Source organism: Vulpes vulpes, chromosome 14 (genome assembly GCF_048418805.1).
Source record: "Vulpes vulpes isolate BD-2025 chromosome 14, VulVul3, whole genome shotgun sequence".
Taxonomy (NCBI): Eukaryota; Metazoa; Chordata; class Mammalia; order Carnivora; family Canidae; genus Vulpes; species Vulpes vulpes.
The window spans coordinates 13242630-13819345 of record NC_132793.1 but is presented as its reverse complement, the minus strand read 5'-3'; the positions used below and the strand labels follow the sequence as shown (position 1 = coordinate 13819345).

General features: G+C 46.9%; 4 protein-coding genes, 2 long non-coding RNA genes and 1 pseudogene across 61 annotated transcripts; 3 read left to right on the top strand and 4 right to left on the bottom strand.

The window, feature by feature from the left end:
• Positions 1–609: 609 nt before the first annotated feature.
• Positions 610–3428, bottom strand: TP53RK (TP53 regulating kinase). Its single transcript, XM_026014743.2, has 2 exons — positions 3134–3428; positions 610–1198 (listed from the first exon to the last, which is right to left on the bottom strand). Exons 1-2 carry the CDS (start codon positions 3414–3416, stop codon positions 720–722), a joined length of 762 nt encoding a protein of 253 aa, XP_025870528.2. The 5' UTR covers positions 3417–3428; the 3' UTR covers positions 610–719.
• A 6507-nt stretch (positions 3429–9935) lies between these two features.
• On the top strand, positions 9936–25095 carry SLC2A10 (solute carrier family 2 member 10). Of its 6 annotated transcripts, XR_011996878.1 has the most exons (6): positions 9936–10047; positions 17739–19022; positions 19522–19644; positions 21194–21329; positions 21485–21593; positions 23572–25095. XR_011996878.1 is itself a non-coding variant. In XM_026014702.2 (5 exons), exons 1-5 carry the CDS (start codon positions 10044–10046, stop codon positions 23648–23650), a joined length of 1626 nt encoding a protein of 541 aa, XP_025870487.1. In that variant the 5' UTR covers positions 9974–10043; the 3' UTR covers positions 23651–25095. The 6 variants fall into 6 exon arrangements, 4 of the variants coding, with proteins under 4 accessions (XP_025870487.1, XP_025870486.1, XP_025870485.1 ...); XM_026014702.2 differs by lacking the exon at positions 21485–21593 and having other exon boundaries at positions 9974–10047; XM_026014701.2 differs by lacking the exons at positions 9936–10047; positions 21485–21593 and adding an exon at positions 10661–10766.
• A 72365-nt stretch (positions 25096–97460) lies between these two features.
• LOC140595286 (uncharacterized) lies at positions 97461–117041 on the bottom strand. The gene is made up of 3 exons (XR_011996785.1): positions 116950–117041; positions 101520–101660; positions 97461–97603 (listed from the first exon to the last, which is right to left on the bottom strand). It is a non-coding gene; the product is annotated as an uncharacterized lncRNA (long non-coding RNA).
• Positions 117042–149998: 32957 nt separating this feature from the next.
• EYA2 (EYA transcriptional coactivator and phosphatase 2) lies at positions 149999–414884 on the top strand. Of its 2 annotated transcripts, XM_072735719.1 has the most exons (16): positions 149999–150123; positions 232492–232610; positions 246319–246364; positions 249932–250074; positions 256909–257025; positions 312073–312140; positions 314141–314318; positions 325637–325779; positions 332187–332270; positions 366798–366887; positions 391871–391929; positions 396838–396998; positions 400598–400712; positions 401705–401826; positions 407146–407246; positions 414089–414884. In XM_072735719.1, the coding sequence occupies exons 2-16, from the start codon at positions 232502–232504 to the stop codon at positions 414167–414169; spliced, it is 1617 nt and encodes a 538-aa protein (XP_072591820.1). In that variant the 5' UTR covers positions 149999–150123; positions 232492–232501; the 3' UTR covers positions 414170–414884. The 2 variants fall into 2 exon arrangements, with proteins under 2 accessions (XP_072591820.1, XP_072591821.1); XM_072735720.1 differs by lacking the exon at positions 246319–246364 and having other exon boundaries at positions 150008–150123.
• LOC112931873 (large ribosomal subunit protein eL13-like) lies at positions 380049–382626 on the top strand (annotated as a pseudogene).
• On the bottom strand, positions 411377–415801 carry LOC140595343 (uncharacterized). The gene is made up of 2 exons (XR_011996877.1): positions 411961–415801; positions 411377–411760 (listed from the first exon to the last, which is right to left on the bottom strand). It is a non-coding gene; the product is annotated as an uncharacterized lncRNA (long non-coding RNA).
• Positions 415802–428891: 13090 nt separating this feature from the next.
• Positions 428892–554554, bottom strand: ZMYND8 (zinc finger MYND-type containing 8). Of its 50 annotated transcripts, none has more exons than XM_072735671.1 (24): positions 554318–554554; positions 553371–553604; positions 544228–544298; positions 520261–520329; positions 516322–516470; positions 507804–508022; positions 504582–504695; positions 502236–502328; positions 501018–501105; positions 498075–498130; positions 495932–496009; positions 494143–494258; positions 488315–488796; positions 474319–474459; positions 463429–463581; positions 460212–460721; positions 454916–455308; positions 452750–452940; positions 447755–447835; positions 444867–444945; positions 442055–442294; positions 438735–438895; positions 437604–437670; positions 428892–430480 (listed from the first exon to the last, which is right to left on the bottom strand). In XM_072735671.1, the coding sequence occupies exons 2-24, from the start codon at positions 553382–553384 to the stop codon at positions 430341–430343; spliced, it is 3705 nt and encodes a 1234-aa protein (XP_072591772.1). In that variant the 5' UTR covers positions 553385–553604; positions 554318–554554; the 3' UTR covers positions 428892–430340. The 50 variants fall into 50 exon arrangements, with proteins under 50 accessions (XP_072591772.1, XP_072591787.1, XP_072591778.1 ...); XM_072735686.1 differs by having other exon boundaries at positions 455045–455308; XM_072735677.1 differs by having other exon boundaries at positions 507804–507947.
• Positions 554555–576716: the final 22162 nt, after the last annotated feature.

Sequence of the window (576716 nt, the reverse complement as noted above, 5' to 3'; positions counted from 1 at the left end):
AGTCAACTTTTTGACAGAGCAACAAAAATAAAAACAATTCTCTATAAAATTATGTACATTTCAGCTGCCTGGCTGCTATGAGCCTGCCTTTTTTTTTTTTTTTTTTTAACAAGACTAATTGGAGTAAAGCAGTATTTTTCCTTTCTTGACTATGACCCTCAAAAAGCATACTTTATATCAAAACCCGGTATATACCCTTGTCTACATGCACCTTTGAAACAAGTTTTCTAAAACAGTACTTACACGTCATGCACTCTGATTTCCTAGTCTATGATACTACTTCAGTTTTAATATGCTGGTGATATCCCATATATTGGTTTCCAAAGGACTAGGCCATGTACACAACAAAAAAATGCTGGATTAGCAGGCTGATAGAGACATCCGTCACCAACTGAGACTGTCTTTGTCTCACCCAAAGGACTGAAAGGCAAATAACATCCTCATTATGTGGTTCAATGTTCTGCAATGCCATGTCCACGTACCCAACGTATATATGGCACAGCGGGAGAAAGCCTGTCCTAGATTTCTTTTAGATACACAATTCTGCTTAGAATGTGTTGAGAACTGTGGACAATAATGATACTTAACAAGCATGATCACAGACAGCACTTAAAATGTCTCAACACCTTTATTTAGGTCTAATCTCGTATTTGGAGCACTCCTTCACGTTCCTTTTGACATAAATGGCCTAAATGCCTGTAGGCATCAAACAGACTCTTCTACCCAACCATGGACCTCTTTCTTCCTCTTAGGCGCACTTCATCTAATTTTTTTAACACTGGCCTGGACTTTTTGGAGAAGGTGGAGTAGCTTTTCAGGAAGGCTTCAAACACAGTCTCAGTTTTGGGGTGGGTACTGAGGAAGGCTTTCTCTAGCACGTAGAGGTCAACTCCCTTATCTTCTGGAAGTGCTGAAATGAAACTCAGCCCAAAGTCTATGAGCACAATGTTCAGCTGTTCCACTGGGGGTTTCAGGAGCATGTTCGAGGTGGTGAGATCACCATGAATGAGGTCTTCATCGTGCATTCGAGCCAAAACCTGCCCAACTGTCTTGGCTAGGCTGAGGAGACTTTGAGGAGTTTTTTCAGTCTCCATGGTAGACTGAATATAATCTCGAACAGTCACTGAGCCTTCGATTTCTTCCATGTATAAGCAGTTGGATGCATAGTCTACAAAAAAGACAACTGGAGCAGATATCCCTGCAATCAAGATATAAATGGTTATTGGATTCAATTCTTTCCTAATGTTAAGTTTGATTTTCAAAGACTGAGCCAGACTTTTACAGTGCACATCTGCTTCTTCTAGGAAAAGAGATTTAGGAATGCTGCAGAATAGTACAACTTAACTCATCTGGAAGTTTCTTTCCCCTGTTCATGCCCTGCAGGACTGTGCCTTAAGCCACCCCACAGCTAGGTTTAGGAGTGCCAAAGCGCCCTCCTCCTTTCCACTCTTTATGAATGGATTTCATGTGTCATACTTCTTCCCTAAACAACAACAACAAAGAGCCAGAAGGGTAAGCATAGTCAGAGTAGGTTCTTGTATCCTCACAAGGATACAGATGGGCCAAACAATGTGTTGCCTGAAATAATCACCTTTAGTCAGAAATGGTGGATTCAAATTCTGGCTCCCTTCCTTATTAGTTGTTTGACCTAAAAGTCAAATCAATTCTCCAAGCCTCCAAGCTTCTGTTTCTAGAATATGAATCATTCAAGAATTCATTGCATTCAAAGACTGAATGACAATCAGGCCCAGCACGCTTTTCTACATACCGGAACCATCTCAGTTGAGGATACAGCAGGAAACAAAGCAGCTATGATCCCTACTTAATGGAAATTACATCCTAGAGAGAGTGAAAATAGAGAACAGGAGCACACAAATAACCCCATTAAATCCATGCAAGGGCAGATATATATATATATATATATCTGCTTGCTGGCTACAAAATTTCCTCCAGCTCTCCCATCACCTAACAATGTCCTGGTGTAAAGCAAGTGCCTAAAGAATATTAATAGGGCAGCCAGGGTGGCTCAGCGGTTTAGTGCCTGCCTTCAGCCCAGGGTGTGATCCTGGAGTTCCGGGATCCAGTCCCACATTGGGCTTCCTGCATGGAGCCTGCTTCTCCCTCTGCCTGTGTCTCAGCCTCTCTCTCTGTGTGTCTCTCATGAATAAATAAATAAAATCTTTTAAAATATTATTTTTAAAAAAGAATATCAATAAAAGAAAGAAAGAACATGTAAAAGTCAAAGGCCAGTGTTTGAATCAGAGTAATGGGCTGAGAGCCTGGCTGGGTCACTAACTGTGCAACCTTGAACAAGTTACCTGAGCCTCAGTTTCTCATCTGAGGACAAGACATACCCTGGTGGTGTACAACGGTGTTTTATTGATTTATTTTAAAAGATTTTATTTACTTATTCGTGAGAGACACAGAGACAGGCGGAGGGAGAAGCACCTTGGCTCAGTTTACCCGGGATCCCGATGCCAGAACTCGATCCCAGGACCCTGGGATCGTGACCTGAGCCAAAGGTAAATAAATGCTCAACCACTGAGCCACCCGGGCGTCCCTTAACGAAAAAGCAAGAAAGGATTCAATGAAATCTAAAACGGACTGAGTGCTGTGGACCAGCCATACATTCCAACGTACTGTGAATTCCCTTCACAGGAGAGGACGCCTAAGCCGTTTGTTGCAAGCTTTGCAATATGAAGCGGTGGTGGTGGTGGGGGGGGGGGGGGTCGGTATTTGAACCCAGAGAGCCTGGCTCCGCGGCAAGCATTTGTAATTCCACCTGCTCCTTAATTAAAAGGAAGGAAATGAAGAGAGAATGCACGGGCACGGAGACGGTAGAAATGGGGAAACTGAGGCTCGGGGCGCTCGGCGTCGCGTGGAGTACCAGCGGTAGAGCAACGGCTCCAGGACACATGCTCGCGGCTGCTAGAACCAGCTGCTAAGAAACGCGGCTCCTGGAGAATGGATGAAACGGAGAGCGAGAGGGGAGGGCCACTGCTCAGCAGAAGTTCAGGCAGCAGGTGCACAGGGAGCGGGGGGAGCAGGCAGCGCGCGGCGCGGCGCGGCGCTCACGGAGACCCCCGCCCCGCCCCGCCCCCGGCCGCCCCGCGCCCCGGCCCGCCCGCCTCACCTGCGCGGCGGCAGCGGAGCAGCGCCCGGGCCTCCTGCACCGTCCGCCGCCGGCCGAGCCGCGCCTCCAGCGCCGGGTGCCGGTAGCCCTTGGGGAAGCGGTGCTTCACCACCGCCGCGCGGCCCTGGAAGCGGCCGCGGAACACGCGCGCCTCGGCGCCCTGCTTCACCAGTTCCAGGCCGCTCAAGAAGCGGCTGTTCCGCTCCCGGGCCGCGGCCAGCGCCTCGGCCTCCCGCGGCGGCTCCTCGTTCTCCGCGCCGGCAGCGGCGTCGGGGGCCGCCATGACTGCGCCTCGGCGCCGCCTCTCGGAGCCCGTCGGCTCTCTCCGGAAACTGCCGGCGATGTTCGGCTCGCCCCGTGAGTCTTCGGGCCTCTTCGGCCACTCCGAGGCCGACGCTTCCGCCTGTGGCAGTAGCCCCGCCTCCCACATCTTCGGCTATCTCCGTGCGTCCTCGGCAACCCTCGGCAACCCTCGGCGACTCTCGGCCGTCCTGGGCTCTCTCCTGAAGTGCCGGGTCTCTTGGTCGGCCTTGGTGCCCTTTGCGGAAATCGTTTATTAATGGTATCCCCTCTTTACTCTTTTTTTTTTTTTAAAGATTTTATTTATTTATTCATAGAGACAGAGAGAGAGGCAGAGACATAGGCAGAAGGAGAAGCAGGCTCCATGCAGGGAGCCCGACGTGGGACTCGATCCTGGGTCTCCAGGGTCACCCCCCCCCCCCCCCCCCCCCCCGAGCTGCAGGCGGCGCGAAACCAGTGTGCCACCGGGGCTGCCCTCCTTTTTTTTTTTTTTTTTTTTTAAGAATTTATTTATTTATTCATGAGAGACACAGAGAGAGGGAGAAGCAGGCTCCACGCAGGGAGCCCAACGGGACTCGATTCCGGATCCCCAGGACCACGCCCCGGGCCCAAGGCGGTGCTAAACAGCTGCCCGTCCCCTCTTTACTCTTAAAAGCGTGCTAGTTTGGATGATATGGTATCATATCATGACCAAAGTATATGGTCACCCTATGGGTCGTAGAGTGGTGGCAGTGGATGGGTAGTGGTACAATTTCAAATAAGGTAATTAAGAAGGCTTCTTTGAACACGTAATGTTTGACCCCTGTGAATGGATGCCTGCGAGATGAGCACTCTGGGCATAGGGAATGGCAAGTGCAAAGGCCCTGGGGGAGAAGTATGCTTTGCATGTTTGGGGAAGAGCAAGTTTTTTAACCTCTCTGTGCTTTAGTTTCTCATCTATGTATAAGATTATAAATAATATCCATCACGGAGGCTTTGTGAGGATTAAATGAGTAACTAGAAATAAAACCCATAGTACCATGCCAGGCACATGATAAGCATATCATCTATGGAGGTGAAAGCTAATATTATTTATGGAGGGCTTAATACAATAGCTGTTATAAAAAGACTCCCAGCATCCAACCACTATTCAGGGGGATGGGCCTCCCCATAGTGTGATATCAAAGCCACACTGCATTGTAGATGACCCCCGTTACCCCATGTCTTGGCTGCCAGTGCTCAGACACAGGAGCAAAGGGTTAGTGTGGCTTCCTGCAAGAGCCCTGACTTGTACCACCTGGGGATGGCTGTGTGTTTTAGTGATTGTATTAGTTAGGGTACAGGATAAGCTGCTATAACAAAGTGACCCAAAAATAGTGGCTTATTATGAGAGATCTTTCTTTCTTATGTAGGAGCATAGCTCTGGCATCCTCAACTGGTTGCTACCTTCTCTGAGTCTATTCCAGTTGTACCCCTACTCCAGTTGGCAAGAAGAGGAATTAGAGTGAGGATAGGCAGCTAAGAATTTGATCCAAAGTTCCACACATCGCTTCCACTCACATTCTCTTGGCCAGAACTGAGTCACATGGCCCCTGAAGCTAAAAAGGAAGCTGGAAAAACCTATTCTCTAGGCAGGGCAGCCATGAACTCAGCTAAAACTTTGGGAGAGTATTACTGAAAGGAAGTAGGGGAGGAATTATAACAGGAGAAAATCAGTAGGCTGCCACAGTTTTGGTATTTTAAGCTGCAAGGAGCAGATTTGTCAACTAAATAGCTTACTTAGGATAAACAATACGTTCATGTATTATCCAACAGAATAAAATTTTAAGAAGTCATGGGTCCCAGGTATCCTTCAGTTACTTCATGATTTTAAGAACCCATGGTATTCCCATTTTTCTACCTTCATGTCTGAATTTATACCCTTTACCAGCCTTAGCTTTGGTCCTTACACTTGTCATCTTATGGTCACAAGACGGCCATCAAAATTCCACACATGATATGAAGTTACAAAAACATCTGGCTAAAGAAGAGAGGTGCTACATCCTATGCACCACTCTTTGGGAGAAAACCCTTTGCTAGAAGTCCCTCCTCTCCCACCAGCCTTCCTCCATGGGACATTGGCCACAATAGGGCCATGCATCTTTGCTTTAGCTCCTCAGGAAGATGGAAAAGTGAGAATCTGGCATTTTTGGCCTGTGCAGATGGAGACCTGCTCTAGAAGCAAGGAGGAAGGGAACTAGGCATAGCCACTGGGGAGGCAGCCACAAATGCCTGGTGCACTGTGTGATGCAGCCACAAGCACCATTTCTTTTGAGGTTCAGATTCATCATCCTCAGAATGAGGATCATTAGTTTGACTGTGACAATTGCCTATTAAGATTAAATAAGATGTTGCTCGTGAGGGTTGCCTGGGGGATGGCAGACACTGTTTGCTCATTTTCCTTCCCCCATCATTGGGACCCTGTTTGAAATACCAAAGAAAGACCCTTTCGTCCAAGGGTTGCTATGACACCAAGCCTCAGCTCTGCAGTCCCTGCATTCCATTCATACACAGGGCAAGCCACCTTTTCAGGCATCAGACCCTTTGTGTTGGCACAATGTGGTTTCCAGCACCTTTCATCAGCCCAGACTACTCAAAGCTCACCCAGAACCAATTCTATTTATGAAGCCCAGTTTCCCAAGTTTGTGGCTTCATTATCATCATTGTTAGTGGCCACATAGCCATCTCCATGGTAACCAAATCTGTCTGAACCCCTCCTTTGGAAAATCCACTGTGCAAACATACTTACAAGTCCCAGTTGCTATGGTCAGACTGGTTCTGGCTTCTACGGTAGGAAAACCTAGTTTAAAACCTTTCAATGCCTCTGCATTATACTTAAGATTAAAGACCCACGAGGTCCTGCGTGGGACCCTTCTGTCCCTCTTCAAATCTCGTCTCTGCCAAGCTCCGATTTGCTGTCTGATACCCAAACACATTTGCCTTCTATCAGTCTCTCAATTCTTGCAGCCTCTCTCTTGTGAGAGGGCCTTTGCACCTGCTGTTTCCCATGCCAGAAGTGCTCTTCCCTCCCTTTGTTGCCTAGACCCATCCAGATACTTTTCCATGCTCAGCTCAAATGTCACTTCCTCAAATGTCCTTCCTGACTTCTCAGAGGAGAGAAAACCCAACTTTGATCAGTTCTGACATCCCTTTTTGGCATCGTCACAGACTTTCCTTTTTTGTTTGTTTTTTGTGGCGATTTAAGTCATGGCAGGATTTAATTTCTCACTGGTTGTTGCTTGGAGGCCACCCTCAGCTCTTGCCACTTGGGCCTCTCCATCACGCAGCTGACAAGCTGGCAGGTGACTCCATCAGAGAGGGTGAGTGAGAGATCTGGAGAGGATGAGCAAGGTGGAAACCACCATCTTTTATAATCTAATCTCTGAGATGACATCTATCACTTTTGCTGTGTTAGAAATGAGTTAGTTGGTCCTGCCCACCTTCAAGGGATACCATTTTTGAAGATGCTTACCAAAAGGACCAATTAAATCATTTCCTTTCTCTTTTGGGGCCAACAAATGAAGAAGGATTCCATATTATCTAGGAGAGACAGCAAGCCTACACACATCGTCATGACTTTAATATGAGCCACAGAGATCTAGGGACTTCATGCTCTTTCTATCATACAACTTCTATAGGTGATCACATAGGAACGGAGTGGCCCAGACCTTGCTTTATGAGGCCCTCATGTCATCAATCTATCATAACCACTAACTCAGGAGACTGAGGAGTGAGCACTGCCACAGCCAACCATTACATCCCTGTGGGACCTGGACAGATCAGAAGCATAGCTCTTGGATGGGTCTGCCAACACGGCTGCGGAACAGACAGGTTAACTCACTGCAAGAGAAGCCAATAAGTCAAGAGACAAGGGATTGGAAAAGAGAAAGGAAGAAATTTGTTTGGGGTGTGGGCAGCCGAGGGAGGTGGTAGGCTCAAACGTTAACAACTACCCTCTCCCTCCCCAAGATAAACACCTAGGGTAAGACCTAGGCAAGGAGAGGTTCAAGGGGGTACCACAAGAGACCTAGCAGAGAGCGTGTGATCATGAGTGGGGGTTGGTATGTGCTCAGCACGTGATCACGGGCAGAGAAGGGGATGTGGTCTTTTAGGCATTCCTTTGCTCTCAGAGCTTTTCTGGCCTGTTCCAATCATTGCAAAACATCTTCGTCAGTGCAGAAAGGGCAATAGAAAATAAGAACAATGGGTTTCAGAGCATGAGTTAAGGGGTCTTGTCTATGTCTGGCTTTAACCTTTGGGGTCTGTAGTAGAGCAAGAGGACTTGCTGACATCCAAGTGACAATTCTAGAGGAGGAATTGTCATTGTCATGTGACAACAGTCATGAGGCCATTCTTGGGCTCTTCTCTATCCCAGAAAGGCAGTAGAGTGTGATGGCCAAGAGCCTGATTTCCCCAGTAGTGGGCTTGACTTCCTGCTCAGCTCTATACTATTGTGTGTCTTTGAGCACTACCTGTCTTACTTATTTATTATGCAAGCCACTTATTTTATCTCCCTTTGTCTCAGTTTCCTCATTTATAAAACGGGAGTAAATTGTCATAAAGTTACTATCTCATTGAACAGTTGTGAGGGTCAGTAGTGAGCTAATGCACCCAAAGTACTTAAAGTGTATAATTATCATTCAGTAGTTTATTGTTCCTATTATTATTGCTGCATTAACAGTGTGCTTTGGAACTTTTTACCTTAAAACATCCATTTATTACCCTTGTGGAATTTGTGGGTCAAGAATCCAGACTGGAAACAGAAGGGATGGCTTGTCTCTGCTCCACTGTGTCGGGAGTCTCAGCTGGAAAAATGTAACAGCTAGGAGTTGGAATCATTTGAAGGAGTGTTCTGGAAACAATGCTGGCCGACGTGTCCACACGTGGCCTGTGTGCCTTGGGCTTCTCCACAGCATGGCAGCATTGGGGTAGTTGGACTCTTTAGGGCTTGAGATGCCAGTGTCTCAGTGACCCAGCCTCAGGAGTCTGCAGGGCCACTCTGTGCCACCTACTGGTTGAAGCAGTCACAAGCCCATTTAGATTTCAGGGGAGGGAACAAATAATTTTGGAGCTGTTTTCAGGCTGCCCTAGTTATTGTTGCTGTCAGAACTGGACAAGGGTCCCCTGGCTCAGAAGGTCCTTCTTCTTTGCCCAGAGGGCCGTGTGTGTCTGTGACACATGATCCCCGCGGGGTGAGAGCGTGGTGGCCAATGCTGCTGAATGAGTGCGTCTGTGTGAACACTCCATGAGAGACTGGACAAGCCTGTGGCCATGCACTGACCTCATACGTGCATTTTTGCCTGAGAGGGAGATTTGTGGGGGTGTCCGCAGCCCGGTTCCTTTCTAGAGCTCACATATGGAATGGCCCCCCTATATCCACATGGCTGCCTAATGAGACCCTAGCCATCACACAGCCAGAACAGAGCTCTGCCCCAAGCCACTCCCATCCCAGTGGGCAAGTCCTTTCTGAGTTTATGTGCCATCAGCCTACTTTCCTGTGTCCCAACTGCTATCCCTTGAGTCCAGATCAACCTCCCTCTCACCTCCTGACAGCCTCCTCCACTTGGGTCACCCTGTTTCTGCCCATGTTCCCTATAACCTACTAAAACTCTCTGATTATTTCTTGTGTCCTTGGGAATAAGATCCACATTCCCTAGGCTTGCCTCCCAAGGTCTTAAATGATCTGGCCCTTGCTGACCCCTCCCTCGGACTCCATCTCCCTCCACTGTCCCCACCAAGCCCTGGGCTCCAGACACCACAACTTCACTTCGGCTCTTCTTTATATTCCACGACCTCCTTCCACCACTTCCCGGCCTTGCCTCTGCTTTCTTTCCCCTGGAACCTCAGGTCTCAGCTCAGATATCCCTCTAGAGAGCAGCCTTCCCTGCTGCTTCCCTGCGGCCACCTGCACCTGTATGCCTCAGTGTCCTGGTTTACTTCTCCCCTTGGCCTTTACCACTGCGGGGGGGGGGGGGGGGGGGGGGCGGAGGGGGCGGCTCCTGCAGGCACGTATTTCTCCTCTTCCCCCACTGGAAAGCAAGCCCCACATTCTTTGCTGTTAGCAAAGAATCTGTCCTGTTCTTCCAGCCCATCGCTAAGGCCTAGCCCTGTGCCTGTGGTGGGTACTTGGGAGCTGCCCCAACCCAATCGTCCACCAAATGGACAATAATCCAGGGGAGAGTGAGTGGCTGAGTCGGGTATGTGAGTGTCCCGGTTGGTCAGTGTAGACGCATGAGAGAGGCCAGACTAGGAGTGTGGACTGCAGTGATTGAGGATGCTCCTTCCTGCGGGGCGCACAGGAGAGGGAAGCGCGCGGGGTCCCCCCCCCCCCAGCGGGGATGACAGGGGCGAGGGGCCCAGAGCAGGATAGTTGGGGGGGCCCCCAGCCAGGCCCGGGGCGGTCCCTGCGCCCCTCGGTCCCGCCTCCAGGCGCGGGGGCGCAGGCTGGCGGACGTGGCGGGCGGGGAGGAGGGACGCAGGCGGGAGGCGGGCCCGAAAGTTTGTCGCGCGGCGGAGGCGGCGAGGCGGGGACTCGGGGCGGGGGTGCGGGCCGGTCCCGGTGCCCCCAGCTCGCAGGGGAGTCGTGCTCGCCATGGGTAAGTCGTGAGCGGGCGCTGCGCCGGGAGCCCCCGCGGCCTCTCCGCGGGCCCCATCCCGCCCCCGTGGCACCCAGTCGGGTGGGGGCAGCAGGCCCGGCTGCGCGCTGGGAGGGGACGCGGGCACACTTCCTTCCCTGCTCCTTTCTGCCTCCCCAAAAGTGCTCTTTACTTGATACCAAGTGCGCACTCGGGGCAGGCCCCGTCCTGACCGCCTCAAGCCTTACAACCACCCCGGGCAAGGGAAACTGCTCCTATTCGGCAAAGACAGAGGCTCCGAAAGGAGCAACTGCAGGACTGTTTGCTGACCACTTCTAAGTGTGGCCAGGCCTCAGGATGCTGCCAGGAGCAACACAGACAAAACCTCCGCTTTGGAGGTATTCGATGAGGGGAGATGGATTAGAATCCGGAACTGGGAGGGGTGGGTTTGGGGGGGGGGGAGAATAGGGAATTGCTTTGTTGCTGCAGGGAACTAGGATTTCCATTTCTCTCTGTGGATCCAGAGCCTCACCCTGTCTTTCAGGCATTCATCCCTCTACTATGCGGCAGGGGCTGGGGACTCAGTGGTGAGCAAAGCAGACAGCAGCCCTCTCTTCCATGGAGCTGACATTCCAGTCGAGAAGCTGGAAGGGAGTAAATGAATAAAATGATTTCCAAGAGCGATAAGATGCTGTGGAACACATAAAACGGGAAAATGTTGAGGGAAGCAGCTTTGTTAGGTAGGTAGGTAGCCAAGGGCTCCCAGGGTAGGAGGCGCTGGTGCAGAGACATTGCTCAGATGAAGTATGTGTACTAAGATCTGGAAAAAACTACAAGAGGGCAAGGATAGCATGTGCAAAGGCCCTGAGGCATGAGTGGGCTGGTGTGGTCAGACCAGTGTGGCTGAAGCACAGTGGGAAAGGGGAAAAGGGTGAGAGGGAGATCAGAGAGTTAGACAGGGGCTAGACTGTGTAGAACTTTGTAGGCCGTGGTGAGAAGTTTGGGTTTTATTCCAAATGGCATGGGAAACTGGAGAAGCAGTTTAAGCTGGAGTGGGACATGACCTGAATTGTGTTTTAAAAACTGACTCTGGATTATTCTATGGAGCAACATAATAGCCAACAGTGGCTATAAGGTAGCCACGCTACAAGGTGGATACTGCTATTATCCACACTGGTAGATGGGGAAGCTCAGAGAGGTTAAGCGAGCTGCCTGAGGCCACACAGCTATGGAGTAGAAGAGCTGGGATAGAACCCCAGCATTCTGGCTTCAGTCTGCATTCCAACCACTGTACCATCCAGCCTCTCATGCACAGAGTCATGGCAGGAATGGTCACCAACTCCAGCTCTGACTCCAGAATCCATGCTCTTAACCCTCAAGGCACCCTGCCCCAGAACCTGAGGGAAAACAGAGACCCAGAGAGGTTCTCCCAACAACACTCAGCTTGACCCTGGTCCCTTGCACCTGCCCCTCCTAGCCCTTTGCTGCCTCCTACATTAATTCACAGCTATTGACTGAGCGTCTCCCAAGGGCAGAGCTGGGCCTGGGTGGAAGTAGGGAAGGGGGGGGAAGTGCAAGCTACCTGGGCTAGCTCTGTCCTCCACAGAGATCCCAGGCTGCTTTCCTGGGCTCCCTGTCTCAGGGATTGGGCCCCCAGGTGTAGACCTGGATTCCAGCCCCCGTTCTCCTGCTTCTGGGGTGCATCACCTGGTCTACCTTTCTGACGCTCAGCATTCTCACCTATGAAATGACCCCCATACGATGCTTCTCACAAGGTGGCCTTGAGAACAACATGAGCAAATGAATGAAAGGGGCTCGGCTCACCACCTACACCACCTACACGTGGTAAATGATCTGTCAATGTGAGCTTTGCTTTTTTTTACCCCACCCAGTGCTGGGACTCTGCTCTTGTCACTTACACACTGTCACTTCGGGCAATGTCTTCACCTCTCTGTGCCTCAGTCATTTCATCTGTAAAATGGGAATGACAGCTGAGCCTGTGGCATAGGTTTGCTGTAAGGGTTAAGTCAGCTGATGCAGATACGGCTTCCAGAAGGGGAGGCGTGGCTGGCTGTGGGGAGTGCTCTGTACATATTAGGTGTGTTAGGATGTTTGGAAGTCAGCCCTCTGGGTGAGGATATTTGCATAGTTCAGCTTAGCTCTGGTTTCTCCCTGGAATTTCAGGGAAAGCCATGGCAGATCTCTGGCGGGGGAGGGACCCAGTGTGTTGTGACTTCTGGTTGAAATGCTATTCTGGTGTCACCAACAGGAGGCTCCCTGGGACTTGCAACTAGCTGGTGATCCATGCACCTGAAACCTGACTTCTTTCCCCTTCCCGTGATCCTTGATTCTCTCCCTGGGAAGCTCTGACCTCCACAGTAAGGGGTTTAGGGGATTAAGGGCATTTCCTCCAGTGTGAGACAGCTTCACATACAACTTTTTTGTTGTTTTTAGAGAGAGGGAAGGAAAGAGAGAGTATGTGTGTATACAGGTAAAGGGAGGGACAGAGAGAGGGAGAGAGAGAATCTTAAGCAGGCTCCACACTCAGCAGAGAGCCTGTTATGGGGCTCAATCTCACGACCTTGAGATCATGACCTGAGCTGAAATCAAGAGAGGGACGTTTAGCTGACTGAGGCCCCCCCCCCCCCCCCCCCCCAGGTGCACTTACAGATAATTCATAGAAAGGGAGACCAGTTCCCAAACCCAGGCTGGGCCCTCCTTTGGGGGCCAGAATTTACTCTTACTTCCTGTGGAGTGTGGTCCCTTTCAGACCTTAGACCTCTCCAAAGAAACGTCTCCCTCAAGAGCCAAGACCCTTCCTCTCTGGATTCCCTAAGCCCCCAGAGTCCCTTCATTCAATCATCTGTTTATTCAACAATTATTCCTGAGCTCCAGGAACTGTCATCAGCGTCAGGGAGCGGCTAAGGACAAACGATTCCTGTTCCTTTTGGGACTGGCACTCTGGTTGGAGAGAAGGATAAATATGTCAAATACATAGCTCTTTCAGATGGTGAGAAGGACTATGGAGAGCAAGCAGGGAAGGGCATGGGAAGTGATGTGATGGGGAGTTGGGTGGAGAAGGCCTCAGGAGAAGGCCGTGTTTGAGTACAGGCCATTGGGCGAGAGGGGAGGGATGGAGGGAGAGGGCTCTCCTAGCAGAGGGGACAGGTGGTAAAAAGTCTTGGGTTGAGTCACACAGGAATGAGGAGGAACAGCAAGGAAGCTGGCATGGCCGAGCTGAGAGAGAGAGAGAGAGAGAGCGAGCGAGCACAGGCAGATCCAGCAGAGCATTGAAGGACACTGTAAGGACTTCAGCTCTTGAGGGCTCTGAGCAGAATGACTTAGGCTGTCCCAGCACCCCCCCCCGCCCCCCCCCGCCCCCCGGCTGTCATGTAGCATCCTTTGACGTTCACATGTGCCTGAGGCAGTCCTTGCAATGCCATGTGGTGACGCCTCCCTAGTCTCCAACTCAGTCATTGGCTTATTTGGCAGAAGGAGCCCCTCTGGGGTGTCAGGTCGGGGGCTGGGGCTCAGGAGGCACAGACGGTAAGTCTCCATTGCCGCCCTGCCCTTTTTAACAAGGAAGCCGCACCCACAAACCTGAGACGGTGTCAGCAAGGGACAGGGCAATGCAGAGGTGGTGGGAAGTGAAAAATGTGGCTTGGAAAGTGGAGGAAGACGTACAGGAATTAGCCAGGGCCTCCCCTGAATTACCTTAAGAAGAAAGGAAAGGAAAGGAAAGGAAAGGAAAGGAAAGGAAAGGGAAGGAAAAAGGAAAGGGAAGGAGAAAGGAAAGGAAAGGAAAGGAAAGGAGAAAGGAAAGGAAAAGGGAAAGGGGAAAGGGAAAGAAGAGAAGAAGAGAAAAGAAAAGGAAAAAAGTAGGAAGAAGAGAAAAAGAAAAAAGCTATTTCTTAGTCACTAAGACATTCATGGCTTCAGGAGCTGGGGCTCAGGCAGTGTTGTCGGGGACACCCCTCCAAAGGGGAAGATGGCCCCCAGCTGCTCCAGACATGTAGACTACCAGCTTTGCATTTTTAGTGAGTAAACACAGTGGCCCAGCCCAGGGTCAGCACTTGTTCATCGCTGCCCAGGGCCTGGGAACCTGCTGGTTGTTCAGATCTGGGTCATGGATGCCCTGGAGCCAGGCCGGGGAGGGGGGGTGAGGGGGGGGGGAGTCATTTCTACCCAAACCAGGAGACTGAGAGACAAAGCACAGGGAAGGGCAGCACCCCAACAGAGAGGGGCGATGCCAAACAGCAGACACATACAACTCAAAGCCCTTTGGAGAGGTGACCGCGAGCGGGCCTGACGAGGATGAGTGGGGACCCAGGCGATGCAGGGAGAGCAGAGGGGCGTGAAAGTGGATGGTTGTGCTGGGAACAAGTGTGCACTGGGCTTGTGGGAGGCAGGAGGGGAAGTGGGGACAGAGCTGGGGAAGGGTATGACTGAGGAGTTTGGCTGGGGGCCACCAGCTAAGGAGTTAGGACTTACTAGAGCAGAGGACGGGAGCCATGGCTTAAGGAAGGGGATGTGCTTCCCTAGTCTTTCCAATGGCCCTGACTCCCTGGGGGCTGTCCTTCGTAGTTCCTTGGGGCACTGTTGGTTTGCAGTGCTCTGTGACTGGGTTTTCCTGAGAGCTAACACATCTGTCTCCCCCCACCACCCCTGACGCTGCACTGCTGCTCTCTCTCACACCCCACCTACCTTTGATTGTCCTTACTTGAAGTCCATTCGGCAAAGCTCTTAAGTATATGGGTTTGGGAGTCAGATGGATCAACGTTGGAGTCCTGATCCTGTTGCCTCCCAGCTGTGGGAACACTCTGAGCCTTACTTTCCCCATCTCTAAAATGGGGATAACTGTAGCTATACCATCTAGGGGTTGTTACAAAGATGGGTTGAGAGAAGGCACTGAAGTCTTTACATAGGGGAGCTACTCAATAAATGACACCTGTTATCAGTACTATATTATTTCACTATTATTTTTGCTGTTCTGCTCTTAAACCACTGTGACCCAAAGCTGCCCCGATGCATTTTCCTTTTTTTTGTTGTTGTTTAATATTTTATTTTATTTATTCATGAGAGACACAGAGAGGCAGAGACACAGGCAGAGGGAGAAACAGGCTCCATGCAAGGAGCCCGATGTGGGACTCGATCCCAGGAATCCAGGATCATGCCCTGAGCCAAAGGCAGATGCTCAACCGCTGAGCCACCCAGGCATCCCCCCGATGCATTTTCCAACGCGACCTGTGGACAGTCAGCTTGGCCTCTGAGCTCCTTGGCTGGGTTCCCTTTCAGCTCCAGAGAACTGAGGAAATGGCAAACAAATTCTGTTTTCACTTGATTGCCTCACATGGCCTGGAAGTACCTTCCCTTCTGGAAGTAGGCTCCAGGAACCGAGGGAGATGGGGCAAAGGGAGGTGAAGACAGGGCAGGACCTTGGTACTGTCATCTTCCTAGGGTGCTCGTTGATGGTCATGAACAGGAGGTGCAGGACCAGCCAGGGAAAGGGAGGCGGTGATTTCCCAGAGGCAGGGTGGGAGGGAGAAGGGTGAGCAGAATTGGGAGCTGAGCCTTCCACCCGTGAAACTCCACCCCACCCCCTACCCCCCACACCTCCCACACAAGAATTGCCTAACAGAGATGCGGAAAGGTAGAGGTAGGAGAGAACAGCGCAAAAGCATAACATGCCAAGGGTTTGTAATGGAGTGGTTAAGGGTGTGGATTGTGGAGTCAGACCGCCCGGCTCTGAGTCTGGGCTTAGCTACTGACTACTTTTGACCTTAGACAAGTCACTTCCCCTCTGATGGTCAGTTTGTTCATTCATAAATAATTCAAAAGCCCACCACATGAAGTTATATTAAGTCAAATGTGTTACTGCATTTAAGTGCCCAAAGCAATGCCTACTTCAGAGAAAACACTCAGTGAATCTGACTGTAGTATTATGAATATTCTTGTCAGGTCCAGGGTGGGTGTGGGTGTGATACTGCTAGGTTACTCCAGATGCCTCTAGAAATATCTAAGTGTAAGTATGTGAATTAAGAGTAACCTGTAAGTGTACTGCCAGTATGGTGGCTGGCTGCTAGCCACATGTGGCTATTTTTACATTTAAATTAGTGAAAATTAAATAAAATTGAAAAATTCAGTTCATTAGTCACTTTAGCCATATTTTAAGTGCTCAGGAACCACATGTGCTGGTAACTGCTCTCTCTTCCCAGCTCAAGCCTTCAAAGACTGCCTCCATCCACTGAGGATTCATTACTATCTTCATGACCTAAAAAGTTCCATGTGATCTGGCCCCTGCCTGCTTCTCCTTCCTCATTATCTCCTATGGCTCCAGCCACCTTGGCCTCCTTACTGAAAGCACTGTGATTAAAAGCTTGCACTCTCTAGCTGCATCCGTCACTCACTTGCTCTGTGACCATGAGAAAGTTTCTTAACTTCTCTGAGCTTGGAGGATGGTACTAATACTAATATGTTATAGGGTTGTTTTAAGAATTAAATAAGTAAATGCATATGAAGTTTTTAAAACAGGGTCTAGCACTTAGTGTCATATAAGCACTAGCTATTAATTCTCAAAACTATCTTGCTTCAGGGCTTTTATTTTGCTATTCCCTCTGTTTAGAATATTCTTCTCCCAGATTTTATATGGCTTTCACCCTCACTTAATTCAGATCTCTGTTCAAATCTTCTTTGAGAGGCCTTAACTGACTACCCTATTTAAAATAGAACTCCTCCATCATTTTCAATCCACTTGCTTTTTTTAATGACACCTATCACCTGAAGTTATATATATATTTATTTATCGTCTGCCTTTTGCTACTAGAATATCAGGTGCTTGAGCACACTACTGTATTGAAAGCCCCACGAACAGTCTGGCATGTTGTAGATGCCAGATAAATAAGTTTTTGAATGATTGGATGAATGGATGCATAGACGGATGGGTAAGTGTGTGAATGGGTACATAAGGGATGGAATACAAAGATTGGTGGATGAATGGATGTATGTGTGGATAGATGTGTCAATAGATGGATGGTGAATTAAGAAGTATATGAATGACCAAATGGATGGATGAATATGTGGTAGACGGAGCAAATGGATGGATAGAGGAGGAGATGATGAAGGGATGGATGGATAGATTGATTAATAAATAGCTGAATAGATGAATAGATGTAGTAGATGGATGGATGGATGGATGATGAATGATGAATGCATGCATTCATGCATGTGTAATTGGATGGCTGGATAAATGGATGGAATGGATGGATGGATGGGGATGAAGGAGAGATGGATGAAGATTGAAGTGGATTGATGAATGGATGGATAGATGCATGAAAGCCTGCATGAGTAGATGGATGAGTGAATAAATGGATGGAGTGGGTGGGTAAATGGATGAACTGGATGCATGTAGGGAGGGATGAGGGAAGAAGTGGATGGATAGATGAATGTATTGATGAATGGATGAATGGATTGATGGATGGATGAATGGATCAGTAGATGGATAGATAGGTGAATGACAGTAGATGGATGGAGGGGTGGGTAGGTGAAGGAAGGAGTGGATGGATGAAAGATGGATGGATCAATGAATGGATGGGTAGATGGACGGACAGGTGAATAGATGGAATAGCTGGGTGGATAGATGAGGGGTTGACAGATGGATGATGCTCTGGTAAGGAACCATCCTGAACTCTGCTCCTGTCACTTTTGTTTTCCAGGCCATCCCCAACTGCTCCTGCCCCTGTGTGCCTCTGTGTCTTTGCTGGGTGGCCTGACCTTTGGTTATGAACTGGCAGTTGTATCAGGTGCCCTGCTGCCCCTGCAGCTTGACTTTGGGCTATCCTGCTTGGAGCAGGAGCTCCTGGTGGGCAGCCTGCTCCTGGGGGCTCTCCTCGCCTCCCTGGTGGGGGGCATCTTCATCGACCAGTATGGCAGGAAACAAGCCATCCTCGGCAGCAACTTGGTGCTTTTGGCAGGCAGCCTGAGCCTAGGCCTGGCTGGCTCCCTGGCCTGGCTGGTCCTGGGCCGCTTGGTGGCTGGCTTTGCCATCTCCCTCTCCTCCATGGCCTGCTGTATTTATGTGTCAGAGCTGGTGGGGCCACGGCAGCGGGGAGTGCTGGTGTCCCTCTATGAGGCCGGCATCACCCTGGGCATCCTGCTGTCCTATGCACTCAACTATGCACTGGCTGGTGCCCCCGGGGGATGGAGGCATATGTTTGGCTGGGCCGCTGCACCTGCTCTTCTGCAGTCCCTCAGCCTCTTCTGTCTCCCTGCTGGTACCACCAAAGCTGCAGCCAACAAGGACCTCATTCCTCTCCAGGGAGGAGAGGCCACCAAGCTGGGCCTGGGGAGGCCGAGATACTCCCTTCTGGACCTCTTCAGGGCACGGGATAACATGCGAGGCCGGACTGTGGTGGGGCTGGGGCTAGTGATTTTCCAGCAGCTAACAGGGCAGCCCAATGTGCTTTGCTATGCCTCTACCATCTTCCACTCGGTTGGCTTCCGTGGGGGCTCCTCAGCTGTGCTGGCCTCTGTGGGACTTGGTGCGGTGAAGGTGGTGGCTACCCTGGCTGCCATGGGACTGGTGGACCGAGCGGGCCGCAGAGCCCTATTACTGGCTGGCTGTGCCCTTATGGCCTTGTCGGTCAGTGGCATAGGCCTTGTCAGCTTTGCCGCACCCATGGACTCTGGTCCGAGTTGCCTGGCCATGCCCAACGCCACTAGGCTGTCAGGCCTCCCTGGAGACCCTAGCCTGCCGAGGGGCATCACTCCACTTCCATTGCCAACAACCAGTGAGAACCAAGGGAAGCCAGTCTTGTCAACCTCTAAGAAAATCAAGCTTCATCCCAGAGCTGGGAACCCCACAGCCCCTCCCCTGCGAATGGCCTTAAGCACTGCCTCCCCTGCACCCCATCCTGCCCCAGAGCGTGCCTTGCTGCACTGGACTGCACTGGTCTGCATGATGGTCTTTGTGAGTGCCTTCTCCTTTGGATTTGGACCAGGTAGGTGGGAGTTCTCTTGCAGGTAACTCTGCAGCCTTTTACCCCACCCAGCAGAAAGGTTGGGGACGTGTCAGTCAGGGTCTCAGAGGTGACCTCAGGGTCTCAGGGTCTCAGAGGTGACCTCAGGTCTCAGGGTCTAGAGATGGCTTGACCATGAAGCCAATGAAGCTTACGCTTTAAGGACTCCTTGCTTACTTGCACGCTCTCCTTCCAAGGGCTTAATTTTCTGTTCCTAGTGTGGGGGCCTTTCTTATAAAGGTCCCCAAATTATTTAAGCTTTGGGCCTCATGAAACCTGAATTTGCCCCTGGATCGATCTTTCAAAAGGTTTACTAGAAAGGGGTTCTTGCAGGGATATCGGGGAGGCAGTGGGAGGACTGGGTGTCAGGGGCCTGACATTCTGCTTGAGTCACATTGTCATGGGGCTGTCCGCTGAGCCATGGGGGCCAGGCCCCAGTTCCCACCACAGCCCACAAGTCCTCCCTGCTTTCCTGTCCTAGTGACCTGGCTTGTCCTTAGCGAGATCTATCCCATGGAGATCCGGGGCCGAGCCTTCGCCTTCTGTAACAGCTTCAACTGGGCCTGCAACCTCCTTGTCAGCCTCTCCTTCCTCGACCTCATTGGTGAGTCCTCTGGCCTAATTCCATGGTCTGATCCCTTCTAGATCCAAGAACACTTGTCTCCAGACAGCCAGGACTTCCATATCTGACTGGGTCTAAGTGACAGAAAAGCCAGGGCAAACTAGCTGATGAACAAAAGGGAGGATTTTTGTCATAAATCACAGAAAGGTGGACAGTGGACAGCTTTAAGCACTGCTGATCCCTGGGCTGCCATAAAGCTGTCGCCCGGCCCTGCTCTCTTTCTGCTCTGCCTCCCATGCTGTCAGCTTCTGTCTCAGCCAGACCCACCTCATGGTGGCAGGGGTGGCACCTGCAGATCTTGAAGTATGGCATTCAAGAAAGAGTATTTCTTTCCCCGTGCTCTTGCCCATGTCCTGGGATGGGCTCCTGTTGGTTCAGCAAGACTGCATGCCCATCTACGGCTAGAAGGCTGCAAGACTCTGATGCCCGGGCCTGGGGCATTTAGCACCCCCTGGAGTCAGGGCCGGTGGGGAATGGCTTCACCCAACCACACAGACAGAGGTAGAAGGGGTTGTCTCCTCAAAATAGAATCAGAGACTAGTATCTTCAAAGGGGGGAGGAGAGGCTGACAGACAAAGAGAAGACATGACCTTAGATGTCTACCTTCTACCTTAGATGGTTCCAGGCCCCATCAAGTAGTGGGCCAGCTTGATTGACAGCCTGGAAATTGAGGCTGAAGAAGGGGAAAATCCTCCATCTGGAAGCCATCTGTGATTGCTGTGGTAGGGGAGAGAACAACTCCCCGGGGTGATGGGGTGGGGGGAGTCTGGAGGCCTGAGTGTGGTGCTCTGGTACTCACCCACCCCGCATCTTCTTCACTGTAGCTGTGAGGATTAAGTGGAGGCCCAGCTGGTCAGGGAAGGTTACTCAGAGGTCCTGGCCTCTAAAGGGGAGAATGGCCATGGCTCTGGAAGGTCATCGATGCTTCTGCCTCAACAAAGCCCTCCCCTCACTGTCTCCTTTCTCTGATCTGGACTGATGGCCTCCTAAGGAGCCAGAGTCACCCCGGTGGTCCAGGTTGCTGGCCCTGAAACCCTGGCCCTCCCCAGAGGCTCCAGGAAGAGACAGGGGCTGGGGTACGATCTGGGAGTCAGACACAGGCCAAATGGGCTGAAACCTTATTCCCTGGATACTCAATTCATTCACCCAATAACCAGTTTATGAAATTTCTGAGGATCTTTTTTCCTTAGGGGCTGGGCTGGGCCAAGCCTGAAACTATTTTGCTGCTAAAGTAAAGGCCATTCCTGTTTTCAGATTATGAACTCAGTCCTCTGGGTAGTGTTTTAGGTGTGGGTGAGTGGGTTTCCCATGCAGACCAGATGTCCTCATCTGTGTTTGCACATCTGGGCCCTGGTCCTTTGCCTGCCTCTGGGATAACCAGTCCTACTTACCTGACAGCTTGTTCTCTTCATTCTGCAAATCAGACATCTGGAGAATTTGCTTTGGGGGAACTGACTCGCAGTGCCCTCTCTGGAACCAGCCGGCTAGCCAGGCTGCACCTCTGCTCACGCTCCTGCCCTCCTGTTCCCAGGTACCATTGGCTTGTCCTGGACCTTCCTGCTCTACGGGCTGACCGCTGTCCTCAGCCTGGGCTTCATCTACTCATTTGTTCCTGAAACGAAAGGTCTGTCATTGGCAGAGATAGACCAGCAGTTCCAGAGGAGACGGTAAGAGGAGACAGGGCGAAAGACTCACATCACACCCTGAGCAGATCAGTTCAGGATTTACTTCTCGTACTTTCTCTTTGCAAGAGACTGATTTTCTCCTCCTCCTGACTGTCTTAGTGCCCGGACGCTGTCAGTTTTGTCTTGTCTTCGTGCAGGAGCTGTTTTCCTGGAGTTGTTTGTGTCCTCCTCCAGCAGAGTTTCATTTGACTGTGAGGCCCCAGCTCATGAGAATTTTAAGACCATGCGGTTATGGAATCACATAAGGTCAGAGTAGTAGAATCTTAAGAGTCATAGAAGCTTAGAGAAAATAGTCTAATTGTGGCCTTTTAAAGTCACACACAAAGACCTGTGGGCTTAATCTACTGATTCTTTAGGAGTTTATTAAATCCCTATTATGTTCCAGGCCATGTCTGGGCCTTAGGAGACATGGCCAAGAGTATGATGGGCAAGGTCCTTGTCCTCCTGGAGCTTCCATTCTATTGGAGAAGTGGGAACAGAAAATAAATAAGCCAATAAATGCAGCAACAAGAGCATTTTGGTTAGTGATATGTATCTGGGAGAAAATGAAACAGAGTGAAGTACGTTGAGAAGGCCTGATTGGCAGAGCAGGGTTGTGGCTAAATTAGAGTGGGTAGTCAGAGAGGGGGGACCTCGGAGGAGGTGCAATTTAAATGCCTGAGAAGGAGGGACACCTGGGTGACTCAGCAGTTGGGCATCTGCCTTTGGCTTAGGTCATGATTCTGGGGTCCCAGATTGAGTCCTGCATTGGGCTCCCCTTGAGGAGCCTGCTTCTCCCTCTTGCCTGTGTCTCTGCCTCTATGTGCCTCTCGTGAATAAATAAAATCTTTAAAAATAAATAAGTAAATAAGTAAATAAATAAATAAATAAATGTGTGAGAAGGAGACAGCTGCGTAGAGATGAGGGGGAGGAGCTTTCCAGGTAGAGGGAACAGTATGTGCAAAGGTCCTGTGGTTGGGAGTGTATCTGGCATGTGCAAGGAACCACAAGGAAGCCAGTGCGGCTGGAACAGAGGGAAGCATGGCAGGAGGGGTAGAAGATCAGCTCAGCCAAGCTGGTAGGAGCTTGATCATGTAAGGTCTTTAGGTCATAGAGAGAAGTTCAGAATCTTAGCATCATGGAGCCTTGGGGGCCATTCAAATAAGAAATGAGAGGAATAGGAGCATCAGAAGGGACCTAAAAACTCTACAATCCTAAATATCCTTGGCAAATGCCCCTGGTTACTTCTTGTAGTAAAGGGAGTCACCAGCACCTGACTGCCCTTTCTACTCCTGGGAGGCCCTAAATGACTAAAAAGATCAGCTTCTAATATGGAGTTGGAACTTGCCTCCTGCATCTCCTGCCAAGTGCCACCCCATCCTGGCCCCTGAAGGGATGCAGCACTAGTCTAGTGCAAAAGCCTCTAACCTGCTCCACCCCAACCCTGAGGGTTCTCTGCTGGTGGAACACCCCCAATTTGTCGGATGGCCCCCCTGCAGGTCACTCAGCAGCCCAACCCTATTGGTTAGGAAATAGATCTGGCTGCTCAGAATGGTCTGGATGTAGGGGTCCAGGGCTGGGGTGGCGGCTGTGCTCTGAGAGGTCATCCAGGGTTGCAAGTTCCTTCTCTGGTGGCTCCACCCTCCCTTTGATAATTACCTTTCCCACATGGCCTGTGACAGTGAGCCACCACGGTCCTGCAAGAGGGAAGGTGGGAGGGGACACACAACCTGAAAGATGCTCACGTCACTTCCACCTGCATCCTTTGGACAGAATCTGGCTACACCTACATGTGGGGGAGGCTGAGAAACAGAGGCTATAATCTGGGGAGCTGTGTGCCCAGCTAAAAATCAAGGTACTGTTACTAGGCTTAAAAGGGGGGAGTCCAGGTACTAGGAGCCACCTGGAATCTCTGCCATACTGGCTTTCTTGGGAGAAGATTCCAGAACCCCTCCTCTGGGATGAGGAGCTAAGGAGGCCGAAAGGCAGGTAGAAGCCAGCTTTGGGGTAAAGCAGGTTGTGATCGCAGCCGAGGGGAGTGGCAGGCTGGACCTGGGGACTCGGGTCACGTGGCGGAGCCTGGGCCAGCCTGTGGGGCAAGGAAGCTGAGTCTGCTGTGACCTGAGGAGGAGACTGAAAGTTAGGGGCTCTGACAGGGCCTGGCAGTCACCACTTCAGTCCCTGACATCAGAGGCCACAGAGACAGAGACAGAGACCCCCCCCCCCCCCACTCTCTGCTTGACAGGTTTGCTCTGAGCTTTGGCCACAGGCAGAGCTCCGCCGGCATCCCGTACACCCGCATCGAGGTCTCTGCAGCCTCCTGAGGAGTCCATCTGCCTGGAACATGCTGGAACCATGGCTGTAGCAGACTCCTCAGCTCCCCGCTTGTCTGGCCCCTGGAGCACTGTTTTAGGTGGCTCCGTAAGAGTCATCTCTGCTCCAGAAGAGGTCTTTGGGGCCCAGGTGAAAGAGGAGAAAGTTTGAGAACCCAAAAGTCTTCATTTTGAACCTCAGGCTCTGAGAGGCCCTGAGGATCCGCCTTCTTGCCTGAGTTTCCCCACTGTCCCCGCACATCCCCGCAGTATGTATAATGAAAACATCTCATGGAGTCTGTTGCTCCATGGGCTTCCTCAAAGAACCTCTAGGGTACCAGCGCCTGGAAGGAAGTCTCCTCTGGTGTCACCCCCAAATCCAGACAAAGATACTTCAGTCTCTGCTCTCTTTTCCCATCTGGCTGGGACTTTCTGGTGAGGCGGAAGCCTGCTTCTATCATTCACCAACTCAGATTGGTGGATAAGATGTTGAGTTCCAGTCCTGCTTTTCTGGGGTCCTTGCCGTAGGACCATAGGCCTCGGTTTCCCCATATGTACAATGGGGGACCCTGACCAAGGAGTTCTTAAGATTGCTTCTGATGCCAATGAACTGGAATTCTAAATGCTGCTCATAGAACGTGTATTCAGCATGGGCCCTGCCCTCAAGTGACTGGCCATCTCTTTAGGGGATGTGAGTTTTAATTAGGGGAGCAATAAATAGAATTCCAGAATGGTGTGCACTAAAACCCAAGGTGCAGGAAGCAAGCTCCAGGAGCTGTTTCTAGGATGCTGCAGGAGAGCTATGCAGAAAGGAGGTGGGTTTGGGGGGCTGCCAAGCTGGGCTTGTTGGCATTGCCTCGGTCCCCTGGCAGCTGTTGACCTTGGGTGACTAACGGCTCTCACTATCCTCAGTTCCCACATCTGCAGAATGGGGATGATTAGGCCCCTGGGCGTGTCCTTAACCCCTGCCTTCCTGCAGGAGGGTCTTCAGTTGGTCCCATTCAGCTAGTCAGGGCCACAGGGTCAGGGAGGTTTCTGCTCACCCTCAGTTACCCAGGTCCCCACCTTTGGGACATTGTTAAGGGTCAGCCCCTGAGGGGTGAGTCAGATGGAGACTGAGCAAGAATCTCAGATCTGAGGTCAGCAGAGGAAGAGACGGGCAAGAGTGAGTTCCCGGATGCCGAGGAACATGAAGAGCTGGTGTGGGACGACGCTTCATTATCTGTGCCTGCTTCACGCCCAGTGGACTCTGGCCCCTCGACCTCTCTCCTCTTGTTCTAGATGCTTCCCTTGTACCCCGTGGTGTGCTGGAGGCCCCTCGTACTCACTTGTGAGAGCCCGTTGTTAAGTTTTCGAGACTTTTGCCAGCTGGTTGTTAAACATAGCTGTTTATAGATATTAAATTATTGAATATTTCAATAAATTATATTAAAAATAAAAGTAATAAATACTAAAAACTCATCGCTTCCTTATTTTGCTACATTTCACCATCATCTGTGCTCTTGAGACTACTTGGCGTCTAGGGTGTCTAATGAGAGACACGGGGGAGATCCTGCACATCTCCCGATTCTGTGTACAAGACGTCATGCTGGTCACTCAGAACTGCCCACGGGGAGTGAACTGGGACCACAGGGATGGGGGGCACTACAAGACAGGGCTTGACTTATTGTTTCCTTGATGTTCCCACTTTAAGAATGCGATGGATAAAATGTGAATAATGCAAATTAACCTGGTGAGTGTGACTGTCGCATCCGTAGCTGAGACATTGAGGCCCTAAACATTGAGGGAATATTTTTCCACTCCCAAACACTATTACCCAATGCAACAGACAGGTTGCCCACATCACTGGTGAAGGCGTCCTGAGCAACATCATTGTTTTACTTTCGTCTTACTCATTAACCTAAACAAAAATTGCAACCAGAGTTCATGTCGAAACGGCACTCGTTCTACAGAGATGCGAGAGGCCCCTTTGCTGAGTCAGATTGTGGTCTGGCGTTTATTCCTAGTCTGATTTTGTCAAGTCATGGCTAAACTGCAGTGATAGTTGGTTTTGGATACAAGAATTTGGCAAAAAAAAAAAAAAAAAAAATCAAATCAAGTCAAATCAAAATCCTTCTATGACAATTCGCTTTATGGAATTTATAAAGAATACTTACAACAAAAATATGTATCACTTGTAAATTTGTAAATTTTGTTCAACAAACACATCCTTTAGCCCCGTAAAATCTATACACACACACACACACACACACACACACACACACACACACGTATTTTCCTGGAGAGCAATTATTGAACATTTACGAGCGCACCACTTCTTTTATCTGTCCCTATGGCATCTTCAGATCCCACTCTCTCTGAAAAATCCCAAGCCTCTCTCAAGTCCCCTTTCCTGTCAGCCTAGGGAATGCTTTTCTAGTCTTAGACTGGGCTCCTTTTCTGGTCACTGTCATAAACTCAGTGGTCAGAAAGGGAATGTAAATCTAAAAATGTGCGGTACCTACTAGGTGCTCAGGGGTCTTTAGCACCAACCAGAAAAGACATGTGGTCTATTCAGTGATCTGCAGGGTGGGGGGTGGGAAGTTCTCTTTCTCCCAGATAATCTCAGAATCACTTCAGGAAAGCATTTCCCGGGATCCCTGGGTGGCGCAGCGGTTTAGCGCCTGCCTTTGGCCCAGGGCGCGATCCTGGAGACCCAGGATCAAATCCCACGTCGGGCTCCCGGTGCATGGAGCCTGCTTCTCCCTCTGCCTCTCTCTCTCTCTCTCTCTCTCTCTCTCTGTGAATATCATAAATAAATTAAAATAAAATAAAGTTTAAAAAAAAAAAAAGGAAAGCATTTCCCAAACCCCAGTATGATATGTAGCCTTTTCATATGTGTGCCCATCACATAGTGCCTTCCCGCTGTTTGCCAAATGGTGCTACACGGACTACTTACTGAACACTTTTCTTTAAAGTGATTTGCTTTTCAACTTAAATATCTTTTAAGAGGAAACGATATTAATTTATTTTTTCAATCAAATGCAAACTTACTGAACTGTACTCTGTGCCAGGCACCGTTCCAGAACCTGGGGACACGGCAGTGAACAAGACAAGGCGAGTTAAATTAGAAATAAGAAATGATAGAGAGAAGGAAGGATGGAGGGAAGCGAGGAAGGGAGGAGGGAGGAAGGAAAAGTAGATGGATGGATGAATCGATAGGTCCATGTCAGGAAGTGAAGAGTGCTAAGAAGAGATAAAGGCTAGATGGGGATGCTTGCATACTGTTTTACCTAGAAGAATCAGAGACAGCCCCTGAAGTGGTGGCGTCTGAGCAGCGACCTGCTTGAAGGACTAGAGTGAGCCATGAAAAGATCTGGGCAGGAGGTGTTGGGTGGCACAGTCAGTCAAAGAACTGACTCTTGGTTTCAGCTCAGGTCATGTTCTCATGGATCAATGAGATGGAGCCCAGGGCCAGGGTCTGTGCTCAGCATGGAGTCTGCTTGAAAATTCTCTCCCTCTGCCCTTCCCCACACTCAGCACTCTCTCGCTCACTCTCTGAAATAAATAAATACATTTATTAAAAAAAAGAAAGAAAGAAAGAACTGGGGGAAGAGCATCCCCGGCAGATGGCCCAGCATGTGCAAAGGCCCAGAGGTAAGACTGAGTTTTCCGTATTAGAGGGACCTCAAGGAGGGAGCCGAGGGTAGAGCGATGGTGGAGGAAGAGGAAGAGGTCAACAGGAGTTGGATCATGGAGACCTTCCTGACCACAGAAAGCATTTCAGAACTTCCTTCCTTCCTTCCTCCCTTCTTTCTTTCCTTCTTCCTTTTGATTTTATTTTTAAGTAATCTCTCCCTCTAATGTGGGCTCAGACTCACAACCCCAAGATCAAGAGTTGCAGCTCTACCGACTGAGCCAGCCAGGCGCCCCCACTTTTTCTAAATGCACTGGGAAGATCCTGGAAGATTTTGAACAGTGGGTGAACATGATCTGACGATGCTATCAAATACTTATTGTTGGTGAAGTTGGTGACTACAGAAAATGAGTATCCATTACCGAAATAAGAAGAAATCATAAAAATACTATGAAAGTGACATGGTTTCACTAAACTCTCACTAGATACTTTAATCTACTGTGGGCACTAACTTTAAGGCCTCCTCTATGATGAAAAATGGAGCTTGCAAGTGTGACGGAGGCATTTTAAGACACAATAGCACCAACCTAAGATTTTGTCTTTGTTTGGCTTGAAACAACAATGATGTGATGCAGCATATTTGATGTGGGAAACAAAGGCAGAAGAGAAATTATTAAATTTCCTTACTACCTAACAGCCCTTTGACACGTCCTTGAAACAGGCAGAGTGATCCTCCTCTAGGGACTCAGTTGCCTTGATGTTTTTTTTTTTTTTATTTTTTTTTTATTTTATTTTTTTTTAAAGATTTTTATTTATTTATTCATACACCACACACACACACACACACACAGAGGCAGAGGGTGAAGCAGGCTCCATGCAGGGAGCCTGACGTGGGACTCGATCCCGGGCCGCCAGGATCACACCCCAGACTGCAGGCGGCGCTAAACCGCTGCGCCACAGGGGCTGCCCGGTTGCCTTGATGTTAATACTTGGCTAAGGGCAACAGGCAATCTTAGCCTGACCCCCTGGGATCCTGTAAGTCTACTTTAACAAATAAGAATTCCTTCAGAAATTTCCTTTATCTCTAAACTCCCCAAGATACATGGCAGCAATCATCCCCCAAGCATATGGCCCACTGATATGCATCTGAAGGGTCTCAGGACTCAGGTTTTATTAGACAGTAATAAATGACATTTTCCTAATGATAGCTAGCCCCCTCAAGGTCCTGGAAACCTGGCTTCCAAAATTCCTTAGGGGGCACCTGGGTGGTTCAGGGGTTGAGCATCTGCCTTTGGCTCAGGTTGTGATCCTGGGGTCCTGGGATCGAGCCCCACATCTGGCTCCCTGTGGGGACCCTGCTTCTCCCTCTGCCGATGTCTCTGCCTCTCTCTCTGTGTCTCTCATGAATAAATAAATAAAATCTTTAAAAAAAAATCCTTAGAGACTTACACTCTCCCTAACCCCCTCCCAACTTGAGAGTATATATATATATAATGGGCCACTCCTCATGACCCTGGTGCAGCTCTCTGCTGTCCCCATGTCTTAAGAATTCTTTCTTGGCCATAGGCTTCAAACTCTAATAACTTTTCCTACATCATATTTATATGATGTTTGTGAACCTAAAATCATTACAAATGCCATGGGTCACATACTTCCCACACCAAAGGTTAGGAAGCCCTAAGTATTAAGAAAGAGACAGGTGGCCTTTGCTGCTCCCACATCAGAGCCTCTTGGGGAGCAGCGTTCAGTGTCACTGTGGACACCATTTGGAGCGAGGTCCCTGCTACAGGTGCCCTCTGAGGAAGGAGCACCTCAGATTCCTCCGAGGGGAAGGGGAAGGGGAAGGCTGTGTAGATGTCATTATCTTCCTGCTTCTTCTGAAGGGCTGGCGATCCAGAGGGAGAGGCGAAGGAGGAAGAGAAGAAACAAGACGTGAAACCAAACCTTTCCCCCACCTGAGATCATCACATCGGGGAGGGGACATTCCATGCCTGTCTGTAAATCAGGGAACCGAGGCTTATGAGTATGCCTCTCCTCTCCGGGCTCCTGCCAGCCTCCCCAGTGACTCAACATCCGCTTGGATGACCTCTCACCAGTTTGGCCTCTCCTGGTAAGTAATCTCTGTGGTCCCATGTTGCACTTGACCTCTTCTACCTTAAACGCATTCAACAGCAAACATACTTTAAATGTTTTATTTCAAACATCCCACTTCCTGATCACCATATCCTAACATTTCTGCTAATATCTGAATGCCCCTCAAGGTAACAGTTCTCTGACCTCATTGAGACCTTTGCCCTCTACATGCCAGTGCCTGACTCTACTGCTTTTCCAGCATCCATGGAGAGGTACATGGGCTTCACACTCCATCTTGTCCAACCTAGATCCCAAATCCCAACCTTATAATCACCCCGCACACACGCCCTTCTGCAGACTTAAGTCATGCTAATCCTATATTCCCTCTGTAGGCAGAGAATGCTGTAGGAGAAAAGTCATAAAACCTGACAAACAAGTTTCACGTGAAATCCATGAGCTCAAACAGACTCACCCTACAAATGCTCCCTCTGCACAGCAAAGGAAACAATACATTTAAAAGGCCATTTGTAGGGATGGCTGGGTGGCTCAGACGTTGAGCATCTGCCTTCGGCTCAGGGCATGATCCCAGGGTCTCGGGATCGAGTCCCACATTGGGCTCTCCGCATGGAGTCTGCTTCTCCCTCTGCCTATGTCTCTGCCTCTCTCTCTGTGTCTCTCATGAATAAATAAATAAAATCTTTAAAAAAATAAAAGGCCATTTGTAGAATGGGAGGAATATTTGCAAACCATAAATCTGAAAAAGGGTTAATCTCCAACATACATAAAGAACTCATAGAAATCAATAAACAAATAATCCAATGTAAAAATAGGCAAAGGACCTGAACACACTTTTTTCCAAAGACATGAATGGCCAATAGGTATATGAAAAGGTGCACAAGGGCAGCCCGGGTGGCTCAGGGGTTTAGTGCTGCCTTTGGCCCAGGGTATGATCCTGGAGACCCAGGATTGAGTCCCACGTCGGGCTCCCTGCGTGGAGCCTGCTTCTCCCTCTGCCTGTGTCTCTGCCTCTCTCTCTCTCTGTCTCTTGTGAATGAATAAATAAAATCTTAAAAAAAAAAAAAGGTGCACAACATCCTCATGGAAATACTAATCAAAACTACAATGAGATAATACCTCACACCTGTTAGGATGACTATGGCCATCCTAAAACAATATGGTGGTTCCTTAAGATATTAAAAATAGGACTACCATGGGATCCCACAATCCTACTGCTGGGTATATATACAAAGGAAATGGAAGCACTATCCTAAGGGGACAATGTAGCATTATTCACAACAGCTGAGATATGGAAACAGCTTAAGCATCCGTTCAGTGGATGAGTGAATAAAGGAAATGCAGCATATGTATATATATACACAATGGAGTAGCACTCAGCCATGAAAAAGAAGGGAGTTCTGGTATTTGCAACAACGTGGATGAAGCTGGAGTGCGTTATACTAAGTAAAATAAACCAGACAGAGAATGACGAGTATTGTGTGGCATCACTTATACGTGGAATCTTAAAAAAATTTTTTTTAAAGGCCTATTTCATGAAAACAGAAAGCAGAATAGTGGTTGCCAGTGGCTGGAGGTCAAAGGGTACAAACTTTCAGGTATAAAAAGAGTAAGTAAGAGCAAGAGGCTTTATTTACAGCCTGGTGACTAGAGCTAATGATGTGGCATTGTGCACTTGAAAGTTGCTGAGTATAATAGACTGTAAGTATTCTCGCCACACACACAAAAGAATTAACTCTGAGCGATGGGTGTGTAACCATCTTGATCCTGGCGATCATTCCACAATGTGTATGTCTATCAAGCTATCATGCTGTACACTTGAAATATATACGATTTGTCAAGTTTTCCTCAACAAAGTAAATGTAAAAAAAGGACCCCTCAAAACCAAAAACACAACACAAAAAACCCATATGCTCTCAGACACATTTCCCCACTCCCTGACTCAGTGGCTTCCCTCCATCCCCCTGGTTGAAACCTCTCCCATCCCTTCTGTCTCCTCCACTGTCAGCTGCTAACCTGGCCTCGTACTTCACTGCATGAGCAGAAGCTCTCGGAAGTGGGACAGACCCCCTTGTCCCCAATATCTGTTATCTCTTTCATGCATTGCGCTAGAGCCTCAACACATAGCTGGAAATGCGGCTGCCCAGACCCAACTCTGCAGCCCTCAGACACCTGGCAGCCAGAGGTGGCCAAGGGACCGACTGTGGGTCAAGGGACCAAGTGAGCAGAAGGGGTGAGTACAATATCCAGGTAAGCCGCGTGGCAGAGAAGACTCATTGTCCCCTCAAATCCACCCTCTCCTTTTTCCTTTTAGCACAGAAATCCCTTTGTTTTAACTAGATGCGTGACCATTTAGCTAACGATGACATTTCCTAGCTTCCCTTGCAAGAGAAGGGGTCATATGACTAAGTTCTGGCCAACGGGCCCCTCTGTCAAGGTCTTCATGGCCACTCCACCCATGCCCTATTCCCCAGACCAGGCCCAGGCAGATGGAACCAGGGCTGGAGGGAACCCGGTGGCATGGGAGGGCAGAGGAACAGCATCACCCACGGAGGTCAAGGAGCCGCGGCTCCCCTGCGCTCACCCCAGGCAGGGAGCATCCCGAGCCCAGGGGAGGAAGCCACGGACGTCTGTTGTGAATCTGAAAGAAATTTTTCTATCACATAGAAAATAAAAAACAGGTTTCAAGCCACCATGTTAAGGATTTTGTTATCTTTTAATTATCTCTAGAGAAAAGGATCTTGTGAAATTGTTGTCCTAAGAAAAGAGTATGTTACCAAAAATGTAGTAAAACAAGAAGAATAGAGAAGAACTGGGCAGATCATAGCAACAATATTGATTACTCGTTGTTTTTCTTGATTTGGGGGTGTTTGTGGTATTTGCCAGCTTTTTGAACATGCCAGATTTATGGTGATTTCTTTTCTTTAAATAAATATTCATTTCCAAGTTTAATTTTGTAACCATAATTTACAAAACTACTATATATTTGTTTGTTTGTTTAAGTGAGAGGCCTTGAAATTGGGTCAGCCTGGGTCCAGAGAGGAGCTGTGAGCTCAGTGTCCTCGAGTCCCTGAAGCCACACCTTGAGAGTGCCCCTCATCCTTCCTCCCTCCCCTGGCTGCCCCTAGGATCCCCCCAAATGGCCAAACTCTCAAGCTCAGAAGCAGCAGTCACAGGTGGCTCTGCTGGTAGTCTTTTTGGCTTACAAGGCTGGGTGGGAGATTTCCTCCCAAATACCATCACACGGATATATCAGGGTCCCTGAATCTTCCTTTCTCTGCATAGGAGAGCCCCTCACATTCCCTCCAGGACATCAGTCCTCCACTTCCTTCCCCCAGCCCTTGCTCCTGGGGCCGGGATGAGCTAGGATGAGTTGGTAAGTCTTGGATACATGTTTGTGACATGGCCTTCTCAGTTATTTGCCCTCTTTAGGAGTAGGGTTGGGGAATGGCCAGAACAATCCAGAATTTGTTTATTTCTAGGCTCATTAAAAGAGATAGTCAAGGGATCCCTGGGTGGCGCAGTGGTTTGGCGCCTGCCTTTGGCCCAGGGCACGATCCTGGAGACCCGGGATTGAGTCCCACGTCGGGCTCCCGGTGCATGGAGCCTGCTTCTCCCTCTGCCTGTGACTCTGCCTCTCTCTCTCTCTCTGTGACTATCATAAATAAATAAAGAAAATTTAAAAAAATATTAAAAAAAAAAGAGATAGTCAAAAAAAAAAAAAAAAAAAAAAAAGGGAAAAAAGAAGCAGCCCAGATCCTTGGGGCTGTTTGGACCACATCCCTGTAGTAGTTGGGAAGCTCTTACACAGAAATTGAAATCGAGGGGCACCTGGGTGGCTCAGTCAGTGAAGCATCTGCCTTTGGCGCAGGTTATGATCTCAGGGTCCTGGGATCGAGCCCTGTGTGGGGCTCCCTGCTCATGGGGAGCCTGCTTCTCTTCCGCTTGTGCTCTCTCATTCTCGAATGAATGAATGAAAAAAACAAACTGAACAGGCTTAAGTTACAAGGGAATTTGTGCTCAGAAATTCACAGGTAAGTCTAGCGTCAGGCTCTTCTTCCAGCAGAGCTTCTGGCTGCGTCCTTCCTGGGTCACACGGGGTGGGGACCTTAGCAAATACCTCCCAGCATTTTATTAGATCTGATTGGGTTAAACGTCCACGTCTGAGCCAGTCCTGATGGGCAGGGAGATGGGGACACAAGTTAGCTGAAATCAAGCAGCAGCTGGCGATGGGGTCTTACTAGGGCTGCCCTAGGACAAAGTACCACGAACCAGGTGGCTTAGAACAACAGACATCTCTGGAGGCTGGAAGTCTGAAATCAAGGGTTAGCAGGGCCACATTCTTCTCTGAAGCCTTTCAGGAAAAATCCTTCCTTGCCTCTTCCAGCTTCTGGCGGTCGCCCACAGTCCTCGGCGTTCCCGGGCTTGTAGCTGCTTCCCTCCAAACTCTGCCCCCATCTTCACGTGGCCTCCTTTCTGTGTCTTTGTTAAATTTCCCTCTTCTTAGTAGGACACGGTCACTGGATTGAGAGCCCACGCCCACGTCACGCAATATGACCTCCTCTTGACTTGATTACATCGGCGAAGACCTTATTTCCAAATATAGTGACATTCACAGGTTCTGGGTGGATGCGAATTTTGAGAGGACCCTATTCAACCAAGTTGAGGAGCTAGTCACCCCAAACCCTGTGGCTGAGAGGGGGGAGGACTTGAACATCTCAGAAGAAAATCGGGGTACCCCTGGCCTGGGAAGAGGGTTAGATGTTGGTTATCACTCAGCACACTTCTCCCTATAACGTGCTAGCCATGTGTGTGTCCAGCTCTGCTTGCATACCTCCACAGATGGGGGGATCACTACTGAATCATCAGTTTGTTGCACAGGTGGGTGATCTTCAGGGGGTGACCCTACCCTGATGTCCACCACAGGATTTATTTACTGCCTTGGTTATTATCTGACCGAGAATCATGGGCTTCCCTCGCACAAAGCTGATCTGAGAGGAGTTGCAAAAGGGAGGAATGGAGGTACAATGGAGTACAGAAAGAGGAGGTGACCTGGTCAAGAGGGAAGGCCCAGAAAGTGCACAACATCTGAGGCAGGTCTGCCTCAGCTACTTGCTAGTTCTGGGACCTTGGGCAAGTGATTTTTTGCCTCTGTGAGCCTCAGCTTCCCCATCCGTAAAATGGAGGTCGCAGAAGGCCCTACCTCAAAGATTTGCTGGGCTGGTATTTCTAAATAGAAAATTACTTTCCAAGTAAAGTGGGGATCCTCCAAAACTTTCCCCTCAGAAGTGGGCAGGGCTTCCTGCCTCACAGCCAGACTCAGTTTCCATATTTGCTCATTTTGCTCTCCAGCACAACTACTCTCCCATCAGTGGCACAGGAGGAGGATGGAATTTCGACACGAGACATACAATCTTCACAGAGCCATGCTTTGAAAGTGTTTCCAGACCCTCACATGCTGGGTCATGTCCAGGATACAAATGAATTATCAGGGATGGTTTGGTACTTGGTTTAGGAGATTTTCCACCTCGCGAAATTTTGAAGTGGAAAAGCTGACATTTTGCTTTTAATTGATCTTCACAAGATGTGAAAAGTTCCCAAGTAGGTTATTATGTTGAAGCTTCATATTCTAAATAAAATTAAATAACTTTAATCAAATTTAGTTCTTAAGAATTATTTTATTTAACGTTATAAAGGGTGGCATACCAAATATTACACAAAAAGCCATATTCATATGAGTCTTTTTTATGATATTGGAGAGTCTTTAACAGTTTTGCACATAAGAATATAGCATATAAAATCAATACCTTCCATAATCTGTGTGTGTGTTCCCCACTGGATTTGGCACTACAAAGTGGCTAAGTTCTTCCAGATTTGGGGTGTGATGCTGGCCCAATTCTTTTGATTTGACAGACTGGATTGGTGGTTACTGAGATATGATCCCCAAAGCTCTCTCTGCCACATTGCTATTCTTGCAATAATAAATATTACATTTATTTTTAAGTTTATCAATACAATTTCAATATATCAAGCAATAAAGAGATTTTCTAAGTCACCAATTTACATGTAGAAAGTAAATAACATGCACTGTGTGCTTCCTTGATTAGATGGATAGATATCTACCCAATTACAGAACCACCAGTGGTGCATAGTTTTAGGGACGCCAGAAATAACTCTAAAGTGGGTATTTGTCTCTTCAACTTTCCAAAAGCCAAGGCTAAACCTAATGCCAAATGCCCGTTATTGTCTGAATGCCAGTCACTGCTGTGTGCACAAATTTTCTACTCTGCATGGATATTCATCACAATATGAATACTGTTTATCTTTCTTGGTAACGAAATAAGAGGGAATTTTAATTTGGCTAATTATGCTTTTCTGTATCATCAAAAATTTCAGAAATAACCATATAAAAATTTATAATAAAAATTTAAAAGAAACTCAATAAAATGTACTACAAACAATAAGGTCAGAGTGAGGGGGACCTGGGTGACTCAGTGGTTGAGCGTCTGCCTTTGGCTCAGGTAGTAATACTAGGGTCCTGGGATCAAGTCCTGTATCAGGCTCCCTGCAGGGAGCCTGCTTCTCCCTCTGCCTATGTCTCTGCCTCTCTCTGTGTGTCTCTCATGAATATATAGATAAAATCTTAAAAAAAAAAAAAAAGATCAAAGTGAAGTTGTGGTAAATTCCATTATATTTCAGCAAATATTCACTTCCTGTCCACTCTGGCTGTTAGATGCATTTCAGCTTCACTGAGGGTGAGGTTGGTTATGTGGCTTGCTCTGGCCAATAGGATATGGGCTGAAGCCACAGGTGCCAATTCCCAGCCTATAGGCATTAGATGTTTCCTCTCTCTCCTCTGGGAACTCCCACAGTGGCCTTGCTCCAACCCATCTAGCCTGGATTGCAGAATGAGAAGCCTGTTACAGACCTGAACCTGACCTGCAGTCTGAAGCAAGGCTGTATCAGCCAACTCAAGCATCCAAAAGCAAAAAAAAAGAAATGTTAATTTAAGATTCTGGGATTGTTTGTTATGCAGCAAGTGTTGGCTAAGACAGAGTCCAATCAGGTAGGAAGTGTTTTTACCTCACTTCCTGAGTTTGCCCTTGTCATGCCCAAAAGCCTTAAAATAAAAGAATACAGTTGTGTCTTTCAAAAATTGAGAATCCTGGAAAAGATAGAGAAAAATACAAACTACCCATACACGACCACTCAAGTGTAGCTACTTAATAACAATTTGATGTACATCCATCTAGCCTCCTGTCTGTGATGACAGATGAAGCCTGTTAGATTAGGAAAATAGATAAAAGGCAACTCTGTCCTTCAAATTGTTCAGGTCGAAACCTTGGAGTCATCCCTGAGTGCTCTTTCTCCTGCTTCCCGTCTGTCAGCAAATCCTGCAGGCTCTGCAAACTTGGCCTTTCTCATTATCCCTCCATCACCATTACTGCCACCACCACCATCTCTCACCTACAGGATTGTAGTAGCCTTATAACTGTCTCCCTCCTTCCATCCTTGACCTCTCTAGCTTCCCTGGAGCAGCCAGAAGGATCCTTCCAAAACCTAAAATTCGGTTCATGTCATTCTTCTGATCTGAGGCCCCATGGCTCTCCCTCTTACTCAAAGGACCATGATCTCATGGGCCCTGCATAGATGCCCCACCTCTTCCTCTCGGGCCTCAGTTTCTCTCAGTCTCCTCCTTGCTCAGTCAGTTCCAGCTTCCACTGTGCCTCCAACAGATCTGACACACTCGGCCTCCCGTCCTTGGCTCCTTGGCCCTGTCTGTACCTTTTGGTGGGCATGTACACAGAGCAGGTACTTGAATGGCCCACCCCCTTGCTTCCTTGTCTGTGAGTCAAAAGTCATCTTCTCAGGAATGTCTTCCCTGGCTTTGTTAGCTAACATGTCACACTCTCATGCACACATACACTCACATATGCACGTGCACATGTGCACACACACTGATATTTCACTTTCCCGTGTCCCTACTTTGTGTCTCACCTTGGACTTTGCCTCTTTCTGAGATACTGTATATCTGAATTGTCACTTACTTGCTAATTTATTAACTGTATCCCTTGCTAGAACATAAGTTCCATGAGGGCACACCACTTTATCTGTTGACTGCTATATATTCTGTGTCTAGAACAGTGCCTGGCACATGAGTAGACACTCAATGAATATTTTTGCTGAATAAATGAATAGATGAGTGAATGTAAAGTGTGTAGAATGTTTCAGATACATCATAAAGGGGAACAGCACCACAGAGGTTAAAGATGTTTTCTTTCTCTTAGATTGTAGATGCTGTAAGAAGTTGATAAGACTTTTAAAATGGAATACTAATGTATAAAGTCATAAAGGCCACTGGTAGGATAAGCAATAATAGGACGAATAAAAACAGGGAGGTTAAAGGAAGAAGGAGCAGTGGAGGGAATGTATGTGAACAAAATTCCTCAACTCTTATCACTGAGCATTGTTTAGGGTGGATAATTCAAGAAACAGTACTTTACATTTATTTCTTTTTTTTTTTAAAAAAAGATTTTATTTATTTATTCATGAGACATACAGAGAAAAGCAGAGACATAGGCAGAGGGAGAAGCAGGCCTGCTCTCGGGGAGCTGGATTCAGGACTCAATTCCAGGACTGGGGATCATGTCCTGAGCCAAAGGCAGTTGCTCAACCGCTGAGCCACCCAGGTGCCCCCATTTATTTCTTAAGGCAGAGGCCTCAGTGCTGTAAAAACTGACCTTCAATTCTGTATTCTGTATGGCCCAGACAGTACTTTTAAAATTTTCTAGTTAGTTGCCAAGTTTTGAAATTTGGAATATTTTATGTATAACTCTCTTTCTCTAGAAAAAGATCCGGCCACACTGGGCCTGCATTCTGAAATCCAGCCACCAGGTGACGCAGGACAGCAGCCACTCCCTTTAGATGTGGCCTGAATCTTTGCTATGGACTGTCCTAGCTTTTCATTCCTCATATAAATATTTAATGGTCAAGAATCTTACAAAAAAAAAAAAAAAAAAAAAAGACAGAGAGAAACAAAAAATTCCAACAGTAGTTATCTCAAATAAGCGAAGCCTAAGAGTGTTGGAAAGATGGGGAAAAAGTAGCTCATTCAGAACCTTCATTTATAAGCATTTATAAGGGTTCAGGTACATGTGCCTTGTTTATATAACGAAGGCACCAATTCGGTTAAAAAAATTCCCTTAAAATACCTTTTTCACTTTAGAAAACTCGCAAAACACTGAAAAATACACAGATCAAGAATACAAACTGCCCGTGCCCTACCAGTTACTAACAACATTTTCATGTATATTCATCTAATCTTTTGTCTATTATGAATCAAGCTGGTTAGAAATGAAGACAGACATCTGGAGAGGTGGATATTGTCACCGCCTTGAGATCACACTGTACGTGAAGTGGGGCGCTGCTTACCATTCTAGATTGCTGAGTATTTCACATGAGGCCGAATTCATGTGCATATTGCATTGCCTTTGCCAAAGTCAAAGACTGTATCAGCGATTTCTCCCCGCATCTGGCTTTTTCTTTACTTCTGAGTGTGTAGAAAATTGAATTATGTGCGCACCAAGTCAACATTCCAGTTTTCCTGGCAAAGACTGATTCTGCCAATGGAAACAGAGTGTTTTCATTTTCCTTCTCTCTCCCCGTCGTCCCAGGCTTTTCTGGTTTCTCTGTGTGCATATTTTCCCTCCGGATTTGGCACAGTGGGGCTGCTAAGTTCTTCCAGATTTGGGGTCCAATGCCATCCTAAATCTCTGGGTTTGACAGGCCGAGTCGGTGGTTTCTGAGATACGAAGCAAAAAGCTGTCTCTCAGGCCGTCTCCCAATCCGATGACATCTCAGGAGGTGAGAGAATTTGGTGGCCACGCTGCACGTGGCCGCCCGAGTCACCCAGGAGTGTGCACAGTGCCGGGCACAAAATAAGCCCCCGCTGGACTCTTGACGGTTGAAACCAGATTAGGTAGTTTCTGGCAGGAGATAGAACAGTTTTGCTCCAAATACAGGGCCCTCCTCACCAACATCTTCCCATCCGCACAGCATTTAAGGCTTTTTTCTGACATCCCAGCACTAAAGGCCATACCAACTCCTCTGACTTCATTGTGGGTTAATTTTTGAAGACGATAGTAATGTACCCTCCCCCCCCAAGTCAGCCCCCGAGATTTCCAGCCTTCGGGGCCTGATCTAAAGCCTCATTGCAGACAATGTGGGCAGGGCCCACCGTCACTGCATCTTTGAGCTTGCTAGCCCGGCTGTTGTGTCCTGGGGGCACTGTCCCTCCTCCTCCCCACCTACCCACACACATTCCTGGTCCTGCTCCCTACAATCCGGATCCCCTGCTTACTTCTAGATAATGATAGATAACAATATGATGGGGACGCCTGGGAGGCTCAGCGGTTGAGCGTCTGCCTTTGGCTCAGGGTGTGATCCTGGAGTCCCGGGATCAAGTCCCATGGGCTCCCCGAGGGAGCCTGCTTCTCCTCCCTCTTCCTATGTCTCTGCCTCTCTCTCTGTGTCTCTCATGAATAAATAAATAAAATCTTAAAAAAAAAAGCCAATGTGATGACTAGTCACATGCCTTCCAGTCACTTCCAAGTGTAACAAGGATCTAAACTCAGCATTTAACACCTCACATCAAAGTCCTGAATTTCACTCGTTTTACACCTCTTCCTTACCCCCCTCTTCCTTCTTATCCTCCCCATCCCCCATCAGACTCTGAGGAGGTGAGAGGGGCCTGAAGGCTTCACTTGGCTGGCGCTGTTAGTGGCATCGCGCTCGGTGGGTGTTTATAGCTGATTCCTTCTGGGGTGTGTGTGTGTGTGTGTGTGTGTGTGTGTGTGATTCTTGGCAACTCCACCCACTGGGAACCTCAATGAGCTTCCTCAGGTGCAAGGGATGTGTCTCCTCTGGGTGGCCTTTTTCCATCTGGCCCATAGACTGACCTTTGGCCTCCTGGGGTCCAACACTTTCACTTGGATCCTTCCCATTTCCAGGTAGGCCTCTCACTGGGAATCCCAAGTGACCCCAGCCCAGCTGTTTCTGAGGGATTCAGAACCAGTTCCTTCGACCCTTCTAGAGCTACTTCCTACTGCAGCTGGGAGTAATCCACCAATCTGCAGAGGCTGAGGAGCCACAGCCACAGTCTCGGACTCCTAGACTTTTCTAGGCCTGGACTGTTCAGGAGACTGAGGGTGCACAGCCTGGTCCAAAGCAGTGTCTCCCCAAATCAGCCCTCTCTTCAGCTTCTCTAGCCTCCTCAAGGTAGGCACTGAGCTAGGGGTCCCAACGCCAATTCTGACCATCCCCTTTGCAATTCCTGCACAGGTGGTGGGATGGACACGTTGTTACCCATCCTTCACCCTTCTCTTTTCCTTAGGGGCCCACCCTGTCTCCTGCCTGGCCAATGAGGGCACTTAACCTGTACTTTCCTGGTAGGTGATCAGCTCAAGCCTGGGGCGTGGCCAAAGCCAAGCCAACCAGAGGCAGCCATCCTGCATCCTAGGAATGATTGTTGAGTCTGCAGAGACTCTCTGTTTTACTGGATTGCTGAGGGCATAGGTGGTAGCCTGGAGAGGTGCCTGCCTTTGTGCTACCAGCAAGGAGAAGCCTGGTCGAGCATGAGGCCAAGGCCTTGGGCAGAGTGGGGATAAGGAGCATGTTAGGTATGAGTCAATAAATTTCTTTTTGTTCATGTAGGTCAGTTCACATTATTTTTTTCTTTCACTTGCAATCAGGAGACATGGTTGATACAGAAAGGAAAAAAATCACATCCCAGGAGGAAAAATGATGAAGCATTTCATCTGAAACATACCTACTCTTTTTTTTTTTTTTTTTTTTAAGATTTTTACTTATTTGAGAGAGGGAGAGGGAGGGAGAGGGAGAAGTATCTTCATCCTGAGCATGTAGTCCCACACAGGGCTTGATTCCCATGACCCTGAGATCATGACCCTGAGATCATGACCCCAGTGGAAATCCAGAGTCCCCCACTTAACCCACTGAGCCGGGATCCCTGGGTGGCGCAGCAGTTTGGCGCCTGCCTTTGGCCTAGAGCTCGATCCTGGAGACCCGGGATCGAATCCCATGTCGGGCTCCCGGTGCTTGGAGCCTGCTTCTCCCTCTGCCTATGTCTCTGCCTCTCTCTCTCTCTCTCTCTGACTATCATAAATAAATTAAAAAAAATTTTTTTAAATAAAAAAATAAAAAAAACCCCACTGAGCCACCCAGGCACCCCTGAAACATGCCTCCTCTTGAATATCTCCTTTGCTTAACTTCCATAAAGAATTTCATGAATTTGAGATGCCTGGGTGGCTCAGCAGTTGGATCTGCCTTTGGCCCAGGCTGTGATCCTGGAGTCCTGGGATCGAGTCCCGCATTGGGCTCCCTGAAGGGAGCCTGCTTCTCTTCTCCCTCTGCCTATGCCTCTGCCTCTCTCTCTGTGTGTCTCTCATGAATAAATAAATAAAATCTTTAAAAAAAAAAAAGAATTTCATGAATTCATCCAGTCAGCAAATATTTTTGAAGCACTTCACGTTCCCTGACACCCCACAAGCAACTGCTATTACTCAGATTCTATAGGTAAGGAAATTCAGGTTTCTGCAAGGACACGATACCCATCCAATGTCATCCGTGGAGTGTCAGAGCTGGGGCTTGCCACCAGCTGCGTCTCACTCCAAAGTCCTCGTTTTCCCATCAGGCAGCACCAACTGCTCGGAGAGATGCTGCCATTAGCAGCCCATGTCTGGTTGGTTGTTGGATCACATCCCAGGAACGAGCTCCTGGATCAACAGGGCACAGACTGCACCACCCCCAGGGGGTTGGCAAGGCCCTTCAAGGCAGGGGTGGGCAGCAGCTTCTCTTCCTCCTAGAGAGCCTTGAAATCGTGTCTTTGTGTACCGGTGAGTCTGATTTATCCTGAGTCTCTCGCACAACTTAACACAATGCCTCACATCCAGGAGGTGCGCAGTCATAGTTTATCGAGTGAAGGAAATAATGGGGGAAATATCTGCCCTGCAATGAGCGCCAGTGCTATGACTCACGCAGTGCAGATTGTCCCCCCAGAAAGACTGCAGACACATGCCATTCCCATTCTGTGTCGACACATTTATCCTGCAGCTACATTTGCACGTAGACCCCTATCAGGGCAGCATCACAAGGTTGGGCAGGTTATGCACTGCCTAACACTGAGAGGTTGAAAAGCAGGACGCCTGGGTGGCTCAGCGGTTGAGTGCCTGCCTTCGGCCCAGGGCATGATTTCTGGATTCCGGGGTTCGAGTCCCACATTGGGCTCCTTGCATGGAGCCTACTTCTCCCTCTGCCTCTCTCTGCGTGTGACTCTCATGAATAAATAAGTAAAATCTTAAAAAAAAAAAAAAAAAAAGAGAGAGAGAGAGATTGAAAAGCACTTTACCCATCATGGGAGACAGAGTAAGAGGGAGCTAGCTTTTCACTGTCTACTTTTGTGTGCTGTGTGAATTTTACAAGAAAAACTTGTATCAAAACTGAGATGGTGTTTACATTTCCTTTTTTTTTTTTTTAAGATTGTATTAATTTATTTGAGAGAGAGAGAGAGAAAGCACGAGTAGGGCAGGGGGAGAGGGAGAAGCCGACTCCCCGCTGAGCCCATGCGGGGCTCAATCCCAGGACTCTGAGATTATGACCCGAGCTAAAATCAAGAGTCAGAGGTTTAGCCACCTGAGCCACTCAGGTGCTGGGAATTATTCTAGCTAAAGAAAACCCCAGATGTTATTACACCACAGGGACACATGAGGGCGCGCCAGGCACCTTTTAGGGTTTCACAGCCCAGGTCCTTGGAGGGTGGAATTCTCAGAGTGCGGGTGTGGGGGAGAAAATCCTGGGGGGTCCCCTAAGACTAGGGCATCCTTGGCTCCATCTTGGTCCACTGGGCCAGCCTGGTCAATGAAAGGCCAGGCCTCGTTTCCTGAGTGCCTCCCTGATGGGAATCACGGGGAGATCCCGTTGTCCACAGGTGGTGAGGAGAGCTGGGGTAGCTGGAGCAGCCCCCAGATGCTCCCCTAACACCCCCCCTCCGTGTTCTCATCTATGCCACAGGGCTCATGGAAGGAACCCACCTTGCTGGGCTGCTGTGAGGATGGAGCAGGGACTCAGAGGCGAAGAGAAGCCTGAACCAGTACTCTCCGTAGTGAAAAACTGGAAGGAAAAAAGAGAGAATTACAGAAGGAAAGGGAAAAAGAGCCCCAAACAGAGTTACCAAAAGTGAAGTCACTTTTCCAAGGTCAGATTTTAAGACTCATGCCTCTGTCTCTCTCTCTCACACACACCCCATAACCTCATAGTATTGGGTAGAGACAGAGATGCTGGGATTCACTTAAAAGTAGCAATTGACGTGGTCTGACAGTGGGCTCAAGTTTAATGATTATCTACAAACTCTTCTATCAGTTCTGGTGGCACTTCTCTGTGACTCGGGTATAACCTTATTGAAAGGCGACACACGAAATCCTTCTCCGGGGCCTGCGGCAGACAGATTGCTTCTCTGCCCGATAGCTGTCCCCCCTTTCTTCCTGGCTAAGAGAACTCCCACTTTGTTCCAGCATAGAGCAGATGGCGACGTGCTTGATGGAGAGATGATTTACCCCCAGTCCCAGGAGGTGAGCTGAAATTGGTCTGAATCATTCCCTTTTGCCTGCGGTTGGTTTACTATTGAGCATATGCCCTGGTTAAGGCCAATGGGAGGTAAGAGGATAGCCCCTGGAGGCTTCCAGGAGAGATTTTCCTACGTGATAAGATGGAGACACTTGAGAAAATTCTCTTTTACCTCTCCTATCTTTGGACGTTGTCAGAATATCTGGAGCTACAGCAGCCATCGTGTGACCATGAGGAAAAGACCAAGAGAATTGCCGAGGCTGTATCCTCATCTCAGGTCTAACGTAATGGAGATGCTGAATTCACCAACCCTGGGACCATCTCATTTAGGACTTCTTGTTATATCTATGCTTTCTGGAAAACTTCACAGTTTACACTTCTGGTGGACGATGTTACTGGCAGCCAGAAGCACATTTGAGGATATAAAGCTCATCATGAACAGAATGAGGCAATGCAAATGCCTTTTTTGGGCAGAACACAAGCATTTGCATTTCTAACAAGCTTGGAGAACCCCATTTTACGCAACATTTGTCTCAGCTGTTTCTTAGTCTGGAACAGGAGCCTGCAGGTTGAGTAAAACCCAGGAGTCATGCAGATGTCTTTCAAATCTCATCCCAAACCCCTGCTGGATGTGTGACCCCAGGCTAGTGAATCCACCTCTCTGGACTCAAGCTTCCTCATCTGTAAATTAGGGATGATGAAGGAACCCCTATCCGCCCCCCCCCCACTGCCCCGTTTCTCCACCAGACCTCCCCATCTCTGTATGTGACAGATCCATTCTTCCAGAAGTTCAGCCCCGATTACTTGAATCATCATCATTGTGGGCTTTTGTTCACTCACACCTCACACTCGAGGTGTGAAAACCTGTTGGGTTTTCTGTTGGGAAAACCTGTTGGTTGTACTTTCAAGGGGCGCCCAGAATCAGACCACTTCTCATCACCTCCGTTGCTATCACCCTGGTCCGAGCTAGCATCACTTCCCTCCTGGACCATGGTGGTCACCTCCTCACTGGTCCCTGCCTCCACGCTTACCCCTGACATTCTATGCTTCACACATGGCCACAGGGATCTTGGGAAAACAGAGAAGCGTCCTGTCCCTGATCTGCTCAGGAGCCCCCATGGCTCCTACCTCACCCAGATTAAGAGCTGAAATCCTACAGTGGCCTTCAAGGCTCCTGGAGATCTGGTTCCTCAGCTCACTCTGCACTATACATACTCTGTTCCAGCCACACTGGCTCCCACCTTCTACCTGGAACAGTCTTCTCCAGATAGTCACCTCACTCCCTCCCTCACCTCCCTCTGACTTTTGCTCAAATGTCACCTCCTCAGTGAGGCCCACCTTGATTGTTCACCTAATAACCCACCCCCCCCAACTTCTGTCCCCTTGACATTGCCTCATGCTGCTCCATACCCTGCCCACTGAACATATATTTGTTGCCTAGCTGTTTATTTTCTCTCTCACTATTAAAATGTGATCTCTATGACAGCAAGGTCCATACCTGAGCGGTTTTTTTTTTTTTATTTTTACATATGGTAAAATTTGCTTTTTGTCGTATGGTTCTACAAGTTTTGATAACACACGTAGTCGTGTAACCACCACTACAGTCAAGACACGGGGCAGTTCCACCACCTCCCAAGATATCTGCCCTTTTGCCAACTCCTCCTTCCACCCCATCTATTGATGATAATCACTGATCTGTTCTCTGCCCCTGAAGCTTTGCCTTTTCTAGAATGTCATAGAAATGAATTGTGCAGCAGATAGCCTCATGAGACTGGCTGTCTTCACTCAACGCAATGCTTCTGAGATTCATCCGTGCTGTTGCTTCCATCAGTGGTTTATTCCATTTGTATTGTTGAATTTTGGTCTCCGGTGCTGTTTGTCTGTCCCTTCTCCAGGTGAGGGCATCTGGGCTGTTTCCCAATTGCGGTGATTATGAATAAGCTGCTCTGAAAGTTCATGTACAGTCTTTGCATGAACAGAGGCTTTCATTTCTCTGGGTTCAACATGCAGGAGTGGGATCGCCGGGTCATGTGGTAAGTGCGCCGGACGGTCTCCCAGCTTGGCTGTCCCACTCTCCAGCCCCACCCACGTCACAGGAGACCAGCAGCTGCTCTGCAGCCCCACACCTGGTATCTTCTCACCCTCATATCTCTCCTGCGGAGCATGGGCCTGGCACACAGTAGGTGCTCAAAAAAGCACGCACACAGTAGGTGCTCAGCGAGTTGTCTGCTGAATGAATAAATGGATGACCCGAAGCTATCGCACTGGATGGTTACAAGGGTTTAGTGCAATAATGCTTGTAAAGCGCTTGGCACAGTGCCTGGTCCTTAAAGGCACGCAGGACCTGAAGGTCACTGTGAACACCAGAGGCCACCTCCCCAGGGGCAGAGTCCCCAGCACCAGAGGACAAGGTGCCCCCCCCAGCTCAGCCACCTCCTCTGTTTTGGTCTCTGGCTCCCTGAGCTCCAGGCTTTGGCGACAGAAAGATCTCCTCTCCCCAGGAACTGAGGAGGTCAGAGCCTCCCCTGCCCCTAGCAGAACCCCCATATCCGCAAGTGCTTCCTGAGCCAATGTTGTGGCTCTCTCTGCTCCAGCCAAGGAAGAACCCGGGGAGACTTGGATCCCACTGTATTTTCCTTGCCTCCGCACCGGAGGATGGAAGGTCCCCGGGCCCAGGAGTGGAAGGAGGGGAGCATGTCTGTTTTCCTAGCTGGCTCCGTCCCCTGGAGGAGCAACCCGTGCCCCCACTCTGCAGAGGTTCTTCCCAGGTTGGCCCAGCCACTCGGGGGCCCCCCTCCTCCATCCCCATGGGGACCCGTTTGCAGAATCTTTTCATCACCTTTGCTTTTTCACGATGACCCTGACCCTTTCTGCTATTGTTTTTTTAGGTTAATTGAATACGTTCTCCTCTCCTAGCGGTGGAGGCCTGCAGACAGTGCCAAGCACAATAGGCCCAGCATGAAGGGGGCCTGGGAGGCCCATCCCACCTCTGCAGCCCCGGGCCTGTTCAGGCAGGGCCAGGGGGACACGTGTGGGGGACCAGGAATGTGAGCTAACCTTGCAGGTGGGGCCGCAGCCAGCTGGGGTGGGGACGCAGCAGGGAGGAGGGATCCAGCTCCCTTTCCATCTCTCTCTGCTCTTCTCCCCCTTCCCCGCCCCATTTTCTTATCAGAGCAAATAACCCCTAGATGATTCTTCAATAATTCACGTTGGTATTTTCTGAGCACCTAACAGAAAACTGAAGGGAGGTATGGGACGTATGATAATAGAAACCAGGAGTGCATGGTTCTCAACCAGGGGTGGTGATTATGCCCAGGGGGGTGGGTACATCTGGCAATATCTGGAGACCCTTTGTTGTCATGGGCTGTCATGACTAGGGGGCAGGGGGCTGCTGGCATCTAGGGTCAGAGGCCAGGGATGCTGCTAAGCTTCCTATAGTGTGCAGGGCCCAGATGGCAGGAGAGCTGAGGCTGATGGACCCTGATTTATCACCATCCCATTGCGTGGATGAGGATGCTGAGGGCCAGAACAGTTAAGTAATATGTCTAGGGACACACAGGCATGAAGGGTCTGGGCTACTGCAACCCAAAAGCCGGACCCTGCTGTCCTTCTGTGGGTGGGGGAGCTGGGAGGGAGGGGCTCATTCAGAGCAGAGGAGGAGGGGGGGGGCATTCCAGAGACATCGAGGACAAAGGAATTTGGAAAGATTCCCAGGGGACCGGGAGTCTGTGGCGATCCTCCTCCTCCACTAAAGATTTTATTTACTTATTCGTGAAAACAGAAGTGGAGACACAGGCCAAGGGAGAAGCAGGCTCCTCCCAAGGAGCATGATGCAGGACTCGATCTCAGGACCCCAGGATCACGCCTTGAGCCAAAAGCAGACGCTCAACCGCTGAGCCACCCAGGGGTCCCTGCTATCCCTCTTCTCATTCACTTGAGTGCTGGGAAAACTGGCTTCCACACTTGGTTGGGACACCTTCCCCTGCCACCGCACCCCCACCCCCACCCCGCCCCCTGCGCCCCCACTGCGCCTCTCGGGGCCTGCAGTACCAGACACCGAGCAGCAGAGGGCGCGAGCGTTCCTTCGCAGCCTTGCCATTGCTCTCCTTTTCGTTGTAAATAGGTGTGCCCCCAAGAAAATGCGGAAAATACAAAAAAGCAGAACAAAGAAATCGACATTGTCCGTGTTCCCACCTCCAGGGACAGCTAAAAATGTCAGTAGCGAGCGTTTTCTTCCTGGCTTTTTTCCAGGCCAAGCTGTTGACGCTTCCTGTTTCGTTTTGTTAGTTTTCCAACACAGGTGTACTCATCCCAGACACATGATTTTGTAGCCTGGATTTGCACAGGATGTCGTATCAGAAGACTTTTGCGTTGTCTGGCAAGCTCTTCAGATCCTCTGCAGTCGCTGAGTGATGGCTGTGGAGCGGGTGTGTTTCAGCGGCAGCAACCAGGGCAACTCAGGGGGAAGCGGGTGTAAGATCTGGGGAGACAGACAATACCCAGGGCCACCTCAGATCTGGAGCTTGCCACGGTGGGAAACACCAGGGTGACGTGTTGGGGAGCTCCTGGGAGGTGACCTGGGAGACTGTCTTTCAGAGGAGGGGACATCCAACCTGAGACCTGGATGATGAGGAGTTGGCTGGAGGCCCCGTCAAGGGGGGAGAGTGAGCAGCAAGCCAGACCAGGCCAGCCTTGTGGCCAGGACTTCGGTCTTCATTTGCAAGAGCAGTGGGGGCCGCTCTGGGGGTTTTAAAGATAGCAGTAATGTGCTTTACATTTTCTCTTAGGGCAAAGGAGCTGCGGAAGGAGAAAGCCAGGTAGATTATAACAGGTGACCTTTGCTTGGGCAGGTCAGGGCAGTGGCCAGAGACATGATCAGATTTAGGATGTGTTTTGGAGAAAGATTCCCTGGGGCTTGGTGAGGGATGGGAAGGGGTGCCTCCGGGTTTCTTCTCTGTACCTGTGGAGAAGGAAGATGCCCCTGCTCACCGCTCACCTCCCTGCAGGCCCGAGCTCAGCAGCCCAAGGAGGGCATTCTGTTTTTCTGCTTGCATAGTGAGAATAAAGAGCAAAGTGCTGAAGGAGGAAGATAAAGACTCAGTGCAAGGAATCCCTTGCATTTCACTTCTAAAAATTATGATGTTTGCTCTTTTAGATCGCAAAAATAATGACTAGTCATTGCAGCAACATTTGTAAAATACAGATGTGCACAAAGCCGGGAATGTGAGGTCTCTGTGATCCCACCGTACAGAGACCCTCAGTAAGCATTCTGAAGTATTTCTTTTTTTTTTTTTAAGATTTTATTTATTTATTCATGAGAGGCAGAGAGAGAGACAGAGAGAGAGAGAGAGAAAGAGAGAGAGAGAGGCAGAGACACAGGCAGAGGGAGAAGCAGGCTCCATGCAGGAAGCCTGATGTGGGACTCGATCCCAGGTCTCTTAAGATCACGCCCTGGGCTGAAGGCAGACGCTCAGCTACTGAGCCACCCAGGGATGAAATAGTTCTTGATGCTGGTATCAGAATCTGTCTGTACCCATGCCTGTGTTTGTTCATTCAACAGATTTTTTTGAGCACCTACTGTGTGCAAGCCACTTTTCCTGCTGAAGATGTAGCAAGAAATACAAAGGCAGAAATGCTTGCCCTCATAAAGCCGGTGTTCTAGTGGAGCAATAAGCAAAGCAACCAGTGAATTATAGAGTATTATAAGGTGGCAGGTGCCGGGGAAAAGCCATTATCATGACTTTGAAAGTTACCCATGAGTCCAAAGTGTCACCAAAAATCAAGTGTTTAAATATTCCTGATAGTCTAAGTTAGTTTTACAGTTCATTTGTTCAAACTCATATCCCCCCAAAAGTCTAGATTCTGCAAATGGTTGATCTGGCCCCTTAAACCTTCGTTAATCTATGGGTTCCCCTCCTTCCGTTTTTGGCTTTTGATTTCTTCCTTGTGTTGCTTTCTTGTTTGGTTTTGTTTCGTTTCAGTTGTTTGTTTTTTCCTGCCATTTATCTGTTAAGGAAACTGAGCTCTTTGTCTCCCAGTGTTTCCCCCATTCACAGCACTGGCCTCTTCCTAACATCCTAATCTATTTTACTTTTATTGTTTTTTAAAATTTGCCATCTCCCATTAGAAGGTCGTCCCCAGAGGGCAGCAACTTTGGTCTGTCTTGTTCAGTGCTCAGCACCATGCCTGCCATGGAGGTGACGCTCAAGAAAAGGATGATGAACACATGACTAGCTATCGCTATCCTTACAACCAGGAAGAGAGGGATCTGGGGTTCTTTGAACTCAATTCTTTGAACTCAAATGTCAGGTTTAATGATCCCTTTAACCAGCATACTCCATTCTGTCTCCAGTGACTGGCCTCCCTTCTTCCCCCAAAGGTGGTGGCCATCTGTGCAAGGACCCAGGCCCCAAGACAATTCCCCAGCGCCTCCAGCCTCCTACCTCCGGGAGGTTGGAGGCCTGCTGGTGAACCAGGCTGTGCTGAGCCACCAAGGATGCTTGTCCTCCACGAGATGGTCTCAGTAGCCTCATGTGTCTCAATTTCCCCTGAATTGGCACAGAGCCCAGTGGCCTCAGGGGAAGTGGTTCCCAGGCCTGGTGGGGCATTTGGTGCTGTTCATGGTCAAGAAACAAGAGAAGGCCCAGGAAAACTGGCAGAAGCATGCGGCCCAGACTCTATCCCCTGCCCTCCATTCATTCATCTTTCAGCCCAGTGTGGCTCACGGGAAGATCCTGACGCAGCAGCTCCAGCATCAGCCGGGCCCTCGTTGGAAAGGCCAGTTCTCGGACAGTGAATGCTAAGCTCTGGATGGACCCCAGCGACCGGGCCTGTACTGCCCTCCAGCAAATCTGTCTGCAGGGAAGTCCTAGGACGTCCTGTGAGTGTAGGGGCCAAAAGGATGGACTTGTTGGTTTGCTCATTAGCGGGGACCACTGTGCTCCTTCTAAAGGCGCTTAGCCACTTCTCTAGGTACAAGGAAGTAGAATTGCAGGGAGCCGAGATGCAGGGTTTATCTGGGCTCTGAGTCATCAGCATGAGCCTCATGCTGGTGTCTGCTGAGTTCCCTGCGTGTGGACTCAGTCCAGCATGCACCTAGGCAGAGCCTGTGTGTGCCAGACCTGGGGGCGCAGCTTAGAACATCTGTCTCCAGGTCACTCTGAGAAAGAGCTGGGTTCACAGCTAGGTTGGCTCCTCTGCCTAGTGGCTGTGTGACTGAGGCAATCAAGACATCCCTCTGAGCCTCAGTTTCCTTATCCTCTGAGAGCTCTTTGATTCCTTCAAAACATTTTTATTGAGCATACACTACATGCCAGGCACATCCCTATTCTAGCATGGGGGGAGCACACATGATAAACAAATACATAGATTATGTCAGATAAGAGCAAGAAAATAAAACCAGGTAAAGGCAGACAGTGTGAGGAGGGGGCAAGCAATGTTCAGCAGTCAGGGAAGGCTTCCTGAAGGAGGTGACATTTAAGTGGGGATTTAATGGCTGAGGAGGAGCTGGCCATGGGAAGAAGTGGGTTTAACCATTTTATTTAAACCACAGTCATCCCCCTTCCCATGCTTACTGCACTTCTCACCTTCTAACATAGTATATGATTTCTGTATTTGTTTTACTTATGTCTCTTTTCCTTGGAATGTCAGCTCCCCGAGGGCTGTTTTGTTTGCCAGGGAACGCTAAGTGCTAAAACAGGGTCTGGACACAGTAGGGGCTTAACGCTGGATGGAGGAATGCTGCACTTGGGTGCGGCCTGAGGCTTCTTGTGGGCTGTGAGTTCCCAGCCGCCCTGAGGGATCATTCAGAAGAGGCCAAGGAGATCAACCCAACTGCCACCAGGATTCGACAAGAGGGGTCTGAGGAGTTGTCGTTCAGCAGTGAGGTTCCAGCTGAAACCCAATCCACTGGCTTCTCCATCAGATGGAGTTTGCCTTAAACTCAAGTTAAACCCAATACATAAGCTGGATGCCCTTGGGCAAGTCAACGAGTCTCTCTGAGCTCATTTCTACATCTGGAAAATGGGGATGGGTAACAGGTGCCTCCCAGGGTTGTTGAGAGGGTTGACAAGATAACGTAGCCAAGAGTTCCAAAGATCACAGGTTAAATAGGGAGCAGGGGTGTTGAGTTCCATCCTTAGAAGTACTCACCTTGGGTCCAGTGTAGGCAGGATGGCAGCCTCCAGGAAACCAGGGAGCTGAGGAGGAGGAGCAGGGTCACTCCTGTCGCCTTCCCTGTCCCACTGATCCCTTCCCCTGAATCCTTCTAGTGATTCAGGTCTCACGTCGATCATCAGCTCCTGGAAGAGGTCCTCCCTGGCCAGCCGGTCCCCTCCTGCCATCCTCGCTTCCACCATCTTCTTGATCATCTTCTTGATCAGTTCCATGGCTCCCGTCACACCCGAGAGCTCTCCTTGATCTGTGTCCTGTTGAATGTTTGTCTCACCCTCACTGGCCACACCAGTGAGGCCAACCCCCCAACCAACTGTAACTCCGTGAGGATGGGATCCCCAGTTGGCCCATGGTAGGCCCTCGGTGATAGAATGAATGAGTGTTGGAACAGGGGAGTGAATGAATGAATTAGAGTGATGAGGAGAAGCCATGGAGCAAGAGATCGGGAGTGGAGGGTGATGGAGAGGTTGCATGCACCACCCCCCACCAGCTGGATTTCAGAGTTGCACATCTCGGAGGATGGAAGTGTAGGAACAGATCCCCAGGAAATACCACGCATCCATGCAATATTACAGGTTTCTAAACGTAGCCTTAATGTGATTTTTGCATATTGGGAGTAATAAAACGTAAGCGATGTCTGCTCAGAACACACTCCCCGATTCAATTTCCACTCTGCTCCTGAGCATGTTGTTAAATTGTCTGGTCCCCACGGCTGAGAATGCGAGCTTCACAGTGTGCTGGCGTGGGGATGCCCAGAGAGGTGATCCACTGCAGAGCTTCCCAGTCTTGACAGCAGTCCACGACAAGAATTACAATTTACATGGTGACCCGATACAGGCGTGAGCACACACACACACACACACACACACACACACATAAACACACACCACACATATACACGCACATGTTACAGGAAACTTACAGTTATCCTTCATGCAACGCACTCTATTTTCTTCTATTTCACTTTTTTAAATGCGGGCAAAACCCACCAGCTTGATTGCATGATCCATTTAATGGGTCACAGCTTGAAAATCAGCAGGGCTAGTGCCCTCAATTTGCAGATGCAGAAACTGAGGAAGACCCAAGGTAGGCCAACGATCTTGCTAAGCTTGCGTAGCAAGTTCATGGCAAAGCCAGGGTGAAGGAACTCCCACTTCCCTTCCAGTGTAGACTTCTGGGAGCCTGGGAGTCCGGGGACAGTACAATGGAGGAGTTCCAGCATCAAGGATAGTGATTTGCTTCAGTGTCCTCTCTGCTCCATTCAACCTTCCCCTGACCCCTGCCCTATAAAGCCCCCCTCTACCACCTGATTGTCTTCACAATGCTCATCTGCCCTATAAAGCCCCCCTCTACCACCTGATTGTCTTCACAATGCTCATCTCTCACTGACAAGACCATATTTATTTCCCTGGGTTTTTTTTTTTTTTTTGTCTGCCCCACCCCCACTATGCCAAAAATATAATCTGCATGAACACAAGGACTTACTTGTATTGTGCTCTGCTGTGTTCCCAACACCTGGAAAGGTATCTAGCACACAGTAGGTGCTCAATAAATCTTTACTGAATGACTATAAGATTATATGGAGCAGCTGGCATCCAGGTTTTGATGAAAGCAAGTCTCAGACCACATCCAGCTTGTACAAATAGACATTTATTAACAGGCAGCAGAAAACAGCCAGAAGAGCCTGCCTGGAAGCTGAGCAGATTTCCACATCCCTGTGCTTTTTTTTTTTTTTTAAAGATTTTATTTATTCATGAGAGACACACACAGAGAGACAGAGACATAGGCAGAGGGAGAGGCAGGCTCACTGCGGGGAGTCAGACGTGGGACTCAATCCCAGGACCCTGGGATCATGACCTGATCCAAAGGCAGACGCTCAACCGCTGAGCCACCCAGGTGGCCCCTGGCCTTTTTGAGGCTCAGAAAATGCTTTTGCGGAAAAGGCTCACTGGGGTAAAGGCCACAGTATTCCAGAAGCAGGATTTGTTCAGCATCCATGGGGGTCAGGACAAAGGCCATTTAGAGATCAAAGCTAGAGCGAGACTCTTCAGAGTAGAACGTGCCATTCCCCAGATCAGCTCCATCCAACAGAATTATGTCTCTGCAAGGATGGAAGGTTCTATTCTGCGTTGTCCAATACACTAGCCTCTAGCCGCATGTGGCTTTGGAGCCATTGAAATGTAGCGAGTGTGACTGAGGAACGAATTATCAATTTTATTGAATTTTGGTTAATTTACATTGAAATTGAAATAGCCGCCTTGTGACTTGTGGCCGCTCTATCAGACAGCTAACCCTAGGGAGCTGCTCTAAGATATTTTCTCCCATCCCCTTATCTCCAATAGCACTGAAGTCACAGAGGAGAGCACATTTCTAACATCCTCTGCTCATCACCAGCCATGACTTTCACCAATGACCACTTTAGGTCTCACGTTCATCATGCCAGTTAGCAAAGCCTCTGGCGTTGACCAAACAGAAAGCTAGGGGAGACATTGAAGTCACTGCCTGTGGGGTGCGGTCTCCCTGACTCCTTGATGGGGGATCATCCCAGGAGAAAAAGTTCCTGATGAACCACCGGCCACCGAGAAAGTAGAGATCGAAAATAACTGATACATTCTTGTCCTTCTGTCTCTGCGGAAGCAGCGGAAACATGAAATACATTTCCATGTAATTCCGGTTGTGAGGGGTCTGAGAGTGATAGCGGGGGAGGGTTGTGGCTAAGCCCCTGCTTCCCTAAACAACTGATTTTTGAAGCTGAAGGCCAGGGGAGAGCCATACGAGAAAACATCACAGGCAGAGGTAGTCGCAAGTGCAAAGGTCCAGGGGTGCACCTCGTCCATAAGGAGCAAATCCAAGACTAATGCAGAAAAGCAGCGAGGGCCTCCAACTTTCTGTCTGTGCCGTCACAGCTAAGGCTTTTGGATTTTATTCTCACACCACATTTTCCCACCCTTTGCCTGAGATGCTGGCAGGTACTGGGTTAAGCAAAGCTCTGAAGGAGCCAGAGATTTCCATTTGAAACAAAACCCTTTGTATATGCTTTCTGCTAGAAGATCCAATTTACTATTGATATTCTTTTTTTTTTTAAAAAAATAATAATTTCCATTAGACTGAGGCCAGAATGCCCCACGAAGCCTAGTGTGGTTTGCCAATTGATTCACAGAATGAAATCTTATCTAAAATCTTTTTATTTTATGCTATTAAGGACACAGGAGAGAGCAGCTGAGTAAAATTTCTCCCTGCCCGGTTAATGCACAGGGTCAGCTGGAAGTGGCCCCAGGGCTGTCTTAAAAAGATTGTCATTTGTGATTTCCCACTATTTTGTTTCCCGTTACCAGTAATTGAAAAATTTCTTTTCTTCCCTTCGGGTGAAGTTAATGGATTGATACCTCCTTATGAGCCCCTCGGATCTTTAGTAGTGACTCCTTCCCACAGCTGGCATCACCCCCCTTGGGAGGCGTGGGGTGGGCAGTGAGGCTGTTCAGGCTTCTTTGCGCTCCTCCAGCTGGCAGGTGGGGGGTGGGAAAGGGGGTGCCCACTGTCCCCAGACCACAGGCCACGCTGCACAGAGCCCTTGGAGGGTGGCATCTCTCAGCGGACCCTGTGAGAAGCCAGGGAGAGCAGACGTGAAGGGGTCTCGTTCTTGCAGGAAGCCAGCTACTGTGCGGCTGTGGACCTGAGCAAGAATACACCTGACCAGAAAAGAGGAGACATCTTCCCTCCCTCTCTCCTTTTCTCTTCCTCTGAAGATAATAAAGAGCTTTTATTTCCATTATTCAAGGCATGTGCTCTCTCTGGAGAACACCCAGAAGGTGCAGCGAGCCTCTGCACCCTTGCTCTGTTTCAGCCTCAACGGCCTCCTTGCCGGTCACACATTTCTGGACTGCTGTCCCCCCACCCCGCCACATCCTGAAACTCCTTCCCTCAGACATGCTCACCGCCTCCTCTCTTTCCAAACTTTGCTCAGCTGTCACCTTCTCAATGAGGCCTTTGAGGTGTCACCCCACTTGAACTTGCAACCCCGCTCCCAAACCTGGCACTCCCTGTCCACCCCCCGCCGCACCCCCGCCCCCGGCTTTATCTGGTTCTCAAAAGCATACGTCAATCCCCAATCTTACTTATTTGGGTGCTTATTGTCTGTCTCCACCCACAGGGGAGTTTTGCAATTTTTTATTTACTGCTTTTTCTTTAACGCATAGAATAGCGCCTGGCACACAATAGATGCTCAATAAATATTTATCAGTGAATGAAAGAAGGGGGCAGAAAAAGTCACCCACACTTCTCCCTCATGTTCAACCACTGGTAGTATTTTGGTGCATTTGCTTCTTTTTTTTTTCACGTTCGTAGGCTTTTGTTTTCACATGTATAGCTGAGTCACCCCATACACAGGGGTTAGATTATAAAGATACATGTCTCGAGAGAGAGAAACTGCAAAAATGCCCACAAAGCCTGCTCAATTGCTGTCAGACGGTTTTGTCTACACCCAGGGTAGCAAGCTTGCGTTTAGGAGGCATGTTGCATGGAAATTCTGTATCTTGGGGAGGCACAGTGTGATGCTAATTCAGGAAGGTGACACCCGAAGACATTCCCCCAGACTCTCACCCCACTCCACACTCAATTAGTGGCAAGTCATCATAAATTAGAGGAACTGCCTGCATGATTTAGATAATTTATTTCTCTTTTTCCTTTTTCAATGTTTTTGATCAAGAGAATACAGGTGAATTTACATGCTTGCGATGGGCACGCATACAACCCCCTTCATACAGCTCCAACTAGATAAGATTATTTTGAATGCTGCGGGTTTTTTTCTTTTTGAAGATTGTCTTTATTTATTTGGCAGAGAAAGAGAGCACAAGCAGGGGGAGCAGCAGGCAGAGGGAGAAGGAGAAGCCCAATGCAGGGCTCGATCTCGGGACTCTGGGATCATGATCTGAGCCAAAGGCAGATGCTCAACCAGCTGAGCCACCCAGGTGCCCCCTGAATGCTGCTTTCTGCCTTAGTGATATTGTGTTCATTTCCTAAATTGTTACAAACTCTCCACAAATATCATCTCTAAAAACAACACACTCTGCCACCAGGATATGTCCTCCCCCTGTGCCCTACTCAGCCCATCCTGTATTCTTGTGTGTGGAGATTGCTCCTGGTTTTCCACAATGATAAATAGCACAGAAATACACAGCTTTGTGTACAATACTTTTCCTGAATTTCGTATTCTTTTCTTGGGTCAAAATCAGGGAGATTTCTGCAACTGGGAGCCCAGGAAATTGATGTCAGTAATCTGACTCAGTGAGCCACTGCAAGGAAGATGATTTTGTCCTAGAAGTGGGGTTTGGGGTTACAGCTGGGCAGAGTCCTCTAGTTAAGAGGACATTCCAAGGAGAAAGGATGGCTGGATAAATTGGAAGGCAACCTGACCACTAAGGGGAACTGGGCAGGACTATGGGCTAAAGAGAGTTGGTATTATGCAAGATACATATTGGAGCAGAGAAGGAGGAGAATCAGTAATAATAACTATTTAAAATAATAGCATCTAAATTTGCTGAATACCTGTGACATTCCAGGCCCTACTAAAACCATATGACCATCATCTCTAAGCCTTCAACTACCCCGTGAGGGAGGGATCAAGATCCCCCCTTATTATTGTTAAAGAAGTGAGAATTAAAGCTCAGCGAGGCTGACTGAGTCCCCTAGCATCACACAGCTGGTGAGCAGCAGAGCCAGCATTCAAACTCAGGCTGTCAGACACCAAGGCTCACTTCACTCGTATACTGAAAAAAACACCACGATACAGGTCAAAAGAATTTAAAGTTGCAGCCATGATGACGCACAACGCAGGTTGTGTCATATCTGAAGGATGAGAATAGGCTGGCAACACAGGAGTACACAATATGGAAGCACAGAGAGGTGACGTTGACACAGGCTGCTATCCACATGGACAAAGGTGGACACCTGGGGGGCTATTTCATCCTGTCCTGTCCTTGGATTCTAACGGATACAGACACCCCTCCTACCCCCCAGTTATTCACATTTACTCAATTTACTCTTTGCTCAGCTTCCTAAGCCAAGATTGCCAACTGGTGGCCCCTGTGGGTGGAATTTGGCTGCCACATATACTGGGTTAATTGATCTGCGCAGGGCTTGAACGTTCTTTCAAATTAGTTTGCAACCTTTACCCAGTGGGAGAGGTCACGTAAATAGGTGCTCACGTTGGGAGTTTAGATCTGGCCGTGTGGGGTCTTCCCACTGTCAGCCAGCATCGAGGGCTGCCTCTTCCACTGCCTTATAGAAAGTGCACTCAGCCACCCAACCCTCCTTTCTGACTTACATTTCCTGCCTGGCTCCTTTAGGTGATGAGTTTATGACCCGGACCTGTGGAGCCTTTCAGACTTTCCCTGAAAGGCTGCTTGGGGAAGAATCCAGAACCCAGGCTCTGGGGAATAGCTCAGATGGCAGTCAGCATATTGCAGAAAAGGAAAGGCACTGATGGCTCATGAGCTGGGCGGCTGTGGTGGGCGCGTGGGGAAGCAGGCAGGCCTGCTATAGATCTGCCCGAGTGGGAGACACTGGGCTTTGATGGTGGGTAGAGCTAGTTAGATTTGGGAATAGCGGCCTCGGTAATTAGCGGGCGGTAAGAGCTAAGAGGGAATGTGAGAGCCTCTCATTGAAAAGTGTCTCTCTGTGATATTGAGTTCAGACAGAACCTACGAATCAGAAGGCTCTGGATAAAACAGCCACCTCTGCCTTCCTCTCTGGAGTCTCCAGTGGAGCTCTGGGAGCCGATAATATGGGGGAGATCAAGTCCCTTGACCTTCTAATGAGATGATGCCGGATGCTTTCCTCCCGATTTGCTTATCAAGTTTACCAGCTCATATTCACCAAGTGCAAGGTTTGGCCTGGAAAGCTCCCTTCTCTGTCAATAAGCCAAGAAGGCTATTTGGAAGGTTCTCAACATCGTCTCCCCAAATCTCAGCACAAGACAGAGGTGAGAGAGAGCACGTAAAGCGTTAGGGCAAAGGATCTCAGTTTGGCCTGGGAATCGCACTGGGTGCTGGGCCCCCCAATGCTGGGACCAGTTGTGCCCCACTATATTCTCATGTGGAGAGTTCAGGGAAAGCTTGATTTTGCAAGCCACCTGGGGGACACTGTTCAGCCTTGGGGTCTGCAGTGAGGTAGAGTGATCATTAACATCGACATTGGTTCTGGGGGCATGACCGACATCAAACCTGGCCCATCCCTTAGAGCCAGGGGCTTTTGCAATTTCATGAACCTTTCTGAGCTGGTTTTACTCATCTATAAAGGGGATACTGGTCATCGTAGCCCAGTCCTGGCTGCTCAGAGTGTGGCTGAGATCAGCACATCAACCTCCTATGGGGAACTTAGAGAAATACAGGCTTTCAGACCTCACTCTAGACCCAGTGACCCCAAATACGTGTTTTCACCAGATATTCAAGTGATTCGTGTCTGTGTTACAGTTTGAGTAACTGTGTTACAGTTACTGATCAGACTCCTAGGGCTTCAGGAGTCCATGCAAATCATTGATTCGATACCCATTTATTGAGCACTTACTATGTGCCAGGCGCTGTGGCAAATGCTAGGAGTATAGCAGCAAACATGATAGATAAATCCTGGCCGTGGTGGAACCTACCTTCTAATGGGGAAAGACAGGTGAATAAGCAAGACGATTATGTGAAATGTGGGATCTGCTGGTAATAGGCACAGAGAAGAGAAAGAAAGTGATGCTCTCGGGTGGGAATTGGCAGGGACAATTATGGAGTCAGATGAATGGCAACTTGGTGACATTTGAGCATCAGCCTGAAGGAGATGAAGAAAGGCTTGTTCCAGGTGATCTAGAAAGCACATATAGGGATGCCTGGGTGGTTGAGTCTGCCTTTGGCTCAGGGCGTGATCCTGGAGCCCAGGGATTGAGTCCCACATTGGGGTCTCCGCAGGGAGCCTGCTTCTCCCTCTGCCTATGTCTCTACCTCTCTCTGTGTCTTTCATGAATAAATAAATAAAATCTTAAAAAAAAAAAGGCAAATGCAGAAACCTAGCAGCAGAAGCAGGACTGACGTGCTTGCAGTCTGGGCAAGGAGGCTGCTGTGGCTGGGATGGACAGAGCAAAGGGAGAGTGAGGATGAGCTAGAACAAGAGTTTAGGTCACAGGCAGATGACAGACAACTGTATAAGTCACCAAGGACCCTGGCTTCTCCTTGGGTGAGCAGGGATCCCTGGAACAGGTGGCATAGGAGGTGGCCACATATGGTAAATATTCGACTAGGGTTGATGACCGTTGTGGTTGTAACTGTTGCTATTATTCAGCTGTTGTGCAAATAGGTTGGACTCACCCTTGAGGTTTCAAGCTTTGATGTTCCTTGTCCAGAATTCCTTTCTTGGCTGCCCAAGCTGGAGGGGGGACAGCCTCCTGAGGGCCCACAGCCTTCTGAAAGCTCTTGGGTTGGGCTGAGTGTGGAGAGCTGGTGGGTCCTGTTCACGGTCATATCTCGGAGCCCAGCACTGTACTTGGTACCTAATAGGTGCTCAATAAATACTTAGCAGTTGAAGGAATGAATATACACAAGGACTCAGTCTGTGAACGGGCGGGTGTGCTCAGCGACGGTGAGAATGTAGCTGGGGAGGAGTGGCAGGTATTGTTAGAAGCAAACACTTGAGCTTTGCCCATTCAAGGCACCCTCTGGAGCCTGACACCCAGGAGCAGAATGGGACCACAGCCCTGACCGTCTCTAGTCACACACAGCTGGGTGAGGTGACCCAGAGGTCACAGGAACTCTGCGTCACTAGATCCTAGTATTTTGTGCCAAATCTGGCAAGGCTCCTGCCCTCCAGACTTGCAGTCACCATATGTACCATAGACTCAGCATCCCCACAAAGCTTTCTCCAAAACAGTGACACTTGGACACTAATGGCTGGGGGGTGGCCACAGGGAGAGCCCCCAGGCAGCACAAGGACAAAGTAACTGTGTACACACTCTGACAGGGCGATCCACTCCCTGGGCCAGAGCCCAGAGCAGCAGTTCTCAACCAGGACAATCTTGCCCCACCAGGGTACACTCGGAAACGTCTGGAGACGTTTTTGAGATTGTCACAACTGGGGATGTGCTACTGGCATCTTGTGGCTGGAGGCCAGGAAAGCTGCTAAACATCCTACAACGTGTGGTGTGGCCCTCACAATAAATAATTATCTGGTCCAAATATCAATAGTCATTGTCCCCTAAGGAGCCCTTCTGGACAGTTTTTCACATCCTTCCCAAGTGAAATTTTAATGCTACCACAACAGTGCATATACTGCATATCTGTTCCCATGCTGTGAGTGGAGCTGTGCTTTCCACGTAAAAAAAGCCAGATTTTTAAGTGTCCATCACAGATGAGCAGATACACAAAATGTGGTTTATCCATACAAGGGGCTGCTGCTCAGTCTTAAAAAGGAAGGGGTTCCCGACCCAGGCTCCGACAGGCAGGAGCACTGAGGCCATTACGCTGAGTGAAATAAGCCAGGCACAAAGGGACCGATACTGTGTGAATCCACTGCTGTAAGGACCCGGAGTAATCAAATCCATAGAGGCAGAAAGCAGAAGGGCAGATGCCAGGGGCTGAGGGAGGGAAAAACAGGGAGTTGCTGTTCAATGGGTACAGGGTTTCAGTTCTGCAAGATGAAAAGAGCCCTGGGCATGGATGGTGGTGATGGTTGTACAACAATGTGAACGTGCTTAATGTCACTGGACTGTACACTTAAAAATGGCTGTGATGGTAAGTTTTAGGCTATGTGTATTTTATCACAATTTTTTAAAAAGTAATATTTTTCAGCTACTCCCATGAGCCAATCCTCACCCACCTAGAGAATGCACGGTAAAGGGGCCCCAGCGCAGTCATGCACATTTGGATGTTCCCAGCAGCATGGCTGGAGGTGACGGGAAGTGGGTGCTCCTCCCAGGAGACCCCCGGGGGCAGATGTCAGGAGAATGGTGCCCATCTGGCCATGTGGGGCAGAGATGCTGATGGAAGGATGTCCACAGTCATCACTCAGAGACAACCTGCCACCGATGCTCCACAGCCACACTCTCCAAGATTTCAGGAAATCCATAAGCAGCCAGATCGGCTCTTTGCTTCCTTGAGTCAACAACTCAAAGCCAGTTTCAAACTGACCCGTTTGCTAGATGCCAGATAATCCATTTATCCTGCCCACCCTCCATCCACCTCCCCCAAAACCTGCCTGCAGTTTATTTTCTTTCCCCTCACTTACAAATTCTGGGTTTGCCTTTGTTCCTTGAAACAGTCTAGGAACGTGCATCTTTCTCATGTGAGAACTAGATGGCATGCAAATAACTAAATGTCTCCGAGTTCCTCTTTGATAGTTAGTAAAATGTGCAGACGCACACCACGCAGGATTTTGAGAAAGCTACAGACAATGCCCTGGTGTGCACAGGGCAATGTGGAAAGTAGAAAACGCAGTGCGATGTCCTTTTATAGGAGATAAAAATGAATGCACACGAAGTAATTATACATGTTTTGCAAAACACGCCCTCACACAGACAGATACACTCAAACCTGCCGGGCGGGGGCGGGTGGTGGGAGTGAGGAGTGGGCATCAAGGGAACTGCAGAGATTTGTAAAACAAGATGTGGACCTTGCAAAGCCAAGGATGAGCAGGTGGTCAGCTCAGCGCTCTGCACCTGGGGTGAAAACCAAAACAAACAAACCAAAAAAAAAGAAAAAAAAAGAGGGGAAAGTAGTCCATCCCCTCGTGCCACATATGTAATTTTAGAAGTCTTACGTGCATGGCCACACTTGAATATTTAAGACAATCCTGCACAATAGAAGACATACGGAAAGCACCTCTGAGCAGCTGGCAGTGATGGGAGGTGGAAGTGGAGAAGGGAACAAAGGAGACACACACGTGAACAAATCAGTCAAGGGCTGGGGCTTGTCTGGAGCAATCGTGATAACGTGTCGTTGACCGAGGAGTTTGGCTAACCCTACTCTTAGTGCCCAAGGTCCAGAAAAGCCCCAAATAGCCATACAGCACCATGACTGATTTCCCCCGTATTAGTTAAGACTCTGTTCGCTCCAACCAACTGGTACCCACTGAGCTGGCTGAAGCCCACGCAGGGCTGCTTCCTTATAAGGAAGCCACGGGGTCGCCCAGACCCAAAGCCTGAGAGGCAGGTGGGCCTCATGCCAGCCCAGACACAGCACCTACCGCTGTGGCTTACCTGTTTCTCTCTGAGTTCCCTCTTCTTTCTCCTCCCTCTTCAGACCCACTTTCTTCCTGGTGTAGACTCAACCCAGACCATCAAGTCGCTGTTTCCAAGAATGGATTCAAGCTTTTATTGCTTGACCTGGGGAGATTCCTATGAGATATTTTTGAAAAAGAAAAGAACAAGAAGCAGAAAAGAGTATAAAATAGAACTCCATTTTTGTAAAAATATTTTGTAAAATAATCAAAAAAATATCCCTTGGCATGTATTTGTATGGATCTCATAAATGCAAACATGGATATGAATATAAGCACAAATAAAAATATGTTGGAAAGCGGCTGTGCTCACCACTATACCAATGCATAGAAAAAGATTTTGAGGGGCGCCTGGGTGGTTCAGTGGTTGAGCATCTGCCTTTGGCTCAGGTCGTGATCCTGGGGTCCTGGGATCGAGTCCCACATCGGGCTCCCTATGGGGAGCCTGCTTTTCCCTCTGCCTGTGTTTCTGCCTCTCTCTCTGTGTCTCTCATGAGTACATAAGTAAAATCTTAAGAAAAAAAGAAAAATATTTTGAAAGGATACATTCTCGGTTATTAACATGGGCACCCTGGTGCTAGGTTATGGGATGATGTAGTTGAAAGTAGGAATAATGGAATCAATACTGCACTAAAGAAATGCATCTCATGTATTCATTTATGTAAAATTATATCTGAGAAGGAAAACCAGCAAAAGGATTGAGAAAGAAAAAGAGCAAAAGAGAAAGACATAAAAGTATAGCCAGACTGATACTCAAATCCTTACATCACATTCCAAATTCCTAGGGACGGACTCTGATTGGCCACTTTTGGCCCAATCAACTGTGGTCAGGAAGCAGAGTCATTGGATATAAATATATCTGATCCCAGCATTTTATCTTGGTAGTTGCAGGGATGGGAGAAGAGGTCCAGAAACCCGGAGGCTGGGATAGCTAGTCACATGAGGCAAATTTTCCACTATTTTTTTTTCTTTCTTAATTCCTAGAAACTTCAAGAGGAAAGGTTAAGGGCCAGGGGTGGAATAATCCAAGTAAGACCTGGCGGCAGCTTAGGAATTAACCAGGTGAAGGAGATGGGGAAGAGAGATGCAAAGGTTCTGTGGTAGGGAAAGCATAGCAAGGAAGCATTGGGGATCTTTGGATAATTCTAGAGATTGTAGGTGGCTGCCCTGGGAGGAAAATGATGAGACAACAGAGTAGAGGCGTGAGCCGGGGCCAGAGCGTGAAGCACACTGGTGAGGGAGGAGGTCAGCAGGTTTGTGGGCTGATCCCAGAGGGCCTTGGGTGCTATTGTAAGGACTTGGCTTTTTCTGGAAGGATGAGATGTAAGGATGAGATGGAAGGATGAGATGGAAGGATGAGATGGAAGGATGAGATGGAAGCGACGAGTGGGTTTTGAGCAGTGGTGGGACAGAGTCTGGTTTAAGTTCTTTTTTTTTTTTTTTTTGGTTTAAGTTCTAACAGGAAGGAGGTGTCATTAATATCTGCGCCCCAATCCCATCTCCCCACCGCCTGCCCCAAACTCAGCCAGGCCATGAAGCAAACAGGTTTATTGCTCTCTTATCCTGAGGGGTTTCCAAGATGAGGATTTCAGCCCCTTGCCCCAAATTACAGCGAGACCATTAGTCCTCCGTCTTAATCAAATCTCTCCCACCCTATTAAGCAATTTGGGGCTGTTTCTAGAGAAGATTTTGTTATTCCCCTAAATCTCTGGCTGCCTCGTTTAGACCCGGTGTTTAGGCGGAATGCAATTAACACATTTCAAACCTGGTTTCGTCTGAAATCCAATCAATTGTAACTCGTTTTCAAATCACGCCGCGTTCTCTAATTGTGAGCTTCGGCCTCCACAGAATAGCCACTTAAGTCAATTATTGCATCGCCTGGATGAAAATTGCACTATTTGTGTCGGCAGCGCCCCACATTACTGATGAGCTTCCTCGAGCTAATGGAATAATGAAAACACAAAACAGATTTACGGTGCTTAATAAGGGAAAGAGATAATGAAGGCAAATTAAAATGGAAGCTCAGATCTGCATGGAGAACAGGTAATGCAGTTTCTCCTTTTAAATTAACGCTGGAATTCTCAAATGCGGATGGCAGGCAGGAGGAGAAGAAGGGAAATTAAAATTCTTTTAGACACGAGCCTGCTTTGGGAACTTGGTTTCGGAATTGTGGTCCTCGGTCGCGCTTCCTAGACTTGAGTCATGGGCACTGTCAGGGGCCAACCCCACAGGTGTGACACGCCCCATCCTCACCTCCTGCCACCCCAGCCTCATTCATTGGAGTAGACTTACTTCCCACATTGAATGAGACACTTAACCCCCACCCCCCCACCCCCCAAATTCTGTAAGCTTGGCCGTGTCATTATCATCATTTTATAGAAGAGGAAATTAGAGCTAATAACCTGTCCAAGGTTCAAAGCTGCATGTGGATCTAGACCAGGGTTGCTCAATTTCTGCACTACTGTCTTTGGGGCCGGGATACTCCTTGCGGTGCGGGGCTGTCCTGAGCACTATAGGACGTCCGGTAACGTTCCTGGGCTACACCTGCTAGATGCTGGTAGGGCCCCTGCCCCACAGTCATGGCAACCAGACAGCATATCTGTCTCCAGATATTGTCAAACGTTCTTTCAGGGACAGAATCACCCTGGTAGAGAGCCCCACTGGTCTAGACTCTGGGTGCTCACCTGTCACCCAGACGGCCCCTCTTGCCAGACGGGACAAGCAGCACAGGGCTTGGGAGTCAGGAGATCTGGGGCTGCATCCTGTCCCTGCCCCCTTGTGGCACCCAGGACAAATCATGGCCCCTCGCTGGGCCTGGGTTTTCTGACGGGTCAAATGGGGGTAACAACACCAGGAGCTAGAATCTGGCTTGGCTAAAGAAGTTTGGCCAAGGCCATAGAAGGTTTGGCTGAACGAGAAGCAGCAGTCAGGGGATATCAGAGAGGAGGGCATTAGAGAGTCCCCAGGAGCTGGGCAAGCCAGCCGGAGGGGCCAGACTGGCAAGAGATGAGGCCAGGTGAGGCCAGCGAAGGCAGAGCCAGACTCGGGGAGGCCAGGAGAGTTGGACCTGTACTCCCCTCCTTGTTCCCTCTTTCTTCCCTCCCTCCCACCTACCCCCCTCACCCCCCTCTGTAGCAGGCACTCAGTGTCTTATTCTCAGTTACCCCTGAATGTTTGCTGGGCACTTTCTCATCTACTGGGGCAGGTGCTTCTGAGCACCATCCCAGGGCTAATCAGAATCATTACAGCGACCATAATAAATATCAAGATGAAAGCAACATAGATGAGGCGCGTGCCAACCCCCTCACATGCATCACATCATGAGGCTCTCCCAATGCTCCATGTTGGTGTCTTTATTAGCCCTGTGGGACAATTGGCGAGGTGTCCAAGAGGACAAGGAGAGAGAAGAGAGAGACTTTGAAGCCCAGAAGAAAGACAGAAGGGAAATTTGCCAGCAACAGCTGCCATTCAGTGAACACACACTCCGTGCCAGGCCCCATCCCAAGTATCTTAAATGATTTCACTCATTCGCTATTCCTCATCATACTTTTTATCTTAATTTCATGGATGGAGAGGCACTGAGAGGTTAAGCAGGTTGTCATATTTGTAGAGCTAAGTGCTGACCTCTGGTTTGAGCCCAAGTAGTCTGGCCTCAGTCTGTGTCCTTGACGCCTGCCTCTCAGAGCTGATGGCTGCACGGCACCCCTGGGGAATTTAGGCCCTGGGTAGGGAGATCTGATCTCACCAAAGGCGTTGTGCCCTAAACATGGCATCAGTGATCAGGGCTTCCTGTCCTGAAGGGACACTGGACATCTCATTAAGTGAGGATGGCAAGGATGGCCTCCTGTGACTGGGGCTACCCCCAGACCACAGGATATTCGCACAGGACTTGGAGGGGAACACCCAGAACTGAGTTTGGCTTTCCTTCTATGGCGTATGGCTTGGGGACCAAAGGAAACTGCTTACTAAAACAAAACAGAATAAAAAATTACCTGCGTCTGTGGACTATTAATAATCCAAGGACAATACTCAGTAAGAAGAGTGCCTAGCACAGAGGTTGGCACAGAGTCGGTGCTTAGTACGTGTTCAGTCCTTTCCTTGTTCCTTGCCACCCCCCAGCTTAGCACTGACCGTTCGGGCTGAGGGTCTGTTTGAAGTAGCTCCCACCCCACAATTGCCACAGACCACTGTGCCTTAGTGGCTGATCTTTCTTTTCTGAGCCCAGTGCTTAGCTGTGTGACCCTCAGCAGGTTGTTTGACATCTCTGAGCCTCCACTTCCCGGGGTTTGGGGCAGGATCTGTGGATACCCTTCCAGCTCCAAAACGCGAGGCATTTCCACTCCACTCCCGCTTGCAACTCCTTCCTCTCCTCATTTCCTCCCCCCGCCCCCCGCCTCTGTCCTCATTCCTTCTGTCTACACTCTTCTCTACCCACTTTTTGCACCCAGCTGCAAACTTCAGACTAGATGATGATTTCCCGGGGCTGGGGACCAGGACAGAATACAGAAGATCCCTTCCTTTTCTGAGGGCTTAACATACCAGGGCTCTCAGCTGGCCTGTTCAGGAACCTTCCAGCACAGGTAGATCTCAGCTGACGTCTGGTCGACAAGCCAAATATTTATGGAGCTCCTAGGATTTCCCGCCACATTAAGCCCGCTGCTTATCTCTCGTCTGCACACAGCCCTTGTCTGTTCACCTTCAGTCAGACGTGTCCCAGAATCCTCTGGGCTTCAGGCACCGTCTCTCAGGAGGGTGATGAAACCGTGTCCGCCTCTAATCACTTCCAGGAATAATAATAGTTCCTTACATTGTATAGGGTTTCTCAAAGCACTTTTGCACACATCATCTGACTAGCTTCTCACCATAAGGCTGTGACTTAGACTTTATTTTGAGTCCCGTCATAGGGAGCGCTAAGCCACCTGCTCCAGGCTTCAGGGTCCATGTGGGGCAGAGCCTCGGCGTCCCCCGTGGCCTCCCCGGAGGCCCACTCCCCCGGGGCCAGCCCATGCGTGGGTCGCAGGACACGAGCATCTGTGGAGGCCCACGTACCTCATGTCCCATACACAGAAGTCATGAACAAAGCTAAACATGGTTTTTCTCCTACCTGGGCAAATAGATCTGGAAGGCTGGCTTTGAATTTAAAGATCTCGGACTCCTCAGAGTTTTGCATTGGAATGTGCTAGAAGCCATATCGTGCATGGCCTTTTTAGTTTCATGGAGCCAATAAATCTTCTTTATGCTTACGCCGGCTCAAGTTTCTGTCACTTGTGATTGCAAGTCCTGATAATACATTGCTGTGGAAGACAGACCAGGGGACAAGAAGGTGGCTCAGCAGTCTCCCTGTGAACTGTGGAGGTCAGAGACCTGCAGTAATTTATGACCTTTTAGGGGCACCTGGCTGGCTCAGCGGTTGAGCGTCTGCCTTCAGCTCAGGGCGTGACCCCGGGGTCCCGGGATCGAGTCCCACATCGGGCTCCCCGCAGGGAGCCTGCTTCTCCCTCTGCCTGTGTCTCTGCCTCTCTCTCTGTGTCTCATGAATAAATAAATAAAATCTTTAAAAAAATGTATGACCTTTTAGATAAAGGAATAGTAATATAAAGTTGAATCAAAAAAGGGAATCTGGAAAATGTATAAGTGCTTGGACAACATGCAAAATGCGTCACACACAGGATCCCTGGGTGGCTCAGTGGTTTGGCGCCTGCCTTCGGCCCAGGACATGATCCTGTGCACCTGGGATCAAGTCCCGCATCGGGCTCCCTGCATGGAACCTGCTTCTTTCTCTGTCTCTCTGTCTCTGTCTCTGTCTCCCTCTCTCTCTGTGTCTCTCATGAATAAATAAATAAAATCTTAAAAAAAAAAAAAGATGCACCACACCCTTTTAAGGTAAGAAAGTAATACAGAAATACCTTGAAATTCTCAGCCATAACCTACCCTCATACAGTGTCACAGCTCCTCAGGTCCAATCTCTTAACTTTGCAAATAAAGATGTGGAGGCTCAGGGAGGGAAAGCTACCTGCTCAAGGTCTCACAGCTAGTGAGAAGGAAAAATCAATCATTCATCAAACTACCAAATATTTATTGATTGCGTATCAGGTCCAACCTCTTGTGGTTAGTATTGGGGTGCAGTAGGGCAAGGTTAGGCAAACCATGGCCCACCACCTGTTTTTGTAAATAAAGTTTTATTGAAATGGAGCCTTGTCCATTTGTTTATGTATTGTCTGTGGCTGCTTTCGTGCTGGGTGGCAGTGTTGAACGGTAGCAATAGAGACCACGCATCATGAGAGGAGTGGGCTCAGCCTTGGGTTCTGACCATCTACAAGGCAATAGACCAAGTCCCAAAGTTTCTACCACCCTCACTGGAAGGCCCAAGGACCCCTGGGTCAGAAGGGCAGGCTGCCTGGCTCATCTCTCCCCTTGGAAGGGGTCAGGGCAGCAATCTTGACTTCAGAATCTTTATTGGAAAATAAACACCATTAATGTACAAGAAATCTCATCAAGGGTCCAGTCAAAACATCCCCGTGTAGGATTGATGCCATCCTAATGGGCTCCAGATGTCCCTGGGTCTCGGTGTCCCGGTGACCTGAAGGAGGGAAGCAGGCCCTGGGGGGAGACACGTGGTGGGTTTGAAACTCAAAGAGCCATCCTCACCACCCCAATTTCTCTGTGTGGGCAAGTGTGGGGGACCCCTTCAACTGTCCCGGCTCAGCTTCACCAGACCCTGTCCATCTCTACCCTCAGTGGTCTCTTGAATTATGGAGTCGACCCCAGGAAATGCTCAGTCTGGGGTGTCATGATTCCACCAGGGATTGAAGCTGAGGGTGAGTTTCTGCTAGTCAGCTGGAAGGGGGCGGGGGCGCAGAGGAGCGGGAGGCCAGGTCTAGGCCAAAGGCAGGCGGCCTGTGGAGATCACAGGACAGACTAGGGGAAGGAGGTGGGTGGAGAGGACGGGCAAAGACTGGAGATTGGAAAGGCAGCCCCAGAAGTTGCTCTACAGATACTGTTTTTTATGACGAAGACAATTCAAAAACCCGCCTTTACATTTAAAGATGTTTATTTCTTTATTTGAGAGAGAGAGCGAGCACGCACAGGGATGCGAGCACACAAGCAGGTGGGGGTGGGCAAAGGGCACAAGCTGGGGGGGTGCAGAAGGAGGGGGAGAAGCAGACTCCCCGCCAAGCAGGGAGCCCAGGACCCCGGGATCATGACCTGAGCTGAAGGCAGACGCTTAACCGACTGAGCCACCCAGGTGCTCCCCAAAACACTCCTGAGTTGGCTCCTGGCCATCTGGCTGTCTGGGCCCCTCCCTTCCTGCCACACCTCTCTCACTGCTGGGCTCCGGCTCCCCCCTGGCCTGCCTGCTGGTCCTGCCTCCTGGCCTCTGCCCTGGGGGTTCCAGCCTCTGGAGCGCCCTTGGGTGCAACATCTGCACTGCCCACCTGCTCGCTTGATCCAGGTGTCATTCCCCAGAGCTGCGTCCCCTGCCCTCCCATCCCTACCATTCTCCCTCTTTCTTCGTTTCATTGTTCTTCCCAGCACCTGTCACTACACGCCTGGTAGGCTGTGCATTTCGGTTTATTCATTACGATTCTGTGTCTCTCTCCCTAGACCGTATGTGCCACACGGGGGGATTCGGGCTTAGTGGGTACTGTGTCTCCAGCGCTTGGAACAGGGCCCCACTCTCACTAGGTGCTCGGTCAATGCTTACTGAATGCCTGCTGTGCTAGTAACATTCTCCGTGTAAAAATATCTAAACGATCCAGGTGGATCATTTCAATAATCGGTCAGATCAGACTTGTGCCCCTGGGAGGGTTGGGGCTCCCTCTCCTCCGGCTCCCCCACTCCCTGCCCTCCCTCACCCTACGCCCCCAGAGTCAGGAGCAGGCGGCTGGGCCCCTCCACCATACAGCTGTTCTGACGTGCCCCCCGAAGCTGCAAAGGGCCTGAGAGCTGGAAGCATGTTTCACACTCTCAGGCCTTCCTTCCTCACACCCACAGGGCTGCCAGTATGTGTATGTGTGTGTGTGGGGGGCTATTGGAGGGAGCCCAATAATAATAAAAGCAGTCATACTGGCTGATAGACGTGGAGACCTGAGCCTCACAGCAACCCCAGTCAGAAGGCTACATATATCATCAGCCCGTTAGCAGAATAGGAAACTGAGGCACAGTGAGGTTAGATACTTGCCCAGGGTCACAAAGCTGGCAAGTCAGGGAGCTGAGTCTGAAGCCCAGTGGGACCAGCTGTCTTACCTACTCCCATGTTACTATCTTCCTTCAGCCTCTGGGATGCCAACTTTACTGGGGCAGGCGATGCCGTCTCTCTGTGGCTTCCTGCAGGATAGCCGTTGCTGCCCAACAGGCACTCGTTGAATAAATCAATGTTTAGGAGCATCCCATTTTTTAAAAAAGATTTTATTTATTTATTCATGAGAGGCAGAGAGAGAGAGAGAGAGAGAGAGAGAGAGAGGCAGAGATACAGGCAGAGGGAGAAGCAGGCTCCATGCAGGGAGCCCAAAGTGGGACTCGATCCTGGGTCTCCAGGATCAGGCCCTGGGCCGAAGGTGGCACTAAACCACTAGGCCACTGGATTGCATCCCATTTTACAGGTGAGCACATCGAGGACCAGCAGAGCAAGGGACTTGCTCAGGCCCATGCAGTCAGCTGACGTCTGCCCTGGGCTGGGGCTGCAGTAACAAAGTGCCACAAGTCTGAGGACATCAAGCAGCAGAAATGTATCCTCTCACAGTTCTGGAGGCCAGAGATAAGAAATCAAGGTTTTGGCAGGGCTGTGCTCCCCCCGGAGGCTCTAGGGGAAGATGTTTCTCCCCTCCGCTAGGGGCTGTGCTCCCAGCATTCCTGGGCTTGAAACATCCCTCCGTGTCCATAAGCCTTTTCCCCATGTCCGTGTGTCCCTCTCCTTCTTGTAAGGACACCAGTCACAGGATTTAGGACCCACCCCAGCTCCAGGATGACCTCATCTTGAGATCCTTAAATAACAACATCTGCAAAGACCCTGTTTCCAAATACAGTCACATTCTGCAGGTGGATATGAACTTGAGGGATGTGATTCAACTGCTACACTGGTAGAGCTGGCGAGAACCCGGGTCTCCCCCAAGCCCGGACCCTCGAGGCTCCCCCAGGAGCTCTGCGCTGGGCAGTGGGGTGGGCAGCTGTGGCTGTCAGTCTCCTGTGGCCTTGTCAGGAGGGAGAGGGAGAAAATAAACTCTAGGGTTAATGAAAGCAGCGAGATGATCCCGGCTGACCTCTGTAATCCCCCGCTCTGAGCTCGGCTTTCCATCATCACTAGAAGGTTCTTTTTATCCCTTCTTCTACAGAGTATCCCCAGAGAAGCAACCCTTCCAAATTTAATAAACTCCCCCCACCCCACCCCCAGCTTTCCCTGAAATAATGGAATCGCAGGATGATTTTCAAATGTCTTTCCCGACCCCATGATTAATAAATCCCAATGAGAACGAAGTTGGGGGGGGGAGATGGTGAGTGGATGAGGATGTGGCTGTTTGTGTGTTAGAGTCTATGCACAGACACCTTTAAGTGGAAGTGTGAGCAGCTAGCGTGTGCGTGTGTATGGGCGTGCCAGGCCGGGGATTGGGGACCAAGTGGGAGTGTTGGGGCACCTGGGTGGCTCAGTGGTTGAGCTTCTGCCTTTGGCTCAGGTCATGATCCCAGGATCCTGGGATAAAGTCCTGCATCAGGCTCCCCACAGGGAGCCTGCCTCTCCCTCTGCCTTGCCTGTCTCTGCTTCTCAATCTCTCTCTCTCATGAATAAATAAATAAAATCTTTAAAAAAACCTCAATGAATGTTGACGATACTCATCAATACGAATTGTATGCTTAGGAGTTGCTAAGAGAATAGAGCTTTAATGTTCTCACCGTAACAACAAGGAAGGAGTAATTATGTAGGGTGAAAAATGTAGCTAACCTTATCGTGGTGAGCACTTCACAATAGATACGTGATCAAGTTATCACATCATACACCTTAAACACACACAATATTATATGTAAATCATAACAAAACTGGAAAAAATTCACGGGACCAAAAAGAATGTATGCAACTGTGAACGTCATGCTGATATTCATAGTAATACCCAGTTCCCTACACAGTCTCCCCATTTCCTCTCAGACCTCATCTTGTACCACTGTACCCCCTCCTTCTCTCTCCTCCAGCCACACCAGGCTCCTTGAACACAGCAGGATTGTGCCTGCCGCAGGACCTTTGCACTTGCTGTTCTCAATGCTTGAACGTTCTTCCTCCAGAAACCCACATGGCTCCCCCTTCCTCTTTCCCTGTCTGTGCTCAACTGTCACCTTATCCGAATCTCCTGCTGTGATTACCATGGTCATGCTCCAGCACTTCCAATCCATCGGCCTTGGGGTGGGACAGGGGTGGTGGCGGGAATTGGGGGATAACAGAAGAACACACCAGAGAAAGGGAGTGGAGGGGTGGCCAAAGGTGGACAGCGAGTCGATAACTGTAGAAAAATTTCACTGGCTTGACAAGACATCCCAGATCACGTAAAATTCTTTGTTGTCAATTTTTGGAAGGGAAATCTTTTAGAATGTTTGGCTGGAGGGGAGTTTAGAAATCATCCAGCTTCATGCTCCTTAAGTGATTTGTGGTCATGAACTAGCATTAATCCTCTTTGGATAACAAGTGACAAAAATATAAAACCTCAAACTGGCTTATGCCAGAAAGCAAATGTGTTGGCTTATGTAACTGTAGTATCCAGCAGTAGAACGGCTTTGAGCTTGGCTGGACCCAGGGGCTTCCCCGTGTTATCGGGACCCGTCCCTCTCCGTCCCTCAGGGCTGTTCTCTTTTGTGTTGGCTTCAGACCCAGGAGGCCCTCTCTGCATGGTGGCCCCGACTGGCTTGGGCTTTCAATCAGTTAGCTTAGCAACCCGAGTCATATCACTGCAGCACGAATTCTGGGCTGGCTTGACTCAGCTGCTCCCGCCAGAAGGACAGCTCAAGGCATAGGCTGCAGCCAGCGTGTTATTTTTGCCTTTCACCGAGTAACACCAAATGCTTTCTCCAAATCACGTAACCCTGACTTTCCTCTGGGAAGCCACCTTCTCCCCGACTCACAGTCCACAAGCCAACGGGGCAATCAGCGCTCCCAGCCACCATGATGGGTTCGGGGAATCACGCATGTCTTGGTTTTCTTGGGCTACGATAACCATTGACTGAGTGACTTAAAGAATGCACGTTTATCTCTCACGGTTCTGGAAGTTGGGAAGACCAAGATCAAAGTGCAGGCAGGTCCAGCATCTGGGGAAAGCCTGCTTCCTGGCCACAGGCAGGGCAGGGGAAGCAAGCTCCCTCCTGTCTCTTCCTAGAAGGACACTGATCCCATTCATGAGAGCACCACCGTCATGACCTAACCACCTCCCAAAGGCTCCACCTCCTAACAGCGTCACATAGGGGACTGGGGCTTTCACATCTGAATCAGGGTGGACACAAATATTTAGTCCACAAAAACATGGCTTCGGCCAAGCCAGGTAGGCCAGGTCAAGTGAATCCCATGGCTTTTGCTTGAACAGCTGCCAAGTAAGTTGGTTGCTCTCTCCCTCCAGATATGGCATCAAGGGGGTGTCAGGCTGGAGCTCCACCAGCCACCTTGACATCCCAGTGGGAAATCCCATCCCAGAATCAACCCAGGGGAGACAGCATCCAGAGGTGAAATCGTCTGAGCACTTGCAGCAAGCTGTGGCTGAAGCCAGCTCACCCTCCTGGACTTTTTAGCTACAAAACCCAACAGATTTGGGGGGGGGATGGGAAGTTGAATGGGTACAGAGTCTCCGTTTGGGGTGATGACAATGTTCTGGAAATTGGTGGTGGTGATGGTTGCTCAATACTGTGACAGGAACTCAATGCCACTAAATTGTACACTTAGACATAGTTATATGGTGAATTTTATGTGATCTGCATTTTACTGCAATAAACATACCAATAAATTCCCATTTTGTTTAAATCCATTTGAATCACATTTTTACCTCTGGCAACCACGAGGCCACGGTGGCACTAGTTACGTGCCTTCGGCATGGGAATGTATCTGTCCAGTGTCCCATCCCCTCATGGGTCCCACTGACGCAGCACTTGGATGAAGGTTTTGGCAGGTGCCATGTGCTTGTCTCTCCTGGTGTCACAGGTGTGTATTTACAGGGACTCTGGCAGGAGAGCTCAAGTCTGAAGGCGTGACTCAGTGGTCGATGGCGTTAGGGCAAGCAACATGAGAGGGAGGCTGCTTCCTCACAAATCCCAATAGGGTCGTTCCACAAACAGCATGTCCTGAGACCCACACCCCTTTCCACTCACTGGCCTGGGAGCGGTGAGGCCCTCAGCATGCTGGGCTGGAGGGACCCCTAAGGATTTCCCATCCCAAGGTAGCCGTCTCCCCTCTCCTATGAGAAAGCGGACCAAGAAGGCCAGACGGTGCTTGGCCCTAAGAGCCTTCCCAGCCAGACTATGACCCCCTGGGGCAATTACATACCATCTCCTGATGACAGAACTGTCAGATTTCTGGGTGCTGGTGGGGCGGGCAGTTGGGGGCTTCCCTCCCTCCCTCCTTACCTTGTCTGGCTCCCCTCCTCAGCCTCCCGACCTCTGAATCCTTATTAAAAAAGCAGCATTTCTGGTCCAGCTGCCACATTTCCGATGGATTACTGCTGCCATTCTAGACAGAGGACTCGCTCTCTCGGTTCAGTGGCTAGGAAGGATCTGCCCCAGATGGCCTCCTCTCCAATCTCTATAGCTCCAGGTCACCTGCTCATTCATTCATTCATTCATTCATTCACTCAGGACACTGCAGCCTATCTGCCCTCATATCCTCCCTTTTTTGTTTTGATCTCGGGGGTCCCATCACGTTCACCCCCTTCTGCTTCTCTAATATGCTCACCCCTTCCCAGGCCGACCCCCGGCCTTTGCACCGGCTGTGCTCTCTGCCTGGCATGCCCTTCCTTCTGAGCCTCCCATGGCTGACTTCTCTTTGGCCTCCGAGTCCACATCAGATACCACCTTGGAGGAACCTTGGGTGACCCCCTGGCTAAGGTAGCCTGCAGCCCACTCCCATTTTCTGTCTATTCCATTGTGGCAGCAGCATTATCAGATGACTTCCTTATTGATTAACTGGAGTCCTTGCTTATGATTTGTCCATCCCAACCAGAGGAAATGGGTTCATGGAGGACATGGTCACTTGGTTTCTGGAGACCAGAGCCAGCTCTGGCCCCTAGTTGGTGTTTTGCACCTTTGAGTGGCTTCCACAAGGTCTCCCCAGAAGCAGAGATAAAGATTTAAGCACAAAGAGTGTATTTGGGGAGTAAGGGCAACAGCACCCGGGCCAGGGGGAGGTCACACGAGAAGGAAGGCAGCCCTCCCCACCCCGATGGTGTGGCATCGAACGAGTTTCCATGCTGGGCAAGGGGAGCTAAATCCCTGTAGAACACGCTCCTCAGAGTTACCCTACCCCGGGGAGTGGGCAAGGGGAGTACCTTTTCCCAAAGTCCAATCAGTCATTAGTTGAGGGTTGCTCCCAGGAGGGGAGAGGGCTTGGTACCTCCTACCTGCTGTGTTCAAGGCAGAACTGGGTGCCTGAGAAAGCCCTCAGGCAAAGAAACACAGGTGTGCGGGTGCTTGGGTGGCTCAGTTGGCGAAGTGTCTGCCTTCGGCTCAGGTCATGATCCTGGGGTCCTGGGAACAAGCTCAGCAGGGAGCCTTGCTTCTCCCTCTCCCTCTGCCTCTGCCCCTGCTTGGGCTCTCTCTCTAGCTCTAGCTCTCTCTCTCAAAAACAAAACAAAACAAAACAAACAAACAAAAAACATAATATCTTAAAAAAAAAAGTGTGGGTAGCTGGCAGTCAGGTAAAGACCAAGTGTACGCAATGGGGTGGTGGGAAAGCAGTGTCTACTAGGTGAATAAATGGACAACCAGACAAATGCAGTCATTCCTCAGTTCCATAAGCCTGAATGCCTACAGTACGTACAGCGTTGGTGATGGAGTGACAATTCAAACAGACAGAGTTCTTGGCCTTATGGAAAAGGACAAGCAAGGGAACGGATCATATCAAACTCCATTACTTAATTTCAATTGTGCACAACCTCCAAGGAGGTCAGGGGCTCTCAGGGTTTGTAAAGTGAAGACCTGAGGCTGGGGTTGGGGCAGGATGGAGGGATCTCCCCGAGAAAGCCGTGTTGAACTCGAGCCCTGTTTAGTGACTTGGAGGAACAGCATTCCAGACAGAGGGAACAGCATTCCGAAGGCTCAGAGAGAAGAGAGTGGTTTATTAGAGAATCACTTCAGTAGAGTGCGTGTTCCCGTCTTCATCTCTAGCCACCTACCCCACGTCTCCTCGGAGTATCTAATAAACTGCTCAGATTAACATTGTCCGAAAAAACTTCTTGGGTTTCTACTCCCAACTCGCTCCTCTATCTCGGTCAATGGTACTGCTTTCCCCAATTATTGAAATGTCACCTTATCGGAGAAGGTCCCTCTGACCACCAACGGGAACGTGAAGCACCAACCCCTCCATGGCCACCTTCTACCTCTCGACCCTACTTTGTTTCTCCCTCACTGGTATCACCAGCTGACCAACCGTGCGTGCTTAGTTTACCATCTGCCTCACCAAAGGGCCGGACCCTTGAGGGGACAAGCATTGCTATGTTCTCCATGATACCCCCAGCCCCGGAGTAGAGTGCGGGGCATAGTGAGTGCTCAGTGGATATCCATTTGAATAATGAACACATGAACACAAACATGATTTCTAGAGCAGTCATTCTCAACCAGGGGTGATTTTGCCCACCGGGAGACATTTGACAATGTCTGTGGAGATATATGCATATACTTTTTATTATTTTTGTCATGACTGGGATGTGGGTAATACTAGCATCTATTAGGTGGAGACCAGGGATGCTGCTACACGTTCTACAGTGCACAGGACAGCTCCCCACAGCAAAGGATTGCCTGATCCAAAATGCCAATAATGCTGAGGTTGAGAAATCCTGGTTCCACCATTCTGCAATGTCAGGACTCTGAGTCTGTCTGTCTGGACTCTGAGTCTGTCTGTCTGTCTGTCTCTATCTCTCAGAGGAAAATTTTTCCTTATATGGCCAGTGACACGCACTGGGTCACATGTTTACCCCTAGTCTAATCACTGCCTAAGGAAGCCTGAGTTGCCATGATTGGCTTGGACCAACTGACTCACCTCACGGGACTGGACTCAGGACCTTGGAACAAAATCAGGGTTTCAAGAGTGACAAAGTAGGGGGAATAGCTGTTGGGTGTCAACTCAACCAATAGTATCTGTTATTGAAAATTATTTCATTTTTCACTTCTTATTGCTCCTATCACCAAAACCAAAACCAGTCAAGCAAGTAAAAAAGGCTTTGCTCTTTCTCCCAGTTACTTCTCACCCAGAGCTCCTCCTTTACTGACCCAGCCCTATTTCCTTAGCTTGCTGGAGAGAGGAAGGCAACTCTTTCCACCATCAGTCCACGTTGTATATGAGTTTGCCTTTGAAGGCTGCTCAACCAGGCACCCCTTCCAGGGTCTGTCCGACAAAGCCAGGCCCCCATTTCCCACCAGAAGACCCTTGCTGGCTAGGCAGATTGATGCTGCTGGTAGCATCAGCTCAAACATCCAAGTTCACCAAAGAGGCCTCGGACCCCAGAAAGGCAGGTGGGGGTTAAGCAGCCTGAGCCCGTCTGCAAATGCCAGACAGCTGTGCACATCTTTGGAGCAGAGATGAAAAACAGATACTTAATGTATCTGGTTAGAAATGAGGATTTTCTGGTTTGGTTATGCCTGTCATTTTGAATGTGTCTCTTCTATTATTTACAGCATTTGTGCACCTGACCTTGTCAGTTTTGCCCCAAGAAGCGACTCGGTGAGCCACCCTCCAAGGCTGGCCCAGAGGCTCAGGGGAACTCCCTGCCCAGCCTCCCCTTGCGAAGGCCAAGTCTGCGTGAGGACGCTCAGGCAGGAAAAGGTCCAGGAGGCTGCAGATAACACTTCTCAACTCAGGGCAGAGCCGAGCAAACTGATTCCATTCTCCTCTGCCTGCACCGCCAAACCTGCTGATGGCCCGGCATCCAACCAATACCCAGTCCCACCATCTCAAGGTTATCCTTGGTTCCTTTCCTTCTCTCAGACGGCACATCCTTTCCATCAGGAAGTCCTGTCGGCTCTTAATAAAACGTATCCCCCAAGCCTGGCCCCTTCTCAGCGCCTCCACAGCCATCAGCCTGGTCGGAGCCACGGACATCTCTAGTGTTCCACACAGGTGGGTCTCCTGGTTCGATTCTTGCCCACTTCGCAAGCCTGTCTCCACCTGGCAGCCAGAGGGATCTTTTAAAAAAGAATCCAGAGCAGGTCCCTCCCCTGCTTAAAATCCGCTGATGACCAAGTCCTTGATTTAGAATAAAATCTGAATTCCTCAGAGCCCTCCAGGGTTGGTCCCCCGGGAGCCTCCACTCCAGCCACAGCTCCTGTCTGCTCCCTAATTGCTGCAGACTTTGTCGCACCTCACAGCACAGAGCCTGCTGCTCCCCCTGCCCAGCAACTCTCTGCCCTCGGACTTGCCCTGCTTTTTCCTTCATGCAGCTTACTCTTTATCCTTCACAGCTTTGCTCAAATAAATTGAGTATTGCCTTTTCTTTAGATAGATAGGTGATGAATGAATGGATGGATGGATGGATGGATGGATGGGTAGATAGACATGATGGAGGGATGGAGATACAGATATAGGTATACATACACAATTGACAACCTCGAATATATATAGATTTATATAAATTTATTTTTATATTTATAAAATATATTTATATATTTATATATAAAACCACATATATAAAAATATATACATATTTTTATAAATATTTATAAAATTTTTATATATTTATATTTATATATATAAAACCATAAGGTGTTAATTGTGGTACTCAACACCACCCTCCCCACATCCTTAATTACATCTGGAACTTTTGAGCTTCGTCCTGGGGAGGTCTGGAGGGCAGAGCTCGAAGCTCACCTGCAACACAGGAACTCAGGAACTCTGATGCCATGCCGCCTAGGTTCAGGTCCTGGCTTCCCATTTTCTGGCCGTGTGCCCTTATGGAAGATATTTCATTACCTCTTTGCCTCAATCCCCTCATCTTTCAGAATGGGGGACAACCATGAGGCTCACCCTAAAAGCTGTTGTGAGACGTAAACAGGCTAATACGGGTAAAACACAAAGAGCAGTGTCTGGTCTGTGGCATATGCTATACGTCCCCTGTTTCTTCCTTCCTGGTGGCCGTTGTTAGGGTAGAAATGTTCCCAGAGCCAACTGATAGCTCACCACTGTTTCCTAATGGGAAACATCCACCCACCCTGACCCACCCACCCCTACGGGTCACAAGGTGAGGTGTTAGCCTATGGGTCCTTAAATAAGAAAGTCAGCCAGGAGAGAGCTGGAAAAACGTTTGCTTTTCTTACAAAAGCACCATTTGCAACTGCCATTACCCTTCATTCTCTCCTGCCTTTTTTTTTTTTTTTTTAATTTTTTTTTTTTAAATTTTTATTTATTTATGATAGGCACACAGTGAGAGAGAGAGAGAGAGGCAGAGACACAGGCAGAGGGAGAAGCAGGCTCCATGCACCGGGAGCCTGATGTGGGATTCGATCCCGGGTCTCCAGGATCGCGCCCTGGGCCAAAGGCAGGCGCTAAACCGCTGCGCCACCCAGGGATCCCTCTCCTGCCTTTTCTCTGCCTTAAAGTCAAGTGTGATGTCCAGAGTTGCAGTAGTTACCTTGCAACCATGAGGCTAGAAGTTTAAGGACATTGCAGAAGATCACAAAAATGTGACACCAGGTCTGACATGAGTGAGTTAGTGATCAACACCAGCAGCTGCTTGCTTCAGATTTCTCATTGTGTGGGACACAGCCTTCCTTCCTTAAGCCACCAGCAGTCAAACATTGTTACCTAAAGCCAAGCACTCTCATAACTGATACAGGGTATTTGTTGGCCACTTCCGACTAAGGGTTTGTCAGTCTCCTTTCCATCCTTCCTTCCTTCCTTCCTTCCTTCCTTCCTTCCTTCCTTCCTTCTCTTTCTTTCTTCTTTCTTTCTTTCTTTCTTTCTTTCTTTCTTTCTTTCTTTCTTTCTTTCTTTCTTTCTTTCTTTCTTTCTTTCCTTTCTTTCTTTCCACCTCAAGTGCAGAAGGCTGAGTTACTCCTATTTCTCAGTTCCTGGACTCATCACCATTGGTCCAGGAAAGACCCTTCTTCATAGATTAGTAATTGGTTCCCTTTAATCCTCTTTTCCCATTTGTTTTCCTCTCCTCTTTACAGGCTGCCATCTAGTGTGTTTAAGATGTGTTTTTTTTTTTGACATGTGTGTATTACTATATGATTTGTATTATTTTGTGTACATATCTATTTTTATCCTGCAAATGGCATTTTGTTATATCTCTTGCTTCTTACACTGCACACAAGGACTGGGTTCTTAGAATCTGTGCATGTTCTGGGTGGGTCTGGCTTATCCATTGTTCTAACTGCTGCTCAGAGTTCCCAGGGTGCATTCACTTTTTATCCATCTGCTTCTCCATAACAGACACACTGGTAAGCCCCATCTCCTCATCACACCTCCAGTGTTGGCACAATAGCCTCCTATGAGGTCTTCATGTGGATGCTTGTGATAATTTGTCCAGCAGTGAGAGCTGGGGGAGGGTTGTTGGGTCCCCTACAATTGCATATGGTTAAATGGACTCTGCAGCACCCATTTGCTCTTCAGAATGGCTGCATAAGATCACCACCCTATCAGAATATTTTGCTTTACGCATTTTTGATTACTTTTTCCACTGTGAGTTTCCATTGATAGATTTACCAAAATTAAAGGCTCTTTTTGGTAGGAGTTTCCTTTTGCTCATGCAATGGCCCTCTTTGTCCCTTTCAAAGCACTTCACCCTGAATTTTAATTTGTTGGGCCCCAGAGCCCAAGCACTTGCCAATTTTCCTCACTGCCTGTCAGACTCAAAACTTGTGCCTGTAAATCCTGTGTGATCAGGATTTATGTTGATGCCCAAAGCTCCCATGTGCCCATTGTCAAGATGGGATTGATCACTCCTTTTGACGAATTTCTTTAAAAGAATAGCCTTTTGAAGGCAAAGAAAAAGAGACTGTCTGAGAGGTATAGTGGACATCTGTTGTTTATGTCTGCGCAGAATCCATTCCTTCTTCTTCTGGCCACAGACCCCCAGTTTTCACCTGAGCACCTTGAGTTCCTCGGTCCTAGTCTATGAGGACCCATCTCCCCCAGTGCACATTCTGGTCAGTCGAAGTTCACAGTGATTGGTTCAGGGACTGAGGCCATCTGATAAATTTCTAAACCAGGATATTAGCTGGGATGTTTTGGGAAGAGGTACGGTCTTTCTTGAAGTTTCTGTGCTTGGAGGATAAATCATGATGTGGCTGGAGGCCACCTTTGCCATGAGATGGGAAAAGCCTGCCTGAAAGAGAGAGAGTCGAAAATTCATCATGACATCATCTTTTGAGCTACTGGATTCAGCTCTGCCTAAACCCTGCTACCTCTGTGTTTTTTTTTTTTTTTCAGACACATGACCCAATTCAGTCCTATTTCGAATAAGATAGCTTGAGTTTGATTTCCATCACATCCAGCTGAAAAGCATACTGAGTAATACAGTGAGTGGTAGGCAGTTTACCCCAGTGCCTACTGAGAAAAAAAATCCCTGTCCCTCCATCATCTGTTGGCCCTTGGCCACTTCTTCTTCTGTTTTTTTTTTAAGATTATTTATTTATTCATTCATTCATTCATTCATTCATTCATTCATTCATTCATTCATGAGAGACACAGGCAGAGGGAGAAGCAGGCTCCCTGTGGGGAGCCCGATGTGGTACTTGATCCTAGGATCCCGGCCGGGATCACAGCCTAGGTTAAAGGCAGGCACTAAACTGCTGAGCCACCCAGGCATCCCCCTTGGCCTTCTTGAACCTCATATCCTACCATGCTTTCCTTCACCCACTCTCTTCCAATTACCTCAGCCTCCTGGCTCTTCCTGGAACACACCAGCTTCTCTCACCTCAGGGCCTTTACACTTGCTGTTCCCTCTGCCTGGAGTGCTCTTCTGCCTGACTTTCACACAACTGTTTCCTTTTCATGCCTCAGGACTCTGCTCGAACATTGCCACCTCAGAGGGACCACCTTGGCAAACCTATCCAGATGGTCTCCCCATCATTCCATTTTTCAGATTGGCACGGCACACCTATGTGATGCTGTCCTGTTTATTCAATAATTTACCTGGTTACTACTTGTCTCCCCCTGGATCTAAGCTGTTTTCACCACCATAGCACTGATGTTTAGAACAATGCCTGGTGTGTGGATGACGTTCAATAGATATATTTGAAATAATGAAGGAAGAACAGTTGAGAAGGAGAATGGAGGTAGGAAAGCAAGGAAGGAAGGAGGGCAGAGGGAGGAACTGCGAGAGGGTTGGGAGGTTAGATTCACATGAATGTCCCAGGTTTAAGAGCCTCTCTCTTTTCCCCACACATTCAGACCTGGTCCAGAACCAAACTCAGAAACAAGAGCCTTTGAAATCCCATCTTGGGATATCCCTCTGGCCTGCCACTTAATTAAGTGACCCCATAATGAAATTTCTCCCCATTGGGTCCATATTTAATAATTAATTGACCTCTTCAGCCCAGCCACATTCAGAGCCTTATCAATTATGCATCTTTCCCTTCTGCACTCAACACTCACCCCCCCCCCCCCCGAAAATAGGACCCAAACAGGAGAGGCTCCAAGTGGTTGGAAGTAGAGGGGGGTTTCCCTGAGGGGTAAAGGTCCCCTGCAGTGTTGACCTGCTGAGGACAGATAGAGAGGGATGGGAGAGGGGCAGATCCAGTCTTGGGCCTGAAGCTTATACCATCTGTGAGGCCCTCTTAAAGAAGAAGACAAAATTATTCATACAAAATCAGGCACAAAAGTAAATATTTACCTAGGAAAAAGAAGCCAATTACTTTCTTAGAAGCTGACAAAAACCACAAAATCCAGCAAAAAAAATATTTTTATTAATTGCCTGGCACACTTTGAGAGTCATTAATTCAGCAAATATTTAAGATTAGTCACTTCACAAGAAAATTTGAAATACCCTGAAATGTCGTAGTTCATGGAGGAAAGACACTTGGGGGCCATTTCCCCCTTGACCACAGACATCTTGATTATGTCTTCTTATAAATATCATTTCCCACAGGGAGAAAAGAAAATGCAATTCATTCTTTCCTCTAAAAAGGTTGACCAGGGGAAAAAAAAACAATCAACAGTATACAAAAGTTTCCTTTGGCTTTGTAACCCATTTTAGGTCACGTCACATAGTGTCTTAGTTTGCTAAGGCTGTCATAACAAAGCACCACAGAGGGGCTCAAACAACAGACATTTATTTTCTCCCCTACCTGCAGGTGGAAGTCCAAGATCAAGGTGTCAGCAGGGCTGGTTTCTCCTGAGGCCTCTCTCCCTGGTACGGAGATGGCTGTCTTCCCCCTGTGTCCTCACATGGTCTTCCCTTAGTGTGTGTCTGTGCCCTAATCTTCTCTTCTTATAAGGACACCATCATGTTAGATCAGATCCCACACTAATGACCTCATTCGAACTTAGTCACCTCTTTAAAGACCCTTTCTCCAAATAGAGTCACATTCTGAGGTCTTAGGCTCTAAGACTTCAACATATGACTCTGGAGAAAGACACAATTCAGCCCACAACATAAACATCTGCAGAAGGGCTATTGAATTTGGGGAAAGTGTTACCAAGGGTCTTTCCTACATGAGCTAAAATATTTCAAGGCCTTTCAAGTTTTCTAGGTGCAGTGACTAACCTCAAATTCTCACTAATTGATGACTCTCATCAGCCAGTTTGTTGATGATGTCCATCCTTGCACTATGATGATGACTCTGGGGCTACCATGGGTAGAAGGAGCTTTCTGGGAAGCCATTCTCACCCTGGAGAACAAGCGGTGACTTAACCATGCCCAGAGATGGGCCTTGAGCCACTTGACATGTCTCATATGGCCAACTGAATGCAATCCCAACCAAACTTCCCTTCACCCAGATCCCTAACACACTCCAGCCACCCCAATATCATGCAGTACAAGGGGAAGTATGCCAGAAAAGTCAAAGCAAAGAGAGACAATGGTCTTAAGGAATAGTAGCCAAAATCTTTTGCAGGTTTTACAAACATGTGGCCCTGTGACTGCGGTGTTAGGGCTCCACACAGGGTTTTGGAGGGTGCCTGAGCAAGCATTGGGCAAATTTGAGCTTCATTAACTTCACAGGAAATCTACCTCCAGGTGGGTCCAGGTTATGAGCTTCCCTTCCTCAAATCCCATAGGATTCTGGTCCTGTAGGACAAGTCCAGAGTTGCAAAGTGAGAGAGAAAACAAATGGGCCTTTGTTTTTATAAGGGGAGGGTGTATTCATTTCCTAGAGTCACTGCAACAAATTACCACAAACTTGGTGGCTTCAAACAATGGGAATGTACTGTCACAGTTCTGGAGGCTAGAAGTTCAAACTCAAGGTGTTGGCACGTCCACATTTGTTCCAAAAGGGGAGAATCCTTCCTTCCTTGCCTCTTCCCCAGCTTGTTGCAGCATCCTCCAATCTCTGCCTCTGTCTTCCCCATCCTTCTCTCTGTGTCTCCATGTGTCTTCTCTTCTCTCTCTTACAAGGACACTGGTCACAGATTCAGAACCCACTCTAATCCAGGATGATGTCATCTTGAGATCCTTACCTGCAAAAACCCTCATATCAGTACTGGGGTTAGGACTGGGACAGATCTTTGGGGGAGGTGACACTAGTCAACTCCCTATAAGGGCATCAACAATATCCCCACCAGTCTTGGCCTCAGGAGAGCAAGCCTAAGCCTCAGTGGTTTAATTGAAAAGGAAAGACCACCGACTCCCAATTGAAGTCCCTAAAACATAGATAGCTTTGCTTTAGGGTTGGCCTGATTTCCAGCACTTCCATCCAGCACCTGAAGGGGAAGGTTCTGGAAGCAAATGGTCCAGAAACAGGTTTTTCTCCAACACAGCAAAGCAGCCCAAACCTTAATCATCCTCTCAATTTTTGCAATGATGTCCATGTCCACAAGTCATTTAATTAATGTTTTACCACTCATCTAGTGCTACTACTTTCACTTGGATTTATTTTTTTTAATTCAGCCTCATCCAAAGCAATAATATCTGTGAAAGAATACCCGTAAAGGGTATTTAAATATACACAAAAAATTGACAGAAATGAAAATGCCTCTTCTGTCTTCTTTTTTCCCTATACCCACTCAAATGATTAGAGGGCCTTGATCTCTCTGGAGGTGTCTCAGAGCCCTGGTCCGTTCATCCTCACAGCAACCCCGAAAAGAACAAACTTTTCTTATCGTCCCATTTTACAGTTGAAAAAACCGAGGTACAGAAAGGGTGCATAATGTGTGGCAGCTAATACAGGAAAAAGATGGGGAGCCAGGAGAGAAAGGGACAGAGAGGATGGCCTGGTGCTTGGTGTCTAAGGGGTAAGGTGGAGAGGTAGGGAGGGGGAGAAGAGGGGGTAAGTCCAGTCTCTAAGCCCCAACACGGAGAAGAAAGGGGCCTCCGGTAGGCCCACTGCTGAAGTCTCAACCCTGTCAGACACTGCTTCCCTCTCAGCCTCGTGATGTATCCGAGGTCTGTCCTATTGGTCAGGGCTGCACTCAGTCACTCAACCTGAGACTCAAAGAAATAGAGAATCAGTAGGAGATGCTGGGAATTATAAGGCAGAGGGGGGTCAGAGCTGCCCCCCACACTGCCCAGGAGAATGAGTCTTTGGAGGCTGGTCTCCTAGTCCCCTCGCCCCAACCCCGCTTGAGCAGCCTAGGCTGCCTCTGCCTCATGCGTCTTGATACCAGCTCAGGTTCTCCCACCTCCCTCCAAGTCCACCCTGCAGGCCCCACAAGCCCATGGAACTCGGGTGTTCCTCACTCATGTCTCATAGTCACTGCTGCGGACTGTGGCCCAGGCTCTTCTAGGTGCTGCGGAGACCACCGCCCCCAAACCCAATCCCATTCTCATGGAGTCGACATTCCCCGAGGAGTGTATTTAGGCAAGCCAGCTGCTGGAAAAACAACCCTCCAGCCTCAGTTTCTTTCTTATTCAGGCTCATGACCTTGAGATGGAGACCTGAGATGAGATCAAGATCAGAGGGGAGGAGGCTTAGCCAACCCAGGCACCCCATGTGGGATAATGTTTTTCAATGTAAAAAATAAAATATAGGAACGCATGCGTGGCTCAGTGATTGAACGTCTGCCTTTGGCTCAGGGTGTGATTCTGGGGTCCTGGGATCCCTGGGATCCCCTCAGGGAGCCTGCTTCTCCCTCTGCCTGTGTCTCTACCTCTCTCTCTCTTAAAAATAAATAATTTAAAAAATCCTTTAAAAAATAAAAATAAATAAATTAAAAATAAAAAACAAAAATCCTTTAAAAATAAAGTATATAGGATTATAAAGGACACCAATTATATTGAAACATAGTTATTAAACCATATTTTTCAATTTGTCACATAGCACTATGTATGCTTTATCAACACATTAAATAACAAGACAAAGTGGTGGCAGGTCTAATAACGACCCTAATTTCAAGTAGGGATGAGTATAAACCCAGGATCAGTAAAACTACTGACCACAGGCCACATTGGGCAGGCCTGCCACCTCTTTGTGTAAATAAAGTTTTATTGGCACACAGCCACACTCATTAGGTTCCACAGTGTCTGTGGCTGCTTTTGTGCTCCAATGGCAGAGGCGAGTAGCTGTGACAGAGACCATATGGCCTACGTTATTTGCTATCTGCAGATTCACAAAAAATGTTTGCTATATATTTGCAAATATTTCTGATATATCTGCAACTACTATCATACAATATGAAAACAGTTGTCATTTCTCCTGGAAAAACAAGTGATAGACTTTGCTACTACTCTTATGACTCGTTGACTACATTCGTAATTGAAGGAAATGATAGTTTCCAATCCGAAGTGCGTGAAAATAGAGATACAATTATTTAAATGTCCAAATTCAGGGCCCCTCCTCTGCCTTCTATCTGTAGATGACTTGAGGGTCATTGGACTGATCCCAAATTAGAAAGTCCAGTTTAGGAAGCCCTGTTCTAGGGCCTCAGAGGTTCCCCTCCCCCATCCTCTGCAACCACAGACTGAGAAGGAGAAGAGCAAGTGTGGAAGACCTTGCAGGAGATTCTGTGGCCCAAGGCCTGAAGGTGGTGGTATCCATCGCTTCTACCACATTCTATTAGAACTCAATCACTGGGTCATGTTCAGTTGTAAGGAATGAATGCTGGGAAATACAGCTCAGCGCTGTGTTTAACACAGTATTGGGGAGAACTAGCAACAAACAAGCAAATACACAGTGTGTCAGATGGTGTTAGAGCTATAGAGACAAAGAAAGCCAAATCAAATGAACAGGGAATTCAAGCAGGAATAGTGATTTTAAATAGTAAGGTCAAGAAAGGTCCCACTGAGGAGGCAACAGTGAACAAAGATTTGAAGATTGCAAGCATGTGAATGGCTGGGGAACGGTGTTGTGGGCAAGGGGAACAGCACGTACAAAGGCTCCGAGTTAAGGGCAGTCATCACTGGGAGTTAGCCACACTGCGTATCTTAATTGTCCATTTGTCTGTCTCCCTGACTAGAATGCCAGCCTCATGCAGAAGAGATTTTTTTCTGTTTCATTTACTATTACTTCCCATGGGCCCAGAGCAGTGCCTGGCCCAGAGTAGGCACCTTATTGTGCAATGCTGCCTGAGTGTGGCAGGATCAGCACATACCAGGGAAACTGAGTAGGACAAGAAGGTAGAGAGTCATCCTGGAGCAAGGCCACTAAGACCCTCAGGCAAGGTCGGGATCAAAATTTTATTCTTGTGGAATAGGGAATTATTGAAGGGTTTTTAGCAGCAGGAGATGAGCTCAGTTTCTCATTTTGAAAAGATCACTCTGGCTACGGCAGGTGAGAACCTGGCAAAGGGTCTGATGCTGAGAATACGGATTCCGTTCCACTGGCCTCTGGGGCAGCCGAGTAAAGTGGTGTTTTGAGAGGTGGAGATGGAACCAGGAGGACCCCTGATCCTGGATTTGCACTGCTGAGAAGGGCCCCATATTGAGCCTTTGGAAATTAAGTATAAATGAGCTCTCCTCTCAATCCCAAGGACCAAGGAGGGAGCAGCTGATATGAAGAGGAGGCTCACTACCCAATGGGACCCATTGCCACATTGCAGGTCTCCCTCCATCTGCAGGGCCCTAGGGAACCATAATTATACACATCAGTCCTGTAAACATCCTAGGAAAGACACATTTTTTTTCTTTTTTAAAGATTTTATTTATTTATTCATGAGAGATACCGAGGGGGGTGGGGGAGGCAGAGGCATCCGCAGAAGGAGAAGCAGGCTCCCTGCAGGGAGCCCGGTGTGGGACTGGATCCCTGATCTCCAGAATCACAACCTGAGCCAAAGGCAGACCCTCAACCACTGAGCCCCCCAGGCGCCCGGGAAAAACACAATTTGCACTTTGATTGGTCTTTTAGAGGAAGCAGAGCGTTAAACGATTGATGCTGTCAATATAAACATGGACAATGGGACAGAATTTCAAAACCCAGCTACAGCATTTCACAGACATACCTGAAACAGCAAAAAATGGAAGTGGAGGGGTCACTCAGCACCACCGAGTGTGTCTTGGGGACAACCCCAAACTGATAACTGGGAGTCCCCGTGGAGCTATACCACCTGCTGGTCGTCCTTGGCGCGAGGCTGATCCCACCTGGCTTGGCTCCGCCAAGGAGTGAGGTCACCCGAGCTGAGATGCTCCTGGGGCCCTACGTTCCCGAGGCTCCGCGTGCGACAAAGGGGTTAAAGGGTTTCTTGCCGCCCCCCCCCAACACCCACTTTCTCCTGCGCTCTCACCCTCCGCCCCCACCCGCGTCCTCCCCCTCCCCTGGGTGGGGGGAAGTCTCGGTAACGACCCTCGACAGCTGCGCGCCCTCGAAGCAGCCTCCCCTCCCGGGGCCCCTGCCCTCCGCCTCGCCGCCTCCCGAGACAGGTTCGCACCTGCTCGGGGCCATTTCTCATCAATTAGGCCCTGGCAGCGCTTGAATGGGGCCCCTCCCCCGCCGCCCGCCGCCCTGCCCGGCGCCCGGAGCTCGCAGATGGCAGCCCGCGCAGCTGCCCGCCGGGCTCGCGGGGGCCACGGGGGCCGAGGGCTCGCGGCCCGGGGCTGGGCGGGGGCCGGGCACACCTGCGCCGCGCAGATGGGGCCGCCCGCGGCAGCAGGCGCCGGGCCCTCGGGGAGCTGGTGGCAGGAGAGCGCGGCCCTTCCGCGTGGGGCTTCTCTTCCGAGCCTGGAATTTGGGGAAGGGGCCACGGAGAACAGGGCGTCGGTGGGGGGTTGGGGATGGCGGAGCAAGCCACGCCCTCGTCCCTCCACCTGGCTGCGCAGCCCAGCCCCCTGGACAGGTGGCCTCCCCAGAGCCCCACCCCTCCCCCTGCTAGAAAAAGAGTGCAGTCCCTTTCAGTAACCTAAATGCCCAGCAATAGGGGATGGAGTAGGAAATCGGACCCGCAGCTACGGAAAAAAATATGATAGGAAAGGCAAGGCCCAAAGTAGTAGGTGCAGCACAATCCTACTTTGGGGGACCCAAGGGGGAAATCGGTCCCGCTTTGGAGCTCTGCAAGCTTGGTCAGGGCACTTCATCTTTTCCAACCTCGGTTCTCTGCTCTACGGAGTGGTGCCATTCTCTGGTTAATGCAGAGTTAATGGTATCATTAATTCTGCTACTGCAAGAGCTAAAGGAGATAGTGCCTTGAAAATGCCCTGCCTAAGAACTAGTATACAGCAAGCACTTAATAAAATAGTTCTTACTTCTTATAATAAAAATAGCATATACTCCTGATTAAGAATTCACACCTTATCAAATTATGTTTACCGTGAAAGTGGCCGATCTTTCGCCTCCACCTGAGATAACCGTTAGTGACGGTTTTGTGTCTTGCCCCATGATTCTTCCTCCATTATATGGACATAATAAACATAAACTCCACAATCAAATGAGAGGCAGTTTAACTCAGTGCTTAAAATCTTGGACTCTGGGGGGCCAGACTACCTGCACTCAAACAAACAAACAAACAATTGTTAGGGTGCTCTGTGTCTTGGGAAAATGACTTAACTTCTCTGGGTCCTAGTTTCCTATCTATAACCTTGGAGGAAGGTTGTGAGGTTCACTGAGCTAATGCACACAAAACACTTTGAATAGTGCAAATAGAAATATTAGACTTGCGGTAGAGAGCATTTTGGAACTTTTCCTCTTAATATTTCTTAGATGCCTTTCTATGCCAAAAAAGTCAAAGCAATCATATTCCTTTTTACAGCTGTAAATACACCATCCTCCGATGGACCATTGCATACTTAAGCAGTCCTCTCTGAAGGGCTTTGGGACTTGCTTCCCAGTGCTACAGTGGTTATCACTGAATGCACATCTCGTGCCCTGCTGTGGGATTTTTTTTAGAGTCAGGTCCTAGAGGTGGTGTTGTGGGCTATGTAAGGCTCTATGTGATTTGGCTCTCCCAGGACTGGGACAAGCCTGCCCAACCTAGGGTGAGGACCGAAGGCACAAAATTAAGACACTCAAAAGCCTCAGTAATCAGGAGAAATCATATTTTAATGCAATATTTAAAAAAAAAACAAAAATACTGTTAAAAATAGTCCACGATGAACAAAAGATCATAGTATTATTGTCGGGATCCAGTAGCACCATACTGAACTGTACTGGAGCCTGTGGCCAAAAGAAATGTGTGCCTCTATACGAAGCATTTTATATATTCTTCTTTTTTTTTTTTTTTTTTATTTATGACAGTCAGAGAGAGAGAGAGAGAGGCAGAGACACAGGCAGAGCGAGAAGCGGGCTCCATGCACCCGGAGCCCGACGTGGGATTCGATCCCGGGTCTCCAGGATCGCGCCCTGGGCCAAAGGCAGGCGCCAAACCGCTGCGCCACCCAGGGATCCCGCATTTTATATATTCTTTATATAAAATGGCAATTTTTTTCTGGAACATTAAAATAGTTGAAAAAATATATTGAAAAGTTGAAAACTAGGCACATCAAACTCATGGCGTTATTTTATGTTTAAATATTTTATTTATTCCCCAAATGGAATTTCTATCAGTTTTACTTTCCTAACTTTAATGGAAGCAAACTCATCACTAATACTCTTACAATCTACTTCTGGAAAGAAATTACCCATGAAAAAAGTTACATAAAGCATATATCAGGGATGCACATTTTGCCTTTGGCCACAGGCTCCAGTATGGTTTTCTAAGGCACTGGCTTTTGTCAATTGGCCTTTCCAGAGAATTACAACAATTGACACCCCCACTGACAGTAGACTTGGCTTTTTAAGCATCTTTTGGGATTAAGGGGCTTTCACTGGAGGGTCATTATCTCCATACTTGGTTCTTGGCTGAGAGGGGCCAGGAGCTGGCGGGGCTACCTGGGCAGGCCTTCAGTCCTCACTCACTTGTGAGCAATACCCAGATGGCTCTGCCAAAGTCTGGGCAGGCTCAGGTTACGCAGGCTCTGCGGGAGGCCTTATCTCAGATCTGCAAAGCCCCTGCAGGAAACTTCATTCTTAAGAAAAGCTTTTAACTCTGGGGTAGACACACTCTAAAAACCCTGGAGCCACCTTGGGGCAATGAAAGCACCTCTTGAATCGCCTAGATGTCAGACTTTGCTGAAGTAACCTCATTAGTGCTCCCTTGCCCGCAGTGTGGACTGGCAAGAGCAGCTCTGCTCCTCTGCTTACCTGTTCTCTGGGTGGACACACTGAGCTGTGCTCTGAGCGGCCCCCGTCTAGCCCTGGAACCAAGGCAAGTTAGTCACGGTCCCTGGAGCTCAGAGGGGCAGACAGGAGAGTAAACAAAGAGTTTCCAAGCCCCTTTCATCTCTGTTGTCATCACACCACATGATGGAGAGAGTTGGGAGTGCTTGGGTCCTGATTTACTTGGAGATCAACAGGTAGCGTCTCAATCTTATGTCCCAAGTAGTCATAGTGGTAGAAGTAACAAGGACAGAGTATTTACCACATCGGGATGATTCTCGGTGTTGTTTTGTTTTGTTTTGTTTTGTTTTGTTTTGTTTTGTTTTTAAAGATTTCATTTATTTATTCATGAGAGACACACACAGAGAAGCAGAGACACAGGCAGAGGGAGAAGCAGGCTCCCTGGGGGAGCTCAGTGCAGGACTGGATCCCAGGACCCCAGGATCACACCCTGAGCCAAAGGCAGACACTCAACTGCTGAGCCACCCAGGCATCCCTCTACCCCACTCTTTATCCAGTTCTTGCCACAACTGACTTCTCATCACTCAAATATTGGACACCCTTGACATATGGGTTCCCTGGGAGCAGCAGTCATCGAGACAAGTATCAGAGGGAATGTCGTTTATTTGAGACCTAAGAGGGGATGATCCAAAGGGAAATGGGGAATGAGACAGGGAAGAGAAGGAGGTTGCACAGTGAGTCCTATCAGGCCAGCGACTGCCTGGGGGACCACAGCTTCCCCATCCACAACCCTGGGGAGTGGGGCAGGTATATTCAGCTGTTCTGCCCAAGGGGAGAGGGAGCCAGGCTGTTTCCACACTAACATCTGAGAGTCCCTGTTTGAGAGCTGCAGGGGATAAGGCCTTCCAGGCTTCCAGAGAAAGCGGCTCCCAGGCACAGGGTAGATCCCAGAAGTTCTAGAAGTTACTAGGACACCCAGGGCCCATCTTCCTTGTCCCTCCTCTACTCCTCATTGCCTCTGTCCTTGTACACACAACGTGAAGAACTGAATGTTTGTGTCCTCCCAGAATTTGTATGTTGAAACCTAATCCCCAATGTGATGGTATTTGGAGGTGGAACCTTCGGGAGGTAACTCATCAGGTTGGAGCCACCATGAATGGGATTAGCGTCCTTCTAAAAGGGACCCCCCCAAAATTAATAAATAAAAGGGACCCCCAAGCCCTCTCTCGTGCCCTCTCTCTCTGCAAGGTGAGGATATGAGACCTTGGCAGTTTGCAATGTGGCACATGGTTCTCACCGGAACCTGACCACACTCGCACTCTGGCTTCAGACTTTCAGCCTCTGGGACTATGAGAAATAAATTTCTGTTGTTCATAAGTCACGTGGCAGGTCACACATGTCATAGCTGCCTGGACGGACCAAGAGGCAACAGAAGCCAGAGAAGAGAAGGAAGCCAACAAAGTATGTCACCAAGCAGGTCACCACCGTGGGCAGCTTCATCCTACAGGACACTCTGGGAGGCAGCGGGGAACACGTGCCTCCTGCAGGGAGAGGGAGCAGAGCTATTTATCCTCCAGACCCCATCCGTCTGTCATTGGGTGAGGGCCCTGTGGCGGGCATTAACTCATCAGCACTCTGGTTTGCCCTGAACACAGGCCAAGCACGCTCCTGGGCCCAGAAAAATTGCAGGCGGTGAATTGCAGGTGTTTGCAGCGAGCCTTCTTTGGGTCCTTTGGTGAGAGGCGGTCAGTTCAAGAGGATGTAGATGCCAACAGTGGTTGCTCCAAATACCTTACTCATCAGAAGGAAAACCAGATGCCAGCCACCATTCATTAAGCACCTACTGTTTGCCTGGCATCACACCGGGTGATTCCCTTGCACATTTCACTGCAAAACTTGCTTCCGTAGCCCCAAATACAGATGAGGAAGGCGACATTTAGAGAGGGTAGGAGTTTGCCCAAAGCCACATGCACAGTTAAACAGGGCAGATTTGGGATTAAAACCAGGTCTGCCCCATTTGGCAGCCCCAATACTTTCCCCCTCATGCAGTTTCTCTGGAATTCTCTGCATCTCAGAAATTCGTGATTCTCACCAGTCTGGCCCATCAGGTAATGCGTACCGCAGCTATTATGAGTGCTGAAGTGAATAAAATACTAATCCTCATCAATAGATTAAACTGAGAAATTCTTAAACCAGAGATCTGCCTGCAATAAAAGCAATTGGGTTGTTTCTTTGTAATTTGACTGCTCACATGAGCCCAGGAACCTGCCTTATAGCTTTACAAATCTGTGATAATTTCCTTCAACTTTTCCATTTTATTGCTGCCATTAAGATCCCGTTGTGTTCTTAAAACAGAAAAAAAATGATTAAAACAGATGTGGCTCTTAAAGTTACAATATGATTTTTACAACCCTGGGTTTTACGATACTGAGAGAAATTTCAGCCACCAGGGTCAGAGGCAAGAAAAATGGGACCGGATTTCTGAAATGGGTTTGGGGAGGGGCGAGGGGTTCAGAATGACAAAGACAGCCAACAGAGCTAATTTCCTGACGTTTACTTCTCTCCCCAACCTTCGGGACCAACTGCAGAATGTCACATTGGCAGCACTTTCTGTGCACCCCAAAGCCAAGTCCCCATAGCTACTCAGGTTTGACTAAACCACTTTCCCACTCTCCTCAAATCATACTTTCCAATCAAAAAGTCTGCCCTGTGCTTTGTTTTGTATTTTCTTGAGGCAGTGTTTTGTTGTACAAAGAGCATTTGAGATCCAAGTTCTGGTCCCAGATCTTCAACTAAGTCACCTGCAGATTTGGGCAAATCACTGAACTTCAAACACTGTGTTTCAGTTTCTCCATCCACAAAACCAAGCAATGGTACCAAACCTCTAGGTTCTCGGATGGCCTTGCATCACCTCATCTGCAAGAGCCCGGTTACAAAAGACATTGAATGTTTGTTGCCTGAAAAAATAAATGAATTACTTTTTCTTTTTTTTCAAGATTTTATTTACTTATTCATGAGAGACACACAGAGAGAGGCAGAGACACAGGCAGAGAGAGAAGCAGGCTCCCTGCAGGGAGCCTGATGTGGGACTTGATCCCAGGACCCCAGGATCACAACCTGAGCTGAAGGCAGATGCTCAACCACTGAGCAACAAAGGCATCCCTAAAATAAATGAATTCTTAAATTCATCTCTATTCTTCTTTTTAGAAAAATGGAAGGGTTATTGACTTCTACTACTAATTTAAAAAAAAGAAGAAGAAGAGGGAGAGAGAGAACGACCATGAGATGGGTTTCCCTTTAAAAAAAAAAAAAGCAATCAAACTGGCAAAGATTTAAGACAGCTGGAGTCAGTGCTGGCAAAAATGTGGAGAAATGGGGCTGCTTCTTTACTGCTGGTGGGAACGTAAAATGATATAAATAATCATTACCAAGAGGCTAAATGGGCATATCCTTTGAATCAGTAGTTTTGCTCTCGAGAGTTTATCCTGAGGAAATAATCAGAAAAACATGAGAAAATGCATATAGCATAAAGCCCAGGGAAGAGAAAAAAGAACTATATATATCATTCCAATATTATGTTTTAAAAACTAGCTGCATAGAAACTAATTGAAAGAAAAACCCCAAAATGTTAAATAGAAGTATCTTTGGTTGGTAAGATTGTTTCTATTTTCTTTTTTATATTTTTGAATGCTGGTCTCAAGGGGCTCTTCCTTCAGGTCCCTGTGAAATGTCACCACATCATCAAGTTCATCCCTGACCAGCTTACTGGAAGCAGCCACCCCCTACCCCATACCTCACATCCCTCTCTTCCTCTTACCTTGTTTTGTTTTCTGTTAGACATTATTAGACATTGTGCTGTATCTGGGTTTACTCACAGATTCATTTTCTGTGACCCACAACTTAATGTCAAATCCGTAAGGGCGGTCTCCCCAGCGCCTAAACCAGGACCCGGCATAAAGGATATACAAAAATATGAATGATAATCTGAATGGACAGATCGCATATGCAAGTACACGTATAAGGATAACCTACTGCAGAGGGAAAATCTGAAAACTAACTAAATGCCTAATGGTAGGAAACTGGTTAAATGCAACACAGTGTATCTATACAGTGAAGTCTACATAACACTGCTACACTGCTTTCACATTTTTATTTTTTTTATTTTTTTATTTTTTAGAAATTTTTTTTATTTTTATTTTTTTTATGACAGTCAGAGAGAGAGAGAGAGGCAGAGACACAGGCAGAGGGAGAAGCAGGCTCCATGCACTGGGAGCCCGACATGGGATTCGATCCCGGGTCTCCAGGATCGCGCCCTGGGCCAAAGGCAGGCGCCAAACCGCTGCACCACCCAGGGATCCCTAGAAAACATAGAAGTATGTAAGCATGTTTGTGTGCACATGATTGCATTTTTTTTCCCTGACAACCAAAGCAATATATGTTATTGGGAAGAAAAAAAAAAAAGTCAATCAACAAGAGATTAGCTTAAAAAAAGAAAAAAAGAAAAAGAAAAGAAAACCTCACTTTCTCCCTGAAAGTCAACTCACACTTTAAGCTTAATAATTGGGTAACTATCTTTCCATATTCTTTTTTCCCCTCATGATGATACAAATGCAATGATACAAATGCCAACATATGGTCATGTAAGTAAGATCCTTGCCCTTTGTAAAATTTGATTGATCAACATACATTATGGATGCCTCTGTAGGTTGATATGCAACTGGTTAAAATTTTTTTAAAGATTTTATTTTTTTATTTATGAGAGACACAGAGAGAGGCAGAGACACAGGCAGAGGGAGAAGCAGGCTTCCTGCAAGAAGCCCAAAGGCAGACTCGATCCCAGGACCCCAGGATCATGCCCTGAGCCCAAGGCAGATGTTCAACCACTGAGCCACCCAGGTGTCCCTAACCTACCTTCTTGTAAATAGGCAGCCACTTAAGGCAATACTTTTTTTCTTTTTTTTTTTTTAAGATTTTTTTATGTATTAATTTGAAAGAGAGAGAGGACAAGTGAGAGCATGAGCAGTGGGGAGGGTCAGAAGGAGAGGGAGAAGCAGATTGCCAGTGAAGCAGGGAGCCTGAAGTGGATTCCATCCAAGGACCCTGGGATCATGACATGAACCAAAGGCAGATGCTTAACTGACTGAGCCACCCAGGCACCCCAAGGCAGTACCATTTTTCAATAAAACATCCTGTTTCTCCTGAATTTAAATGTAAACAAATTAAGTAAACAAATTAAGAAATATATCGATTTCTATAAATAAATATATGTATTCCCATATACACTTTGATCAATAGGTATATAAATTTCCTGTATATACCTAGATTAATTTCTGGAGTTTCTATAATGTCCTACTAGTCTATGTATTTATTCTCATGTTTTTCCTTCCCTAGCTTTCTAGTGATATAGCAGCAGCCAGGGTCCCAGTGGGAAACAAATGGCCCAGTCAAGCATGACTCCGCGGAGGAGTTTGATAAAGAGACTATTGGCCAAGGGATGGGCAGGGTTTATGGAGGCCACCAAGGGGTAGAGCAGTAGAGGACTATGACAGAGGTGCTATTACTGCCCCTGGACCTGAGAGGGACCCCAGGGGGAAATAGAGGAATGCAGAAGCTAGCTCACACTTGCAGGCAAGAGCCACTTGTTAGCATTTCTTTCCAGCTACATGAGACACCATCCGGGTAACTTGAAACCAGCCATGGTGGGAATATTTACACCAAGGAAACTGGCAAATGCTAAATATCAGAGCTTCCTGCCCCCAGAGCCTGTTGTTCAACATCTGCAAGCACAGCACTGGGAGGAAGTGTGCCCTGGAATCAGGAGGGTAGAGTCCTAGGGAGAAGGGAGTGCTGTCTTGAGTAGGAGGACACAGCCTGCCCACCATAGCCCAGCAGGGAAGGAGGGAATAAATATGCTCACTTTGATCTTTTCCTACCCTCCTGCCCTTGCAAGTGCCTCCTCCTGCTGCCCCAAACCCACCACAGGTCAGAGAACCTGGAGCCGCAGACACAACCAGAGAGAGGGGTCAGCTTCCAGGGGAATCCGGGAAGGTAGGGAACATCAGATCCAGATGGAAATATCCAGTCCAAGCCCTTTTGCCCAACTGGGAGGACAGCCTGTCCTATCCCCACCCTAAGTCCTCATTTTCAAAAATTCCTTAGAGATTTTTCCATACACAGTCTGCAAAACCTTGTTGAGATTAGAATTGGAATTTTACACAATTTAAAGATTAATTTGGGAAGGCTTGGTACTGTGAAATTAAATCTTCCCATTAAGAACATGGGATATGTGTCCACACAAGCCATTCAGTTAGGCTTTTGTTTCTTCTTTAATTAAATCTTACGGCCGTTTCCATCTGTCTAATACTTTTATTGTTAAATCTCATTGTATTTGATCATTTGGATCACTGATACGAACGACATGGTTTTCTACATTCATTTTCTAACCCATGATTCCTAGTAAAAACTACTAAAGTCTTCATCTTTAGAACATATTCGAGTAATTTATCAATTAATCATTTACAAATACTCATGTGAAGAATATTTTTTAAGTAGCTTCTTTTGAGTTTTCTAAGCTTGCAATTATATCTGCTGGAAAAAAAGATGATTTTACCACTTCCTTTGAATATTGACACAACTTATTTCATTTTTGTGTATAATCGCATTAGCTAGAAATAACAGTGTGGACAGTAACCATCCAGCCTTATTGGTCACTCTGTTGAGCTTGATTCATGATTCACGGTATGACAGTGTGGCCACTGTGAGTTTGTAGGAATTATTTTCATCCTATTCATGTAGTTTCTTTCTATCCTCAGTTTTACTTGGAGTTTTTTCTAGCAACAGCTGTGGAATTTTATCAGATTGCCATCCCAGCATTTTTATTTAAGCCCTGGTTTTCCTCACTTAATTTACTGAGGTAATGACGTAATGAATTACACTGTCAGATCGTGTAATGATGAACCACTTCTGCCTCCTGAAACAGACATTATCGGCTCATGATCTATTATTCTTTAATATGTCACTGACATTTTATTGAGAATCTCAGCATCTCTATTCATAAGTGAGTATGATCTGGAGTTTTCCTAATTGTGCTGGAATGACACACCTGGTCCTTAAGGTTGTTCTTTGCTTCAATAAATGATTTGAGGAACTGGGCATCGATTTCTGCTAAATGAAACCTTTTGGTTAATTTTTTTTTTTTTAAAGATTTTTATTTATTCATGAGAGACACACAGAGAGAGAGAGACAGAGACACAGGCAGAGGGAGAAGCAGGCTCCACACAGGGAGCCCGATGTGGGACTCGATCCTGGGTTTCCAGGATCATGCCTTGGGCCAAAGGCGGCGCTAAACCGCTGGGCCACCCAGGCATCCCCCTTTTGGTTAATTTTTAACAACTTCACTTTTCCCTGTGGTTAGTTGTCTTTTAACTTTTCCGACCTCTTCTTGAGTCAATTCTGGTTCTTTCCTCTAGATTTTCTGTTTTTGCTCTGAAGTTCCCAAGCTGTATTTTTTTTTTTAAGATTTTATTTATTTGACACAGAAAGAGAGAGCCAACGTGAGGGAGCACAAGCAGGGGGAGCGACAGGCAGAGGGAGAGGGAGAAGCAGGCTCCCCGCTGAGCAGAGAGCGTGACCTAGACTCGATCCCAGGACCCGGGATCATGACCTGAGCCAAAGGCAGACGCTCAACCAATTGAGCTACCCAGGTGCCCTCCAAGCTGTTTTATTATAATTATTTTACTTTCTTTGTGTCATTATATTTCTCTCTCACACCCAAAGCATATTATTTTCTTTATTTTTCCTCATGAAGGCTCACAAGAGATATATTTAGTTCATTTTTCCCACATAAAGAACCAGAATTTGGCTTTGTGCTCTGTCAAAGTGGTGGAGTACAGCGAGACGGGAAGGGGCTTGGGGTACAAATGGCAGTGCTGCCACTGGTCAGCTGGGGGACCCCAGGAAATCATTTCACCTTGGTGAGCCTCAGGTTCCTAGTCTTAGAAGACTAATGAAGAATATGCCTTACTCCCAAGGCAGTGATATAGATAAAATGAAAAAAAACCAAAAAACAAAAAACCCATCCATCACCCAGCACAATTCCTAACACACAGTAAGACCTTGACAGCAATAGTAATAGTCTCTAGAAAATTCTCCAGAGAAATAGAACCAATAGGAGATAGGTGTGTGTGTGTGTGTGTGTGTGTGTGTGTGTGTGTGAGAGAGAGAGAGAGAGAGAGAGAGAGAGAGAGAGAAAGAGAATATAAGGAGTTGGCTCACGTGATCATGGAGGCTGACCCGTCCAAAGATCTCAGGGTGAGTCAGCAAGCTGCAGACCCAGAAGAGGTGATGGTTTAGCTCTAATCCGTGTCTGAAGGCCTTAGAACCAGGACAGCAAATGATGTTCTTCCAGTCTGCAGGCTAATAGGCTCAAGACCCAGGAAGAGCTGTTTTAGTTTGAATCCAGAGGCAAGAAAAAGCCAATGTCCCTGCTCAAATGCCACCCCACCCTGGCTCTAAGGCCGAGCACGGGAGGCAGGCAGGGCCATTCAACATAGTTTATTCTCCTGGCCCCAGTGATAGGTTCAGAGATGGACACATGACACAAGACATGGAATGAGACTAAATCCTTAGAATTTGTTTGAAATTATTGAGGAAAAAAAAGATCTCTTTGCATTGGATTGGTTAAACTGGCAGGAAATAAGCATGGAGCCACTGGTGGTCATCTTACCACCCCAAGCCTACTTAAGAATGAAGCCAATACAAAAGAAAGCAGTAGAGTGAGAACAAGTCCTTGGGACCTTCATTGAGCACCTGGATCCAGCCAAACCTGAAGCCTTTACCTCTCTACTTACCCACTGTATGAGCCAATAAGTCAGTTTTAATTGAGTTTTTGTCATCTACAACTAAAAGAGATCTGAATAACTCTGAGGCGTAACCTATGAATTTTTTAGCAGTTGATTTTTTGACCCAAGGAATCCCTCCTCTCTGCTTCTACAGCCTCCAATGTTTCCACCATTGTGTCCCTAATCCCAGGGTATGGAAATTGCCTCGTCTCTTGTCTGTCTCCCCCAAAAGACTACAGCTACTTGAGCCCAGAGACCTGCTTTTTTTCATTTCTATGTCCTTGAAGCCCAGTCTAGAGTCCAGAACCAACCCAACCCCTTAGGAAGTAGGTAATGTCATCCCCAAGTTACAGATAAGGAAACTGAGTCACAAAGTGGGCACTTTCTTAGCAATTTAGTAGATGACAGACCTTAGATATCAACCCTGGACTTTCTGATTTCAAAGCATCATTTGGTGAATGTTTGTTGAGTGAATGAATGACCCCACAGACTGACTCTGACATTAATCCTAATGAAATTTAATCTTATTAGTTCTCACCCATAGATCCTGACATTGGAGAACTTTCAGAATTTTTCTAAAATGTGCCACAGGGTTTGCAGTCTCCAGGACAGCTGTTCTGCAGCTGAATTGGTACCTCCTTTTCATCAATTCTTCTGGGACCCCAATCTGCAGTCCCCTGAATTGCTGTTCTGAACAGCTGCCTCTTACCCCTCCTTTCCCTAAGCCCTGGCCTGTCTTCCTTCTAAAGCAGCTCTCAAGTTTTGTTTTATTTTCTTTTGTTTTTTTTTGGGGGGTGTGTGTGTGGAATGTACTTCTCAAATCCCTAAGACATTAATGCTAGGACTCCAGAAGACTTCAGCCGCTCTTCTCTGTGGCCCTTTCAAGACTCCTGCCTGAGCCGTTCTCCATCCCCACCCCCGCCCTTTTTTGATGCCACTTTCTCTGGGGTTCCAAACGACAAACTGAATTTGCTTCAGTTCCCACACAAGGCCACGTCATCTCCCACAGCAAGGTCTTTGCAAATGCCCCACTATCCCCCTGACGTCCTCCCCCTCCCCCTAAAGCCCTTGACCTTTCTTGCTCCTAGTCATTGCACAGATATTAGCCAAATACAACTCCAAGAGGATTTCTCCAACTGCTCCCCCCACCCCCCCCCCCGACCATGGGAACATCAGTCTCCCATTTGACCTGTCCGTAATATTCTGAACTTTTCCTTAATACCATCCAACACGTCTGTAATTACCCACATGTCTAGTCCTTACACATCTCTAGGCTATGCATACCCTGGGGACAAGGACATTGCCCTGCTGGTTCTCGGCTGCGTCCCTAGCCCTGGAACAGGGTCTGACATAGCCTAGGAACTCCATATATACTTCCTGATTGGATGAAAGAATAAAATCAACCAGCTTGTGCTCATATTTGGAGGATTCTGGTGGGCTCATGATAGGACTCCTCAGAGTATAATCTCATTTGCATATCATCAGGCACCTCCCAAATCTTCACCTGGAGCTGGAATACTGAGTGCCACAGCAGCCTGACTTCCCACCTAGTCTGGGTTAGTGTGAGAACAACCCCCCCCCCCCCATTCCTCACCCATCTCAGCCCTGCTCCTCTGAGCTGAGGCCACCTTTCCCATCTGTACAAAGATCCCTGCCTAGCCTCTGCTCTTTCTCCCATGAACATCTCACCCCCTCAAAGTCAATAGAAACAAGGATAATAATAACAAATGCTTATCATGTGCCAATCACTGCTAAGGACTTCCCACAAACCCTGGAAGGTGGAGTATGATTATGATCTCCATTTTGCAGACAAGGAAACTGAGGCTCAGAGAGATTAAGTCAGTTATTCAAGGTCACCCAGCTGGTAAGTGATGGAGCCAGACAGTCTGACCCCAGAAAAACCTCATATAACCACTAAACTATATAATAATAACTTCCCAACATTTTTGACTGTGACTCACAGTAAAAAATACTTTTTATATCATGACCTAGTTCACACATATGCACTCACCCACAAAAGACTGAAACAAAAGTTTCACAAAGCAATACTTTTACTATGTGCTATGCCTTCTACTCCCTTAAAAATAAATGATGACCATGTAAAAACAAACTAATTAATGAATGAATTAATGATGACCATGACCCAGGGCAATGATTGGTGGGTTATACATTTTCAGTTCATTAGACTTAGGTACATGCCACACTTAAATATGCAATGCAGCTTTTTATTTGGTTTTATTTTTTTTATTCGGTTTTAAATTAAAATACATAGCACCTTGATTTTAGACGATAAGACCTGTGCCAGATTTCTATCCTATCCAACTAAAACTAAATAAATTTGTGTTGTTTCAAGCCACGAAATTTGTGGCGGTTCGTTATAGCAGCAACAGGACACTCATACAGATACTCAAGAAACTGGTACCACTGGTTGCCTCTGGGAAGGGGGGATAGTTCGTTGAGGGACAGAAATGGGGAAGTATTAGATGAACAGGGTGTACTGTTTGAATTCTGAACCATGTTAATACACAGCCAACTCTGCATGACCTCCCTCTGGGAATAACTTTCTCAGCAGACCCTCCACTCATGTGGTTTGGATGGGTCTGAGCTCCCAGGGCGGGCGTGGGATCCAGGCTCGGCCAACCAGAGCACTCTTCACCCAGACACAGTGATTGGTTCCAGGGTAGACACACGACCTCAGCCTAGCCAATGATGATAGTTCCTCTCCCTGAGCCTGGAGATGGCTGAGAGACACACGTGCGATGTGAGGAGACTCCAGGAGGAAAGAATCAGACTCCATCAAACTCGGGAGCTTTGCTTTGCCATCAGCAAAGGGCGATGTTGAACTAGCGGGTATAAACCTGGCCCTGCTGGGTCTATCTGCCACCAATTTGGGGAAAGCCCACCAGAGAGTGAAATGAAGATGGAGAAAATCAGAGCCAAGAGATGAACAGTGACTTCTGTCGCAGTGACAGGACACCTGGATCCAGCTGTGCCTGATGCTGCATATAGCTCCACAAGCTAATGAAATCTTTTTTATGACTTATGTCGGTTTTTGTCGCTGTCAACCGAAACCAAACCAAACCAAAATCACTGATACACTCTTTACTTTGCAAATGGGAAAACAGAGACCCAAAGGAGGTGCATGGCTTGTCCAAGTGCCCACAGGGAACCTATGGCATAGCTGGGAACAGAGTTTATTCCTGATTCTCTTTGGTTGCTTTTGCCCCCCCCCCCCCCCAGACCACGATTAGTCTTTTATTCTCCCCAACCCCTCCATCACCCCCCGACCGCATCCCCCTAGCCCTCACACACACCTAATCTTAGACTCTCATCATTTGTTTGGATCAGAGCTCCTTTCACACCCAGGGAAAAGAAGGGAGACATGCCCCTCCATGCCAAACAGGAAAGGTTTTATAAGGTACCCCAAGTCTCCATATTCTAGGCGGCGACATGGAGGCAATCCCCCAAACCCACGTAGTTCATACTCAGCATCGACGTGAGATCCTAGGCTTGGACCTTGGAGCAAAAATCACACTTTGGGCATCGTGAAAATGTGTAAAACCACCAAGAGATGGGCCTGAGGACTCCCGAGCTGGCAGGAGTGAGCCCAAAGACAGGTTTGCTGGGGGAGCAGGTCCCTCACAGGTCGCTGTGTTCATTTCCCCAGAAAGTCAAGGGTGAGGGAGGCTCATCTGGATAAAGACTCACAAGTATGAGGGGGCCAGAGGGGCCCATTATTTTAAAATGAGTGCATCTCAGGCACAGATCAATGGGAGCAGATGCCGAGAACAAACCAACCAATCAGAACCATCAGCAGGCAAAACCAAGGCCTCCCTAAGGAGAGCTGCAGGTGGAGTCTTGCTGTACTAGGCCTGGGCTGCGGAGGACGACTAGTTATCCTAGCTATGAGGACGACTGGTTATCCTAGCTATGCCCAGGGAGTGCTTACTCTGTGTCAAGGCAGGGCTTCGGCCTTGGCCTTAGGCCTTTGCAGGCTTTAGCCCACACCGTCCTGCTCCCTGAAATGCTTTGAAATAAGTGCCTTGTTATGCCCCCCTCCACAGCCCTGCTCCCTGAGCCTCAGAGAGGTTAGTGAATGTGCTTGAGGAGCTGGTGGGTAGGGAGGCTGGCCTTCAAATCCTTGTTCCAAAGCCCCAGGCTGTACTGGCTCTGGCATTTGCAGGCTGCAATGCAAAAAGAAAATGAGGGAACCCTTGTTCAAAAAGTTATTAGTTTCAAGATGGTGACAGCAGAGCACCAACCTGAGTGCAGGACCCCTCTGCACCGCCTCGTGTCCAGGTACAGGTTGCACACCTAGGAAGCTGAGTCATGATGGGAATGGCCACACACATTTGGAAGAGGACCCAGAGGGAGGAATGTAAGTGAGGACGTGTGCTCGGGGCATCTGAGAAGAGATCTGGGCATAACAGTAGAGCCCAAACCTGGGCTTTTTTTTTTTTTTTTTAAAGATTTTATTTACTTATTCATGAGAGACACACAGAGAGAGGTAGAGACACAGGCAGAGGCAGAAGCAGGCTCCATGCAGGGAGCCCAACATGGGACTCCATCCCAGAACTCCAGGATCAGGCCCTGGGCTAAAGGCGGCACTAAACCTCTGAGCCACCCGGGCTGCCCCAGACCAGGGCTTTGTTATTTTTTTCCATTATTGTCTCCCTAAGGAGACTTTTTAGACATTGTTTTCCTAACCCATCTCCCTTCCGTGGACTTTCAATACTATAGATGTACTGTGTATCTGTGTTTGACACATAAAAAGAATAAGAATTTTTTTTTTGCCCTCAAGAACCAGTTTTCAAAATCCCTTGGGGGCAAAACTCCCTCCTACCCTTTGTTGAGTATGCGTGGTCACGATGAAAAGAAAATCATACTCTTTATGTAGGAAGTGCATATATACACTTAGTACTTAAACAGATATACAAAATATCTGTGGATTAAAATTTCATGGTGGGGAATGATTAAAAAAATGTTTAAAAACTGTATAAGACAGAAGCTCCTCAGCAAGAATATTTAGAAGGTTGAGAAATGGGTCTAGACTGGTGGTTTGGATTTGCCCAGCAAGACCTACAGGGCGTCAGAGGGGTTGTAAGTATTGTGTGAGAGGTGGGTGGTCTCAGAGGGGCTCTCGTGGAAGAGAGGGGGCTTCTCTCCCTCTGGCCCTGAACATCAACCCACAACAACCCCATCACTAAAGCTACGGTCTCAAAGTGGCTCACCGCCATGCTTATTTGGCCTGGTGCGTGTTATATAAGAATTTGAAGTCATTGCTAATATTTAAAAATTAGGAGATTTTACATAAAATACGGATCTGTGGCTCTTTGTGAAAAATCGGAAGAGCTAAAGACACCAGGACCCTATTTGTGCATATTAACAACTGACAGAGTTGATTCATGACTGCCTCGTTCAGAAACATGTGACCTCTCTTACTTGCCACAGTCCACACCGCCCCCCAATGTTTCCTAATATTGAACTCAAGTATCTGTTCCATTTATCAGTTTGTGAGTTCCATCATTTTTTGTGTGATCAATGGATTTCATTTATTTATTCTCTGTGTCTGGCCCCAGCCCTGGAGCAGAACAGAAGAAAGGGGCCATGGGAAGGAGGGCAATTTCATTCCCAACCTTATATCTATTTATTAAGAGAGTCATCAGAAATTAATAATAACTTTTATCAAACACTTACTATGTGCCAGATGCTGTATGAAGCATTGAGCTCTGTTGTGTAGAAAATGTAATTCTCCCCATATCTCAATGGAGTGTATGTAATATAATTATCTTCCTTTTCCTGATCAGCAAACTGAGCTCAGAAAAATGAAGTAACTTACCCAAAGTCACACAGCAAGGTCGTGGCACATTCTAGCTACTATTCCTGTATAACAAACCACCCCAAACTTAGTGATGTAGAAGAACACCCATTCTGTTACCCTCATGTATATTGGGGGTTGGAAATTCAGAAAGAGCACGATAGGGATGGCTTATTTGTGCTCCATAATGTTGGGGGCCTCCTCTGGGAAGACTCAAGGCTGGGGATGAGTTGGTGGCTGGGACTGAAATCAGTCACTCACATGTCTGGCACTGGGGCAAGGATGACTCAAATGCTCCACTCACCTGCCCACCAACTAGAGCCCCTACACATGGCCTCCCCATCTGGCCATGGCCTCCCTGTGTGCTTGGGCTTCCTCACATCATGGCAGCCTCAGGGAACTAGAACTCCTTTTTTTTTTTTTTTAAGATTTTATTTATTTATTCATGAGAGACACACAAAGAGAGAGAGAGAGAGAGAGAGAGAGAGGCAGAGACAGAGACAGAGGCAGAGGGGGAAGTAGGCTCCATGCAGGGAGCCCAACGCTGGACTCGATCCTGGGACTCCAGAATCACGCCCTGGACCGAAGGCAGCACTAAACTGCTGAGCCACCCAGGCTGCCCCGGAACTAGAACTTCTTACCTGATGGCTCAGGGTTCTAGCAGGAACGCTCCAGTGAAGGAAAACAGCATGACCTAGCCTTGGAAGTCCTATAGTTTCACTTCCACCATGTTCTATTAGTTATAAGCATGTCACAAACCTGCCAAGATCCAAAAGAAGGGGGCACAGACCCTAACTGATGGAAGGAGGGTCAAGTCTCTGTCGTAGAAGGACACGTGCAATGGAAGACATTGTTATGGCCATCTTGGAAAAATATGATCTACCGCATGGCAGAACCAGGACGCAGACTCAGGCAGTGGCTCCAGAGACATCGTTCTTAGCCCCCCCACCCCACCCCCATGTCTTACTAGGAGGTAGTGAGAATCAGATGACAGAAAACACACAAGCCCCCTAGGACAGGGCATGGCACCGTAAACACCAAGCTCAGTAAATGTTGCTTTCCGGATTCTACTCACTCTCTTCAGGTGCCCCTGCATCCATGTGTTTCTTCACCGATGACGCACCTGACTGTGTCCTTCCCAAGACCCGGCATCCACTGGTCAAACTCAGGAACAAGACCGAAGTCTGTCAGCTCCTCACAATAGCTCTGGGTGAGCATTTCTCTGAGGCCTCCCCCTGGAGATGGCTGGGCCTTGTGTCTGAAAAGCCAGGCAGGACCAGGGAGCTATGCCCCAGCCCCAGGCAGATGACCCAGGGAACTGAGGTTCCGAGTTGAAGAGTTCAAACCCAGCACAGTTCATGAATGTTCCTGGGCCCCAAAGAGTAACCCGAGAAATTGTTTGTATCAGCGAGGAATGACTTAACTCTTGGCAAATCCTAGAAAACAGCCTCTCTTCCTGTTTCTAGGGGCCTTCCAAAGAAAAGAAACAGTTTAGGTTTTGTTCAGCTCTGTGGTTGACTGTAGACTCCCACCCATGCGGCATGGGGGACCTGTGGGTGAGGTCTCAGCTCCCAGGAGCAGCGGGAGGGAACATTCGGGGAGTGCAAACCAGACTGTTTGGTTTTCTCTGGCCAAGGGGGCCTCTGAGTCAGCGGCAGAGACCACCGCGGGGTGGAAGGGTCTTCAACACTGATCCCAGCATCTCCACTCCACGCTGCACCTTCCGACCAAGCAAGGCTGGTCTCCTCCCCACCCCTGATCCACGTCACCTCATTCACTCTCCACCACCTTGCCTTTGCACATGCTGAGCCACCTTCCTGGAATGCCCTCCCTCCCATGACTAAACAGACCCCGCTGAACTTTCAGTACCCAGGTAGAGCTCTAAGTCCACGCTGTGAAACCTTCCCTGAAAACCACAGTCCGACAAAAGCTTTTCTTTCTCTCCCTCAGCTCGCTATATGATGTCATGCTTCATTCCTTAATCCAATCGGTCATTTTTAGGGACTCAGTTCTCGTGGCTTTTGGCCTCATAACCCCTTTACATTCTTAAAAATTAGAGAGGAGCCCAAAGAATTTTTGTTGACAGGGGCTCTCTCTCTCTCTGTGTGTGTGTGTTTTTTGCCATATTAGAAATTAAGACAGAAATTTTAAAAACATTTGTTAATTTATGTGAAATGAGCAGTCACAGACCCATTTCATGTTAATATCAGGGGGATGACATCATCGTATGTCATGTAACTTCTGGAAGACTCCGCTGCACACTTGTGAGAGAATGGAAAAGGCAAATAACATCTTGGTATTGTTTCATCAAAACAAAAATAGTTTTGATCTTGAGGACTCCCTGAAGGGCCTGGGGGAGCCCAGGGTCACTGAAGTAACTGAGTGTCACTGTCTTAGGGTGTTTAGAGGTGCTAAGATCTCTTTCTCTCTTTCTACACACAAGCCTTCTTATCTTTTATCCATCATTGGCTTTTTTGGTGTAACTTCAGTATTTATTTTACTAGTCCTGCTTACTATTTAAAAAAAAAATTAAATAGATAAGGATTGGAAAGGAAAAGAGGGGGAAGGAAACATCCGTGTGCTGAGCACAGACTCTTCGTAAGGACTGCACACATCATCGCGAATGCTTCTGTTGTGCACTGTTCGAGGCACAGGCAAGGATATAGACGTGGGTATGGATGTGAATACCAATGCGGGTTATGTATCTGTTACCGCAGATTGTGGTCATAAAGTTCTGAAAAATTGTCTATTACAAGACTTTTTCTGGAGGTTCCTCAGTGGAAGGCAATGTTCAGCAAAGTGTGGCTTATTTTCCCCAAGCGTTACGACAAATGATGTTTTGGTTGCACACGGTGCGTGGCTATAGTAGTAAGTAACACTTTATCGCATACTGATAATATTAATAATCGCTGTTCTTTTATCTTTCGACCATTCTGATTACACCCGGGAGAGTCTCCCGCCCTCCCGGGTTAGGAGGATGTCCTTAACGCTCTCTAACATTTGCTGATCTCCTTTTGTAACCAAGACAGAGATAGCTTCCAGCCCAGAGCTCTCAGCCAGCCACAGCATCTAGGTGGAATTGAACAACATTGTTTTGGTTTCCTTACAGATATATGTATAGGGACACCTGGGTGACTCAGTGGTTGGGCACCTGCCTTCGGCTCAGGTCATGATGTCGGGGGTCCTGCGGTCGAGCCCCCTGTTGAGCTCCTTGCTCAGCAGGGAGCCTGCTTCTCCTTCTCCCTCTGCTCCTCCCCTTGCTCATGCTCTTTCTCTCTTGCTCTCTCTCTCAAATAAATAAGCACAATATTAAATATATATATATATATCTACACATACACATATATATTAAAGTTACTGTTTATGTGCTACAGTGAGGCTAGTTTTCCATTTTGAGTAGAGATGTAACATTTCTTTTTTCATAAGAGACACACAGAGAGAGGCAGAGACATAGGCAGAGGGAGAAAGAAGTAGGCTTCCTGTGGGGAGCCCGATGTGGGACTTGATCCCAGGACCCTGGGATCATGCCCTGAGCCAAAGGCAGACGCTTAACCACTGAGCCACCCAGGTGGCCCAGGATGTAACATTTCTTATTTAAGTACATTTATTGCAGCAATAAAATAAGTTGACTTAAAGAACTAGTTTAAGAAAATAATGTTGCAGGAGGTGTGCATATCTGGCAAGAAGTGTGAGATGAAGGTGGTTGCCGAGTCGTTGAAGTTATAGAAATACTGATGGACTAGAAAGAGCACCAGATGGGGCTGACATGTGTGGGTTCAAATCCCAGCTCTGCCTTTCATTGGCTTTGTGGCTATGGGCAAGTGATCCAACCAGTCTGAGCCTCATTGTTCCTTTGGGCTCTGAAAGTGTTCAAGGATCAAAGACACCCTCAGGTGACATAGGATGACCTTAGGTGAGAAAAAGAGCCCAACAACTATGTCTTATACTCTGCTAACTAAACGCTTTACAGGGGCACCTGGGTGGCCCAGGGGTTGGCGTCCGCCTTCTTGGTTCAGGTCATAATCCTGGGATCCTGGGATTGAGTTCCACATTGGGCTCCCCTGCTTCTTCCTCTACCTGTGTCTGTGCCTCTCTCTTTGTGTCTCTCATGAATGAATAAATAAAATCTTTAAAAATAAATAAGTAAATAAACAAACACTTTACAGGCATTATTTTATTTTGAGCTCATACCAACCTTGAAATAAAGATATTATTTCTCCAGTTGAGGAAAGAAAGACTGAGAGGAAGGACAATGACCTGCCCAAGTACACCCAGCTGGACTGTGCAGAAGCAGCTATTTGAACCCAAGTCTGCATGGGTACTAGATCCATTTTGTTCCCACTACACCCACCCATCCTCATGGGGACAGTTACAGAAGCAGGAGTGGCCACCTCACCAAGACTCCCTCCCATCCTGCCTCTTTCTCTCCTGCTGCCACTGAACATGGTGGGAAAAGTCGAGATCATTTTAATTACTTCTGCTATAACCATAACTTATTTTTACTTGCTTTGTAATTTACACTTAAAAAAGATAACAAGGCTTTTTTCCCTTCTCTTAGACCAAGAGTCTGAGAAGATCAATGACATCATTAACATTGAGGTAATTAGGAATCTGATCTGTAAGTTCAAACTCAAGGTTACATTTGAAAATCATGTTGTTAGGTTGAGTTTTATGAGGACAGGTTGCAGAACATGCATAAATCTGGTAGGAAAGAACCTTCCCATCCATCCTGGTTATACAGACAATTTCGTAGTCTTCTGTCTCTGACCCATGAACATCCAACCGTTTTCACTCTTATTTACGTAACAATGTAATCGCTGGCTTAATGTTTTGGGTTTTGAAGTATTTACACTAACAGTTCAAAATTTCTCTTTCTATTAAGGTGCTATTAGAAATGTGTGGCTTCTGATTGTAAATTTAATTTTATTCAAGACTAGATAAAAGAATGTTGGGACCATTGCTTTAATTGCAACTGACCAACTGACCAAAGATCATAATTTCAAATTCAGATCCCCTGCACCACCAAAGGAGGATTATTTCGAGGTACAACTTTTATATCAGGGCCATCTTCCAGGGGGAGGAACACTCAGGCAGAGGGAATGGCGAGGACCAAGATCTTGAGCTGAGAGTGACCCTGCAGAATCTAAGGAGCTTCCAGGAGGCCATGGTGCCTGGAGCCGAGGGAGCCAGAGAAGGGGGGCTCCAAGAGGTGATAGAGTTGGGCAGAAAAGGCCATTCAGGGCTTGTTCACCACGAGGACTTCTGCTTTTACTCTGAGATGGGAAGCAGCTGGAGGGTTCTACGTAGAACACAGGGTGTCCTTAGGTCTTTAGTAGAATCACTTAGGAAACTGTGTTGGAAATAGATCACGGCGCAGGGACTAGTGAGGGTCCCATACAATGAACCAGCCACGTGTGAGGCTTGGGTCACACCGAGAGTTAGTTTGAGCCATGAAGTCTGAAATGCCCATCATACTTGTAATAACCAATGTTGTATAGACAGGAGGTGACTGAATCTGGAATGCGGGGAGAAGTCTGGGCTGGAGGTAAATAGTGGGAGCGGTCACTGTAAAGATTATATTCAAAGCCCCAAATGTGTTTACTGAATGACTCAAGGTTACTGCAGGAAGATAAACTTTTCATTGAAAAGGAAATTTGAACTCTAAAACAGTCAGAGCTTCGCAAGAAATGGAGGGAGTGTTCTTAGCCCAAGTGGAGAAAGGAGAATCCACAAGCTATCACCCAGCCGGACCCCAGCCCTTGGGTAGAGCTAGCACACAGACGTGGGCAGGCTAGGGACTCATCATTCATGTCCCCTCCCGCCACTCAGTTCCTGTGCTGAAGTCCCCAGGGTGATGGCCTTAGAAAGTGGACTGGGATTAGTGCCCTTAGGAAAGAGGTCCCCCAGAGCTCCCTTGCCCCCTTTGCCACATGAGGTCATAGCAAAAAGGCAACGGCTCTGACCCAGGAGGTGAGTCCTCACCAGACACCACACCTGCTGGCACCATGATCTTAGACTCCAGGCCTCCAGAACTGTGAGAAAAAACATTTCTGCTGTTCATAAGCCATCCTGTCTCTGGAATTTTGTTATAGCAGCCCGAACAGACTAAGACAGGCATCCAAGCCAGGGCAAACCGCGAGCCCTGGCTACTAAATGATACCAGACGGGTCTCTAGAAATTAGAACTGAATCACAGGCCTCTGCTTCTTCTGTAAAGTATTTTCCCTAAGACTCTGCCTGCTTCGAGGGGGTCTTCCCATCCCTCTGTAAGTCTTTCTTGCCAAGGGCCAGGTCAAAAGAGCTCACCTCTTGTGGTTGATTGTTGAACAGCCACATGTTCTTTCCACTCGGAACACACACATCCCTTTGGCATGTGACTGCTGCTTCTCACATCCAAAGGTCAGATCTATTTCTTTACCCCTTTGAATCTGTGCTTGACCTTATCACTTGATTTAATCAATATAATGCAGTGGGGGGGTCATGGTGTGAGTTCCAGAGCTTGGGGGCTAAGAGGCCTTGAAGCTTCCGCCTTCACCTTCTGGGAGCCTTGGGACCACCTCGTCAGGCTGCCGGGGTCTAGGGGTATGAGACACTCCAGGGAAGAGAACAGAGGTGCCCCAGGCAACAGCGAGCCAGACGTGACTCCAGCCAGTTTCCCCACTTTATACAGCCACCCTGGAGGCCCAGCAAATCAGCAGAGAAACTGCCTCACCAACCAGGAGAACGAGGAGAAAGAAGAAATCATTGTTTTTTGCCAGTAAGCACTGGAGCTATTTGTTACACAGCCATGGATAGCTGATACGCCCCTCCTGGCCTCCTTTTCCTCATCTGTGGAAGGGGGCTAGCAGTCCCCATCTGGGAGAGTTATTTTGCACATTAACCAACTTATTGGATGTGGAAATGCTTGCAGTCTGTAAAAACAAACAAACAAGGGTGTGTTTCTTGTTCATAAACCTAAAGATGTTGGTAAAATAATCTCCGGGACCCCGTTGGAAAGGTGACCTGAGAGTATTTTGGCACAGAAGATAAAAATAATCACTAACCCAAATAGAGTTATTTGGGTACCTGCCAGGCACTGTTCTAAGCCCCTTCCATGTATTAACTCATGTATGCTCATACCAAGCAAGTGTATGAGGTTGGAACCTTGTGTTACAGACAAGGCAATGGAGTTCTACGGAGTTTAAAAACTTGCCCAGAGTCACTCAGGTAACATGTGATCGCCCAGGGGATCTGGCTCCTGAGCCCTCAAGATAAAAGGAGGCAGCATATCCAGAGAGACATTCTAGAGCGGGCATGAACAGAAAAGGCTGTTTCTCTCCCTTTCAAATGAAGATCAGTCCCCATGCAACTTCACTTCAGAAGAGTTTTATGGCAGGGCTTCTGGGATCTTATTTTTGAAAGCCACAGCCCATTTGCAGAGAATGGGATTTTTCTAGACCAAGAAGAGATTTCCCTAAGCTAGATAAGAGAGGAGAGAATTCCATGGGTTCTGGAGCCCCTGGCGTTGCTCCCTGCTCCCTGACAGTGCCCCTGAGCATATGGTAGGTCGTGGAGGAGGAGGCCATCACTCTTTGCACCTGTCATTCTAGCTCTGCAGCTCAGCCAAGGTCCCCTGAGGACCCAGGCGTGCACAAAGGGGGCATCCAAGCCACGGCATTTGAAGGAGCCCCATGGACAGGGCAGTAGACCCCTCATGTGTCACCAGGGTGTACCAGGGACTGGTACTGCCTCACACCGCAGACCCCCACATCTTCAGATAGCCCAGAGGTGTAGGCCCAATTAGCCCTGACTATAACCCCAGCTCGGGACTCAGATGGGAAATGAGGCATATTTAGGAGCATTTCTAATCGGCGAACCACTTGCAAGCAGCATTGCCAGATAAATACAGGATGCCCAGTTAAATCTGAACTTTGGATAAGTAGCAAATAATTTCTTAGTAGAAGTCCCAAATATCTAAGTCCCAAATAACTAAGAAGTTAGCTGAGCACACTTTTGGGAGGTGTTTTTAGTTTGTCTCTGTCCTGATAGTCTTCCTCCCCCTCCCACCCGATATTTGGGATCTACTTATACCAAAGAGTTATTTATTTAAAATGCACATTTAGGGGACGCCTGTGTGGCTCAGCAGTTGAGCATCTGCCCTTAGCTCAGGGCATGATCCTGGAGTCCCAGAATCGAGTCCCACACCGGGCTCTTTGCGTGGAACCTGTTTCTCCCTCTGCCTCTCTTTCTCTCTGTCATGAATAAATAAACAAAATATTTTTAAAAATAATAATAAATAAAGTAAAATAAAATGACAGTTAGGGGCACCTGGGTGGTTCAGTGGTTGAGCATCTGTCTTTGGCTCAGGGCGTGATCCTGGGGTCTTGGGATCAAGTCCCGCATCGGGCTCTCCACAGGGAGCCTGCTTCTCCCTCTGCCTGTGTCTCTGCCTCTCTCTGTCTCTCATGAATAAATAAATAAAATCTTTTAAAAAGTAAAATGCATATTTAACTGGGCACCTGAGCTTTCTATTTGCTAAATCTGACCATCCTACTTGCAAGATTTTTACCGTAACCACACACCCCCACAGGCATTTTTATGAGAATGAATCGGCTGTTTTAACATTTGGTTAATTTTCTTTAAACCCATATACTTTGTCATTTAGACAAAGCTATTCTTAAAAGGAACTTCATGGCACTAACAAAGATAGAACTGTTGCTTTAAGCTATCAGCTGTCTGGAACAGGGGTAACTAAGAAAATGATATTCAGTGGGGGGTCAAGCAAGCTTATTAAATCTCGCTAAGTACCTTTGCCTCCCCAAGGCCTCTCCCCTCTGTTACCGGAGGGGAAGAGTCAGTGTGAGGTGTTAAGAACACACTAGCCCCCCAGGGAGACTTGGGATTTGAGAGAATTGAGGAGGGAATACATTTCTCTCCATGTGAGGCAACATTATATAAAGCCAGGTCCGCAGTCCAGGACCTGCTCACACCTACAGTCATTTTAGCTTCACACACTTCGAGAAATACCAATTTACAAAACATAAAGGAATGTGGCATCTGTTGCTCACCTGAGTTTGTAGCTTGAGGTTGGAATCCATGGCCTGTAACTGACAAAAGTTCAAAAATAATAAAAGGAAATATCTGGACATTTTGGGTGCATAACCCCACCACTCCCCGCAACCAGCTAAGAAAGGTCTCTTACTTCCCTGTTCTTCTAAGGTGGCAGCAGGGACGTCACACTCCAAAGTCACCCAGCTAATCAGTAGCAGGAGCTGTGTTCCCAGCAACTTTGCTCCCATTGTCTCCCTCCCTGCACACACACTTCTCCCAAGCTTCAGCCAAACAGGCCAAGAAGAAAGGATCTGAATAAGTTTTTGGGGCTTGGGGCTGTTTTTTTGCCATCTCTCCTCCTGACCACCCACTCGCCCCCCCCCCCCCCGCCCCCAGCCCTGCTCCCAAGTTATACAATACTTGGAAAACTCACAGTGTACAATTCTAAGGCAATAAAAATTTTCAAATTTCCCCCAACAGACAAGAGATTTTGATCTGAGTGTTTCCCACAATTTGCAATGATTTGCTTTATGAGACGCCCCAAATTTCTCTCCTGACAAGTTAGCAAAAGCCAGTTCATTTCTCAGGAGGGCTGAGTTTTAGCCCAAAGAGAAAACACTTGTGTGTTTGGCAAACACCATCCAAATCAAGCAGAGAAGTTCCAACTTTTGTTTCAGTTTCTTAAAAAAATTCAATCAATACTTCTTAATTTGAAATTTTATTTATTATTAGAACAACTTTAAGTCTCTCTAACCCGCGGGGGAAAAAACCCACATCTTTAATCCATTTGTTTAAACATATATACACATTTCTTTCTGGTCTTGTTTAACCATTATCCATGCATGTCATTTGTAGGGGGAACAATATAGTTGGAGTTTTGTGATCTGCTTTTCTACACTTGATAAAATATCATTTAGGCCAGGGGGTCGGCAAATTTTCCTGTAAAGGCCCTGAGAGTAAATATTTTAGGTTTTGTAAGCCATCCAGTCTCCGTGGCAACCCCTCAAGGCTGCCAGTGTAGCACAAAAGCAGTCACACACAATAGAAAGTGAGTGGGTGTGGCAAGGTCCATTGAAACCTTTTTGCAAAAACAGGTGGCCCTCCAGCCACAGTTTGCCAACCCCTGGGGTATACCTTTTTAAGAGAGACATGGGAGGGGCTCATGGAGAGGGAGAGAGAGAGTCTCAAGCAGGCTCCACGCCCATCACCAAGACCAAGGTAGGGTGGGGCTCGATCTCACCACCCTGAGATCAGGACCTGATCCCAAATCAAGAGTCGGACACTCAACCAACTAGCCACCCAGGCATCCCCCTGATATATATGTTTAAGGATGCAATATAGCCAGGTGATTAGAAGATGAGGGTTGGTACCTGGGGATCCTGAGCTCCCACGTGGGCTGTTGCAGTGGAGTGATAGGCCAGGTTGTATAAATCATAGAATATCCCTCTGCCCCGGTTTCTCATCTGTTTAATGGGAAGAGTAAGAGCCATTACAGCTTTGATGGGATTAAATGAGCTCAAGCATATAACACACTCAGCCCCATCCTTGGCACACAGGAGAATCTGCAGAAACCGGGCCTACCCGGCTACCATGAGCCAGGCTTCTTGTTTGTCTTCCATCCGTCTGCATGTTAGTCCGTTGAGTAAATACACTTTAATCTGCTTCGTTATTTTTCCCAGACTGTCTACTTTAAAAATCATTCAACACCCTTGAAGAGTTGAGGATGAAGGGGGAAAGCTGATTTTCATTTTTGGACGAAATGTCTGGGTAAATGTGTGTGGTGGCGAAGGGCGTTGTTTAAAGACACAATCAACAGTGAAATATTCGTGCTTAGGAAGATTTTTTCCTCCCTCCTCCCATCAAGGACACGACTGTAATGCATCACAGAATTCTTTGGGGGGCGGGGTTGGGCTATGTAGGCTCTTCACTGGAAATAAGAGAAACTTAAACAAATTTGCAATGGGGTCCTTCGAAATCAAACAAAGGAATTCGTTGTAGGGAATCAAAGATGTCCTATGGATTCCAAAGTCTAAACATGCGGGCGGGTCTCAGCAGGTATGAGACCAGAATGAAAAGCTATTGGGGTCGAGACAGAGGTGCCTGTCGTTCTGGGCAACACGATCTCTCCTCTCTGCAATTCCCTGCAGAAACAGGTACATCTTGATTTTGTCCTTTAAATCTTTTCTCTGACCAGCTCCCTTCCTCACATTCAGGACTTGAGCTGTATTGTCACCCAGTGAGGGCAAGGCATTACTTGACCGAAAAGAAGAGAAAAGCAGGCATCTGTGTCCTAAGTTCCCACCTTTGGTTTTGGCCAGGAGAGGGAGGCCTTGAGTCAGACAGGTGTGGGGAAGCCTGAGGAAAGAGAAGCTCCCGCCTCAATGCCCAAGTGAGGCTCTAGAACTGGATTCTCTGGCTTCCTCCAGGGATGGTCATGTGGAAGTGACCCATGCCTTCAAGGAAGTTACAGTCTGATTGAAGAGACAAGATGCTCATTCACGGACCAAATACAGAGCAAAGAAAAATGACTCCCTGATCATATAGGCCAAAGATGGTGACATGTGGCACACGGATCACAACTCTGCATTTCCAGAACCACAACAGGCATCACTAATCAATCACAGCATTTTCCCCTCTGATGAATCTGGATTCGATCTCAGAATTTTCAACACAGTGAATCAGACATGGACTCTTAATTTCTCAAAATCAATAGCTGTAGCCACTTCGATAGAAGTTTAGTGATTTTATTTTATTTTATTTTATTTTATTTTATTTTATTTTATTTTATTATTTTATTTTTTTAGTTTAGTGATTTTAGTGAACTAAGTAATTTATCTGATCAACAAAAATTTCTAACGCCAGACACATGGCTGGACACAACACTGAACACCGCAGGGAGACTCACACTCATTGCTCCAAGTCTAGGGAGAGAATCAAAGAAGCAAATGGGAAACTACAGTGCAATGGAATGAGTGTTAATATGTGGCAGATGCAGGGTCCTGGGGAAGTACAGACTGGAGAGTCTGGGACGCCTCAACGCTGCATATGAAAAATAAACAAGAGTTAAGCAAATAAAAGGGAAAGTTATTCTTGAGGGACTTTTTAGTTGCAATTGACAGAAACTCAGCTCATGTTGCTTTAAGCAAACAGGAAAATACATTGGCTCATGTAACTGAGATACATTTGGCTCATGTGAATGGAGAGTCTTTAAGTAGTTATCTTCAGGTACAGCTGGATCCAGATGCTCAAATGATATCAGGAAGCTGTCTCTACCTCTTGGATCTGCATTCCCCTATGTGGCTTCATTTTCAAACAGGGTCCCTTCTCATGGTGGCAAAGACATCCATAAGCATCTCCGGACTGACATCCTGTCTGCTTAAAACCCCAGTAGAAAGGCACCTCACACACACACACACACACACACACACACACACACACACACACACAAATAAAAATAGCTTAAAAATAAAATAAAAAAGAAAGGCACCTGACAATAGCACTGGTGAGTCCTGAGGTTGACTCTAGTTTGGCCAGACGTGGATCCTGTTTCACCCCCATAGGTTGGTCACACCTACCCAAATGAAGTGGACAGAGTCTGGGGAAGGTGAGTCCCCAAGCACCCTGAGACGCTTGTACCAGGAGAAGAGGGCGTTATGCTGGGCCAAAAAATATAACTGATCTCTGCAGGAAGAAGGAAGGACAACAACATTGTAGGCAGGGGCCCGGAAGACCAAAGAGAATCTGTGATGCTTTGGAGGAACTGGGGAGAGCTCAGGATGTGAGGCACTGCATTTGACCCCACAGTGTGAGACAGAGTCTGGGAGGCCAGGTCAGCAGAAGCCAGATCCCAAAGGCAGGTCCTGGGTTTTAACCTCAATCTCAAGGGCAACGGGAAGGCACTGCCAGGTTTGAAGAAGGGGGATGAAGAAAGAGTCTGAATTGCCTTCACATTTGATGAGTCAACAGCCTTGCAGCAAGTGGGGAGAGAGAGGGAAAGCATTGCTTTTCAAGATCAGATCTTGAAAACAGCCCTGTTGGAGCAAACCATGAAATTTGTCCATCTCCTTTTCCAGTGAGACCCATTCAGATGATATGTGCTCCTCCAAGTGGTATAAAACCCCCCGAGATGGTTTTCCAAGACAAGATGACCCCTCTACTCATCATGTTCTTTTCGAGGATTCATTCAAGTGATTTCTTTCCTTAGTTGAAAGAAGGGGTTACGCATACCAAGGGCCACTGCACACCATGTGCCTGCAGTTTTTAAAAATGTACTTCTTGTAGTCTGTACAACCAAAAGCTCAAACGCTTCTAGAAAATGGGCAGAGTTGACCTTGCGGCAGGCAGGCCACAGCTGTCCTCCACGAGAGGACAAATCCCACCTTGGAAGGAACCATATGGGAGCGAGCCTGAATTCCGCTTATAAGACAGTGTCTGCAAGTCTGTTTCTACGCGTAGTTAAATTGCACAGAAAGTACAACTGGATTTGTCCCCGGTTTTCCCATTAGGGATACTATAAAGTAGAGGCGGAAGTTAATTGAGTTCAGAGTTCAGTGTGTCATGTCGGGGAATTGGGACTTTGGCAAGCAGCTCGCGTGTAGCATGTGTTCTGGGGGTAGCATTTTCACACGACCTCCCTGGGGGAGAAGAGTTCTTTCACCAGGAGTGCAATCCTCAGAAAACAGGCTTCTGGAGTTCCAAAGGGGCTTTCACCTACATTACAGGATAAAGGTCTCATTTTGCTTATAGAGACTTTCTTGCAATAGGCCATGTTCATGATACCCAAGAAAAAGTAATAAAAAACCCCCTGCCTCTCAACAAGAGCCGTAAAGTCCAGTGGTTAAGAGCAGGGACCCTGGAGCCAGACTGCCAGATCACTCACAAGCTGGAGCCACGGCATGGATCATTTTACCCTCGGGTGGGGGGTGGAGGGGGCTCAATGTTTTAATCTGTGCAATGGAACATTCAACTGCACCTACCTCATAAATGCAAGGAGAGGATTAAACAAGTTGGTACGTATCAAGTGCTTAGAACATTGCCTGGTCCAGGGAAAGTGCTATGGTTGGCTGTTCATCAGGAGCACTTCGGGGCTAGGGCACCACACTAGGTTCTTTACGTGTCTCATTTCATTTTATCATTAAAAAAAAAAAAAAGAAGATAAAAATGCTGTGGGTTAGCAAAACTGGATTTACTATGAAGCTATCAAAGCTGAAAGAATCAGGGCCCTCTGCCACGTGGCACCTTCCAAGGCCCTGGGAGGGGCCCTTGAAAAAAAAAAAAAAACCTCACGGGCACATGTGTTGTGATATTTGCAAAAGTAAAACCTGTTTCCATCCCTATTCTTGAAAAGGACTCTCAAAATATTAGCTACAGGTTTCACAAAACTGGACGTTCCCCTGGAGGTAGGGATTCTTATTCCCTTTTCACCAATGAGAATGCAGGCTTCAAGAGGTGGGGTGACCTGCCCAAAGTGACACTGCTAGGGCAGAGCAGAGCAGAGGTGGCAATGCAAGTCCATCTGGCATCTCCTGCTGCCTCCACATGTGGCCAAACTCAGCTGCAGATCCCTGCCAGCCAGGGGCTCTTACTTTCCCCACCTGGGTCTGGCCCAGATGCCATCCCAGAGCCAGCAAGAGACAGGGACACAAAGGACATCTGGAGGATGATGCAAATGCTCTATTTCTCCATTGCAGTGGTAGTTGCACAGGTATAGGCATTTGTCAAAACTCATCAAACTATACCGTCCCAGAGCTTGGCTGAGGCAGACACAAATGAAACATTTTCTGGGCGAATGAATGAATGACTTTCCTATATCCAATCCAAGCACTATGGCTCTCTTTTCCTATATCCAATCCAAGCACTGTGGCTCTCTTTTCCTATATCCAATCCAAGCACTATGGCTTTTCTTCCCCTGTGTGGATATCTTAGGGAACCACAGTGGCATTATTAATCACGTGTGACCTCCCCCCTGAGGTCCCCAATCTAACAGAGGGCATGGCAGTGACCCAAGCTAGGACAAGTAGGATCTCCCTCTTTGGGATTTGAGCTCAGAATGACAGAGAGCCTGAAACACATGTGAGTGCGTTCACTCCTGCCTCCTTCCAGACAGTCCTTGGTCCTGCCTGTTTCTCTCCCCAGTTCTGCAGCCCAACTGACAAATCCATGAGCACCTGACATCCATGCCTTAAAGTCTCTTTTACTCCAGGTCACCAAGGGTAGGGTTCCAGGGCTTAAAAATCAAGAATTGCAATCGAGTGATACCTGGCCCTTCCTGACACTTGACCTCCCACCCTGTCCACATGTCCGTAAAAGTGAGGACTCAGATATTTGGGGGTGGGGTGGGGTGCAAAAGTGATTTAAATGTTCCGCAGTCCAAGCACCTTTTGAGGTCTGAGTTTCTCCCACAACATCTCCCCTCAGAAGCCAGGTCGCCTGGCTTCTGTCTAAACCTTCCTAAGAGTTCATTTCACCATCCTCTTAGAATGTTTCCTCCGACCGGACTGTAATCTATATTTCTCCTTCTTGATCCTGCAGTATCTGGCCAATTAATAAAAGAATCAAATGCTTGTCTTGTCTTTCCTTGTGTGGATTCTGTTTCAGAGTGGGGAATGCCATGATGTCAAGCCCAAGAATCCGTATTTCTCTCTTTGTTCCTTCCTTCTACCTTTCCTCCACATTTTCTTCCATCTCTTCTTTCTCTTGGAGAAAATTCACTTGTTTACTCACCAGAATCCAGGTTAAGTCCCGCATTAAACAATGCAGCTATTAAGATAGTTAGTCCAAAGGCCTAACTTTGGCTCAAGCACAAACCTCCCCTAACTCTAGCCAGCAAGCAATTCCATTCTCATTTACCCAAAAGAAGTGAAAGCATGTGTCCACGTGAAGACTTGCACATAAAGTGTTGATGGCAGCATTATTCGTGATAGCCCAAAAGTGGAACCACCACCTTGCACCCCCGTGTCCATCAACTGGTGAATGGATAAGCAAAACGTGATATATCCATACAATAGAATACTACTTAGCAGTAAAGAAGGAACTGGTGTTCCATGAAGTAAGATGGATGAATCTAAAAAACATGCTGAACCAGAGAAGCCAAATACAAAAGAGTAGATGTTGCATGATTCCATTCCTATGAAACTCTAGAAAAGACAAATCTACTCTGTGGTGACAGAAAGCACACCATGGTTTCCTGGGGCCAGCAAGAGACAGGGACACAAAGGACATCTGGAGGGTGATGCAAATGCTCTATTTCTCCATTGCAGTGGTAGTTGCACAGGTATAGGCATTTGTCAAAACTCATCAAACTGTACCATAAAATATGCCCATTATACCTGATTAAAGTTGATTTTTTTAAAAACTTGCTTTGATAAATTCTCACCTGATTAAGACTCTTATCTGAGCATCATTCAATGACACAATAAGTTCTGAATATTTTTAAAGGTAAAAAGTTTTTTAACTTCAAGATTACCTTTTGAACTCTGAAGCTATCCAATAAAATAATTTATTTCACAATATCAAGTATTCAGAAGAATGCAGAGCAACAGGAGTTGTCACGAGCTGCTGAAGGGAAACCCATCATTATCTGGTATGCGCAGTCCAGCAAGCCCATTCCTGGTTGTGTGTGCAACACGCACCCCAGGACACTTGTGTGAAGATGTTCAGCATTTGTTGTTCATGGTGAAATATTAACGTGGGCAGGGAAGGACTCTGAATGTCCAGCAGAATGGAAACAAAATACTGCTATCTACAAGGGAACATTATATGGCAGAGAAGGGCCATGTAGCAAAATAGATATATCTCAAAATCATTGTGGTAAGTATAAAAAGCAAGTTTCAGAAAGGTACCTATTGAATTAATGCCATTTATAAAGGTTTTTAAAACATGCAATATAATGCTATACTTTCCATATAGATGTATAAATGGTAAAATCACAAAAACAGGAATACTCAAAGTAAATATTACTCATAAATACCCATAAGTAATACTTAAAAGTAAATATTTATGAATACTCATAAGTAAAAATTACATTATGAGATGGTGTTGTGGTTAGGAGCATGGGCTCTGGAAACAGTTGGGCCACTTCCTACTATATGATATGCACTGGTTTTTGAAATTGTGTTTTCTAAGTAATTTATTCAAATACCGTATTTCAAGTAATTTTTCCCTCTTCTGTTATCAAGGCTGAAAGTTGTCTTTTTTTTTTTAAACATCTTTTTTTTAAATTTTTATTTATTTATGATAGTCACAGAGAGAGACAGAGGCAGAGACACAGGCAGAGGGAGAAGCAGGCTCCATGCACCGGGAGCCAGACGTGGGATTCGATCCCGGGTCTCCAGGATTGCGCCCTGGGCCAAAGGCAGGCGCCAAACCGCTGCGCCACCCAGGGATCCCGAAAGTTGGTCTTTTATCCCTTTCTATCTTGATCAGTCTAGCTAAATGTTTATCAGTTTTATTAATCTTTTCATAGAACCAGCTTTTGGTTCCATAAGTTTCACTATATTGACTGCTTTATTTTATTGATTTTTGTTCTTTATAATTTCCTTCCTTCTACTTATTTTGGGATTAATTTGTTCATCTTTTTAAAATTTCTTAAGATGGACTCTTAGGTAATTAAAACTAATGTTCTAACAAAAAATTGGAAGATATACATCTTCCTCTACATCCTGCTTTAACTACATGCTGTACACATATGTTTTATTATCATTATTATTCTGTTTAAAATATTTTCTAATTTTTTTGTGACTTCTTCCTTGACATGTGTTCTGTTTAATCCCTAAGGATTTGGCAAATTCTCTAGATATCTTAGTGATATTAATCTCTAATTTAATTCCACATGATCAGAGAGCATCACCTGTATGGCTTCAGTCTTTGTGAATAGACTATACAATAGGGCTCATCATGCTGAACATGAACTGAGAAGAATTTTATATTTATCAATCATTGCATAAATTTCCCATAATAAATTTCCCATATGAATTTGTGGGGAACATAATTCAGCCCATAACAATTGGTTATATAGTTCTATTTTAATTTTTGTATTGACTTTCAGCTATACTACTTTGCATTACTTGTTAGTTTCTGTAGGAATTACACTGTACATCCTTAATTTTTCATAGCCAACTTACAATTTAGTCTTGTACCACTTTATATAAGATGTAGACTATTGTAACTGTACAGGTCCACAGTATCCCATCAACAACTATGCTATAACTTATATTATTAAGTTGACATAAATTACAAACCCAGTAAGACTGTGTTAAAATTTTTGTTTCAACAGCCATACATATTATAAAGAAATCAAAGGGGAAAAAGCAGAAATACACTCTTTGGCTATCATCCAGCTATATAACATGTACAAAAAAAATTTTTTAAGATTTTATTTATTGAGGCATCTGAGAGGCTCAGTCAGTTAAGTGTCTGCCTTTGGCTGGGGTCATGATCTCAGGTTCCTGAGATTCAGCCCCACCTCAGCTCCCTGCTCAGTGGGGAGCCTGCCTGTCCCTCTGCTGCTTCCCCTGCTTGTGCTCTCTCTCTCTTTCTCTCTCTTTTTCTGTCAAATTAATGTATTTATTAATTTTTAAAAGATTTTATTTATTTATTTATTTGAGAGAGAGAGAGAGAGAGAGAACCCTGGGATCATGACCTGAGCTGAAGGCAAACACTTAACCAATTGAGCCACACTGGCACTTCTGATAATATTCTTCATTTTTTTTTAAGATTTTCTTTATTTATTCATGAGAGACACAGAGAGAGAGAAAGAGAGAGAGGCAGAGACACGGGCAGAGGGAGAAGCAGGCTCCATGCAGGGAGCCTTGACGTGGGACTTGATCCCGGGTCTCCAGGATCAGGCCCTGGGCTGAAGGTGGCGCTAAACCGCTGAGCCACCAGGGCTGCCCAATATTCTTCATTCTTGAAGAATATTCTCACGAGATAAAGAATTCTAAGTAGACAGGAGTTGTTTTTTCTTTCTCTCTTTCATGATTTGAAAAAAGTTTTTCTACTGTCTTCTGTCCTCTATAGTTTCTCATGAGAGGTCCAACCTTAATAAAGTCAATGCCCCTGCATGGAATATGATGTTTTTCTCTTGTTGCTTTCAGGATTTGTTCTTCAGTGTGACTTGGGTGTGGCCTTTCTCATCTTTATTCTTTTTGATGTTCATTGAACACCCTGAATCTGTGAATTTGTGTCTTTCATCCAGTTGGCAACATGATCAGCCAATTTCTTCAAAGATTCTTCCCTGTTTCATTTGAGCTTTCCTTTTTCTTCTCCCTCCATCTCCCATGAGATCAGTTTCAAAGTGTGTTTTGAATACCTGCAGGTGAGGGGTAGGGAAGGCTTGTCAAAAATGCAGATTCTTGGCCCTGCTCCAGACCTTCAATTAATCTCCGGGACTGAGACCCAGAGAACTGGGGATAAGTCCCCTTGTGTGATTTTTATGCACAACAGAGTTTGTGAATGACCACACAGCATTTTACAGGCTTCCAGGGAAGGACCATGTCTGATTTATCATCTTTCACACATTCCTGATTTGTTCCAGTGTGCCTCATACCACACCTTATACATAGATGGTGTTAAATATACATGTTTACTTGCATGTAATATTCATACTAATATATGTGATTTACCCTTCATAATTCAAAAGGCATTTCTATTGCCAGTCTTTACCTCATCAATAGGTCTTAAAGTTGAGGTGGTGGTAGTTCATACCACATTAATAAGGACTCAATTAGGTTTCTGGTTTCAGACACACAACCCTAACTGGCTTAACCAGAATGAAGGAAATTTGTTAGCCCATGCAACTGAAAAGTCCAGTGTTTGTGTCAGCTTTAGTCACGGCCAAACCCAGGGCACTAATAACACATGACTAGCACCTTTCTCTCTGATGCTCACCTCTTTCCTTTTGTTTTTTTTTTTCTTACATGCAGATCTCTTTTCACTTTTTTAAAATTACTTTTTAAAAGATTTTATTTATTTATTTTAGAGAGAGAGAATGAGCAAGAGAAAGCACAAGTGGGGGAGAGGGGCAAAGGGAGAGGGAGAAGCAGACTCCCCGCTGAGCAGGGAGTCTGACAGGGGGCTACATCCTAGGACCAGGGGATCATGACTTGAGCCAAAGGCAGACACTTAACTGAGCCACCCATGTGCCCCAGATCTCTTCCCACTTTGAGATAAACACTGTTGTCAACAGTTCTGGGCTCACATGGTCCTCATTCTTTTGTTCTCAAGTGGAGCAGCACTTTCCCAACATCTCCAGACAAAGCCCTGGAAAACACTCTTATCAGCTTGGTTTGATTCACATGCCTATTCTTAAACCAAGGGCTACAGCCAGGGAGATGGATGACTCTCTGATTGGCTCTCTTGAGTCACGTGGTCATCCCTGAGGTAGAAGAAGCAGGACCACGAAATTGATGGCCCCTATGTGGGGGAAAGGAAAGGATACTGAGCACACAAGGTAACAGATGTCTCCTTCCACAGTTTTCGACATAATGGATGTGAACTCCTGTCAATGCCTTTCAACTGAGAAACTTTAGAATCACATTTGTAAAATGGGCCCCCTTCTTACGCCAGGGAGGTTAGAGCAAATTCCATAAACCAGTCATTCTCAACCTTGGCTGTAAATCAAAATCCCTTTGGCATGCTTCCTAAAACTACAGATGCCTGGACCCCTCCCTGGACCTAAGGAAGCAGAATCCCGGTGGGTGTGACCAGAGTCGTGTATACAGTTTGATGTGTAGAATGGTAATAGTTTTTCCCAACCAGCATACATTCCCTTTCCTCTAGAAACTGCAGTTTTCCTTCTAAACTTACTTCACCAAGATTGGTCCATGAATTGAGGGGCATGTACCCAGCACCAAGAGTGAGCACGTGACATAGGCCTAGTCAAACAGAGAATTTGGTCCCTTGGTCCACAGTCATTGATTCCAGGATGGACATTTGATGCAACCTCAGCCACTGAGACCCAGTCCCAGAATTTTAGTGGAAACTTTGGGAAAGAGGTCTGTCCTGTCTTTCCATTGGAAGCACTAGCTGTGAGGATGATATAAGCCCGCAGGGGCCAGGGACCATCACACAGGGAGGACTCACCTGAGAGTAAAGCCTTCAGTAGGCAAAATCAAACTGAAGAGAGAAAAGGACGATTCTAGAAATTCTTGGGACTCTCTAGAATCTCTCCGGGCAACTCCCCAAGAATGAGCCAACATGTAGAAGATCCTGACAACTGAGGGTATCACAGAGAAATGAGGCCAGAGTCCCAAAAGCATCTCACTGCCTCACCTGCAGTCTAGGAGTTAGGAGTGCTTCTAACCTCCCTTTGAGAGAATTCAGTCTGAGTTGTGTTTTCTGCTGCCTGTGTTCTCCATTCATGTTTCAAAGCTTATTCATTCAATTGTTTATTGAGAATCTACTGTGTCTCAACACTATCTTAGATACTGGGGATACAGCAGTAATCAAAACACAAAGGCTCCCTGTCCTCATGGAGATTACAGAGGGGAGGGTTGACAGGCAATCAATAACACCTATCTGCATATATGCATACATAATGGGGGGTGGGATTGGCGGTGTTCCAGGCTGCAGGGTGGTCAGTGCAAAGGTTCAGACTTGGCAGCATTTTCAAGGAACAGCAAGGAAGCCACTGTGGCCTAGGGAAAGTGAGTGAGGAGTGTGGGGTATGAATAAAGTTCGGGCCCTCACAGGGGCCAGACTGGGGGTACGGGGAGCCTGCAAGACTCTTGTCAGGATTTTGGCTTTTCCCCTGAGTGAGATAGAGGCCATGATAGGATTCTGAACAGAGGAAGGTCATGATTTTTGTAGCTTTGGGCAAGTCAGCTCTGTGAGCCTCGTTTGTCTCATTTATGAAATGAGGATGAATCCCATTAGGCAAACACCACAGTAATCATTGTTGCAGGCAAGAACCACTCACGAATGCTCGTATCAGAAGGCGAACATTTGCAGAGAAACAAGATCCTTGCGTAGCTTCCAAGTTATACCCCCAAGCTCTTTGTTAATTACAAAGAGGAAAGTACTAACTTTACAGTAGTAAACCAGTAAGACACCACCTTGACCAATGATCAAGGTTAACATCACCAGTAATAAGATACATCAACATCGCATAGTCCCTGATAAGGTGCCCTGAGGATGCAAATCACTTCTGTGTAGTGTTCTTGCCAAAAAATCGCAACCTCAATCTAATCATGAGAAAACATCAGACTAGCCCAAATGGAAAGACATAACTGATCACTACTTACCACAAGTGTGGAAGCCATGAAAAACAAACAAACAAACAAAAGATGGAGAAATTGTCACAGTTGGAGGAGATTCCGAGACAAAACATATAATGCAGCATGGCTTCCCGGATTGTCTTTGGGGACAGAAAAAGGACACGAGTGAGAACACTGGCGAAATTTGAATAGGGTCCACAGTTTAGTTACTAGCATTGTACCAATGTTAATGTCCTGAGCTTGGAGATTGATATTGCACAACTGTATGTAAATTGTTAACATTTTTTAAAAAAATTGTTAATGTTAAGGAAAGCTGGGTGAAGAGTATATGGGAACTCTCCGTACTATTTCTGCAATTTTTCCAAAAGTCCGAAATTATTTCAAAATGCAAAATTTAATATTGGAGCAAATAATAGTTCTTACCATACTGAGATGGTATGTGAACTGAACGCACATAAAGTCTGCAATGCAGTGCCAGATGAGCGTTCTGTAAATGAGAGTGATTGTTACTGCTAGCTCCTTTACATCTGCTATCCAACACTTGCTCACATAGCACCAAAGTGCACCCCCACTGCGTGCTGGCTTGTGCTGTCTCTTGCGCTCAGCAGTGACTTCTCTGTTTGGGACTGAGTAAACAGGATTCCTCATATCCATCAGTCCTAAAAGCGCAGAATTTAAACAAAAGCAAAATGTGCCTTCTGGCTGCCTGCATCACTCTGATTATGAAATAGAAACCAGAGGCTCCTGAGTGCTGAATGCACCAGACTAACAACCCCGCCTCCTCTTCCCCCAGAAGCAGATGGCATAATTTATTTGAAAAGGTCTAAGAGGAAAATGAAGAAAGCATCCACTCTCAGGCTGACCTGCCAAAGTGTCGATGACAAAGAGGCCACATTAGGTCTTATCCTGGATCACATTCTACCCTAAATCAGCGGTCTCCAAACTTCTGATCAGGCGAGATATTTTGAAACAGCTCCCCCACCTTATTTATTGTTTTACTTACAAATTGCATGCATATACTACTGTATTGACATATTCTGTGAATGATAAAACTTTAAAACATGTAAGGAGGAGGTGATGAAAAATAATTATCTTGAAAAAAATTATTCAATGACAAATCATTACTATCTGAAATTGAAAAAAATGTGATGAAAAAAAGCCTTCGTCATTTTTAAATTCTTGGTTTATAATTATTTGGTACAGTTTATATCAATACTTGAATTTAATGGCTGTCTTAAATGAAAAAGTAACCTCATTACGAGGTCTTCTGCCTGGAAGAAGGGGATCACTCGCTGCAATTATTCTAAAAAAAATACTTCCCTTCTTTCAATTTCACACACCAATTTTGCAAACGTATTTGTTGAAATTTGTCTAGTCCTCTCTCTTTCCTGAGGTAAAGCTATGTTGCTCTTGAAAACTAATTGAAAAATATTGAATTTTTACACTTTTGACGCATGATTGTAAAATCTGCTGAAATATTAGTTTGTGGTGATTTTAATTATATTAGAAAGTCCTGTTTCCAGATCTTTGAAATATGTGTAATTTGGGGCATTTCTATAAGAGATTTACATCATTTTGAATAATGTAAATATGTCAACAATAATCTCTTACAAGAATATTTTCAAACATCTGTTTTCAAAATGTTCTCTCCATAGCCCCATTTTCTTTTAAAAACAATCCTTTTATTTCTTTCATTTTTTTTTTTTTTACCTTTACCTTAAAGGCCTGGATTAAGTAGGTGGCTGACCAAGTTCCTTGGCCATATTCCAAAAAATATGGAGAGGAACTGAAAAGTTATCCAAGAATGGAGAATGCACTCAATTTCTAAGTAGCTTTTGTTATTTTCTAAGTATCATAACTTAATCGATTTACCTTCACACATCACAGAAATAAATGAATGGGTGAAGGTGGGTTGCTGCCAATGCCTCAGCATGTCTCCAATACCCTAAGAAACCCAAGACTATCTCACACACAGAGGGGACACCGCTGCCAACTGGAATATTATGTGTTAGCAAAATAGAATTTCTTTCTTATTATTTTAGATCAAATGGATACTTAGAAGTTCTTATGTTGTGTTCTAGGTCTCAGTGGATGATCTGTCCCACTCCCATGGGCAACACTGCCCTAAATCATGAATTCCAATCAGAGGTAACTGAAAAGCCTCAGAGCCGACTTCAGATGCCAAGCCAGTAAGGTTTCTCAAACAAAAAAGAAAATTCATTAATACATTTTAGTCCCACAGTTGGGGAGAAATTTACAGAATTTCAACTCCTGAAGGAGAAGTGGCTTTGAAGTCAAAGCTTCCAGTTAAAAACTTTTAAGTTCGGAGGATCTGCTGCACAGCACTGTGCTTATAGTTAACAATACTGCACTGTAGACATGAAAGTTGCTAAGAGAGCAGCTCTTACGTGGTCTCACTACAAAAAAGAGATGGTACTTAAGTGATGTGATGCAGGTGGTAGCTAAGGCTAGAGTGGTAATCCTACTGGGATACATGAGCATCAAATCAACACACTGTACACCTGAAGCTTATACAATGTTAGATGCCAACTATACTTCAGTAAAGTCAGTGTGTGTGTGTGTGTGTGTGTGTGTGTGTGTGTGTGTGTGTAGGGGGGGTCAGGCCAGAAGACTGGGATCTAATTCAGTTCAGTCTCTACCTGTGTGATTGCCTCACTTCCCCCATTTGTAAAATCAGAGGGTTGGATGTGATGCTGTCCGACTTGAAAGGGCTAGATAAGCATCAAATGAAGAGCTGCAAACTCAAATTCCTATAGATCAGGGGGGTAAAGAGAAATGAATGAAGAACGCCAGGGTTAAGACAGCAGGAGCGGTGGAGACTCTTAACCGGAGAGAACAACCGCTACCCAGCTCCGTCAGCCGATGCCATTTAGGCAGGCATGTGAGCCTCATGTCGACAGATGTTCCTTTTTTTTTTTTTCAGGAGAAGCCAGGAAACCAGATGTTAAATGACATGTTCTTCTTATTAATGATAGCATTTAATTTAAAAGAAAAACTCTTCACTGAAACACTGCGGGGAACAAACAAAATCCACGGAGAAGTCAGTTGTTCTAGAACACTTCCACACCTGGAGACATCTCAAATTCACTGGCAACATTAGCTGGAAAGTAGCTTATTTCACCCTGTCCTAACACCCTTGGTGTTTACATGTGCTGATGTTTATTTGCCTGGGAAGTGGCTCTCTAACAGAAATATTTGTTTTAACTGTAGTGGCAAATCATCCATTTGCCGAGGGGCAAAGAACGGCCAAAACTTCCGCCCCACAAACATTTCTCTAGGCCGGCTTATGAAAGCACTTGCGGATTTGTTTGTTTCTCCCTGTTAACAGGGCCACAGTCATCTTGGGGGATGAGAAGATGCCCACCTGTCCAGATAGGGTGCAAGCTTACATCACAGCACCGCAGATCCAGCACCTGATGGCCAGACCCTGATGATCACAGTGGAAGTTCCACCCAGTCCTAACACATGGCATCCGTCGGGAAGACCACTTCTCTTCTTTCCTTCTTTCTCCCATCCGTCTTTATTATCCAAGTCTGCTTCCTGGTCGACATTGCCATGTTTTTTAAAGGATATCAGGTTAATTCTTATCCTCCTTGCTTCACTCGATTTCATGCAAATGATTGATGTCTAAATGCACATTTCAAAGGGGACTCTTTTTTTTTTATTTGATCCTTCAATCTTAATTTTGCCCTCCAAACATGCCAGAGATACCCAAAGCCTCAATTTTTAATATAAATTTACAAAAAAATTATGGAGAAAAATGGAATCCAAATGATAGACTTGTTTTTTTTTAAATAATCAAGTAGGAGTTAATTTTTCAAAATAATTGTCTAGAGGTGATTCAATTTCACACAGTCTTTAAATATGTATTTGTCAGTGCTCTATAGCTTGAAGGGACAATTTAAAATTGATGTATATAGTAGGCTCTGAATCATAAATAAAAGCTCCTGCAGTTAAGCTTTGTCATTTTTGCTACAAAACTCCATTTTGAAAATGAAATTCCAACTTCTTGATGAATCCCCTTTCCTCTCCCCTCATTCCAGTGTCTAAATAATTTTATCAACGGAAAGACAGAGGATTGTTTTTTAATGATCACAACCTAGAGATGCTGTGGCAGGCAGAATTTTAAGACAGTCTTCATGATCTCCGCTCCCTGGTGTTGATGCCTGGAGAAATCCCTCCCCTAGTGGGGGGCGGGGAGGGAAGGACTTGTGATTTGCTTCTAGCCAATAGAATTTGGTAAAAGTGATGTGATGTCACCCCCTTAATAATGATATTATGTGGCAAAAGTGATCATGATCAACATCATTCCTGTAATTTTGTGTGTGTGTGTGTGTGTGTGTGTGTGTGTGTGTGAGAGAGAGAGAGAGAGAGAGAGAGAGAGAGAGAGAGACACCGTCTGGCTGGCATGTACTAGAATAAGAGATGATGGCCTTGAAGAAGCAAACATCTATGCATTAACTGCCTATGTTGGATGTGAGCTCCCAATGGTGAGTGTGAACTGCCCATGGTAAGTGTGAACTGCCTATGGTGAGTGTGCACTGCCTATGGTGGATGTAAACTGCCTGCGGTGAGGACCACATGGCAAGAAACTGCAGGCTGACTCTGGGATTGAGAACAGGCCCCAGCCAATGGTGTTTAGGGAGCTGGGCCCTCAATCACACAACCACAGGGAAATAAATTGTGCCAACAACCTGAATGAGCATGGATGGGGGTCGCTGCCTGGTTGCTAAGCCTCCAGGTAAAAATGAAACCTGACCCCCCACCTTGACTGTAGCATGCTGAGACATCGTGCAGAGGACCCAGGTGAGCCATACCTGTACTCCTAACCCACATAAACTGTGAGTCAGTAAATATGTCCTGTTAGTTTGTGATAATTTATTACACAAGCAATAGAAAGCTAATACAAAATCCATTTGTGAGGTCTTTTGTAAAATAGTCTAATCACAGAATTTTAATGTTGAGAGAGACATAAGTCTGACCCCTTCATTTTAGGGAGGAGCAACTGGGAATCATATACAGGAACTGTCACAAAGCAAGTTGGTGACAAAGCCAGAAACCTGGAATCCTGCCTACTGGGGAATGGATTTTATTAAAAAATCACATGCCTAAAAACAGAAGAATGATCGCTGGCATTTCATTATGTGCCAGGTCTGTGCTATACGATTAACATAAACTATTTCTTCTAATCTAAATCATTTCTCTTTATAAAATGATTAGTTTTGCTATTTATTTTTAATTACTCCAATAATACAATAAGTACATTATCATCATTTAAAAAATCAAAGAATACAAATAAAGTGAAGTTTCCCTTGATCTTTCTTCCAACTTTCCTCCAAAACCAATCCCCCTTCCCTTTGAGGAACCACTGTTATTAGGTCTGTGTGTACATTCCCAGAGTATATTGAGCAGATGTCTCTTCTAAACTGTCCACTGTCTATTAACTTGGTTTCTGATCTATTTTGTAGATAGTTTTGAACCTTTTGCAGTCAAATTCACCATTGTCTTCATTATAGATTTTGTCTTTTTGTTTGTCTTTTTATTTTGTTTATTTTGTTTTAATCATTATTGCTGCTCAATTTTGCTCAAAGACTCTGCCCTGAAAAAAAAAAAAAAGACTCTGCCCTGCTCTGATTCTGTAGAAATAGTCTCACGTTTTTTTCTAGGATCTTTATGCTTTCTTTTCTCTTTTGATGTGTACTTTTGTTACATTTGGAATTTGTTTTAATGACTGAGAAAGTTAAGAGTTAAACTTTCCCAATGGAGAACCAATTGTTCCAAAGGCATTGAGTAATCCATGCTTACTCCATTGAGCAGCACAAATTTGCATAAATATCCTAAATATCCATTTGTTCCTAAGCTCCCTATTTTATTACATTGATCTATTTGTCTGTTTATGCCAACACCTCTCAGTTTTGATTATTATGGCTCTGTTACCTGTTTTAGCCAATTTGTATTCATTTTCAAGCTGTTTTGGTCGCACATTTCCTCTTCCAGCTGAATTATTTTTTTCAGATTTTGATTTTATTAAAAAATATTTTAATTTTATTTATTTATTTATGAGAGACAGAGAGAGAGAGAGAGGCAGAGACACAGGCAGAGGGAGAAGCAGGCTCCATGCAGGGAGCCTGGTGCAGGACTCGATCCCGGGTCCCCAGGATCACAGCCCTGGAGGCTGAAGGCGGTGCTAAACCGCTGAGCCACCCAAGCTGCCCTTCCAACTGAATTACTGAATCAGCTTGGCACATTAAAAAAATATTGATGTACGTGTCTTCATGTTCATGTGTATCTGTATGTGTACATGTATATGCATCTATATATGTTCATGTGTATGTATATACATGTCTGCATGTGCATGTCTGCTTCTGTGTGTGGATAAGGGTCTGTATGCATTTGTGTCTATAGCTCTGTCCACTGAGGGAGCCTGAGAGCAGAGACAGAATGGTAGCAAGAAGATGCACACACAGCACCCAGCTCCTGGTTTCTAAAATTTCTTTTCCACTAAGAGGAACTATAGATTTTTGGAGAAATAATTCCAAGACTGAGTCAGGACAAGTAGAAGATGAACCTGAGATGTCAAAGCGGCACAGAAGCCAAGGAGTCTCCCACTGACCACATCTGGAACAGTATGGCATGAAAATAAGTAGGAGAGTAATAAGCTAAACGCATTGAATAAAAGAGTATGAATAAATAAGTTAATAGATTGAAAGTTTGATGAGGAACAGTCTTTGTGCATAGTCTCAAAGTATATTCTCACAAAATACTTATTAATTACAAAGGAAAGAAGAGTAGCTTGATAGTGGAGGAGGTTGGCAGACAGCACCTTAATTAAGTATTGGAGTTAATAGCACCGTTAATGGGACAAATTGAAAACATGTGCTGTAAAGAACACATCATCGCCTCTATGGAATTCTTGCCAAAGAGAACCTGAATCTAATCATGAGAAAACATCAGAGTAATCTAAATGAGGGTCATTCTGCAAATAACTGATACTTTAATGGTATATTATATAATAAATAATTAAGACACTATATATTATAGTATCTGGAGTTATATACTATATATATATCATGTATATAGTATAGTATTACATCTATTATGCATTGGAATGTACTATTTTCTTTTAAAATATATATATTTTATGTTTTTATTTATTTAATTTTTTAAAAAGTAGACTCCATGCCCAGCATGGAACCCAACATGGGGCCTGAACCCATGACCCTGAGATCAGAACTTGGGCTGAGATCAAGAGTCAGATGCTCAACCAATTCAGCCACACAGGCACCACCCCATATATATATATCTTTTAATATCAATCTTTCCAGATCTTTTTAATATCTAAATTCTTTGCAACAATTCTCTGAGTATTTATAAGCATGGTGTATACAAATATATTCTTCTTAAAATGTATAAACATACTATTTATGACATTCTACAAGTTACATTTCCCATACATATAGATTCACCTCCTTAGATATTCGAAAATATGGATATACCAGGCTAGACACTTCTTTTTGATTTGCCAGTTAGTTATTCTTCATCTTTTTACTCTTATAACCAACGTTCAAAGAACATCTTCTTCCACATGGTAACTATAGACTATTGACGTGTTTCTGTTTAGAAAGGAGATGGGTAACAGAATTCCTGGGTTACATTTTCTATTTAAACAGATATTTCAAAATTTCTCTCCTAAGCGGCAGCACCAATTTGAGCCTACAAGTAATATTTCACAAGAGAAATCACGATGCACGCAAAACTCAATAATCTATAGAGTATAATGTTGAATGTGGCAGTGTTACTCACTGTCTGTTCTCCCTTTCCACCACAGCAATCAAATATGTAACTTGGCACTGTCTGCTGAGATAAAGTCTACATTTTCCAAACTCCAATGTAAGTAGTTATGTCATTTAAGAATATATATTTTATTTATTTCAGAGAGAGAGAGAGCACAAGAAGTGGGGGTAGCGAGGAGATGATGGCGGGAGAAGCAGACTCCCCACTGAGCAGGGAGCTTGACTTGGGGCTTGACTCCAGGACCCCAAGATCGTGACCTGAGCTGAAAGCAGACCCTTAAATGACTGAGCTACCCAGGTGCTCCAGGCATGGTCATTACGTTCTGGCCAATAGGGTGTGAATGAAGGTGATGTGTTCAACTTCTGGGCAGTTGCCTTATGAGAAAGAAATGAGCCTTACAGCTTTTTTCCCCCTTCCTGCTGGCTGAAGTTAGGGCACATTTTGGATTATAAAGTGGAAACCACTTGTTGATGATGGTAGAGCAACAACCATGGGTCCCAGAGGACAGTGGAACCACCAAACCAGCCATCAACTGACTACCCAGACATTTAAGTGAGGAAAATGTATCAAATAAATGCCACATTGGAGGGATGTTTTTCTATCACAGCAGCCAAACTGATATCCTAAATAATACAGTCACTGAACACTTATCTAGTAAAGAAAGCAATCATTTCAAATTGGGGAGGTCAAAAAATATTATTTTATTTGATCTACCCAACAATTCAGTGAGAAGGAAAGTTTGTACATTGGTATTTAGCTGTCATTAATGTTGTAGATTGTTAAAAATGCTTATTGTACAACTATTGTATTCCCCTGGGGATTTTTTTACACTGTTGGAGAGGGCAGGCCAAGGGATCAACTCTGCTGAAGGAGCCGGGAAAAAATGCTGTCCAAACCAACTGGGGTTTTGGCAATGAATACACATTTGTTCACCAGTTTAGCATTTGTTTAGATTCCACTGTTTTGAAAAATTAAGTGGTTCAGTATTTTAAATTTGTTCCTAAGCCCAGTATAACAAATGACCTTTCTTCTCCTTAGGTTACTGAAAAGAATTTTCTTGTGTTTGTGGCTAATTCCTCAATGGCAGAGGCCCAGATGGGGGACAGGAGCGATGCTTAGGTCAAAAATAAACACAGATGAGAGCAGGATCCTGGATTTCCTGTGGCTCGTTCCATTTTCAACCATCCATACTGTTATATCTGAGTTTGGGTGGTTTTTATATACAGCATAAACTATACGGAAATTCTAGGAAATAATTCTGAATTACCAAAATTACAATTTACCAAACCTAGTTTTCCCCCTTGGGCTTATAAGTTTCCTCTTCAAATCTAGTGTTTTATTTCTAAGAATAGAATAACAAAAATCAGCTTGTTTTTAAAGAAGTCATTGGTTAATATCTGGTCCCATATGAACATAGCTAATTAAATGTCTTTAACATTTTAAACTGTATTTCTAAATTTGATATTTTGGGTTTTCTTTGCAAGCACTTCAAGTGTCCAATATTTGTACTTAATTCTTTTAAATCTAATAAATGACATTTGTACATCGAGTCTTAAATTACCTTAAGTGTTCCAATGACTGCATACAAACTTAGCAAGATTTGAAAAGGAATTGCATGTTTAAGCAATGATTCAACTACATTTTAATTGTAATCAACAAGTCTGACCAACATGTCACTCTAATAATCTAAGTCTCCTAAACATAAGTCTCTTAAATTATATAAAGTACTAAATATGAACAGATTCATTCTTAACCAAAAAATATTAATCTGATGATTTTGACCTTGTAAAAAATTTTCACATTTATATCTGAATTGTATCTCAGCTAAAATATGCTTTCTGATAAAATTCCTTTCCCTGTTAGGACATTTTTATAATTAATATTGCTGAGGTTTAAAGATGCCTGTCTTCTAGGGGAATTATTACCACCACGTCATAAGGCAGCTAGGGTTGCTTCCAACTAGACTTCTTAACCTGGGGTCTGTGTATAGAATTTGGGAGTTCTATAAACTTGGATGGAAAAAAAATATCTTTATTTTTTCCCCTTTCTTTTTTTGGTAAAGTCTTATTTATTTATTTTTAGTGAAAGAGAAAGAGCAGAAGCAGGAAGGGCTGAGGGAGAGGGAGAGAGAACCCCAAGCCGACTCTGTACTAAGTGCGAGCCCGACGCAAAGCTTTATCTCATGACCCTGAGCTCATGACCTCAACCAAAATCAAGAGTCTGACACTTAACCGACTAGCCCATCCAGGTGCCCCCAAAATATCTTTATTTTCACTGGCCTCTAAATGAAACTTAGCATTCCCTTCAAATATGAATGTGGCAACAAACCATAGGACCTATGACTCTGTTTCCAATAGAAATTACAGGCAATTCCATATTTTATCATGGTTGTTGCAATTATCTGAAATACCTTTTATACTCAGCTCTACTGCAAAATTATGGAAGCTATTGGGCCTGCTACTCGATCTTGTTAGTCAATGTATTAATAAAGAAACTCATATGACTGTATCACAAAATGCATATTTTTTAGTGATGTTCAATTGAAGTATAATAAGCTGGGCATATTTAGAATGTTAAATGTTATCATTTTTGACATATATGCACACCATGAAGCTATCACTAATCAAGACACTGAACTTCCATCACCCCCAACAATTTTTTCATGTTCCTCTGTAATCCATCCTTCCCTCTACCTCATCCACAGGCAATCATAGCTTTGCTTTCTGTCACTATAAACTCTTTTCCATTTTTAAGAACTTGACATAGGAGCATCTGGGTGGCTCAGTTGGTTGAGGATCTGTCTTTGGCTCAGGTCATGATCTCGGGGTCCTGGGATTGAGCCCCACATCAGGCTTCCGGCACGGAGCCTGCTTCTCCCTCTGCCTATGTCTCTGCCTCTCTGTGTCTCATGAATGAATGAATGAATAAATAAAATATTTGAAAAAAGAAGGACTTTACATAAATAGAATCATGCTTTACGTGTCTGGGGCAGGGGGCGGAGAGGAGGGGATTCAGCTAGCTTTTACGCAACATAATGATTCTGAAATTTATCCATGGTGTGTGTGTATCAGACATTTCTTTTATTCCTTTTTATTGCTGAGTAAGCCCCTGTATGGCTATACCACAATCTGTTGATTTATTTACCTGCTTATGGACAGTTAGGGTGTTCCCAGTTTTTAGCTGTGACAAACTTGTTATTAACATTCAAGTAGGAGTCTGGGTGGATTTGTGTTCTCCTTTCTCTTGATGTCAAATGGCTGGGTCATATCGTAGGGAATATTTAACCTTTCCAGAAACTGCCAGACTTTTTTCCAGGTTCCAAGATATGAGAGTCTAGCTGTTCCACATCCTTGCCAACGTTTGGTACAGTCAGTCTTGTTAACTTTAGCCAATTTATGGCTGTGCAATGGTATTTCATTATAGTTTAGTTTGCATTTCCCTCATAACTAATCCTGTTGAGCATCTGTGTGTGTGCATGTGTGTGTGTGTGTGTGTGTGTCTATCAGCCATCTGTGTGTCTTCCTTTTTGAAGCATTGGTTCAAAATTTTTTGCCTTTTTTAAAAATTGAGTTATTTGTCTTCTCACTATTGAGCTGTAAAAATCTTTGTATATTTGTTACACATTCTTTTAATTTTTTAAAGGATTTTATTTATTTATTCATGAGAGACACACAGAGAGGCAGAGACACGGGCAGAGGGAGAAGTAGGCTCTCTGCAGGGAGCCCGATGTGGGACTCGATCCCATGATCCCAGGATCACGACCTGAGCCAAAGGCAGACGCTCAACCCCTGAGCCACCCAGGTGCTCCCTTGTCATAATTCTTACATGATTTTTAGATCTGTCTGATGGATATGTTGTATTTCTACCAGCTTGTGGTTTCCCTATTTTTTTTTCTCAGTTTTGCCTTTGGAAAAACAAGTTTTATATTTTTAATGAAATCCAATGTATGAATGTTTTCTTTTGTGGTTTGTGCCTTTTATGTTCTGGGGAAGCTTTGCCCACTCCAAGGCTGTGGTGACTTTCACCTAATGTCTTTTAGAAGGTTTATGGTTTTAGGGTTAGGGTTGGTCTTTCTGTGTTGCATGAGGTAAGGGTCTAGGTGATTTTTTTTTTCTCACCAATATACAGTTTGCCAGCACCAGATGTGCATTACATGCATTTTTCTGTATTTAGAAGCTTTTTTTGGAGGGGGAGAGAAGATGTTCCGAGATTTCACCAGATTGCCAAACAGGTCTTTGGCACATGTTTTAGAGATTCCTGCAGAGTAAGAGATAAGGAACTGCTGACACTCAGGCAAAGCGTTCTTGGTACCTATGCAGGAATCTATTATATCAGCCCCCGTGGTTTGGGGAGACCCTTGCTCGGCATGATGTGGTTCCATAAAAGCCTGAGATTTGGGCCAGAGCACTAAGTGGGGTGTTGTCAGAGATGTGGACAGGAGGCCCTGAATTATACCAAGAATTGTTATGGCAATGATTTCATAACTTTGAGAAGGGTTCCTCACCTCCCCCAGTCTGTTCATGGAAGTCTGCAACTGCCTCCCATGTGATCACTTGACTAAATTCCACATGTTGTCGGTCCTCAGGTCATATTTAAGTCATCCTGCTTAGGCAGGGTGGTCCTATGTCCAAGTTTGCCTGGGACATTCACTCTTAAAAGTATTCCACTCTCAAAAAGTCTCTAGACTGAAAAAAAAAAAAGTCTCTAGACTGACCTTTGAATTTGAGGAACTCCTCTATTCTCTTCAGATGGTCCCTCTGCATTCAGGACCCCAAATTAAATATAGAACAGCAACTGGGTAGATTGTGAAGATCTCTGATGTCTCCCAGTCAGCATTTCTAAGATCATTGCCCTGATACTTACCGAAGACCTGTTGGCTTTGTTCACCATCAAAGACAGTACAGTAGGCCAAAAGCAAGGAGAAAAAGAGAAGTCACATGTGTTAAAAAGCCAGAAATCTTGTCATTTGATTTGCTTTGTCTTTCTAGGGAAGAAAGAAAGAGTGGCAGGGTTTTGAATGAAAGCATAAGGAGGTGACCTGGCTGGAAGAACCTGCTTAGAGCTCTATGGGTAGTCTTCACACCAGAATCAGTTTGAAAGCTGAACATGACAAAAGGTCTGGACAACCATCAAGGCATTTGCTCCATTACTGGATTTTACAATCAAGGGACAAAGGCTCCATCTTATTCTCCTCCCATTTAGCACATTCTCTGTGGTCCCCTAAGAAGTCCCCAAAAGGAAATTTGGACTTCAACCACCTGGGCCACTCTCCATTCTCCCCCAACGAATACTTAGGACCTTTACCGGAGAACAAATCGAAAGAGAGAGCATAAAAGAAGACGAGAAGAAAGCCTTGACCTTATCTTGAGCTTTGTTCTGTTTCCTCAAAAGAACACCCTTATTCCTGTTTATTTATTTCAAGGTGGGTGGTTAAGGAAATTAGAACAGGCATCATGACTCTGGTCACTTTGTGTGCACAGCATCAAACCCGTGCCATATGGTTTGTGTCTGTCATTCACTCATCAACATTTACTGGGTGCCTACGCATGCACCAGGCACTGTTGTAGGCAGAGGGGGTATAGCCATGAACAAAACAGCAAGTCTCCGCTCACACGGAGCTGACATTCTAGTGGGAGAGACAACCATAATAGATAAACAGGCAAATATGCAACACGGTGCAGTGGTGTGATACACATGCCAAGAGGAGGAATGGGGGGGGGGGCAGTGGGACAAGGATGCCGTCTTGGACGGGAGGTCAGGGAGGGCTTCTCTAGGGTAGAGAAGGGCTTCTCTAGGGCGGAGAGCTGAATGGATCAGAAGGAAACCACCAACCTGCGACAAGTATCTTGGTGTCTTGATGCCACTCTCCACAGGGGAATGAGCATCTCCCCCTGAGCATTGGTGATCCTGAAATTCTGGAGCTCTGCCTGGAATTGCACCCAAGAATTGATTTCCCATTATTTTAAATGGGAAGACTTACAACGCATGACATGTCACCCCAAGCCACCAAACAATTTCCTTTTTTTTTTTTTTTAACCAATTTCCTAAAGTGGAACTAAACACTTGAAATGCTGACCGAGGATCAGACTAGCTTGTTAAGATGGTTGAGGGCTTAAAGACTGGCTTCCTGATCACGAAGCAATTACTTAAGTTTGCCACAAATAGTTGCATTCATGGGGACACGGCCACATCTGACTGCATGTCTCTTTCTTCGCTTCATTCTGCACTTTGCAAAATGTAATGCGGATATTGTCTCCATAGTAGTGGAAATGTTCCTTTCCTTACATGTCCTACTGTCCTACATGTTATTCCTATAGAAATGCTACATAGAATTTTGAGGACACAAATATGAGTCTTTCTTTCCCTTTTTTAAAGATTTTATTTATTTATTTATTTGAAAGAGAGAGAGAAAAAGAGAGAGAGAGAGAGAGCAGGAACAAGGAGGGGAGGGAGAAGCAGGTTCCCTGAGGGGCTCAATCCCAGAACCCCAAGATCATGACCTGAGAGGAAGGTAGACGCCTAACTGATTGAGCCACACAGGCACCCCAAGCTTTTCTTTATAAATTCTGGTGTGATCATTTTGAGAGTCGAGGCACCTGGGTGGCTTAGTGGTTGAGCATCTGCCTTCGGCTCAGGTTGTGATCCCGGGGTCCTGGGATCGAGTCCCACATTGGGCTTCCTGCAGGGAGCCTGCTTCTCCCTCTGCCTGTGTCTCTGCCTCTCTCTCTGTGTGTCTCTCATAAATAAATAAAATCTTTATTAAAAAGAAACAAATAAACATTTGTGAGTCATGCCTTCTATAAAATTTAGGTATTAAATACAGAGAGGCAATCTTGTATTTGTATTGGGAAATTATTGACCAGGGAGATGTTCAAAGAATGCCTGCTTTGTGGCCTTGGATTAAGGATAATGTAAGATTTTATTTTTTGCTGAAGGGTTTTTTCATATTTCTCAGGCTTGCCAAAAGCCCCTTCCTCCACCTCCCCCCCCCATCCATATTACATATTGCCTCTTTTATAAGGACCCACAGGAAACCTTTTCTCCTGTATGGATATCGGACAAAGTTCTGATTGCTTCAAATAGTCCTGTTCATTTCTATCTCATAGGCATTGAGATTCATGAATGCAGGGAAGCACTTTGAAATTCATGGTTTTCAATCTTGACTCTGCAGAACTTTGGGGGTTCCTTCAAGACCCTATCTAAGTACCCACAGGAGAGAGGTATGAGATTGGAGCCGAGATCCCTCACTTCCTTTTTCCATACTGAGCTTTTGTGCATGCTTGAAAGCCACTGATGTAATGATCTCATTTTCCTCTTTGCCTTGACGGCCAGGAAGCTCTAACTCCCAGTCCACCATTTGACAAGCGCTGAGGGCCTCCTGGCACACATTTTGATTTTCTTTTCTTTTCCTCCTGCTTTTCCTGTTTTAGTTATTCTGTTCCCATATATTGACGTTTTTGTATGCTGTCTCACATCCTTTTTGGAAAGAATCAAGATTTACATGAATGCACTAAAAAAAAAGGAGTACTTTTTGTTTGCAGGTGTAAAAAGAATGCATATAGAAATAAGGCATGATTCAACATAGAGAATACACATGTGTGTTTGTAGGATATGTATATACATGTTGGATACTTTGTGAAGCTTGCAGTTTTCCAAGCTAAGCTGGTCTTCTGGCTTGAGACAACATGTACTGGAAGACTCTGGAGTGGGGAGAAAGTGTTTTACTCCTGGGTAGGCAAGCCTGTGCTCTACACTCTAAAGCTGCTGTATGGTTTAGCAGTTTTTCAGATTTTTGTCTGGGATTATTTTGCTGGTCATTATAAAATGAGAACAAGTACTTAAGAAAAAAAATCAAGGTAGAGAGAGGGACAGAAAGGGGGCGCTGCTACATAGGAAGGCAGCTAGCTGCATTTTGGGTGGTCTTCAATAAGAACTGAGAGCCTTAACTCCTATCTGGGCTTCGACTTTATCTGCTGTGACTCTGTAGTCCAGTCCTTTTTCTCCCGAAGATGGGGACTCTCACCCTCTGCTGAACATTGGCATCACCCAGGGTGCTTTTAAAAAATACTCATGCTTCAGTCCCTCCCCCAGAGAGTCTGGTTTAATTGGTCTGGGGTGGGGCCTCAGCATGGGGATTTTTAAAAGCTCCCCTGGAGATTCTAATGTGCAGCCCTGGGTTGAGAACCACTGCCCTAAGAAAAGGAAAAAAATAAAATTAATAAGCACCTGCCTCCTGTTTATCTCTTAAGGTGCTGTGGGGGTGTGGCTGTGATTTATGAGATAATGGGCCAGATTCTGGGGAAGGAGTAAAATGAAGGAAACAGATTAACCCTGTGTGCTCCATAGAGTACCCTGAGGTAGTATGTTTATCGACATTTCCCCCCTGATCTGCAGGAAGGAACCCAGCCTGACCCAGTATACACACACACACACACACACACACACACACACTCTTATTGCATGCAATCCACTTGCTATTTTCTAGGTAGGCTATCCCATTCTATTCCTTTAGGAAAAAAAACTCTGCTTCCTGCTACTGTTTAAATAAAATTATATTAAGGTTCCACGGGCCAACATAAATGAAACACCTCCGGAGAGCATAAAGACACTTAATTTGGAACGACTTGGGGCTTTTTGCAAGATGCTGTGGGAAGTGAAGTTGTGTGTACAATGATAAGATTTGGTGAGCATCACTAATACCAGCTATAGGCAGCGTAGAAAGTGTTTTACAAACATGACCTCAGTGAATTATCACAAAAATATCACATGGGTATGGGTATCTTAGTTTTAGAGATGAGGAAATCATGGCCAAGTCCATATGTATGTTCTGCCTCTAGGAACAGAAGAGTCCCCTCGGAGCTACAGGTCTGGTGCTTACTTGGCTCATGGAAGGAGAACAGCCATGCTTACTGAGTACATTTGCTTCAACCTAAACCTGTAAGAGTGGAAGGTGGAGAATCAGCTCTGGCCAGAGGTGGATGCAGGTATGGCAGGGCCTGCAGCACACACAATTTGGGAACCCAATTTAAGAAAAATGATAGAAGCCCAAAATTAGGTACAAACGTGGATATTTCTTTGAATTTAAGAAAACACATCGCGACAAATTCAGATTTTAAGAAGCCGAAAAATACCACAAACATCACAAAATTCCCAACTCAACTTTCCCTTGACTGAATCTCCAAAATGCCAGTGGCCACACCCACACCACCCCCTCGGGATCAAGTACTAGAGTGGAGAATCAGAATGGGAAGAGACAGCTCTTTACTGACTGCGCCTAAATGACAGTGTGTTGATAGGGACCTAGAGATGTGTTCACAAGGTCACTTGTTCACGTCAAATGTACAAAATGCCAGAACCTTAGAAACAGAGCCAGCGGGTGAGGGGCTCAGGAGCTAAAGCTTCATCAGCTTTCCTGTTATCCACAACTGGAGTTGAAATCTGGATATTATATCTCAAAATCAAGGGCTTTGGCATCAGCTGGACCTGAATTTCAGCCCTGGATCAGCCGCTTTCTGCCTTCTTTGAACTTGGTCATTTGTAAAATGGACATGCCTACAGCATCTATCTACCTATGGGTCTCTTGGGGATTAAATGGGATAAGGAAGAGGTGGGCACTGCTGGATGATCTTGGGTTGCCAGATTTAGCAAAGAAAACACAGGACATCCAGTTAAATTGGAATTTGAGCAGAGCAATGAATAATTTTTAAAGAGATTTTATTTATTTATTCACGAGAAACACACAGAGAAAGGCAGAGGCAGAGGCAGAGGCAGAAGCAGGTTCCTCACAGGGAGTCTGATGCCGGACTCCATCCGGGGACTGGGATCACCGCCTGAGCCCAAGGCAGCCGCTCAACCGTTGAACCACCCAGGCGTCCCAATAACTTTTAATATAAGTATTACCAGCTTTTGCATAAGACATCATGCTAAAACTTATTTCTTGCTTCTCTAAAATTCAACTTTATCTGGGGACCCGGTTTATTTTTTATTTTTTATTTTTATTGAGCTTAACGAATGGCAGTGGTTGGTATTGATTTTGGACTGAAGCATCCACAATGAAGTGGTCGTCAGGGAGAAAAAAAAAAAAAACTGCCTCAACTCTGTTCCAGTTTATCGTAGGGAGGATTGAAAGAAGTGACCAGAAGAGGATGAAGGGAGTGAGGTGCCTCAGTTTGAGGGTGTGTGGGGTGGGGCATGTGCCACTGATTTTAGGTAAGCCAGCCTCATTCTTGGGACCTCAGTTTCCCTATCTGTAAGCTGGTGAAATGTAGGTGGATGATCCCTGAACTCTCCTCCCTCAGATATTACCAGCAGTGGCCTTTCTTATAATTCAGCTGTCACCTCCTCCTAGAGGTCCTTCCTGATTCTTCTAAGATTACCGGCCCTACGCCCCCAGCACATAATTTTCCCCCTAGATGATAATTCTAACTTTCTAAAATTACCTTGCATTTCCACTTGTTTGTTTATGGTCTCCCTCCCATGTGCAGGTAGTTCCCGAGCCCAGACAACGACTCTGCGGCTTGTTCGAATCGAATCTCCCAGGGATGGTACCCGACACAGTAGATGCTCAGTGCGGGCTGGCTGGATGGGTGGGTGAATGGGTGGATGGATGGGTGGGTGGGTGGATGGATGGATGGATGGATGGGTGGATGGGTGGGTGGATGGATGGGTGGGTGGATGGGTGGATGGGTGGATGGGTGGATGGGTGGATAGGTGGGTGGGTGGATGGATGGATGGATGGATGGATGGGTGGGTGGATGGATGGTGGGTGGATGGGTGGATGGGTGGGTGGATGGAGGGGTGAGTGGATGGGTGGATGGGTGGGTGGGTGGGTGGATGATGGATGGGTGGGTGGATGGATGGGTGGGTGGGTGGATGGGTGGGTGGGTGGATGATGGATGGGTGGGTGGATGGGTGGGTGGGTGGATGGGTGGATGGGTGAATGGGTGGGTGGGTGGTGATGGATGAGTGGGTGGATGGATGGATGGGTGGGTGGGTGAATGGGTGGATGGGTGGGTGGGTGAGTGGGTGGATGGGTGGGTGGGTGGATGGATGGGTGGATGGATGGATGGATGGGTGGGTGGATGGATGGTGGGTGGATGGGTGGATGGGTGGATGGATGGATGGATGGATGGGTGGGTGGATGGATGGTGGGTGGATGGGTGGATGGGTGGATGGGTGGGTGGATGGAGGGGTGAGTGGATGGGTGGATGGGTGGGTGGATGGGTGGGTGGATGGATGGGTGGGTGGGTGGATGGGTGGGTGGATGGATGATGGATGGGTGGGTGGATGGATGGGTGGGTGGGTGGATGGGTGGGTGGGTGGATGATGGATGGGTGGGTGGATGGGTGGGTGGGTGGATGGGTGGATGGGTGAATGGGTGGGTGGGTGGTGATGGATGAGTGGGTGGATGGATGGGTGGGTGGATGGATAGGTGGGTGGGTGGGTGGATGGATGGGTGGGTGGGTGAGTGGGTGGATGGGTGGGTGGGTGGATGGATGGGTGGATGGATGGGTGGGTGGAGGGGTGGGTGGATGGAGGGGTGGGTGGATGGAGGGGTGAGTGGATGGGTGGATGGGTGGGTGGGTGGGTGGAGGATGGATGGGTGGGTGGGTGGGTGGATGGGTGGGTGGGTGGATGGATGGATGGGTGGGTGGGTGGATGGGTGCGTGGATGCCCGTGTAATTGTCGAGGTGCTTTTCTCAGGGGCCGCGCCCGGGTTGCGGAGGGAGGAGGTGGGGGTGCGGGAGGGTGGGGAGGAGGCTGCGCCCTCGCGCCCCCGGGACGGGCGGCAGGAGCGGGCGCGCTCGGCTGGGCTGCAGGCGCGGAGAGCAGCGCGGCGGCGGCGGCAGGGCCGGGTCCCCGCGCCACGCGCGTCCAGCCGCGGGGGGGGGGGAGGCGTGTGCGCCCGCGGAGCCCAGCGCCGCGCCTCGGCGCCCCCACGCGCCCACGCAGCGGCGCGGGGACCGGGCGGGGGCAGAGGGAGGGCCCGGCCCGGGGAGGGGAAGGGGCCGGTCCTCCCCGCGCAGGCAGCGGCCGCCGCAGCCCAGGAGGCGGAGGCGGAGGCAGCGGCGCGGCGGCGGAGCAGCACGGTGCCCGCGCAGTCAGCCCGGCCGCGTCGGACCCGCGCCCGCCCGCGCCGGGGCGCCCTCTCCACCGCGCGCGGTGAGTACCTCCCGCCGGGCTCCCCGCCTGCGCCGGGCCCACGCGGACCCCCGGGCTGGCGCCTCCGCAGCTGTCGGGGCGCTCGGGGAGGGGCGGGGGCGCACGGGCACCGCGGGCGCGTGCCGTCCGGGCAAAGCCGGGCTCGGGGCCTCAGTTTCCTTGGGCGCTCGGGGTGGGGGGTGGGGGGCAGCGACTCAAGTTTGCACTGCGGCGCGCGGGACAAGTGCATGCGCGCGGGTCGGTGTAGACGCGGTGGGTTGCGTTTGGCCCCTTTCCGGGCCGGGTGGTCGGCGACCAGGGGTGTCCCCCCCCTTTCCCCTCCCTGCCCCGGCACCCCCCGGGTCCGAACCGAGGAGGCGCCGGGAGCCCCCCGCACGCCCACGGGCGCCGTCCGTGGAGCCCCCGGGACGGGGCGGGAAGGGCTCGCCCACCCTGCGCGGGGCCGGCTCGGGCTGGGGGGTGGGGGGCTTTGCACCGGGGCGGACGTCCCGGCGCTGGCTGAAGCCTGAGTTTTTGCAACCTGAAAAAAAAAAAAAAAAAGCAACTTTGCTTCCGAAGACCGTGGAGACGGAGCCTCGGATGTTGCTGTAATGGGAGAAAGTGGAGCGAGGACTTGCCTGCTAGCCCTGCAGGCTGGAGCTTCAGCGGCCCTGCCGGCCTCAGCTCCGCAGATTTATTTCCTGCCCCAGATAGAGTCCGGCCGCGCCGGGGACCCTCGGAGAGCCTGGCGGCTGAAAGGACTCGCATCGCGCGGTCCTCGGAGCGCATTTCCAGGGGCTGGAGGCGAAGCGCTCGGGCCGGGCACCCCGCGCCTCCCGAGCGCGCCCGGCGTGCACGCTGCAGGCTGAGAGCTTTTTTTTTCTTTTTTTTTTTTTTTGCAAAGCGAGCCTGAGCTGCATCCGTCCCCCCTTGCTCCCCGAAACGCTACGTGATCTGTAATGACTTTTCTTTTCGATATTTGTAAGGTGGAGGGATCAATGAGCCCCCGGTGGGGAGGGTACCTTTTCGTGACCAGGTACATACAGCGAAGCGAGTGAACCTCGGGGTCCGGTTGTTGAGCGAGGGCAGAGCCGGGAGGCAGGATGATTTACAAACATCGAGTGAGGATTTGAGTGCTGAATTATGTTTGAGTTACGGAGCTCCCTTCCAAAGGAAATTATAACCGGCGGATGATTGCTGTATTTCAAAACCAAATCTTGAGCCCTTTCTTGCCCCAGTGCCATTTCTACTCCCAGAGTAGGACGGCTGAACCAGTAGCCCCATTTGCAGCCTCTGGGCCTTGTGGGGCGCTGGGGGTGGGGGGAGGCAGGGCAGGGAGACCTCCTTTTAAAAATAATCTTGGTGAAAAATCTTCCAGGCAGCTCTACCCAAGAAAGGTTCGCGTTTTCCACTCCTTCTCTCCCCGTCTTTGAACCCCTTAAACATTATACTTCCTTGCCTTTAGACATCCTGAGACTAACATAATAAAAGATGTATGTCATAAACGGTGATGGTTTGAATCTTGCTTTTGACTAAACATAAAGTCGTGTTTGTAAGGGGAAAAAAAAAAAAATCTCCTTGTCCTTGGAGGAAACTCTACTGTTTGGCACTTTGGACCAATGCGACTAAGATCCGAAAGGGCCTGAACTTTGTAAAAGCCGATCGTGGGTCCCACACGTCCTCGGTAGTCTGGCCGTTCTTCTCTTGTGATGTTTAGCTTCGCAGTATTATTAACTGTTTTATCTTAAAGGAGTTGGCATTTTTCCTCTGCCTTGGAAACAGCTCACCTCGCGTAGTGGCTGTGTGCGTAAGAGAATACTCTTTGAACGGATCAGTCTCTTTCCTAATGTTAAATGGCTACAGGAAATAAAATAAAATAAAAAGATGTTATTCCGATTCTTTGGGATTTTTTTAAAAACCAGAGGCTTTCATCACTTAAGTTCTAAAGTCTTCTTTTCATGCCTTTTGTGTTGTATTAAACACATCATAAAGAGCTATGATTTGTTGACTTGTTATAGGATTACCATTTGGCAAAAACACCCAAGACATGCTGTTTCAAATATGTGGCCTTACTTCTGCTTTAAATTGCACGTACAAGATTGCAAGCCTCGTTCCAGACGGATAAATTGATAAAATGCTAGCTGCTGTTGGAATAAGGAAGGAGTCCTCAGCAAAAAAAAAAAAAAAAAGGCGCTCTATGGTGGAGCTAAGTACATTTTGAGTTGGGTGAAGCCAGATAAGGAGGACCCCGGCAGTTTGTGAAAAGGTATATACGGTCCAAGAGCGTCCACTTTAAGACGTTTTGCGTTCCCCCATGACAAGATGACTCCCTTCCCACAAAGAAGAAACATTTCCTTATTTTTTCAGTTGCTTTTCCAAAGATAACTTGTGTTCGGGCGCGGGAGACCAGAGTTATGCAGAAATCCAACCGTAACCGGCTCCGAACGAGGACCCGTTCTTGCTTCTTCCACCAGATGTTTTTTAGGTGTCCTCAGCTGGAATGCCCAGTTTGAAACTAATTAGGCCAGCAATAAACTCCTTGTATAATAAAATCGCAGGCCGTTATGGTGCATAAGCGGGGTTCCCAGCAGCTCATGACAGATGCCTCTCTCTCGGAGAGAGAGAGAGAGAGAGAAAGAGAGAGAGAGAGCCCATAGCTGTCAGCAGAAAATGAAGGGAGTGGAAATATCTTGTTCAGACCTTTGCCCGTCCCTAAATATCCACGCACACCTCCAACAGCATGTTCCCTTCTATAAGGCATGGGTGGACGTTATCTCCAGGTAGGGTTTTGTCTTTGCTGGGCAGGCCTCCTTACTATAAAAATGCTTTTGCAAGAAGTTAACAGCACAAGTATGAGGCAGTGGCCACAGGTCTGAGCTGTGTGTGTGTGTGGGGGGGGTGTACGTGTGTGTACGCATGTGCATGTGTGCAGGCTGGGGGAGAAGGCTTTCTCTCATGTGGCAGGGTAAAAACTCATCTGCTTCTCACCTAGGTACAGATAAAGTGCTAGGCTGTCTGGCCTCCTAGGCACTGCTTGGGGTATAGGAGAACCTCCGTCCCCAAAAGATTTTTTATTGAGGGGGGAATCTGCCCACCAATGTGTTCTCTGTATCTGTGGGGCTTATGGGGTTGAGGTGGCTGGTTATTCAGTTACCTCCAAAGGCTGAACCTTCTGACTGTTGCCAAGACTGGGTTTTGTTGGTGGAAGGAATTTTTTTTTTTCTAGCTAGCTGCTCTCAAAAAGGAGTTGGTGGACTCTGCTCAAAAAGGAATCTCTACAGAGAATTAACCCCAGAGTTGAGAAAACACAGCCTGTTGACAGAAGACACACACACACACACACTCATGCACACTTCCCACGGCGCCCCTCTCACTCTCCACCTTCCTCTCTCACCCCTACCTCCAAATCCTAAAAGCTTCCTGAATGGCCCATTCCCTACATCCCCTATTGTTGGTGGCAGTTTGGACAGCCCCAAATGTACACAACCCAAAGACGATTCTAGTAGGGAAACGATTAGCAGAGAATTTGCTTGAGACAATGCTTCATTTGCGCTATTTGAAGATCTTAACTGGCCTAATGGTGTTTGACTAACTAACACCTCTTCTAATCCGAGGATAAACACCCTCCGTCAGGTGGCAAATACTTGAAGTGACTGGCTCAGACCCACTTGTCTCTGTAAATGAGTCGGAGGGGGCCGGAACTTGTTCTTCATGGCATATGATTTAAAATCGATTTCAGGGTACGAAGTACCTTCCAGGTATATTCAGGGGATAGAGAACCAAAGAAGCCACAAGCTTTTCAATTTAGTTTTGCTGCTTTTTCTTCTTCTTCTTTTTTTTTTTTCCTCACTCTTCTCCTGCTGGTGTCTTTGCCCTTTCTCTGCATTTGCAAATTCCATCCTTGTGTTTAGTAGTAATGAGATGAAAATGCCTGCTACGTATTGAACACTTGTGTGCCAGCCCTAAATTCTATTATTAGTAGTGGTATTAGTATTAGTAGCATTAATTATTATTATCGTAGCTCAACTTTGTTAACCAGAGAACTGAGTCTCAGATCAGATGACTCACGAGAGGCTGCAGAGCCAGGGAAAGCAGAACCGAGGCCTTCAGACCTCTGTGGACGGTGCCTTACCCATGTGCTATGAAAACCTTGGCCCAGAGAACATTCCTGCTCCCCTTTCCCTTGGAAAGAGATGCCAAATTAGGCTGGTCCGAAATGCACGGAACTCAATTATTTTCTGAATTTTCCCTGATGTTTTTCTTGTTGTTGTTGTTGTTTTAAACGGAAGAAAAATCGTATTAATTATGGAGAAAACACAAATATGAGCCTTCCTGAGTCATGATATTCAGCACGTTGTATACGGCTCCGTAAAGGAAAATGTTTATTTACAAGGCCTAATTCAATTTGTTCTTTGATACTATAATGCTACACATTTCAGTTCCTAAAAAGAGTCTGTAAGTTTACGGGCAGTGGCAAGGCCCTAAAATGTTCTGGTAGACAGTCCGAATCGAGTTTACCGGAAGGTGCTGGATCACTATAGTGGGTTGTTGTTTGGGGGTCAGATTATAAACATTTGGAGAGCGAAAAATAATTTGGAACAGGTGGTCCCAAGAGTCAGGTAACTGGAATGATTTATCTCTGCCACTTTGAAGGTTAATGAGGACGTCAGTTGCCTGAATCTGGGACCGGCAGGCAGAGTGTCGGGGGGAGGCTGAGAGGGCCCCCACTCTGGGACAGAGCCTGGCAGGATGGATGAGACGGGCTCTGCACACAGTCCGGGGTCCCTAGAAAGCGGGGCCTCCTTGCTGTTGTCATTGCCCTTTGAGGATCCTGGTTTAGGGCAAAGATGTGCCTGCTAGTGCTTTTTTTTTGTAGCGTCCGCCTCCGCGTTGCGACGTATCCAGAAATTGAAAACAGGAACTCAGATGAGTAGATGGGCGAGGGAGACAGGTTTACATCTGACCAGTTTTGAGATTGTGCACATGGTGCACTTTCTTTGCCATGAGATGGCTAATTTAGGCAGATTTCGAGATGAACAGAGTGTTTAAAAGAAGGTAGAACTTTTTTGTCGTTTTGTATCAAGAGCGTTGGATCAGTAACATGTGCTGATTTTCCTTGGCACTGGATTTTTCCCCCACTCTTTTCCCTTGTGAGTATCTAGTAGAGTTAGATTTTTAAAATCTGCATGTTCCCAGACGTCACGGATCTGTCCCTACCTACTCAGAGTCATCCCGAAGAGAATTGTGGACTCCCTGTGAATGTAACGAGAGGAGTAGAGATAAAAATCGACATTTTCCCCCCCCAAAGAATGAGGAACTGGAGGGCCTGACTACTGTATGAATATAGCAACTCACTTGTGTCTCGCCTCAGCTGACTCTGTCAGTTCCCCTTTCTTTTCTATTCATCTCCCAAGAATGGCCTTTCATAACTGAAACGTACAGCGTTATTAGCCAAAAGACATTTTAATTTCGTAAAGAAAAATCATGCCAGAGACAGCCGGGTCTGTTTCGACCATTATTGTTCTGTAGCGTGCATACTTGGGGTTTCATGGTAAGATGTGGCTTTGCCAAGAAAGAAAATCACAGCAAGAAACTATGCTGAAAACATATACACTTCTGTTTAAGAAATGGGAAAAACACGGAAAAATCCTGCTCGGTAATTGCTTTAGCGTGAGTTTTAAATGTCATTGTTTGACTTATGTCAAAAAGTCCCTCTTAGCTACTTCTCACATAGGCTGTGACCAAATAGCTCACCTTAAAAAGTGACAATGGCCAGTCTTCACTTTGATGCTCTTTGAGGCTTTAAGATCGCTTTAGTCCTAGGGGAAACATGCCAAATTTTTAGATTGTACGGGCCATTTTTTTTTTTTAGGTTACTTAGATATCGATTTTATTTTCTTGACCCAAAATAAGAAAACATGGGGAATTCTCAAAAGCTTTTTACAGGCTGCTATTATGACAAGAGAAGCCAAACCAACATGTATTAGGTCATGAGCTTAAAGTGCATAAATAAGCCCTATGAAGGTCACCAAAACAGAGTGAAAACCACCAGTTCTCCTTACCTCCGCCAACTCTACATTCCTGCTGGTAGATGTGTTTGGTTGAAGTGGACACAGAAATGGGGGCTGCAGAGCCCACGGCTGAAAGATCTCAATTTGATTAGGGCTCTGAGGATGAATGAAGACGTTCTTGGGGTCAAGTGAGGTGTGGGGCCTGGAATTCCCATCCCCCTCAGACCCCTCCCCTCTCCCAGCCCCGCAGAAAAAGCAGGTTCCAGGGCTGCCCCTTACTCGGAGGCAGAAGTCTCATTCCTGGTGTTTGGATCTGCTGCAGCCGGAGGTCGAAATGTCTTTTGTTCCTTCTGGTCAATTCCTTCACCTCCCATCCCCTTCCTATAGTCACTTCGAGGTTAAGGTATTAGTTGTCTCCAAAGCAATTTCTTTCTTGTTCCTACGAACACAGATGTGTTTTTTAGCATGTGGGGTGTGCCGTGTGAGTACACACCTTTAGGTCTTTGTTGATGGGCAGCTCCCTGAAAGGCACAGAGACAGAGGGGGTCTAGTGTATCCCCGAGTTTGGTATCAGCCTCAGTGCTGATAGAAACCCCACGAAGGGAGGAAGCCTCCTTTCAGAAGAGATAGGAAGGGGGCTCCTGGGTGCATCAGTGGGTTCAGCGTCTCCCTTCATCTTTGGTCAGGATCTTAGAGTCCTGGGATCAGGCCCTGCGTCAGGCTTCCTGCTCAGCAGAGACAGAGAAGCAGACTCGTCTGTGCTCTCTCTCTCTCTCTCAAAAAATAAATAAATAAACAAAATCTAAAAAGAAAAAAAGACAGACAGAAAGGATGTCAATGCAAAGAGAGTGTTTTCTTTTGTGGGTATGTATCATTTGTAGGTATGGGGACTTCTGTTTCAGGGTTTTCTAGAAACATTTGTCTCTCCAGCAAAGGTATGCATGTCCCTCTCAGTTGGGAAGGTGGTGGACAGGGAAGGAGCACAGGAAGCAGATTCCTGTACCTCTGGCCTTTTGTGTGACTGGTACAGTAGAGGGAAGTGGTGACTCGCGGCTGGGACGGTGTCATGTGGCATGACAAGTTGTGACTTGCCGCTTGTGTTGTAAACAGAGTCTTGGCCCCATCCGGCTGTGGAGAAGAATGGAGCCGAGGAGATTATTCACTTCTGGTCTGCCACGGGCCAGAGCTCTCTGGTGCCGTCCGCTTGCTACAGAGACCATGCTCCCTGGAGACGTTAATGTTGGGATGGGCAGAGAAGGAGGGGGACGTGCAGAGAAGGAGGGGAGAAAGAATGTCTTAAACTCAGCAAATGTCTGCAAGGCTCCAAATGTCTTCTGCGTTGCTCTGGCGCCCACAAGAAAGGCAGAGTGATAAAAGGACATAGAAGCAGGCTTTGGGGGGAGGGGGAAGAGAAATTGGAGGGCACACTAGTGGTTTGATCTAGAAGGGAGAATTTTCTGACACTTTGGGATCCCTGGAATGCCTTGCTGGGGTGTCTTTAGGAACCTGATTTTATTTTTTTATTTTTATTTTTTTTTAAATTTTTATTTATTTATGATAGTCATCACAGAGAGTCATCACAGAGAGAGAGAGAGAGAGGCAGAGACATAGGCAGAGGGAGAAGCAGGCTCCATGCCCTGGGAGCCCGACGTGGGATTCGATCCCGGGTCTCCAGGATCGTGCCCTGGGCCAAAGGCAGGTGCTAAACCGCTGCGCCACCCAGGGATCCCTAGGAACCTGATTTTAGAAATGTTTTTTCCTGCATCTTGTCTGTCCTTTCTTTAGTCATTTTTAGCAAATTAGTCCTTGTTTGTTTGTTTGTTTTTAAGAAAACGTAAGACTTTTGGGGTCATAACAAGTGGCCCATTTTTATTGAACACTTACTATGTGCTAGGCACCACGCTAAGCAAGCACATTTCCATCTCCAAACAGCCTTAGATGGAGTGTGCTATTGTTTTGCATATTTTAAAGATGCAAAAATTGAATCTCAGGGAGGTGAAGTAACTTGCCCAGGGCTACATGGCTCATGTTGGAGCCAGGATTGACCCAGTTTCGATTCTTAACCACTCGGATATCCAGGCCCCCCTGGTGTAATAAAAACTACCTTTCCTCTACAAGTCTGGCCCGGAGAGCCAGATTTCAAAGCTAATCTCCACTTGTTTTGCTTGGGGGATTTTAGCTGATGGTCACATAAAAGTTGGATCCAGAAATAAGAGACATCTGCTGATTCTCAGAGAATCTGGAGCCTGTCCTTGTTTGTAGAAATCAAAGAAAGTTTAGTGTTGGAATCTATTGAAATGGTGGCCACATCTCAGCAGGTAGCGGGCCTAAGGAATTGCCTATGGCTGCTTCTGGGCTAAAGTAGCAGAGTTGAGTAGCTACTGTAAGACCGCATGGCCCTTTACAGAATAAGTTTCCTGACCCTTGAGCTATTGCAATATGACAAGACAAATTTTATTGACAAGGAAAGACATGCTCTTGGGACAGGACATGGCATAGACCATCTCCCTGATTTGTGATTTATTGAGTGCCTCCTATGTGCCTGATACATTGCGTGGTGCTGGGGGAAAGTTACAAACACATTCATTTTTTCATGCATTTATTCGGCAGTATTTACTGAGCAGTGTTCTAGGCGCTGGGCTGATTACTGGAGATCCAGAGGCAAAAAGGACCCGATCTGGCACCTCTGACAGCAGGATCCCAATGCGTCTCCACCAATATGGGACTGCCTCTTCTTCACCTTTGAGGATCTAGAGGGCAGTGATATGACTTCTTGAGCTTCCTGCTATTCAAGCAGCAGGTTGGAGAAAAAGACCCAATTTTGTAGACTCTTACTTCAAAGCAGGCCTGCCTAATTCAATAAGCAGTATACTGGCTTTTGTGCCTAGAACTATGTTGGGGAGTGTGACCTTCCTTCTGCTTTGGTCAAGAGGTGGTGGGGAACAAGTGGTGGTGGTGTGGGGAGGTAGGAATCAGGCTTCCTGAATTTAAGCCTTGACTCTGACATATAGCCTACAGATTAAGAGCATGAACCCAGGAGCCGGGCTGTTTGGATTCAAATCCCTGCTCTGCATAAACCAACTATTTAACTTTGGGCAAGTTACCAAATTTCCCTGTGCCTCGGTTTCTTCATCTGTAAAACAGAGTGGATAACTATGTGCCTTCCCCCAAAGAGTTGTGGAGATGGAGTGACTACATATAAAGTGTTTGCAATAGTGCACGGCAAACAGTATGAATTAGAGTTGGTGGCCATGTTATTTATTACTATTATCATTATTATTATTTTCAAGCTGCACAAAACTGGGTTTCAGTTTCCTCTCTAGAAAATGAAGATGCTATAATAACAACAGTTATAACTGCTCCAAAGGACCATTGTGAGAATTTAAATGAGACAGGACGTATAAAACCCTTTGCTTTGCTGCAGTGCCTGCCTATATGGAATACCCAATAGGGTAGCTCTTAGGCTCAAGCCAGCTCTTTTTGCCTTTGAGATTATAGGGAGTCACAGATTGGGTTGTCAATGTCCCTTTAAGTTATTGGTGAATTGGGTCCTTTTTCAATATCAAGAAACTGTAGGGCAGTGGTTAAGAGCACAGATCCTAAGTACGGACAAACCTGAACCCACCCACCCCCAACTCACTAACTGTGCCATCTCAGGTGGAGGCTGACTCTCTCGGCTTCCCAGACCATGGAGGCAGTGGTCTCTGTTCCCTGGGTGGTGGTGAAGGCTAAAAGAGGTGGCACCCATAAAGCTTGGAGCAGGGTGTTTGGCACATAGTAAGCACTCAATAAATGGTAGCTTGTGTTATTATCACTCCTACCTCTTTGCTGCACCTTCACCCCCAGGAAAGCACTGAACATTAGTAAATTTTAATTTGAAAATAAAAGAACACATTTTAAAACTGCCAAACAGATTTAAAATAATATTCATTAAACAAAATTAAAATATTCTATTAAAGCCAGACTTTGGGCTCAGACCAAATTTTTATAACCCAAGCTTAAAGGCCAAGGAGTCCCCCAGTCACAATGGGGACATTGTGATTGAACTTGAGACTTCAACGCTGCTATTGAGCAGTCTTTGAAATGCACGTTTCCCCGTTAAAATAAAAGGGAAGTCATGGGAAGAAAAAAAATGAGGTTCTTGCTCACCCCAACAAACCTTAATGAATCGAAAAAGAAAAACAAAAGATTTCTCATTTTTTTTCTTCTGCTACTTTATCCTGCCAAAGACGTGTGGCCCCCTCCTAACCCCACCTTTGAATGGTACCCGCTCAGAATGTTCCAGATCTGATATGCTTGACAAGCTGAGGTCGTCTAGATGCTGCTCTTCACCAGATTGTATGGACGGTGGTGTGTTGCCGACAGCTGGGGCTCGGAAGCCCTGCTGCCAGGGTTCACATCTGAGCTATGCCTCAGCTTCCCTGTTTGCTGAACGGAGATAAAATAGCTCCTGCGTCCCGGCGTGGTGAGTGCTTGGAAGACTCAGGTACCCCTGTTGATGTTTAGCCTTGGTGCTATTATCTGGTCAATGAAACTGCCCCAGACTTTTGTGACTTTGAGGAATTCGAGCGTACAGGTATGCCTGCCTTCATCGGAGATTTGCAAGTGAAAACGCTCTCAGTGTGCAGGGAGGGGAATGGGAAGGGAAGAAGTGGCTTTAAGTCTCCTGCGGGAGTTTTGATGTGTCAGACACTTTCACAGAGCTTGTTTAGTCCTCTCAAAACAAAATCCCATGATGTACAGAGGTCCATTTAGCAAGTAGGGAAACTGAGCCTTGCACTGCTCCAGTGGCTGCTCAGCGAGATTCCATCCCAAAGCGCAGTCCGGTTCCACCCCGTGCCCTGCAGCCCTGCTGGCACGAGCGCAGACGATCCAGACACTTCTCCCTGACTGAGCTGTGATTTGTGTCCTCTTTCTACATTTCAGTGACATCCTTCACCCTCACCAAGCCTGCATCTGTGTGGCCTTTTACCCGCCTTGCCATTGAGAATGGATGGATTCTTTCTTGAACAACCAATAAAAAAGGCAGTGGCAGAGGGCTGTGATGTTCTTCGCTAGGGGACATTTTTTGAGAACCCCTGCCGTTTCTGCCGACCGGGGTGGGGGGCATCACCTCGTCCGCAGACCAAACCAGGCCCTTGGCTCTGATGTGGGGCCAAGAGGCAGGTTATCAGAGGGTGGGAGGCTGCAGAAGAGGGCGTGGGATGGACTCCCCACCCTGCCACCCACCTGCTGTGTGACGTAGGGCAGGCATCTCAAGTCCTCTGAGCCTCAGTCTCTTCACTTGATCCTGGGGCACGACCTGTCCACATGGGGTTTGTTAGATCACATCGGTCAGCGATGGGTGGGACACATTCTGTAGTTCTGAGAGCAGCGCTCTTAGATATTATGGATTTGCACCCCCCCCCCCCAAAGTATTCTAAAAAGAAGCAAAAGTGAAGGTGGCTCGCCCCTGGGAATATTCTTGACTGTTCTTCAGTAGCTACTTGGGATTTTGCACATTTGGAAAGAATCTATAATCCTCCAAAGGGCAGGCTTCCTTGTAATGGGGTGTTGTGTACCCTTTCCACGTGAACTTAAAACGTGCACAAGCGTTGTTCTTTCTTTGGAGTTCTGTCTGTATTAAGTATGATTTTGGGAAAGATGTAACGAGCATCTTAAAACGAATGGTTTCTGCAACTTTTTACTGCTTAAGATAAAAATGGTTTAAGAATCAAGTCCATCAGGTAATTAGTAGCGTACATGGCACAAAAAGCCACGTACTTCATGAGTGAAGCTTAAGAAACACCAGCCCGGAGGTGTGACGTGCCCCAAGTCACAGAACCTTCCACTAGTCGGAATTAGAGTTCTGCACTCCATTCTCAGGGGGAATAAGATGAAACTAATGAGATCTCTCCAGGATGCCATTAAAGTCGTCTCAGGGCACCTTAGTGTCTGGGCACATTTAGTCTTGTGTCACAGATCTTCAAAAGAAGAATGACTTGCCTTTGAATGAATATGACGTTAATAAAAATGACCTCAGAATGCTTACTCCATGCTGGGATCTGTTCCGAACGAGTATAGGCAGCAACTCATGTGTGCCTTACAATAATTCTATGAGGGAAGGGCCATAATTATTTCCACTTTAGAGGAGGAAAGTAAGGCACAAAGAGGTTAAGTGACTGGTTTAAGGTCACACAGCGTGTAAGAAACAGAGCCCGGAGTATGGTTCTAGAGGTTGTCTTTATAACTCCCGCACCCCCTGCCTCTTTAACTGCCTTTGACCTTCACTTAACTGGACAATTAATTAATTCCAGACCGGCATGAAAGGGAAGGAAGCAAAGAGCGTGTTAGCCTTAGCTATAATTTTTCCTTTTTTTTCAGGGCTTTTGTGTGTGTGTGTGTGCGTGTGTGTGGTGTATTCTATGGCTTTAGGTGCAGCATAATGTACCTGAGCTCGACCGTCAAGATTCAAATCCAGAGTCTACTGCTCACTAGCCTCGTGACCTTGGCTTTATAATAACCCCTCCTGGTCTGTTTTCCTCATTTGATTTTTGTTTTGTTTTGTTTTGTTTTGTTTTGTTTTCCTCATTTGTGAAGCGAGTCCACATCCTAAGAGTGAGCAGCTCTAACCTGCAGACAAGAGCACCTGATGCACAGCCCGTGATGGTTAGATGCTCTCTATTACCTGTTGAGGAGCAAGTCCCCATAGAAATCGTGTCCCCCTGTGGGGCACAAGCACTGTGGTGTGGTCTGGAATGGGAGCCAAGGGGGAGATGCCTGGGACGTGAGGCTCAGGTTGGAAAGTGGACCAGGTTTGACCAGACGACTTAGGATGGAGCCGGAGACACTGGCTTTCCTCATCCCTGCGTGAGAAGCTGCCAGGACAAGTCCCCCGTGGGCAGCCTGGCAGTCGGAGCCGTCAGGGTTAAAATCTGCACGGATGAGAAACTGCCCATAGCTGAGCAGAGACCCCCATCCCTGCAAACTCGAGCACCAACATAAGCCCTAACCTCAGGACTCGTTTTTCTTCTGGCCCCCTTTCTTCTCCAGCAGACCGGGCCTTTTTCTCTAGAAGCATCTGCCTTGGTCTTCAGTGACCAAGTGTGCAGACTTTCTGGGTTTGGCTCCTTTTGCTTTCCTCGTCCACCCTATTCACCCTCCACCCCCGCCTCCCTTTACTCTTGGATATGGAAAACTTCCTTCCTTCCTTCCTTCCTTCCTTCCTTCCTTCCTTCCTTCCTTCCTTCCTTCCTTCCTTCTGTCCTTCCTTCCAAAATATGTAGAGAGCACCAGCTGTGTACCAGGAACTACTCTGGACATGAGGAATACAGTAGAAAACAAAAACAATCAAAGTCTGCTCCCTCACGGAGCTGTGATTAAGTGGAGAAAGACCAAAAATAAACACCCAAATACTTTAAGTACACAGAATGTCAGATGGTGGTAAGTCTGTGAGGAAAAATCAAGAGAAGGTGGATAGAAGGTGCCCCCTGGGGTGGGAAGCCCTCACTAAGCAGGCAGCCTCTGGAGGAGTGAGAGAGCCCTGCTGTCTGGAAGAACATTCTAGAGAGAAGAAACGGCAAACGCAAAGCCTTGAGAAGGGAGCTGGGCGGGTGAGGGAGGGGTGGGGGCAGATGAGGTCACGGTGGAGGGACCCCATCGGGTGGGGCCTGGCTCAGAATCCAGCAGCCATTCTGTGTCAGTCAGGCTAGCCCAAAATAAAAATTAGTATCATTTTGAATGATTTTTTAAAAAAGAAATACACAGGACCCAGGGGCGCCTCAGTGGTCAGTCGGTGAAGCGCCTGCCTTCAGCTCAGGTCATGATCCCAGAGTCCTGGGATTGAGCCCACACTGGGCTCTCTGCTCAGCGGGGAATCTGCTTCTCCCTCTCCCTCTGCTCCCCCCCACCCATCACCACCACTCATGCTCTCTCTCATGCTCTGTCTCTTTCTCAAATAAATAAATAAAATCTTTAAAAATAAAAATACACAAGACCTAAGTCAGAAACCACTAATTGCAAACTCTTAAGTGTCCACACAGGTAACGAAATTAATAAAATGGGCAGAGTCATTAGCTGGGAGGAATGTGGGCTCTCTATTGCCAGATATTCTGATCTTTCGACTGAAAATGAAATCTGGATTTTAGGAGAAATGCCCCGAGTTTTAAGACACCATGAGGAACCACCAGAATGCACATACAGGCTGCCAGTCTGTGACTCCTGTCCCCAAGCACCGCCGTTGACCTTGGGAATCTCCTTTTAGTGAAAAAGCGTGAAGGCTTTATCTTGCTGTCTCTTTTCTCTTCACCAATCCCTGACCAGAAGGATGCCAAGAGATGCTAAAAATTGTTTCCAGGAAAATGTAGGACCAGAATCTCATGGGAACAGGGGCTGAGGCTTCTTCCAAGGAGCAATCAGCTTGCTTCATTTTTATGTCTTTCTCAGGACGTTTTCCTGATCATCCCTCATCGTGGGTAATGACAACGTGGTCCAAATCTGTCCTCCTTCGGGTTTTCATTAGTTTCCTGATGATTATTATTTTGTCATCTGGGGTTGATTTAGGAGTGGTGAAATGTTTGCAGGTTTCATAATGGTTGTCAGCCACTGTTTAGAATGGCAAAGAACTTCTTGTGTTGCTCACATTGCAGGGACGGGGGTGGTAGTTTCCAATGGCTACAGACATGAAAGAGGAAAAAAGGGGGGAGCCCTGAAGGAGGCCACATCAGGAGATTGGAAGTTGAGTCAGTAGGTTGGGGCAGTGGGGGTGAAAGAGTGGGGAGAGCTCTCAGTGCTTTAAAGACCTGATGTGGGGACGCCTGGGTGGCTCAGTGGTTGAGAATCTGCCTTAGGCCTAGGGCATGATCCTGGGGTTCTGGGATCGAGTCCCGCATCGGGGTCCCCACGGGGAGCCTGCTTCTCCCTCTGTCTATGTCTCTGCTTCTCTCTGTGTGTCACTCATGAATAAATAAATTTTTTTTAAAAAAAATAAAGACCTGACATGCCCAATACTGAATTCATAGTCTCCCGTCTCCACCCCAAAGCTGGAGTTAAAGAAAAACCCGGCCAAGGGACCACATAGTTGTTGAGATTGTTCTGGATGTAAGTAACAAAATTTGGGAGTTGACTAAAGTAAAAAAAAAAAAAAAAAGTATTGACTTCAGGAAATGAAAAGTTCTGGGGAGTTCTAGTTTCAGGTATGGCTGGATCAAGAACCCAAATGCAGGGGATGTGCCCATCCCTTACTGGATATCCCTGTTTGGGACGATTCTGTACTCTGCTGTGCACCACCTCTGGATGTAGGAATGGGGTGTGAGAAAGATAGGCTCTTAAACTGAAGTCACCAACATTTGCTGGAAGTGGAGAGTAGACTGGTTCCTTGCAGACCCATAGCTGCCTCATGATGCACTTCTACATATGCCCCGTCCACTCTGTCTGTGGGACTGCAGTGCCATTTGTGAAATTTCTCATGTTTCCGGGCACCGTGCTACATACACCCTTGATGTGTATCATCTCTTCTCTTCAACCCTCCTGCAAGGTTGGTACTTTTAGGACACGCTACAGTTCTGCCTCCCATATGCTCTTTCCCACAGGCCTAGAGGATTATCTTTTCTTTCAAGTAAGGGTGTTCAGGGGAGGGTCATCCTTTTTTGTAGCCTCTTGTACAAAATTAGCACTGAACATTTGGGAGGCTCCCGCCAAGCAAGGGAGGTGCACCAGACTTGAGAGGAAGGATTAGAACAGATTCAGTGTCACTTGGAGTGGAAGGAGTGGTCCTGACTGTACTTATGCTTACATTCTTGGGCCTCTGGCCATCCTTTTCTCCTCTGACCTTTGCCTTCCGTCATGGCACCCACTGGATTTCTTCATGTTCCCTCTGGTGGCACTGCGGTAATGTCCAATGCAGCACGGAGACTGCAAGCCGGCAGCCAAGATGCGTTTTGTTTGGTCTGCAGAATATTTAAAACAGAAAATAGAGCCAACATTTGAAAAGCTGGACATTTCACACAAGAAGGCAGATTTCTGGCTTCCATTAAAAAATCAGAAGATCTGTCAACGCTGTGCCCACATTCCCACATGACTTCAATTGACTGGAGTGGGGAAACCTCTTTTAGGTGGATGGGTCGTAGCTCATCACAGTCCCCACCCTGCCCTATTGTCTCCCCAACCCTGGAGCTCGGGGTGAGTTGCCATTGACCTTTGGGATGATGCTGTTGGCTGCCCTACAGTCAATTGAAGAGAGAAAGGAAATCTCTCCTGTATTAAGGTCTCCATCAAAAGTCTAAAAGTGAAACATAAACCAAGTTGGTCACTAGTATGAACGAAATTGGAGAAAGCATGAGTCTTCGGGTAAGTCAGGGCTTGTTGACCCTGGTGTTATTACCATGTGGGGTTGGACATCTGTCTTGTGCCTTCTGAGCTGGCATTTCACATGTCTGCATATGGACCACTCCCTGTTCCAGAAGTAAATAGTCCGCCGGGTGCCGGGCACCCATCACCAGTTTGGTACAAAGAGTTACCATGAGCGAGAAATGCTGCTCTTGCTCTCAGTTCTCTCACGGCAGACCTAGGTTTGGCAGTAAAGGTTATGAGCTGGCTGATTTTGGTTTAATCATAGGTAGACTTGCCAACCATTGAGGCCGTTTACGACTGCCTGTCTAAGATGTTATAGAAGGAATTCAGCATTGGATGAGAGGCTGAACCATCTTAAAGACTCTTTGGAGAATTTTTTTAACTTTTAGCTCAGAGAGGCCAAGGTGGATGCCACTTTCAATATTCTTGCAAACAGTAGGTTCTCCTGGGGAGCGCGGGCAGCAGTTAAGGCTTGCTGAAGAGTCGGAGATGGGAAAGAGGGACCTTGGATGTCTCCTCCAGCTCCAGTTCTGAGCTGTGGCTCAGAGAGTGCATCGGCCCACACCTGGTCCAGTGTGTTGCCTACTGCATCTTGGTAGCTCATGGGGGTGGTCTGCATTGGAAAACCAGGGGCTCCTGAGTGTCCAGAGTGGGAGATCTGTCCCCTGGGCTAGTACTGGTTATGATGTGTTTTATTCTGGGCCTTTCGCATGTGCCTCAAATCCCATCAAGGGTCTGAAACACTGTCCCTGCTTAGGGTCCCATAATTAGAATAGTGGTACCATGTATCCATCCAACACACACCTGTTGAACACCTGCTGTGAGGCAGCCACAGTTCCAGGCCCTTAGCAAGCAACTGAAAGCAAAACCCACCTTGGGTTCTTGCCCTCGTGGAACTTGTATTTTTCAGGGAAAGCAATGGACAGCAAACAAGAACACAAATATAAATATATATATATTTGCATATGCATATACATTTATGTATATATTATTTGTATGTATATATATATTTGTACATACATATAGTGTGGCAGAGGATGCTGAGTGCTATGGAGGAAAACATCAGGGAGGTAAAAAGGGTAGTGGTGTGGTGCAGCAGGGAAGAGTGGTATTTTTCATCTAATCTTGATTTAAAATAGAATGGTCACTGAAGGGAAAGTCAGTTGGCTCTCTGGAAATAAAAGGCCCTGATTTGTAGCATTTGCCTCTTCCCATGGGATAAAGACTCCCGCTGTGGCCTCTTTCAAGCTACCAGTCATTTAACCAGCTCACACAGTTCCTGCAAATTTAGCAGCTATTTCTTGCAGGCTGGTGCTGGTCTGCTCCTGCACACGGCGGGGGGTGGGGGGGAGCGGAGAGCCCACCCCGAAGCCCAGAGTGACCTGGTGGGGAGGCTGCTCAGGAGTAGTCAGAAGTCCACTGCGTCAGCAGAAGAGTGAGGGGAGGGGGCCAGGAGACATGGTATAGGGCATTTCGGAGATATAGGGCCTTTTAGGGCCCGCTTGCCTTTGTGGCCTCGGCTCTGAGTGAGGGTGAGGTGGGAGCCCCCAGAGGGCTCCAAGCAGAGGAGGGATGTAACCTGATGTTTAGCAGCATCCCTCTGGATGCCATGAGAGCAGGCCACAGAGGCGTTGGGAGACTGTTGAGGCAAGAGGTCCTGGTGACTTGGTCAGGAGACAGGGTCAGGGACAGGGCAGGGGAAGGAGGAGGGCGACAGGGCTGGTGGGTAGTTGGACTCAGGATGTATTTCGAAGGTCAAGCCAATGGGATTTGCTGACAGAATGGATCTGGGAAGGGACAAGAGTCCAGGGTGACTCTGGGGCTTGGGGCCTGAGCATCTGGGAGGATGGAGCTGCTGTTTCCCACGAGACGGAAAATGGGTGATTGGGGAAGCAGGTTGGGAGGGAAGGTTGGGAGCACCCTCTGTAAACCTGGCCTTGAGCAGGTGCTTCGATGCACACCGTCCCCTTGCATCCTCACGAAGGGGTTCTTTTATTATCCCATCTTAGAGAAGGTGTCCAAAACGGCCCTGCTGGAGCATGGCCAGGCCAGAAGTCCCACTGCTCTGGGTCCCACCATGTTTTCTTGGTGCTCCCATGTCTCCTCTTTGTTTTGAGAAAAGGAGGCAGAGAAACTTTGCAAAAGAACCCTCCCCTCTCCGAGGAGCTGGGTCTCTTTCCCTTGTTCGGAAGAAGCCCTCCAATGGTTTCCCCAGGCACAGGCTGGGTCTGCTCAGTGGATCCATCGCTGGCCTCTTTCCATGACAGATTCATTGGGGTCTCCCCATGAAGATTAATATTTCTTGACAGAACCCAACTTTTAAAAATGTTTTCATTCAATTTATTTAAACCTTAAAAAACCCACAAAATATATGCATCCCTATGTTCGTTGCAGCATGATTTTTAACAGCTAAGATTTCCCAACAACATGTGTCCACTGATAGACAAAAGGATAAAGAAACTGTGGGATATATGTTTACAACAGAACATTATTCAGCCATAAAAAAGAATGAAATCTTGCCATGTGTAACATCATGGGGGACATCACAGGTGTTAGGCTGAGTGAAATAACTCAGATAGAGAAGGACAAATATCATATGAACTCTCTTATCTGTGGAATCTTAAAAAAAAAAAAAAAAAAACACCCAGTAGTCTGTAGCTTTAGAAGGCTTCGGTTTTATGCAGACATAGGCTTAAATCCAGATTCCACCACTTAAAAAGCTCACCTGCCTAAGCCTCCGTTTCTTCATCTGTGGAATGGGTAGGTTGAGAGTTGCTCTGGGCTTAAATGAGATAATGTGTTTAAGGCACTTAGCATTGTGCCTGGCCCAGAGTCCACATTTAGCAAATGGGTGGGGGGCGGGCAGGTGGATCTCAGGACCATTTGAGAGACGGAATTAGTTGGGCTTAATTCTGGATGAAGGTTGACTTACCTTCGAAGCTGGGGTGGGCAAATGGGGCGTGAAACTCATTGTGCCCAAGAGCTTTGTGGCCTTTTCTTTTTTTTTTCTTCTTTTTTTCTTTTCTTTTCTTTTTTTTTTTTTTTTTTTTTTTGCGGGGAGTGGGTGGTGGAGATAGGAGGCCTCTCTCTGTGCTTCCGCTCTGCTCACCAGACGGCTGGTCCTGGGCCACTTGCTCTCTGGGCTCCCAGAGGAGCCGACTTCAGCCCCACAGTCTTTGCCTTGCGTGGTCATTTGTCGAAAGCAGAACGGCATGTTCTCTCAACAAGCAAATCCCCAGATGTGAGCCCATTCGGGGCTGCCACGTTTTTCCTGATGGAATTCCTGACTTGGTGTGTTGTGTTTTTCTAAAAACACGCCCACTGCCTCCAAAAACCTCAGCCGGGGAAGAGAAACATTTCTCGTTGAATTACTGCTTTTTGAAATGGTGTCAAATTATGCCCCACTTTCATGGCCCAGATACGCCACTCTTTCCACTTACTGCTTTTGCGGACAAGGCTGCTAGATGGCAGAGCGTGGACAGAAAGTAGGCCAGCCCTGGCATGCTACAGATGGGAAAAGCGAGGCTCTGAGAGATCAAGCTGGGAGGTGGGGGGGTGGGCACGATGTGCTAAGTGGGTCTCAGAGCCTTGGCCAGACCTAGATCTCTGGATTCCTAGCCAGGTTTCTTCCTTCTCCATCAGAGGTCACAAACGGGCAGCCTGTGGCCACCTCTACCCCCCAGATGTGCTTTCTTTGGCCTACAAGTGTTTTGATTTGAATGAGTTGCCAGCGCTTAAAAATTAGGAGAGTCCGCATAACAGCCCAGATTTCTGGCTTCTCTCAGACCATTGGGAGATGTGCATTCCTCCATGGTGACAGTGGAGGGTCTCAATTTGCCACAGCCCCCCCCCCCAGCATCCCTGGACACGGGCTGAATATCGCTTGCCATCATGGCACTTTCATGGCGCTTCCGTAGCTGGGTCTCTTTTGGTGGAATTAAGAGGAAAATAAAACATCTCTTGAACTTGTGTCTTTATCAGAAACAAAGAGGGGCTCCCAGGTGGCTCAGTCGGTTAAGCATCTGCCTTCGGCTTGCATCATGGTCTCAGGGTCCTTCTCCTTGCTCAGTGGGGAGTCTGCTTCTCTTTGCTCAGTGGGGAGTCTGCTTCTCCCTCTCCCTCTGCCCTTTCCTCTGCTCACGATCCCAGGCTCTCTCCCTTTCTCAGCTGTCTCCCTCTCTCAAATAAATTTTTTAAAAATCTAGGAAGAAGAAAGAAGAAAGGAAAGGAAAGGAAAGGAAAGGAAAGGAAAGGAAGAAAGGAAAGAAGAAAAGAAAGAAAGAGAAAGAAAGAAAGAAAGAGAAAGAAAGGGAGGGAGGGAGGGAAAGAAAGAAAGAAAGGGAAAGAAAGAAAGAAGAAAAAGAAAGAAAGAAAGAAAGAAAGAAAGAAAGAAAGAAAGAAAGAAAGAAAGAAGAAAAAGAAAGATCATCTGAAGCAGCTACTTATTTAAAAACTAATGGTACAGAGCATTATATTTTTTTGTAGCAAGGAAGAAAATTTCTATGAATTTAATATGCAGACAGACTACATCAGTGTCGAAAATAGCCAGCCCTCTCTGCTCACTAATAGTGCCTTCCCTTCTCTGCCAGGATTACATTTGTGACCCGTGCATGCCAGGGCTGTACTTCCCACTTATTTTTTTTTTAAGGCAAAATTAAATTTCTCTGACCTAAATCTGCCCCACTTCTTTGAAACTTGAAATATGATTAAACCGAGTTAAATTCAAAAAAGTTAAAAGTCTTTAATTGCTCAGGAAAGGGCGTGTGTGTGAGTATATATGTGCCTGTACGTGTGTGTGCATGTGTGCACATGTATGTGATATGCTGATTTATAGGATTTCCCCTGAGTTGGATGAAAGTGGCTTTTTCCCTGGCTCTGGGGCTGGCATTTCTGGACTTCGCTGTAAATTTAAGCTGAGGTGTGAAGCCAACTGGTTTTAACTCTCCTTTAATAGTATATCAGTGAGCTGGGCTAAGATTGGATTAAGATTGACTTTCCTTCATTAGGGAGCGTCCTGGGGTTGGGCAGCGTCCATGGACAGAAGAGTTAGGGATACCAAGTTTTCAAAATGACCATCACTTTCTTTCTAGGACAGTTGACCAAGAGAAGAGGGACTGGCACTTTCGGAATGCCTGCTGTGTGCCAGGCATTCATGTGAAGATTGTCTTTCTGTTTTCCAAAGTGAGCTTCGGAACTTTTTAAGATTTTTTTAAAAGATATTTTATTTATTTGAGAGACAGAGTGCACAAGTGGGGGCGGGGAGGGGCAGAGGGAGAGGGGAAAGCAGACTCCCCGCTGAACAGGGAGCCCGATGCAGGACTCGATCCCAAGACCTTGAAATCATGACCTGAGCCAAAGGCAGATGCTTAAACCGACTGAACCAAGGCACTCCTGGACCTTTTTTTTTTTTTTTTTAATATTGATGTGTTAATTTTTGTGTGTGTTAGGACAAGATATAGGAAGATAACCTATAAGGCACCTAACTGAGCAGTATGTGTTGGAATGAGCCTCGATATATCTAAGGGTTAAAGGAATCCATTTAAGGAAAAATATGTAAATAGTACAGGTGGTTTGTGGATGTGACAAATCATGAATGATTGATTTGATGTAATCGTCACAGCACTTGGGAGTGGTCAGGTGGTCAGTCCACCCCTATGTTTGTAAACCCTCCTAACACCTTGTACTTCCTCAAGGCACTTGAACTTGTCATTGAACACTTCATTGTGTAATGGCTTGCATAATTCTGTCTGGGACCTCTAAGCTGTCTGGGCCTGTGCCTGCCATCTCATTGTTGTGTACCCAGCATCCAGAGAGCGCTGGGCACACAGCAGGTGCTCAAGAAATAACAGTACACGGGCTCCGGCAAGGCAAGAATTGCCGACCCCATTTTATGGATGAGGAAATTGAGGTGCAGAGGGCCTCAATGGCTCACTTAACATATGGAAACCAGGAGATGGCAGGCAGGATTCGAACTCCTGACTCCCGGGCTGCACGAGGCCTATGAGCTTTTTTGTCAAACAGCAGCGGGCAGGACTCCGACCGTGACGGCTGGCCCCTAGCAAAACGAGGGAAATGAGGTGCACGCGGAGAATTTCGTGAAGCCAGACTGGTTCAATGGAAAGGATGGTCTGTTATTTTAATTTTCTTTCCATTGAGGGTGCTGACGTGTTTTCTTTTATGACTGTGAAATTTCTCATGTGTTGTTTTTAAACACTTTACTTGACAAATCGAAATAGCAGCCCGCTTATGGGGGTTCCCCCAGGTTTTTCTTGGTTTTGAGATTTTTCTAGTTTGTAGGATCCCAGAGTCTGAGACTCCTCAAATTCGTCTTCTCCTGAGATGTCAACAGGTCAGTCACGACATCCCTGGCCCCTGACTTCCCTCCGGCCCACTTCCTCCTTTGCCCCTTCTGGGGGGTGAGAGCAGGTGCATCTCCCTGACGCCGGCCCCAGTGACACCAGGACAGACGCGGGGGCAGCAGCTGCCGGACCTGTCCTGAGACCTGTGCACACAGCTGGAGTCCAGGGAGGCACAACCCGCCATCCCTCTGGGAGACACGGGGGCTGCCTGCATGCCTGTGGTTGACTGGCACGTCTTCACAGGCTCTGCTCACCTATTTTGGCTTCAACGCGATGCAGATTTCCTTTTCTAGATCAATCCAGACCCCTCTCGTCAGAAGGTTAATCCTAACTACCTGCCAAGCAAGGTTTGAAACGTTGGGCCCCCTCTGCCCACCCCCGCCCCATCACTTCTTCCCAGCTTGGAAGCTGGCCAGCTCTCCACACCCTGCCAGGACATCCAGCCGTAGCCAGACCTTGGCTGGCTTGGAACTGGGGAGCCTCCGGGGTGGGGAGGCTGTGCCAGCAGCTGTGGAGACTTGGGACAGAAATACCCTGGCCCTCCCCTCAAAGAGCGTGGGGATGAGTGGGTGAGACAAGACAGGTCCAGGTGTTTAGTTTAGCATTCTAGGTTCTGTGCTGAGGACTGGAGAATGAACTCTTTTTTTTTTTTTTAAGATTTTATTTATTTGAGACGGGGAGAGAGAGAGCACGATGGGATGGGGAGGAGGAGGGGCAGAGGGAGAAGGAGAAGCAGGCTCCCCGCTGAGCAGGGACCTCCCCCCACAACCCCACCCCGATGTGGGACTCGATCCCATGACCCTGCGATCATTACCTGAGCCAAAGGCAAACGCTTAACCAACTGAGCCACCCAGGTACCCCCAGAGCATGACCTCTTACCCCTGACCTCACTTTACAGTTTACAGAGGGCATCCATGACTTACCCTGTCTCATTTCCATTTTTAGTTCTCTGCAGCGGATGATGCCTGGCAGTCCTCCCATCTTTTGGTTTTCCTTTCCTTCCCTTCCTTTCTGGTTCCCACTGCACTTTCAGGCCATCACCATCCTCCCCAGTTCTAGGTGTAGACCTATGGCCGGGTATAGACCTGGGCATCCACAGCATTCCACCCCTCCGCCCTCCAGAATTGTTCTGACACAGGTGTGAGTTGAGTGGGACCCCATTCTGGGCACTTGGCTCTGGCTGGCTAACCTGGGGGACCGTGGCCATCCTGCTGGGAGGTCGCCTCCTGCCCCACCCGGGAGGAAACCCGACGTGCCGTATGGAGGCACACGATCCCTGATGACATCACTTGAGCATCTGGACCCAGCTAGCTGGGTTAGAGAATGCCATGAATACCATGGGCTATTCGGTGATTTTTCACTTACTTAAATAGGTTTGAGTGGACTTTTCTCCCACTAGCTGCAGACTAATACACTTGGCTCCATTTACCCGATTGCCGCCCTGCTTCCTCTAATCATAAAAAAACTCCATTTCATTTTTTTTAAAGCCCTCTTGAAAGCCTTTTCTTAGCAATTGGACTCATTTCTCTGGGACAGCATTGGCCTAATTTTGTCGATAAGGGATCAGAGGCACAGAAGGGGAGGGAAGAAAGTTTAGCTTCCCCTCCTCCCCCCTGGGGACACCCTCACCAACTTTCAGTTTGGGGAAGAACAGCCTTTGATAACCGGGGCACCTATACCCCAGGGGAGAGGAGTGCAAAGGGATTTGGTGAACAACCCGAGCCAGGTCAGGGGGCCCCTTAGTGCATCATAGAGTCGCAGTCAGGGTAATACTAATAGTAATTTTAGATGCCTAGGAAAGTTCTGGGAGGTGGGAGAGGAAATAGTGAGCTGCAGTTACCCATGGGGAGTGGAATGGGAAGGGAGGGCGACTTTTATTTTTCATTTTATATACACTGCTGCTGCACATTCTGAAAACTTACTAGGGGCATGGTTTATTTTATATTCACATAAACAGGGAATTTTGCAATGTAACAGTAGCTGGCTTTCATCTGGGAAAATCAGAGCATCGCCTTCAGCTCAGGTCATGATCCCAGGGTCCTGGGATCAAGCCCCATGTGGAGTTGTGGGGGAGGGGTTGTCTCTGCTCACCCCTCCCCCTCCCCCCAGCTTGAGCATGCGCTCACGCGCACACACACACACACACACACACACACGTGCTCACTCGCTCGCTCTCTCAAATAAAGAAATTAAATCTTAAAAAAATATTCCGAACATGAAAAAACATGAATCCACGAATGTGTATTAATAACAAACAGCGAAGTAAGTAAACAGGAGAGAGGGAGGTTTCTTGTCCACAATGGAATGACAAGGGCCAGCTGGAAATGTGGAGGAGCTCTGGGTAGACATATGTCATGGTCCCATCCAGAATCATCCATGGGTACTAAATCTGGGGTGGGGGATGTTGATGAGGAGTGGGCTATTTGCATGCTCTTGAAGGCTCTCCCCACAGATGGTTTCTTGATGTCAAGGGGGAAGATAGTTCACTGTGTCGTGGAGAAATCGGCACATTGGCTGGGTGATCATTACCATGATCAGTGAGGGAAGGATGGACGTGATACCATGAGAGGCACACGCCATCACCCCGTAACATCCTGGCCAAGAATGCATAACCTGAATCTAATCATGAGGAAGCAACAGATGAGTCCAGAATGCAGAACATTGTTTCCCAAAAGGCACCTTATTCTTCAAAATGCCAATGTTGTAAAAGGCAGAGACAGGCTGAGGAAGTATTCTAGATTAAAGATACCTGAAGAGGGACGCCTGGGTGGCTCAGTGGTTGAGCATCTGCCTTTGGCTCAGATCGTGATCCTGGAGTTCCGGGATCGAGTCCCCCATCAGGCTCCCCACAGGGAGCCTGCTTCTCTCTCTGTGTACGTCTGTGCCTGTCTCTCTGTGTCTCTCATGAATAAGTAAAATCTTAAAAAAAATAAAGGTCCCTGAAGAGAGAGGACAGCTAACTACAGTGCGTAATTCTAGACTGGGTCCTAGGTGGGAGGGAAAAGTGCTTTAAAGGGACATTAGCAGTCAGATGAGAAATTGCAATTCTGACAGTGTCAGGTAAGGTTCTGTATCGGTGTTGAATTTGCTGATGTTGGTGATGGTCCTGTGATTCCATAAGAGAATGTCCTTTCTTAGGTTATAGACACTGGAGTATTTAGGAGTAAAGGGCATGATGTTTGTAACTGAGTCTGAAATGGTTCAGAAAAAAATAGATGACTGTGTGTGTGAAAGAGAGTAAGAGAGAGAGAAAGCAGTTGACAAATCACATGAGATGTGATGTTAAGAGCAGGTGCATCTGAGTAAAAGATATATACCTGCTCTTCGTACTGGTAAGTTTGCAAATATTTCCGAATGAAAAAATTTAAAAATCACTACCAGCAAAACAATCCATATCTATATCTATATCTATGTCTATATCCATTTATTTCATAATAAGAGTGGTACCTGGCATGTATTGAATAGTGAGACAAAGGCACATTATGTCATTGACTCCTCAGAGACGCCTCACACCTGGCATCGGAGTTGACATGCTCCTCTTCACAGATGAAACAGAAGCTCAGGGAGGTGAAGGTGCCCCTAAGCCCACAGCAGGTCTATAGCAAAAGCAGTGCTCTCACATAAGTCAGTCTTGGTCTAGAACCCACACTCTTACCTACTGAACTGGTCTGTCCCAAAGCCTGGAACACCTTCCATGTTACGATGTTTCAATGTTATGCCAATAGAGCATTAGATAACATGAAATCACATCGTGATTTTTTAAAATCCCATTTGCATTCCTTTCAATTCTTTTATTTTTTAATTTTTTAAAAAATTATTTATTTGAGAGAGAGAGAGCACAAGTGGGGTGAGGGACAGAGGAAGAAACAGACTCCCTGCTGAGCAAGGGGCTCGATGCGGGACTCCAGGTTCATGACCTGAGCTAAAGGTAGACACTCAACTGACTGAGCCACCCAGGTGCCCTTCCTTTCAATTCTTTTAAATCCACAAGAAATTTTCAAATTGGTGCTAGATGGTTGTGAACACCAAACACTTGCTGATTCTCACTGAAAAGAAAAGTCACTAGACAGGCAGGAGGCTCTGGAGGGGCCAAATATCTTGCTTGTGGGTTCATTATATTTGTTCTTCTAATTATCTTTTTTGGGGTAGCATTTCATATTTGTGATTTTTAAAATTTCCTTTTTACATGTATTAGTTTAGGTTTTAAAAACTGAGTCCATTCAAAGAAAATATTAAGGAAGTGACTTTGACACTGTATTGGGGACATGAATATTGGCAGAGTGAGGAAAGACAAAGGTGTGAGCAGCTGCAGACAGAAACCCCCTCAAGTTCATGACGTTTGGATCAAGGTGACCCTTCCCCATCAGTGGTCCCTACTTTCTTAACACTATCATTTAGGAAGGCCCTCATTGGGTCACTTGCGTCATTCCCTTGTCCCTTCCTTCCAGGTTGACCTGGGAATAACTCAGCCTTCTCTCTCTCACCGATATATGACATTTTTATGATGTGTCATATCCCTAGTTTCCAGAACCTGGAGGAATGAGGCATAGGGGTAACTAGGCTGGAGATTCAGAAGTAGGTGGTGTTAGCTCTAGAGCATCTATAGCAAAATATCATTACCTTAGTGGCTTACAACAACAGAAACTTATTCTCTCTGAAGGCGAGAAGCCCCAAAGCAAGGTGTTAGCAAGGCCATTCTCTGTCTGAGGCCTTACTTCTTCTCAGCTTCTGGTGGTGGCTGCAGTCCTTGGCGTTCCTTGGCTTGTAGCTGCAACACTGCAGTGTCTGCCTCTCTTATCACATGGCCTTCTCCCCGTGTGCCTTCATATGCCTGTCTTCTTAGAAGGACACCAGTCATACTGAATTGAGGGCCCCCCTCCTCCACTGTGACCTCCTCTTAACTGATCACATGTGCAAAAGACTCTATTTCCAAATAAGGTCACATTCTGAGGTGCGGGGGGGGGGGGGTGGGGGTGGTTAGGACTTCAACAGATCTTTTTGAGGGACCATAATTCAATCCATAACAGAAGTTTATTCAAAAACTCAAAGAGGAGGAAAGAAAGATTGATGGCTGGCCCTACATAAGCATATCCGCATGGCAGAAACACCATCCGTGCAATCAAAAGATAAATGACAAACTATGAAGCATCTTAGTGGCACATATCACAGAAAAGAGGCTGGTTTCTCTAACATACAAAATAGAGTTCCTAGAAATTGATCAGAAGACAGTGACAAGAATTCTTAGAAAAACAGATAAAAGATATGAACAGGCAGTTCGCAGGACAAAAAATGCAAAGGGCTCTTAAGTATGTGGAAAGATGTTCAGTCTCACTTAAAATGAGAGATATGTAATTAAAACCACACCCAGAAGACTGGCAACGATTCCAAAGTTTGCTAACGTACTCCGCTGGCGAGACTGTGGGGAAGCAAACGTTGTCATCTTTTCCCGGTCAGAACATGTATCTGAATGGTCCTTTTGGCACTCCTTCCAGGGGCCAGCTTGGCGGGGCCCCTCCAAATTACAAATGCACCCACCCCTTTGTGGTCCCACTTCTAGGAATCCATCGCAGTTGTCCACGTGCAAATTATCATGTGCAAGTCTTTAATGTGGCATTATTTGTAACAGCAGAAGTTTGGGAACACATCAGAGGCTCAGATAGAGAGGTGGTTCCATACAATATGGTTTATCCATGGAATGGAATACTGTGCTGCTGTCAAACAGAGTGCCGATACTCTCTAGACACTAATTTGGTTAAAACCTCCAGAAAAATATTACAAGAGGAAGTCATATAGTATGCTTTTTGTTGAAAAAAATAGGAGTGGAGTGAATAAGAATATATATATATATATATAATTACTTCTTTTTACGTAAAACAATTTGGAAAGGAAACTAATGAAAGTGTCTATGGGGGGAGAGTGGGGTAGGAGAGAGACTTTTTCACTACATTCCTTTATAATTTTCATTTTTGAATCATGTGGATGTAGAACCTGTTTAAAATTAAGTCAAACATAAATGTGAAGGATGCCTGGGGGGCTCAGTGGTTGAGCATCTGCCTTCTGCTCAGGGCGTGATACCAGGGTCCTGGGATTGAGCCCCACATTGGGCTCCCTACAGGAGCTTCTCCCTCTGCCTATGTCTCTGCCTCTCCCTCTGTCTCTCATGAAAAAATAAATAAAATATTAAAAAAAAAAGTAAATGTGAGACCTTGGTAGATCTTGCCATAGGTTTGCTGCACATAATTGCTTTGCATTTCCTGAGGTCTTTATTTTTATTCTGGGAGGGAGTGTGAGCCTTGGGATCCCCAAGACTAATGAATCAGCACAGGTCATCTTGTGGCCCATAACGGATAGACTAGCAGGGCATGGGAACCCTGTGTTTTGGCCAAGGAAATGGACCACCTTTACTTAAGTCATTTTACTTTATTGTAGCCAAGAAGTGCCTTGGAGAGATAGCCTCTCACCCAGCATGGCTGTCCTAAGTTGAGTTTGCCAACATATAAGACAATTTGAAATTCAGCAAAGTGTTGGAGCAAAGCTGGTGCAATGTGCCTGGTTTGGAATCTGCCGAAGGCTCTTGCCTCAGTCAGGAAAAAATTACCCAGATGCTGGTGTGCAGGTTTTGTGGAAGAACAGGTGCGCAGTGAATAGCATGACATATGAGCTCCCCCTCCCCACGGGATTTCCTGCCACGTTGTGGCACAGTACCTAAGAGCTGTAGCTTCAGAGCTGAATTCCCAGCATGCTCGGCCTCTAACTGAACACGTGACCTTGGGCAAGTCACTTAACTCCTTAAAACCTAGACTTTGTCACCCGTAAAATGGGTATGTTGATGGTACCTCACTCCTGGGGTTTGTGAAGATCAAATGAGGTAACGCAGTGACATGCGCATAGTAGGATTTCAAGCAATAGAACACTTTAAATTACTATAAATAATATTAACAGATAATACATCATGTTTGCTATGCTGTGGGCACGTTGTTCTAGGCCCTTCACGTATATTTACTCCCTCCTGCGACTCTGAAGTAGATACGTTAATTGTCTTCACTTTACAGATGCATAACTGAGCTATAGAGGTTAAATATCCTGCCCGGGACTGCACAACTCTAGTGGAGGCTGTGGGATTGGAACCCAAGTGGTCTAGCTCAGAGATCGCTCTTCTTAGCTTCATCATTCTGGTGAGTGAGTTCAGGGACAGGAGTTTGAAAGAATGGAAGAATAGGAACCCAAAACCCTCAGCAGAAAGTCTGCTGAGAGCATAAGGCTCTGATCTTTCAAGTACTGCTTTGACCACTCAAACTTCATGAGCCCCGTTTTCATCAGACAAAAGTGAGGATGACGATAGTAGTTAACATCTACTATTTATTGAGCACCTGCTGGGTGCCAAACACTGTCAAGGGTGCCTTATACATCTCATTTTATCCTCAGCTGAGCCCTATGCGGTAAGGACTCTTGCCCCCATCTTGTAGATGAGAAGACTGAGGTTCAGAGTCTTAGGCCACCAGTAAGGGGCAGAGATAGAATTGGAAACCAAGTCCCGTTGATTCCAGAGTCTGGATCGGTCGCCATCCCCTGGTCTGTGCCCTTGGAGAGCTGTCTCCAGGATGGGAGCTCTTCTTTGGGTGTCATTTGTCACATGCTGGGCATGTAAAGGCAGTAGTGTTGGGATGGCAATGTCACATTTGCCCATGGAAAATTGACCTCGGTCGTGTTGGGGTCTCCCTTTCCTCCTCTGCCGGGTCAGGATGTGGATGGGAAGGGGGGCTCTCAGGCACTGCTCTGTGGAAGGGATTCCAGAAGGTTGTGTGGCCCGGAAGCGGCTCTGCACTGATGTCAGGGGCCTCTACCTCGGAACTACAAGCAAATTCTTCCCTCCAACAAGGGCACATTGTGTTCTGGCCCTGCTCTCCCACCCAGGCTACTTTAAATGCAGATCCTGCTGCCAACAGCTACTTTTAGCAAGGGCAGACTATCATAAGGAGAGAAACATACGAGAAAATAGCAAAATGGAAGCATTGTTCCTGAGGGTTTGGAGCAGGCTCAGGGAACTGTGGGGTGGGAGAGGCCTGGAGACGTGCTCTGCCATCACAAATAGGTCATACAAAAAATAATAATAATAATAATAAAGTCACTTAAAGTTTTTCCTTGAAGCTGGAGGGAAGGGAGGCCTGGCCTGCCAGAATGAACTCTCCAAGGGTCAGGACCCCATAGTGCCGTGGACCCTCATCTGAAGGAGCTGGGAGATGTTTGGAGAAAAAAATCACATTTGGAGACTGGAAAGATGACTGTGAGATCGGTGGGGTGATCGTTAGAGAAGGATAGCAGAATAAGGGTGCAGGTTGAGAGAAGAGGCCCTTTTTTGAGGAAATTAGAGTTCTCAGGAATGAGTGAGGACCATATGAGTAAAGGAGACAGGGACAGTTCCAACTAGTTACAGCTTCTCATGCCTCATGCTGTAGTGAGTGGACTGTCCCTGGAGGCATTCAAGCAGACCCTGGGTGATGTTACAGGGATGCCAGCATGGAGCTAGGAAACAGAACTTGAACAGAGGTTCATGAACCTTAGTTCATGTGCCAGGCCGAAGAGGATTGAGTGGTGAGGTTTTAATCCAGAAAGTGAAATTGCTGTTTATTTAAAGGACTGTCCTCTGAGACTGTGCCCTTCCTATATTTGGGTGTTCCAATGTCCTTTATAAAATTAGCAGTTTGTGGAATGTAAAAATATGGAAATATCAGGATCAGACAATATCCAAGTCTTTTCCACTGCTAAGATTCTGTGATTCTAGGAAAATATGCTTCTGATTTGGGTGAAACAGGATAGGGCAACGAGTGTAAAATCAAGCCTAAAACTGACACATCAAGAAATGGTCGTGTCAGCATATTATTTAGAGATGTGGAGGTCATTACCAGAAAGAACAGCTTAAAAAAAAAAAAGTTGACAGTGCTTGCCCCCAGAGAATGGAGCTGGAGGTGAGATTTCTCTCAAGTATCAGTCTTGTACTATTATATGAATTTCAGAGCAATGTGCATATATTACATGATCTTAGATGAAAATAAAACACCTTAGAAGTAAAAGACAAATGATAACAGCTGCCATGTATTAGATTTTGTGCTAAGAGCTTTTATTATATTATTGTACTTACTCCCATCTTAGAGATGAGGAGACAGGTTCAGAGAGGGGAGGTGACTCTTCGCTCTACAACGAGGGGGACTGTCAGGTGTTTTGACTTGAGAACCCAGGTCAGATACATACACAGGATGCTTCTCATTTTGGGCTTGATGGGAGAAAAGCAGAGTGAGAGACAGCAAGCTATCTTGAAGAGTCTGTCCTATGCCAGGCACCATGCTAGGAGCCTTGCATAAATATCACACCATCTTGTCCTCTCCGTGACCCTGAGAAATAATAATAATAATGTTCACTGTAGAGGCCACCATTTCTCAGACTTGCACTGCTGATGTTGGAGGCCAGATGATTCTCTGTCATGGGGGGCCAAGCCCTGTAGGATGTTCAACAGCACCCCTGGCCTCTATCCACTAGATGCCAGGAGCATCCCCCATCCTCTCCAAGCTCTGACGGCCAAAGATGTTTCCAGACATTGTCAAATGCCTCCAGGGAGGCAAGACCACCCTCAGTTGAGAACCACTGGCCTCCTCTGACTGGGTGTGTCTCATATATTGTCTTTAATCACCTTGCCAACGAGCCATCATGATGTCCATTTTATAGACAGGAATACTGAGGCTGGCAGGGGAGGAGAGATGGCCTGGGGTCACGCAGCTGTTAGTAGCAGAGCCAAGTCTTTTCAAAGCTGGGCTTACAAAACCAGATGATGAATATCTGGGCCCAGGCTTGACCCCAGGTTTACCCTCGAGCTGGCACCAAAATGCAGATTGAATCTTTTCTTTTTTAATGGCACTGGACATCTTAGAGGAGGTGCTGGTGCTTTGTTAAGTTTTTAAAAATAGGCTGAACAGCACCAGATGCAGGCGAGGATGTGGGGCAATGGGAACTCTCATTCATTGCTGGTGAGAAAGCGAAATGGTACAGCCACTTGAAGGACAATTTGGTGGTTTCTATAAAACTAAACATCCTCTTACCATACAGTCCAGCACGTGTGCTCCTTGGTATGTACCCACACAAAACCTACACGTGGATGTCCATAGCAGCTTTATTTATAATTGCCAAAGCTACAAGCAACCAAGATGCTTTGATGCTCCGAGTAGGTGAATGGATAAACAGACTGGAGTATTATTTAGCACTAAAAAGAAATGTGCTATCAAGCCATGAAAAGACATGGAGGAAACTTAAATTCATATTACTAAGTGAAAGAAGCTGCTCATATATCGTATGGTTCCAACTGTGTGACATTTCGTAAAAGGCAGAAACGTGGGAGGGGCACCTGGGGGGCTCAGTTGGTTAAGTGTCTGCCTTCGGCTCAGGTCATGGCCTCAGGGTCCTGGGATCCAGCCCCGCGTCTCTCTCAAATAAATAAAATCTTTTTTAAAGAGTCAGAAGGGTGGAGACAGTAAGATCTCTGGTTGCTGGGAGTCGGGGGCAGGAGAATGAACAGGCACAGTGCAGGGGATCTTCAGGGCAATGCAACTACTCTGTGTGATACTCTAATGATGGGTACCTGTCATACATTTGTCCAAATCCCCTTGAATGTACAACACCAGGAGTGAACCCTAATGTAAACTACAGACTTTGAGTGATTATAATGTGTCAGTGCAGGCTCATTAATTTTTTTAAGATTATTTATTTATTTATTTATTCATAAGAGACACAGAGAGCAGAGACATAGGTGGAGGGAGGAGCAGGCTTCCCACGGGCAGCCTGGTGCGGGACTCAATCCCACGACCCCAGGACCATGACCTGAGCCAAAGGTAGATGCTCAACCACTGAGCCACCCAGGCATCCCCAGGCTCATTAATTGTCAAAGACGCACCACCCTGGTGGGGGATGTGGATGGTAGGAGAGGGAGGGGAGGGGCAAGGGATGTATGGGGACTCTCTGTACCTTCCTCTCAATTTTGCTGTGAACCTAAAACTGTTCTGAAGAACCTAAGTAGGGCCGGAAGCATGGTGACTGAAAGCATGGGCTCTGAGCCAAATGCCTTGATTCAGTCCACTTGCCAGCTTGGAAACCCTGCTGCGCTACTTAATGTCTCTGGGCCTCAGTTTTCTCTGTAAGATGGGGCTCATGGTAATAACTCTTCATAGGGTTGTTGTGAGGATGGAGGTAATGCAAACAAAACTGCCTGGCAGGTAGGGGTTCAGCCTGAATAAATAGGAGCTGTTATTTGCAAGCTTTTAAATCTGTACCAGATAGCCAGATCTGGAACTCGGACCCCAGTGACGTGTTTCAGAGCATCATTTCTGAAGTGGCTGACTCTGCTTCTTTGCAGTTGAGCCCTGGGGTTGCAATTTGGGTCGATTTTTTCGCTGACCACTGAGCAATCATCTCCGGGCTGCAGGAGTAGCCAGATTTGGCTTGAGCGTCCTGAGGAGGAGCCATCCAAGCTGATCAAGCATTTGCCTTCCCCACCAATAGGAGTCTCAGGAGAATTATGGAAATATCTTTGCACATGGAAGAGATTAATTCATGTGGCCACAAATAGCTCGAACACTGTGTCCTCAGCGCCGTGATCTCCTATCCCCTGAAATTTACTCAGGGTGCCAGCTCGGCAGCCAGAAAAGCCACAGGGCTGCCTTAACTACCCAGCACGCTTAGTTAGGGGACCTCTCAGGAATTGTGGGGGGCAGGATGAGATTAAGTGGTTTGATTGTTTTTAATTTCACCCCTCCGCACATATCATAGCCTACTTCTACCCTCCCACGCATCAGCCAAATGGAACTGTTGCATGGCCTTCCGAGTTCCCACCTCCAGGCCTTTGTCTGCTTGGCTCCTGGACTCAGTATTCCTCCTTCTTATCCCCATGACCACCTTCTAGTCTCCACATTGGCTAAATACCATCTTTCAAGCCTGTTGCCACCACCTCTGCCTCCCACAAGCAGATACTATATGGTTTTAGAGGGGGTGGGTTCTGGAATGGGATAAAAGCCCCAGTTCTGCTAAGGATAAGCAAGGGGCTTACTCTCTGAACCTCAATTTCTGCCCCAGTAGAATGGGAAGGCTGATTGGTACCTTAGCCATAGGATCATTTGGATGAGAGAAGGCATGGTAGGGGCTTGGCCCTGTGCTAAGCATGTGGTAAGGACTCTACAGGTGAGCCCAGGGCTGGTGCAGAATGAAACCACTTTAGATGGCTGGGGGCTGCACCTCCAAGAATTTGGCTAGGAGGGAGACAAGGTGCCCACATGGGTTTAGGCAGCCACATAGGCCAGATCAGCTTAGTTGTTGGCTCCCACGTCCTTAGTCCTGCAGGGCTCTTCCTTCCCAAAAGTTTCTTTAAAGTCACAAGATTGACTCACTGGTCCAGTCTGGCTCACAAGCTTGTCCTGGAACCAAGCATGATGGCCAAGGATGAGATGGGGCTCTGATTGGACAGGCTTGGGCCGTGTGCCCATTCCTTCATAAATGACACTATGGAACCTGGGAGCAGTCTGCTCCATCCAAATGATGTGGACAGAGGGTGAGGCAGGAGTGATTCTCCAAGGGAAAGTCGGGATGCTGTTAGAGGAGACAGGATGGATGCTGGGCAGGTACAGACAACAGGTGTCCATAAGACCCTCGAAGAAGATGGCTCATTGGAGGCTGATTGTGTGGACTGAATAAGAGTTCATCAGGCAGGATGGAGGAACTGGAGTGAAGGGAAGGGAATCTCAGGCTGGGGAACATTAGGAGCAAAGGCTCAGAGGCATGAAATGATGTGTTTAGGAAACATAACGGAGCTCACATGAATGGAACACAGGGAATGGGACTGGAAGATGAGTAGGTGGGCAAAAGTGGAGAATTGAGTAGAGTCTTTGGATGTGAAGTGAATCAAAGAGGAAAGAGCTATGATTCAGTTTGTGTTTAAAATTCATTCATTCATCTACCATCTATTTAGTGAGCACCTACTATGCAAATAAACAAAGTCCCTGGTTATGTTCTAATGATACCTAAGGGTGATGACAGGAGACCAGCCCAGAGCCACAGGGTCTGAGGGCAGGGAGGCCAATGGGGAAGCTGGTGCACCAGTCCTGACAGGAGAGGAGATTTAAGTAGCAAGTGGAACACATTTCCCCCTCTCACAAGTCTGCTCAAAGCCAAATCTGTACTGCGTAGAGTGAGTACTTGAGGCAGATTTTTCAGGCTCCTGTTGGATGTGCCTTCAGGGCAGCCTGCAGACAACAATTTTGTGCCATCTGTTTGCATGAGCTGCCACCCATAGAATGAGCCTAGATTTGAACCTTTGGTGTTCTTTGTACTCCTGGCTGTGTGATGAGCTTTGCCTCTCTGGGCCTCAGCCTCCTCCATTAAATGGCTTAGCGATAGCACCTGCCAGGTGTGGCCTTGCTAGCACAACACATAGGAAATGCTCGATACATGGCGATGTCATTAACTAGTATTCCTGTCACGACTGTTTTCAAGGCAGATCACCTCCTGGTAATCATCGTCCTCTCTTGGAAAATGGGGACCATGATATCCTGTACCTTAGAAGAGAGCTAAACCCCTTAGTGATCGTGTGACCTTGGGCAAATGACATCATGTCTTCATACCCCAGATTCCTCATCTGAGAAATCTGTTTACTGGGCGGCTCTGTGAATTAAATAAATTATGCCTGGTTCTTAAAAGAGTTCCTAGCACATAGTACGGTCTCGATATATGTCAGATAAGTAAACAGTAGTAGTATATTAACTGAGTAGGAGTGAAAGTGATAATCAAGTAAGGTTATGACATAATAAAGGCTTATTAAGTGTTGGGTATTGTCAGTATCATCATTTTCCCATCAGATGCTTTGAGGGGAAATGACAGCATTTACTTTGGGGGACAAACAGGACACCATTTCCTCCCACAAAGGCGGATGCCTTTCTCCCAGAACGCATGGATATTCAATATTGCTCCTTGGGTGGGGCCGAAAGACAGGAATTGGGGAAGCGGCTCCAAAGCCCGTTGTTCAAGCAGGACAGGAGAATGAGGCTGGTCCCTCCCACTGACCCACTTCTCCCAGGAAAACCACAGGGGCGTCCCCCAGCCCCGGACAAGACAGTCACTCTCCGCATGCAGCTTGAGCTGTATTTCCATTTCCTAACAGAGATTTCTTTGCTTCCTCGTGCCTGGAATAATTTGTGGCTCCACTTACCAGAGTAAAGCTCTTGTGATTAGCCTCAATCGGGTCCTGGAAGCAGTGATGCCTGGAAAGCAGTTTGCAAAGGTCAGTTGAGGGCAGAGTCCAAAGTGATTTTAAGTAGCCCAGTTGAGTGCCAGGCTGAATGGGGAGCCCTTTTAATTTATGACAGTCTTACCCTGCGAAGAAAAAGACAACACTGCTTTGGAACAGTTTGATTGCAAAGTAATAAATCCCTTTGTGGCTATAAAAAGTACAGATATATCTAGCTCACGTTTCCAAAGGAAAAAAAAAAATCTCTGGGGGCTGGAGTATGGAGGTGAATTCCTGTATGTGAACCTATAGGAGAATAAGGATTTTAAAACCATTACACATTTTTAATTTACAAGGATTTGACTGAGACTGCCTGACACCCCAACTTCCAAAGCTGTGTGACCCTGAGCAAATGACTTTATCTCTCTGTGCCTCAGCTATACAACAGAAAGAATAATAGTACTCATTTCTAGGATTGTTTTAAGAATTAAATGGATTATTACATGAAAGGCAGTTGAAACAGTGCCTATAACAGTGGACACATTTGGTAAGGTTACTTTTACCTTATACAGACTTTTGTTTTGGGGTTGGTGACAATTTTCTGCCTGGCACACGGGAAAGCCAGTGTAGAGAAGGGCCTTGTGGTTTGCAACAGAAACCTATAATTGTCTCTTTTTCCTTGGTGTTTTAGCCCGGTAGTCCAAAGCACGCACTTCATCATGACTTGATATATTTTTTTCTTTTTTTAATCCAACCTTTTAGGATGTGCTTCCAGCAAGGCATTTTGGAATTCTTGAATTCCAGAGATTTTTTTCTGGCCACATCAGCTAACAGAGGAACTCTTCAAACCCAAGAGAAGCCTGCAAACCACTGGTTAGAAAATCAACTCGTTCATTCATTCATTCTGCAAATATTTCTTGTGGGATTACTATTTACCAGGTCCCTGTGCCAAGCTTGGTACAAAGTGAGCACAACGTAGTAAAGCTTGCTGGGTCTCTGGGGAGCCAGGCCCTGATTTAGGAGCTGTACATATCTCAATCCATTTCATCATCATCATCTCAATCCTGGGAGATAGAATCCCATTTCACAGATGAGGAGACTGAGGCACAGAAGGGTTGAGGTAACCCCAGGGGCACACAGCCTGGGAAACAGAGTCCAGATTCAAACCCAGGCAGCCTGGCTCCAGTGCCTATACTTCTCTCTTTTTCTCTCCAGTTTTTTAATGTAGAAAGTGTCAGATATGCAGTAAAATTTACTGGAACGTCATATACCTGTGACATAGATTCGCCACCTATTAATTTGCATATTTGCTTTGGTTCCTATATAAATTTGTGTTGAGCTCCTTACTTGCAGGTATTCTGATTCTTCACCCCTAAATATTATAGTGTAGATAGTAAATATCTATTGCTGCATAACAAATTACCCCCAGTGTTGATGGCCTAAATAAACAAATATTTCTTGTATCATAGTGCTGTGGGTCAGGAATCTGGATGTAGCTTAGCTGGGTGCTCTGCTTTAGGGTCTGTCGCTAGGCTAGAATCAAGCTGTCAGCTGGGGCTGCTTTCATGTTAGGCATCATTGCACTTGCTCCTGTGCTGGCTGATGGCAGGCCTCAGCTTCTTCCCCATGACCTCTTCACAGAGCTGCTTGTGATCTCGTGGCTGGCTTCCCCCAAAGCCATGGATGAGAGAGAGAAAAAGAGAGAGAGAGAGAGAGAGAGAAAAGAAAGAGGAGGGACAAGGTGCCAAAAAGGAAGCAGAGACCAGCGGAGCCTCTTAGATGCTGGTTAGCACAAGGTATCTCTCAACACGATCCCAATAGTCTGATCACACTCAGGGCATTTGCTACTCACACACTATACGACTGTCTCATTGACTCCACTTTCATAGCTCTCTGGTTGCTCCGTGGCATCCTTTTGATGAGATCTTTCATCCAGTCTCAGGCTCTGCATTTACTGGTCCTGTCTGTTTCATTTCCTTTAACCTGGGGGCAGTTCCTCAGTTCTTTGCTTGCATGTTTTCCTTTGTCTTTCAAACCACTGGCATTTCTTTTAAACAATCCAGGCCAGTTATTTTGCATATTCTCAATTTGGACTTGTCTGATGTTTCCTTGTGATTATTCAGGTTAAACGTTTTCATCAGGAATTTTGCATCGGTGACATTATAGAATCTCCCCTTGTAATCACTGCCTTGGACCACCCAATGGGGAAGACAGTCCTAGAAGTCCTAGAAGGAATGAACCGTTGTTCAGTGTGATAGGTGATGCTAGTAACTAGGGAACGTGCAGGATACCACAGGGGCCCATAGGACATCTGACTATATAGACCACAGGGCATCTGACCAAGTTTGGTTGGGGGCAGAGCTTGGGAAAACTTCCAAGGGCAGGTAACAGCGCCAATGAGTGGATGAGTAGGTGTGACCCAGAAAAAGAGAAGGGGGAGGAGTGTTCAGGGGACAGTAACACTATATGTGACAGTCCAGAGATGTAGCTCAGCCGACTGGCCTAACTGAAAGAAGTTCTGAGAGTACAAGGGGCAGAGACACAGGGATGTCATTGTGTAAGGTGGGAAAGGACAGCAGCCAGCTCAGGTAGGGCCTGGTAAGTCACATGGATCGGTCACAATCTTATTTGTGAATGATGGAATCCAATTCAGCTACTTTAAACAGAAGTGGAGGAAGGGCCAAGGAAAAGGCATGGTGGTCACATAATATCTGGGCCACACTTAGGGACTGCTCCCGTGGACAGTGATCCTGCATGGCCCCTAGCTATTGGCACCTCTTATCACACAACAGGTCTCAGACTCTATAGACCTTTGCCTGACCCTGGCAAGGATGTGGCTGCTAGAACGTCTGCCCTTGCTGCTTCTGGAAGCTATCTGCCTTTGCCACCACTGGGATGGATTCTGCGTGGCACAGCACTTCCCTTGAGCCATCAGCGTTTAATCTAAGATTCAGGAGGATGAGTCTGGTGGATGCCAGGTCATGTCTGCATCCTAGTTGCAAGGGAGGCTGAGAAAGCAGATTTCTGGCATCTGCCATGGGGAGCTAGGGCCTATAGTGTCGGAATTCCCCCAAATGGCAGGAGTGTTCAAAGGTGACCAACAAGAGAAATAGTTGTCCACCTCATGTAGTGGAGTCTGAACATCATCTGTGAGCTCCAGGGCACCTCCGGAAGATTCAAAGCAGAAAGTGCAGAGGTCGGAATTTTGGAGGTGACAGAAGAGAGCCAGAGGGACAGTTGGGGTCATTCCAGCAATACATGAGAGCGTGTCCTAAACTAAGGATTGGTGCTGGGATGGAGAGGAGGGGTGGATGGAAGAGAAATCACAAAGAGGGAGTCTCCCTTTGATTGCAGAAGTGAGAGGGAGTCAGGGAAAGGCAAATGATCAGAGAGCTAGGAGGTCAGAGTGTCTTCAAGAAGCGGGTCCTGGAGGTGGGGGCTGTGGGCTGGGATTATTCCGTGCACCAGCGTGTGGTGCTTCAGGCAGCGCGAGGATGGGAACTGCTCCTTCGTGGGCAACTTAAATTACAGGGTTCAGACTCTGCCTGTCTTAGGAGGGGTGACTGGCATCGTGGTTAACACCCTGCAGCCCTGTGCCTGGGTTTAAGTTCCAGTGCTACTCAGCTGGGCAAGCTGTTTGAACCACCTATTGCCCCATCGTTAAAAAGGACATACTGCCACTGCCTCCCTCACCGAGGTGTTGTGACAAGAAACCAGTTCATCGGGCCCTTCCAGACCGGCCATTCCAGGCCAGGCCCAGAGAGCCCCCTGAGGTTTAGGGTTAGCTGACATTCCCTCTCCTTCCTTTGGTAACTTGCTGTGATTTCCCCTTGAGGAGCGCCTCGCCCATTGTGAGGCTGCGTGCTCTTACCCCTATTCCAATTCTGTTGCGCTGTTTCATTATTTTGAAATATGAAATAATGTGGGTTTTGCTCAACAGTGCAGCATTGTCCTGTTTCATTCTTTTATCTCTTACCCCCTAGTTTCGTGTGGAGCTTCCACACCTCTCTCTGCTCCTGGACTGTGATTTGCCCGTGCAGATCCACAACACCCTCTCCAATTATCCGTTTGGGAAACACTCCTGCCCCGCCCTCTGACCACCTGGATCAGGAGGGGACTCCCATCTCCCAACTGGGGGCCTACAGGTGACTCAGATCTGGCCAAGGAGCACTCAATTGGTGATGGTGATTGGTCCAGGGATGGCACATGACCCAGGCTAGGCCAATCAGAATAACTCCTGGATTGTAGCTGGGACTCTTAGGAAAAACCACCTTACTTTCCCCCCCACCATCGCCCCCCAGCCCCTTACTCCTCAGTTTGACTTTCCCAGGTTTCAGGTACCTGCCATCAGCCAGTGGGATCGCAGATGATTCTTCCTGGCTAGCAGCAGGAGGTCAATAGTCACCTAACACCAGTGTCATTCACCCCACTTTATCTTCTCAGGTGGGCATTTTGTCATCTTACATTACAAGGAGAAGGGTGAGTATAGGACAATAAGAGATTTTGAGAGAGAGATCACATTCACATAACTTTAATTATGGTATATTGTTACAGTTCTATTTTATTATTAGTTGTTAATCTCTTAACTGTGTCTAATTTATAAGTTAAACTTTATCATAAGTATGTGTGTTTAGGAAAAATATATAGTATATACAGGGGCCAGTAATATCTGTGGTTTCAGGCATCCACCGAGGGTCCCCACAATGGGTAAGGGAGGACAATTGGACTGTTTTACCACTGAGGTTAAAAAGCTGGCAGGGTCAGGCCGAACACACCAAGGACTAGCTTTGCCAACAACCTAGGGGAGAGAATGCTTAAGAATGAAGCCAGCATGGAGGAAAGCAAAACTGAGGGCAAAGGGGCGGAGTAATGATTTTATTATTTTTCAATCCCTTGATCAAGCTGTGTCTGAAGCTAGCACCTCCTAAGGTCCAGTTATGTGAGTCAGTAAGTTTCCCTTTTTACTTAAACCAATTTGAGCTAAATTTTCCTGTCATTTGCAATGGAAAGGATTCTGACTAATACATGAATCTTCCAGAGAAAGAGAATGATTTACTGTAAAGTCTTACCACAGAAACTAATTTGTTTGCAGCAGAAGTTTGCTATGAGAGAGCAGGACTGATATTCTTAGAAATCAGAGTGCTTTGCTTTTTGCCCTCTATTTGTTAGGGGTGGAGCAGTGAAAACTCTAGCTTTCTTACCTTCATAATGGTTTTGCCTGTCCCAAGGAGCCTCAAGTCCCAGGCTCACTTATTATTGCTGGGACCTTAACCTCTCTGTTTCCTCATCTGTAAAATGGATGTATTATGAAGGCACAAAGTTTGAGGGGAGAGTAAAATAATATAATGCATTTGACGGGATGAGCACTGGGTATTGTACTATATGATGGCAAATTGAATTTAAACTAAAATAAAAGATAATGTAGGTGAAGCAGAGGGACAGTATGGGGTAGATAGTAAGTGTTCAATAAAACTTGGCCATTCATGATTATTATTAGATGAAAAATCTGTGTGTCCCATGTTGTGCCAGGATTTGTGAGAAGGTACTCAAGAAGAATGATATGCCCACCCCAGGTTCTCAGAAATCTTAATGAAGGAGAAAAGCCTTGGTCTGGCCTTTTAAGGATTCACTCAAATTTAAAAACATAAACAGAGGGCTTCCTAGGCAGAATGGACAGAAACGCACATCAACACTGGTAATAAGTAACATTTATTGGCCACCGACTGTGTACCAGGAGTGGTTGTAAGTGCTCTCTACACATCAACTTGTGTGATATACCTAACAGCCCTTGAGGTGGGCATTGTGATAAACTGCTTTCCAGATGAGAACGCAGAAGCACAGAGAGGTTAAATCATTTGCCCCCAGTCACTTGGGTCCTAAGTGGCGACCCAGGACTGAATCCCTGCCTGGGATATCTGAATCCAGAACCCACACTCTTAACCATGCTGTGAATACTACTATTGCTAAGAAAGAAGGAAAGAAAGAAAGAAAGAAAGAAGAAAGAAAGAAAGAGAAAGAAAGAAAGAAAGAAAGAAAGAAAGAAAGAAAGAAAGAAAGAAAAAGAAAGGAAGAAAAGAACATCAGTTATTGAGGTCACGCAGCTTAAGGCACAAGGTCAAAACTCAAAAGGTGGAAGGAGTGTAAAAGAAAAGGCACAAAGATCTGGCCCTCGAGGGGTTAAACGCTTTGTTCTGTGATCTGTGATCGTGGCAGGGGCCAAGCAAAGGACTCTGGGAGGGGAAGGCGACAGGCAGCTGGTGGCACGGGGGGCGGTGGCCAGCTGTCTCCCACTGACCAGGCCTCTCCCGGGCGGGGCCCCGACAGCTGTGAGAGGGGGACGGCGCCTGGCGGCTCCAGCGGCCTGCAGGGCGAGCCAGTGACCCCGAGGTGAAAGATGTGCCTGCCGGCTCCGCGGCCTCCTGACTCACCATCTGTCTCACCACCTGGAAGTGCCATTTCTGCCTGTCCCTGGGTATAAACGGGGGAACAGCCTTGGAATAAATGAGAGGAGCTGCAGGCGCCCCAATCTTTCAGAAGCCTGGAGGCCGCCTGGTGTCCTTGGCCGCCAAGGTGTCCTTGGTGGAGAAGGCTGGTCAGGACATCAGCAAGGAGAGGAGCGTGCAGATGGTGCGGTGGGACGGGCTGGGCCTCAGGGTCCCACGGGCCCCGGTTCAGATCGGGGCTCTGCCACTAAGAGCTCCCTGCCTTCGGCCACGCTGGTATCACCTACGTCTTCTCTAAAGTGGGCGCAGGGACTCCAAGGAGGAGCTGGAAGGATTTAATGAGATGATGAGGTTGTACACATACATCCTGGCCCTGCCATCCCCTCCCACCAGCACCCTCCTCCTTAGCTGCGTGGCCTGGGCAGGCTCTTTCATCTTTTTGGAGCTCAGTTTCTAAATCCCTAAAATAGGGTGATAATATCTGTTTCCGGGGTTGTGGTGAAAAAGCAAATGCTTTATGGATGCTTTACAGAAAGCATCTAGAACACTTCGGTAAGCACTATCAAGAGAGGTGGTTGAGGGGCACCTGGGTGGCTCAGTCGGTTAAGCTCAGGTCATGATCTCAGGGTCGTGAGCTCAAGCCCTGTGTCGGGCTCCTCACTCTGCAGGGAGTCTACTTGAAGCTTCTCTCCCTCCCCCCCCCACCCCGCAATCTCAATCTCTCGCTCTCTCTCAAATAAGTAAATTAAAGAATCTTAAAAAGAGAGAGGGGGACGCCTGGGTGCTCAGCGGCTAAGGTGTGATCCTGGAGACCTGGGATCGAGTCCCACGTGGGGCTCCCTGCGTGGAGCTTGCTTCTCCCTCTGCCTGTGTCTCTGCCTCTCTCTCTCTTCGTGTCTCTCATGAATGAATAAATAAAATCTTAAGAAGAAAGAGAGAGAGAGTGAGGTAGTTTAGCATGGTGGTTGAGAGAACAGACTCTGCCACCTACCAGTTGTGTGACCTGGAGCAAGTTACTTCCCCCCTCTGTGCCTCAGTTTCCTCATTTGTAATATGGGGATGCTCGTCGCCCCTGCCTCAAAGGCTCGCCAGCAGGATCGGGTGAAATGTCCCAAAAGCCTTTGGAGCTTAGCGATGAGTACACGGCAGACATCAACATTATCAAGGTGTTGGTTGATCTTACAGTGATTGTCAGAGTTACTATTAACATTGCTTGTAGAACATTCCTCCCCAAGGAGGGGCCAGTGGGCAGTCTGAGGAAAGGCACCATGTTATAACAGAAAGAGCCTCTTAGAGAAAAGATGGGGAACAAGGCAAAGGGCCCACTGGCATCTGGGGACATTTCCTGTGTAGTCGGGAGGCCCTGGGAGTTGAGTTCATCCAGCTCCACGCTGAGATACCTCGAAGGGCCCCCACAACTGGCTGCACGGCCTTGAGGGCATATTTATGTGGCTGAGCGTGGGGAGGGACACACCCCGGCTCCCCGGAGAGACTTGCCGGGCTCATGTCCCCTCTCTGACCCTAGCTGTGTGACTCTGGGCAAGAACAAGCTATTTCACCTCCCCGTGCTGGGTCCCCCATCTGCAAGATGAAGACACCAACAGACCTGCTCCCCAGGGAGGATTCTGTGAGTTAGTCCACAGAGAGCAGCAGCTCCCAGTCAGGGGTGACTTTGCCAGTGCCCCCCCCCCGACACCCCCAGGGGACATTTAGCAATGTCTGCAGATGTTTTTGTCACCCCTGGGGGGAGGATGCTTTGGGCATCTGGTGGGTAAAGGGCAGGAATGCTGCTAAATATCCTACCGTGCCCAGGACGGCCCCCCACAACAGGGAAAGATGCAACCCCGGATGTCAGTAGTGGCAGCAGAAATCCTGACCTAGCATATGGGCCTTAGCACAGTGCCAGGAGACGGTGGGTGCTCATGTTTGTTGAGTGACTGAATGAACTTGCTCTCTCAAGTCTCAGCTTCTCCGGGCATGGAGAGAATACGTCTATGTATGTATGTATACTGTGTGTGTACACAGGTGTATCCACCTCTACATACTATACAGACACACGCACGTGCACACACATAGCCCAGACGTGTCATGAGATTCAAGGAGAAAAATCCACCAAAGTGCCTGGCCGGAGGCATGGCCCTCTCTGCTCGGGTACCTGTCATCAGCTGTGGCATGAGTGTTGCAGGTGGGGCCGGGGTGGGGGGACCCCCCCCCCCCAAGAGTCCGGATCCGCAATCCGGGCAGGCGGGATGGCTCACCCGGGAGGCCCGCCTGCCTGAGCTCAGCGTGAATTTCTTCTCGTTCAAACTGTTTCTCCCCCCGAAGGCTTTCCGGGGTGGCAGGTGCGCCAGCCAACGAGGGTGGTGGCACGGGGCGCCCAAGGAAGCTAGAGTCGTTGCGGTGGCTGGTGACCTCCCTCCTCGCTCATTGCCGAAGCTCTAAGAATTTTAAGGGAAACTTAATCCACGCGTGTTGCCCTCCTGTGCACGCAGTTCATCAAAATGCCTTTCTGTAGCAGAACCTCTCGGAGGCTTGAAGCCCTCTCCGCACCTTTATCTTTTTCTCCTCTCTCTTTCTGTCTCCCCACTGCACACACCCGCCCCCCAATATCTCTCTTTTCTTGCTCATTAAAAAGATGCCCTTTCTCTCAAGCACAGGAAGTTGGCTTGTGCCAAAAACTAACAGGGTGGATGCTGGAAGCTCCCGGGGTGAGCGTGGAGCCTCCGAACGCTGGGCCTCGAGCAGCTTTCCCATCAGACGCCCCCTCTCTGTTCTGTCTTCTCTGGCTGGCCCCGGGGAGCCCCAGGGATGGCTGTGACAGGGAGCCAAGGGTGTGTGGGGACGGGGGTGGGGACTGGGGGACAAGATGCCCCAGGGTGCCTTCCAGTGGTGGCATCTCTGATTCCGTGGCAGGTCTGTGGGGGCAGCTCGAGCTTGGGGCCAGTCGCGGCCTGGGTCTCATCGTCCGGGCTCTGGGGGAGTGAGGGGCTGTTCAGAGTGTCGGGGTGAGGACCCCTTGAGGGGAGTCACACAGAGTGTGTCTGGTACCCGGCAGTGCCCAGCAGGGGCTCGGGGCCTGCCAGCCACTGGCACCACTGCTTCCTCGTCTCCAAGATGTGGAGAAAAATAGCATCCAGCGCGTTGTTGGGGAGATCCAAGCAGCTCTTTGCAAAGGGCTCCCAGTAGGACCTGGCATGTGAGTAGGCCTTGGAAACGTTTGCTATGTTTATGCCCCGTCCTAGTTGGTTTGGGCTGCTAGAACAAATTACCATCAGCTGGGTGGCCAAAACAACAAACATCTATTTCTCATAGTTCTGGAGGCTGGAGAGTCCAAGATCAAGGCGCCTGCAGACTCGGTGTCTGGTGAGGGCCCTCTTCCTGGTTCTGTCCGTGTCCTCACGTAGCAAAAGGGCTAGTGAGCTCTCTGGGGTCTCTTGTCAGAGCACTAATCCCATCTGTGAGGGTTCCACCCTCGTGAGCTCATTGCCTCCCAAGGGCCCCGCCAACAGATACCCTCCTACTTCCACATACAGATTTTGGGGAGGCACGAACATTCAGATCATAGCATCTCCCACCTTCCCTAATTCCTACCTACTGCGTTGTGAGAAGAGGTACCAGCTCGGGAGGAAGGAGGGCAGGATAAATGGTAAAGATGCTACATTTACCGTGTCCTGGCAGTTCCTTTGTTTTGTTTTTTTTTAAGAAGAACGTGCCCCCTGCAGTTAGCTGTGGCAAGTTCCTCCGTCTCCTTGGGTGGCCTCAGCCCTTCTGGACTCCAGTTTACTCATCTGTAAAATGGGGACAATTATAGTATCTGCACCCACCAGGTATCGTGAATTAAAGGAGGTCTCCGACGGAAAGAGCCTAGAACAGTGCCTGCCATTTCGTAAATGCTGCTGGAGAGTTGGCCACATGGAGCCAGGGTGGCGGGACTCTCATCAGCTACCTGATGGTTTTGGTTTTTTTTTTTTTTTTTTAAGTTCCAGTTCCCTGTTTTGCACCAGCTTCCAGACATCTCAGGGAGTTCAGCAACCCCTCCCGCACCTCGGGGCTTCTGTGCTGTCAAAGGAGAACAAGTCTGCCCGCTGTCTGCCGAGTTCCCACAGACACGCCGCGTGGCATTTTGCAAGCCCTGGGAGCCCTGCCGGAGTGCAAGCTGCCACAAGCGCTATTACCATAATCCACATTCTCCAGGGCTCTTGGGGGACGTGGGAAGCTTGGATTTGTGTAGACTTTTTGTGACGCGACTCCGGTCATCGTCAGGGCATTTGATGGTTTTGGACGAGGCCTGCCTTTCACCTCTGTGGCCTGCTGGGCCCTTCTGGGTGTGTTGCAGGAAGGGAATGCATCATTTCTCCTATGTGCCTAGTCAGCGTTTGCAGCAAGCTCTTGATATGACAGTTGTGTGTTTTGGTTTAGCTTTTCTGACCTTCTGCAGGCTTCGCTGCGGAGGGTGGAGGTGCGGGGATGATCCGAGCAAGCCTTTGGCTGCCAGCAGTGGGCCTGGCGAGGTCTCACTTTGAGGAGACGCTGAGCTGTCAGCTTGCAGCTCAGCTTGCGGGGTCTTGTGTGTCTGGGATGAGGGCTGGCTTGGCACTCGACACAGAAGACCCTGAGCGCTGAGGGTCTCCCAAGAATAAGTATTGACCTTGGGATCTGGTCCTGTTTCCCAGTGGAGATTAGTCTCCATCCCCAAGGTTGTTTGTCTCCAGAGCCTGCTTGTATTTGAACTTCCTCCTCTGGACCTCGCCCATTGGGTCCCAGTAGGACTGTCAAACCCTCTGCCAAGATTGGCCATCAGTGGGAGCGGGGGGTGGGGGGCTGCTCTCTCCTTACTTCTAAGCTCAAAACCCTGGGAGGTCTTGCCTGTGGAGACAGGGTGCGTGGCTTTGTGTTTTATTACTATTTATTGTTCTTGTTATTTTAACATTTATGGAGCACGTCTTAGCTGTGAACTCATTTCTTGAGCGTCACTGCGGTCAAAATCTCTCCAGGGTGCAGGGCCAGGGGTTACTTTGATTCGTTTTTGGCTTTTGCCCTATTTACTTTATTAAAAATATCATTCTGCTTGGGGCTCCCTTTGTTCTAAGGACTTTTCTGGATATGGCCCTGGGTCCACCCTTAGCCCCTAAACACCATTGTTTGAACGTGAGCCTGGGCATGCATGAGCAAACATTTTCTGTGGAGAGCCATGTAGTAAAATTGTAGGCTTTGCAGTCTAATGGTCTCTCTTGCAACTACGCAACACACTGTCATTGCAGGAAAGCAGCCACAGAAAACCAGTAAATGAATAAAACTTTATCTATCAAAACAGATGGCAGCTGGAATTTGGCCCATGGCCATAGTTTACTGACCCTAACATAGGTGATGGCAGCTTTGCTCTTCTAATAGGAATTCGTGTTCATTCTTCTATGAATCTAAAATGTAAGTTATTCTGGGGCACCTGGGTGGCTCAGTGGTTGAGCGTCTGCCTTCAGCTTAGAGTGTGATCTCGGGTCCTGGGATCGAGTCCCATATTGGGCTCCCTGCAGGGAGCCTGCTTCTCCCTCTATGTCTCTTCCTCTCTCTCTTTGTGTCTCTCATGAGTAAATAAATAAAATCCTTAAGAAATAAAGATAAAAAATAAAATATAAGTCATTCTTACATCTTAGCCTGATGCTACCTCATTGTTTGATCCCCTGGAGCAGGGGTCAGCCAACTGTGGCCCACAGGTCAAATCTGGCCACCTGCCCTATTTTGTCAATAAAGTTTTATTGGAACACAGCTATACTCATTGACTTCTGTTTAGTCTGTGGCTAGATCCACACCCCACACACATCAGCAGAGTTGAGTAGCTGTGACAGAGACTGCTTAGCCCCCGCACCCCCAAACCTAAAATATTTGGTGTCTGGCTCTTCACAGAAAACGTTTGCTGTCCCTCACCCTAGAGAGTTGGAGAGTGGCTGGAAAGTCCCCCTCTTTTTTTTCCACATATACAAAGTATACAAACTAGCTCCTCCAAACTCATCTTATTTGTACTACGTGCAATACACTCTCATGTTTTCCTTAATATCAGTCAGGATAGGCTTGACTCTGCTGTGCTAACAAATAACCCCAAATCTAAGTAACTTTAAGTCAATAGATGCTTATTTATTGCTCCTACTCTGTGTCCTTCTTGGGTCTTCTGAAGACTGTGAAGCTACAGTATCACACACTGTCTCTCCAAGAGTCTTTCCAGAATGATCACGTGTCATTTCCTTCTTTGGCCAAAGCAACTCACATGGCCATAAGTTTAAATAGGGTGAAAAAGTGGAGTCCTACTGTCAACCCGAAACACAAACCTGAAATATTTGATGAATAGCATTTATTACTGCCATATTAGTTATCCCATAGATAAGGTTTTAAGTTGCTTGAGATCAGACAGTAAGACTCCACTTTTGACATTTGAGACCCTGTTTTTAAGGGTTAAGGGCTTAGACTGGCAGTGTATTATAATGTGCTTCATTAGGTGATACCAAAAACATACACGACTCTGCTTCTTTTATGGAGAAAATCTGAAGTCAGGGGGTGAAATTGAGTAGGGAGGATTTAACACTTCAGAAACTGTCCTGCTAAGTATGGGAATAAGTCAGGGCAAACATCACAATCTAGATTTTCCATCACATGTGACAAAAAACTCAATTCAAACTGGGTTGGCCAGTAAAGGGAACTTATAGGCTCAAGGAACTGAGGGTCCAGGGCTAGATCTGAGTTCAGGTATAGCTGGATCAAGGCTCAGGTGATGCTTTCAGGATTTCAGTTGCTTTCTGGCTCTTAACTTGGTTTTGTTCTTCACTTTTTTGGCTTGATCTTCAGATAGCACATGAATAGATGCTGGGGGTGGCTCCATCTGCACATCCTGTCAGGCACACAGTAGGTGCTCAGCAAATATGTATTGAATGAATGGATTGCTTATGATTGGCTTAAACAGTTGATACTTTCAAGTGCTACAGTGATGCCCATCTTAAGACTTCTGTGCCTTTGTCTATGTACCACATAGAAGTTAAGAATGAAGCACGTGACTTTGGTTGCAACCTCTAGCTGTACCACTTACTCATGCCCATGTAGCTTTGGGCAAGGGTCTCCAACTCTGTTTGCCTCAGTTCTGCATCTGCATAATGGAAGCTAAGAATAGCACCCACCTCATGGAGTTGCCAAGACATTCAAATGAGGTCATAGTAAGTAGTATTTACCATTTACTGGTGGCTCACCGCGAGTCAAGCATTATCCTGAGAGATTTACATGTATTTACTGAATCCTCACAACCACCCTGTGAAGTATGTACTCACATGACACAGGTACTAACATGATACTTGAGGAAAGCGTGACAGAGAGGCTGAATGACTTGTGTAAGGTGAGTGTCAGGGTCAGGGTGTGCACCCAGCAGTCTGATTCCAGAGTCCATCCTTTTCTCCGCTATGGGTGCAAAGTGCTTAACACAGTACCTGGCACAGAGCAAGCACTCAGCAATTGAAACAGCCATCAGTGCATGCTTATTTGAAGATGAGGGTGGGACATGGAGAAGCCATGCACAAAGGAGAAGTGAAACCCAGATCCACCACAGGCTACCCCTTCCCCCTGAGCCACCACCCAGAGCTCCTTTTCCAAAGGCCAGCGAGCCCACACTTAATCTGCAGGAACCTCATGCCAGGTCAGCCCCACTGGGTGGGGGGGGGGGGTGCGGCACAGGGTATCCTAAGACTTTTGTGGAAGAGGCTGCATTTCCAGTTATTTTAAGAAGCACAACTTCAGACATGTCCCTAGGGGAATGAAGGTAAAGGAGTACTCTGTCTCAGTGTACAAAAAATGAGATTTCATCAATATTTCTGATTCATTCTATTTTAGTTTTGCGCAACTCATATCATTCTGTTTTCAGGTGTCCTCCCACTCCAAGAAACCCAACGTTTGAAGTCCTGGAACTCTATTTTTTTAATGTTTTAACAGTATTATTTCTAATATTAGAACTTGGAGGGGCACGTGGGTGGCTCAGTCAGTCAAGCATCTGCTTTTGGCTCAGGTCATGATCACAGGATCCTGGGATCAAGTGCCACATAGGGCTTCCTGCTCAGTCGGAAGCCTGCTTCACCCTCTCCCTCTGCCCCTCCCCCCTGCTCCTTCTTGCACACGCTCTCGCTCACTCTCTCTCTCTCTCAAATCAATCAATCAAACTTGGAAAAAGCAAAAGAGATAGTTGAGTAATCATAATAGCTTAATGTTTGTCTAATACTTAGTAATGTGCCTCTATTTGATGCTTTTTGTGTACTAATTCATTTAATCTTCATGACGACCCTCTGAGGGAGATTTACTATTAACCCTGTGTTACACATGGGGAAATTGAGGTCCCTCCATAACTCCCCTTAAGCTAACCCACCTGGGAGGAGGGCCCCAGAAGCTGTGTCAGTAGCCACCATACTATGTTAATCCAAGTTGCAAGACCTGACCCTAAGGAATAGGATATTATCATAGGTAATGCATGTAAAAAACCTTGAAATGTGTCCTCCTGTCCCTTGTCCTCATTCATCATGCTCCAGCCACTCTGTTATTCTTTCCACTCCTTAGACAAGCCTCACTCATTTCCACCCCAGGGTCTTTGCACTACTGCAATGCCTGGGTGCTCTCCCCTTCCTTCTCTTCACATCACTTATTAGTGCACATCACATGTTTTCTCAGATATCACCTCCTCCAAGAGGCCATCCCTGGACATCCTGTCTGGAATATTTATGCTCCTCCCCCCATTCATTGTCCTTCTGTCCCACTAGAATGTCAGTTCCAGGAGGGCTGCACTTTTTGCTTACTGTTCCAGCCCCCAAATCTTGAACAATGCTTGGCACGTAGTAAAAGTTCAATAAAGAGTGTGGAAGGAGGGAAAAAAGGAAAAGAGAAGTGGAGGAAGGAAGGAAGGAGAGCAAATAAGAAATTAAAATGAATCTGTAAATTTAGGAGCTTACAGTAAAGGAGCCATTGCGCGCCCCACACAGCTGTGTTTCTCTCTAAATCCCAACTTATTTTGATTTGTGGTTTATGGACAAAAGATATGCGTAGCAAACAGGCTCTGGGCAGCTCGCTCCCTTGGAGGGAAGACATTCATATGATTTTTATGCCACCTTTCTCCAGAAATAGCACGCTGATGAGTGGCTGGTGTTAACACAACAGCAATAACATAAACAGATGCCCCTTCCTCCAAGCTGGTGAGCGACTGAAGACACTCTTGTGTTTCTTGGTGGTGTTTTCCAGATGCCACTGCATCCTCCTTGTGGTCTCTCCTTCTCAGCCTTGAGCATGAGTTGGCATCAGCCATTGCACAGGGCAGAGGGCTGTGACGTCATTCTGTTCTTACCATGAAGCATGCACCACGCCAATGGGAGGCTGGGCTGGGGTCTGCAGGCCACGCATGTTTGGCAGAGGACTTACCCTAGGTTCTTTTGTTTGTTTATTTGCCTTGATTTGGGGGTAAGGAAGAAGCAAGAACAGAACCTTTGGTTACTCTAAAGGTCAGACTGGAACGTCAGCACGTCCCGTGGGCATTTTCTCAGCCAGGGTTGGCATTCTGGTGTTGGCTGAGTGAGCAGAGGGTGGGCTTTGCCTTTTATTTTCTCTTCATGTCACTCTTTGTTGCATTACTCATTTTCTTCAATGCTCGTTTGTGCGGTCATCATGCATTGAATGAGCACCTACTGTTTGCCAGGTAGGCCCCGGCTTGGCATTTAGAGAAACCTCTTCAGTTTCCATCCTCTTTCAGGGTCAAATTTCTTCTTTATTTTTAATTGCAAAAGTAATTAACATGGTCATCATGCACCATTAAGATGACACTGAAGTATAGAAAAAGTAGACATTCCCAGGTTCCCTCTTCCAACACAACCACCATTCATTGTTGGATGGGTGCTTCTGCAGATGTGTTTTAATATATATGGAAATCATCCTACAAGTTCATATGGTTTTCTTTTCACAAAGTTGGGCCAGACTTTGTGCACCACAGCTTTCTATGCATCATGACTTACCAGTTATGGCACCTGACCCCAAGGAAGAGGATGCTATCATAGGTAGTGTGTATCCTGTGGACATCTTCTCGCACCAGCACATCTAGTTAACCTCCTGACAGTGGTTCACTCGCAGGCATAGCAGAATCTTTATTTTTCCCATATTGGCCCCCTAGTACAAGGACCTGCACACTTTTTCTATGAAGAGACAGATGGTAAATATTTATAGGTTCACAGGCTGTTCCATCTCTATTACAACCACTCAGCCATGTCGTTGTGGTCTGAAACAGCACAGACAGTATGTAAACCAAGGAGCATGGCTGTGTCTCATTAAAACTTTATTTACAAATCAGGTGGTAGACCAGCTTTGGCCTTTGGGCCATACTTTGCCAACCTGTGACCTTTTAGTCTTGCACATTTTTCTTGTCACATATTCATGTATTCCTAAACAGGTGGATTTTGGTTTGGTTTAAATTGGTTTTGGGGTTAGTTTGGGTTTTTTTGGTGGGGGAGGGAGGTGAGAGGGTTTGGAGGGGAAAGAAGAATCACAGATTTTTTTTTAAGTAACATATTACACATACTTAGCATATTCTCCCCCTCCCCCCCACTTTAAGTGGCATTCATAGAATTGGCTCCAGGACTATTGGTATAACTCTTATCATTTCTAGTTGCTACACAAAATTCCATTTTATGGAGGGATTATCAGTATTAGTTAACGTAATGCTAGCTGCTGTAACAAGCAAATCCTGTGCTCTCAGGGCTTAACACAATGACAGCCGATTACTCACTAGCATGAAGACCAGTAACAGCGTTGCTGGTAGACCAATGTCCTGATGTGGTCCACCAGGGACCCAGGCTCCTTCTATTGTGTGGCTCCTTTGTCCCTAAGGGCCTCAGAGGTGAGTCAGATCAGCAGGCAGATGAGAAAAGAGAGAATGATCAAGCGTTAGAGTCTCTACAGGCCAGGCCTGTACATTGTGAATATTCCTTCTGCCCATGGTCTGTTGGTTAGAACTCAGTTATCGGCTGACCCTGACTTTGAGATGGTCTGGGAAGTATTCTAGATATGTGTGTTCAGAGTTGCAGTGAGCACAGAGCATCTCAGTCTCAAGAATTACCTGACTTCTGAATGGAGCACACAACAAATGCTACTACAGTTATTGGAAACCAGGATTATTGTAATTCTGATATTGTGATGCTCTAAAGACCTGTTGTGGGCTCTTTGCCCCCAAGACAGCTGCAGACTTGTTAGAATTTTGCTGTAAAAATTAGCCAATGCCAAAGATACTAGACTGAACACGGCCCTAAAAATACCAGGTCCTAATGGCTAGAGCCTTCAAGTGCTACCTTGTGGAGCACAGACTTCTCAGAATTGTCAGTCTTGATGGAGATGACCGGGCTCAGAGACAGAACATGCCTGGTTGCAATAAAACTTCATGATCTGTGATGTATCTGAGTCGGTGTTTTCTATAATTATGAGAAAAAAACACGACCATGTATAGGTTTTCACGGACGGTTCATGTAAAGGTAGCAGCACTGTGGAAATCAGAGCGAACATTCCCATCCAGCACATAGTAGATGCTCAGGAAATAGGCATTGAGTGGATTAATGCATCTGTGAAAAACAGATCTGACCGAGTCACAGAGACCTTTCTAATTACATTTGTGTCTGTCACTGTACAGTGAGACCCTTCCGGTGAGCTCGGAGCTTCTGAACCTCAGCACTCTCAAGGTTTTAGGCTGGGTAATACTTGGTTGTGTGGCGCTCTCCTGTGCATTGCAGATGCCATATTCCCCCAGTTTTGACAACTAAAATGTCTCCAGGCATTGCCCAGTGTCCCCTGGGGACACTGTCACCCCCACCACGTTTTAGCTGACCCCCGTGAGGTGCTGTCCCTCTGCAGCTTTATTCCATTCCCCCCAGCCTATGTCCTCTTCTTTCCCTTGCATCTCTCAGCTGCTTGTACCCCAACACACACACACATGCACACACACACACACACACACAAGTGTCCTTTCAACTGCTCCCACTTTGGCATATAAAAGTGTCTGAGAATAAAGGTTGTCTTTGCCCCCACCCCTCCCCTCCCCACTATCCATTTCCTGAACCCTGGTCCCCAGCTGCCGTCGGGGCGTCCCTTCTCTCTGAAGTCCCCAAGCATCTCCTTCATAAGCGTCAGCATGCATACAGGCGCTGTGTATGCAGAGAGATGGTGTGGGGGAACGTCAGAAAATGCTGGCCCAGCGTTTTCCTTTGCCTTCTGAAATCTCAAGAAGGGGTTGTGTGGACGAGATTGCAAGAAAACAACTTTGCATAGGGCCCCTCTGGCCACACCTGGCAGATTCAGGCGAGGTGAGGAAGCCTGAGCTCAGGGCTGGGGCTGCAATACACCCAAGTTTTGTTTTGATTTGTTTTGCTGGCGGTATCATTCTGGGAAGTAATAATATTGACTTTGGCTATTGAGCTCTCACGATGCACTGCAGCAAAACACTTGATGTGAATTTGCTTGCTTCATCCCTCAACAACCCTGGAGGTGAATACTATTCTTATCCCATTTTACAGCTAATAAAATGGAGGCAGGGGACACACTTAGCAAGAGAAACAGCTGGGATTTGATCTCAGGACTGTCTGCTTCCAGATAGTAATAATAAAAGCAGCTGAGATGTACTGATATGTTTAGCACGTGCCAGCTACTGTCTAGAGTGTGTTATGTGAGTTAATTGACTTAATCCTCCCTACCACCATATGAAGCACATACCTTTATGATTCCCATTGATGAGTGAGGGAACTGAGTCACAAAGAGGTTAAATGATTTGCCAGTCCTTCAGCCCTGTAGTCCAGTGCACTGGACAAACTACCTCTCGAGGATCAAATCCTGCCCACTGCCCATTTTTGTCAATAAAGTTTTATTGAGACATGGCTATGACCATTCATTTACCTGTAGGTGCTTTCAAACTATAGCCACAGAGTCGAGCAGTTGCAAAAGAGAGAGTGTGACCCACAAAGCCTAAAATACCTACAGTAATATTTTATGGCCCTTTTCAGAAAACATTTGCCAACCCCTGTGCCAGGGTCTTCCCTGATCACCATTCTCCCCTCTGAGCTGTAGGACCCCCACAACCTGCCGGGTTTGAAGTGTATTTTATACATTTAAACGGGAGCATTTGGCAACTACTGGAAAGAAAATCAGCATCCTAGGAGGTGCTGTGAAGGTGCCCTCAGAAGGCTGAGCTCTCATCTCCGTTATGTTTCTTGGAGGTTTGCTTTAAGATGAGAACAAGTGTGGAGGCATCTTCCTCAGCCCTGGGGAAGGGTGAGGGCATAAAAAAAATCGAAGACTCCTTCCCCTCAGCTTATTTAACCCTGGACGAGCAAACAAATAAATGCATAAGCTACTTTAGATTGGAGAGAAAAATAAAATAAATTTGGAGAAAATAAAACAAGAGGACATTGTAGGCCTAAGGGTTCTAGGTCTCACATTCACTGGAGAATTTTTTTTAAATGCTGATGTTCAGACCTCATCCCCAAAACTGCCTGATTAAGTTTATTTGAAGTGGGGCCTAGGTATTGTTTTACAAAACAAAACAAAACTCCCAAGGTGGTTTCAACGTGCAGAGAGGACTCAAAGATGGGTCACAGGGTACTGGTGAGACAGTGGTCAAGGGATGGGGACATAGCCTACAGCTAAGCCAAATGGCCAAGCAAAGACAGTGCTGTAGGCAGAGGGAACAGCATGTGCAAAGGCCCAGTGGCAAGAAGGAATAAGATGCCAGGGGGATTCAGCATGACCAGAACTTAGGCTGTCAGGAATGGGTGGGGAGAGACAAGGCTGAAGGACTGCCAGGGCCTGGGTCAGAGAGTTCTTAAACCAGTGTTGCTCAGACTGCAGGTCGTAACACATCAGTAGGTCATGAAATCAGTTTGGTGGGCCACAGCCAGCGGGGCGGGGTGGGGGTGGAGGCTAGAATAGAAAATACCCGTCTGTGTCACACGTGAGGTTAATGTGGTTTCTTAAAACTTTTATTTCAAGTTTTATAAAGGTGTACACTGCACTGCATTGTAAAACGTGTGAGTCTCAGTCAAAAAAGGTTTTGAAAGCCACTGTTTTTAGACCCTGTGAAAGTTTGGAATTTAGCCTGAGGGCAGTGGGGAGCCATTAAAGAGGTTTTAGTGGGGGCATGACAAGGTCAGATTTATGTTTAAAAATCTCACTCCAGGAGCACAGAGAACCGATTCGGGGAGGGGGGGCCGTGGTGGAGGCTTGGGTGGGGGGCTGGAGGGGACGGCGTGGGTCATCAGGGATTAAGGACGAGACCCAAGGAGTTTATGGCACACAAAGGGCCTGCAGGTAGGGAGCTGTTGAAGGATGCGCACCCTACAACAGGGGCAGGGGGTACGGGGGGCTGGACGGTCGACAGGCTGAGTTTCAGGCTCTGCCTCCTGCCCCTCCCTGCGGAGCCCTGGCCCTGACTTGTTACCTTTCCTGTGACCCGGGTATTTCAGGCACAACGGGCATTGGGCTTTTTTTCTTTAAACACCTCCTCTTTGTCAGACACTCTGCTATACATGCTTGCCAATATTAATTTAATATCCTCACAACAATCCTTTTGGTAGGATCATCCCCATTTTACAGATTAGCAAACTGAGGCCCAAGGGGGATAAAGTACTTGCGCAAGCTCACCACTGTCATCAAGTTGCAGGACTGGGACTCCAGGCAGGCCCTGGGGCTCCAGAGTCCATGTTCTTCAGCGTCTGTAGCAGTTGCGGGGGAGCCACACTGCCTGAGTTAGAATTTAGGGGGAGATAATAGCTGGAGGTTTGCTTTAAGGAGCAATAGCAATAGCTCCAGTCCTTCAGCCCTATAGTCCAGTGCACTGGACAGTGTTGTCATGCGAGGTCCATGAGCAGGACATTTGGTGAGCACGACGCTGAGAGCCGTGACCAGCACGACACTGACAGCAGTGACCATCTGGGCTGCTGGCCTCTAGGTCAGTGATAGTTAACTGGGGCTGGGACCCCTCCTCCCCTTGACATAAGAAGTAAGTAGTGGAGCCAGGGTTCAAACCCACATAACTGGTGAGCAGAACGGCAGCTCCAAGTGCCGGGGTTCGGGTCCCGCCTCTGCCACGTGCTCTCTGGGTCGCTGAGGCGAGGTAGCAAGGTCAGCTCTTGTCGCAGGGCACTCTAGGGGCTAGCACTGAGCCCGGCCTGCCGCGGGGACCCCTTCCTGAGCGTGAGCTGTTCGTCCTACCGCTGGAGGTCAAACAGGAGTAGAAGCACCAAGACTGGGGTTCAAGCTCCCAGCCAGCTCGCTCTTGAGCAACGAAATCTCTTTAAAAGGGGCCGAGACACCAAGCCTGCTTTCCCTCCTCACCTCTCACATCCTTAATCCCCTCTCCCCACCTCTAACCCCCAACAGTGGACAGGTCGGGGCTTCGGGCCCAGTGATGCCATCAAGGTCACCGGGCACTGCAGAGCCTCAGTGGTGCCGCAGTCACAGCCCTGCCCCGGCCACCCCATGCTGCAGAGCTTGGAGTCTGACCCAGAGTACCTTCTTTGAGTCTCGTCTCAGAGAACTATTTTCTTTGGCAGATGATGGAGACAGGTGACCCCACCTGGGTGGTTCAGGCCCAGGCTCGTTCAGCCTCCCAAACACTCTTGGCCTTGGCCTCTTGACTTCCCTGGTTTGGCACAGCCTTGCCCGCCTTGGCTCCTGTGCACCGTGCTGTTCCCTGCAACTACGAGTGGCCCTTCTAGAACGTGTTTGCCCAGTCAAGGTTGATAGACTTCTCAAGCTGCCGTCTGTTGACTTTGCTAAGAGCCTTCTGGCTGCCGGGCTGCCGTGGACGACTCTCAAGCCCCGTCTCCTCTCTAGGGGCGTGGAGTCAGCCAAGAGAGCAGGGGCACTGGATTGTGTCTGAAGACAAAGCTGGGGCCTGCGTTGGCTGGGATTAGGCAGGTGAAAGGACTGTATTTCTATGGATATAGCCCCTGGTGATTGTTTGGAGAATTTTAAAACGCAACGTAGAAACAAACTGTTCTTGACAACCAGGATACGAACAAGGCAACCTCTCACAGTCTCTTAGATTTTATTTATTCATTCATTCCACAAATATTTATTCAGCATATATTCTATGCCAGGCACTGTGCTGAGCACCAGGGATGGAGCAGGAAGAGTCTCGTTATGATCTCTGTCCTTGTGGAGTATATTAAACTCTCAAGTAGCACTGTCCGGTACAAATGTAATGCAAGCCACATGTGTAATTTTAAATTTACTGGTAGCCACACTTAAAAAATTTTTAAAAAACAAGGGAAATTAATGCTAACAATATTTTATTGTATCTAACATATTAAGAAATATCATTTCAATGTATAATCGATATTTTTAAGCTTATGAATGCCTTACTGTACATCTCCTTGTGTACAGTCTTTGGGATCTGGGGTGTATTTGGACACATGTCAGTTTGGACTAGCCACATTTCAGTGGCTCATGGCTACTGTCTAGAGAGCCTCACTGCAGAGAGAAACATTATACAACTAAATAATCAGCTAATTATTAATTGCAGTGGGAATGAACACCATGAATGAGAGTTCAAGATGCAGTGGAGTGGTAGTAAGGGGGAGTGGTGGCAGTGGTGGTGATCAGAGGAGGCTTCCTGGAGACGGTGCCATTGTGATATTTATGTAGAAACCTAAGGGTAGCAAGGGTCGGAGATGAGCATCAAGGGCAGAAGGGCAGAGGGGACAGCAGACCCCAAGGTGTGTAGACCCCAAGGTGGCAGGGAGCTTGCTGCTTTTGAGGGACAGCAGGTGGAATGCTGGTGTTAATGTGGGGAAGTGAGGAATGTGATCAGAGCCAGGCCACCAAAGCACCTGGTGCAGTGTCTGATGCCGGGGGAGGCTGCACTAGTCATGACAGCTGGTGCTTGCAGTAGTTTAAGTCTTCTGGAAGGTTGGCTTGGCCAATCCAATCTTGTAGTGAATGTCTCCAGGACAGCCCCCGCCTGTGGTTCAGCCAACAGCCATTGCCATTCTTCCAAGGCAACAGAGCCTGGTCTTGTTTGGTTGGCCATGTGCTCAGGCCAAAAGGATGAAGGAGGATTAGATGGAGCCCATTTACCATGATCCAGTGTCACCAGTGAGACATGAGGGGATGTCTGCTGGAAGATGCTGCTAGAGGTGTTCCTCCTCTAAGATAAGAGGAAGGGGGCGTGTGAGGGGTGCCCCGTGTTTCACTCCCTTCCTGCTTTGGGTAGGCTCAGGTCGAGTCACTGTGCTTAGAGCTGTGGTTTGTGACATCTGTGACCAAAGGGAGAGGCCAGAGATACACAGAGGTGCTTGACATTGTCAACCGTCTGAGGCCACCGCTGCCAGCCATCCTGTACATTAGGATGGCGCGTGTCTGTGTGGTCTCCTGCCATGGGGGGAAGGAGGATGCGCCAGGCTTGCTTCAGAGCACTTTACCTCACCTCCTCCTCTCAGCAGCTGCCTGCTGCCGTGGTACAGGTGAGCCAGAATCACACCCGGGCTTCCTGGTTGTTCCTAACCCCCATGTTGTGCTGCCTCTCGTTTTTTAATGTGCTGGTTTGGAAAGCTTCCTCGCCCCACCCCACCTAGAACATTCCTTTGAAACAGGGTTCCTTAGCCTTGGCAATTTGGACACTGTGAGTGTCAGGTAGTTCTTTGCTGTGGGACAGTCCTGTGCCCTGGAGGATGTTTTGCAGCATCCCTGACCTCTACTCACTAGATGTCAGTAGCACTGTAGCCCATTGTGACCACCAGAAATGTCTCTGGATATTGCCAAGTGACCCCCAGAGGATAAAATGGCCCCCCACCGAGAACCTTGGCTCTAAGAGATGTGTTACCGCCAACCACTTGAGGATCTCTGTACCCTTGTGCAGGTTGTGTAATCTCTGTGGTCCTCAGTTTTCTCTTCTGTAAAATGGGTGTGGGGGGGCAGGGGGACACGGTATTATTTATCTCGTGGGTTATTATGAGGATTAAATGAACCAATATATGTAAAGCAACCTAACATAGTACTTGGTGCACAATGAGCTCTTTCATAATGTGAAGATTTGGCTCAGATGTTCCTCTGTCTTGTCTGTCTACAGCTAACAGGAACTGCTAGCTGGATTTTACCAGCATGAGTAAATTCCAGGATCCACAGGGAAATCTACTAGGATGTTGGCTGTGGGAGTCAGGGGTGCTGTCTTGCCCCTCGCTGGATTCCCAGGAATTTGATCAGTGCATGGCACATAGTAGGTGCCCTGGGCTGTTTATTGAATGAATAAGTCTTAAATCCTTATGAATGTCTGTAAACTATAAAACAATTTTTTTAGATCTCTAAAGGATTCTTTTGTCCTTCTCTTCCTTTGTAAAATTTGTTTTTGCTACTTCTTTTTGTTTTTTACTGTTTTGTTTTTACTTTATTTTTGCTATAACTGTGTTTTTATAAGCACCAGAAATTACAGATCCTGAGGCTTCTTTAGCTCTGCTGTCAGCTGGGCCAGCCTAACTCAGGAGCCTCAAATCTGTTTTAGTAATTCCCTTGGCCTGTTTGAGCCCCATGATGCACCCCTTTAGGGTTTAATATTTTTCCCAGAAGATTCTGGCTGGATATTAGATCTGGCCAAGGGCAGATCTCAGCAGAGGGTGTGTGCTTAAGGCTGTTGAGTTGAGGTTTCAATTAGAATTTGGAAGTCCCTCCCCCTTTTTCGTACAAGCACCATTATAATCCAGTTTATTAAATGTGAGGGAGGAGGAGGAGAGTCATGCATGTTCCCTGAAATATAATTGATTGAATGTTGGACCATAAAAATTAGGATATTGTTCCCATCTGTAAGCTGGTTTTATAAAATATATCGCATGTTCTTCCATCAGATTTGTTGGTTTGGGGCATGATGTTAAAAAAACAGATCAACTCAAGGGGTCTTAGGTTGACATGATAAACTTGCGGATGCTAACTGAAGTTCTTTGTGAAGAATCAAATCTCAGATTTTCATAGTAAGCATGATGGGAGCATAGGGAAAGTACTTACTAAAATTCAAAGTGGGTGTAAACATAATTTTCTCAAGGGCTGCCATTCTGAAAACTCTTTGGTTTCCATTCCTTTACCAGAAATCAGAGTATTCTACTTGTTTAAGTGTGTATGTAAGTATTTAGAGGAGAGGTCCTCCTCCACCAGGGGTGGTTCTAACCCCAGGGGACATTTCACAATGTCTGGAGACATTTTAAGTTGTTATAAGTGGGGAGAGATATGCTACTGTTATCTAAGTGAGGAGTGGGGCAGGGTTGCTACCAGACAGCCTACAATCCACGGGCCAAGCCCACATAGAATAGAATCCAACCAGAGGCATTTGGGTGGCTCAGTTGGTTGAGCATCTGCCTTTGGCTTAGGTCATAGTCTCAGGTCCTGGGATGGAGCCCTGTGTCAGGCTCTCTGCTCAGCGGAAAGCTTGCTTCTCCCTCTGCACACCCCCCCCCCCGCTCCTGTTCTCCCCCACCCCAACCAAATAAATACATAAAATGTTTTTTAAAAATTCATCTAGACCCGGGGATCCCTGGGTGGCTCAGCGGTTCAGCGCTTGCCTTTGGGCCGGGGCGTAGTTCTGGAGTCCTGGGATCGAGTCCTGCGTCGGGCTCCTGGCATGGAGCCTGCTTCTCCCTCTGCCTGTGTCTCTGCCTCTCTCTTCCTCTCTCTCTTTCTCTGTCTATCATGAATATATAAATAAACAAAATCTTTTAAAAAATTCATTTAGACCCAAAATCTCAAGAGTACCAAAGCTGAGAAATCCTGAGATAGATGTTCATTGCATCATTGATTAAAATTTAAAACAAGCAAACAAACAAACAGAAAAGTTGTAAATAACCTGAATGTCCATCACTTGGGAAATGGTTGAATAAACTTTAGCACATTATTTCCATGGAATATTATGCCGATATTAAAAAGAGTCAGGTGGCTTTATGTGTACTGATTGGAAAATTGTCCCTGGCGTATTTTTAAATGGGAAAACAAATACACAACGTAGTTTTGGTTGAAATAAATTAATATCTGCTTTTAGTGATATTAAAGAATTTTGTAGGCATGATAATGGTATTGTGACTATGTTTTCAATAGAAGTCTTTTTTTTTTGAGAGAGAGAGAAAGATGCATACTGAAATGTTTATAGATGAAAGCATATTATGGTTGGGATTCGCTTCCAACTTCTGGGAGGGGAAAAGTAGATGGGGTAAAAATGGGATAGAATTGGCCACAAGTCAGTGGTTATTAGGGCTGCATAATGGGCAGAGGAGATTCACTGGATGAGCCTGGATATTTTTGTGTATGTTTAGACTTTGTCATAATATGAAGTTGCTACACACACACCCATACATAAATGCGTTGAAGAAAATCTGGTAGGAAATGATAGACCCTGACCCCTTTAAGGATGTGACTGACCTGCTTTTGACTCCATCCAGTTGACTGTACCTTAGGCACCTGGTCACAGTCTAGCCGCAGAGGAGGCTGGGAAATTCTCTCTGGGTGGCTGTGTGCCCTGCTAAGAATCAGGAATTCTTTTATTGTCTAAGAAGGTGAGAAGAGAAAGAATACTGGGGGCCACCTAACAAACTCTGCCAAGGGATACCCCAAAGTGTGAATGACGGTTGGCCAGACCAGTGGCAGGGTGAGGGAGGACTCTATCTTTTTGTGTTATACGTCTATTCCACTCTCTTACCATCAGCACATATTGCTTTTTCTTTTGTAAAAGGAATTAAATATAAAAAATGCTGTTGCTGAACAGTGCGTGAATGATTCTTGTATATGACACTGAGACCGGAAGGCCCTTCATATTCATTTACCTGCCTTCTATCACTGACTAGTGCCAATTACAATTCCTGAATTAAGTGCTAAAGATGCAGCAGTGAAGAAGACAAAGTCCCCCTTCCTTGGAAGGTGAACAAATAAATATACATGTTATAAGATAGTGATCAGAATTATAAAGATGAGAGGTGCCTGGGTGGCTCAGTCTGTTAAGCATCTCCCTTCGGCTCAGGTTATGATCCTGGGGTCCTAGGATCAAGCCCTGCTCAGGAGGGAGCCTGCTTCTCCCTTTCCCTCTTCCCTCCCCACCCCGCTCATGCTTGCTCTGTGTGTCTCTCAAATAAGTAAAATATTAAAAAAAAAAAGAACTGTAAAGATGAATATAGACAGGTCAGAAGATATAAGGTGGGGGGTGTGGTTGGAAAGCTGGAGGAATGGGTTTGATAATATGATCAGGGAAGCACCTCTGATGAGGTGACACTTGAGAGAGAAAACACGCAAATGAAGTAAGAAATGAGTCAGGAAAAAATCTGGGGAAGAGGATTTGTGGTAGAAGGAACAGCATGTGCAAAACCATGAGGTGGGAACCAAGTCACTAGTCCTGAGTAATAGCAAAAGGGGTAGCTTCCCTGCAGGAGAGGGGGTTGAGCAGAACTTCCAGGATGTACAGCTGGAGGGGTGCTAGGGCCGACGTGGTGTGGGGCCTTGGATCAAGTGGATATTAAGCTGTGTAGGTATTACTCTGAGCCATTATGGCCAAAAGATGTTTTTCCTAATTGTTTTCAATTATTTTCAAAATGTAGGAAAACATCCCATGGAGACAATGTAATGTGGTGGAATTTGATATTTATACCTTGTGGCCGTCATTACCTGTGTGACCTGCGGCCATTTACTTAACTCATTGGCCCTGTCTTCACCTGTAAGGGTGGAGAAGAGACTTCACTCTGGTTCCTCTTCTGTTCTGAGAACTTCACAAGTGGCAAGTCATTCATCCTCAAAAAGCCCTAAGCCAAGGGGACCATTTGTATTGTCATTTGACAGGTGAGAAACATGAGGCAGGAAGGCCAAGCGAGATCCCATATCACCAGTAAGTGGCAGAGCTGGGGTTTGAACCCAAGCATCCGGGCACCCAAGGTGACCTGCTTTGTCACCCCACTGTTCCAGGTTCCCACTGGCTTTGCCCACTTCGTGGGCCAGTTGGGGAAATGCAGTGAAGAAAAATTTGTGTCAGCAATTTGCAAGAATATGGATGCTAAACAAATGTGTTAATATTATTGTAATGGCTTACTCTTCTTTAAAAATATTTTTTTTAATTTTGAAACTCCTAATGAAATAATAAGTTAAGGCCATGAGCATTAGTGGGATGAAGCCATCAGATCAAAGGTTTATGGGGAATTTCATAATGGCAGAAGCGGACCTGCTGATGACCTCTACTGGTACTAGTAGGAAGGAGAGACCCTGGACATCACAGGAGAGACCCCTCGGATGTGAGGTCGCAGAAAGAACTCAGCACCACTCTTAAGCATTACTGCTCCCCCCATTAATCTGAACCTCATATTTTAAACCTCATATTTTAAAGAGAATATGTGGTAAATTTGGTAGAAAGAGAAATAAGTTAACAATGCCATCAGGAAGCAAAAGGAAAAGTCTAGGACATGAGATACTCTACAAGACAACTACCTTAGTTTCCTTAACATATCAGTATAAAAAGGAGTGGGGAGGGGGCTCCTGGGTGGCTCAGCGGTTGAGCATCTGCGTTTGGGCTCCTTGCAGGGAGTCTGCTTCTCCCTCTGCCTGTGCCTCTGCCTCTCTCTTTCTGTGTCTCCAGTGAATGAATGAATGAATGAATAAATAAATAAATAAATAAAATCAGTCTTGGGGTTAAAAAAAAAAGGAGGAGGGAGGAGGAACTCTGGGTGGCTCAGTCAGTGAAGCGTCTGCCTTTGGCTCAGGTCCTGATCTCAGGGTTCTGGGATGGAGCCCTGCGTTAGGCTCCCTGCTTAATAGGGAGTTTGCTGCTTCTCCCTCTGCCTCTCCCTGACCTCTGACTCATGCGCTTGTTCTCTCTCTTTCTCTCTCTCTCTCTCTCTCAAATAAATAAAATGTTAAAAGAAAGGGGGGGTGTTATTCTAAATTGAAAAAATTTAAGAGACATAATAAACAGTGTGGGCTTTGTTTAAATCTTGAATCTTTTTGTTTTTTTTTTTTTTTGTAATTGAAGTATAGTTAACAGAATATTATTTTAGTTTTATGGTGTGCAACGTAGTGATTTCACAATTACATACCTCACAAAATGTCCACTACGATACATGTAGTCCCCATCTGTCACCATACAACGTTATTAGAGTTATGATTGACTGTATTCTCTATGCTGCACTTTTCATCCCCATTTATTTTATAAATAAATAAATAAATATATTTATTTATTTATTTTATAACTATAATTTTCATTATTTATTTATTTATTTATTTCTTATTTATTTTATAACGAAGTTTATATTTGGGATCCCTTTTAACCTATTTCACCTATCCCACTACCCTGGATCCTAAATCTTACAAACCAACCTTAAAAGGGCACGTGGAAACAGTCGGGAAGATTGGGTATGGACTGTTTTCAAAAGGCATGAGGAATTACTGTGAATTTTGTTGATGTCATAATAGAAGTGTCCAAAATTTTTAATGAAGTATAGCAGAGAGAAGAGACTTCAAGTCTGAATTTGCTTTAATGCCATCACCGAAGAGAAAAATAAATCAAAAAGCTTAGGAGAGGCACATGCGATAAAATCTTGAAAAATGTTGAATCTGATAGGTGCTGGGCGATTTATTTTACTATTCTGTCTGCTTTTGCAAAGGTTTGGGATTTTTCATAAAACAGACTTCTAGCCCTTACCATGAAACCATCTTATTAAAAGAAAGGGAGGGGGGAGAAACCTCACTGTACAAAATGGCATAAAATTGAGCCAACCTCAAAACACAAAGAAAAACATCTTAAAAACTTACGAATTAGTGCATGGCCCCCTCAATTTCAGGGTAACGATGTAATTAGAGACCAGTCATTAGGGAAGCTTACTGTTAAGACATCTGCTGCTGTCCGTGGCAGATGGCAGGAGAGGAGAACATTCGGAGTCAGTCTTCCTGACTTTAAATCCATCACTCCCACTTACAGTTGATTTTAGGCAAGCGACTTAAACTTCCTGCCCTCACTTTTCTTATCTATGAAGTGGGATCTTCATTCTGCTGATCTCACAGGGACTGTGGGGGAAATGAAGTGAGCTCAAATACAGAACACACAAAACCGTGTCTGGCTGCTAGACAGCATGTGAATTATTACTATTTTTCAGCTTCCTCGGGGCCCAAATAAGGATTTGGGTAAAATGAAGATATTCTAAAATTCAGTGTTTAGCATTCGATTTCCAGCAGTGTGTCTCTCCCACCCGTTCCCCTTCACTCAAATTAAAATGCCCTGGTCTGTAGCATCAGAACACATCTCTCGATGATCCAGAGTGGGTCTGGGTCATTGCAATGCTCTGTGGTTGGGTGAACAAAAGAGAGAAGAACCGTGATGCTGGTGTGGTGTCTGCTGAGGGTGAGGACTACATACTCTAAACCAGCCTGCCTCCTGGGGGGACCCAGGGGCTCCTCATGGCCTCCAGGCATTTGATGTTCTCCAGCCATCACTGGCTCCCTTACAGTAGGCCTTCCCTTACAGTAGGAGTCCTTTGCTATTTTACTTTGTGCCTTGTTTTGTTGGTTGTGGGTTGGGGCTTTTTTTTTTTTTTATGGCTCCGCATGAGAAATATTCTATAAAGCTTTGCATTTTGCTCCAGGGCTTTGCTGAACCACGCCTGAAATCAGCAGAGCGTGTGTGGTCCTGTCTTAATCTGTCACCGCACATTGGGTGCTTTTTTGAAGGCTGTCCCTTATGAGCTTAGTAAATGTTGGGAAACGCATTATAAAATGCAGCCATCTGAACTTGAATCATGCTAATGCTGGGGGTGGGGGTGGGGATCCAATCTCAAGAAGTCATATACTGTACGATTCAATTTAATGACATTCTCGGGGCGCCTGGGTGGCTCAGTCAGTTGAGTGCCTGCCTTCAGCTCAGGTCATGATCCCGGGGTCCTGGGATTGAGCCCTGGGTCAGGCTCCCTGCTCAGCAGGGAGTCTGCTTCTCCCTCTCCTTCTGCCTCTACCCCCCTACTTGTTCGTTCTCTCTCTCACTCTCTCAAATGAATAAATAAAACCTTAAAAAAATAACATTCTCAAAATGATATTTCAGAGATGGAGAACAGATTCATGATTGCCAAGGGGTTAAGGGTGTTTGGGGACCCTGGGGATGAGGGCAGGCATGCCCCATGAAGGGATGGCACAAGTTGAGATCTTTGTGGTGATGGAATAGTCCACTGTCGTGATTACAGCGGAGATTATATGCATCTCCGTGTGTGATAAAATGACAGTGAGCTACACACACACACACACACAGCAGCAGTGCCAACTTCTGGGGTTTGCTGTGGTCCTGGAGTTATGTAAGATGTACTTTCAGTTGGGGAAAATCAAGTGAAGGGTACCCAGGACCTCTCTGTACTGTATTTTGCAACTTCTTATAAATCTATAATGATCTCAAAATAAAAAGTTAAAAAAAAAGATCCCATGGATAGCAAAACTGGATTACAAAAACAATGGGCCCTTGTTTTCACATGCTATCAGGAACGACGGACACGTCGTAAAACTATCCCATCAACCATTTTTATTCTGCACCAAGTTCATATGGTTGAGAATTTATCGAGCACGAGTGAGAGACCTTGTTCTGGGACCAAATGCCAGACCCAGACTGGTTTTCCTTTCTGACACACAGCTCCCTAGAACTTCATCTGCTCGGCTGAGCAGTGGTGCACTAGAGGCAGGTTTCTGAAATTGCTTATGTCTTCCTAAGAGAGTTTTGGCTAAAAAGCTCTCAGATCAGGGAGTAGAAACCATGCAAAGTGTGAAAATGAGACATGGCCATTGGGAATATAAATTGGATCAGTCACCCCAAGGGGAAATTTGCAAATGTCCTATACAAAAAAAAAAAATTTTTTTTTGTCCTTTACAGTTTTAAAGTTAGACCTAGCAGTTTTACTCTCAGAGAACTACATGCATGTGCCTTCAGGAAGGCCTGTCCCAGGCAGCCTGACCTTTAGTTATAAAAACAAAACTTAAGAAACCTGAGGACTGTCCAGAATAACTGCAGTGTAGACGTCCCTAGGAAGCCTATGCAGTGGTTAAAAAGAATAGATCTTTGTGTCATAATATTGAATGAACATCAAGCTATTTTTTTTAGAGTAAAAAAAAAAAAGTCCTGGAACAGGATGCACACATCAATGATAATGGATAAAACAATACTCTGTATATTTTTAAGGAAATACGCAGGTATTTGTATTTTTGACTAAGAAAAGGTCTGCACAGCTATTCATCCTATTAGTAATTACGGCTACAGCTGGTGGGTGATCGTGGCCAAAGGCAATTTGTTTTTGTTTTTTGTTTTGTCTTGTTTTGTTTTGTTTTGTTCTTGTTTTGTTTGATATTTGAATTTTATCTGAAATTTTAAAGTGTATTTGCAAAAGTTGTGAGATATTACCTGGTCATTCAAATTTTCTCTTAAAAGAAGGTAATACAGGTACCTTCTCAGCAGGACACGCCTCTGTGCAATGATGCAATGTATGTCCCAGCTATTTGGGGTCACTCACTGATGAATTCCAGCTAAGACTGGATCCAAATTCCCACTCTAGAATGTGGGCTTCATTCCTGTGGGCGGGGATCTTGTCTGATCCAACAGTGTACCCCCAGTTCCTAGAACAGTTCCTGGCCTTCCAAGAAAAGGTGAAATAAATGACTAAATGAATAGCCACCTTTCTTTTTTGATAAGCAAGGTAAATAGAGTCAGTGAGTCTTAACGATTGGCAGCCTGACTCAATGAATGAACCGGTGAATGAATTTAGCCCCCATGGTGCCCTACTTCATTGGCCTTCTCTCTAGTCTTTGCAGAGGGGACTGATGCCTCTTGTTCGTCTGGGGAGAGGGTTCCCTAAGTATCCTTACACCTACCCCTACAACTTCTGTTAAGTGACACCTTCCCCACCATAAGGGAGACAGGCTAGGAGGGAGATGTGGACAGGAGGAAGGGCTTGTCACCTCCCCGGGGCAGCATGTGGGGTTTTTTCCTGTGGATGTTGAAGTTGGCCACAGTGACAGCATCCACAGATTTCACTGATTAAACCTACAGTTCATTCTTATTCTACCTTTCACACAGAACACCAAGGATGTGGTGCACACATACCAGAATGGGGGGGGGGGTGTCACAGTCTTCTAAGACTGTGCTACTCGGAGGACCCACACGGCCACCAGCTTCAGGTAGACACCTCCCATGGTTCACGGATAGTAAAAAAGAGCATCTCTTCTCTAATGGTCTATCTTGGGCCTCCCATTGGCCCCATTGGCTCAGGGATGGTGGTCACTTGAGGGGTAGGAGATGCTAATTGGCAAGCTCAAGTCCTACTGTGGTGTCACCCTCACCCCTCACCGACACCACATAGGCAGAGAGTGGGGGAGATGCAGTTCCCCAAGAAAAGAAAACATGCTCTTGCAACAAGACCGGATCAAAATGCCAGGAGCCCCACTGCTCCTGCCCTGCCCCCGCTCCTCTTCCATGTTGTCACTCTGGACATTTCCATGTTCTCCTCCTGCTTTTGAATCTCAAAGCAGGACCACCAGAATTATTTTGCAGTGTATACATGTATCAGATCATCTCATCGTTCCCCTTAGACTTACACATCGATAACGCTGGGAAAAAACTTAAGAGGGGAGCAAGCAGGACTGCCAAGGGCATGACAGCCAGGCAGAGCTTAATAGTATAACAACTGTAGTTCACAAACACCTTGTGTTATTGGGCTAGAAGCCTTTGGGCCACTTCTCCCTTCTGGGATGGTCTGGGGAGCTGGAGCATCCAGTGTCCATGTACTGCTGACCATGTCCTACTGTATGTAGGCCTAATGCTGGAAGGAAGAATAAACCTGGGTTTTCAAACTCAGTGCCTAGAGGAGCCCAGCATACGGCATCTGGGGTAGTGACGGTGGCAGCAACTGGCAGTGTTTGGCATGGATACCAGACATTCAATTAGTATTAGCTGAATGAATACATCTATTCATAAAGCAGTTCGTTCATTATACAAGAAATATTTATTTTTTTTAAAGATTTTATTTATTTGAGCAAAAGAGAGAGCACAAGTGGGGGAAGGAGCAGAGGGAGAAGTAGACAGCCGGGGAGAGCAGAGCCCAGCACAGGGCTTGATCCCAGGATCCGGATATCATGTCCTGAGCTGAGGTCAGATGCTCAACCAACTGAGACACCCAGGCACCCCTACAGAAAATATTTATTAAACAGCCATCAAAGGCCAGGTCCTACAGGAGATTTGGGGAATGTAATGGTGGACAAAACAGACAAAATCCTTGCCTGGTAAGGAAGACAGATGGAAATTCAGTAACATCCAAACACCCACACAAAAATTGGGTGACTGGTGTGTAGAGAGGGACATGGCCCTGTGGAGCCTGGCTCAGGGAAATGGCCCCTTCTTAAGGAGAGGACCTGGGGAGACCATGGTAGCTGAGGCCTCTGAAGGGCAAGTGGGAGGGAATGGTGTTCCAGGTAGAAAGAACAGCATGGGCAAAGGCCTCGTGACAGGAGGGAGTGTGGAGTGAGAGAAAGGCCAGCATGCCAGAATGAGACCTCCTTTGCAGGGAAGCCAGATCAGTGCTGTGTTCTAAAGCCTGTCACATTCTGACAACAGTCTGAGGTTATAAGCAAGGATGTGATGAGGAAGGCAGGTTCAGGTTTATGCTGTCAGGAGCTCCTGAGGCTGATGCCCAGAGAACAAACTGGAGGGAGGCCAGAGTGACCCCAGAGAGGTGGGCACAGAGGCCATGGTGGCTGTTTAGGGCAGAGATAGTGGTGGCTTGGCCCAGGCAATGCCCATGGAAGTGGAAAGCAGTCTGTGCATCCCATGGATGTTTCCAAGGTGGACTTAACAACACCTGGTGATAGACTGAATGTGAGAGCTGAAGCAGAGCAAGGAGTGGGGAACAGTCCTGGGGTTCTGGTGTGAGCAACTGCCTCCTCACCCCAGATGAGGGAGACTGGGGCAGAGTCAAGTTTGAGATTAGCCGATGTGTTTTGAATGAAATGAAATGAAATGGGGGCAGTGGAGGCAGCCAGAAACATCCAGATTCGGGCCACAGCTCTTGTCTATCCAGAAGCCTGTGATTGCTATTGGCAGGTTTGGATTTGTAAGCCCTTGAAAGATGCTGGGAATTGGCCCTCTCTGAAGTCCCCTTGGCCGACTGGCCATCTGTCCTCTCCATCCAGCAGGCAGGGCCACTGTTCTCAGCCAAGGTAGCCAGGGCACTCCGGGGGTGTGGAAAGGTGAGCCACCAACCCGCCTGGGACCCTCCATCTGCTTTTGATCCTTCACAGCCTTTGAAGTCACCCCTACCCCCCACCCTCCAGCTGTCATCTCTTGGGCTCCTCCAGCAGCCCCATGCTCCCCCAGTGCTTCTCAGTCCCAGGGGAAAGGGGTGGTGACAAGGGTAACAAATGGTGCAAGCCGCTGGCAGCAGCAGGCCAAAGAGAAGGCCAGAGGGCGGGGGCTTTTGAATGCCTCTTTCTTCCCACTTCTCTTGGTCTGGTTCTGAAGCAGCAGGGGTATCGGGGTTTTGCAACAATGCAATGGGGGAAAATTTTTTTTTGTAAATGAATCCCATGCCTTTGCTTCCTTTCCCTGCCTTCATGAAAGAGAAGCTCAGTCTTTCTCCTCCCCCCCCCCCCCCCCCGACTCTGTTAAGACTGTCTGATTTCTGTCTTCCCTCCCCTGCAAAGAGAATAAGCTGTTCTCCTATTTCAGGTAATTGTGAGCAGGGGAGAAGGGGAAGAATGTGAATGAGGGAAGCCTCCCCACCAACTGCATGAGAATTCAAATCTGCTCATCAAACTACAATAGGAACCAGTGGTTTCTAGATGATCCTCATGACAGTTCCTAGTATCTATCTAGAATGAAACTAATTCGTGTCTTTTGTCTGCATGAATACTTTCTCTCACTTAATCTGCACATAACCTGCTGGGGAAGGTACTATTATTTTCTCCAATCTTACAGATGAGGCTCAGAGAAGTTACATAACTCGCCCAAGGTCATACAACTGATAAGACACATAGCTGGAATTGGAACCCAGGTAGCAGATGACAGAGCCAGAGCTCTGACCAGGTGGCTTAGTGGATATTGGAGCTGGATTGGCCCCAGGTTCCATTTCTGACCCAGTTTCACTTAGAAGCTGTGGTTAAGAGCACAGACCTGTCCCTGATGAACAAGGATGCGGAAATCCTCAACAGAGTATTAGCAAATCAAATTCAGGAATACATTAAAAGTATCATTCATCATGGTCAAGTAAGATTTAATCTAGGAATGCAGAGGTAATTCAGTATTCACTGATCAATCAATGTGATATATTGAGGAAAGATAAAAACCATATAATCATCTCGATAGATGCAGTAAAAGCACTTAGCAAAATTCAACATCCACTCATGATAAAAACTCTCAAAAAAGGTAGGTTTAGAGGGTACATACCTCAAAATAATAAAGGCTATATGTGAAAAACCCACAGCTAACATCATATTCATTGGTGGAAAACTGAAAGCTTTTCCTCTAAGATGAGGAACAAGACAAAGATGTCCACTGTTGTTACTTTTATTCAACATTGTACTGAAAGTCCTAGTCATAGAAGTCAGACAAAAAAAAAGAAGTGGAAAAGAAGAAAGAACATAAAGAAGAAGTAAAACTGTCACTTTTGCAGATAACATGACACTGTACAAAAACCCTGAAGACTCCACAAAAAAACTTAGAACTCATAAATGAATTCAGTGAAGTTGCAGAAAACAAAATTAATATGCAGAAATCTGTTGTATTTCTATACATCAATAATAAGTAGCAGAAAGAACACTTTTAAAAACTGTCTCATTTACAATTGCACCAAAAGGATTCAAATACCTAGGAATAAATTTAACCAAGGAAGTAAAAGACCTATACTCTAAAAATTATAAGACATTGATGAAAGAAATTGAAGATGAAGCAAATGGAAAGACATACCATACTCATGGACTGGAAGAATTAGTATTGTTAAAATGTTCATACTACCCAAAGCAATCTACAGATTCAATGAGATATCACCTCACACCAGTCCGGATGACTAGTATCAAAAAGACAAGAAATTCCCAGCAGCAGGCAGGGGGAGGCAGGAGCTACTGCTGAATAAAACCTGAATAACTTTGAAAAAAAAAAAAAAAGACAAGAAATAACAAGTGTTGGCAAGGACGTGGACAAAGTGGAACCCTCATGTATGTTGGTGGAATGTAAATTGGTGCAACCACTGTGGAAAACAGTATAAAGGTTCCTCAAAAAATTAAATAGTAATATCATATGATCTAGTAATTTCACTAGTGGATATCTACCCAAAGAAAATGAAAACACTAATTTGAAAAGATCTATGCACTACTATGTTTGTTGCAGCATTATTAACAATAGCCAATATATGGAAGCAATCCAAGTGCCCATCAATAAATGAATGGATAAAGACACACACACATACACACACACACACACACACACACACACACAAATATTATTCGGCCATAAAAAGGAATGAAATCTTGCCATTCTTGCCATGAATGGACCCAGAAGGTATCATGCTAAGTGAATAAGTCAGACACAGAAAGACAAATAACATGTGATTTCATTTATACATAAAATCTAAAACACAAAACCAACAAAAGCAAAACAGACTCCTTTTTAAAATATCTTTATTTATTTATTCATGAGAGACACACAGAGAGAGACAGAGACCTAGGCAGAGGGAGAAGCAGGCTCCCCATGGGGAGCCTGATACAGGACTTGATCCCAGGACCCGAGCCAAAGGCTCAACCACTGAGCCACCCAGGTGCCCCCAGACTCTTAAATACAGAGAACAAATGTGGTTGCCAGAGGGGAGGTGGGTGGAGAGATGGGCAAAATTAGGTAAAGGAGATTAAGGGGTACCATCTTGTAGTTATAAAATAAATGTCACAAAGATGAAAAGTGCAGCATACAAAATATAGCCAATAATATTTTACTAGTATTATGACAGATGGTGACTACATTCATCCTAGTGAGCACTGAGTAATGTAAAGAATTGCTGAATCACTATGTTGTATACTTTAATATGACATCGTATGTCAACTGTACCTCAATAATAATTAACTGGTTAATTAAAATACAGCACAGACCTCAGAGCCAGACCACCTGGTTGTGAATTTGGTTCCACCACTAACTAGCAGGTCACAACCTCAGTCTCTTTATCTCTACCCACCTCAGAGGATTAAAGAAGGCAATATATGCAAAGAGCTCTTGGCCCTACACTAAATGCTCTTCAAGTGTTAATTATTTTTAATTCTATTATCTGTAAAATGAGCACTATAATCAGGGCCAGGTTAAGACTTTCAGAGGCCTCAGAACACCAAAGACATCAGCAGCCTCCCTCCTCTGCTGACCCATGTAATTCAATAATAAAACAACATGACCCATAAAACCCAAATCTGAAACTCACCATGTGCTGAAATTTTTACTTCTTTTCAGATCCTCATGGCAGAACAGGATGAGTTCACCAAACAAGAATGATTCATGTTTCCTTGGTGCTTATGCTGTGCCCAGACCTAAACTTGTATTCAGTCGACCTGTTGGGAAATAGAGGGCGGTCCAATATATCTCCCAGGGTGTTTGAGAGAATTGAGAGAGGTGATGTAAAAACAATGGGGGAAATTGCCTGGCAATGGTGCTTGAGAAATGGGAACTATGATTAGAATATTTGGAAGGGTTTTTCTCACTGAACTGCTCACACTTCTGTACTTTGTGGTTAATAGTTTGCTTCTGCGAGATAGCAGTACCTGTAAGCTCTAGCTGGCAACAAGAAAGAACAATTGTCAGGGTCCTGTTGACTTTGTGAGAACTAACATTTCTATTGCTTTGGCTTTGTTGGTGATACTTAACTTGTTTTCCTCCAAAGGAGGACGTGTTTGGATTGCTGTAGGTGTGTTTGAAGTTTAGATCTTGAATTACCTAACAAAGATCTAGATTCTTTTATCCCTTTTTAGAGTCAATACCATGCAAATTAGTTTTGGGAAGGACAAACTTCCCAATTGTTATATCTTCATTCTTTTATCTTTGCAGTATGTTCCTCCAGATCTGCAGTGATGGTTTTTATTTTCATGTCTATTTGAAATTAGGTCAGTTTTCTTTTGTTTGGTATTTGCATCATGTGGATTTTTACAATTTTTTGCTATGAGTGTTGGTGTGTCTTTATATTTAAAAAGGATATCTTGTACGTAATAAGCATGCAGTTTTTAAATCCAGTCTTGTAATATTTTCTCTTTTAGTAAGAGTATTTATTCTGTAAGGTAAATGGACATTAAATGTTTATATTTAATGTAATGAATACATTAATTAGTTTACATTTAATGTAATTATTGATAAATTTGAGTTTAAATCTATTATTTTTTTCTATCTGTTCCATCTCTTTTTTGTTTTTTTTCCTGCTGTCTTGCTTTCTTTTGGATTCATCGAGGACTTTCAGTTTTCTTCTCTATTAACTTGTTGGTATTCTTTAAGAATTACTCTAAAGATTATGGCATGTATCCTTACACATCTTAAAGTTTGCTATAAATTAGTACTCGTATCACTTCCAGGAAAATGCAAGGTCCTTATTCATTTATCCAGTTCTTATTTACATATTTATCTTCTTATGTTGTTCTCCATCCTTTGCCAAATTTGTATACTTCCAGAACATTGTTTTGTAGTGCAAGTCTACTGGTGACAAATAATCTTAATTTTGGCTTGTTTCATTTTTGTCCTCATTTTTGAAGGGTTTTTTGCAGGCATAGAATTATATGTTAGCAGATGAAATTCCATTTTTTTTTTTTTTGCTTTCCATCATACTTGCAGAGAAGTCTTATTATTCCTTCTTTAAAGATAATTTGTTTTTTATTCACCATCTGGCTGCTTTTAAGATAATATATTCTCACACGTGTGCAGTTTGACTTTGATATACCCAGGAGTGTTTTTCTCTGTATTTATTTTTCTTCTGATTTGTAGAACTTCCTGATTGCACTGACTTGTTGTCTTTATCAGTCTTAAAATTTTCTGTCAGTTTTTTGTTAAATATTGTTTCTGATTTGTTTTCTCTTTTCTCTCCTTCTGTGGCCCCTTTTACATGTATGCTAGATCATTTCTCCATGTCCCATATTTCATTTATGCATTTTTTAACCTATTTTATTTTCTAACCATCCTTCTGAGATTTGTCTACTGACTTGTCTTCCAGTTCATTAATCTTTTCTTTTGCTACCTCAAATCTGTGGTTCAACTGCTCTTTTGAGCTCTGAATTTCAATTACTGTATTTTTCAGTTTTAGAATTTGATTTTTTCTTAATATTCTAGTTCTCTAGTAGTATTCTCCATTTAAGTCTCTTTTCTTGATCATATTCTACAGGTAGCTGGGGAGTCTATAACTCCAATATCTAAATCTTATTACATATTTGGTTTTTGATCATTTGGTCTTATCTCCTTGCATGCCTGATAAGTTTTATTAAGTGCTAAACATTGTATATGGAAAATTGTGGAAACTCTGGAAAGTAACACCTTCCCCAAAAGAAAAGTTACTTTTCTTCTGCCAGGTGGTGATAGTAGATGTGAGTCACTTTGGTCCGATAAGGGATTATTTATTGGATGACGAATCAGGATCTATTTGGTTTGCCCATACTCTAAGGGAGTAACCTTTCAGGAGTCTCAATTAAAAGCCTGGTGTGTTTACCAAGAATTCTCATCTTTGATGGACCAATTTTCGCTTCCCTAGTACTGGGAGATTGCCAGAAGCTCTGCTTCATTTCTTATCTTCTTAGCTACCTCCCTGTGCTTGGCTTCTCTGACTCTCACCCCACCCAGCTTAGGTGTCACCAAACTCCTCAAAGATTATAATAGTCAGCAATGTCAGACTCACGCCTCTGTGGTTCTCATAGCTCTAGGATCTTTGCTCCTTGGGTTCTAGCTGCCTTAGTAGCCAGTTGTTGTCTCCCCAGCTCAATAAGGTTGGAAAACCCTAAGCTGTTCTTTTTTTCTTCTGTGCTTAAAAATTGGCAGATGTTTTGAGGGGAAAAGTGGCAAAAGTTAGATGGGACTCAGTCCATATCTCATCTCTCTGGGATCTTGGGCACTCAAGCCCTCCCTTAGTTGCTGTCTGATACCTTAAAACAATGTTTTACAGCTTTAATTTTGTATTGTGTTAGTAAGATTGAACCAAAATTACAAACTATTCCATCATAGCTGGGAGGTGAACTCAGTTGAAGAGTTTACTACATACTAGGAAAAAAGGGTTATTTTTATTTTTTCCAGTATTGGAGAAAAATGCAACTCTAAACCATATGAAAAGGAAGATTCCAGGTAAATTAAAGACTTATGCATGAAAGTTAAAATTCTAAGCGAATATGGAAATATAAGCAAATTAAAATATGGACACATTTTAATATCCTAGGCTTAGGGAACTAATTTCACACCTAGAAAAAATACTGGGAAAATATATAAGAAATGTTTTGTTCTCCAAGACACCATAAATAAAACAAATGAAAAGAAATTTATAGCATCTAAGCCTAGCAGTGAACTAATATCTAGACTCTACAAGGCATTCCAGCAAATTAGCAAGAAAAGACAAAAAAAAAAAAAGGAAAAATGGACAAAGATAAAAGATATAAATAAACAGTTCCCAGAAACTCACATGTTCCACAATTATGTGACTATGTGCTCAAACTCACTAGTAATCATAGAAATACAAAGTAAAACAACTATGATATCGCTTCCACCCATCAATTTGACAAAACTTAGATAGCTGGACAACTAGAATACTTCTATACTTTTTTAAAGTAAGCTCCACGCCCAGTGTGGAACCCAATGCAGGGCTTGAAGTCACAACCCTGAGATCAAGACTTGAGCCAAGACCAAGAGTCAGACACTTACCTGACTGCGCTACCCCAGTGCCCCTGACTTATGCAGTTCTGATAGAGATCTCGATTAGCACAAGAATTATGAGGAACAGTCAAGTTCAGTTTACATACGCCCAATGACAGAAATCATCCTTGCAAATATATATATTTTAAGAATCTGTGTGTGTGTGTAAACACACATATAGAGATACATTTTATATACATTTAATGAAGATGTTCCGTGCATCATTGTTTATAGTAGCTGAGAGATGAAGGCTTCCTGGCTGTTTATCACTAGGGCAATACATAAATATAATAGGGTGAATACACAGTTTGGAATTCTAACTATAAGCTAGATGACTGTTCAGCAATATGTACATATTATAAAATCACAGTGCAGCCTAGAAAGAAAAAGCCTAATAAACAGGACAAGATCTCATGCACAGCAGTATTCACGTAAATTAAAACACAAGTCACACATAAAACAATACAGCCTCATTTTATAAGGAGACATATTCATATATTTAATACATTAGAGTCACTGTCTAGGATAGGGTGGAAAAATGAGAATAAATGGGAAATTTTAAAAATTTTGTTTGAAGAAGCTAATCGCTCAATTACAGATTTTCTCCTTCCCCCTCTCCCTTCCAACTTTTTTTTCCCCCTCCCACTCTTCTGCAGATGTTAGTAGCATGACAGAATGAATAAGATTCTGTGTCAGGGGTTGTGGGGGAAATAAAGGTGATTTCCACGATGGCTTGGCCTTCAGGGATGTTAGGCAAAAGTCTAAGGTGAACATACCAAAAGCTTTAGTAGCAATACTCTGTCCCAGAATTAGAACTCACAAGCCCCTTCTTGCTCTGGGCTCCTCAGGATGACAGCACCACTCAACAAAATAAATAAGCAATGCGACCGAGGCCAGAAGTCACAGTGCTGCTTTTTCCCCTGTCAGGCAAATGTTTACCAGCTGACATAAAGATATAAACACTAGAAGCTTAGTTGCGTGGAATTCTCTCATCAGATTAAAAAGTGTATATAAAGTACTTCCGATGTGTAAGTGATTTTTTTTTAATTATTAAGTGTTTCAGGGACACAAAGATGTGTGGTAGCCGCATAACAGTGGTATGCCACTGCCCTGCTTACAAACTAAAACAAGAGTTGGCAAACTTTTTCTGCCAATTCTTAAATATTTTCAGCTTTGTGGGTCATTGTCACACGTACTGTACTCAGAAGGTGCAGAGTGAAAGGAGCCCCAGACAGTCCAGCCAACCAATGAGCAGGACCATGTCTTGAGAAAATTTTACTTACGGACAGAGAACTTTTCCCGGGTCATGAAACATTATCCTTCCTTTGATTTGTTTTCAACCATTTAAAAATGTGAAAGGGTGCTTGGGTGGCTCACTTGGTTAAGCATCTGACTCTTGATTTCAGCTCAGGTCATGATCTCAGGGTGGTGGGATCGAGCCCCACGTCAGGCTCCATGCCTAGCATGGAGCCTGTTTGAGATTCTCTCTTTCCCTCTGCCCCCCACACCCTTTCTCTAAAATAAATAAGTAATTAATTGAAAAATGTGAAAGCTAATCTTAGCATACAGATCACATGAAAAGATGGATGGGCCACAGTTTGTGTCAACCCCTGAGTGTAAAATGTTACAAACTCAGTTAAAGCCCCCCCCCCCCCCATTTGGAAGTACCACTTCCCAAAGTGCATTTCCCCCACCATCCCAAGTTAGCCGTTCTCTGAAACTGGTGTTTTTCATCCCGTATGTACCATTATCTGTATAGTGCATGTGTGCCTATCCCTAAACAGTGTACAATATTGATTTATATGCTTTGCACTTCCCAGAAATGATGTCATATTTTGGGTACCCTTCTGCCTCTTTGCTCAGGACTTCGTCTGTCCGTCATGCTGTGTGTGGAGCCCAGCTTGGTCTTTTTCACTCCTGTATGATATTCCGCCTGTAGTTATGCTTTCTCTGGGAGTGCGTGGGCATTTAGGTCGCTGCCCACAAAGGCCTTTCCCTACACATACCACCCATTTTCATCCTTATCATGGCCTTTCCTGGGAGTACTTTGAGAATCCCATTGTCCAGATGAGCATGCTTTTGACTTAGAGCAGTTTGGTAACTTTCTGAAGGTCATGAGGGGCAAAACTGACATCTGAATCCATGACCTTTCCATGAGGAAATTCGAGTTTATAACCCCTTTGCCATCGGTGGGTATGTTGGATTTTATTGAAGTAATGAGAACAGATCCTCCCAACAATGACCTTGCAATACTGATGTGCTTAGCCTTTCTCTGAGGACACCTTGACCCAGTGCCAAACATTATTGCTCGTAGTTTAGCCCCTTTGGAAGCCACCAGGTACGGTGTGATGAACGTGAACCAGAAACCTCATTTCCTAACCACAATGGGTAGGAATTTAGGAGGAATAAATATCATCATCGTGCAGGGACTGAACAGTTTTCTATTTAAAAAAAAATGAGAAAGACCCAGGAGACTTGTCCCATGCTTTCCCCGCCCCCCATAACGTTTTATCAAAGTCACAAGTAATTCGGGAACTAGTGTTTTCTTCCTTGGTGGGGACCAAAGTGATGGGCTGTGGAGTCTGGTCGCCAAGAGGGATTTGTTAAATATTACGGATGCTTTTGGAGCCTCTGTCCGTCTGTCTGTCCGAGTAACACCATGTCTGTTTTCCCCTCGAAACTGCAGTCAACCCCTTTTGCTTCCTCTGCCTCTGCTTCTGGAAACCCAAACTCTCCCTCTCCGCCTGTCTCTCCCTTCCTCTGCTGGGAAGGCTCCCTAGCTCACTCCAGCTCATTCCGATGACATTTCAAAGAGACCAGAATATATTTTTTCTAATGGCAAAATACCGTACGAAGGAAGGGAAAGTTTTAATCAAGTGGGTGTATTCTCCGGAGGGGCCCAAGTACTTCATTTTAATTCCTCATTTCCCTTTGATGAAAAGTTTAGTGCATTTTTATTATGTAGAATTTATAAGACGGCTGGGTTTAGGTAATCAGCTTTAATATTTATACTCTTAGGGAAAGAAATAGGAATCATTAGTAAGCATGCATAATTAATGAATAAATTACATTTCCCTTTGTTTTCTTCCAGGTACAAGGAAATGCTAGAACTGGTGATCTCACCCAGCCTCACTGTCAACAGCGATCGTCCGGGTAAATTGAAGCTTAACCGTCCCGCCGCCGATGTCCGGACTCTGAGTGACGTAGAAGGTAGGCCTCCCGGCGTGAGTTTCGGTGGCCGTCCCGCTCGCCCCGCGCCACTTAGTAAGGGACCGACAGCCTTCGACGCGTGTCCTTTCGCAAGTACAGTGTATGAGTTTCTCCTCCCGCCACCGGGACTGTCGCCTCCGGACCCAACACTTTGGCGTGTGCGTTGCTAACAGTTCTGTGTGGTCATGAGAAGTGCAAGTGCAAGTGTGCTCGGTGGTGTTCTGACCTTGCTGGCTGCAGAAATGCGGACACCTCTGCGCACGACGGTTTCGGGCGCGTCCCCGGGCCCGGCCCCGGGTGTGTCCCCAGGGTCGCGGCTGCAGCTCCCGGGCTGTGCCTCAGCACCCGGCCCGCCGCCGTGGAGCATCCAGGCGGGCGTCTTGTTTACCAAGGTCTGAGGCTGGGACAAGAACTCGTCTGCCTTTTGCTTTCAGGTTGGGTTAGAGTCAAGGAAGCAGAGGAGAGTTAAGCTGTTTAAAAAATTACTGGCAAATGATGCAGCCGAACTAGTTTTCGCTAGAACAATCCCAGCTATTGTTTGCTCTGTTTGGGATCTGTCAGCCTTCCTGGGAGAGCTGGGAGTTAGCAGAAGGCATTAAGCTATTATGTTTAACCATTGGGCTTAACCCTTTAGTTGGCCGGCCTTGGGATTTGCCGCTGGTGTCCTGGGACCCCCGCCGTCTCTCCCTCACCGTCTATGTTCGATGCCAACTCACAGGACACAAATGCTACATAACTGTCGGGAAAAAACCAGAGACTTGTAGTCTAGTCAAATATAGCATCGCAAGGAATTTGCTTTTAAGCAAATTGAAACTCCAGGCTACCGGGAATAATTATTGCCATCACCAGGACAGTGACATTTCCCTTGCGCGCTGGCGATGAAGCCGAGACAAGCCTACTGAAAGTACCACCAAGAGAGTCCGGGCCCCCCCACCAAACCACATGCTAGAGAACACACCCTTGTTCGTCTTGACACTTTGGAGTGTCCGTGTAAACCACCCTGGGCTCTCGGAGAATTTGAGACAGTTTATTAAGCCCTGTTCAAAAACAGTCATTTTCTTCTTTGTGCGTAGAGGCACTGCTTAACCTAGGGCTTCGTTTCGAAGCCAAGAGAGCTAGGAGGAGGTGGAGGCTGCCGGGTGAGGAAGATCCCAGTCTGAATCCCTGCCCCACTGCTTCCCAGCCAGATAGCCTCCAGCAGATTGTTTCACCTTTTGAGCCTCTATTTTCTCACCTGTCAAATGGGGGCATAGTCACGACCGGCTTCATAGGGTGCTGACTGCTGCCTGGCACGCCGTGGATGCGTGGTATAGCGGTTAAGCTTATTATTCCATGGCCATTCTCCTGTAAATCAAATAACCACAGTGAGTGTAAAACCATGGTTGCAAACTGGCAGCTCACAGCCAAGGCCGGTCCTCATGTATGCCTTTGTTTGGTTTACACACGGTACTTTAAATAAAAATGAGCTTGTAAAAATCAGGAGCATTCACATAAAAATCTGGATTTCTAGTTGCTCTTAAAATGCTACACGCTTTGGAGACACTAGGCCCACATTCCCACTTGGCTGCCACTAGTGGGAGCTGAGGAGCAGCTGTCCCTTAGATGGGTCCCGGCCACTTCCTTTTGTCCTTAATTTTTGTGAGCATATACTTTGTGCCAGGCACTGTGGCAAGCAGTGTAACTGTAGATTACCTCTCCTCCTCCTCTGTCACCAGCAGAGCAAACATATGGCACTTGCTGTGTGCCAGGCATGAATGGACCAATTCACTGAATCCCCACACCCCCAAGAAGTAGGCACTGTCGTCAATCTTTGTGTTACAGATGAGGGAACTAAGGCAGAAAGAGGTCAAGAGATCGTGAGATAGCTTGATGGAGATGACATAGTTCTGTGACAGCCAGAATTTGAATCTTGGTAGTCTAACTCTGAAGTGTGTTCTAATCAGCACACTATAATGTTTCTCATTGAATTACTATATCCCAATAGGCTGGGAGCCCATCTTACAGATGTGTAAGTAGAGGCACAGGGGCGTTAAATATTGAGTAAGCAGCCTAAAGACACACCCAGGTGCTCTGGCTCTAGAGTCCCCACTTCTAAACTTTAGAATCTCCTTCTACCAAGCCCTTGAGAGTCCTCAGACCTCAAGTATTTGTCCCCTACAGTGGTAGCACCCACAAACGCACCATCTCTCTCCTTTTTTGGTGACATGGAACAGTCTGCAGCCTTTCCGCTGCCCTGGAGCCAGCTGGCAGCCAAGGTGAAGGCTTTGGGGCTGAGTGTTGGGGTGAAGAGCGATTGCTCCCAAATTCAGAGCAGGGTCAGTTATATATATACACACACACACACACACACACACACACACACACACTTTTCTTTCTCTTGAGATGGGCAGTGAGCTCCCAGGCTCTGCAGGGAACATTTCACCAAAACTCTAGCCTCTAGTGCCAGATTGGTCAGCTGCCCTTCCAGTCTGGCCTCCTGGGCCCTTCTGTGACAAAGTCATTTTTGAGTGACTGCAAAGGGCCAGATCCAAGGAAATCCCAGGGTGAGGCATGAGCCATGGAGCCTACATTCAGGAGGATTCTGGAGGGAATGTGAAACCAAGAAATCCCCTGGTGGCTCCCACTGCATTCATGGCTGTGCCTCTTACCACCTGTGAGTCCCTGGCCTAGTCACCCAACCTCTTTTGAGTTTATTTGCCTCATCTCTTAAAGGGAAATTTCAGGGAGCTTTCAGAATTGTTATGAGGATGAAATAATTAAAACATGGAGAGGACTTAGCATTTCTCAAAAAGTGTAGAATAAGGTCTAATTGCCTTGCCCTCGGCCACCAGACCTGCCTCGTCTGTCCCTGCCAGCCTCTCACAGTCGGCTCCTCCTCATCCCTTTTGCTCAGTAGACCCAGCCCCCGCCTTGTTTCATTTGCTGTACCCCAGGAGTGTGATTCTGCCCTCGGGGCCTTGGCACTTGCTGTTCCCTTGGCCTGGACCAGTCTCCCCCGGCTGGAGGACCATCCCTCAGCCCCCCCGGTTCTCACCAGAGAGGTCTTACTCCATCAAAAGTAACTGTTCATTCACTCATGCAATAGGTGTGTTTAGTCAGCCGCGTGCCCAGCATTGTGTTAAGCCCTAGAAAGTCAACATACAAAAGCCCCTGCCCTCCTGGAGCACCTACGCTAGGTGGCTGGCAGGCAAGAGGCTGGTAATAGTGAACAAGCAAAAAGTACAGAGCATGTCAGACAGTGGTATGTGCTGGGGGGTGGTGCAGGGAGCAGGGAAGGGGAAGGCAGGGCTTGTGGGGATGTCCCTGGGAAGGTTATGCTTGAGTAAAGACTGTAAGGACATAAGGGAGGGCGTTTGTGTCTATGCAGAAGAATAAGCTCATGGGCAGAGGAATCAACAAGTGCAAAGGCTCTGGGGCAGCAGGATTCCCCAGAGCACCTGAGGAGCAATAAGGAGGCTAGTGCGGCTGGAGCCCGGTGAGTCAGGGGCCATCGGGGAGAGGAGGGCAGAACCATGGCCAGGCTCAGACCTCACCCGGCCTTGAGAGCCACTGCAAGGACCCTGGCTCCTGCCCTGAGTGAGATGGGAGCAGAGGAGGAGACATCTGACCTGCATATTAACAGGACCCCATGGGCCATCCATGAGAACGACTGGGAGTGGGGACCCAATGGAGGCCCATAGACCAGCAAGGGAGGCACGAGAGTGACCCAGGTGAGAGGTGTTGGGGCCTTGGACCAGGGCCAGGGGCAGGGGTCAGATTCCAGACCAGAGCTGAGGGTCGGGCCTACAGAACACCGACCCTCACTGTCTTGTGCCCTATTTTCTTCACCACTGTACTTTCTATCAGAAGGTACAAGCTTGTTCACCTGTCGTTTACGGGGCTCCCAGCTAGGCTGTCAGCTCAGAAGGCCCACCTGGCCCACCTCAGCTACCTGTGTTCCCCCCTGCAAGAGCAGCATGTGACACCTTGCAGAAATCCTCCCAATGAGTGAGGACAGAAGACAGAGCGCTCCCCGCTGGCGGCCCCAAAGGCTTTCACACCTCCCAGCCCTGGCCACCCTGCACGCCCTGCCTGAGTGCCCTGCCTTTTCCTCTGTTTCTCCGTGACACACCAGTGTCTGCTCACCAGCTAACACATAAACACATGATCCATACAAAGACTGGCAACATTGAGGCTGCATCTACCCAAGCTCCCCCCTTCCCTGGAAATAACCACTATACCCTGTTCTGTGTGTGTTAAGACCCTCTTGTAAGCAATTACATTTGTATCAATGAGTATTCGTGTGACTTAGGTGTGTACATTTTTATATACTTAAAAATGTATGTTTACTGTAGACATTATGGTATCGCTGGAAAAAATCTAAACACAATAGCTGTCGCATAAGACATATTTGCTCTAACTTGGTCTGCTCGTTCAGGACACATTAAGTAATGATTTGCCTCTTTTTTACATAACCGAATAACACACTCACAAGTGACTCTGCCCCAGTTCACGAAGCCATCCCCTGTGGATGAACGTGAGTTATCTAATTTTTTACTCTTACAAACAGTGCTACCAGGGGTATCGTCATGCAAGCTGCTGTTTGAACATGTGCCCTGTTTCTCTAGGGAAGATGCTAAGAGGTGGAAGGGCAGCATCGCAGGGCTTCCTTCACCGTCCTTTCTGCCTGGCAAACTGCCCCTCATCCAGTGTGGCCTCTGCCTCATTGTGAAACTTCCCAAGCCCCTCCAGAGAGTTGGTAGTTTCTCATTCACTGCTTCATTTCTGCAGCCATGTGGTCACTGGGTTGTTTGATGGGCCTGCCGTGCATGAGGGTCTGGGGACCTGAGAGAGAAGCAGACCCACTTACTCCCTGCCTTCAGCGGCTTTGCAGGTCACTTGGCTCTCAGAGGCACTTTTTGCATCTTCCCATGCTCACTGGATCCCACATCCTATAGGGTTTGGGCTCAGCCAAGCCGTGTGTGTTTCCCAGCTCTGCCAGTTGCTCGCTGTGTGCACTTGACCAAATTCCTCTTCTCCTTGAGCCTGTGTCCTCATCTGGACAATGACGATATGTCTGCTGCATGTGTGTTCAGTGAATTGTTCTAGAATGCCTGCCGTGAGCCGGCACCTGGTTTAGGTGGTGGGAATATAATGGTGAACAAGACAGACTAGTTCCCCTCCCAGAGCTTATGTTCTGGTAGAAGAGACAGGTACTGAATTTTTAAACAAATATGGGATTTCAGATGCTGGTAATTTTTATGAGGAAGTACAGCAGGAATGTGATAGAGTGACCTGCAGGTGGGCCAGTGGTTAGAAAGGCTTTAGCATGATTATGTTAAAGCCTTGCAGAGTGCTTAGGAAACACTAAGTATGGGCTAGCTCTGTGTGCCTCCCTCTGTAATGTGCATAGACTCAGCTGGGGACTTTGTTAAACTGCAGGTTCTGATCCAGCCTAAGAGTCTGCATTTCTAACAAGCTCCCAGGCAATGCTGATGCTTCTGGTTCACCAGCCAGTCTGAGTAGCAAAGTGCCAGCTTCGTGTTTCTCAAATTCTCTTGTGCATCAAAATCACTTTTCAAGTTTTGTTAGCATATAGATGACAGGGCCCTACTCCTAGCATTGCTGATTTGGTAAAGGTTTGCTCTGGGGCCCAAGAATTTGTGTTTCTAACAAGGTCCAGGAAATACTGTTGCTGCTGGCCCAAGGACCATACTTTCAGAATGGGCTTCCTCACTGGTTTAAAACCTGGCTGCACACTGAAATCTCCTGGGAAGTTTAAAAAAAAATGTTTCAGGCTCATGTCCAGATCCCACCCCCAGAGATTCTGATTTAATTGGTCAGAAGTATGACCCAAGCAATGGGATTTTTCTAAAGCTCTCCAGAGAAGCTTATTGTGTACCCAGGATTGAGAACAATTGTTCTAGATGGTGAATTCCTCCAAGACAAGGACAGTTTTTTATTTCTATATATGTATTTAAATTATTGTTCCTGAATAGCACCGAGCTTAGTCTATGACTCATGGGTAGATACTTAAAAATTATTTATGGGGGATAGATAGATAGATCAATGGATGGAAAGGTAGAGGATGGATGGTTGGACGCAGGATGGATGGGTGGATGGAGGAAGGATGCAGATCATTGGAGGGTAGATGGATGGTTGGGTAAAGGATGGATTGTGAATGAATGGAGGATGGATGGAGAATGGATGTGGATGGGAGGATGGATGGTGGATGGGTGAATGGGTGGGTGGGTGGATGGATGGATCAAGGATGGGAAGATGGATGGATGAGTGGATGGATGTGTAGATGGATGGGTAGATGGATGGGTGGGCAGATGAATACAGCATGGTCTTGAAGAATAATGGATAACTTTAGACTGATACTGGCTTTGAATTCTTAGTAAAGTTTCCTTAATTTCCCCCTGCCTTATTTCCATATCTATAAACTACAGATAATAACTTCCTTGTTAGGTTGTTATGGACGGTGATAGAGGTAAGTCTCCTGCAGTCCTTAGCACAATACTTGGCTTATAGGAACCACTTGAGAAATATTAACTCTCATTCATTGCTATTCAAGGGAAAATTGGATTTGAATTGTATCCCGTCTTCTGGAAGGAGAGGAAAAAAATGTTATAGAACTAAGAAAGCAAAGCTGAATAGAGAAAACTTTTTCATTTAAAACGCAGATACAAAAAAAAAAAATGCAGACATCTTTTGCAGAAGCCAAGGCTGTCATTTCATTACATGTTTCTGCTAGAGGTGAGACTGCCCATGGGACAGGTTGGGCTGTCTTCTCTCGGACCTCCTGCACCTCTTCTGCTCCAGGCACGATAGGGTCTAATTTTCAGTCCCTGTTTCACTGGTTCCAGCCTGGAGCTGGCAGGTTTTGATTCATCTCATCCCAGCCAGGCTGAGCTGCCCAGACCTTTGCCCGAGTCCTCACCTGAGGAGGTACAGATCAGCTTCGCCTCTCCCACCCTTCAGCCTCTCCCAGCTGGCTTCTTGGGGGCCTTAGCACCTGGAACAACCTCTACCTGAACAGAACAGAAATCCCACTCTGGGGGGATTGGTGGGGTGTGAAGGAAATCACCAGTCCCCTGTTTATGTGAGAGGGCACTGACTATTATCAATTATTGAATGCCTTCCCTGTGTAAGGAGCTCTCCCCTCTGGCAATGTCTCTCAGATTCGCACCTTCTCCAGCCACTCTCTGCTCTATGTTGATGTCACCTCTCCTGTGGCATGCTTACTGATTTTTCTTTTCTTTTTTTTTTTTTAAAGATTTTATTTATTTATGAGAGACAGAGAGAGAGAGAGAGAGGCAGAGACACAGGCAGGGGGAAAAGCAGGCTCCATGCAGGGAGCCCTATGTGGGACTCGATCCCAGGACTCCAGGATCACGCCCTGGGCCGAAGGCAGGCACTAAACCGCTGAGCCACCCGGGGATCCCCCTTTCTGATTTTTCTTTGAAACAATCCCATTTCAATTAATTCATTTTAAAATGACTTAACACCAATCCAGAAATGAAGTTATGCCTTTGATAGTCTTACCATGATTCTAACATGCATTCAAATAAATCGGTGATGATTTAAATAGAAGAGCCTGTATTTATGTGCCCTCTCGAACCCCATACTCTGAGATATGGTGGCCTTGTTCTGTTCAATCCTAGGAACACCCTTATAAGGGACAGATGCCTTGTTCCCTGTCACATAGCCACTCAACCAGAGCTGAAACTGGGGTTAGCTCTTCTGGACTCCTAATACAGTGCTCTCTCCTGCTGTCACTGTCCCTGGCCCAGGAACCCTTTAAACCACCCATACAGAGAACATGAGCTGATTCAGTTTATAGACATGCACCTTTCATAGCAAAGACCTTCCTCAAGACACCTTGCACTAGAAATCGTCTCATCTCATGGGGATCACTTAGAAGTGGGCCCCTGGGGTCCAATTAGGCAACATAATAGTGGCTGCTGCTTTCAGAATCATTAGCTTCTTAATCCTCCCAGTGAGAGGTAAAAAAGTGTGAACATTCAAATTGGGCTCACGGATTTAAGTGGCTTACGCAAGGGCCCCGGGAGAATGGAAAGCTAATAACAGCCCCTGCGTGTGAGCTCTTACCACTTGACGGGTCCCTGCCTCTTGCAAGGCTGGCAGCAGCCCTGTGGGTGTGAGATATTGCCCCAACTTGTGGATGTGGAAACCAAGGCTTAGAGAGAGGAAGGGACAGGCACAAGGTCACATGGTTATCCTGCAGCAGCAGCAGCAAGATTGAATTAAGCCCGTGTGCTTTTTTGGGAAAGAACGTTAAGTGGACAGATTAGAGAGATTTGGGTTGTAGATCTGGCCCGCAGCAGGTGCTTGCATGCACAAATGAATGACCAAAGTATGCATACCCTTGCACAAGTTCCTTCACACGGTCACACACAAGTGTGCATTCACACACATAGACCTAGCTTTAGTTGCCTTATTTTAAAAATTGGATCTCATGCCTTGCTCATTTATATTGTGTTCTAGGCCCATTATGCATTTGAGTTTCGGACTTCTAGAATGGAGACTTATTTTTATGAACCTGGAATTGTGATGCTTTTTATTGATTTGCAGTTCTTTATTAGCCCATGGTCCAAACTCTCACCACTTAGAAGTATGGTTTCATGGCCTGGCATGTCAGCATCACCTGGACACTTTTTTTTTTCTTTGAAGATGTTATTTAAATTCAAAGTCATTAACATACAGGGTAGCATTAGTTTCAGGGATAGAGTTTAGTGATTCATCGGTTGAATGTAACACCCAGTGCTCATTACATCAAGTACTCTCCTTAATGCCCACCACCCAGTCAACCTCATCCCCCTACCCACATCCCCTCCAGCAACCCTCAGTGTGTTTCCTAGAGTTAAGAGTCTCTTATGGTTTGCCTCCCTATCTGTTCTCATCTTACTTTATTTTTCCTTCCGTTCCTTTATGTTCATCTGTTTTATTTCTTAAATTCCACACAGGAGTGAAATTATATGGTGTTTGTCATTCTCTGACTGACTTATTTCACTGAGCACAATACCCTCTCACTCCATCTGCATCATTGCAAATGGCAAGATTTTATTCTTTTTGATGGCTGAGTAATATTCCAGTATGTGGGGTGTGTGTGTGTGTGTGTGTGTGTGTACACCACCTCTTCTTTATCCATTCATCTATTGATAGACATCTGGGCTCCTTCCATAGTTTGACTATTGTGGACATTGCTGCTATGAACACGGGTGCTGGTGCCCCTTTGAGTTGCTGTGTTTGTGTCCTTGGGATCAATACCTACTAGTGCAGTTGCTGGGTCATAGGGCAGCTCTATTTGTGACTTTTTGAGGAACCTCCCTACTGTCTTCACCTGGGAGCTTTCTTGACCTGCAGGCCAGGAGTTTGCATTTTCAGAGGATCCCCAGAGTCCTGTGCAGGGTACACTGCTCTGTACCCTCTATGTTCTTCCTTTCCAACTTGTTGTAATTAGGTGCTTATTTGCATAATTCCCTGTTTGCTGTCCACCTTCCCCATTAAACAGGAGGTTCCTGACTGCTTTAGCTCACCGTTAGAACCCAGTTCCTAGTACCTGCCTGTTGCAGGTAGGCAATGAGTGAGTTAGTGAATGAATGAATGAGCTCATTTCGGAGGCTTTGGCCATCTATTTAGCTATTCCTTCTCCTTTTACCCATAGGAAGAGGAAGAGAAGACTTAGGGTTTGAAATTCAGAAATAAGAGGAGGAGTTTCTGTCTCCCCAGCACCATCCCCTTGAGAGTTAGCTGTCCCATTTTATGTGCCAGCAGCATCCTCAAGACACGTGGTGAGGCTCGAAGGATTGGCTACATCAGGTCGGGTCACTAGGGCTGCTTTCACCTCTAGCAACATAGATACAAATGATGCCTCCATTGACCTCAACCTTTTCCCTCGTGGCAAGTTCAGTGGCACTAACAAGGTTGAAAACAAGAAGCTGTGATCAACGTAAGTCCATCTCCATCTAGCAGGCTCCAGATCCCACCAGTGTGAGTGTGGGCAGCTGCTGCTTCTGTATATAGTGTTTCCAGCACCCTGAAGATGCTGGGAGCTCACTTGATGAGTGGAATCCGAGGTCACCTGCCCCTTGTGCCGATGGCCCCATGTTGGTGCTGGGGTGACCGTGAGAAGTATGACCTCCCCCTAGATTGCCAGCATGCTTGTACGCCCGCTGCTCCCACTGCCAGACTCTGTAACACTTCAGCATCAGACAGGGACTCGTGGCCACAGTCCACCCACTGTCTTCCCCTCTGGCAGGTTACGGTACCATCATCATGCTGCTGTCTAGAGCATCGTGCCTGCATGCAGTGGCACTGCCAGAGCTGTGGGCAGGATGGTTCCTGGGCTGCACCGAGAGCTTGATGGTCTGGCCTCCCGTATCTCCACCCTCAGTGGGTCTGTCTTGCTGTGACTTCCATCCAGAGAAAGTGGTCAGATACAATGGCATTGGGACGCCTGGGTGGCTCAGCAGTTGGATGCCTGCCTTCGGCCCAGGGTGTGATCTTGGAGTCCCAGGATCAAGTCCCATGTTGGGCTCCCTGCATGGAGCCTGCTTCTCTCTCTGCCTGCGTCTCTGCCTCTTTCTCTCTCATGAATAAATAAATAAATAAAAAATAAATAAATATATATATATATATATATTTAAAGATACAGTGGCATCTGAAAGAGGTGAAGTGGGCCTCTGGGGGGTCACCGAAAGGCATTCTGGGCTACCCTGAGGACCGTTGTTGCCTGCGACTTGAATAGCGACGTCACATTAGGGCTGGCATTGCCCACAGACCGCCCTGTCAGGCCCACTTCCAAATATGCAGATGATGTGTGCCTACAACTGCAAGCAGGCCTCCTGGTCCTTGTGACCTCCAAGGACATTAACCTTAGGCCACAGCAAGAGTAACCAGATGGAGAGAGAAGCTCTGCACTCCCAGCAAGCCCCTGCCCCACCTCTGCGCCCAAAGCACTGAGCATCGCCGTCCTTGACATGATCTCACCCAGGCCCCCTGAAAAAGGGAAGCAGCTTGAGAGCCCCACTTGTCACAGGCCATCAGGATTCCCAATGAGATGTACACCATCCCCACCTGGGAAAAAAGGCAGAAAGGAGGGCGGCAGGTAGAGGATCATTCCGTATAATATGTGCTCATTTTCCAGGTTTTCATGCCCCCAGGTCTCTGGGATGAAAAGTTAAATACGCTACCAGTCCAAAAAGATCAGATCCTGTGTTTTTCAAAAGTCCTACAGTCTGCAGAAGGCACAGCTTTTACTGAAGACCCATCTCTCACTTGCACAGTCGTCCGGAGGGTTTGCTGGGGCGGGAAGGGGAGAGACTTGTAGGTTCGCACAGCAGGAGAGGGAGACCTGCCCACCTGGGGAAGGCGGGTTGTTCAGCAATTCAGCACAGAGGAGGTTGGAGTGAGGCAAACATGCAAATCACAGCGTGGAGGCTGGGGCAGAAAGACGCTTCACATTTACAGTTAATCCGAGCCCATAGGAATGTTTCCATAAGCTGCGATTTTTATGAATATTTACATATTTATTTAAGAAAACATATTCAAAATGTTTAATTCAGTAACTTATGTATTACTCAACACGCTCAGATCATGGGCTTTTTACCAATAATGACACTGGCTGCTTCAGAATGAGACAGCTCGTTCTCCAGTCCTGGGGGAGGATAAGGATGGGATGCTGGGAGGTCCTGCCGGCGGCAGCAGACCCCAACTCGGGGAGCCAGCGTTGAGTGAGCACCTACTGCGTGCCAGGGGCTTTCCTTGGCATTAGACCATGGCTGTTCTGGACACACTGTAAGAAATGTGTTTTCACACTGCTGTTCAACACACACGCACACATACACACACACGAGCCTGCACACACCCCACACAGCACATTCTCACATCTGTAGCTGGAACCAAAGTCTCACCCAAACCCTTCTTACTCTGGGCAATACATGCTGCTATCGTCCATTCGGTTTTATTGTCTGGCCCTAGCTGTTGCTCCCTGAATGCGTTTTGGGACTCCGACCCTTGACCCAGGGGTTTGGGACTCCAACAGAATTTGACTCAGCCAGGGAGGTGGTTCAGGGAATGGACTTGGGACACACAGGGGCCCTTAGCCTTCTGCAGTTTCTTCATCTGTACTGTAGGGACGATGACACGGCCTGCCTGGTTGTGGGGACTGTGAGGTCATGCATATGAGCAGTTAGCACAGGGCCTGGCACATAGTGAGCGCCTACGTGGATGCTAGTTACTGTTGTTACCATGAGTGCCATCGTGGGCTGCAGTGCCCTGGTTGCCAGGAAAGCCTCTGCAGCCAGGCCACCTGAGTTCAGGTTGCAGATCTGCCCCTTATGACCCCTCTGGCCTTGGGTGAGTTACTTAAACTCTGTGCCTGCAGCTCTTCATCTGTAACCTGGAGATGTGAATAGAACCCACTCCTCGTGGGGTGATTTTGAGGATTAATAGTAACTAATCCAGGTAATAGAAGAGAGCTTGGCATGTAATAAGCACTGGGTAAATGAAGATGACATCATCATCTTCTCATTTAACTGGCATGGATTCTTGAGAGATCAATCCCCCCCCCCCCCATTTCACAGGAGGGAACACTGAGGTCCAGAGACTCTAGGCAAGTGCCCAAAGTCTCATTGCTGCTGAGTAATGGAACTGGAATTGCAAGTTGGCATTTTGAGCCTCCAGCTCCGGAGCTGAGGGAGGCTCAGAGCTCCTGAGACCTTGGAGCATTTCTTAGGAGGCACAGGGACCCCCCCACCCCCCAGCCACATACCCCAGTGCCACCTAGGCACTGCCCAGACAGTGTGAACCAGCAGGTTGGTGCAGTCAGGAGACATGTTCTCTAGTATCTGCCCAGGGCTCCACAAGGGGGACATTGATTGCACTGTTAAAGAGGACCTAGCACAATCCCCAGGGGACTGTCCATTTGTAAAATTAGCTTCTCGAAAATCTCTCTCCCAGTTTAATTCTATCACCTGTTTATTGCCTCTTTCATCATTGTCTCCCCTGATGGATGAGTGTGCCCAGGGATACACTTGAATCAGGAGCTCAGGCCCCTTCTGCCTTCCTGCTCCAACCCTAGCTGGAGCCCAGGAGATGAGCCAAGATGTGTCCCCCCTAGGTGCTGGGGCCAGCACCACCTGCACCCCATGGACCAAAACTGGGGAGAATGAGGAGGAACATTGAGGTGATGTCATCAGAAGGGAAATGGACATCGGATAATCCAAACCCAATGGTGTCTGCCGTTCCTGGGTTCTTGGGATTGCCTTTGAGGCAGGGAAGGGAGCAGTTCTCCATCCAGGAGTGGAAATGGCACCAGCCTGGGAGGCAGGAACCCTGGTTCAGGTCCCAGCGGGGCTGCTCTCTCGTTATATGAGCTTGCTCCAGTCTACTGTTTCTGTCCCTTTGGCCTCAGTGTCCCCATCTGTGCAAGGGGTGGCACATCTACTTTGATGTTTCAAGATGCTATAGTAGACTCCTTCCATGTGGTCCTTCAATCAGTACCTGGAGACAGAACTCCTCCAAAAAGGGTTTTCAAGAAGGAAAGTGCTAAGATGTGCCTTGGAGGAGCTTTTGTGATTTAGAAAGTCCCTGACAGCAATTCTCTACATTTCTTCCCACTCGGGCCAGCATCTGAAGGCCCAGCTTCTGTGGATCATCACTCTGACAGCTAAAGCCCATCCAATTTTTCTTTTCCCTCCAGGCGTCACCACATCGGCCCCTCCGAGTGTGTCTCAGTTCTTCGCAAGGTGAGCACCCTGGCCCAGCTCCCCCTGGCTCTCTCCCTTCCTCCCCCTTTCGAGGCAGAGGCTCTAGGGCCAGAGTCCCTGGAAGGGGATCCCAGGGCCAGCACTTCCCAGCTGAGCCACCACCAGCCTGCGACTCCACCTGGCAGGCCTCAGTCTCCCCAACCAGGAAAGGAGCTAGAACATGTAAAAGAGGCTTCAAGTGAAGCTGGGAGCAGTGTTGGATGTTGGCTCTGTTCTCCCCTCTCTTTGTTCATTTAATTAGTCTTTCCTTCTCTTTCCCTCCCCTTCCTCTCCTTTCCTGGCCCAACTCTTTGTCACTCCTTCCCACCCTCCCTTTGTCCCTCCCTTTGTCCCTGCCTCCCTCTATTCCTTCCTCTCCCCTCTCCACTCTGCCTCTCCCCTCCCTCCCTGTCCTGCTCTCTCTGCCTCCCTCTTGCTTTCCCCCTCCCCTCCTCCCTGGTTTCATCCTCTCTTCCCACCCCAACACCCACCCAGCACTCCTTCAGGCCACATCCCTTGTGGGACCCTGAGACCCAAGGCCTGGAAATGGTTGAGGGGTGGTCCCTGCCCTCAGGGAGCTGCCCATCGAGTGGAGGAGACAAGCCAGTAAAGCCGAGACCCCCTCACGTGGGCAGCATCAGTGTCTGCCACAGGTGTGCAGGGGGCGGAGGGGGCTCCCTCGTGGCCACGGCTCACTCAGAGCCCTCTGAGCCCTCGGGAAGCTGCTGGCCTGCACCCCACAGCCTGAGAAGGCCTGCACTGGGCCTGGCCAGGTGGCCAAGGTGCCCTCAGTCCAGAGGGTCAGCCCCCTCAGATGTGGGCCTGTGCCTCCCTTGAAACCACTAGAGAAGGTCTTTAGAAGGAGCATACTTCCTCAGCCCTCCTTTCCCTGCACATGTTTCGGGGGTTGTTAGTAGCAACAGAGGTCTGTCAAATGTACCTAAACTTTTCTTCAAGCCTCAGAGTTGGGGACTTCCACGGTGTTCTCTAGGTTTTCACTATAGCCCTGCCCAGTTTTTTTTTTTTTTAAGAATATGTTTTTCTAATTTTTTAAAAAATTTTTATTTATTTATTCATGAGAGACACAGAGAGAGAGAGAGAGGCAGAGACACAGGCAGAGGGAGAAGCAGGCTCCATGCAGGGAGCCTGACGTGGGACCTGATCCCAGGTCTCTAGGATCACACCCTGGGCTGCAGGCGGTGCTAAACCGCTGCGCCGCCAGGGCTGCCCAGCCCTGCCCAGTTTAATCTGCGGGGGCGGGGGGCATTCTGATGGGAAGATGGGAAGCAGGAGTTGATGCCTGGAATTACCACCTTCTAGTTCCAAGGGCAGGTGTCACTTGGGAGCAGGTTCAGTTAAGGTGCTGTGCTCAGCGCTCATTCCTAACCCTGGGGATGCATCGTTGGGTGCTGGCCTGAGCGGGAACCCTGGTGGATGAAACCCTCCAGAACTGGTTCTGGCGCCTCTGGGTCCAATGAGTTTGTCACGCACTCTGGAACAAGTTCCCCAACCCTCTCTCACAATAGTAGTCGAAAGAAAAGAAGGGCAGGAGAACATCTTTTCATAATTCCATAAAGTTTTGTGCCCATCTCACAACTGCCATGAGGCTTCTTAGGCAGGAGGAATTCTGGAAATGAACAGGTTTTAAACTAAAAAGATGTAACCAGAATGGGACCCATCTAGAATTGGGGATCTCATTAACATCTCGGCAGGCTCTCTAGTTAGAACAGCTACATACGGGCTGTCAGGCGCAGCTGGCCTCAGTGTCCAGGTGTGGGAGCTAACGGGAGACATGGCACAGTGATGTGGTGAAGGGCGCGGCCTCTGCATCCTTGCTGCACTTTCAGTATGTTCCTTGGTCTCTGTCTGCCTCTGTTTTATCTATAAAATAGGAATAGGAATAGGAATTACCTCGAGGGGTTGTCATAGTTGTCATAAGGCTTAAATGAACCAATACACAGAAAGGAATTAGGATAGGACGGTGCCTGGCACGTAATACACACAAGAATTTTTAGCTGTTTTTATCACTAAAGGAGGGGGACTCTCTCGGGGCTGTTGTAAATGGCATGTGATAGAGAAGTGGCTGCTACTCAGATCGGTTGCTAAAGTTGCACAGGAGTGCAGACCTAGGCTTGCTAACACTTCTGCCTTGTAGGTGTGTATGTGGGGGTGGGGGGAGAGGGGAGGGAGGAAGAGAAACCACCTGGTTTGAAAATAATAGTGATGAATTCAAATTAAAAAATCAATAGCTGCACTACACAGAGAAATTATATCCATGAATCCATGGACCACCTGTGGCCCCTGGACCACCACCTTGTCCCCTTCCCGCTGGAACAACCCACCTTGACTTTAATTATGGCTGCCTGTAGGGCTGGATCCATCCCTGTCCTCTAAGTGAGAAGCAGCTTAGTTACAAGTGTGGTCTCTGGAGTCACAGTCCCGACTTCAAATTCCAGATCCCCTACTTTCTAGCTGTGCCTTGAGGTCTCTGAGCTTTAGTCTCCTCATCTCAAACATGAGAATTACAAGAAACCCTGCCCCAGAGAGTTGATGTGATCATCCGATGAGATACACTGCAGGTATTAGCCTGTGGGACACCATTCAAGCCTGTGGTGAGAACACAGTGATTGGAAGCACTCGTGGTATTACAGGTGTCTTAGTAAGTGGCCCTTTAAGTCCTCGGTCTTCATGGGACCTGTCATTCAGCGAGGAGAACAGAATCCATTTGTGTTCTTGGGTTGCATGTTAACAGCATACACGCTACAGCTCATGTCAGCCCAAAAGGATTTTCCTGGAAAATCGGAAGTAGCTCCCAGTGTGAGTGAAAGTGGAATAATCAGACCTTGAGAAAGACCAAGAAAAGGACAGCTTCTGGGATCCAGGCAATAGAAGAAAATGAAAAGACAGGCTCTTCAGAGTATAGCTGGTGAAATGAACTATGCAGGCCAAGATTTAAATTCCCAGAGTGGAATCTGATGGGGTGATGTTCCATCATGAGCCCACAGCTTGGCTAAGAGCAGGGCCTCTTGATTGACAGCCCTGTCCAAGCTGCAGTCATTGGGAGGGTGTCTAAGTTAGGGTAGATAAAGTAGAGTAGGACGGAGAGGCTGCTGCTTTCAATGGCACAGACCACTGACCTCACACAACAAAGGCTTGTTTTTTACTCACTTCAAGTTCAGTGTGGATTGAATGAAACTCCCCAGGGCAGTTCTCCTCTCCAGGCTGATGCAGGACCTAGGAGATACCCACACTGTAGCTCTTCCGTCTCCATCTTGACAGTTGCTGCCAAAAGAGAAAGGCCAGAGGGTCACAGGGGATAGTTTTATTGGCCAGACCTGGGAGTAGCTTATACATTCTATGGAGCAGAATCCGATCACATGATGGAATCTGACTGCAAGGCAGATGAGAAATAAAATCTTCCAGCTGTCCAGGAGGAGGGAAATGAAATGGGATTGTATGAACACAGATGTTGTCTCTACCCTGGAAAGAGCAAATACCCAAAGGAAAATAAGGGGGAAGGGATGCCAGGCTGGGTGTGGAGATTTAATCTTCTCTTTTTCCATGCAGACCTTGCCCACGCGCCCTGCCCAGCCAGCCTGCCACAGCCATGGCAGCCTACGGCCAGACACAGTACAGTGCGGGGATCCAGCAGGCTGCCCCCTACACCACCTACCCTCCTCCCGCACAAGCCTATGGAATCCCTTCTTACAGTGAGTACCAGACCAAGCCCTGGCTTTCCCACTGGGGCTCCCAACATCATGGTCTTTCTTCTGCCCTGTTGCCTCAGTTAAATGCAAAATGGTAAATGCAGCCAGCCTAATTTTGGATTGGAAATAGAAATGACAGACACATTTGAGTATGGCTTTAGTTTGACAGACTATATCAGGCCTCTTTTGATTACAAGAGTAAGAAATTTAACCCAAGCTGGCTTAGGAAAAATGAAAACTTAATGACTCACATACTGAGAAATCTAAAGGTACAACTAACATCAGGTATGGCTGGATCCAGGTGCTCCAATGATGTCAGGAGCACTACATCCCACTCCAGGTTTGGATGTTGTCCTCTGAGTTGGCACTAGTCCCACACAGGCTCTTCCCATGTGGCAGCAAAGATGGTACCTATCACTCTGGGTTAGTTCCATTCACCTCAGCATGCCCAGGAAAAGGAGAGTGCATCTTTCCCAGTCGCCCCACCAGAATCCCTAGCGGCCCTCGTTGGCCCAGATTGGGTCATGTGACAAGGCTTCAGTCTAGGCAAGGACATGAAAGTGAGAGAAATAAGGAGGCTGAAGCATGTGGAGTGTATCTGAGGGAGAGATGGTTCTCTTAAAGGGAACTAATGGATGTTGGGAAGACAAAAACAGACCTATAGACTTTGACTGTGAGAACCTTCGTACTAAGAACCAGAGAGTCTATGAACCTGGTCCACCACCCACTGCTCACCTGCCCCTGTCTGTATTGGTCAGGCTTCTCCAAAAAAGCAGAACCAATGGATTGGAGCTATCTATATTGGTGCATCTATATTGAGAGACAGAGAGAGACAGAGAGAGAGAGAGGTGTATCATAGGAACTGGCTCATCCAATTCTGGAGGCTGAGAGGTTAAAAGATCTGTGGTCAGGAAGCTGGAGACCCAGGAAAGCCAATGGTATCATTCCTATTTGAGTCCAGAGGCCTGAGAACAAGAGGGCTGGTGGTATAAATTCTGGTCTAAAAGCAGGCAGGCCCACAACTCAAGAAGCCCTTCTTTCAGCTCCCAGTCTGAAGGCAGGAAAAGACCGATATCCCAGCTCAAGCACCCCTCTTACTCAGCCTTTTTGTTCTATTCAGGTCTTCAATTGATTAGGTGAGGCCCACTCACGTTAGGGAGGGCAGTCTGCTTTATTCAGTCTACAGGTTCAAATGCTAATCTCATTCAGAGACACTCTCACACAGATGTACCCAGAATAATATTTGATGAAATATCTGGGTACCTTGTGGCTCAGTGAGGATGACACATAAAATTAACCATCACACTGCCTATGGCTTTTTTTTTTAATTTTATTTATTTATTCATGAGAGGCACAGAGAGAGAGGCAGAGACCTAGGCAGAGGGGGAAGCAGGCTCAGGGAGCGTGATGTGGGACTTGATCCCGGGACCCCAGGATCATGACCTGAGCCAAAGGCAGACGCTCAACCACTGAGCCACCCGGGTACCCCTGCCTATGGCTTTTATTCATGTTGGTACTTCCCATCTTAATTGATGTATCAACCAAAAGCTCTTTTGGTAGCAAATGACAAAAGCCCAGTACTAATTAGCTTAAGGACATAAGGGTGTTTATAGCAAACATAGCTGAACAATCTTATGGTTCTAGCTTCAGGCAGGGCTAAATCCAGGTACTCAAGTGACAATATGAGGCATTAGTCTCTCTGCTTCCCTTTGGAAGGTTAAGCTTCAGTCTCAGACAGGCTCTCCCACTATGGTGCCCAAGACAGCGCTAGCAGTTCCAAGTTGTAACTCCCCCCCAAAAGAGCTTCTCTCATCCAGGACTTCCTGGCCTATCCCAGGGATTCCTCCTACTGGACTCCCCTGGCCATCGCTGACCTAGACACTGGGGCAGAGAAGATAGAATGCTCTGGATGGCCACATTGGGCCTCACGTCCACCCTTGGAACCAGGAATCAGGTCAAGCTCACCCAAGAAAGAAAACCAACCTGAATGTAAGGAAGGGGTGATCCCCAGAGGTGGAGGGGGCAGGTGGAAACCCCAGGTGTCTAGTGGACAGAATGTGGGATTGGAAGGCAGGAGACTTCATGTCCAGGCCCTGCTGCCTCTGACCTCCTCAAGCCACAGTTTCCTCAACTGTTGATTTAATGTCTTGTCTCCTCTTCCCAACCTCATGATGTAGCTTGAGTGCAGAGACCCAATCTTGTATATTTTTTCCCTCCCTCTTCCCCTTCCCTACCTCTCCTCTGCTCCTGTGTTCATTTATTCACTCATTCATCCCTTCATGCCTTCATGACATTGGGTCATGTGCTAGGCACACAGAGGTCAAAACAGAATGGGCCCTCTGCGGAGCTTACAAGTCTGGAACAGAGGTAATAAAGTGAAAGCCAATGGGTAATGTGGATAGCTCTCTTAACCTACAAAATACACTTGACATTTTAAAAATTAATTGCCCATTTTAGAATGCTAGCATAAAAAATTTATATTTCTGATGCCTTTAAAAGGAGAGATGATTGGGCAGCACTGGGCCTACAGTTTTTGTGTCAGGAATAGGTGGCTCTGAGTACGGCTGACCCCATTAGCCTAAATTCGTCATGGTCCCCACCCAGCCCACATGACTCCTTTGAATTAACTGCCTGTCCCCAGAAGACATTAGCGTTTGCAATCCCAGCCTACAGGGAGAAAAAAAGTTTAAAGATTGAAAAATCTTTACGTGTTTCAAACTATGATGCATAATACAAGGAAGAGAAGTAGGTCACGAGAAAGGATGGATGAAAGAAGACTTCCTCTAGGATCCAGCATCAGGGAGGCCTTTTAGATGAGGAGCTGATTCGGCTAAGAACTGAGACAGCATCCAGGGAGGGGACCACCCTTGGGAAGATCCCTGAGATGGGGAGGAATTTAGTGAGTCCAAGATGCCCAGTGGCCGAAGCATGGTGGGGGCTGGAGTAGGAGAGGTGGGCAGAGCCCTTGAGACCTGGGAAGGATTGGGGATTTTATTCCAAGTGAGATGGGAACTCACTGGCAAGTTCATAAGGGCTTATATGCTACAACCTGGGTTTTTTTAAAGATCACTCTGGTCACTGTGAGGAGCCTGGATCAGAGAGAAGCAAGAGGGAAACAGGCAGGCCAGTGGGACCCTGAGGAAGTGGGTGGATGGGGTGATGGTGGAGGCCTGGGGCAGGGCAGTGCAGAGACTGAGGGAGACAGATGGGCGGGGTGCAATTCTAGAGGTAGGAGTGACAAGTCCCAGGTGGGGGGTGGGCAGCAGGCCAGACATCGGTAATAGTCACCATTGTGGAGTCGCTGTCACCCTGAGTCCTCTGTACTGTGTCCTTACCAGAGAGGGTAAATAACTCTCCCAGGGTCGCCCAGCAGCCTGGCCCTGGAGTCCAAGCTCTTAACCACTGGACCCTGCTGCCCGAGGCTGCATCCCATAAATGCAAGGAGATTACTGATGACAGACCTCTGCCAACAGCTTTGGGCACCATTTCCAACCTTCTGTCCCTCCTGTGCTAGAAGATTCATGATATAATCACACCTAAGTTACCCCACCTGGCTGACAGCCAGGAAAAATGAAGCTGTATTATTTTTCAGTGTAAAAGAGAAAAGTCACCCTGTTCTCAAAGCATGGCAGGTGGTAAGAGCACATGTCCTGGCCTCACATGCCACCTCTGCCACTGGCTCGTCCTAACACACTGGGTGAGCCACCTCAGTTTCCTCACTCGTACAGCAGCAGGAATACCAAGTCTGGCCCCCTCATGGGTATTATGAAGATTAAATGACACTATTGATATCAGAGGTCAGATACCACTTTCTGCAAAGGTCCTGATGGTTCTTTCTGGCTTTGTGGTCCAGACGGTCCCTGTCACAGCTGTTCAGTTCTACCACTGTAGCGTGAAAGCAGCCAGACAATATGTACACTAATGGATGTGTCCGTGTTCCAATAAAACTTTATTGACACAGGTAGAGTCAGATTTGGTCCATGGACCATAATTTGTCAACCCTTGATCTATGAAGGGCTTAGCTCACAGGGCCAGCTCAAGGAAGTGCTCAATCAGTGCAGTAGGGGCCAGGCTACCACACCCATCCAGAATGTTCATGTCACTGAGTAATGACAGGTAAGATGAAAAGCCATGTTCCTCCACACGTGCCTATGCCCGAGCAAGCAGTGTTTGCTCATTGTCTGGACAAACCTTGTTGAATCTTGTTAGGAGACTTTTCTCGTTGCTGCTTGGCAAATGGCATTATTTACTTTTGTTGAAACAGCTTCAAGGAAATAACACATTTGAGCAAACTAGAGGGAAGGAGGTTGGGGTTGGGGTATGGAATGTGTTTTACCTCAGTTTATTATGCACTATTTAAGACATATGTAAAAGCATAAAGAATAATACTATAAAAATCCATGAACTTAAGACCATCAGCTTAAGAAATAAAAAACAAAAGCTTATCTTCCTTTCTACTCAGAGATAGCCACACTCCTGAATTTTATGTTTATCGTTCCTCAGCATTTATTTACATAGAATAGGGGGTCAGCAATTTTTTTCTGTGAAGAGCCTGAAAGTAAATATTTTCAGCTGTGCAGGCCCTACACGCCATCTGTCACAACCACTCAACTGTTCCAGCATAGTGCAGAAGCAGCCATAGTACATAAATGAAAAGATGTGTCTGTTCAATAAAACTATATTTACAAAAAATAAGCAACAGGTCACATTTGGCCATGAACCTATGTAGAGTATGATTTTGCATGTTTTATAACTTTATATACATTGTTTCTTTAGTATCCATTCTTTTATTTTTGAGAGAGGGAGAGAGAGCGCCCAGGGGCGGGGGTTGGGGAGCAGATAGGAGGGACAGAAGGAGAGAGAGAATCCCAAGCAGGCTCCATGCCCAGTGCAGAGCCCAACATGGGGCTTGATCCCATGACCCTGAGATCATGACCCAAGCCAAAATCAAGAGTTGGACACTCAACTGACTGAGCCACCCAGGTGCCCCTAGTATCCACTTCCTTTTTCTACCCAACCTGTCTGTGAAATTTGTCCCTGTTCATGCATGCTGCTATAGTTCATTCCCTTTCCCTGCTGTGTAATATTCCATTATTTGACTGTACCAAAACTCATTTATCTATATACCCAAAACTTAATCACTTAAAACCATACTCTGATATATTATTTCTGGTGCTTCTATGGGTTGACTGGATGGGCTTTCTGCTGGTCTCATGCAGTTGTATTTGGCTGACAGGTCAGCTGGCATGGCTGAGCCTCTCTCTCAACCTGACCTCTAATCCTGTCCTTGCTCACAGCATGCTGGTCTCTGGCTTCCAGGAGGGCAGATGTAGAAGCTTTAAAGCTGCTTGACACCTATGCTCTAAAACTCCTCATCACTTAGCCACTGCTAGCAGTCAAAACAAGTCACAAGGCCAGTGGAGATTCTAGAGGTGTGAAAATAGACTGTACCTCTTGACAAGAGGGCCTGCAAAATATTGTGATCATGTTTTTCAATCTCCCTGAGTATATCTGGATTTCTTAACAAAGAAATGGGAGTCTGCCGAAATAGGAAGTGAATCTGCTGGCATCTGATGGTGCGTGATATTGGAAATTCCAGAACCAGGAGAAAAAACTCAATACTCTGAACATATAATAGACCTCCCATGTCTATCTTACAAAATCCTTTGACATCTTCCTGTGCCGCTCAAGAGAGAATAAGAATAGTGAACCAGCTTCGATGCTGCCTTTAAAATGCAAGGGTGGGCTTTCCTCCCAGATAAGTTTCTGGGGGGTAGAAAGCAGGGACTCTCCTCCTTCTTTTCCTTTGCTTCTCCAAGGTTTGGAAGCATTGTCTTCATTCACAAGACCGAATGGGTGAAAAGGAGGAACCACAGTTCTAAAACTGGCCCCAGAACTAGAAATGTTTTTTTAGAGAGATATAAATGGAAACGGTATCAAGATAGTATTTTATACCTGTAAGATAAGCAGAGTTTATTACATTTTCAATAAAAATACAATATGGGGGCTACTGATGATGGGTCAGGCCCCCTCCCTCAGTAGGGGCCTTCTCCAGTCTGTTCTCTGGGGAAGCATGTCAGACTTTGGCTGGAGGAGAGGCCACATTTGTAACTGTGGTCTTTGGAGAAACAGATTTCCCACACAGTAAGAGTGGAAAGTATGTTAGGTGGCAGCCGCCTCTTTTCAGAGGAAGGATCATCCGTTTGATACATTCCCCCCAAAATTCCACTGGACATTAACCATATATAGCACTACTCTGGAGAGTAGGGGATTGTAAAGTCACTACCTTCAGAGCCAAGCAGGAAGCATGAAGCTGACTGCATGTGCAAAATATGAGCCCCTCTTTACCTGTCTTTCCCTTTCCTACTTTTGACAGTGTTCTGGGATGTAAAAACAAAAACAAAAAACAAAAACAAAAACAAAACACCCTAGTACAACCTCAATGAAAAAAATAGTACCTTAAAACCAACATTAATGTCTCAGAGACAGTACAGTATTTGTGGTGACCTGGAGAACCTATGGGGACAATCTGTCATCACATGGGAATGCAGACATGGTATTGCTAGACCATCTTGTTGCTCAACTGAAGCCATAAGTCCAGATTTTTTTTAGTGAAATCTCCTGATTTTTAAACAAAAGCCACTCATTTCAGATTTTCCTTAAAAAATTTGCAGTCCAAGCAAACTATGTCTAACTTTGCCTGACAAGCCACCAGCTTGTAGCTCCTGGTTTAGAAGCTGATAAAATTATGTGCTGTCTTGACTCAGTAGCTCTTCTGCAGGTGACAAGGAAGCATCCTAATCATGTGTCCCCGGTGCTTCTTTTTCTTTTCCCAAGGCATCAAGACAGAAGACAGCTTGAACCATTCCCCCAGCCAGAGTGGATTCCTCAGCTACGGCTCCAGCTTCAGCACCCCACCCACTGGACAGAGCCCATACACCTACCAGATGCACGGTCAGTGTGGTGCTGCGGCCCCTTCCTGTCCACCTCTAAGGCACTGCCTAAGTTAGGTGTCCAGTCATTCATCCATTTCCTTGCCAGATTCATTGAGCACCTACTATGTGTCAGAATCTATCTCAGGGAGCTAAAGCGGCAGACAGAACAGAATAGATGTGAAATCTGCTCCCATGGCAATTACATGGCAGGAGGGAGAGATTGATAATAAACAAGGCAACAATAAACCATCTAATTTTGGAAGAGGTTGAGTGCCATGAAGCAAACAAACATGGTGTTTGGGGGTAGAGAGTGATGGGCCGTTGAAGGGTCAGGAATGGTGGGATATGGAATTGCGAATGGAGTCATCAGAGAGGACTCTGAAGAGATGACATTGGACAGAGACCCAAACGGTGAGGTGGAGACAGCCCTGTGCAGACCTGGAGGAAGAGTATTCCAGGCAGAGGGAACACCCCATGCAAAAGCTGTATGTGGGGAAATGTCTTGATTATGTTTGAGGCACAGAACGGAGACCAGCAAGGCTGGAGCAGGGGCCGGAGATGTGGGAGGAGAGAGTCTTAGAGAACAGAGCCAAATTATTCAGGGTCCTGAGGCTCTGGGTAGGAGCTGGCTTTGATTTAAGTGTGATGGAATAGGCAAGTCCATTGTAAACCCAGAGAAATGCCAGCTGGTGGGAGTTTGGGGCAAACAGGTGAAGAAGCTATAATTCCAGGCAGGAGGTTCAGCGCTCGGCATCATTGTAGGATGGCCTCAGGGAAGAAAACTCCAGTATGTAGTTACTCTTGCCCCACATACCCTAAGCAACTGGCTTACTGGATTCTTCTGTGCCCACCTCCACTCTGTGGCCATCTTGGCCTCCTTCTCTTCTTCTACCCCTGGGAGTGTGTTGGGGCTGATGTATGGAATAGAGGGCTGGGGGCAGTAATCTGTTGGATCCTCCTCCTTGTACTTTTTCCCTTCACAAAAGCTGGTATAAACTGACCATCAAGGATCTGAAAAGTATAATAATGTGATAATGAAGGAGTAATGACAAGGCTGGGCTAAGGAGTGATTGTATTTTCCTTCCAAAAAAAAAAAAAAAACTATTCTCAAGTATTACCACTTGATGTTTTTAAATTTTTTATTAAAGAATTAAGGAAAGAATAAAGATGGATATGAATGACAGCCTTTCAAGGAAAAACATGGTGAAGGGAGAGCAAATGATCTTAGGAGTGTGTGTAGAGAAAGGGACTGATGAGCATTAACGCCCAGCTCTTGCAGTGGCTTCCACGTAAAGGCCTGCATCAGAGTTTGTTGGCGACACCATCAGCTAACATTGACTGAACACTCACCTCATGCCGCACAGTGTTGTGTGGATCATCTTATACAATCTTCATGGCGAAGTGTTTGTGCTGGTATCTTATAGGAGGGGAAATTGAGGCATAGAGGGAATGACTGATTTGCCCAACATCAAAGCAAGGAGTTTAGATTTTACTCCATGTGCCAAGAAACCGACCGTATTGAGCTTCTTAGGGATCTGGTGATACCCCATCCGCCAGTCTCACCCAAAGCCCATGCATGCTCTTCTCTGCTTCTCCTGTTACCTCTGGCTCCCCGCAGTGGCCTTTCTGACTCACACTGCAGGGTACAAGCTGCGGGGATCCATCTTCAAGTGGGAAGTGAATTATGGCACCAATCCTGATAATAAAGACTTGTGAAGACCCTGAAAGTGAGCTTGCATTCGGATCACTCTCAAGCCAGTGTTTACTAGCTCTGTGAATAGAGATGGGACTTCCTGCCTCAGGACTTCTAAGGCTGTGGAGGTTGAACATACGCACAGTCCACCCTTCCCCATTCTGACATCCACCCCCCCCCCCGGCCTTGTAGAATAAGCGCGTTCAGTTATTTGGGAGTGGCTCTCCATCCATCATCCTTCCGCTGTGTATTATTGAGTACAAGTTCTATGCCTGGCACCCTTTGAGGCCATCAACAATCCCTCGTGGAGAGAGGCAGACAGTAATCAATTAATAAAGAAACAGATTATTACAGATTTGGACAGGGCAATGCGATGGGCAGTGAGGAGGGGAGTGGTGGTTGATATCACCCACGTGGTTAGGGAGACCTGAGTGACGAAGAGGAGCCAGTCACGTGAGCAGCTGGAGGCTCTCCCAAAGGAGAATCATGAATCTGGAGGCAATGAGATTGAAAGCAAAGCGGGAACCACCCCCACCCCTGCCCAGACCAGTATGTATAGAGTATGTTGTTTCTTCTCTGGTCCTTACAGCAGCCCCCTGAGAAGGGCACCATCACCTCTGCTTTACACATGACGGAAACGAGGCTCAGAGAGGGGAAGTGACCACCCAAGATCACAGAGCCAATAAATGTTCAGAGCTGGGATTCAGACGTGGGTTTCTAGAATTCCAGAACCTGTGCTGTTTCCTCTAAGTGCTATTTCCTGGACTCCTTCAGGACTCTGCATAGCATCCTAAGCTGTGTATACACCATAAACTGTTCCCTTTAATCCTCCCAATAGCCCTATGACATAAGTCCTATCATTATCCCCATCCTACAGATAGAGAAGCCAAGGCACAAATTGACAGAGTAACATGCCTAGGGTCACATGGCTGTGGCAGTGGGATTTGAAGCCAGGCGGTTGCACTCCAGAGCCCAGGCACACAACCCCCTACACCATCCTGCCCTCCTTCCTCACAGAACCACCTAGAAGACTATTCTCCATGGATGAACCTGGCCCACACTCTTCCTCCCCACTCAATCCCCACCAGCCCTTCACAAATCAAAAAACATCTACTGCTCTATTCCCACCCAACCATGGGAATAATCCAGGTTTTCTTATTGTCCTCATGGCTGAGAGGCCAGAAGGGCTGTGGCAACAGCTGGACTCTATCCCAATTAGCCACCTTCAGTCTGATGCTAATGGCCATAAACTTCTCTTGAGACAACCCAGGCATTTTGCAAGCCTGACATATTCTTCCCTAAGTATTTTTTTTTTCAAACACAAACACAGAACGCTCACACACCCTGCCCATGTGCTTCCTATTAACTTTTTTCCAAGTTGTTCCAGAGGAGAAATCAACTCTCAAACTACTCCGTGTGTGTTTCAGAATGGAAGATGGTTTTTCAGACAAGGAAGGGAATGAAGAGGGGACCTGAAAACACTTAATAGAGTGAAATTGGTCCATGTTTAGAAACTGGGATGAGTCTTTTTTCCTCTCTAGGAATTAAAATCATAATTTCATAGAAGCAAAAAGAACCCAAGCAGGGATTATTTTACAGGTCATTTTACAGATGAGTAAACTGAGGCACCGCCAGAGTGGCTTGTGGAAGGTCACAGTGCAAGCATTAGATAAGCAGGGACGCCTCCCCCTACATCCTCTACCTACTCTCATAAACTTCCAGAAACTTCTACGGGGTCATTGCCCCTTAAGGCCCTGCTTTGAGATCTGTATCTGCTTGGATAACACTGCCACTCCACCAAATGTACAATAAACGTAAAAGAGAAACATTCACAGAGCTCATTCAGCCTTTGCTTGGTTGTTTATTTTCCTTAAGTTCACCCAAGGGTTTTTATAACTGAAATGTATTTCTTCTGGGTTTGATTTTTTTGTTGTTTCTTTTCACTTCTCCGCTGAAACACTGCTATTCGCAGAAATGTCCCCAAAGATTAAAAAGAAAAGAAGAAAACATTTTGAAAGTATATTATAAGAATTTGCCAGAGCCACGGAGGGGTGGAGAACCCACACCTGGGCTGCAGTCAGGTTGTGTCCCACATACTCCATGAACTTGTAGGAGGCACTTGACTTGCCCCTGTGCCCATTTCCTCATTTGTGAACTGGCTTCCCAGCAAGAGAGATGACCTCACAGGTCTCTCAGGAGGCCTAAATGGAATGATTCCTGGGCACATCAGAGGAGGTCCATAAAGACTAGATGCTCTTTTTATTATTCTTATTTATTTATTTATTTTTATTGACATAGGTGTTAAAAGCAGTAACCCTGAAGTCAGGCTAAGTGAACTCCCTGGTTCTACAGTGTACCAGCTTGTGGCATTGAGCCAGTTACTTTTTAGGATCTCGGGTTCTTACCCTATAAAATAGGATTCCAATAGTACTTCCACGTGGAGTGCTATGATATTTAAATGAGTTAATTAATGTACGTGAAGTCTTTAGAGCAGTGCCTGGCACAAAGTAGTTATTAGCTATTACAGTTGACTTTTGAACAACATGGGTTTGAACTATACTGGTCCTATACATTTTTCTTCGATAAATACAGGACAATCCTATAAATGTATTTTCTGTTCTCATGATTTTCTTAATAATATTTTCTTTTCTTAGCTTACTTTTTTATAAAAATACAGTTATGCAAATACAACAATGCAAAATATAGGTTAATTGTTAACAGTAAGACATTGTGGACTATGAGTAGTTCCCTTTTATCATTTTTTTTTTCATCATGATAAGCATACTCTGTAATAGTTAAGTTCTTGGGGAGTCACAAGTTATAGGCGGAATTTCAACTACACTTGTTTTTGGCACCCCTAGCCCCCAGGTATTCAAGAGACAACTGTACCACTACCCTAATTTCAGGTCTGGTGGTCTGTGTTCTTCCCAAGCTCACCTGTATTTCCTGAACTCTCAGTTTTGACGAAGTAGTCCTAGTAAGAGAAAAGAGGAATACGAATTTGAGACTGTTGAGTCTTCCACAACAGCATAAACTCCTCTTCCGGTGAAATCTGCATTACAGATTTAAAATAGTAGGAGAGGGCTTTAAAATAGTAGGAGAGCTCTTCTGTCAGAATTCCTTTTATATTTACCAAAGGCCAGGGAACATTAATAGCGTTTATACCAAAGCTCAGAACCTAGCATGAGCCATTCAGGAACATGGGAAGCATGTGATTCATGGATGTGTTAGAAAATTAAAAGCCTAGCAAAAGGGGTTTGTAAGCCAGTGTACTCAGCCAGAGATTTCAGGGGCCAGTGTGTGTGGGATTTGTGAAGTCCAGCACCGTTTCTGACACCAGAAAGCTACATGACTTTGGACAAGTCATTGAACATTTGAGTTGTGTATCTCACAATTCTGGTGCTCACAGATGCTCACTGAAAAAATAAAAAGGTTGAAAAAGTTGGTCAGCTGCATCAAATACATTTGATAAATAGTGAGCAGCACAGAGTTAAATAGATGTATTTGCTGCAGGACTTTTCAGATCCTTTGCAGCTTGTTACACCTTGTGGCTCTTCAGGAATGGAATTCAGTAGCTAGTTTTTCTGGGCGGATCTGAATAGGCACCTTCTCCACAAATGACTCCTCCATATTCAGCGGGAAGTCCTGGATGTGAGGGTCCTTGGAACCCTTTCTGTGTTAAAATTGTCTGAGTCTCTGATTTTTTTAAAAAATGGGCATGCAGGTATTTTATTTTTAATGTACTTTGTTTTTGCTGAGATATAATTCACATATCATAGAATTCATCCATTTAGAGTATACAATTCAGTACTTTTACTATATTCACAAGGTTGGGCAACCATCACACTACTCCCTAATTCCACATTGTCGTTATGCCTCCTTTAGGGTTGCTGGACCCAAATCCAGTGGGGGAGTTGCACACACTTGGCAAGCAATTCTCGGACACCAACAAAGTACCCGAGAATTCAACTCAATTCTGCTACTGCCTACCTAGAGACAGCATCACATTCTACAGGTTAAAGGCTCAGCCCTGCAAGATTGCCCCACCCTCCCTTCAGATGCCAGGCATAAGTCCTTGTGACCAACTGACTATAGATTGGAGCTTCCAGTGACCCCACCCCCACCCCACTTAGGTTCAGTTAATTTGCTAGATTGGCTCACAGAAATCAGGGAACCACTTACTTACATTTAGCAGTTTATTAAAGGATATGAATAAATAGCCAGATGAATAGCTATGTAGGGCAAAGTACTAGACAAAGGAGCTTCTGTCCTCATGGGGCCTGGCTATGTGGCATATGGGAGCATTCTGGTTCCCCAAGCATGGAACCTCTCTGACAAAAACCAAAAAGCTGCTCTCTTGGGTTTTTATGGAGGCTTCATTATGTAGTAATGACTGGCTAAGTCCTTGGCCCTTGACTGATTCAACTTCCAGACCCCTGCGCTCCCCAGAGGTCATGGGTAGGACTGAAAGTTCCAGCCCTTTAATCACATGGGTGGTCCTTCTGTTGACCAGATCCCACCCTTGGGTAGGTCCAAAAGTCACCTCCATGAATAGCAAGGCACCCATTTCACCTTAATCACTCTGAAGCATTTTCAGAAACTGTGGATGAAGACCACATATATCTGAGAATTATATTTTGGTCGCCCGAATGATCAAATATACATTTCTTATAAATCATTATATCATAACCCCAGAATGAAAGCCCATGCACATTAGCCATCACTCCCTATTCCCCGCCCACCAACATATTTTCTTTTGTAACAAGGGAAAAAAGATACACTTAAAATTACTCTTCCTTTATATTATTTTTTGAGCAGTTTATGCATTTACCTAGTTTAAACATCTGTAGATATCTCTTCCATCCTTGTCTCACATCCACTCACTTTCCAAAGTCCCAGTGGTTAACCATTTATACTAGGTTCTTATGAATCCATCCAGAATTGGTTTTTTTGCAAGGATAAGCAAACACAAACACAGTAATTAGACTGCATGTTTATTTAACAAGAATTAGCTCATACGTGATTCATAAATAAGAAATGATGTCAATTCTATTTTCAGTGATACTTCTGAAGTTGCATTAGTTCGTTTGCTTTTCAGATTTTCTCCTCACTGGTTTTAAGCAATTTCATTTCTGATGCATTGGTGTCATTTTCTTCATGATTCTAGTGCTTTGGATTCTTTGAGATTCTTGATCTGCGAGTGCTTTTATCAAATTTGGAAACATTTTGGCATTATTTCTTCAAATATTTCCTCCCCACCATGTCTTCAAGTTCACTAACCTTTTCTTCTATAGTATCTGATCTACTGTGAATTATACTCAAGACATTTTTTTTTCATCTTCAGGTGTTTTGGGTCTATTTCTTTTTTTAACCTTCCATGCCTCTAGTTAACATGTCCAGTTTCTCTTGTGGCTCTTTGAACAGAGATAGTATAGTAACTGTCTTAAAGTGTTTGCTAGTTCTGCCATCTGTGTCATTTCTGAAGGTTTTTTTTTTCATTGATTTTTCTCCTTGTTATAGGTCATATTTCCTGCTAACTTTGCACACATGATAAGTTTTGATTATATGCCAGACATTGAGAATTTTACCTTGTTGGATGCTGGATATTTTTATATTTTTATGAATATTCTTGAGCTCTGTTCTGGGATGCAGTTAAGGTACATAGAAACAGTTTGATCCTCTCTAGTCTTGCTTTCAGCTTTTTTAAATAGAGCAGAGAAACACTTGGTCCAGATCTTTCTGGACCTAACAAAATTTTCCCACTACTGAGGAAGCCTTTGTGAGTGTTCTGTCCAATGCCCCATGAGTTATGAGGTTTCTCCACTTGGCTGACAGGGGTAAGAACTATTTGCAACTCTGTTGTGAGAGCTGAGGATTGTTCCTTCTCATGTTTTCAAGTGTTTCTCCTCCAGCCTTGGTAATTTACTCCCAGGCTTATCAGTACACAGGTGGGCATCCGAGAGGAGATGTCTGCAAATGTCCAGAGCACTCTCGCAATGCAGCTCTGTCTACTAGTACTACTCTGCTCTGCGAATCCTACCCATTACTTTGGCTTCCTTGGACTTGCAGCTCCATCTGTTCAGCTTAAAGAGATAGTGGGTGCTATCTGGGTACCCTTTTCCAGAAACCCGCCACACTGGGGCAGTCACATGGCTCACCCCTCATTTCCCTGCGTTCAAGGATTGCTATCTTTCATTGTCTGATACCCAATGTCTTGGGAATCTAGTTTTTAAACCATTTCACGTGGGAGGAAAAATCCAGTACATGTGACTCAATCTTGGCCAGAAGTGGAAATACAGCTGCATTGTTTGTTTGCATTTTTCCCAGCACATATGGTAACAGCAGCTGAGTGCAAAATACATAATGGGTAAAGGTAGCAAGCCTTAGAGAAATACAGTTCTGTCTCTGGTGCCGTGTGCTCTTCCTTTGACCTCAGTTTGGCCACATGCTCTGGTTTTGAAGAATTTATTTTACAATTTCCCCAATCTTTGGTGCATTTTGCCCTGGTTTCCATAATTCAGCACCTCCACTGTCCTCATATACCTTTCCATCAAAATACTTTCACTTCCTTTTTAAAACTATGTCATCTAGTGTAGCACTTATCTATTTATTATTCTTGTTATTGAAATTATTATTGCTTTTGTCAATGCTCTGATTACAAAGTTGCATTCCTCTTGAGAAGTCTGCCCTTGACCCTACTTTTTCCAATAAGCCCTATTATTTTAGTGCATAGTTTTGCACAACAAATGGCCTTTCAGGAAGGCTTTATCACATTATGAAAGGAACACTTGTATATATCCTTATTTTCATAGGTAATATACATACACAGTCTTCTGCATTTTGCTTTCTTCATTTAGCTATATACATTGAAGAGCTTTCTAAGTTAATGCATAGAAAAAGCCTCCTCTTTGTTTTCACAGATGCCTATTATTCCATTGAATGATGTGCTGTGATTTAATCAGTTCCTCATTGGGTGTTTACAATAACCACCAATATGGCTATGAATAATCCTCTGTATCATTTTGTTTTCCTGCAAGTACATCTGAAGGGCAGGTTTTGTGCAGAAGTGAAATTTTGGGTGGAGGGGAAAGTCCATATTTAAAGTTGGTAGATATCTCCAAGTTACCCTCCATAGGGATACTCCTCATCTAAACTCCCACCAGCAGTGTCTGAGAGTGCCTGTCTGGCCAACCCAGTGTCATCTAGTTATTGGCTGTTTTTTCCAATCTTATGCATGAAAAAGAAAACAGATTCTCAGTATAATTATAATTTGTGTGTTTTATGAGGTTGAGCATCTTTTCTGATCTTTAGCCAATTTGTCGTCACTTTTCTGTGAACTAGGAGATTAGATCTGAGACATTATGCAAAAGAAGAGCAATGAGGTGCCAGGCATACCAGCATTTAAGCATATTATAAAACTTCAGTAATAAAAACACCTTGCTTTGGGTACATGAATAGACTGATTGACCAATATTGGGGAGCATGACATCCAGAAAGAGACAAAACATATCCGGGAATTTTGTACATGGGGCAGATGGCATGTCACTGGAAAAGACGGAAGATTCAATGAATCGTGTTGCAACAACTTGTTAGCTATCTGGAGGGATAAAAAATCCATTCCTTTTACTATATACTAGAAAAAAAATCCAAATGGATCAACAGTTTATTTTTTTTTCAAATTTTTATTTAAATTCTAGTTAGTTAACATATAACATAATATTGGTTCAGGAGTAGAATTTAGTGATTCATCACTTTCATATAAACCCGGTGCTCAACACAAGTGCCCTCCTTAATACCCATCACCCATTTAGCCCATCCCTTACCTGCCTCCCCTGTTAGATCAATGTTTAAATGTCAAAAGTAAAATCATAGAAGAATTAGAATGAAAATAAGAAAAATCTATATAACCCTAGAGTAGAAAAGGCTTTTCTGACTGTGACTTAGAAGTGCTGAGCTAGGGCAGCCTGGGTGGCTCAGCAGTTTAGCTCTGCTTTCGGCCCAAGGTGTGATCCTGGAGACCCCAGGGTCGAGTCCCTCATCGGGCTCCCTGCATGGAGCCTGCTTCTTTCTCTGCATGTCTCTCATGAATAAATAAATAAAATATTTTTTTAAAAAAGTGCAGAGCTATCAACAAAAGGAGAGCAAGTTTAACTACAGATAGGTTGTGAGGGAGGGGAGCAATGGCAGACAACATGAGAAGTAAAGTCAAAACAACTAAAACAAACAAACTAAACAAAAAAACAAATGGCAAACTGAAAAGAAACATTTATGTCTCAAATTGCACACGAGTTGTTACTCTTTTCAAAATGATTCTCCAGTTCTGTGGATTGAACCTGCTCTGGGATGTGATTCTTCTAAATAAGAAAGAGAATTGAGTTAGGTATGACATTACAGGGAGTGCTGGGGCCTATGGCACACAACACCCCATGGGGGCTTTAGCCCATTGCTGCCACACTTGAATGGGGCCCTAGGGAGGCTGAAGCTTTCCATATTTCAAGGTAATCCCCAAAGTTGTATTTTACTGTGAAATCTCATTTTTCAATTTAAATTCAATTAGCCAACATATAGAACATCATTAGTTTCAGATGTTGTGTTCAGTAATTCATCAGTTGTGTATAACACCCAGTGCTCGTCACATCACGTCCCCTCCTTAACGCCTGTCACAGTTACCCAAGCCCCCCACGCAACTCCCCTCCAGCAACACTCAGTTTGTTTCGTAAAGTTGAGTCTCTCATGATTTGTCTCTCTCTCTGATGACTTCCCATTCAGTTTTCCCTCCCTTCCCCTATGATCCTCTCCACTGTTTCTTATATTCCACGTATGAGTGAAACCATATGATAACTGTCTTTCTCTGGTTGACTTACTTTGCTCAGCATGATGTGTGAAATCTCATTCTTTTTCAGTATTGGCAAACTGATTTAAACACTCTCTTTAATAAAAATACCTCATGTAGAAGGCTGGTCTTCATGCTTCCATCTTGCAATCTGGTTCCGTATTTTCTTAACTGAACCACAGGTCCTAAGAGATACACAGAGAAAATTACCAGCCAGGTGGCGACTTGGGGAGCCAGAAAGATTACCCCCTTCCACCTCCACCTCTGACTTGTTCATGAGTGAGGCATGTCCCGGAGGACTCGAGTGATGGGTGTGGTTCTTGGTCACACCACTTGGAAGAATGAAGAGGTAGACCAGAGGAAGAGGAGTGGGCAGCAAAGCAAAGTTCATAGAGCGATAGTACAAAGCTCCCAGAGAGGGAAGGGGCCCAGGAGGTTGCCACTTTGACATTCAACTCTAGGATATTTTATAAGTTCTTTTTAGGAACTATCTTAAGCATCCTTTGTGTGGGCCCCCTGTGGATTGGGGGCACATTGCTAAGATGTGCCAATCAGGGCTTTGATCATGCTCCCTGTTACCTATTGGGTTATTGTTTATGTGTTAATGGTCTTTCAGGCTAACATTTGGAGACTAACTGCCTCAACTTGTGATAGTGACCAGTGTTTGATGGTTAATTGTTTTGTTTCAGGATGTTTTACAGAAGAATAGTCACTCCTACGGAGGCTGCTAGACAGGATGCTACTATGGTCCTGTCTGAGTTGTAAAAACAGGATGCTAGGGCGATTTTGTCCCAGCTGTCCTCGCTTTTTAGCTTTCTTGTTGGGGACCCTGGCCCTGACTCCCTAAGTCTCCAGTTAACTCCTAACAATTATAGCTGAGCTGGAGCCCCATGGCCTCCCCTTGGTGAAGTGGGGTTATTTCCCCATTTCTTCTTGGCAGCAGCTGGGCTGCTTTTAGGCTGTCACAGCCCAGCCAGTCTTGAGCAGACCAAGTCTGCCTGGTCTCACTTTGTCAGTCGAGACAGGAGCCAGGCTTGGCATTCAGTGGGTTCCTGGCCTGCGGTCAGGTTTCTTGGTGTGAATCAGCAACTTTTCTGCACACGACGAAATGGGTGAGGTTTCCCGATACCTGTCAGCACTCTTGCGCCATGCGGCACCTCCACCCTGGCGGTCACCTTCTCATCACCCTCACAGGCGTTGGCAGACTTGCTGCCTCCTGCTTGCACTAAAGTCTTCCGGATTTAGGGCATATAGAGTTTAAATGGATACTCTTTTCCTTTGGTCACATAACACGATTTATTTTGTCACCCCCATCCCCAAACACCACTGTAGATGATAGATGAAAGCAGTGGGGGTGATGAGGCATGCTTTGGGAGTCAGGAGGGAGTTTCATGAACAACGATCCATGAAGGCGTGCTGGCCTATGGACTTCCCACGATCATGGAAATGTTCTCCATCCCTGCTGCCCAGTGTGGTGGCCACTAGCCATGCATGGCTGTTGGGCATTGGCTCACACAACTGAGGAACTGAAGTTTTTATGTCATTTAATCTTAACGCTTCTGTAAATATAACCAGTGGCCACCATATCAGGCCATAGAACCTAGAGATCATTAAAAGCCAACTCTCCTGGTTCATGATGGGATTAAGGGAGGGTACTTAGCAGGTGTTACAGAATGTATGTTCATGTCCCCCTAAAATCCATTTGTTGAAGCTCTGACCCCTGATGTGACAGTATTTGGAGTTGCTGCCTTTGGCAGGCAGTTAGTGGTAGATGAGCCAAGAGGATGGGGCCCTCCTGATGAGATTAGTGTCTAATGAGAAGAGGAAGAGGGAGGTCTGTCTCCCCCTCCCCTGCACCCCGAGGAGAGGCCGTGTGAGCGCATGGCGAGAAGGTGGCCATCTGCAAGCCAGGGGGAGGGCTCTCATGAGGAACCAGACCAGTCAGCACGCTGATTTTGGGCTCTCCCCCTTCCAGAACTGTAAGAAACAAATGTTTACTGCTTAAACCAACCAGTACCTGGTATTTTTGTCATGAAAGCCCAAGCTGATGAAGATGGTCAGTTTTTCCGAGACACACAAAAGCAGAAGTGGAAAAGCCGAGAGCTTGGAACTTTTTGCTGCTGTTGTTACTATTATGTATCTTTTGGAGACGCTCCACTTCCTTCACCTCTTGCCTCTACCAGGAGAGGGATTTTCAAGACGAGCTACAGAACTGAGGGCGTAGGAAGCCGCCCTCGGGGCCTGCCTGTGGAGCCGAGAGCTTGTGGGGGACACCGGCTGGTGCCTTCACATGGCCATGATTGCAGCAGGTGTTCTTGGAGGATCTTTCTGGGCCAGGCAGCTCGCCAGGTGCTGGGAACGCAGAGGTGAACAGGACAGATGTCTCTGCCCCCACAGCGTTTGCAGCCTGGGGTTGGGGGGAAGCAGACAATGAACAATTGATGGCATAACGGAACAAAACAGATGAAGTCTCAGCCCTCCTGAGGCTGACGTTCTGTGGTAGGAGACATAATAAGTAAGAAAAACAAGTTATACAGTATGTTAGAGGGGGATACAAATTAAGGGGAAAACTAAAGAAGCAAGTGCTGGGCTTATGATGTCTTTTGAAACAGTAATCAAGGAAGGCTTCCTGGAGGCAGAGTAGAGCGGAGGTCTGGGGAAGGTGAAGGAGGGGCCGTGTGTAGTGGAAGAGCAGTCCAGGCCGCATGCACCTGATGTCAGAATGGCCACATGGCTGGGGTCCGGTGAGTAGGGGGATGGTGGGGGCGATGAGGGCCCAGCAGGTCAGGAAAAGAACTTTGGCTTTTGTTCCAAGACCAGGCAGTGGAGGGGTTTGAGCAAGAGGGTGACCAGATAGGTCTTAGTTTTAACAGGCTTCCTCTGGACACCTTGAGGTGAGAATGGGCTGTGGGAGCAAAACGAAGGATGAGACCAGTGAGGAGACACCTGCAGTCTTCCAAGCCAGAGAGGATGGGGGCTTGGCGTAGGGGTGATGGCAGAGCCGGGGGTGGGGGGAGACCTGCTCAGATCCTCCATGTATTTTGCATGTGAAGTTGTCAGCAGATGCTAATGGAGCGGGTGTGGGGAACGAACCAGAGGTACATGGGGGGCCAGGGAGGGGGAGCCAGGCTGGCCTGCCCAGTGTCCAGCAAGCGGCCTGTTACAGAGGGGAAGCTCCTGGTCTGTGTCTCTCCCAGCCCAGGGAAGGAGCCTCACTTTCAAACCCAGCTTCCCCCGGAAGGCAGTGGGGTCTGTGAGGGGAGAGCCGTTCTGTTGTTGTTTTCTGCAGTATGTAACCGAATACTGTTAGACATTCCGTTAAAAATACTCAAAGACATTAAAAATAATCAAAGATGTTACAGCATGGTATAGTTCCAGTTGACCACGCTACAGTAGCTTTCCTGCAGGTTTTAACAGAGGTGAAAATCCTGGGGAAAAAAAAAATCCTTTGTATGTGTGGAATGGCCTGATGTATTAGGATTGGTGTTAGCAAACCTTTTCTGCAAAAGAGCCAGATAGCAAATATTTTAGATTTTGTGGGCCTTACGTCTGTGTGCTAATGACTTGTAACTCTGCCATTATAGCTTGAAAGTAGCCATGGATAATATGAAATGAATGGGCAAGGCTGTTTTCCAATAAAATATTATTTCTGCAAACAGGTGGTGGGCTGGATTTGGCCTCGGGCTATAGTTGGCTGACCCCTGTGTTGTAGGAGCAGATCATTAAAGCCAGGTCTTCACCTGTGTGAATGCCTGGTGGGACATTGCAAGGCCAGATGGGAATAGGGAAAAAATCTTCATTTTGCTGGATTATTCTATACATTACAGAACATCTGGCACCCTGTCACCTACCCACTAAATACCATTAATGTCCACAATAAAAGCATCTCCACAAATTTCCAAGCACCACCCAGGGGGACTACAGTGGCCTTGAGAACCATTGGTTTATGAGGCAGCAGGTACAGGCAAGGGGAGAAGCGTCTGTATGTGTAGGAAAAACCATCTGTCATTCACTCAACAAGCATTCATGAGCTCTGTTCCAGGCAGTGTGCTAGATGCGGGCCACCAAGCCCTGAGCTGACAATTGAGCCCTGCCTTAATGGAATCATATCCCACTAAGAGGGTACAGACTGCACAGTAGTCTCCTAGAGTTTCTATAATAAAATCCTATGGACTGGGGGGTGCCGGGACAACAGACATTAATTTGCTCACAATTCTGGAGGCTGAGAAGTCCCCAGACTACAGATTTCGGTTTCTGGGGAGCACTGTCTTCCCGGCATGAGGACAGCCACCTTCTCACTGCATCCTCACATGACATGAGGAGGGAAGGCCATCCCCAGGACCTCTTTCCATTCTTGTAAGGACACCAGTCCTATAGGATTAAAGCCCCACCCTTATGATCTCCTTTAATCTTAATTACCTCCCTGGAGGCCCCATCTCCAAATACAGTCCCATTTGCGGGGGTGGGGGGGTGTAAGGCTTCAACATAGGAATGGGGGGCACTGGGAGGGGGACAGAATTCAGTCCGTTATAGATGGTGAGCAAGGAAATGAGCACATGGTTGTGGCGAGCACTCTGAGGAGAATGAGGGGGGAGATGTGGTGCAGAGAGGGTCTGGGGAAGGAGGGTCCCGATGGGGTTGAGGGGGAGCAAGCAGGAGGTGACGACAGAGCTGGTACATGTAAATTAAGGCAAGCAGTCCTTTGTCAGGAGTGTTCCTGCCCACAGGAGGCCAGGCGGCCACGCGGCTCATACGTGAGGAGAGCGGAGAGTGTGGGGCCTGAAGATGAGGAGGGAGGACCTCACAGAGCCCTGTGGCCAAGTGAAGGAATTTGAATTTTGTCTTGAGAGCACCAGGCAGCCATTGGGGGTTTTAAACAGGGAGGTTGATCTGGTTTGCATCTTGGAAAGACCAGTTGGCTGCACTGGGCCAAGTGCACCATGGTGGGGGGAGGGAAGAAGCAAGGAGACCAGGAGGAGGGTATCCCCTGTAGACAGAGACCACCCGGCCCCAGCTCTTCCTCCCTCCAGTCCTTGAGGTCAGACACAATGGAGCCCATGCCAGTATAATCACAGAACTTGCCTCTACCAACATCTAGCAGATCCTGGCGACCCCGCTTAGAAAATTCTAGAATCATCCCAACTTATCCTTGGACTCCGAAAGAAAGGGGGCTTTGGTGTTGCTACTCTGGTGTCATTAGTTTTTCATTCCCGCTTCTGACATTTCAAGGAATTAGGAACTAGCCCGCACTAGGGTCTGGGTCTGTAAAATTCGTTGGAAATGTGGTAGAGTTGGGGCACCCTGGGTGGCTCAGTCAGTTAAGCATCTGACTCTTGGTTTTGGCTCAGCTCATGATATCCTGGGTCATGAGATTAAGCCCCGCATTGTCAGGCTCTGAGCTCAGCGGAGAGTCTACTTGAGATTCTCTCTCTCCCTCTCCCCCTCCCCCTGTGCTCGAGTTCTCTCTCTCTTTCTCAAGTAAATAAATAAATATTTAAAAAATAAAATAAAACGTGATCGAATCAATCTCTCTGATAATTTTGATGGGGCAGGGGGAAGAATGGAAAAGAAAATGACAAAGAACCAAAACTCTACTGACACACAAAAATAGAGAGTCCTATTCAAGGTACCAGTCCCACGGTAGTAATTTCTTAGAGACAGAAGTGGGTGAGCAGCCTGCTCCCAGCCCCGGCTGTCGGGCCTTCTGCTCAGGAATTGGAAAAGATAAGGAAGGGGGCAGGGAAATAGAGCTTCAGGCAGGGAGCCAGTGATTAGGTGAGAGACACGGACAGACAGACAGACCAACACTGCAAATCCATCGACACTCAGAGAGAAGCCACAATCAGCTGTGGGTTACATGATTTGCACTCTTAGAACAAATCAAGCTTTTCCTACTCCCAAAAGTTCAGTTGATAAAAGAGAACGAGGGAATTTTTAGGAATTTCTCTGCTTTTCTCAGCATGGGGCACTGTGCCCCTCTCTCTCCACGTGATTTTACATCCAGGGCTATCTGCAAGCCCCAGGCATAATCCTCTAGACCCTAATTCACCTGCCTTTTTATATTGTTTTTTCACTTTTCATATATTTATTTTAAATCGCGTAAGTAATATCAGTGTATATTTTCCTGTGTGTGTGTGTGTGTGTGTTTCCTCCTACAACTAGGGAATTCCTCTTTTTTTTTTTTTTTTTAACAAATACTATCTTGCTATACATGTTGTTTTATAAATTCCCTTTTGTATTTTTCACCAAATAAGGTGCTTTGGAGCTCTTTGAAAGTCAGTTCAAATAAACCCACTGTATTCTGTTTTATGGCTTCCTAGGATGCCATCGAGAAAGCCAGATGCCTGGGTTTGAATCCTGGCAACCACCACCCACTCACAGTGTGACTTTAGGCAGATAACATCTCTGAGCCTTGATTCTCTCATCTTGAATGGGAGTCTGTAGAAGGGGCTGACGTCAGGGGCTGCTGTGGCGCTGGGAGCCACATGCACCGGGCTTCGGACAGTGCCTAGAATAGTCAAGACATTCCATTAGATGTCAGCTGTTACTATTCTTCCAATTCTTCTGGATAGATCTTGGTGGTTAGCCACTCCCCTTTGCATGGGCAAGTAGATTGTTTCCAGCATCTGACTATGTTTACCTCCTCTGAAGCTCTGTCTCTGTACTTTTTCTGCCCTTGGAGTACTGGTTGGTTGCTGCACTGGAGCTTTGGTTGTTGGGCTATTTGCTGTCCCTGCCACTTTGTCCTGGGATGCTCATCTCTGCATGTTTGTCTCCTGTTGTGGCAACCAGGGACCCCCTCCAGTGTCTTCAGCAAGCCTCACCAGGTCTCCCCAGACCTTGCATCTCCGTAACCCGGCCCTACATGTGGTCTCTAAGAACTAGCTGCTCAAAAGGATTGTGCAACCCCTTTAACCATAGCCTGGGGCCATCCAAGCTGCTGCTGCATGTGAGCCCCAGTCAGCTGCTTGCCCTTTAAATTCTCCAGGCTTCTCTGGTCTAGTTCCAGACCCTTGGGACCAACATAGGGATGTGGCTGCAAAGATGCACAGGATGACTCCGCCTTGGGGGATGGGGTGGGATTTGTGACCTCAGGGGCCCAGATTCATAGAATTTGCTGTTGCTGAGGCTTTAACTTCTCCCATGCCTTGTGACCTGCCCCAGGGTCATTAATCACAGGGACATTTGATATTGTACTTTGGAACAGCTGGCCAATTGCTCTGGCCTAGAACGTTGAGGCAAGTTATTAAAAGGGAGGGGTGGGGGCACCTGGGTTAAGCGTCTGCCTTTGGCTCGGGTCATGAACTCAGGGTCCTGGGATCAAGGCCCACATTGGACTCCCTGCTCAGCAGAGAGCCTACTTCTCCTTCTTCCTCCCCAACCCTCCCCCCCGCCCCCGCAGTTTGTGCTCACTCTTTCCCACTCTCTCTCAAATAAATAAATAAAATCATTGAAAGTGGGCGGTGCTCATCTTTTGGTATTTGCCCAGTATAGGACAATATCAGGAATAGCATACTTTTCTCTCCAGGATTCAGCTCTCTCATTTGTAAAATGAGAGAATTTAACCAGAGGGCAGTAGCCCTCAACCTTTTTTTATTATAATCCATGCTAAGAGAGACACTGCATCGCAGCCCCATACAGGATGTGCGGACGTTTGCATGCATGACTGGTCACAAAGACTCTGCAGAAACCACACACACTCTTACTATACTATTATACACTCTAGTATTTTCTGTTTCACTGAATAAAAACAACAGAACCAAAACACAGTCCTCTTCAATTTCATATAAAACATTGCTGGTCAGGACACATCCATTGGGTTTGCATCCCACCAGTGGGTAATGGCATCCAGTTTGGGACCCTGGACAAGATCTCTAAAGCACTTAATGATGATGGCTGGGTGACAAGAGGGCTGGATTTTTTGAAAAAATAATAATTTCTCGCTTGGCTTTAAAAGTATTATATGTTCATTGTGGAATCATTGGAAAAATACTATAAAATCCCAATGAAAAGATTTTTATTAATAGTCTATTCTCCCCATTTGATTAAGCCACTTTATCTTTGGTTCTACTGATTCCTTTTAAGATTTTAATTTAGCATATGTATAGTTGTGAACAAATTAAGATTATGTTGAATCCATAGATTTAGATTTTGTGGATTTTTTTAGCATTGTATGCATTTTCTCATCTCATTGAACTTTCTTTGCGAACATGCTTTCCAGTGTATTTATAGTACTCCATTGAATGCTGTAATTTATTTAACAACTTATAATGATGGGCACTGAAGAACCTATCAGCATCTTCCAACTCATGTATGGGTCAGCAAACTATAGCTGACCAGCCAGCAGCCTATATTTATAAATAAAGTTTTATTGGAACACCACCGTACCCATTCATCTTTGTATTGTCTACAGCTGCTTTCTCACTCCCATGGCAGAGTTGATTCATTGCAACAGAGACCTGGTGGCTTGAAAAGCCTAAAATATTTACTATTTTGCCCCTCACAGAAAAAGTTTGCTGTCCCTGGTCAAATAGATGATGCCACAAGGAGTATGTTTATATTCACAACATTGGGCCATGTTTGCCTGCATCCTCCTTCTTAAGGACCTATAGTAAATATATTATTAAAATGTAATTTGGTAACACGCTCAGGTTTGGCTTGCTTTGGTTCCCAGAATGAAAGTAAAGGACTGGGTTAAAATGAAAAAACAGACATTTCTTTTTACTTAATAGTGCTGTGGTTAGAATGACTATATAATTTATTGCCTAAACCTAGGCATTTTTTTGGTATGAAAGGAAACACAATTAATAATTATGCCAGGACAACAGCATAATTTGGGGTGGGCATGGGTCCACAGGACACACCCTAGCCATGGAGAATGCATGGAATCTTGTAGAAATCATGCTCAAATTATGACATTGGAGAGGGTGTGGGTCCTGGTCTTCCACTAACTGCCGTGTGCCTTTAGACAAGTCACTGTGTGTGTGTGGTCCTTCATGTTCTCCACAGTGATGCCAGCTACCCCCAAGGCTCTTCTGCAAGTTACCAAAACCCAAATCAAACTAGGTCAGGATTCAGGAAGGCATTTGTTGGCTCGTGGAAGCAAACCACCCACAGGAGGAGTACAGTTGACTTCCGGGACGCAGAACCAGGGATGCAAACCTCTTGCATCTGGTTCCCTCTACTCATCTGTGTCCTTCTACCAGAGGGTTCCACAAGGCTGGAACCACTGCTTTCTGTATCTTGGGGCTAACCACTTCTCAGTTTTTTAACCAGAGAGGGAAAGAGGCTTCTCTCTTCCAGTTTCAAAAATCACAGAGACGATCACTGATTGGTTTTTATGTTGGTCCCTGTGGTTGGGGATTGTGATTGGCCCAGCTTGGGTCACATGCCCATCCCTGCAGTGGGATGAAATGGGGAGGGATGGTGGGCAACCAAAAGCAGTAGATGGCCAAAATTTAGTCCCCTCTGTCTATCACTAAGCTAATGAATGGAGATGGTTTTTTGAGGTAAGAAGAGGCATTCATTGTTAAGTCTGCTTAAACTAAATCTCTAGAAAGCATTCTCAGGCTGCAGAGTTGCTGTGGAGAAGTTGATCAGAGGTGGAGGATTCACACCGAGCCTTTCTTTGAGGAAAGTTTCTCATCATTTATATAGGTTCTGGGAGTTTAATAGACATGGTAGATGTATTATTCACTCTTGATAGCATTGACTAGGAGTCCTACTGACCTCAGTCTCGAGAAGCAGAGCCAAGCAATGGTCAAGGGAGTGTGTGGCCTCTGGTGCCCGACTGCCAAGATCTAGATTCCAGCTCTTCACCCTTAGAAGATGTGTGGCCTTAGTCACGTTACTTAACCTTTTTATGCCTTAGCTTCTTCAGTCAGAAGGACAATAACAATTCCTGCTTATAGGATTGTTGTGGAGATAAAAGGAGTTAGGACTTACGAACTACACAGAATAGTGCCTGGCACATGTATGTGTTTAATAAACATAAGCTGTTGTGTTGGACTAATTCTGTTATTTTTTTTTCTGAGGAGTTATTTATAATGTTAGTATAAGACTCAAGTCCATAAAGTATATTTGGTCCCTCAAGGTCAAAGGAATAGGAAGCCAAAAAAAAAAAAGCAAATGTTAAAACCTACCAGAGATAATACAGATTTCAGAACTGTACTTCTAGAAGGGATGGGAAGGATCATCAGGACCATGGATCAGAAAACTCTCTCAGTAAAGGGCCAAGTAGGAATTATTTTAGGCTTTACAGGCCATACAGTCTCTCACAACTACTCAACTTTGCCATTGTACCGTGAGTACCGCCATAGACCATATACACACAAATGGCATGTCCATGTTCTGATAAAACTTCATTTACACAAACAGGTAGCCAGACCATAGTTTGCCAACTCTTGGTATAGGATAATTTAGGCCAACCCATCCCTAGGTCTGGGTGAGTCACTGTACCTACCAATAGTACCATTCCCAACTTTTAGTGATCCAGAATGACCCAGAATGATAGGATTGAAGTTCTTGTCCTTTCTGTGGCTGGGAGAGGTCGGAGGAGAGAGAGACAACTAATTTGGCCACTGAGTTGAGAGTAGAAATGACCATGCTGCATCAGACCAGCACAAGACCCTTCGAGAGCTCTTTTCTCTGACAGCGTTCAGGTTGGAATGATGGGTGGTACCCCTTCAACTGATATCTCTGAGTGACTCCAGTGAACAGAGCCCCTAGCTCACCTTCAGTGGACAAAGAGCATGAGAGAGAAAACAATTTTGATCGTCTTTAAGCCACTGAAATATTGAGGATGTTTATTACCATAGCACACCCCACAACCTGATGGGGTGATTTATCGGCATGGAGATGATTTCACATGGTATATGAAGGTGGCAGTAATTGCTGTGTGGGTTCACACAGCGAGAAAGCCTTCCCCTTTCTATCCTGTTTCTGTCTTTCTGGTTTAGGGATAAAGCGAGTAAGGAGGTCTCTATTTGGTGCACAGGTCTTTAACACCTTCTCATCCCTGCAAATATTTATTTCATTTTGTTTTATTTTAAAATGAGAGAAAACCCCAGGTTTGGGGCCTTTGGCAGGCCACACTATTTAGCTAGAACTAAGAACATTTGTTTTCCATGTATTTTCTGTTTCTTCGTTTGCATTATTGATGGCAGGTGGCACTGATTTTCTCTTGATGGTAATGATGTAAAGTCTTCTTCCCAGACAAATGTATTTAAATAAAAACAATGAATGCTTTTATACAAGTATGGCCTAGGAAAAAAAAACTCAGTTTTACAAGAATGTAAGTCAATGTGAAGTTGATTTAAGGGAAATACTAAGTAAAATGATAATATAGGTGGTTTGAAGACATGGTAAAAAGCATAAAGAAGTAGGGAGATGAGTCAAGTCTGGATACACAAATCCAGTTTAATATCCTCCTTGCACAGACGTGGAAGTGAGGAATCAGGGAGAGGATGTGCTCGGCCTGGGGTGATGCAGCTTCCCTGCAGCAGGGCCAGGAGGCATCCCAGAATTTTGCAATTCAGAGGCCATACTGCCCTTATGCCCGTGGCCCTGTTCCTGCCCAAGTAGGAAGGAAAACTGATGAATGCCAGCAAATCAGCAAGATCACCTCTACAGTAGATCCCTCATCCATGGCTTGACTTTGCCTAATTTCAGCTCGCCTCAGTCAGCCAGGGTCCGGAAGCAGAGGCCCCACCTCCTGATGTATGTTCAGGAGGTCAGTAGTAGCCTAACACCATGTCCCGATGCCTCACTTTATTTCACCCTGCAGGCATTTGATCATCTCACATCATCATGAGAAGAAGGGTAAGGACAGTACAGTTAGTTATTTTGAGGGAGAGAGAGAGAAACTACATTCACTTAACTTATCATAGTGTAGTTATGATTATTCTATTATTAGGCATTGTGGTTCATCTCTTATTGCACCTAATTTATAAATTAAACTTCATCACAGCCATGTATTATATATAGGAAAAAGCGTAGAACATATAGGGTGCGATACTGCTTGTGGTTTTGGGCATCTCCCAGGGTCTTAGAATGTATCCTTCGGCGCATAAAGAACTACAGCATTAGTCTCCTAAAGCTGCCATAAAGGTACCATAAACTGGGTGGCTTAAAAGAATATAAATTCATCATCTCACGGTTCTGGAGGCTGGAAGTCTGAAATCAAGACGTTGGCAAGGCTGGTTCCTTCTGGAGGCTCCTGGGGAAAATCTGTTCTGTGCCTCTCTCCTAGCTTCTGGTGACTGCTGGTGGCTGCTGGTGGCTGCTGGCAGCCCGCGGCATTCGAGTCCCTGGCTTGGTCTTCACATGACCCCTTCCCTGTGTAATCTGTACCCACATTACCCTCTTCTGATAAGGGCACCAGTCATTACCTTGGGGCTCACCCTAAACCAGAGTGACTTCATCTTAAGTCGATTTCATCTGCAAAGACCCTATCTAGATAGGGTCACAGTCACAGCTACCGGGGGTTAGGAGTTGAACGATAGTATCCTTCTGGGGGGACACGATTCAGCCCCCAGCGTCACCCAGCCAGGATCCCTGCCTGAGCAGCAGAAGGCTTGGGGCCGAGAGGCGCGTTCTGTCCCTGCAGTGGCTGGGCTTTGCAAAAATTGAAACCACCCAAGCGAGAGAGGTCGGTCAAGGCGTCCGCTGTTCAGCTGGCTTGCATTAGTCTCAGTCTAAGACTGTGGCGGCAGAGACGGCCCAGACCCCAGCAAGTTCGACAAGGAGAAGCCGCCGCCAGCAAAGGTCAGGGCTCACCCTTTACAGTATAAATAGAACCGCCTTCCCGGCCACCCCCCTCCCCACAGCCACACAATATCTCTTTCAAAGATCTCAAAACACTGAAGCAGACCGTACCAAATTGACTTTATTGTTTTAAAACTGGCCCCTTCTGTCCGCCACCACCCGCCACCCCCTCCCCAAGGGGAAAAAAAATCATAATAGATGTCTCTGCAGCGTGCACCTCTGTTCTCTCCAACAGCAGCTCGGGACCGCCAGGCGGTGACTCTAATAGTGTGTCCTCCCATCCAGCACTTGTTTGACAAAGATTCAGTGACCACCTGCCCCATCGGGGCCCCCGTGAATCGGTGGCCACTGCAGTGACCGAGCTACCACGGGAGGGTTCCGGGGACCAGGCGCCAGGCTGAGCACTTTGCCCGCATCCACCCCCTTGCTCTTCGCCTCAGTGCCTGCGGCAAGTTCATTGCCACCTGACAGGTGAGAAAACCGAGGCTCCTAACGAGGACGGATGTCCTAACCAGGATTAGGGCCAGGGTGCAGGGGAGGCAAGCAGGGCATTCTTCCCACCTGCAAAGTTGCAGGGGGTTCCAGAAGCTCGGTAACCAAGGTAAATATTTTAATGCCATATTGAAAATAGTCAACACCAATGCAAAAAAAAAAGCCCTGGTGAGCAAAGTATCAAAATGTTAAATAAAGACCGATTGCTCATGTTTGTTTTAGCAGGTAGTATTAGCGTGCAGGAGAAACCATTGTTTCCAGGCACACAGGGTCACTGGGGGTCCTGCTCCTGCCGCGCGGGTGTGGGAGCTAAAGCGCACAGATTTGGCAGCACACGGCTTTATGTGTACTCATGCCTTTTGATTGTAGAGTGTTAATCATTTTTTCCACTTGGTTCAAAAATGGGAGGATATTTTGGTAAATGCATACAGGAATGTGCATTTTTCTGGCTCAGCACTGACAGGCTTCTCCTCCAGGCAGCCTCAATCAGAAGTGGCTGTCTTTAGGGGCACCTGGGTGACTCAGTCGGGTAAGCATCCGACTCTAGGTTTCGGCTCAGACCATGATCTCAGGGTTGTGAGATCAAGCCCTACATCGGGCTCCGCCCTGGGTGTGGAATCTACTTAAGATTCTCTCTCTCCAGGGCACCTGGGGGGCTCAGTGGTTGAGCATCTGTCTTTGGCTCAGATTGGCATCCTAGGGTCCCAGAATCGAGTCCCATATCAGGCTCCCTACAGGGAGACTGCTTCTCCCTCTGCCTATGTCTCTGCCTCTCTTTCTGTGTCTCATGAATAAATAAATAAAATCTTAAAAAAAAAAACAAGATTCTCCCTCTCTCCCTCTCCCTCTGCCCTCCCCCATCGACCCCTACCTCCACTCGTTCTTTCTCTTAAAAAAAAAAAAGTCATCCCTGCCTTTAATTATTCCCTTCTGGTGGGTTCTATAACTTTGCACATATGATCTCACCTAATCCTCATAACCAAGTGCGGGCATTCAGAACGTGGCTTCTGAACCCAGATCGCCTGGCTTCACATCCAAGCCCTGCCATTTCATGCCTACGTGACAGATGAGCAGCTTTGCCTTTCTGGGCCGTAGGTTCCACCTTTGTAAGATTTGGATCTTAGGAGTCTCCCCCTCAGCCGTTGTGCTGTTGTAAGGATTAAGTGAGTCAGAGCATGTGAGAGCAGAGCCTGGCACAGAAGCAGACCCATGTGTTGAGGAGTTTTATTATTATTCATGAGTATTATCATATTAGGGTTTTTTGTGGCCATTGTAGCAAATTGCCACAAAAGTAGTGGCTTCAAACAGTGCGCATTTGCTCTCTTAGAGTTCTGGAGGTCAAAAGTTGGACTCACTGAGCTAAAAATCAAGGTGTCAGCAGGGCAGCATTTCTTCTGGAGGCCTTTCCCACCCTGTAGAGACACTCGTGCTCCTGGTTTGTCCCCCCCCCCCCCCCCCCCCCCCGCTCCCAACACACACAGCAGCGGGTCAGGTTCTGCTCCCACCACATCATCTGATCCTCTGCGGTTCTCACTCTCTCTGACCCTCTCCCCTGCCTCCCTCTTCCGCTGACACTGCACCACCACAACCCCACCACCCCTTGATAGTCCAGGATGCTCTGCCTTCAGGTTGGATGATTAGCATCCTTAATTTTGTCTGCAACCTTAATTCCCTTTGACATGCAACCTAATGTATTCGTGACTCCAGGGAGTGGGGTGGGTATCTTTGGGGAGTGGAGGGGTCCTGTTCTGGTCATCGCACGCAGTCACTCATCAACAAATATTGATTCTCAGGATCTGCTGTGCCCAATGTCTGGGGTCCCAGCAGTGACCGAACAGAGAATGACTCCACCCTAGCACAGCTGACATCCTAGCAGGGGAGATACAGACAATGAATAAGACTTTTTTTTTTTTTAGGTAAAATTCATAATGTTTTGGACAGTGATGGATTCATGCAGAAAAAGAATAGGGGAGGAGACTGGTACGAAGCAGATGCAATTTAGGTAGTGGTGAGGGGCCAGGGCTGGCCTCGCAGAGAAGATGAATTTGAGCAAAGACCACAGGAGAGGAAGGGAAGCCTGGGGAAGGGCATTCCAGACAGAAGGAACAGCGCCCCTCAAAGGCGGCAGCGCCCCTGCAGGTCTGAGAAGCAGGGAAGGGGCCAGGTGGCTGGACGGGAGGTGATGAGGGGCAGGGGGAGAGGTGAGGCCAGGAGCTGATGACAGGACTGGGTCCTGTGGACCCTGTGAGGGCTGTGGCTTCACTCGAGTGAGGGTGGGAAAGGCAGGAGGAGGGACCAGATCCAGCTTGTGTCCTATACAACTTTCCCGGGGCTGCTGTAACAAAGAGCCACCAACTGGGGGTGTCCACAGATCTGAAAACCAGAAGTCAGAAAGCAAGGTGCAGCAGGGCGGTGCTCCCTCAGGAGGCCCCCGGGAAAATCCTTCCTTGGTCTTCTAGCTTCTGGTGGCTCGTTTCCTGCCCTTGTGGTCGCATCCTTCCAACCTCTGCCTCCATCTTCATGTGTATTCTCCTCTCCGTGTCCCTCTGTCCTTTGTGTCTTTTATAAGGATACCGTCATTAGATTTAGGGCCCAGCTTAATCCAGGAGGATCTCATCCCAATGCTTAACTTGATTATATCTACACAAACCCTCTTTCCAAATAGAGTCACATTCTGAGGTTCTGGGTAGACATGGTTGGGGGTGAGGACACAGTTTAACCAACCACAAGTTCTAGCAGGATCTGCTGCATGGAAAGTGCCTTGAAGGCAGATGCTGGGCACAGGGAGACCTGTGGGAAAAGGTGACCATCACAGCCCAGAAGAGAGGAAGGGCATGGCCCCCATGAGGGGGAGGTGCTGGTGAGCAGCCCATCAGAGACCCTGTCCTCACCCGGGCTGAGAGATGGCTTCTGTGTCCCTAGGCAGGAGGGCCAAAGTTCAGCAATGGGCCTCCTTCTGTCCCCAGCCATGTGAGAGGAGTTCTCACGCTTACAGTGGGACAGATCAGCTGCTGCTTCTGCCACAGGAGTGCTCCTGGGACAAATCCACAGAGGGGCACCTGGGTGGCTCAGTGGTTGAGCATCTGCCATAGGCTCAGGTCATGATCCTGGGGTCCTGGGATCAAGTTCTGTATCAGGCTTCCCATGGGGAGCCTGCTTCTCCCTCTGCCTATCTCTCTGCCTCTCTCTCTGTATCTCTCATGAATAAATAAATAAAATCTTTATTAAAAAATCCAGAGGCCAGGAGAAACCCTGAGGGGTGCATGTGTCTGTGTGTGTATTATAATAAAAAGCATATAACATAAAATTTATCATCTTAACCATTTTTAAGTGTACACTATAGTAGTGTTAACTATATTCACATTTTTGTGCGTGCGCAACAGATCTCCACAACTTTTTCATCTTGGAAAACTGAAGTTCAATCTGTTGTACATCTCCTCATTCTCCCTTCCCCGCCATTCTGCTTTCTGTCTTTAAAAGTGTGACTACTTTAAATACTTCATAGAAGTAGAATTATACAGTATTTGTCTCCTGAGAGGCCTTTTTAAATAGGAGAATAGAGACTTCTAGAAACAGAAGGGCAGGTGTGAACAAAAGCTCTGTAGCAGTGAGTCTCAAACATTTTTTTAAGATTTTTTTATTTGAGAGAGAGAGAGCACTGGAGGGAGAGGGAAAGAGAATCAGAAGCAGATGCCACGCTGAGCACTGAGCCCGAAGTGGGGCTAGATCTCAGGAGCAGGGGATCATGACCTGAGCCAAAATTGAGAGTCAGCCACTTAACCAACTGAGCTTCCCCAGATGCCCTTAGATTCAAACATTTTTGGCCTCCACCAAGCGTGGTCTGACTGTGACCCAGTCTGTCTACCGCCTGTTTTTGTCCAGCCCAGGAGTTAAGAATTGGTTTTTGCACATTCAGGCAGAGAAAAAAAATCAAAGAAGAATAATATTTCATGACACATAAAAACGATAGGAGATTCAATGTCCACAAATAAAGTTCTGTTGACACGTAGCTGCTTCCGTTCATTTACCTAATGCCCGGGGCCGCTTTCACATTTGCAGGGGCAGAGCTGAGTATTTGCAACACAGACCATGTGGCCAAAGCAGAAAATATTTACCGTCTGGCCCCTTGCAGGAAATGTTTGCCTGTCCCCTGATCTAGACCCACAGGGAGAAATACAGTTCTGTTTTACCACTGTGCAGGCGCTCGAGCATGGACATGGATACACAGGTGTACCCCGGAGATGGTGCAGGTTCGGTTCCAGACCACTGCAGTAGAGCAAGATACCATGATAAATGGAGTCAGACTAATTTTTTTTTATTTCCCAGTAAATGTAAAAGTTATGTTTACGCTATACTTTAGCTTATTAAGTGTGTAATAGCATTATGTCTAAAACAACATTATACGTACCTTAATTTTAAAATACTTTATTACTTAAAAATGCTAAGTATCATATGAGCTTTCAGCAAGTCATGTAATCCCTTTGCAGGTGGAGAGTCTTGCTTCCATGCTGATGGCTGCTGACTGACCAGGGTTTCTGTCAAAATTCAACACTGTTACCACTGTGTTGAACTGTCACTAGAAATGGAAGTGTCTGGGGGACAGGAGGAAGGGGGGAGGAGATACAGTGGCTTGTCGCCTTTGATGTGCCCCCAGATGTGTGCTCAGAGCTGCAAGAGCACCAGAAGCACCATACGGGGCTCCTGCAGGTGAGCAGCTTAACCACCCCCTGCAGGGGAGCTAGATAAGCAACAGGTGGACACCCCCAAAGCAGGACCAGGAACTCAGCTGGCACCTCCGCCCTGGGGAATTGCAATTCTGTACATAAACCTGCTTTTGATTCTCCAGTGTTTAAAGGACCCTGATGTTTAGGAAATCCAGAAACATAGGGAACTCTAACCTGCCAGAAACACCTCCCCTCCCTAGACCCTTTCTCTTCATGATGTGTTAACTAAGTTTGTTGAATAGTTCATAAATGTACTCAGTACAGGATAGTAAAGTCTTCCTCCTGCCCCTGTCCCACAGCCACCCACAACTTGTCCCCAGAAGGAAGCCCTGTCACCAGTTTCTTGGGTGCCCTTCCAGAGATAGCCTGTGCGTGTCTAAGCATATTTGTATGTTCAACACTTTTTATGGAGATGGTAAAAACCCAACCCTAAACCTACCAGAACTCAGTCCTTGAATAGCTGCCAGAAGCCCGCTGGTCTGATCTCTCCATCACCAGGGGGTTATGTCAGGTTCTGGATTCCATCAGAACTGGGCCAGTGGAGGAAACCATTGGCGAATTTCCTTGCTAGCCTCTGTGGAAAGGGGAATCAGTTGGTCGTGTCTGCTGTGGCCGAGGGAGGGGAAGTATGGATGGGTACTACAGATTTTCTCCCTTGGTCTAGAAAGCGCTTCCCAAATGTCAGGCACTCAAACATCTTATTCATGATTTTGTCACATCTAAATACCACCTGTACTGCTATTTGAATTTTTTTAACTTACAGGCTTCTTTTGCCTTAAAATAAACTCATTTTAAAGGCAAATTTATAGCACTACATTCGGTGGAAAGCCATCATTGTTTGCCATAAATGGAAGGAGTTGGTAAAAATAAAGTCACCAAAAATAAAACAGTATTATTAAATTCTAGCCAAGGCTCTGGACCTGACGCCTGCCTGTGCTCTCTTTGCTAAAAAGAGAGATTAGTGACTGTTAGAGATTTTCTCCTTGACCTAATAATAATTAGTATTTATTTAATACTTACTGTGCTTCAGGCGCTGCCTCATTAAATGCTCACAATTACTGTATAATATAGAATATATTATCACGGCTATTTTACAGAGGAGGAAACAGGCATAAAGAGGGCCAATAACATGGTCAAAGTCTTTCAGCTATTGAGTCATGAAATCAGGATTTGGATCCACACAGTCTAGCTCCAGAGTCCAAGCTCTTCACCTTTGATCTAGGTTACCTGCAAGATCCTTTAAGAGAATAAAAAAGGTCATCTAGAATTATCTTTCGTCCCACTACTGGGCATTTCTATCACACTCTGGGACCCCTGAGCCAGCAGATGAAGCAAAACTAGATGTCAGACCAGAGTCTGGGTTCTAATCCTGTCTCTGTTACAAATTCGTATATAACCCTGTTCCTTCAGTCACTGATCCTCCATCTCTCCCTCCGTAAAGTACAGAAGTTGGCCTATGTTCTGGGTAGCAGGAACCATCCCTTATCCCATAGGACCAATGGCATCTGGGGCACAGTACCCCAGAGTGCATTCAGCCACAAGCAGCAGCAGAACACCCAGAATCCCAACTCCCCTCTCACTTTCATCCTAATTCTTGTCACCTCACAGTCACAACATGGCTGTTTTACCTCCAGCCCTTACCTCCACATTCCAGGCAGCCAGAAGAAGGAAGAATCAAGAAGGAACATGCTATGATTCTGAAAGCTAAACTTTTCAAATTTTGTTTCATTTCATGGGTTGAATTTGTGTCATATGGCTACCCATGGCTACAGGGAAAAGTGAGGATTTTTTTACCGGGGTCCATTGCTATTCCAAGTCACCTCTCTCTCTTTTTTTAAGTAGGCTTCACACTAAGTGGAGTTTGAACTCACGACTCTAAGATCAAGACCTAGGCTGAGATCAAGAGTCAGATGCTTAACCAACTGAGCCACCCAGGCGCCCCAGCTTCTCTTAAAGAGAATGGGGAGGAAATGAATATTGTGTAGGTGACCATCGGGCAACTGGACATGCTTGAAGAGGAAAGGAAGGAGGAACGGGCTTATCCCTCAGACCCCTACCAGCTCTATAGGACTGTGATCAAAGAAAGTTCGTCCTCCCCTCTGTTACAGAGCTCAGTGCCCAAGAGCACGAATATTATATTTTTCCATAAAAGGGATTTCTGTGAACTCCTACATGCCGAGGCCACTTTTGTTTTTACTGGCAACCTTATTCCAGGGGAATGAGAGTTCACCATGGTGCAGATGTATATTTCAGTACGAAGGGAGGCACAGGCAGGGAACCCATGGAAGGGGAATGCTTACAAAGGGGAAGGCAACGTTCCTCCGGGGAAGGTCACAGAGAAGTCTCGAGAAGAATGAATGTGTCAAGTGCCTTCCAGCTACAGCCAAAGATAGGAAGTGGCCTTGGAGCCAGTGTTATTTCCCCCCAGCTGCCCACAGCCATGCGTGTGGACCACATTTTTTCATGTGGCCGGCCAGCACCTTTCCTACAGTGCTGCACTCACAAGGCAGCATTTCTCCTTCCATTTATGACCTGGCCCAACTTAGCATTTTCCCATCACTTTCTAACTGGGTGGCCTTGGACAGGTTTCTTAATCCCTCTGTTCCACAGTGTTCTCCTCTGTTTACTGAGCTGAGGATGGTACCCACTTCACTGAATTAGGAGAGTTAATGTCTATAGGAAGCTCACAGAGACTCTCCTGGCACATTATAAGCTCTCGGTTAATATTATTATATCATCATGATCATCCTCTTTGTCCTACATGAGCAGGTCAACGGAAGTTGACACCTTCCCTCTTAGTGTTGGGTGGTTCTTGAGTGATTATCTCATTTTTGCAACGGGTAGGAGGAATAATTCAATGTGATGAGGTTTTTGGATTCCAGTGAAGTCGTTGTCTAGAATTTAGAAGCCAAACTGTGTTTTTGGAGAGAGAGGTGTTCCTGGGGCTTGTTGGTGTAGAACAGAGCTGGGCGCTGTGTGTGAACATAGATCTTCCCACCAGGGTCCTGCTTTTGATTTTATACTACTCCAGGGGCCACCCTTCCCATCTGTCATCGTGGACTTACCCAGTAGTTAGGATCGTTGTCAACAGACGGCAGTACAGTCCCTTGAGAATGTGAGGGGCCTTCTTCAAAGGCAGCTGCTTTCCGTATGCTCATGTCTACACTTCTGTGAGCCATGGATCCTTGTGAACACTTCTTAAATTCATTCAGTCAGTCAACAAATGTTTGTTAACACCTGCTATGTGCTGGGCATGGTTCCAGGCACTCGAGATGCATCAGAAAACAAAAGAGACAAAAAAAATCGATATTTGTGATGGGAGAGATAGACAAAACCAAGATCAGTCATATAATGGATAAGATAGTAAATAAATGCTGTCTATAGATGAAGAACAAAGTAGAGTGTTCGGGAGGATCTGAAGTGTGGCAATGGGAACGAGTTGCACCTTTCTTCCACTGTGGTGGTCGGGCCAGGTCTCACTGAGAAGGTGTGGTTGAGCAGTTGGTTCGTTCACCCACTGAATATTTGTAGAACTCTGTTATGTCAGCTCTTCCATTCTTTCACTCAGCAAATATTTATTGAGGGCACACTAGGTACCAGACCCCGTGCCGGGTACTTAACTAACAGTCTCCCATTTCATCTCATGAAAATCCTGTGAGGGAAGTACTGATCTTTCTCCCACTTTGTAAATGTCTACACTACACGGTGGGAGTCCCAGAGAGTTCAAGTGACCTGCCCAAAGTCACACAGCCAGGGAGCAGAAGAGCCAAGACTGAGAAGCTCCCAGGTACACACTGCCTACCACTTACATGTGCTAAACAGATAATCATACCGATTAAACCATTGCAGTTGTGATCATTGCCACGAAGGAAGAATATAAGGAGCTTTGAGGAACTGTAACTGGGCTCGGAGAAAGGTACAGAAAAAATAGCAGTCCCTGCGTATGAACTGGCTATTGCTGTGTAACAAACATCCCCAAAACTTAATGACTTACAACAGCCTCGGTGTATTATTTCTCACAATTTCTTGGGTTGGCTGGGCTCAGCAGGGTGGTTTTTCTTCCCTTCCTGGTGATGCCTGGGGTCCCACTTATGCCTTTGTGTTCAGCTGAGATATCCAAGAAGGGTATAGTCATTCATCTATGACTATATATGGCAGTTGGTGCTACGGGCTGGGGTGCCCCAATTCTCCTCCACACAGCCTATCTTCTTCCAGTGTCTTGCCAGCTTCGTTACAGCATGGCGGCTGGATGCCAAGAAAGTGAAGCTGGAAACTGCCAGGTCTCTTAAGGCCTAGGCTTGGACGTTCCAGAACATCACTTCTACCATGTGTTATTACTGGTCATAGTAGGTCACAAGGCCAGGTCACATTCGAGGAGAAGGGAAAGAGCCCCACCACCAGGTGACAGGAATGGCATCTATTTACAGGGATCAGACGAATCCTTGGCAGCCATATTTAAAGACGACCTACTGCCTTTGGTCTTAAACACTTCTTGCGAGTTTGCAGAGTGGCTGCAAGGCAGTGTTCCTACATATTTGTCACTGGAAGGAACTTTTGCCTGGACCACCCTGTCCTTTGCCTCAACTTCTTTACCTAGACATCTACGTAAGCAGTGGAATTGCTGTAAAACCAAAAGAACTTTTCTCACAAAATTGGCAGGGCCCTGTCTTTGAGAGTTTTACTTGGCATCTTTGATGTATGAGGGTTTGGAATAGTGTTAGGGTCATGCTCAGTTGCTTTAACAGTGGCTCAGTGGGACTGCTGTGTCTTTCTCTCTCACGTGACAGTCTGGAGGTAAGTGGCTCTGCAGAATTAGGGACCCAGCCCCTTTCTCTCTTGTTGTTCCATGGTGCCTAAGGTTGCTGCCTTCATCCAGGTGACCTAGGATGGCTCACACCAAGCCTAAGGAAAGGGGGAGGAGGTATGGGCAAAGACCAGCCTCCCCTTAAGGGCACAACCCAGATATAGCACCCTGCACATCTACTCATGTGACATTGGCCAGATCTTAGACACATGGCCAACCTAGCTGCAAGGGAAGTTGGGAGATGTAGTATTTATTCGTGATGACCATGGGCCCAGCTAAAACTTGTGAGCTTTGTTACTATGAGAAAGAGGAAAAGAACAGGGGACCATGGGTGGTTCAGTTGGTTAAGTGTTTGCCTTTGGCTCAGGTCATGATCTCAGGGTCCTGGGATCGAGCCCCACATCGGGCTCCATGCTGAGCAGGGAGCCTGCTGTCCCTCTCCATCTGCATGCACACACACTCTCTCTCTCTCAAATAAATAAATAAAATCTTTAAAAAAAAAAAAAAAAGGAAAGAACAAACACCGGAGGTAGTCATCAGGCTCTGCCACCTTTGGCTGTTGGTAGGAACCAGCATGCAGACAGGTATGCCTGAGGATGACAGTGATGAGATTTCTCGTCATCTGCACACAGAACAGTCAGCTGTGGCTGCCCACCGGAATTGCCAGCCCTGTCTGGGTACAAATGTCCAGTGTGTGGGCTTTGATGGAGGGTTTGTGTTAGGGGTGGATGGGATCCAAGCCCTCCTAGCCAAGTGCAGAGTAAGTGCTGAGCTGCCTTTTCTGGACCAGTCCTTCATATGCTCAGAATGCGTCATTAAGTGGCTGCAACCACAAACAGCCCGGCGCAGGGCCAGCTCTGGGCTCGGTTTGTCACTATAAAATGTGCCACCACTTAAGGGCTGACTGTGAAGGTGAGTTCAAGAGTTCAGCAGCTCAAGATGCTCCTGGGGCAGGTTCCAGCAGGTCTGAGCTGCGTCCTGGAGAAATGGAGTAAGTGCAAGCTTCTCTCGAAGCTGGCCTGCCGGTTACCAGCTGTGCAACCTTAAACATGTCACCTAACTTCTCTGAACTTCAGTTTCCTTATTTTTAAGAGGTCAGGATTAGGTATGGTATCTGTCCCCTACCCCAGGTTATTAGGAAGACAAAACTAAAATAAACTGGAACAGCTTGTAGTTTTCTAAAGTTTGTTTTAAGTATTTGTCAAACAAGATGATTTTTCTCTTTTCTAAGCTTAAATACTCTATTTGATTTCTTTCAATATCCACTTAGACTGTGAGATCTTTAAAGGCAGGGACCATGTCCTATTCCTCATTATGTCCCCAGTGAGTAATTATTTTTTTAAAGATTTTATTTATCTATTAATGAGAGACACAAAGAGAAAGAGGCAGAGACACAGGCAGAGGGAGAAGCAGGCTCCATGCAGGGAGCCTGACATGGGACTTGATCCTGGGTCTCCAGGATCATGCCCTGGGCCAAAGGCAGGCGCTTAACCTCTGAGCCACCCAGGGATCCCCCCAGTGAGTAATTATAAAGCATGCATACATGAACGAGTAAATGAATAAATGATACAAGGTTCGTGGTCAAGGGGCAGCAAATGCCAGTGTCCACAGGAACAGGGCATTTCACACTGCAAGGAACATGGGCTGAGCCAAAGAAAAAATGGGTAGCCCCTCCCCTGCTGTATTTTTCTCTGTCTTACTTTAGTTAGAGACACGGGTACTGTGTCAGTGTCCTATCGGTACTGTAGCAAATTGCCACAGACTTGGTGGCCTTAACAACAAAATTCATCATCTTATAGTATTGGGGGTCACAATTCTAAACTCACAGTGTCGACAGGGCTGCATTCATTCGGGGGCTTCTAGGAAAGAATCCATCCCGTTGCCTTTTCTGGCTTTCAGAGGCTTCCTGCATCCCTTGGCTCATGGCCCCTTCTTTCATCTCCAAAGTGCATTACTGCAGCTTCTGCTTCCATGGCCACATCTCCTCTCTGACACTGACCTACCTGTCTCCCTCTTCTTCAGACCTTTGTGTTCACATTGGACTCACTTGGAGAATCCAGAATCATCTCCCCATCTCAAGATCCTTAACTTAATTATGTCTAAAAACTCCCCTTTGCCATGTAGAGTAACATACAGGTTCTAGGGATTCAGATACAGACATTTTAGGGCCCATTATTCAGCCAACCACAGATAGAAATATTTTTTTAACTGTAAGAAAGAGATCAGGCCAAGGATGATGGATTTATTCTCAGCATGGGAGAGACAATGGAGGGGGGGAGACAATAGGGTGGCCACCTGGAGAGCACGTGCCCCCCCTAAAAGGGGCAGCCACCACTCACTCTGAGTGCGTGATTGTAGGTGAGAAAGTAAGCCCAGTTTTCCTGAGTCACTTTTTTCCAAAAGAAGCCCCAGATCTGGATTCTTATGTGAAATTATTAAATTTTATCAGGCTTTTAAAAAGATTTTATGTATTTATCTGAGAGAGAGAGTGCCAGCAGGGGGAGGAGCAGAGGAAGAAGGAAAAGCAGACTCAGCTGAGCACAGAGCCCAACACAGGGCTCGATCCCATGACCCTGAGATCATGACCTGACCTGAAACCTGGAATCAGACGCTTTAACTGACTGAGCCATCCAGGCGACCCAAATTTTATTTAAAATTTTTAATATATGTCTTTAAAATATTACGCAGCACTTCCCTGCAGACATTATGAAATGCACCAGGTTGGGATGCTGCTAGAGGATTCTGAATTACTGTACATAATTTAGGATTCTGAATAACTGTACTCCTCCTTTCTCAGCAAAAGAAAAATAATGGAAGTGATAGTAATGAGAATAATGATACTGTCGATGGATTGGCATAGGTCCCAGCATTGCTGGGGACCAGATGCATTTTTGACCATGTGGGTATTAATTCATTTGATTTTCCCAGTGACCCTGTGAGGTAGGTGCTATTTTAATACCCCTTTTACAGATGGAGAGAGTTAGGCACAGAGAGGTTAAGTAACTTCCATGAGGTCACATAGCCAGTAAGTAGCAGACTTAAACTCTGCCCATCAGAATCTATGTTGTTATTTTTTAAAAAAAAACTCTTTAGGGGCACCTGGCTGGCTCAGTCGGTAGAGCATACAACTGTTGGTCTCAGGGTTGTGAGTTCGAACCCCACTTTGGGCGTAGCAATTACTTAAAGATAAAAATCTTTAAAAATAAATAAATAAATAAAACTCTTTATTTTGAAATAAGTTTAGACTTACAGAAAAGTTGCCAAGAGAGGTTGGAGGGTTCCCAGATACCCTCCACCCAGCTTCCCCTGCAACTTATGAAATCATAGGACAGCGGTCAAAACCAGGAAAGACAGAAGCACGGTGCTTTAGCTGGCCTACAGGCTCATCCGAGGACCACCAGTCTTCCCACAAACATCCGCCTTCTGTTCCCAGGGTCCAGTCCAGGATCCCACGTTGGGTGTAGTTGTGCCTCTTCTGTGACAGCCCCTCGGGCTTTCGTGACCCTGACCCCCCGTTGAACACTAGTTGGGCGTTTTGTCGAATGTCCACGGCTTTAGGTCTGATGTTTTCTCATGATTAGATGGAGGTTGTGTGTTTGGGGTTAGGAGACCTCACAGGCCATGGGGGACCCTCAGTACCTCTGATGAGGGACAGCATCTGTCATTACTGGTGGTGGTGAGCTGGAGCAGCAGGGTCCCCGCCCTCTAACCCCTTGGTTTAAATGCCTCCCTTGTGTAAAGATAGGGGAAGAGATAAAAACACAAAATGGGACGTGCCAGCAGGCCTCGTCTATTCCTCGGGCTGACCTCATCCGTAGGATGCGCTCTGTGAATGCGAGCACCCCACCGAGTTTCAAGACAGGCTCACAAGCACCCACGGGTGATGGCGGCAGAAGAGAGGGCGACACCCAAATTCTGGGCCTTTGGAAATAATTTCAGCTAGAAAGTTTGCAAGAGCTGGCCGGAGAAGGGGGAATAAATCCAGCAGAGATGAAAGCCGGGGGCTGCAGCTGCTAGGTCCATCAGATCTTTAAAAGCAACGTGAGGTTTCAGGGCAAGGAGTGAATTACGGCCGTTAGGACCAAGGACAAGACGGCTTTGATCTGAAAGTGGGAGATATCTGAAGGGAAGCTGTGGCCTTTGCGTGCGTCATTCCCACATCCTCCTGGGGTACTTTAGTGGACCGCTCGGAATTTACAGGTCTGCGGAAAGAGCCTCGCTGCTAATGGTAAACACTTGGAATGCGCAGCTCCGGGAGTCGAGGGGCGGAGTTGACAGTCGGAGGGACAGAGCCCGGTGCCCCCCCAAAGGTACCTGAGAATAATGTGCCGTTTTTACGAGGCTTCTTACCCATCAGTCGGACAGATGGAGGATTTGTACCTTATGAGGCACTCGAGGATTGCCATGGGAGGTCACTTGGGTGAGCACTTGACCTCTCAATTTGAAAAAAGTATCAATTTGGAGAAGGTTGTCTTTACTGCCAGGAAACTTTAGACTGCAGGCCATACCGTGGCTTTCTGGAGGGCCACCCTGCCACAAACCAGATGTTGGCCTCCTGGAGCCCCGGGTGGGCCCCAGCCCCCCGACGCCACCGCCGCCACCACCGACTTGCCCCTGGTTGCTGAGCCCTGGCGGCCAGGAGAGCCAGGCAAGCGCGTGCTGCAGGGCTCCGCGTGGCCACATACCCACATGGTGGCAGCTGGCATCGCACCCACCAGGCAGTCGTCTGCCGTGGAGGCATCAGACCCCTGGCCGGCAGGGCCAGCATCCGGGGTGCAGTGGGCGGAAGAGGTGGAGGAAAGGCATTTTCTGCAAGAGCTAAACCAAACCCCCCACTGAAACTGTAAATGCACCTTCCAGTGGGGTGAAAATTCCCCAGAAGGTTGGCAGTGGGAGAACACTGAAGTGAGTGACAACTGGCCCCAGAGTCACACAGCCCCAGGTTCGAATCCCGCCTGTGCCACTCACAGCCACTGAGTTATAAGTTGCAAGTTGCTTAACCTCTGCAAGGGTCAGTCTTTTCACATCTCGCAGATGTTTACTCAAATACAGAGCCTTCTTTGACCACCCACCTGTACCCGAGTCCCCTAGCTCCAACCCATTTTACATATTTATTCACTTTCAGCCCCTCTCCACTAGGACACGAGCTCCATGAGCCCCACAGAGGCACCGTTTCCTTGTCTTGCCCATTGCTGTGTGCTTGTCAAACTGGCACATTGTAGGTGCTCAGTAAACATGGGCAGAATTATTGAAAAGGGATCACAATGGAGCCTACTTGTTCTGTTCTGTTGGATGGGGGATAAACTAGAATAACCAAGGGAAGGGACTTAGCATAGTTCCTGACATGGAATGTGCTCGATTGTCAGGAGCTATTATCAAGTCAACTCATTTGCTCTTCTAATTTATTCATTCAGTATATAGTTATTGAATGTTGCATGCCAGGTCCTGTACTAGAAGCTGGAAGTAGTGCCAACAACAAGACATTCTTTCAGGTTGTTACTTTAAAAAATGATTGTCAGAGAGCCTGCCACATGCTGGCTACCTACTTTTCTAGAAACCAGGCACAAAGCAAATAGAGACAAAGTCTCAACTCTCTAGCTTATGTCCTAGTGGGAATGAGATGAACAATATATGTGTATCTAAATAGATAAGATGGCTTCAGGCCTGTACGTACCAGCAAAAGGAAACAATCAAAGCAGAGTTATGGGTAAGGTGCAGCTGGAGTTGAGGGAGGCCGGGGAGTGGGCATTGGCTGGAGTGGCCGGGAAATGTCACAGCTGAGCAGACACCTGGCTGACAAGGGGTGGCCAGCTGTGGGAGGGGGCAGGGCTTCCAGCTGTGGTCCCCAGTCTGACAGCATCAGCATCACCTGGGGAGTGTTAGAAATTCAGGTCTCACCCAGAACCTACAAAATCTACTTTATAACAGGATCCCCAGGGATCCCTGGGTGGCGCAGCGGTTTGGCGCCTGCCTTTGGCCCAGGGCGCGATCCTGGAGACCCGGGATCGAGTCCCACGTCGGGCTCCCAGTGCATGGAGCCTGCTTCTCCCTCCGCCTGTGTCTCTGCCTCTCTCTCTCTCTCTGACTATCATAAATTAAAAAAAAAAAAAAAGATTTATAACAGGATCCCCTGGTAGTTCCTATGCACAGTAGTGTGAGAGAAATCCTGGGCTATGGGTAGGTATTCCGGGCAGAGGGACAAGTAAACACAGATGTCCTAAAATGACATCCTCGTTGGGACGCCTGGGTGGCTCAGCGGTTGAGCATCTGCCTTCAGCTCAGGGCATGATCCCAGGGTCTGGGATCAAGTCCCGCATTGGGCTCCCCACAGGGAGCCTGCTTCTCCCTCTGCCTATATCTCTGCCTCTCTCTGTGTGTCTCTCATGAATAAATAAATACAATTTTTAAATAAATAGATAGATAGATGATAGATAGATAGATAGATAGATAGATAGATAGATAGATAGATACTGTCCTAGATGGCCAGGTGGCTGGAAGGAGGCAAAGGTGCATGGGGGTGTTGATTTGCTAGGGCTGCTGTAACAGAAGCACCACACACCAGGTGGTTGAAAATGACAGGAATGTATCCTCTTACAGTTCTGGAAGTCAGAAGTCCAAACTCAAGGTGGCATCAGGTGTGGTTCCTTCTGGTGGCTCAGAGGGGGAATCTGTTCCTTGCCTCTTTCCCAGCTCCTGGTGGTGGCTGGCAGTCCTTGGCTTATAGGCGCATCCCTGCCCCTGTCTTTACCTGGTGTTCTTCCCTCGGCGTCTGCATCCAAACTTCTTTCTTTTTTATGAAAACGCCAGTCACTGGATGAGGGCCCACCCTGATCCAGCATGACCTCATCTGAACCTGATGACTTCTGACCCTATTTCCAATAAGTCACAGCCATAAGTACTGGGGTGGGACTTGAGTATGCCTTTTGTGGGGGACACAAAAGATCAATGTCTAACAGGGCCAAACAATGGGGCCTAGTGAGGTCAGAGAAGAGGCAGGTCATACCGACCTGTGGACCCAGTGAGGGGTTATAAATGCACAGAGGAGCCAAGGAGATCGTGAGTATCTGGAAAAGAGCTCTTGGAGGCTGTGAGGAAAGCTGACTGAGCCAGGGTCAGGGCCGATGAAGGAAAATCAGTGGGGAAGCTAGATGGTCTCCAGGCAAAGAAATGATAGAGGGGGGCGGAGATGGAGGTAGTGACTTGCAGGGCTTTCAGGGGTCCTGTTCACGGAATTTGGTGATGGTATTTAGCTGGATGAGAGGGGAGGGGCACCAAGGGTGATGATTCAGTCATCCATCAGTTCTTTCAGCAGAGATTTTTCTGCACATCTGGTCAGTGAAATATGGGTGTATTATCTCTTCGGGGAGGAGGGCAGCTGTGTAAATGCCGGGTGCTTGGCCTTGTGGCCAAGTGGCAGCAGCACCTCCCGCCCCTTTACAGCATCTGGCAAAGTCCTCTCGTTTGGGTCTGCTTAGTTGAAATGCATACCCCTAAAGCAATCTTTATGGTCAAGGGAATGTGACGCACTGATCAGTCCAGGTTGCGTCACATGCTCCATCACCTCTGAATTTCCGCCAGGGCCCTATAAAGTATGCCTAATAACCTTGCTGCCTTCCCTGGGCACCAGATGGGTGAAAATCTCTCTCTGACATGTGTAACTTGTGTCAGAAGCCCTGATCTGTATGGGCTACCACTCCCGACCACCCCTCCAGAGGAGATCGTTGGCAGTGAGAATAGTGCACTCGGTCTTGGGATCCACTGTGACCCTCTGATCTGTTTCTGCCACACTGAGCGAAGTCATCCAGTTGATCCTTTCCCGTGTTGTATCAAGTCATGTCACTCCTCTGCAGAAGATTCTCTATGTGAGGCTTCCCACCACAAGTCAGAAATAAATGCCACTGTGACCTCCCCGCAACCAAGCCCCGCGTAGACCTCTCTGACCTCATCATGCGTACTGTACCCCCATCTCTCCATTCCTCAGGGCCTTTGCGTTTTGTTGTTGCCCCCAACGTGAAACGCTCGTTCCCCAGATCTTCACGTGGCAGGCTCCTTCCCAACCCATGTAGCCTCTACTTGATCGCCACCTCCTCTAAGAAGCCCTCCACCTCTATCAATCCTCTGCATTACTGCCACAAACAAATAGCGATGTTTAGTCTGGAGCACGCTCACGATTGCCACGTGCCTTTTCTCAGCTGGCACCGCGTGGCGGCTCTTTTCCAGCCCAGCACATATGGATGGATCCACATGTGGTAACGTCTCCTTGGCAGCACTGTTGCCCTTCTTGGCCTTCTCCCCATCTCCGCCCCGACATCATTCCTACTCGTGTGGCAGAGATGCAGTGACAGGGCCGCCTATCTGAAATGGCATTCTCAGGAATGCGGATTGTTTTATTGCCAGTTAAATATGCTTTATGCTACCTGTGAATGAGGCCATTGTGACATTTAGCAACTGATTTGATTAAACACAGATGTGGGCTGGACTCCATGTGCAGCCAAGATGCAGGAGGACAGGCCCGGGGTGCATAGTTGGATTTTTTCAAGATGGCAAAATAGACCTGATGACTCCGTGCCAGCAAAACGAATATGGGTGCCTCCCTCCCTGGCGTACGGACCATGTGTCCGTGTTGGTCTTAGAGCTGAAAGCTCAATCTGGATCCCCCAGATCTTTTGTTTTCATCTGGAATCTTCTGTTTGGCCCTATTCGAATTGTTGTGTGTGTATGTGTGTGTTTTTAACCTTCTCCGGATGTTTTTATTCCCCCAAATATTTTTTTAAAAAATTGGCGGATCACTGGAATACTAGCTCACATTGTTGACTTCTTCAGTGGCGATTATTAACACACAAAGGATAATAATCCCAGCTTCCATTTACTGAACATACTCTGTGTGGGCTCTGCCTTTGATATGCCGTATGCTCATAATAAACCACTTAATAAACTATGCTTAGTTCCATTTTGCAGATGGGGAACCTGAGGCTTCGAACTTTTCAACTACTGTCCATAGTCACCAGGGCAAATAAACAATATGCATGGATTCTCTGTTGTCCTCTCCCCCCCACCACTCCCACCCCCAGGCGCTAAGATCCAAGAAGATAGGACCTAGCTCTTTCTCAGAAGAAAGATCTTAGCACACACTGGGCAGTCAGCAAATATTTACTGAACAAATGAGCAAACACCTGAATGAACACAATAGGTAAAGGGCAGGGCCAGAGCTCGCCAGGTCGAGCCAGGGCTTTGCCTTCACCACCCTGTATTCTGGGCAAAGAAATGAAGCAGAGACATCACCCTGTGGAGATCTGTGATTTATCCCTTTCTGGAACCTGGGCCATGGGTGTTGAATGGGTGGGACTCACTCCCCTCTATCTACCTGTGGCTTTTCCATTTTACACATTACCCCAAAGACAAACTTTTTGTATCACCCCCCATTATACATCCAGGTCTTTTCACTTCCTGTCCTGGGTGTGTTTTCAGCAATTTTATTTTAACACTGGCCTCAGTAAGACTTAATTAAGATGAACGAGTACTTATTCTTGAGGTCACTGTGGACCTGGAACAGTTGGTCCCTTTGCTGTAGGGAGAGAAATTGTAGGATGGATTCCAAAGCAAGTAACACGGACAAGGAGCTGCTTTTCACTAGGATTATCCGTGCAGCCTCCTTTGGGCCACTGGGGGTGGCCTGTCAAGCCTATGGCGACAGGGAAACCGGGTTGGCCGGCCCCCTGAGGCAGGCAGTGACCTGTGCTGTGTCCCACAGCTGCTGGGAAGGCAGGGCCACACGCTGGCTGGGCGCCGGGGTTTCAGGGTCAGGCCGACCTGGGCTTGAACTCCGTTCCGCCGTTTCCTACTAGGACCGACTTCCTAGGGTTGTGGTCTAGATGAAGCAAGATACTGCTTGTATAGTGACTAGCCCGGGGGAAGGAAGTGGCCAGTAAGTGGCACCCATTATTATTATTTTATTATCATTTGTCCAAGGGCTAATGCCAGTAACTGAGAGGTTTCCAAGGGCTTGGGTTCAGTTAAAGCTGAGTTGAGCCCAAGAAAAGGAGGAGTGGTTTTCATGGTGACTGTTACCATTCCTTGGAAGGAGAGGGGATCCAGAAGGACGTGCAGAGTCACCAGTAAGCAGAGAAATGTGAATTAAATGTGAATTAAAGACAAGTCAGATATCACATCAGTCCTATTAGGATTAGCAAGTAGGGTTATGCCAGCTGTTGGTGGGGATGCAGGGATGGGGACCATGGGCACTGGCCGTGGGAACATGCACCTGCCGCCAGGAGCTCTCGCCCAGCCCTCAGGGAGACCAGGTCTTAGGACTTTGGGACCCAGCCATCCCACTCCTGGGGATGCATCCCAAGGAGACTCACACACAGGCCTTACACGGGGACAGTCCAAGGGTATTCGTGCCTGCAGTGCTGTGGCCGATGTGGAGATGGAGGTGCCCTGGGTACCGTCCCCAGGGAGGAGCAGGAGATACCAAGGATGTGCAGCAGGAAAGGCTGACCAGTCGCTGGGGTAGCAGGTGAAAGGTGCCTCCAGCCATGTGAACAGAGCCCAAGAACTCAATGTCAGGTGGAAAAAAAAAAAAACAAAAACAAAAACAGGGAAACCACATGAAATATAATGAAATGGAAAAAACAAGACATACCCGCACAAGCAATATAGATGGGTCTTAAGAACGTACTGATGAGTGGGGGGGGGGGGGGGGGGGCGGAAGAAAAGAAAACAAGAAATCATGGGAAATGTAACACAGAATTCACAAAAATTATGTACCTGCCCACAGAGCCTGGTGCACTTTTGCAGGAACACATAGAAACAATAGGATATACGTCAGACACGCTAGAGTTATTGCCCACAAAGTGACAGGGAATGAAAGGAAACAAATTTTTTAAAAAGCGAGGTCTTGGGTGCGCTAGTGTGGAAAAGGAGTCATGAACTTGAATTCACTCAACACTTAGCACCCAGCATTTTGCAGGACAACAAAAGGGGATGGGGCTGATGTTGGTGACTGTCCACACAGGCTCCTGGACATTGGTGGAGGCACAGTTCCAGGGACATAAACCATGTCTGGCATAGAAGGTATAAATCTCGATCTGTAAGCACAAGGGTGGATCTGACTTTTTTTCAGCCTTTCAACCTGATTTCTACTTTGAACTACCGTTCCCCTGGGCCGGCGAGAAAGTTTCATTGTAGTCTTTCAAGGCTTTCCCCAAATTCCCCAGAATTTTGGCCATGATTCTGGCATCTCACCCCATGCCGGTGTGTTACAGTGTCAGGGGCTCATCATCCTCCCTTCACTGAGACGCAGGCTGCTGCTGACTTGTCCACCCTCTTGGGCCGTGAGGCTCCTTCCAGTTGGGGGCTCTTCATCGCGGTGTCTTTGCCACTCTGTGGGCACAAGAATGTTTCATTGTTCTGTTTTCTGAGACCAGAGGTCACAGACTGGAAACCCACAGGCCACATCCCCTGCAAATATGTTTTTGTTTGGTGTTTTGTTTTGTTTGGGTCCCAAGTAATTTATATTTGTTGCCTACATATAAACATTGAGACATTTCATATGTGAACCTAGATTTTTCACTTCTTTTGAAAGATCAGAAGCCCTGGCTACATTAGACTCACATGCCTAGGTGACAGAGGTCGGCTGGAGCTGAGCAGCATTGTATCAGTCAGGAATGCTTTGGGCTGTGAGTAACAAAAAAGCCAACTTGTATTGGCTTAAATCATAATGACATTTATTGTGTATTTAGCAAGAAGACTGACCCAAAGATTGGTTTGGCAGCTCATTTTATATCTTCAAGGACCAGGTTCTGTTTATCCTTCCGCTCCTTCAGGCTCAGCCTGTGGGCCTTATGCTTTCATGTTCATAGCCTCATGTCCCAGGATGGCTGCTGTAACTCCAGGCATCACATCCTTACATAATCCAGGGAAGCAGATGACAGGGGGACAAAAGGAAAGTCTTTCCCAGAAGCCCCTTGGCCAGAAATACATCACGTCGCCATCCCAGAACTGCAAGGGGAGCTGGGAAAGCAAGGAAAGAAGCTGAAGCTGGCAAGGAGACATGAACTGGGAATGCTTGTGTGTGTTGTGGGGGGAGGGGAGGGCCAACAGTGTGTGCCACAAACTGCTGCCCCTTTAGATAAAAACTGTGCATTCCAGGGGCGCCTGGCTGGCTCAGTCAGTGGAACATGAGTTTGGACCCCATCTCAGGTATAGAGACTACTTAAAAATAAAATCTTTAAAAACAAAAAGGTGTGCGTTCCAGTTGGCCACAATCCCCAACCACCCCCTACTGGTGCTGTGTGTCAGTTGCCATTTACCACATGGCTGCACCAGCTCCTTCCCTCACCTCCCTCTCCTATTGGACCTGGAAGGTTCTGAGAGCTGCCTATCTCAGACTCAGCCCACACAGCCCCTTCCTATGGAGAGGGAGCGTGCTGCTTTCTCAGCACCTGTGTGTGGGTACAGAGAATCCCTCTGCCCCGAGACTCCCTGCTCATTCTCCTTTTCTTTCCCTGCCCACCTCCTTGCCTTCCCTCTTGCCCTACCCCATTTCTCTGGCCAGAAGAATTGCCCATCCCAAGAGAATCTTTCTTCCTATGTATTTGTAAAGCCAGTTTGCCTACATCAATCTAATTCCCAGTTGGCCCAGGAACTGGGGCCAGTCCACAAACTCACTGGCCTCTGTACTGAGAGCAAGAGAGAGAAACTTTCCAGCAGCAGTTCAAGACTAAATTCTACCCCAGCGGCCAGGCACACAATCCCCGGCTCATCTCAGCACAGGATGCAGACCCGTTGGGGAGTTGTGTTACCACGCGGTGAATTGCATGTGGCATGAGTTGCATGCTGGTTGTGCAACCATATCTATGTTAAAAACTCATCCTCCGCTGACATTTCGAGAAGCATTAGCCTGCACCTCAGATCCCAGACTCCAGGGCTTAAACTTTAGAACACAAGAGCTGGGATAACAGATTCCTGTTATTTCTTCTGCCCACCTGTGCATCCCAGCTCAGAACCCAGGACCCTGATGTGTCTGGGAGGAGAAGCCTCAATTGCCCTGACATGCTTGCCTTCCTCCCCGGATCCCAGATGGCTTCCCACCTCTCACTTGAGATATGGCAAGTGGAGGAAGGAACAGTGAAGTCGGATCATCCCCCTCGGAGCACCGTGGGAGAGCTTTCTCTGCAGTGAAATTGAGGAGAAGTGTCCAGAAGGCACACGCCTCTCAGGGTTTTCCCTAGTATCTCTCCATTAAACATCTCTGTATCGATAGGATTCCCAGTTGTCTAATCTGTTGTGTAAAAAAAAAAAAAATCTGGCACATCTGGCGCCGGGTTGGCCAGGAGTTCTCCAAAATCCGGGCAGGCACTGCCACTTTGATGCAGGTCCCCCCCTTCGTGGGGCAGATGGGAAGGCTCAGCATCCTGTGCCAGTATCAGTGCAGCCAACATGCTCGCTTCCCAGTTTCCGTGGGGTGCGTCCCCCCGGGGGCCCAGGGCCTCCTGACAGCAGTAATAAAGGAAGATGGATCTTTGCACACTGACGGAGTCTGAAAGATCCCAAATGCCACCCATACTGTAAGCGGCCCCTGCACAGGAGAGCTGCTTTGTGACCTCAGAAAGTGGCACATGTGGCCTGGGGAAGCCAGGCCCAGCTTGTCTTGCCCTCCAATTCAGAAGAGCCTTCTGCAGGGAACCTCGCAGCCTGGTTAGATGAAGCCAGGATACGTGCAACGAAGGGAAAGAAAAAGATGAGAAGGGAACGTGAGGTTGGTGCCGGAGAGATCGGGACAGGCTTGGGTCCCTGAACCCAGGGTGGGCACAAGGAATCCCAGAGACGCAGGTATCACCTCTTCTCTGGGCTCTAGGAATGTGGCAGAGGGAGGGGTCCTGAACTTTCTGGGCCTCCCCATACCCTTCCTTTGCTCTTGCCTGGGAGACCGGCTGTGGCTGGTGCTGGGAGGCAGTAGAAGCAGCAGCTTTGTTTTATTTTTAATGGAGATCAAATTCACATAACATTAACCATTTTGGAACGTACAGTTCAGCGGCATTTAGTGCATTCACAGTGCTGTGCGACCACCACTCCTATCCAATTCCAAGATGTTCTCCTCACCCCAAAGGGACCCCATGTTCTTCACCCATGAAGCTGTCACTCCTAATTCATCCCTGCGCCCAACCCCCAGCAGCCCCTAGTCTACTTCGGTCTCCGTGGATTGGCCTATTTGGGACATCTCCTATAAATGGAAACCAGGTAGTATGTGATCTTTGATGTCTAGCTTTTTTCACTAACAGTGTTTCCGACGCTCATCCACATGGAGCATGCATCAAGACTCCATTCCTTTTTACAGGTGAATAATGTTCCATCATATGGATTGGCCACATTCTTTTTATCCATTTATTAGCTTATGGACATTCAGCGTGGTCTGCCTTTTGGCTATTGTGAATAGGGCTGCTAGGAACATTTGTGTACAGGTTTTTGTTTGAACATCTGTTTTCAACTCTTTGGGGTATGTCCCCAGACGGGGAATTGCTGGGTCATATCGTAATTCTGTGTGTCCCTTTGTGAGGCATCAGCAAACCCTCTTCCACGGGGGCTGTGTATCTTATGCTCCTACCCGCCATGTGCCAGGTTTCCAGTTTTTCCACATCCTCACCAACACTTGTTATTTTCCATTTTGTGAGGATTTTTTTTTAAGATTTTATTTATTTATTAGAGACAGAGAGAGAGAGAGAGGCAGAGGGAGAAGCAGACTCCATGCAGGGAGCCTGACATGGGACTCGATCCTGGGTATCCAGAATCTTCAGCCCTGGGCTGAAGGTGGTGCTAAACCTCTAAGCCACTGGGGCTGCCCAGGTTTTGGTTTTTTATGGCCAACCCAGTCAGCCATAGCTCAGACACCATTGGACAAGCCATGGAACTTTCGTAACACCAAGTTTCTGTAAACCACATGACTCTAACTACCTCGGGGAGTGGGGGGGTCAGCAGCATTGAACAAGTCGCTGTATGTAATATCATGCAATGCCAAGGATATATTTGCTTGGCACCAAGGCCCCCCTCCAGGTGCTGTACCACCTAGGACTTTATGTGTTCACTGTGGTGAAGGACCAGAGGGTTTTCCTTCATTTAGTGTAAAATATAATAAAAACGAATCTCTAAACTTACATTCTGTGTGTGGGCAATATCACCCAAAGGGAGCAAAAAATGATCCTCAGAGTGGGGGCAAAAACATCTCACTCTTTTATTAAGCACAAATATACACGAATACCTAAACAGATATGCAATTGCCTATAATATTAGAATTTGATAGACGTAATAAGTAGAGGAAAAATATCAAAAAGGATGAGGCAATCATGAAAAGAAAAACATTGAGAAACAATGGTACTTTTTAAAAGACACACAGATTACAAGTCCTGATTTTCTAGTCTCAGATTCAGCAGACAGGAGACATTCCCATACGCCATCTCTCAATTTCTATACTCACCTTATCAAGAACAGTCTGTGGGCAGGTTCTAGTCCACAAAACACAGTTCAGGAGTGCTGTGCTAATGCATCATTATCATTTTTTTTAAAGATTTATTTATTTATTTATTTATTTATTTATTCATGATAAATACAGAGAGAGAGAGAGAGAGGCAGAGACACAGGCAGGGGAGAAGCAGGCTCCATGCTGGGAGCCTGATGCGGGACTCGATCCCTGGACTCCAGGATTGCACCCTGGGCCAAAGGCAGGCGCCAAGCCTCTGAGCCACCCAGGGATCCCCTGATCTGGAATTATCTTAACCTTCTAAGGATCTATCTACTAGATTGTGTTCTGTCTTCTCCCTGAATTAATCATCAATCCTTTACTCCCCTCCATATCCACAACAGCACCTGACATGGTCATACATTTGCTAGGAAATGTGCGGTTGAATCAATGGATGAATAGTCACTTGAACATTGTTTTGCTGATATGGTGGTTCTGGTCTGCAAATGTGGCAGAGGTGCAAGCTCCTTATATCTTGATGCTCAGCTGTGGGATCCAAGGTGACCCTATTTTGCAGGGAAAGGGCATAATCAGGAAATTGCACACTTTAATTTATTACTCTCCCCTTATCTAGAACTCATCATACAGCCACACCATCCACAAGGGAAGCTGGGAAAGGTAGTATTTATTCTAATAAGGCATGTGCCCAGCCCAAGAGATTCTGTTGACACAAGACGATAGGGGTGCATGGATATTGGGGGGCCCCTAGCAGGACCTGTTTTCCTCATCTCACCCTTGCCTTCCCCCACCCTCCCGTGGGCACTCCACCAGCCAGATGGAGGCAAGAACTCGGTGTTTAACATTCCAGCTCACGGTGGTCCATTTGGAAAGCCCTCCAGAGACCACATTGTGGCACAAGATTTCTGGGGCCACACTCCCCCATTCTCTGGGGTCCTCTAAGGCATGGAATGGATTTCTCCCTGCAGGGGCTCTGGGACTGCCCTCGGCACACTGCAGTTTGTTCAGCTGTCCATTCTTCGGATGCCCCTGGGTCACAAAACAAAAACAAACAAGAGTCTGTTTGGGAGAAAGAATACCTAGGGAAGAGACTGTGGCCTATTTGTTTTCAAACCTGCCCTAAGTTGTCATTCAGAAGGTTGACACAAAAGAAAAGAGAAATCAGAACAGAAAACACTGCAGGCAGGAGTCTTCCTAGGGCAGGTGTGTTCCTAAGCTTTAGCGGGTAGAGTCACCATGGTAACCATGACCCAAAAAAATTATTTGGAATGGAGAGGCTAGCCTGGACCTTCTGTGGACCTGTCTGGACAGGCCATTGAGGACAGAATGGGATCTCAGTGTGCCACATGATTATGGACAAATTCCATGGTTTCTGGTCCTTGGACAAGACTCCATGTAAGGGAGAGAACAAGAGAGGACGCCCAGGTGTGGCCATGTTCCTGGTTCTTCTCTTCGCCTGGCTGGCTCTAACTCATTCTTCAGAGATTACTTTAGGTTTCACTTCTTCCAGGAAGCCTTCCTTGGCCCCACCTCTCCCCAGCGGGCATTACAGAACCCTTCCCAGTGCCCAGCACATATCCTTCTTACCCCTGGATATGGGTATAGTTTATTCTGTAGATTTGACTCTGGAGCCATTTAAATAGTTTATATAATTATAAAACACATTTGAAAAAATTCCTAAAATTTGATAACAAACTTTTATAAACCTAACAGCATGTTGAGTTGATTGGCATTACTATACAGAGAGACTTTACTTACCCATATTTTTACTTTTTTCTTTTTTTTTTCTTCTTTCCTGATGTTCTGGGAGTCTTCTTTAAACTGTTTCAAGAACTTCCTGTCCCCATCTTTTCAAAGTTTGCTGTGACAGATTTTCTTAGTTTTCCTTCATTTGAGAGTGTCTTCATTTTCCCTTCATTCCTGAAGGATATTTTCTCTGGATGTAGGATTCTGGGTTGAAAAATGTCGTGCCTCTTCCTTGTGGCCAACAGAAATCAACAAGCTTATTCTAAAGTTGAAATGTAAATACCAAGTTTATACATAGAAGCCAAAACAATCTTGAAAAAGAAGAACAAAATTGGAGAACTCATGCTACCTGATTTCAGAACTTACAATAAAGCTGCAATAATCAGGTCAGGATGGAAATGGTATATAGATATGTTCCAGATATATCAGTGGAACAGAGTCCAGAAAGAAGATTTCACATTAATCATCAATTTCTGGCAAAGGTACCAAATAATTCAGTGAGGCAAAGGATAAACTTTATATAGTGGTGCTGGAACAACTAGATATTCATATGCAAAAGATTCATCTAGACCCTTACCTCACACCATACACGCAAAATTAACTTCCATTTGATCCTAGAGCTAAAACTATGAAATTTCTGGATGAAAACATAGGAAAGAGTCTGACCTTGGGTGAAGCGGTGAAAGCAAGATCCGTAAGGAGGATTTTGATTTTTTTAAAAAAGGTTCTGCTCTTCAAAAGACACCATTAAGAAAATGAAAAGATAAGCTATAGACTTGGAGGTAATATTTGCATGTTGGTACCAGATAAAGGACTTGTGTCTGGAATATATAAGGAACTCTTACAACTAAGTTTTAAGAAGACATACCTAACTTTCTTGTTTAATGGGCAAAAGATTTGAATAGGTCTTTTTCTCAAAAGATACATAAATGGCTGATAAGCACGTGAAAAGATTCCCAACATGATTAGTCATTGGACAAATGCTACCTAAAACCACAAGGAAATAGTACTCTATACCTACTAGAGTGGCTATGATCGAAAAGACTGAAATTACCAAGTGCTAAAGAAATCAGAAGTCTCACACTGTTAGTAGGTATGTGAAATGACACAGCCACTTCGGAAGACCCTTTGACCATCTCTTTAAAAAGTAAAACATACTCAAAAACAAAAAAAAGTAAAACATACTCTTGTCACACTATTCCACAGTCCTACTCCTTGGGATCTGCCCGTGGGGAATGAAAACATATACCCACACAAGGACTCGTATGCAAATGTTTACTGCATACAACTGTATGCAACTCTTTATCTGGAATAGTCCCAAACTGGATGTGGTACATTCACACTACTCAGAAATATCTAGAAAAGGAAAAACTCTAGAATCAGCAGTAGATCTGTGGCTACCTGATGCTGGAGATGGGGGTTGATGGCAGAGGGGCGTAAGGGAATTTGGGGGATGATGGAAATGTTCTAAAACTGCATTGTGGTAACAGGTGCACAGTTGTATCAATTACTTTAAAACTCATCCAGCTGCCCCAGAGAGGAATTTTATAGTATATAAGCTATATCCCCCCCAAAAAGCAGTTCGAAAAAGCATTAGCAATAGCAGCATAGAGGGATATGGAAAACTCAAGTCAGACTGTCTAGGGCCAGCCCCAACAGCTGTCACCCACTCTCTGTGCTGCCTTGGACATGTCACTTAAATTTTCTGTGCCTCACTTTGTCCAGGAAAAGCTCAGAATAAAACCCAACACACGCAAGTTCACCATTGTCATTCCTGTAGCCACCCTCTTCCCCTTCTGGGCTCCTGCCTCACTGGACTTTTCTCTTTCTCTTACCTGCCAAGCGAATCTCTGTGTTAGGATTTGTTGCACCCAGTATTCGTGAACACTTGTCCCCCAGGCTGTGTCCAATGCTGGCATGTCTTGGCTCCAGTGTCCTCTCAGAGAGGCCTTGCCTGACCACCTTGTTTTATTATTATTTTTTTATAGACATAGAGAGAGAGAGAGAGGCAGAGACACAGGAGGAGGGAGAAGCAGGCTCCACACTGGGAGCCCGATGTGGGACTCGATCCCAGGACTCCAGGATCGCGCCCTGGGCCACAGGCAGGCGCTAAACCACTGAGCCACCCAGGGATCCCCCTTTGTTTTATTTTTTTTTAAGATTGTATTTATTTATTTATTCATTCATGAGAGATCCAGAGAGAGGCAGAGACACAGGCAGAGAGAAGCAGGCTCCATGCAGGGAGCCCGATGTGGGACTCGAATCCAGGACTCCAGGATCACACCCTGGGCCAAAGGCAGGCGCTCAACTGCTGAGCCACCCAGGTGTCCCGACCACCTTGTTTTAAATGACACCCCATTCTCCACTTACTTATTCATTCACTAAATAGCGTTTTCTAGTAGTAATAGAAGTATCATTTTTATTGCCATTTTATAGATGGGGCAACTGATGTTCAGAGAGCAAAAGTCCTTTTGTGCATTTATTCAGCTTACTACCATTTGGTTTATTTATTTACTACCGTGCACCCCTTAGAATAGCTACTGTCAAAAAAAGAAAGGAAGAGAGAGAGAAAGAAAAAGGAGAAAAGGAAGAGAGAGAAAGAGGAAGGAAAGAAGGAAGGAAGGAAGGAAGGTAGGTTGAGTGGGTTGATGTGGAGTATTTGGAACCCTGTGCTGTGTTCAAGGGAATGTAAAATGATGGAACCACTATGGACGACAGTATGGTAGTTCCTCAAAAAATTAAAAATCAAATTTTCATATGATCTAGTAATTCTGCTTCTGGGTGTAAACCTAAAAAAATTGAAATCAGGGTCTGAAAGAGGCATTGTGGAGTTTGGGGGATTTTTATAATTGTTCTTTTTTTATCTGCATTCAATTAATTAATATATTATGGTTTATTGGTTTCAGAGGTAGAGGCCTGTGATTCATCAGTCTTATCTAACACCCAGTGCTCATTACATTCCATGCCCTCCTTAATGTCCATCACCCAGTTACCCCATCCCCCCCTCCTCCCCTCCAGGAACCCTCAGTGTGTTTCCTATGATAAAGAGTCCCTTATGGTCTGTCTCCGTCTCTGATTTCGTCTTCTTTTATTTTCCCTCTCTTCCCCTACTATCCTCTGTTTTGTTTCTTAGATTCCACATATGAGTGAAATCATATGATAATTATCTTTCTCTGATTGATTTATTTCACTTAGCATAACATACTTTAGTTCCATCGATGTCATTACAAATGGCAAGATTTCATTTTTTGATGGCTGAGTAATATATATATATATATATATATATATATATATATACCCATCTTCTTTATCCATTCATCTCTTTTTTTTTAATTTTTATTTATTTATGATAGTCACAGAGAGAGAGAAAGAGAGGCAGAGACACAGGCGGAGGAAGAAGCAGGCTCCATGCACCGGGAGCCTGATGTGGGATTTGATCCGGGGTCTCCAGGATCGCGCCCTGGGCCAAAGGCAGGCGCCAAACCGCTGCGCCACCCAGGGATCCCTATCCATTCATCTCTTGATGGACATCTGGGCTTTTTCCATGGTTTGGCAACTGTGGACATCGCTGCCATAAACATTGGGGTGCAGGTGCTCCTTGGGATCACTACATTTGTATCTTTGGGGTAAATACCCAGTAGCGCACTTGCTGGGTCATAGGGTAGCTCTATTATCAACTTTTTGAGGCACCTTCATACTGTTTTCCAGAGTGGCTGCACCGGCTTGCATTCCCACTAACAGTGTTCGAGGCTTCTCCCAAAAGAGGCATTTGTACCCACATGTTCATAGCATTATTCATGGCAGCCAAAAAATGGAAGCAATCCAAGTGCCCACCAACAGAAGAATTATAAACAAAATATGGTATACAGTACAATGGAATGTCACTCAGCTTTAAAAAGGAAGGGAATTCCGGCACGTGCCACAACATGGACGAACCTTGGAGACATGATGCTAAATAAAATAAGCTAGTCCCAAAAGTCAGATGCTACATGATTCCAGTTATTCAAGGATCCTAGAGTAGTAGGATCATAAAGACAGGAGAAGGGTGGGTGCTGGGGGTGGAGGAAGGGGAGGAATGGGGAGGTATCATTTAATGGGGACACGACCTTAGTTTTGCAAGATGAAAAAAGCTCTGGGCATGGACGGTGGTGAAGGTTGCAGAACAATGTGAATATACCAAATGCCACTATACTGTACACTTAGAAATAGTTAAAATGGTAAAGTTTTATGTCATGTACATTTACCACAATGTTTTAAATAAATATTCTTTAAACATGATCATTGAGAACCAGAACCTGTATTGTATGCACTGTCTCATTTATTGCTCAGCACAATCCTTTGATGAAGGAGTTACTTATTTCATTCATCAATTGACAGAACTGAGGCTCAGAGAGATTTGGCAGCTTGCCAGGGTCTCAGGTTGCCTCCTGTTCCAGCCTGTCAGTCCTCAGAGCCCACCTGTCTGCCGAATCTTTCTCCTCCTCATCCCTCTCCGACTGTAAGAAACCTCATCTGTACCTGTCCCTCCTTCCTGCAGGCACAGCGGGGATCTACCAAGGAGCAAATGGCCTGACCAACGCAGCCGGATTCGGAAGTGTGCACCAGGTAGGTGTCACTCCCCCATCACCTGTTTTCCCTGTTCTTTCCCTAAATCAGGACACCCTGAGAGCCCACTCCCGCCCACACCCCCCGCAGAAATGCTGTCTCCTATTCCCTGGGTTTAGAGACCATAGGAGTCCGACTGTGCAAAAGGCCATCAGAAAGAAACAGTGTAGAGGCAGAGAAATTGAAATTACTGGCGGGTTTCCAAGGTGACATAGGCGATATCATAGATTATGTCTTGACCTGAGCCCAAGACACCCATTGACTGTTGAATCTAGAATGTATGAATGCAAATGCGTGTGCTCGCTCACCAGCCGTGACCTTCTCAAGCATGAGAATCCGTCATCTTCACCTCCGCATTCCAGTGCCGAGGGCCCAGCACACAGCAGGGGCTTTATAAATGCTTGTTAAATGACACCAGGTCAACCCTGTAAAGATGCTCTGATTGTCTTGCTTTCACTTAGAGAGCGAATTAAGAATGAGAGCATGGGAGCTCTGTCCTATTTGTGGACCTCTTCTATGAAGTCTAAGATTATTTCAGAACAAAAGGTTTACATGCTTTCCGGCTAACGTTAAAACAAAACTACCACAGAGTAGGTGACGTATTTAACACATTTAATAAATATGAGGAATTCACTGTTTCTTCTTCAGTGAGCTAGAGAATCTAAGTGATTTAAATATTGGAAGATTGTTTCTGTATTTCCGTACAATTTCCAGTATACTGTGGACATGGATAAAATACTCGTAAATACAACAGTTCCTTTTAAGGTGTGGTTCCTCACTCTGCCCATTACACCAATAGGAGCTTGTCAAAAGCAGAGATTTCCCTAAATGCCACCCCCAGAAATTACAATTGTCTAGGTCCGGGGCAGTGACCAGGAAGCTGAAATTCTGTGAGTCCTTGCAGGGTTGAGAAGCACTGGTTTATGATGATGGTGGGACAGAGTATTTGGAACAATGACTATCATGGGACACCTGGAGTATGTGGTTGGTTTAAGCAAAGCTTGATTAAAAAAAGGGGGGGATTGGCATTCCTTGATTTGATCTCTGAGATTTCCCCATAGAAGATTCTGGATCTCTAGTGCTGTGTAGGTGCTGCTGTACTTGTACCCCTCATGAACTTAATATGTCACCTAGTCTCCTGGGTCTGTGCATATGAGGTCTCTATCACTCATTCATTGGTTCGTTGATTTATCTAGTATTTATTTTTTTAAGATTTTATTTATTTATTCATAAGAGACACACAGAGAGAGGCAGAGACACAGGCAGAGGAAGAGGCAGGGAGACTGATGCAGGACTCGATCCCAGGACCCCACAATCATGACCTGAGCCAAAGGCAGACACTCAACCACTGAGCCACCCAGGTGCCCCTCTCTAGTATTTGTTGGGTTCCCCTCTATGTCCAGCACGATTTCAGATGCTAGGGATACAATAGCGATCAAAACAGACCCTGACAGACAGGGCCACATCCCCTGACTTCCAGATTGCAACCTCTGCATCCCCGGGCTGAAGGTTTTCCCTAGAACCAGAGCATAGGGCAGGAGGCAAGTGCCAGGGAATGAAGAGCCCGGGGAGCAGCTCTCAATCAAAGACTGGCTGGAGTTGGTATATGAACAACCCCAGCTCCCTTGCCAATAGGAGAAATCGTTCTGAGGGTATGTTTTATACCATCCCGGTGTTTCCCCGGGGAATTCCCTCCAGTCCCCACTTAGAAGCCCCCATATTGGCTGCTCTTCCTTCTTCCCTTTGCAGTCTCACTTCCCTATCCCCCACCTGGTGTCTCCTTCACCTCCCGAATACTTGCACTTGCATCCTTGTCTTGGGATCTGCATGTGGGGAGAGTCCCTGCCCTGATGGAGCTTTATTCTAGTGAGAGAGATGGAGATAGACAGCAGACCCACCTCACAAGGCCCTCTGCCATCGTCAGCCTATGACTGGGCTGCAGGACGGCCCCCACCCAGGCAGCCTTCCTCACTCAGCGCCTTGTGTGTCTCCCTTTCTAGGACTATACTTCCTACCCCGGCTTCCCTCAGAGCCAGTATTCCCAGTATTACAGCTCATCCTACAGCCCTCCTTACGTCCCAGCCAGCAGCATCTGCCCGTCTCCCCTCTCCACATCCACCTACGTCCTCCAGGAGGCATCTCACAGTGTCCCCAACCAGAGTTCTGAGTTGCTTGGCGGTAAGTATGGTCACTGTCTCGTGGTTATTGGTGGCTGAGACCTGAGCTCTTGTAGGAAGGATGGACTGGACAGAGGTCCCAGTTGTAATGAACTGGTCACCCAAGAGCTAAATCCAGCCCTCAGATATGTTTTGTTGGCCTTTCCGTGTATGTGTGTGTGCCTTTAATTGTGCCCATGCTTAAAATGTTTTTTAAAGATTTTATTTATTTAGGAGATCCCTGGGTGGCTCAGCAGTTTAGTGCCTGCCTTCAGCCCAGGGCATGATCCTGGAGTTCCAGGATCGAGTCCCGCGTCAGGCTCCCTGCATGGAGCCTGCTTCTCCCTCTGCCTGTGTCTCTGCCTCTCTCTCTCTCTGTGTGTGTGTGTGTGTCTCATGAATAAATAAATAAAGTCTTTAAAAAATATATTTTATTTATTTATCCAAGAGAGACACAGAGAGAAAAGCAGAGACATAGGCAGAGGGAGAAGCAGGCTCCCTATAGGGAGCCTGATATGGGACTCAGTCCCAGGACCCTGGGATCACGACCTAAGCCAAAGGCAGACGCCCAACCACTGAGCCACCCAGGTGCCCCCATGTTTAAAATTTTTACCTAAAAATTCTAATTTCAAAAAAAAAATTCTAATTTCTGCGTTCTCTTGAAAATAGATCTGGTCTTCTCTTGAAAGAAAATCTGGACCTGGTCACTTAGGTCTACATTCATAAGTGACAAACCCTTGGCTGGCTGAGTAATGTGTGCCCCATTCAGACAGGGCACACACGATTCCACATCTGGCCAACATACTTCAGGTTCATTACCTGCCTGGCCCTTGTATGCCCTGGGATTGATGAGCCCCAGTCCTCAAAGAAGGGAAACTAATATTTGTTACCCATCTGCGATGTGCCAAGCACTTATCTATGTGGTCTTCTCATTTCACTTATTTATATTTTGATTCAACAAAAATTTTAAAGCACCTGCTGTTTTCCGAGCAGGAAATAAAGTGCAACATAGACTTGATTCTTACAGACAGGAATCAAATAATCACATAAATACAGAATTTCAAACTATGATAAGGAAAGTCACAATCCTCACAAAAACTGGTTTTCAGTTACCCCCTTTTTTCTAGGTAAGAACAATGAAGATCGGAGGATAAGTAACTTGGTAGTAGTTGGTGGAATTGGGATTTGAACCCAGGCCTCTTGGGCTCCATAACCAGGGCTCCTGGATATTCAGTAGCCACAAATAGCTGAGATTATTTATCTAAAACCCATTTGAGAACAGAAGGTCAGTGGCCATCAAACCTTGGTTCTCTCATCAAGAATTGAATCTTTTTTAAAAATCCTCACACATGTATTTTTCCATAGCAGAACAGCTTTAGGAATTCCTTTTATTGGCCAGGATTTTTTGGCTTCGAAAGATAGTAGATACAATTCAAACTAGTTAAGCAAAAAAAAAAAAAAGTTTTTTTAAGATTTATTTATTTTAGAGAGAGAGAGCATGCACATGAGTGGGAGGAAGGGTAGAGGGAGAGAAAATCTCAAGCAGTCTCCCTGCTGAGTGAGCCCAACACAGAGTTTGATCTCACCACCTTGAGATCATGACCTGAGCTGAGACCAAGAGTCAGACACTCAACCAATTGAGCCATCCAGAACCCCCCCAAAAAAGGAAATTTTAAACATATGTAATCAAGATATATAGTAATTCAAGGCTGGGTCCAGGGGTTCAGATGATAATTTTTGGACTTAGTCTCTTTCTTCCTCTGGCTCTGCATTTTCCTGGGTCCATTTTACTCTCAAGCAGGCTCTCCCATTATGGTGGCAAAGATGGTCACCAGCCACTTCAGGATTCAGTTCTGCCTTCCTATCTATCCCTCAGAGAGAATTCCTACTTCCAAACAGCCCCTGCAGAGGTCCCAGGTAACACTTCTGTTGGCCCAGCTTAGGTCACATGCCTGTCCTCACACCAGTCTCTGTGGCAGTGGTTGGAATGCTGAGATGGGGCAACAGACCTGGGTCTCATGGCCACAGTGGGAGCTAGAGTTGGGTCATCTCCATCCAGACCATATGAGGGAGAGGGAGAGGTGGTTTCCAAAAAAAAAACCCAGAGCATACTACCCAGGGGAAGACAGAAGAGATGATGGGCCAAAGTACAGGTATCCACAACCAATGGCACCCACCTAAATTAAAGAGTAACATGTGGTGGGGTGCCTGGGTGGCTCAGTTGGTTGACCATCTGCCTTCAGCTCACGTCATCATCCCAGGGTCCTGGGTTGAAGCCTCAAGTCAGGCTCCCTGCTCAGTGGGGAGTCTGCTTCTCTATCTCCTTTTGCCCTGCTCCCTCTGTTTTTGTTCTCTCTCTCTCTCTCTCTCTAAGTAAATAAATAAAATCTTAAAAAAAAAAAAAGAGTAACATGTGGGGGAGCCCACGTCCTGGCCCCTGGGTGATGTACATCCCTATGCAACTAACTCACCAGCCTATGGATTCATTCATTCCCTCCAAAGATCTGCTATGCACATGGCTTCTCTTTTATGACATGGTTTAGATATATTATCATTAATTGACATGACAGCAATGATTTAGAATGCCCAGTGTAAAGAAGATACCATTGCATTTTGCTCTTTCTTTTCAGTGGGTTCTGAAAAACTGGGGCTTGTAGAAGTTAAGCTAACATGAAAGCGTATGGACATTGATTCAATAAATACTGGCTAATGGTTAGAAAAAGAACAGTAGTGGAAACTAACTTCTTTTGTTCCTGAGGTTCTTGGTACAGCTGTTGCTTTTAGCCTTTAAATTTTCCATCACTGGGACAAGTTAATTATCCTTGGTTTGGTGACAAACAGAGACAACATGGCCAGGCATTTTTAAGTCCATGGTGGGCTTTTTTGTTTGTTTGTTTGTTTGTTTGTTTGTTTGTTTGTTTGTTTGTTTTAAGTAAGCTCCTTGTCGAGAGCAGAGCCCAGTGCAGGGCTTGAATTCATGACCCTGATATCAAGACTTGAGCTGAGAGCAGGAGTCAGATGCTTAACCTACTGAGCCACCCAGGTGTCCTTTTTAAGTCCATTTTTAAGGAAGTTTAGGGCTTGAGCATTGATTTGGGTCATTGTGATTTCATTGCAATACTTAATGCGTAGTATCTAGGTAACAACTTCCAAATTGCTTTCTTTGAAGGGTATGAAATTTAACAAACTTTTCTTTGTCATAATTCTAAATTATCTTTGACCATCCTGCTTTTCAGAGTGTGGCTGCTCCACTTGGTTGCAGAAAGGAGATATAAGCAGGAAATCCTGAAGTAGTTGCCACTGTCTACGTATAATTTGGAACTGGATTCCAAAGACTTACTTCCTAAGAATTTGGGATATTTAGGAAGGTTATCTTTGTTCCCCATCAAGAGCAAACATAAAGGTTCATTGTATCTCTTTGAAACATTTCTTTATTGTTTCCCCCTGTTCTTCATTTATCGCTTGGTCTAAGGTTCAACAATAAGTGGTTGAGATGGTTTTTACTGTGTGTCTAACAAGCTCACATAAAATCTAATGACATAAATAGTTGTCAGCTGTAACTGAGGTCTCTTGACTCTTTTCCCCAGTGTCTGTTATAAAGGAAGGGCATGTAAGCATGCGTGTGTGCACATGTGCGCACACGCACACACACCCACACACTCTCTCTCTCTTAAAATTTCCCATAAAAACTCCACTTTTGAAATTATCCAGGATCTCCTTGAGTGGTTGGTTCCAAATTCCAGAGCCTCAAGAGATTTATATATTACCGATCGATCATGCTCATACTCTGCATTGCCTGGTTACAGTATCCTGATGCTCTTCTCTACCCCAGCCCCCTGCCCAGTCTGCATTGATATGCATTAACATACAAAGTCCCAGCAATTTACAGATGATTGCAGGGCAATTTGCTGAAGTAGAGGACAAAATCTGAACATACTTCACTCAAGAGAAAAAACAAATTAGTAGTGGTTCCTTAAGGGCTTTTTTCTTTTCAGACTTTTCAGTATGATGCAGATTATCTAAAAAGATAATTGGACAGACATTAGAGCTCCTGATTCTCAGGCCTTTGGATTCCAGGACTTGTACCAGTGGGGCCCGAACCCTCCAGACTTCCCCTACCCCAAGTTCTCAGGCCTTTAGCCTCAGACTGAATTATATCACCAGATTTCCTGGTTTTCCAGCTTGCAAAAGGCAGATTGTGGGACTTCCTGACCTCTAACTGCATGAGCCAATTCCTATAATAAACCTCCTCTTATATATATATTTACATGCATCCTATTGGTTCTGTTTCTTGGGAGAACCCTGACTAATACACCATGAGTCAAAGAAAAAAAAAAAAAGAAAATTTAAAAGTATTTTGAACTTAATGAAAATGAAACAACATGTCAAAATTCGTAGAACATCACTAAAGCAGTATATAAATTTATAGCACAAGTGTCTATGTTAGAAAAGAGGAGAAATTTCAAGCCAAACACCTCCTCTTCTGCTTTAGAAACTAGAAAAAGAGGAGCAAAATACACTCAAAGTAAGAAGAAGAAAGGGAACAATAAAGACCAAAATGCAAATCAATGAAATCTGAAAACAGAAAAAAAGAGAGAAAATCAGTGAAACCAAAAGCTGATTCTTTGAGAAGATAAATAAACTGATAAAACTCTAGATAGGCTGATACAGGAAAAAGAGAAAAGACGTAAATTACCAATAAAATGAAAGTGATGACATCACTACAGATACTACAGATATTAAAGAGATAATGATGCAATTTTACAAACATCATGCCAACCTAAATAGATCTATAGCTTTAATAGGCCTATATCTATTAATAAATTGAATTTTTTGTCAGAAATCTTCCTTCAAAGAAATCACCAGGCCCTGATGACCTCACTGATTAAGACTACCAAACATTTAAGTTAAGAACTATCAATCCTACACAAAATTTTGAAGAAAATTGAAGAGGAAAGAATACTTCCCAACTCATTCTATGAAGCCAGCATGACCCTGATGCCAAAACTAGACAAAGGCATTATAAGAAAAGGAAACCAGGGGCACCTGAGTGGCTCCGTCAGTTAAGTGTCTGCCTTTGGGGACACCTGGGTTGCTCAGTAGTTGAACATCTGCCTTCAGCTCAGGTCATGATCCCAGGGCTCAGGAATCGAGTCCTGCATCAGGCTCCCTGTAGAGAGCCTGCTTCTGCCTCTGCCTATGTCTCTGCCTCTCTCTCTGTTTCATGAATAAATAAAATCTTTTTTTAAAAAAAACTGTATGCCTTTGGCTCAGATGATGATCACAGGATCTTGGGATGAGCCCTACATCAGGCTCCCTGCTTAGTGGGGAGTCTGCTTCTCCCTCACCTCTGTCCCTACCCCCACTCATGCTAGTCCCCTCTCTCTCAACTAACTAAATAAAAATATTTAAAAAAAAGAAAAGAAAAGAAAACTATAGACCAATATCCCTCATCAACATAGATAAAACACTTCTAAACAAAATATTAACAAATCAAGTCCAGCAATATATGAAAGAAGAATAATATATAATGACCAAGTGTGATTTATCCCCAGGACGCAAAGGTGGTTTAAAATTTGAAAATCAATGTTATTTGCCATATTAACTAACTGGAAAGGGAAGGAAAAGTTCATCTAAGTAGATGCATAGAAAACATTTGACAAGATTTATCATCTGTCCCTGATAAAAATTCCAAATTAGGAATAGAAGGGAACTTTCTTTATTAGAAAAAGACATGTTATAGACTGAATGTTTGTGTCCTCCTCCAGATTCATATGTTGAAGTCCTAATCCCCAATGTGTTGGTATTTGGAGGTGGAGTCTTTGGGAAGTAATTAGGTAATGACGGTGGAGCCCTCATAAATGGGGTTAGTGCAATTATAAGAGACATATCAGAGTTAATATATATCTCTCTCTACTGTGTCTGCATATAGCAAGAAGGCATCCATCTGAAAACCAGGAGGAAGACTCTGACTAGGAATAAAATTGGCCAATGCCTTGATCTTGGACTTCCCAGACTCCAGAAATGTGGAAAATAAATCTTTGTTGTTTAAGCCACCCAGTCTGTGACATTTTTGTCATAGCAGCCCAAGCTGACTAAAATAGGATAGCTAAAAAAACCTACAGCTACTCCCCAAGATCAGAAGCAAGACAAAGATGTATACTCTTACCAATTCTATTCACCATTGTATTGGAGATTCTAGCCAGTACAGTAAGACAAGAAAAATAATTTAAAGCCTCCACATGGGAAAAGAAGTAAAATGACATGATCACCTATGTAGAAAATTAGATAGAATTTATTAAAAAGCTGAAACTAAAAAGTGAGCTTAGCAATGTTGCGGAGTACTAGGTAAATGTATAAAAATCAATTGTATTTTAATATAGTAACAATAAGCAATAGGAAATAGGATAGTTTTTTTAAAAAGACTTATTTATTTGAGAGGGAGAGAGTACAGTCAGAAGAGGCAGAGGGAGAGAAAAATTTAAGCAAACTCTGTGCTAAGCACAGACCCAGAGGTGGGGCTTGATTTCAAGACCCCAAGATCACAACCTGAGCTGAAACCAAGATTCAGGTGCTTAAATGACCACACCATCCAGGCACCCAGAAATGGGATAGTTTTAAATCTCATTTACAGTACCATCAAAAAATATTAAATGCTTTGGGATAAATCTGACAAAACATGTGCAAGAGTTGTACACTTAAAACTATGAAACTCTACTGAAAGAAGTGAAGACTTAATTTTTTTGAGAATTGATTTATTTTTTCATAAGAGACACACAGAGAGAGGCAGAGACACAGGCAGAGGGCGAGGCAGGCTCCCTGTGGGGAGCCTGATGCAGGACTCGATCCCAGGACCCCAGGATCATGCCCTGAGCCAAAGGCAGACGCTCAACCGCTGAGCCACCCCAGGTGAAGACTTTAGTGAATGGAAAAATATACCTTGCTCACAGCTCAGAAGACTTAATATTACTGAGATGTCAGCTCCTCACAAATTGATCTATGTATTTAACACAATCTCTGTCAATATCTGACTCTTCTCTGTAGAGATTAGCAATTCTGAACTTCAAAGAATACAAAGGACCTAGAATAGCCTCAATGGCTCTGATACAGAAAAACAAAGTTGTAAAGCTAACACTACCTGATTTTAACACTTATTACAGAGGCACCTGGGTGGGTCAGTTGATTAAGTGTCTGACTTCTGCTCAGGTCATGATCCCTGGATCCTGGGATCAAGTTGGGCTCCCTGCTGAGAATGGTGCCGGCTTCTCTCTGTCTCTGCCCACCCACCCCACCCCGCTTGTGCTTTCTCTTTTATTCTCTCTCTCTTTCTCTATCTCTCAAATAAATAAGTAAATTCTTTAAAAAAAATACTATAGGGCCACAGTAATCATGATAATATGGTATCACATAAAGATAGACAAGTAGATCAATGTCCCAGAATAGAGAATGCAGAAATAAACACACATAGATATGGGCAAATGATTTTTTTATAAAGTTTCAAGACAATTCAGTGGAGAAAGGATAGTCTTCTCAACAAAAGATACTTGACGACTGGATATCTATATTTGGAAAAACTGTACTTCAGCCCATAACTCACATGACATAAAAAAATTAACAAAGAATAGATCATAGACCTAAACATAAAACCATAAAACTTGTATAGAAAACAGGAGAAAATCTTTGTGACTTTGGGCTAGGCAAAGAATTCTCATATATGACACCAAAAACATGACCCAAAAAGAAAATAAATTCTATAAATTGGCTTCACAAAAATTTACAACTTTCACTCTTTGAAGGATACTGTGAGGAGAATGGGAAGAGAAGTCTGGGGGGCAAATAACTACAAAGCATGTATCTGATAAAGTATGTTGTATTAGAGTGCTCCAAAGAAACCAGAGATAGAGAGATAGAGATTTATTACAAAAAATAGCTCAAATCAGCAAGTCCCGTGACCCGCCTCCTGCAAGCCAGAGAGCCAGGAAAGCTAGTAGAGCAATTCAGTCTGCGTCAGAAGGCCTAGGAACCAAGAACTCCAATGTCTGAGGCAGGAAAAGATGGACATCTCAGCTCAAGAAGAAAGATAACTTGCACTTCCTCTGCCTTTTTGTTCTATTTGGGCCCTCAGTGAAATTGGTGATGCTCTCCTGCACATTAGTGAGGGCAGATCTCTCCTGAGTCCATTGATTCAAATGCCAATCTCTTCTGGAGACACCCTCATAGACACACCCAAAAATAATGTTTTACCAGCCCATCAGCTTGACACACAAGATTCACCATCACATATTATGTAATATAGGAGGAATTCTCAAAACCCAAGACTAAGAAAACAAACAACCAGTAATGAAATGGGCAAAATTTGAGCAGTCTACCAAAAAAGATACAAGGATGGCAAAAAAAAAAGGGGGGGGTACATAATTAAGATGCTCATCATTTGTCATTAGAGAAGTACAAATTAAATCCATAATGTGTACCCCTTAGAATGGCTGTAATCGTGAAGACTGACCATATCAAAGGTGGGCAAGGATGTGGAGCAACTAGAACTCTCTTACCCCACTGGTGGGAATGTGAAATGGCACAATCACTTTTGAAAACAACTTAGCAGTTTCTTAAAAAGTCAAACATAGACTCACCACACGACCTCATAATCACGCTGGTAAAAAGAAAGCTTATAGTCATACCAAGATTGATGTGTGAACATTCATGGCAGCTTTATTCCATCCCAAAACTAGAATCAACCCGAATGTCCATCCACAAGTGAACAGACAGGGCATGGTAAATCCACACAATAGAATAGTACTCAACAACACAAAGGAATGAACTGTCCATATACGTAACCACATGGATTGAATCTCAAAACAGTTATTCTGGTTGAAAGAAGCCAGACCAAAAAAAAAAAAAAAGCATATATACTGTGTGATTCCATTTCTTTAAAACCCTAGAAAAAGCAAATTAATTTTTCTCGAGAGAAAGTGTATTAGTGGTCACCTGGGAAGCAGAGTGGTAGGCAAGGATCACAAAGGGATTACACAGGAAACTCTTGGAAGGTTGTGTAAAAGTGTAAGGAGAGAGAGAAAAAAAGAGTGAAATGATCCCTAAGAAGGTTTACATAAATTGTTTTAGCCTGTGTACCTCTGACTGTGACCTTGAACCTTGACACTTGATTCTCAAGAATGTAAAAAGGTGGGGAAAGAGCTATTTGGGGAGGGGAAGCAAGGAGGGAGACTTTTTTTTTTTTTAAGATTTTATTTACTTATTTGAGAGAGAGCAGAACTATAGAGCACAAGTGGGGAGGCAGGGACAGAGGGATAAGGAGAAACAGACTCCCCATTGAGCAGAGCACCTGACGCAGGGCTTGATCCTAGGGCCTGGGATCAGGACCTGAGCCAAAGGCAGACGCTTCACCAACTAACCACCCAGGTGCCCTGGGAGACTCTTAATATATTGACTTCCCCAACACCTTATTTAGCCTTTTTTTAGATGCCTGGTATATCCTCTCTTTTTAATAATATTTGCCTGGTTCGGGCAGGCCAGGTGGCTCAGCGGTTTAGTCCTGCTTCGGCCCAGGGTGTGATCTTGGAGACCTGGGTTCGAGTCCCACATTGGGGTCCCTGTGTGGAGCCTGCTTCTCCCTCTGCCTGTCTCTCTCTCTCTCTCTGCGTCTCTCTCATGAGTAAATAAATAAAATCTTTAAAAAATAATAATAATAATAATATTTGCCTGGATATTGATGGGGTTAACAAATGTTTTTCTAAGCCCCTATAGCCTTAGAATACCAAGTAAATCAGGATAAACTTTATCTACGACTCTTTAGCATCTGTGAATTTATTTACCACCTATTTCCACCCTCCAGAAGAAAGTCTTTGCAAGATCAATATTTGAGGATCTCTCATGCTGCGTCCTGAAAATGCTGGGCAATTGGAGATGGCCCTGAAGTCCTGACAACTCAAAACCAAACCTTTTCTTATTATGTCCTTAGTCTGCTAAGAAGTTTTAGAAATATTGAATAAACCAAGTTCAGTCCCTTGGGTTTTAGGGGGAAATCGTCCTTCCAGGGTAAGGGGGGAAAAGAAACCAGTCCACATTGCCAAGTATTTTTAGACAAAAGCATTTTCCTCTTCATGGTCCAAGAACTGGCAATTATGGAAAGAGAGATGAAGTCCACAGGATACATTTGGGAGCTAAAACAAGCAGCTGTGAAACGAGAGAGCGGGATGGAGTGCCCTCTAAGGCTCTGCGCTGGTTTATGCTTCTGTCCCTCTAGCGAGGAGGGCTGGCCCAGACTGTGGCTCTACCTCCAGCATTAGTTTGCGGGGTAACAGAGAGTGACGTCATCCCACTTCGGGAGTTAAGTAAAGACAGTAAACTCTGATTTAAAAAAAAAAACAGCATGTATTTCAAACTTCTGTGCTTAAAAAAACAATACAGCTTGGATGCTGGGTTTGGGACCTGGGTCCCTGGAGGGTGCTGCTCATTCCTGCAAGGTCATCAGACAGGTGCCTGAGGGCATGAGGATGGCAGCCTCTCTGCACATTCCAGAAGCACCACCTCCTGGGTGGTGGAAGGGGCAGGTGGCCACCTTCTGCGCTGCACCTTCTCACTGACCCCGCATGTATATGGGTCAAGCCAGAACTCAGTTCACATCGTTTACTGACACGTCTTAAGTGCCAGCCCTGTGCTGTCTCATAGAGAATGGAGCAAGCCACACAGGGAGAACAACACAGAGAATTTCCCCCACATACGTCCCATTCGCCCCAAGCTGGGCATTTCTTAAAGACAGCAAAGTTTGCTGCCCTGCCCCATAGAAGTACTAATTTCCTTCCTTCTGTTGCTCTGGGGATTCTCAGGCTTTAGGATATGGAGAGTTTCAAAGGCAAAACTCTGCTCACGGACACTACAGCTCCCCCAGCGGCTCGCCCGCACTCCCTAGATCTCCGCTCAGGTGTCCCCTTTTCCATGAGCCCTCCCAGAGGAGCCCATATCAGTTAGGAACCTCCCAGCACACCCCCACCCAGTCCCCATCCCATTTGTTAATTCTCTGTAACACGCATCCTCACCCGGGTGTTCTGTCCTCACTTGTTTGTCTGACGCCCCTCCCTCTCTCTAGAAGCTCAGTACTGTGAGAAGCAGTGCCTGGGACAGACGATGCCTGCCCAGGGCCTCTCTCCCCCGTGAGTGAATGATCATGAATAGGCTGAAAGGACCACCCAGAGCAGATTTGATTTCCACGAGATCTTTGCGTTCCATGCTGCCCTTGGGACCTAGCACCAGGGAGCTGGTTCTGGTGGTGTGATATTTCCTGGCAAAGCTTCTGATATGTCCACCCCTCCCTTTCCTACACAGGAGACTATAACACCCACAATGGACCTTCCACACCGGCGAAAGAGGGAGACGCAGACAGGCCACACCGGGCCTCCGATGGGAAGCTCCGAGGCCGGTCCAAGCGGAGCAGTGACCCCTCCCCAGCCGGGGACAACGAGATCGAGGTAACTCCAGACTGCTTGTTTGACGTGGTGAATGTAATCTCTATCTGTGGCTGGAACAAGAACCTGGGGCGGGGGGCAGAGTTCTGTCCATGCACACAGGGGAGAATGGCCCTTTGTGTCTGCAAAGCTCAGTAACAGAGAAAAGACCACTTGATGAGAAAGTAGAGAAGAATTATGTCGGCCATAAGGAAGTACTGTTGACTGACCAGGCTAGGAAAAGTGACCCTGGAGATAGTAAAGAACATAGGACACAGGTTCTCGAATGTAGGCAGGGGAGCTGTGAAAACCTAGACTGCTGGGCCCCGCACTCTGAGTTTCCAATTCAGTAGACTGGGGGCAGGGGCTGAGAATTTGCATTTCCAGCAAGTTCCCAGAACGTGCTGCTACTGCAGGGTTGGGGACCACATCCTGAGAGGCTCTGGTAAGGACACAAGTAGGCAGTGGACCTCCCTAGCTGGGTTAGAGGGCTCTTAACCCTAGCCACATATTAGTATCACCTTGGATGCTTTTTAAAATGCAGGTGCACAGGCCCCATCCGAGACTAATTAGATATACATTGCAAGGGAGTTCTAAAGTTTCCCCTCATGGTTCTAATATGGCTTGGATATTTATCTGTCTGGAGACAGGAGGCTGGCTCAGATGAGCTTGCACTGTTTCCATAATGCTGAGTTCCTTAGTAGCTCATGACCTGGGCTACACCTTAGAATCTCCTGGGGAGCATTGAAAGCCTTCATTTTCAAGCTGCACCCCAGACCAGTTAAATCCAATTCCCTGAGGGAGGAACCCAGGCATCAATATCTTAAAGCTCTCCAGGTGATTTCAGCGTGCAGCCCACGCTGAGAACGGCTGGTCTGAGAGATGTGCCAGTCTTTATTGTAATAAAGCAAGTGTAGGATTATTGTTCAAGCAGTGACATTTTCCAAAAAAAAAAAAACAGCATGCATGAGAGAAGAGGACAGAGTATTAGTGGGGACAGAGGCAAAACAGATGCCTAGAAAAACAGAAAGAAGCAATCAATAGATATCTAGGGAGAAAAAATGGGCATGTTTATTAGTTCATACTTCTTTGCAAAAGGCAGAAATATAGGCAGATCTGTTGGCTTGAGTGTGCTGTGAGTATACGGGTAGTATCAGCAAAGTCTGGGTCCAGGCCGAGAGATCCGAAGGCATCATCATCCCATCTCTAGTCATAACCCTGTACGATTTATGCAGCAGCTACATAGCTGGCCCTTGAATTCAGATGTACTAAGAAATATCATTTTCACCATTTCCTTAAAGTCAATGTAATTTTGACTGAGTCTCCAGCCAGTCTCCGGACTTCTGGGTTTCCATGCCATACCTTGGGCATGGGAATCCTTGTTGAGGATGGGAACCTTGGACTTCGAGACACAATCCTTTGGTTGCAAGCAGCACAAACTGGTTCTGGTTACTTAAGCAAAATGGAAATTACTGAGAGGGAGCAACATGGAGAGGAAGTCACAAAACCAAGGTTCGAAAGAACAGTAACAAACAAAGGCCATGCTGAGGAATCTCTGGAACCTTGAGGATGCTGCCCCTGCTGGAGAGTAAACCACGTGGGATCCTAGCATCACTTCACACTGTGTCTGATTCCAAGGAGTCAGCCTCCCACTGGCCTGGCTCAGGCTGGCCCTTGATTGACAGTTCCACCAAGACAGCACACAGTGGGAGAAGAACACCAGCGTGCTCTTATCAGATGGGGACGGGGTACTGGGGGCCCGACAACAAATGCCCCACCACCATGGCTTTTGAGATCTAGCCAGCAGTCGCTAGTGGAGCTGTACTCACTGGCAGGGTTGTTAGCACTTGTTCGTGGCTAGGGTCTGTCCCAGCTGTCCCAGAAGGTGTTGAATATTTGGGATACCACGCTTGCCTCCTACCTTTGGTCAGCCTCCAGGGGTGTACTAGCAGCCATCCCCCCTGAGAGCTGGCCCCCCTGGGGACCTGCCCCAGTTCCAGCCTTCCCCCTGTTTCCGGGACTGCTCTCAGGCAGAGGGATTTGTCCTTACTTTTCCTCTAATTCTCGAAACCCTGACCTTCCAACACGGAGGAGACTTTGCACCATCCCCTCAGCTCTGGGCCTCTACAAAAGCCTAGAAGAAAATCTGTTTGCCTCACGTTGTCTTTGCTTTGTCTGCCTCCCACATTCCTGAGGATTTCCTGCAGCTTCAGGTCACACATCTAAGGAGATGCAGAGACCAGAGCATAATGTCTTTTTTTTTTCTTTCATTAATCAGTCATTTTATGTGCCTTCTGCTCTTGGTAGGGGTGGGGAGGGAGACATTTTCCGCTGAACGGAGAAGGTAGTGGAGGTGGCAGGGAAGTCGGGGTTTACAGGGCGATACCATTCTGGAAACATCTGCGTCTTGATTCCAGAGGAAACAACTAGGCAAGGACAGTCAAAAAAGCGTGAGCTATGTTTTACTTCCATGCTCGCCGTCAGCGTGGAGGGTTGGCCCGGGTCTCACCTCCCAAGTCTTTGGCAGTGTTGCTAATGACGGGAGCCCACGAGAGAGAAGTTATGTAGAGAAGTGGAAAGGAGAGAAATTCTGAGTGTAGATTAGTTGAAATCCCTCAACTGCAGGTGCCAGAAACCAACCTGAGCTAGCTCAAGTGAAAAAGCAGAAGTTATTTTAGGGATACCGAAATACTCTCAGAACCCCAGGGCGGGGGACAGCAGAGTGTCAGCAGGATACTGGAACCAGTAGGTAAACGAGGCAAGGAAGTACGTTTATACCTTCTCTCCCCACGCGCCACAGTGCAGGTGCTGGACTCCCGGACCTGGTGTCTTTTCAGCGGCTGGCTCCTGGGCTCCACCCTCCTCCAGCCCCACTCTGCTTCTAACTGAATCCAGGTCCTGGAAGAGGGTGGGGTGGTCTTTCCATCCGTCTCTTCCCTAGAGACTGGCCCTCCCTGTCCTTCAGATCGCGTGGCCGCCAACAGCCACTCAAAGATGATGAATGTCTTTCTAGGTTCCAATTTGAAGTTTTCAAGGAAAGGCCTCTGACCCAGTTGGGATTAGGGGCTTTCTCTGACCCAAACCCTAGTGAGCTAGAGAGTCGGGTCACCTGCATAATAGCCCCCAGAAACCCACTCACTAAGGATCTAGGGCAGGGGAAGAGAGGGCTAGGGAGGGGGACAGACTTTGTTCTTCAAAGGGAGTGTAGTACATAAATTAATGGAATCTGCATTCAATTTGAAAATATTCACTGATTTTTTTAAATTCCTTTACCAAAATTTCTAAGTTTAACTAATCCAGCTGAGTTAGTTCAGATAAACTAGGACTTAGAATATTGAAATCCGGAAGCCCTTCTTAAAAACAGTAGTTGTTGGGCACCTGGGTGGCCCAGTGGTTGAGCGTCTGCCTTCAGCTCAGGGCATGATCCCCAGGTCCTGGGATCGAGTCCCACATTGAGCTCCCTGCAGAGAGCCTGCTTCTCCCTCTGCCTATGTTTCTGCCTCTCTCTGTGTGTCTCTCCTGAATAAATAAATAAAATCTTTAAAAAAAAATAGTTGTCAAACTTTTTTTTACCATGACTCATAATAAGAACAACACTTAATACTGTGACCCAGCACATACACACACATAACTATAATTAGACCCAAAAACTCATGAAATGACACTCAGATCTGCCGATTACTTTGAAAAATCCCTGCACTAACTGACCTTTTCCTCCTACAGACCACCCTGCTCTTTACTGTTAAGGGCATGGCAAAGGCCTATGTGTAAGTAGAGCCATTCACCTCCAGAGAGTTTTCAGGGGTGGCCCATTCGAGATGGCAGACTGAGTAGCTGCCTTTGGCGCTCATCCCCTACACCAGCTACAGACACAATCAGTCGGGCCCTTTGCTCTTAAAAACAGTCATCACCAGGAAAATGAGGAAAACCAACAATGTGAAAAATTAGGTCAAGAAAAGGTAATAGGATAAATGATAGAATATAAGAAATAAAAAAGAACATAGGAAAATTCTGTTTGGCTTTCTTATAAGGATCCAAGAAGCTCTTGCCTCCAGAAAATAAGAAGTGGAGGCTCTTGGGAAGGAAATATTCAGAGACAAAGTAAGAGTCACTGGAAATTTTTAAATGACAGAAGTTCAATAGAAGGATTAGGAGAAAATGTTTAAGAAACCTCCCAGAGTACAGATCAAAAAGACAAAACTATAGAAAGTATTTAAGTATAAGCAGTATCGATCAAAAAAGTCTAATTTGACTGTCAGGAATTCCAGCAAGAGAGAACAGTGGAAACGGTGGGAGGAAATCATTTAAAGAAATAAAATCGAGGGATCCCTAGGTGGTGCAGCGGCTTAGCGCCTGCCTTTGGCTCAGGGCGCGATCCTGGAGACCCGGGATCGAATCCCACGTCGGGCTCCCGGTGCATGGAGCCTGCTTCTCCCTCTGCCTGTGTCTCTGCCTCTCTCTCTCTGTGTGACTATCATAAATAAATAAAAATTTAAAAAAAAAAAGAAATAAAATCGAAAAAAAAAAAAAGAAAGAAGGAAGGAAGATCGAAAATGCCAGGTGCTGAACAGTATGAATGCAAAAAGATCACACCTAGGTATATCCTCCTGGAACTTGAAGATTGCAAATATAAAGATCCTAAGTATCCAAAGGAGAAAAAAAAAGCAAAACTTACAAAGGACTGAAGATCAATGAAACATCACACTTGTCACCAGTCACACCGGACACTACAAGCCAATGGAGGAATGCTTTCAAACATCTAGAGGACATTATTTTCCAATTGGAATTCTGTACCCGGAGGTACCATAGAGCAACATAAAGATAGCGATGTAGGAATTCTATTTTCGAGGCATCATTTTAGAAGAAGCAGCTTAAAGATGTGCTCAAGCAAACCAGGAAGAAAACCAAAGAGAGGGGCACCTAGGTGGCTCAGTTGGTTGAGCATCCAACTCTTGGTTTCAGCTCAGGTCACAGTCTTGGAGTCTTGGGATCAAGCCCCACATTGGGCTCTGCACTTAGCGCAGTCTGCGTGTCCCTCTCTCTCCTCCTCTGCTCCTCCCTACTTGCCCTCCTCCCCTCCTTGTGCCTGTGCTCACTCTCTCACTCTCTCTCTCTCTCAAATAAATAAATAAGATCTTAAAAAAAAAAAAAGACTTGGGATCCAAGAAAAGTGGATCTCATCTGGAAATGCAGTAAAAGGACATCTCAGGATGCTAGCTATGCAGCAAGCCTGAAGATGATCCAGTCCACACTGGAACATCCTGTCACCGAGGAGGAACAGCTTTGATATGGAGGGTGTGGCCAAATTTGAGATTCTAATGAAGACACATCATTGGAAACTAGAAAAGAATTAAAGAAATTAATAAACTCCTGCAAAAACAAAAAGTTGTTCCAGACAGGACATGGCTCCTACATCGACACACCGGGATATGGCATGATTTTAACTGAGAAAGAGCGCAGGAAAGGACGTGACCTCGATAGGAGGAACTGTCTCTTGAAAAGTGGCTCTAAGGTTAGGACATCTGACACCCAGAGAAGGAAGGGAAATCCCAGCATTACTGAGCTCTGCAGGGAACGGTAATCACAAGATGTGAGTGCTCTTTACTGGTTACCAGCTTTGAAAAGCAGCATCTAGACAGAGCCCAGGAGATGGAAGTGCAGCTCTGAAACCAAATGCACGAATAAGTCTGTCCGTGTTGGCAGCGCAAAGTAAGGCTAACAACGCTGCTCAAATCGGAGCCGGGGGAGTGGAGGAAGGGGTGGGGACGCCAGCAGCCATCATCTTCCATGGGGGATTTACTGTTTTAGCCGAGGAAAGTGTCCAAAGTAGATGGTCTTAGAAATAAAGGGCCTCACATATGTGAAAAATGCAAAGTCCTGGAAAAATGAGGGACATTACCAGGAGCTAAACCCTCATCTTTTGCATTACTCAGTCAAGAGCTATTGTCTAAAGTTAGCAAATTGGGAAGTAAAGAAGGCATAAGTATGTTACTTAAGAGTTGTGGAGGTAATCCCCAGGATTGTTAAAAACAGGAGCATTTAGAAGCAGTTGGGTTTATGGTGAGCGGTGAATGTAAAAAAAAAAAAAAAAAAGGTAGTACTTCATTTTTCCCAATGAGTTATATGATTTTTATTGTTGTTTTTGGACTGGGCTCCTCCATTTTCGAGCTTTTATGTGGAAGGCAAGAACAGGCTTCTTGGTTCTGGCATCTGTGGGTTGATAGGAGCCCAGAATTGGCCATCAGAATCCACTTTACACAGCTGAGGTTGGATGGGGACCCAGTGACACATCAGTGAGTCACATGTTTTATAACTTAAAGATAATGTTTTTCAAGATTTCTCTCTCCTCCCGGGGAATTAATTTCTGCAGACATTAAGTCAGATGCAAGCGAGTCCATTTGTCTCCATTCTCTTCCTCTCTTTCATCACAGCGTGTGTTCGTGTGGGATTTGGATGAGACAATAATTATTTTTCACTCCTTACTCACCGGGACTTTTGCATCCAGATATGGGAAGGTAAGAATCCATTTTGTCTCTTCTCTCTCTCTCTCTCTCTGTGTCTCCCTCTCTCTCTCTCTCTCTCTCTCTTTTTTTTCAACATGACAATCTGTCCAGCTGGTTTGTCCTGGGAATTGTGGGGGTAGTTTATGAGACGGCTTCTCCAACTAAAGCTGCCCCTCTGGGTCAGTCTGGGTTTGAGAACTCCTATGAAATTTTTCCTCGACATGTGAAAATTTAATTAGCTTCCCCTCCTGTCATCCCCCATCCTTTCTTCCAACACACAAGGCGTTCAGCATCCACTTGGTAGGATATAAGCTTAGAGGCTTCAGCTGTCTCCCTCCTAAGAGGGCGAGGATGCACTGTGGCCAAAACCAGTAATCTTAGCTAAAAAACGAGGTAAAGTATTTTTCTGGTTCCCTGTTGTTTATCTTAGTGTCTCCGGCAGATGAATTCCATTTTCCTTCCGTTTCTCTGAGACGAGGGGGAGGCGTTCTCTCGGCTCCGGCGTGGACCTTCGCCACAGCTTTGCAAACATATCATCAAGTTATACCGGAGAACCGTCCAGTTAGAATTCTGGGCAAATGCTGTCAGCTGCGGGGTGGTGAAGGCAGGCAACACGGACCCCACCTTAATAATGCAAAAACGAACCGGGCAGCTAGCAGCCAAGGCCTGCCGATTCTAGGCCTTGGCCCTGTGGCCTCCCCAGCAGACCACATGTGGATGCCATCTCTGCAGGGAGACAGGTGGGGGTGGAGAGACAGAGCTTTCGAGAACAGGCGAGCCATCATCTCATCCGAGGTGAGCGACCTGCTGGCAGCTGCTTCCACGCATGGGTAGGAACCATGAGACTCACCAGCGCCTGGAAAATATTTCTGTTTCTGTTTAGAGACCAGAAATATGATTTGACATCACCTCATGGCTTTTCCAGCTGCTCGTGTTTTTTATGGGGGTTATAACAAGCTGGATGTGTAATTAGTGGGATAGATTTATCATCTGCCATTATGTTGTAAAGAATATAAAAATGGTGTCGGTGGTGCAGAAATCTCTTGCCACGTAGGAATGCCGTTAATATGTCTAGCAGTGCCTGCGGGAAATCCGGCGTGCGTTCTTGGATGGAGCACAGCTTAGGTAGAGGATGGCAGAGTCAGAGCTGCTGAAAACACCAGAGTGGACTTGGCAGCCATTGCAAAAGGTTGGGCCATCCCAAAGGGCCTAGAGTAGTGGGTTGCCCACTCGGTCTGGGTGTGTTTGGGGTTTTCTAACCACCCCGCTTAAGTTCCCTTCCCCCCCCCCCCCACCTAAAGAAAGCATGCCTTCACCCTGCCTGCCCTTAGAGATAGCCCACTCTGAAGTTCTACAGCGGAACAGTTGGGTTCTGGTAGATTGTGTAGGGCTGTGTAATCTTGGGGATGGTCTTTGTGTCTATGTCAGCACCGTTCCAGAAACCCAACTGTGGGCATCCTCAAGACAGGCACAAAGCCCAGGGCACCTTTCTGAGCCCATGCCACCTGAGCCGCGTCAGTCCTCTTTGCCAGAAGGGTCTTCCTCCAACACAAGCCCCGATCGTGCCACTTCCTTTCTAGAAAATGGTCACCAGCTTCCTCGTCGACAAACCCTAACCCCAGCCCCCCAAGGCCCTTCATGACCTGGCTCCCGCCCCACTCTGCAGCCCCATTTCCCACTACTCATCCTAAATTGCTTTCTGCCCTCAGACTCAGCCACATTGTCTCTCGTCTCTGCTGGGTTTCTCCCAGGAAGGACCAGGCACAGAGCAGGAAGGTGAGGCAGGGGCAGAGGAGGTGGCCAGTACAGGTTGCATAAATAGTTACTCCTACAGATGAGGCTCAGTCCCACCAGAGGCCCCCAGGAGACTCTAGAACATACATCCCAAGTTGACCCTGGAATGAGTGAGGGTGCTGGGATATTTACCCACAAGTTCCCTTCTGTCATAGGTTGAAGGCTCTACTAAGAGTATCACCTCCCTGCACTGCCCGCCGGCCCCAAGGAAGCCCTAGAGCATGGTGCTAACAATCGAAAGCCTCTGCATGTAGAGGAATGGCAACAGCTGAGGGGAAATGGGGAAGGGGCACACTGGAAGCCTCTGCTGTAATCTGGAACATTCTAGCATGTTGTTTCACTAGATTAAATCTTAGTTTCAGTTCTCATTAGCTTCCTTCAAGAGGACTTTGCTAACCACTCCCCTTTATCTAAATTGCAATTCTTCTTATTACTGTGTTTTTCATGCATAATTATGCACTCACCGTCTGCCTCCCTTCTAGGCTATATGTACCATCAGGGCAGGGTCCGCGAACATGTGCCTGGGCCAGAATTGCTCAATAAATATTTGTTGCATGAATAAGTCAGAACAATCCTCTAGAATGAAAGCTACATGATGACAGGCACATTTTTTGCCCTGTTTTGTTCATTGCTTTATCCTCAGTTCATAGAACAGTCTCCCCCGCCCCCTGCGACTTAGAAGGCGCCAAATAAATATTTGTCGAAGGAAGGAAGGAAGGAAAATAGTATCAAAACAAAAAATGCCTAGCTGGTGGCCACCGACCAAATTCAGCCTGCAGACATTTTTGTTTGGCCCCTAGAGTGTTTGAAAAAATGTGAATTTGTCGCCAACATTTAAAAATCAGGAGATTGTACAGACCAAAACAATCCAGATTTCCAACTCTTCTTGAAAAATTAGAAAATCTGGCAATCCTACATTCTCATGTGGCAGCAATCAACAGGAGCTGAGTAGCGACTAGCCTCCTTAGAGGGGGCGTCTGCTGTGCAGCCCAACCACAGCCCCTACTTGGCCTGTTTAACCCACTTATGGGAACCTCCTGGCCCCACTGGCATCTGAGTGCCAACATCTATGCTGGAATTTCAGAACCACTGAAGGCCGGAGTTGGAAGGACCTAGGAGACCAACATGCACAAATAGTCTCCATAGTACAGAAGGAGAAACTGAGGCCCGGAGAGAGTAAGATCACCCAGGAGAGAGTAAAAGTCATATTTCAGGCTCACTTGCCTGCCTGTGAGCACCCAGGATGTCCAGGGAAAGCTGAGATGAGAAGCTCTTGGAGCATCCCAGGTCCCCTGTGCCATGTTCACTCCAATTCTAGAATTCACCACTCCCTCCTCCAGTTCTCCCCTAGGTAAGGAATGGGGGCTTTTTATTTTCATTTGCTAAAGCCAGCCACCCCGAGGGAGACCCAAAATAACCATGGCTTAAGCAAGACAGTTTATTTCTTCCACGTAGCAGTCCAGGCATGAGCAGCTCCAGCTAGTAGGGCTGCTACACAGCACCAGGCACCAAGGCCCTATGTGTTCTCTGTCATCCCTAGACCGTTGCCCTCATAGGCAAGATAAAACCTAGCTCACCCCCATGGTACATTCCACTCAATGGGAAGAGGGAACAGGAAAAGGAGAATTTACTCCTTTTTATTTTACTTCCTTTTTATTTTTTTCCCCTCTCTGCTAAGGGCCAGATACAGAACCTATACGTATCATTTCTATTCGTATCCCATTGGCTGGAACCTGATCACATGGCCACAGGTAGCTGCAAGGGAGTCTGGGAAATGCAGTCTCATCACGTGCACCAATAAAGTTCAGAAAGAAAGGAAGAATGGATATTGGACAGCTAGCGTTTTCCTAGCGCAAAGTACCATCTAATAAGACGAAGAACAATGAAAGAGAAAAATGTTGAAGAACGTAGAGGGCAATTGTATTTGTAGTTCTGAAGCTCCAAAGAGAGGTCTGGGCTACAGCAATAAACTTGGAAATCAGAGAAGTATCGAGGACCTAGAGGAACAGGAGCATGAGTCCCATCTTGCTGACAGAGTAACTGAGGCACCGGGGGGTTATGTAGTCCAGGTATTCATAATAGAACAAAAATATGTGGCCTTGACTTTTGGCCCACAACTCTTCCTCTTTGTGCTTTTCCAGAACCTACAGCTATGTGGAGCTCATTATTAATTACTGGTATCAAGCAGGAGTCAGTTTGAAGCATGCAGTGTTTAAGCTATAAAGGGTATTTGTTGAATCATAATAATTGAAACACTCAGAGGAATCTGGAATTCAGGTTGGGCTGGATCCAGGAGCACAAGCAATGTTCTCGGGGCTTGGTCTTTCTGTATCCCTCAGCTGACTCTCTCCATAGAGCAACTCCCTGTCAGCAATCCCAGCTGAAAAAGAAGGCCTACTTCCTGAATTCCAGCACAACTCTCAGGCTTGAATCTCATCGGCCCAACCTCTGTGGCTCTGATTAGCCAGCCCAGATCAAGAGCTGATGCCCAGAGAGAATAGAGGAGCAGAACAGCTCCATCCCTACCAAATGCACAGAATGGGGGGCGGATGTTTCCCAAAGGAAACTGAAATGCTCTTTCCAGAAGAGGGTGAGGACCACGGAGGTCCAGAATGGGCTCTGAAGGCCGAGACAGCCTGTACATCCATGCCAGCGCCCAGCGGCTCTTTGCCTGTGGCCACTGCATTGAGCACTGTCCAGGAAGCAGAAATCATACCAATTGTGGTCCCAGCCAAAGGGGTAACTTGCTGTTTACTTAGGGAAATAAGACCAACAGAGCTAAAATGATTAAGGAATGATTCAAAACAGAGTGTTTGAATTTTCAAACAGAAACTGGGCTCTCTTCCTGTTCCCAATCAGAGGCATGTGCTGCTCGAGGCTGTCATCTCTCCACTTCCTTTCCATCTCTTCCTACCCGGTGCTCAGCGCCAGAGCAACCCCTTGGTAGCTGTACCTCCCCTCATCTTGTGGATCCATTAGAAATTCCCCGGAGAGCTGGAGCAGCCAGCAATCGCCGCCTCTTCCCTAACCTCTCCTCCTCCCACCCCGCTCCCAGCAGTCCCTGAACTCTACTTTTTTCCAGCCCGGATTAGGCAAATGCAAGGTGGTCAGGAGCCTTTCTTTGCCTGTGGCCAGGAGAGGACTCTAAGAAGGATTAATCAGCAGCCCACCGCCCAGGGGTTCACAGTGAGTCCCCCGACTCCTCCCTTTGTGCCTTGCTTTCCAGGCAGCTCAGTATCCGTTGGAAAGTCAACTCTGGGACCAGCTGTGTGTGTCTTTTTAATAACAGCTTTCTGGAGATCTAGTCCCCATGCCCTACCTGCACGTTCCAGTCTGTACAATTCAGCGATGTTTAGCATCTCGCAGAGTTGTGCAACCATCACCACCGTCTAATTTTAGGATGTTTTCATCACCCCAGAAGGAAAGCCTGTGCCCTTAAGCAGTCACTTCCCTGTCTCCCCCAGGCCCTGGCAAACTACAAATCTACTTTTGGCCTCCAGAGATTTGTCTCTTCTAGACATTTATTATAAAATAAATCATACAATATGTGGTCTTTTGTGACCTGCCCCTTTCACTTAGCCTGCTGTTTTCGAGATCCATCCACGCTGTAGAGAATACCACCCCTCCGTCCCTTCTCATTGCCGTGGGATTCTCCCTTGTATGGACTGGACTCCACTTTGCCTGTCCCTTCGTGAACTGAGGGGCTGCTAGGCTTCGGGCTGTTACGAATAATGCTGCGTACATCGAGGATGAGCTTTTGCATGGACATCTGTCTTCAGTTCTCTTAGGTGTGTACCTGGAGTGGAATTGCCGGGTCATATGGTAACTCCGGGTTTAACATTTTGACAAACTGCCAGACTGCTCTCCAGAGCAGTTGCATCATGTGACGCTCCCCTACGTAGTAGGTAAGGGTTCCAATTTCTCCACTTCCTCACCAACACTTGTTAGTATGTCTTTGGTTATAGTTCTCCCAGTGGATGTGAAGTGGTGGTTTTGAGTCGTACGTCCTTAATGACTAATTATGTTGACTAATGATGTTTTTGTGTGCTCATTGGCCATTGGTAGTATCCTCTTTAGAGAAATATTTCTTCAGATCCTTTGTCCACTTCTTAATCTGTAGGTCTTTTTCTTGTTGACCTCTAAGAGTTCTTTATATATTTTGGATGTATATGTGATCTGCAGTCTTTTGCAATGGCAGATATGTGATTTGCAAATATTTTTTCCCCATTCGGTGGGTTGTCTTTTGCTTTGTGGATGGTGTTCTTCGAAGTATTTGAAGTATTTCCGGGGACAGGGATTGAAATTAAATTTGAGAAAAGACAGCCAGGGAAGGAGGCCTTATGGAGAAGCTGAATGTTGAGTAAAGACTTAAAGGAAGTAGAGGAACGGATATTTGACAGAGGAGCAGAGGGAAAAGCAAGCGCAAAGCCCCGGAGGCAGAAGTTGCCTGGTGGATTTTAGGAAGCTGACATGGTTGGAGCAGAGCAAGCAAGGAGGAGAGTAATAACTCACCAGGCTTTGACTCTGAAGTGGGAGCCACGGGGGCTGGAGTAGAGGAAGGACAGGGTCTGAGTTCTATTTCGAAAGAATCCCTCTGGCTGTTCCCCTGAGGAGAGCAGACCACAGGGGAGCAAGATTGGAAGCAGGGAGACCAGTGAGCAGACTACTGCAAAGGTCCAGCTGAAAGATGGTGTTTGTTTGGAGCAGGGTGGTAGAGGTGGAGTGGTGAGCAGTGTGGCAGTCTGGATATATTTTAAAGACAGAATCAACCACAGATAAAGAGTGCAACACGAGTCCACACTGGGCTACAGAGAAGTCCTGTTTTCCATCCAGGATCTTCCTCTGAAGAGACCTGACCTGTTGGCCTCCCTATTGCCAACTAGCGAATTCTCTTGAACAAATTATCCTATTTTTTTTGCACGATGCGCTATATGCCAAGTACTCTGCTGTGAGCGCTATTATTTTTTAAGTTGGACCTCACATGCAGACGTTGAGTTATTCATACTCTTTGTGCACACGAAGCTCCTCTCATTTCATGGGGGTGTGCTGTGCGTTTCCTTTTAGACCCATTTGGATCTTCCTCCTCCCCTCCCCATAGTTTAATGCTGTAGATTCTGTTTGTTTTCCTGTGAAATATATGCTGTTTTTTTGTGTGCATTTCTGTCACAGATACGAACGGCATTGTTTAAACACCCAGTGTTTCTCACTTTTCTCCTTCAGCTCTGGTTTTAGATCCTTCCACGTGGCCATACATCCAGGGTCTGACTCACTGGTCCTCAACTGGAGGTGACTTGTCCCCCAACAGCCATTTGGCAATGTCACAACCATTATTGGTTGTCACAACTTAGAGGGGTGCTACTGGCATCCAGTGGGTGGAGGCCAGGGCTGCTGTGAAACATCCCACAATGCACAGGTTGCCCCCACCGCAGAGAGTTATCTGACCCCAAATGTACGTAGTGCTGCAGCTGAGAAACCCTGTGTCTAATGGCTGCTCTGAATTCCATGTTTACCTTCTCCACCCTCCCCACGAAAAGGACACCCAGGACCCCTCAGTTCCCACCCTCACAGACATGGCAGCAACAAGCATCCTTCAGGGAGCGCTTGAGCTTGAAGTGTTCGCTCTCATCGCATCCCCACCACAAACCTGTAAGGCATGGCTGTCCTCTTACCCCCATTTCTGGAGAAACCGACACTCAAAAGTGGCTGAGTCACCCAGTTTGGAAGGGATGAAAGCCAAGGTGTGGCCTACTGCTCTCAACCGTGCATCTAAACTGTATCCCCAGCGATCCATGTGAATGTTCTCAGGGTAGAAATGAAAACCCACTGGAGGGGAACCCTTCTACTTGACCCTGAGCTCCAAGAATGCAGGGACTGGGTCTGATGCGTTCATAGCTTTGTCCCCTGGCATCCAGCAGCACCTGGCACATCTGCCTGACAAATATTTGTTAAATAAGCAAATAAATAAATAGTTTGCAGGCAGGGAGTTGTAAATGCAAGCGATTGCAAGCACTGCAGAATTGAGATTCCAGGGTGCCTGCCCTCAAGGGAACAGATGTCCACACACATGACAAGACAGGGGCTCGTCAGCATCTCTCCGGGGCCACGATGCTGGGTGCCAGCCTGACCTGGCCTCACCCAGAGCTTGGCCCACAGCAGGGGCTCCGCGAAGGCCATGGAGCATTGAGCAAGTGGCCCCTCTAGGCAGGCCAGGGGCCAGGGACATTCCGGCATGTGGAGAACCTAGGCCGGAACCACGTGGCCCTTGATGCCTGCCTGAGCAGAATCCCATCCAGGGTTTCCTTCTGTGGCACCTTTTAAAGAGCCATGCCCTGCTCATCAGAAAAAAAGATTCGAGGTTTAACACTGGCAGTGCAGGGCCAAATCTGGCATAAAGACAGGTTTAGTCTAGCCCCCTGCATTTCCTTAAATTCTCAATTCATTGCCAATGAGTTTTTTGTTGTTGGTTTTGTTTTGTTTTGTTTTGTTTTTTTGTTTGTTTGTTTGTTTTTTGAGAGAGAGAGAGCGCGCGCACACATGCGTGCGGGGGCGAGGGGCAGAGGGAGAGAGAAAATCCTAAGCAGATTCCATGCCCACCACAGAGCCCGATGTGGGGCTCGATCCCACCACCCTGAGATGGTGACCTGAGCCAAAACCAAGAGTCAGACACTCAAATGACTGAGCCACCCAGGCACCCTGCCAGTATTTTTAAACCTGGCTATTTTACATAAAAATCTGGATGCCTCACTTCTCTTAAAGACCGGGGAGGTCTAGTAACGCCAGGCCTGAGTTTCCAAAGAGTGGGGACAGGACACGTGCCCCCAGGTGCACCTCACCCCCCTCACTCCCTGGAACAGAGGGTTACATGTGCCACCTGGGTGCCAAGCCCTTCCACTCCTGTGTGGTGCTCTTTGTCCCCAGAAACACATATTTGTGACCCACCAATGCCAGCTGGTGCCCAGAGCGTGTGCGATATGCAGGGGCAGAGAGGATTGGCCCCCAGTTCCCCCCAGCGACCTCTCAGCCTTGTCAGGTAGTTCTAGGCCGGGCCTTTGGTGTCCTCTGAGGAATGTGGGCTGTCGCCTTCCCCTCAGGCACATATCCCGGGATTCTGTTTGCTGGGGGCTCTGTTGTGTTGGGGTGGTGCAAACCCCTGCCACCAGCACTCCTCCCCTCTTCCAGCAACTGGAAGGGAAGCAGCGCTCCTCACCCCGTGTCCGCTCTCTGCCCTTCCTGCCTAGGCCTAAATGCCCTGTCGATGGCTCCAAGCACCACGGCGCTGGCCAGAGCACCACTGCAGTGGCTCATTTCTCGCTGGGGTTGCTTGGCAACGGGATCCCATCACCATCATCATTATGGAGTGGCTGGGATGGAACTCTCACTAGAGGGGTGCTGGCAGCACTCCACCCTGTCCCCGAAGCCCTCCCCACTCCTGTGGGCATGACGGCCTCCCTCTGCTGGGACCTGTGACACTCTGGGGTGTTCCTCGCAGTCTCCCAGATGTCCCCAGTTGTGCACAGCAGTCACCTGCTCATTGACCTCATTGACTTCCTTCCCCCGCCCCCACTTCCTTGCTCAGCCACCAGAGCTTCCCTGGGGTCTCCTCCCCGTGAACTGCTGACACCCAAAGCCTAGGCCTGGGGGCTGCTTCCGGGGAGCCCCAGACTAAGACTGCAACGAGGTCTGGATGTTCAGACTTCCTCCCAATCACAAAAATGGGAACTCCTCAGTGTCAGAACCCATAACATAAGCCCTCCTGAAGTGCATCCTGGGCACCAGCATCTGTGGGGAGCTGCTAGAAATACAGAGTCTCGGGGAGGAGGAGGAATGGGGTGACTGGGCGATGGACACCAAGGACGGCACTTGATGGGATGGGCACTGGGTGTTATGCTATATGTTGGCAAATTGAATTTAAATTTTTTAAAAATCCTTTATCTTCAACATACACTTGTAAATCTAAGTTGTTAGAAGAAGGAAAGGTGACTTGCACCAAAGTCATGGTCCTGATGACATTTAGAGCTCCAAGGACTGAAATCAAAATGTCACTGTATTTTGGAGGAGGTGGCACCTCTGGCCCCTGAAGGATGACAGTGACATGAAACCATTGCAAATATGACCAATGGGCATTCAGAACAGCCAGATATAGCCCCACATTTTAAATACAGCAATTCAAAATTCAGATGGATGAAGATTCCTTTTATAAGAATTCTGTAGAGATGCTCTAAATAGTGCCCCCTGACTTATTTAAAATATTTAGATTTGAGGGGGATCCCTGGGTGGCTCAGTGGTTGAGCGTCTGCCTCTGGCTCAGGTTGTGATCCCGGGGTCCTGGGATCGAGTCCCGCATCAGGTTCCCCATGGAGAGCCTGCTTCTCCCTCTGCCTATGTCTCTGCCCCTCTCTCTCTTTCTCATGAACATATAAATAAAATCTTTAAAAAAAAAGAGTCATCCAGAGGATCCCTGGGTGGCTCAGCGGTTTAATGCCTGCCTTTGGCCCAGGGCGCGATCCTGGAGTCCCGGGATCGAGTCCCACGTCGGGCTCCCTGCATGGAGCCTGCTTCTCCCTCCTCCTGTGTCTCTGCCTCTCTCTCTCTCTCTCTCTATGTCTATCATGAATAAATAAATAAATAAATCTTTAAAAAAATAAATAAAAAATAAAATATTTAGATTTGAAATAAAAAAATTTTAAACTCAAAAAAATAAAAAAATGCAGAGTCTTGGGTCCCAGGCATCCTGAACCAGAATGGACATTGAAACCTGACCCCCAGGTAATCCCCTCACACGTTAGTGTGTGCACCAAGGTGTAAACCATGAACGCACTGGGTGATGACTCTCCTCGTGGATCCAGCCAGCCCGCCAGCCTCTTTGTGCGTCTGGAAGGGGCTGGGTAGAAGGAGCCCGGCCAGGTCTTGGCTCTACACACAACCCCCCCTCCCATGGCTCCTCTGCCCCCTCCGACCAGCCACCGTCCTCCCCCACTCCTCAGCGGGTGTTATTACGTGATTCCGGCTCGGATTCCGGAATCCAATACCCAGCGCGGTGCCATCAGGATTCAATCAGATCCAGTTGGCGATACACGGCTGAGCCTGTCCGTTACTGCTTTACAAACTGAGAAGAAATAAAAAACCCCGGTTTTATGACCCAGCAGTTAAAAACTATTTGTAGAAGTTGCTACGGTTCAAATCAGAAGTGCCCTCCCTGGAGGACTATTAGTTAATTCAGAGGACCACAGATTCTTTCCTTTTCTTTCTTTTTTGCTCCGTCTACCTTGAGATGCGGCTCTAATTCACCTCTGCCGCTCAGACCTCTCGAGCTTTCCATCCTTTGACAAACACAAGCCAAAGTGCTTAAGGACATCTGTTTATTTTATTTCTTTAATGAGAAAACCTTCCAATTTCTCCGGGCTCAGCTGTGTTTATTTACACTCCGTTAGCCGTGTGAGGCAAGCGCCTTGGAAGTTTAAAGGCCTGGCGAGGCCCTCGCAGCGGCCCCCAGCTCTGAAACGGAGTCAGCCCTGCCCAAGGAAAACAGAGTCCTTGGAACTCTATAAAATAGATTTTCAAAATAAATACTGCCTAATTCACTCGGTAGATGTGGATTAAGTCAAGATGAAGACAATTTGGAAAGGATTTTCTGAGGAAGTCGGAGATTTCTTTCCCCCACTGGGGGTTAAACCTTGTATTTAAATCTTTGTTTTTTTCCCCCTCCAGCTCTCCTTTCGGTGAAGTGAAAGGTATTTAGTCTTTGTGGCTAATAAAGAAATGAGGACTTTGATGGGCCTTCGAGAGTGGTGATTATTTTCTTTGTAGGACCAGGGCTGGTGACTTGGCTGGCCACACCACTCTCATCCATTAGGGCAAGAAGCAAGCATCTGTGGTTGTCATTCTGGCGGGGGTGGGTGAGGAAGAGGTTGGAAATGCTTTGAAAGATGTCCTAGAGGTGAATGACAGTTGGAGGGGCCGTGGGCAGGGGGTGGTACCCTTTGTAGATTTAATCCCCTGTAATAATGCTTCCCTGAGCCCGTGGGCCTCCATGCCAAGTGCCTCTGCTTATGTATTTTAGAGCATTAAAGGATTATTTCCAACATAAAATATATTTTAGAGATGGTTTGGGGTCGTCAGAGAAGTGCTCATTAGCAGGGACTTTGTTTGAAGCCCTGTGCTCTCTGCTGCTTGGAGAGAGACCATTTCCTTGCAGCATCAACTTAGGTTGCGGGTTTTCAAGCTGGTGAAGACCCCTGATTTTTCCACCCACAAATTTAACAAATGCGGACTGACCGCTTCCCAAGACTTCTTTCACCAACTTTTTGTTGTTGTTGTTTCCTTCCTTAGTTCTGCCTTTCAGTGAATGCTGAAGGGGATCTGAAAAAAATGTAATAATAAGAAGGGGGATTTAAACCACCTATGCAAAACCTACAACAGACTGTAGGTTGGGCTGGTTGGGCTCGGGCAAGAAGCTCTTTGTCTTCTGTAAATATAGAGCTTGGTGCTCACAATGATAAGGAATGAAAAAAAATCCTAGGCACCCCTGTGAACCTAAATAATGAGAACAATTTTCCCTTACACTTAACTAGCAGGTTGAGAAGCTGCCTCCCCCGTCACCCCACCTGCACTTTTTACGGTACTTATTTTCCAACAATAGGGCTCTTGAGCTGTCCCAAGATCGCTGGAATTGCCGAGAGCCTTTAGGGGTGAGGGTGTCACTCGATGAATGGCAGGAAGGTATCAGAGTGGTTGTATTGGGGATTGACTTTGACAGGGAATTAGGAGGTTCCCCCCACCATGCCTGCTTCCCCCCACTTCCTCTGTGAACTAGTGAACTTGTAGGCCCTTCCGATGGCGGAGGGGGAGATCTCTGATCCAGGTCCCCCCATGGGGCCTAGTTCAAAATTGAAATAAGTAGTTTTAGAATCTCTTTGGGGGGCACCTGGGTGGCTCAGTGGTTGAGTGTCTGCCTTCCGCTCAGGTCATGATCCCGGAGTCCCAGGATCGAGTCCCGCATTGGGCTCCCCACAGGAAGTCTGCTTCTCCCTCTGCCTGTGTCTCTGTGTGTCTCTCAGGAATAGATAAGTAAAATCTTAAAAAAAGAATCTCAGAAAAAAAAAAAATCTCTTTGGAAATGTCCATCAACGGATGAATGGATAAACACATCTTAGGATGTTCATACAATAGAATATTTTTCAGCCATTAAAAGACACAGTGTGCCCATCCACGCTACAGTGTGGACAGACCCTAAAAACATTATGCTACATAACAGAAGCCCAACGCAAAAGGTCATACCTGTGTGATTCCATTTCTATGAAATATCCAGAATGTGTAAATCCATACACATAGAACACAGCTGGGTGGTTCCCGGAGCCTCGTGGGGGGGGGGGGGGGGAAATGGGGAGCAGCAGCCTCGTGGGTACAGGCTTTTCTTTTGAGCTGATGAAAATATTTAGGAACTAGAGAGGGGTTTGTTCATCAGAATCAAGTGATGTTTCCTGAAGGGCACCTGGAACTAGAAAACGATCCACATTTTTTTTTTTTTTGAAAACTAAGGAGGGTTTTTTTTTTTTAAGATTTAATTTATTCATTCATGAGAGACAGAGAGAGGGAGGCAGAGACACAGGCAGAAGGAGAAGCAGGCTCCATGCAGGGAGCCCGATGCAGGACTCGATCCCAGGACCTCAGGATCATGCCCTGAGCCAAAGGCAGATGCTCAACCACTGAGCCACCCAGGTGGCCCCAAAAATTAGGAATTTTTTTTTAAATCTCTTCACTGGGTTTTGGGGTCAGGGTAACACTGGCCTCATAAGTGAGTTAGGAGGATCATCTTCTGTTTTCTGAAAGAGATTGTCCAGAATTGGTGCTCATTTTTCTTGAAATGTGTGGTAGAATTCTCCAGTGAAACTATCTGGACCTGGAATTTCTGTTTCTCAGGAGGTTTTTCACCCTGAATTCAATCCCTTTAATGTGGATGCTAGTTCATCCTGGGTGAATTTTGGTAGTTTGCGGTTTTTGAGGAATTCATTTCGCTCATTGTCGAGTTTATGTGTAAGAGCTAAAAAAAAAAAATTTTTTTTTAAGTATTTACTTTTATGATGACTTTCCGTTTGTAACATACCCATACCCAGAAGCCTCCAATTACAGGGATAAGAGCTATAAACCCCTCCCCCCACGTGCATGGCACAAGGTCACGAGTCATCCCCTTGGTCCTCAAGACAAACCCACAAAGGCAGATGTGGTGCTCCCCATCCTACCCAGAAGGACCTCACCCCGACCACCAAGCTAGTGAGCGGTAGAGAAGGAATCAGACCCAAGAGCTCCAAAGGCTGTTCTGAGCCCCAAGGCCACCTGAGCACATGACAGCGATCACAAAGCCCCCAGGTGTAGGGCCAACCTTCAGACCTTCACTCCCACCCAGTTGCTCCCTGTGTCAGAATCATGCTGGGGGAAGGAGGAGGGCCAACAGGCCACAAGTGACTCTCCACCACATTTTTTGTTGCATTTTTTTAATTAGTTGCCAGCATTTAAAATTGGGAGGTTTCAAGGCATACGTGGGTGACTCGGTTGATTGAGGCTCCGAATCTTGGTTTCAGCTCGGATTGTAATCTCAGGGCTGTAAGATCAAGCCCCACATTGGGCCCCGCAATCAGCAGGGAGTCTACTTGAGATTCTCTCTCTCCCTCTTCCTCTGCCCCTTGCCCTGCTCATGTGCTCCTACTCTCAATCTCTTTCTCAAATAAATAAATCTCTTTTAAAAATAAAATTGGAAGATTCACATAGAAATTCAGATTTCTGGGTTCTCTTGAAAAATCAAAAGGTCTGGCCTTGAGGCACCCCCAATCCCAACTGTCATCACTTGACTGGAGCTGCATGGCAGCTGTCCCTTTAAATGGGGCAGATGAGCTCCAGTTTGCCACAGACCCCACTACTCCCTGTTGCCTGAGGCCAAATATCAGTCATCATTGCTCTCCTCTGCACGGTTGTTCCTCGCTAGGAAGAATCAAGAGGAAAGTTAAATATTTCTTGCAGCAGGAGTTGGAGAATGAAAGACGACAAAGCCATGTGTTTCACCTGGGCCATTCTGTTCATTCGTGTGAGCTGCTTGGTCTCTGTCAGTCTAGCTGTCTTGGGTGCCTCATTTACAGAATGAAGCCCAAACTCAGTGAGCCGGCTTCCAGACCCTCCCAGAACCTCTCCCACCTCAGCTCTGAGATTCTCAAGTTTATATTTTAGGCTACAGCTGTGCAGTTGCACCAAGAAACTCTGGGCCTTGGTCTGCTGTTCCCTCTCTACCAGGAACGCTTTTCTCATTTGCCACTGATTTTCCCAGCTAAGGCTCACTCAGCCTTTGGGTCTTATCCTGGACGACTCCACCTCCAGGAAGCTCTCCTTGACTGTGCTGGGTTAGGCATCCCTCCTGTGTGTTTCCTTAGCACCCTGCACTTGTCCCTCTTGCAGCATTTATCACTACATGTTTTATTACCTCATTACTTGCCTGTCTCCCCAACGAGACTGCAACTCCTCCAGTCCAGGGATGGTGACTGTGTCTTCACTCTCTAAATAGCCCTACTTTCTAGCACAGCATGTTAGATGTGCCCCATAATTAGCTGTCAAATCAATTCTCTTTCAGTTAAAAGTAACAGAAACCCAACATAAGCTGACAAGCAGAAAAATGAATTCATTGGCTTTTATAACCAAAATGTTCAGGGATGGGTTGGCTTCAGGCACAGCTGAATCCAGGGGCTCAAGCAATGTCAGGAGAACTCGATTTTCTTTCATTTGCAGTGGCAAAAATTGCCCTCCAAGCAGCACGAGACCAACATCCTGCCAGCTCAGTAACCCCAGTGAATAGAGACTATCTTTTCCCCAGTAGTTCCAGCTAAGTCCCAGACAAAGCTGTCCTTGACCTGACTTAAACCAGTCACTCAGGGGGTAGCTGGGTCAGCTGCCTCATAACTACACAGATAGGGTGTGATGAAACTCAGGCTCCCCAAAAACCACTTAAGATGCTGTTACCAGGGCAGCCCAGGTGGCTCAGCAGTTTAGTGCCGCCTTCAGCCCAGGGTGTGATCCTAGAGACCCGGGATCAAGTCCCACATCAGGCTCCCTGCATGGAGCCTGCTTCTCCCTCTGCCTGTGTCTGTTTGCCCCTCTTTCTCTTCCTCTGTGTGTCTTTCATGAATAAATAAAATCTTAAAAAAAAAAAAAAAAGATGCTGTTACCAGCAGGTGGGCTGGACGCTGAGCAGACAAGAACAGCGAGCACTCACTTCCACGTGTATGTTGTAAGCCACATGGAGGCCAAGAGCCTGCGTGGTCTTACCCAGCACATAATAGGTGCTCAATAAGTAGTTGAGGATGAGGGGTGCCTGGGTGGCTCAGTTGCTGAGTACCTGTCTTTGGTTCAGGTCGTGAACCTGGGATCTTAGGATCCAGCCCTGCATCAGGCTGCCCACAGGGAGCCTGCTTCTCCCTCTGCCTATGTCTCTGTCTCCGTGTGTGTGTCTCTCATGAATAAATAAATACAATTTTTAAAAAGAAAATATTTGAGGGTGAAACATAATCTGGCCAGTTGCCAGGGCCCATGCCCTTAGATGTGGCCCTAAAGGGTCTGGTCCATTACCTCTATGCCGTGCCCTCTTCTGGTACTCCTCCCCTCCCCCACTCTGTCCTCCTCGAAGGTACTCAGCTCTTCCAGACACATTCCTGCCTCAGGGCCTTTGAACACTTGGTTCCCTCTATCTCAGATGTTCCTCCACCCACGTGGCTTCCTCCCTCTTCCCCTGAAAATCTACTCAAATGCCACCTTCTCAGCAAACACCACCTCCTTAACCATTCTCTGAAATTGCCGTACCTCCTACACAGCCCACATGCATGACGCAGATTCTTTGTCATGTATTTTTTCCTGTAGTATTTCCCACCACCAACCAGAAGTAGGGAATGCGCACTGCTCAACTCTAGGCGGCACCACTTTCATGGTAGTCCATGTGAATGATGCCCCTAGAGTTATGCAGTGCACAACCTGTGCAGCCATACATAGCATCCCTGCCATGAGACATACTACAAATCTTGCTTAATTCATTTATACGACTCTTGTGTTTGCTGACCCATCCCAATGCCTGGAACAGTGCCTGGCACATAAAAGACACTCAGTAAATATTTGTGGTATAAATGAAAGGATGGATGAATGAATTTCTGTCACTCTCAACAATGCTGTACCTTGACAGCTAAGTTGAGGTGTGAGGGAAGAGGCGCCCCGTGTCCTGATGGATGTCCATGAGAACATTACCTCGGGACTGGGAGAAGCCATAGTGACCTCTAGCTGAGAAAGGGCCCTTCTGTAGGCGCTGGGAGTCCAGCTGACAGTATGCTGAGTGCTCTGTCACCACGTAAGAGGGAATTGATTTTGCTACTCAGAGTGGTTGTTTGTTCTCTCCTACCCTCCTCTCATTCTTTAGGTTCCCCGGTGGCGGTGGGGGGTGATGGGACACTTAGCACTGTTTGTCATACCATGACACACCCTCGGTGTTTGTAAGTCGTTTACGCCCGTATCATCAGCTCAGGCCAAACTCCCTCACTTTCCTGATCCTCAACACAAAGAAACCTTTGGGCTGAGAGATGACGGTCCAAGCAGCCGGCCGGCATCAAGTCCTCTAGGGCTGGGTGACGGGGGGAGGAAGGGACAGGATCAGAGCAGACCCGTCCTTGAGGCTGAGTTCCATCTGTTAGTACAGTGGGGATTCACGAGCCCCAGACCGTCATCTGTGAAATGGGTATAATAACAATCCCTACCTCCCCAGGTTCTTGGCTGCATAGGATGACTTGGGCCATGAAGGCAGCCCAGGTGATCTATTTTGGTTGTAAATCAGATCATTTCATTCTTCTTGCTTGAAGCCAGTCTCTGATCTCCAGTCACATTTTGAATAAAGTTCAGACTCCTCCTTATGGCCTCATCTGATGATCCCACAGCTCTTGCCTCCCACTCCCACTTCCTTAATATATTCATTGCACGGCCTTCCTTGTGTTCTCCTGCACACAGACCTTGCTCCTGCCTCGTGGCCTTTGCACTTGCTGTTCCTGCTACCTAAGCATCCCGCGGCCAACTCCTTTGTTTCACTGGGGTCTTTGCTCAGGCGTCAGCTCCTCGGAGAGACCTTCCCTGCCCACTACACCTCTAGTAGCCTTCCCCCAAACACACACCGTCAATCAGTCCTGCTCTCTCTGTTTCTCTCACCCTCCAGCACATCTTCATGTTTCCTTTTCTTCAGAACACTTGTCACTAGGTGAAATGAAATGGTTTTTTAGTTTTGCATGGCCCTTCCCCTGCTCCCCCATGTGGGATCCGTGCAGCAAGGGACTGTCACTGAGAGCAAAATGACAGGATAGCATAGTGCTCTAGAACAAGAGTTGGCAAATTCTATCCATCCCGTGGGCCAACGCTGGCCCACCCCCCTTTTTTTTGCATAAAGTTTTATTGGAACATAGCCATGCCCATCCATTTACATGTTGCCTGTGGCTGCTTTTGTCCTGCCACAGCAGAGTTGAGTAGTGACAGAGACCATATGGGCTACAGAGCCTAAAATACTTGCTATCTATCTGGCCCTTTATAGAAAAGTTCAATACCTGGGTGGTTCAGTGGTTGAGTGTCTGCCTTTGGCTCAGGGTGTGATCCTGGAGTCCTGGGATCGAGTCCCACATCGGGCTCCCTGCAGGGAGCCTGCTTCTCCTCCCTCTACCTGTGTCTCTGCCTCTGTGTGTGTGTGTGTGTGTGTCTCTTGTGAAAAAATAAATAAATAATCAAAAGAAGAAAGGGAAGGGAAGGGAAGGGAAGGGAAGGGAAGGGAAGGGAAAAGTTCACCTGGTCTAGAAAAGTTCGCCTCTGGTCTAGACGACGGGCTCTTGAACCAGACTGCTCAAGTTCAAAGCCGGCTCTATTCCCTAGCCATATGACCTCAGGCAAGTCCTTTTGCGTCCCTGTGCCTCAGTTTCCACCTCTGTAGCATAGGCGTAGTAGTATCAGTAACACCTCATAGCGTCACTGGGGGAGGATTCAGTGAGTTAGTACATGAGAAAGTGAACTGAGCCTGCTATGTGGGAAACAATCTTTATAGAGTAAACGAAAAATATAATAAATAACAATAAATGGAGAAATACATGTCTTTTGAGAAACCGTGTCTTTAGAAGCACGTTGCTGGTTGTGTAAGGATGTCCTCTCTGCGGACAATATACTGAAGTCGCACGACCTCTGCTAATAATGAGAAGCTGAAGACTCCTGGCGTTGAGGACACATCGGTGCTGGGCGGGAGCAGTCGGCTCTTGGGCAGCAGGCCCTGTTCTGAACGCTTGTGTGAACTTCCAGAAATGCCCTGGTCTCCCATGCCGTCAGATGGCCCTTGGTCCTGGATGGTGGCTCACTCACCTTAGGGTGAACACCTCCCGGGGTCCGTCTGGAACTTTGCCAGTTTTACCACTCAGAACCCCAAGTCCCAGGAAACCCCTCTGTTTGGGCAGATCAGGACAGTGGGCCCCCTGCTCCACATCCAGATCCAGTTATTTATGATTTTTTGCCTTTGAATTTGTGTCCTCAGAAAATGCTTTAAAACCTGCTCGGTATCCCCAGCCAAAAGAACAGTTCTCGAAGGATTAAAAACAAAGAGTTGTTGCTGAAAACTTCCAAAGAGGAACCAGTTTAGACATCTTTGTTCTCTTAGATTTGAACATGATTTTAATCATTTGTAGTCAGTTTGGCTCTTTTGTGACTCAGTGGTGACGGGATTTATCCGAAGGGTTTTTTGGTGACGTTCTTGTTAGTGCAAATAGACCCATTTGCTGAGCTAAGATCTTTTTTATTTTCTGTGTTCTCCTATGAAACTGCCAAAGAAGCCAAGTTGTTGTGTTTTTTTTTTTTTAACTTCACTGTTTAAACATGTGAATCAAACCATTTTTTCTTTACAACCATCATTTTCTTGTCTTCCTCTTTTAAACAAGCTGATCTGTTTTCCAGGAGTTTCCAAGTAATTAAACCCAATTAAAATCATTAAATTCTTTCTTTTAATGACAACTTTATTATTAAAAGCAAACCACAAGGAGGAGATTTAACTGGCAAAGCCCTCCATTGTGTGCTAATCCGTCCCTAACCTCTGGCTGACACTTCCACGAGATAAACCCCACAGAATAGTGAGGCTGGTTTAATGAATAGCTTTAATTAATACTTTTCTTCCTTGTGGCAGGGTAATTATTTGTTCAGCTTGTAAACAGCTACTTGGCAGTGATTTTTTTGAAGGCCCAGTTGGCTTGCATGGTGTGATGGCTTTGATTGGTTTTGTGTGTTTGTGGGGTTTTTTTTTTCCTTTAAAAGAGTAGGAGAGGCTCCAAAATAGGTGCAGAAGTGCATTGTCCCGAAGTTTGGGATGTCAGGGTGATCCACACAGAAGAAAAAGCAAGGTGAATGCAGGTGGCAGGCTGCCTGTATTTGTGAGAGCTGTCTCCGGAGTGGGCAAGTCTGCCTTTTGCAGCAAAAGTCTGCAAGCCCAGACAGAGTCCCCGCCAGACACAAGCCTGGCTAGCAGCAGTCTGGGTGCTAAAAAGAGGAAGAGTCTGGGACTGCAAAAGGCCAGGCCAAGCTCTCTACCCCGTCCCCCCAACGCCCACCCCACCCCACCCCCGACCCTGTCGCCCCTGGTCTTCCCTTCAAGTGACAGCTGGGAGGGTGGTGGAAGTGATGCTGGGTGTGGCCAGTGAGACCCCAGAGAAGTGATTCTGTGAATAAGAATGATGAGCCCCCCGGGGGGCGGGGGGTGGGTGGGTAGTGTACATGTCCCCCAGCCTGGCACCCATCTCAAGTGCTTTCTCTGTGTCCACTCACTGACTCACCATCACTTTAGGCAGGTGCTGAGGTTCTCCCCACATCCCACAGACAGGAAACGGGCCCAGGGACGTGCCCAGAGTCACACACCTTCTAGGAGGCAGGGCAGATCCCAGGTGTGCCAGCAGGTGTCTGGCTGCAGCAGTGGTTCTCAACTACTGAGTCCCACTGCCCTTTGGGATAGGAAAGCAGCACCTTTTCGCTCAGCTGGTTGGGAGATTTAGGGGTTTTTTATTATTATTTAATTTAGCTCATCACTTAGGAAGCTAGTTTCATTAATAAGGCTACTCACTCTATAAATACAAAGTTGATTGACACTCAGAACTAAGCCTTTTCATTATTTTTGAATGATTTAGAGCTGTGGTTCTCTACCGAGGGTAATTTTGCCTCCTGGGTGCATGTAACAAAGTCTGGAAGCATTTCTGGTTGTCACAACTGGGTGAAGGGTGCTACAGGCCCCCAATGGGTAGAGGCCAGGGTTGCTCCCAGACCCCTGCAATGGACAGGAAGCCCCCACCACAAATAACAATCTGGCTCAAAATGTCAACAGTGCCAAGGATGAAAATCCCGACTTACGGAATCCTCAAATTTTTCATTCTAGGGATATTTTGTAAACACACAAAAGTCATTCTTTAGGGGACCTAATAAGTGTATTCATTTACATTGGTTTTAATTAGTTAACCATATTAATTATCTTAGCGATTTTGACTGTTGACCATACCACCAGAGGTTTTTCAGAAACACATGCAAGGTGCCAAGAGCTCTCAACCAAACATTAGCTATTGAAGAACTTTGCATGAGTCTATGAAGACCTCTTCCCAAATCCCCAGACATCTATTACACAAGTTTCTCTAAGAAAATGCCTCATGAGGGGCACGAAGCAGGGTTAACTCATTTCACCATCCGAGAAGCTTCGTGCTAAGAGAAGTATTCAGAAATCTCCAGGTGCCTGTTTAGAGCCACCAAGACTCCTCCGCCCTGGGAGCGGTCCAAGGTGTGTCTGGAGCAGGAAAGATAAGCAAGCAGTCCAGGAGGACTTGCATGTGGGACTGGGTTGGCTCAGAGCCTGGAACTGGGTTAAACACTTAGGATGTCAGAATCCCAGCAGCGTGCAGCAAGGACCACGGACTTCCCCATCCTCGTGTCCAAGGACTGGCCGTCCATAAGAGACACCACATCACCTGGGAATCCGCGACCCTGGGTCCTTGGGAGAACAGGACAGCATGCACAGAGTTGGTTTTATTTAATTGTTGGTTGGTTGGCTTCTGAAAACTACTTTGGGGAGCACTACATTTAATAACCATTAACGGACCACTAATGAGGCCCTAAAGCTGGTGACCAAAATGAATCTTTCCGCAGCATACCTCCTTTTTGACTCCTCCAATGACATCCTAAAAAGTTATGGGCTGCCAATAAGTGAGGGAAAAGGCTGGGGGCAAAGAAAGGATTCGGAGCCCTTCAGGGGCGGCTCAAGTGATCTGATTTCCAATCTCAGCCAAGGTGTCTGGTTCCCGCAGCCTGGCCTTGGGGGTGGGGAGGAGGGCAGCCGAGAAATGAGGGATTTACCGGGGAACTTAGCTTTTCCATATCAAGTCCAGGAAATGAAAGGCACAAATGCTCAGAGGCAATAAGGGGAGATCCCTTCCCACCCCTGGGCTCTCTTTTATTCTCTCTGAAGCCCAGCAGTTATTAGAAAGGCAAGCCAGCCCGAGACCTGAGGAAAGAGTCAGGGCTGATTTGTACGTGGCAGCTGCTTGTCATTTCTCCCAACTTTGCAAGTGTAATTTAATTAAACGAACCATTTATTTCATTAAAAGTAGACATCAACAGTTTTAAATCAGGCATTTACAAAAAGAAAAAGCTGATTATAATCTGCCTTAAGCCTCTTTTCTGGAATAAGATACTTTATGCTATATTAGTTCCTGTGAAGATGTAGTCCATGAGTAAAGTGGGTAAGATTTTGACTTTCTTAGATAGTCATGAGTTTGCAGCCCAGCTCTTCTGCTTATTAGCCTTGTGACCCTGGACAAGTCACTTCATTGCTTTGCATCTTCATTTATCTGTAAAACAGGGAAAAGATGATTTGAGGAGGAAATGTGGTAATCTATGTAAAGCTCACATACACTCATACGTTCATTGAAAAAAATACTTACCTGAGAACCTGCTGTTTACTGGGCTGTGTTCCAGGCTCAGCAGTAGCTCTCACAGAGCTTGCTTTCTGGCTGAGGGAGAGGCACCAAAAATCATAAATAAGAAATCTCATTTCAGATCGTGATAAATGCTATTGAAAACTGCAACAGGGGGAATCCCTGGGTGGTGCAGCGGTTTAGCCCCTGCCTTTGGCCCAGGGCGCGATCCTGGAGACCCAGGATGGAGTCCCACGTCGGGCTCCCGGTGCATGGAGCCTGCTTCTCCCTCTGCCTGTGTCTCTGCCTCTCTCTCTGTGTGTGTGACTATCATAAATAAATAAAAATTAAAAAGAAAAGAAAACTGCAACAGGGCAAGGGATGTAGAGTAAGCTGGTTGGCATCAGGATTACTTTAGATGGAATGATCAGAGAAGACTTACCCGGTACTGAAAGTGGGAACTGAATGTCATGAAGGAGCCAGCCATGAAAGCACCTGGGGAAGGTTCCAGAGGGAACAGCAAGTGCAAAGGCCCTGAGACAGGAGCAGGTTTGGCAAGTTCAGGGAGCAGAGAGGTGGGTTGGGGAGGAGAAGTAGATGGTGGCCAATAAAAGATGTTAGCTTTACTCAGAGAGCCAGGGGAAGCTAGTGGATTTTAAATGAGGAAGAACAGCTCTGATTTTTGTCTTAAAAAGGGCACTCTGGCTGCCTCATAGACCCCAGATCTGGGAGAGATGGGAAGCCAACTATCTATATATGTAGCCCAACACACAGATGCACTTGAGCTCTTCCTCCCTCACATCTTCCTCTCCTGTTGAGGAACTAAAAGCCCCTTGGAAATAACGTAAAGCACTAAGCATGGGGCCCAGCACATAGCAGGCACTCAAAAACCAGGAGGGCTCTAATAATGAGTATTTGGAGGAAATGTCTCTTAATCCCTCACTTTTGAAGAAATTGGGAAACAGGTATAAGGACAAAGTGAAGTCCTGAGGCGGTCAGGTGCATTTGTGAACTGCAGCCACTTGGGCTCTGCTCCCTCCCACCCCCACCCAGAGAGTAGACTGCCACGAAACACATTGGGGGGACATAGCCAGGCCAGGCCCAGGGACCCAGAGGGCATCCCACAGGACCAGCCAAGAGACTTCTTGGCTTTGCACAGCATAGAAATCAAACCCGAGGCAGGAGGAAGTGAGAGCAGAGTTTACTGTAGTGCGAGTGGTATAGTGGACAGAGTGTCTGGGAGACTCCGAAAAGGAGAGGCGAGTGTCCCCGCCGCTTGGGGTCTGGGGTTTGCATTGGAAAGGGCTCCAGGGTAGATGTTCCTTCGGGAATCCAGGGTAGGGTCCCATCTAAGGTGAGAGTCAGGTGAACAACAGGTGTTACTTCATAAACCACCGAAGGCAGGGGTGTTAATGCCAGTGTCTACTGAGGTGTGTTCGAAGCCAGTGTCCTCGAGCTCGGGATCCGGTTCTTAGTTGTTATCAGGTGTTTGGGGGCCTAGGAGGAAACTTAGAGAATGATTCACTTTTCAGGCTTCCCCGCTGGGACAGGGACATGGCTTCTTTGGTTTACTCAGATGCCAGGTGAGACGTACAGCATGAGTACGTGGGGCCTAGCAGAGACACAGCAGATGGAGCCTTTCTAAAGTGGAGTCTCTTCTGCTTCCCTATCTCAGTAGGGGATAGTCAACAGAGTGGTTCCACTTGGCATCAGAATTTGAGTCACTACTTTGGCTGCCAGACTTTCCTAAAGCAGATTTCAACTTGATCACCCCATCCAAAACCCTTTTTGTTTATTTTTAAATTTTTTTTCAAAGCCTCTTTTAAAATAAATAACTTAAAATGCCTCGTTTACTACCCTAAAATGAAAAATCTAAATAATACAGCCCACCCATGACTCACTAGTTTAAAAAAAAAAAGGAATATAATATTGCAAATGTAACATAACGAAAAGAGATTTTTTTTTTAAAACTTTATGTATTTCAATATGTGCCTGAGCATTATAGAAAACCTGATACATGTACCTGCTTCTTTCTCATTTAAAAGATTTGCCTTGGGGATCCCTGGGTGGCTCAGCGGGTTAGCGCCTGCCTTCGGCCCAGGGTGTGATCCTGGAGTCCCGGGATCGAGTCCCACATCGGGCTCCCTGCCATTTATGTCATGATAACAAGTTTGTTTCTAAACTGCATGCATTTGAGTTTTAAAAAACTCAAATGGAGCCTGCTTCTCCCTCTGCCTGTGTCTCTGCCTCTCTCTCTCTGTCTCTGTCTCTCATGAATAAATAAATAAGATCTTAAAAAAAATAATAAAAGATTTGCCTTAGAGAGGAAAATCAGGAGCCATTCTGTACAACTAGAAGAACTGGATTTTTATGGAGGCTCTATTACATTGGCTTAATTGGTTAAATCATTGGCCATTGGTGATTGAGCTCAACCTCCAGCCCCCTCCCTTCTCCCCAGAGGTCAGGAGTGGGGCTGAAAGTTCCAGCCCTCTAATCCTTTGTTGGTTTCCCTGGCAATCAGCCCCCATCTTTAGGAGCTTTCCAAGAGTCACCTCATTAACGTAAACTCACTGTGGTCCAAGGGACTGGTTCTGAATAACAAGACACCCAGTTCATCCTTAGTGCTCTCATCACTTAGGAAACTCCAGGGTTTTCGGAGCTCTGTGCCAGGAAAGGGGAGAAAAACCAAATACATATTTCCTATTATAAATCACAATACCTATCACACACTCCCAAATACCACTACTTCATCCCACCCCTGCCTCCCCCCCCCGGCCAATTTTTATGACCACGAAAACCGCCAAACTACTCTCTAGGAGGATGTGCCACCTCTGCTGAGAACCACTGCCTTAAAACCTGGTACAGGAGATGATGGACCCAGAATAGCAGCGTTTTGTGATTGTGTCATTGCATGATGTGGAGGCAGGCCAGTGGCCCCTGAAAGATGGCCACATCCCAGTCTCCAGGACCTGTGACTTCCTGCCACCTTCTATGGCAGATGTGATTCAGTGGCCCCCGTGTCATCACAAGGGTCCTCACAAGAGGGAGGCAGGAGATTGGAGCACATGGTAGGAGATACGAGAACAGAAGGAAGAATTGAAGTGGCACCAGAGAAGGCAGGTGACATCTAGTAGCTGGAAAACGTGGTCACAGGGACCTAACAGATCTGCCTATCTTCGGTAACGAGAGTGGAATGGATTTGCCATTTATGTACGTCATGATAACAAGTTTGTTTCTAACCTGCATGCATTTGAGCTGAATTAAAGGAAAATGTTAAATTAGCACAGTTGCCCTGCACTGGGACAGAACTTGCAAAGGTGTAATGAGTATGGCCGTGGTCTAGAAAATACCAGGTTAAACTACTGCACGGGAATTTCCAAGCAGGGAAAGCTTTCTAATGGAAGCTTCTGAACCCTGCTACTTTTTGCTAATAATACCTAAGCACCAGGAGCAGGTCACAGCACATGCATTATCCTACAAGATTCCTGGGAGGGACTCACTGACTGTATTCAAATGAAGAAACTGAGGCCCAAGGAGCGTGAACATCTCAGGCAGGGTCACCTACCTCAGGAATGGCAGCCCCCAGGATTTGAACTCGGGTCCCTCTAACTCCATGGCTGATGCTCTTGGCAACTTTTGCCTCTCGGAGCTCCTTGCCTTTGGCCACTTGCATGCACATCTTGTGAGGCGGAGATAATTTGTGGTGGCCGTTCACAGGGAGCCATTTGCCTCACTAGGCAGTGCTTGTGTGACATTGATGCTCTAAGACCAGATAATAACTCAGATCTTGATTTATATCACCTTGGGGAGGGGCTGTCAAGGGGTGTCATCCAAAGACAAGACATCCAGTCTTTCTAAAGTGCTGCCTGGCAAAACTTGGTCGTTGTTCAGATGTATAGAATCACTGGAGCTTGCCCTTTGGACATTGGCAATGTCAGGAACTCCTTTTTTTTTTGCACAGACATGGGGAGATGGCAAGCAGAGTCAAGAATTTTAGATTAAAAGTGACAAAAATTCAACACACATTAGTTTAAGCCAAAAAGGAAACTTTATCTGTTCGTGTGACCAATTATGACCAGAAACAGACTTCAGCAACAGTGGGATCCAGTCCCCAAATAATTTTGTATGAAGCTATGTGCATTGTCAGGGAGCCCTGCCAGTGTGGTGGCAGAGATGGCTGCTAGCATCCTCCAGCCTCGGGTCGACTGCTCAGCCACCCCAGGAGTAAGAAGGGGCCGCTTTCCCAGTAGCTAATGTCCTAGGGCCAGTTCTCATGGTTTCCCTTTGGCCACATGACCGTCCCTGAACCAGTCACTCTGGTTCTGGCCAGCCCTAGGTTATGAAATCCTCCTGGGAGGCCAATAATGGGTATTATTTTTACTAAAAATTAATAACTGCTTATTTACAGACTTGACAGTTCATTTGCAGAGAGATTAGGTATCTCCGTAATATCATACTGCTGCCCTATTTCTTCAAAGTGTCTAATGAAGACCCTGTGTTGGGGCCCCCCAGGACCACCCTCAGGCATGATGAGCTGCTAGAAGGACCCGGATTCGGAAAAGCTATTATATTCACTGTTACAGGTTGTTACAGTGAAAGGACACGGTTAAAATCAACAAAGGGAGGGATGCGTGGGTGGCTCAGCAGTGGAGCGTCTACCTTCAGCCCAGGACATGATCCTGGAGTCCCAGGATCGAGTCCCACGTCGGGCTCCCTGTAGGGAGCCTGCTTCTCCCTCTTCCTGTGTCTCTGCCTCTCTCCCTCTCTCTCTCTCTCTCTCTCTCTCTTTCTCTCTCTCTTTCTCTCTCTCTCTCTGTCTCTTATGAATAAATAAAATCTTTTCCAAATAGATAAATGATAGATAGATAGATGATAGATAGATAGATAGATAGATAGATAGATAGATAGATAGATAAAATCAGCAAAGGGAAAAGGCAGATGGAATAAGATGCAAGAGAAAGTAGATCCCAGATGTTCCACTGAATTCTGCTGGCAGAGGATGTGACAAGTCATGCCAAGTGTTGCCAGCCAGCGAAGCTCACCTGAGCCCTGGTGTCCAGCTCTTATTGGGGTCCATGCTGTAAGCGTCCGGCACCTCAGCCTCTCAGACTCCAGCACCCCAGAACAACAGGCACTCACCACTGTTAGCATCAACTAGGATTGCACCACCCAAGGATTCGGAGCTCATCTACCAGGAGCCAACCACGGGCCAGGCTTGAAGATGGACCTCCTTAGGAAGGCGCAAGGTTTGAGCAGCCCAGGCCTGCCGCGTTAACCCTTTCCTGCGCAGACAGCCTCCAGATCTTCATGGCAGGGACCCCACGGGAAACCAACTAAAATGGCTTAGCTCAGGGGAGACCACCAGATACTAGGCCTGGTACATCTGGATATTCCAGGGGAGACATTACACTTCTTTCCAGTCATGCAGCCGAACCATGGAAGGCAGACACTTCCTCAGAGCAAAGGTGCTGTCACAGGCAGCATGACATAACCACAGGATTACGGAATCTGATGTCAAATCAGACCTGAGTTCTGGTCACAAAGCTGCCTCTGGAAGAAATGGCATTTTAGACTTAGGCGAGGCTCTGTAGTGACTGTCAACTCTGCCACTGTAGCACAAAAGCAGCTATAAACATTAAGTGAACAAATGGGCATTGCTGTGTTCCAATAAAACTTTATTTACAAAAACAATGGGCCACAGATTCTCTAGTATTTCTCCCATTCGTTTTTTTTTTTCTTTTTTTAATACTGGCCACTAAAGTGAACTTTCACTAACAAGATGATAACCAGCCCTTTGAAAAACCCATTTGATCTTTATAACAACCCTGTGAGGTGAGTAACCCCATTTTACAGGTGACAAACTGAGGCACACAGAAGTTGCGTAGCTTGTACAGGGTCATCTAGTTGGTAAGAGGTGGAGCTGGCCTTGGTCACAAGCAGTCTGGCTGAGAACCCACTCTCCTAACATCTACTCCAAAGTGCTCAGAGATTAGCTGTAAATATTATTACTCAGCCAGCTGCAAAAGTACCCAAAGGACCACAGTCACCTAAGGTTTCAGGACAAGATTAGGGTGTGTCTGCCTTTTGTTCAAAGGGTTTTTGTGAAGTTTAATAAATAGTGTGTGGATCTCACTTCTTTGAAACACTCATTGGAACCATCTAGGACCAAAGAACAACATGCTTAAAACAGAAAACATAGTAAACTCAGAGAAGGAATTCTATAGCCGGCAGGTGCAGTCGTGATTCATTTAAACAACTTTTTGGTAAAAACTTGGACTCGGGGGCACCTGGGTGGCTCAGTCAGCTAAGTATCTGCCTTTGGCTCAGGTAATGATCTTGGGGTCCTGAGATCAAGCCCTATGTTGGGTTCCCCGCTCTGCAGAGCATCTCTTCTCCCTCTCCCTCTTCCTGTCCCATTGCTTGTGCGCTGTCTCGCTCTCTGTCTCTCTGACAAATAAATAAAATCTCAAAAAAAAAAAAAAATACTTGGACTCCTTTAAATGAAAATGTTACCTCCTGATCCATAAGGATTGGGAAGTAGACCTCCAAGAATAGGGCTTAAAATGGGGAGGAGCTTGTAAATTTGGGCACGATGGAGACACTGGGTAGTAAACAGCCGCTGTCGTCTTAATGAACCTGAGTAACTTTTGTGTTCAGAATTGGAAAACCTCCCAGAATCCATATGCTGTTTTCTTCGTTTGCGTTGGTTTGACATCGGATTAAACTCCTTTTAGGAAAGACTTTCTTGTTCATGTTCTTACCATATCCCATCCATCTGGGAAACACAACCACACATCACAACTGACTTACTGAAGGCCCCGCCATCCTCCTCTCGTTAGAGAACTTCACCAAGAATGCGTAATAATTAGGCCGCACACTTGCAGCAGGGTCCACAGCATCCCCCCTGGGGCCGAGTGCTAAGGCTTGGAGCCTCCTAAACGAATGTGCACACACAGCACAGCTCACCATGTCAAATGGGAACCCTGAGAAATCTCATAGATCGTTAGACGCATTTAAAAAAAAAACCTGTAGTGCCTTTGATTTATCCCTTCACGGAGAAAAAACCGCCCCCAAACTCTCGAGTCAAAGATGATGTTCCGTCCACCCAACCCCACCAGCCCCCAGCACGACCCTTTGATGGACAAGTTACAAATTGAAACCTGTTTTGGAAAAAAAAATTCTGTTTTTCAGTTCTCCCGTCTGACTTACATTGATCATTTTTTAAAAACAATCTGTTCCTGCTGTTGCTTATTTAGGAAATTAACCTGAGCAAGCTGATTATTTTTTTAATCCAAAGAGTGTGTCGTGATTAAGAAGTGGTGTTCATAAAGTACCATCTGATGTGGGGGTTTCTGCTGGGTTTACAGAAACAGGTTCTTTGCATCAGGGTTCGAGGAAGTGGGATGGGAAGTGGGATTTTGACAATGACCAGTACTTGGGGAGGGCTTGCTACATACCAGAGTAGGTGTCCCCATAAACCTCACCACAGTCTTGGGCAGTAGAAGGGTCGGAACGGGTTTGAGTGGGTCAGTGACCTGTTTTTAGCTGAAGAACATGGCATGAAGTCTTCCCTATTCTAGGCTTTATTTGACAGGGAGACGTGTTAGACCAGAAAGAGGATCCCCCTCCGAGCCGCAGAGTGACTACAGCCACCAGGACCAAGGTGGCATGTTTATGGAATATATTAGGAACGTATTCAGCAGGCAGCACAATACAGAACTGGTGGCTCTCATCCTGCCCTCGCTCTGGATGTGTTTCACATTAATTAATGCTGAGTCTCCACCAATTTTTTTTTTTCTTAGTTTCTCAGCCTTTGCAATCCTGGAAAAACATTTTCTACTTGGATAAAGTGGTCTGGCTCAGGGTCACACTCTGTGTTGCTTAACTCCTGGGACAGTTGTGCTTTTCTTGGGCTATTCCAGACTTTTCCACCTCTCGACAGCTAATTTTTATCAAATTCCTTGAAAAGAGGTCCCACCTCTTTTCAGAACAGTCCACAGGCAGCATGCAAGCAGATTTTAGGAAAACCTGAAACGATACGAATTCTCAAGGAGTAGATGGGCATTCTAAAGGTTCTCCTCAGAAACATCTGGACGTCTTTAAAGTTTTGTTTTAATTTTTTTGAAGATTTTATCTTTAAGTAATCTCTACACCCAATCTGGGGCTCAAACACATAACCCCTGAGACCACGAGTCTCATGCTCCACCAACTGATCCAGCCAGGCACCTCAAAATTTTGTTTTAATTTTTAATTGTAAGTATGTGAATCCCTTCTCCTTCAAGACATTTTAGAATATTCCAGCTCGTGCAAAAGTTCACTTTCATCCTTACTTCTAATTCCTGTTCCCTCCTCTCTGCCCTTCCAGAAATAATTATTGTTCTGACTTTGGGTATGTCCTTCCAGATATTTATAAATATATAAGTGCCTATGGAAAGTACGTGGTAACATTTTATATGTTTCTAGTAAATGCCAATAACATGCAGTATATAACTTTCAGAAAACTTACTTTCACTCAGTATTATTTTTTTGATATGTCCATGTTAATATGTGGAGATATGGTTCATTTCTTTCAATTGAATTTAGTTTTCCACCGAGTGAATATACTATAACTTGTTTCTCTAGTAACCTTTGGCTGGACAGCTAAATTGTTCAGTTTTTGTTATTTACAAACAATACTGTAATAAACGTCTTTTTACATGTCCCTTGTTCATATATATGGGTTTTTCTTTTTTTTTTTTTTTTTTATATGGGTTTTTCTCTAGGGTAGATAATGGGAAGTGGATTTAGTAAGTATATTCCCTTCTTTTTTGAATTTAGGTCTTTTTCATCCAGGAAATATGTGCATAGAGTTTAAAACTCACATGGTTCAACAAAGGAAAGTGTTAAGAGAAATAGCCGTTCCCAGTGGACCCCACGCCCACCCTTTCTTTCTGCCCACAGGCAACAACTTTCAACCCTTCCAGATTCTTTTGATACTTACCTCCAAATTTCTAAGTAACCTGCTTATGTTATTACTTCTTGATTTTTCTTTCCACATTAGGCATGCTCCCCAGCTTCCCAAACTAGAAGATGAGAATTTAGCTCTCTTTCCTCACCCTGGCTCCCATCACACACACGCAGACTTCCTCCCCACATCCTGCCAGTATCGATAAGACGTAATTTCAGCTGTATCAATACTGAGTATTTGCTTTCTTCTCACTATACAAAATACTTTTCACAGACAGACCATTCCATATGCGATAATTACTTTTCCTGTTTTATGTGCTGGCCTGGGAGTTGACATTTTTCTACATAAATCCTTTCAGCGAACAAGTGTGGAGGGCAGCTTCTTGCATCTCGTCTAACGTGCAGAGGGCTGCTCATCCGTGCTTAGGTGCATGGCCTTGCCAAGAAGGAACAGGCAATCATGCAGGGGTGAGGTGGTTGAGGGGTGACTAATGTATGGAAACACCCCCCAAAACCCTCTCCCGGGTCACACACCAATTCCCCGGTTGCCCCTGAAACGTTTGTTTTCCTCATTTTTTCTTCATTTTTTGCTGAGTACTGTACCCTCCCACCTTCCAGCCAGGACCCGGAGTGCTAAGCTTTGGCTTTGGGGGCCCTAATGAGGTGTTGCACCTAATGGCTGTGTTCCTGGGCTTGATTCTCCACAGTTGTGTGTGTGTGTGAAGCTGAGATCACCAGCTACATTTTTCCCCATTTTTTTTAAGGGTCGAGAAGGGTTTATGTCGTTAATTATTTATTTTTACAATAGAAATAAGACAGCCTCCTGGTGAAAAATTCAAACAGGAGAAGACGTGTATGGAGTGACAGTACAAGGTCCCTTTCGTGCCTCCTGCCACCCAGCCCCTCCAGGTCCTCCTCACAAGCAGTGCTGCTGGTGCCCCATGACCCGGTCCAATCCCAGCACTCACTAGCTGCAGGGCCTTGAGCAAGTTACCTAACAGTTTTCTCATCTGTAAAATGAGAAAATATTAATACTCAGCTTGTAAGTCTTTGTGGGAATTAAATGAATTAACGAGTTAATTTGTAAAGCGGCACAGAGAAAGCACTTAATAGATATTAACTAGGAATATTACTAAGTGTTGTGTATCCTCTTAGACCAATGGTTCGTAACCTTGGCTACCTCATAACCTTGAAATCAGGTGGGTGGGCAGCTTTCAACACTCCTAAAGCCTGGACCCCATGCTCAGCAATTCTGATTTTATTGGCCTGGAGAGAGCCTGAGCATCAGGATTTTTCCATGCTCCCAGTCATTACAGTGTGCACTGAGAATTGAGAACCATCGAACCATGTGTATCAGTTAGGATAGGTGAGGTTATGCTGCAGTAACAAGAATCCCCCAGATGTCGTCTACTTCTCTTTTATGGTACTTGCCCATTCTGATCTGTTGCAGCTCTGACCCCCACTATCTTTTCTCTGGAACATTTAGTCTTGTGAGGTGAGAAGAGAGAGCGTGACCAAGCATGCACTTAACCTTAAAGCTTCAAACCAGCAATGAAACATAACTTCTGCTCACATATCATTAGCCAACACAAGTCCCATGGTCACATCTGAGTTCAACAGGGAGGGTGTATATTAGGAGTTGCCAGACATTTCCTGCATGGGGCCAGATAGTAAATATCTTAGGCCTTACAGGACATACGGTCTCTGTGGCTCCTGCTCACCTCTGCCTTCAAAGCACAAAAGCAACCATGGATAATACACTGTTTAAAAATGTTAAAAGTTAGGGCTCCTGGGTGGCTGGGTTGGTTGAGTTGTCTAACTCTTGATTTCAGCTCAGGTCATGACCTCAGGGTCACGGGATCAAGTCCTGCATTGGGCTCCATGCTGGATGTGGGAGCCTGCTAAAGTTCCTCTCTCCCTCTACCCCTCCCCCTACTTGCATGCACATCTCTGTATCTCTCTAAAAAAAAAAAAAAAAATGTAAAAAGTCATGTCTAGCTCATGAGCCATACACAGGCAACAGGTCAGGTTGGGCCCATGGGTGTAGTGTGCCAATCCCTGGCGTGGATCATCCTCCTACAGGGAGCTCTCTAGGAAGGGACCCCAAATATGGGTGAACTGTCATGCAGTCTACCACAGCATGTGTGTAAGAGAGAAGGAGAGAGAAGGGACCCTTTCGTTGCACAGTTGGGTTTCACACATTCTCCTGTGGTACAGCTTGCTTTTGTTACTTAATGTCTTGGTGGTAGTTTCACATCAGTAACTCTAACATGACTTGACTTTTTTAATGGCAGCCTAGTTTTCCGCGCTATGGATGGACCATGATGGGGTTTTATTTGTGTGCTTGTTTTTATAATTAATTTTCTGTGGTGAGATAACAGTGTTATTGCATGTACCAGGAGGAGTAAGACAGCATCCAGACAGAGATTGTAATAAAGAGAGAACCAACATGTCAGCTCTCCCAGTGGGTTTTACATAGTCCAAGCTGCTTCCCTGCAGCCTTCCAGGCCTCCGTGGAAGCAGAAAGGCTGGGACGGACTCCCCTTTATTGCTGCCATTCCTGGATCTGGCAATGCTGAGCACAGCTGCAGTTGCAGGGACATTTGGGGGAGACTGCAGTACTAAAGAGGGCAAATAGAAACTGGGAACATCTAGAAATATGATCTTAGAGGCTGTCTGGCATCATCACCCTGACCCCACGGGGAGACACAGCCTAGGCCACATGTGAGCCCATCAGGAATGACCGTGGCTGCCTTTCAGCAGGGGTGGGGGTTAAAAGAAAGAAGCCCGGCTGACAGGTGACTCTGTCCTTTCTTTCTGCCAGGACACCACGACGTCGGTGCGCATCGGCCTGATGATGGAGGAAATGATCTTCAACCTTGCAGATACGCATCTGTTCTTCAACGACCTGGAGGTTTGGCATTCCCCTCCCATTCCGTGTCGTAGTCACTGTGTTTAATGACCTGTGTCTGGTTCAGGGGAAGAGACACTGCCTTTTCTCTTTGCTGGCTTTCCTTTTTCCTTTGGAGGCTAGAAACTTCTGCTGACAACCCCCAAGAGGGCACAAAACCGTGGCCAGCGACAGTTTATTGAAAACACACTTGGCCAGCGGATCTCTCCGGCTTCCCAGTGCAGCCAGTGGTCTTCTCTCCACTCCGGCGGTGATGTCCACTGGCAGTTACGCTAATCCAATAAGGGCTGTGTCGTCTCTTCCTCCTGAAATTTGCTGTTTAATAAGTTTATTAAGGCAAATTAGTACAGATCCTCCTGGGTCAGTAATAATTAGCAGTGGGCCAGGATGGAAGCTTTTAAAAACAATTTACATTCCCCTGAAAACATGTTTTACGAAGAGAGAGAGCAAACAGAGGGACTGTGCTTACTTAGCATCTGCTCCCATGCCCCGAAGCAAGTGGCAAAAGAGATAGGAGAGAGGGGGAGGGCAGCATCAGAAATCAATTTAATTCCTCTGTTTATACCCAGCCTGTGGCAGGAAGATTTGAGAAGAATTTGAAATGGAAAACATATTTAAAATTGAACTGTTAGAGCAAGGCAAAGGAATAGAAAGCTACGTAACGAATGAGGGTAAGGCCCTGGACCAAAAAATCTAGCTCAGGCCAACTGCTGCAGTGAAGCTGAGAGTTCATCCCTGAGCTCCCTGGTAGCCAAAGCAAGGAGGGAAATACAATGCATGACTTACCTCTGATGAAGAGCAAGCAGCTTTCTCCAAGGTGAAGAAGGCATTTGGGGGTTGATAAGAGGATTAATGTGGGGATCTTCTGGCTTTGTAAATTGTATTTGCATTCTTGGTTTACCTGATTGAAAAATGAAGGTCACCTAAATCATACTGCGTATGAAAGAACACTCCTGTTGATCTTAGCAGGCCTATTTTTCTTCTGGGATCAAAAGTTCCTGGAACTAGCCTATGAAGTAGAAATATGAAGGCTATGAATTCAGATCTGGCTTGATTGGCCCCGAGTGTGACTAATATTTATTAGGAAAGGATACAGGTTTTCCTTTCTGGTCTGAGGTCCTAGAATTCCAGAGGAGGACACCCTTGCTGAAATGATCAGTCTTGTGATCTTTCCAGCCTGGGCAACCCATTTGGGCCTCAGCCCTCCTATCTGTGAACTGGAATTGTTCTCTGCCCAACATCTGTTTCAAAGAGAGGATCTTTTTTGTTGTTTGTTTGTATTTATTATTTTTTAATTTAAATTCAATTAATTCATTTATAATGTATTATTGGCTTCAGAGTTAGAGGTCAGTGATTCATCAGTCTTCTATAACACCCAGTGACATCACATCACATGCTCTCCTTAATGCCCATCACCCAGTTACCCTATCCCCCCCCACTCTCCTCCAGCAACCCTGAGTTTGCTTCCTATGATTAAGAGTCTCTTGTGGAAAAAAAAAAAAAAAAAAAGAGTCTCTTGTGGTTTTGTTTCCCTCTCTGATTTCATCTTATTTTTCCCTCCCTTCCCCTATGATCCTCTGTTTTGTTTCTTAAATTCCACGTATGAGTGAGATCATATGATAATTGTCTTTCTCTGATGAACCTATTTCGCTTAGCATAATACCCTCTAGTTCCATCCATGTCATTGCAAATGGCAAGATGTCGTTGTTTTTGATGGCTGAGCAGTATTCCATTGTACACATGTGCTGCATCTTCTTTATCCTTTCACTGTCAGTGGACATCTGGGCTCTTTCCATAGTTTGGCTATTGAGGGCATTGCTGCTATAAACACTGGGGTGCAGGTGCCCCTTCGGATCACTACATTTGTATCTTTGGAGTAAATACCCAGTAGAGCAATTGCTGGGTCATGGGGCAGCTCTATTCTCAACTTTCTGAGGAATCAAAGAGAGGATCTATGTAGAACCTCACTGATGACAAAAGAGAACATGGGCGTATCGGGTGGTTCCATGAGTATCCAGCCCAGGACTGTCCCTCAGCCAGATGCAACACGCAGGCCCCCTTCACGATGACCTCTCATGTCTTGGAGAAAAAGAAGGAGGAGAGGGAGAGAGAACTAATGAGCAAAACAACAAAACAAGGCAACTGAATTCAGCAAGCATTTCTGGGGCCTAATGTCATAAAGAGTCAGTTGATTGCAAATAATAAACCCCAAATGGTTTTAAGAAATAAAAGGAAATTATTGGCTCTTGTAGTTGAAAAGTCCAGGGTTGATTCGGTCTCTCAAGATCTCCTCCTTAGAATGTTGGCTCCATGAGGACAGGAACCACAGCTGCGTCACTCTCAATCCCCAGGGACTCATCAGGAAACAGCCAAACTAATCCATAAATGAGAAAGTTCATTTAATGAAAAGGTCAGGAAGAAAATAAAATAATTAGATGTGATAGTAGTGATGGGGGAAAAGGGGTAGATGGGGATCATCATTCTCTAGGGAGGCAGGGAAGTCCTCTCGAGGAAGTGACACTTGAGCCAAGGCCTGAATGATGACAGAAGCCAGCTAGGTGAAAATCTAGAAAGGTGGGACCAGCATATGCAAAGGCCCTGAGGTGGGAAGTAGTGTGAAGGCCACAGTGACTGTAATGAATGAGTGAAAGCAAAAGGGTGACTAGAATAAATGAATCTGGAGAGGGAGGTGTGGGCCAGACATGGGTCACGGACATCAGAGTGGATCACGGACATCAGAATTTATTTTAAGTGCTGTGGACAACCGTGGGGCCAAGGACCATAAAACAGGAAAAGCTGCACCATCTAGTTTATGTTTTAAAAGGACTCTGGCTGCTGAGTGGAGAATCGGCTTTAGGAGGGGAAGAGTGGAGGCTGGGAGACCAGTAAAGAGATTATTGCAGTTTTCCAAGTAAGAGGAGAAAGGTGGGTTGGATCAAGGTGGTAGGATGTGGGCTTCAGGATGGCGGTAAAGCCAAGAGGGTTCCTATGAGTTGGGTGGGGGCATGAGGGAGAGAGAGGAGTGGAGGGAGGCTTGGCCTGACCAGGGTGACAGTGCCGTTCTCTGAGATGGGCAGATGTGGGAATGCAGTTGGGAAACCCACCCTCCTGTCGTGGGCACATGGGGTTTCAGGTGTCTGTGACACCCCATAGGAGATACCAGATCAACGGGTAGATACATGAATTTGAAGTCCCACACAGTAAACATGCGAGACACATAGTGTGCACTTTATCTATGTGGGTTGAACCCGAGCCTCCAAGCCAGGCATTTTGCTGGACTGATGGGGGTTTTAAGACAATATCTTCAGTCTTGCCCCCTCTGCGGTCCTCACTGGCCCCCAAGTGGAAGTCACACCTCTTGGCAAAGGATTTAATTACCAGCTGGAGCTACTCAGGGAAGCCAGTTTGGTATTATTCCCTAAATTTTTTCAAAAATGCCCCCAGTGCCAGAAGCCCCCAAGGCACCTGGGCAGAATTGAAACCATGATTCATGATGGGCAAGTTAAGACTCACACAAGTGAAAACAGTTTGCTTGCTTTTGCAAGCCATTGTCAGAATCCAGGGGGCAGCCTCCCAGGCCTCCCCAGGGAGACACTGGGATTTGGGAGACAGGCTTGGCCTGCCTGAGGCCAGCGAGACCAGCTCCTGCATGGAGGGTGGGGTTTAGGGGTCAAAGTCAGAGGACCCCCCTTCTGCTCTGAGCCCACAGTGCCATCTGTAAATAAGGGAGTTAGCTCTTGCATGCAGCAGTGTTTGGGGGGCAACTTAGCATTTGCCAGGCCCCCCCCTAAGTGCTGCCGATTCAGTGGCAAACAATATGCAGGACGTGCAGCAAGATCCCCACCCTCGGGACGCCTGGGTGGCTCAGTGGTTGAGCATCTGCCTTCGGCTCAGGGCTTGGTCCCAGAGTCCCAGGATCGAGTCCCACATTGGGCTCTCTGCGGGGAGCCTGCTTCTCTCTCTGCCTGTGTCTCTGCGTCTCTCACTGCGTCTCTCATGAATAAATAAATAAAATCTTAAAAAAAAAGAAAAAGATCCCCGCCCTCATAGCACTGACCTTCCAGCCAGAGAAGCAGACAATGAACTGAATATATAATGTCAGATAAAGTGCCCTGAAAGGTCACAGGCCAGAGGCTGTTATTTCACTTGGTCCAGCCAGGTAAGGCTTCTGTCACAGTTGAGCAGATGCCCAGGTGAGGGGAGGGAGGGGGCCGTGTGGGTATCCAGGCAGCGAGCGTGCCACACAGAGAGGACACAGGGCTGGGGCCCTGAGGCTTGATACAAGTCGGCAGGTTCCTGAAACGGGTCTGGAGCAGGAGCCGGGGACTGGGGTGGGCAGCGGGAGTGGGAGGTGGGTGCAGATCACGTGGGGCCCTGGGCCATCCTAGGGCTTTGGATGATATTCTCAGAGTGACAGGAAGCCATTGGGGGTTTTAAGCAGGAGAGCACCATTGTCTGACTTGGGGTTCAGAGGTTCCCTCCGGCTGCCTGGGGAACAGACCAAAGTGGGCAAGGGGGGAAAGCAGGTATCTGAGTGGGGTCAAGTCAGGTGCCCCGACCCCCCTGTGAGAGCACTCAAAGGGAGGAATCCTGAGGTGCAGGGACGGGTCAGAGACAGGGTAGGTGCCAAGTTCATCTGTACCCCCAGGCTTTCTTGGACGTCTGTCCCGAGTTTAGGGCCAGCACCTTCTAATCCGTTCCACCTGCCAAAGGCCTATTGGAGTCCTGGCTCCCCCCAGTGCCTGGCTGTGCGCCCGGGGCAGCTGTCTCTCTCCTGTGGCCTCAGTTCCCTCATCTGCTTAGAAGGTAAAAGAAAAGCCCCGACCTTCCAGGGTTGTAATGATGACGGCAGATGAAAGCTGCCCGCACGGAGCCAATGACTGGGCCTTTCCGTCCAGGGGGGTGCTGTGCATGCCATGGGGTTGTGCAGGGGGGCTTCATGGTCCGAGGGCAAATTCTTTCTTTTAAATCATTAGACATTTATTTTACCATGAGCTAGAAGAAGACAACCAGCTTGCCCAACTCCTGATTCTACAATGACTCAGAAACAATGCCCACGACACAGAGATAAGGCAAAGATGATGACTCCCGTTGCTGGAGTTTGGGCAAAAATACCTGCAACTGGCTCCCTGGCTCCGGGCCACCTCGGCCTCGAACAGAAGCTGCTTGTTGTGCAGTACAAGCTGGCCAGGACCCCTCACCCAAAATGTTGGCTGGGTTGCAGGACGGGATGCGGGCTCGATTGAAACTCAGGTGCTTAGGGCTCCAGAGCTGTGGAGACCGTCCTCCGGGCTCACTGAGCTGCGCTCACCCTGAAAGCCCTTTCGTGGGGAGCCTCCCGAGCTGCCACTTGAGAGGGCTCCAGGAGTCCCGGCCAAAGCTGGTGCTGGACCAAGCCCTGCAGCCTCCATCCCAGCTTAGCGGAGGCCCTGGGGAGCCCAGGCCTCTTGGCTTTGACTTCCAGGCTCAGGCCGCAGGGGAGGAGATGCCAGTCAGCATGGCCCCAGGGTGAAGAGAGCGTGGCACAGCCATTAGAGACAGCACTGTCCCCATTTTTCCTAGTCTTCCCTCTTTCCCCTGCTTCTACCTTAGCTTGGGTTCTCTCTCTCTCTCTCTCTCTCTCTTTCTCTCTCGCTCTCTCTCTCTCTCCCTCTCTCTCCCTCCCCACCCCCAGAACCTCGTTTATCTGTTCTTTCCTTCCTTCCATTCTTCATTCTTTTATCCATCCTTTGATCCCCCTCCCTCCCTCCATCCACCTCTATTTCCAGCCCATCATTATCTTCTACCCAGCCTTTTTTCCATCCATCCATCCACCCATCCGTCATCCATTTTTCTCCCCCCCACACTCATCCATCCAACTATCCACTCATCCATCTTCCCATCCATGTATTTTCTATCTCCCTTCTTCCATGTATTCCCTAGCTTCCTTCCACCTGGCCTCCTTCCCTTCCTTTCTTCCCTCCATCTTGTAGTCCTCCCATTAACACCTGCTCCCCATCTTTTATGGACCAGGAGCTCTGGTCACAGAAATGAGCCGGGTGTGGCCCCTGTCCCTGAGGAGCCCACCTCCTGGTAAGGGACATACATGTAACACGCCATCACAGGACAGGTGAGTAGGAATGCTCTGATGGACATTCCCAAGGGGGCTCAGCAGAAGCCCAAAGGAGGAAGTGATTAAGTAGTCTTCTGGTTGGGATGAAGGAAAGAGGAAACATCAAAGAGGAGGAGATGCTTGGGTATTAAAGAAAGAGTAAGGATTTGCTGGGGGGTGGGGGAGAGAGACAGGTGGGAGAAGAGTATTCCCAGGTCAGGGAATAGCAGGTGCAAAGGTAAAGAGGCAAGAGACGGATTGGTATCTTTGGAGAACGTACAACACAGCAGAAGTTAATACTCCTGCAGATACATCATTTTTATTAACTTGTTTCACCTTCTTAGATGAAAATGCATATCAGAGGTACCAGCCAGGCACCTCAGCAACTTAGAGACAAATCCCAGTTTACAGAATTTATGGCTCAAGAGTGATTGCTCAGGTCATGCTCCATCTATTAAGGGCACATGAACCCCTGAACATGAATGCAGCATATGTGTATGTGTGCAAGTCTACGTCTTTAGAGAGGCTGGTGGGAGGATCTCATTACCCTAAGGTTAGGATTTGTCCCAAAATTCAGCCTTGTAGCTTTGGGAGATGCAACAGTTTGGTCTCTTTTTCTGTCCCCCTGTAAACCCAGTAAAACCAAGAGATGGCTAAAGAAAGTACACTTGGAGATGAATTAGAACCCAGCTCCTTTGTGAAAAGGAATTTTGGAGTGAGTAGGAGCCCTCAGAGCTCTCTGCCCAGGGCCAGACACCCTCCAGGTATAGGCTGGAAGGCGGGGAGCACGGGTCGCCCTGGGGGCTGGTTCGATATGTTGCTAGTGGCAGGAAGAAGGCAGAGCCCTGAGAGACCCCCGGCTGCCACACTCATCCACGCTGAGGGACATTCGTACCCACGGGGGGCATCCGAGGCTGCAGAGGCCCCGGCATTTATGCAGCAGCCAGTCTGCACCTGTCCAAAGGCAGGATGACTGAGGGAACTGCCTGCGGGAAGAGAGAGAGCTCTTTCCCCCTTCCACCCCAGGATGAATGCGGTAGTGGGGCAGCAAGGTTGGCAGAGAACCATGACATTCACGGCAGAAAAAACAGCCGACGAACAAGGCGGTGGCGGCGGAGGCACCGGCGTTGAAGTCAGACGGGCTTTGGTCTGAACCCCACTGTGCCACTCGCTGGATGATCTTAGACACGGTGACTTCAACTTCCTGGGCCTCCGTTTCCTCTTCTGTAAAACAAGGATGAAAACATATCTTGTAGATTGTTGTAAGCCCAGAGACGGAGGGCGTGAAGCTGTGACCCTGGTGCCCGCTCCTCTGCTGTACGAGGATTACCTGCGCGGGCTCCCAGGATGCCTGCCACGGGGTAGGCACTCAACAAGCCCAGCTAAGATTGTGTAACTAGGCCTGCAACCGTTTGTCCCATGATCCAGAGCAGTGAAAGGTCTCCATCAAGCCTTAGAAACCAGGAGGCACCCCAGGTGGTCAGTGGTTGAGCATCTGCCTTCAGCTCAGGTTGTGATCCCAGGGTCCTGGGATCAGGGTCCCTGCAGGGAGCCTGCTTCTCCCTCTGCCTATGTCTCTGCCTCTCTCCCTCCCCCCCCCCCCTCTCTCTCTCATAAATAAATAAATAAAATTAAAAAAAAAAAAAAAAGAAACCTCCTGAGATGTGGAAGACCCTGAGAGCTAGTCCAGATCCAGACTTGGGAACGGACCCACTGGGTGGTTGTTCTTGGACCCCTGAGACTCTACCTTCAGGGGGCACCGGGGCCCCCTTGGCTTCAAGGGCCACTGGGCTCTCCCTCTTTGGCAAGTGAAGGGGGAAACGTTGGCAGCCAAAGCAGCCAGCTTGACAGGAAGCACAAAGCAATTCTACTAAGTGCCTACCCAACCCAAACACCTGGCACAGAGGCTGCATTCTATAGATACTTTTTGAAATGACGTTGATGGGTACAGAAAGCCAAAGGATGAGCTGCAAACTTCCCCCCGTCCACTGGGCCTTTATCAGAGGCAATATGAGGCAATGATTGAGAGCAACATTCTGGAGCAGACGGCCTAGGTTCATAGTCATAGCCCAGCTCTGCACTTACATACAGGCTGTGTGACCTCAGGTGAGTTACTTAATCTCTCTGTGCCTCTGTCCTCATCTGCAAAATGGGAATAATAATAATACCTGCCTCATAAGATTACTTTGAGAATTAAATGAATTGATATATATAAAGCACTTAGGACATAGTAGCACAATATCACTGATGGCTATTAGTATTATTTTATTATAATAATGTTCATTATCATCATGTGCATGTAGAGTCCTTACCTGCAAAGATACCAGAAATTTGTGCACAACTATGTGCAGCCAATCATATATATTTCCCCTCATTTTACAGATGAGGAAACTAAAATTTAGGATGAGAGATTTGCCCAAGCTCACAGCAGCTATAAGTATTAAGCCCCATTCAAACCAGAATTTGCTGGACTCCAAGACCTGTACTCTTAAAAAATGCAAATCCTGTTGTTTTAAAACAATAATTCAGTATTTCTGTTTCAAGACACTGTAACTTTGGTTAAAAATAAATTTGAAAATCTCGACCTTGTTGAATGGCTCAGATTTCACAGGTGGTGTCATTAGGAGTATTTCCAGATTCCATCAAGAGGGCTCTCGGTTTGGACAAGAGAGAGACAAGGAATGGAGGCCATTGTAAGCCAGGCGGACGCAGTGTGTGGGAGAGGGCTGGTGTTGTCACCGTTTCTTCTCCAAGAGCAGGCACTGTCTGGGTTTGCAACCTCGTCATCCTTGTCAGTGTGGTTTAATAGACAGGAGGGCAGAGCCATCCTGCCAGGAGGATGTGTGTGGAGATGGGAGGGAGGAAGGGGAAGAGCTACTGGCTTTTAGCAGGCAGGGCCAGCAGTGCCAAAGAACCCAACACTGAGGACATCCCTGCGCGTGAGAAAGCATCACACCAAAATGCGGGAGACACCCCCTTGAGAAACACAGCACTGAGCCCTGGAGAGCTGTCAGCCAGCTGCACGCTATTTCTAGATCACATAGTGTACGTCGTAATCCAGGCTTCAGGTGGCGTTCTTTTTACTCGAAATACAAAAAAAAAAAATTTGTTAAACTTATGATTTTTTCCTATGAGTATCTAGGGGGGGAAGTGATTGACACATCAAGCCAGTGATTTCTTTGTAGGTGATATTGCTTAGCATGAAGTGACAGTTTTATCTTATTTTTTTTTATTTTTTTAGATGGAGAAGCAGGGCAGAGGGAGAAGGAGACAGAGAATCCCTGGCAGGGTGCACACCCAGCACAGAGCCCAACAAGGGCTCGATCTCACAACCCTGAGAACATAACCTGAGCCGAAATCAAGAGTTGGATGCTTAACAGACTGAGCCACCCAGGTGCCCCTGCAGTGAAGGTTTTAAACGTCTGAAAAGGAGAATAGATTTCAAAATAAAATGAGAAGGGGTGCCTGGGTGGCTCAGTCAGTTAAGAGCCTACCTTTGACTCAGGTCATGATCCCAGGGTCCTGGGATCGAGCCCCACATCAGGCTTCCTGCTCAGTGGGGAGTCTGCTTCTCCCTCTGCCCCTCCTGCTCCTCCTGCTTGTGCTCTCTCTCTCTCAAATAAATAAAATCTTTTTTAAAAAAAAATAAAGATAAAATGAGAAGTAAACAAAAGGGGCTTCCATAGGGCAAAATCCAGGACAGCACCACATGAGGGAGCAGAGACGAGAACTGCTGCCCGAGACTGCTGCTCCACGGAGAGGCCTGGCAGTGGGGAGAGAGTGGGGATGCTCCCCGATTTCAGACGGATCCAAATTCAAATCCCCATCCCACTCCTTCTAAGCTCTCAGACCTTGAACTAGGCATTGAATTTGCCTGACGCACCAATTCCTCCACAGGTCGCTGTGGGACTGAAATGAGGAAAGGTATTTACAGTATCTAGTCCAGGCCTTCAAAATCATTCTCTCTTTCCCACTCCCTACTACACAGGGAACACCAGCATTTTTTTAAAAAGCAAACCCACGACCCATTAAAAGGGTCAAGACCAGCATCATTTCTTCGGTGATTAAGGAGTACGGGGTAAAATAGAGTACGACGGGGTACGGCGCAAACATAGTGGTGAATACTGTTTGAAAAGTTGTGTCAGTGATATAAGTTATGTTTTGGTAATTAAAATCCCTGTGTGATAGCAAACATATGTCTTACTGAAAGTCACAGTCAAAACCAAATGGAAGCCGATGGGCCAGAGCAGGTTCCCGTCCAGTAGATTTTTCTACAACGCTGTACATGTTCTGTTCTGACCACGTACAGCAGCCACTGGCCACATGTGGCTGTGAAGCACCCGAAATATGTCTAGTGCAACTGAGGCCTTGAATGTTTAGTGTATTTAATTTTAACTAATTTTGAGGTAAATAGCAGCCTGTGGCTGGTGGCCATCATACTGGACAGAACAGAACATTCACCTCATCGTAGGAAGTGCTATCGATGCAACTCCGGAGTCCTAAATTTGTAAGACGTGACCTATGTTTTCAGTGATGATGATAATGATGATGACAAAAATCGTAATCCTAGCTGACATTTACTGAGCACTTCTGTACCAGACCCTGTTCTGAAGAGTTTATGTGTATTCACTTGTATAGTCTTCATCATCGTTACCCCGTTGTCTTAGTCTGCTCGGGCTACCACCACCAAACACCACAGACTGAATGGTCTAAACAACAGAAATGAGTTTTCTCACAGTTTTGGAGGCTAGAAGCCCCCAACCGAGGTGAACATCCTGTACTCTCATGGCCTCTCCTCAGTGTGAACGTGCAGACGGAGAAGGGCGCTCTCTGATGTCCCTTCCTATAGGGCCGCTAATCCTACTTGATCAGGGCCCCACCCTTGTGACCTCATTTAACATGAATATTTCCCTCCCTAGAGGCCCCATCTCCAAATACAGCCACCCTGGTGATTCTAGGCTCCGACAGATGCATTGTGGGAGGTGGGGGGGGGCACCGATGTTCAGTCCATACACCCACTTTACAAGTGAGGAAACTGAGGCACAGAGAGGTTAAGTGAACAGCCCAAAGTCACACAGTTGGCAGTGGCAGTGAGTGTTCAGACCCAGGCCCTGGCCCTGGAGTCCGAGCGCTCACCCACTGTGCTCTGCTGCCTCTCCCAGGGAGAGCGATTGCCATCTGGCATGGGAAAGAAGATTCCCCACGGAAAATCTAGACTCAGATGGGTGTTGTAGATGATGGGTTCACAGGGAAAGAGAGAGCAGAGAGGGTTGGAGTGGCCAGGACATGTGGAGAAACACGAGCAAGGTCTGGCAGCACGCAGAGAAGGAATTCCCAGCATAAATGTGAAAGACAGAGACAAGAGCTCCTCTGTGAGTTAGCACATCACCTTCACGTTGTCTATACAAAACAAAAGTCACACAGATAACAACAACGAAAACGTCATGAACCGTGACCGCATCCTCACTCCCCACCCTGGAGGTGAGCAGAGAGACAGAAGATCTGAATGCATTTCTAGAAAGAAGGACGCAGGCCAAGGCAGGAGCTGAGTGGGGGGCCCAGATGGGAATAACAAACACAGTCACAGCCCCGGCTGACGGGTACCGCCCTCATTCATTCAGGCCTTACACTGCCCAGACATACTCTTACATACCCCATTTCCAGATGGGAACACTGAGGTACCACGAAGTTAACTTGCCCAGCACAGACACGTACCAAGCTCCTGGGCCAGTCCTCGCCCGTGCATTTCCTCACCGAAATCTCACAGCCACACTGCCAGGGAGGGCTCTTTGAATCTCTCTTTCTCACAGGACACGGAGGCCCAGATCGATCACAGAAGAAGAGCAGCAAGGAGATTTCGTCCCAGGCCAAGCCAATTCCTGCGCTTCCCGGGAAACAGGTTGTGCAATGACCCGAGGGGGCAAGGAAGGCAGATCAGCAGAGTGCAGGGGAGAAGCGAGTCCTCAGCAAGAAACAAGACTGACCAAAAAAAAAAAAAAAAAACAAGACCGACCTGAAGGTCTCTGGGCCTCAGAGACCCCTCGCCCAGAGTCAGGAGCAGCTGCGCGGACCTGAGGGGGAGCCTTGGGAAGGATTCCCCCAAGCGGCTGCAACCCAGGCAGGCCTGACTGCTCACGTCTGATTTAGGGTTCTGCGGGACCTGTCGCGGAGAATAATATTTCACCGTGTCAGCGCCCAGCTGCTCTCGCAGGCATCCTGCCCAACCGGCCATTAATTCGGCGCAGCCCACGGCCCCTTTGGTGCTCTTCAGATAAGCTCAGCATTTAGACAACACGAGAAAGACGGCCCGGGTCCCCCTCCTGGGGAGCAGGCAGGCCCCTCTCTGGCTGGTCTAGAGGCAGCAGTAAGCCATCTCCCTTAAACATAGCTGCCTAGAAAGAGAAGGGGTGACCGGGGAGTCCACGTGGCCTGTGACAAGAGTCATTTTTCTAAAGCAGACTTGTCGATGATTCCCTCCCTGCGTTCATGTCTCCAGGCAGCCAAGGACAAAAAGTAATGGGATCCGACCTCAGCAGGGCAGGGAGACCCCTGCTGTCACCGGCTGAATGTGATAAGCCTTGGTCACTGAGCTTGCTGTTCAGAACGACGATGGAAACGCTGAGGATCGAAGCCTGCGGGATGCAAGCAAAGGATGATCTGGCCTTAAACTGCATTTTTATTTAAAAAAAGAAAAACAGGAATATTGAAAAGACCACAAAGGAAGATAAGATTTTGGCAAGCAGGAACAAGAGAAAAGAGAGAGGGGCGCCTGGGTGTCTCAGTCGGTTAAGTGTCTGCCCTCGGCTCTGGTCATGATCCTAAGGGTCCTGGGCTGGAGCTCTGTGTTGGGCTCCCTGCTCAGCAAGGAGTCTGCTTCTCCCTCTCCCTCTGCCCCTCCACCCTGCTTGTGCTTCTCTCTCTTTCTCAAATAAATAAATCTTTTTTAAGAAGAAAAAAGAAAAAAGAAGAAGAAAAAAGAAAGAGGGAAGAGATAGAAATGATAAACAACATCCAGAATGAAAAGATGGACATTACTATAGTTCAGGGGAGATTCCTTTTTTTTTTTTTTAAATTATGAGGATACTATACGCTATTATACCAATGAACTTGAAACCTAGATGAAGTTGACACTTTGCAGGAAGACGTAAATTACCGAAATTAACCCACGGGGAAATTTAAAAATAAATAAATCCATGACTGTGAGAAATTGAAATGGTAGTTAAGAATGTAGTCTCAAAAGAGGCACCAGGTCCACCAAATATTAGAGGAAAGGATAAACTCCATTTTATACAAACTACAAAGCAAAGAAAAAGATGAGGCGCTCTCCCCCACATTTTATGAGATGAGCATCACCCTGAATTAAATCTGGACTGCAAGCACATAACAAACGGACAAATCTGTCATTGCTGCTGGAAGGGGGACACTCCTACAGTCCCACAGTTACTCTCACCTGTGCCCTGTGACTCTTCACCTGAGTTCCACCTGGGCCCCGTCTGGGCTTCAGTTTCAGATCGCTGGTGAATGAGGGATCTGGACTATAACTGGTACCATGTATCAGGCTGCCACGTGTCTTGTAACACACCTGCAAATGGTATACTAACCATGTTTTGTAATTTTTCAAAAAGGAATTGGAGACTTTGCTCTCTCACCTGAGAGAGCCCCAAAGCAATGACACTCTGGGAGAATGAGCACACCCAGCACCCAGATCTTGGGTTCTAATACCATTTTCCAAGAAAAGGAACCAGGGCTCCTCGGAGAAGTGGTCGATTCTAGGACTGGGACAGGAAATTACATGTAATAAATGTGGAGCATCTTACGATGCCAGAAAATACAGAGGGGCTGAAAACACCCTACAATGATGGAGAATGTCAAAGGGACACAGGAGCTCCCTGAAAAAGTTCCCAGTGGCCAAAGCTGGAATGCTTTGAGTACTAGAGCAAGTAACATACTATTGGATTCTAAGTATTAAAAAATGCCCATGAGTCCATAATGACACAGATAATGATTAAACACATAAGTAAATAGAGAATAGGAAAATCTCCCATGCAGAAAATTCTGAATCATTTTTTTTAAGATTTTATTTATTTGAGAGAGGGAGAGAGAGCACATGAGTAGGGGGAGGGACTGAGAGAGAGGGAGAGAGAATCTCAAGCAGACTCCCCACTGAGCATGGAGCCGGATGTGGAGCTCAATCTCATGACCCTGAAATCATGACCTGAGCCGAAACCAAGAGTCAGACGCTTAACCCACTGAGCCACCCACGTACCCCCTGAATCATTTATTTAGAGACTCTACCCTAACTATGAGCTTTGCATCGTGACTTCCTTTCAAAGAGTACAGTATAGGGGCACCTGGGTGGCTCAGTGGTTGAGCATCTGCCTTTGGCTCAGGGCATGACCCCGGGGTCCTGGGTCCACATCAGGCTCCTCCTAGGAGCCTGCTTCTCCCTCTGCCTATGTCTCTGCCTCTCTCTCTGTGTCTCTCAGGAATAAACAAATAAGATCTTTAAAAAAAAAAAAGTACAGTACGGAAAGGAGAGGAAAGTAACTTCACAGTGGACCACCTGACGGAAACTACCTGAGCCAAGTGACCAATGTCACCAGGAGCATGTTAAGTGGTAAGTTGTGTTGACATGATGCAGTGAGATGGGCACGTTCCCTCTGCAGTCCTGCTCACCAAAACCCATAACCCCAGTCTAACCATGAGAGAAACAACAGGCCAGTCCCCGTTGAGAGACATTCTGCAAAACACCTGCCTGGTACCCCCTTTAAACTGTTAGCAACACCAGGGAAAGTCAGAGAAACTATCAAGGCCCAGAGGAACCTAAAGAGAGATGACAGGATGTAGTGTGATGCTCTAGAAGGGATTCCAGAAGAGAAAAAAGAACATTCATGAGAAGACTAAGGAATGCTGAGTGAAGAATTGACACCAGTTGGGCATTCTCTCTTGGAGGAGGCCGGGAGGCAGCAGCCATGGTGCCCAGTCGGAACGGCATGATCCTGAAGCCCAGTTTCCACAAGGACGGACAGCAGCAGGTGGCCAAGGGTTCAACCAGCAGCCATGGAAGATCCACAGAGGCAGGGCCCAGCAAGCCAAGGCTCACCGCGTCAACCCACACCCTGTGTAGGGATCCATCCAGCCCATCGTGGGGTGCCCCACAGTGGGACATCACACACCAGGGTGCCAGCTGGCAGGGGTGTCAGCTTGGAAGAGTTCTGGGTGACTGGCACCCACAAGAAGGTGGTGCAGACTGTTGAGATCTCAGGGGCCCAAGAAGGCCAAACTAGTCCGCATGGTCCCTGCAGGCCAGTGTGCAGCAGCTGAAGGAGTATTGCTCCCAGCTCATCCTCTTCCGCTAGGAAGCCCTCAGCCCCCGAGAAGGGACACAGCTCTGCCAAAGAACTCACATCGGCCACCAGCTGGCAGGCCCAGTCGTGTGCATACGGAATGTCTGCAAGGAGAGAGCCAGAGTCCTTATGGAGAACTGAAAGGTGTCCGCCCGTCTTCACGTGGCCCGTGTCAATGCCCGGATCTTCAACATTCAGGCAGAGACAGCCAAGGAAGCTTCAGATGTTGAAAAGAAAAAGTAAAATGCCACTGACAACATGTGATTTAAAAAAAAAAAGAATTTGGGCAGCCCAGGTGGCTCAGCGGTTTAGCACCACCTTTAGCCATGGGTGTGATCCTGGAGACCCAGGATCAAGTCCCATGTCGGGCTCCCTGCATGGAGCCTGCTTCTCCCTCTCCCTGTGTCTCTGTTTCTCTCTCTCTCTCCCTCTGTGTCTCTCATTAATAAATAAAATCTAAAAATAAAACAAATAAAATTTTAAAAATTAAAAAAAGAATTGACACCAGTTAATAACGATATAGTAATATTTATTAGTTGTGGCAAGTGCGCCGTACAAATATACGATGTTGGGCCACCTGGGTGAGTCAGTCACTTAAGTGTCTGACTCTTGTTTTCAGCTCAGGTCATGATTTCAGGGTCCTGAGATCGAGTCCTACGTCGGACTCCACACTCAGCACAGAGTCTGCTTGTCCCTCTCCCTCTGCTCCTCCTCCCTCTCTCTTTCATAAATAAATAAAATCTTTAATATATATACATATAAGATGTTAACAATAAGGGAAACTGGGATATATGGGAACTCTCTATACCATATTTGCAACTTTTTTGTAAATCTAAAATTATTCTAAAACTAAAAGTTTTGATGTTAGGTAAGCCAGCCAGGGATCACACACCTAGAAAATGGCAGAGCTGGGACTGGAGCCCAGGGAGGGGCATTTGAACGCCAACCCCAACATCCAGGAGATGTGAACCCTACCGTCTCCACCAATTCTCTCCTGCCCCCGCTCCCTGAGATGCATGAGCATGAGGCCTCCTGACACGGTGCTGGGGGTTTGACCAAGGAATGTGGTTTTCTGCTTCTCTTCTCAGTGGCCTCATCTGCAGAGTTGGCCATCCGTGAGCCTCTCTTGATGGTGAACTCAGCTCGATTTGACCATTACTGGACCAACCACAGAGTTCGGGCCTGTAGAATTCAAAATCGTAATAACACCAATAATGATGCCAAATGTGCAGGTGGCATTCTCTACGCTTTTCCAAGTGCCCTACCTGTACAGGCTCATTTAATCCCTGCACTACCCCGGTGCAGTAAGTGGTATCTCATAGCTCAGCTGCAGATAGGAAGTGAGGATCAAAAGATTCAGTACCTTGTCCAAGATCATTCAGTTAATAAGTAGCAGAGACAGAGTTTGAACCTAGGGTCCAGAGACCATGCTATTAACTGCTGTACTCTCTGACCTTGCAAAAAATCAGTAAACAATGGGTGCTACCTTTAGAGTTCCCCAATTTATTGAATAAAAGAAGACATTGGCCATTATATCAGACCTAGGTTAATCCCAGACACCCTATAAAGTGGGAAAACAGAGACAAGTTATTTGTCCTGATGTGATGTGGAGTTGGGGCAGCTTTTAAAAAGGAGATTATATCAACAGAGCCTCTTCAGGCTTTGGCTCATGGCAAGAGAAGGAAAAGTCATTCAAAACAGAAGGAACAGCAAGTGCAGAGGCCCTGCGGCAGGAACGTATGGGTTGTTGAAGGAATAGCAGGAAGCTGTTGTGTCTGCAAGTGCAGTGGGGAATGGGTGGGAGATGGGGACAGGGTGCAGACACACAGGGCCCGAGTCTTTGTGAGGACTGTGCTTCTACTCGAAGGGAGGCAGGAGCCACTGTGGGGTTTTGAGCAAAGAGGGACAGGATCTGACTTAGCTGTTAACAGGACTCCTATGACTGCTGGGTGTGGACTAAGCTGGCAGGATGGGGCATAGAAAGGGCAGAAGCAGGGAGAGTGAGAAGATGACCACAAGAGTCTGAGTCGGGGATCCGCAAACTTCGTCTGCAAAGAGCCAGGTAGTAGCTATTTTAGGCAGGCCACGCTGTCTCTGTCTTGACTACTCAGTTCTCTCGTCGTAGGACGAAAGCAGCCATAGAAGGTACTAAATGAATGAAGTTGGCAGTGCTGCAGTAAAGCTTTATTCACACGGATAGGTGGTGGGCTACATTTGACCCCCGGGTTATAGTTTGCTGAGCCCCAATCTCGGGGGGAGATAACGAGGGCTTGGACCGTGGTGGGAGTAGTAGAGGAGGTGGGAGTAGTCAGATTGTGGACACGTATTGAATATATGTTGACTTATTGTGGACATACATTGACGGGAGAGCCAGCAGGATTTGCTGATGGGTTGGTTGAGGAGTGTGAGGGGAAGCAAGGAGGCAGGGATTACTCCAGGACACGTGCCAGGCCCCGCCTAGTGTTGGGTGCACAGTACATGACCAGTATGTCTGTGTATTGAATTAGTACCTCATCTCTCCCAGTGACATGCTAAGTACCTGCAAGGCAAGGGTCACTCTTCATCCTTGAAACCCCACACACACCCACAGCTCTCGATCTATGCATTGTCTGATGTGGTTCTGGGCCTATAGTAAGTGTTTTTCACGAATAGTCCTTGGATGGACCATGCTTGTGAGCCCGGACTCTGAAGGTGGCCAGCCTCGTGGCCTCCTCCTCGCCCTCACTGTGTAGCCTCAGGCACCGTATCCATTTGCCAGGGCTGCCATAACAATGTACACAGACTGGGGAGGCCTAAACAACAGGAACAACGTGTCTTGATTCTTGACACCAGAAGTCCAAGATCAAGATGCCGTAAGGGTTGGTTCCTTCTGAGGGCTGTTGGGGAGAGTCTGTGCCATGCCTCTCTGTCCTCGTGGTCCCATGGCATTCTCCCTGGGTGTGTCTGTCTCTGCAGCCTCATTTCTTTTTTTTTTTTTTTTTTTAATTTTTATTTATTCATGATAGTCATCAGAGAGAGAGAGAGAGAGAGAGGCAGAGACAGAGGGAGAAGCAGGCTCCATGCACCGGGAGCCTGACGTGGGATTCGATCCCGGGTCTCCAGGATCGCGCCCTGGGCCAAAGGCAGGCGCCAAACCGCTGCGCCACCCAGGGATCCCCTCATTTCTTTTTTATAAGGACACCGCCATATTGGATTAGAGCCACCACCCTAATGACCTCACCACAACTAGATCATCTGCAAAGAGCCTATTTCCTAATAAGGTTCATTCACAGGTCCTGGGGGTTAGGGTTTCAACAGCTTTTGAGGAATCACAATTCAGCCCATAAACAGGCACATTTCTGCACTTCTCCCCACTTCATCTTCTCCTCCATGAGACGGGATGTCAACAGTATCCTCCGTAATATATACAAAGTGCTGAGCACAGCCTCTGGCACGTTGGGAACCTAAGTGTCCTTCAGTGTTAGATCCTGTCTGTCTCCTTCCCGTAAGACATTTTTCTGTTTTCAAAGGCAATTCATATGTGCATTATCCTTATAAAAAGAGAGAGTGAAAGGGGAGAAAAGGAGGGAGTAAGCATTTCAGTGAGTTGAAGGCCTCCTTTGACCGCTAACCCAATCCCAGTGCCTCCCCAGATGGAACTGCTGCTTCCGGTCAGATGCATAAGCTTCCAGATCTTTCTTTTCCATTTATGTATATGTATATATCCATATAAAATATCTTACTTTGTTTTTAATGGGTTTTTATAAATATGGTTGATCCTTAACATGGGTTTTTTTTTTTTTTTTAAGATTTTATTTATTTATTCATGAGAGACACAGAGAGAGAGGCAGAGACACGGGCAGAGGGAGATGCAGGCTCCATGCAGGGAACCTGATATGGGACCCCATCCGGGTCCACAGGATCACACTGGACCGAAGGCAGCACTTAAACTGCTGAGCCACCAGGGCTGCCCCCAACATGGGTTTTTTAAAAGTTATATTTACTTATTTATTTGAGAGAGAAAGAGACTACACAGTGGGGAGCAGCAGAGGGGGAGGGAGAGAGAATCCAAGCAAATTCTGCACTGAGCATAGAGCCCACCGTGGGCCTTGATCCCACGACCTGGAGATCATGACCTGAGCCGAAACCAAGAGTTGAATGCTCAACTGACTGAGCCACCCAGGTGTTCCAACATGAGATTGAATTGCCTGGATCCAAATATATGCAGATTTTTTTAATTTTTTTTTTATTTATTTATGATAGTCACACAGAGAGAGAGAGAGAGGCAGAGACACAGGCAGAGGGAGAAGCAGGCTCCATGCACCGGGAGCCTGACGTGGGATTCGATCCCGGGTCTCCAGGATCGCGCCCTGGGCCAAAGGCAGGCGCCAAACCGCTGCGCCACCCAGGGATCCCCTATGCAGATTTTTTTAATAAATACAGCACAGTACTGTAAATGTATTTTCCTTATGGTGTTCTTAATAACACTGGCTTTTCTGTAGCTCACTTTATTCTAAGAATACAATATATAGGAGCACCTGGGTGGCTCAGTGGTCAAGCATCTGCCTTTGGCTCAGGTCATGATCCTGGGGTCCTGGGATCGAGTCCCACATCAGGGTCCCCACGGTGAGCCTGCTTCTCCCTCTGCCTATGTCTCTGCCTCTGTCTCTGTGTGTCTCTCATGAATAAATAAAATCTTTTTTTAAATACAGTACATAATAAATATAACATATAAAATATGTAGTAATTGACTTTATATTACCAGTAAGGCTTTCAATCAACAAGAGCTGTTAGTAGTTAAGTTTGGGGAGAGTCAAAAGATTTTTGACTGCATAGGAGTCAGTGCTCCTAACCCCTGTGCCGTTACTGGGTCAGCTGTATATATATGATGTTGATACTGGATGTATCATTCTCCAGCCTGTTTTTTCCCCCACACAATAGGATTTTTTGGAAATATTTCCATGTGCTACCATAAAAATCAACCTCTTTCTTCTGAACCACTGGGTAGGATTCCACTGAATGGACATACCACATTTCACTTAGTGATGATCCAGTTGAAGGAACCTTAGGTGTTTTCCTGTTTCTCACTAGGATGATGGACATCCTTGCGCAAGACAATGTGCGGGTGTTTCTCTGGATTGGAAAGTGTAAATTCCTTGTGGCTGGGATTGCATCAGGGCCCAGGCCTCTCCCCCAGGTCAAGGCATAGGAACCCTTCCTCTGTCTTTACTAGCCGGTCCTGCTTAGACCCCCACCGCCACCCCGTTCCGCTACCCAGGATAGTCACACTTGACTCAGAAGAGGCCAGAAGCACCCTAGGCCGTGAAAAGCCAGCTCCCCATCTTAGAGGCCAGCCCCCATGCAGGAGAATTGAGGGGAAGAGGATCTTCTTCCCCTAGAGATCACATCCTCAGTGTTGTCCCACTCCCCTCATTGCCAGCCCAGGCTCCACGGGTAACTGGATCCAGGTCAGCTGGTGGAGTATGAGGTAGCGTCTAGCTGAGCGTCATGGTATTTTATTAAGTCCGAAATGTGATCGCTACTGTTGTCACACTTTAGCGCCCCCAACAATCCCCTTGCAAATGAGAAAACCAGAGCCTCCCACATACCTTTCCCCTGACATCAGGGAAAGCGCGGGGAACCCTGCCCAGGGGCCTGAGCCCGTGTGACCCCCCAGAGCAGCTTTCCAGCTTGAGGCAAGGACTGGGGGGCACAGGGAGGTGTTTTTCCAATTTCAGGCAAAGCAGCGGGTTGGGGGAGAAGTCTGCTACTAATTTTGTTTTCTCTGTGCCTGGGTCTTCAAAGTTAGCATTGGCTTTTAAAGACAATTTTCATTAACATCTCAGGATTGCTGGCCCTACATAAGATTTCTTTGGCTCAGGGGGCTCCAACCTGCATGCCCAGGGGCCAAGGAATCAGGTAATGTGAAGGGAAGAAAACCCAGAAGAGACTGTAGAGCCCTCTGGAAAGGGCTAAGGATGGTTGGGACAGAAGAAGGCAAGCCCCACGCTGCCAGAACGTGTAAAGTCTCAGAGTAGCTGAAAATCTGGAAAGACAGAGAAAGAGAGTGAGGACAAGGAGGGAAAGGGGGAGAGAGAGAAAGAGAAGCCCCCAGAGTATACATATTGGTTGTTGTTCCAAAAAAATTTTTGAAGCATAGTATGGGCTGAATAAGATATGTTTCCAGGCCAGCTTGCAAGCCCTTCCCTAACTGAGCTTATCAACACAGAAGTTATCAGCCTGGTTCCTTTACCCCTCGAGAGCAGCACTGTCCGCTAGAATTTTCTGTGGTGATGGGAGTACATGCTCCATCCAGTACAGTAGCCACTGGCTACATGTGGCTACTGAGGATGAAATGGACCTAAGGAACTAAATTTGTTATGCTGTTGAATTTAAATTAATTTAAATATAACTACCAATAACCACATGTGGCTAATCCCTACTGTATTAGCATGACTATAGAATCTTTCAGGTGTACCATCCTGCTCAAGCACCTTAGGAAAGGACAGCCCCTCTTGGGGAGGGGGACCAAGTATACTTGAGACCATCAAGCATCAATGAGAATCCCTGGTACATGGAAAGAAAGGAAATGCGGCATGAGGAACAGCAGAGGCATAACTATAAGCTAGCTCAAGGGTGGTCACTCAGCATCTCCAGTTTTTTCCCAACACTGTCCAAAGAGTTTCTCATTGGGTTCACCACTTAACATCCCATGTTCTCCGCAGTTTACTCCACTTCCTTCCACTTGCCCACGCCGTGGAACGTCCCCGCTGCCCTTCCCACCCAGGCCTGTCAGAGCACACTGCTGCCCCTGCCCAGGTGATGTCCCGGGCCAAGAGATGTGCAAGGTCCCATGTGTCAGGACTCTGAGTCATGCTTTGCCTTGTACAGAGCTGTGGGCCAGAGCGTGCCAGGGACTCTGGAAGCAAACCTCACCTTCCGGCAAACGGCTTTTCAGTCCGGAGCCCTTTCAGGAGACCAGAGGGACCGGTAACCACACCACCACCTTCTCCCAGGTTCCAGCCTGGATCCCCACAGAGTAGTCTGGGCTGCCCCAGATGCCACTGTCCCCACCCCACATCTCCATAATAACATGGTCACCCCACTCTGTCTTTTAAAAATTAACGAGGGAGGGAGCCTTAAGGATCTGCCTTTGGCTCAGGCCATGATCCTGGGATCTGGGATATGACTCCCACATTGGGCTCCTTATGGGGAGCCTGCTTTTCCTTCTGCCTATGTTTCTGTGTCTCTCATAAATAAATAAATAAAACTTTTTTAAAAATAAAAATCAACCAGGGAAGCGATTCCCATCCCCCCACACACACACACACACACAGCTCCTGTTCTCAGAGATGAATTAAAGCCTCTTCCTTGCTCAAAGCGTTGAAAACACCATCCCCACCCCCAGATTCTATCCTCCCATCAAGAGTCCAGAGATGTCACCACCAATTTTTTCTTAGAGGTCAAGCTCAGAGTTCCATGTTTTTCTCTTCTCCCTCGCAGTGTTTTCCAGGAGATACCTGCCTCCTGAAATTACCTGGCAGCCAACATGTGGACATTTATAAATCTTAACACAGGGGATCCCTGGGTGGCGCAGCGGTTTGGCGCCTGCCTTTGGCCCAGGGCGCAATCCTGGAGACCCGGGATCGAATCCCACATCGGGCTCCCGGTGCATGGAGCCTGCTTCTCCCTCTGCCTGTGTCTCTGCCTCTCTCTCTCTCTCTCTGTGACTATCATAAATAAAAATTAAAAAAAAAAATCTTAACACAGCACTAGAAACTAAATTCATGCCACACCTGCTGCGTTCCAGCCCCTGCACTAGACGCCCTTAGCACAGCACCTCTCTCCTCTTCACGTCAAGCCTCACATTCCACAGTCTCCGGTTTCCCAACCCCGCCTCTAAGGCTCAGGGTGGCCATGCCACTGGCTCAAGGTCACACAAGCCACGTGATGGCCAGATTCCAGAGCCTGAGCCTCACCAGACCGCAGGAGTAATCATCCTATCACCGGGGTGACTTTATGACAGAAGTAGAAGTGACAGATGGGTGTGTGTCATGTGTAGCTTCGTGGAGGCTGTCGTGTCACCTGGTTACAAAGTGACAGAAATCCAACTCCACTAGCTTCAACCGAAGAGCCCACGGAGCAGCCTGTGGTGGCTGTGACCAATTAGCACACACTCAGTGGCTTAAAACAACACAAATGTGTTCTCTTACTGTTCTGGAGGTCAGAAGTCCAGGATCAGTTTCACTGCGCTGAAGACGTGGGCAAGTCCGGTTTCTTCTGGAGGCTCTGAGGGGAGGAATCTGGGCCTTTTTTGAGGTCTAGTGGGCACCTGTATTTCTTGGCTTGTGGCATCTTCCTCCGTCTTCTGAGTACCCCAATCCCACCCCAATCCCCTTCTCTTCTGTCTTCAAATATCCCTCTGCCTCTTAGCCCTTGTAATTACACGTGGATAATCCAGAATAATCTCGCCATCTCAAAACCTTTAAATTAATCACACCTTGCAAAGTCCCTTTTGCCATATAAGGACCCCCGGATTAGGGCATGGACAGTTGGAGGTTGGGGGGGCATTATTCAGCCTACCACAATCAGGGTGGCCTGGTTTCTGGTTTCAGTTGGGGCCGGATCCAGGGGATCAGAGAATGTGATCAGGGCCTCATTCCTGTCTCCAGCTCTCAGACCTGCTTTTCACCAGGCTTAATCCCACCATTTGGCAGCTGCAGTGAAAGAGAGACCCCTTCCCCAAGGTCTCAGCCGAATTCCCAGGGCCGGCTCTCATTGGCCCTGTTTAGACCACATGCTCATCTTTGATACAATCACTGAGGCCAGAAGGTTCCTGCATCTCTCTGATTGGATGAGCCCAGGTCATGTGCCCACCTTCATCATCCTCTCCCCTGGGTCTTAACTCCCATGTGTTATGGTGTTTCCCCAAGGAGAACTGAGAGATCTGTGAGTGGTGGAAAGCAGCATGTCATTGGAGTCTGCTGAATGGCAAGCCCTTGGGATGGTGCCCATCACATATACTCAATCAGTGATGAGCACAGATCATGGGACACAGAGGAGGGCTGGGGAAGGGGGTGCCTCCAGAAGTGAATGCTTGAAGAATACTAGGTTCACTAGGCACATGAAGGCAGGAGAGCATTCCAAGCAGAGGACATACCTTGATTGATTAAGGCAAAGGTTTTCACCCTGTGGCCGGGGTGACCATATGTCCCCACATACTTAGGGAGTAGAGGGGGGTGGTCCTGTTTTGTGCTTGTCCCCCCAATGTAATCTTAACACAGCCCCCTTTACTTGCAGAACTATCTCGGTTTGCATGCTAAATTATAGTCACACCGTCCCCGACGCCCTTTACAGCCAACCTCATTTATAAGGGAACCAAAGGCAAAAGAAGGGACAAGCCTTAAGGGAAGGTCACCTACCCTTGGGTGGCAAAGCTCAGACAAGAATTCAGGACTCCTAACTCCCAGGCCAGTGCTCACTTTGTGAAGCCAACTGCCAGAGACTATGTCAGATTAACCAGTCACACTCCTCCCTCTTTTTTTCTCTTCTTGCCACCTTCTCTGTAGGACTGCGACCAGATCCACGTTGATGACGTCTCCTCTGATGACAATGGGCAAGATTTAAGGTAGGCATTTGGGGAGCCAAAAATACCCCCTTTTGATTGGTTATGGAGCTCGCCTTTCACCAGCAGAGAGGAGGAGCAGGCTGGGTTCTCAGGATGGGTGTACCTGCCTGGGCCAGAACCCAAGGTCACAGCCCGGACCCCCACAATGCAGCCTACTACGCATCACCTCCCATCACAGAGGCTGAGATGTCCACAGATTCTCTGTGACTCTGCTTATGTTTATCTCTGTATGGTTTTTTTGTTTTGTTTTGTTTGCTTAGCAAAGTACTGCATGTGTATTGTAAAAAGTTCTGATCTTGCCTCCCAGAATCACCACCACTAAGAGTTTGGCTCCCCTTCTTCAACGGTTTGACTGCTTCATGAGCCCACATATATCATTTAATATAAACGTTGATGCAGTCAATAGTCAAAAAAATATTTCTTAACTGAGTAAGCGGTAGGTCTGTTTCTAGGGGAAAACACTCCTAGGACATGGATTCCAGAAATAAGGTACCCAACTGCTCCAAACGAGACAGCTTTCAGAGGAATGTGGCTGGAATGTTCCAAGCCTGCCCCTGAGAAAACCTTATAAAAATGGAACCATAGTTAATCTCTGCTTATCCAAAATTATCCCAACCCAGTGCCTCTTGGCCCATCAAAAATATTATTAGACAAATGATGTTTTGCTTATGGGACCAGTAACTTCACTTAGTGTTTGTTTCCTAGGTGTATCTTCCATCTTGCTCCTAAAAGAGAAGTCAGAGCTTCTTTTCCTGGGCCCTGGAAGTCTTTTCAAAGCCCAGCACGAGAAGTGATAGGTACCTGCTTCATATTAATTAGCCATTCTGAAAATCCCTCTCAGTCAGGACTGGCAAGGAGCAAGGCTTCAGTGCCAGCCAGGGCTTCTCTATTTATGGAGTAAATAAACCCCAGATCAAGGTTAATTGTGCCCTTTCCACGACGTCATAGCTGGGAACCACTCTTCCCTTCATGGCAATGAGAGACCAGGGTCCCGTTTTTATAACGTCTCCCCTGGAACTGGCTGGTGTGGGACAGAGAGCAGAGCTCCTCTGAACGCTGTCTCATGCTGAGCTGTTGGGGACCTCATTTCCAGAACCCACAATCCAGGAACCGCCCCCCCTCCCCCCCGCCCAGAAACCAAATTCTCCGTTTATCCATTCAAGAAATCTCTTCTGCAATTTCTACTACTGTGAGCCAGGCACCGAGCGAACATTAAATGCCCCTTCTTTTGGGGTTGTTTTTTTGTTTGTTTGTTTTGTTTTTTCAGTTAACAGCAGAAACTGTTATTTTAGCACCATGCCCTGTTCCGGATGTCTTATGTGCATTAACTCCCTCATCTTCGCAGTTACCCTGGGGAGTACATGCTCTTCTCATTATCCTCATTTTACAGTTGGGGAATGGGAGGCACAGAGAGGTGAGGGAACCTGCCGAACCTCACACGGCTGGCACGTGGGGAAGGCAGGACTCATGGACGTCCCTCCCTGCCCTCCACCTCTTGGCGGAACATCCGGGCCTCTCCCCCAGGGTGTCCTCGGAGTTCTTAGTATGTGTTCTTTTTCAAGCATCAATTACCTGGCCTTTCCACACTACTCAGAGCGGTCCATAAGGCGTGGTCCTGGGCTCCCAGCTAACTGAAAGGAAGCTTCCACCACGTCCAGAGCCTTGATGTCTTGCCACTGAAGCAGGAGGCTGTCCTCAAATTCTTTGCAGCAGGAACCCACTTAAGTGGCACCAACCTGGACTTCCAGACGAAACCGTACACACATCGAGGGAAGAGTATTGCATGTGCACGTCGTAAATCTGAAGAGAACGTGGGAGAAGCTCTGCTGGCAGCTCGTCACCTGATTGCCATTGAAGAACCAGCTAATGTCAGTGTCACAGCCAGAGAGCCGTGCTGAGGTGTGCTGCTGCTGCTGCTGCTGGGACCAGTCCTGCTGCTGGCCCTCTCCCTTCTGGAACCTTCACTGGCCAGATTCAGGCAGCCTTCTGGAAGGCATGACCTCTGGTGGCTGCTGATCCCAGGACTGACTGCCAGCCCTCACAGTGGATCAGCAGCCACCAGAGGTGCTAACCTGCCAAGCATTGCTCTGTGTCCCAGACTCTCCCCTGCGCCCTGTGGGCATCACCAGCACATCCAGCAGCAAGGGGAGCACACGTGGTGGGTCCGATGTGGTGGGTGCTGGCCTGGGAAGTCCTGCACATGCGTAGACTCCTATGACCTGCACCATCTCCTGTGACCACCCCCGGGAGCTCATGCCTGGCCTCGGCTTCTACAGCTTCTTTTCTCTCAGAAGAGAAGAAAAACTCTTCCCTTGAGAGGGAAGAGCAGGGTGCTGCTGGAAAGGCCGTGACCCAGGAGGAATTTCGGGGTGGATGGACTGTCCTGGCTCCCAGGTTCACTGATGCTCAGCACAAGGCTGTTGATGGTCAGGAGGCCTCTTACACCTGTTCCATGGTTCCCTGGGGAGGATTGCAGTGCCCAGCCCACCACTGAACGCCGACCTGCAGTTCCCACTGCTCAGGCCACCCGACAGGCAGGTGCAACCGCTGAGAGGTCTTGGGCTTTTCTTCCACAGGCGTTTAACCAGAACATGGAAATAAGGTTGGCAGGGGAAAAAAAGGCCCTAAAAAAAGAAGAAATTATCTAGCAAGACAGGAATCTTTATGGTAGAGAAGAAAAATCCCCTACATGGGGATTGAAGTGTGGATTCTGGAAACGGCAGGGCAGGGGTGGATATGATGGGGTAAAGTCATTCCTCCCCCTTCTCATCAGGTTGCCAATATCCTGGAAAAGTACGCAGCACGAGTAAGTCCTTGACGTGTGGCAACCTGCCCCTGGGGTTGGACACCGTCTGCCCCCTTTTACCAGTGGGGCCTGTTTCATTTCTCTTTAGCCCCCGGTCATCACCACCCAGGGAGGGTGCTGAGATGAAGCAGCAGCAGCATGCCTGTGTAATGAAGCCATGGACATCTTTCATGGGGAAAAGGATATTTCGTGCAAACAAGTTATTAGGTCCTATCATGTTCTCCATGGATCTTTATAAATTCAAGTAATTCAGTAAAGAGCAGAGAAGAAACTAATCACCCACATTCCCACCATCTGGAATTAACCACTCTCCGACATTATGACTTCCTGGCTTCCACTTTTATTTTTTTTAAGATTTTATTCATTTATTCATGAAAGACACAGAGAGAGGCAGAGACACAGGCAGAGGGAGAAGCAGGCTCCCTGCGGGGAGCCCAATGCAGGACTGGATCCCAGGACCCCAGGACCACGACCTGAGCCAAAGGCAGATGCTCAATCACTGCACCGCCCAGGCGCCCCTTACTTCCAATTTTATATACACTTACCCTCACAGAAGTCTATGAAAAATGACACAGGTGAACCTGTGTATGTTGGGGGGGGGGTGTGGGGGGTGTGTGTGTGTGTGTGTGTGTGTGGACCCATGGGCAAGAATTTAAAGATATCTAGGGGAGAAGCCTGTTGGTGTCTCTCCGTTCACACCAGAGTCTACAGCTGAAGCCTGGAGGATCAAGTCCCTGGGCCAGTGTCCCCCAGGCCTGCATGCCCCCAGAAGCCCACAAGGTGAAATTCACTTTTGAGTCTGAGACATTGTCTGGCTCCTGCAGAGTTTTTGTTGTCACCACAAAGGCTCTTCCTTGGGAAGAGTTTTATATCCAGGAGTAAAGCCTGGCCTCTGCACCAGTAAGGCTGAGACCCAGGCTCCCACCCCCAGATGGTGGGTGACAGCAGCATGTCACATCACGCCATGTTCTGCTGCTGGACACAGTGCACACCCTGCAGGCAGCATGACCCAGCACCTCACGCTTCCCAGATGCCCTTATCTCTGCAGCAGCACGGGCACTGAAGTAGGGGAGGTACAGAAGATGCAATTTCCAAGTGCTGCTTCATTTTTGTGGCAGCACATCTTTGTAAAATAAATAAATAAATAAAACGTCTGTGTCCACTCTTCAGCTCATCCTAGAAAACCTGGAAACCACAAAATACTCAAAGAGGGAAAAATCAAAGTCACGCCCTGAGACAGCCATAGAACCACACTGACCTGTTTCCTTCTGCTCCACTTTTCTAGGAAGAGACTCAACGGCAGGTGGGGAAGGGGACACAGGGAGGGAGACGGAGAGTCTGAAGCAGGCTCTGCCCAGTGCAGCGTCCCCTGTGGGGCTCGGTCTCATGAGAGATCATGACCTGAGCCAAAATCAAGAGCCTGATGCTTAACTGGCTGAGTTCCCCAGGGCGCCCCAAGGAAGAGACTCGTATTTTAAACTTTGGGTCATATTATCCCTTTACCCCTCGTCGCTCTCTGGTTTTCCCCCGAGACCTTTGTGATTTTGCAGAGTTTCTGGCAGAGGGAAAGAAGACGGGGGTCTTCTCTGGCGCATTGGGATTTTCATTCTCACGTGCTGGTCGCTGTAGGTGGCGAGTGGCCCACACATTCCTGTTCGGGTTCCCAGCTGCCACCTCTGTCACCAGTTTTGTGCGACTCACTCATCCCCAGCCCGCTCAGGAACCTCTCAGGGCCAGCGTGCTAGGCTCCCAGCGGGCGGCTGTATCTGCAAAGCACCTGCGATCGCCTCTGCCTCCTGTAACATGGAAAAAAAATTAGAATATGGTTATTTCTGTGGAGAGATCCGGAGCTGTCCCGGAATGGGAGGAAAGGGCTAGCAGCCAGGCCCTACGGGGGCGCGGAGCAGCGCAGATCTGGGGATGGCAGTGGCGGGACGACCCCGCGTCCGGGCCCTTCTGTCAGGATGGACCCTTCTGGGCCCTTCTGTCAGGATGAGGCAGCGGCAGCCTCGAATTCTAAAGGGGGAGAGCAGGCCGGGGAGGCTCGTGAGGCGACAGGAGCGCCCCCGGGCCGCTGACAGGGTCTCCCCTCCCCCCCTCAGCACCTACAACTTCTCGGCCGACGGCTTCCACAGCTCGGCCCCCGGAGCCAACCTGTGCCTGGGCTCGGGCGTCCACGGCGGCGTGGACTGGATGAGGAAGCTGGCCTTCCGCTACCGGCGGGTGAAGGAGATGTACAACACCTACCGCAACAACGTGGGCGGTGAGTGGCGCCGGGCGGCCGGCCGGGCCGGGTCACACAGCCCTGGGGCTCCGGGGCGGGGGCTGAGGCGGGGCGCCCGGGCACTGGGGTCCCCGCCGCTTCCGGTGGGCCCCTCGCCGCTTCCGGTGGGCCCCGCCCCAGGCCGCAGAGGCCGAGTCCGCGCTCTGCCCGCGGTGCGGGGGCGTGGCGAGGTCGTCGGTGGGGACTGGGGACGCTGGTTCCCGCGCTGCGCCCCGGGGCACGCGCCGTCAGGGCCCAGGCGCCGCTCGCGCAGCAGCCGAGCTCCCTCCGCGCCGCCAGGCTGTTTCTGGAACCTTCCGGGCAGGTGCGTCCTTTTTTTTTTTTTTTTTTTTTTTTTTTTTTTTTTTTTTCGATTTAGGACCATTATGACTTTGGGGGCATCGGTTTTACTTAGACTCTATTAGTTTAATTAAACTTTAATTAAAATGTGATTAAATTAAATTAGTTTAGTTAAACTTAATTCCCATGTGCTGTATAATAATACATGCTTCAGAGGGAGGCGGAGGGCCCTGATCCACCCGTCGCACCCAGCGCCCAGCACCCAGCGCCCATCACATCCCGCGCCCTCCCCCATGCCCTTCACCCAGTTCCCCGCCCCCCCAGCCCCTCTCCCCTCCAGCCGCCCTCAGTGTGTTTCCTGTGATTAAGAGCCTCTGGTGATTTGTCTCCCTCTCTGCTTTCATCTTTCTTTCTTTCTTTGGGGGCGGCTGGGGGTTCTTAACAGGTGATGATACCGCCTCTCCCCCGGGAGGCATTTGGGGGGTTTGGTTGTCACAGTGTGTGGAACCAGCCTCAGGCCCATAAAGGGCAGGTCGGAGCCCGCAGCTGATGGTGTCCACCATATGCCCTTTGGCCCCCAAAGCTCCAAGGGCTCCATCCCCTGCCCCAGAAAGAGTCCCAGGAAGAATTCAGGGTCTCAGACTGGGCGGAACCACTTCCCATCCCGGTGCCTCCACTTTCTAGCTACCTCCCTGAGCCTCAGTGTCTACATCTGTGAAATGGGGAGAATTGCCAACAATTCTGGCTCCCTGGGTTACGGGCACAAAAATCGCAACCGTGTGCCTGCAGCAGGGACTCCGTAGGTGCTCACATTCCTCACTAGTCCCTTTCAGTCTTGCTTGGGAGTCTTTCAGGTTCTTCTGTGTCTGCTGCTCCCCCGAGAAAGACCATCAGTCCTTCGGGACTGTCTTGTCCGTGGCTGCCATCCTAATGCAGTCCTCGTGACAGCTAATGTTTAATTGAGCGCTTACTGTCCGCCAGGCTCTGTTAGCAGGGCTCTTCATCTAATATCTTATTTGCTCTTTATAAGATCCCCATGAGGTAAGTGCTTTTATCAGCTGTGTGGTATAAAGGTGGAAAGCGAGATCAGAGACGTTCAGTAACCTGCCCGGCATCACACAGCCAGCCGCTTCCCCACCTCTGCCCACACCCCGTGGCCTCTCACACCCGAGTCTGACTGCGAGAGTGAAGAGAGAGCTTCAGGGTCAGCCCTGCTTGCTCACCCACCCCTACGTGGGCAGAGGAGGGGAGCAGGTGTGCCTGGAATGCAGGAGACAGGGATGGAGCCCGCCAGCAGAGACCACCTACTCCTCATCCAGGTTAAGCCCCAGCAAACACCCGGGACTTCTTTCCGGCTGCTTTGCTCTCCCCTAAGCTGAGGGGAAATTGCCCGATGTGTCAGCAGGCGAGTGGAGCTCGCACCTGGCAGGACACTGTGGGCAGCCCCCCCACCCCAGTTTCTGCATGCTACCTCCCCTCTCCTCTCCCCCAGCTCTTTCTGCATCACAGAACGAGCCTAATGGGGGCCACAGCCTCCAGCCTGGGGGTCACCACACACCCCAAGATCCCAAGGGTTCTGGAAGTTGAGCTCAGAAGAGAGACATCCACAAGATACAGGATGAAGGTAGAAAAGGCTTAACAAGTCAACATCAGGAAGCACGGCTGGGTTCAGAGGCCTTTGCCTGAGTTCACACCTCCCTCTGCCACGTCCTGTTATAACCCTGAGCAGGTTACTTAACCCTCTGTGCCTCAGTTTCCTCAGGTGTAAGCTGGGAATAATCATGTTGCCCAATTCATAGGATACACGTCAGGATAATTTGAATTGATATATGGGAGTTGCTTAGAAATGTGCCGCCCCACAGTGAGCACTTCTTAAATGTTACTCCCATCTGGGGAAGGAGACCAAGCCTGGGGAAGAGCTGAGGGTAGGGACCAAGCAGACAGAAGCTTGGAGCGTACTTCTAACAGGTGCAAAGTTGGAGCGGTTGACCAGCTAGCTACCCACGGCAGTACATGTGGGGAGACTCTTGTAAACTATGGTACTGTGCCCCTGACAGTTTGCTTTGTTATTAAGGGCCCCTGCTCCGGGGCTGTGGGGAAGGTGCAGAGAGAAGGAAAACCAGAGACCACCTGCAACGTTTTGTCCGCATGAAATCCTTCTCCCTTGAACAAATACTGCTGTAGTACCTCCCAGGGGCTGGTACCGCGGTGGCAAACAAAACCAGCTTGGTCCCTGCCCTCATGGAGCAAACAGCATAGTGGTTGAAGCGGACATCAAACACATGATCACAGAGATGTGTGTGAAGTCGTATTTGTGACAAGAGCTATCAAGAAGAGGTGCATGTCGGGAGAGTACAAAGTAGAGCCAGCGTAGGCCTTCCAGAAGAAATGACATTGAAACTGAGTATGAAGGATTTAGGCCAAAAGGGAAGGTAAGACAGTAAAGGGTGCTCCAGGCTCTGAGATGAATGTGCAAAGGTCTCGAGACGGAAACGTACTGGGTGCGTCAGGGGACAAAGAGGAGGCCATTAGGGTGGGAACGGAAGGACAGCAGGGCAATGGCAAGAGATGAGACAAGCAACGAAGCAGGCCCTGGGGCATGGGCTCTGGAGTCTGAACTTGATCTTAAGGGCCTTGATGGCTGAGAAACTGACAGTCAGGTTCAGAGACCCCATGGAGTGGGCTGGGGAGGTCTGCTGCCCGGGTGCCACACCTATCTCCGTACTTCTTCCTGCAGTGAGCAAGCCTGTCCACCTCACTAAGCCTCAGCTTCTCCACCTGACTTACACAATGTTATCTGAAATTATATCTCAATTTAAAAAAAAAAAGAAGAGTGTCCATTTCTAGGGTCACCATGAAAATGAATGAAATAAATTGTGTTAAAAGCACAGGGCCATACACATAGTAAGCACTCAATAAATGTTAGTCATTTTATTATTTGTTTTTTTTGTCTCCACTGTAACAACATAAACTTTATAATTTTCTGTTCATCTGTGTTCATCTGTCCTATTACAACACTGAGCACACAGAAGGCATTCCCAAATTATTTGTTGGATGGATGGGCAGAGGGAGGGATGGGCTGGCAGATGGGTGGATAAGGGGTTGGGTGGATGAATGGATCCATCAGTGGATAGGATGATGGATCAATCAATCCTAAAATAAGATTAAAATCACTGAATATCATTGACCTTGGTCATCATCTGATTTGAAACATCAGGGCACCAGTAGCTAGACTCCCCTAACTACCTCCCAGACCTCTCAAATGATAAATACCATGTCTTTATTTTCCTTGTCCCTAGGCTTGATAGGAGCTCCCAAAAGAGAGACGTGGCTACAGCTCAGAGCCGAGCTGGAAGCGCTGACCGACCTCTGGCTGACCCACTCTCTGAAAGCGCTCAACCTCATCAATTCCCGGTAGGTGGGAGCCCCCATTCTCTGTTGTGCCTCTGAACTTGCTCCCATTCGAGGGCGGCCGCTCCTCCATTTCCACACCTGGAGAACTGGACCCTCCAAATCCTCCCTTGCACACTTTCCAGACATTTGGTAACACGGAAGTGTTACATAGTACAGTACCAGGGACAGCTTGGAGCCCAGCTGGGCAAACAGGTGCTGAGACTTACCAGGGTCCAACAGAGCCAGAGACCTTTGTACGTAGGACCATCTGTCCCATCCCCTTGTGCCCACAACACCCACCAGTCACGACAAAGCCCACTGAAAACCACTTTAACTATAGTAGGCTGCAGATCACCTGGCAGGCACTTAGGAGGCAAGGAGGGTCCAGTTTCATTCCAGGCATCCCAGGAAATTGCCTCTTGCTCTTACACAAGATCATCTGAGCCAGAGAACAAATTACCCTCTGCACTAGCCTCCAAAAATCTTGCAACCCAACATATGAATGGTTACGAGATGGTAGCCCATGAGCCCATCCTGCTGATGTGTCCTGTTTTAATACACGCTTTGTCCCGAAGATTGGGAAAGGGAATCCCTGGCTCCAGGTGTCTGAAGTTGGTTCTGTCAAAATATCAGAACTGCCAGGTGCTCCCCAGTTTACCCTAGTCCTCACTGCTCCCTATTGTCCTACACCTGATCCATATTTGCTCATTTATCTTACCGAGTGGCTGCAGCTGTATAAATATGGGCCCTGGCAAGAAACGTTTGTTTTAAATAAGCATTACATTTTAACACTGTGAGTAATATTTCAGTATTATGTTTCAGTATGCCAGGCAGCCTCAGGCTTAAACAAGAGGAACAGCTGAAGGATCTTTGGGCCCTACCCTCTCCTGACGATGACATAGCCAGAGCCTCCAAACCCCACTGGAACTCTGGCCAGCTCCAGGCTCGTGCTGTAGGGTGAGGCCTGGCCTGGCTGTTGGTTGGTGCTCTGACCCCATCTTCTTTGTCCTCAGGCCAAACTGTGTCAATGTGCTGGTCACTACCACTCAACTAATCCCTGCCCTGGCCAAAGTCCTGCTGTATGGACTGGGCTCCGTGTTTCCTATTGAGAACATCTACAGTGCAACCAAGACAGGTAGGGAGAAGCAGACCTTGGGGTGATGCAGGGAGGGAGGGTGGGCCTAGCTCTCCAACCCTTGTTTGGGAAGCTTAAGGAAGGCTGCTCTGGGGAAGCTAAACAACTTGTCCGCAGGCATGACTCAGATCCCCGAAAGAATCCCACAAGCCACTCGCTTCAACCTCAGCTTCCAAAGGAAGTGGTTAGTTCCGTAGTTTTATAAAGTGTAGGTATTAGTTAGGATACCTGCAAAGCTGCTATAACAAGCACACCCCAAATACAAGGGCTCACATCAGAATCAAAGCTTATTTCCCCCTCACGTGTCCACGGACCAGAGGTGGGTGATCCAGGCTAGTGGGACAACTCACATACACCCAGGATCCCAGGTCCTTCCCATCTTTTTTTTCCACCATCCCTGGTGTTTTTTTTCTTACATGTGTGGTCAAATCCAAATCCTGCCACACTGTCATTCAGGCTCATAGGAAGTGGGGAAAGAGGAAGGAGTAATACGGGTCCAATGTTTTAAAGCCAAGACTCAAGACAGGATACCTGGCACTTCTGTTCACCTCCTATTGGCCCCAGCTTAGTCACATGGCCACAGCTAGTTGCAAGGGAGGCTGGGAAATGTAGTCCATAGCTAAGTGTCTCAAACCCAGGTAAGTCATGGAATTCTATTACTAAAATAGTTTCCACCACAGCATGGCACATGAGGTGATTTTAATTTAGGTGGTACAAGTCATCAAATAACCTTGAACCATACAGAGAGAAAATTGGTTTGTTTTTTTTTTTTTTCATTCTTTTTTAAGGAGAGACTCTCAATTTAGTGTTATACTGCTTTGACATCTCTCTTAATGCTTAATAATCTCCCTTATTAACAAAGAGAACAAGCCTTAGGCTTCAGAGCTTCCATCAGATAAGAGAATTTAATAACTAGAAATGAACAGCATCATTTATCAGCAGAGCTAGTCATATTGGTTTGGGGGAGGTGGGGAACTGGGTTTTTTATTCTTACATCACCTAAAACTGTATAATAATGCAAAATAAATCTAGTTAGTTAAGAGGTTGCTTTTTTTAAAAGACTTTATTTATTAATGAGAGACACACACAGAGAGGCAGAGACCTAGGCAGAGGGAGAAGCAGGCTCCCTGTGGGGAGCCTGATGCAGGACTCGATTGCAGGACCCCAGGATCACACCCTGAGCCAAAGGCAGATGCTCAACCCGAGCCGCGCAGGTGTCCCAGTTAAGAGGTTTTTAATTGGAAATTTTTACCTTTGTTTTTTTTCTGAAATAAATATATATTATACATATATAAATAATATATAAATAATAAATATATATAATATAATACATATATATTACTTTGGAAGCATTTTCCCAGAACATTTTTTGCCTTTACTGAAGTTCTAGGCCTGAACATTACAGAAAAGTGCCATTAGATTTTTAAATTTTAAAATGAAATTCAGACCCCAGACGGCCCTTAGAGTTTCTGCAACAGGAGCTGATGAGCCTGTCATTTTCTTTCTGCACACTGTGGTCATGTGCCTCTGCAGGCTTATTTAGAACCTCTTTTTAAAATATTTTTTGTATTTAATTATAGTAAAATACACATAACATGAAATTTACCTCCTTAGCCACATTCACATCGTTGTGCCACCATCCCCACCATCCACCTCCAGAACTCTTTCCATCTCTAGAACTAAAATTAAGTCTGCACTACATAGGAACTCCCCATTCCTCCCTGCCCTCAGCCCCTGGCAACCACCCTTCTACTTCCTGTTTCTACAAATGTGACTGCTCTGGAGACCTCGTGTAAGTGGAATCATGTAATATTTGTCTTTTTGTGACTGGCTTATTTCACTTAACATGATGTCCTCAAGGGTCATATCCATGTTGTAGTATGTGTCAGATTCCCTTCCTCTTTAAGGCTGAGTAACAAGTAGTCCGTTATATATTTATGCTACGTTTTGTTTATCCATGGATCTGTCCATAGATACGTGGGTTGCTTCCACCTCTTGGCTATTGTAAAACAATGCTGTTGTCAACATGGGTGTACAAATACCTCTTCAAGACTCTGCTTTCAATTCTCTGGGATAAATATCCAGTGGTGGAATTGGTGGATCAGAGGGTAATTCTATTTTTCATTTTTTGAGGAAGTGCCGTACTGTTTTCTGTAGCAGCTGCACCATTGTGCATTCCCACCAACAGTGCACAAGGCTTCCAGTTTCTCCACATCCTCACCAACACCTGTTCTGGTCTCTCTTTTTTTGATGATAACTGTCCTAATGGGGTGACTGGTGTTCTTTTTAATACAGTGATTCTCTTCTGTATTTAAATGAATTCATTTAAGTAAAACTAGAAGTGTGAGTTGATTTTTTTTAAAGATTACATAACATTGGTTCCCAGATTTGGTCACAGTTGTTCAGGAATGTTTGAGAAACTGGTTTGTTTGAGAAACTCTGGTCTAGGATGTCACGTCTGAAAGAGAATTCCTGAACAAAGGATCCAGTCAGTGGCCAGATAAGTATGGAAAACTCACAGTGACCATGAACACACCAAAGACTCCACTCAGTCCTATCATAAAAGTTTTAAAGCAAAGTTTCATTTAACAGCACCTTTTTTTTCTGTAGATTTTGCAAGAAAGGAATCTGTAACCCAGGCACATCAAATATTGTCATGCAGCCCATTGATTCTTTTTTTTTTTTTAAGATTTTTTTTTTTTTGAGAGAGAGAGAGAACAAGAGCAGAGGGGAGGGGCAGCAGGGAGAAACAGACTCCCCACTGAACAGGGAGCCTGACACAGGACTCGATCCCAGGACCCCAGGACCACAGCCAGAGGCAAAGGCAGATGTTTAACTGACCGAGCCACCCAGGCACCCCTGATTCTGTTTCTTTTTAAGATTTTATTTATTTATTCATTCATGAGAGAGAGAGAGAGAGAGGCAGAGACTCAGGTACAGGGAGAGAGAGAGAGAGAGAGAGAGAGGCAGAGACTCAGGTAGAGGGAGAGAGAGAGAGAGAGAGGCAGAGACACAGGTAGAGGGAGAAGCAGGTTCCACGCAGGGAGCCCAATGTGGGACTCGATCCCGGGACTCTGGGATCATGCCCTGGGCCGAAGGCAGGCGCCAAACCACTGAGCCACCCAGGTGTCCCCCTGATTCTGTTTCTATCAGGGAAATGTTAGAGCAACTTGTTTCTCACTTTGGCAGCCTGGAGGTCAACTAACTGAGGGCAATCAAATTTGAGACTGCACAGAAATTTGGCCTCCAGCTCCCTGTTTTAACTTGAAAAGTTAATTTTTTTCAGTAATCAGGTTTTTGCTCTGATAATGCTGCATAACAAACACTCAGTGGCTTACAGGGTTTACTTCTCGCTCACAGGCGTGGGCAGTCCACTGTGGCTCCGCGAGGGCTGCCTCCAGGTTCTGCCCTGTTCTATAGATCCTCTCACTGGGGGATCGTCCCTCACTGTGGCCATCAGGGGCACATTCTTCCCATAACAGAGGCAGAAGTAAAGGGAGCCAAGCCACACCACCTGTGGCAGGTCCCTAGCATTCCATATTGGTCAAAGCAAGTCATATGGCCCACCCAACATCAGTGGAGTAGGGAGTAGGGAGTAGGGAGGCTCCACATGCTGTAGTGCAAGGCTTTGCAAGGTGTAGTGCCATAATTCTTTTTTTTAATCTTTTTTGTTTGTTTTAAAGATTTTTATTTATTCATAGAGACACAGAGAGAGGGGGGCGCAGAGGCATAGCCAGAGAGAGAAGCAGGCTCCACACAGGCATGGGACTCGATCCAGAGTCCCCAGGATCAAACCCCGGGCTGCAGGCAGCACACTAAACCGCTGTGCCACCAGGGCTGCCCTGTAGTACCATAATTCTGCTCTCAGAAGACAGGATTTGCAGCTCAACCTGGCCACAGCTCCTCTTCACAGAGGAGAAAGCAAACACAGAGGAAGGGATGGTCTATGGCAGGGCTGAGTCCTACCTAGAGCAGTAGAACAGAGTAGCTCAGAGCTCAAGCAACTGGGGCAGCCTAGGTTCGAATCCTGAACTGTGCTCGCTAGCTGAGTGCCCCAGGCAAGTGACTTCACCTCTCTGTGCCTGTAAAATTGGATAATTAAGGGATGCCTGGGTGGCTCAGGGGTTGAGCGTCTGCTTTTGGCTCAGGGCAGGATCCCAGGGTCCCAGGATTGAGTCCTGCATCGGGCTCCCCACAGGGAGCCAGCTTCTCCCTCTGCCTATGTCTCTGTCTCTCTCTGTGTCTCTCATGAATAAATAAAATCTCTTAAAAAAAAAAAAAGGATGATCAAAATACCTCCAAACATATGACAAAGGGGAATAGTGCAAGTTCCCAGCAGAGCACAAGTGCTCAAAAATAAGAGCTGTTTTATTATAACTACTATTGCTACTCCTCCTCCGCTCGTCTTCGGGGCACTCCGCCAGCCTGTTTATCTCTAAAATGGGAATTCTATTAATGGCAATTTCATAAGGATTGTGGTGATGACAGTAAATGAATAATGTCAGTGTTTCCCAACAGCGTGGGGAAGCCTTTTGCCTCCCAGGAGATATTTAGCAACACCTGGAGACATTCTTTTGTGTTCCAACTGGAGGACATGCTACGGGCATCTCCAGGGTGGAGACCAGGGATGCCACCAAACGTCCCCAAGGATCAAGGCAGCCCCCGCGGCAAAGATTCACCCAGCCCTACATGCCAGTAACGCGGAGGCCGAGCAATCCCGTTGCGGGCGGAGCACTTAGCATACAGTGAAGTCAGAGAGTGACCACTCCTGTTAGCACTGCTGCTTCCCTTTCTGTTACTTCACTTGCCGACACCATCGGGATGAGCTAAGATCTGAATCCAGTGTGTCTAGATTTACGCTGCCACCGACACACCTGGGAAGGAGGAAAACACAAAGGGGTGGTCATCAATGGGAAGCAAGAAAAAAAACACTGGGGAGTCAACCCAAGAGCCAGGGGTGTCACCAGGCTGCCACCTGTGGACGTGGGAATCCTGGCACCTGTGCCTCCTGAATCACGTGCTCTCATGGAGCCTGGTGTCCTCGACTGTGACGAGGGTCCGGCGCCCCCACCCCAGCCGGTTGCATTGCCTCGGGAGTCAGCTCCAGGCCCCCGTGCTGCCTCTTCTGTGTCCCCATGGGCAAACCCCGCTGTCCCCCCTCACGTGGGGAGGGCGACAGTCCCCACCGGAGACACTCATGTGCTTGAGGATGAAAGGATTAGGAGGATGGCCGGGCAAACACTTGGTCAGTGGGTGCCAGTGCCCGCAGTCGGGGCGCTCAGCAAGCACCTTTTCTTTCTTCCCTTCTTGCATGTGCAGGAAAGGAGAGCTGTTTCGAGAGGATAATGCAGAGATTCGGCAGAAAAGCCGTCTACATCGTGATCGGTGACGGCGTCGAAGAGGAGCAGGGGGCCAAGAAGGTAGTGCTTCCGTCTCTGGGCCGTGCTGCTTCTCTCGAGCCTGTCTCATGGGTTTCCTGGGCTCTTTCCCTGGGTTTCCTCCACCCCCAGCCCGGGCCCTGGCTGGGTCCCCTCCTTCCCAGCCCTTAGCTCCCGGGGCCCTTCCCATTTGCAATCGCAGAAGCATCCTGAGTAATTTCCTTCTGCAAATCCCCCTCGGTGCCTTTGGCTGCCGCCCCTGGTAGCCCTGGATTTTTTCTAGGACAACTGCTCGGGAGCCCGGAGACACTCTGTCAGGGCAGGCCGGTGGGGGGCTGGTGCACGTGTGTGCGCTTTATTTCATGCTCACTGATCATATGTTCCAGGAACCCTTCCCAGTTAATAAAGACAGCATTAAGCTAATGAGAAAGAAAATCCTGCACTTGTGATCTCGGGCCCATGAGCAGAGGGGCAGGGGGTTCTGGTGGCCACAGCTCTGCTCTTGGAAAAGAAACAGCTGCCAAAGTCCTGGGTCTGGACCTGTCAACAGCATCCCAGAGAGCCTGCCACCCCCCACCCCGAGGCCTGGGAAGTGGATTGTTAATGTCACAGAGCTTAATTGGGAGGACCTGGTTTCCCCCTTCCATCCCCAGCGACAGATTCCAGGGAAATGCAGAAATGTTTAGAGTCTCAGGGGACAGAGCCTGAAAAAAGAGGGAGGGCCCTGAGGGTCCCCGGAGAGGGCCTGGGGGTGGAGCTAGAAGGCCTCACCACCTGCAAGGCTCCTCCCCTCCCAGCTCCCCCAGACTCCACCCTTTAGGCCTCAGGTTCCAGCAACGTTTCTGAGGCAAGAATCCCTGATCAGCTACCACTGGGTCTCCCCGTGACACAGGCCTGCCTGGAACTCCCTCCTCCCGCTGTTTTCTTTCTTCAGGGCCTATAGGATTGGGGTCTTTTTTTTAAAGAAAAAAAAAAGATGTTATTTATTTATTTATGAGAGACACACAGACAGAGGCAGAGACACAGGCAGAGGGAGAAGCAGGCTCCCTGCAGGGAGGCCAATGCAGGACTCAATCCCGGGACCCCAGGATCACGACCTGAGCCAAAGGCAGATGCTCAGCCACTGAGCCACCCAGGCGCCCCTGTGATTGGGGTCTTTTTTTTTAATGAGGGATGAACCATTTATTTTTTATTTTTATTTTATTTATGATAGTCACAGAGAGAGAGAGAGAGAGAGAGGCAGAGACATAGGCAGAGGGAGAAGCAGGCTCCATGCACTGGGAGCCCGACGTGGGATTCGATCCCGGGTCTCCAGGATCGCGCCCTGGGCCAAAGGCAGGCGTCAAACCGCTGCGCCACCCAGGGATCCCTGATTGGGGTCTTAATTGCAGACACTCCAGCTAGTGGGAAAGCTCCATCTACTATGTACCCGAGGTTGTCCCGGGTGCTGGGGAACCTGCAGTGAGCAGAAGGGAGAGGCCCTCACCCCTCCCTCAGCTCCAGCTTGGGACCAGGCAATAAACACAAGTGTAACCTGTGTGAGGTGGTGACCAGAGCTCTGGAGGACCATAAAGCGGGGACCGAGAACAGATGGGACCGTGGGGGCGGGGCAGTTGCCAGTGTACACAGTGGTCAAGGTAGGCCTCGCTGCCGGGTGACCTCTGAGCAAGGAGAGGAGAAGGTGAGGGAGTGAGCCAAGTAGATTTTAGAGGGAAGGCAGTCTGAGGGAGGAACCAAGAGATGAGGCAGGACACTTGCCCCTACCGGCAGTGCCCCCAAATCATTAGGACTCGAAATTCACACCGCTAGAAATTTCCACATTGACCCCTAGGGGCCAGGCTATTCCCCCTTTGAGAATGGGTAGTCTGAGCTCGCCGTCTGGGCGGACCAGGCTCTGCCCTGGCCTCCCCCTACCTCCAGCCCTGCTCCCACAGAAAGAGGAGACCCCGATGTGCACATTTTACCCTGAACCCCCGCTCTGCCCCCACTCTGAGCAGCTCTTCCTCACCCGTAACAACTTCGGGGGAACATGCACCCAGGGCTGAGCACAGGGACCCTGCGCAGTGTCCTCAGAGCCCGAGTCTCTGTTAGCACTGCCCAGGACAGTGGGGTCGGGGAGTCTAGAAGTCCAGAGGAGCTTCTCCTTCCTGTAGAACCAGCGGGAAAGAAAATCTAAATGGTAATTTGCACAGACAGTGAAAACTCACCTGAATGTCTCGGCTGCTCAGAGCACAGGAGACGCACCTTACTGGGCAGAGCCGGGGGGTGGAGTGGGTGGTCTCCAGCAGGGGCTGGGCGGGAGGGTGTCTGTCCGGGTTCAGCGGGGTGGGGTTGGGGTCGCCAGAGATGCTGGCAACAGATAGGTCTCTCCCTGCTGGGACCCCAGGGCCCCAGGGCCCCAGGCTCCTTCCACCTTGTTGCTCTGCCTGTAGCCCCCCCAGTACCCCCAGGTCTGCACTGCGGCCACTGGGAGGGGAAAGGGTAAGGAAACCTCATCCCTTTAAGGGCACAGGTGATACAGGGGGGCATCACCACTGCTCAGGTCCCAGCGGCCAGACCTGGATCACATGGTCACGCCCCGCTGCCGCCCTGGCTGGGAGATGTCGCCTCTATTCTCAGCCACCAGGTACTCAGCTGAGAAAAATGGGGGCTGCTTCTGAGACAGAAGTGGGGGAAGGGATGTGGGAGGTGGCTGGCAGTCTCCATCACCGCTGGCATGTGGCAGGGCTGTCACTGGCACCTAGGGGAGTCTGACCTCACCGCCTGCCCTTACCACCCCTCTCCATTCCTGGCATCATCATTTTATTGAACTCCTCAAACCACCCCCTGCAGAGTGGGTATCACTGGCTTTATTTTATAGAGGATGTAGCTGAGACTCAGAGAGGTTCATTGATGTACCTCGGGTCACACAGCGGGTACATGCAAACTAATGTGCGTTTTGCTCCAACTACCAAGCAGGAAGGAGGTGGACCTGGGAGATTCACTCTGTCCTCACCCCTGAGCTGGTCTGGCAAGGGTGGGAGTCTACCGAAGAAGACCAGGGCACACACACCCCCATCATACACTGAGCTCCCCTAGAAACCTCTGCGACTATCTGAAGCAGTGGCCCCAGCCCATTAGCGAGAAATGCTGTGCACCAGCCACTCTCCCGGCCTGATGGATGGGAGTCATTAGCCCAGGCTGCTGGACACCTGAGCAGCATGAAATACGGCGACAGGACAAGGGGCTTTGACTGTTTGGGCTGCCAGTGTTGTTAATATCTCCATTTTAGTGGGTCATTTGTCTCCACCTCTCCACAAGTGATAAATCCACCTGTGCTTTAGGCCTGGGATGGAGGTGGCTGAGACATTCTCTTCCACGATTGCTCATTTCCTCCCAGAAAAATGAATTACACTCTTTATAGGGGGGACAGGATTGGCCAGGCAGGAACCAAAATCCATCTTTGCAGAGAGAGGAAGGTTTGGCTGGGGTGAGGAGGGGTGGGGGAGCTGGAAGGCATTAAAGAAATGGCATCCGTTGCCCATGATGGATAGTATGCTGCTTCCCTTGAGCGAAAGAGAAAAAGATGTGTTCACTGAGGTCTTCAGGAGCCCGCCTTCCCTCTTCTCCCCTCTCCCTTCCTCTTTATCCCGTCCCTGTGTGTTTCTTGGGCACCTACTCTGTGCCAGGAGCCATGCAGTGCAGCAGTGAACCTGACATTCTAAGCTCAAACTGTCCTCAGGGCCTTTGCACTTGCTTTGTCTTCTGCCTCCATCACCCCCCCCACACACACACACACACACACACATATGGGTTTGCACCTCCCTCTTGCTCTCTGGGGCCTGCTTAACTGTCACCCTCTGGGGAGGCCTTCCCCCAAGCCCGCTATCAGAACAGACACCCTTCCCAGCTGCTTTCTGCCCTGCCTCCCTGCCTCCTTCATGGTGCTCACACAACACAAAACCATCTTGTTCATTTCGTACCTGTGAATTTCTTCTCTGGGACTCCGGGGGGCGAAGGGGGGGGTGCTGTGTGTGCGTGCCACCTGTGCAGGAGGCTCCACCAGCACACAGCTGTGCACATCAAAGTCCCTGCCCTCTGGATAATCATCCCCCCATCCCAAGAGCCTTCACTTAATCACATCTGCAAAATCCCTTTATTCAAGGTTCTAGGGATCAGAGGGGTATCTTGGCGGGCGGGGGGGGGTGCTGTTACTCTGCCTACCACAGGCCAGAAAGGTAAAGGTAAACAGTGGTATGAAGAGTTGGCAGGGTATTAAGTGTGGGGCTCCCAGAGGCAGGAAGGGATATGACGTGTTTCAGGAGCCAAAAGGATGCCTGCATAGTTTCTAGCCTGTGGACATGGAACCTCAGGGGGCCAAACTCCAGGCAGCAGATGACAACTTAAGGCCAATGACTGTCTCACGGAGGCTCAGTATCTTTTATCTGCAGGTCACAGAAAGCCTATATAATGCTGAGTAAGTAAAACACTTGCTCACCTAATAAGATTATTTGTACCCTAGGTGGTTTCAGTGGGTCAGAAATTCACTGAGCATCCCTTTCTATTGTTTGTCCTACCTTTTTTTTTTTTTTAATTTTTATTTATTTATGATAGTCACACAGAGAGAGAAAGAGAGAGGCAGAGACACAGGCAGAGGGAGAAGCAGGCTCCATGCACCGGGAGCCCGATGTGGGATTCGATCCTGAGTCTCCAGGATCGCGCCCTGGGGCAAAGGCAGGCGCTAAACCGCTGCGCCACCCAGGGATCCCTGTCCTACCTTTTTAACCATCTTTGGCTTTTTATTTTCTGGTTTGTTGCCTCGTGCTCTCAAAAAGGCTGCCACAGCCCCAGGCATCACATGCTAACATGACAGCATCCAAACAGGAAGGGAAAAGTAAGGGGTTCTCTCCTCAGGCGCCTCCCTCTCATCCTGGAGGAAAACCTTTCCCAGAAGTCCCTCACCACCATCCTCACTGGCTTCAGTAGGTAGGTCACAAGTCAGGAGGGATACAGCACACATCCCTGGCACACAGGATACAGGACACAACCCTGGGGTTGTCACAGCTCGCTTAGCCGATCATAGCTCATCCCCTAGGTCTGGGCACAGAGCTGCCAAATGCCAATTTCGGGAAGCAAGAAAGAAGGGAAGGTGGTATTGGGCAGGCAACAGCTTCAGCCAATGGTTCGATTTTCCAGTTGATAAAAATGCAGCCAGCTTGCTTCTCTGGAGCCTGACATGACCTCTCTGTGGCTCAGTGCCCTCATCTGTGCCCGAAGAACAGAGTGTCTCCCTGAGGATCGGAGGCCAGGTTAAAGGAGGTCACGTGGGGGGCCCCGTGAGCACGATGCCTGGCGCACAGCACGCCCTCCCCAGATGTGAGGACTATGATCAGGGGGCATGGCTGGTCGGTGACTGAACTCTGCTGAAATCCATTCTCTTGCTTCTCTCTCTCATCCCCATTTGAAAAAGGTGGTTGTGTTTTTGTTTCTAGATTTTTTGTTTTGGCAATTCGGCGAGATGGGAAACGAAAAGCGCTAGCACAGGGTCTGGCTCCCCAGCGATGGATTTAAGAGACAATTATTTAAAACAGTGGGTATAGGGGCCCCTGGGTGGCTCCGTCGGTGACATGTCTGCCTTCAGCTCAGGTCAGGATCTCAGGGTCCTGGGATCAAGCCCCATGTCAAGATCCTGGCTCAGCGAGGAGTCTGCTTCTCCCTCTGCCCCTCCCCATACCCCCCCATCGTATGCATCCTCTCTATCTTCAATCAATCAATCAATCAATCAAAACGAAACACTGGGTATCACAGGCTGACACAGGGAAATCCAAACTAGGCCACCTTTCCCCACCCCCAGTCCTGCACACGTGCACATGCACCCCGGGCCACAGCACTCCGCACGTACTTGTGGCTGTGGCTGTTCATTCCAGCCCCCTCACGTCCACGGGCCCCTCAACATAATCCGAATAGCAGCCCTTAGCAGGTGGCCACACACCACAAAAAGCCGCAGCAGCTGTCTACGGCAAACAGGATCCCCATTTCACAGGAAATGTTTTCGCAGGAAAGCAAACCGCTGTGGGTCCACCATGGCCTGCCTGCCCCACGCTGGCTGGGACCAGCTCTGTGTGTTGAGATGGAGCTTAGCAAATGTTAGGAGGGTGAAGGACACGCGAGCACCAGGCTGAGGCTTTCTTTCCAAGTAGTGGGATCAAGGACAACTTTTTAAGAAGGAAGGACTTTCTCACTACCTGACTTCATCCTGTGTCAGGGCACCCCCTAAGACCTAAGGCCTTCCCAAAGGAGGGGAGAGGGTCAAACAGTGCACCAGGCAGCGAGGGATGAGCCAGGCAGCGAGGGATGAACCAGGCAGGGAGGGATGAACCAGGCAGGGAGGGATGAACCAGCCACCTAGGGATGAACCAGGAGGGGAGGGATGAACCAGCCACCTAGGGATGAACCAGGCGGGGAGGGATGAACCAGGCGGGAAGGGATGAACCAGCCACCTAGGGATGAACCAGGAGGGGAGGGATGAACCAGGCACCTAGGGATGAATCAAGCACCTAGGGATGAACCAGTGGGGAGGGATGAACCAGGCAGGGAGGGATGAACCAGGCGGGGAGGGATGAACCAGGCGGGGAGGGATGAGCCAAGCATCTAGGGATGAACCAGGCACCGAGGGATGAACCAGGCAGGGAGGGACGAGCCAGGCAGCACGAGCTCCGGGGGCAGAGACAACAGTGCGGCCGGATCGGTGGGTGCTGGCCAGAGAGGGGTGTGCCTCGAGGTTGGGACATGCCCGCGGGCCCCGCTGCCTCGGTGGACGGCGCCGAAGGCTCTAACTTTAGGGCCGGGCGGCCCGCGGGGGGCACGATGCGGGCCCTGACCCTGCGCTGCGCTCTGTGTTCCAGCACAACATGCCTTTCTGGCGGATATCCTGCCACGCGGACCTGGAGGCGCTGAGGCACGCCCTGGAGCTGGAGTATTTATAGCAGAACCCACGGCCTCGCCACCTGCCCTCCCGCCACCCAGGCCCTCGCCTTCCCCGCCTCCCGCCAGACGCTGGACCCCGGGCAGGGTCCCTGCGGCCGAGAGGACATGCCTGGCGACCATCTCAGCAGCTGTCCCTTCCGTCCAAGCGCGGGTCCTGAGACGCAGAGTACCCCACGGTGGCTTCGGAATATTTAACTTTGGAGAAGAGGGCTGGCTCGGAGTCCAGGCTTTTCTACAAGACCCACAGGACAAAAGGGAGGAATTGCTGATCTGGGGGAGGGCTGGTGCGGAGGAGGGAACAGGCCTGGGTTGTGTTTTGTTTTGTTTTGTTTTTTTCCTTTTTAATTTATGGACTAATCTCATTACTCCGGTATTATGCTCTCGTACCTGTGTTGTTGGTTTTCTTAGTCGTTGGTTTGGTTTTGTTTTCTAAACTGGCATGTGGGGTGGTGCAGTTCTAATTTAAGCACTCTCTGCTCCAAGTTGTGCTTTGGGGGGACAATCATTCTTTGAACAATTGGTGAGGGAGGCGATTCGGGGCTGATGGGAAGACTATTGCTTACTTTTGTTTTTAAGGACCTAAGCTGACGTCTTGTGGACAGTGCACGTGCCTTATGCTGCCATCTTGTTTTCTAGGAAGAGGGGACCCCAGGGAGGAGGTGGTACTTTGTGACGGATAAAAGGCATTAAATAAAACCACGTTTACATTTTGAAGTGGGGTAGGGTGTCACTATTTTATGACCACTCTTGAGGCTTCCTTAATTTCTGTTTTAAGAGGTGTCCGTTAGAGACACCAGTAGACTTTCAACCATCCACACAGAGGGGGTTTGGGTGAAACAAGATAGACCCACCCTTAATCTTGAAATGAACTACCCAGGTGGTCAACTACTTTTCTGTTGTGATGACTAAATGTCCAAAGCTGGTTCTGATGGAAGCTAGGAGTCCAGAGTCCGTTAGGTAAGTGTGTTAGCCTGAATTCTAGAGCACTCGGAGCTCCCAGTGGTTGAGGACAGTGTCTTCCTCGATCTATATATTCATTACCCATAACAGTCTGATACAGATATGACATGGAAGGAAGGAAGGAAGGAAGGAAGGAAGGAAGGAAGGAAGGAAGGAAGGAAAGAAGGAAGGAAGGAAGGAAGGAAGGAAGGAAGGAAGGAAGGAAGGAAGGAAGGAAGGAAAGGTCAGCTGGTCGGTAGGACAGATGTACAGTAGACGGTTATAGATGGGGGTGGGTGGATGGATAGAGGAACAGATGATGGATGGATGGGTGGTGGAGAGTTAAGATTCACTGGCCCCAAGCTGCTTAATCTTCACTGTTCCCTCAGCAGTACCTTGCAGCTCTTGAAAACAACCTTAGAAGTAGAATAACTGGACTGTTCAGCACTCACAAACCAGAGCCCTTGGCCCTCCAGAAGTCTGAGCATGACTCCAGAACTTCCTGACCAGCCCAGCCGAAGGACAGAGACCCAACGAAGTCCTCAGGTCGACCTCTGGGGCTGAAGGTATTTACCTATCCAAGGGCTTTAGAAGTCAGAGCCACCATTGGAATTTCTTTCAGTTGCAAAGGACAGAAACACAATAAAGTGACTTAAGCAAAACCAAAAAAAAAAAAAAACAAAAACAAAAAAAAAACAATTCTTTGGCTTACTTAACTATAAAGTTTAGGGATATGTGGCCTCAGACCCCTACCCCCCCACACACACACACATACACACCCATCTCAAATGCAGAATTCAAGATGTGGCTTTAATTGTTTTTAATTCAGTCTCTTTCTCTCCATCTTTAGACTCTTTCATTTGGTTTCGTTTATAGGCAATAGTGCACAGACTGAGAGTAGAAGATTCCCACTGATACAGCATCAATTCTTAAAAGGACAACTGTTTTGGAAACATAGGTTAAACTTATTGTGTGAAATAACAAATGTCCTTATGGTTTAAATATTTTGAGTTGGTTCTTCCTTAGTAATTTGCAACCAAAAGCATCCCAACTTATATAGCACATAATAGTGTTAGTAGTAGTATTAAATCACATAGGCTCAGATTTCTACTCAGGAAATCAGTCGTTCATATTACCAACAACTGGAGTGGGGCATTTTCCATCAGATGGTAATCAAGCATCTAAAATGCACTAGCGGGGATCCCTGGGTGGCTCAGGGGTTTAGCGCCTGCCTTTGGCCCAGGACATGATCCTGGAGTCCCGGGATCAAGTCCCACGTCGGGCTCCCGGAGTGGAGCCTGCTTCTCCCTCCTCCTGTGTCTCTGCCTCTCTCTCTCTGTCTATCATAAATAAATAAATAAATCTTTAAAAAAATAAAAAATAAAATGCACTAGCAAGAGAGACAAACCATAATGGACTCTTATTCATAGGTAACAAACTGAGGGTTGCTGGGGGAAGGGGAAGGGGTGGACATTATGGAGGGCATGTGATGTAATGACCACTGGGTGTTATAGAAGACGATGAATTACTGACTCAACCTCTGAAATGAGCAATACACTATATGTTAATGAACTGAATTTAAATTTAAAAATTATAAAAATAAACATAAAAAATAAAAATAAAATGCATTAGCAGTATTCCAGACCCAAGGGACACAAATTTGAATAAGGTATTTGCAGAGAAAAAGTGATAATTTTTTTTAAAAAACTCATTTAAAAAATAGGAGCAAAAACAAACGTCAAATTGAAATTTAAATGTGACAAGAGCAAAATTTAATCTCCCTAATATATAAAGAGCTCTAAGAAACCAATTGTTATCAACAACCAAATCTTTCAAAATACTAGAAGGCTAGGAATGCTTGACTGGCTCAGTTGGTAGAGTGTGTGACTCTTGATCTTGGGGTTGTAGGTTTGAACCCCACATTGAAGAGACTACTTTACTTTTTTTTAAGATTTTATTTATTTATCCATGAGAAACACAGAGAGAGGCTGAGACATAGGCAGAGGAAGAGGCAGGCTCCATGCAGGGAGCCCAATGGGGGACTTGACTCCTGGATCACACCCCGAGCCAAAGGCAGACACTCAACCGCTGAGCCACCCAGGTGTCCCTGAAGAGACTACTGTAAAAAAAATAAAATCTGGGGCACCTGGATGGCTCAGTCAGTTGGGCATCTGCCTTAGGCTTAAGTCATGATCCCAGAGTCCTGGAATCAAGCCCCACGTCAGACTCCCAGCCCAATGGGGAACCTGCTTCTCCCTCTCCCCACTGCTCAGGCTCTATCTCTCACTCTCTCTAAAATAAATAAAAATCTTTAAAAAAAATTTTTTTAATTTTTAAGTAAAATGCCTGAAGGCTATAAAACATTTTACTTTAAGATTGTATTTTTTTTAAGATTTTATTCATGAGAGACACAGAGAGAGGCAGAGACACAGGCAGAGGGAGAAGCAGGCTCCCTGCAGGGAGCCCAATGCAGGACTCAATCCCAAAACCCCAGGATCATACCCTGAGCTGAAGGCAGACGCTCAACTGCTGAACCACCCAGCCGTCCCTAAGATTTTATTTTTTAAGTAATCTCTCCATCCAGCATGGGACTCAAACCCACAACCCTGAGATCAAAATGTTGCATGCTCCATTTAAAAAATAAAATAAAACTGCTTCTTGGGGCACCTGGCTGGCTCAATCAGTAGAGCAAGAGACTCGACTCTCAATCTTGGGCTGGGAGTTCAAGCCCCACACGGGTGTAGCAAATACTCAAAAATAAAATCTTTTAAAAATAGAATTTCCTGGGCAGCCCCAGTGGTGCAGTGGTTTAGCGCCGCCTGCAGCCCGGGGTGTGATCCTGGAGACCCAGGACTGAGTCCCACATCGGGCTCCCTGCGTGGAGCCTGCTTCTCCCTCTGCCTGTGTCTCTGCCTCTGTGTGTGTGTGTGTGTGTCTCTATGAATAAATAAATTTTAAAAATCTTTAAAAAAATAGAACTTCTTATAAAAAAAATAGAACTTCTTAAACTTATGAAAAGATAATCTCACACCTACATTGAGATACCACTTTCCACATCAGATTGAGAAAATATAAAAGGTTTATGACTCCGTACCATTGGAGCTATGGGGCCCTTCATAGATTGCTGGTGGAAGCTGAAACTGGCAAAACTCCTGAGGAGGGAAAGTTGGTAATATTTATCCAGTTTGTAAGTTTTATCCAGCAATTCCACTTCTGAGAATTTATCTATAGATATATATATATGTAGGGTGAAAACTCCATTCAGATTTATTTTCTACAACATTGTAATAGCAAAGCAAAGAATGAAAACAACCCAAATACCCATCAGCGATGAACTGGTTAAATTATGATATGTCCTCATAGTGGAATACTATGCAACCATGAAAAAGAACAAGATTATTCCTCACATATCAGTCTGGGAAGGTCTCCTACACCTACCACTAAGTGAAAAAGGCCAGTTTTGGTACAGCCTGTGGCACATGCCACCGATTATATAAAAATGGAGGAAAAAGGGGATCCCTGGGTGGCTTGGCGGTTTGGTTCCTGCCTTCAGCCCAGGGCATGATCCTGGAGTCCTGGGATCAAGTCCCACGTTGGGCTTCCGGCATGGAGCCTGCTTCTCCCTCCTCCTATGTCTCTGTCTCTCTCTCTCTCTCTCTCTCTCTGTATCATAAATAAATAATAAATTTTTAAATAAATAAATAAAAATAAATTTTTAAAAATGGAGGAAAAAAAGTAAAGCCTGTATGATAGTTGCAAGAAGAAATTTTGGAAGAAGATATAAGAAATTAACAGTGACCCATAGGAACTATCAGACACGTGGGTGAGCGGGAGAGCGCCTTCCCTATATATCGGATGCTGTGAAGAGACTATTGTAAGAACGTCTTGAAGATCAGATGTCAGTTCTGGAGGCTTCTCGGTCATAGCCGGCAGCTGCAGGTAGCTTGTGTGTAGCCAGTTTCCCCGAGCGGCAACACTAGCCCTTTGCTGTGGGACTCAGGGTGTGAGTGTGAGGCTGAGAAAAGCTGTTCTGTGAAATCAAGCAGCTTCCTCCTTGCCTGTCCCAGGAAGCCTTGTCACTGCCAAGCCACCGTCCCCCAAAGCGGGGCAGTGGTGGTCTCAGGGGTCTGAGTCTGACGCCTGATAAAGCCCTGCCTGTTTCCGAGCAGCTGTGCTGTCCCTGCATCCACTTGGCCAGGTGAAGCCAGGGTCTGCCCTTTACCAGGTGCTCTTCTCGGCCTGTGGACGTGGACACGAAAACGGGCAGGGGCAGTCCCGACCCCCCATGGAGCTGACTTGCCTGCAGAGGGAAGCGACAGGACCAGGCGGATTCACTGTGAGATGCAGACCTTCCCACTCACCGCCTTGTCCCACAGGAGGAGCAGCACACGCTCCCCAGATCCTTGACACACCCCCCTCGCAGGCTTGAGCCACAAGCCAAGTCCCCTTCCAAGAACCACCCAAAGGGCGGCAGAGAAGCAGCGGTGAGACCCTCAGCAGGGAGGGGAAGTGGAGGAGGCCTAAGCCAGCCAATTGCAAAAAGCCAGCCTAAAGGGATCCTGGTGGCTCAGCAGGCTAAGCGTCCAACTCTTGATCTCAGCTCAGGTCTCGATCTCAGGGTCGTGAGTTCGAGCCCCACACTGAGTTCCACTCTGTGTATGGAGCCTACTTTAAAAAGGGGTGGAGGGGAGACCCTAATAACATCCTTTTGAAAGAGATCACAGCATCTGCCCAGTGAAACATTCAGGGTTCACCCCTTGTCCAGGAGGTCACTGGGGGTCTTGTCTGTTTTGGTTGAGATGGTGACCTTGAGAGTATACGCCATGGACTTGCAGGGTCAATGCTGTGGGGGCTGCTCTCTTCTTGGACACTGGCCAGAGTGCAGAAGGAAGCTTCAGGGTGATGCAGCACAGAGTAACTGGATGGCGTGGGGACACTGCGGACAGCCTGGTCACCTCTGAGCAGGTGGCACTGGAGCTCAGGCCTGCGTGGGGAGGAAATCCAAAATCCAGGGCAAGCACTCCAAGGGGAGATGAGGAGGTACAGAGCTGTGGGCAAGCAAAGCTTTCCAGCTGGAGGGAAAGCAGAAAAAGGCTGGGGGCAAGGTCAAAGGTCACAGGGTCAGATGGGAAGGCCCAGGCAGATGTGCTCGGATCCTTTTGGACATGGATTTGGGATTTTACCAGAGTCGGGATTGCATTCTAAATCCAGTGAGAATACACCAGAGGGCTTTAAGCAGGAGAATGGCATGATCTGATTGGCATTTTTAAAAATGACTCTGGCTGCCGTGGGGAGAATGGTTTGGAGGGGGAATGATGGAATTAGGGTGTCCAGTCAAAAACATGCCTGGATGGCTCAGTGGTTAATCATCTGCCTTCGGCTCAGGGTATCATCCCAGGGTCCTGGGATCGAGTCCTGTATCAGGCTCCCTGCATGGAGCCTGCTTCTCCCTCTGCCTGTGTCTCTGCCTCTCTCTGTCTCTCATGAATAAATAAATAAAATATTTAAAAAAAAAAACAGGGATTCCTCATGAACTTAAAGGAGAGGTTTAAATTTCATGTTGTAATCATACGGTTTGCGCCCAGAGCTCAAGCATGCACCTTGATGTATTTTTACACAGGATTATATTTGGGTAACCACAGTCCAGATCAAGATGGAAGAGGCTTCCAGGACCCCAAAGGCTCCTGGAGGCCTTTCCCAGCCTCTACCCACATTCCACCCCTATCCTGATCCCTGACGGTCTCCCCACCGGCTCTCCGCCCCATTCATGCCCACTCAGTGCTGGCAGAGCTATGCCCACCGGTGACCACCAGAGGGCAGTGCGACCCCACAGCTGGGCCCACCCGCCCGCAGGTGCCACCCCGCCTGGAAACCATGCAGGGCCGCCCTTGAAAGGATCCAGAAAGTATTGCCATCAGGCCATCCCCATGCTTCCGGGATGGCTTCGACCAAATGGCAGCGCCATCAACAACGTGTTCAGGCCTAAGAGTTGATAAGCTGACCCACGGTGGCCGCAGCAGGGATCCCAGCGTAGAGGCAAGTGGACACTATGGTGGCCTGAAGAGCAATCTGCAACCACAGCCCTGGGAGTTGAAAGAACAAGCCGCTCTAATAATGTGCGTGTAACCACAGTTTGAAAAACCATCGGGATTTATTTTTATGTCCTGAAGTTCCTGCAGGGATAGTGATAAGCTGACTCCAGCCAAATACCGATCATAAAATTCAGCATGAAGTATCCGGCACAAAATGAGTAGTTGGTAAACTCTGGCTGTGGGTGAGACGCCCTTGCAGACGCCGCCCCCTCCACGGGTAGCGGTGTTGGCAGAGTCGCGGCCTCTTCCATCTGGCCCTTGGATCCTGCTGGCCACCTGGTGTGGCTGAAGGAGAAGCTGCAGACGCGAGCCCTGCCTCTCACACTAAGTACCTGCTGTGTCCCCAGCACTGGGCTAAGGCCTTGACCTGCGTTAGCTCATTCCATCCCCCCAAGCACCCGTGGCCCTGCTGGAGGGGAAGGATGGCAATCAGGCCGTGGGCCTTGGGTTAAATCCCAGCTCTTCCTGTTCCTACCTGTGGGAGCTTCATCCCTCTGAACTTCACTTTTCAGCTGTAAAATGGGGGTGACAATAGAACCGACCTCACAGGTTGCAGACAGCACTGAATGCGTGCAGACGTGACCAGCACTTAGCACAGTGGCTTTCAGACTTTTCTGACTGTGCTCCACAGTGAGGGGCGCGTATTACATCAAACCATAGCATACATCTATGTACATGCACGTAAGTACGAATGTGTCCACACTGTGTGTCTAAAATAGGCTTCACGAAGCGATGCCATAGCATACATCTATGTACGTGCACGTAAGTACGAATGTGTCCACACTGTGTGTCTAAAATAGGCTTCACGAAGCGATGCCTACCCCTGATGTGTCCTGTTATCCTCTATCCCGTTCCTTTGTGCTTTTAAACAATACACATCATCCAATGAACTGTGGGTTTCACAAGCCCCACGTTACAGAGGGAGAAACCGAGGCCCAGAGAGGTGTTGTGGTTTGGCTCTGACCTGGCAGCCGGAATGTGGCCGAGCTCAGACTCCAACCCAGCATCTTTGCTAAATCATTGCTCTTTGGCCCGAGGCTGCCAACTGGTGGCTCACAGCCCAGATCTGGCCCTGGCCCCCAGAGATGTTTCACTGCTCATCACATTAGGCTTTCAAACGTTGATCCAACTATTTAAAGCTTGAGAGATTTAACTCAAAATTCACATTTTCAACTTCTCTCCCCCCAAAAAGCAGAGGATATGGCGACACTGAGCCCACAGGGGCACACAATCAGCTGGAGCCGCTCCACAACTGCCCTGCTACTGTCACTGGTCTCCAGGCTCGCCATTTGCCACCGACACGCCACCTACCATCACACATGGCAGCTGTTTTTTGTCATAGTGAAGACATTTTTCTATCAAAAGTGGAAGGAAAAAAACCTAAACCAAAAGAACTATAAGTTTCAAGAAAACAGATGTTTGATTTAAAAAAAAAAAAAAAAAAACATGTCTGTGTCCACTCTCCCCCAACCGGCTTCCACTAGTGTCTGCCTTCCTCCTGGTCCTGGGAGCAGAGCTGGCAACTCCCATCTTACCACTACCCCGTGGCTACCTCTCTTTGTCCATAGTGTCCCCGGCACCTGAAATGCCCAGGTGCCTAATAAGGAAGGGAGGAAGGGAGGAAGGGAAGGGGCTTTTACACAAAAGCTTCTCTAATGACAACAAAGACACTAATGGTTAAGAGCAGACATTCGTTTCTCTCATCAGACTAGGTTCAAGTCGTTTCTGCCATTACCTAGCTGTGTGACCTCAGGTAGCTTCCTCAACCTCTCTGGGTCTGGTTTCTTCAGCGGCAAAATGCAGGTTATGAGGATTCGGGGCACATAAATTGCCTGGAACGTAAAAGATGCTGTATAAACGAAGCTGCCTTCTCCATTCACCAACGCGGGCCGAGGTCGGTACTCGAGAGTCCCTACTAGGCAACCTAACAAGCTGCCCAGAGCCCTGCCCACCTGGTCTTGGCTACCTGCTGGGCACCTGCTGGGCACCTGCTGGGCTCCTGCTGGGCCAGGGAGGGGCTAGTTTTCCATTAATATCATGCCCTGAAGGGAGCCTGGGGCAGGCTGAGCCCAGGGTTTGATCCCCAGCCCCACTCTGGGTGAGAAAGGACTTGCTCGGCCTTCAACCATAGCTCCTCCTGCTGCACCTTCCTGAGTGGAGAGGCCGGGAAGCTGAGCATCTCCTCCAGGCTCCCTTACAGCCGGGGTCTGGAGCACGGAGGAGCCACAACCAGCTGCGTTTGCACTGAGGCAGGCGGCGGAGCTGCACACAGGGCCCCGGCCTGCAGGTGCGGACCTGAGCGAAGCTGCGCTGCCCGCGGTCCCGCGGGAGCAGCAGCCCGCCCCCCGCACGGCCCGGCCCAGCCCGCGCCAGCCCTGCAGCCCGGCTGCCCAGCCCTCCTCCGGATGCCGTGAACACGCACCGCGTGTCGGATCCAAGCAGGGAAGCAGCCCCGCGCGGCCCCCGGGCCAGAGCCCCTGGGGAAGGGCGGCGCCCGGGGTCACCAAGGCGGCAACCTGAGCCGCGGGGCGGAATTGCTGGGGCCCCGCGGCCCTGCAGCAAGCACCCCGGGGGCGGGCCGGCTGCCGGCGGCCCGGAGTCAGCCCCAGGCCCGCGTGCGGCACACACGACAGCAAGGGCGGGCTGGAGCCGGGGCCACGGCCGGCCACGGCAACCCTGCCGGAGGAGAGGCCGCAGCTTCCCTTCCGCCTTCAGGACCTCACACTTGTCCCCCTCTGGGGCAATCCTAACTCGGCACCGTTCCGGGAAAAGGATTCTGGGAAATGTAGTTCCAGCCTGGCCGGCCCCGCGGCGACCAGGGCAGCGGGCCTACTGCCCCGCCCTTCCGCTGTGCCCGCTCCGACAACTGGCGGCCTGACCGACTCGGGCAGCTCTGTGCGGGCGCCGGCCGCGCCTGTGCCGACCCCAGGCCTTTCGCTCCGGCAATTTCCAAGCTCAGGAGTCGGCCGCCGAAGCCACCCGAACCCCACCTTCCCAGCCTCCCTTGCAGCCAGGACGGGAGCATGTGACCTAGACTCAGCCAATCAGAGAGCCCCAGCTGGAGACTCAGCCAATCAAATACCCCGAGTGGCATTTCGGCTTCGGGCGGACCAGGCCCGAGGACCTGGGTTTGCCCGGAGCAGAGGCCCTGCGGGTGGAAGCAGTGGCGTTGTGCAAATCGCATTCTGCAAAGTGCATTCTGCAAAGTGCATTCTGCAAAGTGCATTCAGCAAAGTGCATTCTCAGGTGTGCGATCCAGCGTAGCAAGGAAGCAGGAGGGACATGCCCAGTGTCACTGGCGAGAGTTGCCATGTGTGGGCCCCGCGGCAGTGCCGGGAAGGGCCTGCAGTGTAATTCGGCCATCGTTTGGGTCTGTGCACTCGCAGCCGGTCCTCCCGCCCAGGCACCTGGGAGCCCCGTAATACCCTTTAATAAATTCCTTTCTTGCCAGATTAGCTACAGTGGTGTTTGCAGCTGAAACCCCGACCCCCTTTCAATTCATGGAGGCCTCGAGTGTGCTTTCCAGCCGCATGAAGAGCGGAACCAGACCCACCCCCGTGGACAGTGGAGGGGAGTCAGGGAAAGAGGGGACCCCGGGAGGCATCTTGTAAACTGGCCGCTGTGCCGCAGACCTGGGGGCAGTGTCGTCTGTTGGGTCAACGACCCTAATTTGGGAATTGGGTGGTTCGGTTTGAATCCTGGCTCTGGCGCCAACCTGTTGTGTGACCCTGGGCAAGTCATTTCCCTCGGCCTGCCCCCTGCGGTTATCACGAAGACCAAAAGGTAACCGCATGGAAAACCCTCCGCAGAGCTCGGCATAGGCGCTGAGCCCACCCGGGGACGCTGGGAGGAACGTGGTGGGTGACCCTTGTTCCCTGGAGTTGGGTGTCCTGATGTGCCCTGATAGGGAAGCTGAAGTCTGCAAAACATTTCAATGTTCAAAACACAACTCTGATTAATGCCACTGAATTGCACACTTACAAATGGCAAGGGGCGCCGGCGTGGCTCAGTGGTTGAGCCTTCAGCCCAGGGTGTGATCCCGGAGTCCCAGGATCGAGCCCCACATCGGGCTCCCCACCGGGAGCCGGCCTCTCTCTGCCTGTCTCTGCCTGTCTCTGCCTCTCATAAATAAGTAAAATCTTTTTTAAAAAATGGCTAAAAGGGCAAATTTTGTTATATATATATTTTACTACAATTTTTTAAATTAATAATGTACTATACCAAAAATTGAATTACACTCTTCAAATGAGTAGACTGTATGGTGTATGAATTATATCTCAATAAAGCTATGAAAAAAAAACCAAACCCCACCTGGCTTCTCATCCATTTTGGATCCCAGGGAACACCCGGGCGTCCCACTCCCCCTCTCTGAGCCCATCAGCCCCGCCCCCACCTGGGATCCCTCTGTTCTGGCCTCACTGGCCTGCCTTTTCTTCCCGGAAGATGCCAGGTCCTGGCCTCCGGCCTTTTACATTTGTCCTTCCTTCTACTCGGAATGTTCTTCCAACCAGGTTAGTGGCACTCGGCTCTGGCTGCCCATTAGGATCAGCTGAGAAGCTTTAAATGACGGATGCCCAAACCCCACCTCGGAGAGCCGGATGACATCATTCCGGGAAAGCAGGTAGGGTCTCGGCATTTAGCGAATTTGTTACTTTACATCTTCCCAGGTGCCTCTAGGGTTCCCCCAGCACGAACCACCGCCGCCCTGGTCATCGGGGCTCGGGACCCCCTCCTCCGGGTTTCTGCTCAAAGGCCAGCTCCCCGGAGAGGCCGACCCCAGGCTCCCCATCTAGGCACCTGCCCTCCACCGGGCTTAGCCCCCTGCAGCACGTCGGCCCCACCGGGGACTGTATTCGAGGCATAAGTGGCTGCTTCCCCGGGGGAATGTCACATGGATGAGGACAGAGGCCGCACTTGGTTTGTTCAGTGCTTACTTCAGACACAGAGCTCGGTCGGCAGCTGTCACCTGAGCGAAGGGCTTTGGCCCACCTGTGTCCCCCGGGCCCGGCTCGGGCTCCGGCTCCGGGGCTGCAGTTCTGGGCGACGGCCGCCAGGTGGCGAGAGTGCCCGGTCGCGTTCCGGGTCGCCGCGGGTCTTGCCCCGCGCGGGGCGGTCGCCAAGATGTGGCGGGCACCGTGGCCGACCCCACTGCGTCCTCGGGCATCCGGAAATGCCCCGAGGCCCTGTCGGAAGAGGGGTGCTCCCCCTCGCGTCTGGCCACTCACAGACCCTCCGGTGCAGCCTTGGAGGACGCCCTGGGGCCCCTGGGGACAGCGCTTGGGGCGCAGGAGCCGTGCCCGGGAGGCTGGGACATGCACTGTCGTCTTGTCTCCCAAGGGAGAGAAGAGGCGCCTGCAAATGCACAGCCCGGGGGTGCGCGGGAGGGGGCCCGGGAGTCGGGGTGGGGGCACCGGGAGCACACCCAGGTCACCCCAAAGGCGATGCACGCACGAAGTCAAATAGTCAACATGTGTGGGACGCCTGGGTCGCTCAGGGACTAAGCGACCGCCTTCAGCTCAGGTCATGATCCTGGAATCCCAGGATCGAATCCCGCATCAGGTTCCCTGCATGGAGCCTGCTTCTTCCTCTGCCTGTGTCTTGGCCTCTCTCTCTGTGTCTCTCATGAATAAATTCTTTTTAAAAAAAAATTTTTTTAAAGCACCGATGTCTCTACTGAGTAAGCCACTTCCTCCTCTGGTGCTTCCTTCCCTGGGAGTCTGTAGCTGAGACCCTCGGGTGCAGGGTCAGGGTGCTGGGAGACCTCACCGGGAGGAAGGCTGAGGCTGCCCTGCTCAAACATCACCCCGGCCAGAAGCCTTGTTCCTTGCAAGCCCTGGGGACACAGCGGTGAGCAGGACCGCCCATCCCCTTACCCAGCAACCCTGTGAGTGGGCCGCCCAAGAGGAAGTCATAACTGTGTAAGAACTTTGCTCAAGGATGTGAAAATTAGTAAGAGGCTGGGACAGAGAGCAACAGGGGAGGGCAGTGGCTGCTTCAGAAGTGACACCTGAAAGACCATCTAAGATGCCAGCCACAGAAAGGTATGCCAGGCCAAGGGCATAGCAAGTGCAAGGGCCCGGGGCCAGACGGGCTAGTTTGCAGGAGCTGATAAAACAGGGGGCGACACTGCCCTGCTCACAGCCTCAGCCTCGGCCCCTAAAGTGGGGCTGTGTCCACCGCCTCTGTGGTCTTAACATGAGAAGGCAAGGCCCAGCGAACAGAAGCTGAAAATATTTTTTTAAAGATTTTATTTGTTGGGATCCCTGGGTGGCGCAGCGGTTTGGCGCCTGCCTTTGGCCCAGGGCGCGATCCTGGAGACCCGGGATCGAATCCCACGTCGGGCTCCCTGCATGGAGCCTGCTTCTCCCTCTGCCTGTGTCTCTGCCTCTCTCTCTCTCTCTCTGTGACTATCATGAATGAATGAATAAAATCTTTAAAAAAAAAAAAAAAAGATTTTATTTGTTCATGAGAGACACAGAGAGAGAGAGAGAGAGAGAGGCAGAGACACAGGCAGAGGGAGAAGCAGGCTCCATGCAGGGAGCCCGACGTGGGATTCGATCCCGGGTCTCCAGGATCGCGCCCTGGGCCGGAGGCAGACTCAATAACTGAGCCACCCAGGCGTCCCTTTTTTTTTTTTTTTAAAGATTTTATTTTTTAAAATATTTTTAACTCAAAAATTAACAATGCCCAGCTAATTGGAAAAAGCATTCAATAGGAGTCTAATTAGAATCTTTCACCAGCTTCATGGCCTGAAGCTAGTTACTCCTTTGGGCCTGTTTCCACAAGAGCCCGACAGCTCACCTTAGGGTGGCCCACACCCACCTGGTAAACGCCGTGCACCACGGACCATGGACGTCCAGGGCCCTCTCCACCTCTCAGCCACACCCCAGCTCATCAGGCATGTCAAGCTCATAGTGAATAATACCCCAGGGCCTTTGTGCCTGCTAGCCCCCGTCTGGGATGCTCACCCACTTCATCTCCCCACAGCCAGCTCTTCATTCGGGTCTCAGGTCAAACATCACCTCCTGAGAACCCCCGGCATGGTCCCAGGGAGAGTAGCCACCTTCACCCCTCAGTGTTATTTTAAAATATCCCCATTTTGTTCCTTCCCCAGCAGCGGTCAGCAAATGGCCTGTGGGCCAATCCAGCCCATCCCCTGCTTTTAGATGGCCCATAGGCTGGGCCATTTTTAAAATGGTTGGAAAATATATATATATTATGACCCCTGAAAGTTAAGATGACCAGGGTGTAGCTGAGCCACGCTGAGGTCGGACACTGCCCACGCCACTCCTGTAAAGCTTCAGGCCCCCACCCTGCCCACGGAAAGGATGTCCCCTCCCCTCTCATTGTGTTGTGAAGATGGACCAGGATTTCCCTTCTGGTTGGCGTCCCTGTCAATAAATTCCAAGGAACTGGACTTCCCAGAAAAGGCGCCCAACTGGGAGCCCTAACTTATCATGTGTCCGCCACCTGTGGACACGTCCCTGACCTCCTCTGCTGGGTCACGCAGACCCGACCCGGCCATCCCGACCAAGCGGAAAACTGCAAATTTGAGGACGACCAAGCCATTTTTCCAAAAACAGTTTAATTAAAAAAAGGTGAAGAATCTGAAAAAATCGGGGGGAGGGGGCGGAACCCAAAAGAGCATACCGTGCGAGTCCACTGGCTCAGTCACAAAGAAACACCATCATCAAAAAAGATATTTAAGTTTAATACAAATTTTATACAAAGAAAATGTGAAAAAATACTTCCATATGCTAAAAGCAATTATGCTTCACAAATAAGGCCAGCTAGGCTATTTTTTTTTTTTTTGACAACTGCAATTCACAAATGTTCTCTCTCTCTCTTTTTTTCTTCTAATACTCTTTGTGTAGTTCTTCTCTAATATGGGTAACTAGCTGGAAACTGTACACAGTTCGCATCCTCTTATCAACAATGAAGAGAAAGTAAACAGGACTAAAATGTACAACAAAATGTACTGGAATGATATCGTACAATTAATTTTCTCATATACATACATCACCTTTTGCTTTGTTCAATGCTTTTTTTGTTTTGTTTTACACAACATACAAAATGGTACTACAGTATACGTAGTGTAACGGACAGCGCGGCCGCTGTCTTGCTTCCTCTCACGCTGCCTTTTGTTTCATGCTTACATAAAAACGCAAAATTCCATCGTATAAATAATACATACATGCTTCATCCCAGACTCAAATGTCCTCTGCGTGCACCTTGCCTTTGAGTGCTTGCTTCCAAGCAGCACGGCATCGCTTACCAAGTATGTGTGAGTGTGTTTTAAAAGGAACCACAAAGCAAAGAAAAGACTTCTCTTTGTTTCAGAGCTTATGACTCAACGCTTTCTCCGTCCTCTCCGAGCGGGGCTTGTCTTCTGTCTTCTGTAAACAAGGACCTTATTCCCTTTTAGGAGTAGTCATCATTGAAATCACACAAAATAAACTAGCTGCCCCGGGGTGCCCTTCTGGGCCAGAGAGCTTGCGTTTTGTGACATAGGAACGTAGTATCTGAAAGGGGCCAATGGCTTGGTGTGATGTGCCCACAACAACACAGAATCTGTGCCAGAACTCCTGATCCCAATGTGCTGCGTACAGACGTCTGAATGCAAACGACTCGCTCCCCTCCCCTTCCCCATGGGGCAATCCAACGCCGAGGGCCGCTGTGCTACCACAACCCCAGGGCCCCGTCTCCACGCCTCGGTGACAGACGGGCTGACCGACCATCCCTCTTCCAACATCCAAACATTCTTTTCGTTGTTGGGTTTTTGTTTTGTTTTGTTTTTTTAATTGTTTTTCTTTTTCTTTTTCTTTTTTTTATAAGTTAAAGTCAATACAAATATAAAAAGGAGAAGGTACTCTAGATTCAAGGACATCCACAAATTGTACATTATTTACAGCTAAAGCATAGGTTTCGTGTGGGTCAGAGTCCTCAGCTGATGCTAATGCCGGACGCTATGTAGTGTAGGCTGCCCTCTGCGCCAAGGGCAAAGGCCAAGTCCGCGTGTCTGGAGCTCTGCAGTCGGAAGGGGGCTCTTCTGCCTCACGTTTCTTTACTGCTTCCTATTGCCCTGGTGTCTGGTTTTTTTTTCCTCCACGGGGTGGGTGGCTTGTGTCGTGACTTGTCCCTAGTCCCAGAAGGTGTCCAGCCGAGACTCTTTCGGGAGGAGACTCTTCGAACTGGAACTGGCGTTGTGCTCGGAGCGTGTGGATCCTCGCTTCTCGTCGCTGCCGCTCCAGCAACTAGACTTACTGCTCCGGGAATGGTCTGCAGGGGAAAAGCAACAGAAAGGGATGTTGAGCACTCCAGCCACCTCCACCGAGGCAGAAGTGGCCCACCGCTGGGCCCGCACATGCGGCCTCCTATCTGGGCCGCCGCTCTGCCCTCCCGCTCCGGGCAGCAAGACCAGTGCCATCACCTACTCTGCTACATGTGAGGGTCTCCAGAGTACAAAGACAGAATGACTTAGCATTTTAGGATTCAACAGCCAATCAGAAAAACAGTAGGGTGTCACATGATGGAGAACCAAGCTGGGTGAGGAAGGTAGAGAAGTGCCAAGGGAGGTACCTGGAACCGTGTACCCGTGTGACACGACACAACGACACCGAATACCCCAGGCTCTTCTGCACCAGAGCCTGGCCTCTTTGAAAGAGGCACCAAAATTTGGCATTTGATTTACTGCCTTCTATCAGTGTTTTTCTTTAATCAATTTATAGACAACTTGAAAACAGACCTATAACCAAACCACCTGCAGGAAAGGATGGTTACATCCCGCTGGAAATACAAGACTCACTGCCTCCTGGCAGGAGGACACCGAGAGGTCACTGAAGGACACAGAACTGGAGGTAAGACCCAGGACAGCTTCGAGGATGCGTGCACCACAAGAAGCTGAACAGTGGTTGAGGAAGACAGGAGGAAGTTCATGGAAGAGCCAAACAAGGGGTCTGTAAGCTGACACGCAGCCCAGCGCAGGCGGGTGTGGCAGACAGAGAGACCCATCAGCACGCTGCCAAGACCCCATCACGCCCCGCATCATCTGCCAGGTTCAGAGCCTGGGATGAGCCTTTGTTTTAAATTTCTCGAGGTGGGATGATAGTATTTAATTGAAAGAACCCAACAGCTGCCAAGCTCAGAGACAGAATGAGAGTGAGCAAGGAAGGGACCAGATCAGAACTGTGAGCTGCTTCATCCACCTCCCCATTCTCCAGACCCAGGGACTCACAGGGGACTAGGGCTTTCTGAACGTGCCCGTTAAACCACGAGCAGGGTCCCTGGCCGCAGCACAGCATGACAGGTGGGAGCTAAGGTGCACAAGGACCTAAAAGCAACTCTGTGAGCCATGGATTCTTAAGCATTTTGAAAGCACAATTCTCAGAACCACGAACTCTGACGACAGCCTGGCTCAACCAGGGGAAAACAGAGATGCCAGAACCACAGTAAGGTGGAGAGCATCACCCAAGGGATTGGATTATTTCGGGGGAATCAGAACTCCTCTACCACCTAGGACGGGGTGGGGCAGGGTGGACGAGGAACTTGCTGTGGTCAGGACTGAGGAAGGGGCTACAGACGAGGTACTGGGGAGCCAATGTCCTCAGCCACGATGACGGGACCCTAACAAACAACATCTGAAACCGAAGCATCAAAAATCAGTGACATTTAAAAAAAAAAATCAGTGACATGGGGCACCTGGGGGGCTCAGTTGGTTAAGCATATGCCTTTGGCTCAGGTCATGATCCCGGGGGCCTAAGATCGAGCTCCGCATGCGGCTCCTTGCTCAGCAGGGTTCTGCTTCTCCTTCTCTCTCTCTCTCTCTCTCTCTCTCAAAATAAGTAAATAAAATCTTAAAAAAAAAAAAAAATCAATGATGGGCTACCTGGGTGGTTCAGTAGTTGTGTCTGCCCAAATTTGGCTCTGGACATGATCCCAGGTCCTGGGATCAAGTCCCACATCGGGCTCCTTGCAGGGAGCCTGCTTCTCTCTCTGCCTCTGTCTCTGCCTCTGCCTCTGTGTGTCTCTCATGAATAATTAAATTTTAAATATTTTAAAAATTAATGATATGAAAGGACTTTCAAAAACATAAGGGGTAACGGGGACAGTGAAGAGCTTAGTGCAGAAATAATTGCAAGTATGACAAAAGGACAAAACAGAAACTCCAGGAGAAGGTATGGCTGTTCCAGAACAGACACGTAATCCCTGTACCCCACGAGCCTCAGTGATAAACGGCAAGCTCGTGATGGCGGGAACCTGGCCTTAAGTTCTCCAGCTCGACCACTGGCCACTGGCCACCGGCCGACCAGACTACGGTTAGGGGCAGATACACCTATTTTCAACCTTGAGGATGGGAGGTCACAGGGGAATGGGGGAGGGGGCAGGCGGGGACAGCATGAAGACATGATGACAGGGCTGGACACAGCCAGAGGGGGGAGGGCGAGAGGGGCTACCAAGAGAGAGGGGCTACAGGAGGGGGGACAAGAGCCTCTAGCTGCCAGAACCACAACTAAAGAGTGAGTGTTGTATTCGACCCAGGGATCCCCAAGAGCACAGAACAGTTGACACAGGTCGTTTGGGAGGAGGGGGAGAAGAGAGCTCATGGACCAGTCCAACTCCTCTTTTATTTTTTTTATTTTTATTTATTTATTTTATTTATGATAGTCACAGAGAGAGAGAGAGAGAGAGAGAGAGGCAGAGACACAGGCAGAGGGAGAAGCAGGCTCCATGCACCGGGAGCCCGACGTGGGACTCGATCCCGGGTCTCCAGGATCGTGCCCTGGGCCAAAGGCAGGCACTAAGCCACTGCACCACCCAGGGATCCCCAAACTCCTCTTTTAAAGCCAGAAGCCAACAACAATGTTGAGAACTACCATCCAGGAATAGAAGTACAGGGAAATAGGTTATTTGTATGTAAGGACGTACATACCAGAGACATCAATGGGGACCAGGCCTAGGAACAGTCTCTCCCTGTACAATTTTATTTTCTCCAACTATATGCATGTTTAGCTTTAAAATCTCAAAACTACAAGACAAGCAAGCAGCAAGGAAGGATATACCCCCTACTAGAGGCTTCCTGCCTCCGGCTGCCTCCTCCTCCCCACCCTCCCAGCGCCAGGCACTCCCCGAGCTCAGGAACCCCCATGGCTTCCAGCCCACTTCCCTCCACGAGATTTCACCCACACGGCCGCCAAGGGCAAGAGCGAGCAGAAGTCAATGAGATGTTCAAGGATCTTGAAGGACAGCGAACAAGCCAGTCTTTCTGCTTTCACACAACCACCCACACAAACAGCCTTGTGAGAAATAAAGGAAGATGACAAGACACGAGTCTGCTGTCCTGACCAGGCCTCCAGGTCATGTCCCACTCGCGTCCCTCCCTCTCATGCTCTGGGATGTCGTGGCAACGCTGCCTAAAAACCCTCTTCTCCAGTTCCTGACAGTGAGCTCCGGGGTGCTGCACCCCTTTGCCACCATGCCTCCCGTCCAGCCTTGGCCCAAATCCTAAATGCGGACACTTCCCAAGCGCAGCCCCGGGGGCACCCCTTTCTTTACCCAAGACCTGCAGAGAAGGTCCCTTCAATCCCATCTTTGGGAGACGCTCAAAACACCATCTAAAATTTAAAATGTCCAGCATGATTCATGGCTTAGAGCTCAGAGGTGACCGCGCAGAGACAGAAACCACACAGTGTGAGCGGAGGAGTGAGAGAGAAAGCGAGAGAGACAAGATGGAGCGACAACTCTTAGAGACACGTCTACGTGGGTTGAGGAAGGAGACAAGACAGGTTGTAGGTTGTCCTGTTCAATGTGGTAGCCGCTGGCTACACGGTGCTATTCAGATAAAGTAAAATAAGATGCTAAATTCTACTCCTCAGTCTCATTGGCCAAGGCTCCAACAGCCACATATGCCAGCGGCTACCACAGAGGATAGTGCATGTAGAGATCACAATGCCATCACTGCAGAATGTTCCAGGGGTAGCTCCACTCTAGGGAGGAGATGCAGGGTGTCATGGAAGGAACTGAAGTATATAGGAGGAGGAGGAGATTTGAATGCCATGGGAAGGGGGCACCTGGGTGGCTCAGTCGGTTGGGCATCCATCCGACTCTTGATTTCAGCTCAGGCAGGTCATGATCTCGGGGGTCATGAGATTGAGCCAGACATCGGGCTCCATGCTCAGAAGGGAGTCGGCTTGGGGATTCTCTCTCTCGCTCTCTCTGCCCCTCCCCCTATTGACATGCTCTCAACTCTCAAATACATCTTTTTAAATAGATAGGTAGGTAGGTAGGTAGGTAGGTAGGTAGATAACTGCCATGGGAAGGAAGCAGTTGAAAGTAAGACATCTGGCTACGTCAGAGGACAGGGAGGGAACAGCCGGGGTGCTAGAAGGCCAGGCAGTGCTGGGCTGTGCTCCTCTGAAGGAACAGGCAATGCCACGTGCTGTGGGTCAGTGGTGGCCGAGGGACAGCTGGGATGTTTGAAACAGAACAGAGAACCTGGGAACAGAGGCTGCTAGACAACCGATCTGGTAGGATGAGCAGACAGCGGAGGGTAGTGGTCAGGGTAGGTGGGGACTGGAGGTATTGTGGGGGTGTGGAATGAGCGGGTCCCCCTGCACCACCTTCCCCAGCTGAGCTCCGATGCTTGTGTGCAGGTGAGTACCAGATGCCCAGCTGGGGTTTACCAAGGTGGGGTTTTGCCAAACGGACATGCTGAGAAAACCAGAAGGCACGGAGGCCGGGTTACATGAGCAAGAAGGGTGCTGCTAGAATAAGCCATGGAGACGAAGCTGAAGAAGGAGGAAAGCATCAGTAGATCTGGAAGCAGGGTTGGAGGGGAGAGGTCACACGCACAGCGCTGACGCTCCCCAGACATCAGTGCCTTAGTAGCTGAGCTGTACAAAATTCCCAACATTCACCCATTTTTCACTGAAAATTTTCATACGAGTCAACCTAAGCATTCCCAGCACAGTGGGTGAGAGCATGTCTGGAGTCCGAGAACTCTGGACTGAAGTCCTGGCTCCAATAATTACTGAGTGACTTGTGCATGTGAGTTAACTTCTCACAACCTCAACCTCTTCATCTGGAGGACAGAAATAGTAACTTCCCTCACAGAGGCTGGGAATAAACGCTCTAAGGCGTCCAACGGATTCATGCTCTTCTGTGAGCACCAAGTGCTCTTCTGACTTCCCCTGAAGCTCTATGAAGACGGGGGTTGTTTGCTTTGTTCATCCCTAAATCCCCAGCCCTAGCACAGAATCCGGCCCCGGGAACACTCGACAAACTCTCATACACCTCCAACCATCTACAAATAGCCTACTGCTGTGAGCGCCCCCCCGCGAGAATCTCATGTGGAATTCAGGATCCTGCCCTCCTCCTACCCCGTCCTATCACCAGGCTCCTCGGGGATTATATTCTCTGCCCCCACCCACCCAGTACCAAGTCACCAGCATCTTCCAGAGCTTCTGGTCTCCTCTCTCCAATGTGAACTCTCGTTCCCACCCACTTGGGACATCCATGTGCTTCCGGTCAAGGATCCGCCAACCACGGACCTCGGGCCAAATCCAACTCAATACCTGCATTTTATTTTACTTTTTAAGATTTTACGTATTAATTTATGAGAGATACAATACAGAGAGAAGCAGAGACACAGGCAGAGGGAGAAGCAGGCTCGCTGCAGGGAGCCCAATGTGGGGCTTGATCCCGGGACCAGGATCACACTCCAAGCCACAAGGCAGACACGCAAACGCTGAGACATCCAGGTGCTCCATGCCTGCATTTTCTAATACGGTTTTCTCTTAGGGCACAGCCAGACTCATGGGTGACTCATGTCCCATATATATTATCTATGTTGACTTTCATCCTTCAACAGCAGAGTTGAACAGCTTTGACACAGATCACAGGGCCCACAAAGCCTAAAATATTCACTATTTGACCCTTTATGGAAAGTCAGCCAGATCCTGGGAGACGTCAGATAGGATCCTTATTACGTCAGATAGGATACATCCCCCAACCACACTCCTGTATGCCGTCCTCCTCACTACAACAGAGTCAGGATGGCATTTAATGTCCCCCATGCAGAGCTGAACCCAGTTCATTGCTCCAAAACCTCAACAGCGCTCCCTGTCTGAAACGGGGCTTCCCCACCCTGGGTCTTCTGCGCCTTAGCAATTCTGACCCATTCACAATCCTCCCAACATCTTGCTTATTATTCCATGTTTTTATTTTAAACTCGTTCTAAATATTTAAAAAAAAATTCCTATCACTACCTGTATCGCTAACAGAAAATCAACAAAACGTGTCCCAGATTGAAGGGACTCTACAAATAAACACAATGAAAACCAAATGGTAGTTTTAACGTCTCAGGAGAGACTTGGTCTGCTCTGTCTTTGGTAAAAGAAACTAGGAAATATCAGAGAGGTGCGGAAGGCATCATAGCCTAAACGGAACCGTTCTCGGGGAGTCTATCAGAAGACTGGAGGGAAGGTAGCGGAAGACTACTCTTTGAACAGGCGGTTCAATCGTGTTTCATCTGAAGCTCACCGTCTCCCTAAAGTTACCCACTCCCTCAACCTGAAGCCCACCCTCTAGCCCCACTAGGAAACCTTCTCCAGCTACCGCTGCTAACAATAGACATCATTCCCTCCTCCTTTCCGTGCAATGAACACACAGAAGGGAAGGAACACGTTTGGTTTTCAGCGGAAGAGAACCATCCAGCGGACAGAAAGATCCTGGAGCTAAGGAACCCTGAATTAAGCACATCGTCCTCAACAGGGGCACCTTCTGAGAACTCTCTGGAATCACCCACAACTAGTTTAGGAGGAGGCAGGGAAATGACCCTTTGGGCTAGAAGACAGCCCAAACCCCCACAGAGGAGAGAAACTAAAAAGCTTAGTCCCAGAAAATACCCAAAAACTGCCTACCAGGTTATTCCCCAAGAGGAAAGATTTCTACAGAAAGATTGTCCACCTAAAATTTTCTTTTCTCTAAAGCCTCAAGGGCCCACACCTACTAGATGTGGGCGTTGGGACCTCAGGAATAGAGTTCCAGATGGTTTCGCTCACTGTGGTCATTTCCCTGAGGACAGAAGAACTGCCCCACCTAAAATGCGCACCTTCTACCCCACCCCAGGTCAGCAAAAGAACCCTCCTTTCACATGAACTTTTAGGTGGGTAAAGCAAACATGGGTAAAGACTGATCAGTTTGGAGAGGTGCCTGAAAGCTGCCTTGCCCAGCCACTCCCTCAACCCCCCAATGACCTGCCCGGGGCACCCCCAAAGATCCCTAAGGATCCGCAGTGGTTGGAAAACCACTGCCATAAACCCTTAAAAGTTCTCCCTGAGAAGATGGCTTCCCCTCTGCCCATGAGGAATGTGAGAGCGGTGTTCACCCACCGGGGGCAACATACCAGAGCCTTGGTTGGAGCCTAAGAGAATGGAGGAGGGCGTCTCCCTGGAGCCAGAAAGGTCGAGGGTCTAAAAATACAAAAAGAGAGAGATGGACACAAGGCACGGGGGCCAATGTCGCCCCCCAGGGAAGCCTAGGGATCCATGGGGGTGCTCGTCACTGCCCCCCAGGCACCTCGATGCCCCGTGCCTGGTGTGCCCGGCAGGGGAGGCCAGGTCAGCTGGGGTGGCCCTACATCTGTGCTCTCCTGCACTCCATACCCCGAATGAACAGGCTGGGACATGGTAACGGGGCAGCCCAACTCAACTCGATAGCCTTGGCTTCTAGAACACGGACTGTTTCCTCTGCTTCCTTCCCTGACCTGCCTACCCTTCCAAATTTGTGCCCACTACCGAAAAGGAGGTTTATGTCGTCAAAAAAGGCTATCAGCTCACGTTTATTGCACATTAACCCCTTCCTTACCAGGCAATGTTATCCATGAAATCGAAGGGTTCTGATGACATAGGGACTTATTACTTTCCTAATACACATTGAAATAAATACGTATTGACTACAAATGTAAAACGTTATCAATGTGCCACCGAAAATTACTTATGCGTACAATCCATGCTACGTATACCACACACTGGGAACTAGGACGTGCAACCTGGGCTTTCCAGTATGGCAGCTACTAGCTTCATGTGACTATTTGCACTTAAATTAATTAAAATTAAATAAAATTTGAAGGGCAAGTGCTTGCTCACACCAGCCAGGGGTCAAGCGCTCAACAGCCACATGTGGCCAGTGGATACCACCCTGGGCAGAAAAGACACAGAACATTTCCATCATCCACGGAAGGTTCTACTGGACACCACTGTTGTAAATTTCGAGAGTCCCCGCAGAGCGGCTGCCAAGTCACACGAATGTCCCCTCGGGCTCCACGTCCCTCTGTCCGGGCCCGCATGCCCACTGACGAAAAGAAGCTCTGCTAAGCTTGTCACCCCCCCCGCAGAAGTCTGACTGCCCCACCGTGCAGACAAACCTCCTACCAGAGGGGACTTGCAGAGGTGGCAGGCACAGGGATGGGTCCGGAGACTCCACCTGGCCCAAAGTGTTGATGTCACTGGCCAAAGGCGAGCGGCTGGCTACTCACCGACCCGCTGTCTTTGCTCTTCTCTGCTGATGACTCCTTGTCTTTGGAGGTGCTGGCTGTTTCCGTAGGGGCTGCCTGTGTGCTAGAAGAGCTCCCCTGGGATGATTTGTTTAGTGTTTCTGTATTCACCTCGGCATCTGCTTCCTGCTGAGGAGCGGTAGCTGGGGGAAAAGGAAGAGAGAAGCCATGTTATAAGCTGAGGGCCACGGCTTCTAGAACAGGAAGGAAGCCCCACTCTGCACAGGGCTATGGCATGGTCCAGAACAACTCTGACCCACCCACCACCCATAATAGAGGCAACTGCTGCTCACTCCCTCCCAGAGGCTTTTGCACTTTTTCAGAAGCTGAAATTCCAGACTGTGGGTAAAAGGGAATTAATTTTTAATAGTTCATTAATTCAAGTTTTATTAAGTCATTCTGGAGACAAAAAGCATGGCAGCAGAACAAATGAAACCCATCAGCACAGCCAGTCTGTAACCACTCATCTAGGACCACTCATTCCATAATTTCTAATTTTACACCTATTTATATTATCCCATGGACTGGCTTCCTTCTAAAGGAAGGCAGGGAAATCCAGGTAAAAAAAACAACAGGATGTGAAAGGCACAAGGTATCTGGAGATGGTAGGAGCATGGGCAAACTGAAAAACAGAGCATCTGAGAAGAATTTAAGAAAGACAGACATTAAAATGCCACAAATAGGGATCCCTGGGTGGCAGAGCGGTTTGGCGCCTGCCTTTGGCCCAGGGCACGATCCTGGAGACCCGGGATCGAATCCCATGTCGGGCTCCCGGTGCATGGAGCCTGCTTCTCCCTCTGCCTATGTCTCTGCCTCCCTCTCTCTCTGTGTGTGACTATCATAAATAAATTAAAAAAAAAAATCTTAAATGCCACAAATAAAGAAAACCTGAAGGACATTTTGGCCATCTTGAAATAGTAACAAAAAAAGGGTCATCACACACATTCTAGAACTTAGGAGAATTTAACTCCACTGCAGGAAAAGATGTAACGTAGCCATTAAGAAGACATCTCTCAAGGACCCGGGTGGCTCAATGGTTGAGCATCTGCCTTTGGCTCGAGGCATGATCCCCGGGTCCTGGGACTGGGTCCCGCATCGGGCTCCCCATAGGGAGCCTGCTTCTCCCTCTGCCTATGTCTCTGCCTCTTTCATGAATAAATAAATAAAATCTTTAAAAAAAAAAAAAAAGGCATCTCCCTAAAGGTTGAAGGACACAGCAATATGTTTCAATATTGCCTTTCTAAAATAACAAAACAGGGATCCCTGGGTGACGCAGCGGTTTGGCGCCTGCCTTTGGCCCAGGGCGCGATCCTGGAGACCCGGGATCGAATCCCACGTCGGGCTTCCGGTGCATGGAGCCTGCTTCTCCCTCTGCCTCTCTCTCTCTCTCTCTCTCTGTGACTATCATAAATAAATAAAAATAAAAAAATAAAAAAATAAAATAACAAAACAACAGAAGATGTCTAGAGCAGGAGTTGGCATACTAGCACCAACTATTTGTCAATAAAGTTTTATCGGAACACACCCACGTCCACCACTTACATATTGTCTATGACTGCTTTATTCAAAAATCAGCACAGCAGAGCAGTTGCAACAAACCACATAGCCTACAAATCCTAAAATATTTACTCTATGGACCTTCACGGAAAACTAATTTGCTAACCCCTGACCTCAGGAGCATTCCTCAGTCGTGGCCACTCATATATCACCTTCCAAAAGTTTGCCAGTCTAACAGATACACTACCTTATTATTTAGGTAATTTTTAATTAAATAAGTACATTAAAACAGAGGCTTTTTTGAAGCACCTGGGTGGCTCAGTTAAGAGTTCAGTTCAACTCCTTTTTTTTTTTTTTTAAAGATTTCCTTCATTTATTTGAGAGTGAAAGAGCAAGAGAGCACAAGCAAGAGGAGGGGTAGAGAGAGAAGGAGAAGCAGACTCTCTGCTGAGCAGAGAGCCCAAGGCGGTACTCGAGCCCAGGACCCTGAGATCATGACCTGAACCAAAGGGAGACACTCAACCAACCAAACCACCCGGGTGCCGAAAAGATCCAACTTTTGTTTTCGACTCAGGTTAGGCTCTCAGGGTCACGAGATCGAATCCTGAGTTGGACTCTGCGCTGAACAGTGCCTACTTAAGATTCTCCCTCTGCCCCTTCCCCTGGTTGCACTCTCTCTCTCTGAAAAAGGAGGCGTTTAATTCTAGGCATATAAAGCTACTATTTGTCAGAAATAAAAGCTAACTTTAAAAATATTTGGTTAAATATTTTTAACCAAACATTAAATGAAAAGTTAAGTAAAAATTAACTTTTAAAATATTGCGAATAAATTCTAGCTAGACACTGTGTCCTGCTGGAGGCTCCCGGCCTCCGGGCTGCTTGTCCTGTGTTAGAAAAAGATGACAAAGATTAGTTCCAAAACCAAGACTTTTCCTTCACATAAGAATTGGGAATCCTGGGGATCCCTGGGTGGCTCGGCAGTTTGGCGCCTGCCTTCAGCCCAGGGGAATCCCAGGATCGAGTCCCACGTTGGGCTCCCGGCATGGAATCTGCTTCTCCCTCTGCCTGTGTGCCTGCCTCTCTCTCTCTCTCTGTCTCTCATGAACAAATAAATAAAATCTTAAAAATATATATATAAAAGAATTGGGAATCCACAGGATACCCGGGTGGCTTAGTGGTTGAGCGCCTGCCTTGGACCCAGGACATGACTCTGGGTTCCTGGGATCGAGTCCCACATCGGGCTCCCTGCAGGAAGCCTACTTCTCTCTCTGCCTCTCTCATGAATAAATAAGTACAATCTTTAAAAAAAAAAAAAAAAAAGAAGAAGAATTAGGAATCCATGTTACTTAAAGCTATGAGTCCACAATTACTTTAAAAGCAGGATTTCTCAACCTCACCATCTTGGGCCAGGATCATTCTTCGTTGTAGGGCACTGAATTGGGCACTGTAGGGTGTTTGGCGGCATCCCTGGCCTCTACCCTCTGGATGCGAGTAGTACCCACCTCGGTTAGGATGAATGCAACTGTCTGCAGTCACTGCCGGTGTCTTGGGGTGGGGATCACAGTCACCCCATTGAGAACCACTGCACCTCACATGAAGCTACACTCTGACAAGTAACAGAAAGGAGGCCTGAAGTTCAAACAGCCATGCCTCAAGGGTCAGCTATGTGCCTGCACGAGAGTGGCAAGGGGCAGGGTGAACCAGCCTTGCCACATCAGTCTGCTCTGTGGGCCCTGCACGGGACAGGGGAGGCGAATGCCCACCCTGCTGTGGCCTGGGCCAGGGTGCACCTCGCGTGGCCATACCTGACTGGGTGCAGGACTTCATATGCTCGGGCCAATGGGCTTGCTGGCAGGGGTAGTCACAGTAGCTGGTGTTCCAACAGCAGTAGAAAATGGCCTCCTTCTTGCAGTTGGCACACCACTGCTTCTTTTTGGTCTCGTCCACCGCCTGCTGCTTCTCCAGCTCCAGCTGCTTCTTCACCTCAGCGATGAGCCGGTCCCGCTCCTGCTCCAGGCTTTGCCGCATCTCTGCCATGGTCAGCTCTGACACAGAAGGGGAGAGGACACCAGCTCCATCAGCAGCATCCCCAACCCAGGGCTCAGAGTTTCTCAGACCAGATCAGAAAGGAAGTCCAGGATATGGGTTCCGAGAGACACGGGTGCAGATCCTGACTCAGAGAAGCCTCAGCTGTGTGACTGCCCCCCCCCGCCCCCGCCCCGGGCAAGTAACCCAGCCCAGCTAAGCCCCAATATCTGCATCTGTGTAAAATAAGCATTCATCACGTTGATCTGTGCGTGATAGTGAATTCAGGTGCCTAGTATGCAGACAACCAGAGTCCCATGGTGATTCTGTGGGAAATCCTCAAATATACCTTCAAAGCCACCCCGTATCAAGTCACTTCATCTTCCTAAGCATATAAAGCTACTATTTGTCAGAAATAAAAGCTAACTTTAAAAATATTTGGTTAAATATTTTTAACCAAACATTAAATGAAAAGTTAAGTAAAAATTAACTTTTAAAATATTGCGAATAAATTCTAGCTAGACACTGTGTCCTGTGTCCAGTGAGACAAGCTCTCCTGTAATATCCCTTTCAAGGATAAGGAAACTGTGGCACACAGCTAATAAGGGCAGAGCTGGCACTAGCTCTAAGACACACTTTCCATGTAGTGTATTCAGTGGCAGTGGATTAAATCTACCACATAGGGCCCTGTGATGGATCATTACAGTTGATCAACCATCAAACTGCTCAGTCTACTGAGATTTCCTCATTTCTATTCACACAAGAAGTCCATGTGCAATCCACTTGGGAGTGACCTGCACACCAACAGAAAAATGATTCTTTGATAATCAAAATTCTCTTCCTAGAATTAAAAAATTCACACACACATCCCTTTAAAAACACCAAGAGAGATGACACGCCTTGTTGGCTCAATCTATTAAACATCCGACTCTTGATTTCAGCTTAGGTCACAAGCCCTGCTTCAGGCTCCGTGCTGGACAAGGAGTTAGCTTAGGATTCCCTCTCCCTCTCCCTTTCCCTCTGCTCCTTGCCACCCTGGCTCTTTCGCATTATGTGCAATCTCTCATTCTCTCTCAAAATAAAAATAAATAACTGAAAGATGAATGAGCAAATGAATAAATAAAACAAAAATTAGAAAAACACCAGGAAAGAAAATTAATAAGCTTTTGCACTCGTGCTAGACACAACCTCTCTGTCCCTTGCCACTGCCTTTAAAGAGGAGCATGCAGAACATGGCAAGTTCTGGCCAGCCTTCATGCATTTTTTTTTTTTTTTTTAGAGATTTTATTTACTTATTCATGAGAGACACAGAGAGAGGCAGAGACACACACAGGCAGAGGGGGAAGCAGGTTCCATGTAGGGAACCCGATGTGGGACTTGATCCTCGTACTCTGGGATCACGCCCTGAGTGGAAGGCAGACGCTCCACCTCTGAGAGCCAATTACTTAAAAATAGAGAGATCTGGGGTGCTTGGGTGGCCCAGGTGGGTAAGCATCTGCCTTCAGCTCAGGTCATCATCTCAGGGTCCTAGGATCAAGTCCCTGCATCAGGCTCACTGCTCATCAGGGATTCTGCTTCTCCCTCTGCCTTTGTGAGCACGTTCTCTCTCTCTCTCTCTCTCTCTCTCTCTCTCTCTCTCTCTCTCTCTCTCTCTCTCTCTCAAATAAAATGTTTTAAAACAATAAAAAATACATAAAAAATAAAAATGAAGAGATTCTGGGGAAAAAAACCAAGATTCCTTGACTTCACTAGAGAAACTATAGAAAAACTAGAAGCCACACATCCAACTAAACTTCCTAGATGACAACACACTCAGGAGCAGAGGGCTCCATCCCCAGGCGGCATCATAAGGATTCGAGTTTGCGATGCATGCCTCAGCTGCAAGCAGGTGGCACGCCTGGGCATGCCTCCCTAACAAGGAGACCTGACGGCTGCCAGCATTCAGACTCTGAGCCTGACACTCCATGATGGTCTGAAGGAAAATGCTCTACTTTTGCGGGGCGGGGGGGGGGAGCTTTAACGACACGGACACAGAATAACAGGCCAAAACAGCACTAGGTCTAAACCAGGGAGCAATGAAACAGCTTCCTCCGCAGCGTGGAACACGCAGGAGGTGTTTGATAATTCACAATGCCTCATATTCAACGGGTAGGAGTGTCCAGACCTGAATCGCTGCTGTCTGACTCTAACGAACTTGCTCAACATGTCTGTGTCTTGCTAGCTTCACCTGAACACTGGAATAACAGAGCCCCTTCTAAGAAGGGTTTTCATGAGAATTTAAAGGTTATCTCACGGAAAAGTACTTAAAACAGTCCCTGGCACAAAATCAGAGTTCAGTAAACAGGAGCTACTGGTGCTACTGCTGTTACTGTTTTGCTGATGTTGGTATTTTGAAGGGAAAATAGGAAGGTACCCCCCCAACACCCACTCTTATACGTGGTTCGACTCTCCAGGATTCTACGGCTGCCCCAGCAGTGGGACGTCCCCAAGCCTACTTCGGACTCAATCCACATCCTGGTCCTGCCTCCAGGTGTGCAAAGACGTTCAACGCCCAAAACCCTCCTCCGTATAGACCAATTTGCCAGGCCTCACCGAGGTTGTGTTTCATTTCCGAGAGCTCCTGCTGGTGTAGCCACTGCAGCTTCTCTATCTCGATCCTCAGCCTGCGAATCTGTAATGAGGGAGAGTAAGACTCTTAGAAGGCAGGTCTGGGTCGGGTTCACCGATGGGGCTCAGAACTTGACCTCCAGCTGTAAGAATCAATGCCACACGGTTGATTGAGGCATAAGCAGCCTGGATGCTGCAGTCCAGAGAGGTGGACACCAGTGCACTACCCCAAATTCAAGAGAAGTTCTATTTCCAAAGATCAAACACAGTTGATCCATGAATAATGAGGCGGGTTAGAGGCGCCAGTACCCCGACGCAGTAAAATATCTACATACAACTTTTGACTCTCCAAAAACTTAATAGCCTACTACTAACAGCCTAGGAAGCCTTATCAAAAACATCAAATAGTTGATAAACATATATGTTCCATGTATTAGACAGTGTATCTGTACAATTAGGTAAGCTCAAGAAAAGAAAACATTAAGACCATCACACAGAGAAAATGCATTTTACAGTACTGTAGAAGATCCACGTATAATGGATGAGCACAGTTCAAACCAATTTTTCAAGGGTTGACAAAACCAGCTGTCCATCTTTTCCAAGAAACACTGGCTCTAGGAAAAGCCACTTGCTCAGTTGCTAGAGCATGGTGACTCTTGATCTCAGGGTTGAGTTCAAGCCCCACACTGGGAAGAGGGTTTATTCTTTTTTTTTTTTTTAAGATTTTATTCATTCATTCATCCATTCATTCATTCATGAGACAGAGAGAAAGAGAGAGAGGCAGAGACCGAGGCAGAGGAAGAAGCAGGCTCCATGCAAGAAGCCCAATTCAGGACTTGATCCCAGATCCTGGGATCACACCCTGAGCCAAAGGCAGACGGTCAACCACCGAGCCACCCAGGCATCCCAAAATCACTGTTGCATATTCTTTTTTATTTTTATCATCTTTATTTTTCTTTTATTTTTTTTTTAAGATTTTATTTATTTATTCATGACTGACACAGAGAGAGAGATTGGCAGACACAAACGCAAAAGGAGAAGCAGGCTCCACACAGGGAGCCTGACGTGGGACTTGATCTCGGGTCGCCAGGATCACACCTCAGGCTAAAGGCAGCGCCAAACCACTGGGCAACCGGGGCTGCCCTGGGCAGAGGGCTTAAACATGAATGAATGAATGAATAAATAAATAAAGTAAAAACAAGGACCAGATTTTCATAATAAATAAAAACATCAAAGATTGATTAGAGCGACGCCTGGGTGGCTCAGTGGTTGAGTGACTGCCTGCCTTTGGCTCAGGTTGTGATCCAGGGGTCCTGGCATCGAGTCCTGTATCTGGCTCCCTACAGGGAGCCTGCTTCTCCCTCTGCCTGTGTCTCTGCCACTCTGTGTCTCTCATGAATAAATAAATAAAATCTTAAAGGTGGGGGGGGAAGGGGTTGATTAGAACTCTGGTCTTAAAAAATGAAACTAAAACAAGTAAAGACAGCTTTGTTTTATTCATGTAACATTTTAGGTGGGATCCACAGGCATTCACCTGAAATTCCACGCCTAACGTCTCTGAAAAACAAAGGGTATTTTTGGAGGGAGAGGTATGTGTTGCACAAAATTCATTTGGGCAGGAAAAAACAAACTCAGCCTGAACTGCTATGGGGCTATTTACAGAGTCTGAGGACCACAGTCCTTCTCTACTTGTGATTTTGCCCTCCCAGCTCCCTTCTGGACACTGCAACATCTGAAGATATCCGGTTAGTCACATTGGAGGGTGCTACCGCCAAGAAAAGGTAGAAGCCAGGGATGCTGCTAAACATCCCACAATGGGCAGGCCAGCCCCCATAACAGAGAGTTATCTGGCACAAACGTCAGCAGTGCTGAGGTTGAGAAACCCTGATTTATCCCACATGGCGTGAACAAGCATATTTCACAGAAATGTTGGGGCGGAGAGGGCATATATTGCCTCTTTAAATTCTGAAAAATTCTAGCACACATCTGGATCCCAAGGTTTTAAGGGAGACATTTATGGTTCTGTATTTTCAACCATATGCCAGTTCTTAAAAAAATAACGAAGTATGGCAGGGGTCAGGGGAGGCTGTTCTAAGCCAACATTGTCCCTTCTTGTTGGACATCCTTGGCCTAATCATAAAGAGGGTCACACGAGCAAAATATCCCAGGGGACTCCTTGATTCTCAGGACCTCTCTCAAAGCTTTATATTCACATCGTTCTCTGCTGAAAGCCTATTGGGATACCTTCCCAGAGATTTTTCTCCTCTTCTGAGTGCCAGCCTCACCCTGCCAGGCCCTCGTAGGCCCACAGATTGCATGGAATTTCCCTGTCTGCAACACTATTTTCAATGACCTCAAAAAATCCCACCACTAGTCATTTCACCTGGTGACCCCTGTGCATCTGGCTTACAGTGAGTTCGCCTAAGGAAGGAAGGTCAAGGAGGCCTATTTTTATAAATGGTCACTTGATAAGTGGACAATTTAATGTCTTAACCATTCTATTCCCTAGGTAACTGCATAATTGTGGAAGCTCTCTGTACATAGTCTTAGACAACAAAGATCACTTGCATAAGAAAGTCCATGCTTACACAGAGCCAGGAGACAATTATACACGGGGCCAAAGGAGCGGAAGGATCTCCAATTTCACCAGGGGGTGAACTCAGGCTCCAGTTTGGTGCCTGTCCTCTGATCACACAAAGCAGGGTGCGTCCCCACAGAGCCAGCCTTCTGACTAAATGAAGAAGTACCCTCCCCAACAACCACAATTGGCAGAGCCCCCTGGAGGGACTTCCAGAGAAGCTGCTTCCTGGCACCATTTTACAGCAGCCCATAAAACATTCTTAGCAAGTGAAGAATTACGTGTCATCTCTGACCTCGGCTATTGTGCTTCCGGTAGTGTTTTTAGAAAGATCGTTGTATATCTCTGTCATCGTCCCTTTTATTGCATCCATCATCTGAAAGATAAAAACAGAAACAATTCAGGTGATCATCTCCCTGGGGCTTTTCAAGATGACATACATCTAAAAATCTAACATACAGCAGTGGTTCTCAACAGGGGGCGATCTGCCCCTCATGGGACGGGAGGCATCTGTGGTTGTCATGGCGGGGGGGGGGGCGGGGGGGGGATTGGCATCTAGTGGGTTGGGGCCAAGGATGAGCTAAATACCCTACAGTGCACAGAACAAAGAATCCTCCAGCCCACAGTGTCACTAGTCCTAAGGTTGAGAAACTGGTATAAACCAGGGCAGTGATGAATCACCTACAAAATAAAGCTAGTTTCTAGAGGCAATGGCTAATCTGGAGGGGCCAAATTTGGGCCCCAGGCATATTTGGTGTGGCCAGCACTGAGGATTTGAGGGAGGGACTGTTTCCTTTGTGACTGTTTCTTAATTCCTTACCACTTTAAAAAAAAAAAGAAAAAAAAGTTTTATTAAGATCTCATTCATATACCAATTCAGCCGTTACAGTGCACAAGTCAATAGCTTCTAGTAGATTCAGAGTTGCACATCCATCCCCATGGTTCAGAACCTTCACGTCACCCCAAAAAGAAAACCCACTACCCCTCTTAAGAGCCCTATCACCCCCCATACCCCTGACCCACCACCCCACCGCTGATCTGCTTTCTACACCTAAGGATTTGCTTCCTCTAGATATTTTGTGTCTATCACATAATTATCACATAATATGTGGTCCTTCTTCAACTTAGCACAAAATTTTCAAGATTTATCTGTGTCGCAGGGCCTCTAAGTACTTCATTCCTTTTGATGGACAAATAATACAGTCCGTTGTGTGGACAGAGCAGGTTCATTATCTGAAGGCTTTGGTCAGGGCATCCATTCTCTGCCTTGCCAGTCGGCTTCCCATCTTCCTTCACTTTCATTATCTGAAGCCGGAAGGCATCAGCGAGTTTGTGACATGGGCTCAGGTTCACATAGCAAGCACCTAGTTCCCTGCTGTCTGAAGGTATCTATCTGCAGGAGGATTTCTTTCCAACCTCCCACTTGCTGGCTGATCCTGCCCCCATCCCAAGAGAAAGAGGGGAGGACAGAAGACCGAACGTGAGGCCTCAGGCCTGGCCTGGCTGCGGCCAAGTCTCCACTGTGTTTTGCAGTTTGCTCTGATCCAGCAAGAAAGCAAAACCCAGACCACCCTTATATCTGATGCCTGTGATTTTCTCCTGCCATCACCCTCTCCCTGAGCCATGGGGGTAACTACAGTGTCCCCATCTAGGGTATGCACAAGGTTTACATGAGAAATCCATGTGAAGACTATGATATGGTTCAGTACCTGCCACAGAGTAGGTGTTCAGAAAGAAATACCTGTTCATCTTATTTCTATAGAAAAACAGAAAATTCACATGAGCTATAATGAAGAAACTGCCAACCCCCAAAATAGTAACCCCAAGTTCACCCCAAAATGGGAGAAAAATGAACACGATGTCTGTTGAGATTTTCACTGCTAGCTTGTTTCGGAGGCCACACACAGATGCAGCCAGGAAAAACACTTTGTGCTTTCTGCAGTCGTTCTGTTTGGGCCTCCTGCCCCGCTGCACCAAACACGTCAGTTTTAAATATTAAAACTAAATTGCTTTACAAGAAAACTTTAGAAAGTGGATGAAATTCAATATATTACTAATGCAATGGTTACATTCCATTTTAAAGAAATCATGGATTTGTAGACAGATTTTCACTCTTTCTTCCAAATATAGCAAAGAACGCAACATCACTAAAGAGCACCCTTCTGCCAAAACACACAAATCTGGGTCTTCGACTCCAGGTCACCTCTGAGGCAGGGAAGTTCATCAGCTCCGAAAATATGTCACTGTGCTCATTTTCTTAACTGCAAAGAAAATGTCTATCAAAAAGTTCACCCCTCAATTTTGCTGTAAGAGCAAAGGGGGCCGCCAAAGGTAATGAAATCAAACTCACTGCAGGAGCTCAGAAAACTAGTTCAGTGCAAACCACGAGCCAGGTCCACTCAGTAGGTCTCAGTTTCTCCATCTGTAAACGAGGAGCTTAGACCCCCCCCAAAAAAAAAATCACTAGAAAGTAGTCTAAGGCTAGACAGCCAGAACACGAGACCATTTAGGCAAAACCAACCACCTTAAATCAGTAATGAAAAAATGAACGCCTTCCCATTCTCCTGTAATCCTGCATATCACCACATTAGGAAGAAAGTCTCAATTTGGTGCCAGCATGTACCAAACACTTTTAGGACAATCTCTCTAAAAATAGGCTTACACTTCAAGCCTTGACAAGGAATGGTGATCTGGCAATGTTAGACCCAATTTTATTTTAGTTTCTTAACTTAGTCAATTTAAGTAAAATTAACTTACATAAAAATATTAAATCAATACTAGCTGGTGGACAGTTAAGACTAGAATTGAGAATGGCCATAAATAACTGCGCCTTGAATCCTTCCTATTCTGACACTCAGGGACTCAGTAACAATTCATGTATTTTATTCAAAAGGAGGACAGACTTACTAAATGAGAGACAAAGTTATGCCCAAGACCAGTTCTGATTCTCTCTCTAGCTGGGGAGGGCAGGAAGGAAGGGGTGGGAGAGTAGGGGAGGGGAAGGGGATTGGCAGGACTTGGGAACGTCAGGTAGGGTTGCTTTAAAAAGCCACGTGCAAGAACAATCGATTCATGGACACTGAACATCTGTGGTCAGTAGGCTTCATGGGCATTCACAAACCGGCTCAAAGCCACTCTCTAGATCCTGGCTGCTACCATTCAAATCCAGCTCAACCATTCAGACCGTGTAACTTTGACAGGCCTCAGTTGTCTCATCCATAAAATGGGGATGATAATAGTATCTACCTCATCAATTTGTCATGAAGGCCAAATGAGTAACATACGAGCATAATGTAACCGACACTTACAGCAGTGTCTGGCCCGGAGCGCCACTACCCAAACATTAGCAAGTGTACTACCATCTTATCCAATGTAACAGACAGTGATCCCAGGGCTCTGATGTTTGTGACCTTGTGGGATCTCCTCCCTTCCAGTGTACGCTGGCCTAGTGATCTACTTCTAACTACAGAAATGTGACAAAGGTAATGGGCTGTCACTTCTGAGATCAGGTGACATGAGGCTGACTTCCATCGTGCTAACAGGCTCTATCACCGGCTTTGAGGTAGCAAACAGCCAATTGTGAAGGCCCACAAGGCAAGAACTGAGGGCAGGCTCCAGCAAAGAGCCAGCTAGGACCTGAAGCCCGCAACCCAAAAGCCCTCGAGGAAGTGAACCCTACTCACAACCACCTAAGTAAATTCTAAAGGAAATAGATCCTTTCCCGGTTGAGCCTTCAGATGAAACCCCAACTCTAGCAGACACCTTGACAGCAGCCTGCCAGAGGACCTAAAGCAGAGCACCTAGCTTAGCCATGCTGACTCCTGACCACAGAAACCGTGAGATAAGAAATGTGCGTTGTTGGGACACCTGGGTAGCTCTGCGGTTTAGTGACTGCCTTCGGCTCGGGGCATGATCTCAGATCCAGGGATCGAGTCCCACGTCGGGCTCCCTGTGAGGACCCTGCTTCTCCTTCTATGTCTCTCTCTGCCTCTCTCTCTCTCTGTGTCTCTCATGAATAAATAAATAAAATCTTATTTTTAAAAAATGTACATTCTTTTAAGTTGCTATGTTTTGTGGTAATTTGTTATCAAGTGATACCTGATACACCTAGAAAGAAGGAATAAAAAGGAAATGACCAACAAAAACACATCAGTAAAAGATAATAAATGTCTCTTGTCATCCAGAACTAAAAGGGAGCCTACTTTTAACACAATATAATAAAGGAATCTTTACCATGAGACTTCAAGAATTCTAGATATGACCATTCCCAATAACTGTCACCCATTTTTTCTATAAACCTGGATAGTTTACTCATTAGCAACTAATTAGTAATTTACTCATTAGTGAAGAGTAAATTATTATTACTGCCTGCTTAGTAATATAATAAATACTCTTTCTTACTAGGTTATTACTCAGTAACTACTATTAACAACCACTGAGAGTAACAAGCCTGATGAAGTGAAGTCAGGCATCAATCAGCATGCATTCACTTGATAACTCTGTACCAACACGTACTGTGTGTACCGGGCACTCTTCTAGGCCTTCGAGGTAAGCAAAATAGACCAACTCCTGCTCTCAGGGAGCTGACATTCTGGTGGTTATTCTGCTACCAAGCAGTCCCACATGGACCCACACACACACTCCAGTGCACTCTCACATGATGGTGAAAACAGCTCTAGGATGGATCCACCTGAATTCAAGAGCGAGCACAGAAGCACCTGGCAAATTCAAACAAAGAGCCTGCAGGAGAGAACACCCATCAATGAACCCACTTCGGGGAATCCGGTCACCGTGCCCCAGAGGGTGGGAAAATCAGGACAGAATCCAGTACTCCCTAGGCCATCCTGGTTCCTGAAAAATCTAGGCCTAACATCATACCTTACACATCTCCTGCTTAAGACTCAGTCACTTTGTTCCACGTGGCTACTAAATGCAAACCAACGCCTTTGGTCTGTTATTAAATGACAAACAGCGTGTTAAGGAAACTCTGTCAAATGAGAGACATGAATTCTCAAAGGTAATCGATGTCATGTCACTTTCCAGCTATGTACTGACTGTAGAATCAAAGGCCTCAGAGTAAGATGCAGTGCATTCAAGATTTCTCTGCTTAGATTCAACAGTTAGACGCAGATGGAAGAATTTGGACTTGGAGATCCTCAGGAAAAACAGGATCTCCCCTCCTGAGCACCCCATAAAGCCTGTGAGGTTGTGATCCTCCTGGTTCCCAACAGGAAGTCGGTCCTCCGGCAGGACACGCCCCTAGCCCCCAGCCCGGCACCACAGCACTCACTTTACTAGTGTACTTGGCAATGTCCGCAGCGACGTCGGCGGAGGCAGTGGCGATAGGCAGGTCTGCGTTGACTGAGGATGCGAGGGTGCTTGCAGACCCCGAGCTGGTGACCAGGGGTGATGACTGAGTGCTGGTCACCAGGGTGATGGTGGAAGTGGATGGACTCTGCGTGATCTCCTTCTGCTGCACAGCTAGGAAAGCAAAGGGTCCCGGTCACCCCACTGTTGTGGGAAGGGCCCAACCCAGCAAGAAGCTGCGGAGAGGGAGTGAGGTCCCTGACGTCCATTGCTTAAGCTCTTCTACTTTCAAGTGACAGAGATTCTCCTCGTGACCAGATTCTGGCCAGGATCCTCTCAGCCTTTTCTGGGACTAGGCCTCAAGCTTGGCCCATAAAGCCTTCCGTAAACACTAACATGGTTTCCAACAGCTCAAGTTCACATCCCTAGGATGACTCCAGTCCCCGCTGCCAAAGTACCTGCCTGAGAAACCAAGGCTGCCAAGTGAATTTACCATTTGTTCTAGCCAACACTCAACGATCCCTGTCTCCTGGTCTCTATGGGATGGTAGGAGTCTAACTCCAAAAAGCATTATTGGCAACCCCGTATGGGTTTCACATGGACCAACCACTACTTCCCATTTTTTGTAAAATTTCACCTCACTGACTCTACTGGAGTCTCTACGCAGTCCTTTCCCACCCTCACCACACTCATCCTCCTTTTAAAACGTCCAGTCACTTCTGTACAAATTGGGAATGACTTCAGTTCCTGCTGGACTACTTTCTCCCTGTTGTAATAGTACATACTGATTACAACCCATCCTTACCAGGTTAACTAGTATCCAGCTTTGACTTTGACACAAGACAACTTGGAAACTGGGGACCATACCATCAATGGGCCTCTTCTTGCTAGCACCTAAATTCCCCTGGAGAAGCTCCTAATTTTTACCGGGTACAAACACACACCAAAAAAAAGACTGGAACTAGGATTCAATCCCGTCCCATCAGCTCTTTAAATACCGAGAGCAATCCAGCTGCACTCCCACTGCACCTGTCCAATCTTCCTTCCCTCCAGTCTTCAAAAGGGTTCTTAGGGGCTGTTCGAGACCTGGCTACCTTTCGATCCATATCCTGCTGCAACTCTTTACAGTTCTACTCACTAGGATGCACTCAGTATTGAGAGTTTCAACCAAAGACCCCAACCTCCAAGGATCTAGATGTGGGCTTCCCTGCGAGACAAGATCTGCATTAGCGCTCACGAAAGCTGGGCCAACTGGTACTCATCCAAGCAATGCCAGATGGAGCCTCCTCCATGGCTGGGGATGGTTTTGACTCCACAACTTCGCCAACTGGTGCTTGATGCTGGCTCTTCTTCTGTAGGTGGCTAATCTCTAGTTATCAAGGTACCCTTTGCTACCAATTCCTCACACCATACTCTTCCCAAAATAATGCTAAGAGGCTCATGGGTGTGCACAAGAAAATTTACACAAAGGTATTCATTGCAGCACTGCTTACAACAGAAGAAAAAAAAAAAAGGAAAAAAACTAGGAGCAACCTAAATGCCCATCAGTAGGGGAATACTTGACTTAAATCAACTGTGGAATACTACGCAGCAGTCCAAAATAACATAGATAGAGCTATATGTGCTAACATGGATGAACTTCCAAAACATGCTGATGGGTGAAAAAAAAAAAAAGAAAAAAAGAAGAAAAAAACAGTATGGTACCATTTGTATGTTTTAAAAAAAGGAAAAAGAAAAAAAGTACTATTTTTATGAAGAGTCATATATACATAAATATATATGCATACATGCATAAAAAAGGTTTCACGGTTAACAGTGGCTACTGAGAAAGGGTGAAGAATGGAATGGAAGTTCAGTCAAGACAACAGATTGTGGGGCAAATATTTTACCCCTCTCTAAGAAGCCTATATGCATGTATTGTTTCTAACACAGAGGGGAAAAAAAATAAAAGTGAAAAAAACAAGTCGCAAAACAACTTTTAAAAATAATGCCACATGGAATGCGCGAGGCCTTCAAGATACAAAGGCCATGAAACAAAAAAGAACTGAAAAAAAAAGAAAAGAAGAAAAAAAGAAAAACATTTCTGTCTCTCCTGTCGATGTGGCGAGGAGGGAGTGGGCGCCACGTTGAACAGAAGGGGGCATGGTACCTTTCACAGCCTGTCTGGTCTGATATCTCGTCCCCTGGGTAGACTGAGGCTGCTGGCTCTGCTGCTGGCTCTGCTGCTGGCGCTGTATCTTCTGCATGTGCCACTTTTGGGAAGACGTTTGAAACTTACTTGACGAGTTCCACACGACCCGCTGCACGGCCGGGGCAGTCTCCTTCGGTAAAAGCGGCCTCTGCTTTTTCACCGGGCTTCCCGTGGCGGCGGCAGTGGTGGCAGCGGCGGTGGCGGCAGGGGCCGTGACCGTGGACGTGGTGCTGGTGGTGGCCGTGACACCAGCCGTGGGTGTTTGGGAGGAGGAGCGGGTGAGGAGCGGAGTTTCAGGTGGGGACTGGCTGCCCGCCGTAGTGGACGGTGGAGCTTTGCCTACAACTAAAGCTGATGCGTGGGGGGGGGGGGGGGGGGACAGAAGAGGAGAGATTGGACTCAGGTTCACCTGCGGGGTTTCTCTTCTCCAGCACGTTCTGGGTTAAACAAAGCAAGACCAACCAAGAATGCTGAACAAATTCAGTGTGGGAGGACCCCAGCCCCGATGGAGGAGCACATCTCACCTTATCCACAGAGGCCGCTGCTGCGTATCTATCTCAGAGTGTCGGCCTCTTCTCGCCCACATCGGAGGCTCCTATAGGGGCCTCTGGGGCAAATGAGGCGAACTAGACCCAGCCCCTGCCCTCAAGCTGTCCACCAGTGAGTGGATGAACAGAACCACCACAAGCTGTCTTGTGTTATGGTTAGAACTGGGTAAGCACTTTGTGAAACACCCGGCCAAAGTCGACCCAGAGATTAAGAGAATCCTTTTGGCTAAAGAACCTATAGAGCCTGTACCCCTAAGTATCAGGTAACTTCCCAAGGGCCAAAGCACTGGAAACATGAAGTCACCCAGAAGGAGAGTCTCCCTTGACCTCTGACTCCCTCCAGGACTAAGTCCCAGTGTGCTCTTAATGGCCTTGACCCCTGGGACTAAAGGGAATTCCACTCCATAGCCAGAACCTTCCCAACACCATGGTATTTATCTCTAAGGAGACTTGCTTCTTTGTTGCTGTTGATGTTGTTTTATAATGTTTTTTATTCCACTTAATTCCAGTCGAGTTAACATACGGTGTTCTATTTGTTGCAGGTGTACAATATCGTGATTCGTGATTCGACAATTCTGCATGTTACTTATTGTTCATCATGGGAAGCATAGGCCCTGCTTTTAATTCTGATTATGTTTATTCCCACTGCCACCTTTTATCAGGCAATAACTGGTGTGATGGTCAAATATACATCTAAAATGAGCTTTAAAAGCAGTTTATTTTAGAGTAGCTTTAAATAAAAATATGAAGTCAATGATTATACAAAGCAAGACTTGGGAAGGGCAAAAATAATGAATGTAAATGACAAGTTTGGGAAAGCCTGCCTTCCGGGAATCTGTCTTCTGGGAGGGGGGGCTGTGAGGGAGGGGCAGGATTTCAACAGGCGGAAGTGAGAATTTGGAGGGTGACTGCGTCAGCCAAGACGTGTCCAGGAGCAGCCAGCATTTTGGTCAGTGAGAGCAGGCAGTGAGGAGTGGCAGGAAGGCGGGTTAGAGCCAGAAGCACTGAGCAGCACAGAAGGGGTGGCCTCCTTGTGCTCATTTGTAAAGGGGGGTCCGTTATCACCGCCGAGGTCCCTGCCACCAGTGGAGCGGGTCTGCCCCCCAGAGAGGATGCCCAGGGATCACACACAATACACAGGTACAAGTCAGCATCCCCAACTTATTAGACAATGTACCTTGACGTAAGTGCCTTTCAGATTTATGTAACCCAGAAAAGACATGACCTTGATTATTCTAGGAAGGATATTCAGTACCCTAGGTTTTAGGAAGTCAAGGAGAGTGACAGACAAAAAAGAAAGGGGGGGGGGAGCTGACTTTCCTGACTCAGGAGGCCAGGGGGTGCAGGGAGCTTCCTTGGTGGTCGTCCCATCTGTCTGGCTCTCCTCCGCCTTCCTGCTCCTCTGGAGAGGAAGGAAGAGCCCAGCCAAGTTCATAAGTGGAGCCGGAAAGGGAGGGAGCTCTTCACACAGTGAGGAACCCTGATCCTTTGCCGGGATGACTTTGCGTGCTGGATACTGGATACAGCCCCTGTACGTTTCAGGAGGAAAGGGGGCTCTGAACCCAGGTTTCCGAAGAGCGGTGCACCAGAGCAGTCCCCTGGTGGAGCTTCTAACCTGCAGAGAAGCACCTTCCGTGCCTCTCTTTCCTTCCAGGTGATAAATATATATATATCATTACTGTTGAGAAGCTAACCTAGCCCCTCTCTCCTCAGACAAAGGACAACCACAAATAGGTCCTTTTCTTTCTACTGATTTGCAGAAGCAAAGAGTAACTTTGTGGGTGGGCTGCTGCTCTGCGGTGGTGATGGCTGGCCCTCTGTTCCAAATAAAAAACTGTGGAGTGTGCAATCCAAAAAAAGATTCTAGGCTCAAAGTACCCTTTGGGGTTACCAATTAGATACTAAAATATTTTGATTTCTAGAAGATTCTAATGGTTTACTGGGGGAAGTGGGGGGGGGGGGTAGGAAATTCCATTTGTCCCAGAAATTTGGAGTGTATAATCAAACCGAGAGCCCAGAAAAGGTGAATCTCTTCAAGGCCAACACTCCAGAAGCTGCCCCTACTTAATTAACCTACTTATTCTAGTACTTGAAGGGGGGTCTTTCTAAGAGAAAGATGGAAATTATACCGGTGTTGTAAGGGAAGCACAGCGGGGTCTCTAAGGAAGCCTCCCTTTGCCTCTATCCTGAGATCACCAACTAGAAAGCTATTTTGCGACCTCAGGCTGCTTATTCTACATATAAGCAGCATTCCTGGCTAAAGGTGAGCTGAAGGTCACCGTGGCACACTGTAATATGCCCTTTACCTAATAAACTTGAAAGTGAAAATACACCATTGAAAAAAATGCTCTAGGGATGCCTGGGTAGCTCAGTGATGGAGCGTCTGCCTTTGGCTCAGGATGTGATCCTGGAGTCCTGGGATCAGTGCCACATCGGCCTCCCTGCATGAAGCCTGCTTCTCCCTCTACCTGTGTCTCTGCCTCTCCTCTCTCTGTGTGTCTCTCATGAATAAATAAATAAAATCTTTAAAAAAAAAAAAAAGAAAGAAAAGAAAAGAAAAAATGCTCTACTGCAGAATCTGATACAAAGCCAATTCTTCAAGACCAAAACTACCATCAAACGGCTCTAGATTTAAGACTGGTAGGTCTTTGTTCCAACCTCTGGGATGACACCCTAACTGAATCATATTTTAGAATCATCTTCAGCTTAATTACATCCACCACTCACTTGGGATCCCCTGGACATATTTCAGTGCAAGGAAGAGCTGTGTTTCATTTAATCAATTGGGTTTCCCCTCCTCCCCAACTTTTTGGAAAAATAAGAGACCTTTTAAGGGACTAAAGTATTTCCCTTTTTGCTTTGACTGCTAGGAAGCTCACAGCCAACATGAAAGCCCAATTTTGCCAATCCTGAAGGCTGGAACCTATTCCTGTGCCTAAACTTTCCCAGAACCTCCTACTATTCTACTTTTATCTTTTACAGACTTTATTTTCATCATTTTGTCTCATGATTAAATCTTCTTGTCAGTCTGTTACAGATTCTTTCTGGAAGGGGAAGAGGCATAAAACCAATCCATCAAAAGCTGTATTTCAGAAAATAAGGAACAGTATAGCTATATCATTCACAGGAGCACTGCCATCTCTATACCCAAATATTCCCATAAACCACATGGAATAAATAGCACTCCCTGATTATTTTCTGCCACATTTGCCTCAAACCCCAATCCACACATCATCAGAATTTTTAGAGACTACCCATAAACTCTAAGGTGACTCAGGAATGGAATGGCATTCTATCCTTCCTGCCCACAGTCAACTGCTTCTCTTTCTCCCTCCACTGCACCATTCAGGCACATTTCATTCCATCCTCACTGACAAACTGCAAGAATTTTCTCTCCCTAACAACTGAGGTTCCATGGCAGTCCAGGCTGACAAGGACACAGAAGAAAGATTCTCAAGGCCCATCCCCAACTTCCTGTAAGCAGCCAGATTCAGAAATCCCCAGGGGGGCATAGAATCACATCTTACTCAAGAGTTGGGTTGAGAAATCAGCTCCCCTCAAAAGTAGGGCATGGTCAGAAATTGAGCCTACTTTTCCCTGATGGTACTCACAAACTACATAAAATTTTATAGCAACGACCTCCAGTTTGTCCTTAGGCAACATTTTTCCTGGGCCCTCAATTAATTCTGCATTATCTGTCTTGCGTACGTTGGAATCCCCTCATATCCATTCGCCAAACCAATGGAAAAAAGGTGCAGATTGCTTTGTCCATGGGAAGGACACCCTTCACATCATTCACACATTCCATCTGGAAGGTTTGCCAAGAGGCCTGGGCCACGCAGGCTTCCAGGCAGCTACTGTTGGTTCAATCTGTAACAGCAGCAATGGGGGTACCACTCGGATCAGGCACTGGTTCTCAGCCAGAGGAGATTCTGCTTCTCAAGGAACAAAAGGGAATGGCAAGACATCCTTGACTGCCACAACTGGGCAGATGCTACTGGCATCCAGTGGGCAGAGGCCCAGGATGCTGTTAAACATGCTCCATTGTAGAGGATAAAATACCACTCAGCATAAAACGTCAATAGAGCCAGGGCTGAGAAATCCTGGACTCAGGTCCATGAAACACATAGACGGTGGAACACCAATTCAGGTGCCCCCCATCCAATGCTTTCTCCATGTCTACTGCCCCAAGGAGCACTCAGCATTCTGGGACCACCTCCCCAAATACTCTCCTATTCCAGTAAGAAAAGGCACTGGTGAGGTGTCTGGGCAGCATGAAAGGAAGCTGAACTCATCAAGATCTTTGACCTGCACTCTTCTAACAATTTCAACTGTGTCACAGGTCTAAATGTTGACACTTTAGGGAAGTGAGTGAGCCTGTTGGGAGAACAGATGCTTCAGCTAAAAATGACTGACTGCCGGAAACACCTACCACTTTTTATTTTTCTGGGCTCAAAATCAACCACAATGGAATGAGTACTAAGCAGATGATAGGCAGGCAGGCCTGGGGCAGGTGGGGGGCTGGAGGGAAGGGGGGTCAGTCCTGGGCCTGATCAGTGACTTAGCTAGGTGAACTTGAGCCAATCAAGGCTGTGCTCTGGTGCCACCCTTTGTGACATCGGAGGGTCACGTACCTTCTGGGAATACAAACACAAGGTGGCACTCTAAACTAAATCAAGAAACCAGAAAGTGGTACAATCACTTACCATCCTGCTTGGGAGATGTTTCTTTGGGTTCCTTCTTATTTTTACGACCCTCCCGCCCAGAATGGTCTTCTCCTAAATCTATGACAAGTTCACTTTCTGAATCGGAGTCCAGGCCCAAATGTACTGTTGGGGAATCGGTCTCATCTTTCCCCTTCAGTTTATCCTTTGTGGGATGAGGGGAGGCTTTCGCTTTTTCTGAAAAGTCCTTCTCAGGCTGGGGGCTTGCCTTTTCCTTGACTGAGCCCGGATCTGCTTTCTCGCTGGCTGGTGATGTGCTTTTCAGCTCCTCCTTAGTCTCCACTGGGTTGGCAAGTTTGGGCTTTTTTTTGACAGCCGATGGCTCTTTGTCCATCCGACTACCCTCTTTGTCCTCTGCGTCTTCTGGCTCATTCTTGGACTTCTGCTCATCATCACTGATATACTCACTATCGCTACTATCAGACTTCTCAGAATCTTCCGAATCGCTGTGCTCTACGGCCGTGTAAACATCTTCCGAGATTTCATTTATGCCTAAATTCAAAGAGAAAACCCAGCATGTGGCGTAGTCACAAAATAAAGAGCAGGACCCAAAATGCAAACATTTTCCACGCCAAATGCTGGAATAAAAAAAAAAAAACAAAAAAAAAACACATTTCAAATCGCATCACACTGGCCTGGTAGGGTTACCGGTGAGCTGCTGATAAATGCAACTTGGGTTTGCAGAGGGTTTCAGTTACTGACATTCAAAAATGGCATGGGACCAGACAACATAAATTTTAAATTTATCCAAAGCTATGTGTTTGCGTCACTGATAACTACTTAGGATGTAGAGAATGGGAGGAAGGGAAGGGAACAACAGAGATGAGCTGTTAAAATGGATCCATTATACAGATCAGAAAATAGAGGCCCAGAGAAATCACCTATCCTAGGACATAAAGAAAACCAAGACAGAGGCAAGGGTTCCTCACAGACCACCAGTGCTCTTCCCACGAATTCCCAAAGCATTCAAGTCCTTTTCCCATTGTGTCCAGGGCTCAAAGAAATAAGGCAAAGACTTACAAAGCAGAGGCTGCCAACTCACAGCCCACAAGCCACATCTGGCCAGCACACACAGGTTATTTAGGAAGCAAGAGTTTGGCTCAGTAGATACTTTTTTGTTTGTTTTTCACTTACAATAAAGGTATTGCCCAATTCACAAATCAGGAAACTTCACACAGAAATCAAGACAGGGTGCTTGTATGGAAAAGAGCAGAGGATCCAGCCACTCTTGGGTCATAGGCCTGCAAGGCAGTGGCTGACTAGAGCCACAAAGCCACTGGCCACTTCCATTTCCAGCTGACCTGGGTGACCAGCCCACCCTCCTGCTCTGTGCTGGTCCAGAGGTGAATTGCCATCTTATCCACCCTGTTCTTCCACGGACAGTGGAGTCAAGAGCAAAGTCACACATTTCCACATCTCTATCAACAGACAGACAAAATGACTTTGTAGCAGGTGTTTCTCACACACACACACACACACACACACACACACAAACACACACTCTCTCTCTCTCTCTCTCTCTCTCACACACACACACACACACAAATGGGCAAAAGCATACTCTGTTTAACCAATTTATGTATCCTGCTCCCAGCAGCGAGTGTCATCTGGCTGCAGATAAATAAATACTATATCCTAAAATTTTCAAGTGAGAAAAACCCAATCTATACTATCTTCATTCTAGAATAATGGCCATGAGTGGGGTCACTGTCCTGATCCAGAAATACTAAAAGGAAACCTGCAAACAGATAAAAGCCATGAGCAGCCTACCAGAATCATTACATAATTTATATGTCTCTACCAGGGCTCAATCAAAACCAAAAGAAGCCAAAATACAAAAACTCAGATCTGATATGACTTTTGAGTCCCTAAGGCTTACTGTAGTTAACAGTCAGACACAAGGCCAAGTGTGACCACATATATGATAAGAAAAGCTTGGGTACCAGAGCCCAAAAAACATGAATTCAAATCCTGCTCTTGTACTTTGATTCACTGTGTGACTCTGACCTAGTGACTGTGGTCTCTGAGCCTTAGTTCCTTCATCTGCAAAATGGAATGGATAATGGCATCAACCTTTAAGGACAATCTATGCACCATGCAAGGTATGCAGGAAACAGCCGGTAAACAGAAATATTAAAATTCTTATTAACATGAATAATAAATCGAGGAGTCAGATCAGCTGCACAGAAGGACCCAAGGCACAAATTTAAATGGCCTGCAAAATTTCAACCATGCCATTCAGTGTCCTAACCAAACAAAAATCCAACAAGGAATGTCCTCCTCTGGCCCTTCTAGATGACTCCTAACTATAGCTTACTCATCCCACGGTCCAAAGTACCCACAGACACTGTAAACCTTACCCACCCTTGTGTGGCTCTCTTTCCTGAGGCCAGCCGTCCCCTACTTCTATGCAAATACCGTCCTGGCATTGTTTACTTAAGTCAACCAATATTCCAGAGAATCTGCTATGTACACAAGACCAAGTAAGTACCTTGGAGAATGTATATGCTTATTAAGGCAACCTTCCTGCCCTCAAGGAGCTTCCAGTCTCGCTTCCAGGCTAGAGGGACACCCCCACACAAAGAGACCGCTGATGCTTCCAAGCAATAAAGTGCCACGGGAGGCAGCAGATGGGGAGGTGAAGGCAATCAGAGGAGACTTCCTGGAAGAGGCGATGCCTGAGCTCAGCCTTAGGGAAAGGATTCAGGTAGGCAGTGTGAAGGCAGGCAGCACGGGCAAGAGAAAGGGAGGCAACAGGTATAGAAGCAGGATGCGTGTGCCAGGTGGGAAGGGCTCAGCCTGCAGCAGAAGAGTTTGTGTTGGACATTTGTGGGCCAGACTTGATCCTGAGGGGAAGACACTGACATGTCCTGACTGGGAGCACAGGGGCAAACTCAGGAGAATCTTTCTTTCCCTTTTCAAACACCCATACTACCTCCACCTGGAGTCTGCAGGTGGCCAGAACCAGAGAATAAGCTGGGTGGGATTCAAAGAACCCCTCTGAGCCACTGACTAGCAAACCTGAAACATCCCAACACGAGTGGAACTCTATTTTAGTTGCACAAACAGGGCCAAGGTCAAGCAGCTGCTAACAGCAGCCCACGATCCAACTCTGGCTTCATCCGGGCGGTGACCCTACAAAGAGTTAACAGTGAGGATGGTGACGACAGTGCCTGTGCGAGCAAACCAAAGGACATACCTAATTGTGCTTTACAACTCTCTATGGTCTTGTCCAGATTCAGCTGGAACCTGCTGCGGATCTGGCGCTTGGGCGAGATGAGGGGGACAGGCGCTGTCTGCTGCTGGACTGACTCGCTTAGCTCCTTCAGGTCCATCTCGGCCTTGCTCCGATCTGGAAGACACAATGACACCCTCGTCAGATGGATACCAGACGGAGGCAACCCCCCTCATCACTTCGCCTCCTTCCTGCAAACACACACATTAGAACGCAGTGGCGGGAGGAAAACCTCTAACCTTCTTCCGGTTTGCCCCGAGAGCATCATCTGCTGGCCCATGGGCTGACTTGGGAGATAATGGTCCCAGAACACATCTGGCAGATTTACCCCATCTACTCCAACAGTCATCTGGGTAGCTTTAAATATTTAAAATGCACAATCCCAGCCAGATGGTTGTCTGTGGAACTCCGCATCATTAGGGAGCTCGGGAGCCAAAGGTAACGGTGAGATTGTCTCGGTATCAGCAGATAAAGTCACATCAAGTCTGGCCAGAGTGTACTTTTCACGCCAGGCCCAGATGAGAAAGGGTGTGCATCCCCGAACCCGCCCCATAACTGAGGGCCCAGTTCCCCAGTCATCACAGAGACTTCACTTTTCATTGCTAGTCGACTAGACTGGACCTCAAGTCAGAAAAGGAAGACAAATGTCAGAGGCAGACCACTCTCGCCAAGCTGTTGGCCCTCCTTTCGACTCAGGCATCCATCTGAATTAAAGTCGGGTGAATGGACTGGCTGTGGATATTAAACCTGTATCTTCTCACTCGGATACTGTCGGTCCAAGCTCCTCTCCCTGATCCCAGGCAACGGCCTCTGACGGAAGACTCAGGGCCTGGGGTCTGGCCACCCTCCCCATTTCTGCCACAGATCCTTATATGACCAAGTGGACCAAGGGTCTGTGAGCTCACATTGCTTGAATTCCTTCCCCACTTCCTCTAATACCCCCGAAAATGGAAGAAAGTGACAAAATAAAGGTGGCTGTACAGGCCCAGAAAAAAATGGGAGACTTCACAGGCAGAGCCTGCCACCCTCTGGTGTACCCCACCCCCCATCTCCAACTGACCCCAAGCAGAGAATGCCAGGCACATTCCCTGCCCCGGCTGATCCCAGAAAAACAACTGGAAAGCCTGTGGCATCCATCAAGGACAAAGACGAGAAGCGCCCTCTGAGCCTGCTGCTACCATGTGGGAGCTGACCCTCAGACTTCCTCCATCTCCCTAATAACCCCACCCCAACATTGCACCTATGCCCACCACAGGCTGTGCAAGGGGCCCAGGGTATAATCTGAAGCCTGGACTATGAGGGCTGCTCAAACCCTTCATTCTCTGCTCGTTTCTATTTCCCAACATGACCCCCACACCCTCCCCTTCACCCAGGAATGGGGCAGGTTCTCACCCTGCACACCTAGAGACTCGTTCCTTTAAAGCAACTGGGGAGAGGGGGAGAGGGGCAGCTTCCCATGAAACCCAGGCAACCTACCCACAGCTAGCTAACCAGAGCAAAAAACTGCTCCAAGTTGATTTTATCACCAAAATGAGGTCCCCACCAAGGTAAGATTAGGAAGGGCCCTTTCCCAAAAACATACTCCAGGGCACTCCTCAGGGAAATTCTGGAAGTGAGTTGCTCAAAGCCAACGGATACCAACCTTCTCCTGCGAAAAGGGGCTCTAAGACTCAAAAACTCATATCCACCTCTGGCACATGTATACATGTATGTGAGTACCTATGTGCATGTGTTTGTACAGGGTTGGAGGTGCTCGCAGAGGAGACAGGCTAATGGCACACACTTCAGAGCAGGGGAGGGGGTGTGTATGCAAATTTATTGGAGAAGTGCCTTACAAAGAGAACACACAGAGTGAAAACAGTAATAAAACAGCAAGAGGGAAAAGGAGGAGGGAGGGCTAGGGAAACAGAAACAAAAAAGAAAGATCCAACTCAAGAGCCCTATGAGGACTTCAGATTTCAATAGCTAAGCTGAGGATGTGACAGGAAAGGGGGAAGGAGATGAAGCCTGTCTTATAACTTCTGCTTCCAGAAATGAGAAAGCAGGCTGCATTCCTAGGGGAATAGGCAGCCTTTCAAGGACAAAGTCCAAGAAAGAAATATCTCACAAAACTACTTCCCATCACTAATCTCAATAATGTCTAATCACAGCAGTTACCAAAAGAAAACAAAACCTTGGGGATCCATGGGTAGCTCAGTGGTTTAGCGCCTGCCTTCGGCCCAGGACGTGATCCTGGAGTCGCGGGATCAAGTCCCACATTGGGCTCCTTGCATGGAGCCTGCTTCTCCCTCTGCCTGTGTCTCTGCCTCTCTCTTTCTGTGTGTCTCTCATGAATAAATAAATAAAATCTTTGGGGGGAAAAGAAAAAGAAAAAGAAAAAGAAAGAAAAAGAAAAAGAAAAAGAAAAAGAAAAAGAAAAAGAAAAAGAAAAAGAAAAAGAAAAAGAAAAAGAAAAAGAAAAAGAAAAAGAAAAAGAAAAAGAAAAAGAAAAAGAAAAAGAAAAAGAAAGAAAAGAAAAGAAAAGAAAAGAAAAACAAAACACTATCTACTCTACCAGGCATCAGCAAACCTCCTGTAAAATGCCAGAGATTAAATCGGGCTCTGCGGGCCATAAACAGGCTGCCAAAGTGGCCATAAACAATACATAAACTGATGACACTGTTCCAATAAAACTTTATTTACAAAAACAGGTGGGGGACCAGATTTGGTCCAAAGGCCATAAAATTTGCCATCCCCATTTGTAGTGCACAGACTATTAATTTCGGCTTCACAATGAAATAATCTATAGAGCTTTAAACAAAAAGATCCTAATGCCTGGGTCCCGATCTCCCACCTCCACCCCTGCCCCCCAGAGAATATGAATTAACTAGCCTGGGGGAAGGTTGGACACTGGCCCTTTAAATGGGGTGCCTGTCTGGCTCAGTCAGTTGGGCATGTGACTCCTGATCTCAAGGTCATGAATTTAAGCCTCACACTGGGCATGGAGCCTACCTTAAAAAAAAAAAAAATTAGTCATAATAAGATATTTTTTTAAAAGTACCCCAGATGATTCTTACTGGCAACTATAGGGCTGAGAGAACCCCTGTATTAGTCTAATATTCTATGTGGGTGAAGAAAACTCCTGCAGCCCCTGAGTGGCTCGTTTGGTTAAGCTTCTAACTCTTGATTTTGGCTCATGTCATGATCTCAGGGTTGTGAGATCGAGCCTTCCATCTGGATCCACGTTCAGCAGAGTCTATCTCTCTCTCGCTCTCTCACTCTCTGTCTCTGCATCTCTCTCTCCTGCTCATGCTCATTTTCTCTCATCCTCTCTCTAAAATATATAAATTTTTAAGGGGGGGGGGGAACCCTCCTCCTGATTTGCCATAACCTTTGTCTGTGTTAACCTTCCAAAACTAGGGCTCATAAAAAGAGACCTATGTCTCACCAGAATATTCGCGTGTGTGTGAATAGCAGTGTGTCTACAGTAAATGCAATCTCTTCACTTTGGCCTAAAAAGACTGAACTCTGAAATACTCATAATCAAAAGGAATGAGGAGAAGGTAAAACACCTCATTATATAGTTAAAGTTTCTCCAGTCAATAAACTACAGCAATGTTTATTCTAACAAGCAACCACAAAAGCTGGGGTGGGGGCACTGGGATCAGGTCCCAGCCTTCAGGAGTTCAGCCAAATCTAATTAACTTTCTTGCATTTTCAGCTGCAATTTGACTTCTCCTCCCCTCCAGAGAGAGAAAAGGAGAACTTCTCTTTCTCGTTCAGCTGATAGTAGCTTATCAGGACTTCTTCCACCCCTGCCCTTCTATATCGGGAATATCTTCAGAATCCACCTTTACTGCCAACATTTTCAACTTTTCAGCTGATAGGAAGACAGCTTAGGCTATAAATGGAAACTAGAGAGAAAAAAATACCAATGCTAGAGAAAAAGACACGATCTTACATTTCTGGAGGGAGCATAAATCAGATCCATCCCTTCAGAGGACAATTTGGCAGTATCGCTCAAAATGTCAACCGCACATGGCCTCTGACCAGAGAGACTCTACTTCTAGGAATTCATCCTATGGCTACACTCCCACATGGGCAAAACGGGTCTTCACTGCAGCTGTTTTCAACAGCAAAACCACCTAGAGCCAATAAATAAGGTGCCGGGGCAAAGAAGTCAACACTTCACCTTGCAACGGAATAAAATACAGCTGCTAAAATAAAACCGCAGTGGATCTTTATGTGTTGCTCTGGAAAAGCCAAACTGTTTAATGAAAAAGGTGATAATCAGTAGAACACATTAGCATTGGTGTGGGGGAGGGAAAAAAGAAATGGAACATAGATATGAATATATGTGTTCTTAAGTTTCTCAGTGTTGGCACTATTGATATCTGGGGCTGGATAAGTCTTTGTTGGGGGGAAGGGGGTGTCCTGGAGGTAGGCAGCTCCAGCCTGTCATGTGCATTGTAGGATGCTCAGCACCAGATGCCAGCAGCACCCATATTCCAGTTGTGACCATTAAAGTGTCTCTAGGGGCACACCCGGCTGGCTCAGTCAGTGGAGCATGCCATTATTGGGTATAGAGATTACTTAAAAATAACACCTTGAGGGATCCCTGGGTGGCTCAGTGGTTTAGCACCTGCCTTTGGCGCAGGGTGTGATCCTGTGGTCCTGGGATCAAGTCCCACATCGGGCTCCCTGCAGGGAGCCTGCGTCTCCCTCTGCCTGTGTCTCTGTCCCTCTCTATCTCTGTGTCTCTCATGAATAAATAAATAAAATCTTTAAAAAATAGTATCTTGAGAGATTGTCAAATGTCTCCCATTTTTTGTCTCCCGACAAAAATCACCCAGGTTGAAAACTCCTGGCATGTATAGAAAAGAGCTCTCCAAGAAGACTAAACAGAGGCAACCATGGTCACTTGCTGTGAAGGGTATAGAGACAGGTGATCAGAGGTTACAGGCAAGTTGGCTTTTCATTAAAATCTTTCTGTCTTGGGGCACCTGGGTGGCTCAGCAGTTAAGCATCTGCCTTTGGTTCAGGGCGTGATCCTGGAGTCCCAGGACCGAGTCCCACATCCCACATCAGGCTCCCTGTGAGGAACCTTCTTCTCTCTCTGCCAGTCTCTCTACCTCTCTCTCTCTGTCTTTCATGAATAAATAAAATCTTAAAAAAAAAAAATCTTTCTGTCCTTTGAAATTTCTCTTACCACATGCATTCATGACTCATTAAAATAAACTTTCTAGGGCAGCCCGGGATCAAGTCCCACATGGGGCTCCCTGCATGGAGCCTGCTTCTCCCTCTGCCTGTGTCTCTGCCTCTCCTCTCTCGGTCTCTCATAAATAAATAAATAAAATCTTTTTCAAAAATAAAATAAACTCTCTACAAGAAAAATATAAGCAGGTCTCTTTCAATTTAAAAAAAATTAGATTTATTGGGGCACTTGGGGTAGCTCAGTCAGTTAAGCATCAGACTCTTGATTTTGGATCAGGTCATGATCTCAGGATTGAGATTGAGCCCTGCGTTGGGCTCCAGGCTGCTTGGAATTCTCCTTCTCTCTCTTTCTCTCTCTGCACACCCCAATCCCTCCCCTTTTACAAGTTCACACACACACACACACACACACACACACACACACAAAGGAGAGAGAGAGAGAGAGAGAGAAAATAGATTTCCTTTGTTCAAAAGCTGCAGGCTGCCTATACGGATGGTCTTCCAGGAGCCATAAAATGGTGGCTCCTTTAAGGGAACAATAAGATCCAGACCAGAGACCTTGGCAAGTATCTCTCATCAGTCAAAGTCAAGCAGAGATCTTCCTCACCTCATCCCGAGGGGGGGAAAAAATCAAGGCAGCATGTGGAAAGCCTACACCCTCATCTCAGCATCCATGCTCTCAAAGGATGCCTGATGTCAAGGTCTCACTTTATCCAGAGAAAGAAAGAGGCCTCTCTTAAGTGACAGCAGAGGAATAAACAAGCAGCAATGTTCCAGGTCTGACAACTTCTCGCTCCTCTGTCAGCATCTCCACCAAAGCATCCAGGCACATTTGTGTCACTAACAGGACCAGTGAACTGCTGTGTTTGTTCAGCCCAAAGCAAACACCCTGTGCAATCAGAGGAGACGAGATTCCCAGAGAAGCAAACGAGAATCTAGAAGGAGAAGGGAATCAGGCCTTCCTCCTCTCGTTCTTATCTATGACTTATTTTCCATACAGTCACAGAAAAGAGCTGTAACCATTCCCCAAGCGTTAGCTCCTTGTTTTTGAGCAGAGAGGAGGCTTGAGACAACAAATGCGGGGCCTGTGCGATAGCAAGCAGGGCAAGAATGGCCTCTGTGGGAGATTTCCCCTCTGTTGTGTGACAAAATCATTTCTGAGAATCATGTATCCAAATGATGTCCCATGGGCTGGTTTTCGTGTTTTGGGATGGATTTATTTGTTTTGACCAAGAGCTTTTATTTTTAATGCAACTGATTGCTTACTTTTAAAAACAAGGAAAACTCATATAAAAATCTGCATTTGTTTTTTTTTTTTTTCTTGAAAATTCAGAGTTGGGGACACCTGGACAGCTCAGCTGGTTAAGTGTCTGCCTTCACCTGAGGTCATGATCTCAGGGTCCTGGGATGAAGCCCTGCACTGGGCTTCCCTGCTAAGTGGGGAGTCTGCTTCTTCCTCTCCCTTTGCCCCTGCCCCCCGCCCCCCCGCCATTCATCCTCTCTTGCTCTTACACACACAAAATCTTTTTAAAAAAGAAAAGAAAAGAAAATTCAGAGTCTGACAACACAGGTTCAACTTGTGGGAGCTGCATCCTTTAGACAAGTACTCTGTCCTCCATGGGACTGTCCATTCGAAATCTTCACCCTGTGCCCTGACAGCTAGGTAGACATTTCCAACAGCAAGAGAAGCAGTATCCAGAACCCGCCAGCATCACAACACAGCCCCAGGACACCTCGGTGGCTCAGTGGTTAAACACATCTGCCTTGGGATCCCTGGGTGGCGCAGCGGTTTGGCGCCTGCCTTTGGCCCAGGGCGCGATCCTGGAGACCCGGGATCGAATCCCACGTCGGGCTCCCGGTGCAGGGAGCCTGCTTCTCCCTCCGCCTGTGTCTCTGCCTCTCTCTCTCTCTCTCTGTGACTATCATAAATAAATAAATAAATAAAAATGGACAGAGGACCTGAATAAACATTTAAAAAAAATAAAAATAAAAAATAAAAAATAAACACATCTGCCTTCAGCTCAGGGCGTGATCCTGGGGTGCTGGGATTGAGTCCCACATCGGGCTCCCTGGAGCCTGCTTCTCCTCTGCCTGTGACTCTGCTTCTCTCTCTGTGTGTGTCTCTCATCAACAGATGAATGGAATCTTTAAAAAAAAAAAAAAAAAAAAAAAACACAGCCCCATCTTGCAGCATGTCCACTCACTATCTTGGCTAAGAGCACAAACAACGAGGCAGACAGACCAGTGTCCACAGGCCAAATGTGACCTTGAAACACAGGAGAGTGTGATGCTGGCTGGGTAGGGAACTGTGCTGGTCTGTGCTCCAGTTTCTACTTCACTGAAATTAGGCTCTTGTGTACCTTGAAGGTTGTCGTATCTTTGTAATAGTTTTAATTTACAGAGAGTCAAGTCTGGGAAGAAATACAGTAGGAGTTTTAACACCTAGGTACACATAAGTACGTGTAACCCCCACCACCAACAGAATGCGGAACAACGTCCTCCGCCAAAGAATCCCTTTGTGGTTTGTAGTCAAACCCTCCCCCCCCACAAGCACTCATGTCTTCCAACTCTCTAATTTTGTCTTTTCCAGTTTTTTTCTTTAACCAAATACCGTTCTGTTAGATCTAATAACATTGTCAGCATCCCCAGCATGGTCTCATTTCTGACTGCTCAAAGTAGTTGCGTGGATGCCAGACATGAAAAAAACCCCATGGGATGCCTGGGTGGCTCAGTCGGTTAAGTGTCCGACTCTTGATCACAGCTCAGGTCTTGATCTTAGGGTCATGAGTTCAAGCCCTACAACTGGACTCCATGCTGGGTGTGAAGCCTACTTAAAAAGAAAAATCAAAAAAAGAAACTCCATATAAAGCACCTGCCCTGTCCCTGGCCAAGCTCTTGAGAATTATTTAGAACTTCCCTCCACTGTCTGATCCTTCTACCCATCCGTGACACTTTCCACCGGGTCCCCTCTCTGATCCTGTTCCCGTTAGGTAACTCAAACGCCAGCCCACAAAACACCCACATTCCCAATGCTTTCACTTCCCACTGACAAACAAGGTAAGCATCCCAGATCGGAAGGAGCGGGCGGGGGGAGCTTGTGCACAAGAGAGCCTTGGGTTCCATCACGCCTGCCCACCCACCAGTACACACAACAGGAGGAAATCTTTCACTGCCACCACAGGCAAGGCAAACCAAAAGACCCACAGCCATCCCAAGGATGCCCAAAGACCACCTGCTTCAGGAAGAGAGTCCTTCTTGCCACACATGACTGGCAAGGGGGAAACATGACCATGAGAACTGCCCCTGCACAGTGTTCCTTTTCGGGGTGTGGAGGTGGAAGGAGGGTGTGAGAAAGCAAACCACACTGTGGAGATGATCAGTGAATGTTCCCCAAGGGAACAAACAGTTCCCCTTTTGTTCAAGTGAGGAATTTCCACCAGCAAATCGGAGCTGGAGCCCCAAAAGTTACCACTTTGTCTGTTTTAGCACATCCAGGCTGTACTAACAGGTGGGCCAGGGTGAGCCAGGCTCTGGCCTCTGTGAAGACCCAGGCTTGCTCCAGCCCTGCCACCTACTGGATCCCTGATCCTGGGCACCTGGAGACTCCACTCCAGACCTCAGTATCTCCATCTCAGATGGCACTACAGGGCAAGATAAATCTGGAGAGGCCTGGCCTCCAGAGACTATGAATTCATGCATGGGCATCATTCCACATAGGTGGCTGCTCCTCCCTCCCTTCCTAAAATCCTGTATACTCAAGCCTCCCATCCCAGCTGTGGAGAGACCAAAAATGTCTCTAGACATTGCGAAGTGTCTCTTGGAGGGGAGTGAGGGACTGTCCCTGGGGAAGAACAGCTGACATACGCTACTCTACACACAGCACCCAGGTGGCCCTTTTAAAATGCTCCATCAGTTTACATCCCTCCACTGCTCAAGCGGCTCCACACCAGGGTCCCACAGGGTCCCATGCAGATGGGCCTCCACTCCTTTCTCCCCGCACCCACCAGGACAGACCAGGGGACAGGCCAAGGGAAGGCCACATGGTCCTCCCTGCCATTCCTACCCAAAGGCTTGTAAATCTCTTGTTCCTTCTATAATGTTCTTCCTCCCAAAACAAGGATGGTTGATTTTTCTTGTCATGGAAATCTAGTTTTAAATACCACCTCTCAGAGGCCTTCTTCCCAACCACTCCCATCCTGCACATCTCTCTCCCTATTATGTTAGCACACTTTACCTTCTCTCTCAGAGTAAACTGGCTTATTTACCTTATTGTTTCTCCCTTTCTAGAACCAAGCTCTGTGTAAGAGCAAGAAGACTCTTGCTCACCACTCCCTGCCCCAAGCATAAAGCAGCACAAAGCATGTAATAGATGCTCAATAAAAATCAAGGCTCATGATGGAACAGATCAATAAAATAACTTCATAGATGGGTATTTAGCATTTCTGGTGATAATTTTTCTAAAGACGTTCACCTCAGGCAGTGCTTTTTAAGAAGACCAAATGAACTCCAATAGGTTTAAAAAAAAAACAAAAAACAGGGCAGCCCAGGTGGCTCAGCATTTTAGCACTGCCTTCAGCCCAGGGCCTGATCCTGGAGAGTTCCATGTTGGGCTCCCTGCATGGAGCCTGCTTCTCTGCCTCTCTCTCTCTCTCTCTCTCTCTGTCTCTCATGAATAAATAAATAAAAATCCTTTAAAAAAAAAAAAAAAAAAAACCTACTAAGTCAGGGATAAAGACCAGCATTTTTTTTTTTAAATTAAAAGACAAAAAAGCCCACAATATATCAGAATATACCACACAGAGAAAAAGCAAATACTGATTCATAAAACACTATATACATCAAGTGTGTGTATGCATGTGTGTCTATGTGTGTGTAAAACATTAAATGTATATATATACACAAATAGGGCTCCTAGGTGGCTCAGTCAGTTAAGCGGCTATGAGGGTTAAGTGGTTGACTTTTTTTTTTTCTTAAGATTTTATTTACTTATTTGACAGAAAGAGAGGACATGCAGAGGGAACAGCAGGCAGAGGGAGAGGGAGAAACAGGCTCCCCACTGAGCAGGGAACCCGATATGGGGCTCAACCTCAGGACCCTGGGGGATCATGACTTGAGCCAAAGGCAGACACTTTACAACTGAGCCACCCAGTCACCCAGCAGCTGACTCTTGATTTCAGCTCAGCTCATGGTCTGGGGTCGTGAGCTCAAGCCCCATGACACGTCCAACTTTGTGGACAGTCTGCTCAAGATTCTCTCGCCCTATGCCATTCTTCATGCTCCTGTGCACAAGATCTCTCACTCTCAAATAAATAAATAAATCTTTCAAAAAAAAAACAAAGTAAAACAAACACGCACATACATATATACACACACACTATATATATAAGAACAGGGTTACTGTGGTCAAGGGCAAGAAGCAGTTGTCAACACTAGCCTCAGTTACTTCAAGATGAAACAACTTTGCATGTCAACAAGCCCCAGGAAATCCCTTACTTGCTCCTCTTACTGATCTCTCTTATCTTTGCCCACTGTACCTTTTAAATATTTAGCACAGAGAGAAGAGTTCAGAGCTCTCAAGAACCACACACAAAAGAAGACATCACAACTTTCAAGAATATTCATAACTGTGGCAGAAAGAGACTCCAAAAAATTCCCACTAACCCAAGTTAAGATTCAGGATGCTCCCAGTGGTGGACGTTTTATCCGTTTTTGTCGTGATGGGTGTTGATGCTTGAGGAGAGAACGTTTTCGGGCTGCCAGATAAACTCCCTGCTTGTCCCGTCTTTGCAGAGGCAGGCGAAGCTGAAAGAGTATATTCATTGTTAAAAGACAGATATACAAATAAATAAACAAATAAAACTTATGTGTAAGGGGAGAGGTGAGAAATCGTATTTGATTTCAACAAGGCCCCCAGAGCACCACAGATGGGGCACAGTGGGAAGGGCTGGTCATTTATATCAAGCACAGGCTTTAACCCAATGTTAAGCCATTAAAGCTGCTAAAGAAGAAGGCCTTCCCAGTCGTTCTATTAAACACAAAGCTCTAAGACAAATCGGCTAAGCTGCCACTGAAATTGGTTTGGCCCATTCACGGGTGTAAATCTCAAAATAAATAGCGATTAAACCAGCCCCCACCACAGTCCAGATGCAGAGACCGGAGCCAGCCTTACAAATGGCGTGCCATCCATTTGTGGGAGATGCAGGAGCCGGCTCGCACAGTCGCTGCACCTGCCAGAGGCCAAGTGGACCCCTTGGGAGATCTCTGCTTCCCATTTCAAAGGTTCTGTGATACTGAATGAAGCCAAATTCAGCACCAGATGGAGTGAGGGCGTTGCTGGTCAATTATCTCCATCCTTCCTATGTTCCAAACTTTTATGGAAGGATAGAGAATCGTACCTAAGTCCAAGTCTTTTAAAAATACCTTATAACTACCTACATACTGCTCCCCTGAGCCTCATCCACTAAGTGGGAGCAGGACAGAAACCAAACTATGTGACAGAATGGAGTGTTCAGATGGGCCACGCCTCCTGGAGATCCTGGAGATCCTGCCCCTTTGCCTAAACAGCCTACCATTACTGGGACTGTCCTGTTACTGAATTTATGCCAGACAACAAAATGGCCAGCCTTCCTCAGACACACAAGAAGCATGGATTTTGAAATGATCTGGTCCTTAAAAGAAGCTGTTGATGGCAAAGGGGTAACAAATCGGGACATCCTGGGGACTTCAAAGTGCTCACACACACTTTGGTAGACATTTGCCTCAGTTGGCTCACCTGCCAACTTGGCGGGGGGGATACTCAAAGTGAGGCTCCAATGGGCAAAACACCTATACCTACTCAGCTCCAGGATCCACCAACACTATCATTAATGTAACAGAGAGGGAAAGGCCAGACACAGAGAGGGATGGATGCAACCATGTATCGGGAGCCAGATACTAGGTTTTCAGTTTAGCTCTGCAGCTAACTTGCTGGGTGACCTTGGGCAAGTTACCTGAGGTCTCTGAATCTCCTTTCCTGGTAGCCTCAAAGAAGAAAATTGATAATATAATACAAAAGGATTGATACAAGTACCTACCTCATCAGTTCTAAGGATCAAATAAATTAATCATCTAAACAGTGCCTGACATCAATTAACTACTATTTTATTATTTGTTATCAGTGTAGTATTATTTTCTAATTCCCCACTAACCACAAGGGCTTTAGTTTCAATCACCTAAACCAGTAGTTTTGGCCAGGACTGATTTTGCCATCCAAGACACACTGTGTAAGGTCTACAGACATTTCTGGCTATCACACCTGAGGGAGGGGGGATGCTGCTGGCATCTAATAGGTGGAGACCCAGGAGGCCGCTTCACATCCTATAAAGCACAGCCCCCCAAAACAAGTAATAAACTTTGGTCCCCCAAGTCAGTAGTGCCGAGGTTGATAAATCCACAAAGAGATGAAGTGAGCTTCTCTGGGAATTGCTCTACCTCGTCTTACAAATGAAGAGGGCAGGGGGAGACAAGATGAGCTACTCCACGTCAAGTGGCCCTTAGCAAATGCTCAATCAACACTTGAAATTTTTTTGAGAATTAAGTTTTTTAAAACACTACATTAATTTAGTTTACTGTAAGGACGAACAAATGCCTGGTCCAGCACCTAGTATCCAATGTTCCGTCCAATGAGAGCTGCAATTACTGTTACTACCAGTGTTACTATAACAAGTGGAACTAAAATACTCAACACACCAGCACCAAAAAACAAAACAAAACAAAAACAAAAACAGGAACAATCAAAGATAAAGGCATTTCAAAACATTTTTTCTTTTCTTTTTTTTTTTTTTAATTTTTATTTATTTATGATAGTCACAGAGAGATAGAGAGAGAAGCAGAGACACAGGCAGAGGGAGAAGCAGGCTCCATGCACCGGGAGCCTGACGTGGGATTCGATCCCGGGTCTCCAGGATCGCGCCCTGGGCCAAAGGCAGGCGCCAAACCGCTGCGCCACCCAGGGATCCCCATTTTTTCTTTTAAAGACTTTATTTTTTTCAGGAGAGACACAGAGAGAGGCAGAGACAGGGGGGAGCAGCCCTACAGGGAGCCTGATGTGGGACTCAATCCCAGGACCCCAGGATCACGCCCTGAGCCAAAGGCAGACGCTCAACCACTGAGCCACCCAGGCGTCCCAGTATTAGGATTTTCTTTATTGCTCATTCACTTATATTCAACCTGGTTTCTTCCAAAAGAGATGTACAGGGGCTGCAAACTCTCTGGGAGGATGAAAGAACAGAGCCTCTCACACTGTATTTTCTTACACAAAGTAGCAAACTCACATAGCAGGAAGGGTCTTAGACTATGGCGGATGGACTGCAAGGAACTTTCACAAGAAAACCTAAGAAAGGATAAGTGTTAACAAAAACAGGTGCAAACGTACGGTCACACACTGAACTCAACCATTTCCCTTGCTTAATAATAGCTCATGTTATTGGGATCCCTGGATGGCTCAGTGGTTTAGTGCCTGCCTCTGGCCCAGGGCATGGTCCTGGGGTCCCGGGATCAAGTCCCACATCGGGTTCCCAGCATGGAGCCTGCTTCTCTCTCTGCCTATGTCTCTACCACTCTCTGTGTGTGTCTCTCATGAATAAATAAATAAAATATTTAAAAGAAAAAAAAAGCTCACGTTAAAAAATTAAGGACGGTGGAGCACCTGGCTGGCTGAGTTGGAAGAGCATCTGACTCTTGATCTCTCAGGGTTATGAGTTCGAGCCCCATGTTAGGTGTAGAAACTACTTTTAAAAAAATAAAATCAGAGGATCCCTGGGTGGGCTCAGTGGTTTAGCGCCTGCCTTTGGCCCAGGGCACGATCCTGGAGTCCCGGGATCGAGTCCCACATCAGGCTCCCGGCATGGAGCCTGCATCCTCCTGTGTCTCTGCCTCTCTCTCTCTCTCTGTCTCTCTCTCTCTATGTCTATCATGAATGAATGAATGAATGAATCTTAAAAAAAAAAAAAAAGACACATGCAGGGCACCTGGGTGGCTCAGTGGTTGAGCATCTGCCTTTGGCGCAGGGCGTGATCCTGGGGTCCTGGGATTGAGTCCCACATCAGGTTCCCTATAGGGAGCCCGCTTCTCCCCATGTCTCTGCCTCTCTCTATGTCTCTCACAAAAAAATTAATAAAATCTTTTTAAAAAAAAGACATATGCAGTATACAAACAGACCCTCAGTACTTTCATATTTCATGAGGGTCCACTCCTAGGGATACACCTCAAAACTAAAAAGCGGCACTCAAATCCTAGTACATAAAATGTTTGTAGCAGCAGTATTCACAACAGTGCAAAAGTGGAAACAATCCGAACGTCCATCGATGTACAAACTGTGGTGTCCACCACGGAACATTACTAAGCCATAAAATGGTATGAGGTACAGACATATGCTACAATGGGGAGGCCCCTGATTTTGTTCCAATGAAGTATCCAAAATAGGCAAATCCATGCAAATAGAAAGCAGACTGATGGTCTCCAGGAGCAGGAGGTGGGGGTAGTGGTGAGTGTCTGCTTCATTAACAAGATTTTATTTTGGAGTGATAGAGATGTTTTGGAACTAGAGAATACTGGTGGGTTGCACAACACTGTGAATGTACTAAATGACACTGAGTTTTATATGCCACCATATAAAAATGGTTAATTTTATATCATGTGAATTCCACCTCCATTTAGAAAAAAAGTCACAGGAGGATGGATAGGAAAACATGTCTAAAATAGCTCCTCATGGGATCATAATGAAAGAAATCGTTGGAAAGTACTGCCTCTGCCCATCACTTCTCACCAAGACCCTGTAAGAGCTTCCCATGGGTCCTCCCACCTCCTGCTACAGCACCCCTCTTCAGTACCCCTCCGTACAGCAGCCAGGCATACCACTCCTCCATACAAAACCATCCGGAGGCAAGATGCCTGGTTTGGCACAGTGGGTAGAGGATGCAACTCTTGATCTTGGGGTTGTGAGTTTAAGCCCCAAGTTGGGCATAGAGGTTACTTAAAAATAAAATGCTTTTTGTTGTTTTTAAAAGTAAAATGTTTTTTTAAAAAATAAATAAATAAAACCATCCTAGAGGCATCCTATCCCCCAAAATAAAATCCAATGACACATCTGATCTTTCCTCTTCTCATTCTAGAATCTCCAGCCTCATGGACCTTTGTACTATTCCTCCATATTCAAATCTGCTCCCAACTCAAGCCTTTATATATACTTAGGATTCCCCTGGAAAGGCCCCTGACACCATCCCCACCCATGTCATAGTGGCTGGTAACCCTCAAATATCACCCTCAGGGCTCTTCCCTACTGGCCCAGTCCACAGGGGTCAAAATGCATCCTGTCATCTCCCCTATGCTCTGTTGAAACATCACCACCAGGAGAGCAGGGACCTTGCCAGGCACCTAGGATGCCGTCTGGTGTCCAAGACACTGACAGAATGACAAATACCTAAGTGAAGAATGAGCTCTCCATTTTTCTTCTCATGACTGTGGTCATGATAAGTAAAAAAGAAACAATATTGGCAATATTGGCAACCAAAATAAAGTCTTTTTCACAAAAAGACATCAGTTTCAAGAATCTAAAAAAAAAAAGAATCTCAATATTCTGCAGCTACCAACAACAAGGTGTGCTAAGAGAATGATCAACAATCCAAAGAAGAGACATAAATGAGCAGCTCAGGGAAAATATGGATGATCAATGAACATGCAAGAGATACAAACATAGACACAGATACAGATATGGATACACAGATATGTATCTACATATATATTTATATATCTCCATCCTATATCTTTTTCACATGCATGGTTAACTTGTTTCAAAAAAATAACACCTAGGGGTGCCTGGGTGCCTCGGTCAGTTCAGCATTCAACTCGATTTCCGCTCAGGTCATGATCCCAGGAATCGAGCCCTGACCAGGCTCCTAGCTCAGCCCAGAGTCAACTGGAGATTCTCTCTCCTCCTCCCTCTGCCCTTCCCTCCCACTCTCCATCTCTTGCTGTCGCTCAACTAAATAAAATCCTTAAAAAATAAAAATTAGGGGCTCCTGGGTGGCTCAGTGATTGAGCATCTGCCTTCAGCTCAGGTTATGAACCCGGGGTCCTGGGATGGAGTCCCACATCGAGCTCCCCACAGGGAGCCTACTTCTATGTCTCTCTGCCTCTGTGTCTAACTCTCATGAATAAAATCTTTTTAAATAAATAAATAAATAAATAAAATTTTAAAAACACCTAGTGTTGAGCATAGGTGAGGAAAGACGAACACTGACAGGAATTGTAAAACCTTTTAGGACAGCAATTAGGTGATTCTGGTATTACCCAAGATTAGATTTTATAAAACACACAGACAGCAAGGTCCTGAGGCTAGGAGTTCATCCCATAGATGTATGTGTCAAGTGCCAGGGCCACAGTATATGCACGTGAAGTTTCACTGCAACAGTATTTATGGATACAGAAAAACAGGAGATGGTGTATAAGAGTATAAGATCTATTAATTGAGACTGGCTAAGTAAATACTGGTATAAATACTATACAACCCTAAAATGATGCAGATCTGCATAATCTGACAAGCACTGATCCCCACAGAAATATGCATAGAAAAAAAAGAGAAAGGTAAAAATCATGTATAGAAATGCCCGTAATAAAAAATAATTTTTTAAAATAATAAAAATTTTTAAAAAAGAAATGCCCGTAATAAAAAAAAAATGCCCATGATATGTGTTAATGTTTATTAAACACATGCACCTCTTCAAATGAATGTATACATAGTTATTTTTGGTAGAAGTACAGTCTGCAGACTGTTAAAGAGTTGGACACTTACATGAAAAACACACTCAGGGTGTGTAGAGGTAGACAAAACCTGACCTTTCATTTTACATTTTCTATACTGCTTTAATACTGCTGGGTTTTGTTTTATCTTAATTTTAACCATGTAGTGTCACCATCATTAAAAAAAAAGTCAACTGGGACACCTGGGTGGCTCAGCAGTTGAGCGTCTGCCTTTGGCTCAGGGCGTGATCTGGAGTCCCAGGATTGAGTCCCCCATCGGGCTCCCTGCATGGAGCCTGCTCTGCTTCTCCCTCTGCCTATGTCTCTGCCTCTCTGTGTCTCTCGTGAATAAATAAATAAAATCTTTAAAAAATAATAATAATAATAATAAAGTCAACTAAAGGTCTTTAGATTATGGGTCACTTTGCCCTTTTAAAACTACTACTGTGGTTTTTGTTGGGGGGGTATCTTTAAAACAAGTGCAAAAATATGCTTATTATTGATCAATGTAAACAAAGGAGAAAGAATTCTGGAATTCTCTTACTCCAGTGTGGTTCAATGGTGATACGTTCTTTCTTTTTAAGATTGTATTTATCTATTTGAGAGAGAGAGATAGTAAGAGAGAACAGAAGCAGCAAGGCGGGGCAGAGAGAGAGGGAGAAGCAGACTCCCTGCTGTGCAGGGAGCTTGAATCTGACATCCCAGGACATCAAGATCATGATCTGAGTGAAGGCAGATGCTTCACCGACTGAACCACCCAGGGGCCCCTCAATGCTTGTGTTCTTAAAAACATTAACTCTGGGGCAGACTGGGTGGCTCAACTGGGTTTAGCGCTGCCTTCAACCCAGGTTGTGATCCTGGATACCTGGGATTGAGTCCTGCATCGGGCTCCCCGCATGTAGTCTGCTTCTTCCTCTGCCTCTCTCTCTTTCTGGGTCTCTCATGAGTAAATAGGTAAAATCTTTAAAAAACACATGAACTCTGGCTTCGTATGTGACCACCTAGATGAACATGTAAAACAATAGGCTAGCCAAAACACCTAGAGTTTGGGGGAAATCACAAGTTAGCAGAGGCATACATACATAAAATATGCATGAAGAAAACAAATCAATGTATCCGTTTATCTGCATTTATATTACTTCATAAAACCATGTTTCTTCCCCTAAGATATATTTCCCAAATTTCATTTGTTCACATGCCCCCATCATTTCCATCATATTCTCATGCCATCTATACACTACTGATAACTAGAACCATATGGATAAACACAGAAAAAAACACCGCTCCCTTGAAAGGAGCAGAGAGCCTAGGAGGATCCCATTCTACCATAAAACATTATGGTGATGATTATCAATGTTGTTTCTACATTAAAAAATCTGAAGGAACAACCAATTTTTTTTATTTTTTAATTTATTTTTTAGGAACATCCAATTCTTAACAGTTGTTACCTCTCAGGATAAAATTATGTACTATTTATTGTAGAATATTCAAGTTTAAAAGGAATAGATTATATATTCAGGGGGAAAATATAACACAAAACTGAATGTAAATACGGAGGAGCTTCAAACATGAACATCAAGCAATCAGAATATTGTTATCAGTGCTAAAAGTCAAAATCATGGTACATTCACATAATTATTCTCAATGGATTCTGGAGGGGCAACGGTGTCCTCAAGGGACACATAGCAATGTCTGAGAACATTTTTTGCTGCCTGTGGGCAGGGGTGGGTGCAACTGGCATCTAGTGCACAGATGCCAGGAATGGTGCTTAAATATACTGCAATGCACAAGAAGGCACCGCCATAGAATCATCCAGCCCCAAAGTCAACAGTGCAGAGACTGAGAAAACTGGTTTTATTTTTTTTTTTTTTTGAAAACCGGTTTTAAATCATGCTAGACATTTTCAAAAGCAGAAAGACATTTGGAAATGCTCATTTCAATTAAGCTTTAACACAGATGTCAATCCTTTTGTAAAGCCATAAATCTTGCCCAAAGGAAGAACTAATCGCCTTTGAAGTCACAAATAATTTAATCAGATTTTATACTGTGATGTACAATTCACAAGTGTGGGCTAAAACACATCATTTATTATCTACATTTACAAAATCCTAGCCTGTGCTAAGTGCTATTCTGACTCCATGAAACACTGAGTCTTAGAATTAAATTAGGAAAAAAATGCCCCTTCTCTCCCACATACCCCAGCACTCTGGGGGGTGGAGGCGGAGGAGGTAGTGATTCATGACAAATTTCCTCTACTTATAAATCTGGGAAGCAACCTACATATTCAAAGGGCTGTAGCTTGCACAACTCCTGGTGGCCTGCAAAGACGATCCACACAGTAGAGCATCACTGGACAGTCTAAGACAGGACAGATATCCTGTTTTGAAGAACTATTTAACTAACATGGAAAAATATCCAATACACAAGGTTAAGTTAAAAAAAAAAAAAACTCAGGTGTCTGGCTGAGCATGAGAGCATGAGACTCTTAATCTTGGGGTTGTTAAGTTCACGTCCCACAGTGGGCATAGAGTATACTTTAAAAAAAAAAGTCAAAACTGGGCTACAACAGATATTGCAAAAAAGTGATCCACGAACCATGCAGTTCACGGAGGTATTTGATGCACATAAAGATTTTTATGGATTTGGGCAGCCCAGGTGGCTCAGCAGTTTAGCGCCACCTTCAGCCCAGGGCATGATCCTGGAGACCCGCGATCGATCCCACATCGGGCTCCCTGCATGGAGCCTGCTTCTCCCTCTGCCTGTGTTTCTGCTCTCTCTCTCTGTCTGTCTCCCATGAATAAATAAATAAAACAAAATCTTAAAAAAAAGATTTTTATGAATTTGAGCTAATTTGTAAAATTTGGGGTAGCCCACATTTAAAAAAATATTTGAGGCTTCTCTTAAACAATGAGAAAAATGGCAACAGACCCCACATTCCCATTTGGCTAGAACCAGCAAAAGAAAAGGGCCCCAGGGCCCTACAGGAAAGGTGTATCTCAAGAGCATATCATTCTGAAAGGTCCAGGTGATGATGACCTGTTAGTGGAGTAGGAGGAGCTTTTTTATAATGAAATGCTCCAATATATCACGCATTGGAAAAGTAAGTATTTAGGAGGTATACACAGGCAGCCACCTGTCTGTGATCAGTCCTGAGGAAGAGTGTTATTTCTGCTGTATCACGCTGATCCCAGTCCCCACCACTTCCCAACCTTGCTCATTTCCGTACCCGCCTGATCCCTGGAAGTATGTGAGTTTTCAAATTAATAGTATGACTCATGAGCCAACACAGAAAAAGTCCTGAAAACAATAATCTAAGGGCTGACTGAGAGGTGGGGTGATCTGTGACTTTCATTTTGATAAATAACAATTACTGTATGATAAGTACATGCTGATATGATGAGAAAAGAGTATACCAAAATGTTTTTCCCCCTCCCTAAACAGTAACCCATAGCTGAGCTACATAGTGATAGCCAGGCACTAGGATTCTTACCCTAATACACACTCATGACTTAAGTCAGGATCCTGCAAGCAAATATTGGCAAAGGCATCAATTCTGGCCAAGAGCCCTAGATCAAGGGGGAGGCAGGAAAATCACTGAGAATATACACCACTCTGACTAGTAATCAGGACACCATGAGCGAAAGGCTTCTGGCTGAGCGAACTGCTCCTTAGAAAACAAAATCAGGGCAGCCCCAGTGGCTCAGCAGTTTAGCGCTGCCTGCAGCCTGGGGTGTGATCCTGGAGACCCAGGATCGAGTCCTACGAAAGGCTCCCTGCATGGAGCCTGCTTCTCCCTCTGCCTGTGTCTCTGCCTCTCTCTCTCTGCCTCTCTCTCTCTCTCTCTCCCCACTTCTCTGTGTCTCTCATAAATAAATAAATAAAATCTTAAAAAAAAAAAAAAGAAAACAAAATCGACTTCTGTGGATTACAGACACCTGATTCTGAGTTCTTCGATTCCCCCACCCCTAAAACAAAGGTTTCTAAATTCTCCTAAAAGTTTTATTTAATAATTTACTTATTTCAATGTGTAGTCTTATGTTGTTGAACCACAAAATCTTTACTGCTGAAACTAGTACGGCTTTTCTATCCTAGGACAATCTTTTTTTTTTTTTAATAATTATAGATAAATCACAATCTCATCTCAATTATACTCTCCCTGACCGTGGGGGATTTTCAATAAACAGTCCACTTCTCTTTCTACTAAATGCTACCATCGCTGCTAACAGCAGAGGGCACTAGGGTGCAACGAAAAGAAAACATCTAGAATCAGGATCAGGCTGTGGGAACTGAGGAACATCCCTACACTGTCCACAGGGACCTCAACTCACCTTCCATAAGATGGAGATTGGAAAAAAAAAAAAAAAAAAGATGGAGATTGACCCACAGTTCCTTCTAATTTAGTCTGTAATAGAGGTTGGCAAACCAACTCATGGGCAAAAGCTAGCATACCACCACCTGTTCTTGCAAGGCCTGCAAGGGTATTTACCATTTGTAAATGGTTGGGGGAAAAAAAAAAACTAAGGGATTAATTGTTCATGAAACACACAAATTATATCAAATTCGAAGTTCAGTATCACAGCCACGTATTGCCTGTGCCTGTCTTATTAGCACAATGATGGTGTTGAATAGCTGCACAGTTGTGACAGAGGCCCACAAGCCTAAAATATTTACTATCTGGCTCCTTGCAGAAAAACAGGATAATTTGTAAGATTAAAATGATTTGGAATACCGCCTTCTCTACCCATACTACTCACTGGCTGTCTATCTCATAATTAGCAAAATGATCCAAGCACATGCTGGCAAGGAGATCATATTTTTGGAAAAGGGATTTTAAAGTCTCCTGAAATGGAGAATCTCATTTACCACTTAGAAAAACCATTCAAATAAAAAGGAATTTTGTCAGGAATCCTAATGTTGTTTCAATTCTGCTATGTCCCAAGGAAAGAAAGAAGCTTAATTAAACATATAACCTGTCCTCAGATTCCTACAAAACTGTATTTCCTGAATATGGAACAGGATAACCAACAGTGGTTCACAGACCAACATGTTATAATTTACAAGTTAGGTATTTACTTCATGCATATTAGAGGGGAAAAATGCAGTAAGAATTTAAGCACATGAGTTTATACTTATTATTCAGCTTAGGATAAAGCGATGTTGCAGATTTAATGTTTAAGTATGTAGTAAAAACAGAGATACTAGCATAGGGCAAACTGGTGGTGACGAAAGTTCAGGTAACAGTGATTCAGCAGGACTGTTGCCTGGTAAGAACACCTCAAAATCGAGCTCTCTAGGAGAGGTAACAGGCTGCAGAGTTGCTGTGATTATGTATCATGTTTTGTTAACTTAGCTTAAATTGCATCAGGTCACAGAATAAAAGCAAACTTTAAAGAACTCTGGTCTAAACAAAATTAAAAAATAAAAATAAATAAAAATAAGAACTCTGGTCTAAAACTAGGAGGCAAAAGAAAATTTCTGTTCTGAAAGTATCGCAACAGAAGTTGCATCATCTGAGAACAAAGCTCTGAAATGCCACCGAGTGCCTAGGACCACATGGTTAGGATCACAACTGGGGAAAAGAGATCACAGCCTTTATTTTGAAGAACTGAAAGCCACTGGTACTTAACTCTCTCTCCACCTAAGCTATTTTGGGAACAGCTCCAAGCAGTACCAACCAACCAAGAAACAATACAACCAAACTGATGAATTCTTTGAGCTCACTTGATGGGAGTTCCCGTTGTTTTACCTTTTGGGGACTTTTGTGATCTCTTGAAGAAGAGGTGACAGGTCGTTAAAGAGTTCTTATGTAAAGGAAGGGAAGGAGGGAGGGAGGGGTGAAGGGAAGAGGAAGATGGAGGGTGGGGGGTCTGAAGAGCTATCCAAGTTTAAGACATTGGCCTAAAACAGACGGCCCAACCTACAGATGGATTTTATTCATTCCGGAAAATATCCTAAGACATTTTGAGCTGACATTTAAGAATTGAGGGGGAGGTTGGGGAGGGTCTTAAATAAGAACACAAATTTCCCACGATTCTGGAATAATGAAAAGATCAGAAAACCAAGAGGCCATATTCCTGCATGGCAACCACAGGTCTTTGAAGCCCTTGAGGTAAGTCATGTGTCCAGGGGTTCATCAGGTCCTGCCCTCTCGACAGCCTCCCCAGCCCAGTGCCTGAGAGGTAGGGCTGTATTTTATCATCACGCTTAGTGTAGAAGCTTCTCTGTGCCCATATTTCTCAGAGGTAAACCAACAAAGGATAAACAGTGAAGGCCATGTTTCAAGAAAAATGAGAGTAAACCCATTTCCTTGTAAAAGTAATAAAGTTTCTAAATATTAGACATACACCAAATAATATCTGGGTAGAAAGAATTCAAGTCACCATTCCCTTCCTTATACTTCGCCAGCATCCCTCTTTTACCTCACTTCTCTGAATCCGTGTAGGCATTTGCTGAGCAATCACCCTGAGAAATAATATAGAAGCCCACATCTTTGTAGCACTTGCTATTTTAAGCACTGTTCTAAATGCTTTGTGTATCCGTCTTCATTTAACCCTTAGCAAGAACCTACGGAGCAGGGACACCTGGGTGGCTCAGCGGTTGAGCGGTTGAGTGCAGTTGAGCGTCTTGCCTTTGGCTCAGGTCCTGGGATCAGTATCACATTAGGCTCCCCACAGGGAGTCTGCTTCTCCCTCTGCCTGTGTCTCTGCCTCTCATAAATAAACAAATAAAGTCTTTAATTAAAAAAAAAAAAAAAGAACCTATGGGGCAGATCTGTTATTATGTCACATTATAGATGAGAAACTGAAGCATTCATTTAAATATCTGGGGGGTCTAGGTGACTCAACTGGTTGGGCATCCGACTCCTGATTTCAGTTCAGGTCATGATCTCGGGCTCAGGGGATTGAGCCCCACTTCAGGCTCCACGCTCAGTACGAGGTTAACCAACATTGGTCCTTTCAAAGATTCGTCTTTTCTTTTTTTTCAAGTTTAAAAAAAAATGTATTTTATCGTTTTATCAGTGTGGGGTCTGTTTGCCATTTTATTTCTCCCTCTCCCCCCTGCCACTCCCCACACTCATGCATCCTCTCTATCTAAATAAAATAAATATATAAAATCTTTTTTAAAAAAGACATTCAGTATCTTGCCTAAAGCCACATGACTAGTAAGTGGCAGAGCTGGATTTTGAGACCAGCATCTTGATGCTTTTTTTTTTTTTAATTTTATTTAATTATTCATGAGAGACAGAAAGAGAGAGGCAGAGACACAGGCAGACGGAGATGCAGGCTCCGTTCGGGGAACCTGATGTGGGACTCAACCCCAGGACCCCAAGATCATGCCCTGAGCTGAAGGCAGATGCTCAACCACTGAGCCACCCAGGCGATCCCAGCATCTTCATTCTTAACCACTATTCTACACCAAGTGTCAACCAGGGCAACTTTTCTTTAAGGAGTGGGAGTGTTCTGGGGCAAGGACATTTACTGCTGACCTTACACACTGCTCTAGTATCTGAGCACTAAGTAATGTGAAGGTACAGTTTTGACAGATAATCTTCCGAGTAAAATAACATTCTTAAGAAATAAACTGTTACGGGTAGTTTTGCTGTTCTGATAATCCAAGAGACATTTGACCTGAACTCTCACCTCTGCAGGGAATGACCTCCATCTGACCTTTGGGGATCACTGGTCTCATTTCTTGATTCCTAACAGCAAGAAGCCCACTGGGTTACCCATTTAAAATTTTAAATATAGTCTACTGGAGCAAAACCCCACACAGCTCCCTTGGATTCTGTAGTGCTGGCCAGCTGGAACCCAATAGGCATGGCCCCAACAGAAGCCTCATATCCCAGAGGCCTCCTCCCCATCTCCTTCCCAAGGCTGACCTGTGCTCTTGTCCAGGAAATCCATGGACTCCTCGCTGGCACTGAAGTGGCTCGACGTGGCCTTCTTCTCAGCATCCTGCTCCACATCAGAGCCCGTGTGCACAGAAGAGTTTGTACTCATGGGGGAGCGTGGCATGTCCGACAAGGAAATCCTGCGGCCTGCGCCCCCACTCAGCATGGGCTTGCTCATCAGGATCTTGGGGGAGGCCGTCATGTCAAAGTTGAGCTTGACCTTCTCCTGTTTGTCTATCTTGGCGGCGCCAGCACTGGGGTTGCTGGGATCAAGGAGCATTTGGTACTGGCTGTTGGGTGTGTAGGGCGTCCTAAAAGGAGAGTAATTAAAAACCCCAAATTTCCTGCGGATGTTCTCCACATACACCTCCATCTCTTGCATTGCACTGTTGAAGATGCTTTTCGTCTTTTTCACAGAAAAAGGAATTTCTTTAGACATGAGGTAGCAATTATTTATTGGAACCCAGGCCCTAGAAGTACAGAAGAGAAAGAGAGTAGAGGTTAACCAACATTGGTCCTTCCAAAGATTTGTCTTTTTTTTTCAAGTTTTAAAAAAATCTATTTTATCACAGCATGTTTAAGCATACAATACACCACTGTCGATCATGGACACAGGTTGTACGGTGGATCTCTACAGTCTATTCATCGTTAACTGAAATTTTATGCCCAGTGACCAGTACACCCCCATATCCCCCACCCCCAACCCCTGGCAATCCACCATTCCACCCATGTATTCTGTGAATGCGAATGCTTGAGATACGTCCTACAAGTGGAATTCATACACTATTTGTCCTTCTGTGACTGGCTTATCTCACTCAGCACAATGACCTCTGGGTTCAGCTATGTTGTCCCATCTTTTATAAGGGCTGAATCAGAACCCATGATGTGTACCTACCACGATGTCTTTATCCATTCATCTGACAATGGACATTTAGGTTGTTTCCAGAACTGTTTTTTTCCTTAACGCAAACCAAATTAGCCTGGTATATTTGCCAAGAGTCTTGAATGTGTATCCCATTCTTTAAAAATGACTTGGTTTGAATGGTTAATACATGATTAACCATTAACCCAGACGTGTTCTGTCATAAAGAACAGAACATGAACAACAAACTTAGTTAGAACATTAAAAAGCTCATAGATTTAGTCATTTTAATCCATTAAAAAAATAATAAATCCATTCCTTTTGGCTTTGGGTGAGTAGAGAGTGAGAAAACGAGCTGAGGGCACCTGTTGGTGCAGTCTGCTAAGTGACTCTTGATTTTGCCTCTGGTCATGATCTAAGGATTGTGAGATCAAGCCCCACATTGTGCTCCATGCTCAATGCAAAAATCTGTCTGGATTCTCTCTCCCTCTCCCTCTGCCCCTCACTGCCATGCTCTCTCTCTCTCTCTCTCTCTCAAATAAATAAATCTTAAAACAACAACAACAATCCTGCATCCAGGACTGCACCTTCTTAGAGAGAATTGGTCCCATAATCCACTACTCTGCACTTAGAAGTAAAGAGCTTTCATGGCACTAGAAAGAAATGCTGGAAGACTGGGGCTCTACGTGGCACTAGAAAGAAATGCTGGAAAACCATAAACCCAAAAGGAGGTGCATGGCTTCAAACAGGAGATAATTCATATGGAAAATGAGCAAAATACCAGCCTCCACCTCCCATTCCCAGCTGGTTAGTCTTCCTATCTTCAGCCCCTCACAACCCAGGATGTTCTACAGGGACTTCAGGAGAACAAGAGCTGCTTTTCTGGAGTTAGTGGCTGACCACAGGCAGGAGATGGCAGTATAACCACTGCTCAGGGCAGGGCTGGGGTGGAGCCAAAGTGTGAACCAGAGGACATACAGTGTGACATTTGATTCCCCAGCCTCGAACACATTTGTAGCTGGGAATCTGGAGGGAATGAGCTTTTCCAAGGAGGCCTTTTGGATTTCACAGACCATAAACTCAAGCCAGGCACAAAGCAATGGGGAGCAAAGAGGACCATGGGGTGGTAATACAGTCCAATGCAAACACTGTGTACTGGGGAGCCTCACAAGTGCCCAAGCAGGAATCAGGCCCCCACACTGCGGAGTCGTCCAGCATTTTAGAGAGAAGCAAAAAGTATGGACTGCTTATATTACATTTTAACCAAATGTTAACAGTGGGCATCTCGTTCCTATTTTGAAGAGTAAACGGCCTGGCCCTGGAAAAATAAAGTATGCACATGGGGTGGAATTCAGGGCACAGGCTGGGGAGGTAGGCCGTTCATGGTGATAACTAGATCGTGACACAAACTAAAACTGAACACCCCAAAAATATCTAACTGCTCTCTCAGCGTGCTGGAAATTACCAGCTTCTCATCCACCCCAACTTGCTGCTGTCATCCTACGGAGACCAGAGCAACCACATGTGCAGCCAAACAGAACAAGGCGGAGCAGGAGCAGGATGCTCTCTGGGTGAGAGACCGTGGCTGTTTTAAATGGGTGAGCAGGACTCTGGACTAGACAGAACAGCTCTGAGGAGCAGCCAGGATGCCCTAGTTGCCACTGGACAAAGGACTGCCCCTCCCCGAGCTGGCCTCGGCCCTGTCATCAGTAAAATGGGAGGATGAGCCTCAACCTAGAGGGGAGGTCAAGGGGAGCAAGCGAAATGCACCTGCACCAGTCCCCATAACACCAGGAGCTCACCGCTCACCAGGCAGTCAGTGTCACTGACTGTGACTGTGTCCCCACACACACACACTTCTGCCTGGGGGCCTCTGTGACTGTGCCCCCCCCACCCCCCGTCTGGGGTCGGGGCCTTAACTATTTCCTGCCAGGCTCTCAATTGCCTTCAATAAAGGTGTCTGCCAAGTAATTTCAGGAAAGTATTCCCTTTCCTTAAAGCAGGCCCAGGACACAGTTAAAGGGAAATTAGATTTGCTTAACAAAATAAAGCCTCTAGGGGCAATGCCATGAGAGGCAGCAGTCACACAGCTGAACTACTCCCTATACTCTGGGCCTCAAGTTTTCTTCTTTGTAAAATGAGAATAAAGCAGCTTCTGTAAAAAGCACTTAGAACAATGCCTGCTGCGTAGAAGGCACTCAGTTCCTGCAAGCTCACTCTTCTATAGCTCTGCAGGCATTTAATAAAATATTTCCTGGATTTTTATATAGTATCATATACATGTGTGTTCCTATGAAATCAAGCACCCAAAAAGCAAACAGCAAATTTTAAAGGATGAAAAGCACACAATGAGATTCTTCAGAACATGCCTTGATCTGTAAAAGCACCTCCCTGGGCTCGCTCTAGTATTTATTAACAAGACGATAAACACATAACACATGCTATTCTTATTAAGAAATGTGCCATTTCGGGCAGCCCAGGTGGCTCAGCGGTTTAGCATCACCTTCAGTCCAGGGCCTGATCCTGGAGAACTGGGATCAAGTCCCACGTCAGGCTCCCTCATGGAGCCTGCTTCTCCCTCTGTCTGTGTCTCTGCCCCTCTCTCTCTCTCTCCCTCTCTCTCTGTCTCTCTCATGAATAAATAAAATCTTTAAAAAAAAAAAAGAAAGAAAAAAGAAACATGCCGTTTCTTATTCTGCTCTCCTGACCGATGTTGCTTACACATGTCCAGGCTTATGGTTTGCTCCACAACCACAAAGCTGCTCCCTGAGAAAGGGGCATCCTACCCCATCTCATCAGCCTCCACGTTGTATGGCTGGGTCTGGCCAGCTCTGCCTTAAGAATATCTCCTGGGGGGTGCCTGAGTGGCTTGGTGGGTTAAGCGTCTGCCTTCGGCTCAGGTCATGATACCAGAGTCTGGGATTGAGCCCCACATCGGGCTCCTTGGTCAGTGGGAATCTGCTTCTCCCTCTCCATCTCTGTCTCTCCCTGCTCGCTCTCTCTCAAATAAATAAGTAAAATCTATAAAAAAAAAAAAAAAAAAAGAACACCTCCCCTGCAAGAAAGGGACTTTAGTGGCTTCATTCCTAGAGATCTAAGGTTCTGTTACTCCACCACCATAGAGAGTCCTTAACCACTCCAAGGGGTTCACCCAAAATGAGTCAACAGTTTGGCACATTCCCTCCAAGGCAGCAGAAGTCACTGAGGGGGTTAGGCAAACATCATGGGCATCAACTTGGGCTGCTGTCCTTTTCCACAAATATGGGGGGGGTGGGGGGGGTAGCTTCCACAACAGCTCCTTCCCAGAACTAACCTACACCAGCAGGTCCTGGAGAAACGGCTCTGGATCAGGGCTAGCAGAACTCACACCCCCTAAGCCACATTCAGTAGCTGTCTCATAAGCAGCAGGAAGATGTCCGTGCATAATGGGCTAAGCTGAGAGCAGAATCAAAGACACTAAGAGTCTGACAATATTTGGTGCATGGGGCCAAGCACTGATTTCCCCCACCCACCTATATCCTAAATATATCCACACTGGGTCATAACTACAGAACTGAGAATAATCTCAAATCACCAAGATGGTTAACACTTGCCATGCTATCATGAAGCAGAAGGAAGATACACAACCTGACAATAATTCCTCTTGCTCTTCAAAGAAAAGGCAGACTCTGACCACAGCCTGTGTGATCTGGACCCTGCCCCTTCCCCCACCCATCTCTTACTCTCCTCTCCCCCACCTTCCAACTATCCAAACTACCCTGTGCTCCTGGCTTTTCCAGAGCACAGCAGGCTAGCTCTGTCTGGCCCTCCACTCAGATCTTCACTAAACCCCAGCCATTACCTCCTCATCTGAGATCATTTTGCCCGTGTGTTTACTTGTGTATTATTACCTATAATAATAATAGGATGTAGCCTTCAGGTGGGCAGGAACAGTGTCTATCTACTCACTCCCATATCCCTAACACCCAACAAGTGGCCTGGCCCACAGCAGGAACCAAAGATTTCCAGCAAAGTGGTCAGAATCAAACAAAGCGAAAGGCTTCCTATCAAACCCGGGACCATCTCAGCGAATTCCCATTTTCCCTCCAGACAATGGACTTCTAGCAACATTTACTCCTTTGTTTTTTATTTGCAAGACAACAAGCAAAGCTGAACAAAGTAACAGTTCGGATTCTGGTGTTTGAAATTATGAACTGTTATTTTCTATGCATTCTGTGGGTATATATAATTTTTAGAATACGTGTTTTAAGTATTCTCCCCAACACACTCAAAACACTTTTTTTCGAGCTGCTTGGGGCTTCAGGCGTTTTTTTTGCTTTGTTGAATCACAACATAGCTTGCTAAAGAGAACTAAGAAATTAACCATGGCTCATCTGGGTCTACCTGTTGTTCTCAAGCACACAGAAGCGGGAACTGCTAAGAGCTAGAACAATTCACTTCCCTATGAGCAAGGGAAAGGGGAGGGTAGAAAGGCTGGTGGGGAGGGCTCCCACCTGTTAAAACAGCCACCTCTTATAATTTCCTATTTTAGCTTCAGAGAAAAGGCCACAGGAGGGAACTACCCAGCACAATGATAAGAGCTTCATTTACTGGCAATCTGGGGAAATACTTCTGATCTCTGAAAGCATTATTTTGAAAAGCAATTTGCACAGCGGTTTAATTTACTCTAGAAAATCCAAAAAAGAACAGCAGCACTTAAAATAGCCATGGAACCTATTCGGCGCCGGTTTCATCAACAAAACTACGAAAGCAAGATTCTTCTCTTAACATACCTGAAAACACGGAAGCCCACACATTAACAGGCTTAACACAGCCCAGGACTGTATTTTCAACCATAAGATCACGGGTGGGTGTCATGACAATAACATAATAATACCTCCACTCCTGCTTGCATCCATGACAGTATCAAAGGTTCAGTGAAAGCTATACGTTTGCAGCTGGTTTTAACTCCCACCTGTCATGTTGTCCAAAGAAACGAGCATCAACCTGCCCATCTTTATCCCTCAGAGCTTTTGCAGGCCAGAATGGAAACCCCTTCAGTTTTGCCCAGACCAAAGGATGTGGATTGCTCTAGGAAAAGAAAAACAAAATCCAGAGTTTGTATGTATTTGACAGCAAGACACACATGTAAAGCTCGCTGTGGGAGGACACAGCAAGGCCACCAACTGAATGGAGAACAGTTCCAAGCAAGGTCTCCCAAGCGGGCTTCCCTAGGAGGGCATGAGGCCAAGTCAGGCCCGGGCAAAGCTTGTTCGGGGGGCAGGGGGTGAATGAAGAAGCAGAGGGACGAAGCACAGACCACGCTTGGATCCTGCCCCTAGTGCTATTGCCTGGATGGCCATGAGCAAGAGTGAACACCTTCCTTTGAAACATGGAAACAGCAATGCCTACACCCTCTGGGAAGCTGGGGGAATAAATGTACATTGTACCTGGCATATAACAGGGGCAGTATTAGCCACCTTTGCCCTTTATCGAGGCTGCTCAGAGCCTTAACAAATGCAGGTGTTTATCTCCAAAGACAGGAAGAGACATAAACTATCTTCTACTTTTCTACTTTGCTTGCCCAATCTTGCAGCCCAGGAAGCTCCACCCCTACACCTCCTCCCAACCTCCCACCAGCCCACCCCAAGGACATGCTTCTCTGGGCAAAACACCTGTTTAGAAAATGCAGATCCAAGAGGAAAACGGTGATTTTTCTCTCCCAACCCCCTACCCTCAAAAACTAAGTCACTGGAGAGACCATGGAGTCAATCCAGAGAGGTATTTCTGAACCTCTCAACACAGATTCGTCAAGAACATCCTCAAGTAACTCCTCCGGCTTGCTATCTGAATTACTGTGGAGGGTCCCCTCCCTAATGAGCACCTTCCTGCTCTCTACCCTGCAGTTGGCCCGGGGATTAATAAACCCAGGAAATCACAATGCTCCCTCTGGTACGTGAACGTTCAGCCCCAGAGGTTTATTCTACCTGGATTACTCACATTTTGTCATAGCTTTATCACTAAAACAGCATTTAAAAACTTCACCCAAGGGATGCTTGGTTGGCTCAGCAGTTGAGCATCTGCCTTCAGCCCAGGGTGTGATCCTGGAGACCCAGGATCAACAGGGAGCCTGCTTCTTGTCTCTGCCTGTCTCTGGGTCTCTCATGAATAAATAAATGAAATCATTTTTTAAAAATAAATAAATACGGGGATCCCTGGGTGGCTCAGCGCCTGCCTTCAACCCACAGCATAATCCTAAAGTCCTGGGATCGAGTCCCACATCAGGCTCCTTGTATGGAGCCTGCTTCTCTCTCTGCCTCTCTCTCTCTCTGTACCTCTCATAAATAAATAAATTGTTTTTTTAAATTTTTTTAAATAAGTAAAATAAATAAAATTAAAACAAAACAAAACAAAATAAAATAAAATAAAATAAAATAAAATAAAATAAAATAAAATAATCTTCACCCAAATTTCATCGAATAAGCCACCTGGATAAAGTGGCCTCTAGGGGCACCTGGGTGGCTCAGTGATTGAGCGTCTGCCTCTGGCTCAGGTCATGATCCTGGGGTCCTGGGATCAAGTTCTGCATCGGGCTCCCCAAAGGGAGCCTGCTTCTCTCTCTGCCTATGTCTTTGCCTCTCTCTCTGTCTCTCTCATGAATAAATAAATAAAATATTTAAGAAAAAAAGAAAGAAAGTGGCCTCGGGTAGCCATCTAAGACATGGGGTTCAGAAAATGAAGTAAGGAAAGAAAATGCAACTTACACAAGGCTCACAAAACCAGTTATCTCGTTTTTGGCAAGCAGCTAGGTAACACTCCGGACATACTTCAATTTCATTCATCTGCAAAGCAAAAATATGTTAGGATGTGTCATCCCAGGGACCTCACATCTGGAGGCCCTTAAGGAATGCATGACAGTACAAGAGCAGTTAAGTTTAGCTAAACCAGGTCCCGCAGTAGGGGACACCTTTAAGAGGGAGTCCAACTACCTCCCACCAACCCCCATGCTTCCACCTAGACCAAGCCGCCACCACCTCCTCTTTCTTCAAGACACCTGCCCCTGGTCTAAATGCAGCAAAGTGGCAAGGCCAGGATTTGAACCCAGGCAAGTCAGACCCTGTTTGTTAGTTGCTATTATTGTCTCATCAGACTTGTTTTTCTCTTTATCTCTGCATCGTGTAAGGTACCAGATGCCTAGCAGGTGTTCAATAAATTATTACTCATAATGTTGTAACTATAATTGATTAACTTAAAAGTCAATGAATAACTGAATGAATAAGGGAGCAAAAGAATAAATGAATGAAATGAATGGTGGCATATGGTTCCCCCTTCTCCCCTTTCTACCTGTGTGCTATTCCAAAGGTACTGGGTAAACAAGCCCTGGCTTTGGAGATCATCCAGTGGTAACATAATATTGCCAACAGGTAGATTCAGAAATGCCAGACACAGAGTACCTGGGTTCAGATACTATGCCCCAAATTCCACCTTGGGGCAACCCACGATTAGAAGCCTTGGCTCCCAAATGTAGGAAAACAAATGAAAACCCAAGGGGGAAACAACTGGACGACTCACTCACACAAAACTCCACATCAACAACGAACATATCAAAAACAGGCCATCACCACTTATCATCAAAGAAGTGCAAACCAAAATCACAGCGATATGCCAGTTTTCACTGATCACATTGTAGGGAAAATATATACCTGTTTTTTTAAATAAGAACTTCCAATATTGAGGAGGACACAGAAAAACTTCCATTCTCACCCAACCCAGGGTGTTAAGTTGCAACAGCTTTTCCATAAGCCAATCAGGGAATATCTACCTAGTCTTTGCTATGTTTATAGCCTTAGACATGGTAGATGCCTTTCTAACATTTATGCTAAGAAAATCATCGTAACAAAAACAAAAAATTCTGTCCTTCCTGTGTGTGTTTAATTAGAATGAGGAAACACTCACACTAAGTGAAAAATATAGATATAAAACTCTCTCATAAAAATATGTAGAAATGGACATATCCTAAGATAGTCAAATGTTTCCTTACAAATGAATGAATGAATGAATGAATGAACGAATGAAGTACACAGACATGTTGAAGTCTATTACATCTTGGTTTTTCACCCTTAAAATGGGTGTCTAATAAAGCCTCCCTGGAACCATTTCTGCTCCCAGCCTACCCTACAACCACTAGAGCGTCAGGGCACACAGCCCAGGAGTTTCATTTCTTCCATACCATGCCTGGGTGGCTCAGTTGGCTAAGCATCTGCCTTCAGCTCAAGTCATGATCCCAGGTTCCTGGGATCAAGTCCTGAGTCGGGCTCCCGGCTCAGCCAAGAGTCTGATCCTCTACCTCTGCCCTGCTCATGCTCTCTATCTCTCTCTCTCTTCAGTGAATAAACAAAACCTTTAAAACACACACACACACACACACACACACACACACACACACCACTGGGTATTTCCAAGAGAGACTGACTCTACAGGACTCTCCAGGCCACACCGAGAAACAATCAGGACCGTTCGTTCTCTCACATAACATCAAAACTCAAACATCTTCCATGAGAAGTGTAAAAGGGTATGCATAGCCCAATGCCACAGACTGTGGGGTGAAGAAATTATGAGCCCTATCTATGCTACCAAGATAACTCAGGATGCCGAGTGCTTGGCGATGACTCAAGAATGAAATAAAGGGTCATTTCCAGCTCCCTTGGTCATGGCTAAGATATGGTAGGTTTATAACACACTGGCGTCCCCTCTTTGTCACTTCAACTTTTCTTTGAAGAGAGGGCATATGTCTACACCTCAACAAATCCCAAAACTGCTGACCACTGAGAGACTCTGCACATGGAAACCAGCCCCCCAGCCCCACACTGTGGGTGCATTTAAAATAGGACAGTGAGAAACACATACCTCATGCTCACAGATTTTGATGACTACTTTTGCTATCTGCGTCAATTTGTGATTTCCTAAGGGAATAAGAAAATATGAATTAATTCAAATGGAAACATGTTTTTAACACCCAAAGGATTATCCTTCCACTGACCTTTCAACTTCCTTTCCCCCAGGATTAAGCTTTTGAAGGATAAAAACCAGAAGATTCTGACTCCTAATATTGGTTCAAATTATGTGACTTCACCCCCTAAACACTGACCAATCTTTGGTGCCTCAATGTCATTCTGAAACTGAGTAATTTGTGTGGGATTCCTACAGCTCACAGGTTAATAATATCTGGAAGATGCTATCACATTTGAAAGCCTCCAATTAGTGTAAAGGAGCCTTATTCAACCATTGTTCCAAACTCTAACCCATGAAGGGTAACAGGGGAAAGAAAATAATTGAGTAGCTCTGCTCTGCTTAGTGCTTCAAAAGACATTTCCTTGTTAACTCCTCAAGAAACCGTACTAGGAAGCAAGTATGAGTGTTCCCATTTCATTAATGAGTAAGCCAAGGCTCCAAAGTCGTTGCTTACTCGAGACTACTTGGCTAATGAGTTGAAAATGCTCCAGGGGCACCTGGGTGGCTCAGTGGTTGAGCATCTGCCTTTGGCTCAGCTCGTGATCCTGTGGTCCTGGAATCAAGTCCCATGTAGGCTCCCCAGAGGGAGCCTGCTTCTCCCTCTGCCTATGTCTGCCTCACTGTGTCTCTCATAAATAAATAAAATCTTTAAAAAAGAAGGAAAGAAAAAAAATATAGCCTCAGATCTAAATCCCTCACCTGCGCACTATACCAGAAGACAAGATGGCCAAAAAGCCATCTTTCTTCAGACCTTATGGTATCTTCAGACATTGTGAATTTGTTGGCAAAAGATTTTACACACACACACACACACACACACACACACATGCCTCGATTCCTGGCTTGTCTTAAAAACTCAAAAGATGTGGTAACTCTATCAAAAAAACCACTGGGGTGTTCAATGGTGTTCCCTTCAGGCTGGGCAGGACTTCATTCCCTCAGTTCTCTAATCTAGCTCTCCCCTTGGCCAATGGCCATCCTGGTTTAAAATGCTCTTTTTCTGCCACCTAATCTCAATCATTTGTTTTTGTGATCTTACCAGTATTTCTATATATTTGAACTTATAATCTTCAGATGAATTTTCAACTGAGTGCCTCTTTCTCCCCTCCCAACACCCCTAGCCCCGCTACTGAGCCAATAACGCAAAATATGTGCTTTTAGCAGATATCCACCCACTCATACATCTTCCCTTGCACACTAGCTAACAATCTACACTAGGGCCATACAAGAAAAAGACAGGGTGTCCACTCTTCAAGATCTTACAACAAAGAAAAAGAGAAAAAAAAAAAAAAGTAAAGATCTTAACATCCTGGTAAGGAACTCAAACAAAATTAGCCCCATCCAGGAAGTGTGATAAGTGCTACCGTGGGAAAGTACAGGTACTGTAAGATCTCCTAACAAGAGCAACTATATGGTCTGGGTCCATAAGGGAAGGCTGCTCAGAGGACTCACAGGCTGACAATGAAGGCTAAAACAAGTCATCAAGGCAGAGTGTTTAAGCAGGAAAGAAGAGGAACAGAATGGAGCAGGACACTGAAAGAGCTACCTGGCCAAAAGGTAGACAGAGAGGACTGTGGGAGAAGGTAGGGCAATATGAAAGGTGCCATGAGAGGAGACTCTAATGGAAATCCTCTTCCATTCTGTCCAGAAGGCTCAATCCACAAAAATGCAACTGACACAACTTTATCCAGAATAGAAAGAACTCCTAAAATGCAATAATAAAAACACAAACCACCCAGTTCTTGAAATGAGCAAAATATCTGAAAATGTATTTTATCAAAAAAGATAAACAAATGATTAGTAAGTCCATGAAAAAATACACAATACCATTAATCATTAGGGAAAGGCAAATTAACACCATGACATACATAGCAGTTCACACTTTCAATAATGGCTCAAATTTAAAATACAGACAACATCAAGTGCTGGCAAGGATGTGGAGCAATTAAGACTCTCCTATGCATGGCTAGAAGAGTGTAAAATGATAGAACCACCTTGCAGAAAGTTTGCCAAAATGTCCTATAAATATAAATAAAAGCCTAGTCAATGAGCCAGCACTACCACACCTAAGTATTTACCCATGAGAAATGAAAATATATGTCTACACAAAGACAAAAAAGGATGTTCATAGCAGCTTTATTCCTAACAGCCAAAAGCTGAAAATAACCCAAATATCCTTCAACATCAACAAAGGGAATGGATAAATAAATTGCATGCTAATATAGTAAAAAACCAAACACAGTAATAAAAAGGAACAAAACCACTGGTAACACACGACATACGAATCCAAAAAAAATTACACTGCATGAAATTAGCCAGACACAAAAGAATGCACTATGACTCCTTGTATATGAAATTCTAGGATATGTAAAACTAATCTATAGGGACAGAAAAAAAAAACGAGACAGATGGATTTATTGGTTAAGGGCAAGTGGGAATATAATAGAGTAATGGAAATATTCTAGATTTTATTTGAGGTTGTAGTTATACATTTGAGGTGGTTACACATTTCTCAAATTCAGAGAATGTACTCACAAAAATCTATGCGTTCTACTGCATGTAATTATTCCTCCCTTAAAACAAAGTTTTTAAAAAGGACAGGTAAGCAGTATCATATAGCCAAAAGCCACGAAGGGTATCAGCTCATCCCTTAAAATGCAGAGAGTCACCATCCCCTATTCACATATATTAGCAATCTATACACAAATATTCTCAGTTTTTTTACCCTGGAGCATGAAAAAAAAAAAAAAGAGTATGTTTCTTTTAGCAAGGGTAGGATATTGGGCAACACACACAGCATACACACTCTCTTTTTTAGGAACCATCTAAGCCACCCACCTCCATTATAAATGATGCAGTTGTGCAAAATCCACTTTGCATCGGCCAGGAAAGCTTCTGTGCATCCATACATTTTCTTTTTAGCGTTCTGGGAAGAAAAAGCAAGGAGCATAATAACCCGGGAGTCTGTACAAGCCGCAGCCAATTAACACCTGCGTCCCCACATCATTTTCTTAGCAGTCATTTGCCAAATTAATTAATGCTTTTTACCCATTTCCCAAGATGCTATTATATTTGAAATCTAGAACGCCATAAAAAAGAAGTCACTGAACTCATCACAGTAACTTGAACTGTTTCCTCTTTTAGCAGCTGTCATTTATCACGCAGCCCCTTCCAAGAAACCAAGATATTTTATATACTGGCATATTTTTTATTCGTTGTAACAGCCTCACGTAAGCCTTGTCACTAAGAATGCAAGGACACACTATCATCACCATTTTACAGACAGGAATACTAAGGTCTGGGAATGTTAAGGAACCTGTCCAAAGTTCCAATGCTATAATGGGTGAAGCTAGGATTCCACCCCTGTCTTTTCTGAATGCCTTCTTTTCTTGAATTCCATGAGGGTGTGTGCAATTTTCCAAAGCAAGTTTGATTCGGTGTTTGGGGGTCAGCAAGAAAAATATAAGGTTTTCTCCTCATCTGTGCTTTTCATTACCTATACATTTTGGTGCCAAAAATTTGAAAATTTAGCACAAGGATGATGTGTACAATCTAAAGCATTCCAAGTTTAATTTCCAGCATGGAATTTTAGCCAGAACTTTTAAAAGCACCGTCAGGCAATAAAAACATATCCATAACAGTCGAATAAGTTCTAGGAAGCCACCATCTTTATCAGCAATCTAAAGTTTCCCCAAACACTTAATTTTCTCTTTACTCCTTCCTGCTGCCCTCATTAGCACCTCTGAGAGAAAGAAAAGAGGAGGTAAGGCTCAAAATGATCAAATCACTGATTCGTAGAAGTGTAACTTTTTCAGGTAAAAGGGTGCAATCACCAGCAGAAGTAATATTTGGAGCTAATCAGTGGAATTCAAAACTCCATTACAATCCTTGGAAGAAGGTTAAGGGGATCAAGAGTTCTTCCATCCAAATAAAATGGTACAGAGGAAAGGCAGAGAAACCATCTAACTTGAGATGGGGCACAGGAAGTGAGGGAGGGTCTTTGGTCATCTCGGTAATTGTGGGCTACAACGGTGAGGTTCTTTGATGGAGGCCAACCTTTTCCAATGTACAAAGGTCCATAGGATGGAAGATGTATTCTGCATAGTCAGGATGCTGTTCCAATGGAACAGGCTTCTGGAATGCATCTGTCTATAAAAGAAAGAAAAGATGCTCACACACACCCACAGAAACACAAACCCCCATCATTACTGTGGAAAACCAAGCATTAATAGTAACAAAGTACTTTTAAAATGGAGACAACTTTTCCCACAGTATGATTCTAATGGTTTCCCCCAAAGAATTACCTTGGGGAGTACCAAGCTGGTTCAGCTTCAGGCTCTGCCTGGTTATCAATAATCATGGGGGGAGGGGAAGACTCTTGTTTTGTTATCTGTTCTGTTTCCAATATATATTCAAATAGCAGGTCCTGTCTTCTTCTATAAAGATTGACCAGAACACACCATCAATCACCCCAGATATGAACTCTGAATAAGGCTTATTAATAAGGCTTACCTATGTCCTGCAAATACCCATAACCAAAACTGACAGTGAAATGTGGTCCTACCCAGAGAAGACACACTTAATAAAGTCCCCTTAAGTGCCAAGAGATATTTCACACTTGGGGGAAAACTAAGACAGTAAGATGCTGCTCCTCCGAGAAACCAAATTCCCCTCAACACAGGGACGTCAAACTTTTTCATCTTGAGCCATGTTCTTAAGCCCTCCCTGAAACAGCTCAAAATGCAAGGCCCAGTTTGTTGACGGATGTTTTTTATTTATCAATATATAAAAATCTACAAGATTTGGGGCCCCTGGCTGGCTCAGTGGGTAGAGCATGCAACCCGTGAGCTCAGGGTTATAAATTCAATTCCCATATCAGGTGCAAAGATTACTTAAAAATAAAATCTCAAAATCTTAAAATCAATCAACACCTAAAAGATTTAGTTAAACAACAAATGATAGCCAAGCATGGCATGTGAAAGGGCTACCACTTGTAGTCACTGGAGCCCTCTTTTACCCAGAAGGAAAGTGTGTGGCTACTGCAAGTTACAAAGATGCTTCAGTATCATTGGTAACTTTCTGCCCTGATTGATTTTATATCAAACAATTTATGTGAGAAATTAAGGCCTTCTTCGATTTTTCTCCTTGGTTTATAATTCTACAGTGTTGACGACTCTACATGAGTCTGTTCTTTTTTGTACAACAGTCCTCAGCAGATATAATTTAGCCTATGGAAAAGCAGGAAGTAATTCCATGTCACTCAACATAAAAACAACTCTACAGTAAAAAAAAAAAAAAAGAAAGAAAGAAAAAAGTTGTTTTTCTTTCCAAACTGAGGCTATCTATGCTTTTGCTTCCATTGACGGAGATTTTGTTACAGAGACAAATAGATTCCCAATTTAGCAACACCCAATTGGCATGCTCTGAATTTTTTTCATGGTATCATATTTCAGAATATAATCTCAAAACAAAAGCTCGTTATTTTTTTTTTTAAGAAATTAAGCCAGAGTGTCTACTCAGTACCCTGAGGTTCTATATTGCTATATAGTCTCTCAACTTAGAAAGCAGCAGACTCTAGAGAGTTTAACAAAAGGTCACCACTAGCCCATATGGTGCCTTTGCGCAAATCAGAAAGGGAAAACCCTACCCTTAAAGTTTCTCTAAATTGGTCTGTACGAAGAATGTCAGGACACGTTGATTATATGGGCACAATGTATTATTTTTAAGAACCAGGCACTTTATGGTCATCCTTCTTAAAAATGCCACAAAAAAAAACTAAAACCAACATGGATATGATGTGACTGGGACTCTAGAGAGGGTAACCACCAGGAAACAGGGTGTGCCAGTGGAATATGGCAGTTCTGCTTTCACATCTAGATTACCTTTAAGGGACAAAGGCTGTACAACAAATTCCATTTCAAAATTGAAGGAATGAACCAACATCTCATCCTTTATGGGAGTCTCACGGGTTGAGTTTCACATGGAGGTTCCATCATCAGACCTTAGTTATATGTAAAGTGGACTGTACACCACTCTCTCACTGAAATGGAATTTTATTAACTCCCATGGGAAGCAGCACAAAAACTCCTTACCCAGAGGGTCTGGGCATGAGGTTTCATACAACCAACCACAATTTTGAATCCCCACCAACTTTCTACTACTTCATGTCACTTCCCAATTAAACTCCTTGGGGACATGGAGTGTTCACTATAGAGAATTAACTGAATGTCATTGTACCTTATGCTTAATTTACAGGTTGTTGAGCCAGGCACATAAGAAGGCCCCAAGAGTATGCCCAGGTGTCTGCAAAGCAAAGCCTACTCAAAACAAGAATGTTAACAGCAAAGAACAAAAGTCACTGCTTTCCATTTATGCTTCTACCAAGAGGAACATTCTTCTTACCCCTGGCTGTTTCATTTTCTGAATGGCAAACTTGAGGAGGTACGATAGCTGTTCAATGGTGAGCATTGTCATGGCTTTACTCTGAGTCTCGATGCATTCTGCTACTGTAATCTTCTACAAGTCAAAAATCACACAAACGTCCAGTTAGCAAAAAGTTAATATTCCCCCCGTACATAGTTCCCTTTCCTAATTTCCAATAAGCTCAAAATAAAAAATCCTTTCCATCCAAAGGAGACTAGTTGTTCCACTTGAGAAGGACTCCAATCTAGTTGACCATACACTGAATCAGTGGATAAAAATGAAGAGGCACACCAATCCACTGATGACCTTATTTGGAAGGGTTTTTCCAAAAACTCATGAAGATGACAGATGCCTCTGAGAAACAGGCAGATAGGCAAGGACCTGAAAAACTGTCATGATGACAACTGGGTTTCAAGAATGGGATGTGAAAGGAAAGACCACTAATGGTTTTAGGGTGATCTCTGCACACAATGAATCAGTCACTTAACTTGCTTCTCTTAGCATTCTGGGCTACCTTTCAGGAAACTGCCGAGCCATTAATGTCTCAATGACATCATTGATGGAAAAGGACAGTCTTCCCCGAAGAAGGAATTCAAGGGATGGTAGAGAGCTAAATATAAATATGACTTCATTCTCTGTCACCACGGATGTGAACCCACTCAGGACATTCTGGCAAACTACACAAGACGCATAGTCTAGCTATCGGTCTCCATGGGAAATAAATGTCATTTTGAAAAGGAAATTCCCATCAAAGAAGAGGCCCAGAGAAATGTCTGAAACCAGACTCTGCTATGTCAATCTGGTACCATATCCCAGAGCTTCAGGCTCCTTATGTAGCAGCAACACCAAAATAGCAAAGTCTGATGATGTCAGGAAACACTCTTTAACCATCTGTGTAGGGAGAGCTGAGAAAAGTTTTCTCCAATTAATCTTGATTTAGTTTCCATCCTTCATATCTCTGAATCCTCCAAAAGGAACTTTTAGATGTGTCTGGTTGGTTGTCGAGGAAAGGGCAACACATGAATTGCTCAGAAGCTGAAAACAGTATGTGACGCACATAGCTAACTCCTTAGCTATCCAAGCTGTAGACAGTCTTCCCAACTGACTGCATCACCAATGCACCCCAGGAAGAAATTTGGGGCTCTACATCTTAGACACAGAACACCTGTCTGTTTGAATTATTGTTCATTTCCAGGAAACTATCCATGGTGAACACATTCACCTCTCCTCCATACCTGATCCCTTCCCTCCTGGCCGATAGTGCCTGGTTCTCATGATACAGACTGAAAGTGCCAGACAAGCATTTTCAACATTTTTTTTTTTTTAAGCTTGAAGACTGGCCCAATCCTGACCAATGAGGCCAGGGACAAGTCAGCTGGAGGCTGTAGTAGGGCAAAGTCCTTCTGTTTGACCAAAAAAGGGTTGTACAGAGAAACACTCTTAGAGGGATTTTTGTCTAGATGCAAGTGATAAAAACCCCAGCCGTCTTGCGGGGTTGGGGGGCGGGGGGGGGGCATTGCCTCAACAGGGAAACAGAAAGAGTCTGGCTGTGAACAAACTCTGGCCTGGCACTGTCTCTGGGTTCTTTCTACAGATGAGAATCAACTCCTATTGTTCTACCCTGCGTCCATCGAATCCATCAAGATCTATTACTTGTAACAAAAGCCACTATCTTTTCTACAAAATCATTAAACAACTGGGAAGGGTGGGTCAAGACAAAAAGAAACAGACAAAGACTTCGGTGCCCACACTAAATGTAACTGAACCAGGTAGAGCTCTGCAACAAGAGGGCATCGCTGAGCAAAGCGCCTTACCTCTCTGTCTCAAGTATCCCAAGGAGAACCAGGAGCCATCTTTCACAACTTTAGGGGCAGAACACCATTAAAATACCATCACCATATCGATGTGATGTCTAATCTCTTTTTATATATTTCTTATTTTTCTCCTTTCCCAACACAAAAGCAGTACCACAGCCACCACGCTATAGCTTGCTTTTTTTCCTCACTAAAAGACATTGGGGAGAACGTTTCATTGCGTACACAAAAAGCTTCCTTGTTTGAGATCAAGTTCTAATATACCTTCGAACCCAAGTGACATTCCATGTTAAATGATTTTGTAGATGACATCATTTGCAGCATCTTGAAAAAGCCTTTGAATTGGAAGTTGCCAAGAATAGAAGACACCGCAGAATTGTGGAAACAGTAATAATTGTTTTAATAAAAGGAAAATGTTTAGGCTTTCCTACAGATGATACAGATGTTCTTCACTAAAGCCAGTGTGCTTCTGCTCAGGTTCTGTACCTGCAGCCCTCTCACCTACAGGGGGCATGACTCACTTTTTTTTTTTTTTTTTTTTTGTAATTTATTTCTTCATGAGAGACACAGAGAGAGGCAGAGACATAGGCAGAGAGAGAAGCAGGCTCCACGCAGGGAGCCTGATGTGGGACTCGATCCAAGGACTCCAGGATCACGCCCTGGGTGTGAAGGCAAACACTCAACCGCTGTGCCACCCCTCACTCCTCCTCTTCTTCTTGAGGTTCTCAAATCTTAGTGAGGCCTTCCTGGGCCTCTTCTTATGAAAGGGAAACAAACACCTTCCACCCAACTCCTCCTCTTCATTTTATTTGATTTTTGTCCTCTTCTCCTGGAAAGCATGAAATGCGTGCCTCTTTTTGTTCACTGTTGGATCCCCAGCACCTAACAGGCACTCGAGAAACTGTTGTGTCATGAATGAAAGCATCAGATGATAACCACATGGAGCACACAACCCAAATTGGTCTTCTCCGCTCGGGCTACCACCGATGAGTCAATGATGCAGCAGGAGACAATATCCAAGAAGAGGAAAAACAGCATGCGATCTTTTCAACATATGTGAACTGTTAACAGTTTATAAAGTTAACTTCTGAAATGTTCATTACAGGAGAATGAGAGAAGGTTGCAGATCCCAGAGTGATCCAAAGACCCATGGAGAATCAAAACTGACACTCAGTGCAGTCTGAGTCTTTGAGATAGTTGCGGTGCTCAAGCGCCTGCCAAAGCTGGTCCCAAAAGGGGGTGACCAGGAGAGAGCAAGTGGAAGGCAAGACATTTCTTTTTTTTTTTTTTTCCTGTATCTGGATTATTTGAAAAATTTAAAATAAAAGGAAGAAAGAGAAAGGAAAGGAAATGAAGCAGATAATGCATTCATTCATCAGGAACTAACCTCACATTCAGGACAAAACCAGTCCCCCTCTGGTTCCGATGTCAGTCTCAGACACTTAGCGTGATAAACCCGGGGACAGAGCTCACAGCAAAGGACTTGGCCTTCCCGGTGACAAACCCAGCAGTAGAAATCATTCCGTCCATCCTGCGGTACAACATCAACAGGGTCTGTGGTGAGTGGCTGCTTCATATAGTAAAACGGACCATGTCTTAGTTCTGACTGAAATGTAGGCAAGAAAGACAGGTTTGGTTTCAAAACAAATGTGCATTCTCAAAAGGAATTTGAACAAATACATCAATAACAACAAAAGAAAAATCACAGTATTTCACACATTCATTAAAAATCTATCTTGGGTTACTCTACTAAATACAAAGTCTACAGGTCATTAGATACTAAGATTTTTCTATCTTTATCTCTCTCCCTCTCTCTCTCTCTTCTATTTTCAGAAGCCATAGATTGAAAAGCTGGTGTCTAAGAATAGGCTGCCCTCGCAGAATAGTTACAATGGCCACAACCCAGGCATACCCAGATTCAAATTTTAGCTCTACCAGCTGCATGACCCTGGACAAAACTCAACCTCTCAGCTTCAATTTTCTCATCTGCAAAATGGGGATAATAATACCTAACATCATGGCATTTGGGTTGGAATTAAGCAGGATGATATACCGTATGCATTTAACACGGTGCTGCCATTACTAATATAATTAAGAGACCAACATATGGAAGTCTAAACAAAACCAACAAGTGTGGCAATTTACCCTAGGATTCTTTCAACAACAGGCTTTGGGAGAATAAATCAACTGGATTTGAGTCACTAAAAAAAAAAAACAAAAACAAAAAAAAAAAAACTACTCTTTTTCAAGTCTACTAAAGTATTTGAGCCAACCAATGGCTTCTTAAAGCCATGATTCTCTAACATGGTAGGTTTTTGCAGAAGCACCAGATATCCTATTCAGAACGACCAACAGCAGAAAGATGATACAAATGGCCAATTCACACCAATGACCAATTCGTGGGACTCAAAACCCCTTCTGACTCCAGAATATCAAGAGAAATGTTGCCCTAATGACACATTATAGAATCTAGCAAAGCCACATTCTGAACACAGAAGATTACTCAGAAGAAATTCATTAGGAAAATGTCTACTGGAAATTGGTAACAAACACAGTATTTAAGAAGTACTATAAGGAATTCTGGGGGAAAGGTGCCTGGTAGCTCAGTCAGTTAAGCTCAGTCTTGGCTCAGGTCATGATTTTAGGGTGGTGGGACCGAGCCTCATGTCGAGCTCCGTGCTCAGAGGGAAGTCTGCTCAGTATTCTCTCTCCCCTTCTCCCCCTGCCCCTCCCAGCCTCCCTCAAATAAATAAATACATCTTTTTTAAAAGAAAGAGAAAAGAAAAAAGAAAAAAGAAAAAGAAAAAGAGAAAGGGGAAGGGGAAGGGATAGGGAAAGGGAAAGGGAAAGGAAAAGGAAAAGGAAAAGGAAAAGGAAAAAAAAAGAAAAAGAAAAAAGGAATGAAATGAAATTCTGGAGGCAATTGGGTGGTTCAGTTGGTTAAACATTCGATTCTTGATCTCAGCTCAGGTCTTAATCTCAGGAGTTGTGCATTCAAGCCCCAAGCTGGACTCCATGCTGGGCATGGAGCCTACTTAAAAATAATAAAGAAAGAAATATTGGTGATAATCATCAAAATGACCCAGTAAGTAGCTGTGCGACCTTAAGAAAGCTACTCAACCCACAATGGGCCTCAATTCCATGGACAATAGCTCAGCCACAACCACAGTACCTATCTTTGACAATAAGCTTTTTTTTCCTGTCCTTCAGCAAAACATTACAGTTTCCTCAACAAAGATCTCATATGTTGGTTAAAGCTGCATAATTTTTGTTGGTACTATGAATGAAATCATTTTCTATCCTACTTTCTAAGCAGCTATTTGTTGGTACACAGAAATGTTGTTAGATTTTTGTTAATCCTGACCTAATATATAAACAGTTATAATAGTTTAGATTAAAAATATCTTCCCTAGGCAAGACCAGTTTTGTCTGTTCATCTCTAGTATTTTTACACTTTTCTTTTCTCCTTGTTTTAATGGGGCCCTTATTTTATCCTGGGACCTTCAGAATAATGGAAAAAAGCGGTCAAAATTACAAGCAGTCATGTCTTGTTCCTGGTTTTTATTATGAGGTTTTAATGTTCTCGACATGCCTATTTCTACACTCCTTTTTATCAAACCTCCCAGATGCTTCCTTAGCAGATCTTTGCTAATCCATCCTTCTAAGCCTCCCTACTCTCATTTCTACTGAGAAAACAGCTAAGACTTTTAAGGGTGATTGCTAATTCTTGAGCCCAGTTATTTCCTTGGTTCAGCTGGATACAGCACTCTATACTTGTTTTCCAGGGAGTAACATCGTTACCATATTCTCTCCATGTTACAAGTTCAACATACTCTCCTACACACCACCTTCATTTTCTCCTCATAATCCCCCAGAGAGGTACTCAAGATAGACACTACTAGTCTTACTTGACAGATGAGAAAACTAGGTTAAAGCGACTCAAGCAGGAACTATTTCTAACCTGAGTGAGGTCTTCCAGAATGCTTTTGTGGCTTCTGCAACACAGCAGTAAGCCATAGTTCAGAGCCTGACTTCCTTTCAGCAAGTTAATAATAGGACAGGAAGAGCCAATCTAAACGAAACTGGAAGAATCGAAGAGGCCAGCTAATCTCCCTAACAACCCAGGTCTTTCCTGTCCAGTAGAAGCCATTTCTGAAGTTAAGCTTCCCCCCATGTCCTTGCCCCTACCCCACATCTGGCTGGGAACAGGGTGTTCCTGGGGGAGGGAGGGGTGCGTGCCAGGCTGCTCCCAACTCTCTTCAGGATATTCCCTCTTTCCTGAAGTAGTGGTTGTTGCTGCTGAGAAACAGCTGCCTGGTAACCTCCATAGCCATCAGATACTTGCCTTATCTGCTGCTTGTAAGTGTTTCCTGCTCCATAAACATAGTCTGATAACAAATATAGAACATTTAAAAAAGGAAAAGCAAAATCATTCCAGGCAAAAGCAGTTAAGATTTTCTCCCCGCTATGTAGAAGGTGTGTTACCAGCCTGCTGGTAAGGCAAACAGGTTGCAACCTGTGTTATTATAGGCTGTGTGAGCAAGTGTTATTTCCCTGCTTCTCCCACAGGCTGACTGAACAAGAAAACAGGCAGGGCTCATTCATTCACTTCTCTAATACCTCTCAGCCTTATACCAACAGCCAAAAGACTTATTCTGTAAAGACAGTAAATAGCGGAGGGCTTTGAAGGTCCTGTGGTCCCTATTACAAGGACTCCAGTTAGCCACAGTAGCAAAAAAGCAACCAGAGACAATATGTAAATGAATAAATGTGCCAATAAAACTTTACTTACAAAAACAGGCTCTGGGCAGCACCTGGCTCCCAGACTTTGTAGTCAGCAAACACCTCGCCTGCGTAAAGCAGAAAACGGGTGCTCCGGCTGTGTGTGAGCACAAGCTACATGTGTGAGAAACGGGGAAACCACAGATTCAAACTCCTACATGGACCACAGAGGTAACATACATGAGCAAAAATATTCCATGTTCCAGCTCTTATTCTTCAGCATTTAAAGCACAAATACGGGCAGCCCGGGTGGCTCAGAGATTTAAGGCCGCCTTCCGCCCAGGGCCTGATCCTGGAGACCCAGGATTGAGTTCCACATCAGGCTCCCTGCATGGAGCCTGCTTCTCCCTCTGTCTGTGTCTCTGCCTCTCTCTCTTTCTCTCTCTCTCTCTCTCTCTCTCTCTGTCTGTGTCTCTCTCATGAATAATAAAATCTTTTTTAAAAAAATAAATAAATAAAGCACAAATACTGCAAAATATGCCTCCACTCTAAGAAAAACTGCCCAGCCCTGGAGCGTGAGGAATGTCACTGGCATCCAGCCTGGACGCTGGCGAGACAACAAGGAGAGGCAGAACTTGGGGCCCATCTCAAGGGGCAGCCCCGGTTCAGCTCCAGCAATCAACACAGCTCGGCAGGTACACACACCCAGTGCTGCCAGAGCTCAGGGAGAGGCCAGCAAGCCTGCGACCCCCCGAATCATCTCAAAGGTTAAAACACTGCCTCAAAAAAAAAAAAAAAAAAAAAAAACCTGCCTCAGCCCAACAAGGGGCTTCTGTGGATATTTTTTAATTTTTAAGACAATGCACGGGCCCAACAAAATAAAAGCTAGCCCACCCATTTATGGTGTGTGTGTGTGTGTGTGTGTGTGTGTATATATATATATATATCCTATACTCAGAGACAGCAAGGAGGAGCTGCAGCATTTCTCTGCCATATTTGATCAAAGGTATAACATTGGCCATCCAATCTGTTAGGAGATTATTTCTCAATCTGTTAAGGAGGGGGAGGGGGAATCCTCCCAAAAGGAGTCTTCATAATCAAATGTCCTGAGAACTAAAAATTAGATTGGTGTTTTTCAGTAAAGGCCCTAATTATGTCATGTGAGGGAAGATACTTCTTGGGCCATCTACTGCAGGATATTTGGAAACCTAGCCTTCCACAAAATGCCAGGAGCATCCTTCCAGGCCGTGGGATGTCTCCCCCCCAAGCCAATCCCAAGAAAAAGCACCTCCACATTTTCAAACCTTTCCTACAGCATGAAACCATTCAGCCAAAAGGCTATAAAAATTAACTGTAAGCCTTAACTACATTTTTCCCAAAAAAATTAAGCGTTTTTTTTTTTAAAGATTTATTTATTCATGATAGACATGGGGGGGGGCGGGCAGAGACACAGGCAGAGGGAGAAGCAGGCTCCATGCAGGGAGCCCAACACAGGACTCGATCCCACAGGACTCGATCCCGGGACTCCAGGATTTCGCCGTGGGCCAAAGGCAGGTGCCAAACAATAAAGCGTGTTTTCAAGTTACTCTTACAACTACCCTAAAAGTACTCAATTCCTAATATATGAAAAATGGGTGAAATGGGGGCCAATCTTAAAAAGGTCAACCCCCATCTCTCCACTAGGTAATAAAAGGTCTCTACCAAAAATGGAAAAACATGGGGCGTTTTTTGTTTCTTTTTATAAGGCCAGACTAGCTTTCTTTTTTGAACACAAAGAAGAAAATAAAGAAAAAGGAGAAGAAGGGAGAAGAATCTTGACATATGCCAAAAATCAAAGGCACTTTGGTGCCTGAAAGAGCCAGAGGCAGAAGGAATGCACAAAGCAGGCAGGGTGTGACACTGGGGAGGGGTGGAATTGTGGAAAACTAGAGGACCCAGACCCTGTGTCTAAAGGGGCAGGCTCTACTCCACTCCAGCTATTGCCAGCTTTTTCTGAGTTTTTATAAGAATTCAAAAATACAAGTTGCTATTTGAAATCCCATGATCTTCAAATAGTGGTGACTAAGAAAGTATATTATTGGTAAAACCCAGCCCTTGCAGACCTACAATTTGCTTTTAATTCCATAATTTTGTAATGCTATAAAATTCTAAAAGAAAGAAAGAGAAAGGGGAAAGTGTCCAGAGGAATTTTTTTTTTAAGGGATTTAAGTTCCCCTTAAGGAAAAACAGATTGTACGGGAGGGAGGCTGCCACTACTATGCAAATATTATATGCTAAAATGAATTATGGGGTCAAAGGTCAGGAATGTCATTTCTGTGCAGTTAAGCCTGTTTCTCCTTTGCCAGCTCCTGACTGTTCAGCCCCAGGGAGTTTTAGGTCTGAAAAACAAACCTACAATCAACCTTATGATGTTTCCAGTCCAAAACCCTATTTTACAAGGTAACTGAATCTCAAAGACAGGAAAAAAACTGACAAGATCCCAACATGAATTTCCCAGATGCAGTGGAGCTAGAAAGAGCCCAATCTCTAGGTCAGGACTGCATTTCCTCTGGGCAACAGTCTTCTATCAATACTGAAGATGACAGATTATTCAGGGGTGTAACCATGCCCTGTGTCCAGCTACTCAGAGTCTCCTCTTTTCCACACCCAGAGTACAATATGTATTCATGAGCCCCTACCCTGTGGTGACAGCAGCCACCAAACACTGGCTACTTTCTGAGGCGGCTAATCCAAAGGGGGACACCGACTGACAAACATATCATTGTAGTCATGGGCCCTGAGTGTCACAGAAACAGTACTAACACATGGATGAGGAAAAGGAGAAGAAAATGCATGGACTACACAAGCTGATTAGCTTCCAAAAAGAGAGGTACAAGTCAATTCCTTAAAAGATACGTAGAAACTCAAAACTGTGATGCATTTGTGCATACACAAGGGAAAGGACAAAGGACAAGGCTTTCTGCACAGAAGGGACACAACCTGCCTCATGTCTTCCAGTTACCTGGTAAGAAAAGGTTTGTCCAGGAAGTTAAATTACTAGCTAAATTAAGGTTTGGGGATTATCCGTGGCCTTCATTGGTATTTTGGGTTTTTTTGAGAGAGAATCTTTAGCAGGCTCCATACCCAGTGCAGAGCCCAAGGCAGGGCTCGATCCCACAATCCCGAGATCACAATCAAAGCCGAAATCCAGAATCGGACACTTAACCAACTGAGTCACCCAGGCACCCCTTCACATCCCCCAGTCTTCATGCCCAGTAGCTATGGCATGCCTCCTGGGTGACAGGGATAGGTCCTCAGCGCTTAAAGCCAGACATGCAGACCTAAGCTCAAATGCAGGTTCTGCTTCGCCCTGAGGCCTTAAGGAGACAACTTAACTTCTCTGAACCTCTCGGTTTTCATCTGTAAAGTGGACACAGTTACAGTCCTTTCCCACAGGGTTATTATAAACATTAACACAGAAAAATGCCTTACAACAGGAAGTGACATGCTGTCAACCAACCGCTCTTAGTATTAGTATTCACCAGCACTATCTTATATATTGCTCAACCCTCCTAGAAATTTACTTAGGACCTGTTTCTTCTCTTTTAACAAGAGTCCCAACTCATTAGATTCCCAACTCATCAGATCTGGACTATCCAACACAGTAGCCATAAGCCAGAGGCAGCCACTTAAATTAAAATTAAAAATCCAGTTCCTCCAAGAAACAGACTCTTAAATATACAGAACAAACAAACTGATGGCTACCACAGAGGAGGTGGGCAGGGGGGACGGGGGTGGAGATCAAGGAGACCACTTCCTGCGATGGGCACGGGGTACTGTATGGAAGTGTTCAATCAGTATATTGTACACCTGAAACTAGTATTACCCTGTATGTTAACTAATTGAAATTTAAATAAAAACTAGAAATTTTGGCTCAAAAAACCACAACTCAACCCCTTTGCCATTTGCAGGTGCTCAATGGCCACATGTGGCTTGTAGCTATCATCTCAAACAGCACAGATCTAGAACACTTCTATAGCTGTCATTTCATTATTTCACACATAGTTTTTGTGATTATTCCACTTAGTGTGGAGCCTGGCCTAATTTTTTATTATTATGACTGACATCATGTAGCTCGGTTTACCACCCCAACCCTGTGAAATTAGTAGTGGAACTATTATTCCCGTTTCAGTAGATGAGCAAACTAGGCAAAAAGAGGTTAACTTGCCCACAGCCACACAGCCAAGGCAGTGCTGGCATCTCACTATATAATTTTGAGAATGGAAATAGATTAGTGTGCAGAAATGCACCCCTCTCCCAGTTCTGAGCATTTAACCGTTGCTAGGTTTCTTCCCATGAAAGCGACAACCTTGTGTTATTCCACCTCCAATCCCCAGGGCCCACTTTGGCACTCCATAACACAAAAGATGGATGAATGCATCCCAAGGAATCTCTACTGAAATGCTAGCAGAACCACTGGGGCATCCTGTCTCCTCCAATGCCAGGAGATCTGACCTCACAGTCCACTAAAGCATCTCTCCTCTTTTCAAATCAGAAGAGAATCTATCTAGCCTGCATCAGAGAATTTTAAAGCTGGGTTTCTTAAGAGCTCAGACGGCTAATGGATTTTCCTTATCTAGCTGACAGGTCCTGGCTGCAGAAGGAGGATGGGAGTCAAGAAGACACCCATAGCCCCAGGGTCTATGCACAATGAGACAAAAGGGTGACCAATTATGGAAGAGGACAGTGGGCAATAGGTAGAGTTGGCAGCTGTGTTACCACGTTATTTTACAGATGAGAAAGCTGAGACCAGGAGGGAGCCTGCCTCCATCACGCAACTACCTCCAGGCAGAGCTCAGAACCATCCTACTGGCATGGCCTAGCAGGAAAAACTCAGGCCACTTGGGGAAACCGCCCTAGAGTGGGAAAAAAAGAAAACCAAGGAAAATCCCCAAATCCTACAGCACAGTATCCTCAGCTCTCCTGGATCATTGCTCTGTCCCCCAAAACAGATCTAAAAAGCCACTGGAAATTTCTAGACTCATTTTGAGCTGCCCTTCTTGTCCTATACAAATGACAGCTGGAACAAGGCAGCTTGCTAAATGCCAAGAACACCGGCTGTCAGAAACACCCAGAAAGCTGCAGCGCTGCTCACTACAGCCTTCATCCTGCTGGTGTGGGCACCATCCCCAGTGGCCCTTTACCTGCTCCTTATTATTATTGTTCAGTAAGCCGGGTTTCTTTTTCTTTTTAATGGGGCTTGTGGATGTGTCCTGTGGCGAGTGGCCATTGGAAGAATGCGGAGGGCTGGGAAACTTTCTTTTCTGGGCTGTTCTCTCTGTGGAGCCAGGATCTGAAAGAGACACACAGGACCACATATTTTAAAGCAGTCAGGGAGGCCTAGGCCCCCCGGGGAGGGGGTGTGTGTGTGTGACACAACGCATTCTGTCCCCGGGCCGATGCCACTGTAGTGTTGATCCTTCCGGAAATCCACTCACCCCATCTCTTCGGTTAACTGTCTCAAAGGTCAGACACTCTCTCTTCAGCCTAACACCACTTTTGTTATAGTTTTAATTCACTGCCAGAAAATAAAAATTGAGATGCTTCACATAATCTGGACTTCTGGCTTCTCTTAAAAAACAAACAGAAAACAAAATACACCACAAATCTGAGCCTGTGTGGCCTTATGGCATCAGACAGATCTGAATACCAACCACTGGGCCATTTATTAGTTGGAAATGTGCTCTCCATTTGCCAATATTCCCACCCTTCTCTCCTGTGTCCCAGTTGACCTGATTATGACTCAGCCACCATGAGTTGTGTCACACAGATACCAGTACCGTCCTTATCCCAAAGAACTATTTCTTCTCCATACCCATGCTTGATGGCAACAGCAGGAAACCATGAGAGACAGGCCAAAAAGGCCACACACTTCAAGCAATCGAAGGAAGGCACACATACTTCTTTGTGGAAGATGACAACATTCACTGTGTTGTGCTTGTGACTTTTTTTCCAAAGGGACAGACACAAATGACATTCTCACTGATTCTCACCTGAGACATGCCAGCCCCCTGCCTCCCCAACTGATTCATTCCTTCCCATGCTGACTCTTCTAGCATCTCATTTAAACACAGACACTTCCACCACCACCCAGCCTTCACCTGCAAGGCCTTGGATCCGTTCCATGCCCGGTGGCTATCTCATTAGCGTAGGGACGAAATAATGACACAGCGTGGTGTGCCTTACATTCTGAGAAAGAGAAGTTACAGTCCCGAGGAAAGACAGCTATGTAAAAGCAAAGGTGATGGGGTGAGATGTGAAATCCAGAAGGACGACTATCCCCAATGCTAACCTGACGATGCTCCTCCCCACTGTTTTTAACTTGTTGGCAAGCCCCAGCATGCAGGACACGCCGTGCGTCACCAACCTCCATGTGTGGACAGGGGCCACTGGGGCAGGTGAACATGGTTTGGTACAGACACACGCAAGGCCTCCTAGGGGTTTCCCTCCAACTGAAAGTCAGAGCATCTTCCAGGACATTCATTAAAGGAGACAGTGAAGGACTTCTGCAAAGGCTGATCCAGTCTCACCAGGCAATTTCAGAAAAATCCTGAGCAAGTGCTGCAGGTGCTGCACTGACCCATAGCCCCGAAAGGATATTAAATGGTAACTGCAGGTACCTTGAGGGAGAAGAAACCCCAGAGCTTGGATCATCCCACAGACTTCAAAATGGAGGCAGAGCCCAAAGGATGACCCAAAGGCACACCACAGCTAGTTAGGCAGGAAAATCCACCAAAAAGGTGCAGCCTGGGACTGGTGTTCCCCTAGAGAGAATCTCCTCTCTCCCATACCCAACAGAGGTCCTTAACCCACTCCACCCCCATAAGTGAAGACTCTCCATCTCAACCTTGTCTTTGACTCAATAATCTGCTCCTAGAAACACATGCTACAGATAAGAGTCACAGGGAGCAAAGCACCCCCAAGATGATTCAAATGAAGTACTGGGGGGATTCCTGGGTGGCGCAGCGGTTTGGCGCCTGCCTTTGGCCCAGGACGCGATCCTGGAGACCTGGGATCGAATCTCACATCGGGCTCCCGGTGCATGGAGCCTGCTTCTCCCTCTGCCTACGTCTCTGCCTCTCTCTCTCTCTCTCTCTCTCTCTCTCTCTCTCTCTCTCTGTGACTATCATAAAGTAAAAAAATAAAAATAAAAAATAAAATAAATAAATAAATAAAACAAATGAAGTACTGGGTGTTGTACCCACACCTGGAAAAGATTGAAATGTCCACAAACTGAGGAGTGATCTAATAACATACCATAGCCATAGAGTGGAATAATCTTTTTTTTTTTTTTGCATAATCTCTAAGCCCAATGTGGGGCTTGAACTCACAACCCCGAGATCAAGAGCCACATGGTAGAGCATGCTCTACCAACTGAGCCAGCCAGATGCCCTTCATACAGAATATTCTATGGTCATTAAGAATAAGAAGGCACCTCTATGCAAACAGATGCATGACTATCTCCACACGTATCGGGTTTAAAAAGCAACACACATTGAGCACGATTAACAGATTAACACACACACACACCAAAAATGATGTTATATATCTAAGTTGGCACAAGCCTAGAACATTCCCAGATGAACACAAAACTACTAAAAAGCTCTCTACGGGGACTAGCGGCTGCCTCGGGGGAGGAAAACATGCAGGCAGTGGGGGAAGGATTATTTTTCACTGTGTACCCTTGTGTACTTTATCTATCAGGAGCATAGACTACTTTATGAAAATAAATTTAAAGTGAGGTATTTGGGAGGTTCAGTTGCATGTAAAAAAGCAGCACGTGCAAACCAAACCCAGTAATGAGCAAATGGCAAAGGCCTGGTTCAGAATAAACAATGTCACCAGATGGACGAATTTGGGACCAATTACCACAGGCTTGGGGAGGGCAGGAAGACTCAAGTCTGGGAGTTGTTCAACGTGAAGCTGATAAACCTCAAATAACTTTGCTCAAGGATCAGAGTATGTGTGTTTAAGAAAGGTGTTTTGGTTGGAGCACCTGGGTGGCTCAGCTGCTTAACATCCAACTCTTGATTTCAACTCCGGTCTTGATCTCAGGGCTGTGTGAGTTCAAGCCCTATGTTGGACTCCACGCTGGGTGTGGAGCCTATTAAAATATAAGTAAAAAATTGGGGCACCTGGGTGGCTCAGTTGGTTAAGCATCTGCGTTGGGCTCCAGTCATGATCTCAGGGTCCTGAGATAGAGCCCAGTGAGTCAGGCTCCCTGCTCAGCAGGGATCCTACTTCTCTTTCTCTCCCTCTGCCCCTCCCCTTGTTCATCCTCTCTCTCAGAGAAACAAATAAGATCTTTAAAAAAAAATAAAACTAAAAAACCACAAAGGTGTTTTCGAGGCCCCAAGGAAATGCATCCCAGAAGAAAGGGCATCTTGGCCAGCCCAAAATTGAAAGCAACTGGGCAAAGCTTTTGGTATTTATTATGTTTTGTTTTATTTGTGGATAGATTTTTTTTTAAGATTTTATTTCTTTTAAAGACTTATTTATTTGAGAGAAAGAGAGTGCACCCAGTGGCAGGGCAGCAGAAAGGGGAGGCAGAGAGAGAGGGAGTGAAAACCCCAACCAGACCCTGTGCTGAGCACGGAGCACAATGTGGGGCTCGATCTCACGACCAAGAGATCATGACCGGATCCAAAATCAAGAGTCAGATGCCCAACTCACTGAGCCACACAGGCACCCCTGTGGGTAGATTTTTAAAGAAGAAAGTACAGGAGCAAAGACACACCAGCAGAAAAGTTAAGGGAACATTTCAGGACAACAAGCAAGTCATGTGTTTCCAAGTTTCTTAATGGAGCCCGCTATATTTTGGAAGGGACAGCTTCCCTCATTGCAAGGAACACCTGGGCACACTCCCACTCGCTGCAAACAGAGCTCCCAAACACACTGATGACAAAAAGCACCCCCGCGTACTTCCCAAACATTCACAGAGGGGTGGGACTAGCCTCCTGGAGAATCATTGTGCTGGAATACAGAAATACGGTAGATGATCAACACAGCCTCGCCAACGCTTGGCCAGCCTCCAGGAGGCAGAAAGGACACCAGCCCCTCCCTGGACAGCATAAGTTACCCACCTGTGACTGAGACTCCCTGGGATGGTGGATCCCAAAAAGCAGTCTCCACACTAGCAGCAGTGGCACCACCTGGGAATTTGTAAGAAAGGCACAGTCTCAGACCCTACCCCAGAGCTACAGAATCAGAAACTCTAGAATAGAGCCTGGCGATCTGCGGTTTAAGGAGCCCTCCAGAGAATTTGGATGCACACTGGTTTCAGATCCTCCAGGATGTGTGTTTAGGAGATGCAATCCCAGTTCCCAAGTGTAGAGAGAACCCCGTTCTACACTGAGAAACCCATCTGCTCTCCTGCCCCACAACCACCTGTGGGCTCGGTCTGGAGCTGTGAAGACAGAATGGAGCAAGGAGGCAAGGCAAGAGAATAAAACAGCTAAATAGGAGAAGATGCCAGGCCAGCCTCTCTACTTGTCAGGCTCCATCTGCAAAATAGGAGAAGGGATAAAAGGAACAGACCAGAATTTCTCATTTCGCATCCATGAAGGTGCTTCAGGGACCGACAATCTACAAGCCACAGTTCTGTACAAAGACACAATTTCCTGAGAAGAGGGCCATGCCTACATCACCTTGCCAAGAGTGTCATCAACACCAAAGATTTAAAACTACAGAACGACAGGATCTAAAGGTGTCTTCTGAACTTTCAAATTCGTTATTCCGAGGAAGAGAGAAATATACACATAAGCAATATAAGCCACAGACAGCATTTTATCCAAGCCAAGAAACCAAAGGGGAAACCAGGGTCCTGCTCAGAGACAGAGGGATCGGAGAAAAGGCTGTATGTACCTTAGAGGATCCCAAACTTCTAGTCCCAGCAAACCACAAAAACCCCAATTCTGTTCCTGGCTACCCACACACCAACTCCCTCTAGAGTTAATGAGAGATTGGCGGCAGTGTCCAAGGGGCAGCAGTTTAACAGGTTCCAAGCAACAGACACATCTGTCAAAGGCACAGGCTTTCAGTGAGGCTCTGAAGGAGAAAAGTGAGAAATGCCAACTGGATTCACAGTCCTTCCAAAGCATGAGGGAGCAGGAGAGCATTCTGACTTAAAAACCTTCCCACTAAAAAAAAAAAAAAAAAAAAAAACTTCCCACTCCCAGGCCTCAGGTGGGGACAAAACAGTGGGTGTGGACATCACTGCAGTCATGGCAACAAGGCTGCCTTAAGAACCATTTCGTCCAGAAAGAAAGCTGAGTCAAGCTTTTTTTCATTTTTTAATGATTTAATTCTGACAAGGATTTATTGCTAAACACATCTATAAACTTGGAAGGATGACAAACAGCCACTGTAGACTGTATTACCAGGGAAATGGTTCACTCTTGATCTGAAAGTCCTCTCCTTGGGGTAGCAGGGGCCTGCGATTCTACTACTGCATCAGCCCACCAGTGACCCTCTGCCTCCTAACTCTCATCTCCCCCGAAAAATAAGTCTGGTTTTGAAGGAGTTAACGTGGGCAAGGGAGGACAGCTCCTCCAAGCAAAGGACAGAGCGGTGACGCAAGAGAACAGCTTGGCATGGATCAGGAAACAGCAGAACTTTCCCCTCCTGTGACATTTCACTGAAATCTTAATAATACGGGAAGGCCTACTGGGTATTAGGAACATGTGATGAGATCCTTCTCCAACTCATGTCTTGTGAACCACCAGGAATAATCCCACTCGGCCCTTCCTAGATGTCCCCTGACCTCAAGGACACCAAACTTCAAGATAACCCAGCCTCTTAGCTTTCCAAAGCCACGAGTATTAACAGCTAAGGCTTTCTCTTAATACATACGACGTCGGGGGCCCTGTTCAAAATGCTTTTGGTATACTTCCGTCTAAGTCACTTGCCCAAGATGACACAAGTAGCAGGGCTGGGATCTGAACCCAGGCCATGTGACTAGGAGGCTCACACATGGCCTCAGGCCGGGGAGGGACTGTCCTCAGTTTTATAGCAAGAGGGCCACATAACACAGGGTCTATGTTTAAGAGTACACTCTCATTTGGCCTTTTTTCCCTCGGAAATACAGATGGTGGCCTGGGGGTTGGTAAGGTCGCTGTATTCCCCAGGAAGCACACTCACCTCCCAATGGTGGCACCAGAACATGGGCCGTGTCACAGAACAGGCTGAGGGCAGGGGGCCTGCTTGGTCATCTCCTCTTCCCACGCCTCTCTCCCACACTCCCTTTTTTTTTTTTTAAAGATTTTATTTATTCATGAGAGACACGAGAGAGAGAGACACAGGCAGAAGGAGAAGCAGACTCCCTGTGGGGACCCCAATGTGGGACTCAATCCCAGGACCCTGGGATCACGCCCTGAGCCAAAGGTGGACGCTCAACCACTGAGCCACCCAGTTACCCACACACACACACACACACACACCCTCCACGCTCCCTTCCAATCTCCATCCAAGCCTGCCAGACTCAGCCACTATAGGCACCCCACCCCCACCCACATCCGGCACCTGAGTCATGGCCTTCGACATTCTCCAGAGTTTGGGAAATGACACACCATGACAGAGAATTGTCTCCTTAGGAGAGGGAAAGGGCCCCAGCAGGACAGAAGGGCACTTCCCCAGAAGTATCACCCTGTGTGTTTCTGTGGGTGTTAAAATGTCCTTAATGCTGTGGACGGCCAGCCTGTGGGCCTGAATGAAAAGAAACCCCATCAACAAGCCGACAGGCATCGTGGATCACATAGGGTGGCCAACTGCCAGTTGTCCAGAGTCGGACAGTCTGACAACAATGCAGGACAAGCTGGCCACCCTGCACAGAACCTGGAGCACATATGCTGATAAACCAGGTCACAGATGAAACAGGCAGGGTGTCACAGTGGTTAGGACCTCCGTGCAGTGCAGCTTAAGGAAGCTACTTAACCTCTCTGTACCTCCGTCCTCTGCAGGATGGAGATCAGGGTACCTTGGGGAGTTACAAAAGGATTAAATGAGTTCAGTCATGGGAAGCTCTCAGCATAATGCCCACAAAGAGTAAGCGCTCCATAAATCATAGCTGTTTTTCCAAGCCCACAATCATCCCTCCTCCTCCTCCTCCTCCACCTCCTCCTCCTCTTCCTCTTCCTTCCCCATGCCTCCGTTGCAAAATCAGGCCTAGTTTTCTCAGAGGAGCCTTCTTAAGGTCAGAGTTATGGAAACGCCGGCCGGCCCATATAACGTGGAGACAGGAATGAGCTCGAGACAGGACTTCTGCATTTCAGACTGTGAGCAGTCCGGCTTGCCTCCCATCACTGCGAACGAAGGTGGGCAGCAGGAGCCTGCGCTGGCTGGGGCTCCAGGGCAGTGGCACACAGGACTCACGGTCACTGCCAGCCCACGCCATAGCCTCCTTCAAACAGGACCACTCGCCACTCTCCTAGGAGCAGCAGAGCGCAGCCCGGTTAATCATCTCAACGTGCTGTCCAAAGGCACAAGCAGGTACCCACACAGACCTCCCTCCCCGGGAATCAGAGGGCCCTTGCCTGCCAGTAAGGACATCATCATGAAACCAGAGCCTGGAATTTCCCTCAGGCCCAGAGCAGAAATGAGAATGGGGGAGCAAAGGGATGGGGCTGAGAAGGGGGCAGGATTTTTTCTTCCAGCAGATAATACCCAAGCCATGAGGAACACATGAGCGAAAAGGAATGATCTGGGCACACGCCGACCGTCTAGAACCACACCACCCCGAGGACAGGCTGCAGCCCGCCCGAGGGGCCTGTCGCAGCCTCCTCCAGAAAAGCCAGCCTTGTCAGGGGCCTCCCTGCCTGAGAAGGTGAACTTCTCACCCGGACCAGGACAAGGTCTGGTATGGAAATAAGGCTGTGGAACAAAAGGGTCATTCTCAACTTGGGGGGAAAAATGTCACTGTTCCAGGATTCCCGAGCACCTCAGAGGCAAAGCAAGCGAGGGGCAGGTAACCCTGAAAAGGGGCGCTTACCTGCCATTGAGAAAGCTCTGCTGCTCACAGGGCCTCCCCTCTCTTTGAAAGAGAACTGAGGCTCTCACCCGGCAGACATTCCTGCTTCCGGATCCTCAGCAGCCTCTCCCAGGGGGAGGAGGAAGCAGCAAAGAGGACAGGCTAAGAGTCACCACTTACCAGGCCAGCCCCTGTCTTGTATGCACTAGGTGGCCCGGCTCGGGAAGGTCACCCTCACCTCTCTGCAGTCGGGCAGTCTGAGGCAGGGGACGCGCCTCCATGTCCCCAGGCTCTCGGCTCTAATTTATCACCCTCGACAGCCAGCAGCCCGGCGAAGCCTCAGCACACTGCACCGAAGAGCCATTTGCTTCACCGGATGTGAATAAACGCAACAAACTGCCCTTGTCCTGCTGGCTGGTGTGAGAAGTCCAGAAGGGAGTGTGCTGGTTTGCGATGTGAAGGGGTTTTGAGCTTTTTTTTCTTTTCTAATAATTTTCAAATTAACCTTACTTCTGATATGCCTCTCCTTAGAAAGCCATATTCCCGCTACATGTCGGTGCATTTCTCCCTCTGAAGGTCCCTCCCTGAAAATCAGGCGGACTGAGGCGACTCAACAGCATTCGCATGGAAAAGGTGAACCTCCAAACTCCACAGGCAGGACAGAAATTGTCTCAATCCAGGGAAAAGAGGCTGATTTACAAATGAATTCAACTGTGTTGCCCTCAACAACTAGAGGCGGTTGCAACCACCCAGCCCCCTTCTCCCCCTCCGGGGGGATGAGGCCTTCTGGAAAAGGGACAACATCTCAACAGGAATTTCCTGGTTCAAGAATGCCAAGCTCTTTCAAATTTCACAAAAGCAAGGGGAGGCAGGGCCCAACCCCAGGCCAGAAACCACGGCACTCCACCCACCGCCTGAGCAGGCCCAGGCCCAAAAGGCTGCGTGCGCCCAACGTGTGTGCGTCTCGGGGGCCGTCAGCTATGCCAAGTCACCACAAAGACAGTGTGGAGGAACCGGTTGCCTTTGGCCTTTGCTACATAGCTGGCTGCGCGGGGAGGGCTTGCGGGAGGAGTGGGTCCCCGTGGAGGAAACTATTTGCATTATTTATCCAGGCTGAGCCCGGTCCCTCCCATCCCCGGGCCCAGCTCAGGTTCTAGAAAGCTCAGGTGCTGGTGGGTGGCTTGCAAAGGGGGAGAGGGGGAGCGGGACTGTGGCCATCAGAGAGCCAACTCAGAAATAAAAGGGTGACCCTGCCCCGGGGCAGCCGATGCGGACTAGCGGCCACAGAGGAAGGAAGGGGAAATAAAGAGGCTCAGATGAAGGAAAGGGAGCTGCTGGTAACCAGGCGATGCTCCCCACACTGCCCTGGGCCGGCCTGGGTGTGGGGCCGACCTCTCGGGAAGTCACCTTGATGAAGATGAAAAGTGCTAGGACACTGGGGAGGAGGAGGGGGAGGGGATGAGTCAGCTCATTGTGGTCCTTTGACAAAGCAATGATTTCAGACCAGGTCGCATCTTATCTAGGGAAGGTCACCTGGGTATCAGTACGCCCACCCACTCCCTGCTCCTCAGCTCAGGAATGTACAGGACAGCCCACTAGCACAGCCAAGACAGCACGTCCTATGGAAACCAAAGATGGAAGAAGCAACTTCAGTGTCAGCACCAGGAGGCTGAAATGCAAAAAAACGCTCATGCAGCCATAAAATGGGACGAAGAAGAAATCTCATCTTTATGTGCTGGCACAGAACAAAACCTAAGTGAAAAAATTTTGGCCAGAAATAGACCTGAGGGAAAGAAATTGGGGCTGTGTAGGCTCTGGGTTTGCAGAGGCCTGGAGAAACACCCAGGAAATCAGGAAACACTCCCAACTCCTCCTTCAGTTCCTTCTGACCGCGTTTGGGTATTTAACTCTTTAAAATATTTTTAAGTGGCTACAAGAAAACCAGAGCTCTCACTACATGCCAGGGGCTGCATCTGCACCTCCAGCACCCAGCACGCAGGAGGCGCTCAGGGCTGGCCCAGCATTCATCAGGTGACACTTGCAGGGGGCTCAGGTGTTTAGAACAGCAGAAAGCCGTGATTCTCACCGGGTCTCCCCAGGAGACGCTCGGCAATGTCAAGAAACAGTTTTTTGGTTGCCACAACTAGAAAAAAGAAGGTGGTGGGAGCCAGGCATGCTGCTGACCCTACAGTGCACAGAACAGCCCCACAATGATCAGGCCCAAAAATGTCAATAGAGCCGAGGTTGAGAAATCCTGGTGTAAAGAAGCTTCCAGTGAGCTGCCAGGCAAGTCCGACCTTGTGTAAATACACCACCCACGGAGGCATCTGTATCTATTAAAAAGGAAAATAATGCCTAATACTTCACCTGGTGGCCCTGACTGCACATTTCAAACAGAAGAAAACAAGAACCCAAGTGTCGACAAGGTCACTGAGCAACTAGCTACTAGACATCTAGCCTACCCAGGGAACTGTCAGGGGAAGGTCCCCGCCCTGGAGGAAAGACAGCCAGAGAAACATATAATAATAGTAGCTGCCCTTTGCTGACCACTTATCTCTGAGGCACTGTTCTAAATGCAAATGATCAATTTATTTACTCCTCACCAAGGTTCTACAAGAAGGTAGATACTAAGTAGTCCCATTTTACTGATAAAGAAACTGAGGCCCAGGGCAGCCCGGGTGGCTCAGCCGTTTAGCACCACCTTGAGCCCAGGGCCTGATCCTGGAGACCTGGAATCGAGTTCCACGTCAGACTCCCTACACAGAGCCTGCTTCTCCCTCTGCCTGTGTCTCTGCCTCTTGATCGCTCGCTCGCTTTCTGTGTCTCTCGTGAATAAATAAATAAAATATTTTTAAAAAAGAAAGAAACTGAGGCCCAGTGAAAAAAAGAGTCCCACGATGAACCGGCTGGTCAACAGAGGATGAATGTAGAATATGTTCCACAGAGAATGTGAAACTGATTGATTACACACTGATAAAAAAGGGACCAGGAAAAATAGCAGGAGTTTGTGAACAACGCAAGTCAGGAGAAAGGTCAGAGCTGGCAAGAGAAACAGTTCTTTTTCTCCAACAGGGCTTGTGCAATTCACACCTACTATTTCTTAAGATGGGATTTGATTATCCTCTTTAGAATCCCTTCTGGGGAGGGATGATGTTTTTGCAGCCATTTGATGGATGCAATTCCAAGAAACAAAGTCATTTATGTGCTCAAATGCATGCACCCCAATTCAGCATGTGGTGCTGGCAATTCCACTGCAGCTGGTTCCCACTCCAAAGCTCTTAACTGCACCAGTCAGTGGACTGGTTCCCTAGTTCCCTAGGGCTGTCAATACCACCTTGTAATTCTCTTATCACCGAGGGTGTGCTTGCTGTGGGCCAATGTCAACCCGGCACTGTTGTGCAGTGTGCGGGCTAATCAGCCGTACCACTAGGTCTGACTCCAAGCACTGCCACCTGCCAGCTGTGTATCCTCTGGCAAGTCTCTTTGAGCCTAAGTTAAATTCAGCTACGATTACTAGAACCTTCCTGAAAGGCTTATTAGAATTCAATGAGACAACACATGCCACACAAACACATCTCACGTGTTATCGTGAAAGCTCAACACAGTGTCCCCAAGTCTTTTCGCACCTTCACCTACATGTGCACCAGACTAGCTCTTCCCTGACTGTTCCTGGGGGGGGGGGGGGAGTTTCACTGAAGACACAAACTTTCCCAGCAAGTCCTCAGGCTGACACAGGTTCAGCCAAGCCAGGCTCAAAATCCCTGCATGGCTCAGAATTTCCTCCCAGATAAAAGCAGAACAGTCTAGGTGGCCCTCAGGACCACACCCCATGCTTCCGGACAGAACCTCTTCCCCCAGACTCCTCCTTCTCAGCCTTCCTCAAATGAGGGTCTCGAAACTGGCCTGATTCCTAGCAACCTGCAGAATGTATTAAGGATGCCCAACCTTGCAGGGTTAGTGCCTACGTGGTGCCTGGCACAGAGCAAGCACTCCGTAGAGAGGTGTTCCTTCCCTGCCCATCATCTGGCCTATCTTGTTCAGTCCTACCTTCACAGCTGCCCACCTTAAGCCAAAGCACCAGGGCTATTCACTTGCCCCTCGACAGCAGCCTTCTTCAAACCTAGGTAAGACAGGCAGCCCCTGCTTAAAATTTGAGGGGCTTATTCTACACACTCAATAGCTTGTCCAGACCTACCAGGCCCCCACACATGGTAGGTCTTTTCTCCTTTTCTCCCTCTTCCACCGAACCGTAACCACAATGGCTACACACAAGCCAAGTTCATGTATACTTGCTGACGCTTCCATCTAGAATGTTCAATGCCTAATCCTCCCACACCTGGCAACTACTGCTCTTGGCTCAAACATCACCCTCCAGCCTCCAGCCCCCTTATCATCTTGAAGGGTGGTTTGGTTGTGTGCATCTGTGTATGTGTGTGCGCCCACGCATTTGTGTGTTGCTGTTCCTGCTGTCTTCACTGCAGTCATCTCTCACTGAAAATTATCAAAAATTATTTTCTTCTTTTGCTGATTCACTGATTTTGTGTTTCCACCAAAGTGTGAGCTCAATCTCTGTTTTTCTGTCTCTCTTTGCCATAGAGCAACGCATGGCTCAGGGCCTGGCTCAGAGGTATCCCCAAGGACACACATCTGACTAGGTAAATGAGCAACAAGGGTTAGCTAAGGTCGAAGGTGTGCCAGCAGACCTGACTCACCAGAAGCTCCCCTTCCCTTTTTCCGGTCTACGAATTTCTCCCAGAAATCCAAGAAGGCAGGAGGGGTGTAAAGTTAATGGGGAAGAGGACACAAAAGAGGCCGTGGCCATTTCAGGGTCCGAAAGAGAGAAACCAGAACCCTAGAGAGGAAATTCCCTTCTCAACAGGTACTTGGCCATTCCAGTTTCTTGCCTAAAGAGCCCATTTCCCCAGAAGGAGGGGATTAAGTAAGGATTTATTTCCCGAGCAGGATGGGGCCTTGCAGCTAAACACAATTACTGAGAAACCATAGGGGGAAACTCCGGAGGTTTTCACAAGCCACCTATTTTCCGGCTCTGCATTCTTCTTGCAGAGAGCTATTGTCTCAGAGTCACCTAGAGTTAAAGAGGGGTAATGACTTTCTCCAGGGAAAACAAGCTCCCCACTGGGAGACCACCCACCATGATGACCATTTAACCAAATTTTTTAGTCCTGATTCTCTGCCCTTTTTCTCCACAGACCATTTTAAGCCTGAGGATAGGGCGCCTGGGTGGCTCAGTCGGTTGACCCTCTGCCTTCAGCTCAGGTCATGATCCCCGGATCCTGGGCTCTAGCCCCACATCAGTCTCCCTGCTCAGCGGGGAATCTGCTTCTCCCTCTCCCAGTCTGCTGCTCCCTCTGTCTGTGCTCTGTCAAATAAATAAATTCTTAAAAAAAGAAAAAAAAAAAAAAAAGCCTGAGGATCTCTTTCAAACCCCTCCCTGAATCCTCACTGGGATGCTCTGATTCTGTCCCCACAATACGAGGCAAGGACTCAAGGGGAGCAGAGCGCAAGCACGTCTCTAAATGAGTGCAGCAGTGTGGACTTGGTAGGTTCACCTTCTTTCCATCCAGCTCTTAGCCGTGAGTCTGCTCTGTATGGTCTCTACCTCACCAGACTCGACAGAAGTCTAGATTTTAAATGTACATATTTCCTCAAACAATTCCCACCAACTAGTGTGTCTGGTCCCAACCCAAGAAATAGCAACCTAGTTTGAATGACATTCCCCCAACTGCTGTGTGGGGATAGGGGGTTCCTGGAGGTGGCTAAAGAGATGAAGGACAAAACCAGGTCACCTTATTAGGAAGGGGGCCCTAGTGACAACTGATATGATGATCCAGTGACCTAGATGGGGAGCTATAGCCAGGACATCAGCCTACAACCATGGCCTGGGCCAGTGGTGGTCCAACGAAGGACCTCAAACTGAATTCAGCCCAGTTCCAGCTAGGCGATACTTTTTAAATCAGCACAAATTGTACCTAGAATAAATCCAGATTACTAGCTTCTCTTAAACAACAGAGAGCAGATGATCTGGCCACTTAGGGTCTCTATTTCCACATGAAACAATCCACTAAGCTGCCCACCCTCCACGGATGGAAGGCAAAATTCCCCATTTGCCAAGGTCTCTATTATTCTTTAACCATCAAGGTAATTAAATCTAACCTTGAAAATCTCTTAAAGGCAGAGTAAAGCAGAGAAGAGCAAGAAGGCAAGTACAGGGAAAAGAGATAAGGGACGCTCTGCTAGGATGGCCAAGTCCCAGAAATTCAACCCCACCCTGGTACCGCAGGGGAGAGGGATTTGCCACCCCAAAACCCATCTCTGGAGCACCAGGATTAATTCAGGCTGGTTATTTTTAAGAAACTGCAAATGCAGGAGTAGCTCTGAAAACACCAGGTAGAAATTAGCCTTTTGTAAGATACATTTACATGTGTAAGGAAAATCTCCATTTGTAAGAATATATCCCCAGCTATACCAGGAAAAGGGGAATAAACTAGAAACTCTTATTCAAGGAGAAGACGACTTAAATCTGCATAACAACCTAACTCTTGTTCTCGTGCTTTTCCTGGTGACCTCCCATAACTCCCTGCCCCCAACACCCTCCGTCTTCAGCTGAAGATGGTGCGTCCAAGGAGATATCTTTGGCCATTTCCGGGAGTCACTCCATTTTTCTGGGTCTTTCTCATGTATTCATGCATTAAGCTTGTTTGTTTTCATCCTGTTAGTGTGTCTTATATCAATCAAATTATCAGACCGGCCGATGAATCCAGAAGAGAACTTTTTCACCCCTACAGAAGTTTGTTTATATTTTTCTAAGTGGGGGAGAAAGAATAAATGAAAATCTATCAATCACTTAACATCGGTTACGGGCGGGGGGGGGGGAGGGGGGGGATTTTTAGCTTTTTCTTTGTATACTTCGGCTTGTTACAAATGAGATAGGGAAGCAGTAAAGACTCCATTTTAGAAAGGCTCCACCTGCTGTGTTTCTGCTAGGCCCCACTTACTCATGCTGTAAGTCTCACCTTGCATCTGAGTAAACCAAAGCAGCCATGTCCCCATCCCAGCAGGGAAGCATGAAAAGTGAATCATCCTCTGAGTTTCATCCTAGGCCCCCAAACACCTGATAACAACTAAGAACCGGATCCCGAGCTCCTGGTTGTATTTGATTTCTTTTTTTTTTTTTTTTTAAGAATCTATTTATTTATTCATGAGAGACACAGAAAGAGAGGCAGAGACATAGAGACCCAGGCAGAGGAAGAAGCAGGCTCCATGCAGGGAGCCCGACAGGGGACTCGATCCCGGGACTCCAGGATTACACCCTGGGCCGAAGGCGGATGCTCAACCGCAGTCGAGCCACCCAGGTGTCCCAAATCTTGCACAAAGCCAAGGATCCTCTCGGTTTGTCCTGCAGGACCTCCTCTGAGTCCTTGGAATGGCCTGCCTATGTCACAAAGAGATGTGCTACCTTTAGCGCTGGAAAGGAAAATCCAATAATCCATTTTCTTCCCTGAATTAGTTTATATTTCTTGGAAGAGATACTTAAAAAAAAAAAAAAAAAACACTTACTGAGCAGCTACGATAAACCTATAGTACTGTGGTGATCAGAGGTGAGACAGACCTGGTGGTGCCCATAACCACTTAGGCAAAGAGACACACAGGTAAATGAATTTTACAACAGACGGTTTATCTGGGAGGCTGGAGAGAGGGTGGCCCAGCATATCTTGTGCTATTTGTCTCCCAGCCAGCGTTTCACAATGTCAAGGGGCCTGGCAGAAAGTCAGTTCAGTGGGGTCTAGACAAGAAATGGCAACTTGAGAACACAGGGAGACAGCCATACTCTCTTGACAGAGCTTTTTGGAAAAAAGAGGAGGTCCAGGAGGGTCTGAACCGGCAAAACTTGATCTCTGATGCAGTAACTATTCATTCAGCATCTTCTATGCTGTGCCAATCCCGGACTAGATAATTTTCACCAATGGCATCCAGCACACCACCCACCAAGGTGTTAAAGCTACAGAGCAGTGCTGTCCAATAGACCTTTCTATAATGATAGCAATGTGCCATACCTGTGCTATCTAATATGGCCACCTAAGCTGCAGGCAACTACTGGACAACTGAAATGTAGCTAGTACACTACAATTTTTTAAATTTTAATTAATGTAAATGATGGGGCACCTAGGTGGCTCAGTGATTGAGCCTCTGCCTTTAGTTCAGGTTGTGATCACAGGGTCCTGGGACAAAGCCCCACATCAGGCTCCCCACAAGAAGCCTGCTTCTCCCTGTGTGTCTCTCATAAATAAATAAATAAATAAATAAAACCTTTAAGAAAAAATTAATGTAAATGTAAACAACCTCATATAGCAGACAGCATCGCTGTAAGAAGCTCTGTATTAAACAGACAAAAAAGCCAGCACAGCAAGTGAGCAAGAATACCTCAGAATCCTCCACCCATCCCTACTTGAGGGATTTAGCAGGTGTCTTCAAGGCATAATGATGTGATGCCTAGAAATATGTACGTGGACTAGCCTTTGATTCCTTCCTCAGCCCAGCTCGAAAATTCTCAAGCCTTTAGTACATATAAGAATGCCTGATCAGAGCTGATTGTTGTACTTTCATGGACAATTTAAGGGACTTTCCAGGGTGATTTTGACTTTGGAAGCCAAAGGACTCCACTGAAGGAGGTGTAAATAAAGGCTCAGAAAGAAGGGGGGCCTGGCTCCCCAAGCATGAGGAGAAAGTGATACTAAGGCAGTCATCTAGGAGAGCAGTCTGGAAGGACATGCAAAGGTGAGCCTCTGTGCGGAGCAGGAGAACCCCCTCTATGACAGGACCCACACTCAGCCTGAAAGGCTGTACAGGACAAGGGGCAGGTCTGCAGGGATGAGGACAGGACATAGGGGCCTTGAATCTCTCTCTGCTCAAGACAGTGGTCTTCAGGACCCCTTGGAAATTTAAAGCAGAATAGCAGAACAATCGGACTTGTGTTTTGGAAAGGGCCCTACCAGAGTGGTATTACTACTTTGAGAAGGGAAAGAAATCTGAGGGAAGGGGGCCATTTCAAAGAGTGCTATATCCCTGGAGGGAAAGAAAGACAGGCCACCAATCGTTTCAGGGAAAGCAGACATCTGAGCTTGGGTAATTATTTCCAGGCACGGATTATGCTGGAAACAAAGCCATCCTCTCTAGCTGAAAGGCTGTTTTTACTTGGTTCTCCAGGATAAAAGTTCTATCCATCTGATAGACAAAGTCAAGCCATTCACTCGTTCGTTCAAAATAAATATTTATTGCACACCGACCAGAACAGGCACAGCAGTAGTTAAAAGGCAGCAGGCACAGGAGGATCAAGGAAAACAAAAGGCAGGACCCAGAGCCTTAGACTCAGGGAGGTTGGGAGGTTAGGAGAAAGGTGAGGACAGGATCTCCCAAGAAGGAGAAAAGATCCCATGGCTAGAGATGGCACTCTCTGGAATCTAAAGGATCAGTGTGGCCCAAGTAAGAAAGAAAAGGGGAACAGAGTGAAAGGCTGAAAGGATAGGCAGGGAGGCAACATATGGGGATTTTAGGATTTTGATCTTCATCCTAAAACTAAGGAGAAAGCATGTAAGAGCTTTAAACGGGAGGTGGGAGCCATAGAGGTCCCTTGCACAAAGATTTGGGTGGTGGGCAAGACAGAGACCACAGGACGAACCAAGGGACCACTGTTCTACAAGAGTGATAACATACAGAATGATACTTAGGACCTAACACGGTAAGAAAATGACACAAAAAGGCAAAAGGACAGACGAATTAGGAATAACTCCCATATCTCTGACCCAGCCAACTAGCAGAGCCCTGGCTTATCCATCAAGGTAGAAAAGCAGTTGTTTTGCTGGGGTCTGGGAGGGGTGGGCAGCAGGAAAGCAGGTGGGGAGATGTGAAATCAGCTTGGGACACACAGAGTCTGAGACCCCTGTGAACAACAGGTAGGCAAGCCAGGTAGGCAGCTGGCCCTCTCTGCCTCATGACTCAGGAAAAAAATCTAGGTTGGAAATAAAAAATGTGTGAGTCACAAAGCTACGGATGTGGGCGAGATCACTCAGGGAAAGAACACGCTGGGAGAGAGGAGGACAGGGCCAAGCTTTCTACAACGCCAACACTTAATGGCCGAAGAGAATGTGCCAGGGAAAGAGGGGGAGAACCAGGATGGAGATGGCAAAAAAAAAAAAAAACAGCCAAAGGAAGAGATGGTTTCCAGGAGACGAATGAAGAGCAATGTCCAATACCTCTCTCAGATCAAAGTGAACAAGCCCCGAAAAGCTCCACCAGAAAAAGTAACAGGGAGTCTGCAGAAGTGCAGTGACAAAGCTAATGTGGAGGGACCACGTGGAAGCCACAATGGAGCTAGCAGGACATATCAGGAGGTGAAGAATCCAAGACATGAATATAGACACTTCTTGTAAGGAGTCTGGGTTTGAAGAAGAGTCCAGAAACAAGAAGAGTTGCTAGTAGAAAACACACAGGGTCAAGAGGGTGGAGAGATGTGGGAGAGATTTTAATGTGTAAAAGAAATCTATACATTCATCAAAACGTTAAACAGAGTTACCCTATGACCCCAAACCCCAGACTCCTACCTAGGTTTATAACCAAGAGAAATACAAAGCATACATCCCCACAAAACGCATACAAAATTTTCACATCAGCGTTTATTCAGAGTAGCCAAAGAGTGGAATCAAGTCAAATGTCTGTTAACAGATGGATGAGTGGATAAACAAAATGTAATATACCCATGATAGAGCAGTATTCCGCCGTAAAAAGGAATGAAGTACTTGCGTACACGTGACAACATGGATGAGTCTTGAAAGCATCAGGTCTAAGAAGTCAAACACAAAAGGTCATATACTCTGTAATTTCATATTTGTATGAAACAAGCAAAATTAAGTACATTCACAGACACAGAAGGTAGATTTCTGGTTGTCAGGACTGGGGTAAGGGACAATGGGGAGGGACTATTAATGGGGATGCGGTTTCTCACTGGGATGAGGAAAATGGTAAAAATCAGTCCTGGTGATGGTTGCACCACTCCGTGAACATATTCAAAACTACTTAAAATTTATACTTTAAAATGGAGACTTGTACAATATGTGAATTATATCTCAATAAAGCTTTTGGTTTGGGTTTTTTTTTTTTTCTTCAAGTCCATGAAATGCCAGATTTCTAGATCCCCAAGAAAGATGGAGGTGGGCAGAAGGGACTTGGGGTGATGGTTGGAAGGGCCCCATGATACTGCAACTCCACCCCCACTATGAGACATGGGCTTTCCAAACTTGCTCCCCTCAAGTCAATGGTGGAATACCCACCATCAAGGGATCAAACCTATATTTGAAAGTTTCAGACAAAAAAAAGTACCAGGATCTCTAAAAGGCCTTGGACCTGGTACCTAACCTCTACCAGCAATTGGAGGAAGAAAAGGAAACCGTTCTTTTTAAACTAAAGCAGTCAATTTTAGATCACAGTCTTCTAGAACAACAGAAGTCACATAAACATATAGCGTGGGTCAGGCTTCAAAAATGGGGGGGGGGGGGGGATGGGGCAAACACAAAGTTTTCCACACGTGAACCACAAAACTGAACTGCACAAACAGGGGAGACAGGATCCCAAGAACACATGCACAGCAGATGCTACTCTGGCCAAGAGAAGGTAGATTTCTCATTTGGAAAGCCTACTACCCAACATCTTCAGAAATCCAGGACATTTTAAACCTTCTTGGGTGAGGAACAATCTGGTAATCTAACTCATAAATAAATGCTTTCCATTGTGCAGTACATGGATGGCACTTCTTACGCTGCAGAAGAGCCAAAATAGAGTTAAAAAATACCGATGCTCATTTTTTAAAAGAAAATTCTCGGCACTTCTGCATCACACTGTGATTTAAGAATGTTTATGGTTATATTTTCTTAAAGAGTTTCCTTGAGGAAAAAAAAAAAATGGCAGAAGGTCTCTATCTCATACCCATCCTCATAAACAATCCCTTTGTGAAACAGTCTTAATTTACATACAACAGTGAGAACAAGGATCCTGTACTAATTAAGGTCTGAGGCTGGTTAGCAAATTGCTATAATTGTATATTCTCTAGCATCCTGTCTCAGAAAACATATCCCTAACCCAGGCAAATCTCAGCAAGAATGATACTGTTCAAGATTTTAATATCTTGGGCTTCCGCTGCATCTGTGCACGGTTTCCAAGTGGCTCATTCCCTTGTGCGGGTGACATTACACAGACATTTTTAAAAATGGTTTCAGCTTTGGCAGCCTGGCATCCGCACAGCACAATCATTACTGCAAAATGCACACATGGCAGGATCAAGAGGCAAAAGCAGCCCAAACAGGGGAGCCTTTGTATGGAGACATGAACTCCCGGAGACCATCATTTTTCAGGTCCCTAGCCTTGGAGGGGCTTGCTCTGAGCCGTGCATCGTGTGGCCAAAATCCTGCAAGGAACTTTGCTGTGACCAGTCTCGTGCAGAGAATGCAAACTGACAAGCCACTTTCTGACCTGGAGATGTGTTTTGTTCGGTTCATACGTGGTCTTTGAGAAATTAGCCTGCACAAACTACATTTCCAGGTCGGCATTTTTACAGGAGGAAAAAAAAAAAAAAATCCGGGCAACACTAGATGAGCCATATTCCTGCTGGTCAGCAGTCAAATAGATGCACACTCCCGCATTAGAGCAGGCGCTCTGCTGTTCAAAGGCTCCAGCCAGCTCATCTCACTCATCTACCTTACAGACATCTGACTTGACACCCTTGGGAACACCCTTGGCTATGTACAGAGCTTTAAACTCAAAGATAAAATCTGACCCCAGTTTTCCACTTCGCAACTCCATTAATCCCACCGAGCCTCAGTTTCCTTGGCTGTAAAATGGGAATAACGACACATGTACATCACAGCATGATTATAAAGAAATCAAATGAAGTAATTTGCATATAATACTAGGCACCTAATACGTACTCAAAAAATATCAGCTAGGCAAACACACCTGGCATCTGGACAGTACTCCCAATTTATGCTTGAGCATCTTTCAGCAGATCATTACCCTCGGACATAAATGTCAACCTGACATCTTGAAAGCTTGAAAGCTTTTGTCTCCAGAGAATGAAAATGCTCCAGTAAATGCCAAGGCTGGGATGATGGCAATGACTGGCTCAGGAATTACTCAGTTAATAAGTGACTGCGTGTCATGGGTGTACAAACTGAAATTTAGTTACAGAACCTGAAGAGTCGTATGGTCTAGATATTGGAATATGATTAAAGAATTGTCAAGTCGGTTTTTTTAGAGTTTTCTAAGTTTCCCAAGCACAGTACAGTTCAGGGCCTACTCACCACCTGCAAGTAGGGAATGATGGTGCCAGTTTCCCAAGATGCCAGAGTGGCCACGTCATGTCCTAAAGAATTACTTCCTCCCTGGTAGAGGCAGTTGGTGGGTGGACCAGGTGTCCAAACACCAGCCCTTCCCTGGCCAAAGGGCAGATGCATGAAACAAGAGGAGGGACTCTCCCAGAGGACTTTACCCTGTTGACCTTGAGGTTGTTGTGCACTGGCTCTACTCCCCAGAACAGCCCTGGACCTCTAGCCTTCCCATCAACCCTGTGAGCCAAGGGACCACTTTCTATGCATCCTTTTTCTACTCCAATTAACCAGAACAGGCTTCCGTGGCTCACAAAGACTCCTGACCCAATGGTGTCATTTGGGGCGAGAAGCATTGAAACTTCCCAAACCACAAGAAATAGTCTGGAGGGGCAGCCCAGGTGGCTCAGCAGTTTAGCACCACCTTCAGCCCAGGGTGTGATCCTGGGGACCCGGAATCGAGTCCCGTCAGGCTCCCTGCATGGAGCCTGCTTCTCCCTCTACCTGTATCTCTGCCTCTCTCTTTCTCTCGTGAATAAATAAATAAGATCTTTAAAAAATAATAAAATAAAAAAGAAAGAAACAGTCTGGAAAAGTAAGCTTTTGAGGGATCTAGATCATCCCACCATGGACTTAGAGATAATTAGGATTGAAGTCAGCCTTTACAATCATCTCATTTTGACCATGCTGACCTCAGCTCTCAGAACCTGAGCAACCCAAGATTGTAGCTCTAGGCCTCTGGGAATGCAACTGACTCACCTGACCTAACGCTCTAGACGCTGGCCACCCAACCCTGGAACACAGGAGCTCAGTTCCACACAAAGACATCCAAGGCAATCCCTGGGGAAAGATAGGTCTCCCTCAAAACCAGGTGACCCCTTCCATTCCCCCCCACCTGCCATGGTTTCCCCACCACAGCAAGGTCCCTGGGAAAATCAGCCTCACATGGCTACAGACAAGCTTTATTCCAATGTCAAAGGCCAAGAAGGATGGGAAGCCTATCCCCAAGCCCGCCTTCCGGGAAGTTTACAACTTTTCACAGTCTAGGCATAGTTTCCCCAACTGTTTCCACATCCCCTTCTAGAGGTTGTAAGTGGGGAAAACAGTAGAACATGGTAAGTAGGGGCTTCCACCTGACAGGCTTATCAATACAAGCTCATTCCTGTCCTTGGAATCTAATTCTGGCTAACACTTCTGAGCATATACTAAGCCCCAGTTCTGAGCAGTCTGTGACTGTGAGCAAATTCAATTCTCACCACAACGCTCTAGCTTTACCATCCCGTGGGTAAAAGGAAACTGAGCCATAAAGAATAACCCAGCTATGGGGCACCTGGGTGGCTCAGTCATTAATGCATCTGCCTTCAACTCAGGTCATGATCCCAGGGTTCTGGGAGGGAGCCCCACATCAGACTCTCTGCTCAGCGGGAAGCCTGCTTCTCCCTCTGCCTGCTTGTGCTCTGTCAAATAAATAGAATCTGGGGGAAAAAAGAAGAACCCAGCTAGGCAGCAGACAGCCCGGAGTGTGAGCCCAGGGAATCTGGCTCTAGAAGAGGTTTTTTTAAAAACTCTATGCCACTCTGCTTCTCAAAGGGAAGGGAGTGGTTGAGCATGGTGGTCTAGTGCCTGGGGAGAGAAGAAGGCTACATTCCAGCAGAGGCGACCATTAATAAACAGATAAGAAGTAAAAGGTCATGGAGGAGGGCAATGAAGAAAATCTGGAGTTAGCTTGAGGAACCTTCTGGAATGCCATAATCATTCAATTCTCTTGATCTAGTGTTGTGGTCCTACAAATGTATACATGTGTTTAAGTTCATCAAGCTGTACACCAATGATAAGATTTAAAATGTACCAGAGATGCCTGGGTGGCTCAGCGGTTGAGCGTCTGCCTTCGGCTCAGGTCATGATCCTGGAGTTCCAGGATCGAGTCCCGCATCGGACTCCCTGCAAGAAGCCTGCTTCTCCCTCTCTCTCTCTCTCTGTCTCTCTCATGAATAAATAAATAAAATCTTTTTTTAAAAAAAATTAAAAAAAAAAAAGTAAAATAAAATGTACCAGAATGTAGTAAACAAATGACAGATGGTGAGAGGCAGCTTTCTCAGTTCAGGAGCATGAGGTTATAGACAAGGGAGGGGAGAGCAATGGAATGATCCACATAGCCATGGATCAGAATTGGAGACAAGTGTACAAACTCACGTTTGGTTTAACGCAGATACAGAGAGAAATCTTTATGGTTGTGGATATACATACAGGTCAGTGTACACACATACGTTTCCCTGCTGTGTGGGCCAAGAGGACCAAGGAACAAAGACATCTCCGTAGCAACAAGCACCCTGAGGAGCCAAAGCATGGTTTCCAATGCTACTCTTCAATAAAAGGAACCAGGGTGCCCTGGGGAAATGGCTAAATCCAGGGCAAAGGCAGAAAATATAAAGATGAGCCTAGTACATCTTGCAGTGGCCAAAAGTAAGAAAGCGTTCAACTAATGAGTCAACCAACCAATCAACCCCACTGATGTCAAAAAGATGCAGGAGCCAATTGAAAGAGCTTCCAATGGCCTAAGCCAGATAATCTTTTTAAAGATTTTATTTCGGGACGCCCGGGTGGCTCAGTGGGTTAAGTATCTGCCTTCAGGTCAGGTCACGATCCTGGGGTCCTGAGAGCCTGTTTCTCCCTCTCCCTCTGCCTCTTCCACCCCCATGCTCGCTCTCTTGCTCTCAAATAAATAAAATCTTTTTTAAAATCAAATAAATATTTTATTTGTAAATAATCTCCACACACCAGGGGGGCTTAAACTTACAACCCTGAGATCAGGGGTCACCACTTCACCCATGAAGTCAGCCACGCATCCCTCTTAAAGCTACATCATCTTGAGCAACAAAATGAATAAAAACTAGCACTGAGTCACGCTGATATAAATGACTAAGTAACAAATAACTGGGGAGAAGGGATAAATCTCTCCTAGGGAAGATTTCCAAACAATTTGTGTATAAGCTCTGGGCCTCAAGGAAGTAGAGTGTACCCCCCACTCAGTAGGTGTGGAGGGGGTGTCGTGACCTCCTTACAGAGAGTACAGCACAGGAGGTTGGTGACCTAACAAAGCCCAACCAGCCAGGTGGTCAAACTGAACATCACCAGGGATAAATCACCTCAGTAACATGTAGCCGCGAGGGGCGCCTGAGCCATTTTCTCAGTTAAGTAGTGGACTCTTGACTTTAGTTCAGGTCATGATCTCAGGGTCATGGGAATGAGGCCCACAAGGGCTCAGCCCCCCCATCAGCAGGGAGAGTCTGCTTCAGGATTCTCTCTCCTTCTCTCTCCTGTCCCTCCTGCCGCTTGCATTCTCTCTTAAAATAAATCTTTTTTTTTAAATGTACTTTTGATATGATGAGAGGTGATGAAAATTCATTTTAGTCTGTGGTCTTCCTCCTCAAAAGCCCACAATCCCAGTCCACCCAAGTCTAGCCATGAGGAAAAACAACAGATAAATCCAACTGAGGAACATCCCAAAAAATACCTAAGCACTACTCCTCAAAAGTATCAAAGTCGTCAGAAAACAAAGTCTGAGAAACTGTGACAGCCAACAGGAGACTTGGGGGAGCCATGACATGGTAACTATATGCAATCTGGTTTACTGGGTGGGACCTTAGAGCAGAAAACGACCTCAGCAGAAAAATCAAGGAAATCTGAACAACGTACAGACTTCAGTTGATAATGACATACCAATATAGATTCATTAAGCGTGCCAAAAGCACCATGCTAGCGGCTGATATTAATAATGGGGGGGGGGCTTTCTATGTGCGGGATGTGTGCGGGGGAGTGGGAGGGGTAACATGAGAGCACTCTGCACTATCATCCCAACTTATCCAGAAATCTAAAACCACTCTAAAATTAGAAGTTACTTTTTAAAATGTAACTGAAAATGATGGAATGGCTCCTTTGGACTGGGGGGCCACCAGAGGCCCCTGGGAGAGGATGTGTGAGATGAATCTGAGATAAGAAATAGGCAGCAGATGGGGGATCCCTGAGTGGCTCAGCGGTTTACCGCCTGCCTTTGGCCCAGGGCGCAATCCTGGAGTCCCGGGATCAAGTCCCGCGTCAGGCTCCCGGCATGGAGCCTGCTTCTCCCTCCTCCTGTGTCTCTGCCTCTCTCTCTCTCTCTCTCTCTCTGTGTCTATCATAAATAAATAAATAAATAAACATTCAAGAAAGAAAGAAAGAAAGAAAGAAAGAAAGAAAGAAAGAAAGAGGCAGCAGCAGAGCCCAGAGCAGCTTGTTCCCAGCAAAGAACACAAGACACACAAGGCCCCCAAGAGGGACCAGAGGGGAAGCAGGCAGGGCAGCTCAAGCGGAGTCAGGCAGAGAAATTGGTAGAGTGGAACAGAAGGTCTCAGGGTCAATGAAGGCAAGTGGGTTGAACCCAGGTAGGAAGGCCACAGTGACCTCCAACTTGAACCTGAGGGCACTGGAAGGTCAGTGGCAGGAATTTGCAAGATGAACAGGATCTCATCTGTCTTCTGAAAGCGAGCTAGCTGCTGTAGGGACAGGACCAGAGTGGAACAATGAAACTATGGACAGTGGTCATGCGGGGATCACTTCAGGTGCCACAGTCATTGGGGGACACAACCTGGTAAAGAGCTGGGAGCATCCAGGAGGGCTGAAGAAGATGAGGGGAGGGCTCTCCCTCATGGGGTGAGGGGGCTGAGCAAAGTGAGGCAAGATTCATGATCCCTGAGTCTCACCCTTCTGGAAAAGTCTCCACTATGAGGCTCCGGGGTATTCCAGGCACTGAGTGTCCAGGAAAAGAGAGCCTCCCTAGTGGTAGGTGGAGCCTTGGTTCATTTCATCCCATGCTGATGACCTGAGAGAGGCTGCTAGTCAGAGCCTCAGTGACCTCATCTCCCATCTCCTAAAGGGACCAGAGTAATTCAGTAAGAAAAGGCTTCAGGTACAAACACGCCTTCGTAAATACTATTAGTGAGCACTATTTCTACAAGAAAAGCCCATGGGGGAAGGAATCTGAACCCACATCCCCCTTTAGAGACAAGAACATGAAGGGACAGAGACAGTGTACAAGTGAGGGCCAGAGTGAGGACAAAGATCCCCCCCCCACCCCCCATTCTCTGGTCCTTTTCTTTACATTCTATGCTGAGCACAGGGGACTGGGACATGCTCCCTCATCAGCAACCATCTCAAGATCCCTCTTCAGGAAGGTTCTTTCCTTGCTCAAAATTTCCCCATGAGGGCACCTGGGTGGCTCAGCTGGTTAAGCTCGAGTCATAATCCCAGGACCCTAGATCGAATCCAGCACTGGGCTCCTTGCTCAGCGGGGAATCTGCTTCTCCCTCTTCCTCTGCCACTTCCCTGCTTGTGCATGCACACTCTCTCTCTCTGCCAAATAAATTAAATTTAAAAACAAAAAAACTTCACCTTGGCTCTCCTGATCATTACAGGTGCTGCTGGCCCAGCACAGGCTAGACTGGAGGGGGAAAAGGGGACTGTGATGAAGAAGCAGTAGCCCTCTGACTAGACCCACCCTCCCCAAATCCTCAGCCTGCTCTATTCCCCAGGCACAGACCACCCACTTTGGCAGCCTGGACTTCTCTCATCTAGGGCACCCCCACCCACCCCCAGCAAACCATGCAGCACCCCCCCCCCCCCATCAACAGCCAGCTTCCACTTCCCAAGGCTCGGCCCTCCCTCTCTGACCCTCATCTTTGGCCCAAATGACAGGGCTATCTTCTAAAAAGCCTCAAAAAAACTTTTTTGTTTCAGCTATCTCTAGGGAGCCACTTCTTTTAATGCACTCTAGCTGGATTCTAGAAAGATCCAGGATCTCTCTGGCAGAGTCTGTAATAACCCGCTCTCTAGCCCGCCCTACCTCCCCCATAATCCTCAGCTAAAAGCAGACACTCAGTGACTTGTCTCGATGGAATACCACCACCTTGGTACAACCATTAAGTTTGGAGATGTGCATTTTCATCAACCAAAGATGTGGAAAATGCTCCAGGAGCTTATTCCTAAAAACACCCCGAAGACAAAAAGTGAGTAACTATTTCCTTCTGGGAAGCCGCATACAGTCTCACACAGACCAAATGAAAAGTACTAATCCTACAATTAAAAGATTTTGAGGAGTCTAGTGCAGGATTCCGAATTAAAACATCAACGATGTCTGGTCCTAAACGCAAACACTGGCCCCCCGGAAATCCCAGAGAGTCCTATTGCGCTCCTCTTTATCTCTAACCAAGAGCACCATTTTCCAACAAAGTGGGCCAACTTTGTTTCACTTCTGTGATTCCAAAGAGGCCTCTTATCAAAATGAGAAACCCAGCAGCAGCTGGGCACTCTGGTTTCTTCTAGAACGCGCTTTATTTAAATTGCGAATTCCTGAAAGTCACCCTGCGTGCGTAGAGGCAGCCAGCCACCCTCCCCTTCAGTCATGACACAGTAAAATTTACTGTTGGGACAATTCCTCCCACCTCCCAATAGGTGAGTCTACCTACACAGACACACAAGGGAAAGGAAATCAAAAGAACGGATTTCTCCACAAATTAGGTCCATCCATCAAAGGTTCCTCTCAAAATCAGGGGAGTGTTACAGCCTCGGGTCCTAGAGCCACACTTCACTGCACCACAACTAGAAAAAGAAACTCCAATTTCCTCCTCTGCTGGAAGAGATAATACAAGATTTTTACTCACCTTTGGAGCGAGTAGAGATATCCATGCCCTCTACCACCTCCTGTTCAGTTTTTATTTCCTCTTCGGCCAAGCTGAAACAGAGCAAATTATGTTCACGTTTAGGTAGACTGAGAACTTGCCCCATGGGGGCCGCTATTGAGAAGTTCTAACAACACACCCTCGTTGAAGACAATCTCCCATCCTTATGCAGGGCTGAGAAGGGGGAAGAAACCCACACTAGATTTCCAACAATGTGCTAAGACTCCTAAAGGAGTTCTTCAAACCACTAAGTTGTTCTTTTTTTAAGTCAAATTACTATTGCAGTTGTCATGCTGTTGGGGGATGCAAAAAAAAAAAAAAAAAAAAAGCACGTTTTTAGACACACAATTACAATCTGCCCCTGTGGGCCAATGAGAACCCAGCCATCAGGTAAACAAGTTTCTCCTTGTTAATACCGGGTTCAGGTTGGAGGTGGTTCACAGGGTACCCAGAGTTGTGATCTCTGAATTTTGCAAGGCAGAGAGCATTTCCCAGACCTCGTGGCTAATTCTTACGATTTCCCAATGAGGCAGGAACACGAAGAGTAAAAAAAGAAGAAAGGAAGAAAGAAAAACATCTATATACACACACACGTATGTTAAATTGCAATAGGTTAAATTGCAAAGTGGGAGAACATGCCCAGGTTAGAAGCAAAGGGCCTGGTCTCAAAACATTCACACCATGAGCACTTATCCCAGGAATTAGGCTTGGGGTGTCCACACTCCCACCCCCTGGATGTTTCTCTCGGTTGCACGCATGGCTTAGAGAAAGCATTCAGCACTCTTGAGCTGTGACTAATTATCCCCCACCACAAAAGTGGAATGAGGAAGGATTATTTAAAAGACAAGCTGAGAGTTGGGGGCTGGGGAGAGAAGCAGGGGGCAGGAAGCAGGCCTCTTAGCTGGGAAGGTCCACCAGAATCTTCTCTCACTCTCTCAGCTGGAACTCCCATTGAATAGAGTACAGGCCACTTCATGTGTTCCCCCCCCCCACACACACACACACACACACACACCTCCCAGGCAAGCCAGTAGTTCTGCTTTTATAGGTGCAAAATGTTTGAGGTGCTGGCACTTTCCAAGCCTTCAGGCTGACAATGAAGTGTTAAGAATATGAGCAAAGTACTCTAGCTGCAACTCCATCACTCTGTGATTCACCATGAAGAAAATGGGTGCATCACCAATTGTTATGTCCAGAATTTTCCATTGGGAAGACTCAAAGCCAGGACTGGAAGGAGGGCTGAGAGAGGAAGGATTAGAATGTCCCTTCTGTGTTCTGTGGTCTGAGACTGTGACAAGACAAAGGATGAGTCCAAAAAGGCCTGGAACCTCACAGTCAGTTGGAGATGGCTTTAGGAGAGGGCCATGTCTGATAGGGGAAGAGGACTCAGGATGGGAACCAGACAGGAAGAATTTTTAGCTCGGAATAATATTAGAAGAACTTGCACGCCTCAAACTTAACTAGTCCCAGCAGAGAGAAGAAAGGTAGTTTAAAATTGGAATATTAACACATTTTGCTCTCTGATATGGAACCCTATTAACAATTTCATTTACACTGCCGCCATAAAGGAAGCTGAAACACCAATCGCCAAAGGAACAACTGGCATCTTGTCACAAACGGTTTCCATCAGAAGCACACTCTTAAACACTTTGCTAACATGCAGTGTTACTAGGTGATTTGTGAAAGGTGATTTTAGCATGAATACTTTTTATTCCCAACTTCAGAGACAAACATTCTCAACTCAGAAACACACTCTGCCTGCAACACACGGACATGGTCCAAATGGATACTGCTGATGGTTTCTTGCCTAGGATAACTGGAAATGCATTTTCATAAAAAAAACAAACAAAACAAAAAACCAAACAGCCCTCAAAGATGGATAGATGGTCAACTTGAAAAGAACAAACAGCAACCTTGATCTTTCTAGCAACTAGAATTGTTTCCCTCTCTGGCATGAAGTATGTGAAATCCTAAACTTCCTGCAACCGATCCCGTATTTTGAGGGACAGAGAAAACGCTCATCTAGAATCCCACCAAAACATACAGTGATAGAACAGTTATGCAGAACAGAGCCCCCAAAATCCACTTGAAGGATTTCTGCAGTGATGAAAACATTCAAAGGTGTATTGATCATGAAGGACTGCTTTCAAGAGAACAATTATTTGGCTGGTGGCAGCCCAGAGGAGCCGAGTCCTTCAGGCAGGGCAGGGCTGAGAAGCTAGGGAAATGCAAACTAGTTAGGTGGTGGCTATTTGCTGTTGCAGAAAAGGGGAGAAAAGTGAAGCTGTTTTATCTTTCCAAGTATTACAAGTGGGCCCCATAAACACCTAACTTTAGCAATAGCACCACCAGCTTCAGCCAAGGATTTTTCAAGCACAATTTCAGAAAACCATCTTTTTTCACAGATCAGCAAACCATCCTTTCAAAGGGAACCCGTGCACGCACATGCACGCACACACACACAATAACTTGCATTTGACTAAAGGAAATTGCAGTGTCTATGCGTTAAAAGAGAAAAAAAACTTCATTTACAAGAGTAAAGACCAGAATGCAAAATGAGTCATTTTGAATAGCCACATCTAAAGGGACTTCCTTTTTTCTACACCACTGATCTCAGTTTTTTTGGTGGTTGTTGTTTCTTTTTTTTTTTCTTTTGGTTTAGTGTTAAGGACTAGTATGTTATTAGGGAAAAAATTATGAATATTACATCAAAAGTGGTGGTGAGAAAAGATCTGTACCTGTCTGAATGCCCCACAGATCGTGGTCAGTTTAGGTTAAGAACTGTTCAGTCATTTGGAGGGGGGGAAAAAAAGTCAAATAATAATTATTAAAAAGAAAAAGCAGCTGCAACTGGAGAAAAGACTTTGAACTCTTGTCATTAACACATTAAAGTCTTAGAAAATATACAGCATCTCTCCTATCTGCTAAGCTTCCAGCAACCCCCGATTATTTAAATCAAAAACAATGGAACAACAAGCCCTTGTTTCAAATTGGCATTACTTTTTTTTTTTTTTTTTAAGGTCCACTGGAGAGGCTGGGGGTCAGCTAAAGAAAAGGGTAAAATTAGCTGAAAACCAAACAACAGCCTTTCACCCCAACAGGAAAATACACCATCAACTAGTTGTATACATTGTCTGTTCCCACCGCCACCACCTCTTGCACTCGCATTTACCCTAAGTCACTTGCCTCTGGATTTCACAAACTGATGCATTTCAGGCAATTAAAGAAGAAATAACAGCGTCTGCAAATACAACCCCAGACTTTCCCATCCGGTCCCAGAAAGAAGAAAAGATTTCTCCCCCAATGCCTGAGCAAGAAAACCCAGGCTTACTTCTTAACCTGCATGCACTGAAAAAGAGCAATTAAAAGTTGCAGATGAAGTGCTGCATCTCCAGGATGTTTTAAGCCTTCTGATTATTAATTCTGAGGACTCAAGGCTGGTCCGTAATTCCCAGGAATGCCATCCCCTCAACACTTCCAAAAGAGAGAGAGAAAGAAAAGAGAAAACATCTAGTTTTGACAGGAAAATAGAAAAAAAAAAGAAGAAGAAGAAGAAGAAGCCTGGATACACAATGCCCAGATATTTCTTTTCCCCAAGTGCTCCTACTACTTGACTTTTAACCAAGAATATCTAACCCAGCTAGAATATATAACCAGCATGCACAAGACTCTGGTTCTACAGATGAGGATCATCGCACGGCAATTCAAGAATCATGCATCATTCGCAATGACTTTTCCTTTAGCTTTTTACTTTCATTCAAAATACCAAACTGGTCCAGGCTGTGAGAAATATTTAATCCCCAAGACACAACATCTTCCTCTTCTAGATCACAAAAGAGTGAACATCTAAATAAGAAAACCATGCTTCCCTAAATCTGCAATTAATTTTTTTTTTTTTTAAATTGGGGGTGGGGGGAAGGGAATGGTTAGCAGAGCAGCTTTATATAAGCACTCACCTAAAACAGGCAGAGTCATCGGGAGCTAAGCTATTTATGCAGGATTCTTAAAATGGCGTCTGGCAACACTGCCTCATTCCTGTATTGAAGCTAAAATGGTAGCAGGTTGTTCAATAGCTGTAGCTCTTGTTGAAGCAGCCCTGCTAGTTTCAAAGCCACCTTCCTAAATATCAGAACTAGGAAAAGCTCAACCAAAGGACACCAACAACCCAACGTTTAGAAGCTTAAAAAAAAAAAAAAAAAATCTGCAATGACAGGGGGAGTTTGTGAAGTCACAGGTTCCTGAGGAAAACCCTTTCCTTTTAGATCCTCAGCCTTCAACATGAGGCTCTGAGATGGGGCCCCCTTGCCCTCCAATTAGGTGGGTGGGAGGTTAGGAATTAGGCAGCCCTGTGGCATCAACTGCAACTGCGGCCGGACAGGTGCCTGCACAAATGCAAAAAATGTTAAAAAGGGAGCAAGCTGGGGGTGGAGGGGGGGAGGAAGCCCATTCCCCCTTCTTGATACATTAGAAGCCACCAGCTCTGCCTCCATACCAAAAAGGAGCTAGGTAAAATCAAAGTGTTGCAAGGGCAGCAGCCATCTGAGGAGCCAAGCTAAAGGGCTGCAGCCCTGTCTGAGGCCAAGGTAAAAGCAAAAGGCTGTTTCTAAGCCTGAAAACGGCCACCAAATACCCAGCCAGTCCTAAGGCAGTTAACCTCAAGGAAAGACGATCCCAGTCTGCAGAGGAGAAACAACAGTTCAAGCGTTCCCTTAGCCAATGCACGGGATACTCACAAATCAGATTTTTGTCCACCCCCAAAACAGAGCCCCGAAAACTAACAATGGGTTTTTGCAAAACCCGCTTCCAGAGGCCGGACGAACAGCCTCATAGTGGATAATGTAATTTACTGTTGTTACAGGTCTGAGAATTGGCCTCGCCACTCTGGTGCTGAGTGGGGAGTTTCAAGGTGACTGCTTTTTAGCTCCAGGGGAGAAAGGAGGGCATGGTGCCCAAGGCTGTGCCGGGGCAAGGACGGGAGGTTGGCTCCTCGCCGGCCGGTAGGTAGGTAATCTTGATGAGGAGGGACAGCCTGGCAGCAGAGCTAGCTGCAGTGCTGACATGGCTCCCGCCAGCTTGTTTATCTGTAAGGAGAGTGGGGAGAGGGGGGAAGGGCGGCACAGCCCTAGCAACCTGGAGCCAAGGGTGAATCCTCACTTGTTTTGCATTTAAGATCAAGGAGAAAGGGCTTCTAAACATATTCCCTTACTAAATCTCTGCTGTGGGGTGGCCGAGCCACTTTTGCATGTATCTTTCTTTTCAGGGTCAACCAGAGGCAAAGCCAGATCTAGGGCCTCTCGGCAGACAAATGTTTGTTGCCTCTGCCACAGGAGAGAGAAGAAGAAGGCAAAAGAAACAAAGAGATCACACATTTGAAGTGGTTGGACTTTTTAAAAACCTACCTTTGCCTCCAGGGTTTTCTGGGTTACTGTCATCCTGGCTTTTTAAAAATGTGACTCATTTTCCCCCCTCTCTTATTTAAGACCTGAAGAAGCTTCCTCACTGTTCTCCCGGGGAAAAGAAAAGGAGGAATGTTTTGTTTAAAAAGAAAAAGGGTTACAAGAAAAGAAAGAAAAAAAGAAAGAGAAAAAGCTATTGTTTTCACCCCTAGTTTATAATCCAAGAGGCCCCATTGTTTCTTTCTTTCTGACTCAAATCTTTGAGCTGTTAATTATAAAAGTAACTGGACTCGGCTCCAACAGGCTAACTATGTTCATGCGCAGCAATTAGAAAAACTCTGTAGAAAGTTTACTGAGTGATTATATATAATTAATTCCTAGTTACAGACAGAACACTGACCATTTTCTGGAGCTAATAAAAGCAGTTACTCCCCCTCCCCCACGTGAATGCCACTTAATTTCCCAAAGCAGAAAAGTGAATCCATCCTGGAGGGTCTTGAAGGAAGAAAAAAAAAGAGAGAGAGAGAGAGACAGAAGAATCAAAAGCTCCAGTGTGTCTGTTTGTTCCCTGCAGCTGTGCATCCTCTTTGGGGACTAAGGAAGCAGAAGGAAAAAGGGAAGCAACCCAAGTTCCTTACCTCCCTCTGAAATTTATAACCAAAGCAGAAAGATCAGTCTACCTTGATGTAAAAAGAAAGAGAGAGAGAGAGAGAGAGAGAGAGAGAGAAAGAGAGAGAGAGAAGAAGAAAGAAAGAAAGAAAGAAAGAAAGAAAGAAAGAAAGAAAGAAAGAAAAGAAAGAAAAGAAAAAGGGGGTGGGGGTGGGGAAGGAATGCCCCTCCAGATCTGGAATGTAGGAGACTCTTCAGCTTGGCAGACAGGCTTCTCCTAAAAGGAACAAAGATGGTAGAAACTTCCAGAAGGCCCCTTCTCAGTCTGGCCACTCCACTTGTCAATCTGTAACTCTTCCTCCAAATCTATTGGTTCAAAAGCTGGAGAGAGGAGGCCCATTGGGCTGCTCTGTAAGCCAGCACTGCTGTCCCTACCTAGTCCTGCTGCAATGCAGACATTTATTTTTCCCCCCTTAGTGAAACTGGGAAAATAAGCTACTTTGGAAGCAATTAACTTTTTACAGACTCATGCTTGGTGGTGGCCGCGGTACCAGAGGAAAGTGGCCAGCTGGGTCCAGGGCTGGGAACTTGCTGGGGCTGCACATCTGAAAACAGATCTTGGCTTTGCAAACCTGTGGGAGCCATTTTAATGCAAGCTTTTAGAGGACAAATGCCTTGCCCTTAGGTTTCCTTCCAGCCCAACAAACACACCATTATGCAAACGTTGAAGGCACCAAACCAGGAGTCTTGTGATTAGATACTGCTTCTGGGGAGGCCACAAGAACCTCAATATGTAATTTCCATTTACAGCCAGAAGATAAGAACAAAGAAAATAGCTAAGTGTCTGGACTGACTTGTGTGGGGTAGTAGCACTGTTCAGTTTTAAGTACACAACATCATTAACTGCCTGCACTTCTTAACTCTAAAAGCTGGCCTCACACACACTTTTCTTAACTTAGAATTGGTACATTTCTTGTTATTAAATGAGCCTTTTTCCCACTGATGCTAAAAGGTGCGTGGCTGGACACTAACTAAAAGGAAAAAAAGAAAAAAGATTACTGACTCCATAAAGTTGGCATATAATACAACAATTGAATATATTTCCAGCATTTACAGTCAGTCATGCTAGATTGGTCTCCAGGCTGGAAATTTATGTAGTGAACTTCTGGGCAAATTCTGAAGCTAATGCGAAACAAGAGTCTACTTTTTTCACTCCTAGGTTCAAGCTACAGCATTGAGAGATCAGGGGAAGTGTAAAAAGTGAGAAATCATAAGTAAAGGCAAGCGTGCATATAGATGTGTGGGTCAGGCTTGGGAAAAGGCCAAATCTGTTGTGCTGGGAGTCCTGAGTCAAACCAAGTTTGGTGGTGGGTGGGATTTTGCACTACAAGTTAAGTGTCCTTAAAACGGAGTCCTGACACCCCCGCCCCAACACACCACCACCACCACCACCACCACCACCACCACCACCACCACCACCATCACCACCACCACCACCACCACCACCATCACCAGGCTCCTGCCTCTCCAATGTTTAAGGCTCTGTGACTCTGAGAACAAGCATTTTTGTTACATTTCACAAGCAGGTCACCCACCCCAGAGTTCTAGCAAATATCCATACAATCCCAATTAAAGGTCTCCAGTCAAGTCACAATGAACTGAACATTTCTCCCCAGTCTCAGGGTAAACAGGAAGTGTGATCTTCAATCCTAGCAGCACGTTATCAGGAAAAACAGTGGATTCAAACAGTCACCTAAAATCAAGACACTATTAAAAAGCCCTTATTAGGTTACTGCTAATGAAAAGCCCCCCCCCCCAACTGCTGTAGCCAAGACCCTCTGTTATAAACAGACCCCAAATGTCCGCCAAACTCTTTATACATGGTCACAGAGGAAATGGATTGCTTTACTTACCCAACAAATGTTCAAGCAACCGTCTCATTTTTCCACAGTTAAGAAGAGAGAACAGGCTGGCAGATTTGGGAGTTGATCAAAAAGGAAATTTTTTTTTTTTAAACAGTTACATGGGATTATTAAAAACACACACACACAACAACACAACCCAACAACTGAGTATGGAATGCTGTCATGAGCCACAGACATGATTTTATTTCCTCTGTGCTCCATCACCCAGGAGGACAGAGGATGATACAATGTAAAAGAGGGAAAAGAAAATGAAAACAAGGATTAAAAGATACATTTAGTTCATTGAAAATCATGCAAGAGGGATTCAAAGAGTCCTCACAGATTTATTGCAGGATGTTGCCCCTCCCCCTCTGCACACACACACCACCCCCCCCCCATCCCCATCCCTACTCCAAAAACTTCCTCCAAAGCCTAGAAAACACTTTCAGAAACATTTGCTGGCTGTAGGCTGGCTTGCAGAAGAACACTCTGTATCAACAGAAGTCAGGAAAAAAGGCTGAACAATGTAGTTTCAAGTGAAGCAGCCCTGTAGGGAGAGAACAGACCATGTAGAGACACCACCACCCACCTAGGCCCCAGGAGCTTGGATCTCTCCTTAGCACTGCTCTGCTGAGGGCTTGGTTCTTTGTAAAACACACGTCCTCTCTTGTCAGAACTTACTCCAGCCTTCCCAGGACCTCTTTGGAGAGGTAAACTTGCCTGCTTTGCTGTCTGCCATGAGCTCCCCTTGGAGAGGAGCCTGCTTGCTTACCTTCCATTTTCTTCCCCCAGCAGGCATGTGACACAAGAGAAGACAATAGTGCAGGGGGGGGGGGGGGGGGACTGCTCAGAGAGAGAGAGAGAGAAAGAGAGAGAGAGAGGAAGAAGGAGGGAGAAAAGAAAAAAAAAAAAAAAAAAAAAGCTTCTTTTTTGGCATTCCAGGATCTAGCTTCAAACTCTTCCAGAAACACCATGTCCTGGTGGAAGAAAAGGTGTGCCAGGCCTTTGCCAGTTTGCAAAATCAAGCTATGGCTAATGGCTACTTAGCCATGTGACCCAAGAAAGCAAAAAAATTCTCTCCCAACAGTTCCAAGTTAACCTAAGTGCTGTGGGGGTGAGTGTGGCACGGCCAGCCACAGAGAAATCACACTGCTCGCCCACAATTCGGATGTCTCAGAGGGAGGGGGAGAAAAGATGGTTAAAAAGTCGAGCTTACCTCTGTGGATGCATTGTTAACACTGTGTAATGTCAATACTTATAAAACATGGAGGACAGGCTCCTAGTTCTCACAGAAAAAGGGTTTGGCACTTCGGCTTGATGATCTGGCCGCCTAATAAGAGCTCATCCCCGATTGGCTGCCCCGGCGGAGCGGAGTGTAAGGCCGCCCGGGATTGGCTGAAACACTTCCTGAGCGATTATCTTTGTGAGGCTCTGGTGAGCAAGAGCCATCCTGTGCATAGAAAAAGACAGGCTAAGCTAGGCCTTTTGCAGCAAGAAAAACTTGGGAAAGGGGCCCCCAGACGCACTTCTCCCACACCCTGGCTAGATTTCCAGGCACGGGCAAACCAGTGCAGCCAGCCTGACCTGCTCCTGCAAAGCCTGAGGCCCGGATGCCACTGGGAAGGGAGTTTTTGGGGTGAGCTGGAAAGGGCTCACCCTCACCTGCCCCCACAGAAGCGGCTCTTGGCTGGGAGGAAGCCTGGCCCTTTTCTAGAACAATCCAGCAGAGCGGTTCTCCCCCCCTTCCCCCCCGGGGAGGGAGCAGCCGGGGTGCAGAGTGTAGCCAAGAAGTGGGGAACCCCAGGAAAACAGCCAAGGAGGGGGTGGTCAAGAAGAAGGGGTTTAAGGAAGGCCTCTAAGGGAAAACAGCACACAGCACAGGCAAGCCCCCAAGAAATGGCCAGAGGGCAGCAGCCCTGGCTTCTCAGAGGACAGAGGATTCAGGCCGCTGGGGAAGAGGAGAGGCTCAGAGTGGTCAAGTTTGCATAGTCATTGTCAAAACGCCTCCTGGGCCTCCTGGAAAAGCAGGCCCGGAGAGCCATTTGCCGGCTGAGAATCTAACTTCTCACCACCACCACCCCCAGCCAGGACTCAAAGGAAAACCAAAATGGGTTCCTGCCTCCCTGCCAAGATGCCAACGGGGGCCCCCCTCTCCGTCCTTACCCTAAGAAAAGCCAAATGCGCTCCTAGCAGGCCACATGCCTAGATCTACAAACTTCCCTTCCCCTCCCGGCCCCCTCCCCCACCACTGAGGCCTGCTAAACCTGTCAGTTAAACAAAAATCTGACTTCCGTATTAGTCTGCAATGCCTTCAGCTTCCTGCCTATTAACCCTCTCTCGGACTCTGGGCCTGGCTGGGAAAAACTAGGCCCTGAGATCGCAGAAAAGGCCTGTGGAAAAATACCAGCTGCAGCTCTCCCAGCAGATGCAGAAAGAGAGAGAGAGAGAGAGAGAGAGTGAGCCGCTGTCTCTCGCCTTTGCTTCCCAAGGAGGCGTGTACCTTCTGAATCCAGGGCACAGGCAGTGCCTCTCGGTCTGAGAAGCCATTTAAATCCAGAGGGAGAAAGAAAGATGTCAAGCCCAGCGAGGGAACAAGAACCCCCATTATTAGCCAGGCCTACACCCACAGCTTAGCCCTTCCTGCCACAATCATCCCTGTATGTATGTTCTCGGGGAACTGGGCCCTCGGTGGGCAGACAAATCCCATGAGCTTTATAAGGATTCTTGCTTAAATTTATTTCCACAGAGAACGGCTTCTTTTCGTCCCCTAAGGCAGATGGAACAGCTACTTCACACACAGACCTACACTTGGCAGCCCCCCACCCCCATCTCTGGCACTGCTCCCCAGTAAAATATTAACTAGTTTTTCAGAGCTACTTATAATTCCACCCATTTCAATAGTATTAGGAGGTCTCTGCCTGTTTCCTCCCTAAAGCTGCCTTTGTAGCTGGTCTGTACCCTGAGAAAGAAAAGGCAAATCCAAAAGGATCTTAAAATGTCCATGTTTGCTAGCTTGCTTCTTCTTTTTTTTTTTTTTTCCGCAAAGACAAGGTGCTTAATTAACAAGATTTTTTTAAAAAAAAACAGCAAGCTGGAACAACAGAAGCTAAATAAACACCATTCTTCAGAGGCTGGAGAAAGCTTCCAGAGGTGACGCAGCCATATGCCAGGAGGTAAAACTATGGCCCAATAAAGTCTCCCCGCTCCTCCTAAAATTAGGGCTCGTGGGTTTTCTGGTCCCACACCGTTCGTTCCCACAAAGAAAACCTAGAGCTGATCGCCCGCTCTCTCCCTGCCCCCGCCCCCCCACATGGACAACAGATGCCCACCTCGTGCACATAAATTCTTCCTGGCTGGGAATCTTATATCAAACAGAACAAGCCAGGAATCCAAACAGACTGTACTGCAAGGGCAGGGCCCAGGCTTTACGAAAAGGGAGGGGATTTTGTTGCCGTTGTGTATTAGGCGGAAGAGGCCCAGATGCAGGGAGGGACACCTCCATCACCAGGCCTGACAAGGGTCCAGCACGCAGGACAACAGGCCTGGGCCTCCCTAGGAGGGAGGGGCCTCCTCTTCCTGCCGGCGGAACCGCGTTCAGGGAGACCAAGTGGGGGACAAGAGGTGGAGGCCAGAGCTAATCAGACCGTGCTGTCCCTCTCCTGGCTGCGTGGGCAGCAGCCCTCCGCCACCATCCCCTAGGGAACAGTGTCTGCCTCTGCGGGTGCTGCTTTTGGGGGGAAGGACGTGTCTGTGAGTTTGTGCCGGATCTCGTGTGCCACTAGCTTCACGACCCAATGAGGAAATGAAATACGCCACTGGTGCGCGTGGTGGATTTTAACCCGGGATTAAAGCTTGTTGCATAAGCAGCTGCAGTGTCCTCCCCGCTTCCCCCACCCCCCTCTGATCACTTGATCACTCGAAATGTTTTCTGGGGCAAAGAGCAGGAAGCTGCCGGCTTACTCTGGCAGTTCTGCTCCGTTTGAGGAATGCTATTGGCATTCGGGTCTGTCTGGGGTTATCAGAAAGGCAGCGATTGGGCTGGGGACAGAGACAAAGGTATGGTGGCAGATGGAATCCTGGGAGGGACAGGGATTGAAAAGGAAGCCCAGGGCAGGCCTACTAAGGGCCAGTCCTCTGCTTGATGGAATGTGGCTGATAAGCGGGAAATAAAGAAACCAAATGTCAACAGGACAGCCTCGGCGGCCCTTCTCAGACACCCACCCCCCTCACAGAGTAGCCCCAATAGCTATGGCCTGCTTGCCTGGGAGGTACTGTGCTAAATCAGCCGCTTTGCACTGCCCGACTCCATGAAGTAGGGAGCATTGTTAGACATTTGGAATCCAGCCCAGAGAGGTGAAGTGAGCCGCGTAAGGTCACACAGCTGCCAAGTGCCAGAGTCTGGCCTTCCAACCCAGTTAGGACGCCACATCCCTAAACTCGGTATCTTCGCCTGCCTCTAAAGAATGGAACAAAAGAGAAACCGAACCAAAAGCAGAGCAGAAACAAGGCTAAAATCTACCAAGAGCAACGGCATGATCTGTGCCTTCTCTTAGGAGACCGGCTCCTCTGACAATAAGTTTTAAGTACTGAATGATGGAGCTGGGAGACGTTCAGCTCAGACTCCTTTAAGGCCCAGAGAAAGTTCCTGTCTCCCTACAAGCTTCCAGCAAGATGCTAAGGGGAACACTTTGCCATTTCTAAAATTAGATTTTTATATTCCTTGAAATCAGGAGTTCTCAACGAGGAGTGGGTTTGTGCCCCCCGGGGATAGGTGGCAATGTCTGGAGACTTTGGGGTTGTGACACTTGATGGGGGAGAGGTGCTATTGGCATCTAGCAGGTGGAGACCAGGGAACGTTGCTAAACATCCTACGGCAAGGAACAGAACCCCCCCTCCCCATGACAAGGAATTATGCCATCCAAAACGTCCACGGTGCCGAGGTAAGGAAATTAATAAGCAATGAACTAATAAAAATGGATTAAAACATGTCTCTCTTAATATTCCCAGGGGATGGAGAGAATCAGGAGACAGAATCAGGCTTACAGAAGCCAGACAGAGCGTCTTAGTGATAAAGCTGGCCTCAAAGGAGAAGAAGGGCTGACCCGGCTCCCTTCCCCAGGCAACTTACTGCCGAGGCCTGGCCTCGCCGAAATGGCTCTCCGCTCCCGCTGGCCTGCAGCCAGGCGAGCAGCAGGAGGAGCAGCCTCGGCAAGCTGCATCCCCAAGATAGCCCGTTCGCGGACTGGGAAAATAAGCACACTCGGAGTTATCTGCCTCAAGCTAAGCAGCAGGCCGCTCTGTCCGTTATGTGAAACGGGCGGGATGGAGGCAGGGAGGTGTTTTAAATATCTTGTTTTGTTTTGTTCCTTTTCGGCCAATTGGAACCGAGGCCCACTTTGGGCACGGTGACAGAAGGGCTCACCTTCAGAGCGTGGAGCTCACCGAGTCATGTTACAGCCACAAAGAGATAATTAGGACTTGTCCCTACCTTGGAGAAGAGGTGCCCTCTGGAAGGTTGTTTTGATTTTGTTTTTTTGTTTTTCTTTTTTTTTTTTTTTTACTTCTTTCTAGGAGGGGCTGGTAGATGAAAAAAAAAATGGAGAGAGAAGGGAAGGACAGGTGGAAAGGATGGGAAGGGGGGCTGCATGACCATCAGGCTGATGGCCACGGTGTGGGTGCAGTGTGGGTGTGGAGAGACTTAAGGGATGCAGGAAGAAAGTGAAAATCAGAAGGAAGAAGATGCAGGACCTCCCCTTACCTGCTTTTTTTATTCCCTAGCAATCACCATTACAGAAAGAAGAGCACGTATTTATTTGCTGTTTGTTTCTTTGTCCCGTTAGACCAGTGGCAATGTCAAGGGACGTTTTAGGTTGTCCCATCCAGAGGAAGGGGGGGTCTACTGGGATCTAGAGGGTACAGATCAGGGATGCTGCTATTAGCCAGCCCCAAGTATCACAAGCACCGAGGCTAAGAAAGCCTGCCCTAAACTGAGAGCTTTACCAGGCCAGAGCCTGGTCTGAATGCTTCACCTTTGTCCCCTTGGTCTAACGCTGTGCCCGACATGTGTCAGAGCTCAATTAAACACCACCTCCCCCTCGGGTGGGTGCAATACTCCTACCTGAGCCTCCGTATCTGCCTTACAAATGCTTGTGGGGACAGGGGAGGTAGCCTGGGAAGAAACTGGAGGATTTACACACACACACACACACACACACACACACACACACACACAGGCTGCAAGCCGTCCTTTGAAAAGAAATCAGACCTCATATCTCCTCTGTTCAAAACCCATCAGTAGACCCCACCTCATTCAGAGTAGAAGCCCAAGTGCTATAAACAGCCCACGGGATCATTGCCCTGCTCCTGATCTCTGGCTCCACTCGTGTCCTCCTCTGCTCCCACGGTTCACTCTGCTCACTCTGCTCCCGCCACCCTGATCCTCCATCTGTTCTTTCTACTGCCCGAACGTCCCCTCCCTCCTCCAGCCCTTTCCCCTAGATCTCCTACTTCCCCTCCCCCCAAGGCCATCCCCCAGCTCCCCAAACCCCCTCCCCGACAAAAGTGAACAAAAGTCCTTTCTCCCCCTCTCCCCAGCCTCAAGGTATTGGCCTTCCCAGTCTTCTCGTTTGCCATCCTCACGTCCCCCCATCCCGGTGCCCTCCCGGATGCCTCCCCCTCAGAGCCCTGGCTCCTTGGCCAGCCCTCTTCTTACACGTTAACCTTTTCTCTTTCTTTCCACATCAAGAGGCAGAACCGGGCAGTGATTGAGTGCGTGGCTGCTGGCGTCAGATTGTCTGACGTCTGGGTATGAATCCAGCTGACCCATTAGCGAGCGGGGCAGCCTTGCTTAAGGTATGAAATTCTCAGTGCCTTGATTTCCTTATCTACACAATGGGAGCAATAATAATACCCACCCGGAAATTCACTGGATCAGCGCTGTCAAGCACTAGTAGCCACGCAACACAGCGATCACTCATGTGGTTGCTGTTACAATTTCCCTCAGTTTACTCTTTAAAAAGATAATTTCTGGATGCTTCCAAGTCATTTCTCTTCCTTTATTCAACATCAAACTTTCCAAAGAAGGATGAGGATAGCTGGCATGCTCCAAGCACTGTGTCAGGTAGTATTCCAAGCAATTTACATAATCAGTTACTTTCCCAAAGGCCTGAGATGGGTGCCACATAATCATCAACCCATTTTCTAGATGAGGAAGTTGAGGAACTATCAATAGTCCCCTCCTACTAAGAAAACTCTATCCATCTCCTTCTGCCTGCTACTCCCCTCTCCTTAACGCCTTCCAATTATTTTACACACAAATCGCCGTGCCATCAATAAAGGACTGATATGTGTTTCTTTCTTTCTTTCTTTCTTTCTTTCTTTCTTTCTTTCTTTCTTTCTTTCTTTTTTTTTTTTATATGTGTTTCTCAACATGCTTGCTTCTTGGGGCACCTGACTGGCTCAGTCAGTTGAGCAGGTGACTCTTGATCTTAGGATTGTAAATTCAAGCCCCACACTGAATGTAGAGATTACTTTAAAAAATAACATCTTGAGGCACCTGGGTGGCCAGTTGGTTGAGTGTCTGGCTCTTGGTTTTGGCTCAGGTCATGATCTCAGGGTAGTGAGATTAAGCCGCATGTCAGGCTCTGCACTGAACATGGAGCTAGTGTGAGATGCTCTCTCTAACTCTGCCCTTCCTCCTGCTTGCTTGCTCTCTCTCTCAATAAATAAATAAAATATTTTTTAAAAAATCTTTTTTAAAATGTCTGCTTATTATGCACTGGATTTCTTGGAAGCATACTTAAGAAATTGCTAACACTTTGCATCCGAGGAATACTGGATGGCTAGGGGTCAGGAATGGGGAGATTTTTTTACTGCTATACCTTTTGAATTTCAACCATGTAAATGTATTACTTCTTCTAAGATAAATTAGTAAATGTAATATTAGGAAAAATGTGTAAGACTGAAATAGGCAAAAAAAAAAAGATTAATGAATGGCCAATCCAGGCATCCCCCTTGGGTCAGCAGCACCTTTCATTGTTTCTGAGCTTTTATTGTTCTGAGTTTTTTACAGCACTGCCACTTGTAGAAGACTAATAGTAATGCTAGGAGACTCTGGTCAATAGACATGCAAATTTAGTCCCTGGAATGCAATTGATTATTGCCTCGTGGATATTGGGGAGTTTTGCTAATTTTTGCATCTATTCATAAATTTGTGTCAGTGTTTCTTGTATGAACATTGCTTTGACTCCATCTTTGAATTAGACAATCGTACATGTACCCTCATTAATAATGAGTGACATAAAATACACAAAACAGGACAGCCTGGGTGGGTCAGCGGTTTAGCGCTGCCTTCTGCCCAGGGCATGATCCTGGAGACCCGGGATCGAGTCCCACGTCAGGCTCTCTTCGTGGAGCCTGCTTCTCCCTCTGCCTGTGTCTCTGCCTCTCTCTCTCTCTGTGTCTCTCGTGAATAAATAAATAAAAAATCTTGAAAAAAATACATAAACATGTTCATTTTATATTGGTATGCAGGTTAAGACAAATTATTTTGAACAGTAATTTATTTTAAAAGAAAAAGAAGTGGGGTGCAGTGACTCAGTTAACTGGCTGCCTTCAGCTCAGGTCCTGATTCTGGTGTCTCAGGATCAGAGCCCTGCAATATCAGGCTCCCCACTCAGTAGGGGTCTGGTCTCCCTCTGCCCCTTGCCCTCATGTGGGCTCTCACTCTCTCTCTCTCTCTCTCTCTCCTCCAAATAAATAAGTAAATTTTTTTTAAGTCCTCATTCACTTCCAAGAACCAGCTTCAACAGGTTGGTTAGTCTTGGGTCCACTGGTCATTGATGACATGCTAACATCTGATGCTGGACACCTTGGAGTTTCCAAAACACTGCCCTGCCCAGAGACTTCACTCTAAGTTCTGGAGCCCTTCTTCCACCTGACTGCGCACTCCCAGGCATCTGGCTCTTGGTCTGCGCTCCCAAGCCAGCCAGTTGGGGGTGGGGGTGGGGGAGGGGTCCATTTCAAGCTTCCTCCCTAAGGAACTTGAGCAAGTGATTTCATTTTTGTGTGTGCCTCAGTTTCCAAGTCTGTGAAATGGGATTATCGTCCTTACATCAGAGACAGTGTGGGGATTATTTAACACAGGCCCAGAGCACCTGCTCAAGAAACATCTATGATTTTTCTTTCCTTGAAACCAGTCTATGTACTACCACAGCAGATAGCAAATCTAAGCATCTAGGTCTGACCTCTTCCTTGAACCCCAGATCTCTGTCTCTAACTCCTAGACAAGGATTTTCTCGCTGTTGATCCAGGCAATGTACAAATAGGTATGAAGCACTTCCTCTACCTCTAAGCGCCAGACTTTTTGTCTGTTGCTCCTGTTTTCAAGGAGCTACCTGCTAAACAGACAAGATAATGAACAATTAAATGAATACATGAATAAGTTAAAAAAAAAAAAAAAGCCAATTGAGACCAATGGTATGAAGAAAAACAAAACAGGTGAGGGTAGAGAGAAGTAACAGGATGGGGGAGGGGGCGTCTGCTTCAGACAAGTAAGAAGGGCTCCAGTGAGGCTGTGACAGTTGAACTGAAGGAGATAAGTGCCTTCTAGGTGGAGGTAATAGCAGGTACAAAGGCCCTGAGGCAAGCCTGAGCTTGGTAAACTTGATGTTTCTTAGACACAAAAAAAAGGCCCAGTGTGGCTGCAGTTAAATGAGATGCAGAGATGTTGAGTGTGGAGGTAAAGTTGGACATGGTCACTATTCCATCTGCAATCCTTACATTACTCAGACTCAAAATACTCCAGAATGTTCTTTACCTTTCCAAACCCCCTGCCTTTACCTTTCCATGCACCTGCCAAACAAAGTGCTTCAAAACAAACGTTGGCTATGATCACTTTTCCTGATGTTCCAAAAAAACCTTCAGCAATTCTCCACTAATTGATGTAACCCTGACGTCCCCCCTGGGCACCCCTTTATCTGACTCCATACCCAACTTTCCCCCTCATCTCCCTTTATTTTTCAGTGAAGCTGGAAAGCATGTCCCAAGTAAGTCGCACCGTGGTTCATACTCCCCATATCCCTTGCTGGGACAGCAGCCACCTTTCAAATCCCAGATACCACTTCCTGCCCAGTGTCTTTCCTACTTCCTCACCTGGGCACCTTCCTGGCTCTTGATCTCTGACACCCCCAGAGCACATACCCCTCCCAGCCTGCAGGGCTTCTCGGGGTAGGGGCTTCTAGGACCCCTCACTAAGCAAAGCACACCCAAATTCCTATTTTTTTAAAAAGATTTTATTCATTTATTCATGAGAGACACAGAGAGAGAGAGGCAGAGACACAGGCAGAGAGAGGGAGAAGCAGGCTCCATGTAGGGAGCAGGACGTGGGACTTGATCCCAAGGATCACACTCTGGACCGAAGGTGGTGCTGAACCGCTGAGCCACCGGGTTGCCCCCTATTTTTTTTTTTAAGGTTTTATTTATTTACTCATGAGAGACACGGAGAGAGAGGCAGAGACACAGGCAGAGGGAGATGCAGGCTCCCTGCAGGGAGCCCAATGTAGGACTCTATCCCAGACCCGGGGATCACAACCTGAGCCAAAGGCAGATGCTCAACCACCAAACCACCCAGGTGCCCTGGGAACCCAAATTCTTGATTCCTTCAACCTAGTCCCTCAGTTCACACCACAGAATCACCACCCCAAACAGCCCTCTCAGTCCCAACCATGGGCTAGCCTGGGCGCTGGGCCCTGAGTGTATTCCAAAGATGGTTCTTCTGCTTGTCATCTGATGCCTTTGATTTGATGGGTGCCACCATCCTGCTCATAGGACTGCTCCTGCCTCTCCCTAGTGGTTCCCTATCCTTCACTGTAGAATTGCCCGGAATTCTTCCCCCGTTCCCAGAAGTGCGTGTATGACCTCCTGGGGAATCACACTGTGCAGTCAAGGCTTTGAATCCTGTCCTAACTGGTTTCCTGCCTGAGGATCCGGTTAACAAGACATCACCTGCCTGCTCAAAGCCTTCCATGGGCAGCACCTCATGATAGAGCCAAAAGATGAACACAACCCAATTGTCCATCAACAGATGAATGGATCAACAATTAGATAAGTATTCCACACAGGGGAATATTAATATTATTCAGCCATAGAAAGGAATGAAGTGCTGACACACACAACAAATACAGACGGAAGTTGAAATCACGATGCTATGCCAAGTAAGCCAGACAACAAAAGCCACATATTGTAGGATTCCATTTGTATGAAATGTCCAGAATAGGCAAATCCATAAAGATACGGAGACATAGGTAGAAGGTTGTCAGGGGCTGGGGACGGGGTGATGAGGAGGGACAGCTTAACAGGTACTGAGATTCTGGGGCACTTGGGTGGCTGTTGGTTAAGCATCTACTTCAGGTCAGGTCATGATCTCAGGGTCCTGGGATCAAGCACCCCTTTGGGCTGCATGTGGCTCCCTGCTCACTGAGGTGTCTCCTTATCCCTCTGCCCCCCTCCTCCCCGCTGCTCATTTTCTCTCTCTCTCAAATGAATAAATAAAATCTTTCTTAAAAATGAGTACAGAGATTTCCCTTCTGGGGTGATGAAAAGTTCTGGGTCTCAATGGTGGTGGTTGTACGACATTGTGAAAGCACTTACTGCCACTAAACTGTACACCTTAAAGTGGCTAAAGTGGCAAATTTTACATTATTTATATTTTATCACAGCTTTTTTAAAAAAGATTTTATTTATTTATTCATGAGAGACACAGAGAAAAGCAGATTCCCCACAGGGAGCCTGATGCGGGGGCTCCTTCGGGACTCCAGGATCATGCCCTGAGGCAGATACTTAATGATTGAGTCACCAGGTGCCCCACCCCTTTCTCTTTCCTTTTCTTTTTTAAGTAAACTCTATCCACAATGTGGGGCTAGAGCTCACAACCCCAAGATGAAGAGTTGCATGATCCCAGACTGGGCCAGCCAGGTGCTGGCTGGGATAGGGGATACCTTCCCATTTTAAATCACAGCCTTTCAATCCCCTGCTCAAATCTATCCAATGACCTCCTGTGACTTTAGAACGTGAATCTATAAACTCAGTGTTGGGGCCAAATCACCTGCCCACCACCAGTTTCCCCTTGCCCCTCAAGCTAAAAATAGTTTTTCACATTTAAAAATGTTTGAAAAAAGGGATTCCTGGCTGGCTTAGTCAGTGGAGGAAACAACTCTTAATCTCAGGGGGTGGTGAGTTCGAGCCCCACGTTGGTTGTAGAGATTACTCAAAAAATAAAATATTTTTTACTTTATTTATTCATGAGAGGCACAGAGAGAAGCAGAGACACAGGCAGAGGGAGAAGCAGATTCCTCATGGGGAGCCTGATGCCGGGCTCCATCCCGGGACTCCAGGATCATGCCCCGAGCCGAAAGCAGACGCTTCACTGCTGGGCCACCCAGGCCTCCCTCAAAAAATAAAATCTTTTTTGAAAAAATGATTGAAAAAAAAAAAGAAAAGAAAAAATGATTGAAAAAAATAATAAAAGTTGGTAGGGACACCTGGGTGACTCAGTGTTTGAGAGTCTGCCTTTGGCTCAGGCCATGATACCAGGATCCTGGGATGGAGTCCTGCATCAGGGAACCCGCTTTTCTCCCTCTGCCTGTGTCTCGCCTCTCTGTCTGTGTCTCTCACGAATAAATAAATAATCTTTAAAAAATAAAAAATAAATAAATAAATAAATAATCTTAAAAAAAAGAAAAAATAATAAAGTGATTTGTAGCATGCATAAATTAATGAAATCCAAATGTTTTAGTGTCCCTAAGTAGTCTTACTGGCACACCACCACAGGTGCTTATTTATTGGTTGTCTCAGGCTACACTTGGGCTACAGGGGCAGGGTCAAATAGTTCCAAGTTCCAAGAGAGACCAGATATGGCCCTCAAAGCCTACAGCATTTACTACAGTCCTTCATAGAAAAACCTTTGCAATCTCCCTTCCAGAAGAAAATGCTGTCTCTGAGCAGGTCCTGAGAGAACCCTCTGTGGGCAGGTCTCTGCTCTCTGATCACATCCCAAGTGACACCCCCCCCCCCTTTGTGGCCTCTTGCCTCAGGTCTCCCTCCACTTTTCCAGACTTCTTCCCACCTCAGGTCGGGCCATCTCCTCCACCTGGACCACCTTCAATGGCATGGTCGCTCCTCCATATGACTCAAAGATCTCACTGCAAACGTCAGCTCTCCCAAGAGGCCTCTCCTGACCACCCATCTGATACGGATTCCTGTCTGTTTTCAGAGACATCACCCTGTTCCTGCTTTCCTAGGACTTAGCACAATATATAATCACCTTATTCCTTGTTAACTTACTTACTTTATGTCAGTGTACGAAGGCAGGGACTTTGTGTACCCATTCCCGGGTATTCCCTGGGCCAGCACAGGCCTGGGGCATAGTAGCTGCTCTGTATTTGTCTACTGAGTGGCATTTGCATTTTACACAGGGCAGTTTCTATACAAGATCTCCAACAGATCAACCGTGGCCCTACTTTGGTTGTGCCCCTTCTTGCACAACCTCCCAGGTGGAATCGTATGTAGTCACAATTTGTGCATGAATTTAAAAGGTTCAATACCAGTGATTTCTTTTTTTTTTTTTTAAGATTTTATTTATTTATTCATGAGAGACACACAGAGAGAGAGGCAGAGACACAGGCAGAGGGAGAAGCAAGCTCCATGCAGGGACCCCAATGTAGGACTCGATCCGGGGAGTCCAGGATCACGCCCTGAGCCAAAGGCAGATGCTCAACTGCTGAGCCTCCAGAGCGTCCCTGAATACCAGTAATTTCACCTAGGGCAATATGCAGAAATATAAATCAATGAAATCTCCCCTTTAACTGTTTACTACACTCTGGCCACCTTGACCTAGTGTGGGGTCCTCAGAATGTGCCAGTTGTCTCCTACCAAATAGAACCCGCCCCATACGGGCCCCCTACGGCTCCTTCTGCTTCAGATCCAGGACCCAATGTCACATACTCCAGGAGGCCCCCTGGGATCACGTCACAAGATCGATCTCATTTTTCCTCCAGCACTTAGCACATTCTAAAACTAGGTGTTGTGTTGGCTTTTCAAGGAAACTTGTCATTTTCATATACACTGTCGTGCCCCCTGGGTCTAGAGCAAGTCTGGCACTGGGGAGTCTCTCAATGTTTGTTCATTGCTGTGAATGCAATTCCGTGAGCTTCTGTGCATTTTAAATAGTTTGCTTATGACTGGGTACCAAAAGATAACTAACACGCACTTGCTAAGTAACTGGAGTAACTTGTATGGGCTTCAGCCTCCTCCTCCAGCCATCTCTGCCTCCACGGGCCTCCTCATTGTCATGACAACACCATCAGCACCAGCACCAGCATCTCCTCCTTAGAAGAGGGGCTGGTGCTTTGGGGGACTTCCCACCCCAGGCATAGTTCTGAGCACGTTTTACGTACTAACTAACTTCATCGTCCCAACAGCTCTGTGAACCAGGTCCTATTCCCGCCCTCGTTTTACAGATGAGGAAACCAAAGCATGGAAAGATTAGGTCATCTGCCCATCTGAAAAAGCAAGATATTCACAAGAAAAATGAAGTCCAGGCCCTGTGGGCCTCTGCTACGGGAGAGAGGCCCAAAACAGGCAGGAAACTCCAAAGCGATCGGGAACCAATTCAGCAACAACAAACACCACCACCGCACCAAAGACAGAGACGTCGCAGACGCGGGGCCATCTGAGCCAACCTCAACTCCCAGGAGCTCTTGGGTCACCAAGCTCCCTCCCAAGTATTTCCCAGGCAGCTCTGAAGCCTCAAACCTGGATGTCATCCTTGACCTCTCCGTCTCCCACCTCCCACTCCAGAGCCTTGTGGGGTCTACCTTCGGAGCCTCTTCCACCGCCGACTCCGGCCGCGGAGCTCCATCCTGCAGGGCTGGTGGCCTGCGCCAGAGCCACCGTTATCTGTTATCTGGGCAGGAAGGGAACGGCCTCCCACAGCCCCCAGCTCCAGTAGGATCCCATCCCCCGCCCCGAGCAGCCGGAGGGATCTTTTGAAATTTCAATTTGGGCCCGGACACACCCCCCTCCCTACCCCCACCTCTACACCCCTTCAAAGGTTTCCCATTGTTCTCAGGCCAAAGTCTCAAATTCTTAACTGAGCTTTTGCCCGCCTGCAGGATTCCCCTCGGCTGCTGCCTCTCCGGGCTCTGAGCTCCAGCCAGATGCCAGTGTGCTTGGAAGGCTCTGAAGCCAGGCTGCAGGGTTCAAATCCTGGCACTGCCATTCAAGGTGTGACCTTTGTGCAGGTAACTTAACCTCTCTGGGCCAGGGCAGCCCGGGCGGCTCAGCGGTTTAGCGCTGCCTTCGGCCCAGGGCTTGATCCTGGAGACCCGGGATCGGGATCGAGTCCCGCATCCGGCTCCCGGCATGGAGCCTGCTTCTCCCTCTGCCTGTGTCTCTGCCTCTCTCTCTCTCTCTCTCTCTCTCTCGTGAATAAATGGGTGAAATCTTTGGGGGGAAAAGAAATCTCTCTGGGCCAATAAAATGTGGATACCACCACATAGTGTCATAGAATTTAGAGAATCAAATTAGTTCCTGTAGTAAAAGAGGTTATTTAGCAGTGTTTGGCACCACTGTTGTTCTCAGGTTACTCCTACTCATCCTTCAAAACCCAGTTCAAAATTCATTCCTTCAGGGTAAGCTTTGTGGACTCCCCAATAAATCAGACACACCCGCCCTATTATGTCTTGCCCCCATGGTTCTTATGGCAATCATAATTTAATACCTACTACATACTTAACAACTGGGTATAACTTTATCTGATTCCTTTTTTTTTTTTTTTTAATTTATTTATGATAGGGACACAGTGAGAGAGAGAGAGAGAGAGAGGGTGGGGGATCCCTGGGTGGCGCCTGCCTTTGGCCCAGGGCGCGATCCTGGAGACCCGGGATCAAATCCCACATCGGGCTTCTGGTGCATGGAGCCTGCTTCTCCCTCTGCCTATGTCTCTGCTTCTCTCTCTCTCTTTCTGTGTGACTATCATGAATAAATAAAAATTAAAAAAAAAAAAAAAGAGAGAGAGAGAGACAGAGGGCTCCATGCACCTGTTGTCACTGCTCTTACCCACCCCTTTGGCACACCAGCCCCAGGAACGGGCTCACTCTGATGCCTCAGGCCTCCCCCAGCCTGACACCTCTTATAGGGTGGCCAAGCTTAGCAAATGAAAATACAGGATGCCCAGTTAAATTTGAATTTCAAATGAACAATTTTCTAGTTTAAGTATATCCTGTGTTGAGACGCCTGGATGGCTCAGTGGTTGAGTGCCTTTGGCTCAGGGTATGATCCCAGAGTCCCAGGATGGAGTCCTGCATCGGGCTCCCTGCACAGAGCCTGCTTCTCCTCCCTCTGCCTATGTTGTCTCTTTCTCTGTGTGTCTCTCACAAATAAATAAATAAAATCTATTTAAATATATAAAAATAAAAATATATATATAAAAATAAAAAACAAGTATATTCTGTGTTTAATCTGGCACCCCTAAACTCTCTGGTCTCATCAAACCCTCCCCAGCATTGTGTACTCTCAGGTAACTGTCTGCTTTGGAGTCCTGAGCCTCTTGGAAGGGCAACTCAACCCCTCCGATCTGTTTTTGGCTCTGAGTAAAGGGCAATTCACGGTACTGGCCACTTAGGGTTAGTTAAAGACTCTAGCTCTTACCACCTAGTACAGATGCCATAAAGAGCCACCAGAATGGCCACTCTCCCACTCCATTTTTCTGGACACCATCTCCTGGGGCCCTCACCACAAAGCCTTCTGAGTTATGCAGCAAGGATGGCTGAACCCATTTTACAGAGAAGAAAAACCGAAGACTGTTAAATCAGAGGGAAGGGCCAATAAGCAAAATCCCTGGTCTTTAGGATTCTCACGCTGAAACTCTTCTGGACTCTTCGATCAGATGTGACTGAACAGTAAACTGCAAGCTGCCAAAGGGCAGGCACTTGTCTTTGGGTTTAGGGGTGGGCCCCCTAGAGCCCAGCACAGTGCCTGACCCTTAGGAGGCACTGCATAAATATGGAATGAGTGACTAGAACCCACCAGAGTCCCCATGACATAAGAGGGTGAATGGTCTTGTGTGCTCTCCCTGTCTCCCTCTTACTCCCTCCTTGTTCTGGGTCTTGAACTCAGGTCTGCCTTCCAGAGCTTTCTCCATAGCACCAACTACGAGGGGGCGGGAGGGGGAGAGCAGGGGAGGGGATGGTTAAGCTTAAGAGGGTTTTGGGCTTTTCTTCGGAAATGAAGCAAAATAACAAAATGTAGCTTTGGAAGGCAAGAAACATGACCGTGGAATGTCAAAGCAGCCATGCTGGTTGTTTTTTTGCTGGGAAGAAGGGATTTTGAGAACTTAATTCAACACAGTTGCTTTCGGTAGTCATTAAACACCTGCCATACTCTCCCGTTTGCTGGCAAATCGCCCTGAAACAGTAAGGGAATAAATGACTTCCCAGGAGGAAAGGATTTTCTAGGGTATCTGAGGAGATGTGTTGAATCCATCCCAGAGAACCCTTTGAGAATACGGAGCCATGGGATGGACATGCTGATGAGCTCTTCTGGAGAATCGGCCACCAGGTAAACACAGACATCCACGGTACCTCCTCTTAATTGCATCCACCTAGACCTGAAGTCAGACATGAACATTGGGGTCTGACTCAGGGAATTTTTTTCTGTTTCCCATGGATGTTTTCTGGTCTTGGGGATACAAATGACAGGGCCATGAGGGGTGGTATACAAATTTAGGGTCTGAGACCCATTTAATCAGGACTCATGCTCTTTATAATGAACCAGAAGTGACTTGGAGGCATTTTCATTGGGTTTTTACCTTTGGGGTGCTTCCTCCCATGACCAATGCCAGCCTGGTCAGGGGTCTCATGCTGACCAGTGGATGTTTCTCCAGGGACTTCCCCTAAGGACATGCTCATCTGGAGAGATCCTTCAGCTTCACAGAGAGGCCTTTTCCAGAGATACCCAGCCCCACCCAGCAGTCACCCTCTATGACATCACGCTGCTGGACTGAGCGCTGAGGTTATCAGCCATCAGACCACATGCTCCTCTTGATTTTTTTTTTAAAGATTTTATTTATTTATTCATGAGAGACACAGAGAAAGAGAGAGGCAGAGATACAGGCAGAGGGAGAAGCAGGCTCCATGCAGGGAGCCTGACATGGGACTTGATCCCAGGACCCCAGGATCACGCCCTGAGCCGAAGACAGACACTAAACCACTGAGCCACCCAGGGATCCCCTACATGCTCCTCTTATATATTGACCTGCTGGCTCTTGGTCTCCCTAGCTAGGCCCCGAGCACCACCAAGACCAGATGGTGTCTGACTAGTTCACTCTGGATCCCCAGCCCCACAGCAGGCACAGAGGCAAAGCCTGGAAAAAGGATGGATAACAGTGATGATCTGACCGCCTGCTAATTATGTGCCAGCTTTTAGATTTTTTTCATTTATTAAGCCACTGAATCCTCACAGCATTGTAAGTGAGGTATCTCTCTCTCTCTCTTTTTTCTTTAATTAATTAATTATTTTTAAATTTTATTTTTATCATTTTTATTTTTTAAATTTATTTTTATTTTTAATGTTTACATTTTTTATTGACTTTCCTTTTTCGATTTTTTTTTTTCAGTGAAGCAGGTATCTTGATTACAATGCTTTGCACTGGCCATTCCCTCTCCTTGCAATGCCCTTCCCTCAGATGTCCCTAGGACTCACCCCCTCTCTTCATTCAGAACTCCGCTCAAATGTCACCAACCCAGGCCTTCCCTTACCCCCTCCCTAAAGCAGTACCCTTCAACCTCATACCCTGCTGTTAGAGGGTTGAACGGTGTGTCCCCCACCCCCCAAATGATATGTTCAACCTCCCACCCCCACCCCAGTAGCTCAGAATGGGGCCTTTTTGAAACAGGATCTTTACAGAGGTAATGAAGTTAAAATGGGGTCATGAGGGTGACCCCGATCTAATAAGACTGGTGTCTTTACATAACAGGGAAATTTGGACACGGAGACAGGCACAGAAGAGGATGTGAGAAGTACAGGAAGAAGGTCTTGTGAAGACAAAGCGTTGGAGTGAGGTGTCTATAAGCCAAGGAGAGTCAAAAGTGCCTATAAACCAGCAGAAGCAAGAAGGAGCCTACAAGTTTTCTCCAGCAGGTTTCAGACTAGCAGGGCCCAGCCCACAGTTTGGTTTCAGACTTCTGGCCTCTAGAACTGAGACACAATAAATAGCGGCTGTTTGTGCCCAGGTTGTGGTACTTGGTTACTATAGTCCTCGGAAAACAGTACACCTGCTTTATTTCTCTTCCTTGCTCTGATCACCACCTGCCCACTGCATGTATTTTATTCATCTATTTACTTCCAGCACCCACATGGGAACGTGAGTCTCTCAAGGCCACGGTCTCATGTTCCTGCAGCTGTTACAAGGCCTGGGGTTTATTTGTTCCTTCAAGAACTGTTTATTGAGTGTCTATTATGTGCCTGGTCCTGCTGTCAGTGCTGGGACACAGCAGGAATGCAATAGACAAAGACAAAGATCCTTGGCTTTTTTTTTTTTTTTTAAGATTTTATTTATTTATTCATGAGAGACACAAAGAAAGAGAGGCAGAGACACAGGCAGAGGAAGAAGCAGGCTCCCCGCGGGGACCCTGATGTGCAACTCCATCCCAGGACCCCGGATCGCTCCCTGAGCCGAAAGGCAAATGCTCAACCACTGAGACACCCAGGTGCCCCAATCCTTGTCTTTTTAAAGCTTCTGGTCTGGGCATGTAGGTGGCTCAGTATGTTGGGCACCTGCCTTCGACTTGGGTCATGATCCCAGGGTCCTAGGATGGAGCCTAGCATCAGGCTCCCTGCTCAGTGGGGAGTCTGCTTCTCCCTCTCCCTCTGCCTCAACCCACTGCTAATTCTCTCTCTCCCATGCTCTCTCTCTCAAATACATAAATTAAATCTTTAAAAAATAATAATATATGGTCTATTAAGAAGAAACATAATAAACAAAAAAAAATGGTGATGAGGGCTATGGAGAAAAATATAGCAGGAAGGGAGGTAGGGAGTTGAGGTGGGCAGCAGTGATAATCAGAGTGGACAGAGCCCACAGTAGGGGGGGTGACCCTTGAGTCAAGACCTGAAGAAAGTGAGGGAGAAGGCATGGGGGTATCTGGGTGCATTGCAGGTAAGCCAGTGGTTCCCAGTCAGGGTAACTTTGCCCCCCAGAGGATATTTGGCAATTTCTGGAGACAGGGAGGTACTATAGCTGGTAATGGGGAATGGCCAGGAATGTTCATGCTGACCATCACACAGTGCACAGGACAGCCCCAAACATGCACAGCACAAGGCCAAGAAGTGAGAAGGTGAGAAGCATGTCCTGAGAGCCTGTAGGTGCAGGTGCAGGTGCACAGGTGCTGGGTGCTGCAGGGAGCTCGCTGTGCTGGAAGTTTCTGTTCTATGGAAAGAAATAGCAGTGGAGGAAGTCAGAGGGTACCCAGGAAGGGTGGGGCCCATGGGCCTTTTTAAAATAGGATCATTGGGACACTTGGGTGGCCCAGCAGTTGAGTGTCTGCCTTCGACTCAGGGCATGATCCCGAGGTCATGGGATCGAATCCCACATCAGGCTCCCTGCCTGGAGCCTGCTTCTCCTTCTGCTTATGTCTCTGCCTCTCTCTCTCTCTCTCTCTCTGTTTGTGTCTCTGATGAATAAATAAATAAAATCTTAAAAATAAAATAGGATCACTGTTTTAAGGAGGTCGGTTTTAATTCCACATAAGACAGGAAATCACTGGCAGCTTTTGAGCAGAGAAGAGAGACAGACTGACATGTTCTAAATGGTTAACTCGGCAGTGGGGTTGGAAACAGACTGTCTGAGGGGGCAAGCGCAAAGGAGGGAGCCCAGGGAGGAGGCTGTTGGAATATTCTAGGCCTGAGGTGAAGGTGGCTCAGAGGGGGTGGAGACTGTGAGGTGGAGAGAAGGGGAAAGAATCCAGATCTACTTGGAAAGTTCAGCTAACAGGGTGGGAGAGGCGTGGGTGGCTTCAGGGGTTTTTGGGCAGAACAGCCAGGAGGACAGAGGTAGAGCCAGCAGGATGGAAGAGCTGCCGGAGGTCAGGTTGGGGGAGAATGTGGGAGGAGGTCAGGAACCCACAGTCATCCAGGTGGAACCCTCCAGGAGGGAGTTAGATGATGGTGTGCAGGGCGAGTTTGCTTGGGGGTATAAATGTGGACACCGTCTCATACAGATGGTATCAATAGCCACAATACAGGGGCGCCTGGCTGGCTCAGTCAGTAGAATGTGTGACTCTTGAGCTTGGGGTTTTGAGTTCAAGCCCACCTTGAACTGTAAGATAACTGCGTAAAGATAATTTAAAAATAAGATCTTAAAAAAAATAAATAAATAAAAATAAAAATAAGATCTTGCGGTGGCTCAGTGATTGAGCATCTGCCTTTAGCTCAGGTTGTGATCCTGGAGACCCGGGATCCAGTCCCACATCAGGCTCCCTGCAGGGAGTCTGCTTCTCCCTCTGCCTGTGTCTCTGCCTCTGTCTCTATGTCTCTCATGAATACATAAATAAAATCTTAAAAAAAAAAGGGGGGGGGGTGGGACACGGCAGGGTCAGTGGTTGAGCATCTGCATGATCCCAGAGTCCTGGGATTGAGTCCCACATTGGGCTTCATGCATGGAGCCTGCTTCCTCCTCTGCCTATGTCTCTGCCTCTCTCTGTGTGTCTCTCATGAATAAATAAAATCTTTTTTAAAATCTTTTAAAAAAATAAATCTTAACAAAACACAAAACAAAAACAAGCCACAATATCAACATACCACCTAGAACAGGAGGTTCTAGGGACAAGTAGAAGGTTCAACCAAGGGGCAATCCCTGGGGCTCTCCACAGCTAGAAGTTTTGGGTACAGTGAGCCAACAAACATGACAAGAAGTTTCCAGTGATGGGGAAAAGAATCAGGACAAGGGTGTCCTAGGAAGAAAGTGTTTGAAGAAGGAAGCAGTGACCGTCTTGTCAAATTGTCCAGACTGGTCAGGTTGGGTGAGGCCTGAGTATGGACCACTGGCCCTAGGAATATGGTAGTCACTGGCAAATAGGTCACCGACACACAGATGCACTTGATAAACCTTCGGGGATTGGATGTCTCAGATGACCTCAAGAGATTGCCACTCCAGGGGGTGCCTGGGTGGCTCAGCCAGTTGGGCATCTACTTTTGGCTCAGGCTGTGGATCTTCCGGTCCTGGGATCGAGTCCCGCATCAGGCTTTCTGCTCAACAGGGAGTCTGCTTCTCTCTTTCTCTCTCTGCATCTCTCTTTCTCCCCCTCTGCTCCTCCCCACTACTCACTCTCTCTCAAATCAATCCATTTTTTTAAAGATTTTATTTATTTATTCATGAGACACACACACAAACACAGAGAGAGAGAGAGGCAGAGACTCAGGCAGAGGGAGAAGCAGGCTCCATGCAGGGAGCCCGACGTGGGACTCAATCCTGGGTCCCCAGGATGATACTCTGGGCTGAAGTTCACACTAAAAACCTCTGGGCCACTGGGGCTGCCCCTTAAAGATCTTATTTATTTATTTGAGAGGGAGAGGGAGAAAACACTAGCAGGGGGAGGGGGAGACGGAGACAGAGAAGCAGACTCCCCAGGTGGGAGCCTGCAGATGTGGGACCTGTGGGACCGGATCCTGGGACTCCAGGACCACTCCCTGAGCCAAAGGCAGGTGCTCAACTGCTGAGCCACCCAGGCATCCCTCAATCAATCTTTAAAACAAAAACAAAAATAAAAAAAAAAAGATTGCCACTCCAAGCCATGTGAAAGGAGCAGAGAAAGCTGTGGGTTCAGGTTTGGCTTAGGCACTTTCCAATTGTGTGATATTGGACAAGTTCCTTGCCTGCCCCAGTTACCCCCAAAATTGTCAAGGTAAATGAGATCATGAAAAGTAAAGAGGCTCTCAGCCTTGAAAACTGTGAAATACCTTATAAGGGCCAGGGGTGATCTTTGCCAACAGAGCATTTATGCAAAGACATCATCCCAGAAATCAACTCTCAAGGTCACCCAGCTTCTGCTGACATCATTCAACGGAGAACAGATTGAGAATTCTCAACCTTTCAAGAATGGTGCATCCTCTTACTATGAGGTCCAAAACTTACTGCTTCCTGACAAAGATATGATACATAGATTATAGTAATTTAACATGTATTTTGAATAGGAAATGCACGTGCACTGTAAAGAATGAAAATACAGAAAAAATTCTGTATTTTTATACAGATATTTATTCAGGGAAAAACTAAGTCTCCCTCCATCCCTGACCCTCTGATGCCCTCCCTAGAGGCAATGACTGCTGGCGGTTAGCAGAAAGGGTCTGTGTGGGGCCAGCACATGATCTCCCCTCCTCCTCCGATGATTCACACAAACAGCAAGTCACCCACACTGCTCTGCTTCCTGCTTCGGCACTCATCCGTTCATCTCAGAGAATTGTTCCCTATTGATACACGTAGGCCTGTCTTATTTTTGCTTATTTTATTTTATTTATATATTAAAGATTTATTTATTTGAGAGAGAGAGAGAGCACAAGCAGGAGGGGCAGAGGGAGAGGGAGAAAGAATCTTTTTATTTTTTAAGATTTTTTTAAGAATATTTTTTTAAAGATTTTATTTGTTTATTCATGAGAGACACACAGTGAGACAGAGAGACAGAGAGAGAGAGAGAGAGGCAGAGACACAGGCAGAGGGAGAAGCAGGCTCCATGCAGGGAGCCCGACATGGGACCCGATCCCGGGTCCCCAGGATCACGCCCTGGGCTGAAGGTCACACTAAAAACCTCTGGACCACTGGGGCTACCCCTTAAAGATTTTATTTATTTATTTATTTGAGAGGGAGAGTGAGAAAGCACTAGCAGGGGGGAGGGGGAGACGAGACAGAGAAGCAGACTCCCCACTGAGCAGGGAGCCCAATGTGGGACTCCATCCCAGGACTCTGAGATCAAGACCTGAGCTGAAATCAAGAGTCAGACGTTCAATGGACTGAGCCACTGGTGCCCCTGTTTTATTCTTTATTATTATTATGATTTTAAAATGGTTGTGAAGTAGTATCCATTGTGCTGTTGTATTATTATTTATTTAACCACCTCCTAATGAGGGACATTTGGGTCATTTCCAGTCTTTGGCTATTATGAACAACACAACCATAAATACACTTATTCCTCTATCTTGGGCGAGGGCTATCCATAGGAAAACATCCCTAGACGTGGAATTGCTGGGTCAGTGGGTCTCTGCATATTTAAGCCTTGTTGAAAATACCTGCAAAGGTCTGTGTCTGTTTAGAACTTAGTATTATTGTCACAGTACTGATGTGTACGCTTCTCGACTGTGTAGGAGAGGAGGTACACAAAGGCGATTTTTAAGGAGCTTCATTCTGTGTGTTGGGTGGGGGGGGATGGGAGCAGATTTTGGGTGACAGTGCCTGAGACCAGAGGTAGCTGGGTACTCAGGGAGAATGTCCCCGCCTGGGGCTGGGCTTTGTAAG

What these genes read in the sequence shown, in the direction of transcription:
- TP53RK (XM_026014743.2), bottom strand. Translation starts at nt 3,416, where the DNA reads ATGGCGGCCCCCGACGCCGCTGCCGGCGCGGAGAACGAGGAGCCGCCG. An exon ending in GCTCCGCTGCCGCCGCGCAG is followed by an intron (nt 1,199 to 3,133) that starts GTGAGGCGGGCG and finishes TCTTGATTGCAG; the next exon opens with GGATATCTGCTCCAGTTGTC.
- SLC2A10 (XM_026014699.2), top strand. Translation starts at nt 17,678, where the DNA reads ATGGATGATGCTCTGGTAAGGAACCATCCTGAACTCTGCTCCTGTCAC. An exon ending in CTCCTTCCTCGACCTCATTG is followed by an intron (nt 19,645 to 21,193) that starts GTGAGTCCTCTG and finishes TCCTGTTCCCAG; the next exon opens with GTACCATTGGCTTGTCCTGG. An exon ending in CAGCAGTTCCAGAGGAGACG is followed by an intron (nt 21,330 to 23,571) that starts GTAAGAGGAGAC and finishes TCTGCTTGACAG; the next exon opens with GTTTGCTCTGAGCTTTGGCC.
- EYA2 (XM_072735719.1), top strand. Translation starts at nt 232,502, where the DNA reads ATGCTAGAACTGGTGATCTCACCCAGCCTCACTGTCAACAGCGATCGT. An exon ending in TTGCATCCAGATATGGGAAG is followed by an intron (nt 332,271 to 366,797) that starts GTAAGAATCCAT and finishes TCTTTCTGCCAG; the next exon opens with GACACCACGACGTCGGTGCG. An exon ending in GACAATGGGCAAGATTTAAG is followed by an intron (nt 391,930 to 396,837) that starts GTAGGCATTTGG and finishes TCCCCCCCTCAG; the next exon opens with CACCTACAACTTCTCGGCCG.
- ZMYND8 (XM_072735670.1), bottom strand. An exon ending in AGAAAATGAAACAGCCAGGG is followed by an intron (nt 502,329 to 504,581) that starts GTAAGAAGAATG and finishes TTTCTTTTATAG; the next exon opens with ACAGATGCATTCCAGAAGCC. An exon ending in TTCTTTGGACAACATGACAG is followed by an intron (nt 488,797 to 494,142) that starts GTGGGAGTTAAA and finishes CTGTACTTCTAG; the next exon opens with GGCCTGGGTTCCAATAAATA.